The following is a 431266-nucleotide window of genomic DNA, read 5'->3' as shown; positions in this document are numbered from 1 at the left end:
ACCATGATACATTTACACAATGGCATATTATGCAGCACAGCGAAAGAAGGAGCTCCTACCCTTTGTGACAGCATGGCTGGAACTGGAGAGCATTATGCTAAGTGAAATAAGCCCGGTGGTGAGGGACAAATACCATATGATCTCACCTTTAACTGGAAGCTAATCAAAAGAAAAAAGCAAGCAAAATATAACTGGAGACATTGAAATTAAGAATAATCTGACAGTGACCAGAGGGGAGGTGGGAGGGGATAATGAGGGGGAGGGGGGAAGGGTTTTCAGGAACAACTATAAAGGACACATGGATAAAACCAAGGTGGGGAGCAAGCCAGGGAAGAAGGAGGGTTTGGCTAGGGTGGGGAGTAAACACAGACAACTATGACTGAACAAAAATAAAATAATCTTAAAAAATAGAGATCCCCAATAACTTCCATTCCTGTGTGCTCCAGGGTCAGTAATTTAGCCTCCTTGAGATTTCTTCCTTAGTAAAAGTGATATTTGTACAGTAGCTAGCTTGGTGCCTTCCATATGGCAAGCATTAAACTATTACTCAACCAAGGGAGGGAGGGAGGGTGGGAGGGAGGGAGGAAGGAACCTTGCCATTTGCCATATGGTGAGCATTAAACAATATTACTCAGCCATTAAAAAAAAGAAACCTTGCTGTTTGTAATAACTTGAGTAGACCTAATGGTGTTATGCTAAGTGAAATAAGTCAAAGAGAGAAAGAAATATATGAGAACAAATGAACAGACAAAATAAAACAGAAACAAACTTGTAGATACAAAGAGCAAACTGTTGGTTGGCAGATGGGATATGGTTGGGGTTTGAATGAGAAAGGTGAAAGGGATTAAGCAGTACAAATTACCAGTTACAAAATAAGTCACAAGAATGTAATATATGGAATAAGGAATATAGGCAATATCATATTAACTCTGGCTACTGTCAGATCATATGTACAGTAACAGATGGACACTAGGCTTATAGTGGAGGTCACTTCATAAAGTATATAAATTTCTCATCACTATGTTGGATACCTGAAACTAATACAACACTTTATGTCATCTATAATCGACAAATAAAATTTCTTTAAAAACATAGATCTTACACTTTCTCCTGTGCTCTTTATTTGCCCACCTCTTGGACTTTTTTTTTGTTTTAGCCTCTGTCACCTCAGTGAAGTCTTCCCTGATTGTCCCAAGTATAGTTTAAGTGCTCCCTCAATTATTTTTATACATTTATAAAAATATTAATCATGAAGTGTTACACTGTATTGTAATTTGTTTATATATTTGTCCCCCTTTAATAGATAACATTTATGAAATGCTCAGTGTTTACTAAATACTTTCATATATGTTACATAATTTAATTCTCATAATGACTTCATAAGGTAGACAGTATTATCCCTGGGTTATAGTTGAGAACACTGGGACATGGGCAGTATAAGTAACTTCTTACTCAGGGTTAGAAAATCAGTAAAGAATCAGAGCCAGGAACCACATGATTAGCCACTGTGTTGTTACACTATAACTGGACTTCTACTGTGCTATACAAGGTTAATTGCTTATGTCTATTGCTAGGTGAAAATTGTACTTCTTTTAATATACAGTTCAGTGATGCAGAGTCAGTCCCAGGACTTGTATCAGAATGAAGACTTCTGGCCCTGGCTGGTATGACTCAGTGGATACAGTGCCAGCCTGTTAACCAAAAGGTTGCTGGTTCCATTCCCAGTCTGGGTACATACCTGGGTTGCCAGCTGGTTCCCCAGTTGGGGGTGTGCAAATGCACATGGATGATTCCTTCTCTTTCTCCCACAATTTCCCTCTCTCTGAAAATAATAAAATCTTTCAAAAGGAAAAAAAGATGTAGCCATTTGTGCTTTAGCTAAGTTCACAAGTTTACTTTCACATGGAGGGGGTGTGTTAGCTCAGCCTCTTAGAGGCCCCTCAGCTCCATTATAGATTGCTCCTTCAAAAATGGCACCTCCATTTTGCTATCTTTAAAAAATATTTCCACCTTTTGACTGAGATTTTTCCTTAGAGAGCATCAATGTTTAATCATTAGGAAACACCATTAAAAAAGCAACATTGAAAGGGATTGTAAGAAATTACTACGAAGAACTGTATGCCAAGAAATTTGAAAACCTAGGTGAAATGGACACATTTCTAGAAAAATATAATCTTCCAAAACTGAATGAAGAAGAAGCAGAAAACCTGAACAGACCAGTAACAGCAGATGAAATTGAAACAGTAAACAAAAAACTCCCAACAAACAAAAGCCCTGGACCAGATGGTTTCACAGGAGAATTCTACAAAGCATTTAAGGAAGAGCTAACCCCTATCCTTCACAGACTATTCGAAAAAATCCAAACTGATGGAAGACTCCCAAACTCCTTTTATGAAGCCAGCATCAACCTAATCCCCAAACCAGATAAAGACACAACAAAGAAAGAAAACTTCAGGCCAATATCGCTGATGAACATAGACGCTAAAATTCTCAACAAAATATTGGCAAACCGCATCCAGCAATACATTAAAAAGATCATCCACCATGACCAAGTGGGATTCATCCCAGGGATGCAAGGATAGTACAATATTCTCAAATCAATAAACATAATACATCACATAAACAACAGCAAAGACAAAAATCACATGATCATATCAATAGATGCAGAAAAAACATTTGATAAGATACAGCACCCATTTCTGATAAAAAGACTCAGCAAAGTGGGAGTAGAGGGAGCATTCCTCAACATAATAAAGGCCATATATGAGATACCTACAGCAAACATCATACTCAATGGACAAAAACTTAGAGCTTTCCCACTAAGATCAGGAACAAGACAAGGATTCCCTCCCTCACCACTCCTATTCAACACAGTACTGGAAGTCCTAGCCACAGTAATCAGACAAGAAAAAGAAATAAAGGCATTCAAATTGGAAAGGAGGAAATGAAACTGTCAATGTTTGCAGATGACATGATAGTGTACATGGAAAATCCTATAGATTCCACCAAAAAACTACTCGACCTAATAAATGAGTTTGGCAAAACAGCTGGATACAAAGTCAATACTCAGAAATCAAAGGCATTCCTGTAAACCAACAACAAAACTGCAGAAACAGAAATCAGAAAAAAAAATCCCATTTGATATAGCAACAAGAAAAATAAAGTACCTAGGAATAAACCTAACCAAGGAGGTAAAAGACCTGTACTCAGAAAACTACACAACACTGAAGAAAAAATTAAGGAAGACACAAACAAATGGAAGCATGTACCATGCTCATGGATTGGAAGAATTAACATCATCAAAATGGCCATACTACCCAAAGCAATTTATAGATTAAATGCAATCCCTATTAGAGTACCCATGACATATTTCACAGATATAGAACAAACACTTCAGAAATTCATATGGAACCATAAACGACCCCGAATAGCTGCAGCAATTTTGAGAAAGAAGAACAAAGCAGGAGGGATCACAATACCTGATATCAAACTGTATTACAAGGCCACTGTAATCAAAACAGCCTGGTACTGGCATAAAAACGGGCACATAGACCAATGGAACAGAACAGAGAGCCCAGAAATAAACCCAAGTTTTTACGGTCAGTTAATATTTGACAAAGGAGGCAGGAGCATAAAATGGAGCAAAAACAGCCTCCTCAACAGTTGGTGTTGGGAGATCTGGACAGCTACCTGCAAAAAAATAAAACTCAATCACCAACTTATGCCATACACAAAAATAAATTCAAAGTGGATAAAAGACTTAATTGTAAGTCGTAACACCATAAAAGTCCTAGAGGAAAACATTGGCAGGAAAATCTCAGACATTCCAAGCAGCAACATCATCAGAGACACGTCCCCTAAAGCAAGGGACATAAAGGAAAGAATAAACAAATGGGACCTCATCAAAATAAAAAGCTTCTCCATGGCTAAAGAAAACAGCATTAAAATAAAAAGAGAACCAACAGTATGGGAAAACATATTTGCCAATGACACCTCAGACAAGGGCCTGATCTCCAAAATATATAAAGAACTCACACGACTCCACTCCAGGAAGACAAACAACCCAATTCAAAAATGGGCAAAGGACTTGAACAGACACTTCTCCAAGGAAGACATACAGAGGGCCCAGAGACATGTGAAAAGATGCTCATCATCACTAGCCATCAGAGAGATGCAAATTAAAACCACAATGAGGTAGCATCTCACACCAGTCAGAGTGGCCAACATAAACAAATCCACAAACAAATGTTGGAGAGGATGTGGAGGAAAGGGAACCCTAGTGCACTGTTGGTGGGAATGCAGACTGGTGCGGCCACTGTGGAAAACAGTATGGAATTTCCTCAGAAAACTAACAATGGAACTGCCCTTTGACCCAGCAATTCTGCTGCTGGGATTATACCCTAAGATCCCTCAAACACCAATCCAAAAGAACCTGTGCACCCCAATGTTCATAGCAGCACAATTTACTAAGTACTGGAAGCAACTGAAGTGCCCATCAGCAAGTGAGTGGATCCAGAAACTATGGTACATTTGCACAATGGAATTATATGCAGCAGACGGAAAGAAGGAGCTTATACCCTTTGCAACAGCATGGATGGAACTGGAGAGCATTATGCTAAGTGAAATAAGCCAGATGGTGAGGGACAAATACCATAGGATCTCACCTTTAACAGGAACATAATCAATAGAAGAAAAAATGAAACAAAATATAACCAGAGATATTGAAGTTAAGAACAATCTAACAATAGCCAGGGGGGAGTGGCGAGGGGACAGTGGGGAAAGGGGATTACAGGAACTACTATAAAGGACACATGGACAAAATCAAGGTCGAGGGTGGAGGTAGGGAAGGGAGGTGGGTTTGGCTGGGGTGGGGTGGAGAGATGGGGAGAAAAGGCATACTACTGTAATTGAATAACAATAAAAATTTTTTTAAATGGCAATAATTAAGGATAAAAATTCAACCTTAAAGGCAGCAAAAATGAAAAAATATCACGTACAAGAGAAACCTCATAAAGCTCTAAGGTGCTTTCTTAGTGGCACATTTACAGTTCAGAAGCAAGTAACAGGAGGTATTTAAAGTACTCAAGGAGAGGAATCTACAATCTAGAATACTATACTCAGCAAGGCTATCATTTAGAATCAAAGGAGACATAAAGAGCTTCCCAGACAAGCAAAAACTAACGGAGTTCACAACCACTAAGCTGTCATTAACGAGCACTCTTGTTAATTGGGAAAGATTAACAAGTACTCTTTTTTTAAAGATTCTATTGAGTTATTTTTGGTGAGAGAGTAAGGGAGGGAGAAAGAGAAGAGAGAGAAACATCAATGTGAGAGAGAAACACTGGTTGTTTGCCTCTTGTATGCATCTTGAGCAGGGACTGAACCCACAACCCAGCCATGTGTTCTGACTGGGAATGGAACGGGTGAACTTTTGATTTGCAGGAAGACGTCCAACCAACTGAGCCACACTCATCAGGTCATTAACAAGTATTCTTTATGCAGAAAAAAAAAAAAGCCATAACCACAAATAAGAAAATACAGGAAATTGATTTGCAGATACTATATCAACTTTACATCCCAGAAATAAATCTCACTTGATCATGGTGTATGATCTTTTTAATGAGCTGAATCTGGTTTGTACATATTTTCTTGAAGATCTTTGCATCTGTGTTCATCAGAGATACTAGTCCATAATTTGCTTTCTTTGCAGTGTCTTTATCTGGGTTTGGATCAGGATAGTGCTGGCCTTCTAAAATGAACTTGAGAGTCTACCAGCCTTTTGTACTGTTGGAATAGTTTGAGAAGGACAGGTGTTAGTTCTTCTTTGAATGTTTTGTAAAATTCACCTGTGAAGCCATCCAGTCCTGGACTTTGGTTTCTTGGGAGGTGTTTGTTTGTTTGTTTGTTTGTTTGTTTTTAATATTACTGCTTCAAATTTGTTGAATGGAATAGGTCTGTTCACAAATTCTTACATCTTTTGATTTAGTCCTGGAAGCTTCTATGTTCCTAGAAATTTATCCATTTCTTCCAGTTTGTCCAATTTGTTGGTATATAATTGTTCATAGTATTTTCTTATAATCCTTTGTATTTCTGTGGTGTCAGTTGTTACTTCTCTTTCATTTCTGATTTTATTTATTTGGGACCTCTCTCTATTTTTCTCTACAAGTCTTGCTAAAAGTCTGTCAGTCTTGTTTATCTTCTCTTTCTTTTTAAATATTTTATCGATTATGCTATTATACTTGTCCCATTTTTTTCTTCCCTTTATTACCATCCACCCTATACCCCCCTCTTCCAGCATCACTCCCCCAACTTAGTTCATGTCCTTGGGTCGTATATACAAGTTATTTGGCTCCATTTCTCATACTATTCTTAACCTCCCCCTCTCTATTTTATACTTACCATTTATGATTCTTATACCCTGTACATTGTCCTTCATTCTCCACTCTCCCCATCCCTGCTGATAACACTCCATGTGATCTCTATTTCTGTGAATTTGTTCCTGTTATAGTTGTTTGCTTAGTTCGTTTTTGTTTTTCTTTTTGATTTTTTAGGTTTGGTTGTTGATAGTTGTGAGTTTATTGTCATTTTACTGTTCATAATTTTTATCTTCTTTTTCTTAGATAAGTCCTCTAACATTTCACACAATAAGGACTTGGTGATGATGAACTCCTTTAACTTGACCTTATCTGAGAAGCACTTTATCTTCCCTTCCATTCTAAATGATAGCTTTGCTGGACAAAGTAATCTTGGATGTAGATCCTTGCCTTTCCCACCTTGGAATACTTCTTTCCAGCCCCTTCTTGCCTGTAAGGTTTCTTTTGGGAAATCAGTTGATAATCTTATGGGAACTCCTTTGTGGGTTACTATCTCCTTTTCTCTTGCTGCTTTTAAGATTCTCTCCTTATCTTTAATCTTGGGTAATGTAATTATGATGTACCTTGGTGTGTGCTTCCTTGGATCCAAATTCCTTGGGAGTCTCTGAGCTTCCTGGCCTTCCTGAAAGTCTATTTCCTCTGCCAGATTAGGTAAATTCTCCTTCGTTATGTTTTCCATAAGTTTCAATTCTTACTCATCGTATTCTCCTTCTAGTACCCCTATGATTCAGATATTGGAATGTTTAAAGTTGTCCCTGGGGTTCCTAAGCCTTTACTCATTTTTTTGAATTCTTATTTCTTTATTCTGTTCTGGTTGAATGTTTATTTCTTACTTCTGCTTCAAATCGTTGATTTGAGTCTTGGCTTCCGTTCCTTCACTGTTGGTTCCCTGTACATTTTCCTTTATTTCACTTTGCATAGACTTCACTTTTTCCTCTGTTTTGCAACCATACTCAACTATTTCTGTAAGCATTCTAATTAACAGAGTTTTGAACTCTGCCTCTGACAGGTAGGCATTCTCTTTATTGCTTAGTTATATTTTTTCTGGAACTTTGACCTGTTCTTTCTTTCTTTTTCTATATTTTACTGTTATTCCACTACAGTTGTCTGCATTTCCCCCCCACCATTCTCCCCCAATCCAGCCATCCCCACCTACCCCCCCCCGAACTCACCCTCCCTTGATTATGTCCATGTGTCTTTTATAGTTGTTCCTAAAAATCCTTCCCCCTCCCCTCCACCCCCATAATCCCCTGCCGCCTCCCCTCTGTTTACTGTCATTTTGATCTTAATTTCAATGTTCCTGGTTATATTTTGCTTGCTTGCTTGTTTTGTTGATTAGGTTCCACTTAAAGGTGAGATCATATGGTATTTGTCTTTTACCACCTGGCTTATTTCACTTAGCATAATGCTGTCCACTTCCATTCATGCTCTCACAAAGGATAAGAACTCCTTCTTTTGCTGCGTAGTATTCCATCGTGTAAATGTACCATAGATTTTTGATCCATTCATTTACTGATGGGCACTCATGTTGCTTTCAGCATTTGGCTATTATAAATTGAGCTGCTATGAATATTGGGGTGCATAGGTTCTTTTGGATTGGTGTTTCGGAGTTCTTAGGATATAATCCCAGCAGTGGAATTGCTGGGTCAAAAGGTAGTGCCGTTTTTAGTTTTCGGAGGAAATTCTACATTGTTTTCCAGAGTGGCTGCACCAGTCTGCATTCCTACCAACAATGCACTAGGGTTCTCTTTTCTACATGTCCTCTGCAACAATTGTTATTTATTGATTTGTATATGATGGCCATCCTCACTAGCGTGAAATGGTATCTCAGTGTGGTTTTAATTTGCATCTCTCTGATGGCTAGTGATGATGAGCATCTTTTCATATGTCTCTGGGCCCTCTATATGTCCTCCTTGGAGAAGCGTCTGTTCAGGTCTTTTACCCATTTATTAATTGGGTTGTTTGTCTTCCTGGAGTGGAGTCGTGTGAGTTCTTTATATATTTTTCAGATCAAACCCTTGTCTAAGGTATCATTGGCAAAAATGTTTTCCCGTACTGTTGGTTCTCTTTTCATTTTAATGCTGTTTTCTTTAGCCATGCAGAAGCTTTTTATTTTGATGAGGTCCCATTTGTTTATTCTTTCCTTTATGTCCCTTGCTTTAGGGGACGTGTCTCTGATGATGTTGCTGCTTGGAATGTCTGAGATTTTCCTGCCAATGTTTTCCTCTAGGACTTTTATGGTGTTACGACTTACATTTAAGTCTTTTATCCACTTTGAATTTATTTTTGTGTATGGCGTAAGTTGGTGATTGAGTTTCATTTTTTTTGCAGGTAGCTGTCCAGATCTCCCAACACCAACTGTTGAGGAGGCTGTTTTTGCTCCATTTTATGCTCCTGCCTCCTTTGTCGAATATTAATTGACTGTAAAGACTTGAGTTTATTTCTGGGCTCTCTGTTCTTTTCCATTGGTCTATGTGCCTGTTTTTATGCCAGTACCAGGCTGTTTTGATTACAGTGGCCTTGTAATACAGTTTGATATCAGGTATTGTGATCCCTCCTAGTTTATTCTTCTTTCTCAGTATTGCTGCAGCTACTTGGGGTCGTTTATGGCTCCATACAAGTTTTTGAAATATGTGTTCTAAATCTGTGCAATATGTGATTGGTATTTTAATACAGATTGCCTTTAATTTATCAATTGCTTTGGGTAGTATGAACATTTTAGTGATGATAATTCTTCCAATCCATGATCATGGTTCGTGCTTCCATTTGTTTATGTCTTCCTTAATTTCTTTTATCAGTGTTGTGTAGTTGTCTGGGTACAGGTTTTTACCTCCTTGGCTACGTTTATTCCTAGGTACTTTATTTTTCTTGTTGTTATATCAAATGGGATTGATTTCCTGACTTTTGTTTCTGAAATATCATTGTTGGTGTACAAAAGTGCCTTTGATTTTTGAACATTGACTTTGTATCCTGTTGTTTTGCCAAATTCATTTATTAGGTTGAGTAGTTTTTTGGTGGAGTCTACAGGATTTTCCATGTACACTATCATGTCATCTGCAAACAGTGACAGTTTCATTTCCTTCTTTCCAATTTGGATGCCTTTTATTTCTTTTTCTTGTCTGATTGCTGTGGCTAGGACTTCCAATACTATGTGGAATAGGAGTGGTGAGAGAGGGCATCCTTGTCTTTTCCCTGATCTTAGTGGGAAAGCTTTTAGTTTTTCTCCAATTGAGTATGATGTTTGCTGTAGGTCTCTCATATACGGCCTTTATTATGTTGAGGAATGCTCCCTCTATTCCCACTTTATTAAGTGTTTTTATCATAAATGGGTGCTGTATCTTATCAAATGCTTTTCCTACATCTATTGATATGATCATGTGAATTTTGTTTTTGCTTTTGTTTATGTGATGTATTATATTTATTGATTTGTGAATACTGTACCGTCCTTGCGTCCCTGGGATGAATCCCGCTTGATTATGTTGCATGATCTTTTTAATGTATTACTGGATGTGGTTTGCCAATATTTTATAGAGGATTTTAGTGTCTATGTTCATCAGTGATATTGGCCTGAAGGTTTCTTTCTCTCGTGTCTATCTGGTTTTGGGGTCAGGACGATGCTGGCTTCATAAAGAGTTTTGAAGTCTTCCATCTTCCTGAATGTTTTTGGAATACTCTGTGAAAAATAGGGGTTAGCTCTTCCCTAAATGTTTGCTAAAATTCTCCTGTGAAACCATCCAGTCCAGGACGTTTGTGTGCCGGAAGTTTTTTGAGTACTGCTTCAATTTCATCAGCTATTACAGGTCTGTTCAGACTTTCTGCTTCTTTATTCAGTTGTGGAAGATTATATTTTTCTAGAAATTTGTCCATTTCACCTAAGTTTTCAAATTTCTTGGCATATAGTTCGTCATAGTAATTTCTTACAACCTTTTGTATTTCTGTGGTATCAGTTGAAATCTCTTCTTTCATTTCTGATTGTATTTGTTTGGGCCATGTCTCTTTTTTTCTTTATGAGTCTGCTTAAAGACTTGTTGATTTTGTTTATGTTTTCAAAGAACCAGCTCCTGGCTTTATTGATCCTTAGAATTGTGCTTTTAGTCTCTATTTCATTTAATGATGCTCTGATCTTGGTTATTTCTTTCCTTCTACTTGCTCTGGTCTGTCTTTGTTGTTGTTCCTCCAGTTCTTGTTGGGTTAGGTTGTTGATTTTGTCACCTTTGTCATCATTTGCTTGTTGGTTCTAGATACAGTGGTTGTTGGTGCATTGCTTCAATTTCATTTCTAGATCTTCACAATTTTTATATTTCAAATCTCAAATTTTACTGTTCCCCTCTTCTACTCCATTTTGCCTTCCTTCTGCCCTTTCTTCCTTCATTATAGATTTCAGTTTTTCCCTGTCTTAGCCTGGTTAATATTCCCCACTCATAGTATTCCTTCTTCTGCTATCATCTCAAAATCATTTCTCTTTCCACCAGACAACTCTTAAGCTTTTCTTTCTTCCTTTTTACCCTCTTATTGCCATCCCACATATACTAATCTTTGCTAATTTGTTGTTGATATTGCTGTGGTGGATACTTTTCTCCAATTTGGTTCCTATTTTTTCACTGTATTTTTACAAAATTTTTGTTTAAACCTGATATTATACACCTTCACTTACTCCATTCTGCCTTCTTACCTCCTTTTTTATTTAGAATGTAAATTTTATTTTTTCTCTCTCTTTGCTTTGTTTATATTCCCTACTCTTATTATTTCTGCTCCCTCTACCCTTTCAAAACAATTTTTCTTTCAGTTAGTCATCTCATATTTGTTTCTCCTTTCTTATAAGAATCTTAATGTCTTTACATCTTTAATAGTATTGGTTACATTGATGTTGATGGTGTGGTTGTAGGTAGGAGTCATTTTTGTGGCTGTGGGTTTATTTCCTAGGCTGTTTGATTTTGTTCTTACAGTAACTGTACAATAGCATACTAGACATGGTGGGCAGTGTGATTCTCAGTCAGCCAACTAGAGTGAAGGACCAACCAAGGAGTGACCCAACAACAACCAAATCCCAGTTGCAACCAGAGAGCCCACGCAAATGGCATAAAGGGCATGCCAATAGCATCAACATCAGGAGACCAGGGAGACTGCACAACTGAGTGACACAACTCTCCTGCCACAAGAGTTCACACCACAAAGACAAGGAGTGAGAGGAGATCAATCTAACACACAGAAACCAGTAAGAAGAGTCACCTAAAATGGGGAGACAAAGAAACAACCCCCAATTGAAAGGAAAGAGGAATCTCTAGAAAGAATACTACATGAAACTGAGGCAAGCAAACTACCATATATTGAGTTCAAAATATCGATGATAAGGATGATCAAGGAGCTCAGTGAGAAATACAAAGAACTATCGAGATGCTACAATGAACTTACTGCAAACTACACCAGCATGAGAAAGAATATAGAAACTGTCAATAAGCACCAAGAGTAAATGAAGAATACAATACTTCAAATGAAGAACTCAGTAAGAGGAATTAAAAGCAGGCTACATGAAGCAGAGAATCAAATCACTGTGCTGGAAGACAAAGTAGAAAAAAATTCCCAGACAGAGCAACGAAATGGGAAGAGACACAAAAAGAATGAAGAGGATTTAAAAGAGCTAGCTGCAAGACAACATGAAACATAATAATATCCGTATTATAGTGATACCAGAAACAGAAGAAGAGGAGCAAGGGCTAGAAAACCTGTGTGAAAAAGTAATGACAGAAATCTTCCTTAACTTGATGAGAGAAGAAAATCACGCAAGTCCAGGAAGCGCAGAGGGTCCTAATCAAGATGAACCCAAACATACCCAATTCAAGATACATCATAATTAAAGTGGCAAAATTTATAGACAAAGAGAGTATCTTAAAGGCAAGCGGGGAGAAAGAGCTAGTAACATACAAGGAAACTCTGATAAGGCTATCGCCTGATTTCTCAACAGAAACACTACAAGCCAGAGGGAATGGCAAGAAATATTCTAAGTAGTGAAAATCAAAGGCCTACAACCAAGACTACTCTGCCCAGCAATGCTCTCATTTAAAATGAAAGGCAAAATAAGGAGTTTCACAGACCAAAAAAAAAAAAGCCTAAAAATACCTCTACGTCTCCACCAAACCAGCATTGAAAGATATACTAAAGGACCTGCTTTAAGAAGAGGAAGAGAAAAAGAAAGAGAGAGGAACAGAGGTACAAAGGTGGTCAAATGGCAATGAATAAGTACCTGTCAATAATGATCTTAAATGTGAATGGGTTAAATGCTCTAATCAAAAGACATATGGTAGCTGAAAGGATAAGAAACCTGCACTGCATGTATGCTGTCTACAAGAGACCCATCTCAGAATAAAATATCTACATATACTGAAATTGAAGGGTTGGAAAAAAATATTCCAAGAAAATGGACAGGGAAAAAAAAGATGGAGCCCTGGCTGGTGTGGTTTGGTGGATTGAGTGCTGGCCTGTGAACCAAGGGGTCACCAGTTTGACTCCCAGTCAGGGCACATGCCTGGGTTGCAGGCCAGGTCCCCAGTGGGGTCGCAAGAGAGGCAGCTGCACCTTAATGTTTCTCCCCGGCTCTTTCTCCCTCCTTTCCCCTCTCTCTAAAAATAAATAAATAAATGAAATATTTTTTTTTAAAGCTGAAGTAGGCATACTTGTACCAGAAAAAAAGAGATTTCAAAACAAAGGCCATAAAAAGAGACAAAGAAGGACACTTCATAATACTAAAGAGAATAATCCATCAAGAAGATATAACCCTTGTAAACATATGCACCCAACATAGAACCATCCAAATATATAAAGGAAATCTTGGAGGACTTCAAAAAAGAAATAAACAACAACACACTCATGGTAGAGGCTTTTAACACCCCACTGCCAATAATGGATAGATCTTCCAAGCAAAGAATCAACAAGGATATTTTGGTATTGAACAACACTCCAGGTCAAATAGACTTAAATGAAATATATAGAACCTTATACCCCAAAGAACAAAATTATACATTCTTTTCAAATGCACATGGAACATTTTCAAAGATAGACCACATGGTAATACACAAAACAAGCCTCAACAAATTCAACAAAATTTAAATCATATCAAGCATCTCCTCAGATCAGAATGTCTTGAAACTAGAAATGAACCTAAAGGAAAAAATTTCAAGAACATTCAAATAAATGGAGACTGAACAACATTCTACTAAATATTGGGTTAACAATGACATCAAGTAGGAAATCAAAAAGATTCTGGAAATAAATGGAAATGAACACACAACAGCCCAAAACCCATGGGACATGGTGAAAGCAGTCCTGGGAGGGAAGTTTATAGCAATACAGGCATACTTAAAGAAGATAGAACAATCTGAAATAAACAACTTAACCCTACATATACAGAGGAATTAGAGGAATGACAATATACAAAGCCCAGAGCGAGTAGAAGTAAGGGAACAATCAAGATCAGAGCAGATTAAATGACATAGAGATAAAAAGAATAATTCAAAGGATCAATAAATCCAGGAGCTGGTTCATTAAAAACATGAACAAAATCAATAAGCATTTCACCAGGGTCAAGAAGAAAAAAGAGAGGGCCCAAATAAATAGAGTCAGAAAAGAAAGAGGAGAAATTACAACTGAAACCACAGAAATACAAAGGATTGTAAGAAATTACTACAAAGAACTGTATGCCAAGAAATTTGACAACCTTGATGAAATGGACAATTTCTAGAAGCAAATAAACTTCTAAAACTGAATCAGAGAATGTAGTAGAAAACATGAATATCCTGATAACATTTAGTGAAATTGAAGCAGTAATCAAAAAACTCTGGACACACAAAATCCCTGTACTGGCCAGTTTCAAAGGTAAATTTTACCAAACATTTAGGTAAGAACTAACTCATATCCTCCTCAAATTATTCCAGAAAATTCAAGTAGAGGTAAGACTCCCAAACTCTTTTTATTAAGCCAGTATTATCCTAATTCCAAAATCAGGTAAAGATACTACAAAGAAAGAAAACTACAGAACAATGTTGCTAATGAACATAGATGCTAAAATTCTCAACAAAATATTGGCAAACAGCATCCGGCAATACATTAAAAAGATCATACACCATGATCAGGTGGGATTCATTCCAGGGATACAAGGGTAGTATAATATTCACAAATAAATAAACATAATACCCTACACAAAGTGAAAGACAAAAATCACATGATTATATCAATAGGTGTTGTAAATGCATTCAATAAAATACAGCACCAATTTATAATAAAAACACTCAGCAAAGTGGGAGTAGAGGGAGCATACCTGAATATAATAATGGCCTTATACAAGAAACACACAGGCAACATCATACCCAACAGGCAAATACTAAAAGCTTTCCCCCTAAGATCAGGAACAAGACAAGTGTGTCTGCTTTCACCACTTTTATTCAGCATAGTATTGAAAGTCCTAGCCACAGTGATCAGACAAGAAAAAGAAATAAAAGGCATCCAAACTGGAAAGGAGGTAGTAAAGCTGTCACTGTTTGCAGATTACATGATAGTGTACATAGAAAACCCTATAGACTCCACCAAAAACTACTCAACCTAAAAAGTGAATTAGGCAAAATAGCGGGACGCAAAGTCAATGTTCAGAAATCAAAGGAATTTTTGTACATCAATAATGAAATAGCAGAAAGAGAAACTAGGAAAATGATCCCATTTACTGTAACAAGAAGAAAAATAAATACCTGGGAGTAAACTTAACCAAGGAGGTAAAACACCTGTATTCAAAAAACTACAAAACATTGAAGAAAGAAATCAAGGAAGACACAAATAAATGGAAGCATGTACCATGCTCATGGAAGAATTAAGATCACTAAAATGTCCATACTGCCCAAAGCAATCTATAGATTCAACACAATCCCTATTGAAATACCAATGACATATTTTGCAGATTTAGAACAAATATTTCAAAAGTTTATATGGAACCATAAACAACCTTGGATAGCCTCAGCAATCTTGAGAAAGAAGAACAAAGCAGGAGGGATCACAGTGAAAAGGGGCAGGAGGTTGGATGAGGCAGTAGAGAGAAATGGAGGAAAAATTGGGACAACTATAATAGAACAGTAAATTTTTTTAAAAGAAAGGAAAAAAAGAAAGCTATGAGGACAGAGCAATGAATACAATAAACAAAGTTATTTCACTCAAGGATGGAAATGAAAGAGCAGACATAGGACTACTCTAAGCAATACTGTGCTGGCAAATGTTTACATCTATCTCATGGGAGAAATAGGTGCCACTATACATACAAAAATGTGTGTGTGTGTGTGTATACATACACACACATATATATAGATGGTATATATGTATGTTCATGATATATAAACATATATGTATACAATAAGCTAAAATATTTTTTCTTCAGTATTATTAGCTTGTATTTTAAGCCTCACAGTATTTACCAGTTAAAAAAGTGTGGTGAAAGGGACATACCTGCCTTATTCCTGATCTTTGTAGGAAAGTAGCCCTTTAATCTCACCATCCTTTCTCACCTTTAAGTCTGATGCTGTCTATGGTGTTTTTTAAAATATCTTATTTATCTTTGTAGAGAGGGGGAGAGAGAGAGAAAGAAAGGGAGAGAAACATCAATATCTGAGAGAGGTGTCAATGAGTTGCCTCTCACGTGCCCCCTGCTGGGGACCCCACCCACTACACAGGCATGTGTGCTGGCTGGGAATTGAACCAGTGATCTTTTGGTTTGCAGGCCAGCACTCAATTCACTGAGCCACAGCAGTCAGTTCATCTATAGTGCTTTGTAAACATTTTTTATCAAGTTGAGGAAGTTCCTGACTATTTCTAGTTTACTGAATTTTTATGAATGCTTTTCAAAAAGCATTTTTCAAATGCTTTTTCTGAATCTATTGATGTAACCATGTGATTTGTCTTCTGTAGTCTGTTGATGCAATGAGTTACATTCACTGACTTTGAATATTAAACTTTTCCCATACCTGGAATACATCTTGTTTAGTCACAGTTGAAAAAATAAAATAAAATTAGAAATGAAAGAGGAGAGATTACAAGTGACACAACAGAACCACAAGGGATTGGCAATCTAGGAAGAAAATAGATAAATTTTTTAAAAGCATGCAATCTTTCAAGGCTAAACCAGGAAGAAACAGAAAATCTGAACAGACGAATTAGTAACGAAACTGAAGCAGTAATCAAAAAATTTCCAACACACAAATGCCAGTTCCAGATGCCTTCACAGGTGAATTCTACCAAACAATAAAGAGGAATTAGTACCTAAACTTCTCAAACTATTGCAAAAAATACAGAGGAAGGAACACTTCATACTCACTCTTTGATGCCAGAATTCCCCTAATACCATGAACAAGTGGGATTTATACCAGGAATCAAGTGTGGTTCAACATCTGCAAAACAATGTAATTCATCATATCAACAAAATCTAAAATAAAATCATGTGATTATCTCAATAAATGCAGAAAAAACATTTGACAAAATTCAACATCCATTTATGATAAAAACTCTCAACAAAATAGGCATAGAAGGATCTTACCTCAACTTGATGAAGGCTATATCGTACTCCATGATGAAAGTTTTTCACCTAAGATGAAGAATAAGACAAGGATGCCCACTTTAACCATTATTATTCCACATAGCATTGGGAATCATAGTCATAGTAATCAGACAAGAAAAAGAAATAAAAGCCATTCCTATTGGAAAGAAGGAAAAAAAAAAAAAAACCCTGTCACTACTTGCAAGTGATATGCTATAAATAGAAAACCCTAAAGAATTCACCAAAGAATTTGATAGAATTTAAAAAATTCAGTAAAATAGCAAGATACAGAATTACTATAAAGAAATCTCTTGTGTTCCTATACACTAATAACAGACATTCAGGAACAGAAATGAAGAAAACAATTCCATTTACATTTGCAACAAAAACAACAAAATACCTAGGAATAAAGTTAACTAAGGAGGTAAAAGATCTCTACTTTGAAAACAAAGACATTAAAGAAAGAAATTGAAAAAATACAAACAAATGGCAGGATATACATTTCTCAGGGATAAGAAAAAACAATATTGCTAAGCTGACTGAAATTCCTATCAAAATACCAATATCATTCTCAGAACTAGAACAAATAATTCTAAAATTTATATGGATACAGAACAGACCCTTAATAGCCAAAGCAATCTTGAGAAAGAACAAAGTTGGAGGTATCATGCTTCCTGATCTCAAACTATATTACAAAACAATAATAATCAACACAGGATGAGACTATCAGCTTCTAGTCAAGATGGCAATGTAGGCAGGCATGGCTCACCTCTTCTCAAAACCACAACAAAATTACAACTAAAATATAGAACAACCATCACTCAGAACATCAGAAATTGAGTTGAATGGAAGTCTGACACTGCAGAATTGAAGAAACCACATCCATCCAGATTGGTAGGAGGGGGCATGGACATGGAACAGTTTGGCCCCACACCTATATGTATAAAAATTCAGGAGGGATATCTCACGAGTGAGGAGTCCCAGACCCATACCAGACCCCCTCCCCCACAGCCCAGGATTCCAATGCCAAGAAGATAAGTCCCCACAACTTCTGGCTGTGAAAACCACTGGGGATTAAGTCAGCAGAGGAAGCTGCTGGAGACCTAAGAAGTTCCTCTTGGGGAACCCACACATGGACTCACCTACTCAGACTCACCTCCACTGAGCTCCAGCACCAGAGCGGCAGCTTGATGGGCACAAGTGGTATACAGGGAGAGAGTAAAGTGTCTGGCATTGGGGTGAGCAGACGCCACTGTCAGCTGAGCCTTTCCCCCGCCCCCCAGAGCTGGTAGGCTGGCACCATATCTGAGACTCCATCAACCTGGCTAACACTGTGACCCACCTTGAAGATCCACAGAGGCTCTACCCCACACAACTTATGGGCCCACCCAAGCTGCTTTTCCATAAGAATGGCTGGTCTTGGTTCCTAAATCCTATCAAACAAGCAATAGATGGCTTCAGTGAGCTCTAGCAGCAGCCAGATTAGAGTCACAACTTGGCTTCACCTAGGAATCTCCAAGCCCAGCACAAGTAGCAGCCATCTGAGACTGCTTTACAGTTCAGGCAGGGTGCCCCAGGCAAAACAAAGGTGCGGGCTGACCTTGAACTGCACCAGCAGGGAAACCCCAAGGCCAACACACTCAGTGCACAGCTGCAGACCACGGTAGAGCACCACCACCTTGCCCTTGTGCATCTGATCCTGCACGGAGGGTGGAGGTTGGTGATCAGTGGTCACAGCCAGTACTTGAAGCTGACTGGCCTGGGTAAATCCCTCCTATTGATCTGCCAACAGCAACCAAGGTTCAACTACAAGAGGAGGGTGTACTCAGGCCACATGAAGGGTGCACACTGAGTATCCAGTTTGGGTGATAAGGTCACTGGACTGTACAGGACACCTACTACATTAGGCCACACTACCAAGACACGGAGTCAAAGCAGCTCTACCTAATACATAGAAACAAACACAGAAGGCTCACAAAATGAGGAGACAAAGAAATGTGGCCCAAATGACAGAAAAGATCAGAACTCCAGAAAAAGAGCTAAACAAAATGGAGATAAGCAATCTATCAGATATAGAGTTCGAAACACTGTTTATAAGGATGCTCAAGGAACTTAGTGAAGACCTCAACAGCATAAAAAAAGATCCGGTCAGAAATGAAGAATACACTAATTGAAATAAAGAACAATTTACAGGGAAACAACAGTAGAATGGATGAAGCTGAGAAACAGATCAATAATTTGGAACATAAGGAAGCAAAAAACAGCCATGAAGAACAAGAAGAAAAAGGAATCCAAAAAAATGAGTATAGTATGAACAGCTTCTGGGACAAATTTAAGAGGTCCAACATTTGGCCCCAGCTAGTGTGACTCAGTGGATTGAGTGCTGGCCTGTGGACCAAAGGGTCGCCAGTTCGATTCCCAGTCAGGGCACATGCCTGGGTTGCAGGCCAGGTCCCCAGTAGGGGGTGTGAGAGGCAACCACACATTAATGTTTCTCTTCCTCTCTTTCTCCCTCCCTTCCCCTCTGTCTAAAAATAAAATAAATATAAATCTTTTTTAAAAAGAGGTCAAACATTCACATCATAGGTGTGCCAGAAGGAGAAAGGAAAGAGCAAGAAATTGGAAATCTAGCTTAAAAAATAGTGAAAGAAAGCTCCCCTATTTGGTGAAGGGAATAGACATGAAAGTCCAGGAAGTTCAGAGAGTCCCAATGATGGTAAATGCAAAGAGGCCCACTCAAAGACACACTTATTAAAAGGCCAAAGTTTAAAGGTAAAGAAAGACTCTTAAAAGCAAGAGAAAAGAAGTTAGTTAGTTACCTACCTTACTGGAAGGTTACCAGATGGGAGGGGGGAGGGAGAGAATGGTTGAAAGAGTCAGGGGATTAAGAAATACAAGTAGGTAGTTACAGAATAGCCAAGGGGAGGTAAAGTACAGTATAGGGAATGGAGTAGCTGAATAATTTATATGCATGACCCATGGCCAGGAGCAATGGTGGGGGCATTGCTTGAGGGAGTAGGAGGCACTGGGTGGAAGAGGGCAAAGGGAGAAAAATTAGGAGAACTATAATAGCATAATCAATAAAATATAATTTAATAAAACAGCATGTTACTGGCACAAAAACAGACACATATTATCAATGGAACAGAATAGAGAACCCAGAAATACACCCTTGCTTATATGGTCCACTAACCTATGACAAAGGAGGTAAAAATACACTGGAGTTACAAGTGATGTTGGGAAACCAAGACAGATACATTTTAAAAAGTGAAACTCTGCCAATATTTTACGCCATATACAAAAATAAACTCAGCCCTCACTGGGTAGCTCAGTTGGTTAGAGTGTTGTGCCAATGCATCAAGGTTGCAGGTTTAATCCCCAGTCAAGGTACATACAAAAAGCCACCAAAATATGCATCGATATGTAAAACAACAAAGCTGATGTTTCTCTCTCTTCTCTCTCTCTTCTCTCTTTCTCTTTCTCTCTCTCCCTATCTCTTCAAAATAAATAATAAAAAAATAAAAAATAAATAAATTCAAAATGGGTTAAAGAAATGTACTTAAATGTAAGGACTGAAACCATACAACTCTTAGAAGAAAATATACTAAGTAAACTATCTGAAATCAACCTGAGAATATCTTTTTGGATACACCTGCTTGAGCAAGGGAAACAAAAGAAATAAATAGAACTATATCAAACGAAAGAGCTTCTACACAACAGAGGAAATCTTCAACAAAACAAAAAAGCAACCTACTGAATGGGAGAATATATTTTCAAACGATATATCTAATAGAGGATTGCTATACAAAATATATAAGAAACTCATACAAGTCAATAACAAAAAAATAATAATCTGATTGAATATGGGCAGAAGACATGAAAACACATTTCTCCAAAATAAGACATACAGATGGCCAACAGACACTTGAAAAGATGCTCAAAATCCCTAATCTTCAGGAATGTGTGAATCACAACCGCAATAACATGTCACTTTACATGTGTCAGAATGATTATTATCAAAAAGTTAACAAATAACATGTGTTGGTAAGGATGTGGAGGAAAGGGAACCCTTGTGCATTCTTGGTGAGACTGCAAACTGGTGCTGCCACTATGGAAAACATTATGGAGATTTCTTTCAAAACTATAAATAGACAAATCATATGACCCAGCAATTTCACTCCTGGGTATTTATCCAAAGAAAATAATAATACTCAAAAAAGATATATGCACCCTTATGTACATTGCAGCATTGTTTATAACAGCCAAAACATGGAAGCAACTTAGGTGTCCGTAGATAGATGAATGGCTAAAGAAAATGTGAGATACATATATGGTCTGTCCGGAAGGTGTCTAGCCAAGTAATGGGAAAAATAGACACATTTATTGAAGAAGATACAAGAAACATTGTACATAGGACAATGATGCCTCAGTCCCCTTCAAAGTTGGTACAGTTCTCCTAATCACCATCAGCTAGATGCCCTGTCATATTTTTCTGAATTTCACTGATGGTCTGAAATCTCTTCCCTTTCAAAGGTGAATTTCGTTTTGGAAAAGCAAGAAGTCACATGGTGCCGAATCTGGGCTGTAGTGGGGCTGAGTCACCTGGGTGATTTGATGTTTTACCAAAAAACTGCAGGAGAAAGGATACATGAGCAGATGCATTGTTGTGATGAAGCTGCCAATCACCAGTTGCCCATAGCTGCAGCCTTCTGAATTACATGAATAGTTTCTATGGAGGAATGATCAAGCTTAGCACAAAATTTGAGGCATATTTGATGCTCTACTCGCTCGGTCATTTTGAATGAGATGGCCACAGCATACATGTGCTTATTCAATGGCATCTACCGCCCCCACTGACTACTACAGTGAAGCTGTCATTGTTCACGCATGTGTATTCCAGTCTACTGTCCTTGGCTGCCAAGTTACATTGATGTCATGCAAACCATTCTTGTTATACTAACAATGGCTGGACTTTAACTGGATAGACTTCATATATATGAATATTATGCAGCAATTATAAAGAATGAAATTTTGCCATTTGTGACAACATGAATGGGTATTATGTTAAGTGAAATAAGTCAGGCAGAAAGAGACAAATACTTTATGGTTTCACTTATATGTAGAATAGAAAAACAAAACAAACAAAACAAAAACAGACTCATAGAAACAGAGACTAAAGGGATGGCTATCAGAAAAAAGGTGGTGGGTGAGGGGTGCATGAAAGTGAAAGAGGAATACAGTCAGTAATACTTGTGATCACATTGTAAGGTATAAATATGTCAATTCACTATACTGTACATCTAAAACTAGTATAACCAAAATGAGATTGTTTACAAGCTATACCTAAATTTAAAAAGTATTTATTGAGATATAATAGATATATAATGTTAATTTGAGGTGCAGAAGAATGTTTCAATATTGGTATATATACAAAATGATCACCACAATAAGTCAAATTAATATCCATCACTACACATAGCTACAATTTTTCCCTTGTGATGAGAACTTTTAAAATACACTCTTAGCAACTTCCAAATATACAATACAGTATTATTAATATAGACATCATGCTATATGCCACATTCCCATGATTTATTTATTTTATAACCAGAAGTTTATACCTTTAAACCACCTTCATGCATGTTACCTACCTACCCCCACCCATCTCCAACAAAGGCAAGCCCATCTCTGGCAACCCCTCCAATCTATTCTCTGTATATGGGAGGTCACAGTTTTCCTTTTTTGCTTTTTGGATTTCACATATAAGTGAGATCATATGGCATTTCTCTTTCTGAAGAGGAATCTGTATAGCCCATATTTTTCAATTCTTAAATTAATTTATTGTTCTTCAATTTCAGTTGTCTGCATTTCTCCCCACCACTCCCACCCCACCCCAGCCAAACCCACCTCGCTCCCTTACTCCGCTTCCACCCTCCAACTTGGTTTTGTCCATGTGTCCTTAATAGTAGTTCCTGAAAACCCTTCTACCCACTATCCCTTCCCCCCCTCCCCTCTGGCTATTGTTAGATTGTTCTTAACTTCAATGTCTCTGGTTATATTTTGTTTGCTGTTTTCTTTTGTTGACTAGGTTCCAGTTAAAGGAGAGATCATATAGTATTTGTCCCTCACCACCTGGCTCATTTCACTTAGCATAATGCTCTCCAGTTCCATCCATGCTGTTGCAAAGGATGTAAGCTCCTTCTTTCTCACTGCTGCATAGAATTCCATTATGTAAATATACCGTAGTTTTTTGATCCACTCATTTGCTGATGGGCACTTAGGTTGCTTCCAGTACTTGGCTATTGTAAATTGGGCTGTTATGAATATTGGGGTGCATTTCTGCATAGGTTCTTTTGGATTGGTGTTTCAAGGTTCTTAGGGTATAATCTCAGCAGTGGAATTGCTTGGTCAAAGGCAGTTCCATTTTTAGTTTTCTGAGGAAATTCTATGCTGTTTTCCACAGTGACCTCACCAGTCTGCATTCTCACAATGTACTAGGAACAATGTACTAGGGTTCCCTTTTCTCCGCATCCTCTCCAACATTTGTTTGTGGATTTGTTTGTGTTGTCCATTCTGACTGGTGTGAGATGGTACCGCATTGTGGTTTTAATTTGCATCTCTCTGATGGCTAGTGATGCTGAGCATCTTTTCATATGTCTCTGAGCCCTCTGTATGTCTTCCTTGGAGAAGTGTCTGTTCAAGTCCTTCCCCCGTCTTTTAATTGGGTTGTTTGTCTTCCTGGAATGGAGTTGTGTGAGTTCTTTATATATTTTGGAGATCAGGCCCTTGTCTGAGGTATCATTGGCAAATATGTTTTCCCATACTGTTGGTTCTCTTTTTATTTTAATGCTGTTTTCTTTAGCCATGCAGAAGCTTCTTATTTTGATGAAGTCCCATTTGTTTATTCTTTCCTTTATGTCCCTTGCTTTAGGGGACATGTCAGTGAGGATGTTGCTGCGTAGAATATCTTAGATTTTCCTGCCAATGTTTTCCTCTAGGACTTTTATGGTGTTATGACTTATATTTAAGTCTTTTATCGACCTTGAATTTATTTTTGTGTATGGCGTAAGTTGGTGATCGAGTTTCAATTTTTTTGGATGTAGTGGTCCAAATATCCCAATGCCATTTGTTGAAGAAGTTATTTTTGCTCCATTTTATGCTCCTGCCTCCTTTGCCAAGTATTAATTGACTGTAGAGACTTGGATTTATTTCTGGGCTCTCTGTTCTGTTCCATTGGTCTATGTGCCTGTTTTTATGCCAGTACCAGGCTGTTTTGATTATAGTGGGCTTGTAATACAGTTTGATATCAGGTATTGTGATCCTTCCTGCTTTGTTCTTCTTTCTCAAAATTGCTGCAGCTATTCGGGGTTGTTTATGGTTCCATATGAATTTCTCAAATGTTTGTTCTATATCTGTGAAATATGTCATGGGTACCTTGATAGGGATTGCATTGAATCTATTAATTGCTTTGGGTAGTATGGCCATTTTCATGATGTTAATTCTTCCACTCCATGAGCATGGTACATGCTTCCATTTGTTTGTGTCTTCCTTAATTTCTTTCTTCAGTGTTGTGTAGGTTTCTGAGAACACGTCTTTTACCTCCTTGGTTAGGATGATTCCTAGGTACTTTATTTTTCTCGTTGCTATATCAAATGGGATTTTTTTCCTGATTTGTGTTTCTGCAGTTTCGTTGTTGGTGTACAGGAATGCCTTTGATTTCTGAGTATTGACTTTGTATCCAGCTGTTTTGCCAAATTCATTTATTAGGTCGAGTAGATTTTTGGTGGAGTCTATAGGATTTTCCATGTACACTATCATGTCCTCTGCAAACATTGACAGTTTCATTTCCTCCTTTCCAATTTGGATGCCTTTATTTCTTTTTCTTGTCTGATTGCTGTGGCTAGGACTTCCAATACTATGTTGAATAGGAGTGGTGAGAGAGGGCTTCCTTGTCTTGTTCCTGATCTTAGTGGGAACACTCTAAGTTTTTGTCCATTGAGCATGATGTTGGCTCTAGGTCTCTCATATACGGCCTTTATTATGTTGAGGAATGCTCCCTCAATTCCCACTTTGCTGAGTGTTTTTATCATAAATGGGTGCTGTATTTCATCAAATGCTTTTTCTGCATCTATTCATATGGTCATGTGGTTTTTGTCTTTGCTTTTGTTTATGTGGTGTATTTTGTTTATTGATTTGACAATATTGTACCATCCTTGCATCCCTGGGATGAATCCCACTTGATCATTGTATGTGATCTTTTTAATGTATTCCTGGATGTGGTTTGCCGATATGTTGTTGAAGATTTTAGCATCTATGTTCATGAGTGATATTGGCCTGAAGTTTTCTTTCTTTGTTATGTCTTTATCTGGTTTTGGGATTAGGATGATGTTGGCTTCATAAAACTAGTTTGGGAGTCTTCCATCATCTTGAATTTTTTGAAGTAATCTGTGGCAGATGGGTGTTAGCTCTCTCTTAAATGCTCTGTAGAATTCTCCTGTGAAACCATCTGGTCCAGGGCTTTTCTCTGTCGGAAGCTTGGCTTGTTGATTTTGTTTATCTTTTCAAAGAACCAGCTACTGGATTCATTGATCCTTACAATTGTACTTTTGGTCTCTATGTCATTTAATTCTGCTCTGATCTTGGTTATTTCCTTCCTTGTACTTGCTCTGGGTTGTCTTTGTTGTTGTTCCTTGAGTTCTTGTAGGTGTAGGGTTAGGTTGTTTATTTGAAATGTTTCTATTCTTTTTAGGTAGGCATGTATTGCTATAAACTTCCCTCTCAGGGCTGACTTTGCTGTGTCTCATAGGTTTTGGGTTGTTGTGAGTTCATTTTCGTTTTTTTCCAGAAATTTTTTGGTTTCTTCCCTAATATCAGTCTTCACCCATTCATGGTTTAATAGCATGCTATTCAATCTCCATGTTTCTTAGTGTTTGGGTTTTTTTTCCTTGAGGTTTGTTTCTAGTTTCAGCCCCTTGTGGTCAGAGAAAATGCTTGATATGATTTCGATTTTCTTGAATTTGTTGAGGCTTATTTTGTGTCCTATCATCTTGTCTATCTTTGAAATGTTCCATGTGCTTTTGAAAAGAATGTGTATTTTGCTTTTTGGGATGAAAGGCTCTCTATATATCAGTTAAGTCCATTTCATCTAGGGTATTGTTCAGTGACACAATATCTTTGTTGATATTTTGTTTGGAAGATCTGTCCATCTTTGACAGTGGGGTGTTAAAATCCCCTACTATAATTGTGTTGCTGTCAATATCTTCCTTGAAGTCCTCCAAGATTTTCTTTATGTATTTTGGTGCTCCTATGTTGGGTGCATATGTATTTACAATGTTTATGTCTTCTTGGTGGATTCTTCCTTTGAGTATTATGACGTGACCTTCTGGGTCTCTCTTTATGGCCCTTCTTTGGAAGTCTATTTTGTCTGATATGAGTATTGCTACTCCTGCTTTTTTTTCCTGTCCGTTTGCTTGGAAAATTTGTTTGCAGCCCTTCACTTTCAGTCTGTGTAAGTCTTTTGTCCTGAGGTGGGTCTCTTGTAGGCAGCATATGTGTGGGTCATGTTTTCTTATCCATTCAGCTATTCTATGTTTTTTGATTGGAGCATTTAATCCATTTACGTTTAAGGTTATTATCGATAGGTAGTTATTCATTGCCATTTTTTCCTACTTGTGTTCCTCTCTCTCTCTCTTTTCCTTCCTTTCCTTAAAACAGTCCCATTAGCATCTCTTGCAGAGCTGGTTTGGTGGAAGTGTATTCTTTTAGACCTCTTTTGTCTCAGAAGCTCTTTATTTGGCCTTCTGTCTTGATTGAGACCCTTGCTGGGTAAAGTAGCCTTGATTGCAGGCCTCTGGTTCTCATTACTTGGAATATTTTTTGCCATTCTCTTCTGGCTTGGAGCGTTTCCATTGAGAAGTCAGTTGCTAACCTTATTGGGGCTCCCTTGTGTATTCCTTCCTGTTTCTTCCTTGCTGCCTTTAAGATCTCTCTTTGTCTTGGAATTTTGCCATTTTAATTATGATGTGTCTTGCAGTGGGCCTCTTTGGGTTCCTCTTGCTTGGGACTCTCTGTGTTTCCTGGATTTGGGTGACTTTTTCTCTCCTCAGATTAGGGAAATTTTCCATCATTACTTTTTCAAACAGGTTTTCTATCCTTTGCTCTTCTTCTCCTTCTGGTATTCCTATTATACTGATATTATTACGTTTCATGTTGTCCTGCATTTCCCTTAATCCCTCTTCATTCTTTCTGAGCCTCTTTTCCTTTTCTTGGTCTTTCTGGGTCTTTTTTTCTACTTTGTCCTCCAGCTCGCTGATCCAGTCCTCTGCTTCATCAAGTCTGCTTTTGATTCCTTCTGCTGTGTTCATCAGTTCAGAAATTGTATTCCTCATTTCCTCCTGACCCTTGTTGATAGTTTCTATTTCCTTTTTCATGTTGATATAGTTTGCAGTGAGTTCATTGTAGTTTCTGGTAATTCTCTGTGAGCTCAGTGAGGTTCCTGATAACCATTGCTTTGAACTCAGTATCTGATAGTTGATTTGCCTCTATTTCATTTCGCATTTTTCTGAGGCTTCCTCCTTTCCTTTCTTTTGGGTGTTGTTTCTTTGACTTCCCATTGTTTTTGAGACTCTGCTTGTTAGCCTCTGCTTCTTAAATTGATCTATTCTGACTCCCTGGGTTTATGGTATGAACTTCTATGGTAGAATGCTAGTGCGATTCAGTGGTGCCGTCTCCTTAATCTCCTGAGCTCACTGGTCTTGGGCTGATGTTTATGGGTCTAACAGGGTCTAACTCTTGTCTTTTCAGAGCTACAGGTTTTATTGTCTCACCCTCTGATCTTTCAATGTCCTCTGTCTTTGGTTTCTGATCTTCATATATGCTGGAATACCGTTGGCTGTTCGCTCTGTTCCTCAGATCAGCTAGGTGTTTCACTGGTGCCGAGGGGAAGTGGACTCTCTTCCCACTTATTTCGCCGCCATCTTCACCTCATCCAAATGGTAAGTTTCTTAAATATACCAGGAGGTTCTGCTTGTTGCCAATCCCCAAAACCATCTTGAGCATAATGAGGGTAAGCAGGGGGGCTTTTTGAAGATCATTGTTGAACAAAGAGAAGGCTTGCTTGGTGCAGTGGAGAGTAAAGATTTAAGATTCAAGACGAGGTACAGAAAGTTCAAGCTGTTTGAGCACATGTGGCTTCGTGGGAAACAGGGCTGCAGAGTGCTGCTTTCCTTTTCCACAGAGGGCATATCTGTTCTTTCAGAATAGACCTGAGGAGTACCCTGTTAGGCCTTCTAGGCTGACCCACTGAACTATTCTAATGTCTCTCTGAAGTGTAGCTTTACATCCTGGCTGTGTGATTGGTGTCCTGAGCTTCTGTTTCTCTGTGAAATCAAATAAGATAGCATATCATGTGCCTAGCCATCCACCCAACTTAGGGGCAAGGCTCAGGAAAGGGGAGTTCTCTTCTCTGCTCTTTCATGTCAAGGGCAAATGCACATCAGGGTTGGAAATGGCAAGAATAAACATATAATTAGGGTGGAGATCTATTTCTGAATAACTCGTAAATCATGTGAAACCAGTTTCCTGTTGACAGTCAATCCTCAGTAAACACCAAGTGTGTCCTTGGCACATTATCTTTCCTAATCATGCCAGAGAGGTGGTAGTCCTCTCCTATGTAAGTTTTCTGTGACTTTCCCTGGATGTACATTCTTGTAAGGACTCTAGCTCATTAAAGTGGTAAGTAACTGGTTTTATCATACATAAAGGCCAGTAAAAGAAAAAAGTATATACAGTATATTCCTTATTTTAATGTGCAGTGATGTGTTTCTACTGGATATAATTTAATGATAAATGTGAGCCTAATTACGAATCTTTTTTAGATTACTTGCAATTCAGTGTGTGGAGTATAATGAGAGGCTGGGAGCTTGAGAAAACTCTTAATGAATTTAGCGCTATTTCTCTTCTCTAAGATCAAAGCTGTTGTTTCTTCCAGTAATTTTGGGATTCAGTTAGGCTTTATATGTGTCTCTAATTCTTGAGTGATTTGTGAATTAATATAATTTCAGAGCTATAGCACTGCATCATTTTACAGATGAGAAACTGAGCCTGCAGTTAGGAAGAAGCAGTCACTACCCTGTGGGCAGCTGAAACAGGAACCCAGGTGTCCCCCACTCTAGGCCAGTGGCCCCCAAACCAGGCTGCACAGTGGAATCATCTGTGCATGTTTGACAAATACTGACATCTGACTTCTGCACCAAATACTCTGAATTAATTGGTCTGCAGTGTGTCCTTGGGAATTGGAGTTTTTAAAAGGTGATTTTAATATTCAGCAAAATTTTAAAACCATCACCCTAGGCTCTTTTTAGTGTATCATGTTGTATTAAGAGAAAATTTTGCATCAAAATCTATGAAAATTCATGTATTCTTCCTTTCTGTCTTTATTTCAAACTTAGTCTTTTGTAAAGTATCCTTTGCTAAAGCCAGTGAAAGGGGATAAGCTGGGCTTCTCTGGTGGTACAGTGGAGCAGAGGGAGGAAGTGGCCAATGAATAGGAGTAGAAAAGCCTCCCTTAGTCCACACCTCAGAAACTGTCTCAGAAAGACAAAACTGGGAATAGTAGAAAAACAGTGGGATGGCAGCATGCTACTCCATTCAGACCTCTCCTTCAGCCTCATATACGTTGCTGAGCTGGCAATGTCCCTGCCCTGCTTAGAACCCTTAAAGACGCCTTACTCTTGGTCATGTGTGGAAGACCCAAGGAGCAGCAGCAGCTTACCTAAAGGGACACTATTTCTAGGCACTGCTTCACTCTAAGCCTGGCATGAAGCCACACCATCCAGAAGGTGCAACAAACACCTGCTTCATAGCTGCACTGTTGCTGTTCCTGCCCATAGCAGGTACTCATCTTTACTGAATGCTGCAGAAGAAGGAAAGGGAGGGAAGGGACGTGGAGAAACAGAATATGGGAACAAGAAAGAACTTTAGAGCTTTTGTACTGAGGTGGTCCTCAGACCAGCAGCATGGGCATCACCTGGGAGCTTGCTAGAAATTTGGACCCTTTGAGTCCCAACAAAGCAGAGTCTGCATTTTATTTTACAAGATTTCCCAGGGACTCATATCCATATTAAAGCAACACAGGCTTTGACCATGTTTCTTGTGCTCACCTGGGGAACTTGGTAAGGATGAAAAGGCATTGGCCCTGTCCTTCTTCAATGAGCTAGATTGTATTTGTTATTAAGCCTGGGTTACTCTGGTGCCCACCCAAGCAGGAGAATCTTTGTTATTACAGGGGAGGAAGCTGAGGCTGAGAGAGAGAGAGAGCCAGCCCATGGAGGTTATATGCAAATGGTTAATCTCAAAACTGTATACTTTGCTGTCTCCTGTCACCATGTTTGTACTGCATCCTTGAATAGTCAATTAGAATGCCTCGCTCAGGACAGCTGGAGATCTGGGAATTCTGTACCCTTCACTCACCCTGGGCTGCAGCCCTGGCTTGTGCCCTTTCATGCCTCTGTTCTGTGACTAGGTAAAACAAGACCTCCAAGATTCCTGTGATCACCAGCGTCCCCCAGAAGCCCTCTTTCTGTATGAAGGGAGCACAGACTCTGTCAGTAATGCTGGCTTTTTAATTTAATTTAATGTTGAGAAAAATTTCAGGTTTCCACGATCATCTTAAGCTGAATATTATGCAAAAGAATAAAACAGAGAGAGCAAGTGCAACCTCAAGTTCTGATGTGAGCTAAGTATGTTGAGAGTTTCTTGTAGTAATTGATTTAATTCTTTTGGTTATAAAACCAATGCATTTCATTGGAGAAAATTTAGAAAATAAGAGGAAAGGCCCAAAGAAAAATCCCACAGCTCAAAAATCACTTGTTAAAATTTGGTACAAAAACTTTAATCTTTTTCTGAGCATTTCCCTCTATGTGGATCTTTTTTACATTGGAATAACATAGGAATAACACCATGCAATTTTTTTTGTAACCTGCCTTATTTCACTTAGTCATAATAGTGATCATTTATGTCATTTCATATTCTCTTACCTCCTAACTTTACCAGTTCTTTTTTTTACCCTGAATCATCATATTCTCAAATAGCCTGTTTTGGGGGCTATTTTTATTATTTCCATTTCCCTGTTATGGTGAGCATCCTTGAGGAGAAGTCTGTCTCCTTCTGTGTGCCATTCTTCTTAGGGTCAAGCCTTAGAAGTAAAAAATGTGAAGTCAAATGTTGTAAACTGTTTTAAGAATATGGATATACATGATCAAATTGTGCTCCATAAAGATGATTCCAACATAAACTATTCTTATACAATTCACTTCCCAGATATACCTCAATTTCCCACTGGGGATTAGAAATTAAATAATTACTTTTGTCATCACATTATGGTTCTATTTTATTTACATATTTACATTTCTTTTCTCATCAGTAAGTTGAACTTTTTCCCATGTTTATTCATCATTTGTATTTGTGTGTGTGAGAAATGCCACTTTATTTTCCTTGCCATTTCTCTACTAGGATATTTTTATTTTTCCCATTGATATAGAGAAATTCTTTATATGATAATGCTGTTCTCCAAATTTGGTAATTGTTTTTTAATTTTGTTTATGGACTTATAACTTTTACATATTCAAATCAATTTCTTTTCTTTTTTATACTTAGAATAAGATAAATATTTGATTATATTTTCTGTGATTAGTTTATGGTCTTTACTTTTTTTTAATTGATTCCAGAGAGAGGGAAAGGGAGGGAGAAAGAAAGGGAGAGAAACATCAATGTGAGAGAGAAACATTGATCAGTTGCCTCTTGTATACCCTTGTATACAATACCCTTGTATTGCCCTCCTGACCGGGGACCAAACCCACAACCCAGACCTGTGCCCTGACTGGGAATTGAGCCTCAGACCTTTTGGTTTGTGGGACAATTCCCAACCAAGTGAGCCACACCAGCCAGGACTAAAGTTTTTAAATTATAGTTGACATGTTATATTATATTAGTTCCAGGTGAATCTGTCACCATACAAAGTTAGTTCATGATCTTATTGTAAAAATTTAACTTTCAAATCCTTTCAGAATTTATTTGTGGGAAGTAAAGTAGAAAATTAATTTTGTTTCTTTTTGAAATAGCCCACCATTTGTTCTAATATTATTTATTGAATAATCATTGTCTAAATATTTCAAAGACTAAGTTTACCTTATAATACACTTTTATATGTGTTTATAAATATACTTTCTGGAGTTTCTATGCTGCTGCCTTTACTTCTCTTTCTATTCTTATATCAGTAATGCATTACTTCAGGTAACATCAGTTCATAATTAATTTTTGACATCTTACAGAACAAGCACTCTCACCCCACCTCCTTTTTACAAGGTTCCTGAAAATTCCCACATAAAGTTTGTTTGTTTATTTAGTTTGCTCATCTCAAAATGATGACAAAAGCAACTTGATATTTTTCTTTGTCCTGCAGAGCCAGTATCAGCTACTTGAACTAATATGTTCACGCACCCATCAACAATGCCTTTATTACCTGGAAAATGAAGTTCTTAGCTTCATGGTCTAAGAACTCCAACTAATTCAGCTCCATGAAGTCTCCTATTGCATTTTCTTCATCTTTTTGTTAACATTTTATTATCTTCCTGAAGCTCTCTTCCACTCCCTCATTTCTGTCTTTTAAATTATATACACTCTGCAGAGAGTCTAAAAAATCAACTATCTGTAAGGCTTCCCCGAACCTCCTCTATAATAAAATAGCACACTATCATTATTTTTACTGGTCTCTGAACTTCAACCCATATTTAACTCTTTTTTCAATTTATTTTAGTGACTTGTGTAGGTCCTGTTCCTTTGCTTGATTACTTGATGGTAGAAGCTCCAGCTCTAAACCACCTGCCAAAGCCTGGTGGGGGTCATCCTACAGGATACTCAGTCAATGACTGCCGACTGAATTCATTTGTTTTCCTTCCTGACCCTTCTTTACATTACAGAATGCTCTTTTGAACAGCCTCATAATTTTGGCGAACTTGGTGACTTTATGCAATGCACAGGGCTGTGTTATACCTAATCCAAACACTCCAGGTGATTTATTTAATGGTAAGTCATGGCTTTTCAAGTTTATTATTTTACTGCAGCCTGGTAGATATATCCTGTTGGCAGATCAAGGCCTTTAAATCTAAATAGGAAGGAGGGTTAGGGCAGATATCAAATGGCATAAAATGAGAGGCTTCCATTTGCCATTTATATAAGACAGTAGTTCTCAACACTAGGTGTATGAGAAGTGCCTAGAGAGCTTTTGAAACTACCAATGCTCAGGCGCTATCCAAGACCACATATACCAGAATCTCTGGTGTAGGAGCTGCGTATGTAAAAGCTTCTTTATTGACCCCGCTACGTGCAGGCGAAGAACCATCAATTATTCCATAGCAGTACTTCTCAAACTTCAATGTTCAGGTAAACCCTCTGAGGATATTGTTAAATTAAAGGTTCTGATTCTGTGGGCCTGGAGTGAGAGTGTGAATTTGCATGTCCAACCCAGCCTCAGATAGTGATGATAGTAATTCCTCAAGCACACTTGGACCACCAAGACTTAAAGCAAGGGTTGTCACCCTTGGCTGAACATTTGAATCACTTGGGGAGTTTTTAAAAATATGGCAGCCTGGCCCCCCTGACTAGAGATTCTGATTTTGCTGTTGCGGGGTAGGACTCATGCATAGATTTTTTTTTTTAATACTCAAAATGTTTTACATGTTTATTTAGGGTTGAGAAAAAAAGCAAAGGGAGGTACAAAAATGAGACATTTATCCAGAAATAATCCATCAGAAAACAAACAAACAAACAAACAAAAAACTTGGCCCCAAGTACCCCCAGGATCATAATAGCTATCTGATTAAAGAGGAAGGCCTTATTTTTTTTTTCCTTGTAATATTTGTACTGAAATAAAATCTGGAAGGATTTAAGCTTGCTGTAGGAAAACATGGTCAGTGGCAGGAACTTGGCAGGTACTGAAACTTAGCTGTGGGAGAACACAGAAGCACTTTTCATAGGTGCCCTTAAAAACAATTAGATTTTTCCTTCTCCGGGAGCGGTGCAGATGACAGGGGCTGGCCCCATGTCCTACCTACAAGCCTTGTTCCAGTCGCACGACTTGGGGATACCACTTATGATGCCACATGTATTATTTTAGAATGCAAGGACCTCAGTAGAGTCATTCACCCACTTCATAGTGGAAGACTGAGAACTGTGAGGAGTGTTCTTGTGGCCAAGATGGAATTAGCTGCTGTAACATGTAACTCTCAAGCCAGCAGGGCTAAGAAGGGGTGCAGTTGCTGTTGGGTTGCTCGCTGAGGTACAGATGCTCCTTCTTTCAAAATCTTATCCTGAAGGGGAGTTAGTTTTCAGTGTTATTTCTCTTTTAATTGTAGTAAAATATACATAATATAAAATTTATCATTTTAACCATTTTAAGTGTAAAATTCACTGGCATTAAGTACATTCACAATTTATTTATTTTCCTCACCCAAGGACCTTTTTTCATTGCTTTTATTTATTTTTTTGAAGATTTTATTTATTTATTTTTAGAGAGAGGGGAAAGGAAGGAGACAGGGAGAGAAGCATCAATGTGTGGTTGCCTCTCATGAGTCCCCCACTGGGGACCTGGCCTGCAACACAGGCATGTGCGGTGATTTGGAATTGAACCAGTGACCCTTTAGTTCAAAGCCGGCACTCAACCCCTTGAACTACACCAGCCAGGGCTTTTACATTGCTTTTAGAGAGAGAGGGAGAGAGGGAGAGACAGAGAGACAGAGAGACAGAGAGGGAGGGAGGGAGAGAGGGAGAGAGAGGGAGAGGGAGGGAGAGAGAGAGAAGGAGAGAGACAAAGAGAGGGAGAGAGGGAGAGAGAAGGAGAGAGACAAAGAGAGGGAGAGAGGGAGAGAGAAAGAGAGAGAGGGAGGGAGAGGGGGGGAGAGAGAGAGAGAGGGAGAGAGAGAGATTCACACACTAAACTGGCAACGTAGGTATATGCCTTGACGGGGAATTGAACCCATGACCTTTTGGTCTATGCTCCAATCAACTCAGTCACACTGGCCAGGGCAAGTAGATTCACACTTTTGTGCAACCATCTCCACCATTCATATTCAGAACTTTTTCATCTTCTCAAACTTTAACTCCCTACCCAATAAATAACTCTCCATTCCCTCTTCTCCTCAGTCACTGTCACTGGCAACCACTGTTGTACTCTCTGTCCCTATAAATCTGACAACCCTAAATGGGATTATACAGTATTTGTCCTTTTGTGACTGGCTTATTTCAGTATAATGTCCTCAAAGATCATTCAAGTTGTAGCATGCCTCAGAATTTCCTTTCTTTTTAAGGCTGAGGAATGTTCCATTGTATACATATATAGCACATTTTATTTATGTATTCATCTGTTGATAGACATTTGAGTTGCTTTCACGTCAGTCTTATTTCTTTTAAGTTGTTTTTGAAACTTGATAAATATATTTATTATTAAATACCTACATCCAGATGGGTTGTTAAAGATAGGAAATGATACCTAGTGGTCTGAAACTATTCTAGAATTTAGCTAGTTTTACTTCAGCCTTGGTCTGTGGCGATTTGCAGGAGTAATAGTGGGTCTGAAAAGGCAGAGGGAATGGGTGTGAGGTATAAAGGATACTCTGTGGTTTTCCTCATACTCTAAACCCTAGTTTCTTTACTGCTTAAGTGTAGCTTGTGCCAGCCCAAAGATTGTGCAGATGTTTTCTGCTGGCTTGCTGTGGACACCAAAGGTCTAGCACTTGGGTCAACAGAACAGAGTGTACCTCCAATGTGGTCCTAATTGTTCTGTTTCCTCAGCAGCCACATCCATACAGCTACTCCACTCCCTGCCGCCCCTGGAAAATCCATTTGACGTGTTCACTTCAGTCTTGCCCTATAGTGTTTTGGAGGAATAGAAGTGGCTTTGATGAAAGAAGCATTGGTATCAAGTAGTGTTTCCCAAACTTGCCTGATCACAGACTCATCTGGGAAACCTGATAGAATACAGATTCCTGGGCTCACCCCAGGACCTACTGAATCAGAAGCTATAGGGGCCTAAGGAACCTGAATTGTAACAAGTACCTCAGAGAGTGTTTTGACACCACCGGTGAGTAGAGGAGCAAGCACTAGACTTAAGCATGAGACATCTGAGTGTCCAAAAAGTTCCAAACACATTTAATTGAGCATGCCCCATGCTAAGTGCTTAATGGAACAAAAGGGTTATCAGATCAGGCTTTCTGGCTGGCTGCCGGAAGCAGGTCCCCAGGTTTTGTCTCGTTTGGGTCACTGCATATCACAGCTCTACCTTGATCTTGTAGCTCCAGAAATTTGACATTGTCTTTGTGTCTAGTGTCAATGTGACTCTGGAGTGTGATTGCATCTGTGAAGTTAAGGGCTATTGAGCCATTCCTCCCTAACATTGCAGCAACCTACTTCCAAAGTGGCCAAAGCATCCATGCCACCTGGATTTGGAAACTTCCACCCCTGTCAATGCTGCGTCACTATAGCCCTGTCAATACAACTTTCTTCTAGGGTCCCATGAACCTAGTGCAGAAAAGAGTGAAGTGGGAAGAGCCTTGATGCTGGAGCCAGAGTAATAGAATCTGAATCTCCATTCCCTTGTATACCTGCTGTGTGATTATGGATACATTTCTTAATTTCTCTAAGCCTCAGTCTCCTCACAGCAAAATAGGGATGATCAGGTGTATGTGAAAATTAAATGAGATTCTGCATATAAATTTGTTAACTCAATATATATTAATGTCTACTCTACACCAGTCTGTGTCCCTTGAGCCTGGGACACTAATCAACACCAGTTGGAACTCAAAGCACTCCTTCCCTCTTTCCTTCCATGTGCCTGTCTCATTTGGCACATTGCTCCACAGAGAGGAAATGTGCACGTTTCTCTACTATTCAAAGTCAACTCTATTCCTTGTAATTGCCTCACAGCTTACCAAGTTTTTTTCATGATTTTTTTTTCCCTTTTGCAATAGCAAAAGATAGGTTTTGATTAAATTTTCTTTGGGATAATTGTTTTGACCCATTGTACTCTCTAGATCTCGAACTGCCCAGTGGCCTCCGCACTACTAAGGGCCTCCATCTCAGGTGCCCTGGGAAAATCTATTTTTAGTTCTCACTTTGGTTTCCAGATTACCTGTTGAGGGGAAGACTGAACTGTCCTCTTTTGTTAAAACAAGTCCATGGTCACCTTTGGGAAAGAAATATTCTCACAAAGGGCCCTGGTGGTGGCTGCTTCTGTACACACTTTGGTCAGGGACAATTTAAATCTGAGATTTAGGGATGGGTTCTGAGAGAGTGATGAGCCCTAACATTGTTTGTACCCTTGATTGTGTGGGTAGACTTTTCTGGAAAGATGTTCCCCAGTTTTCATCAGCTTCTCCCTGGGCCCCATGATTCTGGCCTGCAGTGACTCTCTTCCTGTTGGTTTAGCCAGCTCCTATCTGATAGTTCTTCATTAGAATGGGACAACTATTCCTTTCCCACATTCAAGCGGCAGTACTGCTGGCTACTTCCTGAGCAGGGACAAGAAAAGTCAGGCTAGAACAAGCTGCCTGGCCCCAAAGTAGCCCAGACCTGCATTTGGGCCTCTCAGAACTTACTTCTGTCCTGTGCAATGCAGAATGGAACTGAGAAACAATGTCAGGGGTCGTCTATGTGTTCAAATCCAGGTTCCTGAAGGCAGCACTTTGGGGTTGCAAGCCAAGGAGTGACAGTAAATTGGTGAGGGACATCCGAGACAGCTGGAGTGTGGGCTGCTTCAGGCACAGGCTGGGCATCTTATCCCTTCTAATAGGCCTTGCTCTTGTCTCAATGACAGTGTTGCTACACCTGTAAGCTGACGCAGATCCCGGCCAGCAGGATCTGTTGTGGTTGCAATATTCAAATACACAAGGACTACAGAAATCCTGTGGAGGAAAAGGGAAGGCACGGCCACTCCCTCAAGAGGAGAGTGCCCCACCCTTGCCTTGACAGGCTTTTATTGTTTTTCTAGGCCCCTTACATCAAAAAAGGTCCTCCTTTACTATGCAAAGGTTTGTTTTGCGTGGTTATCTTCTGCAGACAAAGGAGAGGGTGTCACTGAATACATCAAAGGAGGATATTTGCAATGTAAAGGAGAAATGGTCAAAATGGCTATGTTCCATACCTGGAGGGTCTAGCCCAGATTATGGGAAGATGAAGATACTCAGTAAACATTTGCTTGCCTCAGGGTGAGGGAGTTTTAGCAAGAGCAAGTCTCATAGCAGTCTGGGTACAATGCAGGCCTGATTTCCCACTGGAGAAGCTATCCATGGACATGGGTCCTGCCCACCAACCTCGCTCCCCATTGGCTTTTCCGAGTGGGGGCTGAGCCACATTTCCCACGCTTGGAATGGTTCCCCACAGTAAGCTATGACACAAGCAAGTGCCAGAAAATCTTCAACAAGGAGACGTGTAGTTTTACAGTGGTGGAGCAGAAGAATCCAGGAAAGTCTTGTTTTGTTGGTGGATGGGTGCTGTATTGTACTTCTAGTGGGACCAGAGCTCCCAACCAGAAGGGCCCCAGGATCTCCCAAGCCAAACCTCATTCTCATATGGCCTCTAACAGTCTATGGTTTTGTAACCCCATCAGTAAAAAAAATAAAATAAAAATTTTTTAAAATTGAGCAAACACTTGAACATGTGTATACTTGTGATTTCTAAATTATGTGTGCATTGATTTAAAACACATTATAAAACATGCAAACATTTAATGGAAGGAAGAAAAAACAAATATGAATAAAAGGTATAGTTTTCCTACACTCCAATAAGTCATTGTACATCCCCTACTCAGGTACTGCTGCTTCTGTTGCTTCTGATATGTCTGTACTCTGCTGGCCTGGTGTCCCACTTATCTGGTGAACAATTCAAAAGATAAATGTGTCTTCAAGTGAAATCTAATCCTGTATTTGCTTTGAGTTTTTCATATTTATCCTTCCTTCCTCTTCTTCAGAGTGTCCTTCATGCTACATCCCTCGTATACCTCTGTGTTTGCCTCAGGTTAGAGGAGGTTAGGTAGAGCAGGACAGCCTGGAAGAAGTAGCTCCAAGACCACATGCAGCCAGATGGGGTATTGAAAAGCCAGGGGCTCTGGCTTGGGGGAATGGCTGAAGTGTAGGGCTCCAGTATCAGCTGTCTCCTGCTGCATAAAGAAGACCCCAAAATTTAGGGATTTAAAACAGTAACAATATTATCATCTCCTGCTTCTATGCTAGAGAACATTTATTCACTCAATAGGTCTTTACTAAGTGCCTGGGTCAGGCAGTGCTATGGGCCTGGGGATATAGCAATGAGACAGACAGACTAGAGTCTGTTGTGTGTGTACGTGACAGATCACAAATGAAAGGACTGAAAGGAACCCGTGGGAGAAAAATGTTATAGAATTGGATCATTTGGGGAGCCCAGGTAGTGTTACTGAAACAAGTCCTTTCCCCCTGGGTTTTTCTGTTCTAGGTTTGTCTTGCCCACTGCCAGGTGTTAGGAACTGTGGCTCTCAATGCCAGAGTTTGGTAAAAAGGAAAGGAACCATTTATTCACAAGTTATACAGGTTTAGAGTAATGGTGGAATGTCGCCATTAAAATCCCAGTCCCTTTAAAATATCCACAAACAGGGAGAACCAAGATGGTGGCGTAGGTAGACACACTGTGCCTCCTCGCACAACCAGAACTGACAGAAAATCCAACGGCAAGGGGGTCCAACACCAAGGAAATACAAAATAAACATTCATCCAGACCGGTAGGAGGGGCGGAGATGGGCACCTGGGTGGAAAGGACTCGCGTTGCCACGTTGCCGCGTTGCCGTGGCGGGACTGAGACTGGCGGAGTGTGGGACGAACGGGGCAGGCAGTCTGACCACTGGCAGACCCTGCGGCCCCGCATTGGCGCACAGATAAACCGAGAGGGCTGGACTCAGAGTGGCGGAGAGCGGGGCAGGCTGAGCAGTGGGTAGCACCCCGCGGCCCCACATTCGTGAATAGATAACCGGAGGAACAGCGGGGAGCGAAGCAGACCACGGAACCCAGGGCTCCAGCAAGGGGAAATAAGGCCTCAAACCTCTGATTGAAAACACCCGTGGGGGTTGGGGCAGTAGCAGGAGAGACTCCCAGCCTCATGGGAGAGGTCGTTGGGGAGACCCACAGGGGCCTAGAGTGTGCACGGGCCCACCCACTCGGGAACCAGCACCAGAGGGGCCCAGATTGATTGGGTATCGGAGTGAAGGACTGAAGTCTGGAGGAGAGTGAGGCGGGCGCCATTGCTCTCTCTCGGCCCCTCCCCCACGTACAGAGTCACAGCCCAATGACTAGCGTTACCCTGCCCTGGTGAACACCTAAGGCTCCGCCCCTTAAAGTAACAGACGTGCCAAGACCCCCCCCAAAAAATGGCCCAAATGACAGAACACTTCAAAGCTCCAGAAAAAATACAACTAAGTGAGGAAGAGGTAGTCAACCTATCAGTTCAAAACACTGGTTATCAAGATGCTCACAGAATTGGCTGAATCTATTCGAAAACCAGATGAAAAAATGAAGCCTATGCTAAGAGAAACAAAGGAAAATGTACAGGGAACCAATAGTGATGCGAAGGAAACTGGGACTCAAATCAATGGTGTGGACCAGCAGGAAGAAAGAAACATCCAACCAGAAAAGAATGAAGAAACAAGAACTCAGAAAAATGAGGAGAGGCTTAGGAACCTCCAGGACATCTCAAAATGTTCCAACATCCGAATTATAGGAATGCCAGAAGGAGAAGAGGAAGAACAAAAAATTGAAAACTTATTTGAACAAATAATGAAGAACTTCCCTAATCTGGCAAAGGAAATAGACTTCCGGGAAGTCCAGGAAGCTCAGAGAGTCCAAAAGAAGCTGGACCCAAGGAATAACACACCAAGGCACATTATCATTACATTACCCAAGATTAAACGCAAGGACCTACATCCAAGATTACTGTATCCAGCAAAGCTATCATTTAGAATGGAAGGGAAGATAAATTGCTTCTCAGATAAGGTCAAGTTAAAGAAGTTCATCATCACCAAGCCCTTATTATATGAAATGTTAAAGGGAGTTACCTAAGAAAAAGAAGATCAAAAATATGAACAGTAAAAATGACAGCAAACTCACAGTTATTAACAACCACACCTAGAACAAAAACAAGAGCAAACTAGGCAAACAACTAGAACAGGAACAGAACCATAGAGATGGGGATCACATGGAGGGTTGCCAATAGGGGAGTGGGAGGGAGAGAGTGGGGGAAAGGTACAGAGAGTAAGTAGCATAGATGATAGGTGGAAAATAGACAGGGGGAGGGTAAGAATAGTGTAGGAAATGTAGAAGCCAAAGAACTTATAAGTATGACCCATGGACATGAACTATAGGGGGGAATGTGGGAGGGAGGGGGTGGGCAGGATGGAGTGGAGTGGGGGTGGGGAATGGGACAACTGTAATAGCATAATCAATAAATATATTTAAAAAATTTTTAAAAAATATCCACAAACACACACAGTCCTTCCTTCCCCGCTTTTCCAAACAGGCCAGTCAGGGCCTCAGGAAAAAGAAATAAAAGTCCTGGTTCCTCCCAGTAATCCATGCTCAGCTGGGCAGGTCTCTGGCAGTCCCCAGCACCATCAGCTGTGTCACCTCCATCTCCAGTTCTTAATCCAATACCATGTGGCACCTCCTCCTGGCTCACCAGCAAGAGTCCTTTCACCCCTTTTCTTCTCTGACGCGAATCCTGGCCAGCAGGATCCATTGTGGTTGCCATATTCAAATACACATACACACGGACTACAGAAACCCTGTGGAGAAAAAGGGGCTGTGTGGCCGCTCTCCAAGTTAAAGAAGGGGCCCCTGACCCCTGCCTGGACAGGCTTTTATTGTTTTTCTAGGCACATTACATTGAGGGCGATCCTCATTTACTATGCACAGGTTCACCACAGGTGATTACCTTTTAAGGAGGACAAAGGACAGGACACTGCTAATTACTTCAAAGAGAAGGATGTTACAGCTCAAGGGAGAAGTTGCTCACACTCCATACTTAGGTGGTTTAGCACAGACTTTAGGAAGATGAAGATGCTCAGTAAACATTTGCTGCCTCAAATCAGAGTGAGGGAGTTTTAGCAAGAGCAAGTCTCACAGCAGTCAAGGTACAATGCAGGTCTGATTTCTCAAGGGAGAACCTATCCGTGGACGTGGGTCCTGCCCGCCAACCTCGCTCCCCACTGGCTTTTCCGAGTGGGGGCTAAGCCACATTTCCCACGCTTGGAATGGTTCCCCACACTTTTCATATGGTCTCAACTTGTCCTTGTCCATAGTCCTCCATTGTTTCTCTTTCTTTGTGGCAGCCTACCTTCAGTTTAAATCCCAGCCTGGAACCTCCTCCATGACCCCATTTCCAACTCCTCCCACAATCGGCTACACCTGCCAGCACTCCCACAGTTTATATTTTTCTTGGCTGCCATAGTTATTCTGGGCAGGAGTGGCCCCATGGTGTGGAGTGAAACATCTCCAAGCTCTTGGGCAGGCACTGTAACCAGGGAGCTGCAAAATAATCATTTTTCATATGGGTATGAAGCTATCCTGCTGTTATTGATATGCAAATTAACTCTCAACGGCCCTGCTCCATGTCTCCCTTCCCCCAGCCAGACTTGTTGGGGTGGGGATATCTTATATTCCCGGACACCCCAAGGTCTGGACCCTGTTACAAATTCCCCCTTTTGGGGGCCCTGGGCCTCCCAGCTTACACCCTGTTACAAGTCCTCTGTTGAACAATCAATCTGTGGGCAGATGGTTAAAGAGCTTTATGTGTTCTCTGTCCCCTAGCCCTATCTGTTTAAACGTGCTACTGAACTAGTTGAGCAATCCTAGGTAAGCCCCTTAGTTTTGGGGGATCACCCTAAGACAATAAAAAAGTGCTTTCTTTGGTCACTGTTAGTGAATCTGCATCTGAATTGAAAAGGGAATGGGGGATGGGCGAGTTAAGGGTATGATGCAGTCTGGGGTCCCTGGGCTTGTGGCAGTGCTTAGGGTGATTACTTCCTCATGGGGCTTTTGTGGGCCTCTCTGACATTCTCTACTGCTCCCTTTTCTCTACAGCTCTCCTTTGACTTACAGACTATGACTATGCCTTCTTCAATTCTGTGTATGGATCTACGTTTCCTGTTGCTTTCAGCTGAGATTGCCTTGTCCCTTGTAGGAGTCACTCTTGGGTGGGATCCATAAAACTCTGTCAAGATCATCTCCTTGGTAAAGCCAGTCGTCGTTCCGGGAAAGTTGGGGCTCAGTTAGCACTGAGTATTGGGGACCTCTGTCAAAACAGAGACAAAAACATTCCTGTTTTAACATCTGGTCACATGTAAATAAACAAAAAATTCCAATGTGGATAACGTCACACTGGGCAGATTGCGAGAGGTACAGAGCAGTGAAATGTGAAGTGTAGAAAATCGTGGTGTGATGTGGTGCAAATATTTACTGAATTTAAAAAATATGGCAAAATACACATAACATAAAATTTAACATTTTAACCATTGTTAAGTGTGCAATTCATTGGTATTAAGTGCATTCATATTGCTGTGCAAACATCACCATTATCCACATCCAGAACTTTCTACCATCCCAAACTGAAGTTTGTCCCCATTAAACAATAATTCACCTTTCCCAAGCCTGTGGCAAACGCCCTTCTACTTTCTTTCTCTATAAATTTAACTACTCTAGGTACCTCATATAGGTGGAATCATCCAGTATTTGTCCTTTTCTGTCTTCTGAGATTTATTACATCTGTACGTTAAGGCACAATGTCCTCACAATATCTGTTCTGTGAGGACAGTTGATGTGACAGGATCACTCATGATACTCCTAGGTACAAAGTTGGCCTTTAGCAAATGTTTGTTTCATTTAATCTGCTTTATTCAGCAAGGGCAAAAGGACGGTGACCTAGAACACCGGAAAAATGTGCGCCTGCGCTCTGCGCCCTCTACAGGGCAGACAAGGCCTCTGGGCTGACGCCCTTCTCCCGCCAGCAGAGGTCTCGCGACACTGTCAGAAGTGCAGCGTGAGACGTGAGAGGAAGGTTGTGCTATCGCGGGAATTCTGGCTTCAGGCCCTTGGCTCGTGTCAAGCGGCGTCTCTCCACCGAAGGTCCTCTTGGATCGCTTGGAATTGCACTGGTAGCTGGTAAGAATCGGGGTGGCTGGAAGGACGGGCGCACCTCCTCCAGCATTCACGCCTCACGCTGGTCTGGGGCGCCGTGACCGCTATCCTGACGTGCTTGGGCCTGCTCTGCCTGCGGGGCCGGCCTCTTCCTCCACGCGCCTGGCCCGCCCTCCCCACCTCCGGCTCCCCCTAAGTCCTGCCGGCTTGCCTTCTTCTCTCCGACACTCTTGGCCCTGGTTCCCCTCATCCTCCCTCCCGCCTTCCCCGCGCCGCGGCTCTGACAGCTCCTTGTTTTTGCTCGCTATCGCCGTTGTCTCTTGGAGCGAGGTCAGGATCGTATTCCAGAAAGTGCCCAGAATATATGAATTCCTAGGTTGTTGGTTGGAAACGTGAAGACGACAGTGTATTTTTCCAGCGCTCTGTGTGCTCACAGAGCGTTACTTACTACCTCATGTAATTCTCCCAACAATCTCCAGAGGATTACAGTAATCATATAAATAACCTTACTTGCCATGTGTTATAATGTGGGATGATGTGATTAAGAGTAGCAGAAGTCAGTGCTAGGGTCTATGTGACCGCAAGTAGCTTTTTTCACCATACCATTTTGTATTGTTTTCTAATCAAGGTAAGATTCACCATAGTGTAAATGTTTGCACCACTCACTTGGTAATTTGGAAATATGGTTGGGTGAAGATGGTTAGGTAATCCTAGTTGGCTCATTTCTGCACCGCGATCCTAGCGTGACATTTGTGAATTTTAAGAACATCAGACCCTTTGGAGAAGACTTACCCAGATGCTGTAGTGGAGGTGGGGGCGGGTGCATGTACGTTATGGCTTAGGCAAATTAACTTGATTTGCACTTTCCAAGGCTTGCTAGCTTGCAGGTTTGTTAAGATAATTAAGTGAGATAATGTATGTAAAGACTATCACGGTAACATTTCCATTTTATTTCTTCTTCCCCCTCTTTTATGGAACTTTTTGTTCTTTGGGTTCCTAGGGAAATTCCTAGAGATTTAATGATATCTCTAACGTTTTATGATATGTTGGGTCTCAATAAACCTTTACATTATTAATTTTGGGCAAACAGGTATTTCAAAGGTGGAAAAGCATGGGGAGTTGTGTAAGGGGAGGAAGATGTGATTCTCAAAGGGGGAGGAGATATTTTAGGTTTCCCCACCCCATCCCCACTTTATTAAATGAGCTTGGCTGTGTCAGACTCTCTGGAACCTGTGTAGGGGCTTCATAAAATTGAACAGGATATTTTGACACATATCTTTCCTCCCATCTGAGAGCCTTTTGGCTAGTGTTTTATAATTTGTCCCATAGAGTAAGTGTGAGCAGACTGAAAGACATTCAGAGACACTGCTGTTGATGGAGTTTTAAATCTTAGTCTCTTATTTCATAGAATTAGTATTTTCTGCCTAGTCTTTGGTGAATCAGTGACACAAATTCTCTAGATCAGCGATTTTCAACCTTTTTCAATCTGATGGCACATACAAACTAATTACTAAAGTTCTATGGCACACCAAAAAATATATTTTTTTCCTATCTGACAAATAGGTATACTTTTGATTAATTCACACTGGATGACTATTGTTGTGTTGGCTTTTGTCTTTTTTTTTTTTTGGACAATCTAAGGGAAAAGAGGTCAATGCCCCTGACTAGTCAGGTATTGCATATTTTAAAAATTCTTGGGCACAACAGTGTGTGCCAAGGCACAACAGTTGAAAATCGTGGCTCTAGATGGCAAGTTCACCATTATGTCCTCAGGGACTGTCACAGTATATGTCAGCTTAAGCACTCAATAAATATTTGTTGAATGAATACATAAAGTTGTAATAACTAAATGTAGCAATTTGGTTCATTGAAGGAGTGAATAACTGACAAGTTAGGTTAAACTTTTTGCTTGTCTATATGGTCATAGATAAATTAAGTCTTTTAATACTTGGATGATTATATATTTCATGAGAACGTAATCTTGGGTTTACATTGAGTTTTATTTTTGGATTGTTGCTAGTCCCCCAGGCTTTAGAGGAAGGAAATTATTTTATCACATGTTTACTTGTGTGGGGAATAACCACAAGATGCTTATGATGTAAAATCATGTATAAAGTGGTATTATTACTGTGATAATAATACCACTTTATAATAATAATAATAATACTGTGATAATAATACTGTGATAGATAAATAACAAGATTTTCTATCCTTGACTATATTATGGTGAGAAGTTTCAAATGGAAGTTAGGGCACATCCCCAGTTCTAAAAGCCTACCAAACTTCTGTGATGTCAGCTGGAATGTCTGTGGCACTGCAAAATCTGAGAAAAAAAATCCAGAGATGGCTGTAAATACAGTAATGTTTCTCCTTTAACTGACAAACCTGCTGGAGCTTGTGGATCTGTTTAGCTAAGCTTTGATGGGTCTGGCATCAGAAAAGACTTTATCTTAGCATCTGTCCTGGAATCATGGTTTCAGTGGCAGTACTCTTGCCAGTTTTATTTTGTTTGAAAGAAAACTAAAAGTAATAGTTAGAAACACTTCCACTTCTGAAAAAACTTCCTGAACTAAGGAAGGCCTTAGTCATGCAGGGGTGTCAAACTCATTTTCACCGGGGCCGGGGGTGGGGGTTGGGGCATCATCCTTGCAGTTGTCTTCATAAGGCCCCGTGTAATTTTAGGACTGTGTAAATGTAACTACTCCTTAACAGTTAAGCAAGAGCTCAGCGCTGCCGCTGGGTAGAAAACAAGGTGCTGGGCTGGATAAAACTAGGTGGAGGGTCAGATTCAGCCTGCAGGCCTTATATTTGCCACCCGTTCCTTAGTGGGACACCGAGGTGACTATGTTTAAAGCAGAACTATACCATACTTATTGTGGCTGGTCTGAATGTAAGCCTTTAGCATTTATTCATCCACCCATCCATTTATTAAGCATGTATTAAGCCTCTGTTTAGGGCCACAACATTGCACAATTCCAGGAACACCATTCTTTTCCATCAATTCAATAGTGCACACAGGATGTGGAGGGTATTGGTAATGCTAAGATGCTGATACCAGGCCATCTGTTCAGCATTAGGATGTACAAAGCCAAATAAGACACAGTTCTCTTCTCCTGGAGAGTTCTCAGGCTAAGGAGGCAGACATGTATCAATGAGGGTAACTCACATGTTAAAGGTGTCATGCTGGAAACGTGTACAGATTACAATGGGCCCAGAGGAAGCAGCAACTAATTCTATTGGCCAAAACTTTGGAGGAATGGGGTGCTTGGTCAGAAAAGATTTAGTAATGGCTGTGACTTGAGCATAGTCAGAAAAGTGCGTAGGAAGGAACTGGCATTGCTGGCAGAGAGAGTGGGAGAGCCAGGCTGGACAGGGTGAGCCACTGCATGGAACAGGTTGTCTGGTGGATCATGGTGTGGGGGCTGCTCTGGGGAAACTGCAGAAGAGTCAGGCTGAAGCCAGAAAATAGAGAATTTTATTGCCTTATAAGATATTTGGATTTTATCTTATAAGTGTGAAGCCATTGAAGAGTTACAGTTTGTGCTCTCTCTAGATGAGTTGATCTACTATGAAATGAGCTATAGAAATCTTGAAGCAGGAGAGTAATATGCTTTATGAATCTTTCCCCTTTAGCACCTAAACATTTTACAAAAATCTAAGAGCAAGTAATGCGGCTTAAGGGAATAAAGAAGTGCCAGCAAAATAGCCTGAATACAGAATTCTAATATATCTTTTCCCAGTCTTTTTATGCTAATATAATATTTAAAAAATCACATCACATCATTATATTGTAGTAACAGCTAAAGGTGGCTTAAGCTGAAAGAGTAAACACTGACTCTCAGTAATTGTGTAACAGTGGGAATTCAAGTGAGGGAGAGCTGGAGCTTTTAGTGTGCTGAAGCATTGGTCATCTTTTAGAAAGGGCATGAGACCATTGGTTATGAGGTGATGGTCAACATCGTGACTGTTTTATAGGGGCACATAAAAGAGAGATGAAAGTTCTTGGTATCAGCTGTATTTTATTTTTATAAGCTGAAAACTCCTCCTTTGCAGCCATTGACTGAAAGTACAAAGGCCCATAAATTTTTAACTTTTCATCATTCAGAGGTATGGCTAGTTTTTCTTTTTGTATCTTCGCAAAATGTTATTTTTGGTACCAAATCCCTGAAATGGGAATCAAGAAGCTGTGCATCACAAATAAAGCAGGCTCCTAAACCAACTCTGTTCATCTGAAATCTGAGGGATGCTTAACTGAGGATGATGGCCTTTAGTGTTTCCTTTTTTGGTCATGTTGCTTTGCTTTACTCTTACTATTTACAAAAATAGCTTCATATACATAGACAAAAGCAAGTACTTTCCATTTAAAAAATTAATTGAAAGGAAATGGCATTGCTGTCTAGATTTTGTCTCTGGCCAGATTGGAGTACCATGAACTTGATAATCATCAGCCAGAAAGTACTAATGGGTGCCAGGCACTGTTCTAACAATTTTATACATATTAATTCATGTAATTCTTATTGAGTTTGTTTCATTATTACTTTTCCCATTTTACAGATGGGAAATTGAGGCACAGGTTGGTTAAGTGACTTGCCTAAGGTTACAAAGCATCTAAGTGGCAGAGCCAGGTTTCATATCCAAACGGGGCCATCGTCTTAATGACTGTGTATTGTATTATTGCCTCTCCAGGTAGGGCTCTCAATTTCACTTCTGCAGTCACATCATCTAGAATAGTGCTTGGCATCTGGAAGATGCTCAGTCAACTTTTGTTCAATGCACAGGTGTCAAACTCATTTTCACCAGGGGCCACATCAGCCTCGTGGTTGCCTTCAAAGGGCCGAAATAATTTTAGGGATTGTATAAATGTAACTCCTATTTAACCGTTAAGGAGTTGAAATTACATTTAGTCCTTTGAAGGCAAGGGCGAGGCTGATGTGGCCTCCTGTGAAAATGATTTTGACACCCTTGGTTTAATGCAGAGCACCCATGAGTATTAAAACAGCATTGGACTGAGGCCGTGTGTGGGAGTGTGTGTGTATGAGAGAGAGAAGGAACTAAGCACAAAGACCCACGGGGTGGGGTGGAGGGGGTCAGGGGTTACTGGTAGAGGTGTGTCACAGATGTGATAGGTCTGACAGCCTGAAACAAAAGCCGAGGGCTGAACCCCAGCTGGGCTGACGGTGATAATCTCAGGTAGTCAAAAGCCATCACCCAGGAACATTCCAATAATAATTAGGTAAGCTTCTGACTGTCCCACGTTTGTTATTTCTCTGTAGTGATTAGCAGCAAAATCCTTAAATCATAAACCTCTTGACGATTTTGGCGTGGAGGGGTGGGTGGACCCACGCTAAATGCTGGAGCAGGTAGACCGAAGAGAGGCTGGAGTCGCGACCCCGGGCTCTGCGAACTCGCCTCGCGCTGATCGGCCAGGCGGGGGTGAACGTTCCTAGCTGCGAGCTTAGGCATTGCTGCAGCCATTCCCGAGCCTTGCTGGATGCTGAGTGTACCGGGGTCCGGTTGCCTGGAGGGCTGAAGTGCCAGCGGAGTGGGCGGAGACTTCGCGCCCCCCCCCCCCCCCCCCCCGCTGACGTGCGCGCTTCTGGGTGCGGGTGGCCGCCGCCACGCTCGTGAGGGGTGTTGGGGTGTAATCCTCGGGCTCGAAGACCTTTCCATAGCCTTGGGCTCCCGGGGCTGCTCAGGCTGTGCAGACTTGGCCTTTGAGGTGTGTTTGGCGGCTCAGGATAACTACGAGAGCCGTTGGGGTCGGCTGGCCTTCCGGGGCCCTGCGGCCGCAGCTGCGCGCATGCGTGCTGAGCGGTGACCGCGCCATTTTGGAAGCTGAGCGTCAGAGGCTCGGCTTTGGCTTCCACAGAGCATTGGACCGAAGGCTTCGTGGAGAGACGGTGGCTCTTAAAGTGCTGGGGAACAGGTGAAAGTTACGTGAGTCACTGTTGCTTTTGAAATGGATAAGACTTAGTTGGCATTAGATGTTAAAGACCAATTTTGTGGTCAGTTTTCAGCTACTGTTACGGAAAGTTGATTAGCTGGAATTAATTGCTCATAGTTAATTTTATAAAGGTAGACAAATCTGAGCGCAGTAATCTCTGAAGTGTTAACCTTAAAATATGCTCCTGTGAATTTATTATTAGCTTATTTTGTTTAAAGCATTAGTTGTTTGCGTGGTTTAAAAAAAATTACAGGTAATTAGTCCTGGCTCGGTGTGGCTCAGTGGATTGAGCGCTGGCCTCCGAATAGTGTGTTCGCCGGGTTCGAGTCCCCGTTGGGGCGCATGCCTGGGTTGCAGCCTTGTTCCTACTGGGCAGCACGCGAGAGGCAAGCACACATTGATGTTTCTCTCTTTCTCCCTCCCTTCCCCTCTGTTAATAAAGAAATAAAATCTTTTACAAAATTACGGAGAATTAGGTCCTGTGTTTCAGAAACAACTTGTTTTAATAAAGCATTAAAAGTGGGCTGGGACCAGGATAAGATATGTATATAACTCTTGAGTTAATGAATGTGGTACAAAGAAACTTTTTTTTTTTTTTTTTAAGTGAAGGAACCTCTGAATTGAAAAAGAAATGTCTCATGGTAAAATTGAATATGGAATTTTTCCTGAAAATTTGTACATACGGTCAGATACATGTGGGAAGAAGTAGGTTTACATTTGTAATACAAATAAACAATACAGTAATTAATAAGTAATAACATAAGAATAAATTTTCCGGTACTCACATCTGTAAACTTATTTTGCCTCATCAAAGATAACCAAATTGGCAGTTTATCGAATTTAGTAATCCATAGAACAATAGGTATCTTGTGGATTGTGTTTTCAGGGTTGGGCTTCTAGCAATGATTCAGATGCCAGGAAAATAAATTAAAAGTGGGCTTTTTGTGGGGGGAGGGGGAGAGGAGGGAAGTGGGACAGAGTGGAAAGCTGTAGTTAGAGATGATCTGGTTCAAGCCTTCATTCAGACAGACAAATGGAACTCTGAGTGATACAGGTGATCAGATTCGAGGCAGGGCTCTTGTTCCTGTGCTTCATACTTAGCACTGGTATTTGGCAGTGTTTTGATTATTCTGACATGCAGAGGTGCACTTTATTTTGTTAGCATTGTCTGAGGAAGAAGGTTCTGAAAAATTGTCATAACTTATTTAGGGCTATGAAAATGGACTGAGAATCTTAATGGAAGTTATTCCAGTAGTAACCCAAATGTGACTGACTGAGTGGTAATTGGAATGCTAATTTTGGAATGCTAATTTTAAATTCTAGTACTGGTAAATAAAAATAATTTATGGGTGATAAAACAGCAAAGGAAGAACAAGTTGGCCAGAGAGAGAGAATCTAGGAGTTGATCCAAATCTCCCCTTAATGGCTGTGGCCCTTCCAATGGGTAATTTAAAGAATCTGGGCCTTTGTGCACCTTCATCTATAAAATTACAGTAGTGTACTAAAGAGATAGCAACGGTTTTTCCAACCTCAAATTGTGGTTTATGTCAGTTACAAGTGGGTCATAACTCTGGAAATTTTATGGTTAAACCATATGATAATGACTTAGCTCCTTTTGTGGTTAGTTGCCTAATTCTGGTTTTGTGATTTTAAGACTCGATAACTAGTGTGCAAAACATTGTGCAAATATGACACATATGGTTTGTAAAGTCCTTTTTGAGGAAAGCTCCAGGAAAACCTGGAAAACCTGTTTGAAAGGTATGTGTGTTTCTCCCACCTTCTTCCCACTCCCTAAAGCCTAGGACAGGAATCCTAGAGGCAGGGAGGTTTTAAGAAAGTGCTTAAATTTTTAACATTGTTTCAAAAAATATATTTAAGGCAGTCTTCTTTGGAAGGTAGTAGGACAGTAGTTTGGATTATAAAGTGAATATAAAACACATTTTCAGTAGTCTTTCATTGATTTGATTTTTAGAATTAGAGCTGATTTGGTTCAGTCTTTTTCAGTCTTTTTACAGGTTAGAAAACAGGCAAAAGTGTGCATACTTAGTTTAGATTGTTGAGTTAATAAATAGCTAAATGATTATAAGTCAGGCCTTCTCACTTCAAAGCCTTTTCTAGCATCAGTGCTGTTTTCTATAGTCCAAAGGTGGTGGTTCCTGATTCCTGTAATTCAGGTAAACGTAATAACAATAAATGTGGTATTAAAAAATGCAGTGTGCAGGGGCTGGGTTAAGGGCTTTTAGGCAGATAATGTCTCACTTTAACTTCACTGTAGCCCTTTGTAGCTACTATCATTTTCTCCATTTTTTTCCCCAGAGGAAATTGAGGCCAGAGAAAGTACCATATTTTGCCATGTATAATGTATACTCTGGTGTATAATGTGCACCCACGTTTTTGGCCCAAACTTTCAGGAAAAAAAATCTTTTGTTTTAATTTTCTAATTAATTAATATTTAGATACTTGTTCTTTTGTATTATAAAGAAATTTTAGGATTTATTTTTGAACATACTACGGTACAAGAAATTTTATGTAATAAATAATAACAAAATACAAGAACAGATACAAGGTATTTCAGGCACTATCCATGTATAATGCACATTCTTATTTTTCCTAAAAAATTTGGGCAAAAATTGCACATTATACATGGCAAAATATGGTAAGTAAAGTTCATGGGTTCTCAAGATTCCAAATGCAGCTGGAATTCTGTTTTGTCAAGTCTCCCAGAGTTATCTCTTAATTATTATGCTTGCTACACTGGCGGTGCTGGAACCTGAAACAAATGGTGAATTATTGAAAATGGCTATGTCAACTAGGTACCTCAGACAATTCTCTTTGGATGTGGCATTTCATTAAGCTAGCTCACGCTTCACCTAATTGTTATTGGAGTTCACCTGTGTAGAGGGGTTCTTGATTTCAGCTCTGAGGTCATTTTCCTCACTATAATACAATACGACAGGCAGTACACAGCTCCCATTTGGGATCTGGGCAGTGGAAGCTAACTCCCCCATAGGGAAGGAGGGGCAGAGCTAAGGGCAGCAAAGGGACAGGCACCCTGGGACTGGTCATAAAGAAATGAAACAAGTTTTCTTAGTGGCTGACAAATGGACTCTAAAGACCTTATTCTACCAAGATGACTGTTTTGAAGAATAACACCCATTTTAATTTGAGAACTTGACAAGTACGTGGGGAAAAATAGTTTTGTAACAAGTAACTGATAAAAGAAAAGTCCAATTTGTGTACTTTTGCAATATTCTAGTCTTATTAGAGAGTTGTATAGTGCTTGTGATTGAATCGAGAAACTTACGTTAGGGATCTAATAATACTGTCAGCACTATATGCATTTGAATTTGTCTCCCATGTGATCTAGAGCTCTGGGTTTTTTTTTTGACATTATGAAACAACATGTTGCCTTAAATTTATTGATTAAATTTTGTATTGTGCCAGGGAGGCATTGTGGTGTTTCACATAAATGGTGAGGGCCTAAGAGAAGGAAATTTGACACAGGTGACAATTGATTAACACATTTGTAAGACTGCTGAACATGCCTTGCATATATCTACCCTAAGTGCAGAGTGAAGCAGGTTGTGGTAATGTGGGACACTCCAGCTCTCTTAAATCTGAGCCCCATTTCACTTGTGTTATGCAGCTGCTATTTCAAGGGTTGGAAAATACTGCAGGAATTCCTGTCACATCATGGGGCAACAGACTGAGGTAACAAAATAACAAGGGAAAGTTAGAAAGTTTGCTGGATCTTTTGGTTTCATATAGGAAGTCTGTAGTTCTTGAATGTGAATCTTTTGCTGAGATGGTCAAAAGAAAGCCTGTTGGGCTTCTTCCTCTCACTGTTTTATTTTTGAGAGTGAGAATCACACTATTGTCTCTTTCCTGCTTCTAGCTAGCCATCTGGCCCTAAAGCTAGGCCTGAAGATGCAGTTTAAGCCAAAGTTTCCTTTGTTTCAGAGGAGCAGTCAGCCATTTCAAGGGCTACATTGGGCAGGTTGCTGTTCAATTCAAAGCTGGTGAGGTCACTGACTTCAAGACTGCTGGGAAGTTCTTTCATATATTGCCTCAGGTGTCTCCTATTAATCCTTTTCTTTCCCCTACTTGGGTTATTCTGAACATGCTTAGTTCTTTGATATATCTCCAAATATTTGAGAAGAGACTTCTCTTATCAAGGCTGAACAGCTTTCCTTCTGGAGAAATTTTTCATGGTTTTGAGGCTTCTTCCCCTTTTCTAAATGTTTCTTTCTAAAGTGTTATTCAGAAAGAAATGTCAAATATAGTCCAATAAACATGGACCAGATTAGTCCTGTGACAAACACTATACATTTGATGATTTGAGTCAAATAGTGAGTGTGTAGGTTATTTTCCTCTCAGATCCAGCACAGTGCTACCTTATGTAGGGCTCACTTTCAGTTAAAAATCTCCATCCTTTTAAATATTTATTCTCTTCTAGTTTGTACCCACCCCCATTCAAGTTCAAAATATTTACCTTTTGTTTTATAAGATTTAACAGCCTTGTGGAAACTGTTTTGGAATCTCTTTCTTTCATAGCCCCATGTTATCTCTAACTTAAATGCCTGCCTCCTATGTTTTCATCCATGTCATTAGGGAAAACAGTTAAGTAATTGGGGAAAACAGGGACATACCTCTAAAATCTTTACATGCTGGCTTCAGTCCATTATCCTTTCAGTACCTTGTAAAAAAAATTACCTTATTATTTAATTTAATTGTTCTATTTAGCCCATATTCACTTTGTCCACAAAGATAGCATACAGTCTTGTCACAGGTCTTATTGTTGTCTAGATATATCATATCTACAACGTTACATTGACTAGCCAATTTAGTGAAACTATCCAAGATGGAAATAACTTCAGTGTCGTGGGGCTTAATTGAACCCATGCTGGGCTACAGTGATCACTGCTTTCTTTATCTAAGTGTTTAAAAAACTATCTTTGATTCTAGATCTCTCCAGGATAGACACCAGTGGCTTCTGTCAAACTTTACTTCATTGCATTTCTGACACTCTTCTGTCCCTATCTCATAATTTATTGTGCTATTCTTTTCACTTATATTTCTTACCTTTCATAAACCTAAGCTTATTAGAGAACTCTCACTAATTTATGTAAGTACCTCCTATATGTCAAACTTCTATGCAAAAGTCTTTATTTTGTTTTTCTTGAAATGGCTTTGTAGAAGCACACCCTTTAAAGATTTATTTATTTTTTAGAGAGAGGGGAAGGGAGGAAGAAAGAGAGGGAGGGAAACATCGATAGGCTTCCTCTTGTCCACCCCCAACTGGGGACCTGACCAGCAACCCAGGTATGTTCCCTGACTGGGCATCGAACTGGCGATATTTCGGTTTGCAGCGGTGCTCAGTCTGCTGAGCCACACGAGTCAGGGAAGATTTATGTTCTTGAGAGCTTCCTAGCTATGAAGCCATCCCTAAGTTGCTCCTGAATTTTAAAAAATACATAAGAGATAATAAAAATTCTGTCCTCTCAACAAATTTAGGTAAATGCCAGATCTAAACAATGTTCTAAATTATTTATCGAGCTTTTTCTTTTGCAGCTTTTTTCAAAGGAATTATGGATCCTTCTAGACCTTTTAGTCTTGACCTCTAAATCTGTGAAACAAGAACACATGCCCCTTGTGACTTTCTGTGTGTTAGAACTAGAAACTTGCACTCTAATGTTCTTTTAACTATTGATTAAAAAAAATTGCTGAATTTTTTCAGAAATATCTGTTTACATTTAGTGACATACACAAGTGTCACTAAAGTAGATGCATAGGATTTTATGGCAGGAACACAATAGTGGTGGGCAGGGAGAGGAGGCAGTATTTATTAAGAGTGTACTATGTGTCAGGTCCTGTGTTGGAAGTAATTTAAGTAAATGGGAGCTGGTTGGAGTGATCATTTGGGAGATTATTGAAAGGTGGTTTTTGGTTGTGATTATGGTGTAATTTGGATTGTTCTTTTTTTGTGTTCTTTTAAAGGAACAGTGAGCAGAATGAGTACTTCACAGGACCACAATGGCTCCAGTAAGAGAGAACCCCTTTTGAGGTGTTGTGATGCACAGAGGGACTTGGAGCTTGCTATTGGTGGAGTTCTCCGGGCTGAACAGCAAATTAAAGATAACTTGCGAGAGGTATGATATGTACTTTTTTCTTGCCATGTCTGGACTCCTAGGGCAGAGATGGTTAGAGCATGGCCAAGGACTTGGCTTCTCAGTGCCAACCAGGAAGACCCCATGTCTCACATGGTCTGCCTGAAATGTTGATGTCTTTGATTTTAAAGGTAAATAAAGCAGATGTTAGAAGAATCTGGAATACCTTGTACCACCATAGAGAATTAGTTCAGCATGCATTTTTGATTGCTCTTTGGTGTGGTCCCTGTGCCAAGCACTGCCGTCAATAAAGAAAATAAAATGAATGAGCAGTATACTTGTACTGCTCATCTGTATCCTTGGCATAAATGATGGCACTGCATCCTGTCCCCTACCATCTTTTTCACTTGGTGGCACCATGGTACTGCTGGTGGCATGGTTCTATGAATGGACTTCATTAGTGCAAGCCAGAATGAAATACAGGGTTGGCCAAAAAGTTTGGTTTTTTTCACATAAGGTGGCTCTACTAGCTCTTAATTGTCTTTACCTTCATTTGAAACAATTTTATTAGATTGTATTGTGACAGCTGTCATATCAGCTTTCATTAAAAAAAAATCAAAATTGGTGGATTTTTGTGTAGCCATTTTAATACTGAAGATGAAAGAAAATATGCAACATTTTCAGCATATTCTTTATTATTTCAAGAAAGGTAAAAATGCAACTGAAACACAAAAAAGATTTTGCAGTGTATGGAGAAGGTACTGTTACTGATGGAACGTGTCAAAAGTGCTTTGCAAAGTTTTGTGATGGAGATTTCTTGCTGTACGTTGCTTCATGGCTGGGTAGACCAGTTGAAGTTGATAGAGATCAGATCGAGACATTGAGAACAATCAACATTATACCATGTATGAAATAGCCTACATACTCAAAATATCCAATCAAAGTTATTGGTGAAAATGAAAAATGTGTCTTTTATTTTATAGAATAAACCACATGGACTGTTCGGCCTAATGTTTGTTCTGTTGGCTTAATAGTATTCTGTTGGCTTAATAGTATTCTATTGGTAATAAAGTGGATAGACCAAGTAGTATTACGTGACTTTGAAATACAACTCTATTATTTAGAAAAATGTGTTATAAAAGTTAAAAAAAATGTAGATTCTCATGGAAAATTTTTAGCTGTTTTGATTTTTTTCTTAGGATTTTTATATTACCCCTCTTTGAATCACTATTTATGCTTCCAGAAACATTTAGTTTATAATTTTGCTTAAACTGTCTACCCTAGTGGTCTCTGGTTATGGACATGCAGTGGCATATCTCTTTATTAAATTGACCTACTCTAAATGGATTTCTCATTTGTGGGGTGAGAAAGAGATAAAGTAAAAAACTGAGGGGGATCAGCATTACCTGACATTTTTCTCTTGATCTCTTTAGGATACTCAAAGTAAACCTGATCCTCTCAGAAGGAGAAGTATGGTAGGAGGATTTTAGAGCATAGGGTATGCCTTTATGGCTGGAATTCTTAAACTGGGTCCTTGGGCCTTTGGCACACTAAAACCAGAAATTATAGGCACAATTTTGAGTATATGCATTTTTCTGGAGAGATTTTCTATAGATGTCATTGGATAGCCAAAAGGATTTGTGACTCCCAGAAGTTTAAGAACTCTACTGTTCTGTGGGAAATACATTCTTTGGCCATATAACACTAGTGAAGCTAATATGTATGTGTTTCCTAGATCAAAGCTCAGATTCACAGCTGCATAAGCCGTCACTTGGAATGCCTTCGAAGCCGTGAGGTGTGGTTGTATGAACAGGTAGATCTCATCTATCAGCTTAAAGAGGAGACACTTCAGCAGCAGGCCCAACAGCTCTACTGGGTAAGGTGGCTGCAACGCTATAGTTGGTTTGAGTATGGTTTCTGGTTTCTAGGGAATGTCTTTCCTGCATTGTAGCCTTAATATACATCAGACAAAAGTTTAATTTCAGGTGCTATTTGTTAACTTGGATACACTTGGTACTTTTAGTATCATTGTGGCTAGATGGTTTCATTTTTCTTATAGTTACTGGGCCAGTTCAATTGTCTTATTCGTCAACTGGAATGCACCCAAAACAAAGATCTAGCCAATCAAGTCTCTTTGTGCCTGGAGAGGTAAAGACTATTTTTGCTTGTTTTGATGTTTGGCTTTTTGACTTTGGTGTATTAAAAATAAAGCCAGTTCTGTGACATGATCATTACATGGGTTGGATTTAACTTGACTTTTCTGTTCCTGTGATGATAAGATCATCTTGCTTCCTAGTTTTAATATTATACTTGGTGCATGGTTAAGTCATCTGCCTTTGGATGAGAGTCTTAGCAAAGTACAATCACTTCAAATCACAATTTGGCTTTTGTTTTGGATGAAGTTGAAATAGATATTCCTTAAAATAGACAGATTTTATTTAATTTTTTCTCCAGACTGGGAAGTTTGACCCTCAAACCCGAAGATTCGACTGTTCTACTTTTTGAAGCAGACACAACTGCTCTGCGCCAGGCTATCACAACTTTTGGGTCCCTCAAGACCATCGTGAGTATTGTTGATCTCAGATGGTTCATAGAGTGTGCTTCTCAGGTCTGTGGCCTCACAGATGGTCTTAAAAACAGCACGTTTTTACTATGAATAGTGGCTTTCTAGAGAATTTGGGGAACTTCAGAAATTTCATGTTCTGATTAAGTCGATGGAGCATTACAGCTGGTAGTTCTTGGAATGTGGTATGATTCATGGATAATCTCGAATTCATCTTATAACTCTTTAAATACCTTTGATATATTTCTTATAAAATTTATGGTTTGAATGGTCTTTCATATAAAGAACCAAACTAGGTCTTATTTGGATCTTGTTAAAATTAGTAATACTACCAATTCTGGTGAAATGTCTTGTATGATGAGAGTTATGTAGTAGATAGAAAATTCTCTGATTTGATAACTACTTTGTAGGTCATTGAATTTAGTATAAAGAAGATTTATAGAAAGAGTAATGCTTTGCTTAATACTTTAGAAATTCAGGAATTACAATTTCACTTTTTTGGCAAAAAAGTATGACACTGATAATCATGATTATTTTGTTTTTATTTTATAGCAAGTTCCTGAGCACTTGATGGCTCATGCCAGTTCATCAAATATTGGACCCTTCATGGAAAAAAGAGGCTATATGCCATTGCCAGAGCAGGTAAAATATAATTTTGTTTCTGATAACTGAGTTATTACTTGGCTAATATTTCTTTTGGATTTCGACTAAATGACTTTTTCCCCCTGCTGTCATATATTTATAAACAGGCACCAGTGGTAATGAGTTAGTTTATACAATTAAATGCTTTCCTTGAGACTGAATGTCAGATAGAAATTTGGAGGTTTTATAGATGTTGAGTCAGAGAGACTCTTACTGTTATCAATTAGTTCATAAGAAATTGTCATCAGCTCTCTGATTATACTGGTTCTCTCTTGGGAATCCTTTCCTTTATAATTCATAGAGATGATTTACTTCTAAAGGCAATTGGAATATTGGTTTCTAGACATTTTGAGTCGAGAAGAATCCCAGAGCTCAGCTATACTCCTTGTTTTATAGTTGTGAAAATGGAGGCTTAGGGAAGTCATATAATATGTGAAGAAGGGGCAGTGGCCAGCTAAGATTAGAGAGCTTGGATCTCCTGCTTTTCTGGTGAACATTTTTCTGCTCTTGACATTGCCTTGTTAAGTAGCAAAGTGTTGTTATGTGATTAAGTAGAAGTCAGCATCTAGCACCACAGCTGTCCCTCTCAGTGAATGGCTCCTTGGAAGCAAACCTGCCAGTGGTCATCACACTTCTTACACACCCAGCACCAATCTGCAGGACTGGCTCACTCAAAAGCATACCTTGGAGAATAATCAGGTGTGTTGCTGCTTTATTGTTTCTGAGGTAGATGTAGTAGTAGATGGGGTTAGTTTCTAACACACAGTATGTTTTTGTTTAGTTTTTAGTTCTGGTCTGGAAATATGTATTTTCAATAATTTTTAATAACAATATAACCTCTTCACCATGGATAGAAAGTTTAGAAAACAAACAACTGTATAAGGAAATACAAACCCATAATCCTGATATTCAGAGACACTCACTCTAACATTTTTATTCATGTACTTCATTTTTCTGTGTCCATACATATACTTTAAAAAAATCATCCTTTTTTGGTTAGATTTTTTTCACTAATAGAGCATGAATATACTTCTCTGTCATATAATTTCTTCCATAAAATCCTTAATAGAGTGGTGTTTTATCGATTGGCTGTAACTTAATCTCCAGTTTTTCTGGATATAAACAAAGTTCCTCTAAATAGTCAGGAGCTAATATTTCTGTACATTATTAGTTCCTTAGGATTAAATTCCTAGAAGTTGCATTAGTAGATTGCAGTTTTAGATACATATTGCCAATTTGGCTTTCCTGGAAATTGGTACCATTTCTGTTCCTACTAGCAGAATACTTAGTGTACTTGCTTAACAGAAACTTCTCTAATAGTGGTTGCCATTTGTAAGTACTCCCCACCCCCGAATTTGACAAAAAGTAACAATTTTGTTTTGAATGTATTTGATTATTAAGGAAATTGAGTGAAAGATTATTGGCCCGTTTTATGATTTGCCTAGTATCTTTTGCTCATTTTTGTCTTCTTTATTCATAAAGGCATATTATGTTAGACCTAACTTTCCTGTCTTGCTACAAACGCTTTCTCCCAGTTTGCCTGTACTTTTCAGGTTTTTTAAATAGCAGAAAAGTGTTTTTTTTATGTATTTAAATATGTATTTTTTTTATTGCAACAGAGAAATCCCTTGTTTCTTGGCTTTGTATACTTAAATTTAGAAACATTGGGCAATGCAATAAATAGGCAAATAGAACTCTTTTTGTCTTGAATCCCAAAGCAGTCAATGTTCTGGTGAACTAATATTGTGTACTTTTTGTGTAGACTTCTGCCAGAGCCTGCAATTTCTTCAGTCATGTCTGGGGCAACCTAAAGGGCTTGGAAAACTGGCTCCACAAGAGTCAGCATCAAGAAGTTCCTGAAAACCCAAGTTGTCAAAAGGGTAGCAGTGATTCTACCACCATTTCTTACTCCATTGATACTGAAAAGGTTGAGAATCTGCAGCTGCTTGATCAAGATGAGATGGATCTTGCTGATTGGCTGGTGACTCCCCAGGAATCCCAAAAGCTGGAGAAGCCTGGGAATGGCAGCTGTGCAACCAGTGAGAGGTTTAAGCTCTTGTTCCAGGTGTTCCAAGAGTCTTATAGTGTGAATGATTGGCTTGTCAAGCCTGATTCTTGTACCAATTGTCAGGGCAACCAGCACAGAGGTGTGGAGATTGAAAACCTGGGCAATCTTAAGTGCTTGAATGACCACGTGGAGGCCAAGAAACCCTTGCCTACTCCCAGCATGATTATTGAGGATTGGCTTGTCCAGAACCATCATGACCCATGTAAAGTAGAGGAGGTCTGCAAAGCCAATGAGCCCTGTACAAGCTTTGCAGAGTGTGTGTGTGATGAAAATTGTGAGAGGGAAGCTCTTTGTAAATGGCTGCTGGAGAAAGAAGGAAAGGATAAAAATGGTATGCTTGTGGAACCAAAATCTGAATCTGAGAAACGTATAGATTCCCTAAGTATGTGGCTTTGTCCTTCCAAAAAAGAGGCAACAGAACCAGCTAAGATAACAAAAACAATGGCTCCTTCTAGAATTGCTGATTCCTTCAAAGTGATAAGGAACAGTCCCTTGTCAGAATGGCTTATCACACCCTCATGCAAAGAAGGACATCCTAAGGAAGTGCCTACTACCGAGGACCAAGCTGGCAAACAAAAGCTTACTGGCCCTGTGGCCTCTTCCTGGTGTCCCTTTAACACAGCTGACTGGGTCTTGCCAGCAAAGAAGACAGGAAACCTCAGCCAGTTATCCTCAGGAGAAGATAAGTGGCTGCTTCGAAAGAAGGCCAAGGTGAGCAGAGACAGCAAAATAGCACCATTTGAAATACAGTTAATAGATTTTTACTTTCCTAATCCCAAACCTAGCATATGGCCCAGATCCTTAAAAACATGTTAAATATTATAATTGGCTTAAGTATTAATTTTAGTGCCATGTTAGCAACAGAATGGAGAATTTATTATTTAGGTCAAAGTTTTTGTGCACTTTCTCAGTTTCTAGCCCCCATCCTGTGGGGCCGGGATTGAGTGCAGTAAAACCCCAGCCTGTTTTTATTGCTAATTATGGAAAAGATTTAGGGGCAGGGGAAGCAATTGTCGCCTCTGCTCTTATTACAGAGAATGCCCAAGATGTACATCATTATTCATAGACGCTATATTATTGGGAAGATTATTTGTAGCAACCCACTTTTTTCATCTTCTTGCAGGAAGTACTGCTTAATTCACCCCAACAGGAGGAACATAACTTCCCCCCAGACTGTTATGGCCTCCCAGCAGTTTGTGATCTCTTTGCCTGTATGCAGCTTAAAGTTGATAAAGAAAAGTGGTTGTATCGAACTCCTCTGCAGGTAGGTACATGCCACTGGTGTAAATACTAGACTTTACTGGTTATAAATGTTTTTTAGTTATATATGAATTCATACTTTGCCCATTTAACCATAATCATTTTAATGGAATGAATATTAGGCAAGTACGGATGGGAGAGAGAAATCATAAAATTTTATGTATTTTACCTGAACTTGCTTAATGAAACAACTAGGACATACCTGAATGTGACCTTTCAAGGTATTGTTAGTTGTGTCAGGGGTGTTTTTAAAGCCTGTGTGGATTCTAATAGCTTATTCAGAAATGAATGAGCCAGCACTTTGAGTTGGGGAGAAATGTTTTTGTCCTACAGTGAGTGACTTTTTATTTATGGGCTTTTCTTTACAGATGTGAAGGAATGGAGTATTAGAGTCAAGCAACTTTTCTGCAAATTCTCACGCTTCATAAGCCGAGTGACTGCAGCTTGCCAAATCATTGTTTCTGGGTGTGACCAGTCAGCTTAGTTCTTTTCTTGCCTAATTTTGAACAAAGAAAAATAAGTTATCAAATTATGAGTTACTGTGTAAAAGAAAAAGGCTATTTGTTGATGGCTGAGGTGATTCAGTTCCTTCTTACAAAGAATTAATTCACTCTTACACTAGAAATGCAGCATGTTGGTGAATATTTCTTTCATAAGCCTACATGGCTCCTTACATTGGGTTGTTACTAGTACATTAAGAACACTGTAGTTTTAAGAAAGTAAGTTCTATTATCAAGGTATTGATCAAAGAAGCTAGTGAACGTCTTTATATCCTTTTTAGATGCTTCCTTTGCTGTGGGTTTTCCTCCATTAGTGGTGGAAATAATTTCTTCTAATTAACATATAGTATATTTCTTACAAAGAATTAACCTTGAGGATATGGCAATTTTTTTAACCAAAATGTATATCAGCATCTTGGCAATTTTTGACATTACAAAATATTTAGCCCACATGTCAGATTCTACATTGTTTTCTTTTGGAAGAAATATAGTTACTACAAATTTTGTCTTTATTTCCTTCTAAATGTCGTATCTAGTGAGCTCTTTTAGAAGGGCTCTGGATTGCTTCAAGACAATATCCTGGGTTATCCGAATATCTTTGGAAATATTCTGAAGAAATGCAGGCAAAAGAATCCCCATGCCCAGTAATCAAAAAGCAAAAGACAGGATGTGTTGGAAATGTAGCACTGGAATTATTCATTATCCTAAGGGTTGGTTATTGGTAACGTCCTGTGTAAAATGGAAGTTGAGCTTGACACCTACCTGGTGCTTTTAACTGGGGTTTAATTAAATGCCCTTTTACTGCAAGTACAGTGGTCCTTTACCTCTAAAATTAAAATGCAGAGACATTTTAGAGAACAGGCTGTTTTGAACACTTGTGCCTTGGGGGTGTTTACTGAAGCTTTATGAAAGCTGATCTTTTCTCAAGATCCTTAAACTAATATTTTAAAAAGTTTCTCTGTAGGAGAGAAATGGTATTTATGTTTTTAAATTTTCTGATATAACTGCTTTCCACTAGGCCTTTAAATTATTAAGCCACTCAACTTGCCTTGGTATATGTGGTATTGGAAATACTTTTACAGTTTCTGATGTTGTCATCCAGAAAGCCCTTTTGGAGAAATTTCACAGTTTTGAGTGTCACTTGCCATACAGCTTCACTGGGATTCTTGAAACACAGCTGAAAAAAGCCCTTTATTATTTTTAGTTCCCCCTCCCCCAGCATCATTTGTAACTTTAATAAAGGTGGTGGGTAAAAACTTAAGGAGCCTTTCTATCATTTTAGGTTGCAGGACAGTTTGTAGTTTTTGAGGTTTAACAGTGTGTATTCCTAAGTTTACATTAATCACTATACTAATGAGTATGTGAAATTCTTTTGCATTATGCATTTTGTACCTCCCCATTAAAAGCATTAACAGACAGTTGTGTGTATTTGTAAAAGTACCTTGTAACAAAATATTCTATCATGTTATGCAAATGTGATGATCTCTGGTTAGTAGTACAGCTGATAAACTGAACATAAAAATTCTATATTCAATAAAATACCAATGAATTTTATGAATCTTAAATTAGCAATAACAGGTATATTGCTACTAACTTCCATTTCCAGTTTCTTCCTGCAAACTCTTCATATCGACTCCTTTTAATCTGCTTAAGTTCAGGGCTCTTCTGCCAAATCCCTTACTGGATACATCCAAAAGGCCCTACTTTTTCCAATCATAACCACCAGTTGTTTAGCATTTATGTGTTTGTATAACCTGCAGTGCAATTTTACTGTTTCATAGAGGACAAAACAGAAGTAACTTGCCCTTATTTCCTTTAGCTTTCCCAAGGCTTCCTTAAAAACTTAAAAGCTCTTGTTTATTTCATCTTTTTTTCCCTCCCTAATTATCCCCAGTAAGGGGGTTAATGCATACAGACTTAAGCATGATTGCCAGATAGATTGTTCTAGCAGGTTATTCTAGTGGTATTATGTTTAATCTAAACTATCTTAAGGTTTAGTGTCAACTCTGTAGGAGGAAAATCTTAACCTAGCTATTAATGCCACCAGTAACCCTTTAACACAAATGTGAAAACATGTTTTAGCCTAGCTGGGGTAGAAAAAAATGCCGAGAGTAAGTTTCACTTTAAACCCAGAAAGATGCTTTTAAATAGACACACCCATTATGTTTACATTGGAGTGGACTTTGGTTCTGTTTTTACCCTTTATTGGGAATGCAGGGCAACATTACAGTTTTTGATCATCAAAGGAACAAACATGGTGATATGGTATTGATAAGAAGGAACCAAATGATGGGAGTAAGCAGTTTTCCGTTCAGCAGGTAGGAAAGAGAACAGGCGCAAGATCTTCAAAGAGAACCATATTACTCAGTCACCAAAGGGTTTTGGCTTCAATTCTAAAGGCTGGAAGGAGACCAGTCTGGTCAACAATCTTCATCACAGCAAATCGGTATCTGCACAATTTTTCAACCTAATTGTAGGTATAAGAGAACTCTACATTAACTCAAATTGATCTGGATAACTACTAAAGTGTCCTCCATTTGCAGGCTGGCAAAATCTTCAGAGTGACTGTTGAAGCAAGGAGCCTTTCATGTGTTCCCAGTTATTATATAGTGCATAGAGGCTAGTAAGTGTTAGTCCTGCTAGACCACCTCGTGCTACCCCTCGAAGACCACCTGAGAGAGAAAAAAATAAGATTTGTATTGCATAGTGTCCTAACATCAGTGGATTAAAAATAAGAGTATCGGAATTGAGACATAACCATTCATTTTTATAAATACTCTGTCCCAAACAGGAGAGTAAAAATTTTAAAAGAAATACAAGAAACCAATCAGGAGACAAAGTCCCTAAAAGACTTGTTTAATATACATACTGTATTTTATATTTATAATAAGATCTTTAACTTCAGCATTAACAGTTTGACTTTTCTCAATCAGACTTGTTCTTAATAATACTATTATAAAAGATCTTAGGCTTATTACCATTGAAGTCCCAGCCAGATCAGTAATTTCTTGCTAGTCCTAACAGTTTAGACCTAAAGCAATATATAAACAAGGCCACGGCCTCTTTGGAAACAGTATTAACCTTTGGACTCTACAGGCTGTCAAAATATTAACTTGGAAGACTCAAGTAGTGGTGATAAGATGATTATAATGAAGCTTTGAGTTAGTGCTGATGAAGTACCAACTCTCTCGTTCCACCTTCCCACACTGATGTGTCAGACAATATTCTATTACAAATATTGAGCAATGAGGCTCTTGGCATCGTTGCACTAGTTAAAAAACATTTACGGATTAACAATAAATGTTCTGTTTAAAATGCAGAAACAAAACTGTTCCAACCAATTAACTACAGATACTACCTAAATCTGCTAAGACAAATGGGGGTACTCAAACTTTTAATAAATACTTGATCTCTTACAAACAGATAGGGACCATAAACTTCAGGTAGCCTATACTGTACCTATGGAGTATCTGTTTTAAGTTGTTTTGGGAAAGCAAAGGGAATGCAGCTGTGGTCCAGTGATTACCTACCAGAGAGAGGTAGGAGACATTAAATTCTGTGAAATTCAGTGATGTTGCCCAGTTCAATTCAAGCCAATCATTTCTGCAATGACACCTTGCCAGATGGCTTCAGCTGACAGATTAAAGGGCTACTCCTTCCAAGAGCCTCTGAAGTCTGAAGAGTTCTGATAGCTAACCTGCTTAGGTTTCCACTATGAAATGCCCTATTTATCTCTCTCAAACAGATCCATACAGAAACTGCTTACATCATCTCTAAATAGATGTCAAATATGTGTGTGTGTGGTGGGATCAGAAACATCAAAAATATTCAAATAGGAGGTATCTCCTTGAAGTCCAGATCTTTGTATCATCTTGGTTAAGACTAGACATTACAGTTGAATTTGCAACTGTATTCAGTGTGTGTGAAATAATATTTAAAACAATCAGTTCAGTTTAATAAGGATCTACCTTGTATTTTTGACCTGATAGGTCAATAAAAAAGAAAATGAACTATAATTAGACTTAACTCTTAAAATAGAAAAGAACTACAAAGTGCAGAATAAAAGCTAAGCTATCTGTAAGAACATCACTATGGCTCAGTTAATAGACCTAACTTTTCTGAGTGTAATAAGCAAACAAGTTATAAAAATTTAATACTCTAATTTGTTCTGATTCAACCCAAAACAAAAGTTAAGATGGCCTCACTGTTTATTAGTTGAAAAATGATGGAAGGCATATAACTGAAAACAGTAAGTTGCAGATACTATTTCCTGGGACCAAACATTTAGACTTATTCCCTTGGACCTTTAGTAAATTAAAAACCACAGGGCTCAACAACAACAACAACAACAAACAAACAAACCAACAACAAAAAAACCACAGGGCTCTGAAGTCTGTCTACTGGTTTGGAAATAGCCAAACTGTTTCTGCCAGTTTTCATACTAGTTTTCAGCAATCAAATAAGCCTCCCTGGGAACAGTAAGGCTTTCAAATACTTTGACCAAAATGAAACAGTTCACAACAAGCTCGAGACCTGTGTTTCAGTTTTACTTTCTATCTTTTGGATCCTTACACAACTCTCCTGGAAAGGGCAAATATCACCTCTTAAGTTTGGGGAAATGAGGTTCAAATTATTTAAATGCCTTTTGTGAGGCAGAGAGGTTAGTGGCAGACCTTACACAACGATCTGCCAATTTCTTCAGAGCAGGAATTGGCAAATTTTTCTTAAAGTGGCCAGAAAATAAGTATTTTAGGCTTTGAGGGATCAAGGGCTATTATGAAGCACTTCCATAAGATTTAAAATTTTAACTTTAAAAAATGTAAAACATAGGGAATGGACAGACATCTCGCAAAGAGGAACTGGTGGCCCCTGCTTTACAGGATTAGCCTAATCTACACAGGGATGGCTATTAAACACCATTCACATCTTTTTGCACTATTGAACTTAAATTTTTGTTAAATTTATTTTTAAAAATTATGGTAAAACACACCTAACATGATATTTAACATTTTAAGTATGCAGATCAGTAGCATTAAGTACATTGGCACTACTGTGTTACCATCATCACCATCCATCTCCAGGGAACCTTCATCTTGCAAAGTATCTCCCCACTCCCCTTCCCAGGCTAATGCTTAATTTAAGTTTTATTATGTTGATAAATATTACTCATTTTACTTTTATCAAAGTAGTCCAAGACAAATCTTGTCAAAGACAAAAAATCTTGTCAAAATCAAGATTTTTGTGATGCACAACAGTCTGGTGTGCTCCCCATCCTCACCCTAATTCCCAGTTCCCTAATTCTTTGTTCTTTACCTTTATGATTTTAAAGAACATGATTACCTTGCTATTTCTTGATTTTTCAATGTTAGAGGTTGTCTTTTGACTTCCTACTATGAAAACCGTTAAGTCTTAAGTTGTACAAATGTGCTCACCGCAGAAAGGAAGTAACTGGTTACCTCATTTACATGTCTATAAAGGGAAGAGAGGTCACTTTTGTTGTATAAACAAAGAAACTGAAATTCAGACAAGTTACTGTCTTGTTCACACAAATGTTTAGTGATCTAGTGCTAGGCAAACCTGTCTGACTCCAAAGCCCATTGTCTCTTTCACCACAAAAGTGAGAAAGGAACAATCAAATATCTTGAAAGGAGTAATAAGTTGAGCTGGGCCTTAAGGATGGACTGGATTTCAAATTTATCTGTTTGGTCATATGATATGTACAAGGAAGGTATGGGAGAAATGTTTGGAAACATAGATTAGGACCAGAGCATGGAAGACTAAGGTGAGAAGTTTAAATTTAGGTTGAAAGGCAGTGTGTCGTCACTGTCGTCCAAAGGTTTTTGGACAGGGAATATTAGAATTAGAATCTACCTTGAGAAAGATTAAGCCAGAAATAGTGAGCAGCTAAAATGGAATTGAGGACAAAGCCTAAAGTCAAAATGATCAATGAAAAATACTGCTAGAGAAGTCCAGGTTTTGTGATAAGGGCCTCACCTCAGAGAATAGGTGATAAACTTCGCAATGGATGAAAAGAGGGGACAACGACAAAAAGGTAAAAATCAAAGGTGACTGAGTCACTAGAAGGCTGTTTCCTGCTTCCTTGTTTTTTCTTTACTTTGTTACAGTGGTAGCAATGTGTGACTTTGAACAGCATGGTGGCTAAATTTGCTGTGCTTCCCTCACCACAGTCCCATCCATCTCTTCCTTGCAATAATCCCAGTTCTTCCATGCAAGACTAAACACACTAAAATACTATCTGTTGTTTTTGACTCCCTACATTACTGTGTCCTTTTAGTACTATTTTTCACCAGATCCTTACTCTTTTTGGTGGTGGTTTTTCTGTAGGTAATAGGGAGTGTCCCAGACCCTCTTTGAGAATCTTACAGAAGATCTAGAGGGTTTTTCAACCCTGAGTGAACATCTGCTGGTATAAACTTTGTATTCAAGGAAAAGGGTGAAAGTTTAATTCTTTGGAAGTTATAATACACAATATAAGGCTTATGAATAAATAGAAATGCCAGTACTTAGGAGGTAAGATTAACTGATGCCCTGTTAAGCCAAATTCTTTACTGTGGCCTATGAAGCTCTATCTTTTCCATGATTTAGTTCCTTGCAAGTTTTTTGGCTCCGGATTCTACTACTCTTCCTAATGCCTTTGATTCCCACTTTAGGGCCTTTGATTGTGCTATTACCCTTATCTAAGTCACTCCCTCCAGATTCATATCACACATTCCCTCATCTGTTGGTGTTTGTTCAAATATCACCTTCTCCTTGAAGACAGTCTCAAATGTCTTGGCACAGAGTTTTGCATGTATGCCTTAGTTTGCTATAGAATAAACTGCTGAATGTTAGAGATTACTTGAGCAAAGAATCTACATATTTCAAATATTAATAACTAATGCCAAATTGCCCTTCAAAGCACTTATCTTTTGCCAATATTAAATGTCATCTACCATCACCTTAATTAATTAAGCTAGTTGGTTAAAAAATATTATCTTAATGTCTTATTTTGCTTTTCCCTGGTTGCCTGTGAGACTGAACAGCTTCTATCATTTAGCAATCATTTGTATTTTTTTGTCATATCCTAACTCCATTTTTTAGTGGGTTGTTGGTTTAAGTGACTTGTTGAAATGTTTTATATATTATGACAGCCGTCTGCCTAATTTATATGTTATATGCATTTTTACTTACTAGAAGAATGTTGATGCTAGCAATAGAAATAAAGAAGTCATCAAAAGGCTCCTTTTTACATACAGAATTTATTTTTGAAAGCCTTGCACTCATGGATAAATATTACCTATTAACAATAACACCAATGACAATCACTTAATTTGATAACTTGGATTTGTATATCTTGTTACTTTTACTTAGTTTGCTTTTATAAGATGACTTTCTTATGGAAGGAATAGGATTAACAGATCAGGGATTTTTTGTGAGTGGGAAGGGGAGCCCATGCCTTGGTTTGAGGCCTTGTTCTGAAGATAAGTGACCAGGTGTCTTAAACATTGCTAAGTTTATAGATGATAGGAAAACTATAGCCGTTCTTGTTCTGGTAGAATACTAGTCATTATTAAACAGACTTTCATACACCATAGGAAATCTAATAGTGACATCTCATGCCTTCTAGGGAATATTTACCTAGTTCATTAAGTAAGCATTAGGCCTAAACTAGAATCGTATCAGAACTATTACTTAAAAACCTTTAGCCTCTTTTTGGTCTGACAACACATTTTCTCATGTGGTATTTTCCTTCATAATTTCTCTTTCTACTAAGCAGCTGGAAAGTACTACTTTTGTACTAAAGTGTCTACATTACATCATAATACTTTCATTCTAAACTCTTTTTAAAAATTTCTATTTTTAAAGAGTACACTGGGGATTGGAATATTTTAGGTCAGTTAGGAATTAGCCATTCCCTAAATGTAAAATTCTTAAAAAAAAAAAAAGATTTTACTTATTTTTGGAAAGAGGAGAAAAGAGAGAGAAAGACAGGGAGAAAAAAACATTGATGTGTGAGAGAAACATCACTTGGTTGCCTCTCGCAAACCCCCACTGGGGATGGGACCTGGCCTGCATGCAACCCAGGTATGTGCCCAGACCGGAAATTGAACCAGTGATCTCTTCAGTTCACAAGCTGGCGCTCAATCTACTGAGCCACACCAGCCAGGTCTAATGTAAAATTATTTGTTTTTTAGTTTTTTCCTTAACAGTTTATAGTGGCTCTAGACTAAGTGCCCAAACTCTTCCAAATCTGAAAGTTGAAGTTACATTTTGTATTCATGTCAAATTCATAATTCTGTGCTTTGTCTTCTTAAGTTTATCCCAAACCAGAAATCAACAAGACTCCAATTTGCCTTTGTTAGGGTGACTTTGATGTTCTGAGCCAGGAACTATGAAGCAATGCTGGATTGTGGTTCAGCAGATTATTTACTTCCTCTGTGTTCCACAACTTAATGGAAACTGCAATCAGCTTAATCACCTGACAGAGTTAATGGATCATCTTTTTCTTTCGCTTTTTCTCTTCTGAGCCAAGGGCTTTCTCTTACATAATTTACGTTGAAGCTGACACAAGCTATTACTGCAAGGAAGTTCTTGACACAGAAAGCAAGGCTCCCATTTCTTTTGATAATATCAATATTTAACCTTTCCTATCTTTTAAATATGCATAATGTCTTAACTTAGATGATAACTTGCATTCCTATACTCAGAACTGCTCCTAACACAGGAAATGCCATAATGGCTTACACTGAGTAAGAAAATAGGGAATGGTGGAGACCCAGCTGGAGCTTCAGTGCCCATCTACTGGGGTAGAAGCAGCTGCCCACTCTGCTCCAGTCATTTGACACCTTTCAATGGAGCTTGGTGTATTCCACTTACTCAAAAGAAGCTGGAATTCCAGATTTTTGTGAAATCTGCTGTTTTTTAAAAATTAAATGGTCATTTAAAACATAGTTTGGGCCGCTCTGACGAGTGTGGCTCTCAGTTGGTTGAGTATTACCCCACGGAGTGAAAAGTCTCTGGTTTGATTCCTGGTTAGGTCCCCAGGCTCCCCAGTAGGGGGTAAACAAGAGGCAGCCTACTGATGTTTCTCTCACACAAATTTGTTTCTAAAAAATAAATCTTAAAAAAAAAAAAGTGCCACCTGAATCATTGCTGGCTGAGTGTCACCTTTGTGCTGCCAATTAAAATTTAAAATTTTTTTGTCTGATCCTATTGACTTTCAATGTGAAAATTATTTTTAGGTTTACAACAAGACTTTTCGATGCCAAGACAACATTTCACGGACATATTCCACTTGGGAGCTCTGTTTGTTGTGTCAACACACCCCATACATGTTGCAAGAAGTTTTGTGAGCTCTTAGGGATAAAATTCCAAATGTAATTTATTTTCAATATAGAAAAGTCTCTCACTCTATGTTAGGAAAACTTGGACTTTATAATCATGTGAGACTTTGTTTCTAGTAAAAATTAAGCAAAAATGTCTATATATGATAGAGGAATTCCTAAAAAAACAGAATTACAGTTAATGAAGTGTCTAATACATAAGAAAGCAATCAAGCAAATAAAAGTGCTTTTCAGAGGCAGGAGTATAGGACTTATGCAGTTTAATTAAACTATTTAAAACTAAAATGTGATGAAAAATTTGGGGCTATCACTGCTTATATGGCATTTTGAAAAACGTCATCTTAATACTGTGCTCATCTATAAAAGTGGGGTGTGATTATCACTTCAAGGTGTATTAAATGAAATTAATTATTTATTATTGAGAGTATAGTCATAATTCAGTAAATGTTTATTATTTATCCATTTTAGAGGAGAATTTGGTTTTGATCTTCATCCAGACCATTCTGATTCCTTAGGGCTTTATTTTTTCAAAATTAAATGGTATTTAGTTTACCAATGTTCATTTGTAACAGTATTGTTTAAGGCAGCCAAAGGTGGAAGCAACCCAAGTGTCCATTGAGAGATGAATGGATAAACAAAATGTGGCATATATGTACAATGGAGTACTATTTGGCCTTAGAAAGGAAACAATCATGACACAACATGGATGAAACTTGAGGACACTGTGCTAAATTAAATAAGCCAGTCACAAAAGGATAAAGACTGCATGATTCCACTTACGGGAGGTACCTAAAGTAGTCAATTTCAGATACAAAGCAAAATAGTGGCTCCCAGGGGCTCAAGGGAGAAGTAGGGAGTTGTTTAATGAGTAGAGTTTCAGTTTTGCAAAACGAAGTTCTGGAGATAGGTTGCACAACAATGTAAATATAACATTACTGAACTGTATACTTAATATATGGTGTAGATGATCAATTTTATGTTATACATATTTTACCAAAACTAAAAAACAAATAAACATACAAACGAAAACCCTAAAATAATCACCAGGTTTCTGAGAACACTAGGTGATACTGGAAAAAAATGCATCAAGTTTCTTTTTGCAAACTATGAATAAAAAGCACACTTCAAGTGTACAAAGAGACAGCTCTCTCTTCGCTATTTCCTACCTGTACATTTATACAACATGCCCGTCATGGTTCCAGCTGCTACTGTATTGAGGTCATCTTCTGCACCTCGTGTTTTCTCAATGATGACACCAAATGCACTATAAAGCAAAGCTATAGGGGAAATGGAACTGATCAGTAGTAATGAAAAAACTGATTGCAAGTCAGTCATCAGACATCAGACAGACATCCTACAGACATCATCCTGTAAGTATTCAAAGGTATATATAAAGAGTGATCAAGATGGCATACTATACTTACTTAAAAAGGAGGATGAGCTAATATGTAAAGCAGGCACATGATTATGACTCTGAATAAGCAAAAATAATGTTTGGAAAGATTCAGAAGAAATATTAATAGTAGCTATTCATGGAAAGTACCACAGAGGAGTCCCAGGAAGAATATCTTTAATTTTCACTTGTATTTTATTTATAATAGCTATACTTTGGATTTAGAAACAAAAAGACATGTATTTCTATTGTAATAAAAATATAACTAAAAAAGAAAAAGGTGAAGTTTGATTCCCGAATGTGTAAAAACTATGAAACTAGTACTATTTAGTTTTAACAAGATCTTCCCCCCTCCCTATGACTCTAAAGATTTCTATTATCCATGAATGCATTAATCTAGCGATTTTCAACCTTTTTCATCTCACGGCACACATAAATGAAAATTCCGCAGCACACCAAAAAATATATTTTTTACTGACCTGACAAAAAAGTGTATAATTTTGATTCATTCACACCAGAGAGCTACTGTTGTGTTGGCTGTCATTTTTAAATTTGACAATCTAAGCGAAAAGAGGTCAGTGCTCCTGACTAAATAGTCAAGTATTGCAAGCTTTAAAAACTTTTGTGGCACACTGGTTGAAAATCGCTGCATTAATCCTTTTCCTTACCTGTTCTCAAAATTGCCACATTTGACTCTTCAACATTATACCAAGATCAGCCTTACAAATACTCTGTGAGTTTTTATAGTTTCATAAAGGCTTTTCTTCCTGTTTCGACTTATTTAACTGAAATTGAACTTGAGTAGAACATTGTGATAAATCACATTGCAAAGGGAACACATAGTGTGACTGGGCATCCCAATGTGTCCAGAACTGAGGGTTTCCTGGTACGTGGGACCTTCAGTGCTAAAACTGAGAAAGTTCCAGGTAGAATAGGATGGGTGATTACTCTAGGTATACAAACAATCAAACAGAGCAAAGGAGGGTGGATGTGTGAGGAGGGTGGCTCTGTGTGGAGGGTGGGGGCAATGGGGAAATGGGCAACATATGGAAGCTGCCATTTACTAGGACTCCAAATGCGAGCCTGACTTCATAGTGTGAAAATGTACTACTTTCAAATTTATAACAAGGCTAGGATATTACTGTGTCAACTAAGGCCTTTTCTGTCTTTCAATAGATGCCTACATTTTCCCCTTACTTAATCTGCCATATTTAAAAGATTTTCAGGCTTTCCACTAAGTTATAAAGAAAACTGTGGAAGTCAGGGCATTAAGTGCCACAAACAAGTAGGTTTATTTTAGGTCATGAATAAAGAGTCAGTAATATAGTAGGAAAGCACTGGGCCCTAAATGTTACTAATAACTTCCCCTTGCTTAGAACTGCAAATGCTTTAAAAAAAAACAAACAAACAAACAAAAACTACAAATGCTTTCATCATCTTGACAAAAGCCCCTACTGAAACTGTGGCAATCAAGTCTGGGAAATCTACTCAGGTAAACAGAGTGCTGAACCAGCCTTAGAAAACAGAGCAAGAGGGCTGGAATTCACCTATTATATTTAACTACAGGGTCTTAACCTTCCTAACATACAAAGCCATTTGCCTAGGACCTACATTATTTGGATTTCATTTTTTTAAAACATGACTTTATTTGGTGTCTTGCATGAACAGGAGAGTATTTAGGGTTTTAAAAGATTTAAAACATTCAGAAATGATATACAAGATGGTATTAGCACCTGGGATTATTTTATGTAGTTTCTGGTCTTTTCTAAGTAGTAGCTATACTGCCGACAAGAGTGGATTTAAACATTATTTTTTAATATACTAGGATTTAAAAATTTTTGGTTTATCAAATTGTTCATGTTATGTGTATATTTGTTCTTTGCATTAATAATTTATTATCAAGAGAAATCTCTACTTACCCAAAGAACCTAGAGTATTAGCCCAAAGTGCCCCTTGCCTGGTCACCATGTTCAAAATCCTACAAGGGCAGAAAGACAAAGAATCTCTATTTAGAATCATTATTTCTCTAGTAATTTGAAAAAGCATACTCGCAGCTATTTAAAAACTATAAACTCAATTCCCAGGTTTGTTCATTAAAAAACTTAGCACCTCCTCAGAATTCAGTAAGGATGACTTTTACTTTATAGAAATATAAATGAAGGTAGGTTAAAATCTCCAATCTTTTTGAGCAACCAGTAAGGAAATTTCTCATAAAATATATAAAATCGTTACATATGTATCAAACACATAAAGGCTTTCAATGACAGCCTGAAATTTATTTTATAAAGAAGTTTATAGAAACTGATCTGTATAAAAAAATGCCATTATAATGAACAAACTAGCTTAGAAGTTGTTTTTTTTGGGGGGGGGGGGAGGATACATTTAGAATATTAAGTAAAATCGAAGCATGGAATATTACAGAAGATAAGGCAGAATTAAAAATAAATACTCAAAGAAAAGGAAAAAGCAAACCAGAATGCATGGAGAAAGCACACTCTCAGGGAAGCACAGTTCTGCCTTGCACCAGTGCCACCTGCCACCAGAACAGTGATGGAGGCAACTGGAAGAAGAAGAGGGGACATTCCTCTTCCAGCAATGTAACACCATCACAGCAATGATTCTGCCTGGACAGCTGACTACTGCTGGAGATTATAGAATTACAGCAACAAACAGAAAAAGAACTAGTTTAATGCTTAATGATAAAAATTTGTATTCTAAAATGTTTATGGAGCAGAATATTATTTCTAATTAATTATTTACTAATGTTATATTTACTATTACATTTTAAGTTTAACACTGCTTTTACATTTGTCACAAGTTTTTAAAACTATGAATTTTAATTACTGTTAATACCACTGCAAATTGGCAAAATTCTTTGGGATATAATTAGGCAATATATCTCCATTTATTGGGCCTTTACCTACCTCTCACTTGAATCATCTCTCTACAACTCTTAAAGGCACAAAGTATAGAAAGCCTAAGCCTTACCTAAGATCACAAAATAGTAAGTAATGAAACAAGGCTTTGAAGCTACATAGATCTATTTAACCTGAAACCCTCCCTTCTTTCCATTTTTAAGTGCTGTCTCCCTATTTAGGAAGAATGATTATATAAAAAATGGTATATAAGGTTTTAAAAATGCAAACTAACTCACCTCTCTATAAAAAATTACTATTACTGTTTTATGAAACAAAGAGTGATGCCCGGACTAGTGTGGCTCAGTGGGTTGGGTATTGTCCTGCAAACTGAAAGGTCACGGTCGCAGTTCAACTCCCGGATGGGGCACATGCCTGGATTGCCTGCCAGGTCCCCAGTTGGGGGTGTGTGAGAGGCAACCAATGTTTCTCTCCCTCCCTTCCTCTCTCTAAAAAGAAATGAAATCTTAAAAAAAAAAAAAAAAAAAAAAGAAAGAAAGAAAGAAAAGAAACCAAGGTCATCTTTTCTAGGAGACCCCCTACCTTCAAATTGATGCTTAATGATACAACACTGGGGATCTGTTTCATAACAATATGGAAGACAAGAAAGAGATGGGACACAATTAGTCTTGGTTGATGGCTGTTGAGGACAGGTTATGGTTCACGGGTGTTCACTGTACTATTCTACTTTTGTGTATGTTCCAAATTCTCCATAATTCAAAAAGAAAAAAATTATTGGTATAAGGGACAAATATTAAGAATATAAATATAAGAACATCCAAGGATCTGGGCTAGTTAAGCAAGGGCAACGATCCACAGAGTAATAGGACTATGAAAAAACTGACATGCCTTCAGGATTCCCAAGGTCTAATTCTAGCAGATACCTGCTGCCATCTGCTGGCTAAGCAACAAATAACAAAGATGGAGTTTTAAGTGTCCTAATACACACACAGCCAAGAGCCACTGAAAAACATATACTGTAATTCCACTCATATAAAATATAAAAACATGCAAAATTAAACAACATATTAAGAAAATATAAACAGGGGCTGGTCATATTTCTTAAATAGGGTGAAGATACACATTATGTACACTTTCTGACTTTTTAAATTGCACTTTCTCTTCTCTGCAATGTCTTACTCCTTTGGAATTATCTCTGAGTTCTAGAAATTTCATTTAAATTTTTGGCAGCTTTCCATTTCAGAAATGGAAAGTGAAGCTACATTCAGGTCAAGTATTGCAGATCTAGCAATACTTATATGTGCTTTTTATTTCACCACCATGTCCTATGGTTCTGCATGCCCCTGAACAATCCAAATAATGTACTACTAATTCAACAATTTGAAAAGCAGATTATATAGGCCTACCAAATAAAATACATAATAAAATAAAACACGTGTAGCTGAGAAGTTAGGCTGGTGTAGCACCAGCTGATTGAGGGACACTGACTCAAAAATCACTCCTTTTAAAAACTTAAGCCTCAGTAACCTGATTCACTTAGTTCCTTTTACTTTGAAGAAAAATAAAATTGATCAAAAAAAAAGACTATCAATACCCTAAAAATTTGTAATCTCAATGTTGTACTTATCAAGCCAACACAGTACAGGTTAATATTCAAGCATCACTACATCAGATGATTACATGAGACTTACTGTACGTTTCTTGGTTTGGACCAGGCCATGTTCTGGGTTTCTTTCAATCCTAGCCGTAGACCGTTCATTGCCCCAAATGCAGCCCCTAGTAAATCATAGTAACAATTCATCCAAGTAATACATCTTTATATTAAAACCCCTCCCCCCAAAACTGTACTTCTCTTTTTCACTTTTATATAATAGGAAAGAATGAAAAATGTCAATAATGATTCTTCAAAAAAATGTGAAAGCAATATTCTAATTGTTTTAGGTCTCTTGACTACCTGGATTGAGGACAGTTAAAAAAAATTATTATACTCACCTGTCATACAACAACCTCCAATAGTAAAGAAGGCCAGTTCAAATCTTCCCCGGGTTTTATTAGCTCCAGTTGGTAAAATAAACTCATCTGTATCCTAAAGGAAATATATAAAAACCAAGATGAGCTCCCCTCAAGAGAGAATACTTGCAAAATGTTTTTTAATTTGTTAGTTTTTCACATAAAGTAAAACCTTATATTAACTAAAACTCAACTATGCTTAGTCAAACAAAAACAAAACTTTCTATAACACCAGAAACACTTAAAGTGAAATGAAATATACAAGATAATACAGTTATGCTCATTAGGTCTTAGGAGGGATTCTTGTTCAAAACTATGCTTCTCAATGTAAGTTTGATGGGTTGTAGTAGTGTGCCTTATGTAATGATAAATGTATTTTTTAAAGATTTTATTTATTTACTTTTAGAGAGAGGGGAAAGGAGGGAGGGAGAAAGAGAGGGAAACATCAGTGTGTGGTTGCCTCTCATGCAACCCCTACTGGGGACACGCCTGAAACCCAGGCATGTGCCCTGACTGGGAATCAAACCAGTGATGCTTTGATTCACAGGCTTGCCCTCCATCCACTGATCTACACCAGCCAGGGTGATTTTTTAAAATTTATTTTTAGAGAGATGGGAAGGGAGGAAGAAAGAGAGGGAGAGAAACATCAATGTGTGGTTGCCTCTCACATGCCCCCTACTGGGGACCTGGCCCACAACCCAGGCATGAGCCCTGACTGGGAATAGAACCGGTGACCCTTTGGTTCACAGGCCGCCACTCAATCCACAGAGCCACACCACCAACCAGGGCAGTAATGATAAATTTGAAGCAACAGCACCACAGAGTTTATGAAGAACAGATCTAGAGAAAGGTAAACTGAAAGCTATGAGAAGTAATAGCTGACATAGTAACAGTCTGGAAGAAGAAAATAACTTTCATTCCATAGCTACTACTTATCAAGCACCATTTTACTATGTGTAAGACTAAATGTGCATTAAAAAATGAGCAGAAACTATAAAAGCATAACACCTTGGATCAGTTATGCAAGGTCAAAATTACCATCTTAATTTTTTCTTTTGATAATCTTAGAAAGCTGTAGACTCTCTTTCCAATTAATGTATACACAAAATTTGGTATGAACTCCTTGAAGGCTAACCAAGAATGCTAGGATGAGAAATGCTACCATAAGAACACAATATGACTAACTGTACAATACAATACATTCTTATGAAGAACACGTTCAATGCACTTTGGCCAAGCTTTCCATACAAAAAGGGTTAGAAAAAGCCCCTGAAGGACAGTATATATACACTTGGTAACTCTCTAACAGGTTCCTTTGTACAACACCTTTGGTAAATGCGTTCCTGATCAGGAAGAGTGTATCTCTGCACTGGTTTTTGATCTCTGGCTTATGCATACATTTTCAGCAAAAATTGCACAAACAAGCAAGCACATCTACTTTTATCACATGGAAATGGTTTGTTGGGCAATAATAAGCAAACTCTGAATAGATGCCATGCCATTCATATATTTATTATGTACATAGTTTTGTAAATTTTGGGTATTTCCCATCTTTTAAATTTAATGACAATTTAAAATTGTGCTTCTGGTTTGAGGTTTCTAGAAATGCCATATTTGACTTGATGAAGTAAATAATTACCTTTCAATCCAGAATGGGTCACTAGTTACAAACAGAACATTTAAAAAAAATGGTTCTAATGAGCCTTAGTAAGCACAAGAGTATGTCATTACCAATTTACTCTTTGCTAGGGTCACTGTAATAAAGACACTATGAAGACTGAAAGCAAATATGCATGAATTCATATACAAAGTCACTTGAAAACAATGTGGTTACTTGTCATTGGGGTTTATAAAGCTAACAAAAATGTACTGTTCCATATAACAAAAATTTTCAAAGATTTTGAGGGAGTAGACCCTAGTTAAATTACATTAATTTTGGAGGGAATCCCATGAAATTAAAGCTCTTGGTTTCTATAAAAATCTGATTACTAGCTTTTCCCAACTTGTATGGTTTTGGGATCTTTGTGAAAACCTACTAACTATACTTCTGGCCAAGATAGAGGCGTCGGTAGATACACTTTGCTTTCTCACACGACCAAAAAAATGATGACAAATTTAAAACAAAACAACCCCCCCCTCCCCCCCGGAACTGCCAGAAAATTGAACTGTATGGAAGTCAGACAAACCAAGGAGTTAAAGAAGAAGCTGTCATCCAGACTGGTAGGAGGGGCAGAGGCTGGTAGCTGGGACAGGGAGGACAAGCGGCAAGGCAGCGGCTGGAGGATGGGAGAGGCAGCAGCTGGGGTCCCACATTTGTGTGTGGATAAACTGGGAGGAACAACTGGGGAGAGAGACAGACCACGCAACCCAGGGTTCCAGCACGGGAAAAGAAAGCCTCAAAACTTTGACTGTAAAAACCTGTGGGGGTTGAGGCAGTGGGAGAAACTCCCAACTTCACAGGAGAGTACATTGGAGAGACCCACAGGGTCTTAGAATGTACACAAACCCATCCACCAGGGAATCAGCACCAGAAGGGTCCAACTGCTTGTGGGTAGCAGAGGAAGTGAATGAAAGCCTGCAGAGAGCTGAGCAAGCAGCATTTCTTTCTTGGACCCCTCCTCCGCGTACAGCACCACAACACAGTGAAGTGGATTGTCCTACCCTGGTAAATACCTAAGGCTCCACCCCTTGCAACATACCATGTGCACTGGGACAAAGAAATATGGCCCAAAGGAAAGAGCAGATCAAAACTCCAAAAATAGAACTAAGTGAGGAGGAGATAGCCAACCTATCAGATGCAGAGTTCAAAACACTGGTAATCAGGATACTCACAGAAATGGCTGAATATGGTCACAAACAGAAGAAAAAGTGAAGGGCATGAAAGGTGAAGTAAAGGAAAATGCACAGGAAGGGAAGGAAACTGGGACTCAAATCAAGGGTTTGGACCAGAAGGAAGAAAGAAACATTCAACCAGAACAGAATGAAGAAAGAAGAATTCAAAAACATTAGAGGAGAGGTTTAGGAATCTCAGGGACAACTTTAAACGGTCCAATATGTGAATCATAGGGGTGCCAGAAGGAGAAGAGGAGGAGCAAGAAATTGAAAACTTATTTGAAAACACAATGAAGGAGAACTTCCCCAATCTGACAAAGGAAATAGACTTCCAGGAAGACCAGGAAGCTAAGAGAGTCCCAAAGAAGTTGGACCCAAGGAAGCACACACCAAGGCACATCATACTTACATTACCCAAGATGAAAGAGAAGGAGAATCTTAAAAGCAGCAAGAGAAAAGGAGACAGTTACCTACCTACAAGAGTCCCATAAGACTATCAGCTGATTTCTCAAAAGAAACCTTACAGGCAAGAAGGGGCTGGAGAGAAGTATTCCAAGTCATGAAAGGCCAAGACCTATATCCAAAAGTACTCTATCCAGCAAAGCTATCACTTAGAATGGAAGGGCAGATAAAGTGCTTCCCAGATAAGGTCAAGTTCAAGGAGTTCATCATCACCAAGTCCTTATTATATGAATTGTTAAAGAGACTTATCTGAGAAAAAGAAGATCAAAACTATGAACAGTAAAATGACAACAAACTCACAACTATCAACAACTGAACCTTTAAAAACAAAAACAAACTAAGCAACAACTAGAACAGGAACAGAATCACAGAAATGGAGATCACTTGGAGGGTTATCGGGGGGAGGAGGCAGGGGGAATGTGGGGGAAAGGTAGAGGGAATAAGCAGCATAAATGGTACAAATAGACAGGGGGAGTTTAAGAATAGTACAGGAAATGGAGAAACCAAAGAACTTACATGTATGACCCATGGACATGAACTAAAGGGGGGGAATGCTGGTGGGAGGCGGGGTGCAGGGCAGAGCAGAATAAAGGGGAGAAAAAAATGGGACAACTGTAATAGCACAATACATAAAATATACTTAAAAAAAGAAAAAGAAAACCCACTGACTATAAATGTGAAGAGTTTATTTCTGGACCCTCAGTTTTATTTTGTTGATGTATATATAGATCTATCCTCATGCCAGCATCAAAATGTCTAAATTACTGTAGCTTGTGAGTTGTTTTGAAATTGGGAAGTGTGAGTGCTCTAATTTGCTCTTCTTTTCAAGATTGTTGGCTATTTTTTACATTGTATTTTTTCATGAATTTCAAAATCAGCCAATTTCTGCAAAAAAGCCAGCTAAGATTTTGATAGGGGCTGTTGGATCTGCAGGTCCATTTGTAAATTATGTTATTTTAACAATACTAAACCTTCCAAGAAACTGGAATATCTTCCAATTTATTTCTTTAAGTTTTTTCCATAATGTTTTGTAGTTTTCAAAGTTTTGTATTTTTGTTGAATTTAGTCCTAAATATTTTATTCTTTTTGATGTTATTGTAAATGGAATTTTTTTGGCACTTTTGTCGTGTCCACTGCTATTATATATAAAAATAATCATGTATACTGACCTTGTTTCTTTCAACTTTGCAGAAATTGTGTATTAGATCTAAGTTTTTTGTGGTTTCCTGAGGATTTTCTATATACAAGGTCATAATACCTGTAAATAGATCGTTTTATTTCTTACTTTATCAATCCAGATGCTATTCATTCTCTTGTCTAATTGCCCTGGTTAGACAATGCTGAATAGAATGAAGAGAGTGGACATCCTTTTACTGTTCCTTATTAGTGGGAAAATATTCAGACTTTCTCCATTAAGTATGATGTTAGCTTTGGAAGTTTTGATTTAAAATAAAGTATCAGGTATAGAAATTCACTTCTATTTCTAGTTTACTGAGTGTTTTTTTTTTAAACCACAAGGGAATGTTTAATTTTGTTAAATGCTTTTCTGAATCTTTTCAGCTAATCATATAGTTTCTTTCCTTCATTGATATTTCAAATGATAAATCAACCTTCCATTCCTGAGAATTCCAACAAAACTTTCTGAACTTTCTTGATCAGTTTAGTTCAGTATCCTAATAAAAGAAAAACCAAATAAACAAAAACAAAAAAAACCCAACCAAAGCAAGACAAAAAAAGAATGCTGAAGCCAATGTAAATCTTTACATGTATAACCCTAATTTCAAATCATTGTGTCCATCTGACCACTGTTGTATCTACAGACTTCTGAATAATATTAATAATCTGATCTAATAAAGTAAACTGAAGTAATTAGCCACTTTTTTTTAATATATAAGGATTTGGTTCAAGATTTCATTTAAAAAGATTCCCAGGCTATACTTTCTCATTTATGTTTAACTTACTATTACTGTAACTTTGTAACAAATCACTCACTATTTTTACTGGAATGCTATTTAATGTCTTGTTGCTTTTAAAAGCAAACTTTTAACTTGTGCTCTGATCATTGACTGTTACCTATGATCACAGAGATGCAGAGAAAGAAGAGGGCAGCCATTGTCACTGCATGCACCACCTGCCGCTGACTTCCAGGGGATTTAAAGAAGAGTTAGTCCCTTTGTTGCTTCCTCTTTGAGTTTGCTTCTTCTTCCTCTGGGAGCCAGACATTAAAACTAGGATATTCAAAAGGAACTGCATATAGAGGGAAAATTAAAAAGTGATATGATCATAAAGAAAGTATAGGCTTACAGAAGAACTGAGAAGAGCTTAAGTTTATGCCTCAAACTGGTCCCTTAAAACAGATACAGCCTGTAATAAAATTGTATTCCCACCCCATCCAACCCCAAAGCAGTTAACAACAAAAAAGCAAAACTTGGGGAAGGGAATCTGATTTCCAGAGTGCCTAGTTTTCAACAACAAAAAAATCCAAGGGATACAGAAGAAATGGGAAAGCATGGCCCATTCAAAGGGGAAAAAAATCAACAGATATGTCCCTGAAAGTAATCTGGTAGAAAATCTACTAGGCAAAAACTTTAAAAACAATTGTATTAAGGGAGCTCTAAGAGAGATGAATATGAACATCTCAGGAGCTCAATGAACATCAAGATAATTTCAGAGACCCACAGTGACACACAACAAAATCAAACTTTTAAAACTGAAGACAAGGAGAGAATCTTGAAAGTAGTAAGACAACCAACTCACCACATACAGCGGATCCTCAGTAAGATGGCCAGCAGATTTCTCAAGAGAAATGTTAAAGGCCACAAGGCCATCAGCCAATATATTTAAAGTGCTAAGGGGGGGGGGGGGAGACATTAAGACATTACCAAGTAAACAAAATCTGAGGGTGTCCATGACCACTAAACCTGTCCTGAAAGATATGATCAAGGGAGTCCTTCAAAGTGAAATGAAAGGACACTGGAAAGTAACTCAAAGCTTTATGGAGAGAGAACAATCTCAGTAAAGGCAAATATATAGGGCAATTACAAAAGTTAGTATTATTACAACTTTGGTTTTTAACTCTACATCTTGTTTTCTACACAATTTTAGAGAAAAAAGTATTTAAAAGAATTATCAGGCATGTTTTTGGGCAGGCACAGACACAATTTTGTGACAACAATCAAAAGATGGCAGAGACAGAACTATAACAAAGCAGTATTTTTGTATGTTTTTGAAGTTAAGCTGGAATAAATTCAAATTAGTGTTATAACTTTATGACGTTAATATAATCCCCATGGAAACCACAAAAAATAACTATAGTATATACACAAAAGAAATGAGAAAGAAACAAGTATTTCACTACAAAACATAAAGTAAACACTAAAGACAGCAATGAAGGAAATGAGGGACAAAAAGCTTTTTTAAAAAAGATTTTATTCATTCACTCATTCATTTAGAGAGAGAAGAAGGGAGGGAGAAAGAGAGGCACAGAAATGTCAATGTTTGGGTGCCTCTCACATGCCCCCTCCTGAGGACCTGGCTGGGAACCCAGGCATGTGCCCTAGACTGGGAATCAAACTAGCGACCTTTTGGTTCGCAGACTGGTGCTCAATCCACTGAAGCACACACACCAGCCAGAGAAGGGACAAAAAGCTTTCAAAAAGCATATGGAAAATAGCAAAATGACAAAAGTCTCTCTTTACCAGCAATCCCTTTAAAAATGGAGCCCTGGCCAGTGTGGCTCAGTTGGTTGGGGTGTCATCCCACAACCAAAAGGTTGTGGGTTCGATTCCCAGTCAGGGCACATACCTAGGTTACAGGTTGATCCCTGATTCCTGGGCGCCTAAGATCTCTGGTCTGGATGCTTACAGGAGGCAACCAGTCTCCTCCTCTTCTTGTATCAAAGTGCTTCTCTCTTGCATCAATATTTCTCTCCCTTCCTTTCTCTCTAAAGGTGATGAAAAAATGTCCTTGAGTGAGGATAAAAAAAAAAAAAAGAAAATGTAAATGGATTAGCTCTCTAACCAAGAGATAGGGATTGGCACACTGGACTGAAAAAAAAACCAAAAACAAAAAATGATCCAACTATGTGCTGTCTATAAGATATTCACTTTAGATCCAAAGACACAAAAAGATTGAAGTCAAAGAATGGAAGATATTCCATGCAAATAATAACTGAAAGGGAGCAGGGTGGATATTGTAATATGAGAAAATATACACTTTAAATCAAAATGGGTTCCAAGAGACAAGGCTGTACACATTATATTAATAAAAGGTTTGATACAGCAAGAAGATATAACAATTATAAACACTCACCTAATAATGGATCATCAAAATATATTAAGTAAAACGTGACAGACAGAATTAAAGGTAGACAGAAAGTTCTACAATAATAATAGTTGGAGATGTCAACAGTTCACTCTCAGTAATAGCATCCATTATAACCAGACAGAAGATAAGGAGATATAGGATTTAACATGATAAACCCACTAGATCTAAGAGACATACACTATACTCAATACATTTTTTCAAGTGCATGTGGGACACTTTCCAGGACAGACCATACATTAGGCCACAAATTAAGTCTCAATAGATATAAAAGATACCATAAAAAGAATCTTCTCCAACAACAGAGTGAGTTAGAACTCAGTAACAGAAGTAAAACAGGAAAAATTTGTGAAAATTAACCCTTTAGTCAACAGCACAAAGAACAAATAAAAAGGGAAATTAGGAAACACTATAGAAGTAAATAAAAAAAAACACAACATACCAAAACTCATGACAATCAAAAAGGGTACTAAAGAGGTAAATTTATAGCTATAAACACTTCCATTAAAAAAAATCTAAAATCAACAATCTAATTTTACAATTTAAAGAACTAGAAAAAGAAAAAACTAAACCCAGTGCTAGCAGAATGAAGGACATGATAAAAATTAGTGCAGCTCTGGCTGGTGTAGCTCAGTGGACTGAGCGCAGGCTGCGAACTAAAGGGTTGCCAGTTCGATTCCCAGTTCGATTCCCAGTAAGGGCACATGCCTGCATTGCGGGTCAGGTCCCACGAGAGACAACCACACATTGGTATTTTTCTCCTTCTCTTTCTCCCTCCCTTCCTCTCTGTCTAAAAATAAATAAAATCTTAAAGAAAAGATTAGTGCAGAGATAAATAAAATAGAGAATAAGAAATAGAAGAAATCAATGAAACTCAAAGTTGGTTCTTTAAAACACCTTTAGCTACATGGACTAAGAAAAAAAAAGAGAAGAGTCAAATTACCAAAATCAGAAATGAAGGTGAGAACATCATAAGTACTGGGATGACCTTGATGAAATATACAATTTCTGAGATACACAAAATCACCAAGAAATAGAAGATTAGAATAGACCTGTAACTAGTAAGGTGATTGAATCAGTAATAAAGAAAAAGTCTAACAAAGTAAAGCAAAGCCCTGGACCTGACAGCTTCAAATGGTGAATTCTACCAAACACTTAAAAAAGAACAACAATCTTTCTCAAACTTTTCCAAAAAACTAAAGTGCAGGAAAATACCTAGAACACTTCATAACCCTTAGTTTGAGACCATCATTACCCTGATAACAAAGCCAGACAAAGACACTACAAGAAAACTACAGACCAGCATCCCTTTTATAAACACTGATGCAAAATCCTCAACAAAATACTAGGAAACCAAATTCAGCAGCATATTAAAAGAATTATATACCACAACTAAGTGGGATTTATTCCTGGAATGTAGGATGGTCCAACATATAAATATTGATCAATGTTATTATACCACATTAACAAGAATGAAGAAGAGAAAAACACAACCACCTCCACTGATGCAGAAAAAGCACTTGACAAAATCCAACACACTTTTGTCATCAAAACACTCAACAAACTAGGAAGAGAAAGAAACCATCTCGATATAATAAAAAACATATAGGGAAAAGCCACAGTGAACATCATATTCAAAGGTGAAAGACTGAAAGGTTTTCCTCTAAATCGGTAACAAGGCAAGAATGTCCATTTTTTGCTACTTTTACTCAACATAGTAGTACTAGATGTTCTAGTCAGAGCAACCAGGCAAGAAGAAATAAAGGCATTCAAATCAGAAAGGAAGAAGTATTATTTTCTTTCTTCACAGATAAGATCTTACATGTAGAATATCCTAAAGACTAAACAAAGAAACCTGTTAGAACTAGGAAATGAATTCAGCAAACAGGATACAAAGTCACACAAAAGTCAGATGCATTTCTACCTACTAACAATGAACAACTGGAAGAAGAAATTATGAAAACAATTCTATTTATTATAAAATAAAAAATAAAATACTTATTAAAGACATAAATAAAACACATCTCATGTTCATGGACTGGAAGACTTAACTCAAAGCACTACTACTAGTAGTGTTGAGTCAACACTACTCAAAGCAACTGACAGATTCAATGAAATGCCTATCAAAATATAAATTATGTTTTGTAGAAATAGGAACACTCATCCTAAAATTCATATGGAATCTCAGTGAAACTCTAACAGCCTGCAATACTGAAAAAAAATTAAAAAAACCCAATGATGGTGGACTCAACACTGTTTGGTATCAAAACTTACTACAAATCTACAGTAATCAAAACAGTGTGGTATTAGCATAAAGACAGGCATATTGATCAATAAAACAGAGAAAGAGCCCAGAAATAAACCCTCACATATAAGGTCAAATGATTTTCAATGAGTGCCAAAATGATTTCATGAGGAAAAGATAAAACAGTATCCACATAAAAAAATGAAGCTGGATACTTATGTAACACTGTATACAAAAATTAACTCAAAATAGATCTGAGACCTACTGTATTTTGCGAAGTATAATGAATACGTTCCCATGTTTTTTGTCCAATCTTTCAGGAAAAAAAACCTTTTAATTTTTTAATTCAATTATTTATTTCTTTGTATTAGAAACAAAACCCATTATTGTATTCCAGGGTATTATTTTGCATATGGATATTGTCATTGCTTTCTAGAGTTACACTTTTAACACATATGCATAAATAAGAGAATTCAAAACATTTATATAGATAGGAATTAGTACTACCCACGTATAATGCGCATCCTTATTTTTCCCTCAAAAATCTGGGCAAAAAGTGCCTATTATACATGGCAAAATATGGTAAATATAAGACTTAAAACTATAAAACTCTTAGAAGAAAATAAGAGGACAAGCTTCATGACATTGGATTTGGCAATGATACCCTGGATATAACACCAAAAGCACAGGGAACAACAACAACAAAAAACTGGCCTTCAGGTTTGTTTTAAAAATTTTGTGTATCGAAAGACAATAACAACAGAGTAAAACAGCAACCTACAGAATAAAATATTTTCAAATCATACATTTGATAAAGGGTTAATACTCAGACTATATAGAGAGCTCAACCGATAAAGACTCAATTCAAATATGGACAATGGACTTGAATCGATATTTCTCCAAAGACATATAAATAGCCAGTAAAAAGGCACTGAAAAGATGGTTAACATCACTAATCATTAGGGAATGCAAATCAAAACTACAATGAGTCACCACCTCATACCCACTAGAATAGCTATGATTTTAAAAAAACAACAACAAAAAAACCCCAATCTGGAAAATAACAAGTACTGATGAGGATGGGGAGAAATTGGAGCCCTTGCGTACTATTGGTGGGAATGTAAAATAGATAGCTGCTGTGGAGCAAATACGGCAATTCCTCAAAAAACCAAAAATAAACCAGAATTACCATGTGATCCAGCAATTTCACTTCTGCTATATAACCAAAAAAACTGAAAGGAGGGTCTGAAAGAAGTATTTATATTTGTATACCTATGTTTATATCAGCATTATTTACAATAGTTAAAACATGGAAACAATCCAAATGTCCATGGACAGATGAGTAGATAAGCAAAATGTAGTATTATCCAATGGAATGTTATTGGCCTTTAAAAGGAAGGCTATTTTGACACATGCCACAATACAGATGAACCTTGAGGACATTATGCTAAATAAAATAAGCCAAACAAAAAAAGAGAAATATTATATGAGTCTATTTATTTGAGGTAGAGTATACAAAATCAGCAACAGGTTATCAGGGGTTGGAGAGAGGGCAGAATGAAGAGCTGTTTTGTAATGGGTACAGTAGTCCTCCCTTATCTGTGGTGATATGTTCCAAGACCTCCAGTGGAAGCCTGAAACCGTGAAGAGTACTGAATTCTATATAGATTATGTTTTTTCCTATACATATATACTTATAATAGTTTAATCCATAAATTAGGCACAGTAAGAGTTTAACAGCAATAACTAATAAAAAATAGAACAATTATAACAATATGCTGAAATAAGTTGTGTTAATGTGGCAGGTCTCTCTCTCCCTCTGATAATGGAGAAGGCTATAAGGGGATGGTAGTGTATACAGTGTGGATCTGGTGAACAAAGGAATGACACCCTGGGCAGGATAGAGTGGGAGATTTCATTGCACTACTCAGAATGGCATGCCTATTAAAATTTATGAATTGTTTATTTCTGGAATTTTCCATCTCATATTTTCATTGTGGTTCCCAATGGATAACTGAATCCACGGAAAGGGAAACTGTGGGTAAGAATGAACTCCTGTGTAGTTTCAGTTACACAAAATGAAAGGGTGATAGATATAGTAGGTGGTGATAGTTGTACAAATATATTTAGTAACGGTGAACATAACCTTAAAGAAATTTAATCACCTAGTGTCCCGGAGAGTTGCAAGCCAAATCCCCAGGGTTTGTGAGAAAGAAGGGTGAACGGAGACTTGAGACTTGATGCCTCCAAAAGTATGTATCACAGATCAGGGCAGCATAAATACCTGGCATTAAAAATTTTTTCTAAAGTAAGTAACTAACTAGTCAAATCATAAAAGGATTAGTCTTAATCTTACCTGCACGAGATACCGTGGATCCACATTTAAATAAGGTGAGAGAGGATTCATACCAGTCACTAGAGAAAAAACAAAGCATCATGCTACAACAAAAAATTTTAAAGTTATTTCATTTAGCATTAATTCTGCTTTTGTTTCATGTTTTGCCATTCTGATTTACAGACTCACTGAATGTGAAATTTTCTCCCACTTCTCTATGCTTATCCTTCTTGTATGGCAGTTTTAGGGCCACCTCCTTCTGCTGTCTTCAATCCCAACCCCCATTCTTGCAGTGGTGACCCTGGCTCTCATAGAAAGATGATATAGGCAGTATGTGTATCAAATGGTCAAAGTATCAGGAAGCATAGCCCAGGTCAATTTGAAAGCTAATGTCTTTCTGCTCTGCCACAAGAATGCTTGCTAACTGTACAAACTGCAAAATAAGACTGACAAGAAACCAATGAATTTCATGGGAAAAACAGTGTTTGCGTTATGTGTTGTGTATAAATATCTCATGGCAGTTTCTTCAGATCTTAGTATTAACAGGTGCTGAACAGAGTTTATTTACTGTGGCAGGATAGAGAATTCTTGGGCCATCACCACAGGTATGGGGGTCAGGGAAAAAGAAAATGGAAACTCAAGAGGGCCAGATTTAAACCTCATTAACTCATGTTAGAAAAATCTATCAAGGAAAATCAACTTTCTCATACTTTAAAATTAATCTTTGGATCCTACTGTATCTCAGCTGATTGTTTACACATCTATGCATTACACATGACTCTAGTCTTCTCATTATTCTGAAAGTCCTATTAGTTCTATATTCAGTAGCTATTTTGTACCGTGTTACTTATCACTACCTTTATTGCTACCATTCTAGTTTAACTATTAAAACCTAAACTACAATAACAATCTCCTACCTAACTATATTCACTTACTACCTAGGAATTAAAGTGATTTCTTATGAAAAGGAAATCAGCCTTTTACAGCCTTTTAGCAGCCACTTACACTTATAATCATATCCAAATTCCTTACCATGGAAACACATTAGCTGCCATTCCTTGTCCCCTCTGATCTCATTAGCTCCTATCACTCCAACTCACTCACAAATCGTAGACACACCTAATGGTTCTTCCTCCAACATGCCAAGTATGTTTTTTTCTCAGGACATTTGTACTAAACATTTCCACTGGTGTATTTGTCCCCTCCCAGGCATTTGTACCGCATTCAGATCATGCCTCAATGTCAGCACCCCTGAGATGCTTTCCCTGACCCATTCTAAAACAGCTTCCTGCACTGAACAAAATCTCATGATCCCGTTTTACTGCCTTTACACATACTTACCACTAACTGAAATGTTTTTGTTACTTGGCTCACTTCAACAGGATGTAAACTTCATGAAAGCAGGAGCCATCTTTTAAAAGTAATTTAAGTGCTATAGCTCTGCACCCATAAAAGTCATTGAATCATTGTAGGGGCCCAATGAATGGTTTTCACCCCTCCATCACTCATTTTACCTTCAAATCTTAAATTAATGTAACAATGTTTTACCATGTTAAGGCAGTGCCCTCTGTGTTCCAAAACTCAGAGCTCCTAAGACTTATTAACTGTTCTAGATCGTTGTGACAAAAAGGATTTGAAAGAGCTTTTTTGTTCTTGAGCATAAAGGACCTAGAGAAATAATACAAGAATTCTCAAAAAAGAAAAAAAGTTTTATCAAGCGCTTATCCTCCACCAAGTTCCTACTATCTTTAAGTCTGAGTTCTATTTATCCAGGCGAATTTCCATGAAGTCCGAAAGACCTGGCATACATATTCATAGAACTGAGAAGAGGGCAAGGGTATACTCGTGCTTCTCCATCCTCTTGCATAATGCCTCTCGTAAAATTCTTTCTTAATGTGTATAAATGACCTTTAAATTTAAAGTGCACCTCACTCCCCAGCTCTTACAGTTGTCTTGGCTCGTATTTCTTTCTCGTCTACACGTATTACTGAGTGTTTTGACCTGACGGCTACCTTGTGATTGAGAATATGCGGCTTTGTGCCAAAATGTTTTCTACAGGATAGCTATTTGGAGTATTCACGTGCAGAGCCGGGCTCTCCTCTTAATTTAGGGCCAAGCACACAGCCCAACACACAAGGAAGTGGGAGGAAAAATAAGGCCCAAAGCTGGAGTACAAATGGAAGAAAAGATGCAACATTTCCTAAGTCCAGGTCAGCCACAAAGAGTTCTCGGGGATCCATGGCTTCAAGAACTCGTTCTTGAATCTTGATAGAGCGGCAGCGACACATACTAACCGCACCGCTGAAACTGTAGACTGTGAACATCAACAAAAATGAGAAACAAGACTCGCCGCAGGCCTGGCGCAATCGTCAAGAATCAGAAATGTTCGCAAAATGCGCCCGATACTCACGCGGGACGCCGGCCAAATCCGCGTGCGAGTAACCAGCTCCGCCCGCTCCGAAAAAGCCGGCCAAACCCCCTGTGGTTTTGTTGCTGCTTCCCCCGCCGCCCTCCATGGTCTCGCAGCAAAATGAGCGTCTGCTTCAGACCGGGGACGTCCGACTGCTGCTCCTCGACAACAGCAGCTAGTTCAGGTTACTAACGATTCCTTCACACGCTGACCTTCCGGGCGCCGTTGTCCGCTAGGCCCCACCCTTCCGCTTTGCGACTTTGTACGGCCCGGAAGCCGGATGCGCCTAACGGCAGTTTTCCGGTGGTGAAAACTGGACGTAGCCAGTGTCGGGGCGGTGTATCCTGAGGAAGGCGGGTTGCTTGTGGAAGAGGGAAGAGAGGCGATTGGGTAGGGCCAGGCTCGGGAAGCCGGCGGAGCAACAACTGCAGAAGCAGGCAGCGGCAGAGAGGGAATGGTGCCTGGAGGCGCTGAGAAGGAGGCGCAGTCCATCCCTCAGGGTTAGTGAATGAAGCTCTCCACCCGGGCCAGCCCCGGGACTGTGCGGTGCGGGTCCCAGCATGAGTGCGGGCCCCGGCTGGGAGCCCAACACCAAGCGACCCCGCTGGGGTGCCTCTGCAACTTCTCCGCAGGCCGCCTCGGACGCCCGGAGCTTACCCGGCAGGCAGAGGCGCGCCCTCCACCCTAAGGACACTCCAGTGCAGTTCAGGGTTCCACACTGCTCGTCTGGCTGCGTCTCGGGGTGGGCGGGACCGCACAGAGGCCGCTCCACCTCGCTTGGTACGTGGGGAAATAAAGATCTTTTTCTTCGCCTCGGCCCAAACCTCTTTTTGGTCTCTGTGTGAGGACCCAGGGATTCCAGTCACCGTCTGGTCTAGTGTGCACCACTCTTGAGGGCCGCTTGCAGAGCCACCAAGGCCACTATGGGGGCAGTGGGGCTACATTTTCCCTGTTGGGATTAGTGGTGTGAGAAACCCTGAGGAGCAGTCACAGGGCAGAAAATGACAGAAGACTCCACCTTTTGCCTTACTAGGTTTTGACTGAGAAATTGTAGTCGTTAAAGGAGGTCTAATTGTGTATGTGAAGCTTCAGCCTATGTATTGAAAGAAAGGTACAATTTCCCACAATTCATATTCTGGTTCCCTGACTTCAGTGCTGTTAGACTCACCTAGCACTGTCCTTGACTTGGGTGTATAGAGTTGAACAGGAGTCATTCAGCCTCTGCCTTAAGACCCTTTCCTCAGGATTTAGAGGCAGTGGGGTGCAGATCTAACATAAGTATTGAAGGATGAGCAGGGTTTGCTGTATAAATCCAAGAGAGAGTGAATATGAGTATACAGAACAGCATGTGTAAAAAGTGGTAGGACTGGAGTGCAGAATGACATTAATATCAGACACTGGGAAGGGGAGCAAGAGCTTATCATAGACAAACTTGAGTGCCATCTCAAGGCATTTAGGCTTTGTTCCGTGGTTAATGGGGAGCCACTAAAAAATCTTTTAAGAAGGGGGATATTTGGTTAGTATTTTAGAAAAATTGCTTAGGCAGTCTTTTCTAACTAACAGTTTAAATTTCACTTTGTATATAGAGTAAGAAATACATGTAATTAAGTAAATATGCTGTATTTCTAATGAATGTTTCATGAAATGATACCCTTACTGTGTATGATACATTCTTATGCTGTCATTTGTAGTTTGTAAAACAGAGAAAGTGAAGAGTATAGACACAGAGATCAGCTGCAAGAAATAAGTGCTGTTGTCTGATAAATGATGTACTTGTTCTTTTAATGTTGGTGCTATTTTGAAGATGAAGAGGAAAGGAAGAGTTTTAAGATTTTGGATATAGATTTCAGAGTGCTTGGTGAATGAAAGTGGAGAGGAGGTGGAACTTCCAGATACTATGTCTGACTTATATGACAAGCTAATTTGTGGTTCCATTAACTTTACAGATAAAGGAGAAGTTAATTGTGGTAGTAGGGGGCAGTTAATCCTCACTGGTTGGAACTTCTGATTTTCTGAAGAAGAGGGATCAAATTAATACTTTGGCTGTACTTACATTTGCAAATGTCAGTATACCTGGCGCAGGGCACCAGTTAACAAAATGTTCAAAGTGTAAATATATCAAAAACTATTGCTTCAAATTTTGGAATTTTTTTTAGGAACTTTGAATTTAAAACTTTTATGTATAGTTTTTCTAGGATAGGTAGGTAGAATAAGGAAGTAGATATTTTTTTCAGTATCTTAAGTTTTGTGTTATCTTCCGAACACATTTCTTATATTGATTGAAATTTGCATATGTACATATAGGCAGAACCTAGCATGCTATTCACATTCTGATAGGGAAGGATTTGTTCAATTGTGTTGTGGAAGCTCCCTTATTCTGCCTGTTATAACTACCTAGAGTTTCTCTCCCCACTCCAGAAATGATCCAAGTGTAGGTCAGTGGTTGGTGAATGAGAGGCTGGAGCTGGCTTGTCCCATATTCCTTAGTGCTGTCAAAAACATCTTCAGACCTCTTTCCTCATCTCAGAAACTCTCCCACTGTCTCCATTGCTCTTTGTTTTTAACCACATCCTTCCTTCCCATACCTTACTTTGCTGCTGGAAGAAAGACTTTTTGTGGAGGCAGGGTGCTCCTTTGATATACAGATGAATTTTACAGATTTTGTGCCTTTTGCCTGTATCTGTAGCAATTAAATGATTTGCTTATTGAAATATGCTACTGAGTAATGTTACTGATGAGATTATGTATAAATGGTATGAAGTCATAACGAAGTAGGGTAACTACTGATCTCAGTGAAAAAGAGGTTGGATGTAAGTGTTAGAAGAGAATAATACATTTGTTGAGTTTCTGCTCTGTAAGACTGGATACTTAATATATTCTCTCATTGATCTACATAAGCCTTGGAAGTAGGTATTGTTAATCACAGTTTATAGATGAGAAAAGAGAGGCTTAAAGAAATGAATTACTTCTAAGTGACTTAACAAAATTCGCAATCTAAGATATTGTTTGACTCCAGATCTTGTATCTTTTTCATCAACTCTCACTGCTTCCCTTTTTGTTTACTGTGGTTATTTCTAGTTAAAAGGAAGGAGTTCCCAGGAAACCTGGGAAGCATCATTTTATGCTTACTTCAGGAATTAGGTAAACTGAAACAATCCTGTGATGTGTTGCGAAAGAAATCTTTAGAAGCCAGAGGTGGTGGTATTAGAAAGAGAAGTAGGCAGGCCTTTTTCTGGGGTCCTCAGGAGGACTGAGGAATGTGTTATTCATAGGAAATATTAGTTCCTCACCTGATGGTTCTCTTTCATCCTGTTCTCAGGTTTCAGGAATGATAATAGGAAGCCTGAAGTGAGGGAACACAGGCTCAGTGCCACAGTTTCAGGAGAGAGCCCTGTTCTTCAACTGCACTAGAACACTTCATAGTGTTTTCAGGGTTTTTTTTTTTTTTTAATGAAACCGTGTAGGCAGTCTAGGTTCCATAGACTTGTCATCATGATTCATATGTATTACAGGAACCTAGCCATTGCATACCATTTAATCCTTACATTTATGGGAAAAGGTATTTTAAATTATATACTGACTCAAAAAAGGAAATTGTTTTGGCTTACTGCTGGTTTTTAATTTGAGGATTTTCTATATTTGCTGTATTTGACATAAAATTAAATAGAGAAGATGGAACTAGAGAAGTCTCAGAATGAAATGATTCACTTTTTACTCCCTTCTGACAAACTAATATTTTTCTGAAGCCTGATTTGCTGTAAAAGTACTAACTTAATTAAATCACTAAAGTAGTGGTCTTTAACAAGAAACATCAAATATATGTATATGTATAATTTTTATATTTTATTATAAAATAAATACAATATATATTTATTTTAAAATATATATATTATATTCTTATATACATACAATTTTTTGAAAGAATCTATTTTAAAATGCTGAATTGATTTTTAATAAGTTGGAATGTTAGTATTTTGTGGGAGGTGCAAATTATGTGGCACTCAATTACAGTGATAAATAAGCAGTCTATTTTTACTTATTTGGAACAGCATCTGTTTGGCTCTTGTTATTGTGTTTGAGGGGATTTAGGTAAATTAGAATGAGTCTATGATTGAAGAAGCCTAGATTCTTACACTGTAATTTAGACAGTAGTTGAGATGGTTGAAGATTTTTTGTTTTTTTATACTAACATATATACATTTAACCTACATGATATACATTAAATTTTGAAAGCATGTTTATTTCTAATGCTTTATAAATTGTGGCTCGCATTTGTTTATGTTGCATCTCTCTCTGCTGAGCCATCAATTCTACTTTTGCTACTCTGTGCTGGTCATTTCTACATGCAGAAATGACCAGCAGAGAGTACCCTAGTTATCTAATTGGCATCCCAAATTTAGCAGTTCAGAATTGACCTAATCATATTTCCCCCTAAATCCAGTTTTCTTATATTCCACATTTAGTGCTGTCATGATCTTTTGAGTTTATTAAGCTTAAAACTTAGTGTCACCTTTAACTTCTCCTATGATTGTGTAGTCTTTAATGACTCACTTTTCAACTTGTTTGAATAGTTATGGTCCTTGGCCAATAGTTCTCCAACCTAGTTGATCATCAAAATCACTTTGAAAAAAATACAGATTCTAGCTCCCTTCACACCTCCATCATCACACATATAGATTCTGATTCTGTAGATCTGAGTGTGTCCCTGGGATCCATTTATTAGCAGCCTCTTGATGATTCAGATGGTTTGAGAACCACTGACCTAGATCAGTAGCTTTCTTGCTGGTTTCCACCAATGAACTGTTTCTTCTTGCCCCTTTAGATTTGCCCTCCAGGCTACATGGGAGCTTCCTAGATTTGATTTATGGAATTATAGCTCTGAGTGTGAATTTTGACACTTATTTGTAATCCTAGGAGAGATACTATTAATTTGGATGTTTACAGATAAGGATGTGAGACCCTCACAAAGTCACATAGGAATCTGGTGTGGGAGCTAGAATTTGAATCCAGGTGGTCTGATTCTAGAGCCCATGCTCTCATCCTTTAGGCCATACCAACTCTTTTAGAGAATGGTTGCTTTCTACTCTATGATGAAATGTATTTATGTTCCTGTATTATCTCCCATTACAAAGGGAGTGATTAATCTTTTTAACCCACATAAGTTAGCCTTACATGTATATATGCTGCCAGAAGTATTTTCTCTTTGAAGGCACGCATGCATATATATTAATGTTTTGGGTGTGTGTTTTTTTTTTTAACAGTGTTCAAACAAAAGACTATTACCAATTGGATGGACACTAAAGGAATCAAGACAGCTGAATCAGAAAGGTATAGAAACATACATATATAGAGAAATGAATACCATGATATATGGATGTTTATCTTGCCTCATGCTATTTTCTCTTTGCTTTGTCAGTTTTTTAAATCCACATTTATTCTTTCAATTTATAAATAATAATTTTTTAGAGTCTCCTATATGTCAAGACTGTCCTATATATTTGAGATAAACAGAGATGAAAGAGAAATAGTCTTTGTCTTTAAGATACTTGTAATGGTGGTGGTGACAGATACAGAAATGAATGATTATGGTAAGTCCTGACTTAACATGGTCAATAGGTTTCCTGAAATGATATATAATGAAACCAATTTTGCTAAAGGCTAATTGACATAAACAAGAGGTAAGTTTCTATCACCCCTTATCAACCTTATAGCAAGTTGAATGAAACAATGTTATTTGAGGGCCTGCTGAGTGTGATCAATGTAATAGTAAAGGTATAAACAAGGTACAGTGGTGGCTAGCATTATAGAATAAACAATCCACTTTACCTTTGCAGAAACAACTTCACAGTGAGTGAAATTTAACACTTCTGTCAGGCACATAGTTGGGGAAAGGGCATTAAAGGCATATGTGCAAAGACATGGAGTCATTAATGAGAATGCTATATACTCAAATAATCACAAGTAATTTAAGTATTGCTGTGATGTTATAGGAATGTGGTTGGGTAAGTGGTTTTCTTGCATAAGTTTTTTCTATTAAAATATCAGTTCTGTTGTGTCATTAGTTCTTTCTATTTTCTTATAGTTTGCATAGTAAAGAAAACAACAATACAAGAGTAGAATCCATGATGAATTTTGTACAAAAAGATAACTGTTATCAACATAACATGGAAAAATTAGAAAATGTTTCTCAGCTAAGTATTGATAAATCACCAGTTGAGAAAAGTGCACAATATCTGAACCAGCATCAGACTGCAGCTACGTGTAAGTGGCAAAATGAAGGAAAACATACAGAGCAGCTTTTGGAAGGTGAACCTCCAACAGTAACTCTGGTATCTGAACAGTTCAGTAATGCTAACATTGATCACTCACCTCAAAATGATGATCAGAGTGACACATACAGTGAGGAAAGTAGAGATAATCAACAATTTTTTATACCTGTAAAGGTTGCAAATGCAAACCAGACTACAGAAGATGGACAGACCAGAGAAGCCAGAAGTCTCCAGAAGTGCAGAAAGTCTTGCCATCTTGTGGAAGACTGTGCAGATTGTCAGCAGGAAGAGATCAATGTGGTGCCAGAGAGTCCCTTGTCAGACATTGCCTCAGAGGATGTCAGTACTGGACTGAAAAATGCCAACAAATTGAGTAGACAAGAAAGTAGCCTAGGAAATTCTCCATTTGAGAAGGAAAGTGAACTTGAGTCACCAATGGATGTGGATAATTCCAAAAACAGTTGTCAGGACTCAGAAGCAGATGAAGAAACAAGTCCAGGATTTGATGAACAAGAAGATGGCAGTTCTTCACAAACAGCAAATAAACCTTCAAGGTTCCAAGCAAAAGAAGCTGACACTGAACTGAGGAAACGGTCCTCTGCTAAGGGAGGTGAAATTCGATTACAGTTCCAATTTGAAGGGGAGAGTTGTGCTGGAATGAATGATTTAAATACCAAACTACCTGAAAGTACTTCTAGCATGAATGTAGAATGCAGAAATTCCAAGCAACATGGGAAAAAGGGTTCTAAAATCACAGATCATTTCATGAGAATGCCCAGAGCTGAGGACAAAAGGTAATTTTTTCCATCCAGAGTATCTCCAATAGTGCAATGCATTTTGTAATTTTGTAAGGAGGGTTTAGCAAAGATATAGTTTACACTGAAGCTAAATAACAGTTGCGTTTCTTGTTATCTATTTATGCTAAATTTATACTTAGACTCAAAACTTTAAATTCTAAAAAGACCAGACTCAAAAATAAGTAAATAAATATTGTTAATCAGATTTTTAGTTTCATGAACTAACTTCTGAAATTTATGTAAATTATCAGGACATAAAAGTATTTGATAGTAGCTACTGTTTATTTAGCCATTTTCCTAGGCCATTGTCTACTCCATTTTCTCTAATGCTCTGACAGGCAGACAGGTGGTATTGTACTCACTTCACATATGAGAAAACTGAAATTGGGTTTAGAGAATTCACTGAAATTACGTAATTTGCGGGCAGTAACACTGGGATTTAAATCCCAGTCTAATTACAAAAAAAAATTAAAATTACATTTTTGCAGTTTTTCCATATGGAATAACTCTTAAAGCCCGGTCTCTGTTTTCTGTGATTTTTTTTTCTGTCAAAGTTCACTTCACTGAAGATTACTGTCCAGAATCCTGAGGAGTAACTGATACGATAAACCATGACTTACTTGGTAATGTCCATATTCTTACGTGGTCCTTTATTCAGAAGGTGGTTTACGTGTGTTTGGAAATTCCTACCATAGACTATTGAAAAGGAGCTTTTGGGTTTTACTATAAGCTTTATAAGGATTTTTGTTTGTCTTATTCTGTTTTTATAATTAACAAGGATAAAGAACAAGCTTGACACATTTTAAACAATAACAGTCTGGGTAAATTTTATACTGTGTATCCAAGTGAATTTAAACAGTAAGTACATTGTGACTGAATACATTTGTTTTGACATTAGAAAAGAACAATGTGAAATCGGACATCAACGAACAGACAGGAGGATCCCAAAATACATTCCATCTCACCTTTCTCCAGATAAGAAATGGCTTGGAACTCCTATCGAGGAGATGAGAACAATGCCTTCCTGTGGAATCCAGCTGCCTCTCTTGAGACCATCTGCCAATCACACAGTAACTATTCGGGTAGGTATTATCTCTCACCTATAAAGAGAGAAGACTAATAAAGTCTTGATTTCTTTTGTTACTTATTAATGTGAAAAACAGACAAAGGTGTAGAAAGTGGTTCTCTTTTTTGCATATAAAGTACTAGGAAATCTATAGAATGTAGAAATATAATGATAGCTTAATATGGTACTTAATAAATCCATAAGATGAATTATTGTCAACTAATGAGGAAATTGAATTTTTTTTTGTATTTTTAAGAAAATTCATTGGATTCTTTTTTAAAAATAAATTAATTGACAATATTTATTGAGTACCTATTATTAGATATATTTTAGGTTATCTAATAATGGGTACTCAACTGGGTTAGTTCCTAAAATTCAAAGTTACGGTTCAGTATCTTCAAATCATTCTCTAGTTTTTCCCTCTTTTTTGAGCTTTAGAGTCTTCCAGATGTCTCCATCACTGTTCCACAGGTATCTCAAACTCAACGTGTCTAATACCAACCTCATTTTAAAAATTGTGGTTGAATATACATAATAGAAAATTTACCATTTTAACCATTTAAAAATACTATGTTTCATTGGCATTAAGCATATTCACCATATTCTACAACTGTTACCACTATCTATTTTCGGAACTTTTTCATCATCCCACACAGAAACTTGGCACCTACTAAATAATAACTTCCCATTCCTTGCTTGCGCCTATTAACCTCTTTTATACTTTCTGTGAGTTCTTTTTTTAAAACACATTTTTATTGAGGTATATAAAATTTACCCATTTTAAATGATCAATTCAGTAATATTTAGTGAATTTACTGAGTTGGACAACCATCACCATAATCCAGTTTTAGAAGATTTTTATCATTCTTGGGACAGTTTTAGTCATCTCATTTGTGTCTATCTTGTTAGACTTTATAGGAGCTACTTATTAAAAAATCCCTTTTATGGTACAACTTAGTTTAGATGTGATTAAATATTTCAAAATACAGAATTCTTTAGTGTAGTTAGAGGTAGAAGCAACAGTTAGCAGGGTGGTGGGGTTTGAGCTGAGCTCAAAAAGGGGTGAAAATTTCTGAGGTGGACTTTAAGATAAGACAGTTCTAAACATGTATGTACCTTTATAAGTAAAGGCTGTGCAGTTGAAAAATATTTGCTTTAGGAATGGAAAACAGTTGGTTTGCTGGAGCTTAGAATTTGGGAAATGGTGGAGAAGACTTTGAAAAGTATATTGGGTTTATATATTGAGGGCTCCAGGTGGCAGGAACTGGAATTGACTTTATAGGTAATAGAAATCATTAAAATGCCTGTGCAGATAGTAGTTGTGTTGTAGTAAGATTAATCAAACAGATGTATGTAAAAAAAATAAAAAATTGAAGTGAGGATGCATTGGAAACAAGGAAAGGTAATAAGAGATGAAAAGGAAGGAGGTAGTAATTATCAAATTGTGCTGCATGGAAGTGGTTGTGGGGTTCTTTTGAAATTCAACTCGTTTCTTTTCTAAATTATATTTTTAACTCTGAAAAACCTATAATAAAAGAACTAACAAACAATTTGAAATTGTGTGTGTTTGTTCGGATTTGAAAATGCTTAATGCCATATTTTAACCAGCAGGTTTACCAAGAGAACTCATCTTTGTTCATACAATAGAATCAAGATTCTCTTGCCACTGCTGTTTAACTGAAGAGTTTCCTTAAGCATAAAAATAACAGTTTAAAAAATTACCATTTGCAACTATTTAGGTATGTGAGTAATATTTTCTTAATGATGTGTAGGAGATAAAAAAGTAAATTAAATAGTAGCTTTAGCTGTCATCCCTAACTCCCAATTTCAAATTTTGCATTTCTCAAAATAGCCATTCTCATTTATTGATGTTAGAGTAAGTAAAAACCATTGTAAAAATTATACTTATAAAAAGTTTTTATTTGATTTTCATGATTTCATGTTAGATTTCTTAAAGAAAAATGAGGTCTACTATTTTAAAACGTTTGAAAATCACTGAGCTAGGGTAATAATTGTTAAGATAAAAAAGAAAATAGATGGCTTCATTGTTTTATTAAAATTAATAGGACATGGTGAATTCTTAAAGATTGGGTGGTAAGGGAAAAGGGGGCATTGATAATAACTGTCTAATTAAGAAAAGGCTGGATCACTAAGAATATATTGATGGTTAAGATTTGGAAAAAAGATTGATTGGGGAGGTAATGATATTTTGACTTTTCCTCCTTTTCTTACACTGTCCACAAAGAAAACCCAAAGCATCCTATGCCATCATTATTTAATCTCTGTAATTACTGTTTATTTGTTAGATAACCGATGACCCATAAATTCAAAAAATCTTAAAAATTATTTTTGTTTTATTGCAGTAGTAATGAAGGATCATTATAAAAAAATGCAACTGTTATATGAAAGTATATAGCTCAGAAAACCTGTCTTTTGTAGTCCTATTCCAAGAGTTTAACTATTTGGTATATTCTCTTCTAGATTCTTTTTCCTGAATATGGTAATATAATATATGTGTAATGAACAGTTATTAAATAAATAACCCTTAATTACATTTCTAAGATGCCAGATATTAATAGTTACAGAATTTGAAGTAATAAAATAAAGCTGATATTTAGCGTTAGGAATGTAAGGCAGTCTGAAACTTCATGGACATGACACTCAGTGCTTGATTATCTATAATACATGGATGACACACATGCACATAGACATCCATGCAGACATAAGCAAATACATATACACACATACATACACAAAGCATATTCTTATCTGTGTGTTCTCCTATGTGGAAGCTGGACTGGTACCTTTTCTGTCACCTCCTATTACATGGAACATCTTTACAAAATCACGTTTAGGACCTCCATTTGGAGGTAAAAATAGTTCCAGCGTAATTGATGTCTTAGCCACTTTTAACCCTTGACCACTCTCTCCTTGGAGTATGCTCATCCTTTGGCTTCAGTGACACCATATAATCCTAGTTTTCTTCCTCACCCATTAGTTACTTCCTGTGTTCCTTTAGCTCTTCTTTATGAGACCATTCCTCAAGGTTAATTCATAGGTGTTCTTTTCTTACTCTCTCTCTGGTGTTCATCCATGATTAGGGTTTTAATGGTCACCTATATAGGCGGCCTTACAAATTTGTTTCTGTTGAGTTGCAGACTTTTTATGCAGTTGCTATTTATGGTATTTTTTAAATAAGCTGTTCCCTTTTTGAGGAACAATTGTTCTTTTCCTGGTTAACTTCTTTTTATTTATTTATTTTTAATATACTTTATTGATTATGCTATTACAGTTGTCCCATTTGCCCCCCTTTATTCCCTTGTGCCCTACACCCCCCCCCCCCACCTGCATTCCCCTCCTTTAGTTCATGTCCATGGGTCAAGTTCTTTGGCTTCTACATTTCCTACACTATTTTTACCCTCCCCTGTCTATTTTCTACCTACCATTTATGCTACTTATTCTCTCTACCTTTTACCCCTCTGTCCCTGTCCCACTCCCCCACTGATAATCCTCCATGTGATCTCCATTTCTGTGATTCTGTTCCTACATTAGTTGTTTGCTTAGTTTGTGTGTGTATGTTTTAGGTTAGGTTGTTAGTAGCTGTGAGTTTGTTGTCATTTTAGTGTTCATATTTTTGACCTTCTTTTTCTTAGATGAGACCCTTTAACATTTCATATAATAAGGGCTTGGTGATGATGAACTCCTTTAACTTGACCTTATCTGGGAAGCACCTTATCTGCCCTTCCATTCTAAATGAAAGCTTTGCTGGATACAGTAATCTTGGATGCAGGCCCTTGCCTTTCATGACTTGGAATACTTCTTTCCAGCCTCTTCTTGCCTATAAGGTTTCTTTTGAGAAATCAGCTGATAGTCTCATGGGAACTCCTTTATAGGTAACTGTCTCCTTTTCTCTTGCTGCTTTTAAGATTCTCCTTCTCTTTCATCTTGGGTAATGTAATTATGATGTGCCTTAGTGTGTTCCTCCTTGGGTCCAACTTCTTTGGGACTCTCTGAGCTTCCTGGACTCCCTGAAAATCTATTTCCTTTGCCACATTGGGGAAGTTCTCCTTCATTAGGTTTTCAATTTCTTCATCTTCCTCTTCTCCTTCTGGCACCCCTATGATTGGGATGTTGGAACGTTTAAAGTTGTCCCATAAGTTCCTAAGCCTCTCCTCATTGTTTTGAATTCTTGTTTCTTCATTTTGTTCTGGTATAATTTTTTTTTTTTAATTTATTGATTATGCTATTACAGTTGTCCCATTTCCCCCCCCACTCCACTCCATCCTGCCCACCCTCCTCCCTCCCACATTCCCCCCCTATAGTTCATGTCCATAGGTCATACTTATAAGTTCTTTGGCTTCTACATTTCCTACACTATTTTTACCCTCCCCCTGTCTATTTTCCACCTATCATCTATGCTACTTATTCTCTGTACCTTTCCCCCCTTCTCCCCCTCCCACTCCCTTATTGACAACCCTCATGTTCTAGTTGTTTGCCTAGTTTGCTATCGTTTTTGTTTTATGTGTGGCCGTTAATAACTGTGAGTTTGCTGTCATTTTTACTGTTCCTATTTTTTATCTTCTTTTTCTTAGGTAACTCCCTTTAACATTTCATATAATAAGGGCTTGGTGATGATGAACTTCTTTAACTTGACCTTATCTGAGAAGCACTTTATCTTCCCTTCCATTCTAAGTGATAGCTTTGCTGGATACAGTAATCTTGGATGTAGGTCCTTGCGTTTAATCTTGGGTAATGTAATTATGATGTGCCTTGTTGTGTTCCTCCTTGGGTCCAGCTTCTTTGGGACTCTCTGAGCTTCCTGGACTTCCCGGAAGTCTTATTTCCTTTGCCAGATTAGGGAAGTTCTCCTTCATTATTTGTTCAAATAAGTTTTCAAATTTTTGTTCTTCCTCTTCTCCTTCTGGCACCCCTATAATTCGGATGTTGGAACGTTTCAAGGCGTCCGGGAGGTTCCTAAGCCTCTCCTCTTTTTTCCGAGTTCTTGTTTCTTCATTCTTTTCTGGTTGGATGTTTGTTTCTTCCTTCTGGTCCACACCGTTGATTTGATTCCCAGTTTCCTTCTCATCACTATTGGTTCCCTGTACATTTTCCTTTGTTTCTCTTAGCATAGGCTTCATTTTTTCATCTGTTTTTCGAATAGATTCAACCAAGTCTGTGAGCATATTGATAACCAGTGCTTTGAACTGTGCATCTGATAGGTTGGCTATCTCTTCCTCGCTTAGTTGTATTTTTTCTGGAGCTTTGAAGTGTTCTGTCATTTGGGCCATTTTTTTTTTGTCTTGGTGCGTCTGTTACTTTAAGGGGCGGAGCCTTAGGTGTTCACCGGGGTGGGGTAATGCAGGTTGCTGCTCTGTGATGCTGTATGTGGGGGAGGGGCCGAGAGGGAGCAATGACGCCCGCCTCACTCTCCTCCGGCTTTCAATCTTTTACTCCGCTACCCACAATCAAACTGGGCCCCTCTGGTGCTGGTTCCCGAGTAAGTGGGCCTGTGCACACTCTAGGCCCCTGTGCATCTCTCCAACAACCTCTCCTGTGAGGCTAGGAGTCTCTCCCGCTGCTGCCCCAACCCCCACGGGCCTTTTCAATCAGAGGTTTGAGGCTTTATTTCCCTGAGCTGGAGCCCTGGGTTACTCGGTCTGCTTCGCTCCCTGCCGTTCGTCTGGTTTACCTGTGGGCAAATGTAGTGCCATGGGGTGCTACCCGCTGCTCTGCCTGCCCCGTTCTCCGCCACTCTGAGTCCGGCCCTCTGGGTTTATCTGTGCAAATGTGGGGCCGCAGGGTCTGCTAGTGGTCAGACTGCCTGCGCCATTTGTCCCACACTCCGCCAGTCTCAGTCCCGCCACAGCCACGCGAGTCCTCTCTACCCCGGTGCCTGTCTCCGCCCCTCCTACCAGTCTAGATGAATGTTTATTTTCTATTTCCTTGGTGTTGGTCCCCCTTGCTGTTCGATTCTCTGTCAGTTCTGGTTGTTCGATTCTCTGTCAGTTCTGGTTGTGGGAGGAGGCGCAGTGTGTCTACCTACGCCGCCATCTTGGTTCTCTCTGGTGTAATGTTTTTTTCTTTATGGTCCAAACCATTGATTTGAGTCCTAGTTTCCTTCCTGTCACTGTCGGTTCCCTGTAGATTCTTCATTTCACATAATGCGACCTTCATTGCTGCCTGGGTCTTTTTTATGCTGTTGAAGTTCCTGGTGAGTTCCTGGAGCATCCTGATAACCAGTGTTTTGAACTCTGCATCTGATAGGTTGGCTATCTTTTCGTCACTTAGTTGTAAGTTGTTGTTTTTCTGGAGCTTTGAACTGTTCTTTTATTTGGGCCTTTTTTTTTTCTTTTTGTCTCAGCGTGCCTTTTAGATAGTAAGGGACCAGGGTGGGGCAACCCACCTTGCTGGGTTGTGATGCTGTATGTGGGGGAGGAGTCTGAGCGGGAACAGTGCCGCTTGCTTTGCTCTTGGCTGGTTTCCAGTTAGTTCCCCCACTACTCACAAGGAAATTGGACCCTTCTGGTGCTGATTCCCGGTTGGTGGATTTTTGTATGTTTTAGGATCCTCTGGGTCTCTCCAACGAACTCTCTTGTGAGGCTGGGAGTTTCGCCTGCTGCTGCCTCAACCCCCACAGGTGTTTTCAGTCAGAGGCTTTGAGGCTTTATTTCCTGGTATTGGAACCCTGGGTTGTGTGGTCTGTCTCGCTCCCCAGTTGTTCCTCCTGGTTTATTTGCACACAAATGTGGGACTACCCCGTCTGCTGGCCACCACCTCGCCAGGTCCTCCAGCTTCTGCCTTGCCTGAGAGTCCTTTCCACCTGGCTGCCCATCTCCACCCCTCCTACCGGTCTGGATGAATGTTTCTTCTTTAACTCCTTGGTTGTCAGACTTCCATACAGTTCGATTTTCTGTCAGTTCTGGTTGTTTTTTGTTTTTAAATTTGTTGTTGTCCTTGTTTTGGTTGTTTGAGAGGAGGCAGTGTGTCTATCTATGCCTCCATCTTGGCCAGAAGTCACTGGTTAACTTTTTTTCATCTTTCGGAGTTCAGCTCAATTGCCACTTCCACAAGGAAGCCTTCTCTACACACATAAGTTAAGCTAAAATTGTCTAGAATAGATTTATTATTTTTGAATCCTCACCCAAGGACTTTTTTTCCATTGCTTTAAGAGAAAGAGAAAGGGAAAGAGAGGGAAGTGAGAGAGAAGAGAGAGAGAGAATGAGAGAGAGAGAGGGAACATCAATGTGAGAAAGAAACATTGGTTGATTACTTTTTGTAATATACCCTGACTGAGGATTGAACCTGCAACCTGGGTATGTGCCCTGACCAAGAATTGAACCCATGACCTTTTGGTCTAAGGGAAGATGCTTCAACCAACTGAGCTACAGCAGCCAGGGCTAGAATAGATTTTTTTAACACCACAAACCTCTCATTTACAACATATTACAGTTCAAATTTTATATTTATTTTTGTGATTATTTGATTATCTGCAATGAAATACTGATTCGTGCTACAACATGGGTGAATGTTGAAAACATTATGGTAAGTGAAAGAGGCCAGACACAAAAGACCATATATTGTATTAATCCATTTATATAAAATGTTAAGAATATGCAAAATGTAAAACTTTGTGTTTTAAAATATCTTCTTCCTCAGACATTTATTGAATGTTTATTATAAATAGCATATGCATATATATAAATGTGTATGTTTACATATATGTATATGCTATACATATAAAAACACACATGCCATGCTCTGTAGTAAATATTCAGAATACAAAGTTAATATGGTTATTATTCTCAAGAAGTTTAGAGTCTAGCTGGGGAAGGAAAAAAGAGTGTGCTCTAGTGTGATCATGATCTAATAAAACAAGGGGGAATAAACTACCTACCTTTAAAATTTTTTTGAAGGCTTCCTAGAGGAAATGAAAATTGGGTTGAGTGTTAGAGGTCAGAATAGATGTTGAACCAGATGGTGTTTGGGTAAGAGAGGATGTTAACAACAGGGAACATCATTTGGAATCAGAGTATAGGCAGAGGGGAGCCATTTTAAGATTAGAAGCCTGGAAATACTTGAGAAAGATAGTATCATTCCCAAGTGAGCATGGGGTGTTTATGGGGGATGAATGTTGGGTATAGTTGGAATTAGAGAAATAGAAGACTGTTGGCAGAAATTCAGGCAAGGAATAATGAGGATCAGGGGCCTAGATTGGATGAAGATAGAATGCCCAGGACTTGGTGTTTAGGAAACTGATTAAATGGAGGTAAGGAATGGAAACAGCTGAATAAGATTTCTGCTAATGCAGAGGAGCTGGTGTGTTTTTTATAGTGTTTGGCTGCTTTATTCTTTTGTAAATGATACATGGAGTTTTTATATACTTACAGTTCTTGTTAATTTCTATTTCAGGTAGATCTTTTGCGAGCAGGAGAAGTTCCTAAACCTTTTCCAACACATTTTAAAGACTTGTGGGACAACAAGCATGTAAAGATGCCTTGTTCAGAACAAAACTTGTACCCTGTGGAAGATGAGGTAAAAACAAAACTGATTTTCTTTTAGTTTCTGATAGTTTAGTACATTCTTGTTTGACTCCTGCTTCTATAGTGAAAAAAAAAAAAACTTAGTTTGCTTATTTGTTTTTCCATTTTCTCAAAGAATGGTGAACGAACTGCAGGGAGCAGGTGGGAGCTCATTCAGACTGCACTTCTCAACAAATTCACACGACCCCAAAATCTAAAGGTATGTTTTTTTTTGCTATTCTTGCCTCTTACGTGTAGCTCTTAGAGATGGTCCCTGTGTCTCCTCCCTGAAAGACTTTTTTTTTTAAAATCTTTAATGGACTCCGTTAACAGCATCGTTTATTTGCAATGTGCTTGCTTCCTGAGGAACTCTATTTAGAGACATTCTTGGTTTCCATTTCATCACTGAGAAATGAGTAGAAGTATTAAGAACTGTAAATGACTTGCCTGAAGCCACACAGAATAATTTGGAGAACCAGAAATTAGACCTCTGTTTCTTTATTCCCCATCCAATTTCCTTCCATTCAAGCTTCTCTTTTGTTTTAGAATTATCATGTTTCTGAAATGTCTTTAAAAGTAAATGAGGAAAGAATTATGACTTTAGTAATATTTGCCCAAAGGAAAGCCGAGTTTCCTAATGATTAAATTATACATTAAACATTCCTTTTTTTTATTGCTTTTGATATAGCTTCTAGCAGTTTAATAATTTATTAATTTAATATTTTGGCAGTAATTTACTTTTTGATTTTTTAAATATTTTATTTAGGACTGTGAGGGCAGTCTATCTAGTCATTAGATTGCTTTTCTAATAGCTAAAATATGGGTAAGTATATGTTTATTTTTGGCACTATGTAAACTTTTAAGTTTTTATAGCTACAAACAGTAACAGATATTTCTGTACTTCTGTGAAAATGGGTTTCATTGTCTTTGAGAGGCTTAATTTGTTGTGTATAGTTTCTCAGATTTTATACTGTTTTTGCATTTATTCTTACAAGTTATTCTTAAACTGTCTATTTCTGTAGCTCCTGTTTTTTTTTCCTTAACATGAAAATACATTGATAATGTTGTGCCATAATGTATTTTGAAAATTTTATCCCTTAGGTGCAGTGTTTTTTGATCTTGTAGTGTAATCCTTTTAAATGAAAGAACTTCTCAGGGTCTGCTCAGGGTCTGCCAGAGTTTATTTATTTTTAGTATAATGTTAATTACATATGTACAAACATTAAATTAAATATAAATTCTTTATACTTATAGTATGTCTAGGAACTTGAATATCCCCTGGTTCCAAGTAAATAATACACATTCTGTTGGCTCCTTTTTTAACCTAGATAGATGCTTGATGATTATTTATATGGCATGAAGTGTTTTTCAGGAAGATCTTGGGCAGAGTGTTAATTTTTTTAAACCTCTTTAATGATAAAGGAATTTGGAAATTTATAGTAATAATCTAACACAGTGTTTTTCAGATTTACATATGCCTTCAGTAAAAAAATTTTGGGGTGTGTATTATGAGTATTAACAGCTTATAAGTTCTACATATTTATTACTTTATTAATATAAAATATAATCAAAAGAGAAATTTAAAAGGATGAGGTAAGATATAATTGTAAATAATAGTTCTTTCTGCATAACTAATAGATTATTTGAAGTGTAGCCCCCTCTGGTATTAAAAAACCAAAATTCAACTGAGTAAATTTTAAAGATCTTATTGGCTTTATTCACCAATTCATGAATTTGGGTAGCATCCCACCCAACAGATAGAAAGGAACTCCAAGAAGCTATACAAAATAAGGACATTTATAAGGATAAAGGAACGGGAACAAGGAAGTTATATTAGTAAAAAGTGCAGGTTACTTTCCTTTAGGGAATGACAAGGGTCTATCAGGCAGATGACCACACTAGCGCCAACCAGGTGATTCCTGATTGACTGATTTAAGATTCTGTTTTTGGGAGAGCCAAAACTAAATAAGTTTTGATTTGATGATGTGGCGCTCAGCATAAATGACTCCATTTTGGGACCTGTTGTCTATTTTTAATAATTGGCACCAGGTATAAAGTACTGCCTATTCAGACAGTAATTTTAGTAGATGGCATACTGTTTTGACTCTTCATTCTACATAAGTAGTATGTAGCTTATGTGAACTGCTGGGAGAAGATAACCATTAATATGTAGCTTATAAAAATAGCTGATAATAAAGGAGAAAATATTGTTTTATGTTTTAGGGCAGTGTATCTCAATCATTTTTTTATTATTGCCCTCTCCACCAGGGATCCTTTTTAGACATTTTTTCCCTAATTTACTCTCCCCTTGAAATTTTAATGCTACAAGTATAGTGTATGTCTGTATATATAGTGTGACTGTTTTGATGGCCAGAAATCATAATATTTAATTTTTTTAATCCCCAATATCCAATTTATGTCTACTAGGATTGCATCACCTCTGTTTAGAATGCATGCTTTGGAATAATTATGATGTTTTTCCCCTATTGACCTATCTAATCTCATATTTCTTAAGTGAATAATAAATTAGTATGCATTGTATTTGTTCATAGCTACTGACGTGGAGTAGTTAACAGTAGGAGGAAGTTTGTCCATCATTTAAAAATTTACTATAAGTAGTTCATAAAGCATACAGGCTATTCATAGATAATTCACTTGACTATCATAAGGATTTTGTTTATGCTTTTTTCATAGGATGCTATTCTGAAATACAATGTGGCATATTCTAAGAAATGGGACTTTACAGCTTTGGTTGATTTCTGGGATAAGGTAAAAGTATACTTATTTCTTTAACTATGAAAATATGACAACTATAAAAAGTTTAAGAAAAATACCCATAATTCTATCACACCAACACAATTATCATCTTTTATTTTTGTGAAAAGTATTGCCTGTTATAATAGGCATGTTTTAGGAACTAATTTTGAATTTTGCTTTATTCTTTTTTTCTTATATTGTTATACCATTATCAAGATTATTAATAGCTGCATATTTTATGACTAGTTTTTGAGGATTTAATGATTCCATATTCTCAGACATCTACGTTGTATCTAGTTTATACGTATAAACATAGACATACATGTATAGTTATGTGCCACTTAACAGTGGATATAACTCTGTGAGAAATGCATCATTAGGCGATTTCATCTTTGTGTGAACATCATTGATGTTTTGCACTTACACAAACCTGGATGATACACCCTACTGTACACCTAGGCTATATGGTATAGCCTATTGCTCTTAGGTTACAAGCCTGTGCAGCATGTGGCTGTACAAAACAGGTACAAGAGATCAAGAGATGTGGTAAACACGAGATGTATGAGGCTACTGGCTGTGTTTACAGCATTTTTTTTATAAGTAGAGTACACTCTGAAATAATCATAAAAAATATAGTATAATAAATACATAAAACAGTACTGTAGTTTATTACTAAATATTATGTACTATACATAATTTGTGTGCTATACTTTCATATGAATGGCAGTGCAGTAGGTTTATTTACACTTCAACGCAAACACGTGAGTGTGTGTTGTGCTACACTATGATGTCATTAGGTGATAAGAAAATTTTGGCTCCATTATAATCTTATGGGATCACAGTCATATATGTGGTCTATCATTGACTGAAACTGTATGCTTTTCCAAGTTTGATACTGTTTTTTTAGGTGATATCCAGAAATTATAAGACTAGGTCAAAGGGCACACAATTTTGTGGCCATGGATTTATGCTATAAAATCATTCTCTGCAGACTAGCAAGTTAGTATGCCATTGGCAATAGGTAAAAATACTACTTTCATAGTACTGTTGGAGAAAAGGGCATCATTCTTTTTGAGAAAATGTCCGTATATCTTTTTTGTAACACTTTAGTTTGAAATAATGATAGATTCACAAGAAATTATGAAAAAATGTACAGGGAGGTTGTATGCATGCTTCATTCCACTTTCCCTGATGTTGATTGCTTAAATAAATATAATACAATATCAAAATCAGGAAATTGACATAAAAGCTTATTTACATTTTACCTTGGCTTTTCTCACTCAGCATAATTCCTTTAAATACACCATTACTTTGTTACTTTTTATTGCTGAGTAGTATTTCATGATGTAGATGTATTTGTTTAACCATAGTCACATTTCAGGACATTAGGGTTGTTTCCAGTTTTTGGCTGTTACAACAGATCTACTGTGTATATACTATCATGCAGGTTTTTGCATGAATGTAAGTTCTTTTTTTTTTTTTTAATATATGTGTTCTTCTGCAGTTGGCTTTTTTAAAAGATTATTTATTTTTAGAGAGAGAGTAATGGAAGGAGAGAGGGAGAGAAACATCAATGTGTGGTTGCCTCTTGCACACCCCCTACTGGGGATCTAGCCCACAACCCAGGCATGTGCCCTGACTCGGAACTGAACTGGCAACCCTTTGGTTCACAGGCCGGTGCTCAATCTACTGAGCCACACCAGCCAGGGCCTGAACATAAATTTTTATTTCTCTGAGATAAGTGCCTAAGAGTGTGATGGTTGAATTATTTGATAAGTGTGTTTTCAGTTTTATAAGAAACTGCCAGTATGCTTTTGCTAAGTTAGTAAGCCTCTGAAAGAAAGATACTTTATATACAATATATTTTTACATTTTTTATTATTTTTTCTCACATTTTTAATTCATGTCATGTAGGTTTTATTTACTAATAATAGAAACTGTAAATAATTTTTGAAATGGGAACATTTTGAATTGAAATATTTTTCCATGTTACATAATTTTGATTTATCTAATCAAAGGTAAGCTGGTTAAACTTTGAACATTTTTTCATATACCTGTTGGCCATCTGTATATCCATTTTTTAATGGGATTGGGTGTTATGTTGTTGACTTGTATAAGTGATTTTTTTAGATATTAACCCCCATCGAAGGGGGTGTTTGCAAGTGTCTTCTCCCTTTTGGTTGTTTGCGTTGTTGTTTTGCTGAGAGTTTCTTTTGCTGTGCAGAAGCTTTTTAGTTTGATGTAGTCTCATTCATTTGCTTTTACTTCCCTTGCTTTTGAGGTTAAATTAATAAAATTCTCTCTGAATGGAAGGTCCATAAGTTGAGTACCTATGGTTTCTTCTGTCTAATTTATTGTTTTAGGTCTTATATTTAGGTCTTTGATTCAGAATTTTTGTGTATAGTGACAAATAGTAGCCTTGTTTTATATTTTTGTATTTGTCTTTCTAATTTTCCCAGCATCATTTGTTGAAGAAGCTTTCTTTTCTCCATTTTATGTTTTTGGCTTTTTTGTCAAAAAGTATTTGCCCATGTACATGTAGGTTTATTTCTAGCCTCTGAGTTCTGTTACTTTGGTATCTGTTTCTGTTTTTTTTGCCAATAACATTGTTTTGATTTTTGTCACTTTGTAGTGTAAATTGAAGTTAGGAAGTATGATATTTCTGGTTTTTGGTTTTTTTTTTCCTTCAGGATTGCTTTGGCTGTTCAGGGTGTTGTGTGGTTTCAAATAGAGCTGATGATATTTTGATCTATTGCTTTAAAAAATGCCATTGGGGCTCTTTGCCTGCAGCCATGGAGTTGTATGAGAGACAAGGCTTGGGTGTGTTCAAGATTCAACTCTTTGCATAACCCACCTACATGACTGAGGAAGGCATTGCTGCTGGAGGTGTAATACTCCTTTACAAGAGTTGCTGAAGACCACACTCATCCACAGTGCCTAGTGCATGGAATTCCTGAAGCTGCCAAAGCCTTAGGTACCAAGTTCACTTTTGTGTGCTTGCATCCAACTGTGATGAGCCTATGTATGTCAAGGTGATGGAGCTCTTTGTGCTGAACACCAAATGAAGCTAATTAAGGTTGATGACAATAAGAAACTAGGGCAGGGATGTCAAACTCATTTTCACCAGGGGTCACATCAGCCTCCTGGTTGCCTTCAAAGGGCCAACATAATTTTAGAACTATATAAATGTAACTATTCCTTAACTGTTAAGGAGTTGAAATTACATTCAGCCCTTTGAAGGCAACTGTGAGGCTAATGTGGCCTTAGGTAAAAATGAGTTTTGATACCCCTGAACTAGAGGAATTAGTGAGCCTTTGTAAAATCAACAGAGGGAAAACCTGGTGAAGTGGTTGGTTGCAGTTGTATAGTAGTTAAGGACTATGGCAAAGAGTCTCAGGCAAAGAATATCATTGAGGAGTACTTCAAATGCAAGAAATAAACTTGACTTTTGTTTAAAATAAATAAATGAATAAGTAAACAAAAAAAATACCATTGGGATTTTGATGAGGATTATATTAAACATATATATTACCTTGGGTAATATGTGCATTTTAACTATGTTGATTCTTCCAATCCATGAACATGGAATATCTTTTCATTTCTTGTTTCTTCGTCAATTTTTAAAAATAATGTCTTGTAGTTTTCAGTGTATAGGTTCTTCACTTCCTTTATTAAGTTATTGTTATTTGTTAAGTATTTTATTTTTTGTTGCAATTGCAAAATAAATTTCATTTTTTTCTTGGAATTTAATTGTTAGCGTATAGGAACATAGTGGATTTTTATACATTGAATTTGTATCCTGCAGCATTAACTGTATTTGTTTATTTTTCGAATAGATTTTTTGGTGGAATCTTTAGGGGTTTTGTATAAAGAATCATGTCATCTGCAAAAAGTGACAATTTTACTTCTTCATTCCCAATTTGATGGTCTTTTATTTCTTTCTCTTGTCTGATTGCTTTGGCTAGGACTTGCAGTACTATGTTGAATAATAGTGATAAGAATGGTCATTCTTGTCTTGTTCTTAAACTTAGAGAAAAACTTTCCATTTTTCATTATTGAATATGATATTAACTGTTTGTCATATATGGCCTTTATATGTTGAGGTACTTCTATACCTATTTTGATTAGCGTTTTAATCAAATGGATGTTGTATCTTGCCAAATGCTTTTTCTGCATCTATTATATGATCATATGATCTTAATCCTTTATTTTGTTAATGTGGTATATCATATTAATAAATTTGTATATTGCACTGTCCTTTTATCCCTGGAATGAACCTGACTTTATCATGATGTATTATCTCTTTAATGTGTGATACTTGATTTGCTAGTGTTTTGTTTAAGATTTTTGCATTTGTGTTCATCAGAGATATTGTTCTGTAGTGTTCTTTTTTGTGTTATCCTTGCCAGGTTTTGTTATCGGGGTAATTTGGCCTCATAAAATGTCTTAGGAAATATTGCCTCTTCTGAGTTTTTTTGGAAGAATTTGAGAAGGCTAGGTATTAAATCTTCCTCAAATGTTTGGTAGAATTTACTAGTAAAGCCATCTGATCCTGGACTTTTCTTTTTTGGGAGGTTTTTGCCAGTTTCTTTAATTTCCTTACTGTTGATCACTATATCTAGATTTACCAGTTCTTCGTAGTTTAGTCTAGGAAGGTTATATACAAGGTCTGGGAGAAGTAAGGCCTGCTTGAGTGTGGTTAGTAGGGTAATAATATGGGTGTAATAATTTATAGTCTTAATTTGAACATTTCACTTAAAATGTAATATGGTGTGCTTGAGTGTGTACTGTTGTGTTATGGAATTATATATCCCTTACGATTTTGTAATAAGAGATTTTGTAATAAAAAAGGGATGTTATTTGTGCCAGACCCTGTATTTCTAAGAACCTGTTTCTTCTAGGTTATTTAATTTGGTAACATACTATGTTTCATGTTAGTCTTTTAGGATCTTTTGTATTTTTGTAGTGTCCTTCCTAACTTGTCTTTCATTTGGGATTTTGTTTGGTTCTTTTCTCTTTTTTCTGTAGTGTGTCTAGCCAGAGGGCTGTCAATTTTATTAATGTTTTCAAAGAACCAGGGTTTTTTTGGTATTATATTTTTGTATAACCTCTTTGTTCTCTATTTCATTTAATTCTGCTCTAATTTTTATTATTTTCTTTCTTCTGCTGGCTTTGCATTGCATTTGTTCTTTTTTCCCCTACTTCTTTAAGATGTGATATTATGTTGTTTATTTGGGATATTTTTTGTTGCTTGAGATAGGCCTGTAATGATATAAACTTCCCTCTTATTGCTGCTTTCACTGCATCCAAAAGGTTTTGATAGTCTTGTTGTCATTCTCAGTTGTCTCTAAGTATCTTTTGATCACTCCTTCTGTTTTTTTCTTTGACCTATTCATGTTTTAATTGCATGCTGTTTAGTCTCCATGTATTTTTGGTTTTCCCCTGTTTTCTTTTGCAGTTGATTTCCAATTTCAAAGCATTGTGTCCTGACCTAGTGGCTCAGTTGGTTGGAACATCATTCCACACACCAAAATGTTGCAGATTTGATCCTTGGTCAGGGCATGTACCTAGGTTATAGGTTTGATCCCTGGTTGGGGTGTGTATTGGAGGCAACCAATTGATGTTTCTCTCCCAAATCAGTGTTTCTCTCCCTTCTCTTTCTCTCTCTAAAAATCAATAAACTTATCCTCTATTGAGGATTAGAAAAAAAAAAAGCATGTGGTCAGAGAATGTGCTTGGTATGATTTCAGCCTTCTTAATTTTGTTGAGGCTAGTTCTGTGTTCCTGTAACCACCTGCTGCCCATAGGCAATAACTCTGGAGACAGATTCTGGTAGAAAGGAAAGTGGAATTTTTATTTACTTAAAGATATAGACAGTAGATTTCCTTTTTTTTTAAATCTTCAAATACATTTTTTCATTGCTTAGAGAGAGAGAGAAACATCAGTGTGAGAGAGAAACATCAATTGGTTGCCTTCTTGTAAATACTCAGACTGGGGATGGAACGTGCAACCTGGGTAGGTGCTCTGACTGGAAATCGAACCTACAGCCTTGTGGCCTACAGATGACACTCCCACCAGCTGAGCCACACTGGCCAGGGCATAATCTAAATTCTTTTTTCTTAAGTATATAATCTTTATTATATTTCTTCCCATTACCATTTAGTCCTCTTATACCCCCCTTCCCCCAGCAGTCACCACACTGCTGTCCATATTCATGAGTCCTTTTTCCTTTTTGCTCAATCCCTTCACCACCATCCACCACCATCCACCACCCCCACTAGTTGTCGTCTGTTCTTTATCTATGAGTCTGTCTCTGTTTTGCTTGTTAGTTCAGTTTGTTCATTAGATTCCACATATGAGTGAAATCATATGGTATTTGTCTTTCTCTGACTGGCTTAATTCAGTTATCATGATATTCTCAAGGTCCATCCATACTCTTGCAAAGGGTAATATTTTCTTCTTTTTCATGGCTGAGTAGAATTCCATTGTGTAAATGTCCCACAGTTGTTTTATCCACTCATCTATTGATGGACACTTGGCTGCTTCCGTATCTTGGCAATTGTAAATAATGCTGCAATGAACATAGGGGTGCTTAAGTTCTTTCAAATTAGTGTTTTGGGTTCCTTTGGATATATTCCCAGAAGTGGGAATTCTAGGTCAAAAGGTAGATCCACTTTTAATTTTTCGAGGTATTTCCATACTGTTTCCACAGTGACTGCACCAATCTGCATTCCTACCAACAGTGCAAAAGGGTTCCCCTTTCTCACATCCTCACCAGCCCTTGTTTTTTGATTTATTGATGATAGCCATTCTGACAGGTATGAGATGGCATTTCATTGTGGTTTTCATTTGCATTTCTCTGATGATTAGTGACATGGAGCATATTTTCATATGTCTGTCGACCATCTGCATGTCCTCTTTGGAGAAGTGTCCATTCAGGTCCTTAGCCCATTTTTTAATTGCATAGTTTTTTGGTGTTGAATGTTGTAAGTACTTTATCAATTTTGGATATTAACCCCTTATCAGATGTATTGGTGTGTATGTTCCACCATTCCGTAGGTTGTCTTTTTGTTTTGTTAATGATACCCTTTGCTGTGCAAAACTTTTTTACTTCGATGTACTCCCAGGTGTTTATTTTTGCTTTTCTTTCCCTTGTCTGGGGAGATACATCCAATAAAAAATTTGTAAGAACTGTGTTCAAGATTTTGCTGCCTATGTTTTTTTCTAGGATTTTTATGGTTTGGGGTCTTAATATTTAAGTCTTTGATCCATTTTGAATTAATTATTGTGTGTGGTACAAGAAGGTGGTCTAGTTTCATTTTTCTGCATGTGTCTGTCCAGTTTTCCCAACACCATTTATTGAATAAACTAACTTTAGCCCATTGTATGTACCTGATTCCTCTGTCAAATATTTATTGACTGTAAAGTTATGGGTTTATTTCTGGGCTTTCTATTCTGCTCCAAAGATCTATGTGTCTGTTTTTATGCCAGTACCAGGCTGTTGTGATTACTATGCCCTTGTAGTATAGTTTGATATTAGGTAGTGTGATTCCTCCAACTTCGTTCTTCTTTCTCAGTATTGCTGTTGCTGTGTGGGGCCTTTTCTGGTTTCATCCAAATTTTTGAAATATTTGGTCTAGTTCTGTGAAGTATGTGATTGGAATCTTGATGGGAATTGTGTTGAATCTATAGATTGATTTGGGTAGTATGGACATTTTAATGATGTTAATTTGTCCCATCCATGAAGGTATGTGCTTCCACTTATTTGCATCTTTAATTTCTTTCTTCAGTGTCTTATAGTTTTCCAAGTACAGGTCTTTAACACCCTTGATTTGGTTTATTCCTAGGTATTTTATTCTTTTTTAAGCAATTTTGAATGGGATTGTTTTCTTAATTTTCCTTTCCATTAGTTTGTTATTGGCCTATAAAAATGCAGTGGATTTTTGGATATTAATTTTATATCCTGCTACTTTGCTGAGTTCATTTATCAGTTCTAGTAGCTTCTTGGTGGAATGTTTGGGGTTCTCTATGTACAGTATCATGTCATCTGCAAATAAAGACAGTTTTACTTCTTCTTTCCCAATTTGGATGACTTTTATTTCTTCTACTTGTCTGGTCGTTGTGGGTAGGACTTCCATTGCTATGTTGAATAAGAGGTGAAAGTGGACATCCCTGTCTTGTTTGTGATCTTAAGGGGAACTCACTTGTAGTTTTTGCCCATTGAGTATGATGCTGGCAGTGGGTTTGACATGTATGGCCTTCATGATGTTTAGGATGTTCCCTCTATTCCCAGTTTGCTGAGAGTTTTTATCATATATAGGTCTGGATTTTATGAAAAGCTTTTTCTGAATTCATTGATATAATCCTGTGATTTTTATCCTTCCTTTTGTTTATGTGGTGAATCACACTTATTGATTTGTGAATGTTGTATCATCCTTGAATTTCTGGAATAAATCCCACTTGATCATGGTGTATGATCTTTTTGATGCATTGCTGCATTCAGTTAGCTAATATTTTGTTGAGGATTTTGGCATCTATGTTCATCAGTGATATTGACTTATAATTTTCTTTCTTTGTAGTGTCTTTATCTGGTTTTTGATTTAGGATAATGCTGACCTCGTAAAATGAATTTGGGAGCCTTCCCTCCTCTTGAATATTATGAAATAGTTTGAAAAGCAGAGGTGTTAATTTCTTCTTGGTTTGATAAAATTCACCTGTGGAGCCATCTGGTACAGGGCTTTGTTTGTTGGGAGTTTTTTGATTACTACTTCAGTTTCGTTAGGTGTAGTCTATCTTCAGATTCTCTGATTTTTCCTGATTGATTTGTGGAAGAATTGTATGTTTTTCTCCATGTGATGTCTATTTCTCTGATTCTGTTCCTGTTCTAGTTGTTTGCTTAGTTTTTGTTTTCACTGTCTTTTCTTTTAAGTTCATTTGTTGATAGTTGTGAGTTTGTTGTCATTTTACTGTTCATATTTTTGATCTTCTTTTTCTTAAATAAGTACCTTTAACCTTTCATATAATTATGGCTTGGTGATGATGAACTCCTTTAACTTGACCTTATCTGGGAAGCACTTTATCTGCTCTTCCATTCTAAATGAAAGCTTTGCTGGATAGAGTAATCTTGGATGTAGGTCCTTGCCTTTCATGACTTGGAATACTTCTTTCCAGCCCCTTCTTGCCTATAAGGTTTCTTTTGAGAAATCAGCTGATAGTCTAATGGGCACTCTTTTGTAGGTAACTGTCTCCTTTTCTCTTGCTGCTTCTAAGATTCTCTCCTTATCTTTAATCTTGGGTAACTTATGATGATGTGTCTTGGTGTGTTCCTCTTTGGGTCCCACTTCTTTGGGACTCTGTGGGCTTCCTGGACTTCCTGGAAGTCCATTTCCTTTGCCAGATTGGGGAAGTTCTCCTTTATTATGTTTTCAAATAAGTTTTCAATTTCTTTGTCTTCCTCTTCTCCTTCTGGCACCCCTGTAATTAGGATATTGGAACGTTTCAGGTTGTCCCAGAGATTCCTCAGCCTCTCCTCATTTTTTTGAATTCTTGTTTCTTCATTTTGTTCTGGTTGAATGTTTCTTTCTTTCTGCTCCAAACCCTTGATTTGAGTCCTGGTTTCCTTCCTATCACTGTTGGTTCCCTGAATATTTTGCTTTATTTCATTTTGGGTATCTTTCATTTGTTCTTTCATTTTTCAACCAAGTTCAATCTGTTCTGTTAGCATTTTGATTACCAGGACTATAAATTCTCCAGGAGATGGTTGGCTATCTCCTCAGGGCTTAGCTCTCTTTCTGAAGCTTTGCTGTGTTCTTTCATTTGGGCCATATTTCTTTGTCTTGGTGCACCTGCTAAGTTGTAAGGGGGTGGGGCCTTAGGTGTTCACCAGGACAGGGCAACCCTCCCTCCTGCACTGCATCACTCCTTGTGGGGGAGGGGCCAGAGAGTGAACAGTGCAGCTGGCCTGATTCACTCTAGCCCCATTTTCCAACTAACTTGTGTGAGACTGGGAGTTTCTCTCACCTTGGGAACTTCCCTAATCCACAGTGAACTCTTGAGTCTGTTTCCCGTTCAGCCAGCCCTCCCCACATGCTCTGCCACCTCACCCGGGTTTCTCTCAGCCTGCTGGGCATCTTGCTGCAGGTTCTTACCGGTCAGGTTGTTCTGGTTGACTGTTTCTTTATATATTTAAGATGATTATTGACAGATGTTGAATACGTATGTAGTACCACTTTATTGTTAGACTGATTTTCTCTGGTTTATTTTCCTTTCTCGTTTTTTCCTTCTTAAAGCAAGCTCTTTAACATTCATTGCAGTATTCGTTTGATGTTAACAAACTCTTAGCTTTTTCTTGTCTGGAAAGCTCCTTATTTCTTGCTTGATTTTAAATGATAGCCTTGCTGGGTAAAGTAGCCTTGTTTGTAGGTCCATGCTTTTCATCACCTTGAATATTTCACACCATTCCGTTTGTCTTGTAATGTTTCTGTCTAACAATTAGACAGTTTAATTGTTACTCCCTTGTAGTTAACTACCTGCTTTTCTCTTTTAGCCTTTAGGATTCTCTCCTTATCTTTAAGCCTTGTCATTTTAATTATGATGTGTCTTGGTGTACCCATCTTTGGGCTCAACATTTTTGGGAGTTACTGAGCTTCCTGGACTTGTGTGACTTTTTCCTTCACCAGATTAGGGAAGTTTTCAGTCATTATTTCTTCAAATAGGTTCTCGATCCCTTGCTTAGTCTCTTCTCCTTCTGGTATTTTCATGATGCGGTGTTGTTATGCATCATGTTGTTCCAAAGTTTTCTTAAGCTCTCCTCATTCTCTGTAATTCTCTTTTCTCTTTGCTGCTCTGCTCAAATATTTTTTTTCTACCTTGTCTTCCAAATCACTGATGTGTTCCTCTGCTTTATCTAACTTACTGTTTTTCCCTTCCAGTGTATTATTTATGTCAGATATTGCATTCTTAATTTCTGACTGGTCCTTTTTTATGGTTTCTGTGTCTTTTTTCATGCTGTTGAGTATCCTTACAATCATACTGTAAACTCTCTATCTGATAATTTGCTTACTTCCATTTCATTTAGTTCTTTTGGAAAATTCTCTTGTTCATTCATTTGGCATCTAGTTCTTGTCTTCCCTTTTTGCCTGCTTTGTGTTTTCCAACTGATGTTGAATTAATCAGCCACTAATCCAATCAGTTAATCTAATCAATCTATAATTAGTAGTCAGGCTTAAGCACCAAAGGGTGGGGCAAAGTAATTCTTGTGGGTGGGGCTATTGCTTCCCCTCTGGAGATATCATTCAGTGAGGTGTGCTCTGCCTTAGAAGGATGGCCCCTGCATTGTGGGGGATGACTGAGTACATGGATCCTGGCAGCTGTTCCCTCAGTTCTCCCCCCAGAGCCACCAGTCCCAGACTCTCCTCAAGTGTCTCTAGTTCACTCTGCCCTCCCTTTGCTGGCCCTCAGGGAAGGTGGCTGTAAATACAATTTTGTCCTTTGGCCCTTTAAAAGGCTCCCTGCATCTCTAGGTGTCTCTCCCTGGCCAACATGACCCCTGCTGCTTTTCATAGCTGGATGTTCTGGGTTCCTTTCTGACTCTGGTGCTGTAGGCTGGAGAGCCCAGCTTGGCATTTAGACCCCACACTTCTTATGGGGAATCCCCCAGTTGCTGAAAAATTCCTCTGGCACTTCAGCTGCCGCCCATCAGAGCCCAGCCAGCCCTCTCAGGTCTCCTCCACACTCCGTACTAGTCATGTTGTGCTGAAGGGTTTTCTTCTGTCTGTCTGTGGTTGTAAGGTTTCTTTCCAGCTAGTGTCGAGTTGGTTATTCACGATGATTTCTCTACAGTTTAGTTGTAATTCTAGATTGATCCTGGGAGGTGGTTAGTGTAGCTTCTACTTACTTTTCCACCATCTTGGATCTCTCCAATATAGACAGTAAATTTCTTGATGCCCACACCAGTCCCCCGGAGGAGTGAGCCGTGGGCAGGTGGCAGCTGCAGCGGCTTCTTGCCTGGGGGAGGAGCATGGGGTTTGCCAGCCCTTGCTCCCCTGAGTCTGCTGGCCAAAGCCTCCCCAAGCCTGCCCACCTGAGCCTCATCCCCTTCCTTGTTATCCAGGCTCACTGCACTACACGATCGCCCTGGAGTACTTAGAGAGGGGACCCTCGAATGTTCCTAGGACACCCAGTCCCCTTGTCTGGGGCCCAGGAACTCACAGCCCCCTGGCCTTGAGGAAGGAGGGGACAATTCAAGAGAACAATGTTCCTACCTGTTCTCTTTTTAAAGGGTCTCCCAGAATCTCCCATGTGATCGAACCAATGGGAGGATATATTCCTCCCATCCAATCACTTTCCTGGTTTTTGGCTCCAGCCTGCATGCCTCTTTTTTCTGTATCATGTGCCGAAGGTCCCTCCTGCCAAGGTGATGCACACCTGTGTTGTCTTTGGCTCTATTCCACCCCTCTTCATTTCCTGGGAGGAAATGCCCCCCATTACAATCCAGTAATGGTCTATCCTTGAGACTGTTCCATGTGCACTAGAGAAGACTGTATAATCTGGTGTTACGGGATAAAAAGCTCTGTAAATGCCAGTTATGTTTATTTGGTCTAATGTGTCATTTAAGATCAGTATTTCTTTATTGATTTCTGTTTGGATGATGTATTTGGAGCTGTCAATCCAGTATTAAGGTCCCCAGCTATGATAGTGTTTTTGTCAGTTTCTCCCTTTAGTTATGTTGTAGTTGCTTTATATATTTCAGTGCACCCTCATTGGGTGCATATATATTCAGAAGTATTGCCTATTTTTGATGTTTTGTCCCCTTTATCATTATATAATGTCCATCTTTGGCTAGTGTTACCTTTTTTAATCTTGAAATCTGTTTGTCAATTATTACTATGGCTACATGTCTATTTGTTTGGAGAATTATTCTCTGCCCTTTCACTTTGAGTCTGTATTTGTTTTTGCAACTGAGATGTGTCTCCTGAAGGCAGCATATGGTTAGGTTTTGTTTTTTGACTCAATCTGCTACTCTGTACCTTGTTATTGGTGAGTTCAGTCCATTGACATTTAGGGTGATTATTGATGTATGAGGCTTGCCTATAGTCATTTTATTTTTTGTTTTCTGGTAGCTCTGTGTCTCCATTGTTTCTTTTTCCTTGTGTTTCTGCCTGTTATATTGGTTTGGTGGTATTCTATGATTTTTCCCCCTCTGTTTTTTCTTTTTTAATGTTATTGTCTCACTTCTGGATCTTTTGTGTGTGGTTACCATTATTAGGTTTATACAAAACGAAATTTAATATATATGGTAGTCTTTTGAAGTCAGCTTATCTCCATTACCCTTTGTGAATTCAGAGCTTCACTCCCTCTTCTTTTATGTTTTTGTTGTCACAAATTATCCATTTATGCTGTGTTCATTTTCAAATTGCATTAGCTTGTTTTCTTTTTTTAATGTTTTTACCTCCTTTAACCTTTATGTTATATTTAAGTTTATAATACCCTGTCCTGTAAAAAAGTTGCAATTTCCTGCTTCTCTGTTTGTTAGTTATTTTACTCATAGTTTTGTATATTTTTGTCTTTTTGTTTGAGGTGGAATTTCCCCCTTCAGTATTTCCTCTAATGGAGGGAGGTCTTGTGGTGCTAAATTTCCTCAACTTCTGTATGCGTGGGAAAAATCTTTATTTATCCTTCATAGCTAATGGACAGTTTTTGTGGATATATTATCCTTGGCTTGTTATTTCTCTATTTTCAACTGTGTGAACATTGGATTCCACTCTTTCCTAGTTTGTAGATTTTCTGCTGAAAAATCCACTAATAATCTAATGAGATTTCCTTTAGGTGTTACAGTCTTTCTTTCCTCCTGGCTATCTTGAGACTTCTTTCTTTGTCATTAATTTTGGACAGTTTTAATATAATGTGCCTTGCAGAAAGCCTTTTGGATTGAGATAAATAGGTATTCTGTTTGCTTCTTGGATTCTGGGATCCAGCTCTTTCCATAGGTTTGGGAAGTTCTCTTAAACTGTTTTTTTGAATAGGCTTTCTGTTCCCTTCTCTTTTCTCCTTGTGGAACACCCATTATTGTTATATTGCACTTTCCGATGGAGTCAGAAGTTCTGGTAGAGTTCTTTCATTTTTTTCTTTCTTTCTTTCTTTTTTTTTTTTTTTGGTACTCTCAAGTCTCTCTCTCTGTCCATCTGCATTACTTCTAGATCTCTGTCTTTGACATCACTAATTCTTTCCCCTCTCTGGTCAGCTCTGTTTCCTGTGCTTGCTAGTTCTTTCTTCATCTCTTTTATTGAGTTCTTCATCTCCAGAAGTTCTCTTTGTTTCTTTTTAAAAGTTTCAAGCTATTTGGTAAAGTACTCCTTTTGTTTGTTGATTTTATTTCTGAGTCCATTAACTGCCTGCATTTGTTTTTATTTTGGGGGGAACTTTTTCTTTTTTTAATAATATATATATTCTTGTTCAAGTACATTTGTCTCCCTTTTCACCCTACCACACGCACCCCACCTTACCCATCCCGGCCTCCCACCCACGAACCCATCCCCTTTGGCTTTGTCCATGTGTCCTTCATGCATGTTCCTTGATGGCCCTTCCCCCTTTATTACCTATTATCCCTCTACCTCCTTCTCTCTGATTACTGTCAGATTGTTCTTTGTTTCAATGTCTCTGGTTGTATTTTGCTTCTTTGTTTTATTAATTAGGTTTCACTTACAGGTGAGATCATATGGTATTTCTCTTTAACCGCTTCCCTTGTTTGACTTAAGCATAATGTTCTCCAGATCCATCGGTGCTGTCGTAGAGGGTAGAAGCTCCTCATTCTTTCTGCTGTGTAGTATTCCATTGTGTAAATATACCATAGTGGTTTTTTTAAAGATTTTTTTATTATTTATTTTTTTAGTATATTTTATTGATATACTATTGCAGTTGTCCCATTTTCTCCCATTTAGTCCTCTCCACTCTGCACCCTGCCTCCCACTAGCATTCCCCCCACCCTTAGTTCATGTCCATGGGTCATACATATAAGTTCTTCGGCTTCTACATTTCCTATATTATTCTTACCCTCCCCCTGTCTATTTTCTACCTACCATTTATGCTACTTAGTCTCTGTACCTTTCCTCCCTTTCTCCCCCTACTACTCCCCTGCTGATAACCCTCCATATGATCTCCATTTCTGTGATTCTGTTCCAGTTCTAGTTATTGCTTAGGTTTTTTTTTTTGTTTTTTTTTTTTAGGTTCAGTTGTTGATAACTGTGAGTTTGTTGTCATTTTATTGTTCATAGATTTTTATCTTTTTATTTTTCTTAGATAAGTCCCTTTAACATTTCATATAACAATAGCTTGGTGCTGATGAACTCCTTTAACTTGACCTTATCTGGGAAGCACCTTATCTGCCCTTCCCTTCTAAATGATAGCTTTGCTGGATAGAGTAATCTTGGATTTGGGCCCTTGCCTTTCATGACTTGGAATACTTCTTTCCAGACCCTTCTTGCCTATAAGGTTTCTTTTGAGAAATCAGCTGATAGTCTAATGGGCACTCCTTTTCTCTTGCTGCTTTTAAGATTCTCTCTTTATTTTTAATCTTTGGTAATGTAATTATGATGTGTCTTGGTGTGTGCTTACTTGGGTCCAACTCTTTGGGACTCTGAGCTTCCTGGACTTCCTGGAAGTCTATTTCCTTTGCCAGATTGGGGAAGTGCTCCTTCATTGTGTTTTCAAGTAAGTTTTCAATTTCTTGCTCTTTGTCTTCTCCTCTGGCATCCCTATGATTCAGATGTTGGAACATTGAAAGTTGTCCCATAAGTTCCTAAGCCTCCTCATTTTTTTGAATTCTCGTTTCTTCATTCTGTTCTGGTTGAATGTTTCTTTCTTCCTTCTGGTCCACACTGTTGATTTGAGTACTGATTTCCTTCCCATCACTGTTGGTTCCCTGTGCATTTTCCTTTATTTCACTTTGCATAACCTTCATTTTTTCCTCTATTTTGTGACTATACTCAATCATTTCTGTGAGCCTCCAAATTACCAGTGTTTTGAACTGTGCATCTGATAGGTTGGCTATCTCTTTGTTACTTAGTTGTATTTTTTCTGGAACTTTGATCTGTTCTTTCATATGGGCTGTTTTTTTTTGTCTTGTACTGCCTGTAGGTTGTGAGGGGTAGATCCTTAGGTGTTTACCAGGGCTGGGAAACCCACATCACTGCGTGGTGGGGTTGTATGTGAGGGAGGGGTCCGAGAGGGAACAATGCCACTTGTTCAGCTCTCTGCCAGCTTTCAGTCACTTCCCCCGCTACCCACAAGCAAAGTGGGCACTTCTGGTGCTGATTCCCTGGTGGGTAGTTTTGTGTACATTCTAGGACCCTGTGAGTCTCTCCAGTGAATTCTCCTGTAAGGCTGGGAGTTTTTCCCGCCGCCTCAACCTCACAGGTTTTTCAGTCAGAGGTTTTGAGGCTTTCTTTCCCCACACTGGAACCCTGGGTTGCACTGTCTGTCTCGCTCCTGGTTTATCTGCATGCAAATGTATCTCCCGCTCTGCTAGCCGCCTTGCCTGCCACCGGTTCTCTAGCCGCTGCCTTGCCAGAAGTCCTGTCCATCCTGCTGCCCATCTCTGCCCCTCTTACTGGTCTGGATGAGTGTTTCTTCTTTAACTCCTTGGTTGTCAGACTTCCATACAGTTCGATTTTCTGTCAGTCCTGGTTGTTTTTTGTTTTTAAATTTGTTGTTCTCCTTGTTGTGGTTGTGTGAGGAGGCACAGTGTGCCTACCTAGTTCTCCATCTTGGCCGGAAGTCCTAACTGCGTATATTTTTTCTTGTGTCTTGTTTAGATTTTTCAGAAATGCAGTCTGGAGTTCTGTCATTTAAATCACATATTTGTGTGTCTTTAAATTTGTTTTCTGGGGATTTAAATTTTTTTTCCCTGGATACCTTATTGCCTTGGTTATTCATGGTATTTGATGTGTTGTTTTTCTGCCTTGGCATCAATTGGAATGAAGTGTTCGCTTTTTTTTTTTAAAGAGTGGTACTTTTCTATTCAGTAGGTTGGTAAGAAGTCTTTCTTCTGTTTTCCACTAGGTGGCACTGAAGGTTTTTTTTAGTTTCTTTTACATTGTTCAGGTTTCTCAGATCTCTTGCTGGGTGGTAGAAATGCCTTGTATTTGCTGGGCAGATAGGGGTCTCCTTTCTGACCAGGTCTCCTAAGTCTCAGTGCACCACCCCTGTGGAGCAGTGTGGTGGGAGATACGGTCAGAGGCTGTGAAATTCCAGCACTGTTCGCTGCAAACCAGAAGATGCCAGCAGCACTGTGCTGCCAGAGGTGTCCTTGGTGTCCCCACTGGGCTCAGTGCCTGGCTGGGTGATCTAGGGGAGGCCAGCTGGTGCATTTGTGGCATTGTTTTCCTCCCAGTAATGCTGACTGCCATACCTCAGCTGTCTCACGTCTGTATCCCCACCCTGTCACAGGGATTAACTGTAGCATTCTCCCTCTGCTGCTCAGGGAAAAATGCTTCTGCCTCTCCAGTTCTCGGAGCTGCAGTGAATGTACTGTGTTGTCAGATACTTAGGGCTACAGCCTCTTCTGGAGCCTGCTGCTTTATCTGGGAAGGTGGGGGGAAGTGGCAAGGTTACCCCGCTGCCCCAACACACACCCTGCTTTGTTTTCCTACCTGGCAGTGATCACCACCAGACAACCATGGTTGCATCTCTACCCTTTCTCTCCGCCTCAGCCACTGGGCTTAACTGCAAAATGTACTGATCACTCGGGCAGGAATGCTTACGCTTATTTTATCTCTCTGCTCCTCTGACCTGCAGTTGGCAACCTGATTTCTTCCTATGAGGAGACCTGCAATGAATTCCCAGCTATGTGAGACTGCATTTCTGATGGGTTCTTTAGATGCTGTTGCTGCTGCTGGCTCAGGGACCACACTTTGAGAACTCCTACTGGAAAAAAGATCATATACAATTAGAAATGAGAATCATGGGTTCTTAGTCTCAATTCTATGTAGCTTTGGAGAAGCTGATCCTCATTTAGTTTCCTCATTTGTTACATTGACAAAATAACCACTTTATCTACCTTAATGGCATATTTTAAGGATCCAGCTAACTAATGTATCTGAAATTATTTTTAAAACTGTAGAGTGGTAATCAAATAAGTTGTTATTTTTTACCTCTAAAAACTGGCCACTTAAAAAAAATTTTTTTTTATCATTGACATATCTAAATTGCAGAAAACTTGGACAATACAAAAACAGAAAAACAGTAAAGATTGCCGGTGATTTTGCTACCCAGAAACAACCACATTTTAACATTAAAAAAAATGTAATTCTATCCACCTATGCAGATTGAATGTGGATTTTATAAAATGTCATTGTTTTACAATGAATATCTTGGTACCTGAATCTTTCGTGTTATTGATTATTTCCTCAGAATAAATGCCTAGGAATATAATTATTGGATCAAAAGATGTGTTGGTTTAAGGCCTTTGACACATACTGCCAATTTACTTTCTTAGAAGGTTGTGCTAATTTTCAGTTCTCAGTTCGGTAGTGTGTGAGAGTCCCACATAAGTGTGCCTTCCTCAGTATATTTACTTGCAAAGTGGGCTAATGCATAAAACACACTGTATACTGTCTTCTGCATAGTAAGAGCTTAACATGTTTGTTAAATTTGTTGCATAGGAAAATACACCTATAATATTCAAGCTTCTTTGCAAAGCAGATTTTGGTTATGATAAAATTAAGATTTTTTAGCAATTATGTTGTATCAATGTGGGATACTACATTTTAATGATATTACTTCTCAGACTCCGAATAAGTAATTTTACTAATAAAACATGGGCTTCATAATATAAATTACAAATTTGATATTTGCTTTAAAAATTTGAGATTATTTTTCTCCTGGGTGTACCCTCTATGTTTTTTACAGACCTAAGAAAATGTGTTCAGTTACTTTTGAGGGAATGAGAAAAAAAAGGACATGCTGTTTATTGAGGACATACATGTATCAAAAGGAATATATGAAATCTGTCCAGAAGGTATCCAGCCATATAATATGAAAAATAGAGACATTTATTGAAGAAGATACAAGATATAAGAAACATTGTATACAGGGTAGTGACACCTTGGTCCCCTTCAAAGTAGGCACCTTGGGACCTCACCCTGTTCTCCCAGTTGCCATGTCATATTTTTCTGAATCTCATCGATGGTCTGAAATCTCTTCCCTTTCAAAGGTGATTTTAGTTTTGGGAAAAGCCAGGAATTGTAGGGTGCCAAATCTGGGCTGTCAGGGGACTGACTCACCTGGGTGATTTGATGTTTTGCCAAAAAACTCTGTACAAGACATGATGCATGAGCAAGTGCATTGTTGTGATGAAGCTGCCAATCACCAGTTGCCCATAGCTGTGGCCTTCTGAATCATCCGAATAGTTTCTAACAGGTGTGAGGTGGTATCTCATTGTAGTTTTGATTTGCATTTACCTAATAGCTGGTGAAGTTCAACATCTTTTCATACACCTGTTGGCCGTTTGCATGTGTTCTTGGAAGAGGTGTTTGTTCAGGTCCTCTGCCCCCTCCCCTTCTTTTAAATCCCCACTGGAAGACATGTTTATTGATTTAGAGAGAGAGGAAAGGAGGGAGAAAGAGAGGGAGAGAAACATCATTGTGAGACAGAAATACCAATCAATTGCCTCTTGTATGTGCCCCAATCAGGGACCTAACCTGCGGCCTAGGCACGTGCCCTGACTGGGAATTGAACCTGTGACCTTTCGGTTTATGGGATGATATTCTAAGCAACTGAGCCACACTACCCAGGGCTCCTCTGCCCATTTTTAAATTGGATTGTTTGTTTGTTTGGTGTCGAGTTTTATGAGGTTTTTTTTAAAAAAATTATTGATTATGCTATTATAGTTGTCCTATTTCCCCCCTTCATTAGAGTTCTTTATATATATGGATGTTAACCCCTTGTTGGAGCTGTTTGCAAATATCTCCTATTTGATTGGTTGCCTTTTTGTTTTTTTTGCAGTGCAGCAGCTTCTTAGTTTGATATAGTCCCATTCATTCATTTTTGCCTTTAATTCTCTTGCCTTTGGGGTCAAATTCATAAAATGTTCTCTTTGACCAACAGCCGTAATTTTAGTACCTGTTTCCTTCTATGTAATTTATTGTTTCAGATCTTATATTTAGGTCTTTGATCCAATTTGGGTTAATTTTTGTACATGGGGACAAACTCTAATCTAGTTTCTTGCATGGGGCTTTCTGATTTTCCCAGCACCATTTATTGATGAGGATTTCTTTACTCCATTGTGTGTGTTTTGGCTCTTTTGTCAAAAATTATTTACCTATATACATGTGGTTTTATTTCTGGGCTCTCAATTCTGTTCCATTGTTCTATGTGTCTGTTTTTCTGCCAGTACTGTGCTGTTTTGTTTATTGTAGCTCTGTTGTATAATTTGAAGTCAGGTGGTGTGATACCTTCAGCTTTGTTCTTTATTTTCTCAGGATTGCTTTGGCTATGTGGGGTCTTTTGTAGTTCCATACAAGTCTGATGGTTTTTTTCTTTAAAAAATGCCATTGAGATTTTGGTGGATATTGCATTAAATATGTGTATTGCTTTGGGTAATATGGCCATTTTAACTTTTGATTCTTCCAATCCATGAATATAGGGTTTCTTTCCATTTCATTGTGTCTTTTTCAATCTCTTTATTTTTATTCTTTTAGTTGCACTTGCAAAAGGTATAGGTTTTTTTGTTTTTTTTTCTCATTTCTTTTCCTGAAGTTTCGTTGTTAGTATATAGGAAAGCTGTGGGGTTTTTGGTACATTGATTTTGTATCCTGCAATGTTACTGTATTTATTTATTGTTTCCAATAGTGTATGTATGGAGTCTTTAGGCTGTTCTATATGTAAAGTCATTAATCTGCAAAAAGAGACAATTTTACTTCTTTGTCAACCCAATTTGGATTTCTTTCTCTTGTCTGATTACTCTGGCTAGAACTTCCAGAACTATGTTGAATAAGAGCGGTGATAGTGGCATCCTTTTCTTGTTCCTGATATTAGAAGAAAAGCTTTCAGATTTTCACCATTGAGTATGATACTGGGTGAGGGTTTGCCATTATGGCCCTTATTATGTTGAGGTACTTTCCTCCTACACCTATTTTAATGATATTTTAATTATATATGGATATTGTATCTTATCAAATGCTTTTTCTGCATTTATTGATTAGGTCATGTGATTTTTATTCCTTATTTTATTAATGTGGTATATATTACGTTGATTGATTTTTGTATGTTGAACCATCCTTGTGATGCTAGAATGAACCCCACTCTACTGTGATGTATTATTTTCTTAAAGGATTGTTGTACTTGATGTGCTAGTATTTTGTTTAGGATTTTTGCATTTGTATTCATCAGAACTGTTGATCTGTAGTTTTCTTTTTTTATGTTACTCTTGGCAGATTTTGCTATCAGGATTATGTTGGCCTCGTAAATGTGTTAGGAAGTGTTGTCTATTCCTCAATATTTTGGTAGAGTTTGAGAAGTGTTAGGTATCAAATCTTCCTTGAATGTTTGGTAGAATTCACCATTGAAGCCATCTTGTCCTGGATTTGAATTTTTTGGGAGACTTTTGATGGTGGTTTCAATTTCTTTACTGTTCATTGGTCTATTTAGATTTTCAGTTCATTATGATTCATGTTACAAAGGTTCTATGTTTCGAAGAATTTACCCATTTCTTCTAGGGTATTGAATATGGTGAAATATAGTCTTTCATAGTATTCAAGTGTGATCCTTGTTATATTTATCATATCTGTGGTAACTTCTCTTTCATTTTGGATTTTGTTTATATGGGTCTTCCTCTTTTTTCCTTAGTGAGTCTAGCTAGGGGTTTGTCAATTTTAGTAATCTTTTCAAAGAACCAGTTCTTTGTTGTATTAGTTTTTTATATAGTCTTTTTTTCTCTATTTCATTCAATTCTGCTGTCATTTTTATTATTTCCTTTCTTTTGCTGACTTTGAGTTGCTTTTGTTCTTCCTATTCTAGTTCTTTAAGATGTAATGTTAGGTTGTTTACTTGCAATTTCTCTTGTTTCTTGAGATAAGCCTGTAATGATACAAATTTACCTCTTATTACTGCTTTCACTGCTTTATAGATGTTTTGATATGTCATGCTGCCATTTTCATTTGTCTCTATGTAGCTCTTGATACACTTTTTATTTCTTCTTTGACCTGGTCATTTTTTTGTAGTGTGTTTTTTTTTTTAATCCTCACTTGAGGATTTTTTTTTTTTTTTTGATCTTAGAGAGAGAGGAAGGGAGAGAGAGAGAAACGTTTATGTGAAAGAGAAATAACAATTGGTTGCCTCCCATACACACCCAGATTGGGGATAGAACCTTCAACCTGTATATGTGCCCTGACTGGGAGTTGAACCCATAACTTTTAGTGTATGGGATGATGCTCCAACCAACTGAGCCACCCAGCCAGGGTTAATAGTATGTAGTTTAATCTCTCCGTATTTGTGGGTTTCTTTACTTTCTTCTTGCAGTTGGTTTCTAATTTCAAGGCTATGTACCCAGAGTGTGTGCTTGATATAATTTCAATCTTCTTCTTTTTTTTTTTTTTTTTTTTATGAGACTAGTTTTGTGACCCAACATATTGACTATCCTGGCACTTCTCTCACAGATTAGATTTATGAAAAGGAAAGTTTTATATATACAGTAGTTATTTTTTTTTCCTGAATACATCTGATATCCATCCTCCTTTACAAATTCAGACCTTTATCCCCTTCTCTTTTATGTTTCTGTTGTCACAAATTATCTCTGTTTATGCTGTAAATTTTTTGGTGACCTTAATCACAGTTTTGTGACCTTTTGTTTTTTGTTTCAGATAGACTGACCCCCTTGAGTATTTCCTGAAATGGAGGTCTTGTGATAAATTCCCTCAGCTTCTGTATGTTTGGAAAATTCTTTATTTCTTTTTCATATTTAAAGGATAACTTTGCTGGATATACTATTCTTGACTGGTAATTTCTCTTTCAGTAGCTTGAATATTTGGTTCTACTCTCTTCTGAGTTGTAGAGTTTTTGCTGAGAAGTTTCATGATAACCTAATTGGCTTTCCTTTTTGGGTTAATTTCTTCTTTTCCCTGACTGCCTTGATATTGTTTGTCATTAATTTTTAACTATTTTAAAACAGTGTGCCTTGGAGAAGGCTTCTTTGGATTGACGTACCAAGGTGTTCCTTCTTAGATTTGAGGATCTGGCTCTTCCCATAGGTTTGGGGAATTCTCGTCAACTGTTTAGTAGAATCTCCGTTCCCTTCTCTTACTCTCTCTCTTTTTTTTTTTTTCTGGTATGCCTGTTATTCATATATTGCTCTTTTTGATGGAATTAGATCTCATAGATTTCTTTCATTTTTTATGCTCAAATCTCTCTCTTCTTTTCTCTGTCATTTCTAGATTTCTATCTTTAATATTACTAATTCTTTCCTCCAGCCAGTCCATTCTATTTCCTGTGCTTGCTAGTTCATTCTTGATCTCTTTTATTGAGTTCTTCATCTCCAGAATTTGTTTGGTTCTTTTTTAATGTTTTGATCTCTTTGGTAAAGTACTCATCGTGTTTGTTTATTTTTTTTAAAGATTTTATTTATTTATTTATTTTTAGAGAGAGGAGAAGGGAGGGAGAAAGAGAAGGAAACATCAAAGTGTGATTGCCTCTCATATACCCCCTACTGGGGACTCAGCCTGCAACACAGGCATATGCCCTGACTAGGACTTGAACCAGTGACCCTTTGGTTCACAGGCTGGCACTCCATCCACTGAGCCACACCAGCCAGGGCATGTTTATTATTTGTTTTCTGACTGCATTAAATTGCCTGTCTGTATTTTCTCATAGCTCATTAGGTATTGTCAGAACTGCTAACTTGAATTCCCTGTCATTGATATCACATATTTCTGTATGTTTAAGTTTGCTTTCTGGAGATTTTTTTTTCATTTTCTTTCTGAGCTGACTCACTATCTTGGTAATTCATGGTATTTGATGGATTCCTTTCTGTATAGGCATCTTTGTATGAGTGGCACTTCTCTAGCAGAGTAATACAAGGAGGTCTTTCTATTATTTTCTAGTGGGTGGCACTGAATCACAAGTTTTTTGCTCTCTGAAATCCCAATGCTCGTCTTCCATCACACCTCTGACTATGGGTTAGTGTAGTTGCCATGTGTGAGGGTTCGGTTGGCTGGGGGAACCTGGCTGCCTTCTTTGTTTTACCCAACTTTGGACCTCTGCGGTGTCCCTCTTGCTCCTCAACCCCCGACAGGTCTCAGTGTGCACCCTTTGTTCAGGGAATAAAGTGATTCTCTAGTGCTAGTTCCGGGGTTTCCAGTTAATGTGCTGGGCCACCACACACCAAGGGCAAAGGGAGGCAAGCTCTGGAAGTCTATGGGGCAGAGTAGCAGGCTCTGAGGTTTTGTTTCTCTTTCTGGAATGTCTGCTGCCCAACACCTGGGGCAGCACTCCAGTGCTGTGTCCTTGCCCAGGTCTCTGGACATGGCCATAGCTCATACTGTTCACTCTTGCAGGAATGCCCACCAAATGTCTTTGCTTGTTCCAGCTGGAGGGAATACCAGCCACAGCTGGTTCTGCCTCTCTCTGGGCTGAGTCCTACCTTGAGCTCCCAGCTGCAGAGCTGTGTCCATGGCTCATCTCTATTCTTTTCCCTTTTTACCTCCCCGATTTGTTCCCACTTACCCACCTTTCCCATCCTTTAATGAGTGGATCTTTTCAGGCTTGCCTGTACATTCAGCAGGGAATTCTTTGTTGAATTATAGCTGTTCAAATTGTTGAAACTTCAAGCAGAGAGACCAAGCTGATTTCTCACGATACTATTTCTCTGACATCACTATGCTGTGAACTTTCACGTGCAGTTTTTGTGTGGGCGTATGTTTTCAGTTCTCTTGGTGTGTGTGTGTGTGTGTGTGTGTGTGTATAATTAGGAATTACTGGGTTATGTAGTAATTCTGTTGAACATTTTAAGGAATTGCCAAACTGTTTTCCAATGTAGATGCAGTCCTACCAGCAGTGCATAAGGGTTCCAGTTTCTACCATCCTCATTCATTATTGTGTGCCCTTTTGATTTGAACCATTCTAGGTGGTGTGAGGTAGTATCATTGTAGTTTGAGTTGTCATTAAATGAGAAATGATGTTGAACATCTTTTCATGTGCTTATCAGTTGTTTGTGTATGTTCTTTTGAGAAATATCCATTCAAATACTTCCTTCTTTTTAAACATTGGGTTATGTGTCTTTTTATAGAGTTGTAAGTGTTCTATATATATTCTGGATGCATGTTTCTTATCAGATAAATATTTTCCAGATATTTTCCTCCATTTTGTGGGTTGTGTTTTCATTTCCTTGGTGGTGGCCTTTGAAGCACAAACGTTTTTAATGTTGACAAAGTCTAATATATCTACTTTTTCCTTTCGTTTCTATTTCTAGTGTCAGGTCTAAGAACATAATCCAAGGTTGTAAAGATTTACTTCTATGTTTTCTTCTAAGACTTTTATGTTTTTAACTTTTAAGTCCATGACCCATGTTATTATTTTTATATACGGTGTAAATTAGGTGTCTAATTTTATTGTTTTTCATGTGACTAGTCATTTTGTATTAATTTACATATATATATGTGAGGTAAAAGTGTCATTTTATTATTTTGCATATATCTCTGGTTGTCCCAGCATTATTTGTTGAGAAGACTAATCTGTCCCTATTAAATTGTCTTGGCACCTTTTCAAAAACCAGTTGCCCATAAACATGAGTGTTTATTTCTGGCTTCTCAATTTTATGTTAATGATCATGTGTGTATCTTTAACAGAGTCTTAATTACTGTAGCTTTATAGTAACTTTTAAATTGGACAGTGTGAGTCCTCTAATTTTGTTCTTTTTCTAGTTTATTTTGGCAACTTGTAATGTTTTGCATTTCCATGTGAATTTTAGGGTCAGCTAGTTAATTTCTACAAAAAGTTAGCTGTGAGAAGCAATTTTTATAATCGTATTAATAGAATCAAAACTAATTCTGCATCTTGAGATAGGAACAGTGATTTCAGTGTACCTTTTCAAGCCTTTGACTCATGTGATGTTTAAAGGTAGGCCTAAAGTAAGTAAAAGCCTATGCCTGTATCAGAATATCCTTGAATCTAGATATCTCTCATAAAGAAATGTAATTTATGATACAATGAAAAGTTGACCAAACTGATATAATCTTTTGTCACTTAAATTATAAAATATAGGTGGTCTATTTGCATTTTGTAATTTTCCAGGATTAAAGTGGACACAGTTATTAATTTTGGTAAGAAGTAATGTTAAAGTTGATACTTTGTGATGGTAGTAAAATGTGCCATGGGTTAAAATACCTCTGTCACCTCACTATGAGGCAAAGTAGTCATGCTTCCCCTTCTTTTTAATCAGACTTCTCTAATAGGACCTTGTTTCCCCTTTAATCTGGTGGCCTTGTCTAGAAGCATTTCTTTAAGGGTAATATATAGCAGTTTTGGTGTGTTAGTGTAGGTCATAAATATGATGTGATTACCAAGGTGCTGATGATAGTTTTACAGTTTTTTAGAGAGTGGAGTCATTGCATTTTTGACTTTCTGATTTCATTTATTTTGTAAATATCCAGACGGTTGGAGGAGTCCCCACAGCTGTACTTTATTCATTTGTTAGTATTTCCTTTAAGTTTTGCCTATATATATAGTATTTTGTAGTTATCTCCAAATATAAAAGTATATTCAAAATGTTTTATGGGATTTTATAAAGTCTATGTTAGTTTCATTTTTAGCCTTAATAGTTACATAATATTCCACCGAGTGGATTTATCATTTGCTCAACTGTTCCAGTGTTAGAGATTTAAGGAAACCTATTTGTGAAAGAATACCTAGAGATTCAAGGATTTTCTTTTTCTTTTTCTTGTAAGATTTTATTTATTTATTTTTAGAGAGAGGAGAAGGGAGGGAGAAAAAGAGAGAAACATCAATGTGTGGTTGCCTCTCGAGCACCCCCTACTGGGGGCCTGCCCTGGCCCACAACCCAGACATGTGCCCTGACTGGGAATCAAACCAGTGACCCTTTGGTTCTTAGGCCAGCACTCAATCCACTGAGCCACACCAGCCAGGGCAAGGATTTTCTTCTTTGTGATTTTTTTTTTATTCTGTCATTGTCAGTATACTTAACAGAAGACCACTCGTGTGTAATACAGTTGTTTGTTTTTCTGTCTAATAAACCTCCAAAGGTATTATATAGAACTTTACCATTTCATGCCTCACAGGAATAACATTGCCCAGACTGCAGTGCTTAGTGAGAAGTAAGTATTAGTCGTGTATGTGGGAGGGGTTGGAGGAAAAAAAGATCTTTTAGTGCAAGGTAGACAATTGTTTGGCTAGATTTTAAATTATAAATGAATTATAAATGAATTATTAATTCATTTTTTATAAATGAATTAATACAAAAAACAATATATATATTTGTTTTGCATTACCTATGTCCACATTTTGCAGTCAGGGTACTTCTTTTAGAGGGATTCTTAAATGTTGCTTATTAACAGTATTTGAGAATGTTTTTTTTAAAAAGATTTTATTTATTTATTTTTGGAGAGAGGGAAGTGGGAGAGAAGAGAAACATCAATGTGTCAGAGAATCATCAATGATTGCTTCTTGCACGCCCCCAACCAGGGGCTTGGCCAGCAACCCAGGCAGATGCCGTAACCGGGAATCGAACTGGGGACATTTTGGTTTGCATAATGATGCCCAACCCACTGAGCCACTCCAATCAGGATGTATTTGGAAATTCTTAAGTGTCACATTGAGCCCTGAGTGGCTTTCTTAAGAGAAAAAGATGAAGTTCAAATTAGACATCAATGTTAATATTTTACAATTAAGTTTATGTGGGGGGCTGTTAATATTTATGTCTTTAAAACATTGCTTTGGCTAATTCTGTGAGTAATAGATTTTGTAACCTGAACTGCCTAAAACAGGAATCATTAATATTAACAGTCATTTAGTGTGATTCCATGTTATAGTTACTACCTGTATCATAGCATCTAATGCAAGAAGCAAGAGACCCGGAATCCTGGTAATCCTGCAGTGTGAACATCCTTATTTGTAATGGAAGTGAAGAGTATTCCCTAAGCTTTTTTATGTTGTTAGGGCCCAGCAAAGATCACAGAGATCAATCTGTTATTTTGTAATTTATAGTTAAATATTTAGGTGCTGCTCAGTCGAAATGGCTATTATTTAGTGTTTTTCTCATCTTGAGTGCTAATATTGGTTTTCACTGCCAGCTGTTGAAAGTGCTAGGAACAAATAATCTGAGTTTTATGGCTCTCCTGTGTGGTGTTCCACAAAATTAAATTCAAGCACTTCAATACTTTGTATTCTGAATGGATCGATATACTTATTGCTGGCATTTTCCACAGGAAAGTTTAACAAAATGTCCTATATTTTAGAAAAGGTTCTGTATTAATATATTTTAGGGGTGTTTTAAATACTTCCGTCTTACACCACCTGTGACACTATTTTCATTCCTAGTGAATTAACTTGTGAAACTTACATAGAATGGAAGCCACAGTGATTAAAGATGGGTGTGGGGATTCTGTTTAAGAGAGGTTCCTTCTGTTTGTCTAATCTTGGCTTTTATTTCTCTACGTGGATGGTAGTTTAAAAATGGGTGTTTGCTTTATAATTTTCTTTATCATGCATATAGATTTTATGTACTTTTTGGATATATATTTCATAATAAATGTAAATGTTAACTTATTCAGTATAGAGAGCCTTAAATTCTAAAATTAATTGCTATAGTAAACTTTTTCAGCAAATGTGTTAGTTGTTCACAGGAAACTTAAGGTTTTAGCGACTATTTTATTTTTCTTTCCATATTTAGTTTTATGTCTGAAACAGGAAAGATAGGAATGAATAGGCCTCTTTTTTCCTCATTTCTGTTGATTTATCCATAAGGCTGCCATAAATAACAAAATGAGGGTGTTTTTGGTTTTGTTTTTTAAAAGTAATCTGTGACTGTCACAAGAGTGAGAGTGAGGAATACGGGAATGAGAGGGCATTTAAAAATAAAAAATGGAAAAATTTATGGCTTAAAGTAGAAGGGTTTTATTTCCATTGTTAGGTTATTAATATATTCCTCTTAGAAGCCACAACTTTTCTTTGTAAATATAGCATGAAATCTATACCTCAAGTCATACATACACACACAAAAATTCTTTATTACAACTTAGAAATTATGCTTTTGCCTTTGCTATAGTTATTAAAATATCAAGTATATGTTGTCCTATGACCTAACAGAGAAAGGCTGTGTAAAACCTCTTTTGCTGTAAATGAGGGTGTGTAAATCTCTCTATAATGAACTTGCATTTTTGCCTATGTGCCAGTAAATTTCAAAAGGTAAATGAGGATCATACTGAGTTTTGATGAATAAAAACTAAGTGCATCAAATTATGCCTAAGTTATCTTTTCTTTTACAGTTCTTTTTTTAAAATATATTTTATTGATTATGCTATTACAGTTGTCCCAATCCCCACACATTTATTCCCCTCCGCCCTGCATACCCTACCCACCCACATTCCCGCCCCCGCTTTTAGTTCATGTTCATGGGTCATACATATAAGTTCTTTGGCTTCTCTATTTCCTATACTATTCTTAACCTCCCCCTGTCTATTTTTTACCTACCATGTACGCTACTTATTCTCTGTACCTTGTCTCTCCCTCCCTCTTATTCTCCCCCATTGATAACCCTCCATGTGATCTCCATTTTTATGATTCTGGTCCTGTTCTAGTTGTTTGTTTTTGTTTTTTAGGTTCAGTTGTTAATAGTTGTTTGTTGTCATTTTACAGTTTATGGTTTTTGATCTTCTTGTATTTCTTAGATAAGTCCCTTTAACATTTCATATAATAATGTCTTGGTGATAATGAACTCCTTTAACTTGACCTTATCTGAGAAGCACCTTATCTGCCCTTCCCTTCTAAATGATAGCTTTGCTGGATAGAGTAATCTTGGATGTAGGTCCTTGCCTTTCATGACTTGGAATACTTCTTGCCAGTCCCTTCTTGCCTGTAAGGTCTCTTTGGAGAAATCAGCTGACAGTCTTATGGGAACTCCTTTGTAGGTAACTGTCTCCTTTTCTCTTGCTGCTTTTAAGATTCTCTCCTTCTCTTTCATCTTGGGTAATGTAATTATGATGTGCCTTGGTGTGTTCCTCTTTGGGTCCAACTTCTTTGGGACTCTCTGGGCTTCCTGAACTTCCTGAAAGTCTGTTTCCTTTGACAGATTGGGGAAGTTCTCCTTCATTATGTTTTCAAATAAGTTTTCAATTTCTTTGTCTTCCTCTTCTCCTTCTGGCACCCCTATGATTGGGATGTTGGAACATTGAAAGTTGTCCCATAAGTTCCTAAGCCTCTCCTCATTGTTTTGAATTCTTGTTTCTTCATTCTGTTCTGGTTGAATGTTTGTTTCTTCTTTCTGCTCCAAACCCTTGATTTGAGTCCTGGTTTCTTTCCCATCACTGTTGGTTCCCTGTAGATTTTTCTTCATTTCACATAATGTGACCTTCATTGCTGCCTGGGTCTTTTTTATGCTGTTGAAGTACCCAGTGAGTTCCTGGAGCATCCTGATAACCAGTGTTTTGAACTCTGCATCTGATAGGTTGTCTATCTCTCGGTTGCTTAGTTGTATTTTTTTCTTGAGCTTTGATCTGTTTTCATTTGGGCCATTTTTTTCTTGTCTCTGCACCTTTTAGGTAGTAAGGGGCGGAGTCTTAGGTGTTCACCATGGCGGGGAAACCCACCTTTCTAGGTTGTGATACTGTATATGGGGGAGGGGTCTGAGAGGGAACAGTGCCACTTGCTCCGCTCTCTGCCAGCTTCCAGTCACCTCCCCCACTACCCATAATCAAATTGGGCCCTTCTGGTGCTGATTCCTGGGTGGGTGGGTTTTGTGTATATTCTAGGACCTTCTGGGTCTCTGCAACGAACTCTCCTGTGAGGCTGGGAGTTTCTCCCACTGCCGCCTCAACCTCCACAGGTGTTTTCAGTCAGAGGTTTGAGGCTTTCTTTCCCCGCACTAGAACCCTGGGTTGTGTGGTCTGTCTCGTTCCCCACTTGTTCCTCCCAATTTACCTGCATGTGAATGTGGGACCACCCAGTCCACAAGGCACTGCCTCATCCAGTCTGCCAGCCGCTGCCTTGCCTGCCCCGGTCCTCTAGCCACTGCCTTGTCTGGAGTCCTCTCCATCCCACTGCCCGTCTCCATCCCTTCTACTGGTCTGGATGAATGTTTCTTCTTTTGCTCCTTGGTTGGTGGGCTTCCATACAGTTTGGTTTTCTGTCAGTTCTGGTTTGTTTTTTATTTTTAAATTTGTTTGTCTTTTGGTTGTAGGAGGCGGCACAGTATGTCTACCTATGCCTCCGTCTTGGCTGGAAGTCACTCCTTTAGAGTTCTTTATGTGTAGTTCTGAATTTCAAAAACAGGTACCTCAGAATTTATTGTCCCCCAGGTTGAGGTGTATATTGTTATACCTGTGTTTAATTAAAGTAACACTTTTGAACTCCTGTGACCGTGAGAAATTAAAAAATTATCCTTATTGACAGAAAATCAGTAGAAACTCAGGAAAAAAAATAAGCTTGTATTAAAATAGATTACCGAGGCATTTCACACATACAGAGTAAAGGCTACAAGAAATAGTCAGGTTTTGATTCATATTTTTATTATGTGATAAAAAATTAAAATATAGTATGTTGAAATTATTAGGCAAAAATTGTAGCATAAATCACCTGTCATTAAATAGCACATAACATAATAGTTGTATGTTTAAGCATCACTTGATTATCAGTACTTTCACATATAAATGGTTGTCTGTGGACCTCTGGCCTTAAGGGTGGAGTATAATATTATGGGCAGCTTATCCAATAACTCTATAAAAATGCTAAGCTTATTTGTCTATTAAAATTTTTAGAACAAAAGTATTAGAGGATCATTTCTTTTTTCTGTCTGTATTCCCCTCCTCCCCCTTTACCCCTCTGCTGCCAGAATATCTGTAAACATTTCATGAAACATATGTGTTTTTTTTGAAGAGTTTGGGAAGAGCTGATGATAGGTAACAGGTTATTGTAACCATTGTTTCAAATCAGAACAAATTTCTTTAACTAATATATGGTCTTCCACAATAGCCTTTTGGGGTTTTTTGGTAATGAAGAAGTAAGTTTCTGAATGTATATAAACATATTACACCTTTGTTTCCAGTTCCAAATTAAATTTCTTCATAGTTAATCTATTTTCTGGATATTTCTTCAAAGCTTAAAAGATGTAAAGTTTCCTTATTAAATTTGTCATAAAGATCCTGTAGCAAATTCCTAATGAAATGAAAGCAGCCTAGCAGCCTTGGATGTTTCATAAGACTACATCTAATGTCTTTATCTCTCTAGCTTTCGAACCTCTCATTTGGAGGTCTGTAGAAAGTTAACCTTTTTGGAGTTTGGTGACTCACAGTCTAATCAGTAAGGTCTGCATTGCTTTACAGCTTGACTTAATTTAATTCATGAGAATTGTAGGAGCCAAAAGAGAGCTTATTAGAGTCACTAAAATATTAAATGTTAGATTCATATGAGATACATGGATCTCTCCCCTCCCCCACACACTGAGTTTAGTTATTATATGCTTTTTGAATTGAAGATTGTGTCAAGGAGTCTCATGTTCATGATTTATTGTAAATAGTGCATATCTGATAGGACTTAATTGCTCCAATTGGAGCTAGGCACCTTGCTTTATAAACTTGCTAAGTTACTGTAGATGACCAATCTGAGTTGAGCTCCCATGCACTAGATCATTGATGAAATTAGAATTGTTATTTTGTTTGGAAAACACTGTCTGAGTTGTATTTATGTGTGTGGAGGACAAGGAGGATGGAAATTACAGATATCCCAAAGTGAAAATCCACTTAGTAGAATTCCCCTGTATTCTAATAATGAAATTAAGCTGGTATATTAATGTCCTTTCCTCCAACCTTATTCATTTGGTTCAGATAGCTATGGAAAACGTTACTTTTAAATATTGCTGTGGCATTGATTATCTAGAAACCTACTCTGTTAGAGGGGTGATGCTAACTTCATTTTTTAGTCTCTCCCATGATTTATGTGTATATTTCTCTCAACTGAGGTAGTGGGGGTTTACACAATCTGACATGATACCTTGATTTATAATTCCTGCCAAATTAATTTACATGTACTTTTCTTATGCTCCTACTCATTACAAATAAACTCTATATTCCTTTTGGGTAAGCTACAGACACTTTCATCTAAATGTAACATCCCATTTTACACTGGAAGGATTTTTGTAGTAAATGTTATCTAAAGATAAAAATAATAGCCCTGGCTGGGGTGGCTCAGTGGATTGACCACTGGCCTGAGAACCAGAAGGTCGCTGGTTTGATTCCCAATCAAGACATATACCTGGGTTGCAGGCCAGGTCCCCAGTACAGGGTGTGTGAGAGGCAACAAGACATTGATGTTTCTCCCCCTCTCTCCCTTCTTCTCTAAAAATAAATATTCTTTAAAAAATAATAAGAGGAATAAAAACAATATAAATCTGTCTTTCAAATTTATATACTGTTTAGTGTGTAGCCTATATAAACAATACATTAAACTTGGTCATAAAGACAAAACAGGTTCATTGTTCTCTTGATGCAGAGAGTACACCATTAGCATCATGTTAGCTGAATCTACTTAGGACTGAGCCAAAAGTCTTCTCCATTATTTTACTGTTGGTACTAGTCATGGAAAGTTCTTAGCCATGGTAATGACTAACTGCACAAGACAGTCAGATTCTAAAAGCTGTTTGAGCAATTATTCCTAATAGTGTTAAAGAAGTTTTAATAGGCCAAGTACCTTGGTATAGTACCAAGGTACTATAGTACCTTGTTGCCTCAGATGCTCTTTGATACATGAAAAGCACTATAAAAAGACATTTGCTGCAACAAGAACCATTTCCAGCATAGTGAAATATGGAATATTTTCAAATGAACTCCCAGTGATGGAATTGGTCTAATCTGCCTCAGCGCTGGGAAGCCAGTTCAAAGATACACAAGGTGTTTTGATCCATTCAGGCTGCTGTAACAGGATACAATAGACTGGATGGTGGATAAACAACAGAAATTTATTTCTCATAGTTCTGGAGGCTGGCAGTGTCCAAGATCAGGATCTTGGCAAATTCAGGCTCTGGTCTCTTTTAGAAAGGCAGTAGTTCCAATCATGAGGACTTAATGCTCATGACTTAATAACCTCCCAAAGGACTCATCTCTTCATACCCTCCTATTGGGGACTAGGTTTCAACATATGAATTTGGGGGTGGGGACACAGTCATTCAGTATAGTACAAAGGCATCTTCCACTTGGAGTGGATGTTAAAAGTGCTCATTGTCATAGTTCACTGAACTGAATTGAGCAGCCTTACACAGACTCTTTCCCCATAGTTTACTTCCGACTCTCTCTATAAACTTTTCTTTCTTCCTGGTCTACTGCTTAAGTTGCAGGTGATTTCAACTTCAATTCACTTACTGACTTCTTAGGGGCTTCACTCTATTTCCTCCCAGAGCTATTCTACCCTTGTAGGTAATCCTTAGTGTTTGCTGAAACATCCCATTTGATTGTCTGTGGTAGAGACTATGGTGGTGCTTATTATTGGGAGGTTTCCTATGTACCAGGTATAGTGTAAGCAGTATGTCTTAGCATTTAATTCGCACAACTACCCCATTAGGTACACACTATTAATATTTCCATTTTACAAATGAACTAAATACCAGGGCTGAGAGTTTACGTAACTTGCATGTGATGAAAACAGGGATTTCAACCTAGGTGCCTCTCACTCCAGAGTGTAGCTCTTAACTACTATACTCTGTTGTGGTAGTTCACACCTGTGAGTGATTCTGCTTCCAAGGAGATGCTTGGGAATGCCTGGAGACGTTTTTGGTTCTCACAAATGGGAAGGAGGTGCTACTGGCTTCTGGTGGCTAGAGGTCACAGATGCCACTAAACATTCTACAGTGAAGAGTCTGACACTTCCTGTGACAAAATTATCCAGCCCCAAAGGTCAGTTGTGCCAAGATCAAGAAACCCTGCTCTGCTGCAGTGGTTCTTAAGGTGGGGTTCCTGAACCAGCAGCAACAGCATCACCTGGGAACACGTTAGGAATGTAAATTCTCTTGCCATACTCTAGACCTAGTGAATTAAACTCTGGGGGTGAGGCCTAACCTTCTGTGTTTTCATAAGCCTCCAAGTAATTCTGATGTACATGAAAATTTGAGAACCACTGCTGTACTCTTAACATCTTTCTCAAAGCTCTCTTTGAATAGTATCTGTCCCACAATTTTTTATCTTAGCTGAAGGAGCTTTTCCTGTTGGCAGTTTGTCATTCTCAGATGGAACTTGTTGGGAAAAAAAAGTAGTTGTTTTTCTCCTCAGCCTCTACTGCTAATTCCTGTTCAATGTTGAATTATTTAACCCTCTTCTAGATCTGTGAAAACCCAGGATACACTTGTAGATCTGGGCTGACACAGATCTAAAGCTTTGGGTCTCTACAGATCTACATATGTGGGTCTCAGCTTTTATTAGTGCACTGTGGTGCCTGCCATCAGAGCCAGCCTTTGATTTAGCACCTGGAGAGGAACTGAGTCAACCATACTGTCCAAACATTAGGTCATCTGGAAATGGATAGGGAAAGGGGCAGAATCATCATAGAAACTAATTGACTAAAGTTAGGGAGGCCCAATAGTTAAAAGATTTTACTTATAGGTAGAAAGAAGAGGTTAGAAAAATTCTCTAGCAACAGGTGGCTTTAGTGGCCAATGGTCTTAGATCAGGCATTATTTAAAAGCACTGATTTAGGGAGGGCACCTGCCAACATCCAACAGTCTTTGTTCCTTAGAATCCTTTGCCATCTGGTTATATCCCTTTTCCTATAACTTTTTTTTTACATTTTTTTTTAATTGTTGTTCAAGTACAGTTTTCTGCCTTTTCCCCTCACCCCTCCCTAGCCAGATGGTGAAAGACAGATACCATATGATCTCACTTTTTCCTATTCTTATCTGCCCACCCTTAACACCTCTTTTCCTCTTAGTCCCTGACATCAATCAACTTGGGCAACATTTTTTTCCTCATGAATTTTATTTATTTATATATTTATTTATTTACTGATTGTTCAGTTACAGATGTCCTGCCTTTTTCCCCTTTGCTCTCCCTTGCACCGTCCCCTGCCACTCCCACAGTCCATCCTCCCCACCCCTCATTGTCTGTGCCCATGAGTCTTTTATTTGTGCTCTTTGGCTTGCCCCTTCCCCTGCTTTCCCCTATTGTCCTTCTCTCCCCCTCTGGTTCACAGTCAGTTTGTTCTTTATTTCCATTTCTCCGATTCTATTTTGCTCATTTGTTTGTTTTGTTGATTAGGTCTTTGTCTTTTACCACATGGCTTATTTCATTTAGCATACTACTTTCCAGTTCCATCCACTCAGTTGTGAAGGGTAGGAGCTCCTTCTTTCTTTCTGCTGCATAGTATTCCATCATGTAAATGTACCATAGTTTTTTGATCCACTCATTTGCTGATGGGCACTTAGGTTGCTTCCAGCACTTGGCTATTGTAAATTATGCTGCTGTGAACATTGGGGTGCATAGGTTCTTTTGAATTGGTGATTAAGGATTCTTGGGTATTATCCCAAGCCAGGGGGTTGCTGGATCAAAAGGTAGTTCCATCTTTAGTTTTTTGGGGGGAAATTCCATGCCGTTTTCCTCAGTGGCTGCACCAGTCTGCATTCCTACCAACAGTGTACTAGGGTTCACTTTACTCCCCAACCTTGCCAGCACTTGTTTGTTGATTTGTTAATGATGGCCATTCTGACCGGTGTGAAGTGGTATCTTACATGGTTTTAATTTGCATCTCTCTAATGGTTAATGATGTTGAACATCCTTTTATGTGTCCATGGGCTGTCTGTATGTCCTCCTTGGAGAAGTGTCTGTTCAGGTCCTTTACCATTTTTTTAAAAATTGGATTGTTTGTCTTCCTGGTGTGGTCATTTGAGCTCTTTATTTATTTTGGTGATCAAACCCTTGTCTGAGGTATCATTGGCAAATATGTTCTCCCATACAGTTGGTTCCCTTTCCATTTTGTTGATGTTTTCTTTAACTGTTCAGAAGCTTTTTAGCTTGATGTAGTCCCATTTGTTCATTTTTTCCTTATATCCCTTGCCCTAAAGGATGTATTGATGAAAATATTGCTGCATGGGATACTTTGCTTAGTATTGATGTTGATGAACTATGTGCTAATCTTACTCAAGTCTGTATGTGGGACCCTCCACTATATTAAACTTTATGATCAGTATGACAACTTGTGATCAAAAATTGGACCTGGTTATTTGATGGGCAAATTCCTTCTCTAAGATTATGACTTCTGAATTTCCTAAATAGCCTCCTAGTTTTCTACTCTCTATTCTTTCCCCAACTTCTGTTTTTAAGGCTACTTCTTCTATTCCTTTTTTTTCTGAGCCACTGTCCCCCAGGTTGTGTTGCTCAAATATTTGTAAATAAAGAGTTGAGTGAATCATCAGTTTATTATGTTGTATATTATATCCGCCTACTGAGTAATTCTGAGGAGTCTTACAGTAAAGAAACTTGCTTAGTTTTGGTTAACTAAACATTTTTCCCACACTTGTTTATAAACAGAACCTCTTTGTGTGTAACAGCTTATGATTTCCCTTGTAGCTAGTGTTCTGTGGAACACACTTTGCAAAATAATTAAAATCTATTGGTTCTCTTCTGCCTTCCTAAATCTAACTGTCCAACCTGGTGCATGTAGTCTACTTTTTCATCTAGTTCCTCCTGACCTTTGGTATCTGATAGTTTCCAACTCTGATAGCATCCAGGTACTTGCTTCCTTTGCTCTTAACAAGTAAGTTATACTTGTTAAAAGAAGAAGGGAGGGGAGAAGGCAGGAAATAAGTCATAAATTTTACTGAAAGGCTTTACTGAGAATTTGTATTATTGAATTTTAACTTGGCCTTTGGTTCTTTCTGTCATCTTTTATTTGTTTCTTTATTATCCTTTGGTTCTGAACCTTTTGATCTCTAATCTTTGCCCATACTCTACTATCCATCTGCTTCTATTTCATACCTCATTGAGAGGTTTGAGACCACCTAAAAAGGTAAATTCTTTCAGTTCCTTTATTTTAGGTTTTTAATAGTCTTCATCTCTCTCTTGCTACCTCAAAAGAAAAGCTAGTCTTACTCCATTCTTCAAACTTAGCTTAGGGTACATATGTTACCATATGTTTTCTGGCCTTCTTCCCCCAAAGTCTGATTAATACTTTTTATTTGTCCATTTCCCATGCTCTTTCATGAAGGAAGTTCTGATTTCTTCTTTGTTATGTCCTATCACTTAACATAGTGTCAAGAGCTTGACCAATTAATGCTGGGCACATCCATATCTTTTTTTTTTTTTAATTGTTCAAGTACAGTTGTCTCCTTTTCCCCCCTATCACTACCCCTGCCCCACCCATCCCCGCCTACTACCCTTGATCCTATGCCCTTTGGCTTTGTCCATGTATCCTTTTTTAAAAAGTATTTTTTATTGATTATGCTATTACAGTTTTTCCAATTTTGCCCTCTTTATACCCTCTCACCCTGCCCCCCAAACCTCCAGCATTTCCCCCCATAGTTCATGTCCATGGGTTGCACATAAAGTTCTTTGAGTCCTCTGTTTCCTATAACATTTTTTCTCTCTCCCTGTCTATTTTATACCTACTAATTTTGCTGCTTCTTCTCTGTACCTTTTCCCCCCTATTCTTCCCTTTCCCTTCCCCACTGAAATCGCTCCTGTGATGTCCATTTCTCTGATTCTGTTCCTGTTCTGGTTGTTTGCATACTTTTTGTTTTTGTTGTTTTTTTCTTTTCTTTTAGGTTCATTTGTTAGTGAGTTTGTTGTCATTTTACTGTTCATATTTTTTATCTTCTTTTTCTTAGAGAAGTCCCTTTAATGTTTCATGTAATAATGGCTTGGTGATGATGAACTCCTTTAACTTGACCTTATCTGGGAAGCACTTATCTACCCTTCCATTTTAAATGAAAGCTTTGTAATCTTGGATAAAGTAATCTTGGATGTAGGCCCTTGCCTTTTATGACTTCAAATACTTCTTTCCAGCCCCTTCTCTCCTGCAAGTTTTCTTTTGAGAAATCAGCTGATAGTCTAATGGGAACTCCTTTGTAGGTAACTGTCTCCTTTTCTCTGGCTTCTTTTAGGATTCTCTCCTTATCTTTAATCTTGGGTAACTTAATGATGATGTGCCTTGGTGTGTTCCTCTTTGGGTCCCACTTCTTTGGGACTCTCTGAGCTTCTTGGATTTCCTGGAAGTCTCTTTCCTTTGCCAGATTGGGGAAGTTTTCTTTCATTGTTTGTTCAAATAAGTTTTCAACTTCTTGCTGTTGTTTTCCTTCTGGCACCTCTATAATTTGGATATTGGAATGTTTCAAGTTGTCCCAGAGGTTCCTAAGTGTCTCTTCATTTTTTTGGTTTCTTGTTTCTTCCTTTTCTTCTGGATGGATGTATGTTTCTTTCTTTTGTTCCAAATCATTGCTTTGAGTCCTGGTTTCCTTCCTGTCACTGTTGGTTCCCTGAATATTTTGCTTTATTTCACTTTGGGTATCCTTCATTTATTTTTTTCATTTTTTGACCAAGCTCAGTCAGATCTGTGAGCAGTTTGATTACCAGGGCTTTAAATTCTCCATCAGATAAGTTGGTGATCTCCTCCTCCCTCAGTTCTCTTTCTGAGGCTTTGCTGTATTCTTTCATTTGGGCCATATTTCTTTGTCTTGGCACAGCGGATAGGTTGTAAGGGGGGGTGGGGCCTTAGGTATTCACCCAGGCTGGGCAACCCTCTTTGCTGCCCTGCGGTGCTGCCTGTGGGGGAGGGGCCAGAGAGGGAAAGGTGCAGCTTGCCAGCTTGTGTCTGATGCACTTTTCATCAAACTCTCCTGTGAGCCTCGGGGTATCTCCCACTACAGCAAGCCCAGCTGTATACCACAGTCAGCTCTGGGTCTCAGTTTGCCCTTTAAGTCAGCCCCTCCCACGCAGCCAGGGAGCTAGGCACCCAGCCCCACCCCTAAGGCTGCCCTGTCCCTGCAGTTTTTCTGGGTGGCCTGCGTTGTCAATTGCCTTACTGTTCTGGTGGTTCTGTTTGATTTTTTCTGTAATTCCTTGGTTGTTGGAGTTCCATGCAGTTTGATTTTCTGGTGCTTTTGGTGGTTTATTGATTTTAGATTGGTTGTTATCCTTCTTTTGGTTGTGCGAGGAAGTGAAGGGTTTCTACCTAGGCCTCCATCTTGACCGGAACTCCTCCATGTATCCTTTATAGAGGTTCCTTGACCCTTCCCCTGTTTTCCCCCATAATCTCTCTTCCCCCTCCCCTCTGGTTACTGTCAGTTTGTTCTTTATTTTAATGTCTCTGGTTATATTTTGCTTGCTTCTTTGTTTTGTTGATTAGGTTCCACTTATAGGTAAGATCATATGATATTTGACTTTCACCTGGCTTATTTCACTTAGCATAATGCTCTCCAGATCCATTGGTGCTGTAGCAAAGAGTAAGAGCTCCTTCTTTCTGCTGCGTAGTATTCCATTGTGTAAGTGTACCACAGTTTTTTGATCCACTCATTTACTGATGGGCACTTAGGTTGCTTCCAACACTTGGCTGTTGTAAATTGTGCTGCTATGAACACTGGGGTGATTAGGTTCTTTCGAATTGATGTTTTGGAATTCTTTGGGTATAATCCCAGCAGTGGAATTGCTGGATCAAAGGGCAGTTCCATTTTTAGTTTTCTAAGGAAATTCCATGCTGTTAGCCACAGCAAGTTTGAGAAAGAAGAACAAAGTTGGAGGGATCACCATACCTGACATCAAACTATATTATAAGGCCGCTGTAATTAAAACAGTCTGGTACTGACATAAGAGCAGAAACATAGATCAATGGAACAGAATAGAGAACCTAGAAATAAACCCAAGTCTCTGTGATCAATTAATATTTGACAAAGGGGCCAGGAGCATAAAATGGAGTAAAAATAGTCTCTTTAACAAATGGTGTTGGGAGACCTGGAGAGCTACATGCAAAAAAATAAACTCGACCACCAACTGACATCATGCACAAAAATAAAGTCAAGGTGGATAAAATACGTAAACATAAGTTGCGATACATCTAAATCTTTTGTCTTCATCTCTTTCTCTCTGACAGCTTCTTATATAAAGACACAATAATTTCCAAAATACTTCTCAAGTCTCACCTTTATTTCTGTTTCACTTTTCTAATTCATGCTGTAATACTGTTCAGTGTTGCTCCCTTCAAACACATCCTTCAAGCTGTTCACCTACAGTAAGCTGGGTGAAGTATATATCCTCAAACATTATGTGACACCTCATGTATTTTCATATCTATTAGATGATATTTATGGTATTCCATGGCTTTGCTTCTGCCCACTTCTCAAGCATCATGTCTTGCCACTTTCCTTCTGAAAACTTGATATTCTAATGAATCTGAATTGCTTGTGGTTCTTTGACATGCTGTTTGCTTGCCCTTAATTCATTTTTCCAAGCTCAATTCAGTCTTCATCTTTTCCATAACTCTTTTGTGTCGTTCCAACCTCTACTGAAAACTCTCTGTGCTCACAGCAATACTTGTGAATGCCTCCATGCACTTGCTACAGAATGCATGATCTGTCAATAAAATCTCTACATCCTTCATGAGGCTGAACTTCTTTGGGCATCTTAGTGTTTTCTAGCTTATAGTTGATATTTCTTAATTGTTTCAAAAACTAACTTTAAGGTATTCAAGGAAAGTAGATCAGCACAGAAACGTGCGGGTCTGAAGCCACAGTCTCTCTCTCTCTCTTTTTTTTATTGTTGTTCAAGTATAGTTGTTTTCATTCCCCGCCCCCGCCTCCCCCCAGTCTCTTATTAGTGTGGCGATGGTTGACCATTTCAGATCAGCAGCAAAGATAAAATGTAAGGCAGGTACACATAATCCTCGTGGCTCTTTACATGGCATTTTTACTTTCAAAAGTAGTATGTTTCTAGAGGACATAGACCTTGTATCGTTTGCCTTTGTGTTTATTCCTCACAGTGCTCAATATGAGATCCTGGGGAAAGTGGGTACTCAAATATGTGCTTGAACTAAATAGCAACATACTATTGTTGAGTATAAAGTAGAGGCTGGACCTGCTGGGCTGGTCTCTTAGATTCCTGAGCTCAACTAATCCACAGTTCAGGGACCCATTTACCCTTTTACCTTTTTATTCTCTCCTTATAAAAAAAGAATTAATGAACCAGGTCATAGATTGAACCTGACTTCCCTTTTTTTTTTTTTTTTTTTTTTTAAACCCTCACCTGAGGACTTTTTTTAAAATTGCTTTTAGAGTGAGAGGGAGATAGAGAAGCATTATTAGGAGAGAGAAGCATTGTTGCTTTCCTTGCCTGGACTGGGGATCACATGTGCCTGGACCAGGGATCAAATGCACAAACTCAGTGTGTGCCCTGACTGGAAATCAAACCAACAACCTTTCTGTTATGGGGACTATGGGATGATGCTCAAACCAACTGAGCCACACCAGCTAGGACTGAGCCTGAGCTCTTAACATGTTTCTTTGTTTATTTTTTGATGTAGGTAAATGCTGTATCACCTGTCAGTCACATGCCTTCATTTTATATAGGCTATAAAGCCAAAATTATTTTAGAAGGAATATTTGAATTGAATTTTAAAATGAATTGCAGTTTCCGAAACTAGCCCAAGGTAGTTGAATAAAATTAGGTGCATTTAAAAGTCCTGCCAAAAAAGATGCAGATTTAACCTTATGTATTTGTACCATCTAGTCATATGTATATCTGGGAACCTTTGGATCTTCTTTGGAACACTGTGGTGACTTTTGTTGGAATGGAGTAGAGTAGCAAGTAGAACTAAATCTGTGTTGTCCATACAGGAGCCAGTAGCCATATATGGCTATTTAAATTGAAAGAAAGTAAAATAAATATATTGGCTGGTGGTTACCATCTTGGACAGTGTAAAAATTTTGTTATGCACTGTGCTAGGTCATCTCTAATGTTCCTTTTGTTTTGACATCTTGCTATTTTTGCTCCCTAGAAGCTGCCGCTGGTCAGATTTCCTCACGGGGAACTTCACAGATACATCAATCTTCTTTGGTCATATTTTGAACTTTTTTCTAGATTGGCTGTTACCTGAAATAATTGAGTTGCTGAGCAGAACTTGGTCAACTTTTTAAAAACTTATTTTCATTGTAATAGCATTTCTTTTAATTACTAATGCAGTTTTATTTTTTCTCTAAAGAGATCTGCCACCAGGGAGTGCCCTCAAACCTTTCAGGAAAATTACTTTTGTTTCCACCTTATTAACGGAAGTGAAGTTTGGACCGTAATATTGATTATTAATTCATAGTGAATAATTTAATAATTAAATTAAGAATTAAGAACTATAATGTATGTGTGCACATTACTTGATTTATATGGCAAATTATTTTCCTAGTGGTGTGAATGCAAGAAGCTATCATGGAATAATCTTAAAAATTACTTAAAAGTAAAAATAAGTAAAGTATTTCTTATATTTCAAAAATATTCTTACTAATTGAAAAATATAAACTATATTAAAAGCCTGAAGTTTTTGCTCACTTACATTTCTTGGACAAATTAAGTCCATTTTGCCTCTAGGACTATAAGACTTACATTACTATTATCTATGTATCTGAAATCTTGTCATGTTGAGTTTGATTGCCTGTCTATAAAAGATGAATAATAGTGTGACTGTATGACATTGTAAATACCTGTTGGCTTGTATGTAATAGCATTGGGATTTGGTGGTGTTTGCTAAAGTAATTGGTGGTTTGGCCATGTAGTCATACAGTAATAGGAAGAGAGATGTGAAAGACCTGTCAGAGTATCTTATGCTGGGGTGGGATTATTACCTAAAGATAATCATGTATCATAACAGTATTGAGAAGTATGTTCTTCTTTGGGGACAGCAAATAATGAGGGTGTATTATTATGTTTTGTACTTTCTAAGGTAAGAATGATTTGTGAATTTTGCTATTAGCATGAAAAAAAGATAATGATTATCAGTAAATACTGTTTAGAGAAGAGCTTCCTTCATGGGTTTTTTTTTCATGTTTCATAAAACTATATAATTCTGTTCTTCATGTATATTCTAATGAAATTTGTGTAGGAAATGGTGTGGCTGTTTGATTAAATGCGATTTTCTCTCAAGAATTGAAGATACTCTTCCTAAATTGCTTGTGTTCTGATATTAGTTGTTAATTACTTGGATTTAGGAGTACATGCTATACTCCTATCACAGTACTCCTTGCTGTACTACAAAATTACAAAATTTTGTAAATTTTGTAAAATTTATAAAAGTCTTTAAATTTTAAGCCACTGATGGCTTGTTTTCTGAATGAAGTGAGAAACTAATGGAGAGTTATATCATGAGAAACAAAATTAAATTGGGAGAGATTGGATATGGAGTTGTGGTAAGGATTAGCAGGAGGGCTTTTTCACTTCATTCTTCTCTCCTCTTCTACTACTGACTAATAAGATCTTGGCTATGGGATAGGGAATTACTAATAAAAGGAGATTCCATTACATCACTCCTTTTAAAAAAAATATGTATTTATTCTTAGAGGGAGAGGGAGGGAGGAAGAGAGGGAAAGAAACATTGATGTGAGAGAGAAGCATCGATTATTTGACTCTCGCACATGGTCCAACCAGGGACTAAGCCCACAACCCGACTTGTGCCCAGAATCGAGCTGACAACCGTTTGATATGCAGACTGGCACTCAATCCACTGAGTCACACCAGCCAGGGCTTAATTTTCATTTTTCTTTTTCCTCCTTCACTGGCAACCGGTGATGAGGAAGTATCTATAGGAGCCTGATTTATCCCATATTAAACAACTATCAAAATAATATAATGACAAAGATTATTTCCAGTGTGAGTTACAGGACAAATACTTTAAAGCACAGGTGGCAAACACAATCTGGCCCTCCACCTTGTTTCTACCAGGTGGCAGCGCCAACTCTTTGCCTCTAGTTAAGGAGTAGTTACATTTATACAGTCCTAAAATTACATTCGGCCCTTTGAAGGCAATTGCAAGGCTGATGTGGCCCCCAATGAAAATGAGTTTGACACCCCTGCTTTAAAGGCTCTTTTGTGTTTTCCTTAAAATTACTTCAGATGCTTATAATGAGCTGTGATTTTTATCATTTCTTCTCAGATTGAGTCATAGGACTTTGAAAATTCATAGGAAAACTCTTAATAGCTATTTGAAGATGAAAATCAAACCAAGCCAAAAGAGGATGAAGAGGCAGGAAGGCTTCTCAGCATAGTCTTTTTTCCTGTGTCATAACTGCTGACCTTTTAGCACTCAGCCTGTCATATCACCTTGCTCTTGGTACCACATTCATTTTGTACCATTTTTGACGTCAGAAGATACAATTTCTGGACAATTTTATTTAGGTCCACAAATTAGTTAAATAATTTGGGAAATACGCCTTCTTAAATATGAAAATATTAGTCTAGCTATTTTCTGAAAACCAATTGGACTTTATTAAAATTTGATAAGAACAGATACTACATTTGATCTTAGCCAAAAGGCCGAGAAGCGATTAAAATTTAGAGAACATTTTTATTAAAGTCATAATTGTCATGGGTGATGCACATGAGAGATCACTCTGTGGTTGCCCTGTCAAACTTGCATGAGTCTTCAGAGATTACAGTGAATGAGTGAGTTTGTTTTCTTGTAAGCTGTCACATTCTCTTCAAAGTATCAGCCTGAGTTGTGAACAGATACTGTATTTTTTAAGACCATAAGATGCACCTAGGTTTTAGAGGAGGAAAATAGGGGGAAAAAAATGTGGTAAAATATTGAATAACATAAATAACATAATGTCTCCCCCCACCAAGCGAGCCAGGTAAGTTACATTCGGACTATAAGACACCCCCCCCCCCCAAATTTGGGGGAAAGGTGCATGTTATAGTCTGAAAAAATATGGTAAATGTTAGAAACATTCACTTTCTCCAGTTGATTTTGTTACCCTTACATAATCTAGTACTATAATTGGTTTGTTTTTTTTTTTGTCTAATGTTTAATTTTTTTAGTCTGAAAACATGCCTGAAGAATAGGTGAATCTGAAAGATCTTAATACTTCTGACTTAGAACGCTATTTCTTTTTAATTTTTGAAATATGAACCTGTCTGTTGGACTTGGAGCTCTAGATGTAGCTCTAGTAAGTTTAAGGTATTTTATAGAAAGCTCAGTCCATATGCAGGTTAACTTAACTTTTCTTTGAGAAACAAATGCCCTGGCTGATGTGGCTCAGTGGATTAAGCATCAGCCTATGAACCAAAAGGTCACTGGTTCAGTTCCCAGTCAGGGTACATGCCTGGGTTGCAGGCCAGGTCCCCAGTTGGGGTTGTGTAAGAGGCAACCAGTTGATGTTTCTCTCACACATCAATGTTTCTCTTTCTCTCTTTGTCCCTCCCTCCCGTCTCTCTAAAAAGAATGAATAAATAAAATCTTTAAAACAAACAAATCCTAGTATTTGCCCTAAGCCTATAGAGATTCTGATAGGCAGTAGAGAGGAGAAAGAGTAGGAGCTTTGCAAAATTACCTTACTGTGATAGAAATTGTATGAACATCACTGTTGTAGATGTAGTAAATTAACATAAATTTCATCTCAGCAGAGCTTCTAGTAAGCACTAGAAGACATATCTGTAAATAACTACGACATAAAGCTGGAATTCTTTTTTTTGTGGTTATTTTTTATTGTATTTTTTTCCATTACCATTTGTTATCCACCTTATACCTCTTCCACCTCCACCCACCACCCTCCCTCCCCTACAAGCATCACACTGTTTAAAGCAGGAAGTCTTAATTGTCTTGTGAAAAGAAGTAACAGATAAATTCCAACAGAGTTACATTCTAGCTAGTATGTCAATTTGGATAGCCTTTGAAGCAACCTGTTGCTTGAGCAAGACATTAAAAGGTTAGGTAAGTTTTAGAGCTAAGTAGGAACGATATTCCAGGCATAGTGCAAGTTGTCTCTGTGGAAATACAGGTAAGGTGCTAGAAAAGAATAAATTGCTGAGTTGTCTAGTATGTAAAATGCTCAGAAGGTAGTATGTGTGTGTGTGTATACTTAGAATAGTAGACAAGCATCTAGAACCAGATAGCTTTATTAGTTCACAGAGTTAGTACTGTATTGAAAAGGCAATGAAAAGCCATTGAAATCTTTCAAGTGGAGAAAGGACACCCCAGGGTATACTGGAGCAGAAACTGAAGGTGGGCTAACAGCAGGGCAGCAGCTAGATTACTGTAGTAATCTTGGAGAGATTGGTGAGGAGCTGAGGCAAGGTAATTTGATAGTGATTAAAAACAGCTAATGAATATGTAAGGCTCTGCTGGGACAATCAATAGGACTTGGCAGGTAATTGATGTGGGGGTGATGAAAGAAGGAGGAGGCTCCAGAAAGGTTGTAAAATACTGGCACATTAGATAATAATACTTCGTGTTTATATATGGAGCTTTAGAATTCATAAAATACAGTTATATCTGAGCCTTCATAACTCCATAAATTAAATAAAGATAGAATATCTTTATGGATGAAGAAATAAAGAATTCAGGGATTTCTCTGTGTTAATACAGAGAGTCAGTGCAGATCTGGGCCTCTAACTAGTTTTCCAGTCTCTTGGCCAGTGCTCTGTATTCTAAAATACTCATCCTTGTGAACCAGGGAAGAAACCCCCTGCCATCTTATCCCAATGTATACCACTAGGTTTGAATATGAGAAATTGCTTTACCTTTTTTGATCTTTAGTTTCTCCAGATATCCTTATGCATTTTACTTTACAGGGGCACTTCCAGGATGAAATGTAATGCTTTTTATTTTTATTAACTTTATTCAGCAAGTAATAGTGAGTATTAGGTACTCTGCTTGGTACGGGAGTGCAAGATATGTAAAATGCAATCCCTGCTTTTGCAGTGCTTCATAGACTAGAGAAGGCAAGTAGACAAACGTAAATAAATAATTATAATAAACCATGATAAGTGCTACAGCAGTCCAGGTGCATGCCTATGACAGAGGAAGGAACAATTAGGAAAATCAGGGAAAGCCTCAGGGAGATGTGAACTAAGTTTTGATGCATAATTAATGGCTTAACTATAGTTAAATGTTAAGGCAGAGGGTAAAATAATACATCATCATCATGATAGTAGCTACTGTTTGTTGAAAGCATCCATAAGCCAGGGAACCTCAAGGATTGCTGGTAGTCACAGGTTACGAAGGGGCAAGAAAGGAGTCTTCTCTAGAGCTCAGAATCAGTGGGAGCATGATTCTGCCAACACCTTGACTTCAGACTTCTGGCCTCCAAAACTGTGAGAAAATAATTTTTTGTTGTGTTAAGCCACCCAGTTTGTGGTGCTAGGTTATAGCAGCCCAAGGACACTGATATAGTTCGGTAGTGGCATAAGAATCAAATTAATAAAAAAAACTAGAAATAGACCTATGATTATACAATCATTTAAAAAAAATTCATTGGGGTGACATTGGTTAATACGAATATATAGGTTTCAAGTGTACATTTCTATGATACTTGACCTGTATATTGCATTGTGTACCCACCCCCCAAAGTCAAATTTTCTTCTGTCACCGAATATTTGATCCTCTTTACCCTTTACTACCCCTACCTCTTTCCTTCTGATAACCACCATTCTGTTGTCTGTATCTATGAGTTTTTGTTTGTTTTTCTTGTTTATTCATTTGTTGCTTTCACTTTTATATCCCACATGAGTGAAATCATACGGTTCTTAACTTTTTCTGCCTTATTTCGTTTAACATGATATTCTCAAGATCCATCAAGTTGTTGCAAATGGCAGTATTTCATCTTATGGCTGAGTAGTATTCCATTGTTTATATGTACCACATCTTCTTTATCCTGTCATCTATCAAAGGATGACTGTTTCAAGGTGCCAAAACCATCCACTGAGGGAAAGAAAAACGAACTGGGCTAGACACAGAAAGTGTCCAGGGTACTCCTGGTCAGTGTCTCCCTTCATTGGATACAACTGATGCCTGTTCTCTCTTTTCAAGGAGTGAATTGTTTAACTGTGATCCCTCCTCTAGGTTGTGGCCTTAGGAAATCACATTTGGGGAGAGTCTCTTTCTTCATGACTGGCTGATGCTAATTTGGCCAGAGATGACCTCAAGGTCCAACAAATTAAGCACAACTTCCCACTAGAGGCTTTGGTTCTTGATCTTCAGCTTGTGTCCATTCTAAGAAAAGCCCATTAAAACAATGCTTTATGACTCAAGTGGAAATGTAATCATTTTGGCTGCTGCCCTTTAGTCTTCCTCTAGAATGCATGCATTCCAAGGAGTATAAAAATTGGCTGTATAGGGAACCAAGGTTAGTTTCATGCTCTTGGAAAACAAATTTCTAAAATTACAGTTCCAAAGTTACAGTTATTTGTACTGTCATTTAAAGTTGTATCCAGTATTAGCTCTCTAATTTCAACATTACTAATATCTTAAAAAATTCACAATTTAATTTAATTTTATCTTGATTTTATAACGTTCATCACCAATTTTTTTTTTTTTTGCTTTTTAACATTATTTTTACAAAATTTTTTATTGTTATTCAATTACAGTTCGGTGCCATTTCTCCCAATCCCTCCACCCCACACCAGCCGAACCCCCCTCCCTCCCCCACCCTCCTCCTTGATTTGGTCCATGTGTTCTTTAAAGTAGTTCCTGTAATCCCCTCTCCTCACTGTCCCCTCCCCACTCCCCGCTGGTTATTGTTAGATTGTTCTTAACTTCAATGTCTCTGGTTATATTTTGTTTCCTTTTTTCTTCTATTTATTATGTTCCAGTTAAAGGTGAGATCATATGATATTTGTCCCTCACCGTCTGGGTAATTTCACTTAACATAATGCTCTCCAGTTCCATCCATCCTGTTGCAAAGGGTATAGGCTCCTTCTTTCTCTCTGCTACATAGAATTCCATTGTGTAAATGTACCATAGTTTTTGGATCCACTCGTTTGCTGATGGGCACTTAGGTTGCTTCCAGTACTTGACTATTGTAAATTGTGCTGCTACGAACATTGGGGTGCACAGGTTCTTTTGGATTGGTGTTTCAGGGTTCTTAGGGTATAATCCCAGCAGCGGAATTGCTGGGTCAAAGGGCAGTTCCATTTTTAGTTTTCCGAGGAAAGTCCATACTGTTTTCCACAGTGGCCTCACCACTCTGCATTCCCACCAACAGTGCACTAGGGTTCCCTTTTCTCCGCATACTCTCCAACATTTGTTTGTGGATTTGTTTATGCTGGCCACTCTGACTGGTGTGAGATGGTACCTCATTGTGGTTTTAATTTGCATCTCTCTGATGGCTAGTGATGCTGAGCATCTTTTCATATGTCTCTGGGCCCTCTGTATGTCTTCCTTGGAGAAGTGTCTGTTCAAGTCTTTGCCCATTTTTTAATTGGGTTGTTTGTCTTCCTGGAATGGAGTTGTGTGAGTTCTTTATATATTTTGGAGATCAGGCCCTTGTCTGAGGTATCATTAGCAAATATGTTTTCCCATACTGTTGGTTCTCTTTGTAATTTGGTGCTGTTTTCTTTAGGCATGCAGAAGCTTTTTATTTTGATGAGGTCCCATTTGTTTATTCTTTCCTTTATGTCCCTTGCTTTAGGGGATGTGTCTGTGAGAATCTTGCTGCGTGGAATGTCTGAAAATTGCCTGCCAATGTTTTCCTCAAGGACTTTTATGGTGTTACGACTTATATTTAAGTCTTTTATCCATCTTGAGTTTATTTTTGTGTATGGCGTAAGTTGGTGATCGAGTTTCATTTTTTTGCATGTAGTGGTCCAAATATCCCAATGCCATCTGCTGAAGAGGCTGTTTTTGCTCCATTTTATGCTCCTGCCTCCTTGGTCAAATATTAATTGACCGTATAGACTTCAGTTTATTTCTGGGCTCTCTGTTCTGTTCCATTGGTCTGTGTGCCTGTTTTTATGCCGGTAGCAGGCTGTTTTGATTACAGTGGCCTTGTAATACAGTTTGGTATCAGGTATTGTGATCCCTCCTGCTTTGTTTTTCTTTCTCAAAATTGCTGCAGCTGTTCGGGGTTGTTTATGGTTCCATATAAATTTCTGAACTGTTTGTTCTATATCTGTGAAATATGTCATGGGTACTCTAATAGGGATTGCATTGAATCTCTAAATTGCTTTGGGTACTATGGCCATTTTGATGATGTTAATTCTTCCAATCCATGAGCATGGTACATGCCGCCATTTGTTTGTGTCTTCCTTAATTTCTTTGTTCAGTGTTGTGTAGTTTTCTCAGTACAGGTCCTTTTACCTCCTTCATTAGGTTGATTCCTAGGTACTTTATTTTTCTTGTTTCTATATCAAATGAGATTTTTTTCCTGATTTCTGTTTCTGCAGTTTTGTTGTTGGTGTACAGGAATGCCTTTGATTTCTGAGTATTGACTTTGTATCCAGCTGTTTTGCCAAATTCATTTAGTAGGTCAAGTAGTTTTTTGGTGGAGTCTATAGGATTTTCCATGTACACTGTCATGTCATCTGCAAACACTGACGGTTTCATTTCCTCTTTTCCAATTTGGATGTCTTTTATTTCTTCTTCTTGTCTGATTGCTGTGGCTAGGACTTCCAATACTATGTTGAATAAGAGTGGTGAGAGAGGGAATCCTTGTCTTTTCCCTGATCTTAGTGGGAAAGCTCTAAGTTTTTGTCCATTGAGTATGATGTGGGCTGTAGGTCTCTCATATATGGCCTTTATTTTGTTGAGAACTGCTCCCTTTATTCCCACTTTGCTGAGTGTTTTTATCAGAAATGGGTGCTGTACCTTATCAAATGCCTTTTCTGCATCTATTGATATGATCATGTGATTTTTGTCTTTGCTGTTGTTTATGTGATGTATTATGTTTATTGATTTGCAAATATTGTACCATCCTTGCATCCCTGGGATGAATCCCACTTGGTCATGGTGGATGATCTTTTTAATGTAATACTGGATGCAGTTTGCCAATATTTTGTTGAGAATTTTAGCGTCTATGTTCATCAGCGATATTGGCCTGAAGTTTTCTTTCTTCGTTGTGTCTTTATCTGGTTTTGGGATTAGGATGATGTTGGCTTCATAAAAAGAGTTTGGGAGTCTTCCATCAGTTTGGATTTTTTCGCATAGTCTGTGAAGTATAGGGGTTAGCTCTTCCTTAAATGCTTTGTAGAAATCTCCTGTGAAACCATCTGGTCCAGGGCTTTTGTGTGATGGGAGTTTCTTGATGACTGCTTCAATTTCGTCTGATGTTATTGGTCTGTTCAGGTTTTCTGGTTCTTCTTCATTCAGTTTTGGAAGATTATATTTTTCTAGAAATGTGTCCATTTCACCTAGGTTTTCAAATTTCTTGGCATACAGTTCCTTCTAGTAATTTCTTACAATCCTTTGTATTTCTGTGGTATCAGTTGTAATCTGTCCTCCTTCATTTCTAATTGTGTTTATTTGGGTCCTCTCTCTTTTTTTCTTGATGAGCCTACTTAAAGGCTTGTCGATTTTGTTTATCTTTTCAAAGAACCAGCTCCTGGATTCATTGATCCTTAGAATTGTGCTTTTAGTCTCTGTGTCATTTAACTCTGCTCTGATCTTGGTTATTTCCTTCCTTCTGCTTGCTCTGGGCTGTCTGTGTTGTTGTTCCTCCAGTTCCTGTAGGCGTAGGGTTAGGTTGTTTGTTTGAAATGTTTCTATCTTTTTAAGGTAGGCCTGTATTGCTATGAACTTCCCTCTCAGGACTGCCTTTGCTGTGTCCCATAGGTTTTGGGTTATTGTGAGTTCATTTTCATTTGTTTCCAGAAAGTTTTTGATTTCTTCCCTAATCTCATTCTTGACCCATTGATTGTTTAATAGCATGCTATTCAGTCTCCATGATTTTGAGTGTTTTGGGTTTTTTCCTTTGGGGTTGGTTTCTAGCTTCAGACCCTTGTGGTTAGAGAAAATGCTTGATATGATTTCAGTTTTCTTGAATTTGTTGAGGTTTGCTTTGTGTCCTATCATGTGGTCTATCTTTGAAAAAGTTCCATGTACACTTGAAAAAATGTGTATTGTTCTTGCTTGGGATGAAAAGCTCTATATATATCAGTTAAGTCCATTTCCTCTAGGGTATTGTTAAGTGACACAATATCCTTCTTGATATTTTGTTTGGAAGATCTGTCAATTTTTGAGAGTGGGGTGTTAAATTCCGCTACTATAATTGTGTTGCTGTCAATCTGTCAATATCTTTCTTGAAATCCTCCAAGATTTTCTTTATGTATTTGGGTGCTCCTATGTTGGGTGCATATATATTTACAATGTTTCTGTCTTCTTGGTGGATTCTTCCTTTGAGTATTATGAAGTGACCTTCTGGGTCTCTCTTTATGGCCCTTCTTTGGAAGTCTATTTTGTCTGATATGAGTATTGCTACCCCTGCTTTTTTTTCCTGTCCGTTTGCTTGGAAAATTTGTTTCTAGCCCTTCACTTTCAGGCTGTGTAGGTCTTTTGTCCTGAGATGGGTCTCTTGTAGGCAGCTTATGTGTGGGTCATGTTTTCTTATCCATTCAGCTATTCTATGTCTTTTGATTGGAGCATTTAATCCATTTACGTTTAAGGTTATTATCAATAGGTAGTTATTCATTGCCATTTTTTCCTACCTGTGTTCCTCTGTCTTTCTCTTTTCCTTCCTTTCCTTAAAGCAGTCCCTTTAGCATCTCTTGCAGAGCTGGTTTGGTGGAAGTGTATTCTTTTAGACTTCTTTTGTCTGGGAAACTCTTTATTTGGCCTTCTATCTTGATTGAGAGCCTTGCTGGGTAAAGTAGTCTTGGTAGCAGGCCTCTGTTTCTCATTTCCTGGAATATTTTTTGCCATTCTGTTCTGGCTTGGAGTGTTTCCATTGAGAAGTCGGTTGCTAACCTTATTGGGGCTCCCTTGTATGTTACTTCCTGTTTCTCCCTGGTTGCCTTTAATACCCTCTCTTTGTCTTGGAATTTTGCCACTTTAACTATGATGTGTCTTGCAGTGGGCCTCTTTGGGTTCCTGTTGTTTGGGACTCTCTGTGTTTCCTGGATTTGGGTGACTTTCTCTCTGATCAGATTAGGGAAATTTTCCATCATTACTTTTTCAATCAGGGCTTCTATCCCTTGCTCTTCTTCTTCTCCTTCTGGTATCCTTACTATACAGATATTTCGTTTCATGGTGTGCTGCATTTCCCTTAATCCGTCTTCATTTTTTCTGAGCCTCTTTTCCTTTTCTTGCTCTTTCTGGGTGTTTTTTTCTACTTTGTCTTCCAGCTCGCTGATCCGATCCTCTGCTTCATGAAGTCTGCTTTTCATTCCTTCTACTGTGTTCTTTAGTTCAGAAATTGTATTCTTCGTTTCCTCTTGGTCCTTGTTGATCATTTCTGTTTTCCTTTTCATATTAATATAGTTTGTAGTGAGTTCATTGTAGTTTCCCTGTAGTTTCTTGTAGTTCTCTGTGAGCTCAGTGAGCTCAGTGAGCTTCCTGATAACCATTGCTTTGAACTCAGTATCTGATACTTCAGTTGCCTCTTCTTCAGTTAGCATTCTTTCTGATGCTTCCTCCTTTCCTTTCATTTGGGGATTGTTTCTTTGTCTTCCCATTGTTTGTGAGACTCTTCTTGTTAGCCTCTGCTTGTTAGATTGATCTATTCTGACTCCCTGTGGTTATGGTATGAACTTCTATGGTAGAATGCCAGTGGGATTCATTGGTGCTATCTTCTTAGTCTCCTGTGCTCACTGGTCTTGAGCTGATGTTTATGGGTGTAACACGGTCTAACTCTGGTCTTTTCAGCCCTCCAGGTTTTATTGTCTCACCTGTGGGAAAAAGAGAAAGGGGGGGGGAGGATAAAGAATGAAAGGAGGGAAAAAGGGAATAGAAAAGGAAACGAAGGAAGGGAGAAGGAATAAAGAAAGATCGGAGGCAAGATAAGAGGTAATTTTAACAAAAGTTAAAACAAAAGAATAAAAGAAGGCAGGAAGAAGGAATAAAAAAGGTAAAGGATGGAAGAAAGAAGGAATAAAAAAAGAAAGAAGGACAGAATGGAAGAAGGAATTCAGGGGGAAAGGAGGAAAGGGAAAAAAGAAATGTCTTTTGCTGGCTTTAAACAGGTCAGGTTAGTTCTGCTGGTCTTCCTGTCTTGGAACGGGAGGGGGTGGTTGAAAGGATTGGTTTCACTTTTCTCCCTTCCTGAGTTCGCTGTTTTCAGCCTGCAGTCCAGGTCCTCAGTGTCCTTCTGCTCCCCACTAGGCCTTTAGTTCACCAGTTGTGCTGTCCTTGAGTTGCACCAGTTAGGGGCAACTCACACTCCCCCTTCTTGCTCTTTGCTGTCTTAGATGCTAGGGGCTCTTGGTGCTGCTATGGGGTAGTTCAACCCCCTACTGGGTGGAGTCTTTCCGGGGAATGCAATCTCCCCTAGCCCTGCAGCTCCCCTCTTCTGGGTGTTCTGCCTTCCTCCTAGAGAGCCAGTAGGCCCTGCACGGCTGTGTGCGCAGGGGCTACGTAGGAGTTGTTCAGAACCGTAGGAGTTGTTCAGAACCGGCGCTTTTAGGTGTGGTCCCTGGCAGGCAGCCAGGCTTTTGATCAGCGGATCTGCTGCTTTGTGCCTGGGTCGCCCACAGCCGTCTTTTCGCTGCTTTGATCCTAAGTCGCACCCACGGCCGGGGCGGGACCAGCCGCTTTGGGACTAAGTTGCGTGGGGCAGGCGGGTCTGCAGTTTTGGGACCTAGTCACGCCCGGCCAGTCTTTCTGCTGCTTTGGGTGTGAGTCGTGCGCGCGCCTGGTCGGTCTGCCGCTCTCTGCCTGTGCTTGGGGCAGCTAGCCTCTGCTCCCAGTGCGCACCGAGGTTTCAGGTGTGGGTATTCAGGTGTGGGCGCCCCGCCGTGGTCTCAGGTATGGGTGGCCAGCTGGGGTTTCAGTTGTGGGCCCCCAGTCCGCTGATCTGGGTGCCCGCAACTGGGCTTCAGGTGAGCACTGGGGCTGCTTATCCCCCGTTCACAGTCCAGGGGCTGAGGGGGGAGGGGCTGTGGAGAATTCTCTTAACTAGCCCCTGATTATCTCTCTTTTCTTTTTCTTTTTGAGAAATTCTTCCTATGCAATCCCGCCTGGTCCAATCAAGCATCTGGCTGCTCACACAGCTCAGCCTGGCTCTCTACCAAGAATCCTGCAGCAGACCCTGCGCCCGGGGCCAGTGCTTCAGCTGCCCTGGTCCCTGCGCAGGTCCCAGGGACCTTATTGTCCTTAAGCACTCTTCTTACCATCAGATCTTTCAATGTCCTTTATCTTTGGTCTCCGATCTTCATATATGCTAGAATACCGTTGGCTGTTCGCTCTGCTCCTCAGATAAGCTTGGTGTTTCACTGGTGTTGGGGCGAAGTGGACTCTGCTCCCATGTATCTCGCCGCCATATTCTCCTCTATCACCAAATTTATTGATGTCTCTTTTGTCATGTCAACTTTTATTTGTTTTCTTTAAAACTAATTTTGTGTTTGTTTTGTCTAATGAACAAAATGAACTGATGAACAAAATAAAGCCAGAGGCATGTATATATGGAACAGAATGACACATCTCAGATGGGTGGGGGTTGGGGGGAGTAGAAGAGATTAGCCAAAGAACATATATGCATATATACAGAGCCCAAGGACACAGAAACAGTGTGGTGAAGTGGAGGGAAGTGGGGGACCTAGGTAGAGAATGAGAAAATAAATTGTGGTATATTCAGCAATAGAATAAAAAATAAAAGAGAACAAAAGCACAAGTACACACAACCTAGATGCATCTCAAAAATATTGTGTGTGGGGGTGGGGAAGTCTTACATAATATAGTACATGTCCTATGTTTCAAATATATGAAGTTTTACAAGGGTCAAAAGTAACTCATGGTAGAAACATTTAAAACAATGGTATTCAATCAGGAGTTGCCTGGAAAGGGGCACGAGGGAACTGTAGGATGATGATAATGTCCTGTATCTTGATAAGGCAAACAAAAAAGTATGCTTTTTGATAAAGCATTTTCATTGTAGAGATATTCAAGCATAAAGATGTATGTAGCAGGAGGAGGTGGTAGAGGAGTAAGTGGAAGCTACACTAACCTCTTCTGGAATTATAGCTACATTGTAGAGAAATGATCCTAAATAACCAACTAAACATTAGCTGGAGAGAAGCCTTAGAATAAAGACAGACAGAAGAACCACGTCACCACATAGTGACTGGTAGGGAGTGCAGAGACAGGAAAGGGCTGACTGGGCTCCCAAGGGTGGCAGCTAAGGATCCAGAGGGATATTTCAGTGGCTGGAGGTTCCCCTGAGAAGAGTGGGGTCTAAACCCCAAGCTGGGCTCCCTAGCCTACAACACCAGAGCTGAAAAGGAACCCAGATAATATCCAGCTATGAAAAACAGCAGGGTTTCTGTCTGCCAGGGAGAGATGGCTGGAGAGTACAGAGTCTCTTAAAGAATCAGTGCACAAAATTATGCTTGGAACCACTTACCCTGGGCTCTGTCAGAGGGAGGGCAGAGTGGACTAAAGACATTTGTGGAGAGTCTGGGGATGGTGGCTCATGGGAGAGAACTGAAGGAACAGCTGCCAGTATCCTTGTGCTGACTCATTCCCCATACTGCAGGAGCCACCTTTCTCAGTCAGAGCACTCCTCTCCAAGTTGCTGCAGCATGAGGGGAAGCAATAGCCATGTCCAAAGGAATTACTCAGCCCTACCCTGTGGAGCTTAATCCCAGCTGGTAGTTACAGGTTGATTACTTTAACAAACTGATCAGTTTAATGACTGATTAGTTTAGCAACTAAGGTGAAGAATACAAATAAGCAGCCAAAATGGAAAGACAAAGAAACAGACGCCAAATGAGAGAACAAGAGAATTCTCCAGAAGAACTAGATGAAATAAATGGAAGCAAGCAATTTATCAGACAGAGTTTAGAATAATGATTATAAGGATACTCAAGCATGAGAAAAGACATAGAAACCATTAAAAAGGACCAGTCAGAAATAAAGAATGCAATATCTGAAATGAATAATACCCTGGAAGGAATACACAGTAGGTTAGATGAAGCAGAGAATTGCATCAGTGATTTGTAAGACAAGGTGGGAAAAAACCACCCAGGCAGAGAAGGAAAAAGCTAAAAGAATTTTTAAAGAATGAGGAGAGCTTAAGAAACATCTTGGACAACATGAAATGTAACAACATCTGCATCATGGGAATACCAGAAGGAGAAGAGAGCGAGCAAGGGCTCAAGAACGTATTTAAGAAATTATGACTGAAGACTTCCCTAAACTAGTGAAGAAAAAAGTCACATAAGTCCAGGGAGCTCAGAGAGTCCCAAACAAGTTGGACCCAAAGAGGACTACACAGACACATAATAATTAAAATGGCAAAGCTTAAAGACAAGTAGAGAAACCTAAAAGCCACAAGAGAAAGACAGGCAGTTACCTACAAGGGAACACTGATTAGATTGTCATCTGATTTCTCAACAAAAACATTTCAGGCCAGAAGGCAGTAGTGTGAAATACTGAAGGTAATGAAAAGCAAGGACCTACAACCGAGCAAGGCTGTCATTTAAAATTGAAGCAAATAAATGATACCCAGCAAGGGTATCATTTAAAATTGAAGGAAATAAGAGGCTTCCCAGACAAGAGCTAGCTAAAGGAGTTTGTTAACACCAAGCCAGTGCTGCTATAGCTGTTAAAAGAGCTTGCTTCAAGAAGATGAAAAAGAAAAGAAAGGAAAAGAAAACAGAAGATAACTGTCTTAACAAAATGGCACTGCATATGTATCTGTCAGTAATCACCTTAAATGTAAATGTCTTAAATGCTCCAACCAAAAGACAGAGGGTAGCTGAATGGATAAGAAAACAAGACCCATATATATGCTGCCTTCAGGAGACCCATCTCTGATGGAAAGATACACACAGACTAAAAGTAAAGGGATGGAAAAAGATATTTCATGCAAATGGAAAAGAGAGAAAAGCTGGAGTAGCTATAGTCAAATCTGACAAATACAGTTTCAAACCAAGGCTATAGTAAGAGACAAAGAAGAACACTACATAATGATAAAGGGAACAACCCAATAAGAGGATATAACCCTAGTAAATATTTACCTACCCAATGTAGGAGTTTGTAAATATGTAAAGCAAATCTTGATGGACATAAAGGGAGAGATGGACAGAAATAGTCATAGTCAGGGATTGTAACACACCAGTGATTTAAAAGGATAGAGAATCAACAAGGGGATAGTAGTCTTAACTGACCCACTAGATCAAATGGACTTAATTGATATCTTCACAACATATCTCCCCAAAGCAGAAGAATATACATACTTTTCAAGTGCACATGGAATGTTTTCTAGGACATGTTAGGACACAAAACAAGTCTCAATAAATTTAAGAAGATTGAAATCATACCAAGCATCTTCTCTGACCATAACACTATGAAACTAAAAATCACAAGAACACGGAAAAACATACAAAGACATGGAAGCTAAATAATGTGTTATTAATGAATAGGTCAACGAGATCAAGGAAGAAATCAAGATACCTTGAAACAAATGAAAATGATGACTCAATATACAAAAATTTGTGGGACACTGGGAAAACAATACTAAGAGGGAAATTCATAGCATTACAGGCCTATTTCAAAAAAGAAAAAGCTCAAACAGTCTACGTTCACACTTAAAGGAACTTGAAAAAGAACAACAAAGACCAAAGTGAGTAGAAAGAGGGATATAATAAAGATCAGAGCAGAAATAAATGCAATGAGTCTGAAGTTCTTTTGTATTGGTGTTTTGGGATTCTGAGAGTATATTCCCAGCAGAGGAATCACTGGGCCCAAAGACAGTTCCATTTTTAGTTTTTTGAGGAAATTCCATAATTGTTTTCCACAGTGGTTGCACCAGTTTGCATTCCCATCAACAGTGCACTTGGGTTCTCTTTTCCCACATCCTCGCCAGCACTTGTTTGTTGATTTGTTAATGATGGTCACTCTGACCACTGTTGAAGTGGTATCTCATTGTGGTTTTAATTTCCATCTGTCTGATATCTAGTGGTGTTGAGTATACTTTCATATGCCTATGGGTCCTCTGTATGTCCTCTTTGGAGAAGTATCTGTTCAGGTACTTTCCCATTTTTAAATTGGATTGTTTGTCTTCCTGGTGTTCAGTCATATGAGTGCTTTATATATTTTGGGGATCAAACCCTTGTCCGAGGAATTATTGGCAAATATGTTTTTCCATATGGTTGCTACCCTTTTCATTTTGATAATGTTTTCTTTAGCCATACAGAAGCTTTTTAATTTGATGGGGTATCCCATTTGTTCACTCTTTCCTTTATTTCCCTTGTCCGAGAGGACATATTGGTGAAAATATTGCTGAATGGGATATCTGAAATTTTACTGCCTATGTTTTCCTCTAGGATTTTTATGGTGTAACTACTTACGTTTAAGTCTTTTTTTCCATTTTGAGTTTATTTTGGTGTATGGTGTAAGTTGGTGGTCTAGTTTCATTTTTTTGCATGTACTATTCCAGTTCTTCAAACACCATTTGTTGAAAAGGCTATTTTTACTCCATTGTGTGCTCCTTCCCCCTTTGTCAAATGTTAATAGACCATAGAGACATGGGTTTATTTCTGGGCTCTCTATTCTGTTCCATTGACCTACATGTCTGCTCTTAGACCCTTACCAGACTGTTTTGATTACAGTAACTTTGTAATATAGTTTGATAACAGGTACTGTGGTCCCTCCTACTTTGTTCTTGTTTCTCAAGGTTGCTGAGGGTCGTTTTTCAGGGTCGTTTTTGCTTCCAAATAAATTTTTGAAGTATTTTTCTAAATCTGTGAAATATGTCATTAATATTTTAATAGGGATTCTGTTGAATCTGTCAATTGCTTTGGGTAGTATGGACATTTTAATGATGTTAATTCTTCCAATCCATGAACATAGTATATGCTACCATTTATTTGAATCTTCCTTAATTTCTTTCTTAAGTGTTTTGTAGTTTTATGAGTACAGTTGTTTCACCTCCTTGGTTAAGGAGATTCTTTAGGAATAAAGTATCTATATTAAGTGGTATTTTTTTTTTATAGTTTCTGCTCCTGATATTTCTTTGTTGGTTTACAAAAATGCCTTCAATTTCTGAATATTGACTTTGTGTCATGCTGTTTTGCCAAATTTTAGTATGATACAAAGTCAATATTCAGAAATTATTAGGTTGAGTAGTGTTTTGGTGGTGCCTATAGGGTTTTCTCTGTACACTATCATGTCTTCTGGAAATAGTGACACTTTTAGTTCTCCTTTCCAAATTGGATGGCTTTTATTTCTTTTACTTATGTGATTGCTGTGGCTAGACTTCCCCCTACTATGTTGAATAAAAGTGTTGAAAGCAGACATCCTTGTCTTGTGCTTGATCTTAGGGGGAAAGCTTTTAGTATTTGTCCATTGAGTATGATGTTGGCTGTAGGTTTCTCACATAGGGGCTTTATTATGTTGAGGTATGCTCCTTCTATTCCTACTTTGCTGAATATTTTTTATCATAAATGGATGCTGTACTTTATCAAATGCTTTTTTATCTATTAATGTGATTTTCTTTCATTTTGTTTATGTGGCTTACTACATTTATTGATTTATGAATTTTATACCATCCTTGCATCCCTGGGATGAATTACACTTGGTAATGATATAATGTTCTTTTTAATGTATTGCTGGATAAGATTTGCCAATATTTAGTTGAGGATATTAGTGTCTATGTTCTTCAGAGATATTGGCCTATAGTTTTCTTTCTTTGTTGTATAACCTGTTTTTGGAATTAGAATAATACTGGCCTCATAAAAAGAGTTTGAGAATCTTCCCTCGTGTTGAATTTTTTGGAATAGTTTGAGAATAGGAGTTAGCTCTTCCCTAAATATTTGGTAAACTTTGCCCGTGATGCCATCTGTTCCAGCACTTTTGTGTGCCAGGAGTTTTTTTTGGTTTTTGCTTCAATTTCACTAGTTGTTATCCGTATTCAGGCTTTTTGCTTCTTCTTGATTCAGTTTTGGAAGATTATATGTTTCTAGAAATTTGTCTATTTCACTGAGGTTGCCAACTTTCTTGACGTTTAAGTTGTTCATAGTAATTTCTTGCAATCCTTTGTATTTCTGTGGTATCAGCTGTTATCTCTCTTTGTTTCTGATTTTATTTATTTGGGTCTGCTCTCTTTTTTCATGATGAGTCTGGTAAAAGGCTCATTGATTTTGTTTTTTCTTTTCATTTAATTCTGCACTGATCTTGATTATTTCCTTCCTTCTACTCCAAGCTTTGATTATTGTTACTCCTCTAGTTCTTTTAGATGTAGAATTAGGTTGTTTGTTTGATATGTTTCTATCCTTTTTAGGTAGGCTTGTATCACTATGAACTTCCTTGTCAGCACTTCCTTCATTGTGACCAATAGGTTTTGAGCTGTTCTGTGTTCATTTTCATTTGTTTCCAGAAAGCTTTTGACTTCTTCCTTGATCTCATTATTAACCCATTCATTATTTAATAGCATGCTGTTCAGTCTCCATGAGTTTGAATGTTTTTGTGTTTTTTCCTTGAGGTTGGTTTTCTACTTCTAAGCCCTTGTGGTCCAAGAAAATGCTTGATAGGATTTCACTTTTCTTGAATTTGTTGAGGCTTGTTTTGTGTCCTGTCATGTGGTCTATCTTTGAAAATGTTCCATGTCCATTTGAAAAGAATGCATTGAAAGGTTCTGTATATAACAATTAAGTCCATTTAATCTAGAGTATTGTTCAATGTCACAGTATCCTTGTTGGTTCTTTGCTCAGGAGATCTATCCATTGTTGACAATGAAGTGTTAAAATCCCCTACTATGAGTGCATTCCTATTTATATCTTTCTTGAAATCCTCCTAGATTTTCCTTATATATTTTGGTGTTCTGATGTTGTATACATGTATGTTCACAAGTGTTATATCTTCTTGATGGATTATTCCCTTAAGTATTATGCAGTGTCCTTCCTTGTCTCTTTCTTCTTGTTTTTGAAATCTATTTAGTCTGATACAAGTATTACTACCCCAGCTTTTTTTCATGTCCATATGCTTGGAATATTTTTTTCTATCCCTTCACTTTCAGTCTGTGTAGATCTTTTGTTCTGACGTGGATCTCTTCTAGACAGCATATATGCAGGTCATGTTTTCTTACCATATCAGCTGCCTTGCGCCTTTTGATTGGAGCATTTATCCATTTATATTTAAGGTTATAATTGATTGGTAGTTATTCATTGCCATTTTTCCCATTGGTACCTGTGGTCCTATCTGTCTGTCTCTTTTTCTTCATCTTCTTAAAGCAGTCCCTTTAGCATCTCTTGCAACCCTGGTTTGGTGGAGATGTATTCTTTTAAACTTTTTTTTTTGTTTTTGGTCAGGAAAAGTTCTTATTTCACCTTCCATTTTAAATTAGAGCCTTGCTGGGTATAATAGTCTTGGTCTCAGGCCTTTGCTTTTCATTACTTGGAATATTTCTCCCCAGTCACTTTTGGCTTGTAGTGTTTCTGTTGAGTCATCAGTGGCTAGCCTTATCAGAGCTTCCTTGTATGTTATTAGCAGTTTCTTTCTTGGTGTCTTTAAGATTCTCTCTTTGTCTATAAATTTTGCCATTTTAATTATGATGTGTCTTGGAGTGGGTCTCTTTAGGTTAATCTTGATGGACCCTCTCTGCTTTCTGGACTTGTGTGACTTTTTCTCTCATCAAGATAAAGAAGTTTTTTGTTACCACTTTTCCAAACAAGTTTTCTATCCCTTGCTCTTCTTCTTCTTCTTCTGGTATCTGTATTATACAGGTATTATTACGTTTCATGTTGTCCTGCATGTCCTTAACCCCCTTCCTTCTTTGAGTCTTTTTTTCATATTGTTGCTCTGTCTGGGAGTTTTTTTTTTACCTTATCCTCCAGCTTGCTGATTTGATCCTCTGTTTCATCCAGCCTGGTTTTAATTCCTTCCACTGTGTTCTTCAATTCAGAAGTTGTATTCTTCATTTCCTCCTGGCTTTTATTGATAGTTTCTATGTTGTTTTTCATGCTGGTGTAGTTTCAGTAAGTTCCTTGTAGCTTCCCTGGAGTTCTTTGTAGTTCTCACTAAGTTCATTGAGCATCCTTATAACCATTATTTTGAATTCAATGACTGATAGTTTGTTTGCCTGTATTTCATTTAGCACTGTTTTTGGGGATTCCATCTTTCCTTTCAGTTGGGAGTTCTTTGTCTCCCCATTTTAGTTGACTCTGCTTGTTTGTTTCTGCATTAGATTGATCAGCTTTGACTCCCTGTTTTTGTGGTGTATTCTTGTGGTTGGAGACCTGTGGGACTCAGTGGTGCAGTCTCCTGAGGTTGATGCTTTCAGATGCCCTTTTTGGTGTTTATGGGGGCCCTGTGGTTGTAATTGGCTATTGCTTATTGTTGGGTTGGTCTTCGGTGGGTCCTTCTCTCTGGCTGGCTGAGTCACTCCACCCACCACGTCTAGTGTGCTATGTACAGGTCCTACCAGAACAAAACCAAACGGTCCAGGAAACAATCCCACAACCGCAATGGTAACCCCTACTCAGAAGCACAGTATCAACAGCAAATGACCCAATATTTTAAAAGGTGTAAAGAGATTAAGAGGCTTATGAAATGAAAAACAAATATGAGATGACTAACTGAAAGAAAAATGATTTTGAGAGGGTAGAAAAAGTAATAATAATAGTAAGGAATAGAGATCAAGGGAAGAAAGGAAGAGAATAAAATTTACATTGTAAATGAAAAAGGGAGGGAAGTGGGTGGAATGGATTAAGAGAAGGGAAGTATATAGTATTAAGTTTAAATAGTAATTTAAAACAATATAGTGAGAATGAAAAAATATAGGGACCAAATTTGAGAAAGAGGGTCACCACAGCAGTATCAACAACAAATGAGCAAAGATTAATATAGATGGGATGGGAATAAGAGGGGAAAAAGGAAGAAATAAAAGCTTAAGAGATGTGTAGAGGAAAGAGAAGAAATTTTGAGAGGATAGAGGGAGAAGGAATGCTAAGAGTTATCAATGAAAATCAGGATAAGAAAGGGAAAAATTAAAATGTAAAACAACAACAATAAAAAGAAACAACAGGAGGAAGGCAAAATGGAGTAGGAGAGGGGAACGGTAAAATTTGAGATTTGAAATACAAAAATAGTGAAGATCTAGAAATAAAGTTGAAGAAATGCAACAACAATCACCATATCCACAAGCAAAGACTGATAAAAGTGTAGAGAGAATAAGAGTATCTTAAGAACAGGAAGACGTATGTGAGATGACTAAAGACAAGAAAAATGATTTTGATAAGCTGGAGCAGGGAGAAATAGTAAAAATAGGAATGGAAAGAAGTCATAGCAAGAGAGAAAATAAAATTTAAAACAAAAATAGGAGGAAAGAAAGAAGGTAAAATGCAGTAAGGTAAGAGAGGAGTAAAATATGAGATTTGAAATAAACTATAATATAAAAACTAGTGACCTATTAGGCACAAACCTGAAGGATAAGAAATGAATGTTAAAAAGCTATACAGAAGAGAAAATATCGCAAATCATGAAGAAGACTCAGTGGAATTTTTCAGTATAATCCAGTGTTAACCAATGTCTTTTCTTTCTGGATCCACTCCTGGTGATGTCAGATGGTGTCCCAGTCTGGCCCTAGGCAGCCTGTTCGAGACTACCAGGGATCCACATTCTTTGGCTGTCTCCTTCCGTTGTTTATCTAGTCAATCTGTAATCATTAGGCTTAAGTACCAAAGGGTGGGGTAGAGTAATTTCTGTAGACGGGACTGTTGCTTCCCCTGAGTTTGATGCCACTTGGAGAGAAATTCTTGCTTTGCCTGAGAAGCTCCTGCAGTATGGGGGATGATTCAGCACAAGGATCCTCGCAGCAGGCTGCTCCTGCAGTTCTCTCCCTAAAGCTACCATCCCCAGACTCTCCTTAAGCGTCTCAAGTCCACTCTGTACTCCCTTTGCCAGAGCTCAGGGTAAGTGGCTGCAAATGAAATTTTGTGTGTTGGCCCTTTAAGAGACTCTCTACGTCTCCAGCCCCCTCTCACATTGGCAGACAGAAACCCTGCTGCTTTTCACAGCTGGATGTTTTTTAGGTTCCTTTCCAGCTCTGGTGCTGTAGTCTGTGGTGGTATAGTCTGTGGACCTCACACTTCCTAAGGGAAAAACCCCTTGGCTGCTGAAATTTCCCATCAGCACTTCAGCTGCCGCCCATGGGAGTCCAGCCAGCCCTCTTGCGTCTCCTCTGCACTTTGTACCAGTCACTTCGTGGTGAAGTGCTTTCTTCTGTCCGTGGTTATAAGGCTTCCCAGCTATTGTTCAGTTGGTTATTACAGATGATTTCTCTACAATTTAGTTGTAATTCCAGATTGGTCTGGGAGGAGGTCAGTGATCATGTCTATTACTGTTTATTGTTCTATCTTTATTTCTGGCACAGTGTCTGGCACATGATAAATACTCAAATATTTGTTTACAAGCCAATTGAATGGACAAACAAGTCCAAAGTCTACAGAGAAGAGATGGGCAAAATTGCATTATAATTTTGAGACTCATTGTATCAATTCTGAATTATACACATCCATAATTGACTTGTGAGACTAGTAAATAAAGAATTTATGCACACCTATGCTGAAATATTTACTATCAATATGTATAATTCTGCAGACGATCCAATAGGGGGCAGGGTGTTACTTGTAGAAGAATTTAGTAAAGTTTGTTTTTTTTACCATAACATAAATGCTTATATTCATTTATAATCATCATCATCATTAAAACTAAATATATTATAATACATAATATAAATGTTTATTACTTAAGATTTTTGCTATTCTTTTTTAAAGGTTTTATCTATTTATTTTTAGATAGAGGGGAATGGAGAGAAAAAGAGAGGGAGAGAAACATCAACATGTGGTTGCCTCTCACATACCCGCTACGGGGGACCTGGCCCACAACCCAGGCATGTTCTGTGACTGGGAATTGAACCAACGACCCTCTGGTTTGCAGTCTGGTGCTCAGTCGTCTGAGCCACACCAGCCAGGGCGTTTTTTGCTACACTTGAAGTTGAAAGATTTATATTTTAAAAACCTTTTACTACTTATATCTCGGTTTGCGTTGTATAGATTGATAAATAATAATTTGTAAGATTTGCATAAAATATTAACATATAAGAAGGGATAAGATAATCCTAGTTTTTTTTAAATTGTGCATTTCATTTCAAACAGTAATTGGGTTGGTTATGTTCTTAAATGATTTTTTTTACATTCCTATTTGTGTTTCCAAAGCAGCATTAGACAGGTCTGAAGCATTGATAGTTTTGAAGAAGTCCAGTGCAATAATTCTCTTTCAGATAAATAAGTTATACTTTAAAGCTTGTGAAGTCAGTAAATCATGGCAGCAGCTAATATGCCAATTTTAAAAGACACAGACAGGTGGCCAAAGGAGAAAAAACTTTCAGACTATTTTTAGACACTTTAAGGTTAATTGTCTTTGGGCTAAAAATAAATGTTTGGGTAGATACTTTCTCCTTTCCATCTTCCAAAATACAGCCAATATCCTGGACACTATAGAAACATATGGTTCTGAAAGATGCAGAGAATACTGACTAGCTGGCTTCTATGGGGCCCTAGAAAAGATACAACATCAGGGTGGTATTGGCAGAAGTTTAGTGGGTGCCTGAATTCTAACCCCCCACCCAGAGGTATCAAGGTGACTGTCTCCCTCCATGCTCTGGGAACCAATAAAGACTGAATAGAGAACCCAAGTTTCCATTCTCAGCAGGCAGTAACAAGGTGGCTATCCCTTCCCCTGTCACAGAAGGTCTACTAAAACAATATATTTTTAAAGACTTTATTTATTTATTAATTTTTAGAGAGGGGGGAAGGGAAGGAGAAAGAGAGGGAGAGAGAAATCAACGTGTGGTTGCTTGTTGTGTACCCACTGTTGGGGACCTGGCCCACAACCCAGGCATGTACCCTGACTGGGAATCGAACCAGTGACCCTTTGGTTTGCAGGTCCACACTCAATCCACTAAGCTATACCAGCCAGGGCATAAACAAGATTTAAATAAGATCCAGCATCTCATGACATAATACCTAAATGTTCAGTATTCAATCAAAAATCACTCATCACCAAGAACCAGGAAAATCTCTACTGAAATAAGAAAAGACCATTAATAGACACCACCCTGAGAAAACAGATATTAGCATTATCTGACAAAGATTTGAAAGCAGCCATCACAAAAAGGTTTGAATGAGCAATTACAGACCTGCTTGAACCAAATGAAAAAATTGTCCCAGTGGAGATATAGAAATTATGAAGAAGAACCAAATAGAAATTTTAGAACTGAAAAATAGAATAACTTGAAACTTTTGAAAGGCTCAATGGAGAAATGAGATGGCAGAGGAAAGCATCAGTGAGCTTGAAAAAGAACAATGGAATTAATCTGAACAGCAGAAAGAAAGTAGACTAAAAAAAGAGAACAGTTTAGGGACAAGTGGAAGTATAACAAAAGATCTAACATTGATGTCATATAATGCTTTTGGAGAGGAGAAAGAGGGCAAAGCTGAAAAAAATTACTCAAAGAAATAGTTGCTGAAAAGTAGAAATAATAACTGAAAATTTCCCAAGTTTGAGGAAAGACATAAACCTACAGCTTCAAGAAGTTGAGCAAACCCCAAACAGGATAAACACAAAGAAATCCATGCCAAGACACATCTTACCCAAACTTCTTAAAACTAAAGGCAAATGAATGAAAGCATCAAAGGAGAAATGACATTGCTTATGGGGAAAAGCAATGAGAGTTAGATTTCTCATCAGAAAACATGAAGCCAGAAAGAGAACTGCCAGCCTAGATTTCTATATCCAGTGAAACATTCTTCATGCATTCTCAGATGAAGGAAAAGGAAAGGAATTTGTCATTAGAACTCTTCTTAAAGAATGTTTAGAGAGACTTCTTGAAACAGAAAGGAAATGATAAAACATTGAATCTTGGAACATCAGGAAGGAAGAACAACAGAAAAAGTAAAAATAAGTAAATGTAATAGACTTTTCTTCGTGAATAAGTTGTGTTTGATGCTTTGTTTTACTGTTTTCAAAAATTATAGCTATTTAATATGCTTCTGATTTTTTGTAGGGAAATATTGAAGGCAATTATAAGTGAGGGAGGGTAAAGGGACTTAAAAATAAAAATTTCTATACTAGAGCTGGTAAGGATGTTGACACGAGTAAATTGTTATAAGTTATATATAATGTAATGCTGACAACAGCCAATAGAAATATTGATTCAAAGACATGTATTCAAACCCTTAGATAAATAAAAGTGGAATTCTAAAATATGTTCACATAACTTACAGGAAGGAAGGAAAAAGATAACAAGTAAAAGAAATAGATTTAAAAATGAATATGCTCCTACATAGAAATGATTAAATGTATTGGGTTGGCCAAAAAATCCGTTTACTTTTCCCCTAAAATGAAATATACTTTTCATTTTCACCAATAACTTTATTGATTTGGATATTGTGAGTATTGTCAGTTATCTCCTGTGTGGTATAATATTGTCCTCAATTACTGTCTGGATTTGATCACTATCAATTTCAATTTGTCTACCTGACCATGAGGCAACATCCAGCGAGAAATCTCCAGCACAAAACTTTGCAAACCACTTTTGACACATTTGATCAGTCATAGTACCTTCTCCATATACTGCACAAACCTTTCCTTGCGTTTCAGTTGCATTTTTACCTTTATTGAAATAATAAAGCATAATATGCTGAAAATGTGTATTTTCTTCCACCTTCAATATTAAAATGGCTACACAAAAATTCACCAATTTTCATAACTATTTTTTAAAAATGCACACTGATATGACAGCTGTCACAATACAATCTAACACAGTTGTTTCGATTGAAGTTAAATAAAACTAAGCACTACTAGAGCCATCTTACAGAATAAACCAAACAAACTTTTTGGCTAACCCAATATATGGTCTAAATTCACCAACTAAAAGACAGATTTACAGAGTATATTAAAACACACTATATGCTGATTACAAGAAATCATTCCAGACATAATGATAGAGGCAGATCGAAAGTAAAAGGCAGCTTTATTTGTAATAGCTGAAAACTGGAAACAATTAGTATATCCTCAGTAAGTAAATAGATACACAAATTGCATTATTCATACCATGGCATACTAAGCAAATAAATGAAAACAATAAACAAATTGTATCATTCATACCATGACATACTAAGCATACTTAGCAATAAGAAGAAATTAACTATTTATACTTGTGTATATCTAAATAGATCTGAAGAGTTTCTTCTTTTTTATGGCTAAGTAGTATTCCGTTGTGTAAATGTCCCAGAGTTGTTTTATCCACTCATGAACTAATGGATACTTGGGCTGCTTCTGTATCTTGGTGATTGTAAATAACACTGCAGTGAACATAGGGGTGCTTATGTTCTTTTGAATCAGTGTTGTACCTTTGGATATATTCCCAGAAGTGAGATAGCTGGGTCAAAAGGCAGATCCATTTTTAATTTGGTGAGGTATCTCCATACTGCTTTCCAGGGTGGTTGTACCAATCTGCATTCTCACCAACAGTGCAAAAGGGTTCCCCTTTCTCCACATCCTCACCAGCACTAATTTGTTGATTTATTGGTGATGGCCATTCTGACAGGTGTGAGACGATATCTCCTTGTGGTTTTAATCTGCATTTCTCTGATGATTAATGACATTGAGCATCTTTTCATATGTCTGTTAGCCATCTGTATGTCCTCTTTGGAGAAGTGTCTCTTTAGGTCCTTTGGCCGTTGTTTAATTGGGTTGTTTGTATTTTTGGTGTTGAGTGTTGTAAGTACTTTATCAATTTTGGATATTAACCCCTTATTAGATGTATTGGTGAATATGTTCTCCCATTCTGTGGATTGTCTTTTTATTTTGTAGACAATTTCCTTTGCTGTGCAAAAACTTTTTACTTTGATTTAGTCCCATTTGTTTATTTTTTTCTCTTGTTCCCTTGCCTAGGGAGATATATCCAATAAAATATTGCTATGAGCAATGTCTGAGATTTTACTGCATGTGTTTTCTTCCAGGATTTTTATGGTTTTGTGTCTAATATTTAAGTCTTTGGTCCATTTTGAATTAGTTATTGTGTGTGGTGTAAGAAGGTGGGTTAGTTTCATTTTTCTGCATGTGTCTGTCCAGTTTTCCCAACACCCTTTATTGAATAAACTAACTTTAGCCCATTGTGTGTGCTTGCTTCCTCTGTTGAATATTCATTGACTATAAAAGTATGAGTTTATTTCTGGGTTCTTTATTCTGTTCCATTGATCTATATATCTGTTTTTATGCCAGTACCATGCTGTTTGATGCCAGCTGTTTGATGCTGTTTTGATTACTATGGTTTTGTAGTACAGTTTTGATATTAGGTAGCGTGATTCTCAGGATTGCTGTTGCTGTGTGGGGCCTTTTCTGGTTTCATATAAACTTTTGAAATATTCTAGTTCTGTGAAATACGTGATTGGAATCTTGATAGGAGTTGCATTGAATCTATAGATTGCTTTGGGTACTATGGGCATTTTAATGATGTCATTTCTTCCTATCCACGAATGTGGTATGTGCTTCCACTTATTTGTATTTTCTTCAATTTCTTTCTTCAGTGTCTTACAATTTTTCAAGTACAGGTCTTTTACATCCTTGGGTAGGTTTATTCCTACATATTTTATTCTTTTTGAAGCAGTTGTGAATGGGATTGTATCTTAATATTCCTTTCTGTTCATTATTGACGTATAAAAATGCAGATGATTTTTGGATATCAATTTTGTATCCTGCAACTTTGGTGAATTCATTTATCAGTCCTTGTAGTTTCTTGGTGAAATCTTTAGAGTTCTCTATTACAATATCTTGTCATCTGCAAATGAAGATAGTTTTACTTCTTCCTTTCCAATTTGGATGCCTTTTATTTCATCTTGTTTGATTGCTGTGGCTAGGACTTTGATACTGTTTTGAATAACAGGGGTAAAAGCAGACATCCCTGCTCATTCACAATCTTAAGGGGAACGCTTGTACTTTTTGCCTGTTGAGTATGATGCTGGCAGTGGGTTTGTCATATATGGCCTTTATTGTGGCCTAATCCACTTTGGTGAGAATTTTAACCCTTTGTGACAGCATGGATGGATCTGGAGGACATTATGCTGAGTGAAATAAGCCAGTCAGAGAAAAACAAACACCATATGATTTCACTAATATGTGAAATCTAATGAACAAACTGAACTAACAAGGAAAATTGGGACAGTCTCATAGAGAGCAGAATGACAGCTGGGGATGGGGTGGGGTTAGGGAAGGAGGTGGAGAATTGAGCAAAAAGGAAAAAGGACTCATGGACCTGGACAGCAGTGTGCTGATTGCTTGGGAAAAGAGGGGTATAAGGGGACTGAATGGTAATGGAATAAATACAATAAAGATTGAATAAAAAAATAGATCTGAAGGGCGTTATGCTTGGTGAAAAAGGTCAATCTTTAAAGGACATACTTGTCATATACTCTCTGATTTCATTTATATAACATGACAAAATTTTACAGATGGAAAGCAAGAGTACTGGTTGCTAGGTTTAGGAATGGTTAGAGGAAGGTGTTTGTGACTGTAAATGGGCGGCATGAGGGAGATGTTTGTTGTACTGGAGCAGTTTTTTATCTTCATTTTGGTGGTGGTTACAGGAATGCACATGTGATGGAATAGCATAAAATGATACACATAAACTTATCCAATATTAATTTCCTGGTTTCAGTATTGTGCTGTAGTTATGTAAAATGTAACCATTAAGGGAAACAGGGTGATGGGTAAATTGGACCTCTGTGTATACTATTTTTGCAACTTCCTATGAATGTATAATTATTTCAGAGTAATTGTTTTACAAAAATAAGTTATAAGTAAGAGTTTGAATATTTTAATCAAGTGCATTAATATATATTGTGTGTTTTCAGGTACAGGAAAGCAAGTAAAGATGGGAAATTATAAAAGACAAACAGGGGCCATGAATGTCATTTTTATGCTTCAAATTATGATTTGGAAATTGTAGTTTTAACTTACCAAGGGTACCCAGAAAAGGAAAAAATTTGAGATTGTCTTGTGTGTCTCTAAAATAGTAGAATGCCTTCTATGAGTGTATTGTTTTTTTAACTTAGCTTTTATTTTTATTAGAGGCTTAAAGGCTCATATGGAAGAGGCAGCCATTTAACCACTTTGGATTCTTGAGCTGTTTCGTTTTAATATGTAAATTTCCCAATTTAGAAATTAGGATTTAGCAACCATTCACTTCCCCATCACCAGCAGCAAAGCCTCATTTCTGTTTTCCCATTTTCCTAGTATAGTTATATTTACTTCAATTAGATCAATATTCTGTTTTCTTAGTAGGATGGTAAAAACACTATATCTAATATGTGATTACTTTTCCGCTCTTCTACAGATTTTTGTTTTCCCCAGAATTAATAATTATCTTGTGTTGTTCACTTGCTTAGTTTTCTGTATACCTGTGATTAATAGATATACCTGTATATCCCTGAATTACAAATATATTTCTGTTCATTTTGACTAAAAATTTTCTCATTGTGGTAAACATAGGTTACATTTTAGAGCTTTGGTGTAAAAGACGATTCTTAGTGTTAGGAACTCCCTGTAAAACAACCAGAGTGAATATAAATTATCTTTGTTACTTTTTCTATTTATTCACAAACGCAGTCCAGCTGCAGGTAGGTGAATGGATATTTTTTTATTTCAGCTTATAGCAAAGGAAATTATAGATATTTTTGAATATCTGTATTCTGATAACAGAGGAAATCTATAGATATTTATGAAGAGTCTTTACAATTTGAGATTGATGAATCCCAAATACTGGTCCCATAAGGAAGTAGGAAGAGATGTGGAATAGAGGTGAGAACACTGGGGTTCTACTTCTGAGTAGTTGTTTATTTGATCTTCACAATCTAGGATGATCAACCTCCTTTGCCTCAGTTGTCTTTTCGCTGCAATGGTGACAGTATCAGACTGGATTATAAATGTGACCTCTTGTAGTTTAAGTGTGATTTCAAGTAGATAAATGATTTACTTTAATCTTGACTGTATCTCCTAATTAAGAGTGTTGTCATTTTTAGTACTTTTAAAGAACTGCCCTGATATTTATAGTGAAATTAGATTAAAAGGCCTAAAGTAATTTCTGAAACCTAGTAGAGATAGGAAATTATAAAAGACAGAAATGGCCCTGAATGTCATCTTTGTTGTGCTTTAAATTATGATATAGAAATTGTGGCCCGGAAAAGGAAAATTCTAATGTCATCAGAAACTTCACTGTTTACTATCCAATAATGTGGTCTGAAATAATGAGTGTGGCTTTTATGGTGATTTCTTTAAATTCTAGAGTATTGAAGTCGGATGGGTCCTTGGGGGCTTCTGAGAGAGTTCTTGATGGTCAAACAGTTTTTAGTGATATAATCAAGGGCAGAGTGCACTATTTTTTATTTGTTTTTTTTTTAATTGTGAATGCTGATATGAGAGGTATTTGATATTTGGCATACTTAATTAGTTTTCAGAGGGCATTAAGGTGAATTACATACATTTGGAAATGAATCTGTAAGTTTGTCCTAGTGCTCCTGTTAGTACTGATAATGTGTGTTATTATGAAATCCTATAAAAAGCAGGTATGTAATTTAAGTTCATAGCAAACATCATTCACAACAGATTTCATTGGTTTTCAGGTGCTTGAAGAAGCAGAAGCCCAACATTTATATCAGTCCATTTTGCCTGATATGGTGAAAATTGCACTCTGTCTGCCAAATATTTGCACCCAGGTTAGTGGAAATACCTTCTTCCCTGGTAGCTTTCTTCTGACTCACAATTAAACTCTTTAATGGCCAAGGTCAAGAAAGCAGAAGAGAGAGAGGGGTAAAAGTTTTTGCCAGAGAATATGATGATTTTGCTAGAAAAGGTTAGAGGCTAAAGGAATGCTAGAAAAGGACATTAAAAATGCAGCATTCAATTTCTGAGCTTCAGTTTACACTGTTAAAGTTTGCTTACTTAGACTTCTTTTTCTTTTTTTTTAAACAGACTCTTAACTTTTAAAAAATACAGTAGTAATTATTTCAAAAACATACTAATGGATTATCTTCCAAATGACTTAATAATACATACTCCTTCTTCCTCTACTCCCCAAAGTGGTATATTATATAATAAATGAACTCATGGTATTTTCTTAATTTTTAAAAATAGAAGAAAGAATCTGGTAATATTCCATTTTGTCTGGAGTTTTAAAATTGTTTATTACTATATAACAAACTACTTCAAACTTTAGTGCCTTATGGGCCTGCCTCTATTTACATAGGCTGACTGGGTGTCCTCATGACCTGGTTGCTGACTTCCCCAGAACAAGCTGCTCAAGGGAGACAGCAAGGAGTAGTATTGTATTTTTTTATCTAGTCTTTAAAGACACCAGCCATCATTAGTGCTACTTTTCTATTCATTAGAAATTAGTTGCTAAATCTAGCCCATACTCAAGGAGGTAGAAATTAAAACTCTAATTCTTAAAAGAAGGAGGTATCAAAGAATTTGCATACACATTTTTAAACCTCCACAATGCTTTGTTCTTCATGATTTTCTTCCCACATTTCTTTCAGCAGTGGTTTGAATTTACCTCTGTCTTTTATTTCTAGGGCCAGCCCTCTGGCTACATGGATGCTAGCCAGGGTTCTACTTAACACTGTTTCTCCACAGAGGCTCTGGGGACATTTTGGCTGGAATAGTTTCTGCATTGTGGGATGGTCTCACATATTTTGATCTGTTATTGGGGTACCCCCAAAACCACAAGCATAGTCATTGGAACAACCAAAAACCATGTCCAGATCCCTGTGGGCCATCTTCAGTTGAGAACCATTGAGTGTTTTTCAGTGTGTTCTACTTGTTAGCATTTCACTTTGGTATTTCCAATTTTACGTAACTTTAATTTTGCCTCATTAATGCACTGTGTCTGAAATAAGTTTTTTTATTGGGCTGGGTAAATATATTTTTTAAAACTCACCTGGTTGTTTATGTTGGAAGTTACAGGCATACCTTGGAAATAATATAGTTCACTCCAGACCACTGCAATAAAGCAAGTCACATGAATTTTTGGATTCCTAGTGCATATAAAAGTTATGTTTACACAATACTGTAGTCTATTAAATGTGCAACAGCAGTATGTCTAAAAACACAATGTACATACCTTAATTATAAAATACTTTACTGCTAAAAAATGTTAACCATAATCTGAGCCTATTGGAAAAATGATACTAATAGACTTGCTGGATGCACGGTTGCCACAAACCTTCAATTTGTAAAAAACAAGGTAACTGCGAAGTGCAATAAAACAAAACTCAGTAAAACAAGTTATGCCTGTATTTGCTTGCTTATGTTTCATGTTTATTCTTTTTACCTTTCCCTCCTTGCTTTTTGCCTCACCTAGTAAAAGTTCTCTCTATCTCTTAGGTTCTAACTTTTACTTCCTCTGCAAAGCCTTCCCTACCTCTCCCAGCCAAATCTAATCTCTCCTGTAGCACTCAAATCATATTTAGCACATTATTTGTAATTTATGTCTTTATATATCTCATTTGATTATGTTCTTCCTCAAGGGAGCTCCTCTTTGTGTCCCCAAATTTAATAGTGCTTAATTAAATGCTTTTTTATTTTATTTATTTTTTAATTTATATTCAATATTATTTTGTATTAGTTTCAGGTGTACAGCACAGTGGTTAGACAATTACACATTATACTTTACAAAGTGTTTCCCCTAATATTTCCAGTAGCCACGTGGCACTGTACCTAGTTATCACAGTGTTAATGATTATATTGCCTATGCTGTACTTTACATCCCCATGATTATTTTGTAATTACCAATTTATACTTTTTATTCCCTTTACCTTTTTCATCTAGCCCCCAAGGCCCCTCCTTTCTGACAACCATCAATCTGTTCTGTGTATCTATGAGTCTGTTTCTGTTTTGTTTGTTCATTTATATTATTCTTATGTTCCACATAATTAAATGCTTTTGAACTCAATGTGTAGTTCATGATTGACACTGTATTGCCTTTAGACATGAATCACTTAATCTTCTCTTCCCCTCATGCTTAGGAGAGAATGTTTTCATATTTTATTTAATGATATATTTACTGAAAAGCTTATAAATTTGTAACCTATGACAAGTCACTTGGCAGAACCAAAATTAGACTTGTGGCTCCCCAACATTTTGTCCTGATTTAAAATAGCTTTATTCTACCATTACTATATTAATGGGGAGAACATTTTAAATCTGTGCTGTCTACTGAAAAGTAAATTCTGCTGCAGAAGTAACATTTCAATTTGGTATCAAAATATTTTTTGACAAGTTAAATTACATATATTGTTATTTAATTATTACATTAACATTCTCTAGACCAAATCTGAATGGTGAATATTCTATTTATAAAAAAAGATTATAGGAAGCAAATTTTGGACATGTACTTTGGGAAAGATCTTTGTTTATATTAATCAGCTTATTTTATTTAGCTGAGTGCTTGACAGTAAGATTTCCATCCTCAGATTTTCCCCAAATGAGCTTTCAGGCATTTCTTCCTCACCAAGAGAACAGAAATCATTTATTCTATTTAAAATTACACTATTTGGTTATTAGGGGGACAAGAAATGTTTGTGTTTAAAATCTCTTAAGCTTAAAATATCACCATTAATTTTTAATATCATACTATAGGTAACTTAGTATATCCTAGTTAAAATCTCGTTTCTTACTAAAACCAAGTACAAGTTTGCTTTAAGCCATTGACACGTTGTTACCTTTTCTAAACTTATTGCTGGATTGTAAATAAATATATAAGGTGGGAAATGGAGAGCAATGTGACAAACTTCCTCTTAGAAATACTGATTTCTAAGGCCTAAAAGGAGAAAATTTTGGATACCAAAGTGAAAATAAATTCTTTCGGCTTCCCTTGTTTGTTTACCTTTGTATTTTTCCAAGAGAAATAGTTGAACTGCAAGTTTAACCTTTTTTTCTAGCCAACTCTTATTCTAACAATGATGTATATTTTTTGTTACGTGGAGAAAAGTTCATTCTTATAGTATTGCAGTTTCGATTTCTCTTGCCTGCCTTTCCTCAGTGTCATTTCTGGTGTTGTTTCCTGAGATATGATCAGAACAGTTCTCTTCGCATAGTGGTTTGTAATTAATGCAAGTATCTAGGATACTTAATTTTGGCTCTTACTGAAAGGGAGAAGGAAAAACATCCCCTAAACATTTTGAATTTAACAACTGATGTGTAAAAGAGATGTTGGCAGTTGGTCTTTGGTTTTACCATTATGTCTTTACACATATTGTTTAAACATTTAGAATAGAATAAAACCCACTGGATATAATAATCAGGTCCTGTGGATTATATTGAAACTAAAAGGTCAGTAAGTTTGGGTTTGGTACAACTAGAAGGAATTTCAGACATCAAAATTTTGAAGATAAAATGCCCTGCTTCTTCCTTGAATTGGAATGCTTAGGTAGGAAATGCTTGTCTTAGAATTTGTACATAAGTCTGTATATATATATATATTCTATTAATTGCTGTCATAAAATTAGATTGAATTTCATAGAGAAATTATCAATGTGAAGTGTGATTCAGAATTAGAAGGAAAAGACTTATTTATTGAGTTATTTTTCTTAGATTATTTTATTTAGGACTAAAAGAGAAAAACATCTCTCTAACAATGTTTAATATAAGTGAGAACAAAATTTTTTATATGTGATAATAGTTAAACTCAACATTACATTATTCTCTTTCACTCTTTGCTTTAAGTTTTATTACATGGGTAATGTGTTTTTATTTCTTACTTGCTAAAGCAATCTGGCTTTTCACTAGTAAGTAATGTTTTGTGTTCTCTTCACTATCATTATTATTGATAAATCTGCGGTTAATCAAACAAGTATATTTTTCTAACAGTATTGCTGATTTAAGAATTCAAGAGTAGCCTGATGTTATTCCTACTTTAATTTAATAAATGCCATTTGCTGCCTCTGCTTTTGAAATTGCTGAACTAATCATTGCATTCCTTGTCTGTATTTTTTGTTTCCTCTGTCAGCCAATACCGCTCCTGAAACAGAAGATGAATCATTCCATCACAATGTCCCAGGAGCAGATTGCCAGTCTTTTAGCTAATGCTTTCTTCTGCACATTTCCACGTCGAAATGCTAAGATGAAATCCGAGTATTCTAGTTACCCAGACATTAACTTCAATCGGTATGTTTTCTGAAAACATCTCTCTAACAATGAAATGGAAAAGGAAGGAAAGAACTAATAATATTTATAGAGTAATTTGCCATAGGCCAAAGTTTATGTGTACTGATCTAATTTATTCCTTACAATACAGTGAGTTGAGTGGTATTCTTGCCACTTTGCAGACAAGATAAGCAAAGTTTCTAGAACTTGATTAGGATACAGGAGCCAGTAAAATGCAGAGCCGAGGTTTTATCTCAGGTCTGTCTTATTCCATGGTCCATATTCTTTCTACCCTATCAGAATGTCCTCCACCTCTTGAGTGTCCTGGATTCTGTATTCCTTTTCAGTGTGATTATTCGCAAGAACATTTATTGTATATTCTTTGTATACTGAAAAAATGTTAGAGCTGAAGTGCAAGTCCTCCTTTTTGTGAAGTCTTGAGTTTAAAGTCATGAGTCTGGCTATCTTAGGAGACTTGAAAAACATTCCTGTTAAGATGAAAAACAAAAATGAAAGTTGACTTTGATTTTTTATAGACATGACTAATTTGTCAATGTATTATTTTTAAATGGGAGACAAAAATGCTTATAATATTTGAATACAATATTACATTGTGAAGGTGTTGATAAAGTTTTAAATTCCAACCATTTTCCAGAGTGATTACTCTGTCATCATATACATAAACAATGTGAAATCTTCTTTACAAATGAATATTACATTTTTTTCTTTCTCCCACTTCTTATCCCCAACCACACACCCACCTTCCTGGGAAAACCAATTTTTTTCCTCTTTACCTGAGAATTATCCTTTGGCATCTGTGGATAGGATGTCAGTTTTCTTACCTAATATCAGGGACTGCCTTCAGGAAATTGTTACAATATATGCTCCTCTTTCCCAGTATACTGTGTCTTCCTCCACTACTTCCCTCCAGTCCCCATCTCTTGCCTCTGAGGGTGGGGCTGTGTGGGCAAGTTCAGAGGAGGAGGTGCCATCAAGGAGCAGAGTCACACTTATGTGTGCTGTTCTGTTTTAGTTGTCAAAGTTGAATGGTGCATTAATGCCACTTATTTTAGTTTACCTTTATAATGGTTTTAAAAACTTTTTATTTTCAATTAATTTCAGACATGTAAAAAGTTGCAAAGATACTCAGAATTCCTGTACGCAACTAACCCTGCTTCACCTAATGTTAATATTACTTTGATAACCATAGTAAAATTATCAGAACCAAGTGGAACCAGTATTGATATACTGCTATTAACTACAGAGCTTATTTGAATTATAGCACCTTTTCTAGTATATTTTTCTGTCCCAGGATCCTCCCAGTTTGCACATTGTATTTAGTTTTCTTTTCTCCTTCACTCTGTTCCTTAGTTTTTTTTTTCTTTCATGACTTTTGACACTTTTGAAGACTATTATTCAGTTATTTTGTAGAATGGCCCTCTGTTTGGGTTTGGCTGACATTTTTGTACAAATGTAATGAGGATCATACATTTTGACTCAAATACCACAGAACTGATATTGTGTCCTTCTCAGCGCATTCTCAGTAGGTTCACGATGTTGACATGTCCTGTTACTAGTGATCATCTGGCTAAGGTGGTATCTGCTTGGTTTTCCACTTTAGAGTTACTGACTTTTCCTTTTGGGTTAATAAATATCTTGGAGGAGATATGTTGGTACTATGCCAACATTTTGCTTCACATTCCCCCCACTAATTTTAGCATCCACTGGTGGATCTTGTCTGCAACAGTTATTACTGTAGTGTTTGCCTATTGTGATTTTTAATTCCATCTTCCTGCATTTATTAATTGGAATTATAAGGAAGAGTTATCCCTTCCCCTTCTCTCCTATATTTGTGTGTGTGTGTGTGAAATGTGAGGAAAAGCTGCTTTTTAAAAAATATATTTTATTGATTATGTTACTATAGTTATCCCATTTCCCCCCCCCTTTACTCCCCTCTACCCCATGTACCCCTTTCTACCTGCATTCCTGCCCTTTAGTTCATGTCCATGGGTCATACTTTATAAGTTCTTTGGCTTCTACATTTCCTATACTATTCTTACCCTCCCCCTGTCTATTTTCTACCTACCATTTATGCTACTTACTCCCTGTGCCTTTTCTCCTTCTCTCCTCCTCCCTCTCCCCACCTGGTAACCCTCCATGTGCTCTCCATTTCTGTGATTCTGTCCCTCTTCTAGTTAATTTGCTTAGTTTGTTTTTGTTTTTGTTTTAGGTTCAGTTGTTGATAACTGTGAGTTTGTTGTCATTTTAGTGTTCCTATTTTTGATCTTCTTTTTCTTAGATAAGTCCCTTTAACATTTCATATAATAAGCCCTGGGTGATGATGAACTCCTTTAACTTGACCTTATCTGGGAAGCACTTTATCTTCTCTTCCCTTCTAAACAATAGCTTTGCTGGATAGAATAATCTTGGATGAAGGTCCTTGCCTTTTATGACTTCAAATACTTCTTTCCAGCCCCTTCTTGCCTGTAAGGTTTCTTTTGAGAAATCAGCTGATAGTCTTACGTTACCTACAAACTTGTTGTAGGTAACTGTCTCCTTTTCTCTTGCTGCTTTTAAGATTCTCTCCTTCTCTTTCATCTTGGGTAATGTGATTATGATGTGCCTTGTTGTGTTCCTCCTTGGGTCCAACTTCTTTGGGACTCTCTGGGCTTCCTGGACTTCCTGAAAGTTTGTTTCCTTTGACAGATTGGGAAAGTTCTCCATTATGTTTTGAAATAAGTTTTCAATTTCTTGGTCTTCCTCTTCTTCTGGCACTCCTATGATTGGGATGTTGGAATGTTTAAAGATGTCCTGGAGGTTTCTAAGCCTTTCCTCAGTTCTTTGAATTCTTGTTTCTTCATTCTGTTCTGCTTGAATGTTTCTTTCTTCCTTCTGGTCCACACTGTTGATTTGAGTACGAATTTCCTTCCCGTCACTGTTGGTTCCCTGTAGATTTTCCTTTATTTCACTACAGATAGCCTTCATTTTTTTCTTCTAATTTGAGACCATATTCAACCAATTCTGTGAGCATCCTGATTACCAGTGTTTTGAACTGTGCATCTGATAGGTTGGCTAACTCTTCATTGTTTAGTTGTATTTTTTTCTGGAGCTTTGATCTGTTCTTTCATTTGGGCCTTTTATTTATTTATTTATTTATTTATTGTCTCAGCATGCCTGTTACGTATAAAGGGTGGAGCCTTAGGTGTTTACCAGGGTGGGGCAACCCCCCTCACTGCTTTGTGGTGCTGTATGTGGGGGAGGGGTCTGAGAGGGAACAATGCTTCTTGCTCCATTCTCTGCCAGTTTTCAGACACTTCCCCCGTTACCCACAATCAAATCGGGCCCTTCTGGTGCTGATTCCTGGGTGGGTGGGCTTGCGTAAGTTCTAGGACCCTGTGAGTCTCTCCAGTGAACTCTCCTGTGAGGCTGGGAGTTTCTCCTGCTGCTGCCTCAACCCCCACAGGTATTTTCTTTTTTAAAAAAATTTTTATTGTTATTCAATTACAGTTGTATGCCTTTTCTCCCCATCCCTCCACCCCACCCCAGCCAAGCGCACCTCTCTCCCCTACTTCCACCCTCCCCCTTGATTTTGTCCATGTGTCCTTTATAGTAGTTCTTGTAATCCCCTCTCCTCACTGTCCCCGCCCCACTCCCCCCTGGTTATTGTTAGATTGTTCTTAACTTCAATGTCTCTGGTTATATTTTGTTTCCTTTTTTCTTCTGTTGATTACATTCCATTTAAAGGTGAGATCATATGGTATTTGTCCCTCACCACCTGGCTTATTTCACTTAGCATAATGCTCTCCAGTTCCATCCATCCTGCTGCAAAGGGTATAAGCTCCTTCTTTCTCTCTGCTGCATAGAATTCCGTTGTGTAAATATACCATAGTTTTTGGATCCACTCGTTTCCTGATGGGCATTTAGGTTGCTTCCAGTACTTGGCTATTGTAAATTGTGCTGCTATGAACATTGGGGTGCATAGGTTCTTTTGGATTGGTGTTTCAGGGATCTTAGGGTACAATCCCAGCAGCGGAATTGCTGGGTCAAAGGGCAGTTCCATTTTTAGTTTTCTGAGGAAAGTCCATACTGTTTTCCACAGTGGCCTCACCACTCTGCATTCCCACCAACAGTGCACTAGGGTTCCCTTTTCTCCGCATCCTCTCCAACATTTGTTTGTGGATTTGTTTATGTTGGCCACTCTGACCAGTGTGAGATGGTACCACATTGTGGTTTTAATTTGCATCTCTCTGATGGCTAGTGATGCTGAGCATCTTTTCATATGTCTTTGGGCCATCTGTATGTCTTCCTTGGAGAAGTGTCTGTTCAAGTCCTTTGCCTATTTTTTAATTGGGTTGTTTGTCTTCCTGGAATGGAGTTGTGTGAGTTCTTTATATATTTTGGAGATCAGGCCCTTGTCTGAGGTATCATTAGCAAATATGTTTTCCCATACTGTTGGTTCTCTTTTAATGCTGTTTTCTTTAGCCATGCAGAAGCTTTTTATTTTGATGAAGTCCTATTTGTTTATTCTTTCCTTTATGTCCCTTGCTTTAGGGGACGTGTCTGTGAGGATGTTGCTGCGTGGAATGTCTGAGATTTTCCTGCCAATGTTTTCCTCTAGGACTTTTATGGTGTCATGACTTATATTTAAATCTTTTATCCACCTGGAATTTCTTTTTGTGTATGGTTTAAGTTGGTGATCGAGTTTCATTTTTTTGCATGTAGCTGTCCAGATCTCCCAACACCATTTGTTGAAGAGGCTATTTTTGCTTCATTTCATGCTCCTTCCTCCTTTGTCAAATATTAATTGACAGTAGAGGCTTGGGTTTATTTCTGGGCTCTCTGTTCTGTTCCATAGGCATGTGCCTGTTCGTATGCCATTAGCAGGCTGTTTTGATTACAGTGGCTTTGTAGTACAGTTTGATATCAGGTATTGTGATCCCTCCTGCTTTGTTCTTCTTTCTCAAAATTGCTGCAGCTATTCGGGGTCGTTTATGGTTCCATATAAATTTCTGAAATGTTTGTTCTATATCTGTGCAGTATGTCATGGGTACTCTAATAGGGATTGCATTGAATCTATAAATCGCTTTGGGTAGTATGGCTGTTATGATGATGTTAATTCTTCCAATCCATGAGCATGGTACATGCTTCCATTTGTTTGTGTCTTCCTTAATTTCTATCTTCAGTGTTGTGTAGTTTTCTGAGTCTAGGTCTTTTACCTCCTTGGTTAGGTTTATTCCTAGGTACTTTATTTTTCTTGTTGCAATATCAAATGGGATTTTTTTTTTCCCTGATTTCTGTTAGTGCAGTTTCGTTGTTGGTGTAAAGGAATGCCTTTGATGTCTGAGTATTGACTTTATATCCTGCTGTTTTGCCAAATTCATTTATTAGGTCGAGTAGTTTTTTGGTGGAGTCTGTAGGATTTTCCATGTATAGTATCATGTCATCTGCAAACAGTGACGGTTTCATTTCCTCCTTTCCAATTTGGATGCGTTTTATTTCTTTTTTTTGTCTGATTGAACCCCCACAGGTACTTTCAATCAGAGGTTTGAGGATTTGTTTCCCCACACTGGAACTCTGGTTTGTGCAGGCAGTCTTGCTTCCTGTTTTTTCCTCCTGGTTTATCTGCACATGAATGTGGGACTACCCAGTCCACAAATTGCCACCTCGCAGGGTCCGCCAGCCGCTGCTTTGTCTACCCTGGTCCTCCAGCTGCCAACTCCCCGCAATTCCTCTCTGCCCAGCTGCCTGTCTCCACCCCTTCTAGCTCTGTGGATGAATGTTTCTTTTTTAATTCCTTTGTTGTCGGACTTCCATAGAGTTTGATTTTCTGTCAGTTCTGGTTGTTTTTTTGTTTTTAAGTTTGTTGTTGTCCTTCTTTTGCTTGTGGAAAGAGGTACAGTGTATCTACCTATGCCTCCATCTTGGCTGAAAGTCTCTCCTGTATTTTTTAATATTAATATCAGAATGGACTTATGGATATTTGTGAGTTAGAATTTAACATTGTCATTTATTTTACTCCTCACATTGTTCTAGCTTTGGCTATTAGGGCTCTTTCATGTTGGCTTCTGTGTTCTTTCACCAAGCCCCAATCTTTATTTTGAGCATTTCTTACTTTCTGGTATCACAAGATGTTCCAGTCTCATCTTATATTTTCCATGGCTGAACTCTGGAATCAAACATTATTTCCAAGAATCCATGATTTCTTTTATTGGAGAATGGGATGGCATTTAGAACTAAGATCTGGGCAATAAGTGTGCTCTTGTTACTCGAATATCATTGTGTTTAATACCACTTTTATGTGGCCAGAATTTCTGACACTTTTACAAGGCCGTGTTAAAATGGATTCACAGTGACATGGAATGTTAGCCTCAAAGGCATTACGTTTAGCTTCTTGAAATTTAGAAAGTGTTCTGTCTTAAGATGTTAAAGATTCTAGGATTCAGCTGCTTAGTACTTAATATAAATTTTTATTAAAACTAAGCCATAGACACTTTAGTACAGCTTATTGCATTTTGTTTTATTTATGTGTTTGGCAAATGAAAGCATAGGAGATAATTTAACTGTAAGAATACTTTTAAACTAATAATTCTTGGACTATATTTTAAGGCTATCAGACACTAAAATATAAATGAAAATGTCTGTTGTTACATACAGTTACTCTACATTATCAACACCAAGGAGGAATGGGGCAACAAACTAATGAAAAATAATGCCATGTGTGTAAGAGAATGTCTTTAAAATTTCAACAAGATGGTATCCATGTTATGTCATATCTGCTTTGGTTGTGTAAATACCAGTTGTCAGGGGCTTGTTTTTAACTTTTTTTTTTCCAAATGAGTACATTAGCTAAGTTTATTTTAAGAGAATACCATTTAGTTATTTAGTTTATTCAAATATACAGTGAACAATTACAACATTCTCCACAGTGCGTTAAATGCCTTGGGATTATAAGGGAAGGGACAAGCTATTTCTGACTTTTGTGCCTTTCTGTCCTCCACATGGCTTTGACTCATCCTTCAAGCCTTAGTTCACACATCACTGTTCCTAATAGCTCTTTGATCCTGTCAGGATAGGTTTCCTACTCCTCTTGGTTCCTATGACAGCCTGTGTGTACCTCTGGTGATATAAAGGGCAGGTGCACAGCATCAAGACACTGTATTAGTAGAGGATATAATTTAATAAATGAAAGTTTCCTGGGGGAAATAACTTTTGAACTAAGTATGAAAGAGTGAGTAGGAGTTTTTGCCAAGGAGGAGAGGTGATTGCATTCTTGGGAGAGGAAACAACATGTATTGTACAAAGGCACTGTGGCAAGAAGGATGCCACAGGCCCAGGGACAGATATGGGGGGAGGGGGAGGGTGGAAGGAGAGACTGGAGAGTAAATGAATCAAGGTTGTTTTGACTACAATGTGGGAACCCAGTGGAGAGAGGCCAGAGTACAATAAGCTCACCTAGTTGGGGAGGCTATTGCAGTGCACTGGGAAAGGATGGTAGCTGGAATAATGTAGCGGTGGCAGTGGAGCTGTAGAGACATTTTTTAAAGATTTTATTTATTGATTTTTAGAGAGAGGGGAAGGGAGGGAGAAAGAGAGGGATAGAAACATTGATCTTATCCATCCCTTTTCTTGTTGATACATCAGTCGGTTGCCTCTTGCCTACCCCCAACCAGCGACCTGGCCCGCAACCCAGGCATGTGCCCTGACTGGGAACCAAACCGGCGACCCTTTGGTTGTAGGCTAGTAGAGCTCAATTCACTGAACCACTCCAGCCACGGCTATTTTCTCTACTTTTCTTACTGTACAGCCTACCTGTTTTGTTATTGCCTGTATAATCCTTTCAGTGGGGCAGGGATCTTATCCATCCCTTTTGTTGTTGTTTTCATTCTCTCATGTATTGTAGGCCTTCAATAAATTCTTGTGGAGTGAATGAAAAGAAATTTGCAGGTGAAACATTTGAGATATCAAGTGACTGGTTAGTGGCTGAGTGCTAGAACTGTAACTTAACCCCCTCGTCCTCAGTCTTCTTTTACTTTTCAAACTGTATCTCTTACGAATTAGGAGGTGTTTTATTTTTAAGGTACAGGTAATTAACAGTTTTTATCTTTTATGTCTCTGGTTTTTATAATAGGACTGAGAGAAAACAAAGAACATTGGTATCTGCTATTGCAGTTGTATATAGAATCTGTTTAATTAAATAAATTTTTTTTGCCTATTTGAAAAAATTATTAGGTATTTACTATATAATTAGATTCACTCACTAGTAGTTATGAGCTTAGCATCTCTTGTAGGTTTTCTTTTTTAGTACAGAAAAGGGAATGGTCAAAGTTTGTATGTAAGATGTAGACATTTCATTTTATAGAAATATAATTATTTCCATAAAGAGAATTCTTATGTTAATAATACGAATTCTGCAGACAGTAAGTATCTTTTTTATTTGGCATAAATGTTTGATCATCCCTAAGATCTGCAGAGATGCTGTAAATTTTAAAAATTCTATCCAAAATTCTGAAGATAATGCCAGTATTTCTGGGTATTTATCTGTTTTTTGATTTTGGAAAGAAGTTGAGCTAGTTAATAATGCTTTAAAATGAGTGTTTCAGTTGCTCGTTACAATTTGTTTCTGTGGAATAAGTAATCAGCTAGTGAATGTATCTTGATGTTCCCTAAGATAATCCTTTGCTGTCTTTGTTACAAGCTTTCTCAGAAGATTGATTCTTTGACTTAATTGTTGACTTTTTAAATTTATTATTTTTTTGATGAGTTGTGTGTTTTCTTAATAAATTAAGGTTGTATCAGAAAGCCTCTTTTCTGAAAAGTTATTTTTAAAAACTGTATTATGGCTATTTTCAAACATATCAAAAATAAAGAGAACACTATAATGAGCTCATATTTTAATCACCTAGCTTCAATACTTAGCAATATTGTTTTTACTTTTTTTCACCTATCCAATAACACTTTTTTTCTGTTGACTATTTTAAAACAAATTCCAGACATTAAGTTTCACTTATTAAGAATTCAGTATTTAAAACTCTTCACAGATAACTTTAGTCCTACATTTTGGTTAAGTGTTTATAGCCTCCTTCTCTGAAAAGCTTAAGGTTCTCTTGTGGATAACTATAAATATACATTCCTCATCAGTAAAACAAGAAAAAGCAAAAGAAAGGGAGTGAAAGGTTAAACGTGATAAGAATCAGCAGTTGTAGGTTTTAGCAAGGAATAAAAAATTGTAAATAGAATACAACCTCAATTATGTTAAAATATTTGTATCTATTAATATACTTCTGTGTTCACATCTCTGAATGTACGTGTATGAGCACGGAAATGGACTGACTAGAAAATGAATCAAAATATTACCACTGGGTGATGAGATTAAAAATGTTACTAATCCTTTTCTATATTTTTCAAACTGTTTATAATGAACATTTATTACTTTTATATCAGAAGAAAAATAGTTACTTAAGAGGAGAACAAGTCAATCATCAGAAATGGAGCAGAAGACAGTTATTAAAAAGACTGGACAGTTTTTTAAATTTGATTTTGAGGGTGGAATCCAACAGATTTTTTGAGCCTTTCTTGAACAACTGGAATAGATAGTTTATTCCTTCCTAATTACGGCCCCAAGGACATACTATTATTACTTCCCTTTTATCCTGACTTTCCCATTTAGCATGGAAAAGCAACACAAGCGCTCTCTGAGGGCTGGGCACCTGCACACTTGACAGCCTTTTTCTCTCAACCACAGGTTTGGATGGCTGACAGGTAAAGTCAAGAAGTCCTGGGAAGTTTGGCTTTGATGACTTTCCATTTTCTGCCACCAATTACCAGAATATATATTAATTTCAAAATATGTTTTAATTTTAAAGCATGTTTATTTTTCAGATAAACTTCTGACAGGAACACTGGGACTTCTTGGACACAGCATTGTTATCTTTTTGATTGTGCATGATCATTTATCCTGAAGACTGAGCTGGTCGGTTCTGAGTGTCAGCAATGTTAGGCTTGGTGGGAAAAGAGGATGAGCCACCTTTCTTCATGAAAGGAATGTACATTAGAACAATGTGAGCATTTTATGTAAATGACTTGTTGTTTTGCTGGCTATTATGTAATGCCTTATCCAGCACAAGTACCTCTGCTTTCTCAGTATTATCTGAAATTTCTTTTGCATAACAGTATCTCTTTATAATATCTAATATTTACTAAGTACTTACTATTTACCAATCACTATCTATTTTTAATTTAATCCTTGTATTAATCTTATAAATTAGGCATTTTTCTCATTTTTTCAAATGAGGAGACGAAAGCTTAGAGGGCAGGCAGTTTACTTCACCAAGGTAATTTGTATAATTGGGATTCAAACTCAGGAGGGTATAGACAGCAGCCTCTAGAAGCTGTATCCCTTAACAATTCTACTATACAGCCTCCTTTCAATGAATCACATTAATACTTCTACCTCATACCTAGTCAGAGATTAGAACTCTCCTTAGAAATAATTCTTGATCTGTAAAATGAACCATAACCATTCATCAGTCCAAAGTGACCATGAGAGATTTAAACGCAAAGTATCCCAGTAGTATTTTCACTAAATAGAGTTTCAGTAGGTCTGTATGTAGTTCTACTCTTGTCTTCCTGGCTGACAGATTTTTTGGGGGGGGGGGTCACCAGAACTGAAAATTAATAAAGGCAGGTAAAACCTATGGTATATACAGTTGTTTTAGGGACTCTTCAACAGCAGGATGTATGCACTTGCCTCTCACTGAGATGGTGTGTGTTTTAATAAGCCTAAACTAGCAAACAACAGGAACAAGGATTATACATGATCATTGATACAGTCTATTGACAGCTCACTTTGATTCCGGACGTTTCTAGGTGGAGAAGCTTTGTACTAACAGGTTGTGTTTGAGTAAATAACTTGTCAGCAGAACTGGGATTTGAATGTTGTCTTCTGTTTAAACTCTGTGCTCTTTCATTATGTCTTGCTTCCTCTCAAGAACAAAATGCTCTGAGTACTCTCCAGAAATGGGAAACAACCAAAAATTCCCTTTTCTATGTGGCTTATGAAATACCAAGTACCTAATTTGGTGTGCCATTTGGTAAGCTGATTATGGAACATGTTGTGTTTTCTCTTTTGCATAGTTGCTATTTATGATTATTGTTTCTGGCAGTTGGGAGCTATGTGTGTGTGCGTGCTCGCATATGGGTATTTAGTCTCAAAAGAGGTATGACTAGCTACTTGATTGAATAAGGAAAAGGGTTAAGAGTATGTGTTGGGAAGCTGACGTCAATAAATTAAATAAGTCTTCCTTTTTAAATTTATTGTTGTGTTGTTCTAGCCCTGCTTAGTTATATTAAATACCCTTGACCTTTTCCCCTGCTTGCCTTTCAGGGCCTAAATATTCATATAAAGGCTTCCAATGTGATTAGCATTGATGCTTCTAAGATTGCTTAGAAACCAACAGTCAGAGATTAATTGTGGGCTGTGGCACTGGTCAGCCCAGAAGGCTCTTACATTTGCCTCTTCCCTGGATTGAAAATGCTGCTGAGGCCATATGGCAGAGTGCTTCACAGAAAAGCCGAGAATGACTTTCTGGCTGGGTTTGGGATTATCATTTGCTTCCATTTTAACATGTAGGTTATAGTGCTTTGGGTTTGATTTACTATATACTAATGGGATTAATTCTGAACTTGAAATCCCAATGGGGGGTGATGTGTATCTAGAATCCAATTCTGGTAATGTTATCAACATGTCATTCAGGGAAAGGTATTATTAAATTATGTTTCTTTTTATGTGTATGGAAAGAAAAATACCAGTTAGTAAATATCGACATTGAATGACATATTCCCTTGAAAATAAAAAGTTTTGTTTAAAACAAACGTAAGGTTGCCTGACTAGCTTTTTCTGTTTGCTTTCTTTAATAATCTGTAATTATTCAGTTAAAGGCCAAAATGTCTTGCCTACATGCAGAGGGGTTATTATGGCCTAGTTTATGTTCATGTTTACATGCACACCTGCTGACTCAAAATATACCTTCAAATATACATGCCCAGAACCTCAAAACCTAAATTTAAAAATAACTAGGTTTTGAGAAGTAAAAAAAAATGGATAGCGCTTGATTATTATCAGAAGTCTAATTGTCTCACGAGTCTGTCTCTCTTTCTGTGTTTCTCTGTCTTTCTGTGTGAGTTTCTGCTTTTCAGAACCTCCCTCTGTCTCCAGCCCCATTTCTGTCTTTCTTTTCCCTTTATCTTTACTGCTCTATTTTTCTATTTCTGCCTTTTTCTGGCTTCATCCTCGCTCTTTTGTCTTCCTTCTTTCTCCGAAAAGCTGTTCCTCAGATAATATATACATCATTCTTGTGGTGACTTTAACTCATGCTGCTTGCCTGTATTTTTATGTTATTTTTCACTTGCTTTCATACCAGGATAATTCAGGTGGCTATACAATACATAGTACTATACAATTTTTCATCAGGAAAGTCTGAGAATTGGCATAAGAGTTTTAAATGTGCTTCATCTTCCCTGACTTTCTCTCCACCTCCCCCTTTACTGCATCTCCACCTCCTCACACTTCCCTGCTCCATCAGGAAGCCAGGAAAGCATATTTGGTTCCATAGTAATTTGAAATTAGGCTTTGAAACTCATGCACAATGGATAAACAGAATACACTGAGATTCTGCTTGACTTGTACCTCTAAGGTTTGTACCTGCAAAATAAACAATGGTGCTTATTTGTAGTTGGTGATGATAATGTCCACATAAATCTTCCAGGAAAATCATATTGCTTGGGTAGTAAATCTGTAGTCCTAAGAGGCTCCTGAGGTTAATAATTTGTCATCATAGTTATGAAATATGTATACTTTTGTGTGATTTTTACACAGCTGACCACATGTAGAACTTAGGGATGCTTTTTATGTTTGGGGGAAATATTTCTTAAGGTCAGCAGCCATTTTCTTCTCACAGTGCAACAGTTCTCTGGAAGAGAAACTTTTTTCCCTTAATTGAATTGTGTAAGTACATCAATTCATCTCTAAGAAAAGGTGGTGGCTGCCTTTATATTAATATTGCTTCCCTCTACTAAATAGTAAACCTAGAAAGGGATTTTGCAATGGATCCCAAGTTATTTATTTAGTAAATCATATTTATTTCATACAGGATGCTTAATTCAACTGCCAAGTGGCTTCTTCATTTTGACTATCATTTTGATTTAAACAAACTGTTCTGGTCAATATTACAGAAGAAACTAAGCTAAAAATTGCACTCTCAAAGATCCTTTCTTTTGGCAGGCAGCTGAATTTTTGAGTATTTATAATAAACATGTAAAATAATTTCTCTTACATGAGTAAAACACAGGCACTAATCTTTTAAAAACTCAGTTTGTGATTTGGTTAAAATGCTTTCTGACATTAATATTCTTTTCAGGAAATAAGTATTCACATAAATTGTTTTCTCAGGAACTCACCCTGAATATAGAATTTCAGATCACTGAAAAACAAGGTCATTTGAAATCTGCATTTCTTTCCCTTTTCCTAATTCATTTTACTTGCTCCATAGGATTTTCTCATGGAATAACTTTTTCCTCTCTACTGTAGTTAATGAACTTGCTTTTCTAATCATGAAAAATTTTACCCATTTTGGCACTTACTGAGGTGAACTTTTACTTAAAGTATTTATGGTTTTAAAGCCAGGGTATATGACTAGAAGCAGATGAATAATACCTTATCATTTATAGACACAGAATTTCTCTGTAATTTTTAAATGCTTTTGGAAAAGTAGGTATCATGCCTAAAAGCATGCTTTTGTGTTTGAAATCTTTAGTGAACTACTTACTCAGGTCATATGCTTCTAAAGCCCTGCTTTTCTTTCCTCAGGATAAATTGCATAATGTGTTACCAGTAACAATGCCACATCATTTCAAAGACAACTAAATTAAGTAGTACAAGTCCTGCTTGCTGGAAACTAGATGACACAGCGTAGGCACTGTTTTGGTTACCATGCACAGGGTATATTTGTTTAATTACCAAGGATTAGTCCGTCCCTCAACATCTTGTTATACCCACTTGTCATTCTACTCATTGTCGTTGCTTCCACCACTGCTTCCTCAATACAAACAACCATGTGGATTTTTTTTTCAGACACCTTTTATTTAATCATTTAACTCCCTAGTAATATTGTGAATTATAAATAGTATTTGCCTTTGGGTAAATAATTGAGCATTAACTCACTGGCTTATTTGACTTTGGGGGACCAGATGGTTGGTGCCTTCTGCCTGGAGGAAGGTAGATTGGAGGGACATAGTTGTTAGAGAATTCCATCTGACTTGAACAGCTTTTAAGAAGCCTGGTTCTAGTTGGTTTCAGTTCTCTCAGGATGCCATTTGAATCCAAATAGTTTTCCATTTCTTTATCATTATAGAATTGCCTTGTGGAAGAATTACTTTTTTTATTACTTTGTGGTAGTAATATAGATTTAGTTCTTTGTGAATCTTTTATTTTTGATCTCTTTCAGGTTGTTTGAAGGACGTTCCTCAAGAAAACCAGAGAAGCTTAAAACGCTCTTCTGCTACTTTAGAAGAGTCACAGAGAAAAGTAAATTCCTTTCATTCTTACGATAATTTTTATCACTGATGGGGACAGTTCAGATCAAGAACATTTTGTGTTCAAAATACACCTTCCTGCCCAAACCAAATAATTCAATGTTATAATCTAGAGTTTATGCACATGTGTATATACATAAATGTGCATTGAGTGTTTAGAGGGTTTTATATATTCTGAAATTAGATCAGTATAACATACTATAATGTGTTTTCATGAATAAAAGCAATAAATTGTTATTTTCAAAAGAAAGTATGTTGAACCAGGAAATACATTTTTGGCATGCTTTATTTAAAGAAGCATTGACTATTACAATTAGTTTATTTGTAGAAGTCAACCAATTCATTGTCTTTCTACTGATTCCTCTCTTCTGTGTCACCTTTAAACCTTTTGTAGAGTTCTTATAAAACAGTGTTGTACTTGGCCCTGGTTAAGTAGCTCAGATGGTTAGAGTATTGTCCCCATATGCCAAAGTTGTCGGTTTGATCCTTGGTCAGGGGCACATATCACAATCAACCAGTGAATGCACAAATAAGTAGAACAACAAGGCACTGTTTCTCTCCCATCCTTTCTCTCTAAAATGAATTTTTTAAGTTACTTTATTGTTGTTCAATTACAGTTGTCTGCATTTCTCCCCACCACTTCCCCCCACCCCAGCAAAACACGCCTCTCTCCCTTGCTTCCACCCTCCCCCTTGGTTTTGTCCCTGTGTCCTTTATAGTAGTTCCTGAAAACCCTTCTCCCCACTGTCCCCTCCCCCCTCCCATCTCGCTATTGTTAGATTGTTCTTAATTTCACTGTCTCTGGTTATATTTTGTTTACATTTTTCTTTTGTTAATTATGTTCCAGTTAAAGGTGTGTTGTACTTAGTGTTCACTTGTCTTCCTCTGTTGAACTTGACTATCTTGTTTTCCCAGAGGCTAATTATAGCACCTGAGGTAGTGGTGGTAAATACCTACCCAGTGATCCTAGTGACTGGTTGATTCTAGATTGGTATCGCTACTCTTATCCTAGAGCTGAGTGGCTACAGACAAGTTAGAGGCTTAATATCTCTAAGCTTCAGTTTCTTCATCTATAAAATAAAAGAATGATAATAATTATCTCACAGGCTATTTGTAAATATTAAATGAGAAGTTATATGCTTAATAATGTTAGCTATTATCAATGGGTAGTCTTTCTTGCAAGTCAGTTATTAAGAAGACTAGAACATCTCAAAAATTTGCTTTTGCTAAATAGAGCAAGTCTACTCAGGTCAAGTGAAATGAGTTCTTTTCAGTTTTGGACATCGAGGTTGTGGGATTATCTTAAAACACATCATTGAATCATTTTGAGGTCTTTTTTTTTTTCTCTCCTCTCATCTTTCCTTTAGTAAGTAATCTCACATCACAGTATACTTACGTGGCATTTTTCTCCTTTGAATGTATTCCTATTGGACATGGTTCAGACTTTTTAAAATAAATCAATTATTAGGATTTTGGAATTTAAGGAAAAAATTACATGTTTCTTTGATAGAGGGTTATTACTTAGCTTATCAGTTTTAGTTTTGTGCTTTGTGCTTTAATGAAATATTAAGGAAAATAAAGGCACATTCAGGCTTATGATACATAAAACCAAATTATAATTGTAATAATTCATTAGAAAAATAAGTACATTTTTTGCTATACTAAATAGAATGAATTTCATTATTATACCTAAGTAATTCAGTTTACTTTTCTGTCCTTATAGTCAAATTATGTATATCTTCTGTAAAGGCTAACTTGCCTTTCTGTGTCTAAGGATTTTAAATAATCTGAGAATAAAAAGCTAAAGTTTTGGTTTTTCAACTAGAAATTTATAAACCACTATAAGTGTTAGGAATTAGTCAAACTGAAAGATTGTAATTAGACACTTTATGTTCTGACTTTTTCACTATGTACTAATTTAGTTCTTTGAAGAAATATAGTGAAGCATACTATAGGTTTTCAGGATATAAAGCTACAGGCTTAAGGAGGAATACTAAGTGGAATAAAAGAGATTTGCAATTTAATGATTACTTTTTATAGAAGTTCTAGAGTCTATTGAATAGAAACAATAGAAATGTATTTAAAAATATATTTCATCAAATCTAGAACATTATAGATCGTAGGAAGTGCCATTATGTTATATATTATTGAGAAGGAAAAAAACCCTAAGGATGGGGAGTCATAGGAAACTTCTCTTACAAAGCTGGCCCACCAAAGGTTTGTATGGATAAATGAGCAAGTAACCTGCCTGTGCAGAAAAGGGACAGTAAACAAACTGCAATTGTTAGCTGTGGCACTGGGTAGGGAGGGGACCAAAAAAAATCTCCCCTGAGAACTTGAACCACAGAGCCCAAGTTTGGGGTCCAAAGTCATTATTACCAGTGCAATCCACAAAAGCCTGCAACATAGGATTTAATTCAGACTGATCTCAGGTTGGCAGTGCTCTTGGATGACAGCAGAAGAAGATGTATATCTTCTCTGGAAAAATTTGACTTTATTCCAGATCAAATGCAGATGTCTGGATTCCTTTGACTATGAAAGATGTATTCCGTTTTCAGAAATTTAATACATGAAAAAATGTGACTTTTAGAATTGATAAAATATAATTCCATCAGGACCAACTTTTGAGTGTTCTCAGACATTAATATTGAGACTGAAAGATTTTAAAACTTTCTGAATTAAATGATTTTCAATATAGTTTTAAATAAAATATCTTATAGATGAAGTATTTTAAAATTGATTCATACACAGTATATATTTTGATTTATTAATGAAAATGTGTAATTAACCAAAATAACCTAATCTGGAATGAAAGAAAGGTGCATTATTATGGAAGAAAGGTAAGAGGCACACTCTCAAGGTATTTTTGTTATATCTGAAGAACCATGGTTATCTTTTCTTTTGTTTTGCCATCAGTATTCATTTATGAATTTCTTTTGATCTCTCCTAGTGTATATGAAGGATATTTTTATTCTTCTCTCCTAGGTTACTGAATGATGATACTAACATTAGTTTCCTATTAATAAAATTACTTCTCTAGTGTTTGAATTGCTTGACTTTTTAGTTGTGAGTTTTAAATATGTTCTCTATTTGTCTTAAAGGAAGTTAGATATCTAAAGAATATTTTATAACCAATGTTAACAAAATACTGTTTTTTAATGTAAATACTCCATATGATTTTTGAGTTACTACTGCTTGCGACTGAAAGCAAAGAAATGTAGAATCATCCAAAGGAATGAAATGTTGCTGAGCTTTCATTGGGACTCGACCATCATTATCACTAATAGTTCCTGACATATTTCTCTTTGCTTAAGAGCTTTAAAAAAAAGAAAGAAAGAAAATAGAAAAAAAATGGCCTGGCCTTTTTAGTTTACTCTTCGATTCAAGTCAAACAAATTACTTACGGCCAGCTGATTTATTTGTTGCTTTTGCTACTAGTTAAAAAATAAATAAACCTAACAAAAAAGAATTTTATCCTCTAAAATATACTGTGTTTGATATTCTTACATCTATTGCTACTTAAAAACTATGTCATCTTTCTTCTGTAACCATTTAGAGCACAGTAATCTCTCCTTCTGGCTAAGGCACCTTATAAATAGAGCAATTGTATATTGTCTAAGCCTTGGGTTTGGCTGTGTTAACTCCAAAGGCATGCCAACAATTTTCTCTCTTTAACTCTAGACAATTTAGTTCATTATAACACATGTAAATGTATATACATTCACCAGTTTTTAGGTTGGGTTAAAGTTTTTCTTTGAGAGGAATCTACAGATTAAAATTCTATTTTGTCTTTATTGTGTAAGCTACACTCATTATGCATCTTTTTCCCCCAATTATTTTTTAAAAATGTTTGCAGTTTAGAAAATGTCACTAAAAAGTAGCAGTGCTCAAAGTCTCCTACTGTCGTGCTGTTGTTTATGTAGTTTTTTGTTTTAGTGAGGACTTAATTATCTTATAGAAAGAGTTCCTACTGAATGGACATTATTTTAAATCAGTCTTCTGTTGTATTCCGACACTAAGCTTGGGGCTTCCTGATTGTTTTATAACTATTGTTAGACCCATTCCTTTACTGAATATATGTATAATCTTTCTCTTTTTTAAAAATTTTTATTGTTATTCAGTTACAGCTGTATGCCTTTTCTCCCCATCCCTCCACCCCATCCCAGCTGAACCCCCCCCCATGTATAATCTTTCAAAATCTAAACTTATTTTGGGTGCTTTTTTTCTTTTATTGCTTTTTTGTAGAACCTACTGGGTTGGTGACATTTACAAGACAGAGTCTTGAAGATTTTCCAGAATGGGAAAGGTAATGATGATAAAAACAATCCTGGAACCTTAGAATTAGAAGGGATCTTTTTACCACGAGAGGAATTTATTTTACAGCCCCTGGAAAGATGTTTTTCCGACCTCTTAAAATTACCTGTATGCTAGGAAGTTTATTCTCATAAGTGATCCATTGATAGCTGTCAGTGTTAAAAAGGTTATACCTTTTGAACCAAAGTCTGCAACATTTTGACTTTTTCTACTCTTTTGCCTTAGTTTTGTCTTCTGAAAGTCTTATTTAGAATTAAGGAGTTTTGTGTGTGAAGACATTAGTTAAATGGAACACCAATATTTAATGTTCCCTCTTGTCCTCCTGTTTTGGTTAGTGTTTGTATTTTAAGACTTTTTTCCTGGGGACAAAGATTGGGAAAAGTTCCTTTATTAAACTAAAATGTAAGTAGTAATTACCTAGAATTTTGTCTGATGGATAAGAATTTTGAGGTTTTGCTGTCCATGTGTACTATTGGCAGATTTTGTGGAAGTTGCTAATTTACTGTGTTTTGTTCTTATTATTTATCTGCAAATACTAAGGAGAACGATAACCAATCTGAGTTCATCAGATTTGTAAAATTTTTAGTGTCTTGGAATAGTTAACACATTTCCTAATCTAGAGCAAATCCCCAAAGCACTTAAATAAGAATGGATCAACTTTTTCAGTGCACATGAGGACATGATTACATATACTGCATATTTTGAGTGTGCATTCATGTTAACCAGTGCATCTCATTTTTACTTTCTAATAATTTTTACTCTGATTTGTAATTGTTCTTTCTGGAGTTAGTGATGAAAGGGACTCACTCTAAGGGAGTTAACTTAAGGAGGCATATCTGCTTATGTGGCTTTCCCATAGTGTTTTCATTCATCAAACATGTTCATTTGTGAGGGGAAAGAAAAACAAACTTACTTTAGGAGGCTAACTGCATGGCTGAGATGGTAAAAGACTAAACACCTGAAGAGAAAAATAACACAATTGAGCCAATTGTGTTATAGGAAGAGGACATGTGCAACATTTTGGAGTCATGGCAGGTTAGAAATGAAGGGGACCCGAGGAAGTCATTTGGTCTAGCTGCCTACTAAAAATGTTATCAACTCTATAACACCAACGAGAGATGGAGACTAGACAGCTTCAATGGTGGCAAATTCACTATTTCATTTCAGTTGGCTGCTTGTGTTATTTATTTTCTAATACTTTCATTCACTTAAAAAGTCTGTCTTTCTACCTGGCTGGGTAGCTCAGTTAGTTAGAATGTTGTTCCCATATGCCAAGGTTGCGGGTTTGATTCCCAGTCAGGGCACATACAAAAATCAGCCAATGAAGGCATAAATAAGTGGAACAACAGATCAATGTTTCTCTCTCTCTCTTTCTAAAAATTATTTTTTAAAAAGTCTGTCTTTCCAGTTATTCTCCCCTCCACTCCTGGTTCATCCTTCTAGAGCTACAATAAATACATTTAATTTTCTTTAACATTTAACCTTCCTTCATGTATCTTAATGCTTTCTTGACTCACCCCACCTCTAACAATGCACATGGGCACATACAAAATGACTCCTTTCTTCTATTTCACTTAGTATGAATCCTAAGTGCTTTATCTCTGCTGTTTACATACCCCAAACCATTGGTCCCTCTTAAAATATGGTTCCTAAACTAAGAGTAACAATCTGCTATGTTACCTATCCAGACCAGATTGCTTTTCTTAGTTCTTCATTTAGCCTCTAATAGGAATACAGATTTTTTTCACATCATTTTGTAGTAGATTTTATAGGTCATTCAGTTGTCTTGTTTTTTAATTCAGCTCAGTATTTCTACTCTGCATTTGACATTCATTTGGCACTAATGTGAAAGTGCCCTCACTTACACATTACCATCTGGGAGTAAAGGGATAAGTAAAAATGCAGAGATCTGCAAGGCTATTGTATCAGTGAGATAACTGCCCTTGAGTAAGATTGAGATACTCCCCTTAACTTTGATAGAATTTAACTTGGTATCCTTTCTAACTTTGAAAAAATTTCTTTGGTCTCTGTTTTGTTTTAGCTGCTTCATAAGTGAGTTGGAGAGTGTAATTAATATCCATCTCCCAGACTCCACAGAACCAGAAACATGCATTCAATTAAAGAGGAAGGATGAAGAAGAGATGAGGATTGTTGGTGTTTCTAAGAGTAAGGGGCTACATGGGTACCAGGAAGTTAGAGGCTTTTCTGATTTCTAAGTTTCTGACATGTTGTAGTTAACCCTGGGAATGTCAGTACATTCCTTAGCCAGTCTTAATTATTCACTGAGAGCCATAATAGGCTATGTTTCTGATTCCTGGGACAATGGAATGGAGAATTTACAGGGGCCAGAGGGGATACCTATCAGGGAGTTGGAAGACGCTTAACAAAAATACCAGTTTCTAGCAATTTCATAATTTTATTGAGAACTGTACTCCAAGCTGACAACTTTAGTTATGGAGAATCGTTGACAATAGTTGAGATTTCTGTTTTGAAGTCCTGACTGACAAACCAGAGATTTCTGGATCATGCTTTTTAATCTTTTCAGTAGTATCCTCACAGGTGGTCTCTCTTGGAATAAATAGGAAAGTGGGACCCTGCCCCCCAAAAAAGAAGTTAAAAAAATCAAACTTGTACTATTTTCTCTGAGAGGTTTGCAAAGTAATTTTTTGAAAAGTGTAGCACACTGGTTAAGAGCTTGGACCATTGGCTTAGGTTACTTTAGGTTTAAATCTTCATTGCCTCATTTACTAGCCTTAGGCAGGTTAGTTATCTGCTTTCTATGCTTTGTTTTCCCATCTGTAAAAGAAGGTAGTGACAGGGCTATTGTGAGGATTAAATGAGTTAATACAAATTAAGCTCTTACAAGAGTACCTATGCTGAATTACTTTATGAGTTTAAGGCTTTCAATTCTGTCGGACTGGGCATAGTCTGAAATGTATTTGAACTCAAATGAAACCAGGAAAAAAGCAAAACAGTAAGTAAATAATGCTCTGTTACCAAATAGCAGGTGGGGTCCTGCTGCCCGCTGCCACCCTCTAGGTAAAATTTGAAGGCAAAGGTTTGGTGATAAAGGAAAGGAGTCTTTATTCAAAATCTACACAATTTTGGAATAACAGCTTTCCACATGCATTAGTCATGTAAGCCTATCAATTAAGGCTAAAATCTTTAAGACTTGAGTTCCTCTATCATTCTCCCTGTTAGTTTTTAATTATCTTAGTTCTATAAGGTTAGTTTACAAATTAAACAACATAAGATACCAAAGCTACACAATTTTGGAAGAATGGCAAGCTTCTGCCTCAGCTCGACCCCTCTAGAACACCCAAAGAAGAATAACCCTGCCACCCTCTACCAGGCCAGCCCAATCTTATGCTGCGCCTGGAGTTCCTTCCCATCCAAAATACCATTCTTTGGGAAACAGAGGCAGCTGCAGCACAATCATCCAGGCATCCTGGAGGAAGAAGAGCCCAAGAGCCAGTCTCTGCTCTCTTTATTTTAAATCTTCTGGCTGTAATTCCCTGTGCCTTGGAGGCATTCAGCTTGTCAACCAATTCCATCCTAGACTGTTTACCATTGTGTTGGGCGATCTCCTCCTACAGCCCCTCCCTATACCTAACCTGTGATCTGATCATATCTCTATCACTTCCTCAGCTAAATTGCTTCTAAAAATATATAATCCCTCTCCCTTATATAATTTAGGGAGTTTGGATATCATCTTTTACAATTATACTTTACTTCTTTTTCTTTAATTAGGGGGGAAAATCCCCTAAGAAAAAAAAATATCATAAACAAATGCTACTAATAAAATGCAATTAGTTTTTTAGTATAATGTAAGCTACATAAACAGTGTGAGGAATAAAAAAGTTTTTCCTGAATCTCTTAGGGTCTCTGTCTGGGTTTGAAAATTAAACTAACCAAGACAGATTAACAGGGGAAAGGCATACAAATTTATTTTATATAAGTTTTACATGATGTGGGAGCCTTCATAAGGAAATAAAGACCCAAACAAATGGATGTCTATACTTTTAGGCTAGGTTTGATGAAGAGTAGACAGTTGTGAATGGGTTAAGGAATGTGAGGTAATTGTAGTAAACTGGGGGAGACAGCATGGCCTTTTTGTCTTTGTTAGGATTCTTCTTGGGATCCCTTTGTGTTCAAAAATAAGAATACTCCTTTTATCTGAGCATAAGGAAGGTACCTCTCACATGTGGGTTTTATGGCCTGTTTCAAGGAAGAAGGGAGGTTTGAGTAACCTTGCTTCTGCCATCTTCTCAAACCTCTTCAGCTTAAAATACTGAATATGCCAAAGGGTAATGTGTCCTGAACTTCATAAACACTTTAGTGAACATGGTTTATGAAGGTAAAAGAAAATAATTGTTACTAACAGGTGCTAGATTCATCTGTCAATTTTATTAATAAAAAAATAGGACATCAGAATTTCTGTGGCATGTATTTGCATCAAGACATCCCCCCTTCCACACACACAGTTATCGAACTAGTGAAAATAGAGCCCATGTGAGAATCATGTATGATTTATTACCAAATTTTTCTGTATTTTTTTCTTAGGTTGCCAATGCCAGGATAATAAAATTTTATAGATCTTAATTTTAAAAAATACTGAGAAGTTTTCAGCTGTTAAGAGAAACTTTGATATTTTGTAGGGGAAAATAGTCTATTATCTCATTTTAATTTAAAAATGTATATTTAGTCCTGACTAGTATGGCTCAGTTGGTTGGGCATCATCCTGCAAAGCAAAAGGTTGCTGGTTCAAATCACAGTCAGGGCACATGCCTGGGTTATGGGTTCAGGCCCCAGTTGGGACCGTGTGAGTGGCAACCAATTGATGTTTGTACCTGACATCAATGTTTCTCTCCTTCCCTTCCCCTCTCTCTAAAAATAGATAAATATATAAATAAATTTTAAAGTATATTTATATATTTGAATTAGAAAATGTTTTGGGAGACTCTATACCAAGAATGTCCATAGTAGGCATCTGTTTCTATCTTTTGAGATTTAGAGTGGTTTCAATGTTTTTAATAGCTTACATATTTTCATTTTTTTTTGTAATGAAATACCTGTCACTAAAAAATAAATAAGGGAATTTTTTAAAAATTGTAGGTGTGAGAAATTTCTGACTCGACTGCATGTCACTTACGAAGGTACCATAGAAGGAAATGGTCAAGGCATGCTACAGGTAAGTGAATCACAGCAGCTTGTGTATGTTTGCGACTTTTATCAAGCTTCTGATAGCAAAGGGAATTTGAAAGCTGTTTATTTATTTCCTAAGCTAATTTAATACAAAGAAGCATGATAGCACAAGGGAGAAAAACACCAAATACATCATCTTGACACGTTTGGTAATGTTGTTACTTGCCAATGTACAGTCTCTGTTTCTCACATGAGCCACTTTTAAAAAAAGCCTTTGACAGAAAATCCCAAGATTTGGACAATACCAGGCCTCTTGGTTCAGATATAGATTGTAGATTGACAGTGAATGAAGTTCCCAGAGTATGGTCTTGAAAAGCTGTCACCAGACAGTTTTGTTCTTTTTCTTTAAAGGCTCTTGCTCTGCCCTAAATGATGACCAGCTTGAGATGTTTTTCTGCCACCAACCTTGTTTAGGTCTAGGAGGCAGACATCTAAAACTGATTGATAAGAAACTCCTTTCTCCCAAATATAATCATTTTAGTCATGTGAACCAACTATGCTTGTTGTCTTTTCCCTGTTGTAGAGCAGATATTTTTTCCATCTCTAAATCTTTGTTATTAATCTGTGTTACTGCCTTTACTTAAAAAAAATATTTTTGGAAAAAGGAGTTAACAAGCTGTAAATTGATGTAATGCCTAACCTGAACACATGTTTTGCTATTGCTTCAGCGTGATTTTTTTTTTCAAATCACTCATCACAGAAAATGTTAGTGATTTCTGTTCTTATGTCCTTATCTCATTTATAAGAGCATTGTAATCTCAGTTTATCTTAAAAAATCTTGTATATCGCCTCATTTTTACTGGGAATGGCTGATATTTTTTTTCTTAAATCCTTATTTGATACATGTACAGGGCAGGACAAAAGTAGGCTTACAGTTGTTCAAATGTCAAATAATACAATAATTAATAAATAATAATACAAGAATAAACTCTGTGTTTCACATACAACTATAAACCTATGTTTGCCCCACCCTGTACTGAGTCAGAAGCTGCATAAAGCAGTGGCCTGAGAATAGACTGATTTGTTTGAATAACAATATTGTAAAATGACTGGACTAATTTGGATTTGGCTAGTAACATGATGCTGTAAGTGCCTAATGATACCGATTCTTTTTAGCATTGCCTTTAATTAGATACATTTGTAATTGAAATCTATAAAGAAGCAAGCCATGTTTTTTTTTCTTTTTTTTTAAATTTATGAATAGATTTTATCTAATACAAATGCATTTGACATGGTCTTAAATTTTTTTTTTTAGGTTCTATAATTTTAATTTTTTATTGTTATTCAATTACAGTTGTGTGCCTTTTCTCCCCATCCCTCCACCCCACCCCAGCCAAACCCACCTCCCGGCCCCACCTCCACTCTCCCCCTTGATTGTGTCCATGTGTCCTTTATAGTAGTTCCTGTAATCCCCTCTCCTCACTGTCCAAGCCCCACTCCCCCCTGCCCATTGTTAGATTGTTCTTAACTTCAATGTCTCTGGTTATATTTTGTTTGCTTTTTTCTTTTGTTGACTAGGTTCCAGTTAAAGGTGAGATCATATGGTATTTGTCCCTCACCATCTGGCTTATTTCACGTAGCATAATGCTCTGCAATTCCATCCATGCTGTTGCAAAGGGTATAAGCTCCTTCTTTCTCTCTGCTGCATAGAATTCCGTTGTGTAAATGTACCATAGTTTTTGGATCCACTCATTTGCTGATGGGCACTTAGGTTGCTTCCAGTACTTGGCTATTGTAAATTGTGCTGCTATGAACATTGGGGTGCACAGGTTCTTTTAGATAGGTGTTTCAGGGATCTTAGGGTATAAACCCAGCGGCGGAATTGCTGGGTCAAAGGGCAGTTCCATTTTTAGTTTTCTGAGGAAATTCCATACTGTTTTCCACAGTGGCCTCACCAGTCTGCATTCCCACCAACAGTGCACTAGGGTTCCCTTTTCTCCGCATCCTCTCCAACATTTGTTTGTGGATTTGTTAATGTTGGCCACTCTGACTGGTGTGAGATGCTACCTCATTGTAGTTTTGATTTGCATCTCTCTGATGGCTAGTGATGCTGAGTATCTTTTCATATGTCTCTGGGCCCTCTGTATGTCTTCCTTGGAGAAGTGTCTGTTCAAGTCTTTGCCCATTTTTTAATTGGGTTGTTTGTCTTCCTGGAGTGGAGTCGTGTGAGTTCTTTATATATTTTGGAGATCAGGCCCTTGTCTGAGGTATCATTAGCAAATATGTTTTCCCATACTGTTGGTTCTCTTTGTAATTTGGTGCTGTTTTCTTTAGCCATGCAGAAGCTTTTATTTTGATGAGGTCCCATTTGTTTATTCTTTTCTTTATGTCCCTTGCTTTAGGGGACATGTCTGTGAGGATGTTGCTGCGTGGAATGTCTGAGATTTTCCTGCCAATGTTTACCTCACGGATTTTTATGGTGTTACAACTTATTTTAAGTCTTTTACCCATCTTGAGTTTATTTTTGTGTATGGCGTAAGTTGGTGACCGAGTTTCATTTTTTTGCACGTAGCTGTCCAGATCTCCCAACACCATCTGCTGAAGGGGCTGTTGTTGCTCCATTTTATGCTCCTGCCTCCTTTGTCAAATATTAATTGACCGTAAATACTTGAGTTTATTTCTGGGCTCTCTGTTCTGTTCCCTTGGTCTGTGTGCCTGTTTTTATGCCAGTAGCAGGCTGTTTTGATTACAGTGGCCTTGTAATACAGTTTGATATCAGGTATTGTGATCCCTCCTGCTTTGTTCTTCTTTCTCAAAATTGCTGCAGCTATTCGGGGTCGTTTATAGTTCCATATAAATTTCTGAACTGTTTGTTCTATATCTGTGAAATATGTCATGGGTACTCTAATAGGGATTGCATTGAATCTATAAATTGCTTTGGATAGTATGGCCATTTTGATGATGTTAATTCTTCCAATCCATGAGCATGGTACATGCTTCCATTTGTTTGTGTCTTCCTTAATTTCTTTCTTCAGTGTTGTGTAGTTTTCTGAGTATAGGTCTTTTACCTGCTTGGTTAGGTTTATTCCTAGGTACTTTATTTTTCTTGTTGCTATATCGAATGGGATTTTTTTCCTGATTTCTGTTTCTGCAGTTTCATTGTTGGTATACAGGAATGCCTTTGATTTCTGAGTATTGACTTTGTATCCAGCTGTTTTGCCAAATTAATTTAGTAGGTCAAGTAGTTTTTGGGTGGAGTCTATAGGATTTTCCATGTACACTATCATGTCATCTGCAAACAGTGACAGTTTCATTTCCTTCTTTCCAGTTTGGATGTCTTTTATTTCTTCTTCTTGTCTGATTGCTGTGGCTAGGGATTCCAGTACTATGTTGAATAGCAGTGGTGAGAGAGGGCATCCTTGTCTTGTTCCTGATCTTAGTGGGAAAGCTCTAAGTTTTTGTCCATTGAGTGTGATGTTAGCTATAGGTCTCTCATATATGGCCTTTATTATGTTGAGCAATGCTCCCTTTATTCCCACTTTGCTTAGTGTTTTTATCAGAAATGGGTGCTGTATCTTATCGAACGCTTTTTCCACATCTATTGATATGATCATGTGATTTTTGTCTTTGCTGTTGTTTATGTGATGTATTATGTTTATTGATTTGCGAATATTGTACCATCCTTGCATCCCTGGGATGAATCCCACTTGGTCATGGTGTATGATCTTTTCAATGTATTGCTGGATGCGGTTTGCTAATATTTTGTTGAGAATTTTTGCATCTATGTTCATCAGTGATATTGGCCTGAAGTTTTCTTTCTTCGTTGTGTCTTTATCTGGTTTTGGGATTAGGATGATGTTGGCTTCATAAAAAGAGTTTGGGAGTCTTCCATCAGTTTGGATTTTTTCGAATAGTCTGTGAAGGATAGGGGTTAGCTCTTCCTTAAATGCTTTGTAGAAATCTCCTGTGAAACCATCTGGTCCAGGGCTTTTGTGTGTTGGGAGTTTTTTGATGACTGCTTCAATTTCGTCTGCTGTTATTGGTTTGTTCAGGTTTTCCGCTTCTTCTTCGTTCAGTTTTGGAAGATTATATTTTTCTAGAAATGTGTCCATTTCACCTAGATTTTCAAATTTCTTGGCATACAGTTCTTCACAGTAATTTCTTACAATCCTTTGTATTTCTGTGGCATGAGTTGTAATCTGTCCTCTTTCATTTCTAATTGTGTTTATTTGTGTGCTCTCTCTTTTTTTCTTCATGAGCCTACTTAAAGGCTTGTTGATTTTGTTTATCTTTTCAAAGAACCATCTCCTGGATTCATTGATCCTTAGAATTGTGCTTTTAGTCTCTATGTCATTTAGCTCTGCTTTGATCTTGGTTATTTCCTTCCTTCTGCTTGCTCTGGGCTGTCTGTGTTGTTGTTCCTCTAGTTCTTGTAGGCGTAGGGTTAGGTTGTTTGAAATGTTTCTATCTTTTTAAGGTAGGCCTGTATTGCTATGAACTTCCCTCTCAGGACTGCCTTTGCTGTGTCCCATAGGTTTTGGGTTGTTGTGAGTTCATTGTCATTTGTTTCCAGAAAGTTTTGATTTCTTCCCTAATCTTGTTCTTGACCCATTCATTGTTTAATAGCATGCTATTCAGTCTCCATGATTTTGAGGGTTTTGGGTTTTTTCCTTTGGGGTTGGTTTCTAGTTTCAGTCCTTTGTGGTCAGAGACAATGCTTGATATGATTTCAATTTTCTTGAATTTGTTGAGGCTTGATTTGTGTCCTATCATGTGGTCTATCTTTGAAAAAGTTCCATGTACACTTGAAAAAAATGTGTATAGTTCTTGTTTGGGATGAAAAGCTCTATATATATCAGTTAAGTCCATTTCCTCTAGGGTGTTGTTAATTGACACAATATCCTTGTTGATATTTTGTTTGGAAGACCTGTCCATTTTTGATAGTGGGGTGTTAAAGTCCCCTACTATAATTGTGTTGCTGTCAATATCTTTCTTGAAATCCTCCAAGATTTTCTTTACGTATTTGGGTGCTCCTATGCTGGGTGCATATATATTTACAATGTTTATGTCTTCTTGGTGGATTCTTCCTTTGAGTATTATGAAAATTTGTTTCCAGCCATTCACTTTCGGTCTGTGTAGGTCTTTTGTCCTGACATGGGTCTCTTGTAGGCAGCATATGTGTGGGTCATGTTTTCTTATCCATTCAGGTATTCTATGTCTTTTGATTGGAGCATTTAATCCATTTACGTTTAAGGTTATTATCGATAGGTAGTTATTCATTGCCAGTTTTTGCTACCTGTGTTCCTCTCTCTTTCTGTTTTCCTTCCTTTTCTTAAAGTAGTCCCTTTATCATCTCTTGCAGAGCTGATTTGGTTGAAGTGTATTCTTTTAGACTTCTTTTTTCTGGGAAACTCTTTATTTGGCCTTCTGTCTTGATTGAGAGACTTGTTGGGTAAAGTAGTCTTGGTTGCAGGCCTCTGGGTCTCATTACTTGGAATATTTTTTGCCATTCTCTTCTGGCTTAGAGTGTTTCCATTGAGAAGTCAGTTGCTAACCTTATTGGGGCTCCCTTGTATGTTACTTCCTGTTTCTCCCTTGCTGCCTTTAAGGTCCTTTCTTTATCTTGGCATTTTGCCATTTTCATTATGATGTTTCTTGCAGTGGGCCTCTTTGGGTTCCTCTTGCTTGGGACTCTCTGTGTTTCCTGGATTTGGTTGACTTTTTCTCTCCTCAGATTAGGGAAATTTTCCATCATTACTTTTTCAAACAGGTTTTCTATCCCTTGCTCTTCTTCTCCTTCTGGTATTCCTATTATACGGATATTATTACGTTTCATGTTGTCCTGCATTTCCCTTAATCCCTCTTCATTCGTTCTGAGCCTCTTTTCCGTTTCTTGCTCATTCTGGGTGTTTTTTTTCTACTTTGTCCTCCAGCTTGCTGATCCGTACCTCTGCTTCATCAAGTCTGCTTTTGATTCCTTCTATTGTGTTCTTCAATTCAGAAATTGTATTCTTCGTTTCCTGTTGGCCTTTGTTGATAGTTTCTATTTCCTTTTTCATGTTGATATAGTTTGCAGTGAGTTCATTGTAATTTCCCTGTAGTTTATGGTAGTTCTCTGTGAGCTCAGTGAGCTTCCTGATAACCATTGCTTTGAACTCAGTATCTGATAGTTGACTTGCCTCTTTTTCAGTTAGCATTCTTTCTGAGGCTTCCTCCTTTCCTTTCATTTGGGGATTGTTTCTTTGTCTTCCCATTGTTTGTGAGACTCTTCTTGTTAGCCTCTGCCTCTTAAATTAATCTATTCTGACTCCCTGTGGGTATGGTATGAACTTCTATGGTAGAATGCCGGTGGGATTCATTGGTGTTATCTCCTTAATCTTCTGTGCTCACTGGTCTTGAGCTGACGTTTATGGGTCTAACATGGTCTCACTGTGGTCTTTTCAAAAGTCCAGGTTTTATTGTCTTACCTGTGGGAAAAAGAGAAAGGGGGGTGGGGGAGAAAAAAAAAGGTGAAGGGAAGGAGGGCAAAGGGGAATAGAAAAGGAAGGAAGGAAGAGGGAATAAAGAAAGATCAGAGGCAAGATAAGAAGGAATTTTAACAAAAATTAAAACAGCAGAATAAATAAAGGAGGCAAGAAGAAGGAATAAAAAAGTTAAAGGTGGAAGGTAGAAGGAATAAAAAAAAGAAAGAAGGACAGAAAGGAAGAAGGAATTCAGGGGGAAAGGAGGAAAGAAAAAAAAAAAAGTCGTCTGCTGGCTTTAAACAGGTCAGGTTAGTTCTGCTGGTCTTCCTGTCTGTGAAACGGGAGGGGTGGTTGAAAGGATTGGTTTCACTTTTCTCCCTTCCTGAGCCACACTCTTCGCTGTTTTTCAGACTTCAGTCCAGTTCCTCATGGTCCTTCTGCTCTCCCCACTAGGCCTGTAGTACACCAGTTGTGCTGTCCTTGAGTTCCACCAATTCGGTGCAACTCACTCCCCCTTCTTGCTCTTTGCTGTCTTAGACGCTAGGGGTTCTCGGTGCTGCTATGGGGTAGTTCAGCCCTCTACTGGGTGGAGATTTTCCGGGGAATGCAGTCTCCCCTAGCCCCAAAGGTCCCCTCTTCTGGGTGTTCTGCCTTTCTCCTAGAGAGCCAGTAGGCCCTGCACGGCTGTGTGCGCAGGGGTAGGTAGGAGTTGTTCAGAACTGGTGCTTTTAGGTGTGGTCCCTGGCAGGCAGCCAGGCCGTTTATTATCCGATCTACTGCTGTAGGCCTGTGTGTGGGGCAGCTAGCCTCTGCTCCTGGTGTGCACCCACCTGAGGTTTCAGGTGTGGGTGGCCAGCTTGGTTTGAGTTGTGGGCCCCCAGTCTGCTAATCTGGGTGCACGCAACAGGGCTTCAGGTGAGCGCTGGGGCGGGTTATCCTGCATTCATAGTCCATCAGCTGAGGGGGGAGGTGCACCAGAGGCCGCAACTGCTGTGGAGAGTTCTCTAACTAGCCGCTGAGTGCCTCTATTTTCTTTTTCTTTTTGAGAAATTCTTCCTCTTCAAGCCCCCCCTGGTCCAAACAAGCACCTGGCTGCTCATACAGCCCAGCCTGGCTGTCTCCCAAGAATCCTGCAGCAGACCCTGCAGTCGGGCCGTGGCTTCATCCGCCCTGGTACCTGGGCTGGTCCCAGGGACCTTATTGTCCTTAAGCACTCTTCCTACCGTCAGATCTTTCTTTCTTTCTTTCTTTCTTTCTTTCTTTCTTTTTTTGATATATTTATTGATTATGCTATTACAGTTGTCCCATTTCCACCCCTCCACTCAACTCCATCCTGCCCACCCCCTCGCTCCCACATTCCCCCCTATAGTTCATGTCCATGGGTCATACTTATAAGTTCTTTGGCTTCTACATTTCCTACACTATTCTTACCCTCCCCCTGTCTATTTTCCACCTACGATTTATGCTATTTATTCTCTGTAACTTTCCGCCCTCTCTCCCCCTCCCAATCCCCTATTGATAGATAACCCTGCATTTGATCTCCATTTTTGTGGTTCTGTTCCTGTTCTAGTTGTTTGCTTAGTTTTTCTTTTGTTTTGGTTTTAGGTGTGGTTGTTTATAACTGTGAGTTTGCTGTCATTTTTACTGTTCATATTTTTTATCCTCTTTTTCTTAGAGAAGACCCTTTAACATTTCATATAATAATGGCTTGGTGATGATGAACTCCTTTAACTTGACCTTATCTGAGAAGCACTTTATCTTCCCTTCCATTCTAAATGATAGCTTTGCTGGATACAGTAATCTTGGATGTAGGTCCTTGCGTTTCACGGCTTGGAATACTTCTCTCCAGCCCCTTCTTGCCTGTAAGGTCTCTTTTGAGAAATCAGCTGACAGTCTTATGGGAACCCCTTTGTAGGTAACTGTGTCCTTTTCTCTTGCTGCTTCTAAGATTCTCTCCTTCTCTTTAATCTTGGGTAATGTAATTATGATGTGCCTTGGTGTGTTCCTCCTTGGGTCCAGCTTCTTTGGGATTCTCTGAGCTTCCTGGACTTCCTGGAAGTCTATTTCCTTTGCCAGACTGGGGAAGTTCTCCTTCATTATTTGTTCAAATAAGTTTTCAATTTTTTATTCTTCCTGTTCTCCTTCTGGCACCCCTATAATTCGGATGTTGGAAGGTTTAAAGATGTCCTGGGGGTTCCTAAGCCTCTCCTCATTTTTCCGAATTCTTGTTTCTTCATTCTTTTCTGGTTGGATGTTTCTTTCTTCCTTCTGGTCCACACCATTGATTTGAGTCCTAGTTTTCTTCGCATCACTATTGGTTCCCTGTACATTTTCCTTTGTTTCTCTTGGCATAGCCTTCATTTTTTCATCTAGTTTTCGAACAAATTCAACCAATTCTGTGAGCGTCTTAATATCCAGTGTTTTAACTGTGCACCCGATAGGTTGGCTGTCTTTTCCTCGCTTAGTTGTATGTTTTCTGGAGCTGTGAAGTGTTCTGTCATTTCGGCCTTTTTTTTTTGTCTTGGTGCATCTGTTACTTAAAGGGGCGGAGCTTTAGGTGTTCACTGGGGCGGGCAACGCTGGTCGCTGTGCTGTGAAGCTGTACTTGGGGGAGGGTCCGAGATGGAGCAAAGACGCCTTCTCCAGTCTCCACGGGATTTCAGCCACTCCCTCTGCTACCCACAATCAAATTGAGCCCCTCTGGTGCTGGTTCCCGAGTGGGCGGGCTTGTGCACGCTCTAGGCCTCTGCGGGTCTCTCCAACAACCTCTCCTGTGCGGCTGGGAGTCTCTCCTGCTGCTGCCCCAACCCCCACGGGCGTTTTCAATCAGAGGTTTGAGGCTTTATTTCCCTGCGCTGGAGCCCTGGGTTACTTGGTCTGGTTCGCTCCCCACCGTTTGTCCCGGTTTATCTGTGCACGTGTGTGGGGTCGTGGGCTGCTACCCGCTGCTTCGCCTGCCCTGTTCTCCGCCACTCTGAGTCCGGCCTTCTTGGTTTATCTTGTGCGAATATAGTGCCACGGGTTCTGCCAGTGGTCAGACTGCCTGCCCCTTTTGTCCCACACTCAGCCAGTCTCGTTCCCGCTACGGCCACACGAGTCCTCTCCTCCCCGGTGCCCTTTTCCGCCCCTCGTAGTGGTCTGGATGAATGTTTCTTTTTTATCTACTTGGTGTCGGAGTTCCTTGCCGTTCGATTTTCTATCAGTTCTGGTTGTGCGAGGAGACGCAGTGTTTCTACCTCCGCCGCCATCTTGGTTCTCCTGTTTATCCGGTCAGATCTTTCAATGTCCTCTATCTTTGGTCTCCGATCCTCATATATGCTGGAATACCGTTGGCTGTTCACTGTGTTCCTCAGATCAGCTAGGTGTTTCACTGGTGCTGAGGGAAAGTGGACTCCTCTCCCACGTATCTCGCCCCCATCTTCTTCTGTCCCCCCCATGTTTTGTTTTAAATCATCTCTCTTAGTAGTGATTATTGAAATAATGAATAAAAATACTTACAATAAATGAATTAATATTTGTCTTGTACTTAAAAATTGTTTTAAATTTGTATTTACTCAGTACCTTTTCTTCTATTTAAAACAGTAATTTTGAAAGATGGTTGAAATTTGTTTCAAATGAATATCACTTTTTCCCCACATTTTCATCCTGATGTTCTTTCCTACTTTGAAGTCTTGGATTAACTGAGGGAGTCTTAATACACTCAAAATGAACAAAGCTACTGCTAGTTAGCACTGCAGGAATGCTGACTTTCGTTACAATACAGTTCAACAGGAACTATTTAACAACATTCAAGGTTGATATTCTCCATACTTTTCTGGAATATATTATAGATGAAATATGAAACTTCAGAGGATTAAAAGAATACCATAAAGGTTTCTATTAATTGTTCTCCCTATTCATGCCATGTATCCCTAGGAGATCAGGGAATGTTGTATTGCAGTGCCACAAAGCTTCATGTTTAGCATATAAATTATATGCTGAATGGCAACAACAACAGAACCTCTAAGGAGTATTATCATTTCTTTCTTTTCATCAAGTTATAATTCAGAAACTGAGTAATCTGAACAAGTAGCTTTAAAGTGAGTTGGAAAATGACTGGCTAAAAATAAAGAAACACTCACATGCTGTTTTCATGTACTGGAACTAGTTACTCACCTGTAATAGCTTTTTATTAAGAACTTTTTTAAATAGTAGAAACTTTGATTTTCTAAAGGACTCCTCCTGGTTTCAGAGGCATATTGAGTTTAATATATTTACTTCTGGGCATACCTTTCAAGTAATAAATGTTGGCCTTTTAAAAAAATGAACAATAGCATGGACGTTGAATGTATTTCATTTATCGTTGCCATGTAGTACATAGGTTGGATAAAGCTTATATTTGCATTTTGACTAACATGTTGCAATAAAAATTAAGTCTAGCTAATCTCAAACCTTCTTTATTTCTTATTTTTATTTATAATACCATTATACTTAGCTAATCTCTCAATTTTTAAGTGCTGTCTATTTTACATCTTTTTGGGGGTCTCTCCTTCACTTTCTTTCCAGTCAGCCTATTTGAGGACCTAACTGTGCTTGTATAAACTAATCAGTAGTCACCTAATCAGTGTCTGGTTTTAATTTTATACTTTTCCAGTTTATTCTTTAAACTGTAGACTGAATTATCTTTCTAAAACACAGATCCTTTGTTGTTAACTTTTTTTTTAAGAAAGTAAAAAAAAGTTTTTTTAACTTTCCCAAAATTAACTTCAAAATTAAGTGAAGGTTTTCTAGATCCCAGACTATCTCATCAAAAACTGTGACCCTTCCCATACTGTACATTGGTACCAGGTATGAGGAGTCTGCTTACCACTTTCCTCAGATAGCTCTTCACATTTGGTTTTTCTATGTTCTTGTGCAGCTATTCCCTCATCCTGAATGCCAGCAAAATCCAGATTGAATGACATGTCCTCTTGTAACGCACCCTATCCTCCTTCCCATGGTCTAATTTTGTTTAATTGTATAATTTGGGCAGTATCAGAGAAGTACTAATAAGTTCTTTAATAATTATTCTATTATTCGGCTTATGTGCCTGACTCCCATCTAGATTGTAAATGCTGTCAGGCCAGGAACCATGTTTTACTCATCTTTGTAGCCCGTGGTTGCCAGCCCAGTACTCAGTCAGTATTTGTTGAAATGGACAATTTAAGCAATACATCATCCAGTCCATAAAGACCTCATTATGTAGTAGGTAACTAATTTTAATCAATGGACTAGTGGTCTAATGGACTAGTGGTCTAATGGACTAGTGGTCTAATTTAACCAAAATTATTTTTCTATAAAAGCTAAAGAGTTAACTCTGTTTTTTAGCATTGATTTAGTAAACCCAAATATATGTAATTCTCTATGGTAATTCATTTCAAGAACTTATCTAGTTGTAATTTTCAGTATTTTCTAATAGTGAAAGGATACTTTGCCTTCTGTTAATTTCTGTCTTTTCTCAAACTTTTCCATATCAAAAGATTCATATTCTTGTTCTACTCTTTTGTAAAATAGACTTCAGATTGTCATTTAATATCATAATTGCTTTAGAGAACCCAAGTTTTAAGAAATCTTATATTTGAAAAATAGTCTGAACAAAATACCCTTGCCAGTGTGGCTCAGTGATTGTAGTGTCATCCTGTAACCAAAGGGTTGTGGGTTTAATTCCCTGTCAGGGCACATATCTAGATTGCAGGTTTATCCCCAGTCTGTGTGGAGGAATGTGTGACACCTGGTTTGGATGTTTATGGTCCCTGGTTCCTGCATGGATCCCTAGTCTGGGTGCAAAGGAAAGCAGCCAATCAGTGTTTCTCTTGCATCATTGTTTCTCTCTCCCCCTTCCTCTCTGTAAAAAAGCAAATGAAAACATCTGTGGGTGAGGATAAAAATTAAAAAAAAATAATACAAATAAATAAATAAATAAAAACATATATAGACTAATACAAAACTCTATATTAGTCTCTGCCCCAGCTTTTGGCATAGAGCTCCTTCCTAAAACCCAGGTTTTTATGTAAGTGATAAGAGCACTAGGATCATCTTTTGTTCTAATTTTTGGTCTTTGATTTTGATTCCAGAGTTTCTAAATCCCTTGGAATTTCCTGGGTGATGGGCATGTTTTTTGTTCTAATGAGAGGTGATTCTTGGTGGACTCCTGGATAGCTTCAGGATGGGGGCTGGTCACCAGAAAGTCAATGCCATGCTTTGAAGTTTGGAACGTTCTACCCAACCTCCCATACTCTGGGAAAGAGAGAGAGACTGGAGACTGAGTTAATGAGTCATGCCTACATTCTGTAGCTTCCATAAAAATCCCCAAAATAAGGGGTTCAGAAAGCTTTCCAGGTTGGTAAACAGGGAGAGTGACTTCTGGAAGCTCTGTGCTCCTTCCCACATATCTTGTCCTGTCTATCCCTTTGTCTGTTGTTCATCTGTATTATTTATTATATCCTTTTTGATAAATCAGTAAGTAAGTAAGTGTTACCCATAGTTCTGTGAGCTACTTTGGCAAATCATCAAACTCCAGGAGGGGGTCATGGGAACCCCTATAAACCAGTTAACTAGAAGTTGGGACTTGAGGCACCTGAAGTCTGGCAGTCTTGTAGGACTGAACCCTTGGCTTTTTGAATCCTACTTGGTTAACTCCAAGTAGGTGGTAGTGTCAGAACTGAATTGAATTATAGGACACCTAAATGGTATCGCAGAATTGCTTGGTGTGAAAAAACCCACACATTTTGTAGTGTCAGAAGAGTGAGTTTGGTAGTGTTATGAAAATAAAGGAAAGATACAGGAGTGGTTTTCCTGCACAGTAATAAGCCTTTCCTACATTACTTACTCAGTTCTGTTTTTGCGTGTTTGATTATATAGGTACACAGTTATATGTGTGTGTAATATAGCTTCTCAAACAGAACAATTTAAGGCAAAGATGGAAACCATTTCTTACAAATTCCCCCATAATTCCTAGCATAGTGTTGGACACTGTGGAGTGCTTAGTAAATTTAAGACAAATAAATAATGATGGCAAGTTGAGTTTGCTCTCTCTTGAGGATTGTGTAACTCATCATTATTAATTGGAGCTGGGGGATCCTATCTTAGTACTCCATAGCAAGCTTATGTATAGTTTTAAACTAAATTGGAAATATTAATTTAGTTGACTCTTTAATGTTAAACTAGACTTTGTCTTCATTTTTTTCTTTAGGTATATTTTAAAAACGTAGTTTATAATGTTTACATAGTTTGGAGTTTGCAATTCAATTTAGAAGGACAAAGTTTTTATCTCTTTATTCTTCCACAGAAGAAAAGGTTACGCAAAAAAGGTCAATTACTAAACTTTACAGTTCTTTAAGAATAAGTGTTTGATTGCCATATTATATAAGAAAGGTACAGTTATATTAAAGTCTATGAAATACATAAATGGAAATTGAATATTGAATGGTGGGGAAATGATATTTATAAAACCTTTCCAGATAAAACCTTTCTTGATCTGTGACCCTTGGAGCACAGGAAAGGTTTATAAACAAAGGTCCATGTAATTATTACATTGAGTCTTTTGCCTAAAGCTCCATTTTCCAGGTTTCTTGTAAGGTTTTGGGATTCAAAGAAATATGCAGAGATGTTAACTGCAATGAAATGGAAAGAATAGTCAACCACAATCTTTTCTCCCTGAGAAGATTACTAATTTTGGGATTGACTTATATGGGAAAGGAAAGCAAGATTAGAGCTTAAAAGTAGTATACTTCTTTGTCGTATATGTGGGTATTTTAGATCATCATTTAACATGCCACATTTTTTCAAATAGGTGGATTTTGCAAACCGTTTTGTTGGAGGTGGTGTAACCAGTGCAGGACTTGTACAAGAAGAAATTCGCTTTTTAATCAACCCTGAGTTGATTGTTTCACGGCTCTTTACTGAGGTGCTGGATCACAATGAATGTCTTATCATCACAGGTTAGTTTTGGGAAATCTGGACAATGGGATAGTTTCCCCATCTATGAATATCTATCATGAAGACTAGAGGCCACCCAAATAAGCTTTACTCTGTCATGGGTATTAGTCCCAATATTGTTATTCACTAATGTATACTTGGTTTTTCCAAATTGTTATATAGTTGACCCTTGAACACCAACCTCACCCTCCATTCCATGTAGTCAAAAATCCATGCATAATTTTTACTTCCCCAAAACTTAAATTGTTCCTTGGTATTGGTTCCAGGACCCCACATATATACCAAAATCCCTATAAAAATGGTGTAGATCAATAGATACAGTTGGCCCTCTGCATCTGCAGACTCCCAAATGGGGATGAAAGACAGGTTATTTATGGAAAAAAATCCATATATAAGTAGCACTATGCAGTTCAGATTTGTGTTTTCCAAGGTCAACTCTAGCTTTATTTTTTTTATCTTGAGTAAGACATTTTATCCCCAACATTTTTTTCCTAGACATCATTATCTGAGGAACAAGGGTAAAAACTATTCAGAATCCTTCAGTTTGAATTTTTCTGATATACCCTTAAAAAGAAGACAATGATAGGACTTTGAGTGTGTATTTTATTATTATTCTTGCATTGTATTTCTAAAGTGATTTGTTATACTTTAGTATAACAAATGCAAAAACCACAGTTAGTGTTTGGAGAGAGTCAGTATAATAGTGAGCTTTAAAAAAAAGAAATCAGTAATTTTATGGTTACCCTAATCTCTAAATCTAGGAGAAAAAGTGTAATTATCTGAGTATCTCTCCTTGATTTAAATTAATAAAAAGAGAGAGGGAAATACAGTCAACTTTATACTTTAAGTCTGTTATTGAGATTTTTATTCTTAAAGTTTTTTTTTTTTTTTTGGATGGAGATACCACTATGTCTCAGTATTTTCTTGTTGAATGAGCTACCAAAATTAATAGTTAAGTCATAGCTCTTAAGAAACTCTTAATCAGTCACCTTAGGTAAGGTCAACCTTTTATTCAAGTACCTAAAAGAACATTCTCACATAAAAACCATAATTACTCATCATTCAATACCTTTTTCTTTCTGCAAAAGAGGATTTGTTATTTCCTTTTTGAATCTGTGCTGTTTTGAAATTAGTGTAGGAGACTAAACATTCCAACTGAGTTGGGGAATTTGGTTGATTGTTAGTCCCAAAGATGACAATGGGAGAAAAACCATTCCCTATGAGTTATATCAAATGTATATTCAACTGATTCACCTCCAAAGAGATACATGAGAGAACTAAGATTCTCAGTCTCATCTTAACACCACATTCTTTGCCTCAGATTTATTTTAGGCCACCTTCAGGAGAGTATCTAAATTTTGTTTTATTTTTTGCTTTCAAGATTCCCTCTTTGTCTTTGTCTTTCAGTAGCTTGATTATGGTGTGTTTAGGTATGGATATATTTGATTATCTGGTTTGGAATTCATTGAGCCTCATGAAAGTTTAGATAAATTAGGTAAATCTTTGGCCATTATTTCTTCAAATATTCTTTCTGCTCCTTTCTCTCCTCTCCTTGTGGAACTCCCATTATACATATGTTGGTACCTTTGATGGTGTCCCATTGGTCTCTGAAGCTCTGCTCATTTATTTGTTGTTGCTGTTCTTTATTTTTTTTATGTTCCTCAGACTAGATTACCTTAAGTTCACTAATTCTGCCTTCTGCCTGCTCTGATCTGCTTTTGCAGTGAAATTTCAGTTCAGTTATTGTACATTTTAACTCTAGAATTTTCTGGGTTTTTTAATAATTTCTATCTTTTTGTTGAGAGTCTCTATTTGTGAGGCATTATTCTTATACTTTCGTTTAGTTCTATAGACATAATTTTCTTTATTGTTCTTTGAACATATTTAAATAGTTGATTTAAAGCTTTTTTAGTAAGTCCAACAGCTGGGATCCTTGGAGACAGTTCCTGTATTATTGACTAATTTTTTGTTTCTGAGTATGGGCCCTACTTTTTCATTTCTTTGCATGTCTCAATTTTTTGTTGAAAACTGGACATTTTAAATAATGTGGTAACTCTTAAAATCATATTTTTCTCTTTTCCCATGGTGTATTTTTGGTGCTTTTTGGTGGTATTTGTTTATTTACTTTTCTAAACTGATTTTGTAAAGTCTGCATTCTTTTTGTTTTAGTATCTGATCTTTTTAACTGAGGTATAATTGACAGATAATATTTATATCAGCCATTGTATTTTTTCAAGTGTACAGCATAATGATTCGGTATTTGTATATATTGTGAAAAAGATCATCCCAATAAGGCTAGCAACGTTCATTACCAAACATAGTTACAAAAATTTTTTTGATGATTTTTTCCGATTACTCTTTTAGCAAATTTCAAATATGCTATATACACTATGAATTTGATCTTAAAGGACAGAAGAATTTTTTAGCATGGCAATGCATATTAGTATGGAAGACCCTAAGTACCATCCTGAAGAAAAGTTCAGTTAAGTAAATTCTCCGAGGCCTTAGACACAGGTAGGAGAAGTCAAAGAGAAATAGGAAGTAACATCAAGCTTCTGTCCTGCAGGACTTATTTTGATGTCAGAGTGGAGATGGTCCTGTTCCTCTGTGCGAATACAGGAGATATGATTGATGGCATCCATTCCTGGGAAATAACAGCAGAACATGGCAGGTCACCCTGAGATTCAGGGGCATAGCAGAGAGGAGAAGGAGCCTGTTCAGGGGCAGCAGCAGGAGAAGGATCAAAGGAGTGAAGGAGACACAAAGCCTTAGGGAAAATATTCCACATTCCTCACATAAGCACTGGGCTCTTTCTGCCTAGTAGAGGACTGTGTTGGCAGTAGAAATCCGAGAGGGAATATATTTGGGAAGGACATGCCCTAACTTAGTTTTGTAAAAACTAAAGGTCTGTATTTGTGCGTGTGTGTGTGTGTGTGGCCACTAAAGTCTCTGCTTGGTTAGATTTGTGGTCAGCTAATGATTGGACAAATGTTTCCTTAAGTGCCTAGAACCAATAAGTTTCTCAGTCCTTGCTGAAGGGCTCTTTGTGCTATTGGTCTCATCCACCATTCCAGCAGGCAGTTGACACTTCCTGCTTGTACTTGACATTCACTTCCTGCATGAACAGAATCCCAAGGTTAGACAGAGAGGACCTTCTCATTTCTTAAGCATGTGGATAGCTATGGGCAGGTGTGTGTCCTTCTGTATTCCCAGGGATACTTAGATCTTTTCAAAGCCCATTATGGGCATCTTATTCCTCAGCTTTTTCTTTGAAACTTTTTGTTAGCCTGTTGTTTGCTCTAACTATTACTTACTGCCTCAAGCAGCTACAGTGTTAAACAATTGTTTATAATTGTTTTCAACAAACATCACTGGAGATTAGGCTTTGCTACTGGGCAAGCTCCAATTCAGATCAAATATAGTCTTGTGAGTAAGTCTTCCAGGAAAGCACCAGACAGGTTATATAATGACAATTCTCTGAGAATGGAGCTTTGAAGGAGCTTTAGCCCTCCTTTATCACCTCTGGTGGATACCAGGCTGCTAGGTCCCGTTGATTATAGGCTGTTGGTCTTTAAGGCTACCACAGAGCTTGGAAGAGTGGAATAGGAATAGGGCAAGTTAAAAACACCACAAAACTCACTCCTTTTACCAAGATTCAACCAATTTTCTTTGAATAAACATTCCTTGGACTGCTCCAGGCCTTTGATTAACTCCCACAGTTCAGAAAAAGTTGATTCTCACAATTTTTACTAGTCTTCTTATTGCTTTTATGGAGGAAAGAATTTACTTCATCATTTTTGCTGATATATTCTTATCTTTTTAAAGTACTTGTTGGTAAAAAGGCTTTCAAGTTATTTCACATCATTTAGATACCCCATGTTTTTTAGCATGATTTTTTATTGTATTTTTTCCATTACCATTTAGCCCCATTATACCCCTCTCCCCCTCATAATCACCACTCTGTTGTCTATGTCCATGAGTCCTTTTTCCTTTTTGCTTGATCCCTCCACACTCTCAACTCCCCCTGCGCCCTGCTATAGCTGTCACCCTGCTTTCTGTCTATTAATTTGTCCCTATTTTGCTTGTTTGTTAAGTTTTTTCATTAGATTCCATATATGAGTGAAATCATATGGTATTTGTCTTTCTCTGACTGGTTTATTTCACTTAGGATAATGTTCTTCAGGTCCATCCATGCTGTCACAAAGGGTAAAATTTTCTTCTTTTTACAACTGAGCAGTATTCATTATGACCCCAAAGCAGGAGACAGTCACGTTCCATACCTTCAGAGCTGTCTAAACAGTATAAGACCAATATTCAAAGTTTATATTTGTCCAGCAGTGGATTTATGACAGTTTAATTTTTTTCCTGTAATTCCTTGTACTCTCTTCTCTACTTACACCTTCCAACTGCATTATTTGTATCTGCATACATAGTAAACAACAAATAAATATAGCTAAACCAATATGTGAGCTGAGACAATACTGAGAATAAAAGGATATTATTAACCTCTCCATTTTATTACAGTTTGGATCACAACCTCTATCCAGAAGAAATCCTTTGCCAAGGTTCATTCTTAATTTCCTAAATAAACTCAGACAATTAACAGTTGTTATTTTTTGCCTTAACATATCAAAATAGCAGACTCTTGTTTCAGAGAGCTGTGAAGGTGTGGAATGTGACTGTCTCCAGCATTTGATTGTATCAAATAATACTTTAGAAGAAGTTTAAATTTTAGTAGATAAGCTAGATTTGAACTGAAGGCTCAGAAAAAAAAATAGTCCATCAATTTTTAAGATGTATATAAATTTGATCCTTGAACAATGTAAGTTTGAAAATTTTTTGGAGATTTCCTTTCTACCATGAAGCAATTGTATCAATTATGCTAGATTACCATAAGTGATCATATTGCTGCTTCTTTGTTATCAATACATGCATTGTTATACTCTTTTCATATTATCTTTTTGTGTTATCTTTTTGTTTTTGATGTCTTGTGTTAGTAATACATATAACAGTCTACAGTGTTTTCTATGATCTAATAACAGTATGACATAGGTAGTGGCAGACACTTGATTCATTTTGTAAACATGACATAAATTTACAGTATTAGTAAATACAGTACAGTACTGTAAATGTATTTTCTCTTCCTTATGATTTTCTTAATAACATTTTTTTCTCTAGCTTACTTTATTTTAAGAATACATTATAGCCCTGGCCAATGTGACTTGGTTGGGCATCATTCACAAACCAAAAGGTCGTGGATTCCATTCCTGGTCAGGGCCCATGCCCAGGCTGAGGGTTTGGTCCCTGGTCGGGGTGTATTGGAAAGGCAGTCAACCAATTTTCCTCTCCCACATTGATGTTTCTCTCCTTCTCTGTCTCCCTCCCTTCCCCTCTCTAAAGAAAAAAAAAGAATACAGTATGTAATACATATAACATACAATATATATGTTAATAAGCCCTTCAGTCAGCAGTAGGCTATTAGTAGTTAAGTTTTGGGGGAGTTAAAAGTTATATGTGGATTTTCAATTATGAGGGAGGCTTGCTCCTCTAACCCCTGTGTTGTTCAAGGGTCAACTGTACATCATTGAAAAAAAAAAGTTGGTAGAATGCTGGGCATTTAAACTCAGTGTTGCCCCTTTGCCTCTGGACTTCTCTGGGGCCAACAGCCGCCAGACCTGGGGCCGGGGCCCTCCGGCTTAGTTGACTACCATGGGCTCTGAGTCAAACCAGCAGTTTGCAGGTGGCTGCGCCAAGGCACCAGAGGACTTGGCCGCTGGATGGCAGAGGAGCCGCAGCTGTTGCACGGTACCAGCATCTGTAAGTGGTTCAATGTGTGAACGGGGTACGACTGCCTGTGCTGGGGTCCTGCTCCACCCCACTGGTGATTGACTTTGTGCACCAGAGTAGGCTGCAAATGGAGGGCTCCCAGAGCCTGAAGGAGGGTGAGGCAGTGGAGTTCACCTTTAACAAGTTTGCCAAGGGCCTGGAATCTATTTGAGTCACCAGCCCTGGTAGGGTGTTCTGTATTGGAAGTGAGAGGTGGCCAAAAGGGAAGAACATACAGAAGTGCAGATCAAAAGGAGACAGGTGCTACAACTGTGGAGGTCTAGACCATCATGCCAAGGAATGCAAGCTGCCACCCAGCCCAAGAAGTGCCACTTCTAACAGAGCATGAGCCATATGAAGGCCCAGCAGGCCCCCAGCTTACAGGGAAAGCCAGCCCACTTTTGAAATGAGGAAAAGATCCATAGCCCTGTCCTGCTCCCAGATGCCCAGAATTGAGCTGCAGTGGCTCAGACGCTATCCTTTTGTGATCAAGAAATTTCAAGGAGCGGGCATCAATCAGCAGAGTGGAGAAAGTGGAGACAGGGTGGGTAAGGAGCAGCTGGCACTGCCATGTATCACAGGCTGGGTTCTACAGCCTCAACTCCCCTTCCTTCTTGGTTGGGAGGAGGGGAGGGGGCAAAGGAACTCCAACCACATTCTGTCTAAATACATGTGAGGGTTTTGGGGGAAATCCCTCCTTGCATGCTTTATTTGAGTCTCCAGCTTTTGAAAGTGACCTACATAGGGAAGTTGTTTTCTTTTTAAAGAAGGATATGTAATGACAATATTTCCCTTGCCGGAATGAAAAGATTAGCATGAGACCAGATTGATGAACCCAGCCCACAAACGACTACATTCTATGAGAGGGAATCTCTCAAGGATACAGCAGGGTTTTTCCTTATCCCCCATTCTTGGGATAGGGTGCTGAGAATTGCCCCAAGCAGTGGGCTGTGACTATAGCATAAGGGATGGTTGTGGAACAGCTGCAGACCTGCTGTTCCTAACTTCACTCCCACCCTGTTTCCAATACAATTTTATTTTGTCCCTTGGGTAACTGCACCTTGGGTCCCACTATCTCCAGGATACCAACTGCACTAGCTATGTGCAAATGATATATCTTGTGCATTTTAACTTTTTTTTGGTAATATAAATATTCTGGTTTTTGTATTTTTGTGTGTTTTAATCTAAGGCCCTTATTCTTGCACTATGTTCTCAGGTACATGAGCAATCTCAGGGGTAAGTGGGCAGCAGCTCCGGGTCTGCACAGCAGGAATACTTTTTGTTGTTTTTATCATCAGGGAGAACAACTATTTGGAGTGTATAGCCTATTGAACTACCTCATTTTTGCCAATTAGAGCTGCATTTTCTGCCATAGTGCCTTTTTGAAACCCCTCCATCTTCAGTGTTTTGTGGAAGACTAGATTTTACTTGGGTGGCCCCATTACTTGATTTCCTTCTGCTGGAAGATTGCAGATTGCTCTAAACAGGAATAAGTGGTTGGTGCAGAGGTTAGGAGAGGCTGGGCTAGGTGAAAGGCACAGAGGGGAAGCCAGGATTAGGTGAGGGTTGTCTATATATGTGTAACCAAGCATTCCCGTTCCAGATTTCTAATTCTAGGGTTTGGGACTCATAACCCAAATATGTAATACCAGATCCATCCCTCACTAGATTGGGGTAGGCTTGCCATGCACAACAAGAGGGGTGTGTGTGTGTGTGTGTGTGTGTGTGTGTGTGTAAGAGAGAGAGAGAGAGAAAGAGAGTGTGTGTTAAAAAAAAAGAACAAGTTAATAAAGACAGGTTAAAAAAAAAACCCCTCAAAGGTAATTTGTTTCATTGCCTTCATTTCTCTTGTACTAGGAACGTAGTAAGTCTCTTGTCATCTGCCATTAATGCTGCTATGAACAAAGGATGTAACTTACCCATAAGAGGAAAAGAGTAGAAATTTTTTTCTTTTTTAAAAGATAGTTCTCCAATCTAAAAAACTCCAACACTCTGGAGTTATGTCTGGTCTCTGACTTACCTGCAGGCATTGTGAAATGATTGGAAAATTGCAGATCCATGACTCAACTTCATCTCTCTAATTGCTTCAGGCTAAGGACATCCGGGGTGACTTTTAACTCAGCATTTTCCCCCCACATCCTCTTAACTCTATTATAGAGCCTCCTAATTAATATCTGTGATGTGATGTTCCCTTAATGGAAATGGCCATTTCATCATCTATTTGATGTTGGATTTCTGCCATCTCCCTTCTTAGGAGACTCTTAACTGTGCACTGCCTGATCAATTCCATTCCTTCAGTGATTCATCTAGGTTCAGTGGCTGTGACTGTGTTCCCTGAATCTATAGAAGAGTTTGATAAATTGGAAATAAATTAAATTTATCATCATTGTGGGGCATCTGGTTGGTATCAGACTTTTAATGAATATGAACAGGTCATGCAAACAGGCAAATACTTTTATCCAGATAATGTTATCCCTCTTATTTTCTGTGATCCCTGGGGCAGCTGTAAGTTAAAACCTTTCAGTCAGTATAGTTAGAGGGAAGGAATTAAAACTCCAATCTTCCCTTTTCTTTTTACCCTTTTCCTCTCTCTTGTGTTCCTCTACAACACCCAGCAGCAAATACCTTCAATGCGAAAGAGTGTTACTGTGGTTCTGGAAGATTGTTATGTTGTTTCTGTGTAGTAAACATATAAAGTTGCCTTGATGTGAAACTTACTGAGCAGAATGTTAGTAAATTTAACAAAACCTGCAGTCTTATGAATCAAGTCATCCCAGAATCAGAGCCATTATATCATTTATGAGAGTCAGCAGAACTGATAGATAGGACAAAAGTGGACACCATTGCTTATAATACTGGTGCTTTTTATAGAATAATAACACTAGAATGCCCATTACTACAAAACAGCCTGTTGCTAACTAAATGACACCCACTCATTGGGAAAGATCCAGAATCATTTGGAATTTGGCTTTTGTTAATTTTTGTTAATCATGGCAATGAAAAGGCAAGATTCTTTTATCTGCTACAATAATTACCACTCTATGAATGATACTAATAAAAGGGTAGATGGCTTTCATAGAAACTTTCTTTACAAGGACACAACCCATTGTTAAGCAGAATATTTTTAACCTCCAAATATTTTTCCTATGTTCATCACAAACTTTACTTAAAGAGAAAATAAGAATGTTTTTTACTGCTAAATCTGAAAACTCATAAAGCTGTCATGAACTCTTGAAAAGATGTGTGTTCCTTCTAGTTTTTCCTTAAGTGAAGGTAGAGAGAACTATATCGTAAAGGTCATTCAGTCTTGACTCTTGTTTGCTGTTGTCACTGTTTACCTTTGTATTTCATCATGGTTTATCAGTAAATCGGAATTTAAAACAAGGGTCTTTTTTCAGAATAGCTGACATAAGTTCAAAAGATGTTTACTTAGAAAACCCATAATTTAACTTGTTTAGAGCAGAAACATATATGTGATTTTTAAATTTCCCATAACTGAAGGAAATAAATCCACCCTTGTTTATCTTAGGAGAGAAGACTGAAACCATTCTAACTTGAAATAAAAATATAATTGCTATTTATGTTTTTCAACTATTTATGTTTATTCACTTTTCAAAGGACAGAACAGGTATTTGTTTTGATAGTTAAGGGATCAGAGTAAATGTGTTTTGTTATTGTTCTTGTTGTTGCTTTTTAAATAAATGGAAAAAAATGAGGCATGGCCATTGCAGGGCAGAAAATAGAAAAGAACGCAACTGTTCCTGGTTGTCTTTATTCCCAGTCAGGCCAGTAGACCAGATTGCTTTTAAACCCCACATACTTGGAATCATATACCTTTGATTTCTCTACCCCCTAATAAAATTAAGTCTAAAGACACCAATACTCAATCCTTTATGGTTTAGAAGGATTTTAAATTGATCTTATTGGGTTTTCTAAGCAATGATATTAGGTAAACAAGATAAGAATTATTAACAAACCTGGTGACAAAATAAAGTCTAATGAGATTTGGTTAAGGATTCATTTTGGATTCCTCCTATCTCCTAATCTCAGTGTGGTGCTCTTTTTACCCTGCCACACTCTTTGTAAGTGTGGATTTTTTATGTGTGTCACTTATATAGTACTTTTGATTAAGTATTTCTGGACTTACTATTTTAACCTTAGTTAATACAATATTTTTTCTGCTTTGCTCATTAATTATGTTTCTATGGCAAGTACTTATCTACTTCTATATTCTTGAGTTACATGATACTATTACAGACTCAAATGTTAATAATTTGTAATCTCTGTCCTCGAGAAGCTGACGGTCTAGTGGGAGACTAAAATTATATTTGTATACTGCTTTATTGAGATATAATTGACATATAATAAACTGTATGTTATAAAGAATAAAATTAGGTAAACTTTAACCTACAACTATACATATGAAATCATTTTTTTCCCATGTTTTAATTGGGTTGTTTGGTGGGGTTTTTTTATTGTTGTTGAATTTTGAAAATGCTGTATATATTTTGGATACATATCCTTTATCAGGTATGTGGCATGTCTTTTCATTATCTTAATAGTGACTTTTAAAGATCAGAGTTCCCAATTTTGAAATTTAGTTTATTTGTTCTTTTGATTATTGTAGTTTTATAATAATTCCAAAATAAGTCACTGTGAGCCATCCAACTTTGTGCTTCTTCAGACATTTTTGGTGAATTTTACAAACAGATCATGCATAGCTACAAAAAGCTTGCTGAAATTTTACTTAAGAGTGCTTTGAATCCATGGATCAATTTGGGGAGAACTGACGTTTTAATATTTACTCTTTGACACATAGATGAGTTATCACCCTGTATGTTTAGGTTTTTTACTTCTGTTAGTAATATTTTATACTTTAATTGTATACTTTTACATATTCTCAGATATATCTCCAAGTATTTTACATATTATAAAGTTTTTATTTATTGAATTTGGGAGGGAGAGAGAAACATTGATTTGTTATTCCACTTATGGATGTATTTATTCATTGGTTGATACTTTTTTTTAATCTTTTTTTCATTATTGTTCGAGTATAGTTGTCTTCATTTTCCCGCCACCACTCACCCATCCCTGCCTCCCACCCTCGATCCTAAACACCTTTGGCTTTGTCCATGTGTCATTTCTTTAAACACTTGTTTTATTATTGTTATTCAAGTACAGTTGTTTCCATTTCCCCCTCACCACTGCCCCGGCCCCGTCCTACGCATCCACACCTTCCACCCTTGATCCTACCCCCTTTGGCTTTCTCCATGTATCCTTTACACGTGTTGCTTGATGACCCTTCTCCTATTATCCGCCATTATCCCTCTCTCCTTTGCCCTCTAGTTACTTCAGTTTGTTCTTTATTTAAATGTCTCTGGTTATGTTTTGCATGCTTGTTTGTTTTGTTGATTAGGTTCTGCTTATAGGTGAGATCGTATGGTATTTGTCTTTTACTGCCTGGCTTATTTCACTTAGCCTGGTAGTCTCCAGTTCCATCCATGCTGTCACAAAGGATAGGAGCTCCTTCTTTGTGTCTGCTGCATAGTATTCCTTTGTGTAAATATACCATAGCTTTTTAATTCACTCATTTGCTGATGGGCACTTCAGTTGCTTCCAGAACTTGGCTATTGTAAATTGTGCTGCTATGAACATTGGGGTGCACAGGTTCTTTTGAATTGGTACTTCAGATTCTTAGGTAATAATCCCAGCAGTGGATTGCTGGGTCAAAAGGCAGTTCCATTTTTAGTTTTCTGAGGAAATTCCATACTGTTTTCCACAGTGGCCTCACCATTCTGCATTCCCATCAACAGTGCACTAGGGTTCCCTTTTCTCCACATCCTCTCCAACACTTGTTTGTTGAATTGTTTATAATGGCCATTCTCACCAGCGTGAAGTGGTATCTCATTGTAGTTTTAATTTGTGTCTCTCTGATGGATAATGATGTTGAGCATCCTTTCATATGTCTCTGGGCCCACTGTACGTCCTTCTTGCACAAGTGTCTGTTTGGGTCCTTTGCCTATTTTTTAATTGGGTTTGACTTCCTGGAGTGGAATTGTGTGAGTTCTTCATATATTTTAGAGATGAAACCCTTGTCCAAGGTATCATTTGCAAATACATTGTCCCATACAGTTGGTTCCCTTTTCATTTTGCTGATGTTTTCTTTAGCCATGAAGAAGATTTTTATTTTGATGAAGTCCCATTTGTTTATTCTTTCCTTTATGTCTTTTGCTGTAAGGGACATATAGACGAAAATATTGCTGTGTGGAATATGTGAGATTTTCCTGCCTATGTTCTCCTCTAGGACTTTTATGGTGTCACAGTTTACATTTAAGTCTTTTATCCACCTTGAGTTTATTTTTGAGTATGGTGTAAGTTGGTGGTCGAGTTTCATTTTTATCCATGTAGCTGTCCAAATCTCCCAACACCCTTTGTTGAAGAGGCTGTTTTTACTCCATTTTATGCTTCCGCCCCCTTTGTTGAATATTAATTGACCATAGAGATTTGGGTTTATTCTGGGCTCTCTGTTCTGTTCCGTTGATCTATGTGTGTGTTCTTATGTCCATACCAGACTGTTTTGATTACAGTGGCTTTGTAATATAGTTTGATGTCAGGTACGGTGATCCCTCCTAGTTTGTTCTTTCTTAAAATTGCTGTGGCTATTTGGTGTCATTTATTGTTCCATATAAATGTTTGAAATGTTATATATCTGTGAAATATGTCATTGGTATTTTAATAGGGATTGCATTGAATCTGTAAATTGCTTTGGGTAGTATGGACATTTTGATGATGTTAATTCTTCCAATCCATGAACATAGTATATGTTTCCATTTATTTGTGTCTCATGGGTTGATTCTTTTCTTAAAATATATTTTATTGATTATGCTATTAAAGTTTCCCCATTTTTTCTCTCCTTTATTCCCCTCTGTCCTGTATGCTCCAACCCACCAGCATCCCCTCACCTTAGTTCATGTCTCTGGGTCATACTTAGAAGTTCTTTGGCTAATCAATTTCCCATACTATTCTTTACCTCTTACGTCTATTTTGTACCTACTATTTATGCTTCTTATTCCCTGTACCTTTTCCCACATTTTCGTCCCTCCCCTTCCCCACTGATAACCCTCCAGGTGATCTCTCTCTCTCTTTCATTCTGTTCCTGTTCTAGTTGTTTGCTTAGTTTGTTTTTGTCTTTTTTTTTTTAGGTTCAGTTGTTGATAGTTGTGTGTTTGTTGTCATTTTACTGTTCATAGTTTTGATCCTCTTTTTCTCAGATAAGTCCCTTTAACAATTATAATAAGGACTGGGTGATGATGAACTCCTTTAACACGACCTTATATGGGAAGCATTTTATCTGCCCTCCCATTCTAAATGATAGCTTTGCTGGATAGAATAATCTTGGATGTAGGTCCTTGCCTTTCATGACTTCGAATACTTCTTTCCAGCCCCTCTTGCCTCTAAGGTTTCTCTTGAGAAATCAGCTGATAGTCTTATGGACATTCCTTTGTAGGTAACTCTCTCCTTTTCTCTTGTTCCTTTTAGGATTCTCTCCTTACCTTTAATCTTGGGTAATTATGATGTACCTTGGTGTGTTCCTCCTTGGGTCTAACTTTTTTGGGACTCTTTGAACTTCCTGGACTTCTGGAAGTATATTTCCATTGCCAGATTGGGGAAGTTCTCCATTATTTTTTCAAATAAATTTTCAATTTCTTGCTCTTTCTCTTCTCCTTCTGGCACCCCTGTGATTCAGATTTAGGATTGTTACAGTTGTCCTTGAGGTTACTAAACCTCTCCTCATTTTTTTTGAATCCTTACTTCTTCATTCTGTTCTGGTTCACTGTTTATTTCTTCCTTCTGGTCCAAATCATTGATTTAAGTCCCAGTTTCCTTCCCTTCACTGGTGGTTCCCTGTACATTTTCCTTTATTTCACTTTTCATAATCTTCACTTTTTCCTTTTTTTTTTTTGCGACCATAATCAACCATTTCTGTGAGCATCCTGTTTACCAGTGTTTTGAACTCTGCATTTTGTCAAAGTTGTCAAATTTGTTGGCGTCTAGTTAGTTGTTCATAGTATTTTCCTAGAATGCTTTGTATTTCTTTGGTGTCAGTTGCTACTTCTCTTTCGTTTCTTATTTTGTCTAGTTGGGTTCTCACTCTTTTTTTCTTGAGGAGTCTGATTAAAGGTTTGCCAATCTTGTTTATCTTTCAAAGAACCAGCTCTTTGATTCATTGATCTTTTGTTTCACTTTTTTAGATTCTATTTCCTTTATTTCTGCTCTGATCTGTATTATTTCCTTCCTTTCTCTTACTTTAGGCTTTGTTTATTCTTTTTCAAATTCCATTTAAAGTTATATTGTTTATTTGAGCTTTTTTTTCTAAGGCATGTCACTGCAAAAAGCAAACGTTTATGTGGAGTTCAATATTTTTTTTTATAGTTTGCTCCTTTCTTTCTTTACTCCCTCCCTCCCTTCTTCCCTCTCTCTCTTCCTTTGTTTTCTTCCTTCCTTTTGAGATAAAATTTACACATACCAAAGAACACAATGTTAAGTGTATACTTTGTTGAATTTTGGCAAAGAGATATACCCTTGTAATTCTACATTCCTATGAAGACATGAAACAATATGTCCATTATCCCAGAAAATTCCCTTGGTCCCTATTCTGGTCAATGTACAGGCCAGCCCCAGAAACGACCTAAACTTTTCTTTTTGGTTGTAAATTTTATTTTTATGTTTTTTGCTGTTGTTATTCAGTTACAGTTGTTCTACCTTTATCCCTGTTTCTCTCCTGCCCCAACACCCCACAATCAATCCCAGCCCATTGTCTATGCCAATGAGTCCTCTATTTGTGTTCTTTGATTTGCCCCTTTCACTTCTTTACCTTGTTATCGCCCTTACCCCTCCCCTCTGATCACTGTCAGTTTACTCATTTCCATGTTTCTGGTTCTGTTTTGCTCATTTGTTTAATTGATTAGGTTCCGCTTTCAGGTCAGATCATGTGGTATTTGTCTTTTACCAACTGGCTTATTTCACTTAGCATAATACTCTCCAATTCCATTCATGCTGTTGTGAAGGGTAGGTGCGCCTTCTTTCCTTCTCCTGTGTAGTATTCCACAGTGTGAATGTACCACAGTTTTTTGATCTACTTATTTACTGATGGGCACTTAGGCTGTTACCAGCACTTGGTTATTGTAAGTAGCACTGCTGTGAACATTGGGGTGCAAAATCTTTTTTATTCCCATCATAAATTCATTTTGTTTTTTTTTTAGAATTTCATGTAAATAAATTTGCATAGTGTGTTCATTTCTTTCCCCCACTTCTTTTGCTTGGCATAATACATAACAGATTCACCTATATTTTTGGTTTTATCAATTATTTGTTCCTTTTTATTACTAAGTAATATCTGTATGATTATGGCACTTGCAAATTTCCTATTGATGGACATTTTGATTGTTTCTACTTTTAGGCTTATGATGGTGTTTTTTACATATCAGCTTGGCTATTGCCCCCAGTTTCAGTGAAACACTACTCTAGGTGTTATAAAGATATTTTATAAATGTAATTAAAGTGCATAATCAGTTGACTTTAAATAATGAAGATTATCCTAGATAATCTGGTGGTTCTAATTCAGTCAGTTTAAAGGTTTAAGAGCAATACTGGAACTTCTCTGAAAAAGAAATTCCTTTTGTGAACAGCAGTTGCAGCTGTGTCTGAGAGTTTTAGCGTGTCCATAGCACTTGTCTAGTCAGTCCCAACAATTGCTTAAGCCGCTTCCTTTAAATAAATATTTTAAGAGGTATCTTGTACTGCTTTTCTTCCTCTGGCTGAATCCTGACAAATATGAGATTTTAAAGCTGCTATGAAAATTCTTGTATGTAGTTTTTCTGGACATGCATTTTCAATTTCTGTTGGGTACATGCCTATTAGTGGAATTTTTCAGTTAAAGGGATGTATTTTTTATTTTATAAGAAATTACCAAATCATTTTCGAAAATTTTTGTGCATTTAGTGTCCTACCAGCAGTATTGGAACTCCACTTGTTCTAAATCTTTGTCGACATTTAATGTGGCCTTTTTTTCTTTTTAGCCATTTTGTTGCACATGTAGTGGTATTACACTGGTTATAATTTACATTTCTCTGATAACTAGTGATGTTGAACAGTATCTCATGTAGGCATTAGCCAGTATTCTATCTTCTGTAAAGTTTATGTTCAGGTCCTTTTTTCATTTTTCAAAATTCGGCTGTTTTTATTGAGTTTAAGGGTTCTTCAAAAATTCTGAACACAAATCTTTGTGACATCTTTGTTTTCTGAATATGTTTCTTCCCTTCTTGCCTAAGCATTTTCTGAAAGGTGTTTTAATATTAATATAATGTAGGTTTTAAAAATTTAATGAGGTTACCTTTGCCTTGATCCTGTCTAAGAAATCTTCACCTACCCCAGTGTCATAAAGCCATTCATCTATTCTTTTAGAGGTCTTATAGTTTTAGGTTTTATGATTATGTTTGTGATTTATCTCAAAATAATTTTTATTCATAATATGAGATAGCACTTGACTTATTTTTTATTTCTTTTTATTTTCAAATTATTTTATTGATGTTAACTTAAATTGGTCTGCATTTTCTCCCACCCCTCTATCCCACCCTAGGGAAACCTGCCTCCCTCCCCTGCTTCCACACTTCCCCTTGGTTTTTGTCTATGTGTCCTCTATAGTAGTTCCTGAAAACCCTTCTCCCCACTGTCCCGTCCCCCCCTCCACTCGCTATTCTTAGATTGTTCTTAACTTCAGTGTCTCTGGTTATATTTTGTTTGCTTTTTTCTTCTGTTGATTATGTTCCACTTAAAGATGAGATCATATGGTATTTGTCCCTCACTGCCTGGCTTATTTCACTTAGCAAATGAAGTCCAGTTTCATCCATGCTTGCAAGGGTAGGAGCTCCTCCTTTCTCTCTGCTACATAGAATTCCATTGTGTAAATATACCATAGTTTTTGGATCCACTTGTTTGCTGATGGGCACTTCGGTTGCTTCCAGTACTTGGCTATTGTAAATTGTGCTGCTATGAACATTGGGGTGCACAGGTTCTTTTGGATTGGTGTTTCAGTGTTCTTAGTGTATAATTCCAGCAGTGGAATTCCTGGGTTAAAAGGCAGTTCCATTTTTAGATTTCTGAGGAAATTCCATACTGTTATCCACAGTGGCTGAACCAGGCTGCATTCCCACCAACAATGTATTAGGATTCCCTTTTCTCCACATCATCTCCAACATTTGTTTGTTGATTTGTTTGTTTTGGCCACTCTGACTGGTGTGAGATGGTACCTGACTGTGGATTAATTTGCATCTTTGTGGTGGCTAGTGATGCTGAGCATCTTTTCATATGTCTCTGGGCCCTCTGTATGTCTTCCTTGGAGAAGTGTCAATTCAAGTCCTTTGCTGAGTTTTTAATTGGGTTGTTTGTCTTCCTGGAGTAGAGTCGTGTGAGTTCTTTTTGCATATATTTTTATATATTTTGCAGATCAGACCCTTGTCTGAGGTATCATTGCCAAATATGTTTTCCCATACTGTTGGTTCTCCTTTCATTTTAATGCTGTTTTCTTTAGCCATTCAGAAGCTTTTTATTTTGATGAGGTCCCATTTGTTTATTCTTCCCTTTATGTCCCTTGCTTTAGGGGGCATAACTGTGAGGATGTTGCTGGGTGGAATGTCTGAGATCTTCCTGCCAGTGTTTTCCTCTAGGACTTTTATGGTGTACAATTTACATTTAAGTCTTTTATCCACCTTGAACTTATATTTGTGTATGGAGATCGATTTTCTTTTTTTTTTTTTGCATGTACCTGTCCAGATCTCCCAACACCATTTGTCGAAGAGGCTATTTTTGCTCCATTTTATGCTCCTGCCTCCTTTGTCAAATATTAATTGACCATAAAGACTTGGGTTTATTTCTGGGCTCTCTGTTTTGGTCCATTGGTATGTGCCTGTTCTTATGCCAGTACCAGGCTGTTTTGATTACAGTGGCCTTGTAATACAGTTTGATACCAGGTATTGTGATCCCTCCTGCTTTGTTCTTCTTTCTCAAAATTGCTGCAGCTATTCGGGGTCCTTTATGGCTCCATGTAAATTTCTGAAATGTTTGTTCTATATCTGTGAAATATGTCATGGGTGCTTTAATAGGGATGGCATTGAATCCATAAATCACTTTGGGTAGTATGGCCATTTTGATGATGTTAATTCTTCCAATGCATGAGCATGGTACATGTTTCCATTTGTTTGTGTCTTCCTTAATTTCTTTCTTCACTGTTGTGCAGTTTTCTGAGTACAGGTCTTTTACCTGCTTGGTTAGGTTTAATCCTAGGTACTTTATTTTTCTTGTTGCTATATCAAATGGGATTTTTTTCCTAATTTCTGATGTTTCATTGTTGGTGTACAGGAATGTCTTTGATTTCTTTGTATTGACTTTGTATCCAGCTATTTTGCCAAATTCATTTATTAGGTCAAGTAGTTTTTTGGTGGAGTCTATAGGATTTTCCATGTACACTATCATGTCATCTGCAAACAATGACAGTTTCATTTCTTCCTTTCCAATTTGGATTCCTTTTATTTCTTTTTCTTGCCTTATTGCTGTTGCTAGGACTTCCAATACTATGTTGAATAAGAGTGGTGAGAGAGGGCATCCTTTTCTTGTTCCTGATCTTAGTGGGAAAACTCCATGGTTTTGTCCACTCAGTATGATGTTGGCTGTAGGTCTCTCATATACGGCCTTTATTATGTTGAGGAATGTTCCCTCTATTCCCACTTTGCTGAGTGTTTTTATCAGAAATGGGTGCTGTACCTTATCAAATGGTTTTTCAAAATCTATTGATATGATCATGTGATTTTTGTCTTTGCTGTTGTTGATGTGGTGTATTATGTTTATTTATTTGAGAATATTATACCATCCTTGCATCCCTGGGATGAATCCCTATTCATCATGGTGTATGATCTTTTTAATGTATTGCTGGATGCGGTTTGCCAGTATTTTGTTGAGGATTTTAACATTTATGTTCATGAGTGATATTGGCTTGAAGTTTCGTTCTTTGTTGTGTCTTTATCTGGTTTTGGGATTAGCATGATGCTGGCTTCATAAAAAGATTTTGGGAGTCTTCCATCTTCTTGAATGTTTTGGAATAATCTGTGGGGGATGGGGGTTAACTGTCCCTTAAATGCTTTGGAGAATTTTCCTGTGAAACTCTCTGGTTCAGGGCTTTTGTGTGTAAGAAACTTTTTCATTACTGTTTCAATTACACCAGATGTTGGTCAGTTCAGGCTTTCTGCTGCTCTTCATTCAGTTTTAGAAGATTACATTTTTCTAGAAATTTGTCCATTTCATCTAGGTTTTCACATTGCTTGGCATACAGTTCTTCATAGTAATTTCTTACAATCCTTTGTATTTTGGTGATATCAGTTGTAGTCTCTCCTCTTTCATTTCTGATTGTGTTTATTTGGGTCCTCTCTCTTTTTGTCTTGATGAGCCTGCTTAAGGGCTTGTTGATTTTATTTATCTTTTCAAAGAACCAGCTCCTGGATTCATTCGTCCTTACAATTGTGCTTTTAGTCTCTATGTCATTTTATTCTGCTCTGATCCTGTTATTTCCTTCCTTTTACTTGCTCTGGGTTGTCTTTGTTGTTGTTACTTGAGTTCTTGTAGGTGTGGGGTTAGGTTGTGTATTTGAGATGTTTCCATTCTTTTTAGGTAGGCCTGTATTGCTATAAACTTCCCTTTCAGGACTGCCTTTGCTGTGTCCAATACGTTTTGGATTGCTGTGAGTTCATTTTCGTTTGTTTCCAGAAACTTTTTGATTTCTTCCGTAATCTCGTTCTTGACCCATTCATTGTTTACTGGCATGCTATTCAATCTCCATGTTTTTGAGTGTTTTGGGTGTATTTCCTTGAGATTTGTTCTAGTTTTAGTCCCTTGTGGTCAGTAAAAATGCTTGATAATGATTTCAATTTTCTTGAACTTGTTGAGGCCTGTTTTGTATCCCATTGTGTGGTATGTCTTTGAAAATGTTCCATGTGTATTTGAAAAGAATGTGTATTTTGCTTCCTTGGTCTGAAAGGCTCTCTATATATCAGTTAAGTTCATTTCATCTACGGCATTTTTTAATGCCACAACATCTTTGTTGATATTTTGTTTGGAAGATCTGTCCATCTTTGACAGTGGGGTGTTAAAATCCCCTGCTATAATTGTGTTGCTGTCAATATCTTTCTTGAAGTCCTCCAAGATTTTCATTATGAATTTGGGTGGTCCTGTGTTGGGTTAATACATATTTACAATGTTAATGTCCTCTTGGTGGATTCTTCCTTGAGTATTATGAAGTGAGCCTCTGGGTATCTCATTATGGTCCTTTATATGAAGTCTGTTTTGTCTGATATGAGTATTGCTATGCTGGATTATTTTTTCCTGTCTGTTTGCTTGGAAAATTTGTGTCCAGAACTTCACTTTCAGTCTCTGTAGGTCTTTTGTCCTTAGGTGGGTCTCTTGTAGGCAGCACATGTGTGGGTCATGCTTTTCTTTTCTTTTCTTTTTTTTTTTTTTTTTTGGTAAATTGTTCTTTTTTTTCTTTCAATTTTTATTGTTATTCAATTACAGTTGTATGCCTTTTCTCCCCTTCCCTCCCCCCCACCCCAGCTGAACCCACCTCCCTCCCCCCGCCCCCACCATCCATCATGCTTTTCTTATACATTTAGCTATTGTATGTCTTTTGATTAGAGCATTTACTCCATTTACATTTACGGTTATTATTGATAGGTACTTACTCATTGCCATTTTTTTCGTACCTGTGTTCCTCTTTCTCTCTCTTTTCCTTCCTTTCCTTACAGGAGTCCATTTAGCATTCCTTGCACAGCTGGTTTGGTGGAGGTGTATTCTTTTAGACTTCTTTTGTCTGGGAAGTTCCTTATTTGGCCTTGTATCTTGATTGAGAGACTTGCTGGGTAAAGTAGCCTTGGTTGCAGGCCTCTTCTCATTACGTGGAATATTTTTTTGCCATTCTTTTCCGGTTTGTAGTGTTTCCATTGATATATCAGCTGCTAATCTTATCAGGGCTCCCTCGTATGTTACTTCCTGTTTCTCCCTTTCTGCCTTCAAGATCCTCTCTTTGTCTTGGAATTTTGCCATTTTAATTATGTTGTGTCTTACAGTGGACCTCTTTGGGTTCCTCTTGATTGGGACTCTCTGTGTTTTTTGGATTTGGGTGACTTTTCCTCTCATCAGATTAGGGATATTTTCCATCATTACTTTTTCAAACCGGGTTTCTATCCCTTGCTCTTGTTCTCCTTCTGGTATTCGTATTATACGGATATTGTTACGTTTCATGTTGTCCTTTGTTTCCCTTAATCCCTCTTCATTCTTTCTGAGCCTCTTTTCCTTTTCTTGCTCTTTCTGGGTGTTTTTTTCTACTTTGTCCTCCAGCTCGCTGATCTAATCCACCACTTCATCAAGTCTGCTTTTCCTTCCTTCTAGTGTGTTCTCCAATTCAGAAATTTTATTCTTCATTTCCTCTTGGCCCTTGTTGATAGTTTCTATTTCCTTTTTCATGTTGATATAGTTTGCAGTGAGTTCATTGTAGTTTCCCTGTAGTTTTTGGTAATTCTCTGTGAGCTCATGGAGCTTCCTGATAATCAATTCTTTGAACTCAGTATCTGATAGTTGACTTGCCTCTTTATCATTTGGCATTTTTTCTGAGACTTCCTCCTTTCCTTTCATTTGGGGATTGTTTCTTTGTCTTCCCATTGTTTGTGAGACTGTGCCTGTTAGCCCCTCCTTCTTAAGTTGCTCTGTTCTGACCCCCTGGATTTATGGTGTAAACTGTTGTGGTAGAATACCTGTGAGATTCAGTAGTACAGTCTCCTTGATCTCCCGATCTGATTGATCTTGAGCAGTGGTTTATGTTGGCTCTGTGTTTGTCTTTGGTTTTTGGTTGTTGTTGTGTCTTTCTTTGTTCGGTCTTTCCCACCCGCTGGTTATCTGCCGGTCAGTCTGTCCCCCGCCTCTTGTCTTCTGTTGTGCAGGTGTGGGCAGGTTATGTTTGCGCTGTTTCTTCCATGTGTACAAGGTTTTGAGGCTTTTCTCTTGCTGTAGTTCAGTTGTTTGTTCTCAGTAATTTCTTCAGTATTTATTTGTTTTTCCAGATAAGTCCTGGGTTTAGTTAGTGTGACTTCCACTCCCTCCTTCACTGTCTTCTGTTGTTCTTCTCTGTTGGTGGTTCCTGTGTTGGTGGGTTTCCTCTTCCAGGAGGTATCCTGGTGTTCACAGCTTCTACCTACCCTTTTTGTGATAGGTTGTAGTTGAAAGGCAAAATGGTTGAAGACAGCAGGAATGTATTCTATGATATTTAAAGTACCAGCCCTTAGAGAAGAGATAGGAGATCCTTTGGATATATATAGTGTTAACCGTGATAATTCACTCACCTAGCCACTTCTTAGAAAGGGTGGAAAGAAGATAAGACTCTTGTTCCATGGGTAGGGAGAAGGATTGTGAGTTGGTTCTAGAAAGCTGTGAGCTTGTGGGAGGTCAGATTATGAGGTAAAATGAGAGTAAAGGGTAGAAAATAGATGTAATGTGTGAGAGAATAGAGTTGACCACACCAGTAATAAAGTTCAGGAAACAGTGAACTGGGTTGAGATATGGGAGGGTTTCTGTGTAGTATTTACAAATGTATGGAACAGCTATTATTTACAATAGTAATGCAGCAACAATGATATGAGAGAATCTATGTGATCTGGATAACTAGAATAGGGAGTATAGGTCCTAGAGTAGTGTGCTAATGGAACACAAGTGAAGTGAAAGACAGTTAATTAACAATATACTGTGAATGAGAGAACAAGGGGACGCCAGTCAAACAATGCAAATTAACCAGTCAAGAGAAGAAGACTAAACAGAAAGAGATATAGAAATACTAATCAAATGAGAGATGTAAGAATAATGAAACAAATAATAATACAAATATACAATAACTTGCAAGTTCTCTGGAGTAGCAAAGTGAAATTTGTTTCACTGCCTCAGCCATTGGGATGCCCCCTCTTTTGGTCCAACTCTGGTCTTTTCACAGTTCCAGGTTTTATTGTCTCACTTGTGGTAATTTAAAAAAAAAATAAAAAGGAAGGAAGAAGAGAGATAAAGGGAAAGAAAGAAGGAATAGAATAAGAAGGAAGGAAGGAGAAGAAGGTGTGAAAAGAGAAAAAAAAAAAAGAATTACTTGAAAAAAAAACAAGAACAAAGCCTCCTGCTCCCTTCAAACTGGCCAAGCCAGTTTTGCTGATCATTTTGGCTTTATCAGGCTCAGGGGGCTTAGTTTAGCTCTTCCTTGTTACCTACCAGCACTAGGCCAGCCTCCAGCCCAGCTAGCTCTGCAGCAGCTCCTGGTCCAGCAAGTTCAGGCACTCCCCTTCCTTGGAGCTGTGTGTGTGCGGGTTGGGCCTTCTGTGGTGCGTACTCTCTCTGGTGCCTTGGATGTGGTCTCAGCTCCCTCTGAGGTGCTCACTCTCTCTGGTGCCTCGGATGTCGGCCCGGATGCCCTCCGATGTGTGTACTCCTCAGTGCCTCGAATGTGGTCTCAGTTCCCCCCAAACCTCCTTGGGAGTGCCAGATGGCTGGGTAGAGAGGAGGGTGTAGCTGCTGCTGCAGGAGAATTTTCCAAACTGCCCCCAAGTGTCTTTTTTTTTTCCACTTTGTCTTTTTGAGAAATTCTTCCTGTTGAATCCTGACGCTTCATGCAAGAAGGGGCCTGTCCTCTCACATAGCCCACCGCTCCAGCTAGACCGGGGACTGCCAGGTCAGGGCCCTACACAGCCCAACTCTCAACTCTCCCCAGCCAGTGCACATGGTCTCCATGGGTTTACCACTTCATCCTTATTCCCCTCCCTGCGACTTCAAGCAACCAGGTCTATCTCTGTTCTGCTCAAGCCTTGTTTGGCAGGGGAGGGAGCCGTTAACTCGGCTCTCTCCCAGGAGTCTTGCGGTGGGCCTGACAGGTGCAGGGCCTGGGGCTACAGTCACCCTGGTTCCCGCACACTGGTCCCAGGGACCTTATTGTCCTGAAGCAATCCCCTCACCATCTGTTTTCTCAGTGTCCTCTATACATTTTGGTCTCCTATCTTCATAAATGCCGGGGTACTGTTGGCTGTTCACTTTGTTTCTCAGTAGATCAGCTAGGTGTTTCACCCGTGTGCAGGGGGAAGTGGACTCCACTCCCACCTATCTCGCTGCCATCTCCTGCAGTTGAATTATCTTTATTTTTTTTTTTAATATAGCTTCCTACTTGTTCCAGCAACATTTGTTGAAAGGGCTATTCTTTTCCCAGTAAATTGTTTTAGCACTTTTTGGTGAAAAGGCAATTGAATGTACAAGTATGGATCTACGTATTAATTCCATATCATTCCATTGATCTATTGGTCTTTCCTTAGATGACCACCAAGTACAGTTGACCCTTGAGCAACATGGATTTGAATTGCACGGCTCCACTTACACACAGGTTTTTTTTTTTTTTTTCAAGTAATACCTGTACTGTTTTCTGTCTATATTTGGGGAGTTGGAGCATGTGGAGGTATGACTGTATGCATTGATTGACACCATTTTATACAGGGAACTTGAGCATCTGTGGATTTGGTTATATACAGGAGACAACATAAGTTTCGGGGAGTCAAAAGTTATACTCAGATTTTTGACTGTTCAGAATTTGGTTCCCTAACCCCTACATTGTTCAAGGATCCACTATAAATGTAAAATCCTCTAATTTAGTTCTTTTTTTCAAAAATCTCTTGGCTGTTCCAGGTTATTTGCCTCTCAATATAAATTTTAAATTTGTATTTATTGATTTCTACAGAAAGACAAGAAGAGGGTAGAAAGAGGGTGAGAAAAAGAGAGAGAAACATAGATTTTCTGTTCCACTTACTTACACATTCACTAATGAGTGTTAATTCTTCTGTGTGACCTGAGTGGGGATCCAACTTGCAACCCTAGCAATTAGGACAATGCTCTAATCAACTGAACTACCCAACCAGAGCCCTCCATATGAATTTTAGAATCACTTTTGCAGTTACTATTTTAAAAAAATCTTTTTGGAATATCAACAGAACAGAGGAAAATTGACGTCATAAAATCCCTGAGCATGGCTACTCATCTGTCCATTTATTTAGATCTTTTTTGTGTTTTCTCAATGATGTCTCTTCTATACCTTTTGTTACATTTACTAAGTTTTTATGGTTTTTGATGCTATTATTAATGGACTTTTTAAAAGAATTTATTGCTGTGACACTGGTTAACAAATTTATATAGATTTCAGGTGCACAATTCTAATATATATCATCTGTACACTATATTGTGTGTTCACTACCCCAAGTCAAGTCTCTATCCATCACCTTGTATACCCCCATATCCTCTTTACTTCCCTCCACCATTCCTTTCCCCCTTGGTATCACCAAACTGTCTTCTTTGTCAAGATTTTTTTTCTTTTATTTCTCAATCACTTCTGGCCCCGCACCAGCTATCAGCCTGCTCTCTGTCTATGGATCTGTCTCTGTTTTGCTTGATATTTCATTTTATAAATTATGTTCCATATATGAGTGAGATAATATGGTAATTGACTTTTTCTAACTGGCTTATTTCACTTCTAATATCCAGGTCCATCCATGGTTTTGCAAAGGGTAAAATTTCCTTCTTTTTTACAGCCAAGTAGTACTCCATTATGTGAATGTACCACAGCTTTTTTTTATCTACTCATCTACTGATTGACACTTGTGCTGCTTCCACATCTTGGCTATTGTAAATAATGCTGCAATAAACATAAGGGTGCACACATTCTTTTGAATTAGTGTTCCACCTTCTTCAGATACAATCCCAGAAGTGATGGCTGGGTCATAAGACAGCAGTTCCATTTATAATTGTTGTGGTAACTCCATACTGTTTTCCACAGTGGCAACACCAATCAGCATGCCCACCAACAGTGCATGAAGATTCTCCACATCTTTGCCAACACTTCTTTTTGGTTTATTGATGATAGCCATTCTGACAAGTGTGAAGTGATATCTCCCTGCGGTTTTAATTTGCATTTCTCTGGTGACTAGTGATGTTCAGCATCTGCCAAAACCACTGATGATGATGGTCGCTTGGCCATCTGAATGTTCTCTTTGGAGAGGTGTCTATTCAGGTCCTTTGTTCATATTTTAATTGGATTGTTTGTTTTTTGGTGTAGAGTTATATGAGTTCTTTATGAACTTAGGGTATTAACCCCTTATCAGATGTATTGATGAATATGTTCTCCCATTCAGTGGGTTGTCTTTTCAATTTGTTGATAGTTTCCTTTGCTGTACAATACTTTTTAGTTTGATGCAGTCCATTTGTTAATTTTTTCTTTTGTTTCCCTTGCCCAAGGAGATAAATACAATAAATGCAAATTTATAGTGTTTTTCAATTCTTTTTCACATTTTAGCACATACTAGTAATGAATTTATCTGTCGGATACATGCGACCTATGCTATAATTTTTTTTGACTACAACATCTGAAGGGTTAATAGATTTTTAAAATGTTTTATTTTCTCAGTTTGCTGCTGGTATATAGGTATACCTTTGATCTTACTAAATTTACTTGAGCTGTTTTCTTTTTGTCCCTCCCTCTCTCTTTCCCCCACCTATACTCTTTTCTTTTCTTAGTGATATGTTAGGATTTGGTACATAAACAGTCATGACATCTGCAAATAGCAACAGTGTTCGTTTTTACTCTTTTTGACTTTTATCTATTTTCTTGCCTTATTGCGGTGGCTAGCACCTTCGCTATACTGTTGAATGGAAGTGGTGAGAGTTGTAATCCTTGCCTCGATCTGTCAAAAAAGAGACAAAAAGCCCAAAATAGAGTCACCATGCTAAGCTCACATCACAAAGCCAAGACTTACAGTTTTTGCCTCCCCCAGGAGTAGAAGCTTAAACCAGTCAATCTGGAATTACTGTGTCAGCACTAATGAGATGATCTGCCTGATGGACCCCTGCCTTTCCATACAGAAGGTGACCTTGCTTGCAACAACCTGCTGTTTCCTTTCGTAACTTCCTTGTCATACTCTCTTGTTCCTCCTATAAAGGTCTTTTATTATTTACAGATCTTTAGAGCTCTTTTTTATCTCCTAGACTGAGTCCTGCCCGAATCATGAATCTCTGAATAAAGCCAATAAAGGTCCTTAAACTTTACTTAGTTGAATTTTGTTTTTTAAGACATCTTACTGTGGAATGTTTTTTTTAAATATATTTTATTGATTATCTTATTACAGTTTTCCCAGTTTTCCCCCCTTTGCCCTCTTCTGCTTGGGATGCCCCTTCCCTCCAGCAATCTCCCCTTTATTTCATGTCCATGGGTTGTGCGTATAAATTCTTTGGCTTCTCCTAATTTCCTATACTATTCTTATCATCATCCTGTCTATTCTGTACCCACCAGTTATGCTTCTTAATCCTGCACCTTTGCCCCCACCCCCCCTTCCAGATGATAAGTCTCCAGATGATCTCCATATCTATGATTCTGTTCCTGTTCTGCTTGTTGGCTTAGTTTGATTTTTAGATTCAATTGTTGATAGTTGTGTGAATTTGTTGCCATTTTAGTGTTCACAGTTTTGGTCTTCTTTTTGTTAAATAAGCCCCATTAACATTACATGTAATAATTGCTTGGTTATGGTGAACTTTTTTAACTTGACCTTGTTTGGGAAGCACTTTATCTGCCATTTCATTCTAAATGATAGCTTTGTTGGATAGAGTAATATAGGTTGTAGGCCCTTGCTTTTCATCACTTTGAATACTTCTTGACAGTCCCTTCTAGCCTGCAAAGTTCCTTTTGAGAAATCAGCTGGTGATCTATGAGAACTCCTTTGTGGGTAACTGTCTGATTTTCTTTTGCTTCTTTTAAGATTCTCTCTTTATCTTTAACCTTTGGCATTTTAATAATGATGTGCTTAGTGTGGTCCTCCTTGGGTCCAACTTGTTCGGGATTGTCTGTGCTTCCTGGACTTGTATGTCTATTTCCTTTGCCAAATTAGGGAAGTTTTCTTTCATTATTTTTTGAAATAAGTTTTCAATTTCTTGCTCTTCCTCTTCTCCTTCTGGCATCCTTATGATTCACATATTGGTACGTTTGGAGATGTCCCTGAGGGTCCTTATACTTCCTTCATTTTTTCAAAATTCTTTTTTCGTCTTGCTTTTCTGGTTGAATGCTTATTTTGTCCTTATGTTCCAAATTGTTTACTTGAATCCCAGTCTTCTGCCCTTCACTTTGGTTCCCTGTAGATTTTTCTTTATTTCATTTAGTGTAACCTTCATTTCTTCCTTTATGTTATTGATGTACTCAGTGAGTTCCTTGAGTGTCTTGATCACCAGTGTTTTGAATGCTGCATCTGATAGGTTGGTTATCTCCATTTTGTTTAGTTCTTTTTCTGGGTGTTTTTTTCTGTTTCATTTTTTTCTGTTGTTTCATATTTCTTCATCTCCTCAATTTGGCAGCCTCCCTGTGTTTGTTTCTGTGTATTAGGTAGAGCTGCTTTGACTCCCTGTGTTGGTAGCATGGACTATTAGAAAAGGCACCTGTAAATTGTGTAGGGTGGAGCTAACCCACTTCACTGCTTTGTGGCTCAGTGTGGGGGGAAAGCTCAGAGACGGGACAGGGCCACTGACTGGCTTCTGCAGGTTTGCTTGGTCCTTGCCCATTTTCCAGTCACTTCACCCACTCCCTGTATGCGACTGGCACCCTTCCATCTTTTGGTGAAGGTGGATCCTAGAGTGAGTAGCTCTGCATATGTTCTAAGTCCATGGAGGCCTTTTAAGCTGGGTCTCCTGAAAATCTGGCAGTTTCTTCTACTGTCCCAAACCCCACTGGTTTTTATAACCAGAAGTTATGGGGATTTATCTTCCTTGTGCTGGAAACCTGGGCTGTGGGGTCTCACCTGGTGTTGGGATCATTTGCTCTCAAGGTTTCTCTCCCGATTTTTATCAAACATAGGTGAATGTGGAATCGATCGTCCATTCCACTGCTGCCTCCTCCCCTTGCCACTCTGTGTCTCCACGCCTCTGCCCATCTCCACAACTCTGTCCCTCCTATCCATCTGGATGAATGTGGCTGCTTTAAATCATTGGCTGTCGGGCTTCCATTCAGTTCGATTTTCTGACAGTTTTGGATGCCATTTGTTTTAACATCTAGTTGTAATTCTTTCTTGGTTGTGCGAGGAGGTGTAAAGTGTCTACCTACACCTCTATTTTGATCAGAAGTCCTTACATGGAATATTTTCACCTTTGAATATGAAGTTAGCTGTAAGGTTTTATTTAATGATCCTTAATCAGATTGAGGAAGTTTTTCTTTACTCTCAGTTTTGCTGAGTTTTAATAATGGATGGGTGTTCAATTTTATCTTTTCTGCAACTTCTGACATGCTTATGTGTGATTTTTTAATCTGTTAATATGATGAATTACATTCATTGATTTTTTTAAATGTTAAACCAAAATAAAGCATACTTCTTATGTCTTTCTGATGAATTAACCCTTTTATCATTAGGAGATGTTCCACTTTATCTTTTATAATACTCTTAGTTGAAGTTAGTTTTATCCAATATTAATATAACTATGCCCACTTTCTGATTAGTGTTTTCATGTTTGTTTCTTTTAATTTATAGGTTTTCCCCTCTTTTTCTTTCCTTATTCTTTTTTAAAAATATATTTATTGATTATGCTATTACAGTTGCCCCATTTCCCGCCCCCCTCACTCCACTCCATCCTGCCCACCCCTTCCCTCCCACATTCCCCCCTATAGTTCATGTCATGGGTCATACTTATGAGTTCTTTGGCTTCTACATTTCCTACACTATTCTTACCCTCCCCCTGTCTATTTTCCACCTATCCTCTATGCTACTTATTCTCTGTACCTTTCCCCCCCGCTCCCCTTCCTACTCCCCTATTGACAACCCTCCATGTGATCTCCATCTCTATGGTTCTGTTCCTGTTCTAGTTGTTTGCCTAGTTTGCTCTTGTTTTTGTTTTAGGTGTGGTGGTTAATAACTGAGTTTGCTGTCATTTTTACTGTTCCTATTTTTGATCTTCTTTTTCTTAGGTAACTCCCTTTAACATTTCCTATAATAAGGGCTTGGTGATGATGAACTTCTTTAACTTGACCTTATCTGAGAAGCACTTTCTCTTCCCTTCCATTCTAAATGATAGCTTTGCTGGATACAGTCATCTTGGATGTAGGTCCTTGCCTTTCATGACTTGGAATATTTCTTTCCAGCCCCTTCTTGCCTGTAAGGTCCCTTTGGAGAAATCAGCTGACAGTCTTATGGGAAGTCCTTTGTAGGTAACCGTCTCCTTTTCTCTTGCTGCTTCTAAGATTCTCTCCTGTTTAATCTTAGGTAATGTAATTATGATGTGCCTTGGTGTGTTCCTCCTTGGGTCCAGCTTCTTTGGGATTCTCTGACCTTCCTGGACTTCTTGGAAGTCTATTTCCTTTGCCAGATTAGGGAAGTTCTCCTTCATTATTTGTTCAAATAAGTTTTCAATCTTTTGTTCTTCCTCTTCTCCTTCTGGCACCCCTATAATTCGGATGTTGGAATGTTTCAAGATGTCCTTGAGGTTCCTAAGCCTCTCCTCATTTTTCTGAATTCTTGTTTCTTCATTCTTTTCTGGTTGGATGTTTCTTTCTTCCTTCTGGTCCACACTGTTGATTTGAGTCCCAGTTTCCTTCGCATCGCTATTGGTTCCCTGTACATTTTCCTTTGTTTCTCTTAGCATAGGCTTCATTTTTTCATCTGGTTTTTGAACAAATTCAACCAATTCTGTGAGCGTCTTGATAACCAGTGTTTTGAACTGTGCATCCGATAGGTTGGCTATCTCTTCCTCGCTTAGTTGTGTTTTTTCTGGGGCTTTGAGGTGTTCTGTCATTTGGGCCATTTTTTTTTTTTTTCCCCTTGGTCTTGGAGCGTCTGTTACTTTAAGGGGTGGAGCCTTAGGTTTTCCCTGCCGCGGGGTTAATGCTGGTTGCTGTGCTGTGAAGCTGTACGTGGGGGAGGGGCCGAGAGGGAGCAATGGCGCCCCCTCTCCACTCTCCACCGGACCTCAATCTTTTACTCCACTACCCACAATCAAACTGGTCCCCTCTGGTGCTTGCTCTCGAGTGGGTGGGCTTGTGCACGCCCTAGGCCCCTGTGGGTCTCTCCAGCGACCTCGCCTGTGAGGCTGGGAGTCTCTCCTGCTGCTGCCCCAACCCCCACGGGCGTTTTCAATCAGAGGTCTGAGGCTTTATTTCCCCAAGCTGGAGCCCTGGGTTATGTGGTCTGCTTCACTCCCCGCTGTTTGTCCCGTTTATCTGTGCGTGAACGTGGGGCCACAGGGTCTGCTAGTGGTCAGACTGCTTGCCCCTTTCGTCCCACACTCCGCCAGTCTCAGTCCCTCCAGGGCAACGCGAGTCCTCTGTGCCCCGGCTTCCAGTCTCCGCCCCTCCTACCAGTCTGGATGAATGTTTATTTTTTATTTCCTTGGTGTCGGACTTCCTAGCCGTTTGATTTTCTGTCAGTTCTGGTTGTGCGAGGAGGTGCAGTGTGTCTACCTACGCCGCCATCTTGGTTCTCCCTTATTCTTTTTTTTATAAACACTCCATACTGTATATTCATAGAGTTTGTCATTATCTGACTTTTGCTGATTTCATCTTCATGGTGACATTTAATATGGTCCTCTGTTTTCTATATGTAGAGGCCATTTGTAATCTTGATCACTACATTTATTATTCTTTGTGTGTGAAAGATTCAGAGTTGTGCCCTGGCCAGGTGGTCCAGTTAGTTGGAGTATTATCCTATACACCAAAAGTTTGCAGGTACAGTTCCTGGTCAGGGTACATACCTAGATTGCAGGTTTGATCCCTGGTCAGGGCACGTACAGGAGGCAACCAGTAGATGTTTCTCTCTCACATCAATGTTTCTCTCTATCTCTCTGTCTCTCTCCCTCTCTCTTTCTTCCTCCCTCTCTACCTTCCTATGTCTCTAAAATCAATAAATGTGTCCTTCAGCAAGAGTTTTTAAAAATGATTCAGAGTTGTTTAAGTAAGCATGTAAGAAGTTACCCCAATTCCCAAGATGAAATTAGTTTAGTTTTGGATAAAGAGATGACAGTTCATAATTAGCATGTCATGATTTGATTTTGTGTTTTTTAAATTTTTTATTAAATATTTCTCTATTTTATATATTTGTATTTTCTCAGATACTGCATATTCATTTTTTTCCTGAATATTGTCTTTGTTATAAATATATCAGTATTGGACCTTTATTACAGGAGTAATCATTTGTTAACAAATAGTAGTTCAGCCGCCCAAAAGAGTCAGTGTCCTTGCAAAATTAGGGCAATTGTATTAAAATAAATAAATAATTTTAGTTATGAGTTGTCTAGTTTCTTCCTTTTTTCTTCTTTTTTATATGCAAATGTATTATTTTGCTCAGAGTTTCCAGCTCTTCATTTTTACTTAATTTTTAAAAAGTCAAGTGATTACTGAGCTGGCCACAGTTGGAATGAGTTTACTTAGTTAAATAGTGGAACAGTTTGACACCCTTTCTCCTCATATGTTCAGGTATAATGAATTAAAAATCTATGTCATGTGGTATGGTTGGTGCATGTTCTCTTCAGGTTAGTATTAATTATACTTTTTTCCCTTCCCTTCTTGTGTCATAATATTCTGGTTTTATAAAGGTTTTTTGAAGTGTCTTGCCTGTTAATAGGGAAATCTTAGGTTTAATTTTAATGACACTTGAAGCAGGGAATATCTTTATGTAAAATTTCTTTTCTCAACAATACAAACTTAATATTATCAGATTACTGACATTGAAAACAGTGGACTTCTGTAAAACACAGTCTTTATGTACTCCTCATAAAAGAAGGAAATGAATTTAAAGCGTATTTTGTTTTCTATGTTGATTGAGACATTAAGTCACTGTATGATAAACATTGTAGTGGCTTTCGAAGGCATCATTTTTTTTCCTTATAGGAAATACTTACAAGTAGTAACACTAATGGTTTTTCATTGTTGTTTTTTTTTTTTTTTTAGGAGTAGCTTTGAAGAAAATATTTCTGAAAAATAATATTGGCAGATTATTCGTTTCAGGTACTGAACAGTACAGTGAATACACAGGCTATGCTGAAACGTATCATTGGGCCCGAAGCCATGAAGATGGGAGTGAAAGGTGAGTTCACTTCTGATTTTACTAGTGCATAGCCAAAAGCCAGGGAATGTGGCCTTATACTTTCTGTCTCCCATCTATTTTTATTTTAGAAATTTAACTTTCTTTTAAAATTTATTACAGGTTCATTAGTAGTTATAACAGTATTATCATTTCCATATACCAAAGGGAAGAAAAGAGAAATAAATGCCAGAGTCTGTAGTTCTTGCATCCTAGCTGCCAATTATAAGCAGTCAATGGAGGTTAACCTCCAAGGCCAAACTTATTTAGATTATATTATGGTTATAGCTTAAAGCCCTTAAATGCCATAATTAGTTATCCTTAACTCTTCTGGGAGATTAAGTAGGTCGGAGAAATCTCTGTTCAAACAGTTTCCCTAATGTCATGTTTCAACTGACAGGAGAAATTACAATGAGCTTTGCTGCTGTCTTCTGTTTTTTTATTGAAATATATTTTTACATATTCTTGCTCTTCCACTAAATTGGTCTAACACAAGTGAATTTTTATGAGAATGGAAAGTGAAGGCTTCTAATGAAAAAGCCATTGTGGGTTCAAATGATTTCATCAAAACACACAGGGTGGCTCAGTAGGTAAGGAAACAAGACCCATATATACACTGTCTACAAGAGACCCACCTCAGAACAAAAGACACACACAGACTAAAAGTAAGGAAATGGAAAGAGATATTTATGCAAATGGAAAGGTAAAAAAAAGTTCAGGTAGCAATATATAATATCTGAAAAAATAGACTATAATAAGAGACAAAGAAGGACACTACATAATGATAAGAGGTGCACTCCAACAAGCAGATACAACACTTATAAACATTTATGCACCCAACATAGGAACACCTAAGTATGTCAAGCAAATCTTCATGGACATATAGGGAGAGACTGACAGTAATACAGTCATAGTAGATGATTTAACACCTCATTGATATAAATGGATAGTTCTTCCAGACAGAAAGTCAGCAAGGAAAAAGGCCTTAAATGACACACTAGATTAGATGGATTTAATTGATAACTTTAGAGCATTTCACCTCAAAGCAGCAGAATATACATACTTTTGAAGTGCACATGAAATCCTTTCTAGGATTGGCCCCACATTCGGGCACAAAAAAAGTGTCAGTAAATTTAAGAAGATTGAAATCATATCAAGCCTCTTCTCTGATCATAATGGTGTGAAATTAGAAATAAATCATAAGAAAAAAACTGAAGAACAAAGACATCAAGGCAAAATAACATGTTACTAAACAATGAATGGGTCAACAATGAGATCAAGGAAGAAACCAAAAGAAACCTTGAAATAAATCAAAATAAGAACACAACAACACAAAATCTATGGGACACTGCGAAAACAGTCCTAAGAGGGAAATTCATAGCATTACAGGCCTACATCAATAAATGAGAAAAATCTCAAACAATCTAACTTTACACTTAAAGGAACTTGGAAAAGAACAACAAACAAAGCTCAAATTGAGAAGAAGAAAGGAAATAAGGAAGGTCAGAGAGGAAATAGAGTCTAAAAAGATGATACAAAAGATCAGTGAATCCAAGAGCTGGCACTTTGAAAAGATAGACAAGATTGCCAAACCTTTAACCAGACTCATCAAGGAAAAGAGAGAACCAAATAAATAATATCAGAAAGGAAAGAGATGAAGTAACAATTGACACCAAAGAAATACAAAAGATTCTAAAAATATATCATGAACACCTACATACCAATAATTGGACAATCTGGATGAAATGTATAAATTTCTAGAAACATAACAGTCTTGTAAAACAAAATCAGAAAGAATCAGAGAATCTCAATAGATAGATTACAACTAGTGAAACTCAGCAGTAATCAAAAAAGCTCCCACCAACAAAAGTCCTGGACCCGATGGCTTAAGGTGAATTTTACCAAATATTCAGAGAATGAACACTTACCCTTCTCAAACTATTCCAGAAAATTCAAGAAGAGAGAAGACTTCGAGCTCATTTTGTAAGGCCAGAATGATCCTAACTCCAAAACCACACACAGGCACTGCAAGGAAAGAAAATTATAGGCCAACATCCCTGATGAACATAGGGATGCTAAAATCCTCAACAAAATATTGGCAAACCGAATACAGGAATACTTTAAATAGATCATACACCATGATCAGGTGGGATTTATTCTGAGGATGCAAGTTTTGCACAATGTCCAAAAGTCAATTAATATGACACACCGCATAGACAAAAAGGAAAGATTAAAAACCACGTGATCATATCATTAAATGCAGAAAAACATTTGATCAAATCCAGTACCCATTGATTATAAAGACTGTCAACAAACTGGGAATAGAGGGAACATACCTCAACATAATAAAGACTGTGTATGACCAACCCACTACCAGCATCATGCTCAATGAACAAAAAGTACAAACATTGCCCTTAAGATTGGAAACAAGACAGGGATGTCTGCTTTCACCACTCTTAGGACTTAGGACTTTCATACTATTGGAAGTCCTAGCCACAGCAATCAGACAAGAAGAAGAAATAAAAGGCATCCAAATTGGAAAAGAAGAAGTAAAATGATCTTTATTTGCAGATGACATGATACTGTACATAGAGAACCCCAAAGATTTCACCAAGAAACAACTAGAGTTAATAAATGAATTCAGCAAAGCAGCAGGATACAAAATTAGTATCCAGAAATCCACTGCATTTTTATATACCAACAATGAACTATCAGAAAGGGAAACTAAGATAACTATCCCGTTCACAATTGCTTCAAAAAGAATAAAATACCTAGGAATGAATTTAACAATGGAGGTAAAAGACCTGTACTTGGAAAATTATAAGACTCTGAAGAAAGAAATTGAAGAAGATACAATAAGTGGAAGCATAAACTGTGCTCATGTATATGAGGAATTGACATTAAAATGCCCATACTACTCAAAGCAATCTATAGATTCAACACAATTCTTAATCAAGATACCAATGGCATGTTTAACAGAACTAGAACAAATATTCTAAAAATGTATGTGGAGCCAAAGAAGACCCCGAACAGCTTCAGCAATCTTAAGAAAGAAAAACAAAGTTGGAGGAATCCTGATACCTGATTTCAAACTATAGTACAAGGCCATCATAAGTAAACAGCATGATACTGGCATAAAAACAGACACATAGATCAATGGAACAGAATGGAGAGCCCAGAAATAAACCTACACCTATATGGTCAATTAATATTTGACAAAGGAGGCAAAAATATGCAATTGTGTCAAGATAGTCTATTCAATAAGTGGTATTGGAAAAATTGGATAGGTGTGTGTAAAATATGAAACTAGACCATCTTCTTACACCATATACAAGAATAAACTTAAAATGGATTAAAGACTTAAATGTTATATTTGAAGCCATAACAATCCTAGATGAAAATATAGGCAGCAAAATCTCAGACATTGCTCACAGCAGTATTTTCTAAAACATCTCCTTGGACAAGGGAAACAAAAGAAAAAATTAACAAATGGACTGCATCAAACTAAAAAGTATTGTACAGCAAAGGAAACTATCAACAAATTGAAAAGACAACCCACTGAATGGGAGAACATATTCATCAATACATCTGATAAGGGGTTAATACCCTAAGTTCATAAAGAACTCATATAACTCTACACCAAAAAACAAACAATCCAATTAAAATATGAACAAAGGACCTGAATAGACACCTCTCCAAAGAGAACATTCAGATGGCCAAGCGACCATCATCATCAGTGGTTTTGGCAGATGCTGAACATCACTAGTCACCAGAGAAATGCAGATTAAAACCGCAGGGAGATATCACTTCACACTTGTCAGAATGGCTATCATCAATAAACCAAAAAGAAGTGTTGGCAAAGATGTGGAGAATCTTCATGCACTGTTGGTGGGCATGCTGATTGGTGTTGCCACTGTGGAAAACAGTATGGAGTTACCACAACAATTAAAAATTGAACTGCTGTCTTATGACCCAGCCATCACTTCTGGGATTATATCTGAAGAAGGTGGAACACTAATTCAAAAGAATGAAGAAGGTGGTACACCCTAATGTTTATTGCAGCATTATTTACAATAGCCAAGATGTGGAAGCAGCACAGGTGCCCATCAGTAAATGAGTACATAAAAAAGCTGTGATACATTTACATAATGGAGTACTACTTGGCTGTAAAAAAGAAGGGAGTCTTACTTTTTGCAAAGCATGGATAGACCTGCATAGTATTATGCTAAGTGAGATAACCCAGGGGAAGATAAATACCACATGATCTCACTTATTTGTTGAATCTAATGAGCAAATAAACTGACAAAATTGAAACCAAATCATATGTAGAGAAAAGATTGACAGTTATCAGAGGGCAGAGGGGTTATGGGGCTGGGTAAAAAAGGTGAGAGGATTAAGCAATTCAAAAAAATAGAGCCTTCGTGGCGGAATGAATCAGCTCTTCCTCATGTAGCCATACAAACTTATTCTTTGTAATATCTCAGTCCAGCCCCTGGTCTCTTTTCCTTTGTTTTCATTAAAATTAATGTTTTTAGCAGTTATCTATGTGGATTTTTAATTCATGATTAATTATTTACAGAATAACCTGAAGGCTTCTATTGATATTTTTCAGGGTGGAAAGTTTCTTGGCATATTGATATATGCAAGTTTATAAGAGATGAAATATTTGGAATTTCACATTTTCAAAATCAACATCTCACCCAGTCTTTTCTGTTTCCATAGGCAGTGTTTTTTTTGTCTGCTTTGTGTTGTGTTTGCTTTAGTGTCTGTCTTTTTAAAAATAATTTCACAGTCAACAGTTGAGCACAGTAGGTAGAATGTTGTACTGAGTCATTACACATTTTTTTTTTTAACAGTTGACTTCTTGGGATTATTTTTTGGGTAACTATATGGTGATGTTACATACCCAGTGACCTGAGAACAAATCTTTCAAAACAAAGAGGGAATGATCTTTCGTCAAAATACAAATGCCATGTCTTTAGTATTAGAGGAAAACAAAGACCTAAGTTCCTTTTGTTTGCCCCCTAATCCTTTAACCTCTGAGACTGGCTGTAAATGATGTTGTACCCATTTATAGTACGTCATTTGTTGTCTCTCCATAATTTTTCATTTTCAATGCCTAGCAGTTGACAATGTGTATGCCTTGGATCTAAAATAAGATGGTGTTTTCTGCCTTCCTGTTTTTCTGAGACCTATATCCATGGGTTTGTTTTTAATATTTTAACCCTGCTAAAGTCTCAGAAACATGTGAGGGTTTTACTTTGTGAATGCCTTTTCCCGTTACTCATCATTCCCTCCTCTCCCCTGCCCCAGGGACAGCTGGCAGCGGCGCAGCACTGAAATTGTTGCCATTGATGCCCTTCACTTCAGACGCTACCTCGACCAGTTTGTGCCTGAGAAAATCAGACGTGAGCTTAACAAGGCCAGTAACCTTATTTCTTAGTTCATCTGGCAGCTCTCATCTATTTACTGTCATTTTATTAATGCTGAAATTAATGCTTTCTGGTCATTCTTGCAGTGTCACTATGTCTGCCCACAAGTCTCCTGATTTAATGGATCTGTCAGCTTGTACAAAATGTACTTTCCATTTTGTAATTGTTTGATCACTGATGCCAGATAGACTGTTGCTTGACATTAAGCTCCACATGTGCATTTATCTCATCAAGTAATTTTAGCTGCTTTGGGACATTATCATTGTAAAACTATATAGAAATCAGTGAGCCTTGAAAATTTCTATAGATATACCCAATGACGTTTTTCTCTATAAGGTATACTGTCACGATTTAAACAGATAAACCATGAAAATCAAGTTAACATTGTTCGATTGTAGGGAAGAATCATGTGAATTGTTTATTGATTTGGTAATTTGTCATGTTTATTGTAGAATCTATGATTTTCTATGATGCTTAGTGCTGTCCATTATGATCATTTTTTTTTAAAATTGTATTACAGAAATATAAAAATGAGCAATTCCTATTGTTCAAATTTTCACCACTGTTAACCATAATAGATAAGCTATCATACAGTAGATTGCTGATACTATTTTCTAGATTTAGGGTCTTATCAAATAATTCACTTTTTCTGTAGTTCCTCTGAAAACCATTGTTTAACTCCTACAAGTAGGATTTAGTTATGAGATTGTTTATTAAAATAATGAGGTTTGTGGTTGTGCATGGTTACAAATGTGCCAGTACCTACACAGACTTTTGATAATGAGAGCAGACTGGGTGTATCATTGCAAGGGAATTGGGAGTGGCTTTGGATTGTCATGTCTGGTATTCAGTATATCATCTTCACATCTTCTTTCTGGGTCTTACCATAGGGACAGTCTCTCTTTGTTGTGCTCTGCTTATCCTAGATGAACTGCCTTGCATTTCATATTGTTAGTAAAATAAACAACCAAATAATCTCAAAAGGCTTTTACTACACTAACAATTCAGTAGATATTATGAGTGTAATAATTACATTTATAATCTTATATCCTAATATACTTGAGAATCTAATTTATTATTGAACATGTTTTTTTATATATAATTTATTAGGTGGTTGTTGTTTTAAACCTCACCTGACACATGCTTATTGATTTTAGAGAGAGGGGAAAGGAGGGAGAAAGAGAGGCAGATAAACAATGATGTGAGGGAGAAACATCAATTGGCTGCCTTTCCTATGAGCCCTGACTGGGAACTGAACCAGCAACATGTATAGGTAATATGCCTATAGTTACCCTAGGCATGTGCCCTGACCAGGAAATGAACCTGAGGCATTTCAATTTGTGGAATGATGCCCAACCAACTGAGCCACACCAGCCAGGGCTGTTACTTTGTTTTAATGTTTAACATTCTCAAAGGAATCTAATAAAAAGTGTGAAGAATAAATGTACTGTTTTCCAAAGTTGAACTTAAAATAATAGATATTGTTTATTTATCTTTTTAAAAAGCAATTTATCTACCCAGAAAGCCTGTTCTTTGTTATAGCAGCAGTTATAATTTCTCTCTTACCTGACTCTGAAATTCAGATATTTGCCTGGAGGATATCTTTTTTTTTTTTTTTTTTAAGGATTTTATTTATTTGTTTTTAGGCAGAGGGGAAGGGAGAAAGAGGGAGAAGAACATCAATGTGTGGTTGCCTCTCACATGCCCCCTACCTGGGGACCCAGCCTGCAACCCAGGCATGTGCCCTGACTGGGTCAAACCAGTGACTCTGGTTCACAGGCCAGTGCTCAGTCTACTAAGCCACACCAGCCAGGGCATGCCTGAAGGATATCTTTTATTATATTAGCTACGTTTTAAATGTAAGCCTGTTTCACTGGTCCAAACACTTTCCTTAAAGCATTTGTGTCCAAGCACATAATGTTTGTTTTAAAAAGTATATCAAAATATAATAAAAAATTATAAACTGACTTATTAAACATGTAGATGTGAATTTGTCACATGGTACATTGATACTAGAAGTCATTTATGTAAGCAATGGGTAGTTTGGAGAAAAATATATGAAAAGGAAGTATTTTTAAGTATAATCATATGTTAACCCAGATTTACATGTTTCTTTTTTAATGGATAAAGTCTCTATTCTCACAAATACTTACCCTAGATCATTCACTTTTAGAAATTATCAACAAATATGACCTTTTTAAAAGATAACCCTAGGCATACATAACTCTTGTCTTTTTTAATTCCCTTTTGCCAATTGATGTTCTCTAAATTTACTTGTATAGCAGTAACCTTCAGTTTACCCATCCTCAAAGACACCAGAAATTTTAAAAATGTGAAGCCTTGGTATATGTGAATAGGTTGTTAGTTGTGTTATCAACATTGAAACACATTTATTCATAGAATATAGAGAACTTATGAGGCATACTTTATACCAAAAAAAAATGAGTTTTATAATAACCTAACAGAAAAAGTTTTATTTCATTATTTGTCAGTCAGTACCCAGCATACTGCCTTGTTTATGGGAACTTCTCAAAAATATTTGTTAAATGAGTTAGTCAATGATTCATTAACTTCTTACATATTACTGATACAGTTTTTCAGATAAACTTTTTAGATATAAATGCACTGTCTCCAATTACTCAAAATGTTATAAATTTATGAATATTTCCTAAATATTCTGCAAATGCTAAATAAAGCCCAGTAAATCCAAGTGTCAATTGAAGGATGAAACAGATAAAACTACATGAAGCAGATGGATTGGTTTTTAATGTATAGTAATGCAGTTCTCTATTTGTTTTCAACCTCCCATTATTTATGTCAATATGCAATTAAGTCATTTATATTTCGTAAAAGATTCAGCTAAATACATGTAGAAACTTCAAAAAAATTATTCAAGTAACAGTTGTAAAAGTAATCATTAATGTTAAGTGATTGCTTACTGTATGCTAGGCACTGTACTTAGCACTTAAAATGCCATGTCTGATTTAATCCTAACCACCCAGAGAGATGTAGCCATCATTCCTATCTCCAAACTGAGCCTCAGGAAGTTGACTAACTTGTCCCAGGCCACACAAATAGGCCGTAAGTAAGCCGGGTTCCCTTCCTTTGAATTACTTTTTAGTCCTGGATGGTGTGGCTCAGTGCATTGAGCTCTGGCCTGTGAAACAAAAGGTCACTGGTTGGATTCCCAGTCAGGGCACATGCCTGGGTTGGGGATGTGCAAAAGGCAACCATGTATCTCTCACATATTGATGTTTCTCTCCCTCTCTTCCCCTCTCTCAAAAAGTAAATAATTAAAATCTTTTTAAAAAAATTACTTCTTAAAAATCTAACCCCTACCACATAGAGATTACTCTATCTGTCTTTCCATACTTTTAACCTGTTTCAATGTTAAATCACTAAGAATGTTTCCTGCATTTAGTTAACACAGGATCTTCTACAAGCATGTATGCCTGATTTACCTCTTCTCTTTCCTGAATCCTATACTGTGAGCCAGCTGCCCCTTGAATGCTCTTCTCAGTATCCTTTTCTGTTTGATATACTTTTTAAAGAAAATTTGAGGATTCTCCTTCCCCACCCCCCACAATGGGAATTTAATAAAATTAAATTGGAAATACCACAGGCGCAAAGTAGTAGCCCATCAACACATGGGCTACTCAATGAAAGCGCTTAGTTTAGGGCTTGGCACATGGGAAGTCATTTGATAAATGTATGTTTTTTTTATTCACTGCTATATTCATAAACATTTGCTCTTTTACCAAGGGGTTAGTTTTTTAACTTTTTAAAAAATGTATTGATATGAGTGAGAGAGAGAGAGAGAGAGAGAGAGAGAGACATCAATTTATTTTACCACTTATTTATGCATTCATTGATTGCTCCTTGTATGTGCCCTGACCAGGGATTGAACCCAAAACCTTAGCATATGGGGATGATGCGCTAACCAATTGAGGTACCCAGCCAGGGCCAATAATTAGTTTTCTAATTCATTCATTGAAAAAGAACAAAGGAGTAAATGGTTTTGTTAATTGGAGTAAATTGATAATTTAATTAGAAAACTAGTCCAAATAACTTTGGGCTTTCTAAATTAAAGGATTTTGCCATTTATTAGTTATGGTTCTATTAAAATAGAGTTAGTTGTGAATTTTATTACAAGCAAAGAGGAGTTTTCCAGAAACTGACAGCACAACTTGTGGAGAACATGAAATGTCAACTTAGGTCTAAAGCAGAAGTCTGTATTAAGTCACTTTAGGGATGACTTCCACAATTCTACTTTTTTTTTTTTTTTTTTTTTTTTTTGCATGCCAGAGAGAAAGTAGACATGAATAGAAAAACTTCATTTTTCTAAATAAAGCAACAAAGCCTAAGACCAGTTTTCACCATCAAAATTCAGTGTGGATCTTTGAACTCCAGGGGCCTATCTGCTGTTTTTAGCCATTGCTCACCAGATAATAATAGAAAGGGCAATCCCGCATTACTTATGGAAACAGTCTGCACCATCTAGGCTCCACCTGTCCTATTGGAGAGACATTGTGACTTGCAAGTAGAGTTGTTTTTTAAAAGAAGAGTCAGTCTCCTTTTATCTAACTGATACTGTGAAGCAGCATTTAATCCTGAGAGATCAGCAGGGTGACTTTCTAGAGGAGAATTATCTTTGTGATTGGAAAGATTTATGACTCCAGCTTGCAAAAGTGGCAAATACCTTAGCCAGGCAAGACAGAAATCATCTGTGAAAAGTTGTTTTTAGCCATGGTTAGACTCATTCAGGTAAGATTAAGTAATGAATATATTTTGTGGCGGTTTCTGGGTCAGAAATTTAACAAAGTAAAGAGACCACCCCAGCAGGAAGTCACTACCATTTACCTTTTTAAAATCGATTTATTTATTAATTTTTTTTATTACCCATCACCAAATTTGGAAGGGGCTTGTTATTAAACCAGATCTTAATTAACAAAACCAATCAGTACCTGCTGCTGTTTTAGGAAGTTCAACATCTGATCATTTATAATCTTTTCTTAAAGTATGTGTCACTTTACTTTTCAGGAATATTAGTTCAAAATGTATCATTTTAGTGAGCTTTCCTTAAGTCTTTCAATGTATAGAATCAGAATAACCAAAGACATAACATAATCCATCTTTGATTTCACACGTGAGGAAGGAAACTAAGGTCTGCATAATTTTTTCATTTTATATTGCATTTTTATAAAAGCAAAATCAATTGCCCTGGCAGGGTAAATCCTGGTTGGAGTGTTGTCCCATATACCAAGGGTTGCAGGTGTGATTCCAAGTCAGGGCACATACCTAGGTTACAGGTTTGATTCCTGGTTGTGGTACGTACGAAAGGCATCTGATTGATGTTTCTGTATCTCTCACTGTCTCTCTTCCCCTTCCTTTGTCTAAAATCAGTGAACATCCTCAGATGAGTATTTAAAAAGGGCAAAATCAATTTTCTAAAATTCTAATTATTTTAAAGACAAAAAAGTCACCCAAATTGTTGTTTTCACTTCTGTAGGGAATATTTAGTTTCATACAAATGTGTTAAAAAATTACCTATAATTTTGTATTTTATCGAATAAATTTAATTACATATTATAAATATTTTCATACTTTCTACTAATCTTCATAATAATATTTAATGGCCATAAAATTGGTTGCATTGATATACTGTGACTTTACTGTTTCTGAACAATTAGGTGGTCCCAAGTTTTTCTCTATGATACATGTACATAGTATAGTAATAAATATCTTTGTACAGTTGCTATTTAATCAAGTAACAAAAGAAATGTACAAAATTGTTCATACTGAATCTCAAGATAATGTTAAGACTCCTAATTAATGTTATTTTATTCTCTTCCAAAAGATTCTTTTTAAAAAAATTATTAATTTATTTTTAATTTAAGTTTAGTTAGTATACTGAAACATAATCAATAGAAGAAAAAAGGAAACAAAATATAACCAGAGACATTGAAGTTAAGAACAATCTAACAATAGCTGGGGGTGGGGGGGGACAGTGGGAAGAGGGGATTACAGAAACTACTATAAAGGACACATGGACAAAACCAAGGGGGAGGGTGGAGGTGGGGGAGGGAGGTGGGTTCATCTGGGGTGGGGTGGAGGGATGGGGAGAAAAGGCATACAACTGTAATTGAATAACAATAAAAATAAAACAAAAAGTTTAGTTAGTATATAATATGTTAGTTATATTATACTTTAATACCTTATTGTCTGGTCAACCCACTAGTATTAGTAATCATGTATTACTTTGCAAACTTAACAGAATATTATTGATTATGTTCCCAAGATTCTTAAGGGTCTTTTTATGTTATCTTTGTTTTTAAGAAATCACAATATTCTAAAACCTCAGAAAATCAGTATCAGTACCAACTATGTATTGTTATATGTTAAACAATTCTGGTAGATCGGCTTCATATAAATAACCAACTCTTTAGGAACCAAATTTATTAAATCATTTTTTAATATATATATTATTATGATATTAAAGTTGTCTCATTTTATTCTCCCCTTTATCCCCCTCTGCCCTGTATCCCCCACCTTAGTTCATGTCCATGGGTCATGCATATAAGTTCTTTGGCTTCTCTATTTCACATACTATTCCTAACCTCCCCCTGTCTATTTTGTACCTAATATTTATGCTTCTTATTCCCTGTACCTTCTCCCCAATTCTAACCCCTCCCCCACCCCACTGATAACCTTCGATGTGATCTCTATTTCTGTGAATCTGTTCCTGTTCTGCTTCTTTGCTTAGTTCGCTTTTGTTTTTGTTTTTTTGGTTTGGTTGTTAATAGTTGTGAGTTTGTTGTCATTTTTCTGTTCATAGTTTTGATCTTCTTCTTTTTGTTAGATAAGTCCCTTTAACATTTCATATAATAAGGACTTGGTGATGATGAACTCCTTTAACTTGGCCTTATCTGGGAAGCACTTTATCTGACCTTCCCATTCTAAATGAAATCTTTTCCGGGTAGAAATCTGAGACTCTCACAGTGTTGCTCAGGCCTTGTTTGGCAGCGGAGGGGGCCGTTAACCTGGCTCTCTCCCAGGAATCCTGCTGCAGGGCCCACACGGGCGGGCCCGGGGCTGCAGCTGCTCTGGTCCCCGCTTTGATCCCAGGGACCTTTTTGTCTTGAAGCAATCCCCTTACCTTCTGTTTTCTCAGTGTCCTCTGTACTTTTTGGTCTCCTATCTTCATAAACGCTGGGCTGCCTTTGGCTGTTTGCTTTGTTTCTCAGTAGAGTGGGTAAGTGTTTCACCCAGATGCAGGGGGAAGTTAACTCTGCTCCCATCTATCTCGCTGCCATCTTCTCTCTTAGCCGGGTCCAACTTTTTTGGGATTCTTTGAGCTTCCTAGACTTCCTGAAAGTCTATTTCCTCTGCCAGATTAGGGATGTTCTCCTTCATTGTGTTTTTCAAATAAGTTTTCAATTTCTTGGTCTTCCTCTTCTCCTTCTGGCACCCCTATGATTTGAATGTTGGAATGTTTAAAGTTGTCCTGGAGGTTCATAAGCCTCTTGTCATTTTTTTGAATTCTTATTTCTTCATTCTGTTCTGGTTGAATGTTTATTTCTTCCTTCTGGTCCAAATCATTGATTTGAGTCCCAGTTACCTTCCCTTCACTGTTAATTCCCTGTACATTTTCCTTTACTTAACTTTGCATAGCCTTCACTTTTTCCTCTATTTTGCAACCATAATCAACCATTTCTGTGAGCATCCTGATTACCAGTGTACTGAACTCTGCATGTGATAGGTTGGCTGTCTCTTTGTCGCTTAGTTATTTTTTGGGAGTTTTGATCTGTTTTTTCATTTGGGCCATATTTTTTGTCTCAGAGTGCCTGTTATGTAGTAATGGGAAGAGCCTTTGACCTACACATTGACCAGGGTAGGGCAACCACTGTCTCTGCTTTGTAGTGCTGTATGTGGGGGGAGGGTCCAAGAGGTAACAATCCTGCTTGCTCAGCTCTTGGCAGGCTTTCAGTCACTTCCCCTGTACACTCCAGTAAATTTGGCCCTTCTGGTGCTGATTCCCAGGTGGGTGAGCTTGTGTATGTTCTAGGACTGTGTGGGTCTCTCCAGTGAACTCTCCTATGAAGCTGGGAGTTTCTCCTGCCACTTCAACCCCCACAGAATTTTCCAATCAGAGGTTTTGAGGCTTTATTTCCCCACACTGGAACCCTGGTTGCGTGGTCTGTCTCGCTCCCCAGTTTTTCCTCCCAGCTTATCTGCACACACATGTAGGATCACCCGTTCTGCCAGCCATCGCCTTGCTCCATCCTCCAGCCAGCCGCCGCTGTGCTGCGATTCCTCTTTGCCCATCTGCTCATCTCCACCCCTCCTACCAGTCTGGATGAATGTTTCTTCTTTAACTCCTTGGTTGTCAGACTTCCATACAGTTCAATTTTCTGGCAATTCTGGTTGTTTTTTGTTTTTAAATTTGTTGTCCTTCTTTTGGTTGTACAAGGAAGCAAAGTGTATCTACTTACGCCTCCATCTTGGCTGGAAGTCAACAATCCATATTTATTAAATTATTGAATATTAATCCAGCAAACAACATAATGTATTTACAGTATAGTGAAAGGCATAGTTTAATTATATCTACCTGAGTCTGCTGAAATTATGTTGGAGATTGAGTTTGTACTTAAGTGTGCATATGCTCATGCACATTCGTGCATAGATATTTGTGACAGGCGTTTTCCCCAGTATCATCTATTTCTTGGACCCATTTCTGGGCCTGTAGGTTTTTACAGCTGTTTTCTTTGTATCCTTCCTACATCTCTATCTTCACCACTTCCTGGTTGAGTACTAGCTTTTAACTCTAGATTCCTCCTGCCTCTTATTTCTTAAAGCTCTCTTTTGAAACCTTTGGGACTGTAGATCTACCTTTATTCTCTCTTATCTTCCCTTTCCATGAAAATTCATTCTGAGATATGAGTATTCATAGATATCTTCCACTTACTGTCCTGAGGTATCAGTGTGATTTCTTTTTTCCCTGTTCAAAGTTGTTATTAGTAAAAATAATAATAAAATAAAATAAATAAGTAACTCTGTCATTGGTGAATGTCATGTGACTAAATTTTAAACTAGCTGTCTTTTACTTTTACTGTGCTGATTAATCTACTTCAGTTCTCTGCCTCTGGGTAGGGGAAAAATAAAGTATTTGTTGTCTGTGTGAGCTCTTAAGAACTCCTAGTACCTTTCCCTATGAAGTAAGAACTTGGAAGGTCTTTTAAAGTCTCTATCCTTATCTGATCTTTTTTCCTTTTGTTTTCTTTTTAAATTTTTTTAAATTAATTTTTATTCTATTACAGTTGTCCCAGTTTTTCCCCCTTTGCCCTCCTCTGCCCAGCCTGCTCCAGGCTCCCACAGTCAGTCCCCATTGTCCATGTCCAAGGGACATTCATACATGTTCTTTGACTAGTCCCTTCCCCTTCTTTCTACCGTTAACACCTCCTCCCCTTCCCTCTCACCTCTGTCACTCTGTCCCATGTTTCCATCCCTCTGGTTCTATTTGATCTTTGTTTCTTTTTAAAGTGGCTCAGTTACTCCTGTAAAAGGGAAAAGGATTCCCTGATGGCTGGCCCTTCTGCGTCTCTAGCATTTGAGGGAACCCCCCCTTACTGGAGAAGGGAGAAGCATCCCTCTAAAGAGGATTTAAAGGAACTTGCTGCTTCTCCTCTATTTCTAACATTGGAAATTCTCGGCTTTAACAGAATGAAATAATTTTGTATTTAATAATTATAAACAGTTTTTTATATCTAATTACTGTGTAATTTATATCATTTAATTTGATTATCTTTTTAAAGTTGTATTTTATTTTATTTGATAAAAACATTAAATACAAGTTATTTGCAGTTTTTATAGTTTTAGTTATGGCCATTTTTTAAGGTAGTTTTTTTTTTAAATGGTTAACATTTTACATTAGGTTTTGCTTCAAATAATTTAAATATTTCAAATTCTCTGTTGTTATGCTTTAGTGTCCCTAAGGTATTTTTGTTCATTAAAGAAAAGTTAGCCCAGCTATGTAGAGACAAGGGGTAAGGAAGATACTAAAACCATTCTGACAGTATGAAATAGAAATGATACAAACTAGGAAGCTAAGAAATCTTCCTCTTCATCTAGGCATTTTAGGAGTATTTGACAGGAAACCAGAGTTATGTCTGTTCTGACAGTTTGTATTTAGAACACCATGCATCTGATCATATAGGTCATTTGTGAGTTCTGATGTAAGCTGCATACCACATCATTGAGTAATGGTCTGGTGACAACTTATAATTAATTAATATCTGTCAGGATTTATAGCCTAGGAGAGGCTGGAAGAAATAGCTTTCTTAATCCACTCAGACAGTGGGTAAAATAAATTTGTATACCTTTGTGGAAATTTCACAGAGCAACTTACTATATTTCTGTGTGTGAGTTTCATAGAGCATCTTTCTTTATCCTTGGTTTTTCTCTGGGAACATCTGTCACAGATCATTTTTATTTTTTTTTACTATTATGCATAAGCCATATTTTTAGTTTTGTTTCATACTTGAGAGAATCCAGGGAGATTTGCTTTGCTCTTTTATTTAACATCCTAATATAGTCTGAAAGTTTTAGAAAAGTAAGAACCTTTAGGAAGCAGAAAGACCAACTAGGCTGACAGCCAAAAAATGAAAATCAGAAACTCTGGAACCTTAAACTGTAGTCTTCTCTTCTATAAAATGAACTGTTAATGTAATTAGTACATAACCAGCATCCTCAGGATATATTGTCCTTAGGTTACTGAGAAATATGTTTAAATATGCTAGTGTAAAACAGATCTGTGAAACTAGAAAATCTTGGAGCTGGAATGGATCTTAAGGTTATTTTGCAGTTAGGTGTAGGAATCCCTTTTGTAATGTAGCTGCTTGTTCATTGTTAAGCACTTTAGTGGCAGGAAGCACTTATAAAAGCTTTTCATAGCCCTGGCTGGGTGTGTTGTTCCAATTCACCAAGGTTGTGGGTTCTATCCCTGGTCACGGCACATACAGAAATCAACCAATGAGTGCATGGATAGGTGGAACAAGAAATCAATCTACCCCTCTCTCCCTCTCTCCCTCCCTCCCTCCCTCCCTCCCTCCCTCTCTCCCTCTCTCTTTTTCTCTCAAAAATCAATAATTTTAAAAATGAAGCTCTTCGCAGTTAACTAATCTGGTACCAATAACTCAGAGAAAGAAAGCTGAGGAAATATAATAGTAATGACCATTTACCTTAATGAAAAAAATGGTGATGAAAAGCCTTCAAATAACCCTGACTCGTATGGTTCAGTTAGTTGGGTGTCATACTGCAAAGCAAAAGGTTTCCAGTTCAATTCCTGATCAGGGCACGTGCCTGGATTGCCGGCCAGGTCCCTGTTTGGGGCGTGTGCAAGAGGCAGCCAATCGATGTTTCTCTCATACATTTATGTTTCTCTCCTTCTTTCTCCTTCCCTTCTCCTCTCTCTAAAAATAAATAAAATCTATTTAAAAAAAAAATCCTTCAAATAAAAGTGTCTTAAGTGTCTTTCCTTCCTTTAGTTAGTTCCTAGTAGTTTGTAATTATGATACTATCAGTTCTTGGAATGTCTCTGATATTTCTATTTATATGTCTTTGAATTAAAAAAAAAAGAAAAGGAACTGAGACCTATATTGGTTTAAGGGCTTTGATTTGTCCAGCATCAAAACAAATAAATATTAGAATTGATCATTTCTTACTCTCTATATAATCCACAATTCTCTGTTTTTCCTTCTATTTTGACCCCTAAGGGGAAAAAAGACAGATAACATAAGCTTGATAATGGAGAAAGATCCAATTACGTATAGTCAGAAAGACTGCTAGTGTCTTAATAACTCATATGCTTTGAAATTTCTTTCATCCTTCAGGCCTACTGTGGATTTCTCCGTCCTGGAGTTCCTTCAGAGAATCTTTCTGCAGTGGCCACAGGAAACTGGGGCTGTGGTGCCTTTGGAGGTGATGCTAGATTAAAAGGTAAGTGGTTAAGTTGTTAAAAGAATAGGAGAGAGAAAAGTTAGTCCTTCAAATTGGATTTCTAAAGTTCTATCCTAAGAGACCACAAAGATCTAAGAGGAGAGAACATTCGACACCACCCTCTTTTTTTTATTGTGTTTAAAGGAATTCTTATTTTTATTTACTATTTCCCTTCAGAAGTTACTTATTTCTCTGATCTACCAGACACAGTATTTAGGTGAATAGAGAGAATTTAAAATGGCTAAGAAGTTTCAAACCAAAGCACCCACACAAGCAAGTTCCTTTATGGAAGTGATTTTTTGGTGTACAGAACTGTATCCTTGACTCAGTCATTCATTCACCAAACTGATAAGACATTTGCTGTGCTCTTGGCCCAACAAGATCAAACTGTCACTCAGACAGACAGGAAGATAGACACTGAGTTTGCTGGCCTCAAAACCAAGCTCAAGACCAGACACTATCTGTGGTTGGCTCCAATAATACAAGGTGAATAACATGTGGTTCCTGCTTTGGAATTCAGTTTAGTAAATGACAGAGAGATGAACAAATGCTTATTACACATTTAAAGCACAGTAATAAGTGCTTTAATAGAGGAATACGATGTATGGGGGTGATGCTTGTCAGGAGTGCATAAAGGGCACAGTTAAGGAGGCATTTGGGTACCTAAGAAGGATAAACATTTCTTACATTTAATTGTTTGTGGCATAAAAATCATAAAACCTGATCAACAGAGCTGTTGGCCATTTATCAGATTGTAATATCTATCCTCAAAAGTATAGTTACAGAAAATAGTATTGTATCATTACTTAAATGGTTATTCTTCTGTGTCAGCCCAACTGGTCTGGCACCAACTGTGTGTGTTGCAATACAAGTATGTATAATCCTGACACTAACTACCTGGAGTTAGAGTAGACCTCACAGGTTAAGGGCAAACAAGACCACCCCTACTTCAGACTAGCCAAAGTGGAGGTGAATATTAACTAGACTTACTGTGGTGGTCATCTATTCTCACTATATACAAATATCAAATCATACTGTATACCTAAAACTAATATAATGTTATAGGTCAATTATATCTCAATTTTAAAAAGTCAGCCATCCGGATAGTACATGTTCCTCTTTTATAAGACCCCCTTCTCATTAGTCAAAATCACAGAATCCTAGATTAGTCTTTAAGAGGGGAGAGCACCAAGAAAGATAAGTTTGCTAATGAACCAGAATTAGGGAGCTAGAGTAGGTACATAAAGAAGAATTAGAGACTCTGATTCAATTCAAAGTATCAACAGATGACACAAAGCTGGGAGACCAAAACCCTTTGAGAGCAGATAAACACAGGGCCAGGATTAACATTTTCTCTACTGGCCATCCTTATCTGTCCCTAGGTCTTACTAAAGCTTTCATGAAGACTCTTCTGAACCATTAGGTGCTATCCCTACCTTATAAGAGAAAGAAAGAAGAAAAAATAGTAAAAAGGGAAATCAGAAAGGGAAAACGTGTTCAATATGTAACTTAAACTTGTATTTCTCTTGTTAGAAGTAAGGCAAAAATATTTTTAATGTGTGTTGCCTAATTGTACATGAGCATTGCAATTTATAACAATTTAATTTTGAACTGCTTTCATTATATATTATGCTTACAACTATTAAGGGAATAATTTTCATATATTTATTCAACAGACCATTATTAATAACTGTCCCAGGCAACCAATGGCCCTAGGAGACAGGGTAGGAAAGAAGGAACATGGGGAAGAGAGAGGGGCTTGGTGCCTGTCCTCCAGCAGTAGCCAGTCACCTCCTGTATACCATTACTACCAAAGGGGCACTGTCTGTTCTCCTGCCCCATCTTTCTGAGTACCCTGCAGAGGCACATAGAAAAGCTTTTGAGTGATTATGAACTTCCTATTTCTGAGGCTCCTAGATATTCCAAAGAGACCCCTTAGCCCACATTTGGCTTTTAACACATTTATTAGTTTTAACTGATTTATTCTTACCCATTTATATTGCGGCCATCTCTTTCTTCTGTGTTCTTTCAAAGATAATAGTTCCTGTGATTCATCTCTTCTTGAAGAGGCTTGTCATACTTTTTGTTGCCTTGTAAACTCAACTCCCTGGTACACTCAGGAAAAATTATGATGCTGTAGATCACTTGGCCTTTTCTCATTGTTAAGGTTGAAGCAATGTAGTATTTTTTTAAGCTTCACTCATCTCATCTCAGTAGATAACTATGGGGTGGGCTCCTGCCCTAAGTGTACTACCAGGCATACCTGAGATTTTTAGGAGGTAATTTAAAACCATTTCTAAACAGTTTGGTTTTTCTTTCTAAAAATGTTTCTTTTATCTCTCATTTCTAATTTTATTGTATTGTAATCAAAGAATAGACAATATTATTTCTACTTTTTGGAGAGTTTTGAGCTGCTCTTTGTGGCCTAACAGTCAATAATTTTAAATATCATGTTGGCAGTTGAAAGATGTCTCTGAATGGTATAGACTTTATTCTATTACATTTTATACCATTAGATTAGACTCTTTTTTTTTTTCACCAACAAATTTTATTTTATTATTTAAAAACTGAGTGGAATTCCACTACAGCTGTGTGTTGCTAAGTATTATCCTTCAGACATTAATTACAGTTCATTTTTCATTTAACAATATCAGCCATCAAGTAAAGCAAAACTATTTGTCCTATTTACCCAACTAAGGAAGTACCAAGGGTGGGGAGGCGTTCTGTCTTGGGTTAGACAATGAGGGGCTACATTGTCTGAAAACAATTAAGAGCAGTAACAAAGTCAACTAAAGAGCAGTGCCCTTGCCCCTCTGCACTCATAGTTCTCACTCCAAAAATCTTTGGTTCGTCTGAGTCCTAAGCTGAGACAATTGGTTCAGTTTCTGTTCAGTCTTTGTAATATATATTAAAGCTTCAAATGTATATATTTTATTAATTATTATTTAACAGATATTTTTTTCATTAATTTATTTTTATTCAGTTACAATTTTCTGCATTTTCTCCCCTTCCCTCCACCCCACTCCAGCCAGTCCCACCTCCCTCCCCTGCGATTTTGTCCTTGTGTCCTTTATAGTAGCTCCTATAGACCCCTCTCCCCACTATCCCCTCCCCAGTCCCCTGTGGCTATTGTTACAATGTTCCTAATTTCACTGTCTCTGGTTATATTTTGTTTGCTTTTTTCTTTTGTTGACTAGGTTCCAGTTAAAGGTGAGATCATATGGTATTTGTCCCTCACCACCTGGCTTATTTCACTTAGCATAATGTTCTCCAGTTCCATCCATGCAATTGCAAAGGTTATAAGCTCCTTCTTTCTCTCTGCTGCATAAAATTCCATTGTGTAAATGTACCATAGTTTTTTGATCCACTCATTTGCTGATGGGCACTTAGGTTGTTTCCAGCACTTGGCTATTGTAAATTGTGCTGCTATGAACATTGGGGTGCACAGGTTCTTTTGGATTGGTGTTTCAGGGTTCTTAGGGTATAATCCCAGCAGCGGAATTGCTGGGTCAAAGGGCAGTTCCATGTTTAGTTTTCTGAGGAAAGTCCATACTGTTTTCCACAGTGGCCTCACCAGTCTGCATTCCCACCAACAGTGCACTAGGGTTCCCTTTTCTCCACATCCTCTCCAACACTTACTTATTGAATTGTTTATGATGGCCATTCTTACAAGTGTGAAGTGGTATCCCATTGTGGTTTTAATTTGCATCTCTCTGATGGCTAGTGATGCTGAGCATCTTTTCATATGTCTCTGGGCCCTCTGTATGTCTTCCTTGGAGAAGTGTCTGTTCAAGTCCTTTGCCCATTTTTTAATGGGGTTGTTTGTTTTCCTGGAGTGGAGTCGTGTGAGTTCTTTATATATTTTGGAGATCAGGCCCTTGTCTGAGGTATCATTAGCAAATATGTTTTCCCATACTGTTGGTTCTCTTTGTAATTTGGTGCTGTTTTCTTTAGGCATGCAGAAGCTTTTTATTTTGATGAGGTCCCATTTGTTTATTCTTTCCTTTATGTCCCTTGCTTTATAGGACATGTCTGTGAGGATCTTGCTGCGTGGAATGTCTGAAAATTGCCCGCCAATGTTTTCCTCTAGGACTTTCATGGTGTTACAACTTGTATTTAAGTCTTTTATCCACCTTGAATTTATTTTTGTGTATGGAGTAAGTTGGTGATCGAGTTTCACATTTTTGCACATAGCTGCCCACATGTCACAACACCATTTGCTGAAGAGGCTGTTTTTGCTCCATTTTATGCTCCTGCCTCCTTTGTCAAATATTAATTGACCGTAAAGGCTTGAGTTTATTTCTGGGCTCTCTGTTCTGTTCCATTGGTCTATGTGCCTGTTTTTATGCCGGTACCAGGCTGTTTTGATTACAGTGGCCTTGTAATACAGTTTGATATCAGGTATTGTGATCCCTCCTGCCTTGTTCTTCTTTCTCAAAATTGCTGCAGCTATTCGGGGTCGTTTATTGTTCCATGTAAATTTCTGAAATGTCTGTTCTATATCTGTGAAATATGTCATAAGTACTTTAATAGGGATTGCATTGAATCTATAACTCGCTTTGGGTACTATGGCCATTTTGATGATGTTAATTCTTCCAATCCATGAGTATAGTACATGCTTCCATTTGTTTGTGTCTTCCTTAATTTCTTTCTTCAATCTTGTGTAATTTTCTAAGAATAGGTCTTTTACCTCTTTGGTTAGGTTTATTCCGAGGTACTTTATTTTTCTCGTTGCTATATCAAATGGGATTTTTTTCCTGATTTCTGTTTCTGCAGTTTCGTTGTTGGTATACAGGAATGCCTTTGATTTCTGAGTATTGACTTTGTATGTGGCTGTTTTGCCAAATTCATTTATTAGGTCGAGTAGATTTTTTGGTGGAGTCTATAGGATTTTCCATGTACACTATCATGTCATCTGCAAACAGTGACAGTTTCATTTCCTTCTTTCCAATCTGGATGCCTTTTATTTCTTCTTCTTGTCTGATTGCTGTGGCTAGGACTTCCAGTACTATGTTGAATAGGAGTGGTGAGAGAGGGCATCCTTGTCTTGTTAATGATCTTAGTGGGAAAGCTCTAAGTTTTTGTCCATTGAGTGTGATGTTGGCTGTAGGTCTCTCATATACGGCCTTTATTATGTTGAGGACTGCTCCCTCTATTCCCACTTTGCTGAGTGTTTTTATCAGAAATGGGTGCTGTATCTTATCAAATGCTTTTTCCACATCTATTGATATGATCATGTGATTTTTGTCTTTGCTGTTGTTGATGTGATGTATTATGTTTATTGATTTGCGAATATTGTACCATCCTTGCATCCCTGGGTTGAATCCCACTTGGTCATGGTGTATGATCTTTTTAATGTATTACTGGATGCGGTTTGCCAATATTTTGTTGAGCATTTTAGCGTCTATGTTCATCAGCGATACTGGCCTGCCAAGTTTTCTTTCTTCATTGTATCTTTATCAGGTTTGGGGATGAGGGTGATGGTGGCTTCATAAAAAGAGTTTGGGAGTCTTTCATCATTTTGCATTTTTTCGAATAGTCTGTGAAGGATGGCGGTAGCTCTCCCTTAAATGCTTTGTAGAAATCTCCTGTGAAACCATCTGGTCCAGGGCTTTTGTGTGTTGGAAATTTTTTGATGACTGCTTCAATTTCCTTTGCTGTTATTGGTCTGTTCAGGTTTTCTGCTTCTTCTACATTCAGTTTTGGAATATTATGTTTTTCTAGAAATGTGTCCATTTCACCTAGGTTTTCACATTTCTTGGCATACAGTTCTTCCTAGTAATTTCTTAAAATCCTTTGTATTATTGCGGCATTAGTTGTAATCTCTCCTCTTTCATTTCTAATTGTGTTTATTTGGATCCTCTCTCTTTTTTTCTTGATGAGCCTACTTAAAGGCTTGTCCATTTTGTTTATCTTTTCAAGACCCAACTCCTGGCTCCATTGATCCTTAGAATTGTGCTCTTAGTCTCTATGTCATTTAACTCTGCTCTGATCTTGGTTATTTCCTTCCTTCTGCTTGCTCTGGGTTGTCTTTGTTGTTGTTCCTCCAGTTCTTGTAGGCGTAGGGTTAAGTTGTTTGTTTGAAATGTTTCTATCTTTTTAACGTAGGCCTGTATTGCTATGAACTTCCCTCTCAGGACTGCCTTTGTTGTGTCCCATAGGTTTTGGGTTGTTGTGAGTTCGTTTTCATTTGTTTCCAGAAAGTTTTTTATTTCTTCCCTAATCTCATTCTTGACCCATTCATTGTTTACTAGCATGCTATTCATTCTTCATGTTTTTGAGTGTTTTGGGTTTTTTCCTTTGGGGTTGGTTTCTAGTTTCAGCCCCTTGTGGTCAGAGAAAATGCTTGATATGATTTCAGATTTCTTGAATTTGTTGAGGCTTGCTTTGTGTCCTATCATGCGGTCTATCTTTGAATATGTTCCACGTACACTTGAAAAGAATGTGTATTTTGCTTCTTTGGGATGAAAAGCTCTATATATGTCAGTTAAGTCCATTTCATGTAGGGTATTATTAAGTGACACAATATCCTTGTTGATATTTTGTTAGGAATATCTGTCCATTTTTGACAGTGTGGTGTTAAAGTTCCCTGCTATAATTGTGTTGCTGTCAATGTCTTTCTTAAAGTCTTCCAAGATTTTGTTTATGTATTTGGGTGCTCCTGCATTCTTTATTTCTGACTGGTCCTTTTTTATGGTTTCTATGTCTTTTTCCAGCCGTTGAGTATCCTTATAAAAATTACTCTAAACTGTCTGATAAATTGTTGCCTCCATTTATGTCATCTAGCTCTTCTTCTGGGAAATTCTCATGTTATTTCATTTGGTGTCTGTTCTTTGTCTTCCCATTTTTGTTGCTGTTAATTTTTTGCCTTAACTGTTAAACTAAGCAGCCATTACACCTATCAGTTGTTAAACTAATCAAACTGTAATCAACCATAAAGCTTAAGCTGTACAAGGTATGTTAGCGTAATTCCTGTGGGTGGGGCTATTGCTTCCACTCTGGCTGGTGGCATGTAGAGGTGAATTCTCTGCCTCAAAAAGTTGGCTTCTGCAGAATGAGGAATAACTCAGCAGAGGATCCTGGTGGCTCTTCCTTCAGTGCTCTCCCCAGGACCACCAACGCCTTCCTCAAGCATATCTAGTCCACTCTGCCCTTCCTGTGCCAGAACCCAGGGTAAGTGGCTGCAGATGTATTTTGTGCACTGGCCCTTTTAGAGGCTCTCTGCATCTCCAGCCTTCTCTCCCTGGCAGACAGAAACCCCAGCTGCTTTTCTCAGCTGGATGTTGTTATGTGAGTTCCTTTCTGACTCTGGTGCTATAGGCTGTGGAGCCAAGCTTGGGATTTAGACCCCACACTTCTAATGGGAACCCCACAGATGCTGAAACATTCCCCTGGAACTTCAGCTGCCACCCATGGTGCCCAGCCAACCCTCTCACGCCTCTTCCACATTCCCTACCAGTCTGGTTGTGGTGAAGTGGTTTGTTCTGTCTGTCCTTGGTTATAAGGCTTTTCTCCAGCCAGTGTTCAGTTTATTATTCAAGGTGATTTCTCTATAATGTAGTTGTAACTCCAGATTGGTCCTGGGAGGAGTTTACTGTTGTTTCCACTTACTCCACCACCATCTTGGGTCTCCTCAGTTTTGCATATTTTTAAACTATCTGTATCTGGCTAATTCCTTCTGTTCCTTTAAGATTTCACTGTTAACTATTCCACACAGATCCCTCTTCCTCTCTCACCCACCCCACTCCCTCACCCTGCAAAAAAAAGTTCTATGTTTGGATTCTTTCAGTTATAGGACACACTAATCTACCTTCTCACTTAACCACAAGAGATTATTATTGGCTGATGTGGCCAAGAAAGGCAGAGTAAGGTTGTTCTCAAGGATAACTGGATCCTGAGATTAAATACTTCCTTTTGTGTATTTGTTGCTGCCCTGCCTGCTTCTTTCAAGATGATGACATTATTTTCTCCTATTTCCATTTTGGTTATCTCTGCATGTCACAAGCCACAGCCAAATAGTTCCAGGCTTACAATATTTCAGTTGAGTCCCTAGGGTAAAAGAGATCTCTTTAGATTAAAAATCCCATGGAAATAATCTAATTTGACCAGCTTAGATCACGTTCCCCCTCCATTGGACTAAGTCATTGTAACCAGGGAGTCATTAAACATCAGACACATCCCCTAACAAGATTAAGAGCATATGCATTTGATTTTTATTTGCATATTTACATTAAACAAAAAGTTTTCTGAGATTATAGAAATGTTCTTTCATAATTTATGTCTCATTTATATCAAACCTAAATTGTGTCTTTACTAGTTATTTTGTTGTTTTGGAATCAAGATATGGAAACTCCGGAAAAACTAGTGTTCTGGAAAAGACTGGAACATAGACAATGCTGATAAATCATTTTCTACTATGCTGTGGCTGGCCTGCCTATATCTTTGGGATTTATGGGAGGTCTGGTTGTGTAAGTGGGGAAGGGGTGACTACTGACAAAAAATGGAAGGTAGAAAAATAGAGTTATGTGCCAGGTCACCCAGATTGACTACCACAGGTTCCTCTTCTGTTGACTTTCTTCTCTCAGAACATACCATACTCTTCATTTCTCTCATAGCCTTGCTCCTACACACTGGAGTAGATATTCATTCCTTAACAATTCTGCATTGTTCTCTTCTATGGGCCCAGTGCCTAGAATGTGGTCTTGTATGATAGTGTATTCAAAGTAACTAGTGAGTGAAATCGGTGTTATCAGCACCTTGGAGATGCCACTGAGTTAGATAATCTGGGAAATGCCTTTTGTATTTTTTTTAACTCTGGGAGTTGCTGATGATCAGCCAGGTTTAAGAAATGCTGCATTTTCTTCTTTAGTTTGCATAGTTACCCTTAAGTTTGTTAGCCTCATTTTTAAGATGATGAGACCAAGGTTTGTAGAGAGGCTAATAAACCTGTTCAAAGAGACAGCTAGTGTCAGAACTTGAATTCAAACTTGGCCTGTCTTCATCAAAAAACAATATATGTTGTTGTTGTTGTTATTATTATTATTGAACATGTTGAATGTGTTGTTTCAGGAATTATACTAAGTGCTTTCTTTACATTAGCTCATAACAGCCTGTTAAGTAGATTTAATTTTTCTCTTTAGTGTGAGATAACTGAGGCATAAAGAAGTAAGTAACTAGCCTGGTGTCACAGGATATCAAGTGGCAGTGTTAGGATGCAAACCAGGACTGATGCCCAAGAGTCCAGTGCCTTTGCTCTTGTTATTACTTTATTGGCCAAACTCTGGATCTGGATCTAGATTTGGGAGTTGGCATTTTAGAGATGGTGGTTGAATTCTTGTAGAAAGAGAGTGGTTAAAGCAGATGAAAAGACTACAGATTGAGCCTTTAGTAATATCCACTTTAGGGTTGGGGAGGGGACGTAGGCTGCAGGCAGATGGTGTCAATATTAAAAACAGTAGCCAGAGGATAAGACCAATTAAGAGAATAAGAGTGGGCCTGGAAGAGTCAGCTAAAAGCCTCTGGGGCTGGTAGCAGTGCTGGAGCTTTCAAGATAATTGGGGCATGTGAACTCACAAAACAGCTTGGGTTAATGAAGAAGGACATCTGTAATACTTTCAAATCTATGCTATTTTAGCTTGCTTGTCAGCATACATTTGAATAATGTAAATAAACAATTTGGGGTGGTTATTCTGATTGGCACATGGTAAATTTGCTCGGAGTAGAGCAGAATGACTTGGCATGGCAACTTTGCAACATAGTGGGTGAGGCAGGAGTTTTTCAGACTGTTAGGATTTGACTCCCAGCTCCACTCCTTTTTGGCTCTATGACCTTAAACAAATTACTTAACCTTTCATGGCTATATTTCCTTTTTTAAAAAATGAAAATAATACTAATATTTACCTTACTCGTTTTTTTGTAATGATTAAGTGACTTAACTGTTGTAAATCTTTTTGTTTGTTTTTAATACAGGTCTCATTTATTTTTTAACAGCTTTCCTGAGGTGTAGTTTACGTACCAAACAATTCAACCATATAAGGTGTACAATTCAATGATTTTTAGCATATTCATATGTGTGCCAACATCATCACAATTTTAGAACATTTTAATCACCCTGAAAGAAACTCCATATTCTTTAGACATCATCCCCTTACCCATCTACCCACTCACTCCCCAACTTCCTGCAACCCGAGACAACACACATGCACATGTCTTTATCCATTCATCTATCGAAAAGCATGTAGGTTGTTTCTTACCTTGGCTATTGTGAATAATGCTGCAATGGATATGGGAGGTGCAATTATCTAAGATAATTAATTCATTTTCTTTGGGTAGACTCTCAGAAGTAGGATTGCTGTATCACATGGTACATATTTTTAATTTTTTAAGCAAATTCCATACTGGGGTGGGGGGGTGGTAATTGCAGACAACTATACTTGAACAACAATAAAATAATTTTTTAAAAATGAACAAAGGACCTAAATAGATGTTTTCTCAAATAAGACATACAAATGGCCAACAGGTACATGAAAAGGTGCTCAACATCACTAATCATCAGGGAAAGGCAAATCAAAACCACAATGAGATTATTGTCTCACACCTGTTAGAATGGCTACTATTCAGAAGACAAGAGATAAGTGCTGGTGAAGATGTGGAGAAAAGGGTACCCTTATGCACTTTGGGTGGATATATAAATTGATATAATCATTGTAAATCTTGAATTTGTGCTTATGCAGCTGCTAGAAGAGGTCAGTATTAGCAGTTGTTACTAAAAATGACGCCCTGATGACCTCAAACAGCACTTGTGGTGTGAGTATGCATCATTTTACTCATTTTTTGTTTGGTTCATCTGTTGCAAAAGGACACTGTGAATTGTTTTTTGACGTTATTCATATTTATTTGAACTTTTTTCATAGCTTAACATTGATGCCAAAAAGAAAATTAAAACCAAACTCCCTGCAGGTTAATTTAAGTGATTATTTTGGCACCTACTTGTGCTTGAAGTTAGAATTTGATGCTTTTATATCATACTTGGAGTCAGTCCACACATCCTATTAGATTTGTGATGCAAGAGGGTTCACTTAACTCATAAAACATAATTCTCTAGATTTACAGAGGTCTTGGGAATGTTGTAGATAGTGAGTCTAAAGACGATTGTGTTTTAAATAATCTTTTATTAGTGATTACTGATGTATCTAGCATCAGTAATGCTAGTTACAGTAATTTGTGAGTTTATTGTCTAATATCCAATGTAAGGAGAAAAATTATAGCAGAGTTTATGGAATTTTACACTCAGAATGAGTCTTTAGGGGTCTGGTTGGACTCCTTTATTGTATAGCTGGGGAAAATGCTGGAAAGAGTAAAGTGACTTGCATGAAGTCACAAAGCTAGGTAGGTAGTAAAGGTTGAGGACTGAACTGGGTCTCCTGTCTCCAGTCCCAACTTGTCTAACATATGCTTTGTTATAATTTGTACCCAAACAGAAGTAGATGTGAAATCAAGAACATAATGTGAATTGTTGTCTCTTATTAGGATCTGGCCTATTTTCAGTAACTCTGTCAAGCTTATCACTATGAGACTATTCACAGGGACAGGGTGGCCTGTGAAGCATTTTTTTTTTTTAATTTTTATGAGAGTTTATGTGAGCCAAACTGACAACATATGCTGGGGAACAAGCTGTCAAATGCTCCTGGCCTGTGAAGCATTTTAAAATTCTTTTTAGGGGGATGAATTTTTAATGTTTTATCATATTTCATTTTCTTTAATGGCAAGAGACCACTTATATAGTATTTCCGTATATAAGAAAGAAATAGCATTAAAAGGACATTTCTTTGGGTCTCTGCCTCTTTTAAATAGGAAATGCTTAAAGCCAAATTTTCATTCAAATGGAGATAAGAAATATACCTCTTAGTAGAGAAAGATGACAAGTGATTAGTTTCCATTTTTATATGTAGTTTAGGTTAGTTGGAAACTTTTGAAATTGCGTGTATTGAAGCTTTAATGTATACACAAGTTGGATGAACAGTTTTAATTAAAACATCTCTATTTTGAGATTAATTACTTTCCATACTCTGAGATTAATGAGGCCTAGTCATATTGTAGATACCCAATAAATATTAGTGTGGAAATTAGGAAATACTTTGGTATTTTAAAATCTCGCATGTAGTATAGTATCATATATTCTTTCTTAAATCTGGGGATACACAACTATATCAAATTTACTAGTTCAATTTATTTATTTCTTTATTTTTTAAAATTTTTTATTGTTATTCAATTACAGTTGTGTGCCTTTCTCCCCATCCCTCTACCCCACCCTGGCCGAACCCCCCTCCCTCCCCCACCTCCACCTTCCCCCTAATTTGGTCCAAGTGTCCTTTAAAGTAGTTCCTCTAATCCCCTCTCCTCACTGTCCCCTCCCCACTCCCCCCTGCCCATTGTTAGATTGTTCTTAACTTCAATGTCTCTAGTTATATTTTGTTTCCTTTTTTCTTCTATTTATTCTGTTCTAGTTAAAGGTGAGATCATATGGTATTTGTCCCTCACCTCCTGGCTTATTTCACTTAACATAATGCTCTCCAGTTCCATCCATGCTGTTGCAAAGGGTATAAGCTCCTTCTTTCTCTCCACTGCGTCGAATTCCATTTTGTAAATATACCATAGTTTTTGGATCCACTCGTTTGCTGATGGGCATTTAGGTTGCTTCCTGGACTTGACTATTGTAAATTGTGCTGCTATGAACATTGGGGTGCACAGGTTCTTTTGGATTGGTGTTTCAGGGTTCTTAGGGTATAATCCCAGCAGCGGAATTGCTGGGTTGAAGGGCAGTTCCATGTTTAGTTTTCTGAGGAAAGTCCATACTGTTTTCCACAGTGGCCGCACCAGTCTGCACTCCCACCAACAGTGCACTAGGGTTCCCTTTTCTCCTCATCCTCTCCAGCATTTGTTTGTGGATTTGTTTATGTTGTCCACTCTGACTGGTGTGAGATGCTACCTCATTGTGGTTTTAATTTGCATCGCTCTGATGGCTAGTGATGCTGAGCATCTTCTCATATGTCTCTGGGCCCTCTGTATGTCTTCCTTGGAGAAGTGTCTGTTCAAGTCCTTTGCCCATTTTTTAATGGGGTTGTTTGTCTTCCTGGAGTGCAGTTGTGTGAGTTCTTTATATATTTTGGAGATCAGGCCCTTGTCTGAGGTATCATTAGCAAATATGTTTTCCCATACTGTTGGTTCTCTTTGTAATTTGGTGCTGTTTTCTTTAGGCATGCAGAAGCTTTTTATTTTGATGAGGTCCCATTTGTTTATTCTTTCCTTTATGTCCCTTGCTTTATAGGACATGTCTGTGAGGATGTTGCTGCGTGGAATGTCTGAGATTTTCCTGCCAATGTTTTCCTCAAGGACTTTTATAGTCTCATGACTTCTATTTAATTCTTCTATCCACCTTGAAGTTATTTTTGTGTATGGTGTAAGTTGGTGATCGAGTTTCATTTTTTTGCATGTAGCTGTCCAGATCTCCCAACACCATTTGTTGAAAAGGTTATTTTTGCTCCATTTTATGCTTCTGCCTCCTTTGTCAAATATTAATTGACCATAGAGACTTGGGTTTATTTCTGGGCTCTCTGTTCTGTTCCATTGGTCTATGCGCCTTTTTTTTTTTATGCCAGTACCAGGCTGTTTTGATTACAGTGGCCTTGTAATACAGTTTGATATCAGGTATTGTGATCCCTCCTGCTTTGTTCTTCTTTCTCAAAATTGCTGCAGCTATTCGGGGTCATTTATGGTTCCATTTAAATTTCTGAAATGTTTGTTCTCTATCTGTTGAATATGTCATGGGTACTCTAATAGGGATTGCATTGAATCTATAAATTGCTTTGGGTAGTATGGCCATTTTGATGATGTTAATTCTTCCAATCCATGAGCATGGTACTTGCTTCCATTTGTTTGTGTCTTCCTTAATTTCTATCTTCAGTGTTGTGTACTTCTCTGAGTACAGGTCTTTTACCTCCTTGGTTAAGTTTGTTCCTAGGTACTTTATTTTTCTTGTTGCTATATCAAATGGGATTTTTTTCCTGATTTCTGTTTCTGCAGTTTCATTGTTGGTATACAGGAATACCTTTGATTTCTTAGTATTGACTTTGTATCCAGCTGTTTTGCCAAATTCATTTATTAGGTTGAGTAGATTTTTTGGTGGAGTCTATAGGATTTTCCATGTACACTATCATGTCATCTGCAAACAGTGACAGTTTCATTTCCTCCTTTCCAATTTGGATGCCTTTTATTTCTTTTTCTTGTCTGATTGCTGTGGCTAGGACTTCCAGTACTATGTTGAATAGGAGTGGTGAGAGAGGGCATCCTTGTCTTGTGAATGATCTTAGTGGGAAAGCTCTAAGTTTTTGTCCATTGAGTATGATGTTGGCTGTAGGTCTCTCATATACGGCCTTTATTAAGTTGTGCAATGCTCCCTCTATTCCCACTTTGCTGAGTGTTTTTATCAGAAATGGGTGCTGTATCTTATCGAACGCTTTTTCCGCATCTATTGATATGATCACGTGATTTTTGTCTTTGCTGTTGTTGATGTGATGTATTATGTTTATTGATTTGCAAATATTGTACCATCCTTGCATCCCTGGGTTGAATCCCACTTGGTCATGGTGGATGATCTTTTTAATGTATTGCTGGATGCGGTTTGCCAATATTTTGTTGAGAATTTTAACGTCTATGTTCATCAGCGATATTGGCCTGAAGTTTTCTTTCTTCGTGTCTTTATCTGGTTTTGGGATTAGGATGATGCTGGCTTCATAAAAAGAGTTTGGGAGTCTTCCATCAGTTTGGATTTTTTCGAATAGTCTGTGAAGGATAGGGGTTAGCTCTTCCTTAAATGCTTTGTAGAATTCTCCTGTGAAACCATCTGGTCCAGGGCTTTTGTGATTTGGGAGTTTTTTGATGACTGCTTCAATTTCCTCTGCTGTTATTGGTCTGTTCAGGTTTTCTGCTTCTTCTTCATTCAGTTTTGGAAGATTATATTTTTCTAGAAATGTGTCCATTTCACCTAGGTTTTCATATTTCTTGGCATACAGTTTTTCGTAGTAATTTCTTACAATCCTTTGTATTTCTGTGGTATCAGTTGTAATCTCTCCTATTTCATTTCTAATTGTCTTTATTTGGATCCTCTCTCTTTTTTTCTTGATGAACCTACTTAAAGGCTTGTCCATTTTGTTTATCTTTTCAAGACCCAGCTCCTAGCTCCATTGATCCTTAGAATTGTGCTCTTAGTCTCTATGTCATTTAACTCTGGTCTGATCTTGGTTATTTCCTTCCTTCTGCTTGCTCTGGGCTGTCTTTGTTGTTGTTCCTCCAGTTCTTGTAGTCATAGGGGTAGGTTGTTTGTTTGAAGTGTTTCTATCTTTTTAAGGTAGGCCTGTATTGCTATGAACTTCCCTCTCAGGACTGCCTTTGCTGTGTCCCATAGGTTTTGGGATGTTGTGAGTTCATGTTCATTTGTTTCCAGAAAGTTTTTTATTTCTTCCCTAATCTCGTTCTTGACCTATTCATTTTTTAATAGCATGCTATTCAGTCTCCATGATTTTGAGTGTTTTGAGTTTTTTCCTTTGGAGTTGGTTTCTAGTTTCAGCCCCTTGTGGTCAGAGAAAATGCTTGATATGATTTCAATTTTCTTGAATTTTTTGAGGCTTGCTTTGTGTCCTATCATGTGAAAAAGCTCCATGTACACGTGAAAAGAATGTGTATTTTGCTTCTTTGGGATGAGAAGGTCTATGTATATCAGTGAAGTCCATTTCCTTTAGGGTATTGTTAAGTGACAAAAGTATCCTTCTTGATATTTTGTTTGGAAGACCTGTCCATTTTTGACAGTGTGATGTTAAAGTCCCCTACTATAATTGTGTTGCTGTCAATCTGTCAATATCTTTCTTGAAATCCTCCAAGATTTTCTTTATGTATTTGGGTGCTCCTATGTTGGGTGCATATATATTTACAATATTTATGTCTTCTTGGTGGATTCTTCCTTTGAGTATTATGAAGTGACCTTCTGGGTCTCTCTTTATGGCCCTTCTTTGGAAGTCTGTTTTGTCTGATATGAGTATTGCTACCCCTGCTTTTTTTTTCCAGTCTGTTTCCTTGGAAAATTTGTTTGCAGCCCTTCACTTTCAGTCTGTGTAGGTCTTTTGTCCTGAGATGGGTCTCTTGTAGGCAGCATATGTGTGGTTCATGTTTTCTTATCCATTCACCCATTCTATGTCTTTTGATTCGAGCATTTAATCCATTTACATTTAAGGTTATTATCAATAGGTAGTTATTCATTGCCGTTTTTTTCATACCTGTGTTCCTCTCTGTCTCTCTTTTCTTTCCTTCCCTTAAAGTAGTCCCTTTAGCATCTCTTGCAGAGCTGGTTTGGTGGAAGTGTATTCTTTTAGACTTCTTTTTTCTGGGAAACTCTTTATTTGGCCTTCTATCTTGATTGAGAGACTTGCTGGGTGAAGTAGTCTTGGTTGCAGGCCTCTGGGTCTCATTACTTGGAATATTTTTTGCCCTTGTCTTCTGGCTTGGAGCATTTCCATTGAGAAGTCAGTTGCTAACCTTATTGGCGCTCCCTTGTATGTTATTTCCTGTTTCTCCCTCGCTGCCTTTAAGATCCTCTCTTTGACTTCGAATTTTGCCATTTTAATTATGATGTGTCTGTCTTTCAGTGGGCTTTTTTGGGTTAGTCTTGTTTGGGACTCTCTGTGTTTCCTGGATTTGGGTGACTTTTTCTCTCCTCAGATTAGGGAAATTTTCCATCATTACTTTTTCCAACAGGTTTTCTATCCCTTGCTGTTCTTCTTATCCTTCTGGTATTCCTATTATACGGATATTGTTACGTTTCATGTTGTCCTGCATTTCCCTTATTGCCTCTTCTTTCTTTCTGAGCCTCTTTTCCTTTTCTTGGTCTTTCTGGGTCTTTTTTTCTACTTGGTCCTCCAGCTCTCTGATCCGATCCTCTGCTTCATCAAGTCTGCTTTTTATTCCTTCTACTGTGTTCTTCAATTCAGAAATTGTATTCTTCATTTCTACTTGGCCCTTGTTGATAGTTTCTGTTTCCTTTTTCATGTTGATATAGTTTGCAGTGAGGTCATTATAGTTTCCCTGTAGTTTCTGGTAGTTCTCTGTGAGCTCAGTGAGCTCAGTGAGCTTCCTGATAACCATTGCTTTGAACTCAGTTACTGATAGTTGAGTCACCTCTTTTTCAGTTAGCATTCTTTCTGAGGCTTCCTCCTTTCCTTTCATTTGGGGATTGTTTCGTTGTCTTCCCATTGTTTGTGAGAGTCTTCTTGTTAGCCTCTGCTTCTGAGATTGATCTATTCTGACTCCCTGTGGTTATGGTATGAACTTCTATGGTAGAATGCCAATTGGATTCTGTGATGCTGTCTCCTTAATCTCCTGTGCTCAGTGGTCTTGAGCTGATGTTTATGGGTGTAACACAATCTATCTCTGGTCTTTTCAGTACTCCAGGTTTTATTGTCTCACCGTCAGATCTTTCAGTGTCCTCTATCTTTGGTCTCCGATCTTCATATATGCTGAAATACCATTGGATGTTCGCTCTGCTCCTCAGATCAGCTAGGTGTTTTACTGGTGTTGAGGGGAAGTGGACTCTGCTTCCACCTATCTCGCCACCATCTTCCTCCCCCAATCTACTAGTTCAATTTAAAAAATGTTTCCTTCCTACATAACTTTTAAAACTTTTATTTTGAAAATAACTTCAAATTTGTAAAAAAGTTACAGAAACTAAAACTAATACCTCTTTCTGTGTGTATATAGACATACATATATGTGTGTATCTACGAGGTCTGCCCAGAAAAAGTCTAGCCATTTTTAGTATAATGAGAACAGTGTGAACCTGTCAACCAAGGCGAGTGGTCTGGAATGCGGATGTATGAACAATGACAACTTTACTGTAGTAGTGAATGGGGTAGATGCCATTGAGTGATCATGTGTACTCTGGCCATCACATTCAAAATGACTGATTGAGTAAAGCAACAAATCTGCATCAAATTTTTGTGTAAAGCTTGAACATTCTCCCACGGAAACTAGATGATTCAGGAGGCCTTAGCTGTGGGTGGCAGGTGATTGACAGCTTCATGACAACAACGCACCTGCTCATGCATCACATCTTGTGCAGAGTTTTTTTGGTGAAACATCAAATCACCCAGGTGATTTAGCCCCTCTACAGCCCAGATTGGTGCCCTGCGACTTTTGGCTTTTCCCAAAACTGAAATCATCTTTGAAAGGGAAGGGATTTCAGACTGTTGATGAGATTCAGGAAATACAACGGGCCAACTGATGGCGATTGGGAGAACTAGGTGAGGTCCCAAGGTGCCTGCCTGAAGGGGACTGAGGTGTCATTGTCCTATGTACAATGTTTCTTGTATCTTGTACCTTCTTCAATAAATGTCTCTATTTTTCATATTACATGACTGGATATCTTCTGTACAGACCTCGTATGTAGATATAGAAAGACACAATTTTTTTTCTGAACCATTTGAACTTGTTACATACCTTATTCCCCTTTTCCTAAGTGTTTCAGTGCACTTCCTAAGAATAAAATTTTTTCTATATGAAACACATTATAGTTTCCCTGACCCTCATGGGTGAGTTGGGCATCAAAATGCAAACTGAAAGTTCACCAGTTCGATTTGTAGTAAGAGCACATGGCTGTATCATGGGGGGGGGCCATGTTCCCAGTTGGGGGCTGGCAAGAGGCAGCCAATTGATGTTTCTCTTACATCAATGTATCTCCTCCTTTCTCCCTCTTCCTCTTTCTCTAAAAATAAATAAATCTTTTTAAAATTAAAAAAAACACATTATAGTTATTAAATTCACAATTACATATTGATAGAATATTTTTATCTACTCTGTCATCTATGTTCCAGTTTTGTCAGGTAGCCTAATAAAACTATTTACAGCCTTTTGCCCTCCAGTACAGGATCTAGAGTTAGGCATTGCATTTAATTGTCATCTCTTTTAGCCTTCTTTTGAATCTGGAGTATTTCCACAGCCTTTCTTTGTTTTTTATGACGTTGACGTGTTTTAAGAATACAGTGTTCCTTTAGTTTGCTCTTTCCTCATAATCCCGTTGAGGTTATGTATTCTCAGTCAGAGCACTGCATGGGTGATAGTGACATTTGATGACCATCTGACCCCAATGGTGATGTTAATTTTGATCACCCAGTGAAGATGCTGTCTGATTTCTCCACTGTATACATATATATTTTTTCTTTTTCTTTTTCTGTAGCTAATAAGCAGTCTGTGGGAAGTCACTTTAAGACAAAATACCTTAGATTTAGCATCCTTTAATGATTTTTACCAGATTCAATCTTTGCCATGATTGTTGCAAAAATAAGATTATCTCATTCTAGTAGTCTTTTCACACTTACTGGTTAGTCTTTGGCTTTCTCCTGTGAGCAAGTGCCCTTCTTCCTCTTCTCTATTTATTTGTTATGTATTATCAGTGTAGACTCAGCAATTCATATATTACTGTACTTAATATTTTGTGTTTAGCTTGTCCAGATTTGTCTCGTGAGAGATTTTCCAACTGGCTTTTGTATCCTTGTGACAAGCTCCCATGAATTTTTTCTCCCATCATTATTTTGAACATTTATTTACCTTCTGGCATAGCAAAATATTTTGGGCTCATCTTGGACCTGGTCTGTCCCAACCGTGTGAATCAGGCATGTCCCTGAGGAATCTAGCTCCTTTTTAGGGGAATAGTATTAGATACCAAGATCTGGGCACTGGGTGTGCTCACTGCTACAGAGATGTCTTTGGGCTTTTTCAGCAGACAAAGGTAAGAGATGTTTCCTTGCTCTTGCTCGCTCGCTCTCTATCTCTGACTCACTCACACACACAACACCCACACAATGTGCATATTTTAGATGTCAGACCACTTACCAGGGCCTTCCATTTCAATCTGTCTCCTCCCAGAATATTTTGTCTTTTTCCATTAGAGAGAACCCCAGCTCCCAATAATATCAACATTTACTCACTTGCTCAGTCTTGAAATATATTTACAAATACTTTCAGAATTGATTTGCCTATATTACTAGTAAGCAAACCTAAAAAGAGTGAGGAATTTGTTTGTAATTCTTTCTTTCATGCCCCAGACTGAGGATATATTAGTCAAATATTGTGTTAATAAGTTACATTAGTTCTCTCATCTTTTTCTTCCTTTCCCTTCTGTGTAGTTATGTTATTCTTTTGAAATAAAATTAGGTTCATTTGTTTTAGTTTGCTTTCAGGTATAGTTTCCTCTGCATTCCCATTCTTATTGTTTTAATTTTATTTTTTAAATATGTAGAATATTAACATGCTTTCAAAAAATTAAAACTATACAAAACCTACCCTGTTTTACTTTATTTCCACTTCCCTTTTTGTTAAGGAAAAAGATTTATTAAGCAAAAAGGCATTTATTGTACCCGTGTTCAGTTCTGTGGTTAGTATTTAAAATAAATTTTGTCTATTAAGAAGATTATAAAGAAACTTAATTTTTGGAAACATACTTGAGTCTCAGTGATTCATAACTTTGATTCCTGGGGACAGTGGTTCTGAATGATTTTCCCATTCCAGTACGCCAGAGTTAGAGTCCAGTGTTTTCAGTAACATTCACTCCATGCTGCCATGATTTGTAGAGATGGGAGTGCAGTAGGGATGAGAATGCTTGCTACAGGATTAATGATGGCATTACAGCCTTCTAAGTGGATTGGTCAGGGAAATTCTCAGAGACTCATATCACACAAAAGACCAGTGACTATATAATGAGACAAAACAATCAGGCAAACAAACATAAAAATTTTAGTTCCAGATTAATATAAGAAAGAAGAAATACCACCATAGTGCCTTGACTGTGCTGTGTCAAATGCATCTTGCTTTGTTTTCCCACAAAGGCCTTGAGTAACAATTCTGTGGCTTAATGATAGTCTCAGCAGCATGTCTGAAAAGTCACACAGGTAGATGATTTATACCCATCTTGTATTTACCATTTCTAATAATGTGTATATTAGGTTTATAAATCTTTAGTGCAGGATAAATCTTTGGCATAGCAGCTATAATTTAGCTAGTTGAAAGAACTAAAGGCGTCTTGATGGGAGGTGTCATCATAGAGCTATGTTTTTTCTCTTTGCTACAGCCTTAATACAGATACTGGCAGCTGCTGTAGCCGAGCGAGATGTGGTTTATTTCACCTTTGGGGACTCAGAATTGATGAGAGACATTTACAGCATGCACACTTTTCTTACTGAAAGGAAGCTGACTGTTGGTAAGTAGGAGATAGTTTTGACACTGGTGTCTAGATAGATTTAGCAGGAGGAACACTTGCTAAATCTGGATGGATCACAGTAAATAAGAAAACATGAAGTGTGATTTTGAGGGTTGGGAGGACAAAGTCTTAGGCAACATTTGTAGAATCATTTTTTCTGACAAAGTGTCATCCACAATCTTGAAAGAGTTTATCAGCTTATTAAAATAAGTTTGAGAAACTGGAGTTAGTGTCCATTTTTATGTTTGTGTATACTAAACTAAAAACTAAAAGAAGGAAGGTGTAGGAAGGTGAGTTCAAACCTAAGAGGCCTTACTCTGAGTCATATTTGTCAGATATGCCAGCGTGCTCATCTAGCGTATTTCAGCTGGACATGAAGGCCTTGCTACCACAGGAGCTTAATGTAGAATTAGAGTTGCCATGAACTCCCCAAACGATGCCTGATAATCCGCTATACAAGGTGGACAAAAGTAGGTTTATAGTTGTTCATATGGAAAATAATACAATAATTAATAAATAATAATACAAGAATAAATTCTGTTTCATGTACTCACAACTGTAAACCTACTTGTGCCCCATCCTGTATATAGCCTATTGTAATCATGAACTAATAAGTAGTTTCTTTAAGGTATTCATACTCTATTTTCAATAGTCAACTTTAAGCATTTATTACTTAAAGATAAAACTGAGTGTTCTTTGGTAATTTTATCCATCTGCATACCTTAATGTGCAAATTGGTCTGGCCTTTTACTCTCCAGGAGAAGTATATAAGCTGTTGCTACGATATTACAATGAAGAATGTAGAAACTGTTCCACCCCTGGACCAGACATGAAGCTTTACCCATTCATATATCATGCTATTGAGTCCTGTGCAGAGACCACCAACCAGCCAGGACAAAGGACTGGGGCCTGAGGAGCAGAGTAAATAGAACTTCCTTCTTTCCACCTCCTAGCAGAAACATCCTATTAGAGTTGTCAGGTGTAATATATGAACCGACTGAATATAAATGTGTGTATAATCCACACTTCTATGCAAGGATGCAGTCCCTTCCACACACATACCATTGTCAGTTTGTATATCTAAGCCCTCTCCTTTTTTTCCCATTTTTTTCTATTTCAGTCTTCATTCTTTGATTGTTCTTTCTTTGCCCATCAGATTTCTTGGGAAATCTCATGAAAGGTTGTTCTCATCCCATCAGGTCTCTTTATGATGCCTGTGTGTGATACAAACTGCCTCTGCAGCCAGCAGAGACCAGTGGTGCAGGGAAGAAGCTGGAATCTCAGAACCTCTCTGACGGGTTTGCTGAAGAGGTCTCTATGAGCCTTTCATCCCCAACTTTTGTTAATGATGACATAGTTTGAGTTTCTGATTTTTGAAATTTAAGAGTTGGGGCTTTTTATGCATGTTACACAATACAAATCTCCTTGGTTCAGACAGTTTTGTAGTCAAGCCAGAATAATTTCCAGAAACAGTTCTTTTGAGACATCACCTTCGTCTGTTATGGTTTGTCCATCCTGTTTCCCCTGATCAGTTTTTATTGATAATGGTTTCAGAAACTGACCAAGATGGAAGAAAAGGTAGAATAAAAGAGAACTTCCCCAAAAGGTGTTTAAAAATAATAGATTCAAGAGAGCTGAAGGAATTTTTGTTTCTTGGGATTTTTTTTCTTTTTAAATTAATATTATTGTTTGTTTCTTGGTGATTGAGGCATATTCATACAACCAAAGTTTAAGAACTTGGAACTTAGTGCTGATTTGTATATAGTGAAGTTTCTCTGGTATTCAAAGGTTATATAGCTAATAAATTTTCATTAACAGTCATTTGTCAGAAATTCCCACATTATCTATATTTTATATATAATATATCTTCTTTAAGTGTGTCTGTGTGCAACCATGTAAAATCTATAAATAAAACTGGAGTTGTGGAAATGATTATGTTTAAGCTTTATCAGTGCCTCTGTTTAAAATCCTTTATTTACAGTTGTATCCATTTAAAACTGGCAACAAACAATACCTTTCAAAGGTTAAAGTGAAAGCCAATACCAATTCTGTGTTAATGGAGAGTAGAGTTTAATCACAGAAGGACTTACTTCTATTTCTAAAGTAACCCTAAACCATACTGTTCTCTATTTTTCCAGACGAGGGTGATTTAAGATATTTATTCTCTTGTTAGGGAAGAGAGGTATAAACCATTTGCTCTCAATGTCCTTGGTTAGGGGAGATAAGGTCTTGCAATTCACCAGCTGGTATAAGTTATTCACATTGTTTGGCCTTCTTTAATTTTTTTGTTTCAGTTTCCCTATTCCACTTGCCCAGTAATTTTCCTAGCTTTTTACTGTCCTGTCAACAGTATCAGTATTGGCAGGGAGAAAATGGGGGCTTGGCCAATGTCTGTAACTTTTTTATTTGTATAGATTGAAAGGTTAATGGAATTTGGCACCTTATGGCAGCCACTTATTCTTAATGAAGTTATTTTACCATAGTAACTAAGATTTTTATTCATCTTCCTAAGTCCAAGGTGTCTGGCCCTATTTCTGCTCTTACTAAAGTCATCTCTTCCTTTCAAACTCATTCTATGTTTTGGTAAACATTCATAGTTATATTTCATTTCTTTGTTTTGTCTCCATATTTTTTCTCTCTCACCCAGTTCCAAGACTAAGTGAACAGTTTTTTTAAAACACTGTGTGAAAGTACAGGATGGTTCATGTGGTAGCTAAGTTGTTACATCTAGGTAAGAAGAGCACCCAGCCTAATATTCCAGAACACAGAATCTATAGCTCTTAGAGCTGAACTGAGCCAGCTAACTGACTACTTATCTTGCTGTTGAGGGGTTTCCGAATAAAACCTGCCTAGGGGATTGGAACAGTTTAATCAGATGGAACATAACAGAACTAATGTCCTTTTTTTTTAGGAGAGAGGAAGGTGGAAAGAACATAATTACTTTTTCTTAAAGGTCCTCTGGGAAGAGAGAAAAAAAATCAGACATCTAATTAACATTTGTATCTATTCTAAGACAGTTAATGGCACTTTTTATTCTCTTTCATTTGGGGTTTATTGGTTTATTTCATGTTGTTTGCCCTCCCTTCTTTAATCTGTTAAGGCATGAAAGGATATTTTTAGTTTAGAATTCTTAAGTTTTTACTACAGCTTCTTGATTTTCACTTTCTATCTAGCTTACTCAAATGTACAATAACAGTTTAGGCATATGCCCTGACCGGAAATTGAACTGGTGACCTTTCCCTTTGCGGGATGACATTTAACCGATGCAGATCAGGGCTGTTTTCTTGCTGGTTAAGTGACATTAAGGGCAGACAGACCCAAGTCAATATTTAAGAGAGAGGTTGAAAAGGAGATCTAACCAAGCTCCATGATTGCTATGCAAATACTTAACCAATATATATTGCTGTGGAAACCAAATATTGATGAAGCGCCACCCCCCTCCTAGAATATGATAGAGCAAAGAATTCATTGGGTTGAAGAGAAGCAGTTGTATAAGATGCTCACTAGTTTTTTTCTGTCTTCTGTATAGCTGCACATTCATGGCTTTTTTTTTTTTTCTGATGTAAGGAAGACCCGAAAACTGGCGTGTGCTTTAAAAATAAAGATTTAGCAGTCCTGTACTTTCTCTCAAATCTGTGGATTGGCCCCAATCCTTTGCCTTGTAGGGAAGGAGAAGACAGCATTGCTAGAACATGAGCTCAGAATATTTAATCCTGTCCTTTGGGGTCTGGGATAGATATGTATTAGAACAAAGTGATATGTATTAGAACACACTGCTGAAATCCATTGGCCCACTGCTCTTTTCTGTGCTAATACAAGAGTGCCCTTAGTGCCCCTTCACCAGATCCCACACAGGATCTGCAGAGCCTTTTGAGTGGAAGGTTTCCCAAACAAGACAACAATCACTGCATGTGTTCATCTGATAATGGTTTTATTTTTTCCTGTTTATTTTAAATGTAAGGTTAACATGTCATGATGACTTTCAACTTGGGGATAAGGAGAGCTCTGTGCTAGTATTTACGTGATTTTTGTAGGAAGAAAATAAGTTCTGTTCCCCTTGTCACCACCTCTTTTTTCTCAAATGCCACTTTTGATATTTTATGTGCGTGCTCTCATTTAAAAAATTTAGAGTGTGCCTTAGGCATTTAGTGAAAGTTTTTACATGTAGATTTGTTATTCCACATCAGGTATTAAGCATGTAGAGAAGGTAATTGGCATGAAGAACATTCCAAAAGTCAAGAGAATTCTGATCAAATTAGTTTTTCTTCCTTACCTAGGGTCTTGAGGTCATGTTTCCTAATTTTCCTCTTCTGTCAGGAGAGCTTAAATCAGGGACAGGGAGGATGTCTTGAAGGTTCTGAGGACACTGTCCTTCCATCCATTGACATGTTTTATAGACACTTATGAGTGCCTTCTCTGGGCAGTCACTGAATTCCTTGCTCAGGGGTACAAAGACAAATGACTTGTCTTCTGCATTCAGACCTAAACTGAGATCTAAACAGAGAGAGGGTAAGTAATCTAAACTCCTACAAATAGTTTGTGTGGGTTTTTTTTTACTATACTGTTCCAATCCAACCTAAAAAACAGTTTCATTTTACACTATCAATTTAGCAACCTGAATAGACCCCTGCATCTTGTCAGTTCACCATAGTGTTGAACTCTTTTACATATCTACCTCCTTTGGAGAGTGTGTAAACAAATGGCCTAACTTATAATGTTAAAAAGGGCTACCTGAATGCCCTTGCCTTAATATAGGAGCTGGTATTCAGCACCTGCCATCTTGAGTTCTGGCCATCTTGATTCTAAAAACGTAGTACTGGAGGCTAAAGATTTACTAATGGAAAATGATACTTTTACCTATAGGTGAGTCCATACAGGGTAGGTAAAAGGTCAAGTTTCTTCTATTTTAGCTGAAATTATATTGTGTATGTCTGAATATTTGATCAACAAAAAGTGAAGACAGTTTAACAAATGAATTTTACTTGATATCAAAGTATTTCAAAATATGGGGGCCTTGAGGATTAAACAGTATATGAGGTCCTTGGTTGTGAGAAGCTAAAACCATCATGTCAGAATGTTGCATTTTCTGTTAAGGTTTGTTAACAGTAACCTATAAACTTCGACATAAAAATTCAGTGTTTGGGAAGAAATATATTCACGGTAGAACTGGTAATAGCCAAAAACATATACCCTAATCTGCTATTAAGTATGTATGAAGCACAATATTTCAGAGTATTCATTTATTCCACAGATACCATATTTCATTAATTACAAAATGAATCTGTTTTTCACATTGTGACACCTAAAATCCAAATACTTCTAAAAATTGATGGTATATCATAATGTAATGTGCAGTAATGTTTTAAGAATGGTACATAAAATAAAGGTATTTTAAAATCTGTGGCTTCTTACGAGTGTATTTAAAGAAACATAGTGATATGAATACCAACTCTGTACCAGTCACTTTTAAGCTTTGGAGTTATAATTGTAACCAAGACAGACTGGGTCCTTGTTAATCAAGTTTATACTGTACCAGGGAGCATGGACAAGAGCCAATGATATGACTTAGAGTGGATGGTCAGGAAGTATTTTTTTTTAAAGGAGAATTTCAGACATATACAAAAATAAAATAGGGTTTATGAACCTGCATGTATGTATCACCCATCTTCAACAACTATCAATTCATACCTAATCTCACTTGCTCTCTATTCCTACCCATTACTGACCCCAAATTATTTTAAGTTTATCTCAGACATTATATTTAATCTGTAGATGAATGTCTCTAAAAGACATCACTGTAATATCATCACATACACATTAAAATAATAGAGAAAGAACTTTTGATTCCAAAATTTTTTTCCCTATCCTTCCTGGTAAATATAGCTAAAAATCCTGAACATGATATGTAAAACAAACAAGAAGACTGTGAAATGTGCATGGAAGAGAAAAAGGCAGACTAGCTGGGAGTCTGGGGAACCAAGGAACAATACAGAGGTGAATTTCCTGGATTTCCTTATTTTTTCATATATCCTATACTGATTATTGGAGAGAGTGACAACACAGAAATTTTGAGTGCAGATAAAGATCCCAGAAAATAATTTCTAGCCAAAGGACCAGGAAAGGGGCAGCCTATTAAGACAGAGAACTTTTATTTAATAATTGCTCTAGCCAAAAACCACAGGAAAAAAACAGGCTTCACCACCAAGGACAATGTTTAGAGCCTGGACTCCTACCCTCTCCAGTTACAAGTGCCCCAGTCAGTTATATGGTAAAGAGATTTGTTTGGGTTTTTTCCCCCTAATGCAGTGTGAGTAGAGAACACATGGGAACACAACTTCTTCCTCTACCTGGGGCTAATGAGGCTCCACGCCCCCTTCCTGGTATGTGTTCTCCCCTTTCCTATTAGGCAGTGTCAGAGGAAGCCTGAGTCAGAACTTTCACCACTGCTCAGCAGAATGCAGGCCACTTAAACACTTCCAACCACCGTTCTGAATTGTCAGTGAAGAATACATGGGGAGGAGTAACAGAGTGCTCCTCTTCCAAGCCAGGATTATATCAGCATTGCCTATGGTGGGGCCTGAACTACCCAGCAGTAACAAGGAGCTCCTTTACCCTGCATGTCAACCGATGCAGATAGGAAAACCTGAACTTCTATCTCCACCTGGCTGTAATGAGGCTCCCTAACTGCAGTGGTATTAGAGGAGGCCTGCTAAAGGCCCAGATTTAATGAAATCCAGTCTTACAACACAATATCCAAAATGTTCCACTTGCAATGAAAAGTCACGTATCAAGAACTGGAAAGATCTCAACTAACAAAACACAACAGCAACACTAAGATGACACAGATAGAACTGACAATAATTATAAAGCAGCTGTCATAAAAATACCCCAATTATGAACACTTGAAATAAATGAAAAGTCAAGGAAATAGAAAATCTCATCAAAGAAATAGAGATATGAGAAAAACCAAATGGAAATTTTAGAACTAAGAAGAAGAGCTCAACTGCAGAATTAGGAAGGGTAGAGAAAAGAATCACTGGACTTGAAGGTAGAATAATAGAAATTAGCCAATCTAAGACAATAGACTGTGGAATAATAGAGCTTCAGGGACATTTGAGACTATAAGAAATAATCTAACATCATTGCAAATGGAGGAGAAAGAAAGTGGGGACTGAAAAAGTAGTTTAAGAAATAATTTCTAAACCTTTCCCAAATCTGGCAAAAGATATAACCCTATAAATTCAATATAAACTAAGTGAATCCAAATAGGATAAACCCAAAAAGTCCACACCAAAGTGCATCCTAGTTAACCTTCTGAAAAACAGAAAAAAGTATTTAAAGCAGTGAGAGATGACAATACCTATAAGACAAGCACGATTCAAACAACAATGGATTTCTCATCAGGAACAATGGAGGCCAGAGGAAGGGGCACACCACATTCAAGTGCTGAAAGCAAAGAACTCAATACAGAATTCTATCCAGTGAAAATGTGATTCAACAATGAAGGGGAAATCAAGATATTCTCAGATGAAGGAAAACTAAGATAATTTGTAATAGACCGTCTAAAAAAAGTGACTATAGAACATTCTTGAAACAGAAAGGAAATGATAAAGAATCTTGGAACATCAGGAAGGAAGAAAACTGTAATAAAAATATAGATAAATACAACACACTTCATGAGTTTTCTAAATTATGTTTGTTGAAGCAAAAATTATAACTGTCTATTGTGGTTTTCAGTATACGTAGAGGGAATAAGACCATTATAAATGGAAGGGTATAGGAATATAAAGAAAGGTAAGGTTTCTGTACTTCACACAAACTGGTAAAATATCAGCATCAGTGGACTGTGGTAAATTATGAATTTATAATGTAAAACCTGGAACAACCAATCTAAAGACTCTACATAGAAAGACATGTACTAAAAAAAAACCTACTTCAAACAAATCAAAATAAAATTTAAAAAAATGTTTATTTTTAAGTACATTTTATTGAATGTACTATACAATTGTCCCTTTTTTTTCTCACCTTTATTCTCCACTCTGCACCACCCTCCCACCAGAATTTCCCCCCACTTGGTTCATGTCCATGGGTCATACATATAAGTTCTTTGGCTTCTCCATTTCCTATACTATTCTTAACCTCCCCCTGTCTATTTTGTACCCACCACTTATGCTTCTTTTTCCCTGTACCTGTTCCCCCATCCTCCCTGCTGATAACCCTCCATGTGATCTCCATTTCTGTGATTCTGTTCCTGTTCTAGTTCTTTGCTTAGTTACTTTCTGGTTTTTCAGGTTCCGTTGTTGATAGTTGTGAGTTTGTTGTTCGTAGTTTTGATCATCCCTTTTTCTTAGATAAGTCCCTTCAATATTTCATATAATACAGGCTTGGTGATGATGAACTTTAAATTTACCTTATCTGGGAAGCACTTTATCTGCCCTTCTATTCTAAATGATAGCCTTGCTAGACAGAGTAATCTTCAATGTAAGTCTTCCTTTTGATGATTTTGAATACTTCTTTCCAGCCCCTTCTTGCCTGTAAGGTTTCTTTTAAGAACTCAGCTTATAGTCTTATGCGAACTTATTTGTAGGTAGGTAACTGTCTCCTTTTCTCTTGCTGCTTTTAAGATTCCTTATTTTTAATCTCGGGTAATGTAATTATAATGTGCCTTGTGTGCTTCCTTGGGTCCAGCTTCTTTAGGACTTTCTGAACTTCCTGGACTTCCTGGAAGTCTATTTCCTTTGCCAGATTGAGGGAGTTCTCCATTATTTTTTCAAATAAGTTTTCAATTTCTTGCTCTTCCTCTTCTCCTGGCACCCCTATGATTCAAATGTTGGAACATTTAAAGTTATCCCAGAGGTTCCTAAGCCTCTCCTCATTTTTTTTAATTATTTCTTCATTCTTTTTTGGTTGAATGTTTATTTCTTCCTTCTGGTCCAAATTGTAGATTTGAGTCCCCGTTTCCTTCCCTTCACTGTTGGCTCCCTGTGCATTTTCCTTTATTTCACTTTGCATAGCCTTCACTTTTTCCTTCATTTAGTGACCATACTCAACCATTTCTGTGAGTATCCTGATTACCAGTGTTTTGAAGTGTGCATCTGATAGGTTGGCTATCTCTTCATCTCTTACTTCTGTTTTTGGTGTTTTGATCTGTTCTTTCATTTGGGCCACATTTGTCTTGGCACTCCTGTTATGTAGTAGGTGTTGTAGTCTTAGGTATTCACTAGGTTGGAGCAACCCACATCACTGGGTTGTGGTGCTATATGTGGGGGAGGGGTCAGAGAGGGAACAGTGCCACTTGCTCAGCTATCCGCAGGCTTTCAGTCACTTCATCTGCTACCCACAAGCAAATTGGGCCCTTCTGGTGCTGATTGCTGGGTGTATGGGTTTATGTACATTCTAGGATCCTGTGGGTCTCTCCAACACACTCTCTTGTGAGGCTGGGAGTTTCTCCCTTTGCCTCAACATGAACAGATTTTTACAGCCAGAGGTTTTGACGCTTTCTTTTCCCGTGATGGGATCCTGGGTTGCAGAGTCTGTCTCACTCCCCAGTTGTTCCTCACGGTTTATCCACACTCAAATGTGGGACTGCCTAGTCCTCCCCCTGCCACCTTACCCGCCCTGGTTCCCCAGCCACTGTCTTGCCATGTGTCCTCTCTTCCCCAGCTGCCCATCTCCACCCCTCCTACCAGTCTCAGTGAATGTTTCTTCTTTAACTCCTTGGTTGTCAGACTTACATACAGTTCAATTTTCTGGCAGTTCTTGTTATTTTTTGTTTTTAAATTTGTTGTCCTGAGAACCAAGATGGCGGCGTAGGTAGACACACTGCGCCTCCTCGCACAACCAGAACTGACAGAAAATCGAACGGCAAGGAAGTCTGACACCAAGTAGATAAAAAAGAAACATACATCCAGACCTGTAGGAGGCGCGGAGATGGGCACCAGAGCAGAGAGGATTCACATGGCTGTGGCGGGACTGAGACTGGCGGAGTGTGGGACGAAAGGGGCAGGCAGTCTGACCACTAGCAGATCCTGCAGCCCCACATTCGCGCACAGATAAACCAGGACGAACGGTGGGCAGCGAAGCAGACCAAGTAACCCAGGGCTCCAGCGCGGGGAAATAAAGCCTCAAACCTCTGATTGAAAACGCCCGTGGGGGTTGGGGCGGCAGCAGGAGAGACTCCCAGCCTCACAGGAGAGGTCATTGGAGAGACCCGCCCACTCGAGAACCAGCACCAGAAGGGCCCAATTTGATTGTGGGTAGCAGAGGGAGTGGCTGAAATCCAGTGGAGAGTGGAGCGGGCGCCATTGCTCCCTCTCGGCCCCTCCCCTACATACAGCTTCACAGCACAGCGACCAGCATTAACCCCGCCCCAGGGAACACCTAAGGCTCTGCCCCTTTAAGTAACAGATGCACCAAGACAAAAAAAAAAAAAAAAAAAAAAAAAGGCCCAAATGACAGAATACTTCAAAGCTCCAGAAAAAATACAACTAAGCGGGGAAGAGATAGCCAACCTATCGGATGCACAGTTCAAAACACTGGTTATTAAGATGCTCACAGAACTGGTTGAATTTGTTCAAAAACTAGATGAAAAAAAGGCTATGCTAAGAGAAACAAAGGAAAATGTACAGGGAACCAATAGTGATGCGAAGGAAACTGGGACTTAAATCAACAGTGTGGACCAGAAGGAAGAAAGAAACATCCAACCAGAAAGGAATGAAGCGACAGAATTTGGAAAAATGAGGAGAGGCTTAGGAACCTCCAGAACATCTTGAAACGTTCCAACATCTGAATTATAGGGGTGCCAGAAGGAGAAGAGGAAGAACAAAAAATTGAAAACTTATTTGAACAAATAATGAAGGAGAACTTCCCCAGTCTGGCAAAGGAAATAGACTTCTGGGAAGTCCAGGAAGCTCAGAGAGTCCCAAAGAAGCTGGACCCAAGGAGGAACACACCAAGGCACATCATAATTACATTACCCAAGATTAAGCAGAAGGAGAGAATCTTAGAAGCAGCAAGAGAAAAGGATACAGTTACCTACAAAGGGGTTCCCATAAGACTGTCAGCTGATTTCTCAAAAGAGACCTTACAGGCAAGAAGGGGCTGGAGAGAAGTATTCCAAGTCATGAAAGGCAAGGGCCTACATCCAAGATTACTGTATCCAGCAAAGTTATCATTTAGAATGGAAGGGAAGATAAAGTGCTTCTCAGATAAGGTCAAGCTAAAGGAGTTCATCATCACCAAGCCATTATTATATGAAATGTTATAGGGACTTATCTAAAAAAAGAAGATAAAAAATATGAACAGTAAAAATGCCAGCAAACTCACAGTTATAAACAACCACACCTAAAACCAAATCAAAAGAAAACTAAGCAAACAACCAGAACAGAAACAGAACCACAGAAATGGAGATCACATGGAGGGTTATCAATAGGGGATTGGGAGGTGGAGAGAGGGGGGAAAGGTACAGAGAATAAATGGCATAAATGATAGGTGGAAAATAGACAGGGGGAGGGTAAGAATAGTGTAGGAAATGTAGAAGCCAAAGAACTTATAAGTATGACCCATGGACATGAACTATAGGGGGGAATGTGGGAGGGAGGGGGTGGGCCGGATGGACTTGAGTGAAGGGGGGGAAATGGGACAACTGTAATAGCATAATCAATAAATATGTCAAAAAAATTTGTTGTCCTTCTTTTGGTTGTGGGAGGAGGCAAAGTGTATCTACCTACACCTCCATCTTGGCCGGAAGTCCAGAATTTTTAAAAATGTTTAATTAACCCACAGGTAGGTAAAAAATAACAACATTTTTGAACAACCAGAAAATTAAAAGTACCGGCAGACTTAAACACTCATGTATCGTAGTTACATTAACTATAATTAACGATACTAAATAGGGATTGGCAGAGTGAATAAAAAACATATGACCCAACTATATGAACTACATGCCGTTTGTAAGAAACTCATTTCAAATACAATGATTAGGTACATTGGAAGTGAAAGGATGGAATAAAATATACACATTGCAAACACTAATCAAAAGAAAGCAGGAGTTCCAGTCAAGAGGACAGACTTTGTGGTAAGCAATGTCCTTGCCTCATTCCATGACTACATCAAAAATACAACTAAATTATAGAACAATCCACCTGAAGAACCATGTGAAGACTAGCTTAATGGAAGTCCTGCAGCCAAGGACATAAAGAAGCCATGTTGAGACTGGTAGGAGGTGCGGATACATAAAATGGGCTGGCTGCACACCCACATGCTGCAGTGGAGAATCAAAAGGGATATCTCTCTTGCAGAGGTCTCTCCTGAGGAACAAGGGGTCCCATCCTTATACCAGTCTCCTCAGCCTGTAGCACCAGTGCGGGGAAGAGGAGCCCTCCAACAATGTCTGGCTATGAAGATCAGCATGGATTCTATCCATGCAGGTGAGTTGGAAGACTGGTGGAAACTCAGGTGTTCTCTTAAAGGGCATGCATATGGATGAGCTCCCAGGCACTCATCCTGATCTCTGACAGAGGGACAGCTCTCAGAAGGAACCAGAGATAAACAAGAATTAACTGACTTATGTGGCTTCAGGGGAAAGTTGGTGGTTTACTCCTCCTTGCACACAGTCAGCAAGTGCCATCTTTCCTATGTTGACCCCTCCCCCTACACTGCTAGGTCTTAATCTGCATTAGCATAGTGAACACCATTTGCCCTACTTTGATGACTCCCTGAGACCTTGCACCACCCAGCTTGTGCACCACCAGAGGTTCTTTTGGTTTTTTGCAGGGGTGTTTTTGGCAGGCAGCTAACCTTGGCATGGGCTCCAGTTCTTAAAAACTCAAAGTTCCATAGGCCCCAGTAAGGCTGTGGCTGGCCTCGGTGTGTACTGTGCATTTTGCCCCAGGTTCAGCACTGCATTCAAATCTAAAACTGCATTAACCTGGTGAACACCACTCACCTTACCCTGCAGATTCTCTGAGATCCCACCTCACCTGACTCATGTACCAACCACCCAAGGCTCTTACAGTGGCTGAACCTTATAGGAAGCCAGCAAGTGGCAGCACACTCCCAGTGTCCTGTACCTTTTGCTAAGTGGATCCAGGTTCCATACTGGTGGCTCGGTTCACAGCTTGGCATCTCCCACATGCCTCCTGGTCCAGCACAGCTACTAACTGTGGATCATTTTGTAGCTCCTACCAGGTAGCCCCAAGGAAGTCACAGGCAGCAACTGAACTTGGCCAGTACTAGAGGCCCTCCCAAGAGTCCCCAGAACCAACACCGAAGCCAGACTGAACCATGGCTGGCTTCAGTTCACAACAGAGCACCACCTATTAGCTCCACAAACAGCACATCCAAATGGGGGAGTTTGGGCAGGCATCAAAGCCCACTGGATTGAATGTCATCTCAATAAACTTAATAAAATTAAAAAATATATATGCTCCATGATGTATATCATTAGGGAATTGCAAATTCAAACAGCAGTGAGATGTGTGGTGTCAAATGAGTACTGGACTTATCAGGGTGATCACTTCATAAATTATATAAATGTCTAATCACAATGTTGTACACCTGAAACAAATATAATAATGTATGGCAACTATAATTGAAGTTTTTAAAAATAAATTTGAAAAACAAGAATGAGATACTACTACACATGTATTTAGAATGGCTAAAATTTACACTGACAATATCATGCTAGTGAGCATATGGATATACAGGAACTCTCATTCATTGCTGGTGAGAATGCAAAATGGTATATCCGCTTTGGAAGACAGTTTGGCAGATTTTTACAATGATAAACAGTCTTGCCATATGATTCAGTAATTGCATTCTTAGATATTTCCTGCAATGATTTGAAAACTTAAGTCAAGAGAAAATCCTACGTGAATGGTTATTCCCCATACTGGAAGCAACCAAGATGTCCTTCACTAGGTGAATAGATAAACTGGTACATCCATATAATGAAATATTACTCAGTGATAAAAATTCTACATATTAGAATATTTTTCATTAACAAAAAGACATTGCTAAGTGACAAGTCTATGCTTTTCCAACTATATGACTACAACTATATGATTCCAACTGTATGACTACAAAGACAGTGAAAAAATCAGTGGTTGCCAGGAGTTTGGAGTGGGGAGAGGTGAAAAGTTGGAGTACAGGTTTGTTAGCGTATTAAGACTATACCTTATAATAATGTAATGGTGGGTACATGACATTATGCATTTGTCAAACCTGTAAAACTGTACAACACAAAGAGAAAAATTAACATAAAGACTTGAATAACTATATCAAAATTGGCTTATCAGTTACAAATACACCAAACTAATTCAAGATGTCAAGAACAATGGAAACTGGGGAAGAGGGAACTAACTCTGTGTCCTATCTGCTTAACTTTTTGTAAGTGTTATATTTTCTAAAAAAATAAAGCCTCTTTTAAAAAAGAGAGCAAATAATATGAATTGATTTGGGGGCCATTTGCATGGCTTTGAGCTGCATTGATGATTTTAGTTTCTAAAAACAATAAGGAGCCATTGTTAGGACTTAAGTGCCCAGTGTTGAAGTTCTATGATTGAACACCTGTATTTCTGGGCCTTTTAATGATGATGAAGGTGGTGAGACTTTTTCATTAGTCTATTGAAATGTAATTCTCTACACCTTCATTTATCTATGAAAATATCAGCTCTTCCATTTCTTTTTTTTTTTTTGGTTTTATTTTGTTTTTTTATATTTTTTTAGATGAAAACTTTGTTTTGAAAAAATAATTTTATTTTTGTTCAAGTACATTTGTCTGCATTTACCCCCCAACACTCTCCTCCCACCCCAGCCATCCCCACTTCCCTCCCCTGCTTCCAACCCCCCTTGGTTTTGTCCGTGTGTCCTTTATGGTTGTTCCCAAAAACCCTTTCCCCCTCCACCCTCATTATCCCCTTCCACCACCCCTCTGGTTACTGTTAGATTGTTCTTAATTTCAATGCCTCTGGTTATATTTGGTTCGCTTGTTTGTTTTGTTGATTAGGTTCCACTTAAAGGTGAGATCATATGGTATTTGTCCCTCACCGCCTAGCTTATTTCACTTAGCATAATGCTCTCCAGTTTCATCCATGCTATCTCAAAGGGTAGGATCTCCTTTCTCTCTGCTGTGTAGTATTCCATTGTGTAAATGTACCATAGTTTTTTGATCCACTCATTTACTGATGGGCACTTAAGTTGCTTCCAGCACTTGGCTATTATAAATTGTGCTGCTATGAACATTGGAGTGCATAGGTTCTTATGTATTGGGGTTTCAGGGTTCTTAGATATAATCCCAGTAGTAGAAGTGCTGGGTCAAAAGATAGTTCCATTTTTAGTTTTCTGAGGAAATTTCATGCTGTTTTCTTTTTTAAAAAACAGCCTAAATTCAATAAACATTTGCTTCATATAGTGGATTTTTCAAGTTTACTGACATTGCTTCTAGCAGTAAAGTGGAATAAGTGCTAAAAAAAACAAAAAACAAAAAACACCAAACCTATATTCTAAATATAGCATATCTTTATTGCTTTTTTGTTCTTGAAACATCCCACGTCCCTATTACCTCTCCCTAGATGAGTTAAAATTAAAGCTAGGAAAGCAAGTGGTAAGCAAATGGGGGAGGCAGGGTTAAGTGCCTGCAACTTTAATATAATTTGCATTAATAAATGTTGGTTCAATAAGAAAGTGGGAATAACTGGGAAGATAAGAAAAAGAATCAGCTAAAACCTAAAGTAACTGAAAATAAAATTGGTGAAATAATTGCGATCTGGCTGATATACAAATACTTTGAATAAGTTAACAAGATGATTCTAAAATGTATGTAGAGCTCAATTCCACCCCTCATATTTAGCTAATAGAAAAGAGAGCAAATAGATGCAAAACTACCGGCACAAGAATATTCACAGAAGCTATTTACTAATAGTCTCAAGCTAGAAACAACCCCAAAGTCCATGAACCAGAGAATAAATAATCTGTGCTATATTCATACAATAGAACCCTACTCAGAAGTAAAAAGAAATAAATTACTGATAAAAATAACATGGATCAATCTCAAAAACATTACACTGAGAGAAATAAGCCTACACAAAAGACTACATACCATATGGTTCCATTTATATGGAATTCTAGAACAGGTAAAACTAATCCATGGTGGAAAAACCAGAACAATAATGTCTCTATGAGTATGGGATAGAGGATTTACTAGGAAGGGGCATAAGGAAACTGTCTAGGGTGATGGTGATGTTCTATACCTTGATAGAAGTTTGTGTTACACAGATGTATGCAATTATTAACATTTAGTAAATGTAAACTAAATATTAGTGCATTTCATGTTAAGTATATGTTACACTAAAATTGTAAAGAAATATTGAGCTCTATTTAATAATATACATAATAAAGTATTTAAGGCAAAAGTACAGATGTGAACAATTTATTTTCAAATATATAAAATATAAAGTGTATTAATTGATGATTAGATAGTTTCACCAATATGTGATAAACAAGAATTATAAAATGTCAGCTCATAGAATCTAAATGATAAATATGAGTGGTAGCTAGAAAACTATTTAAACTTTTCTGTAGATTTGAACATCCTCACAAAAATGCTAGAAAAGGGAGAACAATGAGTTGAATTCTGGATGGTAAAAGGAAAACAACAAGAGAGAGAAATACAGAATCTTGGAAGACAAAATGTTGTAACATGCATGAAATTCTCACACATATATCCTTCCCTCAAACCGTCTATGAAGGAAAATTCAATTAGCTACACTGAGAGAAGAGGGAGGGGTTTGGGGGGTAGGAATCTTGTAAAATGCTACTGTCACCACCAGTCCTGGTCATGGATAAGCATAAGCAGCTTTCATCTATACAAAGTTACAATGAGAATCAGAATATTTCAGTTAATGAAAACCTCCCTAAAACTACAAAAGAGGAGAAAACTGTAACATAACATTCCAATCTGTGTTAACCTAAAACAAGAATATAAAGATTTGAAAAATACATTGGATCAGAAATTTAAAACTTAAGAAAAGTGAAAAACAAAAAAATGAAATAAGAATTTATTGAATTCAGGGAAGGAGTCATCAGAAATGAAGTCTAGATTTCAGAAGTGCTCAGGGAGGAATAGAGTCAAATTAAAAGTTTATAAAGAATATTGAAGAAAAGCAGGAACATAACCAAGAAAATAAAAAGTGAGACTAAAAGTAAAAAAAACAAGAGAGAAAATGGTTTAAATAGAAGATAGACAAAGAAGAGCCAAAATACAGATATTAGGAACCGTGAGGAAGAAAAACAGAACAATAAAACAACTATTTAAAATTTCCATCCAAGAAAACTTTCCTGAGCTAAATTAATGCTTGAATCTACTTGATTGCAAGGGCCACTGGGTACCACATATAAAATTGACTTACAGTGTTCAACTCCAAGACAAATCAGTAAAAGTATGAGACTTTAAAGATGAAATATTTTCAGAGCTTCTGGGTCTGGAAAGACTAAACAACTTATAAGAGCAAGATAATTAGACTGACATCATCAGACTTTCCAAAAGAAACATACAAAGCAAGGTATTGGTGGAGCACTATTTAAAAATAAACTCAGGGTTCACTTAGGTCACAAAAAAGCAGGCCACCTTAATGAAAGTAATCAAACAGTAACAACTTTGTATCCCGCCAATCTGTCTTTCAAGAGTTAATGCTGAAGAAAACAATTTTAAATATGCAACAACTCAGGCTAATATGTGCCATTAGTACTTGGTTTGTGAGCAGAGGGGGGAAATGGCTTTTTAAATAATGCTGTTTGTATAACTGACTAGCTGTATGGATGAAAACTAATCTTAACCTTTACCTCACATTATACAGAAAAGTCAATTTAAGGTTGATTGTAAGTATAAATGTTAACATCAAAATAATGAAACATTTAGAATTTAGTAAAGGAGAATATCATTTTGACCTCAGGTTAGAAGAAAACTTCTTAAACAAGGCCCCAAAACACCAAACAAAAAGGAAAAGAATGATAAGTTGGACTACATTAAAACTGTAGACTTATTTTCATCAAAAGATACCAATTAAAGATGATAGAGCAAGCTCCTGAGTAGATGTTTGCAGCACATAGTCAACAAAGAGAGAATATAAAGGGCTACTACAAATCAGTAAGAAAAAGACTGACAAACTCCAGGGGGAAAAAAATGAACAAGACACTCCCAATAGGCAGTTCACAAAAGGGGAAGTAAAAGTTGTCAATAAGCTTAAGAAAAGGTGCTAAATATCATTAGTTATCAGGGAAATGCAAATTAAAACCACCATGAGATACCAACACACATTCCTTATGTTGGCTATTTAGAAGGAAAAAGACTAACAATACCAAGTGTTGGCAAAGGTGTGGAACAAGTGATACTTCCATTCACTGCTGGTGAGAGTATAAATTGTTAAAATCAGTTCATAAAATGAGTCTGACGTTGTTATGAAAGTTGAATTATAGCCATACTTCATAACCCAGCAATTTTACTCCTAAGTATTTAACAGAATTGCACGCACATGCACCATGAGATATGTAAAAGAGTTATCAGAATTATTTGTAATCTTACAGTGATAAACACTTCAATACCCATTAATAATAAAATAAGTACAGTGACATAATCCAGAGAAATAATTTAGGAATGATAGCTACACAAAACAACAGAAATGAGTATTTTTTAAAGTCAAATTTATTGATGTTTAAATTCACCACAAAAAAGGTATACAGTTGGATGATTTGACAAATGTAAACAATCATGTAACTGCCATCATATCAAGATACTGAATATTTTAATGACCGCATAAGTTCTCCTTTGCCCCTTGAAGTCAATCCCATAACCTTACTCCAGGCCCTGGCAAACACTGATCTGATTTGTTCCTATAGTTTTGCCTTTTTCATAATGTGATGGATCCTTCAGCTTGCAGCCTTTTTTATGCAACTTCATTCATTTGGAATATGTTTTGTGAGATTCATCCATGTTGTCTGATCATGGATCATCAGCTCATTTCTTTTTATTGATGAGTAGTAGTCCATGGTATAGAGGTGTACCATATTTGTTATTCATTTACCAGTTCATAGATACTGGGTTACTTCCAGCTTTTCATGATTATGAATAAAAATCCTATAAATGTTTGGACTTTGTGTGGATATATGTTTTCAATTATCTTGGGAATGAGATCACTGGGTTCTATAAATGTATGTCCACCTTTATAAGAAACTGCCAAAACTGTTTTTGAAAGTGTTTGTACTACTTTCTCCTCCCACCAGAAATGTACATGAGTGGCATTTACTCTGCATACTCACTAACACACGGTATTGTCAGGTTTCTTAATTTTAGACTTGTTAGTTGGAGTTGTTATTAAATTGCGCAGTGGTCTGCTTCTCTGCCTGCCGTTCGTCTGGTTTATCTGTGGGCGAATGTGGTGCCGCAAGGTGCTACCTGCCACTCTGCCTGCCCCACTCTCCGCCACTCTGAGTCCGGCCCTCTGGGTTTATCTGTGCAAATGTGGGGCCGCAGGGTCTGCTAGTGCTCAGACTGCCTGCGCCATTTGTCCCACACTCCGCCAGTCTCAGTCCCGCCACAGCCACTCGAGTCCTCTCCACCCCAGTGCCGTCTCCGCCCCTCCTACCAGTCTGGATGAATGATTATTTTCTGTTTCCTTGGTGTCGGTCCCCCTTGCTGTTCGATTCTCTGTCAGTTCTGGTTGTGCGAGGAGGTGCAGTGTGTCTACCTACGCCGCCATCTTGGTTCTCCCCTGTCTGTCCTTCTTGAACTTGTGTTTATTTCCTTTGCCAGGTTAGGAAAGTTTTCAGTCATTATTTCTCAAATATATTTTCACTCTCTTGCTCTATCTCTTCTTCTAGTTCTCCTATGATGCAAATATTATTACATTTGGTATTGTCCCAAAGGCCCCTTAAACTGTCTTCACTATTGTATTTTTTTCTTTTTGCTGTTCCACATGGTTGTTTTTTACTACCTTATCTTCCAAATCACTGATTTGATCCTGTGCTTCATCTAATCTGCTGTTTTATTTTTTCTAGTGTATTTTTATTTCAATTTTTGTGTTCTTCATTTCTGGCTGGGTTTGTGTGTGTGTGTGTGTGTGTGTGTGGTTTCTATGTCCTTTTCTATACTTGCTATCTCTTTGTTGAAGTTCTCACTAAATTCCTTGAGCATCCTTATAACCAGTATTTTGAACTCCGTATCTGGTAAATTGCTTTCTTCTATCTCAAATAAATCTTCTCCTGTTCTTTCATTTAGGACATGTTTCTTTGTCTTCTTATTTTGGCTGCCTCTCTGTGTTTACTTCTGTGTATTAGGTAGATTTGTTATGTCCCCTACTCTTGGCAGGGCGGCCTTATGTAGTAGGTGCCCTGTGGTACCTAGGAATTTTTCTTGTGTGGTTGGGTGTGTCCTGTTGTAGTTGAATTTTTATTGCCGTTGGTATCTCAGTGGGTTGGACTGAACCTCAGGCTAACTAGCTGTGAGGATTGCCATGACCAAAGCACAGGAGCTGCTGTGTGAGGCCTAACCTTACAGTGTGTGATTTGTCCTGCAGGATCTGGTCCCTGCCAAGACCACCATTTGAACGCCCACTTGTGGGACTAGCTGAATGGTGCTTTGTTGTGGTTCAATGCCAACAAACAGTTGGGTTGGCTTTTGGGCCTCTTGGGAGGGACTCTGGTGCAGACCATCCCAGAGTTAGTGGATAGGAGCTATAGAGCAATCCACAGCTGGTAGCTGCCTGTGCTAGACGACGAGGCAGGTGGGAGAGGCCATGCTGTGAACCTAGGCCAACTTCCAGCCAACAGGCCTGGGGCAGCTTAGCAAAATTCACAAGACACACTGAAGCCTGCAGCTGCTTGCTGGCTGCCTAGTATGCTCAGCTGCTAAAAGAGCCCCAGGCAGTATGCAAGTTAGTGAGGCAGGTTCTCAGGGAGTCACCAGGATGGTGTGAGTGGTGTTTACCAGGTTAATACAGGTTCAAATTTGGTGCAAGTGCCAAACCTGGTTTCATTCAGCAAAAGGCACAGGGCACATGGAAGCCAGCAGCTGTCTGCCTGGGGCTTACAGACCTTTGAGAATTTTTTAAAGAAATACTGAATCACTGACTCAGGCAGCTCCTTGCTGTAGAAATTGCTTCTGGAAGTGCAGAAGTTGGGTAGGATAAGGTCTCAAAGAGTCATCAGGATGGAGACAATGAAGTTCATCAGGCTAATGCAAATTCAGACTTGGCCCTGCAGGGGTAGGTGGGGCTCAAAACAGGAAAGATGGTGCTCACCATGTGTTGTGCCAGAAGAGGGACAATGACGCCTATTCCTCCAGCCCTTGACCTGAAGCCACACAACTCAGTTTCTCCCCATATGTCTCTGGCACCTCCCAAGCCACTGTTCCTCCATTAGAGCCCAGGTTGTGACCATGAACAAGTGAGTCTCTGTGGAACCTTTAAGAGGATGCCTGGCTTTCCGGCAGCCTTTCATCTTACCTGGACTGACAGAATCCCCACTGATTTTCACAGCCTGATGTTGTGGGGGCTCCTTTTCCAGGCACTGGTGCCTCAGGCTGGGAAGACCAGTGCAGGGCTGAAACCCTTCACTCCTTGAGGGGAACCTCTGCAGCTGAGTTATCCCTCCTGATCATCTACTGCCACATGTGGGCATGGGGCCAGCCCATTTTACACCTTCAACCCTCCTACCATCTCGATGTGGCTTCTGTATATCGTTAGTTATGGGACTTCTGTTCCACTAGTCTTCAGATGGTTCTCCAGTCTGATTGTTCCATAATTTGGTTGTAATTTTGAAAGTGATCCTGGAACAAAGAGTGCTCTTGACTTAAAATATTCATTTTAAAAAGTGAAGATATAATCTGTCCAAAAGCTTTAAGTGTTTACCTCTGGGGGATGACCTGTTCCTTTGATATCTCTCTTCAAAATAATAACACAGTGATATGGGAGAGGAAAAGAACAAAGGAAATGTACCTGTAAACTAAGCAGATTTAAATCTGGAGCTATCTGAGAGGGTGAAAGGGGGCCATCTCTACACTGCATGAGGATAAGAGCCCAAAAGAAGCTGCAATTGAGGGAAGGCCCTGGAGTCCTGAGTGTTTCTCAAATCAAGGAAGGAAGCCTCCAAAAAGAGCATGTGTTCATTTGTTGGGTGTCATAACAAAGTACTGTAGGCTTGAAGGCTTAAACAGAAGACATTTATTTCTTCACAGGTCTCGAGACCCGAAGTCCAAGATCAGAGTGTCATCAGGGCCTCTTCTGAGGCCTCTCTCCTTGGCTTGTAGGTGGCTTCCTTCTCTCCATGCTTCCATATAGTCTGCCCTGTAGGTGTGTGTATGTCTGTGTTCAATTGTTCTCTTCTTATAGGTATTCCAGTCATTTTGGACTAGGGCCCACCCTAAAGACCTTATTTTAACTTAATTACTTCTTTATTTTTTAATTTTATTTTATTTTATTATTATTTCTTTTAATTTTTATTGTTATTCAATTACAGTTGTATGCCTTTTCTCCCCATCCCTCCACCCCACCCCAGCTGAACCCACCTCCCTACCCCACCTCCACCCTTCCCCTTGGTTTTGTCCATGTGTCCTTTATAGTAGTTCCTGTAATCCCCTCTTCCCACTGTCCCCGCCCCCACCCCCCCCCCACCCCCTGCCCTGGCTATTGTTAGATTGTTCTTAACTTCAATGTCTCTGGTTATATTTTGTTTGCTTTTTTCTTCTGTTGATTATGTTCCAGTTAAAGGTGAGATCATATGGTATTTGTCCCTCACCTCCTGGCTTATTTCACTTAGCATAATGCTCTCCAGTTTCATCCATGCTGTTGCAAAGGGTATAAGCTCCTTCTTTCTCTCTGCTGCATAGAATTCCATTGTGTAAATATACCATAGTTTTTGGATTCACTCGTTTGCTGATGGGCACTTCGGTTGCTTCCAGTACTTGGCTATTGTAAATTGTGCTGCTATGAACATTGGGGTGCACAGGTTCTTTTGGATTGGTGTTTCAGGGTTCTTAGGGTATAATCCCAGCAGCGGAATTGCTGGGTCAAAGGGCACTTCCATTTTTAGTTTTCTGAGGAAATTCCATACTGTTTTCCACAGTGGCCTCACCAGTCTGCATTCCCACCAACAGTGCACTAGGGTTCCCTTTTCTCAGCATCCTCTCCAACATTTGTTTGTGGATTTGTTTATGTTGGCCACTCTGACTGGTGTGAGATGGTACCTCATTGTGGTTTTGATTTGCATCTCTCTGATGGCTAGTGATGCTGAGCATCTTTTCATATGTCTCTGAGCCCTCTGTATGTCTTCCTTGGAGAAGTGTCTGTTCAAGTCCTTTGCCCATTTTTTAATTGGGTTGTTTGTCTTCCTGGAGTGGAGTCGTGTGAGTTCTTTATATATTTTGGAGATCAGGCCCTTGTCTGAGGTATCATTGGCAAATATGTTTTCCCATACTGTTGGTTCTCTTTGTAATTTGGTGCTGTTTTCTTTAGCCATGCAGAAGCTTTTTATTTTGATGAGGTCCCATTTGTTCTTTCCTTTATGTCCTTTGCTTTAGGGGATGTGTCTGTGAGGATGTTGCTGCGTGGAATGTCTGAGATTTTCCTGCCAATGTTTTCCTCCAGGACTTTTATGGTGTTACGACTTATATTTAAGTCTTTTATCCATCTTGAGTTTATTTTTGTGTATGGCGTATGTGGGTGATCGAGTTTCATTTTTTTGCACGTAGCTGTCCAGATCTCCCAACACCATCTGTTGAAGAGGCTGTTTTTGCTCCATTTTATGCTCCTGCCTCCTTTGTCAAATATTAATTGACCATAGAGACTTGAGTTTATTTCTGGGCTCTCTGTTCTGTTCCATTGGTCTATGTGCCTGTTTTTATGCCAGTACCAGGCTGTTTTGATTACCGTGGCCTTGTAACACAGTTTGATATCAGGTATTGTGATCCCTCCTGCTTTGTTCTTCCTTCTCAAAATTGCTGCAGCTATTCGGGATCGTTTATGGTTCCATATGAATTTCTGAAATGTTTGTTCTATATCTGTGAAATATGTCATGGGTACTCTAATAGGGATTGCATTGAATCTCTAAATTGCTTTGGGTAGTATGGCCATTTTGATGATGTTAATTCTTCCAATCCATGAGCATGGTACTTGCTTCCATTTGTTTGTGTCTTCCTTAATTTCTATCTTCAGTGTTGTGTACTTTTCTGAGTACAGGTCTTTTACCTCCTTGGTTAGGTTTATTCCTAGGTACTTGATTTTTCTTGTTGCTATATCAAATGGGATTTTTTTCCTGATTTCTGTTTCTGCAGTTTCGTTGCTGGTGTACAGGAATGCCTTTGATTTCTGGATATTGACTCTGTATCCAACTGTTTTGTCAAATTCATTTATTAGGTCGAGTAGTTTTTCGGTGGAGTCTATAGGGTTTTCCATGTACACTATCATGTCATCTGCAAACAGTGACAGTTTCATTTCCTCATTTCCAATTTGGATGCCTTTTATTGCTTTTTCTTGTCTGATTGCTGTGGCTAGGACTTCCAATACTATGTTGAATAGGAGTGGTGAGAGAGGGCATCCTTGTCTTGTTCCTGATCTTAGTGGGAAAGCTCTAAGTTTTTGTCCATTGAGTGTGATGTTGGCTGTAGGTCTCTCATATATGGCCTTTATTATGTTGAGGACTGCTCCCTTTATTCCCACTTTACTGAGTGTTTTTATCAGAAATGGGTGCTGTATCTTATCGAACGCTTTTTCCGCATCTATTGATATGATCATGTGATTTTTGTCTTTGCTGTTGTTTATGTGATGTATTATGTTTATTGATTTGCAAATATTGTACCATCCTTGCATCCCTGGGATGAATCCCACTTGGTCACGGTGGATGATCTTTTTAATGTATTGCTGGATGTGGTTTGCCAATATTTTGTTGAGAATTTTAGCGTGTATGTTCATCAGCGATATTGGCCTGAAGTTTTCTTTCTTCGTTGTGTCTTTATCTGGTTTTGGGATTAGGATGATGCTGGCTCCATAAAAAGAGTTTGGGAGTCTTCCATCAGTTTGGATTTTTTCGCATAGTCTGTGAAGTATAGGGGTTAGCTCTTCCTTAAATGCTTTGTAGAAATCTCCTGTGAAACCATCTGGTCCAGGGCTTTTGTGTGATGGGAGTTTCTTGATGACTGCTTCAATTTCGTCTGCTGTTACTGGTTTGTTCAGGTTTTCTGCTTCTTCTTCATTCAGTTTTGGAAGATTATATTTTTCTAGAAATGTGTCCATTTCATCTAGGTTTTCAAATTTCTTAGCATACAGTTCTTCATAATAATTTCTTACAATCCTTTGTATTTCTGTGGTATCAGTTGTAATCTCTCCTCTTTCATTTCTAATTCTGTTTTTTTTGCTCCTCTCTCTTTTCTTCTTAATGAGCCTACTTAAAGTCTTGTCGATTTTGTTTATCTTTTCAAAGAACCAGCTCCCAGCTCCTGGATTCATTGATCCTTAGAATTGTGCTTTTAGTCTCTATGTCGGTTAGTTCTGCTCTGATCTTGGTTATTTCCTTCCTTCTGCTTGCTCTGGGCTGTCTTTGTTGTTGTTCCTCCAGATCTTGTAGGCGTAGGGTTAGGTTGTTTGTTTGAAGTGTTTCTAACTTCTTAAGGTAGGCCTGTATTGCTATGAACTTCCCTCTCAGGACTGCCTTTGCTGTGTCCCATAAGTTTTGGGTTGTTGTGAGTTCGTTTTCATTTGTTTCCAGGAAGTTTTTGATTTCTTCCCTAATCTCGTTCTTGACCCATTCATTGTTTAATAGCATGCTATTCAGTCTCCATGATTTTGAGTGTTTTGGGTTTTTTCCTTTGGGGTTGGTTTCTAGTTTCGGACCCTTGTGGTCAGAGAAAATGCTTGATATGATTTCAATTTTCTTGAATTTGTTGAGGCTTGCTTTGTGTCCTATCAGGTGGTCTATCTTTGAAAAAGTTCCATGGACACTTGAAAAGAATGTGTATTTTGCTTCTTTGGGATGAAAAGCTCTATATATATCAGTTAAGTCCATTTCCTCTTGGGTATTGTTAAGTGACACAATATCTTTGTTGATATTTTGTTTGGAAGATCTGTCCATTTTTGATAGTGGGGTGTTAAAGTCCCCTACTATAATTGTGTTGCTGTCAATATCTTTCTTGAAATCCTCCAAGATTTTCTTTATGTATTTGGGTGCTCCTATGTTGGGTGCATATATATTTACAATGTTTATGTCTTCTTGGTGTATTCTTCCTTTCAGTATTATGAAGTGACCTTCTGGGTCTCTCTTTATGGCCTTTTTTGGAAGTCTATTTTGTCTGATATGAGTATTGCTACCCCTGCTTTTTTTTCCTGTCCGTTTGCTTGGAAAATTTGTTTCCAGCCCCTCACTTTCAGTCTGTGTACGTCTTTTGTCCTGAGAAGGGTCTCTTGTAGGCAGCATATGTGTGGGTCATGTTTTCTTATCCATTCAGCTATTCTATGTCTTTTGATTGGAGCATTTAATCCATTCACGTTTAAGGTTATTATCGATACGTAGTTATTCATTGCCATTATTTGCTACCTCTGTTCCTCTGTCTTTCTCTTTTCCTTCCTTTCCTTAAAGCAGTCCCTTTAGCATCTCTTGCAGAGCTGGTTTGGTGGAGCTGTATTCTTTTAGACTTCTTTTGTCTGGGAAACTCTTTATTTGGCCTTCTATCTTGATTGAGAACCTTGCTGGGTAAAGTAGTGTTGGTTGCAGGCCTCTGGTTCTCATTACTTGGAATATTTTTTGCCATTCTCTTCTGGCTTGGAGCGTTTCCATTGAGAAGTCAGTTGCTAACCTTATTGGCGCTCCCTTGTATGTTACTTCCTGTTTCTCCCTTGCTGCCTTTAAAGATCCTCTGTCTTGGAAATTTGACATTTTAATTGTGATGTGTCTTGCAGTGGGTCTCTTTGGGTTCCTCTTGCTTGGGACTCTCTGTGATTCCTGGATTTGGGTGACTTTTTCTCTCCTCAGATTAGGGAAATTTTCCATCATTACTTTTTCAAACAGGTTCTCTATCCCTTGCTCTTCTTCTTCTCCTGGTATTCCTATTATACGGATATTGTTACGTTTCATGTTGTCCTGCATTTCCCTTATTGCCTCTTCATTCTTTCTGAGCCTCTTTTCCTTTCTTGGTCTTTCTGGGTCTTTTTTTCTACTTTGTCCTCCAGCTCTCTGATCCGATCCTCTGCTGCATCAAGTCTGCTTTTTATTCCTTCTACTGTGTTCTTCAATTCAGAAATTGTATTCTTCATTTCCTCTTGGCTCTTGTTTATAGTTTCTATTTCCTTTTTCATGTTGATATAGTTTGCAGTGAGTTCATTGTAGTTTCCTTGTAGTTTCTGGTAGTTCTCTTTGAGCTCAGAGAGCTCAGTGAGCTTCCTGATGACCATTGCTTTGAACTCAGTATCTGATGGTTGACTTGCCTCTTTTTCAGTTAGCATTCTTTCTGAGACTTCCTCCTTTCCTTTCATTTGGGAATTGTTTCTTTGTCTTCCCATTGTTTGTGAGACGCTTCTTGTTGGCCTCTGCTTCTTAAATTGCTCTATTCTGTCTCCCTGGGTTTATGGTATGAACTTCTATGGTAGAATGCCAATGGGATTCGGTGGTGCTGTCTCCTTAATCTCCTGTACTCACTGGTCTTGAGCTACGTTTATGGGCTTAACACGGTCTAACTCTAGTCTTTTCAGCACTCCAGGTTTTGTTGTCTCACCTGTGGGAAAAAGAGAAAGGGGGGAGAAAGAAAAAAAAAAGATGGGAAGGAGGGAAAAAGGAAATAGAAAAGGAGGAAAGGAAGGAAGGAGGGAAGAAGGAATGAAGAAAGATCGGCGGCAAGATAATAAGGAATTTTAACAAAAATTAAAACATAGAAATAGATAAAAGAAGGCAGGAAGAAGACATAAAAATGGTAAAGGATGGGAGGAAGAAGGAATGAAGAAAAGAAAAAAAAAGGAGAGAGGAAGAAGGAATTCAGGGGGAAAGGAGGAAAGGAAAAAAAAAAAATCTTCTGCTCGCTTTAAACTGGTCTGGTTAGTTCTGCTGGTCGTCCTGTCTGTGCAACGGGAGGGAGTGGTTGGAAGGATTGGTTTCACTTTTCTCCCTTCCTGGGCCATACTCTTTGCTCTCGTTCAGCCTGCAGTCTCCCCTAGCCTTGCAGCTCACCTCTGCTGGGTGTTCTGCCTTTGTCCTAGAGAGCTAGTACGCCCTGCAGGGCTCTGTGCTCAGGTGTTAGGTAGGCGTTGTAGGTGTGGTCCCTGGCAGGCAATCAGGCTGTTGATTGGCCAATCCAGCAGCTTTGTTCTTGGGACGCGCAAGTGGAGGCTCCAGCCGCTTTGGCTTGGGAGGCGTGCGCGGGCAGCAAGGGGATCCAGCCGCTTAGGGTTTGGGAAGCTGTCAAGCGGCTTTGTGCTAGGAGCGCGCAGCCAGCCGATCCAGCCGCCCTGGGCTTGAGTCTCTCGGACGGTCGGGGCTGCCCTGGGACTGACTCACGCGGCACTCCGGTCCGAGGTTTTGGGCCTGTGGGTGGAGCAGCTAACCTCTGCTCCAGATGCTCTCGGAGGTTTCAGGTGTGGGCGCCCCTCCGGGGTTTCATGTGTGTGCCCCCAGTTCGCTAATCTGCGTGCGCGCAACCGGGCCTCAGGTGAGCGCCAGGGCTGCTTATCTGGCGCTTGCGGTCCAGGGGCGGAGGGGGGAGGGGCGCCAGGGGCCGCAGCAGCTGCAGAGAGTTTTCTAACTAGCCCCTGAGTGTCTCTATTTTCTTTTTCTTTTTGAGAAATTCCTCCTTTTCAAGCCCCCCTGGTCCAATCAAGCACCTGGCTGCTCACAGCTCAGCCTGGCCCTCTCCCAAGAATCCTGCAGCAGCCCCTGCGCCTGGGCTGGCGCTTCTGCCGCCCTTGTACCGCGCGGTCCGGAGTCCCGGGGACCTTATTGTCCTTAAGCTCTCTTCTTACCGTCAGATCTTTCAGTGTCCTCTATCTTTGGTCTCTGATCTTCGTATATGCTGGAATACTGTTGGCTGTTCGCTCTGCTCCTCAGATCAGCTAGGTATTTCCCTGGCGTTGAGGGGAAGTGGACTCCGCTCCCACCTATGTTGCCGCCATCTTCCATTCATCTCTTAATTACTTCTTTAAAGACCTTATTTCTAAATGTGATTACATTATGATGAATAGGTGTTAACATCTCAGCACATGAATTTGAGGGGGACACAATTAAGCCCATGAAGGACATAAATTACCATATGGATAAAGTATCCATAAACAAAGTTAAAAGACACAAGTGACAGACATGAAGAAATAAATATTTTCAACATTTATAATATACACATCATTTTTTCCAGAATATATACAGAGTTTATATAATCAATAAGAAAAAATGTAAACAGCTCAATAGAAATATGGGCAAAGAACACAAATAGGAAATTCACTGAAAAGAAATACAAAAGAATCAGCAAATAAGAAGATTCTCAACTTCACTTACCAGTTTTGTGCAAACTGAAACTAATTAAGGGCTTGTTTTGTCTATCAGATTGACACAAATTAAAAAGACTGATAATAACAAATCTTGGCAAGGATGTAAGGAAGTGGGAACTCTTAAATGTTAACAGGGGAGCATAAATTGTTACAGTCTCACTGAAAACAGAACTTATAAAACATTCATATCCTTTAACCCAGTGTTAAACTTCTAAGACTCAATGTTACCAAAATAGTTGTACATATGCTAAAGGATTTATATATAGGAAGGCTTTTTTTTTCTCATGTAAATGTAAAAAATAATGTAAATGTCCATTCAGTGGGAGAGAAGGTAAATACAATTATGATACACATAAAGTGAATACAATATACACATTAAACAGAATAAAGTGGTCCTACATGTATTGAGATTAAAGTAAAGATCTTTAAGACAAGGGAAAAAAAAGAAGCAAATCGTGGAACTATATTCTTATGTGTCCATTTAATGTTTTTTTAAAAATGTATTTTATTGATGATGCTATTTTAGTTGTCTCATTTTTCCCCCCTTTATTCCCCTCTGCCCTGTACCCCACCTCCTACCATCATTCTTCCACCTTATTTCATGTCCATGGGTCATACATATAAGTTCTTTGGCTTCTCCAGTTCCCATACTATTATTTACCTTCCCTTATCTATTTTGTACCTACCATTTATACCTCTTATTCCCTGTACTTTTTCCCCCATTCTCCCCCCCTTCCCTGCTAATAATCCTCCATGTGATCTCTATTTCTGTGAATCTGTTCCTGTCCTAGTTGTTTGCTTAGTTTGTTTTTGATTTGTTTCTTTAGGTTTGGTTCTTGACAGTTGTGAGTTTGTTATCATTTTCTTTTTCTTAGATAAGTCCCTTTAACATTTCATATAATAACGGCTTGGTGATGATGAACTCCTTTAACTTGACCTTATATGGGAAGCACTTTATCTGCCCTCCCATTGTAAATGAAAGCTTTGCTGGATAGAGTAATCTTGGATGTAGATCTTTGCCTTTCATGACTTTGAACACTTCCTTCCAGCCCCTTCTTGCCTGTAAAGTTTCTTTTGAGAAATCAGCTGATAGTCTTATTGGAACTCCTTTGTAGGTAACTGTCTCCTTTTCTCTTGCTGCTTCTAAGATTCTCTCCTTATCTTTACTCTTGGGTAATGTGATTATGATGTGCCTGTGTGTGCTTCCTGTGATCCATCTTTTTTGGGACTCTCTGAGCTTCCTGGACTTCCTGGAAGCCTATTTCCTTTGCCAGATTGGGGAATTTCTCCTTCATTATGTTTTCAAATAAGTTTTCAATTTCTTGGTCTTCCTCTTCTCCTTCTCGCACCCCTGGGATTCAGATGTTGGAATGTTTAAAGTTTTCCCAGAGGTTCCTAAGCCTCTTCTCTCTCTCTCTTTTTAAATATATTTATTGATTATGCTATTACAGTTGTCCCATTTCCCGCCCCTCTCACTCCACTCCATCCTGCCCATCCCCTCCCTCCCACATTCCCCCCCTATAGTTCATGTCATGGATCATACTTATAAGTTCTTTGGCTTCTACATTTCCTACACTATTCTTACCCTCCCCCTGTCTATTTTCCACCTATCATCTATGCTACTTATTCTCTGTACCTTTCCCCCCCTCTCCCCTTCCCACTCCCCTATTGACAACCCTCCATGTGATCTCCATCTCTATGGTTCTGTTCCTGTTCTAGTTGTTTGCCTAGTTTGTTCCTGTTTTTGTTTTAGGTGTGGTGGTTAATAAACGTGAGTTTGCTGTCATTTTTACTGTTCCTATTTTTGATCTTCTTTTTCTTAGGTAACTCCCTTTAACATTTCATATAATAAGGGCTTGGTGATGATGAACTTCTGTAACTTGACCTTATCTGAGAAGCACTTTATCTTCCCTTCCATTCTAAATGATAACTTTGCTGGATACAGTAATCTTGGATATAGGTCCTTGCGTTTAATCTTGGGTAATGTAATTATGATGTGCCTTGATGTGTTCCTCCTTGGGTCCAGCTTCTTTGGGACTCTCTGAGCTTCCTGGACTTCCCAGAAGTCTATTTCCTTTGCCAGACTGGGGAAGTTCTCCTTCATTATTTGTTCAAATAAGTTTTCAATTTTTTGTTCTTCCTCTTCTCCTTCTGGCACCCCTATAATTCGGATGTTGGAACGTTTCAAGATGTTCTGGAGGTTCCTAAGCCTCTCCTCATTTTTCCGAATTCTTGTTTCTTCATTCTTTTCTGGTTGGATGTTTGTTTCTTCCTTCTGGTCCACACCATTGATTTGAGTCCCAGTTTTCTTCGTATCATTATTGGTTCCCTGTACATTTTCCTTTGTTTCTCTTAGCATAACCTTCATTTTTTCATCTGGTTTTTGATCAGATTCAACCAATTCTGTGAGCATCTTGATAACCAGTGTTTTGAACTGTGCGTCTGATAGGTTGGCTATCTCTTCCTTGCTTAGCTGTATTTTTTCTGGAGCTTTGAAGTGTTCTGTCATTTGGGCCATTTTTTTTTTTTTTTTTTGGTCTTGTTGTATCTGTTACTTTAAGGGGCGGAGCCTTAGGTGTTCCCTGGGGCAGGGTGACGCTGGTTGCTGTGCTGTGAAGCTGTACGTGGGGGAGGGGCTGAGAGGGAGCAATGGCGCCCGCTCCACTCTCCTCCGGGTTTCAATCTTTCACTCCGCTACCCACAATCAAACTGGGCCCCTCTGGTGCTGGTCCCCGAGTGGGTGGGCCTGTGTACACTCCAGGTCCCTGTGGGTCTCTCCAACGACCTCTCCCGTGAGGCTGGGAGTCTCTCCTGCTGCTGCCCCAACCCCCAGGGGCATTTTCAATCAGAGGTTTGAGGCTTTATTTCCCCGAGCTGGAGCCCTGTGTTGGGCGGTCTGCTTCGCTCCCAGCCATTCTTCCAGTTTATCTGTGCACGAAGTGCGGCCGAGGGGTTGCTACCCACTGCTCTGCCTGCCCTGCTCTCCGCCACTCTGAGTCCGGCCCTCTCGGTTTATCTGTGCACAAATGTGGAGCCGCAGGGGCCGCTAGTGGTCAGACTGCCTGCCCCGTTCATCCCTCACTCCGCCAGTCTCAGTCCCGCCACAGCCACTCGAATCCTCTCCACCCCGGTGCCCGTCTCCGCCCCTCCTACCGGTCTGGATGAATGTTTATTTTTTATTTCCTTGGTGTCAGACCCCCTTGCCCTTCGATTCTCTGTCAGTTCTGGTTGTGCGAGGAGGCGCAATGTGTCTACCTACGCCACCATCTTGGTTCTCTCTCTTTTTTTTTTGAATTCTTCTTTCTTCATTCTGTTCTAGTTGAATGTTTATTTCTTCCTTATGCTCCAAACCATTGATTTGAGTCCCAGTTTGCTTCCCTTCATTGTTGTTTCCCTGTACATTTTCCTTTACTTCACTTTTTATAGCCTTCACTTTTCCCTCTTTTTTTTTTTTTACCATATTCAACCATTTCTGTGAGCATCCTGATCACCAGTGTTTTGAACTCTGCATATGATAGGTTGGCTATCTCTTCATTGCTTAGTTGTACTTTCCTGGAGCTTTGATCTATTTAATTTGGGCCTTTTTTTTTTTTTTTTTTGGTCTCCTTGAGACTGTTACATAGTAAGGGGCAGAGCCTTAGGTATTCCCTAGAGCAGGGCAACCCACTTCGCTGTGGTATGGAACTATATGTGGGGGAGGGGTCCAAGAGGGAACAGTGCTACTTGCTTAGCTCTCTGCCAGCTTTTAGTTACTTCCTCCACTACCCACAAGCAAATTAGGAACATCTGGTACTAATTCCCAGGTGTGTGGATTTGTGTAAGTTCTAGGACCATGTGGGTCTCTCCAGTGAACTCTCCTGTGAGGCTGGGAGTTTCTCCTGCTGCCTAAACCCCCACAAGTTTTTTTCAGTCAGAGGTTTTGAGGCTTTATTTCCCTGAACTGGAGCCCTGGATTCCTTGGTCTGTCTCACTCACCAGTTGTTCCTCCTCCCCGTTTATCTGCATGCAAATGTGGGACAGCCTGCTCTGCCAGCTGCCGTCTTGCTGCAAATCCTCCCCACCCTGCTCCCATCTCTGCCCCTCCTACCAGTCTGGATGAATGTTTTTCTTTAACTCCTTGGTTGTCGGACTTTATGCAGTTCAATTTTCTGGCAGGTCTGGTTATGTTTTGTTTTTAAGTTGTTGTTGTCCTTCTTTGGTTGTGTGAGGAGGCAAAGTGTATCTACTTATGCCTCCATCTTGGCCATAAGTCCTCATTTAATGTTTTTACAAGTGTATCTTTATGAAGTGGACATTGGAAAATACACAGACAGTTTTGTGAAAATGTCAACAAAATGTTCAGTAGTTAACTCTAGAGGGAGATAAAGGTGAAGTTGGGGTAGGTGGAAGGGGGATTTTTCACCTTTTGATCTGTGTTCTGTATATTTTAAATTGTGCACAACCAGAATAAATATAAACTTGCATGGTCTGATATACACACGGAAGAAAAGAAAGAGTCTGCTTCTGAAGATTGTTTGTAGATCTTCACAGTCATTGCTCATGTCAGTCTTCTGGAAGCCATCCTCATCGGAGCCTTGGTTACCTGAAGTGTTTGCTTTAATCCGTGTAATTAGCATAACATCAATTAGGCTGGAAGGCCTGACAACCTTGCAGGCTCCCACAGTATGGCCTTTGTCCTCTGTTGCCCTACCCAGCCCCTTCAGTGACTCAGCTTCCCTCTATTCTGTGTGGCTCTCTCTCCATTCATGACCCTGCGTTTCCTCTCATGACTCTGAAGACAACTGTGGGCAAACAGGAGTCTCTTAAACCTTTTGATTGCTAGGACTTTGTTCCTGCTTGCTGTTCCTTGTTACACTCTTCGTCTTTCTTAAGTGGCTCATTTGGCCTTTAACTAGTAAACTTCTCTGTCAGTTTGCCTAACCTGAATCTCCTTCCTTTTTCCAAGCTCACTGAGTGGTTCCACTGTTCCCCAAAGTCACTAAAGCCAGAAATCTGTGAGTTATCATTGCCTCACCACTCTGCCTGGTCAACCACTAAACTCTGTAGTGCTAATATTCCTAAATGTTTCTCGGATCTGTCTGCCTTTCTCTATCTCTACTGCCGGTGTTTTATTGCCTATCATCTGGATATATTTTTACTCTTACCTTTTAGCACTTTGTCCTCCCTCCAGTTTCCAGAGAAAGCTTTCTAAAAAGCAAACCTGATCATGTTCTTCAGAGGTTAAATGTTGCTGGTGTCTTTTCCTACTAAATAGAGTTCAAACCCCTTGACATGGTATACAAAACTGGGTCCCACCTGAACTAGGCTACCTATCCTCTGTACACATCCAGGCAGTTTTCATTCCCCTAGCACTTTATACAACTCTGCCTTTGTGTATGGGGCTTTTCTTCTGGAGGTCGTCAGTGCACATGTGTTGATTTTTCCTTCCCAGCATTCATTCCTATTTCTTGTGGTACCAGCATTGCATGAACCATCTACCTTGCTTCTGAATTCATGTGTTTCAGATGTGTTTCTTCAGGCCTCTTTTCCCTAAGTTCACCCAAAGCCAGATCATTTAGCTTCTCTTTATTCCTGGAACTTGGATTTTGAACATCATAAGAGTCTTTAAGAGACAGTCCATTTCTGGCTCAGCCCTGCTTCCTAAGAATAATTCTTCAGGTTTCCTCTGATTCTGTAAGTTGCGCTATAGACAACCTTCCTATGAACTTTTTGGCTTAAGCAGGCCAGGAAATTTTCTTGTGTGCTTTTAATCACAGAACTCCCAATGAACCCCATGCTTCTGCATCAAACAAACTCTTATCTGTATTTATCCTTCGGGATCCAAGTTAGGTGTTCATTTACTCATTCAATTATTCATTCAACAAATATTTACTGAAAACGTACTATGAGTTGGACACTATGAAACGTGCTGGGGGTATAATTGTAAAGTAAATGGGTATGGTTCTTGATCATATGGACTTTAAGATATCTTCAAATAAACAACTTTTAGGGGGAGACTTTAGGTGCAGAGGGTAGAGTTAATCATATTTGTCTTTTCATGGTGCCCTATCAGTATTGGTATGGGCAATCAATTAATTACTTCTGCATCCCCCAACCTTTTCCCACCATAGACAACCATATTAATGTGTTTGATACATATTTGAATGTTTTCTTGTGAAAGGTATATTGCAGCTTTGTGGGCATGTGTTTTTAATTTACATGTAGAGTATTACATTGCATGTTTCTTTTGGTTCCCTAATTTTCTTCATTAAACATGGTTGAATGCCTGAAGTATTTGAGATGATATAAAAGGCCTTAGAAGCAAATGTAAAGATTTTGGCTTTTACTTTGGATGAAATGGGAAGTCATTTGAGGGGCAACATGATTTGAATCAGTGTTTTACAAGGAAAAGTTTGCCTGCTGTGTTGAGATTGAAATTCAGGGGTGTAAGTGTGGAAGCAAGGAGGCCAGTTAGTGGGCTGTTACAGTAATCCATGGAGAGTTGATGGTGATTTGAACCACAGACGTATATGTTCCTACATGAGGAACTCCTGCATATAAATGAGAACAAAAACCCAAGAGAAATTAAAAAAAAGCAACCCAAGATTAAAAAGAATGTGAGATGCAAGACATTGATAATCAGAGAAATGTAGATTTAAAAAATAACATGACATTGCATCTTTTATTCTGGCAAATATTAGAAAGCTGAACACTGTCAACCCTGGCTAGGTTATGAGGACTTAAATATCCTCTTGCACCGTTTATGGGAATGTAGACTCGAGCAGCAGTGTGACACTGCTGAGTGAAGTTAGGTACTGTAAATACACACCCATGACCTAGTAATCCAGCTCCTGGTTATATATTGCAGAGAAACTTCCACATATGTTCATGAGGGGAGTGTAGGAAGGTGTTGATTGTAGCATTGTTTGTGGCAACAGGGAAGTGAAGGCAGCCTATGTTTCCATCACTGGGACAATAGATGGGTAAGATGTGTGTTACACTTTGTGATAAAAACTATATATGCATCATCTCATATTTTCTTCAAGATAGCCTCAAGACAGTGAGACTTTTAATAGCATCTCATTTACAGAAGATAAAACATAAACTATCCTCCCTTACATACAAACGTCTGCTTGTTTTCTGTCACACGCTTCTTAGTCTTTGGAAAAGGATGATGTGTTTTCAGGGCTTAGCAGTCAGCGGTTTGGGGTCGCCCTGCCCTGCGGTTTGCAGGATCTCTCTTCCCGGCCCGGGCAGCTTAGGGCCTGGGTCGTCAGCACCGCGGACAGCGCCAGTGGGGCACGGGAGGGGCATGGCATCCACAAGATGTCAGCGCGTGTGTGCTTAGGAGTCTTCGGGGCGGCGTGGTCACTGACCCACTGCGCAGCCGTGTCACTTGACCCAGGTAATTGGCAAAGTGCTCCACTCACTCCTGCGCTCACCTTCTTGACCTGCATCCTCCGGACCACTCTGCCGCGCGGATCCCCGCCGGCTGGGTGAGCGCCGTGGCCCCTCTCCTCCGAGTCCTTCTGTCCCATCTTTTCCCAGCGTTTTGGGGGCAGCTCCTGTGCTCCCCTTCCCAGGTTCTGGCGTGCTGCTGCCTGCAGTCTTGAGCCAGGGAAAGGGAGTGTTAGGGTGGGGGCGGGCGGTGGGGGGGGGGGGGGATGATGAGTGCGACATTGGCTGTGCCCTTGGCTCATCGCGACCTCCCTTAGGACCTGCAGCCTTCCGTGCAGGTGCGACCCTGCTAATGCAGTGTTTTTGCGTAAAGGAGTGACGCGCTAATGGTGTTTCTGCATTAGTAGGGGATCGCCAGCTCAAAAGACTACGGACTGCACACGCTACCTTTTGTGGTATAGCGTAGAGCTCACTGCTCTTTGCTCCTTCAAGGGGCTGGAGCTGCGGAGAAGCACGCTGTATTGGGAGGGACCTGGCCAGACCCGCAGTCAGCTTCAAAGTCTCAGGACCTCATGGAGGCAGAGCCCTTACAGACGGGGTTTAATCACTGTCTACTCTCGCAAATGGGGAAACCGAGGCCCTGAGAGAGGCAAGAACTGGCTTGAGGTTACAGCCAGTCTGGGAAGTGTTTTAACCACCTCCAGAGAGATGTGGGAGGAGGGGGTGGATGGGTTTACTCAGAGGTCCTAGCAGGGTGCAATGGGCATTAACAGGTCCCCAAGTGCCCCACTCTGACACCCCTCCTCTGTGACCGCCCTCGCAGCTCCTTGGCACACATGCCTTGGAACAGGCCTCGTATACTTTTGTACTTCGTCCTTCTCTGGGCTTTAGCTCAGGCCCTTCACCTCTGCCAAGTACATAAGCACACCCTCCCTATCCTGCTTCCCACCTTGGAGTCTGCTTCTGAGGCTTTCTCTTGGGTTCAAAAAACTAGAGTTGGGTTTTATGCCTGAGTAAAGCTCACTCAATTAGAATGTGAGTCTGGGCTCTGCTGCTGCCCCCCTTCAAGGTCTTGAGGAGGGCCCTTCCCCTCTTGGGATCTCTGAACTGATTTCTACAGTGGGCAGATTGAAGAGCAGTCCTCACCAGGACAGTGCAGACCAGGCCATGTGTTGGGGAGGATTAGTGACTGGGGATGTCTGCAGTTGTGATTGTTCTGAAGATAAGTGTGGGGATAGTACTGACCGTTTCCCTAGAGAAGAGACCCCTTCCACCCCAAGAGCTGCCCAGAGCAACCTGCCTGGTAATGTACTGGGAGCTGGGCTGTGTAGGGGATGGGCAGGATGCCTGACTCTTTGCTACAGCCTTTGCTGTGTAGGTAGACCCTGGCAGGGCAGGCAGGGGCTCTGGCTCTAGGTACTGAGGTTGACTTTGTTTCCAGCCTTCCAGGGCTTCTGGGTCCTCAAACCCTGCTGGGATAGGGCAGGGTTGACTGTCTGACTGCCCTCCTGCCAGTCCAGGTGAAGGCCACAGCAGTGTCTTGCCCAGACAGCTCATTGTTTATAAAACACAGTGTTCCTGCACCAAGCCAGGTTGGGTACAGCCAGACTTTGTCACTGTCCCCTTGAACTGTCCCATTTCCCTGTGGGGGTAGGGGTCAGTGCTGGCAGAGAGAGCAGCTCTGGCTGCAGCCTACGGAAAATGCATTGTTCAAGCAAAATCTGGGTTTGTATCTTGACTCCTCAGTGAGAGGGGTGAAGACTCTGGAACCACACAGAGCCCTATCACTCACTAGCTTAGCCTCTCTGTGCTTCAGTTTCCCTGTTTATATAGTGGGGCTAATCCTAGTACCTATTTCATTAGATTGTTGAGAGGGTTAAATGAACACAGTGCCTACCCCAGAATCAGTGCTCATTGTGTGCTCTTATTTTTTATCCCTATGATGGATGGTCTTGCTGTCTGGTTTCAGATGGTAGAGCTTTGTGTGTTGTTTAGATTCTTCTGATATCCCAGACCAGTAGCTCCTAGGCCAGTGGCTCTCTGGGCCGGGGCAGCCCTGTATTTGCTCATGCTTCAGGGGTGGTCAGAAGTAGAGCAGGGGTTGGGACCCCCATGTCTCGATCCCCCACTCAGCACTTGGAGAGGTGCTACTCCAGGGAAAGCCAGCCCCTAGTGACCTTCGCTGTAGGGCCTGACATCACTGGCTGGTGGGGCTGGCCATGTGGTCGGAAGCTTCAAGGGCCAGCATGTGGGAAGGAATTTTGGGGCACTTGGGGCTCAGGTTCCAGCTGACACCACCTCCTTCCTTTCCGCACTGGAATATATTTTTGCTTTTTAGTTTTCCTGTTTAGACTTGCTGCTGGTTGCCTGAGGAGATCATCTCCCCTTCTCTTTGGCTCATGTGAGTTTGGAGGGAGAGATGGAGGATAGCCTGGGAGGACTGTACCCTGTTCTGCCTTGGGACCTGACCACTTGTAAAAGGACCCTGCCAGATGGTTCTGGTGACTTGACTGAACTGATGAAGTAGGAGAGGGGCCCTGTTGGTTGAGCACACCAGGCTGAAGACCTCTTGGCTCAGGGCCAGGCCCATGCAGGACCTGGGAGCCAGTTATGCCCCAGAAGGTACATTTTCCGGGACTGAGTTGTACAAAGGGAACTAGGCCCCTCTTGCTGGCATTGTCTCTGGTGGAGTGGCTGTGGTGCTGGACCTTACTCACAGGCTGGGATTCTTGGGGCAGAAGAGCATTAGCAAGTATTCATGGGTAGCTGTTCTATGTCCAGGCAGTGCTGGGCTGGGGGTGCTGAGCCAGGGGGCTGTGCTCACAGTTGTGGAGGTGGGGGAACAGAGGTCCTGTGTAGGACAAGGTGGAAAGGTCTGGGCAGCAGGAGCCTCAGTGGACCCTGTCACCCCTCAACTTGCCTTGATAGGGATCCCTGGAGGCTCTTCAGGATTGGAGGAGGCACTTGGAACTTCTGTCCTCTGGAGGGTGGAAGAAGCTCCTCATTGTTACTCAGGAATTTTCCCTGGAAAGGGCAGCTGACGTACTGGGGGTGAGATGAGCTCCAGGTTCTTGTTCTTTCCAACCTGGGTGGGCTTCCAGCCTGTCTATACCCCCTGAGCTGCTAGCTGTTTTGAGAGGCATTGGTGCTGAGAGTAAGCTCTGGGAAGGGTATGGGAGCCAAAGAGTGGTTCCAGCCAAGAGATGGGCATGGGGCCTGCCTTCTAGTCTACCCTGTACTGGTCCCCAATGCCCTTCCCTTCTCTGAGTCTCAGTCCTCCCAACTCTGAAGTGGGGAAGTTCAGGCCCATGTCATTGGTCTTCTGGCCTGGGAATGTGCTGTGGGTCAGAACTGTAGTTAAAAGAAGTCACTGGTCACTTTTGGTCATAATGATCAGAGACCCAGCTGTGCCATGGGCCTCTTGAGATAGTTAGTACAGCTCAGCCAGACCCCTTCTGGCTTTTTCCTGACAGGCATGGCACACCCAGCTCCTGGAGGAATCCCCTGCTCAAATTCCAGGCTGGCTAGTTAAGTAGCCTACTCCTTATTGGGGGTTCTACATACACGTACCCTGTAACCCTCTGATGGTCTCCAGGACCTGGGCTGGGTGCTTCCAGCACCTGGGTCATACTTGTCTTTGCACCAGGCTCTGGGGAGATGGCAGGGCAGGAGCACAGACTGGCATGGGTGGGGCACAGCTGGACTGGAGCTCAGGGAAGCTGAAAGCTATTGGTGGAGTTTATTTTGCTGGGATCTCCCACTAGGCAGTGAACCCAGGAGGGCTGGCAGACTGTCTCTTTCTCCTTTGCCACCTGCCTAGTAGGACTGACAACACATGAGTGAAGGAGTAGCTGCCAGAGCCTCCTTTCATCCTGTCCTTTGGTTTATGCCCCTCCTTCTGTCCAGAATGAATCAGCTGAAGTTGCTGCCATCCCAGTTGGGGGCACATGCCTCGAGGCTTCTGGCCCCGCATGACATCCAGATGTTTAGCTGGTACAACAGGTCATCTGGGCCCTGGGCCAGCTTTCCAAGCAGCAGAGGTGGAGGCAGCTCCAGTTACATGGAGGAGATGTACTTTGTCTGGTTGGAAAATCCCCAGAGTGTCCACAAGGTTGGCACCCCCATTCTGCCCTCTGTGTGGGAGGGAAGCTCCTGGGGCAGGAGAGGGGAGAAGCAATTTGTCAGTTGTGTGATCTTGGGCCAGTTTCTTTGTCTTTCAATCCATCATCCCTGTGTGTGAAAGAGCCTTGTCCTCATACTGGATGAAGAAAGTCTGTTGCTTTCCTGTTGCTGAACCAGCTAGTGGGCAGTGGGCTGGCCTGAGAAGTATTGGCAATGCTGTGCTCAGCCACACCTGGTCTAAGACCAGCCCCTGCCCCCTTTGTCACGCTGTGCTTTCTCCAAGTGGCATCTTGTTGTGTAGTTAGGTGCATACGTGTTTAGGTATGTATTGAGCTGACAAAATAAATACCTGCTGATGGTAAAAAAAAAAAAATCAGATGACAGAGTGAAAGTAAAAAGTGAAGCTGCTCTCCCTTCTCTTTACTCACACTCACATGATCCAAAAACAAGAAATATGAGGTTAGACAGTAAAAAGGCTCCCTCTCAATCCATCTATCTGCTCAGCTCCCACCAGTCTGTCTCAATTTATTCTCAGCTGCTTCTGTACCCTTTCAGAAAATTTCTTCAGGTAAACTTACTGCATATGTAATTTTAGATCTCCTCTTTATACAAAGTAACTTGTAACATACACTATTTTGCTCCAGGCTTTTTTTACTTAATGTTCATCTCCAAGCTCTTTCCAGGTCAGTACTTGAAGAGGCTCATTGTTCTTTTTTCCAGCTTTGTAATATTCCATTGTGTGGATGTGCTGCACACATCCCCATGGACAGACATCTGGTTCATTTCCATACTCTGGTTGTCATGACCAGTGCCGTGGTGCATAACCTCGTACATTCCTCTTGCATGTTTGCAACTATCTCTAGAAGAAATATCCCAAAGTGGAATTGTTGGGTCAAAGATTATCTGTATACGTGATATTTATGGGTTTTACCAAATTGCTTTCCACAGGGCTTGTACTATCTTGTTCTCCCACCAGTACTGTGTGAGACTCAGAAAGCCTTTTTATGTGCTCTGCTAGAACAGTGATTTTTCAACTGGGTGTCACAAGAATTTTTAAAACATACAATACCTGACTATTTAGTCAGGGGTACTGACCTCTTTTCCCTTAGATTGTCAAATAAAAAATGACAATAGCCATCTGGTGTGAATGAGTCAAAATTATGCCTATTTTTGGTGAGCATAGAATTTTAGTGATTAGTTTATGTGTGCCAAGAGGTGAACAAGGTTGAGAATTTGTTGTGCTAGAACATGGATGTGCTTGTCCACATGCACATCTGCTTTTTGCATCTGCACAAATAGTAGCAAACCATACAGCCTCTTCTGCTGTGTTTACTTTATAACACATCATGGTGATAATCCACATCCACAATAATAAATGCACCTTATTTTTTGTAAAGATAGCATGATCTTCCAGAATCTAAATGAATCATTTTTATTTAATCAGTTTCCTATTGATCACCACTTAGATTGCTTTTACGTTGTCATTTTTATGAATAGTCCTGCAGGGAAGGATCATCCATGTACATATATCTAGGCACACCTGTACAACTACATCTATAAAATAAATTATGAACAGTGGAATTGCTAGTTCAAAAGAAAGATGCATTGAAAATGTTGAGGGCCTGCCTGCCCAGTTGCTCTCTGCAAAGGCCTCCTCCCACCCACTATGCATGACAGCATATTTCCTCTAGGGGTAGAAGCCCCTTTCACACCTGAAGTCCCTGGGTCACATGTTATAGCCACCTTCCCCACCACCTTCCTGGGTCCTGGAGAGATCTTGGCTCCTAGTGAAGGTTGATTTTGAGGGATCTTCTTGGCATGGTCCTGGGAAGTCTCTGAGAGCTATGGTGGTGAAGGAACACCCAACATTCCCCAGAGCCTGAACCAGTGCCACCCTCAACTCCTCCCAGGCTCAGACCTGGCTGTTTTCTTACTCCTGCCCAGTCCTGGGATGGCTTCTTCCGGAAAGCCAGTGAGGAAGCATCTTGTGGTCCCCCTCAGCCACAGCCATGCTCTGTTGTCCCTGAGAGCAGGCCGGCAGTCTCAAGCCAGACCAAGACCAGCAAGTTGGTGGAGGACCACCTGGCTGTGCAGTCCCTGATCTGGGCGTACCAGGTAAGTGGCTAGTAGGGCACACACTGGGAGGTGTGGCAGGGTGCTGACAGGAAAGAAACTTGCTCAACTCCAAAGTCATCTCTTCAGAGAACCCTTCTCTAAGCCCTCTGTCTGTCAGGTAGCTCTCCTCCTGCTACTCTGTCACTTACCACCCTCTAACCTTTTTTGTACATACTGATTTGTTTGTAGTCTTTCTCAAAGAATGTTATCTGTCTCAAACACCACTATGCTCAAGTACCTAGATGAGGACTTAGTAGAAAACCAATATCAGTAAATATTGATTGAAAGTTGAGTACATTGGCCCTTGTGAATGTCTGTTTTCTTCTCTTGACTGAGCATGCAAGAGGACAGGAAGTGGTATAAAGCAGGTGCTAGTGTTCATGGAATGAATGAATAGTTAAGGAAATGGCTTTCCCACTACTGGCTGCTCTTTTCTAGAGACTTAGGCTCTCACCAGTGGGTCCCCAGGTTGGGCTCTGGCCATGCTGAAGAGTCCTGATGATGTTCCATAGTCTTGGACTTGACCAAACAGTACTAATTGGAGGGTAGCCCTGGATGTTCACTCCAAAACAATTGTTATTGTTTGGGATTTCTCGGGGAATCAGCGGCAGAAGGTATTTGATAAGAAAGTTGTCTTACAGACAGGCAAAAAGGAAGCACAAAGGCATCCTGGGGCTCTTGGCAGATTCTCCATGGGAGGGAGCATCAAGCTGCTACTAGGGTGTAGGGAGGCCTTAGCGAATGGCAATAATGCCTTGCCTCTGAATGGAGTCCTCTATATGGGAGGGCAGCTGCACTCCCTGTTCATAGAAGGGGAAAGGTAAGCAGGTCAGGTTCCCTCACTGGCCTGAGGACACTTGGATTGTGGGCCACCTGGGAGCAAACAGCAGTATTTGTAATTATGTTTTTCTTGGCTGGATGAAAGAAGCATAAAATGGCCTTAACCATTGATTTAGAAAACAAAGAGCAAGGAACATAAAACTATATTATACAGAAAGCAATATTCAGAGTCTAATCAGTTTCCAGATCTTCAGCCAGCCTTTGTTCCTTAGCCAAGACTGAGCCCTACGGAAACCACAGTAGTCTCTGGATTCATCAGGTTACTCTGTGTCTGCCCAAGGTTATGCCTGGTGGTCAGTACCCCTCACCCCCCGGGCAATTAGGAGGCAGAATTCTGATTTGACTTATCTATACACAGTACTGAAAAATAAACATTATTATTATGGCCATTTGCACACATAAAAGGTAGAAAAATTGTGCAGTGAACCCCACACAACACAGGGCCAGTTAAAAAAATTTTTTTATTGGTTTTTAGAGTGAGAGAGAGAGGGAGAGACAGAGAGACAGAGACAGAGAGAGAAACATTGATTTGTTGTTCCACTTGTTTATTCATTCTTTGGTTGCTTCTTGTATGTGCCCTGACCAGGGATCAAACCCACAACCTTGGCAAATCAGGGTCAATGCTCTAACCAACTGAGTTACTAGGCCAGGGCCACAGGGCCAGTCTTGATTCACCTATTACCCACCTCAAGTTCCACCCACTGGCCACTGATTATTTTGAAGCAAATCCTAGACATCATATTCCATTAATTGAACATTTCAGCATATATTTCTAGAGGTAAAGGCTCTTTAAAAAATATATTATCATACCATTATCACCTAAAAATAATAACAATAATTCTTAATGACACCAAATATTCAGTTGGTATTGATGTTTGCCTGTTTGTATACCTTGCCTTTTTTCTTTTCTCTTTTTTGTTTTTTGTTTTTGGAAGAAACCAAGCTGTTTGTCCTGTAGAATTTTCCTGAGTCTGGATTTTGCTGATTGCATCCCTATGGTGTAACTTCATCTGTCCCTTTGTCCCATGTAACTTCTGTAAATTGGTAGTTAGATCTAGAAGCTCTATCAAATGTAGATTTGATTTTTTTTCTTTCAAAGTCAGCTTCCTGGTGGTGGTGGTACTTTTATCAGTTAGCAGCTATGATGATTACTTCCTGAATACATTAATTTGTTAAGGGTGGTAAAAATGATGGTACTCTAATTCAGTCTATCTTTGTTTATTACCTGAACTACTTCTATCAAGAGAGACTGCCCTTTGTCAACTCCATTTTACTCCTGAGGTACAATTTCTGTAGGAAAGACAGGATTAATGCTTAATTTTTCTTTTTATTGATAAATTTTCAAAATTATGAGGTAGTAACCTAGCATTCTTCAAAGATGGCCAATGAAGATATTTTGTATTTTTTTAGTATGATAGGAATGCATGAATTTAACATATTTCATGAATTTCAATCTGTTACAGATGTTATCCTTATCATAGCTCAAAATGTTTCCTACTGTCAGCCCTGGCTGTGTTTGAGTGTCCCTTTGCTCTCCATTATGACAAGGGGCTTGGAGCTGCTCAGCCCAGAAATCTGCCTCCCCAGTAAGGGCGGGAGCGCTCCCTGCTATGGCTTTGGCTGTGACTTCTGGGCACTGTCAATGGTTACAGCCAGGAAGTATTTTTTTTAAAGATAACATACTTTCTGGGGTTATAGTGATGCTTCTGTATGTGTTAAGTGTAGGACTTAGGGTTTATCCTTGATCTCATCAACCTCATGTCACCATTTCTTTTTAAAGATGTTAAAAATAGAATTTCTTCAAGACAGCAATACAGTGACTTACTTTATTTTCTTACAGCCCACACACAACAGTCTTAGAATATAATTCTAACACCACACTACTGATTGGTAATAGAAATGAATTTATGAACCTTTCCCCTGCAGTTCTCCTTGTCTTTAGGGGATAGTCTATTAGTCAGTGGGAACAGTTCTTCTCTATGAGTTATACCTCAAAATGGATGCATTAATTCATTTGTTTTGTTTTACTTTCAATTTTAAAACTTTATTTTGTTTTATAGTGATATAAAATATTCACAAGTTTCCAAAATCAAACCTCTTCAAAGCAAGATATCCTTAAAAGTCTAGCTTTTAGCCTTGCCACTCTATTTCATCATTTCTCCATAGATAATTTTTATATTTTATAGTTTTCTTATTTTACAATTTATTCTTCTGATGCAGACATTTATTTGATGATACAAATATATACAAATGCATATATTTACTGTAGCTCCCCTTTCATAGACAATAATAGTTTACTACACATACTTTCTATGGTTTTTTTGTGGAGATCCCCACATAGCAGCTGATAGGGATTTTCTTCATTCCTTTTAGCAGCTCTCTACTACTCCCCTGTGTGGCTTTCCCATATCCGTATGACAGTCTCCTGTTGAGGGACATTTGGGAAGTTTCTAGGATTTTGCAACTCCTAATAGTACTGGAGGGACCACTTTTGTATATGCATCCTTTCCTGTTTTTCAAAGCTGGATGTTGTACTTCTTTTTATTGTTGTTCAAGTACAGTTGTCTCCAATTCCCCCCCTCTACTCCCCCCCCCCCGACCCCAGCCATCCCTACCTCCCACCCCTGATCCCATCCACCCTTGGTTTTGTCCATGTGTCCTTTATACATGTCCCTGAAAACCCTTCCCCTTTTCCCCCCATTATCCCCTCCCCTCTCCCCTCTGGTTACTGTCAGTTTGCTCTTGTTATACTTTTAAACAGCACTGAACTCCTTTCACCTCAGTGGCTGTGGTGGGTGGGGCCTTATAGGCACCTGTGCAGTGGTTGGATGCTGGAGACATGTGGAAATTTGAGATTCTAAAGTGGGAAGTGAGTGGCTGGGGCCCAGAACCTTGCTCTTGGTGATGATCTGTCCAGCTGACCTGATCCTATCCCTGCCCTGCCCTTTTCTCCTTCTTCCAGATCTGGGGCCACCATGTGCACCAATGCACCCTGGGCATTCTGGATGCAGTCCTGGACTCCTTTGTGCCCTCAGACTTAACCACAACCATCGATAAATTGGGTGAGAGTTGGTACTCTTGTCCTGGTGGCACCAGAGCGAGCTGGTGCCTGTTCCCAGTGAGGGACTCTGGGACCACAGTGCCTCTGGGTACTGGGTTTTTTCTGACCCTTGTCCATCTACTGCACAGTGTCCCTGCAAGGAATGTCTCCCTGTATTCCCTAGCTGGTGCACCATGCTCAGCAAGCTTGAGCCTTGTCCAGGCTCACCCTCACGACAGCAAACTGGGCTCTGACTCTCACTCCCTGTTTCCTGCAGACAGAGGTTCCCTGAGCTTAGGCTGGACCTGGTGGGAGGGTGCTGGGTGTAATGGGTGTAGGTCTGGGGATACTGCTGGGCTCCACCTGGGCCTGATCCCTCTTTCATCCTCTATGCCTCCTGTTCTTTGCCATGTGTGCCTCCTCAGCCTTCTATGACCTGCAGGAGGGTGACCTGGATAAGGAGTTCCAGTTGCCCACAACCACCTTCAGTGGAGGCTCTGAACACACCCTCTCTCTGCGGGAGATGATTCGGTGCCTGGAGGTGAGCAAAGGCAAGTGTATTAGGCACACCTGATGGAGCTCTCTGGAGCCTGCTGGAGGGAGGGAGGGTGCTGCCTTATCTGCTTCAGATGCCTGGTCATTTGTCCCTCTTCCTGGCTCTTGTGGAGTATACCCCTGTTCTCCCAGAGCACATACTGCCAGCACATTGGCCTGGAGTTCATGTTCATCAACGACGTGGAACAGTGCCAGTGGATTTGGCAGAAGTTTGAGACCCCTGGCGTGATGCAGTTCTCCAGTGAGGAGAAATGGACCCTGCTGGCCCAGCTGGTGCACTCCATGAGGTCAGGCCCCAAATGGTCCAAGTGGCTGGAGGGCCTGTTCCTGGATGTACAAGGTGTCCCAGGCCCTGGCTAAAAAAAAAAAAAAAAAAAAAAGAATTATCAGGAGAAAAAAAAAAAAAAAAGAAAGAAACTAAGAGGAAACCTTGCAAGGGAAGGCAGGACTGGATGTGCCTCATCCCCTGGCTTAGAAGAGGCCCTTGGGAGGAGCACTGGGGCCAGGTGTTCGGGCCAAGCTGGGCATGTGCACAGGGATGGGGCTCCAGGAGAATACAGCACACCAAGAAGGGCCAAAGTGGCTTTGGGAATGTTTGGGCAGAAAGATGTCTCTGTGTGCAGTGAGTACAGCAGGGCCCCCCTGGTGGGGCACCGCCTGGCTCTGCCTACTGACTTCTCTGAAGCTGGGTCTGCCCAGGGCTGCAGGGGCCTGGAGCAGCACCTGGCTCAGCTGCTGGATACACAGTGGTTCCCTGAGTAGTGGGGTTGGGCTGAAATTTGACGTTAGCCAAGAGGAGGTCTTTGGGTTGTGGTGAGAGAGTCAGGTTGCAGTGCATGTGTGTGCAAGAGGCAGTGGGCTGGGAGCAGGGGAGGTGGCTCATTGGAGCAGTTCGACTGGAAGGGGGAGAGAGGATGGTAGCTGGGAATGGGTGTAGGCAGAGGTTTTGGTTAAGCTAGGAGGACCGTAGCTTCCCTCAAGACCTGTGCTCCTTGCTGATAGGGACATTGTGGTGTCTGTGGCAGGTCCTAGAGTATGTGGAGGCAGGTGATTTTGCAACTTCTTTTGTTCTGAGTACCCTCCTCCAAACCATCATGAATAGCCTCATGAGCCTCAGCTTCTCCATTCTTTCCCTCCTCTCTTCAAACAGCTTTGAAGACTTCCTGGCCAGGAAGTGGTCCTCAGAGAAGCGGTTTGGCCTGGAGGGCTGTAAGGTCATGATTCCTGCCCTCAAGACCATCATTGACAAATTGAGTGAGATGGGGATTGAGAATGTCATCTTGGGGATGCCACACAGGTGGGCCGCCCCTCCCTTCCACAGCCTTATTCATTCTCCTCCAGGCCCAGTAGAATGAGGTGGAAGGGAGGGGATGAAAAGTCAGAGCAGGGGTTTTAGTGGGACATGAGAACAGAATGACCTAGAAAGTTCTCAGAGTCCCTGCTTATCACTGAAAGAGCCAAGCACTTGGCTAAAGCCACAAAGCCAGGAACTAACCAGGCTCTCAGACTCGGTTTTTCTCTCACCTAGTTACCACTGTCGCCAGGAGGGTAAATATTTCAGAAAAGGTTTGTATTGTACTTCTTAAGGTCCCTATGGACAAGGAGATGTGGAAGGGCCTGTCCTAGGGAAGTGCAGGCAGAGCCTGGGCAGGTGGCCCCTGACTGGCATAACCTGGAGGAGTTTCTCTGGAGGTCTCTTCCTCTGCTGCAAGCTGACTACGTGTTTCCCTGTGACCTTGATAAAAGTCTTGGATGCTTGACTTGGCAACTGGGCAGTTACTTCTGAGCTGGTGCCTGTGGTCTAATGAAGAATACAGCTTGGGGACAAGTAAAGATGGCCAGGGTTCATGCTGAATGGGCTGTAAGAGGACATGCTGAACAGTCTGGGGACAAAGCCCCTGTGTTTCCTGTGATCATTTCTAGTTGTTCATGGTTGGGCCAGTCCCAGTCTGCATCAGCATAAGGGGTGTTCAGGTGTCCAGATGCAGGGTGAGAAGGTCTCCATCCTGTGGGCTGTTCTGCCAGGAGCTGAGAGTTTGCCCATCACAGGCTTCCTGCTCTGAGGGACCTGGAATGCTCAGTGTCTAGTCAAAGGGTCAGGCAGAGCTGGCCCTGTGGTCTGGGGTGGCATGGGCCCTGTGGCTTCAATGGACCTGTGGAAGAGAATGGCATTGGGTGGTCAGGGTCAGCCCTGGGACTGTATGGTGGTGCTGGCCAGGCTCTTGGCCTGAGGAGGGCTCTGGGAGCTGAGAGGTGCTCTGGTCCAGGCCTCCATAATTGCAAATGGGCCTGTAAGGTCGAAGGGCTTTGCCTGTGGCCCCATAGCTCCCATGACCCCACAGACAGGAGAGAAGCCCACCTTCTGTCACAGGGCCATGTGAGGCTGGAGGTGGGACTGAGCTATGTGTGTGTTTGGGGTTGGCATCTGTTCGGGGGCTTTGGGAGATGAGTTCTAAGTCATGCACTATGCCTCCATTGGCTGGTGCCCACCCCGAATTAACTGCCCCCACATGGGAAGTTCAGATGACTAAGGACTGGAGAATCGCTGATCCCTGGCTCCTTTCCTCTAACCCCACCCCTCAGACCTCTGCTTCTCTGGTAACCCCTGATCTTGGGGTCAGTCTAGTTCCTTCTTCCCTTTTCTGCTCCAAGATGCTGCTGGGCTAGGCTGGGGGTCATGTGTGAACTACAACAATGCAATAGCAGATTGGGGCCAAAGTACTGGGTGGAGAGGGTGGGCACTCTGCCATGACGCTGGTGGTTCCCTGCTTGTGGGGGCTTCTGAGTCAGAGGTGTATAGGGAGGGGTGTCTGGGGGAACTGGCCAGCCAGGATCACTCACATACCTTGTAGATTGAGTGGGCTGGGCTTCCCTTGGGCTCCATTTGAGGGTTGCCATCCCCATACTCCATGATGATTCTGATGGGTCCCAGGTGGGCAGGGAGCACAGTGGTGCTGGGCCCTGTCAGGGAAGGCAGCCTCTGTGCCAGGTGAGAGCCCAGCCCCCTCTGGCTCCAGGGGCAGGCTGAATGTGCTGGCTAATGTCATCTGCAAGGACCTGGAGCAGATCTTCTGCTAGTTTGACCCCAAGCTGGAGGCAGCGGATGAGGTGGGTGCCAAGCCCAGGTTTCAGAGCCCCTGGAGAGTTGGGTGTTTGGGAAGTGGACTGGGAAGGAACTGGGCCAGGAGTTTTCAGGCTTGGACAGACCTTGAGATGGACAGACACCTGGAAGAGTGGGAAAGAGGCTGGGGATATTTGTATGAGGCCACTGAACCATTTTTGGATCAAGTGCTCTGGTGTCTGATAGCTAGCAGAGCCCTTGGATAAGCTGAGCTAACCTCCCCTATTTCCAGTTATGGAAATGGGCCCAGACAGGTGCAGGGAAGTCTTGAGGCATTCACTTTGGCTCGGGCTATACCTTTCTGCCTAAAGTCCTATCCACCATTTCAGATGGCCTTAGTCATTTGTTTGCCCAGGACAGCCTTGGGAGATCAGGACAGTCACCTGTGCCCATTGATGAGCAGAGGAAACATTTTTCTGCTCATTCTCCATTCTTGACAGGCATACATGTTGTGCATGCCTCACAACCCACGCCTTTGCCATGCTGGGTCTTAGTCCTGACAGCCCTCCTCTTTCCTCTGCTTTTTGCCTCTTGTATCGTGCTGCCTGCCTCCTCTTTGCGTGGCTCTGATGGTCCTCCAGGCAGTGAGCCTCTCACTCCTTCCTCTGCACTCCCTTTGCCCTCACACCATCTCTATTCTAGCCTTATCCAACCTGTGCACATGTGTGCATGTGCATGTGTATATCAGTTTTCCACTCCAGGCTGATAGCAGAGTAAGGGCAGGGATCTCATCCCCAAAGCTTGAGCTCCCAGCACAGGTGCTTGGTTTGTTAAAGTGAATCACATTATATGACTGTTCTAAGGTCCCAGCACATTAAGCCAGGGCAGGACTGGAACCCACATCTGCTTCCTCCCAGCCCAGAATCTTTCCACCGTCCTGTCGGTTTAGCTCAGACACCGTCATCTCTCTGAGCCTCAGCTTATTCTTCGGTACAGTGGGGATAGCAATGCCTGCCTCAGGAAGGTCGTGAGGAATCAGGGATGATGTGGGTAAATCCTGGTCAAAGAATACTTTTTTTTAAGAAAGTATTTACTAGTTTTCTTTTAAACTAAAAAATAGGAGCTTTTTTTTTTTTTTTAAACAGCTTCTACAATGAGAATATGTCTCCCTGGTGAGCCCCCTTTCCTGCTCCCAGAGGCTCCACTGTGGCCAGTGTTGTGTTAAGGTGTGTACTTACATAAATGTCCCATGCAGATACAAACACACATATTTACCCAGTACGGCCTCATTTGTAAAAGACCAGGGGAGTAGCTCCTACACCTTGTTGTTTTCACTTAACAAGTGGTTGCTTTCATAGCAGCACAGGGAACTCCCTGAGCTTCTAGTGTTCCATTGGCTTATGCCATCTCCTGTACATGGGCATTAGATTGCTGGAATGATGGTCTTTGCACATGTGTGTGATCATATTGTTAGGTAGTGTCTGAGAGATACCGGGGCTGGAGCTAAGAGGGCTTGCAGACATTAGCAAGTCAACCGTTGTGTGTGGGAGTGCCCCGGTCCTCCCTTACTCTGTTGAATCTTTCCAGTATGTGCCCCAATCATTTTTGCCAATATGATTGGGGCACAGATAATTGCATTTTAACATGTTTCTTTGTTATGAGTTTTTGTATCTTCTCATGTTTTTAAGCCATGCTTATTTCTTTTTCCATAAATTCCCCTTCATGGCTTTTGCACATTTTTCTATGGGGTTTTGGGCTGTATCTTACTGATTTGTAAAAGTGCTTTATATATTGAGGGAGTTAGCCCTTTGCCTGCATTTGTCTTGTAAATAATTTTTCAGCTTGATTTTCACTCTAACACTGTGCATGGATTTGCTTCCCCCATGACAAATTCATTAGATTTTAGCTGTCTTATCCTTTATGGCTTCTGAGGTTTGCACATTGTTTAGAAAGGCTTTCCCTACTCCAAGATTATAAAATATGTCTGGTACTGTGGCTTTGTCTGTCACGTGCTGTAAGGACTTAGGAGGGGCTCAGCTCTAGTGTTTGCCCAGAGGCTTGGCCAGTAGTTTCCGCACCATTTAGGGGCCATCCTTCATTTCTCCGCTTTTACTGCTGCTGGCTGCCTGGCCACTTCCGACTGATGCCTTACCCCCTTCTCACTCTTCAGTCATTTATGAAAAGAGAATGGTAGTTGAAATGCAGAGAGGCCCTGATGAGGCTGCGGCTTATCTGGCCTCAGCCTTTCTCAGGCCAACCTGGAGGGCAAGGAGAGGCACTGTGCAGGGGTGGGAGGTGACTGGAAGAGGGTGTGCATCAGGGACAGCACAAGCATTTCCTGGGAGCAGAATCTAGGGGCTGTTTCAGTCACACTGCACTTCCATCTCTCTGTCCATCTGTCTCCCTGTCTGAGGTGGGAGGGCCAAGTTCATCATGGTCCACCTCAACCCCAGGGCTCTGGAGACGTCAAATATCACCTTGGCATGTACTATGAAAGGATCAACCGAGTCACGAACAGAAACATTACTCTGTCACTTGTCGCCAACCCTTCCTACCTGGAAGCCATAGACCCTGTGGTGCAGGGGAAAACTAAGGCAGAGCAGTTCTACCATGGGATACACGGGGCAAGAAGGTAGGCTCACCTGGCCCTGAGGGGTGGGCCCTGGGTCTCTGCAGTATAGGGGGCAGGGCTGGGGTACGTAGGCTAGGCAGGGGGACTCCTCTTGGCTTACACTCTGCTCTGTAGGTCATGTCCGTCCTGGTTCATGGGGATGCTGCCTTCACTGGTCAGGATGTGGTCTATGAGACCTTCCACCTGAGTGACCTACCATCTTACACCACCAATGGCACCGTGCATGTTGTTGTCAACACCCAGGAGAGGGGGCCTGGCTGCATACCAGGCCTCGTCGGTGTTGCACATCCCTAAATCCAGGCAGCATTTTGAGGGGAAGAGTGAGACCATCCTGGTTCTAATTCCACTGCTCTGCCATGTCCCTGTGTGTGACCTCAGGCAGGATGCCTACTCTCCCCCGCCTCGGTTTCCTGGTCTGTGAAATTGGGAGATATATACATCTATCTGTTTGTCTACCTACCTATCAGTCATCATGATGAAAAGTGTAAGGACAAAGGAGTACAGGTGTAACTAGCACAGTAGCTGGACATGTGGCTAGATGCTGCCTTTAGCTTTGTGTAAATTAGCCAGTCTTACAACACAACTTTCACAGACCTTTGCATTTCAGTCACCTATGGTTAATAAAAGTTCTTCTGAGCCTATGGAGCCCTGGGTTAATTGCCTCATTTGCATTAAGTCATCAAATCTTCACAGAATAACCCTGTGAAATAGGAATTTAATGAAACCTTTCAATAGTGAGAAAACTGAAGCTTTGGGAATTTAAGTGCCTCACCCAAGATTGTACAGTTAATAACTGGTGGGACTGGGGTTTACCCAGGCCGTGTTCCTCCCTACCACTGTATAATGTGATCACAGAAAAAAAGACCAGGTACACTTGCCCGGGTATTGCTGCCATCCCCATGGGACCTGCTGCTAAGGCTGATTTTGGGGCCACTCACCCATTTTCCCTTCATTTCCCACATACCTCCTGGGCACACCTGATGGACCTTGAGGCAAAGACCTCCCCAGCTCCTTGACCCACAGTCTAGCTCTAAATAACCAGTCACTGCCAGTTCCTCCTGCTTCTGCAGATTGGCTTCACCACAGACCCCCGAATGGCCCGCTCCTCACCATACCCCACTGATGTGGCCCATGTGGTCAACGCGCCCATCTTCCACGTGAACGCGGATGACCTTGAGGCTATAATATACGTGTGCAGCATGGCAGCCCAGTGGAGGAACACCTTCAATGAAGATGTTGTTATGGTCCTGGTGGGTCTCAGGGGCTGAGGCCAGGGCAAGGGGTGTGCAGCCTATCCTGGCTGAGCTGAGTGCCCCAGGTCTGCAGCACCTGTGACAGTTGGGGCTAGGAGTTCTTCTAGGAGACAAAAGGTTTAGTGCTACCAAGAACAAAATTTGCAAAGGCTTGAGGGTGGGACATTCAGTGAGAGGTGGTGGCAAGGTCTTTCAGATTCCTTGAAGGGTATGACATGCCAGACATGCCCAGTTATGCAGTGACTATGCCTGTATTGCCTGAGGATGGGGACTGAGTCCCCCCACCCCCGATGTCCCTGAAGGTCTATTACCACCAGCGTGGCCACAATGAGATGGATGATCCCATGTTCACCCAGCCGCTCACGTACAAGCAGATCCACAGACAGGTGCCTGTGCTGAAGAAGTATGCAGACAAGCTCATCGCTGAGGGCACAGTCACCCTGCAGGAGTTTGAGGTGTGTGTGGGGGGGGGTAGGTTGGTGGGTGGGCCTCATGATCACCTGGGATAAGCCTCCACAGAGCCATGACCCTGGGGTATTTGCCGATGTTGCCATCCCAGTGCTAGGAACTGGTGATATAAAGAAGTAGTCAATGTGGTCCTTCAGTTATCAACAGCCTTCAATTATCAAGGGGGACAGAGGGCCAAAGACATAATACAGCTTGATGGGCTGCAGCAAATGCAATGGGGAAGCCCAGCCTTAGGCAGGAGTTTGGGAAGGCTTCCTGTAGGCCTTGGCCCTGAGACCAGGTTTGTCCCCTTAGTTGTATATAGGGATCCCTTAGTCTTCCTTCCTTGATAAAGCTCTGAGAGCAAGGACTGTCAGTCTGTCCTGAGTTTCCAAGTCCCTTGCTGAATGGGATCCCCCTAAACTCTGAGACTTTGGCCTCTGGCCACAAGATCCCTGCAGGCCAGCAGACAGAGAGCTCTACAACGTGGTGAGGGGGACCAGACTTATGAGTTCAGGTTGACCCAGCCTCTGGCTGCTAAGAGTTTTGTTGCCTCCATCCATGCCTTCACCCTTATTTCAGGAAGAAATCGCCAAATATGAACGGATCTGTGAAGAGGCATACGGCAGGTCCAAAGATAAAAAGATCCTGCATATAAAGCACTGGCTGGACTCCCCCTGGCCCAGTGACTGAGAGGTGTGTGGCTGAAAGTGATTTCCCTGGGCCTTGGGTGCATTGGGCCCAGGACTGGAGCAGCTCTGCCAGAGGCTACAGTTCTCTCCCTGAGACCCCTGAGGCTGTGTGAGGCTGATTCCTGAAAGTTGGGTCTGGCATCACCCTCAAAATACCTGTGATGAGCTGATGTCTGGAAAGAAAAGGCTGAGCTGGGGCCATTGGACACCAAAATGGAGAGAGCCAGGGGTGGGGAGGGATGCTCAGAGGGCTTCCCTGGGAGAAGGGGATTGCTCAAAGGGACTCCCAGAGGTAAAGCTAGATGGCTGTGACCCTGGCTCAGGGAGTAGCTCTCTCAAGGTCCCAAAGGAGGATGTTAAGTAGGTATAGGAGCTGGACCTGTGACTGTCAGCTCCCATGGTCCTGAGGATAGGCTCATTTGACTTCAAGTGCCAGATGGGGTCAAGGGAGAGGAGGGCTGTGGAGGCAGGCTGACAGGGCATCTGAGGCCCCACCACCACCCAAAAGTGCACAGAGTTTCTGCCTTCTCAGGCTTCTTCAACGTGGATGGGTAGCCTAAGAGCATGACATGCCCAACTACGGGCATTCCTGAGGATGTGCTTACCCACATTGGCAACATGGTGAGCTCTGTGCCCCTGGAGGACTTTAAAATCCACTCAGGTGAGGTTGCCATGCAGGCTCCAGCATGGGCCACTGTCCCAGACCTGACATTATGCCCCAAGAGAGGTGGTATCAGGGGTCAGGTAGGCCTGGCCTGCATCGCCAATTGGGTATTGGTGGGTTGGCTAAACTCTTGGAGCTTTGTTTGTGCCCTGTGAGGTGCCTTGATAGTAGCTCCTGTCAGAGCAGGTTGATGTGGATGCCTCCCTGTTAGTTGGGCTCTGAGGACCAGGCTTATGTTGCCTCTCTGCTCAGGCAAAAGGAAAGCAAAGAAGCAAGGGCTTCTTGTGGAAGGGTGGTGGGCCTGGAATATGGGGGCAGGAATGCTTGGCTTGTCAGCAGCCTGGATGGATGACAGAGGTGATCCTGCTGCTCCTGTGCTAATAGGTGGTCACTGGCTGCAAATCTTGGTGGTGGCCTCTGCTTAGGCACCCTGGAGGGCCTCCACAGTGGCAGTGGGCACCTGCACCCCTTCTGACTGGCCTGTGGGTGTCCTAAGGCAATTCCTCCACAGTGTGTATGGGGGCCCAGATATCTTGAGGCACTTGCTCTGTGCACACGTCACGGGGTCTGTGTGGGTGTCACTGTTGGGACCCCAGCATGGCCCAGGGGCCTGGGCTCAACTTCAAGCATCTTAATAGCTATGTGATTGTGAGTAAATGACTTCCTTCTACTGAGACTCAGTCTCCTCATCTAGACAGTTAGGACAGTCCACTCCATAGGGTTGTGAGGAATGTACCCAACTTAGTGCATGTGTGTGGTAACTGCTCCTTTCCACAGGGAGTAAGGCTGGTGGGGATTGTGGGCTCAGACCAGCCCACTGTATAGGCTGGAATAGCAGTGCTGGAGGAGGGGTACCTTGCCAGGGCTCTGCTCAGTGGGAGGGATTTACACTGAGTTCATACACCCTGACCCTAGTCTCTGGGCCTACAGCCAAGTCTAGTCTCTTGGTAGGGTAGCCAAGAATTTGGGTCCCTCAGGCTGGCCCTTCTTTCCCCTAGGCCTTTCTCGAATCTTGCAGGGCCATGTGGACATGACCAAGAAGCGGATGGTAGACTGGGTGCTGGCAGAGTACATGGCCTTTGGCTCCTTGCTCAAGGAGGGCATCCATGTGTGGCTCAGTGGGCAGGATGTGGAGAGAGGCACATTCAGGTGAGGGTGGGGGACTCTGGGTCCCAGGCCTCATGCACATTTGTATTGTCACCATTGAGCCCATGGTGGGGGCTGAGAGATCAGCTATGCTTGGGGTCTCCCAGAGTTATCCCAGGAGCTCTGGAGTGGAGCTAGCCCTTCCTCCTTTTCCTAGACCTTTTCTGAGGAGCCCAAGGAGGGCCCTTATCTGGCTGAGGTGATCACAGGTAACCCCATCAGCACCCCTCAGCCCATACCCTTGGGCCAAGTCATCAGAGGGACACTGGGCCACCTCTCTGATCCCGTGGGGCAAGCATGCAGCACTGACTGCTTGGCTCAAGCGGTTGCTTGATCTCAAACCTTGTGATCATCTGTGGGGTGTGTGTGTGTGTGTGTGTGTGTGTGTGTGTGTGTGTCTGACCTTCTATCAAGCCAGCCTCCCCAGTTTGCTTGTTTTAATTGATTTTTTTTGAGTTCAGGTAAAGGACTTTACACTTATAAGTTCTCCCTATCACGTTTCCTCTTTGGGGCTCCAGATGTTTTTGGGTCCTGATTCAGTCACTACCCTGTTAGTGTCATGTTGCTGAGGCATTCAGGATTCGACAAGCTTTTCCTTGGGTCTCAGTTGCTAATCACTGCTGGCCCCTTTCCAGCTAGAGGCACGAGGGCTGCTCCCTTGCACTGTGAGCTGCATATCAGTCCTCACTGAGTGTGGGGTTAAGCCAGGTGGTTCCCCTTGTTGTGTAGTTCCTTCCTCCTGTGAACCTAGCAGAATAGGCACGATGGTGGAGGTGGAAGCAGGATGGGCAGGGGTGGACAGTACCCCAGGGGTGTGGCCTCTCAGGGTCTCAGGCTCCACATTTGTGAGGTGAGACACTGAGATTCTCATGTCTGTGTGGTGTGCGGGCACTGCTGGGAGGGAGGCTGCCTGGAGGAGGGAACAGTTCTCTCTGGCTTTCCAAGGCCTTCTTGTCCCCATCCTAAGGAACTCAGTCATGGTTTTCTGGTACAGTGATGAGGTCTCTCCTGCTTCCTGATGCCTAGCCCACCTGCTGTGGGTGAACAAGCGCTAGTCCACCTGCTCCCATCCCTTCCTGGTTTGTTTCTCTCCAGCCATCGGCATCACGTTCTCCATGACCAGGAAGTTGACCAGAGGACATGCGTCCCCATGAACCACCTTTGGCCTGATCAGGCCCCGTACACTGTGTGCAACAGCTCCCTCTTGGAGTATGGAGTCTTGGGTGGGTCAGACTCTGCAGGCAGGTCAGGTGGGCCCTGGGACCAAAGAGGGGCTTGCATCCTAAGGTGTCCTGTCTTTGTCATTTTGGCCATGGCCTGGGCCTGGGACTTGGAGATGGCCAGGCAGGGTCAGGGCCTAGGAGAGGCCGAAAGACTCAGAGGCCCCTGGGGTGGACCTGGGTCCTGGGACAGCCCAAAGGGATGATGCTTGGGCTTTTCCTTCCTGAGGCCACATGAGAGATGAAGCCCTGTCCCATGTGGTCCCTCATAGAAACAAGTTGGAGGGTTCTGCTTGCATGGGAGGGGCCTCTTTGGATACCAAAGCCCTGTTCCTGGGCATCAGCCACAGTGGGCCTAGAAAACCAAATAGAGTCTGATATGGACACAGCCACCAACTAGCCCTGACCCTGGCCTGGCCTGGGCTACTTTCCTGACCATTGTCTTACCCCTCTGCTCTGCACCCAGCAGGTCTGTCCCAAGGTCCCCTCCCTAGGTACAGGGCTCCCCAGACTGTGTACCCTGCATTCTCTCTCCCTTGACTTGAGCTTTAATTGACCTGTGTCCTCTCTCCCTGCCTCCTAGAGGGAGGACCCCCCCCAGAGACCTGTTCTTGCCCCTTCCTCTCAGCAGCCCTGCACATATTTTGGGAGATCCTTTTGGTAGAAGGCTCCTGCTGCCTCCCCAGGGTATCTTTGAACTTGACTCCTGGTCTAGACGAGGCTGAAGCTGGCCATACATGCAGTTAGGGCTGAGGGTGGCTTCTCCAGCATGTTGTGAGTTCCCAGGAAGGGAGATCCTAGCCTTTGGTCTCAAAGGAGTCCCCAGGCTCCTCCTGGCCTGTTGGGAAGGATGAGTAGGGTCAGGAGGTGTATGAGGAAGGGCTGGTTTGACTGGATTCACTGGCACTTTGTGACAGTGTGTGGCAGGCTCTTTCTCAGTTTCTTCTATTTAGGCTTTGAGCTGGGCTACACCATGGCCAGCCCAATGCCCTTGTCCTCTGGGAGGCTCAGTTTGGCGACTTTCACAACACAGCCCAGTGCATCATCGACCAGTTCATCAGCACTGGCCAGGCTAAGTGGGTTCGACACAATGGCATTGTGCTCCATAGCATGGAGGGCATGGTGAGGGCTGGGGGCTGGGGCCTGGGGCTCTGGCAGGCCTGGGGGAGGGTGGGTGGACCCTTGACCACATGCGAGGTTGGAGCATATGCACCTCCTGGGCCCCTGGAACACATGGGCCTGCTTAGGGTGGGGCCTCACAGGTCTGTGTTGCTGCTGCTAAGGATGATGATGATACTACTCGTTACTAGCAGACGAAGCAGAAATGTCTGAGAGGTTACTTTTTGCCAGGCTCTGTTTAACATCCTTTCTGTGTATTAATTCCTCCAGTCCTTACAACAACTTAATAAAGTCAGTCCTGCTTCCATTTTCCAGTTGAAACTGAGGCAAAAAGATGTGGACTAGCTTGTCCAAGGTCATTCAGCTAGTAGCTTGGGTTTGAACCTGATCTGGGTAGTAAGCCTGTCTTCTGGTCCCCTCCTGAGGAAAGAGGGGAGATGTGCAGGCCAGCAGGGGAGGGCAGGGGAGAAGCAGAGCATTGTGAGATGCCACCCAAATGCTCATGCAGCCTGACCAGGTGGGCAGGGCTGTGCCAGCTACAGGGGCAGCTCTGATCAGGGTGGGCTCAGCCATGTGACCTGGGCCAGGGCTTTCCCCACCCTGGGTGGTTGAGCTGCAGTGGATGTCCCTGAGGGCCTACTCAGCTTGGGCTGGTCACCCAGTAATGGACTTCTCACTACTGTCATTACCACATAGCTGTCTAGAGCCAGGACTTGTGTGCTGGGCACTTTACATGCCTTGTAAAACCACGTAGAATTCTCACAACAGAACTGGGTGTTAGTCCTGTTCCCATTTCACACCTGAGGAGAAAAGCAGTGTGACCTGTCCAGGTCATGAACTATAAAGGCTTTTCACTGGTGGAGCCTGAGCCGGGCTGGGAGGGGAGGGTTAGGGTGGCTGGGTTGATGCCTGTGGCACTGGGTCCTTGGTGAGTCCCCAGTAAGGGAGGGTCAGGTGGGGGTGGGACAGGTCACCCCTGTTGCACAGTGAGCAAGTTTGGAGGTTAGCGGGGTGGGAGGAGGAGGCAGCTCTGGGCTTCAGTCTGCTCTTTCTGGCTGACTGACCTCGGAGCTATTTCTTAATCTCTTTGCCCCTCACCTTCTTTATCTATAAAGTGAGGAAACAGTGTCTACATCTCTGGGCTGCTTTCAAGACTAGTGGATAATGTGTATGGGGTCGTAGACCTGTGCCTGGGCACCCAGGTACTCAGTGAACAGCAGCTGCTGAAGATCAGAACCTTCTGGAGAAAGAGCCTCTCTGCTGGGCCTTTTTGACTTTTCCTCCCACCCAACATCTTCACATGTGCTGGCTCTGGTCAAACCCCCTGGAGGACACCTTCCTTGCTCTCCTCCCACATTCCTGGTTCTTGCCTATGGTCTAGGCTTTAGAGTGAAGGCAGCTTCTCTGAGAAGCCATCACACTGTTTCCTGAGTCCTGGGTCCCTGCAGGCCAGGTATCTGTCCTTTGTGATATCCCACTTCCCTTCAGCCCACCTGGATCATGTGGCATTTGCTTTTAGGGACCAGAGCACTCTTCAGCAAGGCCCGAGAGATTCCTGCAGATAAGCAATGATGACTCAGATGCCTACCCTATGAGTGCTGCCTGCCCTCCCCTAGGACAGCAACCTACATGCTGTGTCAGGCAAAGCCAGGGCCTGGGTGTCACAGGTGGGCTACCTTCAGCCACACCTTGTCCTCATAGACGTTCTCTGAGGACTTCGAGGTGAGGCAGCTCCATGACTGCAACTGGATTGTGGTCAACTGCTCCACGCCAGCCACCTACTTCCATGTGCTGCGCTGGCAGGTCCTGCTGCCTTTCCCTAAGCCAGTGAGCTTCCCGCCCTAGCTGTCACCATAGTAGTGCAGGGGCCAAATGTGGGGAGCCCTGGTCCAGTGGGCAGCTGGCAGTTGGGCACATGTTTCCCTTCCAGCTGATCATCTTCACACCTAAATCTCTGCTGAGGCATCCAGAGGCCAAGTCCAGTTTGACCAAACGGTGTCTGGTATGTGCCTGGGCATGTTGGGGAGGTAGTGGATGTGAGGCCTGGTGACCCATGGTGTGCCCTCTGCTCCCAGAACTCTTCCATTCTCACCTCTGCCTGTGGCTCTATGGGCTCTGTAGCAGCTCCCACTTGGTCCCCACCAGTGGTTGGATGGGGAGGTTGGCAAGGCAGCCAGCTGGATGGGACCAGGTTGGGTCACTTGGGCTGAGCACAGGGCCAGAGGAGTGCACTGGCCCAGGCAGAGATGGCCTGGCTGTGCCAGGGGAGCTAGAGGTGGGAGCCCTGGGGGAGGTCTGCCTCATTTGCAGGAAACTGAATATCACGTATTCATTCACACATTTTCTTTTTCACTCATAAGCCAAACAGACTTTACTGTCCCTGGGGCCAGAGTGCCTCCTCCAGGAGCTCTCAGTCTCATTTCCCTGGACCAGGTATTGGAAATGAGATGTGAGCCAGCTGAGGAGCAGGGAGTGGCAGGAGTGGGGCCCTGAGGCTTGGCAGAGTCGGGCTGTGCTAGAAAACGGTCCTGGGTTGTAGGAGGAGAGGTAGGCCAGGAAGATCTCAGCAACATAGATGTTTTATTACCTGTGTGTGTTTGGGTGTCCCTCTGGTGTGGGCAGGTGGCTGAGCCAGAAGTTCAGAGCTCTGGCACTGGGGCTGGATACCTGGTGCTGGCTTTTCTCTGGTGGGGCCTGGCAACCTGTTACCCTCTCTGCTCACTGTCCTCACCTGAAATGCAGGGACACTATAGTAGCTTTCTCAGAGATTTTTGCAGAATGCTGGCCTGGTGCCTGGCATACAATGTGAGCTCAGGAAGGAAAAATGGACAGAACTTAAGAGATGGGTGTTTGATTGTGGGACTGAGGGAGGGGGAATGTGCAGTGGTCTCTGGAGACAGCTGCTCACCTTGAAGCTTGGTGACTATATGGGTAGAGTGCACACAGGACATAGCCAGGGCTGAATGGAGAGCAGCTCTGGTCCAGATAATGAGCTCTCAGATAGAGACATGACATCACCTCCTCTGTCCCTGCCAGGGGATGTTCCCATCATAGCCCCATCGCCTTGAACATTGATGCTCCCAGTGCTCTGCCCTTGGCTCCAGCCCCCATCTCCACTTCTTTCCCTATGACATTTCAGTTTTAATCTGTCCTCTCTTCCATTGTTTGGCTCAAGAGGTACCCACTGCAGCCTCAGATCTAAACCTGGGACTAGTCTTAGTGGCCAGGGAGAGCCCACAGGTGCCAGGGATGTGGGCCAGGTTCCCGAGCTACTCCAGCACCTCTAGAGCTGATGCCTCTACCATATACCCTGTTGGTCCTCCAGGGACCAGCTTCCAGCGGATGATTCCCGAGGATGGGGCATCATCTCAGGCTCCTGAGCAGGTTCAGGACGGAAAAGTGTACTATGACCTGGTGAAGGAGCGGAGCAGCCAGGGCCTGGAGGAGCAAGTGGCCATTATGTGCCTGGAGCAGATACCTGCTCAGAGTGATAACAAGGTCAAATAGCCAGCCCCCTGGCTCTGGGCATTGTTCCTGGCAGGGTCAAATCTGGGGACTGTGAGGGAACTGTGTTGCTGCCTTCCCTCACAGGCTATGCTGCCCTTTCACCCTCTCTGCCCCAGATCTCTCCATTCCCCTTTGACCTGATCAAGCAAGAGGTGGAGAAGTACCCAGGTGCAGAGCTGGTGTGGTGCCAGGAGGAGCACAAGAACATGGGCTACTATGACTACATCAGTCCACGCTTCATGACCATTGTGAGCCGGGCACGGCCCATATGGTACAAGGCTGGGTTCTGGGGGATGCCAGCCACTTCCTCTTCTTTTCCCCTTTGTGGGGCCTGAGGGGCGCTGGGGGCTTGAGGCCCTGTCCTGGCTTTGCCTGCCCAATTTGTGGTGTAATCCGGAACTGGCCACTGCCCTTTTCTGGGCCACATTGGAAACCATAGTACCTACTGGCTCTGTGACAGCTTCCCCATCAGGGACCCCTCTGAGTCCCACCCTATAGAGAAAAAACCTTTGCTTTTGTTCTGTAGCCAGAACTAGAGAACCTCCTGAATGTCTCAAATCTCCTACCTCTGATTTTAGGCCAGTTACCTCACCTCACAGTGCCTCAGGCTCTTCTCTACAGCAGGGTGATGATAAGGATTAGACCTGATGCAGTCCTGGGTTAGTGGCTAGGCCAGGCCTAGCCCTCCCCTTATCCTGTCTCTCCTCTCCTAGGTATGTTGGCCGAGACCCAGCAGCTGCACCAGTCACAGGAAACAGGAACACACACTTGGTGTCTCTGAAGAAGTTTCTGGATACTGCCTTCAATTTCCAGGCCTTTCAGGGCAAGACATTTTAGAGCTGGTCAGGGCTTGCCTGGGTCTTCCATGGGGTTGGCTGGGGCTATAGAGGGCTGGTGAGAGGAGGAGCAATGCTTGTGCACCACAGTCAAAGGCCCAGGGTAAAACATACTCATTTAGCAATTGAGGCCCTATAGTAGGCACCACGGGCTTTGGTGTTTTGTCACCTTGGGCCTTTGTGTTTATTTCAGAATTTGTTAGGACCAAAAATGCCAGAGGAGGTGATAAATGGGATGTAGTTCTGGAGTGTTTCCTGTCTGTCCTGGTCTTTCTGGAATTCTTGTGTGGCTTTTCCCATCTATGTCTCTGTAGACAGCTACCCAGGAGCCCATGTCTTTGGTCTCTCCCCTCCTGGAAGATCTGACTGCCACTCACCCTGTCCTTGTTCACCTGTAGATTCAAGGAATATTACCTTTTATGCTCTTAGAAAAGAGACTTCAGCAATAACAACCAGGTGAAACAAAACCATGCCAGGTGATTTATGTATGCTCTGTTTTATGGGGTGTGTCATAATGAGTGTGAAATATAGCCACAGCTCATGTGCACCAAACTAGAAAACCAAATTACAGAGAAATAAAAAATGCATAAGAGACTTTCTGTTTTCATTTTCTGTTGTGGGGGGAAAGGCAGATGGTTTAGAAAGGGTATGTAATGGGAAGAAGAAAAAACTAAACATGTAGGACATAAAATATCTGCCTCCATTGGACATGTTTTCCTTTGAGTACCAGGCAGTGTTTGCAAATCTGTTGGTATCTCCACTTTTTAGCCTTTTGTTGATTTTACTTCCCTGCAAAGATACTGGGGAAGCTATGGCACAGGAGGAATGTTTTACTTTCTGCAAATCATTTATTCATTTATTGCCTTCTCAGAGCACCTCCTCTGTGTTAGATACTGGGGCCTGGGGAGAAAGAGGCATGGGTCTGTGCGCTGTCTTTTCTAATTCAGTTCTCCAACTGGGGAGACACATAAATAGTTTCATTCACTGAGTTATGAGTTGTGTTGGAGGTAAGTGCAGAGGGTTGTGTGGGAGTACCAGAAGGTGCCCTGGAGGGGGTAGTATCTGAAGAAAGAAGAGTCTTACAGGAGAATATGGGAGACATGAGCTTTCCATGGAGCAGACCAGAAATACTGGCCATGGGGTTGGGGAGGGGCAACCTAAAGAAAAAAAATCAGCCTAAAGTTGGAGAAAACAAGTTCCATCAGTCTCAAATACAGCTTTTTAGAGTTCACTTTGAGTCACACTACAGGAGCGTTCTCAGTGACATAAAGTAAAAATAATTACAGCTGCCTTTATAGTGTGTCCACTGTATCTGGGTCTATTGCTGGGCATATTGCATGTATTACTAAATACTATTTAACATTCACTGTGGCTTTGCATGCTGGGAATATACCCATTTTTTAGATGAGGAAATTGAGGTTCACACAAAGTTATTTGTTTAAGGTCACTTGCCAACTGGAGTTGGCCTCTGTCCCTAGACCACACTGCTTCCCTTGGGACATAAGCTTTTCCTGTATCATGTATCCCTGGCCTCGTCGAGATCCAGCAGTGTGGGCTTTCCCTGCAGTTGGGCTGCAGCAGTGTGTGGGACACAGGTGCCTGTGCTGCTTGGGCACCCTCATGCTCTGCAGTTGGGTGGTGGGCACATCCTGCCCGTAGCACACACTGCCTTTCCTCACTCTTATGGAGGACAGCTGGGGGAGGCCAACTGCCAAAATCACTAAACTGAGGAAAACCAATTGCATGAAAAGAGAGCTGCAAACTCATAATCGGAAGAAGTAACACCGGAAGTAAAATGGAGCTCATGGAACAAAGACTTGAAACTAACATCTTTAAGAAGGCAAGGAGGATATTGCTACTATGAAACAATAACAAAGTTAAAAAAATCATATTTAGATTTTTTTTGACACTTCTCCAAGGAAGATATACTGAGGGCCCAGAGACATATGAAAAGATGCTCAGCATCACTAGCCATCAGAGAGATGCAAATTAAAACCACAATGAGGTACCACCTCACACCGGTCAGAGTGGACAACATAAACAAATCAACAAACAAATGTTGGACGGGATGCAGAGAAAAGGGAACCCTAGTACATTGTTGTTGGGAATACAGACTGGTGAGGCCACTGTGGAAAATACTATGGAATTTCCTCAGAAAACTAAAATGGAACTGCCTTTTGACCCAGCAATTCCACTGCTGGGATTATACCCTAAGAATTCTGAATCGCCAATCCAAAAGAACCTATGCACCCCAATGTTCATAGCAGCACAATTTACAATAGCCAAGTACTGGAAGCAACCTAAGTGCCCATCAGCAAACGAGTGAATCCAAAACCTATGGTACATTTACACAATGGAATTCTATGCAGCAGAGAGAAAGAAGGAGCTCATACCTTTTGCAATGGAATGGGTGGAACTGCAGAGCATTATGCTAAGTGAAATAAGCCAGGCGGTGAGGGATAAATACCATATGATCTCACCTTTAACTGGAACCTAATCAACAAAAGAAAAAAGCAAACAAAATATAACCAGAGACATTGAAATTAAGAACAATGTAACAATACCCAGAGGGGAGTGGGGAGGGGAGAGTGGGGAGAGGGGTCTATAGGAGCTACTATAAAGGACACATGGACAAAATCAAGGGGGAGGGTGTAGGTGGGGGAGGGAGGGGGGTTCAGCTGGGGTGGGGTGGAGGGATGGGGAGAAAAGGCACACAACTGTAATTGAATAACAATACAAAATTAAAATTAAAAAAAAAGAAAAGAAGTCAGCTGCTAGCCTCCCTGTCCAAATTATATTGAACTGTTTTGTAGAAATTGACAACTTGATTCTAAAATTTATAGGTAAATATTTACATAGCCAAAACACTTTGAAAGGGAATAATTTAAAGGATGTAGACTACCTAAAGGTGGAGGTGGGGGAGGGTGGTGGGTTTGGCTGGGGTGGGGAGAAAAGGCATACAACTGTAATTGAACAGCAATAAAAAATGTTTAATTAAAAAATAAATAAATAAATAAGGATACAGCAAAAAAAAATCGTATTTAGAAAATACCAAAATATTACCAAAATAAACCCTCAAAAATGGGCTGAATAGCAGAATGGACATAGCTGAAATATAAAATAATAAATTTGGACACAAGGCTTAGGAATTCTCCTAAGAAAATAGAACAAAGGACAAAGATGTATTTCAAATTTTTTTAAAAGAGACATGGAGTATATGCAGATTCCCCAGCTCCTGACATGCATCTTAACAGGAGTCCCAAGAGGAGAAAAGATGAGGGATTCTTGTAGTGATGGAAATGTTTTGTGTTTTGACTGTATCATGTCAATATCCTGATCGTGACATTGTACTTTGTTTTGTAAGATGTTTTCACTGGGGGAAACTGGATAAAAGCTACAAAGATATATTTCTTACAATTGCATGTAAATATACAATTAAATTAAATACAGAAGTTTAAGTAAAAATGAACTGTTACTGAGTTGTAAGAGCTCCTCATATAATCTGGATACAAATCTTTTATCAGAGACATGTTTTGTAAATATTGTGAGTTTTTGGCTTGTATTTTAATTTTTTCTAAGATTAAAGGATTTTTAAAAAATTTTAAAAATTAATTATTTTTATTTATTTATTTGCAATTAAAACTATTTTTATTTTTGTAGTTTTATTTTTTAGTGTCCAAGATTAAAAGATTTTTATTCTCATAAGTTGGCATTTTTGTATCCTAAGTAAAAAAATTGTTGCTTAACCTGATGTAACAAAGACTTTCTCCTGTATTTTCTTCTGTATTAGTTTATAGTTCTAACTCGGGATTATGTCTGTAACATACATTTTTAGTTATTTTATATGAGGTATCAGGTGAGGGTGAAAACCTAGTATTTTCTATATGATACCAAATTGGTTCCATTCCATTTGTTTAAAAAAACCTGTCCTTTATTCATTGAATTAACTTGGCACCTTTTGTATGTATGGTAAATTATACAGCATCAAAAGTGTGAAAAGATATATAAGACCTATACACTGAATATACAAAATATTACTGAGATAAATAAGATCTAAAAAATGGAGAGTTATACTATGTTTATAGATTAGAAGGCTTAATGTTAAGAATCAGTTCTCGGCAGATTGATCTATATTCTACACAATCCCTGTCCAAATTATATTGAACTGTTTTGTAGAAATTGACAACTTGATTCTAAAATTTATAGGTAAATATTTACATAGCCAAAACACTTTGAAAGGGAATAATTTAAAGGATGTACACTACCTAATTTTAAGATTTATGATAAAACTACAATAAAGGCCAACTGGGATTTTATTGGGATTATGTTGAATCTATACATCAATTTCAGGAGAAATACTTTCCAATCCATGAATATGTTCTATATCTCCATTGACTTATATCTTTTAAATTTCACTGCACAATATTTTATAGTTTATTAGTATATAATTATAACAGAAAATTAGTTAAATTGATATGTACTTTTTTAGCCATTATAAATGCTATTTTTAAATTTTAATTAATTAATTAATTTTAAAAATTACTTTATTGTTGGTCAATTACAGTTGTCTGCATATTCCCCCCAACATTCCCCCCCGCCCCAGCCAAACCCACCTCCTTCCTTTGCTTCCATCCTCCCCCTTGGTTTTGTCCATTTGTCCTTTATAGTAGTTCCTGAAAACCCTTCTCCCGATTATCCCCTTCCCACTCCCCTCTGGCTATTGTTAGATTGTTCTTAATTTCAATGTCTCTGGTTATATTTTGCTTGCTTTTTTCTCCTGTTGATTAGGTTCCAGTTAAAGGTGAGATCATATGGTATTTATCCCTCACCGCCTGGCTTATTTCACTTAGCATAATGCTCTCCAGTTCCATCCATGCCATTGCAAAGGGTATGAGCTCCTTCTTTCTCTCTGCTGCATAGAATTCCATTGTGTAAATGTACCATAGGTTTTGGATTCACTCGTTTGCTGATGGGCACTTAGGTTGCTTCCAGTACTTGGCTATTGTAAATTGTGCTGCTATGAACATTGGGGTGCATAGGTTCTTTTGGATTGGCGATTCAGAATTCTTAGGGTATAATCCCAGCAGTGGAATTGCTGGGTCAAAAGGCAGTTCCATTTTTAGTTTTCTGAGGAAATTCCATACTGTTTTTCACAGTGGTCTCACCAGTCTGCATTCTCACCAACAATGTACTAGGGTTCTCTTTTCTCTGCATCCCGACCAACATTTTTTTGTTGATTTGTTTATGTTGTCCACTCTGACCGGTGTGAGATGGTACCTCATTGTGGTTTTAATTTGCATCTCTGTGATGGCTAGTGATGCTGAGCATCTTAATAGGATTTTCACAACATTTGCTCCATCTATTAATATGATCATATAGTTTTCTTTCTTAGTCTATTAATATGGTAGCTTATATTGCTTGACTTTTGAATTCTTAGCCAACTCTACATTCCTGGGATAAAACTACTTGTTCATAATGTGTTATCAATTTATAAATTGATGGACTTGATTTGTTAAAATTTTGTTTAAGATTTTTTTGCATTTATGTGTAAGGTATATTTTTCTGTAGGTTTTTTTGTTATAATGTCTTTGTCATGTTTTGATATCAGTTGAGGAGTATTTCTTTATCTTCTATTTTCTAAAGAGTTTGAGTAGAGGTGATATTAATTTTTCTTTTTAATTTTTTAATTCAATTTTTATTTTTTTATATTTAGATACTTATTTTTTGTATTACAAAGGAATTTTAGCATTTATTTTTGAACATATGTTACAAGAAATTTTATGTAACAAATAATTACAAAATAGAAGAACAGATACAAGGTATTTCAGGTACTATCCATGTATAATGCACATCCTTATTTTCCCCTCAAAAATTTGGGCAAAAACGTGCACGTTATACATGACAAAATATAGTGTATCATTTTTATTTTATTTATTTGTTTATTTTTGTTCAAGTACAGTTGTCTCCATTTCTACCCCACCATGCCTCCCCCCTGCCCCACCCATCCCCTCCTCCCACCCTCAAACCCACCACCTTTGGCTTTGTCCATGTGTCCTTTATACATGTTTCTTGATGGCCCTTCCCCTATTATCCCTCTCCCCCTCCTCTCTGGTTACTGTCAGTTTGCTCTTTATTTCCATGTCTGGTTATATTTTGCTTGCTTGTTTGTTTTGTTGATTAGGTTCCACTTATAGGTGAGATCATATGGTATTTCTCTTTCACTGCCTGGCTTATTTCACTTAGCGTAATGTTCTCCAGATCCATCCATGCTGTCACAAAGAATATTGATTCTTCTTTAAATGTTTGATAGAGTTAACCAGTGAAGATACTTGGGTTTGGAGTTTTCTTAATTGAAAGATTTTAAACTGTGAATTCAATTTCTGTAATAAATTCAGAGCTAGTCATATTACTTTCTCTTGAGTGAGCTTTGGTAGTTTGTATCTGTTATGAGCTGAATACTGTCCCCCTGAACTCTAATCTTGAAGTCCTAATTCTCAGTTCTTTTTTTTTAGAAAATGGGAAAGGCAGAGCAAACTTTTATTTTTAGTTCTCACCTGAGGATATGTTTATTAATTTTAGAGATGGGGAGAGAGAGAGAGAGAGAGAGAGAGAGACATGTGAGAAAGAAACATTGATTGTACACACACTGGCCTAAGTATGAATGTGCCCTGAACAGGGACCAATCCCACAACCTTTTGGTGTATGGGACAATGCTCCAACCAACTGAGCTACTCATCCAGGGCTAACCCTCAGTTCTACATAATGTGATTGAGTTCAGAGGTAGGGCTTTTAAACAGGTAATTAAGTCAAAGTGAGGACATCAGGATGGGTCCTGTATGACTAATGTCCACATAAAAAGAGGAGAGATTAGGACATGGACTTGCACAAAGGAAGACCATATAAAGACTCAGGGAGAAGATGGTCATCTACAGCCTAAGAAGAGAGGCCTCGTGAAACCAACCCCGTTGACACCTTGATCTCGAATTCTAGCTTCCAGAATTGTGAGAAAAAGAAATTTCTATTGATTAAGCTACCTGGTTTGTAGTATTCAATACTTTGTTATGGAAGCCCTAGTAAAGTAATACAGAGTCATTTGAAGAATTTGTCCATTACACCAGGTTGTTGAATTTTGTAGCATAAAATTTTATTGGAAGTAACATCCTACCTAACACTCATTAGAATGACTACTATCAAAAAATAAAATAAAAAAGAAAGAAAATAACAAATGTTGGAGAAAAATGGAGAAAGAGAGGGAGAAAAATATTAATGTGTGGTTGCCTCTCATGCGCCCCTACTGGGGACCTAGATTGCAACCCAGGCATGTGCCCTGACTGGGAGGCAAACCTGTGGCCTTCCAGTTTGTAGACAGATGCTCACTCCATTGAGCTACACAAGCCAGGGTGGGTTTACCACATTGCTCCAAGTTGCAGAATTCAAACTCCCAATTCCTCAACACCTGGTTAAAATCTCTGCTCTTTACCCTTCTGACTCCTTGGCTCTATAAAATACTGTCTACTTGGGCTCTATTCTCCATTGTCCTCTAAGGGAGTGCCCTTAGAGGAAAAGCTGTTTAAATGTATATCTCACTTAATGTACTTCTCTTCTTGTAAGAATCATATCCCATCAATTTCTGCCTGTTTTTAGTTGATCTCCAGTGTTCTTTTTAATTTTGTCCAGCATTTGTAAATATCTGCAGAAAAGTTAATCTGATATAAATTCTTCACATTACCAGAAGCTGTTCCCTAGAACAATTTGCAGTATCTATTAAAAAGTTAAATGCCTCCATTTCTTGGTTCCTATCCTGGAGATATACCTATCTGTGCACATAGATTCTTCATACAGAAATAGTAGGTAAGTCTAATTTGGCCTATGGTTCATAGATTGCTGACTCCTTGTCTATAGATTTAACCATTTATATACAAGTAAGTTCTTTTTAAAATTAGTTGTAGATTTGCAAAGATAATAGAGATCTTGTGTATACTTCACCCAGTTTCCCTAGTGGTTACATTGTGCATAACTGTATTACAATATTAAATCTAGGAAATTGACATTGGTATAATGTGTGTGTATAGTTTTATGTTATTTTATCACAGGCATGGACTTCTGTAACTACCACTGCCTTCAAGATACAGAGCTGTTCTACCATCACAAAGATCTTTTTCATGCTATTAATTTATAGTACAACTTCCACCCCCTCCACCCCCATTAATCTCCTAGCAATCCCTGGTGACCATTAACCTCTTTTACATTTTTATAATTCTGTCATTTTAAGAAAGTTATATAATGGAATCACACAGTATGACACCTTTTAAGATTGGCTTTTTTTCACTCAGCAGAATACCCTTGAGATCTCTCCAAGAGTTAAATTCTTTGTAATCAGTGAAAGCTGGGCAACTATGATTTGAAAACTGATTGTATTGACATGCTTTTTGGCTTTAAATTAGAGTTTCTGCCTTACCCAGGACTCCAAAGTTATTATTTCAGGAACAACTTATATAAAATTTGTATCTTTAAAGTTTTTCTGCAAAATGCATGGGATGTGGCATCTGAAACATCCCATGGCCTGAAGGCTACTCAAGTTTACCTATCTTGAGTCTCCAGTTAACTGCTGAACTGGATTGTCTTATACTGAAATCCCTATTCTAAAGGTCCTGAAATGCTGGGGAGTGAGTAGTCCTAAAGAGTCAGTGGAAATGGGGAGCCTGCAGTAGAAATGATAGCAGTGTCCTTGCACCCTCTGAGAACCGTATGGAGCAGCCAGTGGTTCCCTGTTGCTAACCATCCTAAGGAAGGCTCAGTGGGAAACCACACTAAAAGAGACTGGAGTCTTCAGAGCAAGGCCTGGAGAACTACATCGGCCACCCATGTGGAATCTTCAGCTTCTTCAGAACAGCAGAAGAAAAGGACTCTTTCTGGCAGGGGGGCAAAGATCTCTGCTGCTTGGCAGAGCCCTGTCATGTAGTTCCCTTTCTCCACTACCCCGCCTTCTGGCCTCAGCTTTCTTGTATGGTGGTTAAAGTAAAGACTTGGGGATCAAATGGGTATGTGTTTGATCCTGCTATAATGTTTATGGTTGTTTGTCATTCTTAAAAAATTATGAAATATTTAAAATACACAGAAAAATAAAGAATATGAGTATAAACATCAGTGTGCCCATCAACCACTTACCTTGATTAAATCCTAATGTCTTACAGTAATGTATTATATATTTTTCAAACAATGAAACTTAACCAATGCAATTGAAACTCTGTTGTTTTGCTATTGAGTTTTAGGAGTTTATAAATTATGGAATCCAATCTTGACAGTTATAAATATCCTTTTCTAAATTTTAGCTTACCTTTCTATCTTTTTATCCTATCTTTTGTTGAACAAACATTAAAAACTTTTAAAATCCAATTTATCTTCCTCTTGTTTGGAAGCTATAGATATTTTTATTCATTTTATTATGCATTCTTCAGGGTATGCTTTTATGTAAACAAAACAAATGAGTTATTTAGTATTTGTAACCTCATCAACAAAGGAATTTAAAAAAATTAACTATCCATTCAATAACTACCATTTTGGTCTTTTTATCTAAAAACAATATTGTTAAACACAGAAATTACATCATTTTAACAAACTATATTATTTTTATTAGTTAAATTTAATGATGTTGTATACATCCTTATATTCAGTATTATATTTTGTACTTTACAACTTCCCTCTGGGTTCATTTTACTCTGGGCTAAGTACAACCTTGCATTAATCATATTTTTTACTTTCTATACTTTTAATTTTTTAAAATATATTTTATTGATTATGCTATTACAATTTTCCCATTTCCCCCTCTTTATTCCCCTCTGCCCTACACACCCCCTTCCACCCCCATTCCCCCCCTTTAGTTCATGTCCATAGGTCATACATATAAGTTCTTTGGCTTCTGCATTTCCTATACTATTCTTAACCTCCCCCTGTCTATTTTCTACCTACCAATTTTGCTACTTATTCTCTGTACCTTTCCCTCTATCTCCCCCTCCCACTCCCCTGCTGGTAACCCTCCATGTGATCTCCATTTCTGGGATTCTCTTCTTGTTCTAGTTGTTTGCTTAGTTTGTTTTTGGTTTTGTTTAGGTTCAGTTGTTAATAGCCATGAATTTTTTGTCATTTTACTGTTCATATTTTTTATCTTCTTTTTCTTAGATATGTCCCTTTAACATTTCATATAATAAGGGCTGGGTGATGATGAACTCCTTTAACTTGACTTTATCTGGGAAGCATTTTATCTGCCCTTCTATTATAAATGATAGCTTTGCTGGATAGAGTAATCTTGGATGTAGGTCTTTGCATTTCATGACTTTGAATGCTTCTTTCCAGCCCCTTTTTGCCTGCAAGGTTTCTTTTGAGAAATCAGCTGACAGTCTTATGGGAAGTCCTTTGTAGGTAACTGTCTCCTTTGCTCCTGCTGCTTTTGAGATTCTCTCCTTCTCTTTCATCTTGGGTTATATAATTATGATGTGCCTTGGTGTGTTCCTCATTGGGTCCACCTTTTTTGGGACTTTCTGAGCTTCCCGGACTTCCTGAAAGTCTATTTCCTTTGCCAGATTGGGGAATTTCTCTTTCATTATGTTTTCAAATAAGTTTTCAATTTCTTGCTCTTCCTCTTCTCCTTCTGGCACCCCTATGATTTAGATGTTGGAACGTTTAAAGATGTCCTGGGGGTTCCTAAGCCTCTCCTCATTTTTTTTTGAATTCTTGTTTCTTCATTCTGTTCTGGCTGAATGTTTCTTCCTTGTGCTCGAAACCATTGATTTGAGTCCCAATTTCCTTCCTGACAGTGTTGGTTCCCTGTACATTTTCCTTTATTTCACTTTTCATAGCCTTCATTTTTTCCTCTACTTTGTGACCATATTCAACCCATTCTGTGAGCATCCTGATTACCAGTGTTTTGAACTCTGATAGGTTGGCTATCTCTTCGTCACTTGGTTGTATTTTTTCTGGAGCTTTGATCTGTTTTTTCACTTGGGTCATTTTTTTTTTTTTTTTGTCTTGGTGCTCCTGTCATGTAGTTAGGGGCGGAGCCTTAGGTGTTCACCAGGGCAGGACAACCCACATTGCTGCATTGTGACGTTATATGTGTGGGGGGGTCCAAGAGGGAACAGTGCCATTTGCTCTGTTCTCTGCCAGCTTTCATTCACTTCCCCCGCTACAATCAAATTGAGCCCTTCTGGTGCTGACTCCTGGGTTGGTAGGTTTGTGTACATTTTAGGACCCTGTGGGTCTCTCCAACAAACTCTCCTGTGAGGATGGGATTTTCTCTTGCTGCCACCTTAACCCCCACAGGTATTTTCAGTCAGAGGCTTTGAGCCTATTTCCCTGTACTGTAACCCTGGGTTGTGTGGCCTGTCTTGCTCCCCAGTTGTTCCTCCTAGTTTATCTGCACACAAATGTGGGACCACCCAGTCTACAAGTTGCTGCCTTGCCCACCGGGTCCTCCAGCTGCTGCCTTGCTGCAAGTCCTCTTCACCTGGCTTCCCATCTCTGGATGAATATTTCTTCTTTAACTCCTTGGTTGTTGGACTTCCATACAGTTCGAATTTCTGTCAGTTATGGTTGTTTTTTATTTCTGAATTTGTTGTTGTCCTTCTTTTGGTTGTGGGAGGAGGCACAGTGTGTCTACCTAGGACTCCATCTTGACTGGAAGTCTTACTCTCTGTATTTTCTGATGTTTTGACATCTGGGTTCTTGCTTACCCTGGAAGGACTGCCTTTCCCAGGGCTAGCCAGTTTCTAGAGGTACTTAGTGACTCCCCCTAGAGCATGACTTTAATATGTGAACCAACCATTTTAGAACCCATACCTACACTGTATCCTTCATTGGACTCTTCTACTCTAGACCACTATCCACCTGTCCTAATCACCCAAGGACCAGGTACCAGAAAACTAAGGACAACTCCTCTGCCTCAGAGCCCACCAGTATTATTCAACTAGCTAGTCCTAAGCCTGCTCATCTGTCTTGCCCATTCCTTCCTGAAGAAAGCACAATAAAGTCTCTTGCCCATGTTTTCACCACTCTCTATGTCTTCTGACTGACTCTATCACGACCCTATCCAGGACCCTGTACTTCCCTATCTGGACTCTCACGTGGCATTCCATGCCCCCTGTTTCTAGGGATCTATGAGTATAAAAACTTCTTTCTTGACATTTATTTCTATGTTTTTGTGTCTCAACTGCACCTGAGTAAAACAAATCCTTGTATCCTTAAAACAGACCTTTAACACTTTAGTGAAAGTCTATAGGTGCTAAATCCTTAGTCTTTGTAAATATAACACTCTTTTTATTACCTTTTATAAATGATAGTTTATCTGGCATAAAATTCTAAATTGAGTTAATTACTCTCAACCTTTTAGATGCTATTACTCCATTGTCTTTGGCTCTCATTGTTGCTGATGGAAAGTCTGCCATAAGTCTAATTGTTCTATTAGCAATTTGTGTTTTCTCTCTGGGAGCTTTTTGCCCTTGATGTTCTGCAGTTTTGTTGCAATTTATTTAGGCATAGATTTGTCTTTCTTTATGCTGACTGGTACTAATAGTGCCCTCTGAGAACCCTTTCTTTAATTCTGGAAGTGTCTCAGGTATTATATGTATCTTTATGTAATCTCTGCTAGTTTCTTCATTCTCTGTTCTGTAACCACTATTAGATAATTGTTAGAACAGCTCAAAGTACGCTTCAGGTCTTATAACTGCTTTTTCAAATATATCTTTTAATTATATCTTATTTTTATCTGTGTCCTGTGTCATGGGTGAATTCCTCAGTATTATCAATTCCAATGCATTAATATTTTCAACTAGTTTCTATCTAAAATTTATTCTGTCCAGTGAAGTTTGTTTTAAATTAAGTATTGTTTTAAAGAGCAGTTTAGGTTCACAGCAAAATTGTGGAGAAAATACAGAGATTTCCCAAACTCCCCTTTCCCCTGCATATGCATAGCCTCCTTATCAACAACCCCCACCAGAATGGTACATTTGTTCCAATCGATAAATGCAATTGATATGATGCACATAATCACCCAAAGTCCATAGTTTACATTAGAGTTCGCTTTTGGTATAGTACATTCTATGGATTTGGACAAATGTATAATGACATGATCCATCATTATGGTAGCATACAGAATATTTTTACTGCTCTAAAAATTCTTTGTGCTCTACCTGTTTTTCCCTCTCCACCACCCTCTGCTCTAACCCCGAGCTATCACTGATCTTTTTGCTCTCTCTGTAGTTTTGCCTTTTCCAGATTTCATATAGTTGGAGTCACACAGTATATAGTGTTTTCAGATTGGTTTCTTTCACTTAGTAATATGCATTTGCAGTTCCTCCATGTCTTTTCTTGGCTTGATAGCTCATTTCCTTTTAGTGCTGAATAATAGTCCATTGTCTTGATATGCCAAAATTTATTTACCCATTCACCCCTGAAGGAAATCTTAGTTGCTTCTAAGTTTCAGCACATATGAATAAAGTTGCAATAAACATTCATGTGCAGGTTTTGTGTGAATGTAAATTTTCAGCTCCTTTTGGTACATACCAAGGAGCATGAGTGCTGAATCATATGGCAAAATTATATTTAATTTTGTAAGAAACTTACGAACTATCATCCAAAGCAGCTGTAGTGAGTTTAAAAAAATTTCAATGACCTTACTTTTCCAAGATTTCTAAATTGTTCATATCAACCCATATTTCATTTTAGTATATATTCTTCATTTCTGCCTATTTAAAATTTTATGTTTAACAAATGCTATTTTAAAACATTTTTTAGCAACTTACAATTTTTGTCAGACTGCTTTATAAACTCAATTTTATATAGAGTGAATTCATGTTTTAATTATTTGTTTTCTTGGCTATCATTTTCCAGTATTTGCACTTGCCCTTAAACTATTTTTTAGGTAGTTCTATAACTTTGACATTTAGCAGTTAGTTCTCCTCCACATTAACTGTTTGTAAATTTTTGAAAGTGGTGACTGGTACATAGGTGACCAATGTATAGAACTTGTTTGTTGAATTCTTATCTTCATTACATTTGCTGGACAACCACACCCATATATGGTATGGGGCATTACTTATTCCTTTGGCCCAGATAGCTTTGTGGACCTTGGAGTCAACAAGTGTATCTGGAGTTCCCATTTCCTTCATGGCAAATTTCTGGACCTTTGAATGCTGGAGGGTCACACTTCTTGAATCCCACTCATGGATGTGCTTGTGAATATTGATGGTGTAATCTCTAGTCACTGCCTCATTGATGGTACGATGGCCCTTCTTCCTCTCACCACCCTTCTTAGCAGCAGCCATTATGCGTGGCCCAAGCTGGAAAGAAAGCTAAACAATTTTTTAAAGTTTTTTTATATTTTATTTTTCAGTTATAGTTGGCATTCAATATTATATAAGTTTTTGGTGTATAGCATGGTGGTTAGACATTTCTATAACTGATAAAGTGATGCCCCCATATAAGTTTAGTACCAACCTACCACTAGTTATTACCATACTGACTCTATTTCCTGTGCTGTATTTTATATCCCTGTAACTATTTTATACTGCCAAATTGTAGTTCTTAATCCCTTTACCTTTTTAACCCATCCTTTCAACATTTCTTCTGTTTGGCAACCATCAGTTTGTTCTCTGTTTTCTGTAAGTTTGTTTCTATTTGGATTATTCATTTATTTTGTTTTTTAGATTTAACATGAGTGAAATCATATGATATTTGTATTTCTCATTCTGACTTATTTCATTTAGCATAATTCCCTTTAGGTTCATCCATGTTGTTGCAAATGGTAAGATTCATTTTTTGTTTAGTGGCTAAGTAATATTCCATCGTAATATATGTGTGCACAGCTTTTTTTTTAAAGGTTCTACTAAATACTTATTTTTTAAATGAATTATTTCATTGTTGTTCAATTACAGTTATCTGCACTTTCCCTGAACCACTTCCCACGCAGCCAAACCCACCTGCCTCCCTTGCTACCAACCCATTTCATTTTGTCCATGTGTCTTTTATAGTTATTCCTGAAAACCCTTCTCCCCATTATCCCCTCCAACTCTCCTCTGGTTACTGTCAGATTGTTCTTAATTTCAATGTCTCTGGTTATATTTTGCTTGCTTGTTTGTTTTGTTCATTAGGTTCCACTTATAGGTGAGGTTATATGGTACTTGTCCCTCACCGCTTGGCTTATTTCACTAACCATGATGCTCTCCAGTTCCATCCATGCAGTCGCAAAGGATAGAGGACCCTTCTTTCTCTCTTCTACATAGAATTCCATTGTATAAATATGCCATAGTTTTTTGATCCACTCATTTGCTGATGGGCACTTAGGTTGCTTCCAGTACTTGGCTATTCTACACTGCTATGAACATGGGGGTGCATAGGTTCTTTTGGATTGGTGTTTCAGGGCTCTTAGGATAAAATCCCAGCAGTGGAATTGCTGGGTCAAAGGGCCGTTCCATTTTTAGTTTTTTGAGGAAATTCCATATTGTTTTCCACAGTGGCCTCACCAGTCTGCATTCCCACCAACAGTGCACTAGGGTTCCCTTTTCTCCACATCCTCTCCAACACTTACTTATTGAATTGTTTATGATGGCCATTCTTACAAGTGTGAAGTGGTATCCCATTGTGGTTCTAATTTGCATCTCTCTGATGGCTAGTGATGCTGAGCATCTTTTCATATGTCTCTGGGCCATCTGTATGTCTTCCTTGGAGAAGTGTCTCTTGAAGTCTTTTGCCCATTTTTAAATTGGGTTGTTTGTCTTCCTGGAGTTGAGTTGTGAGAGTTCTTTATATATTTTGAGACCAAATACTTGCCCAAGGTGTCATTAGCAAATATGTTTTCCCATACGGTTGGTTCTCCTTTCATTTTAATGCTGTTTTCTTTTCTTTTATTAATAATTTTAATTTTTATTGTTATTCTCTTAATGCTGTTTTCTTTAGCCATGCAGAAGAAAGTCCCATTGCAGATGAAGAAAGTCCATGCAGATGAAGTCCCATTTGTTTATTCTTTCCTTTATGTCCCTCACTCTAGGGGACATATCAGTGAAGATGTTGCTCTGTGGAATGTCTGAGATTTTCCTGTCAATGTTTTCCTCTAGGACTTTTATGGTGTCAAGACTTATATTTAAATCTTTTATCCACCTTGAATTTATTTTTGTGTATGGTGTATTTTGGTGATCGAGTATCATTCCTTTGCATGTAGCTGTCTAGATCTCCCAATTCCATTTGTTGAAGAGACTATTTTTACTCCATTTTATGCTTCTTTGCCCTTTATCAAATATTAATTGAACATAAAGACATGGGTTTATTTCTGGGCTCTCTGTTCTGTTCCATAGGCATGTGCCTGTTCTTATGCCAGTACCAGGCTGTTTTGATTACAGTGGCCTTGTAATACAGTTTGATATCAGGTATTGTGATCCCTCCTGTTTTGTTCTTCTTTCTCAAAATTGCTGCAGCTATTCGGGGTCATTTAGGGTTCCATATGAATTTCTGAAATGTTTGTTCTATATCTGTGAATTATGTCATGGGTACTCTAATAGGGATTGCATTGAATCTATAAATTGCTTTGGGTAGTATGGCCATTTGGTATATGTTAATTCTTCCAATCCATGAGCATGGTACATGCTTCCATTTGTTTGTGTCTTCCTTAATTTCTTTCTTCAGTGTTGTGTAGTTTACTTCTTTTTTTTTTTAATTTTTATTGTTATTCAATTACAGTTGTATGCCTTTTCTCCCCATCCCTCCACCCCACCCCAGCTGAACCCACCTCCCTACCCCACCTCCACCCTCCCCCTTGGTTTTGTCCATGTGTCCTTTATAGTAGTTCCTGTAATCCCCTCTTCCCACTGTCCTCGCCCTCACCCCCCCACCCCCCGCCCTGGCTATTGTTAGATTGTTCTTAACTTCAATGTCTCTGGTTATATTTTGTTTGCTTTTTTCTTTTGTTGATTATGTTCCAGTTAAGGGTGAGATCACATGGTATTTGTCCCTCACCTCCTGGCTTATTTCACTTAGCATAATGCTCTCCAGTTTCATCCATGCTGTTGCAAAGGGTATAAGCTCCTTCTTTCTCTCTGCTACGTAGAATTCCATTGTGTAAATATACCATATTTTTGGATCCACTCGTTTGCTGATGGGCACTTAGGTTGCTTCCAGTACTTGGCTATTGTAAATTGTGCTGCTATGAACATTGGGGTGCACAGGTTCTTTTGGATTGGTGTTTCAGGGTTCTAGGGTATAATCCCAGCAGCGGAATTGCTGGGTCAAAGGGCCGTTCCATTTTTAGTTTTTTGAGGAAATTCCATATTGTTTTCCACAGTGGCCTCACCAGTCTGCATTCCCACCAACAGTGCACTAGGGTTCCCTTTTCTCCACATCCTCTCCAACACTTACTTATTGAATTGTTTATGATGGCCATTCTTACAAGTGTGAAGTGGTATCCCATTGTGGTTTTAATTTGCATCTCTCTGATGGCTAGTGATGCTGAGCATCTTTTCATATGTCTCTGGGCCCTCTGTATGTCTTCCTTGGAGAAGTGTCTGTTCAAGTCCTTTGCCCATTTTTTAATTGGGTTGTTTGTCTTCCTGGAGTGGAGTCGTGTGAGTTCTTTATATATTTTGGAGATCAGGCCCTTGTCTGACGTATCATTAGCAAATATGTTTTCCCATACTGTTGGTTCTCTTTGTAATTTGGTGCTGTTTTCTTTAGCCATGCAGAAGCTTTTTATTTTGATGAGGTCCCATTTGTTTATTCTTTCCTTTATGTCCCTTGCTTTAGGGGATGTGTCTGTGAGGATGTTGCTGCGTGGAATGTCTGAGATTTTCCTGCCAATGTTTTCCTCTAGGACTTTTATGGTGTTACAACTTATATTTAAGTCTTTTATCCATCTTGAGTTTATTTTCGTGTATGGCGTAAGTTGGTGATCGAGTTTCATTTTTTTGCACGTAGCTTTCCAGATCTGCCAACATCATCTGTTGAAGAGGCTGTATTTGCTCCATTTTATGCTTCTGCCTCCTTTGTCAAATATTAATTGACTGTACAGACTTGAGTTTATTTCTGGGCTCTCTGTTCTGTTCCATTGGTCTATGTGCCTGTTTTTATGCCAGTACCAGGCTGTTTGGATTACCGTGGCCTTGTAATACAGTTTGATATTAGGTATTGTGATCCCTCCTGCTTTGTTCTTCTTTCTCAAAATTGCTGCAGCTGTTCGGGGTCATTTATGGTTCCATATGAATTTCTGAAATGTTTGTTCTATATTTGTGAAATATGTCATGGGTACTCTAATAGGGATTGCATTGAATCTATAAATTGCTTTGGGTAGTATGGCCATTTTGATGATGTTAATTCTTCCAATCCATGAGCATGGTACATGCTTCCATTTGTTTGTGTCTTCCTTAATTTCTTTCTTCAGTGTTGTGTAGTTTTCTGAGTACAGGTCTTTTACCTCCTTGGTTAGGTTTATTCCTAGGTACTTGATTTTTCTTGTTCCAATATCAAATGGGATTTTTTTCCTGATTTCTGTTTCTGATGTTTCATTGTTAGTGGACAAAAATAACTTTGATTTCTGAGTATTGACTTTGTATCCATCTGTTTTGGCAAATTCATTTATTATGTTGAGTAGTTTTTTAGTGGAGTCTATACAATTTTGTGTGTATACTATCATGTCATCTGCAAACAATGACAGTTTTACTTCCTCCTTTCCAACTTGGATGCCTTTTATTTATTTTGTCTGATTGCTGTGGCTAGGACTTCCAATAATATGTTGAATAGGAGTGGTGAGAGAGGGCATCCTTGTCTTGTTCCTGATCTTAGTGGGAAAGCTCTAAGATTTTGTCCATTGAGTATGATGTTGGCTGTACGTCTCTCGTATATGGCCTTTATTATGTTGAGGAATGCTCCCTCTATTCCCACTTTGCTGAATGTTTTAAATATAAATGGGTGCTGTACCTTATCAAATGCTTTTCTTGCATCTAGTGATGTGATTATGTGATTTTTGTCTTTCCTTTTGTTTATGTGACATATTATGTTTACTGATTTGTGAATATTGTACCACCCTTGCATCCCTGAGATGAATCCCACTTGGTCATGGTGTATAATCTTTTTAATGTATTGCTGGATGCAGCTTGCCAGTATTTTGTTGAGAATTTTGGCGTCTATGTTCATCAGCGATATTGACCTGAAGTTTTTCTTTGTTATGTCCTTATCTGGTTTTGGGATTAGGATGATGCTGGCTTTATAAAAGAGTTTGTAAGTTCTCCATCTTCGTGGATTTTTGTTGAATAGTCTGTGAAGGACAGGGGTTAGCTCATCCTTAAATGTTTTGTAAAATTCTCCTGTGAAACCATCCAGTCCAGGGCTTTTGTGTGTCAGGAGCTTTTTGATTACTGCTCCATTTTCCTCAGCTGTTATTGGTTTGTTCAGTCTTTGTGCTTCTTCTTCATTCAGTTTTGGAAGGTTATATTTTTCTAGAAATGTGTCCATTTCACCTAGGTTTTCAAATTTCTTGGCATACAGTTCTTCGTAGTAATTTCTTACAATCCTTTGTATTTCTGTGGTATCAGTTGTAATCTCTCCTCTTTCATTTCTAATTGTGTTTATTTGAATCCTCTCTCTTTTTTTCTTAATCAGCCTGCTTAAAGGGTTGTCAATTTTGTCTATCTTTTCAAAGAACTAGCTCCTGGATTTATTGACCCTTAGAATTGTTCTTTTAGTCTCTATGTTGTTTAATTCTGCTGTCATCCTTCCTTCTATTTGCTCTGGGCTGTCTTTTTTGTTGTTTTCCCAGTTCTTTTAGATGTAGGGTCAGGTTGTTCACTTGAAATGTTTCTATCTTTAGGTAGGTGTATATCACTATGAACTTCCCTCTCAGGACTGCTTCCAATAAGTTTTGGGCTGTTGTGAGTTCATTTTCATTTGTTTCCAGAAACTTTTTGATTTCTTCCTTAATCTCATTCTTGACCCTTTTGTTGTTTAATAGCATGCTGTTCAATCTCCATGAGTTTGAGTGTTTTGTGTTTTTTTCCTTGAGATTTGTTTCTAGTTTCAGCCCTTTGTGGTCAGAGAAAATGCTTGATATGATTTCAATTTTCTTGAATTTATTGAGACTTGTTTTTTGTCCTATTAATGTGGTGTGTCTTTGGAACTGTTCCATGTGTATTTGAAAAGAATGTGTGTTTTGCTCCTTTGGTATGAAAGGTTCTATATATATCAGTTCAGTCCGTTTCATCTAGGATATTGTTCAATTGCACAATATTTGTTGATATTTTGTTTGGAAGATCTATTCATTTTTGACAGTGGGGTGTTAAAATCCCCTAATGTAATAGTGTTACTGTCTATATCTTTCTTGAAGTCCTCCAGGATTTTCCTTATGCATTTGTGAGCTCCTATGTTGAATGCATATATATTTGCAATGTTTATGTCTTCTTGATGGATTCTAACCTTTAGTATTATGAGGTGACCTTCTAGGTCTCTTTTTATGTCTCTGTTTTTGAAGTCTATTTTGTCTGATATGACGATTGCTACCACTGCTTTTTTTTTCCTTTCCATTTGCTTGGAATATTGTTTTCCAGCCCTTCACTTTCCGTCTTTGTAGGCCTTTTGTTCTCAGGTGGGTCTCTTGCAGGCAGCATATGTGTGGGTCATGATTTCTTATCCATTCAGCTATTCTATGTCTTTTGATTGGATCATTTAATCCATTAACGTTTAAGGTTATTATTGATAGGTAGTTATTCATTGCCATTTTTTCATACCTGTGTTCCCCTCTCTCTCGTTTCTTTTCTTCCTGTTCTTCAAGCAGACCATTTTTCATCTCTTGCAGAGCTGGTTTAGAGGAAGTATATTATTTGAGGCTTCTTTTGTTGGGAAACTCCTTATTTGGCCTTCCATTTTAATTGAGAGCCTTACTGGGTAATCTTGGTTGCAGTTTTCTTTTTTTTTTTTCATTACTTGGAATATTGCTTGCCAATCCCTTCTGGCCTGGAACGTTTCCATTGAGAAGTCAGCTGCTAGTCTTATTGGAGCTCCCTTATATGTTACTTCCTGTTTCTCCCTTGGTACCTTCAAGATTCTCTCTTTGTCTTAGAATTTTGCCATTTTAATTATGATGTTACTTGAAGTGGGCCTCTTTGGGTTCCTCTTGATTGGGACTCTCTGTGTTTCCTAGATTTGTGTGAGTTTTTCTCTCATCAAATTAGGGAAGTTTTCCATCATTACTTTTTCAAATAGGTTTTCTATCCCTTGCTCTTCCTCTTTCTCTCCTTCTGGTATCCCTATTACACAGATATTATCCTGTTTCATCTTGTCTTGCATTTCCCTTACCATCTTTTCATTCTTTGAGTCTCTTTTTCTTTTTTGTTCTTCTTTGTGTGTTTTTCTACCTTGTCCTCCAGCTCGCTGATCCGATCCTCTGCTTCATGAAGTCTGCTTTTCATTCCTTCTCCTGTGTTCTTCAGTTCAGAAATTGGATTCTTCATTTCCTCTTGGCCCTTGTTGATAGTTTCTATTTCCTTTTTCATGTTGATATAGTTTGCAGTGAGTTCATTGTAGTTTCCTTGTAGTTTTTCATAATTCTCTGTGAGCTCATTTGGCTTTGTGATAACCATTGCTGTGAACTCAATATCTGATAGTTGACTTGCCTCTTTTTCATTTAGCATTGTTTCTGAGACTTTCTCCTTTCCTTTCATTTGGGGATTGTTTTTTTGTCTTCCCTTTGTTTGTGAGACTCTTCTTGTTAGCCTCTGCTTCTTAAATTGATCTGTTCTGAGTCTCTGGGTTTATGGTGTGAACTTCTATGGTAGAAGACCTGTGAGATTCAATGGTATAGTCTCCTTGGTCTCCTGAGCTCACTGGTCTTGGGCTGTAGTTTATGTTGGCTCTTTGTATGTCTTTGGGTTTTGATTGTTGCTGGGTCTTTCTTTGGTGGGTCCTTCCCTCTAGCTGGTTAACTGAGGGTCACTCCATCAACCATGTCTTGTATTCTGTTGTGCAGGTGTGGACAGGTTGAAGCTGGTTCTTCTCTCTGTATGAGGTTTTGAGGTTTCTTTCTTGCTATTGTTTAAGTGTTTTTTCTGGGTAATTTCTCCACCATTTAGTTGAATCCCAGATTGGTCCTGTGTGGAGGTTAGTGTGGATTACACTCCTCTCTTCACCTTCTTCAGTTGTTATCTGTTGGTGGTTACTTTGTTGGTGGGTTTCCTCTTTGAGAAGGTATACTCATATTCACAGCTCCCACCTATGGTTTTTTGTGATCAGTTGGAGGGGGAGGGCAAAATTGATTAAGACAGTGGGAGTGTATTCTATGGTATTTAAAGTACCAACCCTTAGAGAAGAGATAGGAGATCCTTTGGATATGTATAGTGTTAACTGATATTTCACCCAACTAGCCACTTTTTAAAAAGGGTGGAAAAAAGATAAGACTCTTGTTAGTGGGGTGGGGTGAGGGTTGTGAGTTGGATCTAGAAAGCAGTGAGCTTGTGGGAGGTCAGATTATGAGGTAAAGTGAGAGTAAAGGATAGAAAATAGGTGTAGTGTTTGAGAGAATAGAGTTAACCACAACAGCAATAAAGTTCTGGAAACAGTGAAGTGAGCTAATATCCGGGAGGGATGCTGTGCAGTATTTACAATTGTATGGAACTGCAATTATTTACAATAGTAATGGAGCAACAATCATATGACAGAGTCTATGTGATCTGAATAACAAGAATAGGAAATACAGGACCTAGAGTTGTGTGCTGTTAGAACACAAGTGACGTGAAAGAAGGAAAATTAAAAGTACACTATGAAAGAGAGGACAAGGGAAACCAGTAAAACAGTGCAATTTAAAAAACCAAGCAAAGAAGACTAAACAGAAAGAAGAGAAATAAAAAAATACTAATAAAATAAAAGATGTGAACATAATGAAGAAATAATAATAATACAAATATTCGATATCTTGCAAGTTCTCTGGAATAGCAAAGTGAAATTTGTCTCATTGTTTCAGTTGTTGGGATGACCCCTCTTTGGGTCTAACTCTGGTCCTTTTACAGCTCCAGGTTTTATTGTCTCACTTGTGGGAATTAAAAAGGAAGGAAGGAAGGGAGGGAGGGAGAGAGGGAGGGAAGAAGGAAGGGGGTGTGTGAAAAAGCCTCCTGCTGGCTGTAAACTGGCCAAGCCAGTTCTGCTGGTCTCCCTGGCTTCAGAAGGCTGAGGAGGGATTGGTTTCACTTTTCTCCCTTCCTGTGGCTTTTTGGGGATGGGGGCCAGGTGTGAACCACACTCTTTGCAATTGCCCAGCCTTCAGCCCAGTTCCTCAGTTGGCTTCTAGGCCCCCAGTGCCTTTCTGCACTCAGTTGTCCACCAGTTGTGCTGTCCTTGAGGTGCACCAATTAGGGGCAACTCACATACCACCTTCTCGCTCTTTTCTGTCCTAGATGCTAGGGACTCTCAGTCTCTTCAGGGTATTTTGGCTCCCCTACTGAATTAAGTCTTTGGGGGGATTGCTGACTTGTTGAACCCTGCTGCTCTCCTCTGCAGGGGGCATCTCCACCTTTTTCCTAGTGCCAGTCGCCCCATTGGGTGGGGGTGTTGCTGTGCAGCAGTGGATGCGGGTGCACACCTCCTCTGCTGGTGCAGCAGGGGCAGTGGTGTAGGGCGCACAGTGCCTCTGGGTTGCAGGGTTGGGCCAGCTCCATCTCAGGGGCTGTGCCCCGGTGCTGCGGGTGTGAGTGCTCAGCCTCCGAGTGCTCAGCCTTCAGTGCAGTGGGAGTGCAGTCGTAGGGTGGCAGTGACAGGCAGGCACCAGCCACTGCTGCTTCAGGGGTAGCTAAGGGGTTAGAGGGACCACTGGGCCGGTGGCACAGCACTAGGGTCAGGGGCGTGGTTGGGTGCCCTCAGCCGCTGCCACCTGGGGATAGGGTAGGGGCGCAGCTGTGGTCCTGGCAACAGAGGCGGGCTCACGGTTGAGGCTGCTGAGGCTGGGAGCACACAGCCAGGGGAGGCGGGGGCCTCTGCTGGGGAGAATTCCCTAAATAGTCACGGAGTGCCTCCTTTGTTTTCTTTCTGAAAAAATTTCTCCTATTCAACCCTGTTGCTCCAAACAAGCGCCTGGCCTCTCACACAGCCCATCTCTCCAACCAGACCATAGACTATCTGTGTCAGGGTCTGTCACAGCCCAACTCTTTCCAGCTGTCATCTATAGTCTCAATGGGTGCACCCCCCCCCGCCCCTGTGCTTGCCACTTCATCCTCATTCCCCCAGCGACTTTAAGCATCCAGGTCCATCCTGGTGCTGCTCAAACCTCCCTGTCTGGCAGGGGAGGGAGCCGACCTGGTTCTCTCCCAATAATCCTGTGGCAGACCCAGCAGGCACCATGCCTGGGGCTACAGCCACCCTGGTCCCCATGCTGGTCCCAGGGACCTTATTGTCCCAAAGCAATCTCCTTACTGTCTGATTTTTCAATGTCCTCTACACTTTTGGCCTCCAACCTTCATATAGGCTGGGATACTGTTGGCTGTTCACTCTGTTCCTCAGAAGATCAGCTAGGTGTTCCACCTGTTTGCAGGGGGGAGTGGACTCTGCTCCCACCTATCTTGCTGCCATCTTCCAAGTTCTCACAACATTTTTTTTCTAATTGTCAATTGATGGGCACTTAAGTTGGTTCCATACCTTGGCTATTGTATGAAATGTCTTTCTTTGTATCCTGTTATAGTTTCCGTTTTAAAGTCTATTTTGTGTGCTATAAGTATTGCTACCTCAGCTTTTTTTCATTTTTATTTGCATGAAATACATTTTTCCATTCCTTTACTTTTATTCTGTGTGTCTTTAAATTTGAAGTGGAGTTTCTTGTAGGAAGCATATGTATGACTCTTGTTTTATTATTTAGCACCCTGTATCTTTTGATTGGAATACTTAATCTATTGACATTTAAAGTGTTTTTTGATAGATACATAGTTATTGCCATTTTATTATTCACATATTTTATTTTTCTTCTTCATAGAGAAGTCCCTTTAACATCTCATGTAATACTGGTTTGGTGGTGACAAACTCCTTCACTTGTTTTCTGGGATCTCCCTTATTTTTTGCAATATTAATTTGCTGGCTTATTTTGAGTAGGATATTTTAGGGCTTTTGTTTTGTTTTATTCTGTTTTTTTCTCTCCTATTTTCTGCCTTGTCCATCAGTTTCTCATTTTACAGTGTCTCATTTTACAGTTGTCATTCTGACCACATCTACTTCCACCTAGGACTAAGCATTATAATGGAGTTTTACAGATCCTATTATTTGGTAATACAGAAATCCTAGGCTCAGACAAGAAGTCAGCAGACAGCCTTAATTCTTTTGCGATCCAAAACCTCAAGTAAACTGGTGCTTCTGGCAGTGGGTCAGAGTTTATTTTAGTCTTATTTCCCTACCAGGGCATTCAAATTCTAACACCTGACTGAAAGCAGAGAACTGGAACCCTTCCTCCATATCATATGGAAAATTTTTAATCCTCTTACCTGTAAAAAAGCCAGGCTCCCAGCCTGTTTTGGGCTACAGTGCTCAGCAGGCTTGTGCTTTCTGTGCCATCTAAAGTGTTGTGTTTCTATCCTGTTTCTGGCTCCAAACATATTTATCTTTTTTTTCTTTTTTGAGCTGACTATATCTTAGACTGCTCTTCTTTTAAATTTTTTTTGTCATTGTTATGTATTTGGAGAAAAGGGCTATTCTGAAGTAGGAAGATTTCTTGAAGGATGTCTTAGAGTTCTTTCATTGCAAGCCACAGAAATGACCTCTGGAGTATGCACATAGGAAGCCTGGGAGGGGGCTCATAGTGTGGAGGGATGTTACCAGAATAGGTGTGGGGATCTGGGCAGTGGAAACTAATGGAGAGCCTGGTTCATGCTGTTCCTGGATCTAATTCCTAGATTTCAAATCATGTTCAGTCATTTTGTCACTATCTTCTTTTTAGTTAAAGATTTTTAAAAATATGTTTATGATTTTAGAGAGAGAGGAAGGGACACACAGAGAGGAGATTAATGTCAGAGAGAAACATTGATTGATTGCCTCTTGCACACACTCTGACCAGGAATTGAACCCACAACGTAGGTATGTGCCCTGACAGGGAATCGAACTCCTAAACTTTTGGTATATGGGATGACACTCCAACCAACTGACCCACATTGGCCAGGTTTTGTCAGTATCTTTAAGAGTCAAATTCCTGGAAAGAATGTCTGTTTGGCATTTCTTGGGCCATTCCTATTTTCTGGAATAATTTAATTGACAGCCTATCCCAGACTGTATGAAATGAATGGAGAAGGAACTCCAAAATAAAATTGGGGTGTTGTTTCCAAAAGGTGGGAATATGCATGTTGGGCAAAATAAAACTATATATGCCTATTCTATATGCTCTGTCACTAAGTAGTTGTGAGAACACTAATAATATTTGTCAAGTACTTTCAAGTACTTATTATGTATCAGTCACTGTTCTTGGTTTTTTCAACCTAATAATATCTCCAAATCCTTACCATATCCCATGAGACATATATTACTTTCATGCTACTGATTAAAATACTAAGGCTTAGAATGGTTGAGTAACTTTTATAAGGTCACAAAACTGGGATTCACATCCTGTTGGTTGGAGTCCTCCTGAGCCACTGAACCACACTGCCTCTGGATGCAAGTGTTTCTCTATAAGGTTAACTGAGAGGTAAGTGACGCAGTGCAGGGAGAGTACCTGGCACAGTGCTTAGTCCATGGTTATTGTTTAGTGTCTGAGCAGGTTGTTCAATATGAATCCAATTGGGGATCATTCGGTTTTCTCCATACATAGGGAGTGAGAGATGATGTGAGCTATTTTTTTCTTTGACTATCCAAGGAAACTTTCATAAGGAGAGCAGGTTCTCAACAATTAGAGGCCAGAATTGAGCCATGTTACAAATTATCTGACTCCCCGAGCTATTTGTCACCTCTTCTTTCAGCTGAAGTCAAAATGAAAATACCCTGTGGTCATTTCCTTCCCAGAACCACAGAACTCAAAGAAAGGCCAAAGAAAACACATGCTGCTGCTTATTGTAAAGGGATATGAAAGCCAAACTTTACATTTTCCTGGATGGTAAATGTAGTATATGTCCTTTGAGTAAAAATGAAGACACTCAGGATAATAATAATCACCAACAGTATTGATGGCTTAACAGTGTGCCAGGATCTGGGCTCTGCTCATTGTATTGCTTAATTTTTATTCTCATAATGAGACAGGGTAGTAAGAAGCTAGGAAAATTCCGTCGCAAGAGGAATGAGACAGATACTTGAACACAATGGCTGAGCAATTTACAGCCAGATACAGAAGGTCACCTCACTAGAGATAACATCTAGGCCTCAGCTGTATTTCAGCTCCAAGCCCAGAAAAACAGTAAACCAGGTGGTGACACCAGGACCAACTGAAATGACTGAAGACCCCCTGCCCTGGCACTGACCAGTCAGTGGAGACCACAACCCTGAAAGAGCACATCTGGAAAACTAATGACTATTCTGCTGAAACCCTCCCCCTGGGACCTCCCCTAAGATTCCTGCCTGCAAGAGAGAAAAGCCTCAAGACAAAGGACCCAGTGCATAGCACTCTATCTCTCTGGGAAGCAGCCTACACCATTCCCTTTATCCCTTCTTCCTTCCCTTCTTCCCCCACAGGTGAGCACCTCCTAAACTCTAAGGGTACCTGAGACTTGCAATCAGGGGAGCAATGGGCAGCAGCAGCTTGTCCCAGGCTACTCACCTGAACCTGTCCCCAAGGCCCCCTTTTCTCTGACTTCCCAGTGAGCTAAGGCAGCCCAGCCTAGGCTCTACTGTTGCTTCTTCTATGCTAAGCCCTTTCTTGTTTTGCTGTTCTATCTTTAATAAATGTACCATCAGGAAGTTCCAGCCAAGACAGAGGCATAGGTAGAAATGCTTCACCTCCTTGCACAACCAAAAGAAGGATAACAACCAATTTAAAAACAATAAACAACCAGAACTGCCAGAAAATCAAACTGCATAGAACTCCAACAACCAAGGAGTTAAAGAAACATTCAGCCACCTGGTAGCAGGGGCAGAGACAGGCAGCTGGGCTGAGAGGACCTGCGGCAAGGTGGCGGACCATGACAGCAAGGCAGGGATGGCTGACCAAGAAATTAAAGACTCAAAACCTCTAGCTATAAAATACTGTGGGGATTGCAAAGGCGGGAGAAACTCCAAGTCTCACAGGAGAGTTTGTTGGAACTAGAGCAGAGGAGTGATCAGCATTGTTCCCTCTCTGACCCTGACCCCAAAGACAGTGCCACAGGGTAGCAAGAAGGTTGCCCTGTAGCACTGCCCTGGCAAATATCTAAGACTCTGCCCCCTTGCAACATAACAGGTGTGCCAAGACAAAGAAATATGGCCCAAATGAAATAACAGATCAAAACTCCAGAAAAAGAGCTAAGCGATGAGGAGATAGACAACCTATCGGATGCAGAGCTCAAAACACTGGTAATTAGGATTGAGCTTGGTCGCAAAAGGAAGGAAGAAATGAAGGCTACACAAAGTGAACTAAAGCAAAATATACAGGGAACCAACAGTTGGGAAGGAAAGGAAACCAACTAACAGAGGGGAAGGAAACCAGAACTCAAATCAACGATTTGGAACAAAAGGAAGAAATAAACATCCAACTGGAACAGAATGAAGAAACAAGAATTCAAAAAAATGAGGAGAGGCTTAGAAACCTATGGGACAACTATAAGTGCTCTAACATCCGAGTCATAGGGGTGCCAGAAGAAAGGAAGAGCAAGAAATTAAAAACTTATTTGAAAAAATAATGGAGAACTTCTCCAATCTGGCAAAGGAAATAGACTCCCAGAAAGCCCGGGAAGCCCAGAGAGTACAAAGAAATTGGACCCAAGGAGGAACACACCAAGGCACATCATCATTAAGTTACCCAAGATTAAAGATAAGGAGAGAATCTTAAAAGCAGCAAGAGGAAAGGAGACAGTTACCTACAAAGGAGTTCCCATGAGACTATCAGCTGATTTCTCAAAAGAAACCTTGCAGGCAAGAAGGGGCTGGAAAGAAGTATTTGAAGTCATGAAAGGCAAGGACCTACATCCAAGATTATTCTATCCAGCAAAGCTATCATTTAGAATGGAAGGTGCTTCCCAGATAAGGTCAAGTTCAAGGAGTTCATCATCACCAAGCCCTTATTATATGAAATGTTAAAGGGACTTACTTAAGAAATAGAAAAAGATAAAAATCTATGAATAGTAAGATGACAACAAACTCTTAACTATCAACGACTGAACCTAAAAACAAAAACAAAAACAAAAAAAATGAACTAAGCAAACGGATAGAACAGGAACAGAATCACAGAAATGGGGATCACATGGAGGGTTATCAGTGGGGAGGGGGTGGAGGGAGAATGGGGGAAAAGGTACAGGGAATAATAATCATAATTAGTAGATAGGTATAAAATAGATGGGGGGGGGTTAATAATAGTATAGGAAATAGAGAAGCCAAAGAACTTATATGTACAGCCCATGGACATGAACTAAAGGGAGGGGGAATGCTGGAGGGTGGAGGGTACAAAGTGGAGGGGGGATAAAGGGGAGAAAAATTTGGGACAACTGTAATAGCATAATCAATAAAGTATATTTTAAAAAACCCTCGTAGACATAGACAACAGTATGATGGTTATCAGAGGGGAAAGAGGGGTTAGGGGAGGTAGAAGAGGACAGAGGGGTGGGGATAAATGGTGATGGAAGGAGACTTGACTTTGGGGGGTGAACACACAATACAAAATACAGATGATATATTATAGAATTGTATACCTGTTACCTATGTAGTTTTGTTGACCAGTGTCACCCCAATAAATTCAATAAAAAAGAAAATAAATTAAAAAAAATAAATGTACCATCATAGTCACCTGGACTTGTTTTGTCAAATCTTTCCTGTGAATGTCCAGAATTCATCCACTACCAGCTAGCCCTAGGCACAACCACTTATGGCCAGGCCCCATGTCTGCTAACAATAACAGTGACATGAGTGAGGTCTTATTACTATCCCCACTTTATAAATGAGATATCCTAGAATTGGGAGGCTGAGTCATTTTCAGCCATCTAGGTTGTAGTTGGGACAGGGTGGTTAGCATTTATACCCCGGATCCAAATCTCCACCTTGAACTGCATATTACATTGCTGACAAAGAAAACCTGTATCTTTTCTTTGTTCCTCCCTCCCTCCCTACCTCCCTCCCTTCCTTGTTATGGCCTGTCCATAAAATGACACATGCTTCTGCTTGAACAACCTTTAAAGCATTTTCTCATACATATGTATGTGCAATGTTGTCTTCTTCAGGAAAGGGTGCATGTTAGCTGGGATCTTACAGCCTGTTGAAACATGTGCTTTGAACACCAAAAGCTTCATCCACACTGTGACTGTGCATACCAGGATAGGCATAGCTCATGTTCTGAGCAAGTAAGCTATCTGGAAAACAGTACAACTATGGTAACAACTAAACAACAACTTGGGAACTGGGGCTATTTTCCCAAATATGTTGCTCTTACAATCACTTTTCTCAGGAAAACCTCCACAACATATATTTCTGTCCTTTTGCCAAAAGCCCTAACATGTTCTGACACCTTCCCTGTGTCTAATGAAGTGCATCTGAGTGTTCTTGGCCACCTCCACAGCCCTTATCCATCAACACAGGACTTGTCCTCACTGGTTCTTCACTTAATTTGGGTTGGAAAGCAGACTGGGTTTGAGTCCTGACTCTGCTCCCCAGCTGCCTTTTGGCCAAGGGCAAGTTGCTTCACTCTCTGAAACAAACAAAACCAAAACAAACTCATAGAAACAGAGACCAAAGTGATGGTTACCCGAAGGGAAGGGTAGAGGGATGACTGTAAGGCAGGGGTGTCAAACTCATTTTCACTGGGGGCCATGTCATCCTTGCGGTTGCCTTTAAAGGGCCTAATGTAGTTTTAGGACTGTATAAATGTAACTACTCCTTAACAGTTAAGCGAGAGGTCAGTGCTGCCACCAGGTAAAAACAAGGTGCCGGGCCAGATAAAACAAGGTGGAGGGCGAGATTTGGCCCACAGGCCTTGTGTTTGCCACCTGTGGTGTAAGGAGAAGGGGAATATAGTCAATATTGTGGTAACTTTGCACAGTGATAGATGATTACTAGAATAAGTGGGGTGATCCTATTGTAAGGTATAAAAATGTTGAATCACTATTGCACACCTGAAACTAATATAACCAATGTAAAACTGTATACCAACTATTCTTAAATAAAAATAAATTTAAAAAGCACCTTTTTCTTTTGTTTTTAATTAATTAATTTTTAAATTGAATTTATTGGAGTAACATTGGTTCATAAAACCATTCAGATTTCAAGTGTATAACTCAACAAAACATCATCTGCACAGTGCATTGTGTGCCCATCACCCCAAGCAAAGTCTCTTTCTGTTCCCATTTTCCCTCCCTTTGCCCACCTCTACCTCCCTCACCCCAATCCCTCTGGCTATTACCACACTGTTGTCTGTGTGTTTATATATATATATATAAAATATATATTCTATATATTCTATATAAATATATATAAAATATATAATCTATATATTAAATATATATTTATATAATATATAATATATATTATTATATGTAATATATGAGAGAGATATATATATTTTGCTTAATCCCTTCATCTTTTTTCATTCAGTCCCTCAACCCGCTCCCCTCTCAAAGCTGTCAGTGTTCCATGTATCCATGCCTCTGTTTCTATTTTGTATTTCAGATTATTTTGTTCATTAGATTCTACATATAAATGAGATCATATGGTATTTGTCTCTCTCTGACTGGCTTATTTCACTTAGGATAATAATCTCCAGGTCCATCCACACTGTCTCAAAAGGTAGAATTTTCTTCCTTCCCTCTTTCCTTCCTCCCTCCCTCCCTTCCTCCCTTCCTCCCTCCCTTCCTACCTTCCTGCCTTCATTCCTTCCTTTACAGCTGCCTAATATTCCATTGTGTAAATGTACCACAGCTTTTTTGACCCACTCATCTACTGATGGGCACTGGGGCTGCTTCCAGATCTTGGCTATTGTAAATAATGCTGCTATGAACATAGAGATGCATATATTCTTTTGAGTTGGTGTCTCATGGTTTTTTGGGGGTTTTTTTTGATATATTCCCAGAAGTGGGTTTGTTGGGTCAAAAGACTGTCCTATTTTTAATTTTTGAGGAAACTCCATACTGCTTGCCACAGTGGCCGCACCAGTCTGCATTCCCACCAACAGTGCATGAGGGTTCCCTTTTCTCCACATCCTCATAGCACTTCTTTGTTAATTTATTGATGATAGCCATTCTGACAGGTATGAGATGTTAATTGTGGTTTTAATTTGTATTTCTATGATGATTAATGATATTGAGCATTTGTTTCACATGTTTATTGGCCATTCGTATGTCCTCTTTGGAGAAGTATCTATTCTGATCCTTTGCCCATTTTTAGCTAGGTTGTTTGTCTTGTTGGTGTTGAGTAGTATAAGTTCTTTATATATTTTGGAAATTTAATGCCTTATCAGATGAAACCACTTTAAAAAAATCTGTTGAGGTTTGTTAGCTCACAGGTTCTTGAGAATTCAACATATGTGAAGAGTGTGGTATAATATGACCTTGTTCAAAATAGATAACACAGAGAAGCCTTGAAGCCTGTGGTCCATTTTTGCCTGGAATTGAGACAAGGGGGAGGAGTTTGCTACCTGAGAAAATAGGAGTTTGCTTCTGCAAGGGGAGCAGGGGAGGAGGCTGAGCTTCTGGGGGAATGAGGAGGATAGGGAAGGACTATGCTAGGCCAGATGAGACAGAGAAGAGACTTGGGAGAAAGACAATGTGAGGAGGACTTTCAAAGCCTTTGCTGTGGCATATGTAATAGAAGCCCCCTCCTCTCTTCCTAGGGAAGTTTCCATAAATTTTTCTTTCTGAAGGGCTGCCTCTGGGTGAGTGGGTTTATTTGTATGTGCCTTAAGGGGATGACCAGGTCAGCTACAAGAGTCAACTTCTGCAGGACTGAGTGCATGATTCAAGGTCCAGCCTGGAGCAGGTATGCTGGGAGCTGCAGGGAGCTGCCTCAGCTCTTGTTTGAGAGGTGAGCCAGTGCCCCCTGCCCCACAACCTGCCCACCCATCCACCCACCCAGCTACTCTCAGTGGCTGATTCACTCTTTCATTTCTATAGAAAACCAGAGATATTATTAAATGTTTTGAAAGCATTTTTCAAAACAAGGGAAATTAGATGTCTTTTTCAGAACACTTTCCAAGAAGGTACATGCTATTCACATGCCATTGGGCTGCCTGGTTTTAGTACTGTTTCATTGCTTGTTTCAGAAAGTACAGTAACCAATGAGTGATTCCAGATATTTTCCATTGTAAATTGTGGTATTTAGTGCATTTAACTCATCTAACCCATTGCCTCAATGATTGAATCCTTAATGAGTATTTAAATGACCAGAACATTTTATTTTTAAAACATTTTATTTTTATTCTATTAGTTCCAATTTTTCCCCCTTTGCCCTCCTCTGCCCAGCCCACCCCCTGCTCCCATTCATTCCTCACCCTGTTGTCCATGCCCATGGGTCATTCATACATGCTCTTTGACTAGTCCCTTCCCGTTCTTTCCACCTTTTCCCCACCAAATTCCCCTCTGGTTTCTGTTGGTCTGTTCTTTGTTTCCATGCCTCTGGTTCTATTTTGCTAGTTAGTTTGTTTTGTTCATTAGGTTCCTCTTATAGGAGAGATTATATGGTATTTGCCTTTCACCAACTGGCTTATTTCATTTAGCCTAATATTCTCCAGTTTTATCCATGCTGTCACAAAAAAGAGGAGTTCTTTCTTTCTGCTGCACAGTATTCCTTTGTGTAAATGTACCACAGCTTTTTGATTCATTCATTTATTGATGGGCACTTAGGCTGTTTCCAGCACTTGCTAATTATAAATAGCATTGCTATGAACCTAGGGGTACATAAGTTCTTTTGAAATGGTGTTTCAGGATTCTTAGAATATATTCCCAGCACTGGAATCACTGGCCCAAAGGCAGTTCCATTTTTAGTTACTTGAGGGAATTCCACACTCTTTTCCACAGTGGATGCACCAGTCTGCATTCCCACCAGCAGTGCATTAGGGTTCCCTTTTCTCCACATTCTCGCCAGTACTTGTTTCTTGATTTATTAATGATGGCCATTCTAACTGGTGTGAGGTAATATCTCATTGTGGTTTTAATTTACATCTCTTTGATGGTTAGTGATGTCTATGGGTGATCTGTATGTATTCCTTCAAGAAGTGTCTGTTCAGGTCCTTTGCCCATTTTTTAATTGGATGTTTGATTTGCTGGTGTTGAGTTATATGAGTTCTTTATATGTTTTGGAGATCAAACTTTGTCCGAAGTATCATTGGCAAATATGTTCTCCCATATAGCTGGTTCCCTTTTCATTTTGCTGTTTTCTTTGGCCATGCAGAAGCTTTTTAATTTGATAGTCCCATTTGTTCATTGTTTCCTTTATTTCCCTTGCCCTAGGAGATATATCGGCAAACATATTGCTTCATGGGATATCTGAAATTTTACTGGTTATATTTTCCTCTAGGACTTTTGTGGTGTCACAACTTATAATTAAGTCTGTTATCCATTTTGAGTTTATTCTGGTGCATGTTGTAAGTTGGCGGTCAAGTTTCTTTTTTTTTCTTTTTTTGCAAGTATTTGTCCAGTCTTCCCAGCACCACTTATTGAAGAGGCTATTTTTACTCCATTTTATGCTCCTGCCCCCTTTGGCAAATATTAATTGACCATAGAGACATGGGTTTATTTCTGGGCTCTCTATTCTGTTCCATTGATCTGTGTGTCTGTTCTTATGCCAGTACCAGACTTTTGATTACAGTGGCCTTGTAGTATAGTTTGGTATCAGGTATTGTGATCCCTCCTATTATTGCTGAGGATATTTGGGGGGGTTTTTTGGTTCCATATACATTTTTGAAATATTTGTTCTAGATCTGTGAAATATGTCATTGGTATTTTAATAGGAATTGTATTGAATCTATAGATTGCTTTGAGTACCATGGACATTGTAATGATGTTAATTATTCCAGTCCACGAATGCAGTAGCAGCAAAGTAGGAATAGAGGGAGCATACCTCAACATAATAAAGGCCATATACGAGAAACCTACAGCCAACATCATAGTCAATGGGCAAACATTAAAAGCTTTCCCACTAAGATCGGGAACAAGACAAGGTGGCTGCTTTTACCTCTCTTATTAAACATAGTACTGGAAGTCCTAGCCACAGTGATCAGACAAGGAAAAGAAATAAAAGGCATACAAACTGGAAAGGAGGTAGTAAAAGTGTCATTATTTGCAGGCAACATGATAGTGTACATAGACAACCCTATAGTCTGCACCAAAACAGTATTCAACTTAGTAAGTGAATTTGGCTAAATACCAGTATTCAAAGTCAATATTCAGAAATCTAGGGCATTTCTGTACACCAACAATGAAATGTCAGAAACAGGAACTAGGAAAAATCCAATTTACTGTAGCTAAAAGAAAGATAAAGTACCTAGGAATAAACTTAACCAAGGAAGCGAAAGATCTGTAGTCAAAAAACTGCACAAAACTGAAGAAAGAAATTGAAGGAGATACAAATAAATGACCAGAACATTTTATTTTTTATTTTTTTATACATAATGTATGCATATTTATTTCTTTTTTAAAAAATTTTATTGTTATTCAATTACAGTTGTATGCCTTTTCTCCCCATCCCTCCACCCCACCCCAGCTGAACCCACCTCCCTCCCCCACCTCGACCCTCCCCCGCCGATTTTGTCCATGTGTCCTTTATAATAGTTCCTGCAATCCCCTCTTCCCACTGTCCCCACCCCACTCCCCCCTGGCCACTGCTAGACTGTTCCCAACCTCAATGTCTCTGGTTGTATTTTGTTTGCTTTTTTCTTTTGTTGATTATGTTCCAGTTAAGGGTGAGATCATATGGTATTTGTCCCTCACCTCCTGGCTTATTTCACTTAGCATAATACTCTCCAGTTCCATCCATGCTGTTGCAAAGGGTATAAGCTCCTTCTTTCTCTCTGCTGCATAGAATTCCATTGTGTAAATATACCATAGTTTTTGGATCCACTCGTTTGCTGATGGGCACTTAGGTTGCTTCCAGTACTTGGCTATTGTAAATTGTGCTGCTATGAACATTGGGGTGCACAGGTTCTTTTGGATTGGTGTTTCAGGGTTCTTAGGGTATAATCCCAGCAGCGGAATTGCTGGGTTGAAGGGCAGTTCCATTTTTAGTTTTCTCTGGAAATTCCATATTGTTTTCCACAGTGGCCTCACCAGTCTGCATTCCCACCAACAGTGCACTAGGGTTCCCTTTTCTCCACATCCTCTCTAACATTTGTTTGTGGATTTGTTTATGTTGGCCACTCTGACTGGTGTGAGGTGGTACCTCACTGTGGTTTTAATTTGCATCTCTCTGATGGCTAGTGATGCTGAGCATCTTTTCATATGTCTCTGGGCCATCTCTATGTCTTCCTTGGAGAAGTGTCTGTTCAAGTCCTTTGCCCATTTTTTAATTGGGTTGTTTGTCTTCCTGGAGTGGAGTCGTGTGAGTTCTTTATATATTTTGGAGACCAGGCCCTTGTCTGAGGTATCATTAGCAAATATGTTTTCCCATACTGTTGGTTCTCTTTGTAATTTGGTGCTGTTTTCTTTAGGCATGCAGAAGCTTTTTATTTTGATGAGGTCCCATTTGTTTATTCTTTCCTTTATGTCCCTTGCTTTAGGGGATGTGTCTGTGAGGATGTTGCTGCGTGGAATGTCTGAGATTTTCCTGCCAATGTTTTCCTCTAGGACATTTATGGTGTTACAACTTATATTTAAGTCTTTTATCCATCTTGAGTTTATTTTCGTGTATGGCGTAAGTTGGTGATCGAGTTTCATTTTTTTGCACATAGCTGTCCAGATCTGCCAACACCATCTGTTGAAGAGGCTGTCTTTGCTCCATTTTATGCTCCTGCTTCCTTTGTCAAATATTAATTGACTGTACAGACTTGAGTTTATTTCTGGGCTCTCTGTTCTGTTCCATTGGTCTATGTGTCTCTTTTTATGCCAGTAGCAGGCTGTTTTGATTACAGTGGCCTTGTAATACAGTTTGGTATCAGGTATTGTGATCCCTCCTGCTTTGTTTTTCTTTCTCAAAATTGCTGCAGCTATTCGGGGTCGTTTATGGTTCCATATGAATTTCTGAAATGTTTGTTCTATATTTGTGAAATATGTCATGGGTACTCTAATAAGGATTGCATTGAATCTATAAATTGCTTTGGGTAGTATGGCCATTTTGATGATGTTAATTCTTCCAATCCATGAGCATGGTACATGCTTCCATTTGTTTGTGTCTTCTTTAATTTCTATCTTCAGTGTTGTGTAGTTTTCTGAGTACAGGTCTTTTACCTCCTTGGTTAGTTTTATTCCTAGGTACTTTATTATTCTTGTTGCTATATCAAATGGGATTTTTTTCCTGATTTCTGTTTCTGCAGTTTCGTTTTTGGTGTACAGGAATGCCTTTGATTTCTGAGTATTGACTTTGTATGTGGCTGTTTTGCCAAATTCATTTATTAGGTTGAGTAGTTTTTGGGTGGAGTCTATAGGATTTTCCATGTACACTATCATGTCATCTGCAAACACTGACAGTTTCATTTCCTCCTTTCCAATTTGGATGCCTTTTCTTTCTTTTTCTTCTCTGATTGCTGTGGCTAGGACTTCCAGTACTGTGTTGAATAGGAGTGGTGAGAGAGGGCATCCTTGTCTTGTTAATGATCTTAGTGGGAAAGCTCTAAGTTTTTGTCCATTGAGTATGATGTTGGCTGTAGGTCTCTCATATCTGGCCTTTATTATGTTGAGGAATGCTCCCTCTATTCCCACTTTGCTGAGTGTTTTTTGTCAGAAATGGGTGCTGTATCTTATCAAGTGCTTTTTTCCGCATCTATTGATATGATCATGTGATTTTTGTCTTTGCTGTTGTTGATGTGATGTATTATGTTTATTGATTTGCGAATATTGTACCATCCTTGCATCCCTGGGATGAATCCCACTTGGTCACGGTGGATGATCTTTTTAATGTATTGCTGGATGCGGTTTGCCAATATTTTGTTGAGAATTTTAGCGTGTATGTTCATCAGCGATATTGGCCTGAAGTTTTCTTTCTTCGTTGTGTCTTTATCTGGTTTTTGGGATTAGGATGATGCTGGCTTCATAAAAAGAGTTGGGGAGTCTTCCATCAGTTTGGATTTTTTCGAATAGTCTGTGAAGGATAGGGGTTAGCTCTTCCTTAAATGCTTTGTAGAATTCTTCTGTGAAACCATCTGGTCCAGGGCTTTTGTGTGTTGGGAGTTTTTTGATGACTGCTTCTATTTCATCTGCTGTTATTGGTCTGTTCAGGTTTTCTACTTCTTCTTCATTGAGTTTTGGAAGATTATATTTTTCTAGAAATGTGTCCCTTGCACCTAGGTTTTCAAATTTCTTGGCATACAGTTCTTCAATGTAATTTTTTACGATCTTTTGTCTTTCTGTGGTATCAGTTGTAATCTCTCCTCTTTCATTTCTAATTGTGTTTATTTGGATCCTCTTTTTTTTTCTCTATGAGCCTGCTTAGAGGCTTGTCGATTTTGTTGATGTTTTCAAAGAACAAGCTCCTGTATTCATTGATCCTTACAATTGTGTTTTTAGTCTCTATGTCATTTAACTCTGCTCTGATCTTGGTTATTTCCTTCCTTCTGCTTGCTCTGGGCTATGACCAGAACATTTTAAATACAAGAATTAGTCCAGCCTTGGAGCTCTGAGCCTTCTTTGCAGTTCTAAAGGCTATTAATTAATTTTGGTAAACTTTGAAATTTGTCGCAGAAGCCTGATTTCATAATACTCACATTAACTGGATTATTAGTGTTATCCACTGTTGTTGAAGCAGACACCCAGGAGGTCAGTTTTGGGGAAAATTACAAAATAGCTTGAGTCCCATCCCAGCAATGGGAGGGGGTGGAGCTGGAATTGTGGTTACATGGACAAGGGCTCTGCTCCCAGACTGAGACAATTCTTACTAGGGTGAGAGCCTGGTCAAGTCCCTCACCTCACATGAGACTCGGTCTGCCCACCAGTTAAATAGAAAAAAAATACTTACTATGCAGAGCTGTGTAAGGTTCTTTGAGGATTAGATGAGATCGGACACATCAGGACATCAGAACAGTGTATGACATGTAGCAAGGGCTCAATAATGGTAGATGTCAATAAAAAAGGTCAATTTTACCTTATTTTTATTGTATACAAAATACAGCAAGTGCTCCTTATAAAAATTCAAACAATGTATGTATATGTACATAAAGTAAAAAGGAAAGTTTCCCTTCTACCTATTTTTTTCTTTTTTAAAATATATTTATTGATTATGCTATTACAGTTGTCCCATTTCCCCCCCCACTCCACTCCATCCTACCCACCCCCTCCCTCCCAAATTCCCCCCCTATAGTTCATGTCCATGGGTCATACTTATAAGTTCTTTGGCTTCTACATTTCCTACACTATTCTTACCCTCCCCCTGTCTATTTTCCACGTATCTTCTATGCTACTTACTCTCTGTACCTTTCCCCCCCTCTCCCCCTCCCACTCCCCTATTGACAACCCTCCCTGTGATCTCCATCTCTATGGTTCTGTTCCTGTTCTAGTTGTTTGCCTAGTTTGCTCTTCTTTTTGTTTTAGGTGTGGTCGTTAATAACTGTGGGTTTGCTGTTATTTTTACTGTTCATATTTTTTATCTTCTTTTCCTTAGGTAACTCCCTTTAACATTTCATATAATAAGGGCTTGGTGATGATGAACTCCTTTAAATTGACCTTATCTGAGAAGCACTTTATCTTCCCTTCCATTCTAAATGATAGCTTTGCTGTATACAGTAACCTTGGATGTAGGTCCTTGCATTTAATCTTGGGTAATGTAATTATGATGTGCCTTGGTGTGTTCCTCCTTGGGTCCAGCTTCTTTGGGACTCTCTGAGCTTCCTGGACTTCCTGGAAGTCTATTTCCTTTGCCAGATGAGGGAAGTTCTCCTTCATTATTTGTTCAGATAAGTTTTCAATTTTTTGTTCTTCTTCTTCTCCTTCTGGCACCCCTATAATTAGGATGTTGGAACGTTTCAAGATATCCTGGAGGTTCCTAAGCCTCTCCTCATTTTTCCGAATTCTTGTTTCTTCATTCTTTTCTGATTGGATGTTTCTTTCTTCCTTCTGGTCCACACCATTGATTTGAGTCCCAATTTCCTTCTCATCACTATTGGTTTCCTGTACATTTTCCTTTGTTTCTCTTAGCATAGGCTTCATTTTTTCATCTGGTTTTCGAACAGATTCAACCAATTCTGTGAGCATCTTGATAACCAGTGTTTTGAACTGTGCATCCAATAGGTTGGCTATCTCTTCCTCGCTTAGTTGTATTTTTTCTGGAGCTTTGAAGAGTTCTGTCATTTGGGCCTTTTTTTTTTTTTTTTGTCTTGGCGCATGTTACTTTAAGGGGCGGAGCCTTAGGTGTTCCCAGGGGCGGGGTAACGCTGGTGGCTGCGCTGTATGCTGTATGTGGGGGAGGGGCCGAGAGGGAGCAATGGCGCCCGCTCCACTCTCCTCCGGGTTTCAATCTTTCACTCCGCTACCCACAATCAAACTGGGCCCCTCTGGTGCTGGTTCCCGAGTGGGTGGGCTTGTGCACACTCTAGGCCCCTGTGGGTCTCTCCAACGACCTCTCCTGTGAGGCTGGGAGTCTTTCCTGCTGCTTCCCCAACCCCTAGGGGCATTTTCAATCAGAGGTTTGAGGCTTTATTTCCCCACACTGGAGCCCTGGGTTGCGTGGTCTGCTTTACTCCCCGCCGTTTGTCAGGTTTATCTGTGTGGGAATGTGGGACCGCAGTGTCTGCTAGTGGTTGGACTGCCTGCCCCCTTCGTCCCGGCAGTCTCTGTCCGGCTAGGCTACGTGAGTCCTCTCCACCCGGGTGCCCTTCTCCGCTCCTCCTACTCGTCTGGATGAATGTTTATTTTTTATTTCCTTGGTGTTGGACTTCCTCACCCTTCAATTTTCTGTCAGTTCTGATTGTGCGAGGAGGCGCAGTGTGTCTACCTATGCTGCCATCTTGGTTCTCCCCCTTCTACCTATTTGCCCCATTCTTGGGTAACCTATGGCAAGGTTCCTTACATATTTTTACTTGTGGAAACGTGTGTATGCACACACCACACATTGTTCACACTTGTGCAATATGGACATCTTTACAAAACCAGCTCCTATAGATAGGTTTCTTAAAAAGTTGTTCAAATAGATTGGAGGGAGGAGGCAACCCACTTTTTAAAGTAACTGTTTTACAGAGTCATACATTCACGTCATACAATTTACCCATTTAAAGTATACAATTCAGTTGTTAAGTATACTCATGGACTGTACAGCCATCATTCCAATCAATTACAAAACATTTTCCTCATGTCAAAAAGAAACCTCATACTCTATCACCCCTCAATCCTCCATCAATCCTCCTCCAGCCTTATGCCACCACTAATCTATCTGTTTCTCTCTATTTGCCTATTTGAACATTTATATGAAGACTCATATGTTTGGTCCACCATGTTGTAGCATGCATCAGTACTTAATTTCTTTTTATGGCTGAACAACATTCTATTGTATAGATAGACCATATTTTGTTTATCCACTTAACATTTCATTAACATTTGAATTGTTTTAAACTTTTGGCTATTATAAATAAATAAGTGCTATGAACATCATGTACAATTGTTTGTGTCAACATATGTTTTCATTTCTCTGGGGTAATTAGGAGTGGAATTTTTGGGTAACTGTATGTTTTACTTTTTCAGGAACTGTCAGACTGTTTTCTAAAGTAGGAATACCACTTTACCATTCCAACAATGGTATAAGGGTTCTAATTTCTCTATATCCTCACAAAAACTTGTTGACTTTTTGATAATAGCCATTCTAATGGGTGTGAATGATATCACACTGTGGTTTTGATTTGCATTTCCCTGATGGCTGATGATGTTGAGCATCTTTTCATGTGCTTGTTGGCCATATGTATATAGTCCTTGGAGAATTGTCTATTTGCATCCTTTGTCCATTTTAAAACTGGGTTATTTGTCTTTTTATTATTGATGTAAGGACTCTTTATGTATTCTAGGTACAAATTCTTTAACAAATATATGTTTTATCATTCTGTAGATTGCCTGTTCACTTGTTCTTTTATCCTTACCTGAGGACATTTTTTCCATTGCTTTTGGAGAAAGAGGAAAGGAGGGAGGAAGGGGGAGAGAGAAGCATCAGTGTGAGAGAGAGAATCATTAGTTAGTTGCCTCCAATATGTGTCCAGACTGGGGGATTGAACCCACAACCTAGGTATGTGCCCTGAATGGAAATCAAACCCGCAAATTTTCAGTTACAGAATCATGGTCCAACCAAATGAGCCACATCAGCCAGGACTCTTTTCGCTTTCTTGATGGAATCTTTTGAAGGACAAATGTATTTAATTTGGATGAAGCACAATACATTTTTTCTTATTTTCAAATTTTTTAAATTTAATTATTCAAATACAGTTGTCTCCATTTTATCCGCAAACTCCCCACTACCCCAGCCATCCCTGCTTCCCACCCTGGATCCTTCCCTTCCTTTGGTTTTGTCCATCTGTCCTTTATAGTTGTTCCTGAAAACTCTACCCCCTTTTCCTCCCATTATCCCCTCCCACCTCACCTCTGGTTACTCTCAGTTTGTTCTTAATTTCAATGTCTCTGGTTGTATTTTGCTTGCTTGTTCGTTTTGTTCATTAGGGTCCACTTATAGGTGAGGTCATATGGAATTTTTGCCTCACTGCCTGGGTTATTTCACTCCTGCATAATTCTTTCCAGTTCCATCCATGCTATCACAAAAGGTAGGAGCTCCTTCTTTCTTTCTGCTGCATAGAATTCCACTGTGTAAATGTACCAAAGTTTTTTGATCCATTAACTTATGGACGGGCACTTAGGTTGCTTCCAGCACTTGCCTATTGTGCTGCTATGAACATTGGGGTGCATAGGTTCTTTTGAATTGGAGTTTCAGTGTTCTTAAGGTATAATCCCAGAAGTGGAATTGCCAGGTCAAAAGGCAGATCCATTTTTCATTTTCTGAGGAAATTCCATACTGTTTTCCACAGTGGCTACACCAATCTGCATTTCCACCAATAGTGCACTAGGGTTCCCTTTTCTCCACATCATCTCCAACACTTGTTTGTTGATTTGTTTCTGATGGCCATTCTCACCAGTCTGAAGTGGTACCTCATTGTGGTTTTAATTTGCATCTCTCTGATGGTTAGTGATGCTGAGCATCTTTTCATATGTCTCTGGGCCCTCTATGTGTCCTCCTTGGAGAGGTGTCTGTTCAAGTCCTTTGCTCATTTTTTAATTTGGTTGTTTTGTCTTTGTGGAGTGGAGTCATGTGAGTTCTCTATATATTTTGGAGATCAAACCCTTGTCTGAGGTATCATTGGCAAATGTGTTTTCCCATATGGTTGGTTCTCTTTTTATTTTGATGCTGATTTCTTTAGTTATGCAGAAGTTTTTTTATTTTGCAGATATCCCATTTGTTTATTCTTTCCTTTATGTCTATTGCTCTAGGAGATATATTGGTGAAAATATTGCTGTGTGGAACATCTGAGATTTTCCTGCCTATGTTCTCCTGAAGGCCTTTTATGGTCTCATGACTTATTTTTTTTTATTGTTATTCAATTACAGTTGTATGCCTTTTCATGACTTATATTTAAGTCTTTTATCCACCTTGAATTTATTTTTATGTATGGTGTAAGTTGGTGATTGAGTCTCATATTTTTTGCATGTAGCTGTCCAGATCTCCCAAAAGCACTTGTTGAAGAGGCTGTTATTACCCACTTTGTCAAATATTAATTGACAGTAGAGACTTGGGTTTATTTCTGGGCTCTGTATTCTGTGCCATTGGTTTATATGTGTCTGTTCTTATGCCAGTGCTAGGTTGCTTTCATGCCAGTGGCCTTGTAATACAGTTTGATATCAGGTATTGCGATCCCTCCTGCTTTGTTCTTCTTTCTCAAAGTTGCTGCAGCTATTTGGGGTCATTTATGGTTCCATATAAATTTCTGAACTGTTTCTTCTTGTTCTGTGATATATGTCATTGGTACTGCATTAAGGATTGCATTGAATCTATGTATTGCTTTGGGTAGTATGGCCATTTTGATGATGTTAATTCTTCCAATCCATGAGCATGGTACGTACTTGCATTTGTTTGTGTCTTCCTTAATTTCTTTCTTCAGTGTTGTGCAGTTTTCTGAGTACAGGTCTTTTACCTCCTTGGTTAGTTTTATTCCTAGGTACTTTATTTTTCTTGTGGCTATATCAAGTGGGATTTTTTCCTGTTTTCTGTTTCTGATGTTTCATTGTTGGTGGACAAAAATGCCTTGATTTCTGAATATTGACTTTGTATCCCACTGTCTTACCAAATTCATTTATTATGTTGAGTAGTTTTTTAGTGGAGTCTATACAATTTTGTGTGTATACTATCATGTCATCTGCAAACAATGACAGTTTTACTTCCTCCTTTCCAATTTGGATGCCTTTTATTTATTTTGTCTGATTGCTGTGGCTAGGACTTCCAATACTATGTTGAATAGGAGTGGTGAGAGAGGGCATCCTTGTCTTGTTCCTGATCTTAGTGGGAAAGCTCTAAGTTTTTGTCCATTGAGTATGATGTTGGCTGTACGTCTCTCGTATATGGCCTTTATTATGTTGAGGAATGCTCCCTCTATTCCCACTTTGCTGAATGTTTTAAATATAAATGGGTGCTGTACCTTATCAAATGCTTTTCTTGCATCTAGTGATGTGATTATGTGATTTTTGTCTTTCCTTTTGTTTATGTGACATATTATGTTTACTGATTTGTGAATATTGTACCACCCTTGCATCCCTGGGATGAATCCCACTTGGTCATGGTGTATAATCTTTTTAATGTATTGCTGGATGCAGCTTGCCAGTATTTTGTTGAGAATTTTGGCGTCTATGTTCATCAGCGATATTGACCTGAAGTTTTCTTTCTTTGTTATGTCCTTATCTGGTTTTGGGATTAGGATGATGCTGGCTTTATAAAAGAGTTTGTAAGTTCTCCATCTTCGTGGATTTTTGTTGAATAGTCTGTGAAGGACAGGGGTTAGCTCATCCTTAAATGTTTTGTAAAATTCTCCTGTGAAACCATCCAGTCCAGGGCTTTTGTGTGTCAGGAGCTTTTTGATTACTGCTCCATTTTCCTCAGCTGTTATTGGTTTGTTCAGTCTTTGTGCTTCTTCTTCATTCAGTTTTGGAAGGTTATATTTTTCTAGAAATGTGTCCATTTCACCTAGGTTTTCAAATTTCTTGGCATACAGTTCTTCGTAGTAATTTCTTACAATCCTTTGTATTTCTGTGGTATCAGTTGTAATCTCTCCTCTTTCATTTCTAATTGTGTTTATTTGAATCCTCTCTCTTTTTTTCTTAATCAGCCTGCTTAAAGGGTTGTCAATTTTGTCTATCTTTTCAAAGAACTAGCTCCTGGATTTATTGACCCTTAGAATTGTTCTTTTAGTCTCTATGTTGTTTAATTCTGCTGTCATCCTTCCTTCTATTTGCTCTGGGCTGTCTTTTTTGTTGTTTTCCCAGTTCTTTTAGATGTAGGGTCAGGTTGTTCACTTGAAATGTTTCTCTATTTTTTAGGTAGGTGTATATCACTATGAACTTCCGTTTCAGGACTGCCTTTACTGTGTCCCATAAATTTTGGACTGTTGTGGGTACATTTTCATTTGTTTCCAGCAACTTTTTGATTTCTTCCTTAATCTCGTTCTTGACCCATTCATTGTTTAATAGCGTGCTATTCAATCTTTATGAATTTGAGTGTTTTTGAGTTTTTTCTTTGAGGTTGGTTTCTAGTTTGAGTCCCTTAGGGTCAGAGAAAATGCTTGATATAACTTCAATTTTCTTGAATTTGCTGAGGCTTGTTTTTTGTCCTATTAATGTGGTGTGTCTTTGGAACTGTTCCATGTGCATTTGAAAAGAATGTGTATTTTGCTTCTTTGGGATGAAAGGTTCTATATATATCAGTGAAGTCCATTCAATCTAAGGCATTGTTCAATACTACAATATCTTTGGTGATATTTTGTTTGGAAGATCTATCCTTTTTTGACAGTGGGGTGTTAAAATCCCTTAGTGTAATAGTGTTGTTGTCTATATCTTTCTTGAAGTCCTCCAAGATTTTCCTTGTTTATTTATTTGGGTGCTCCTATGTTTGGTGCATATATGTTTATAATGTTTATGTCTTCTTGATGGAGTTTTCCCTTGAGCATTATAAAGTGTCCTTCTGGGTGTGTTTTCATGGCCCTTGTTTTGTAATCTATTTTGTCTGATATCAGTATTGCTATCCTGGCTTTTTTTTTCATGTCCATTTGCTTGGAATATTTTTTTCCAACCTTTCACTTGCAGTCTGTGTAGGTCTTTTGTTCTGAGGTGGGTCTCTTGTAGGTACCATATGTATAGGTCATGTTTTCTTATCCATTCAGTTACTCTATGTCTTTTGATTAGAGCATTTAATCCATTAACATTTAAGGTTATTATTGATAGGTACTTATTCATTTCCCCTCCTTTTTACCTGTGTTCTTCTCTCTCTCTTTCTTTTCCTTTCTCTTCTTATAGTAATCCCTTTAACATATCCTGTAGTGCTGGTTTGGTGGAAATGTATTATTTCAGCCTTCTTTTGTCTGGGAAACTCTGTATTTCATCTTGCATTTTAACTGAGAGCCTTGCTGGGTAGTGTAATCTTGGTTTTAGGCCTTTGTTTTTCATTACTTGGAACATCTCTTGTCATTCTCTCCTGGGTTGGAGTGTTTCCCTTGAGAGATCAGCTGCTAGACTTATTAGAGCCCCTTTATATGTTACTTTTTGTTTCTCCCTTGTTGCTTTTAAGATTCTCTCTTTGTATTTAAAAGTTGGCATTTTAATTATGATATTTCTTGGAGCTGGCCTCTTTGGGTTCATCTTGATTGGGACTCTCTGTGCTTTCTGAACTTGCATGGTTTTTCGCTCTCCAGGTTTTGAATGTTTTCTGTGTTTATATTTTTTCAAACAGTGTTTCTAACCCTTGCTCCATTTCTTCTCCTTCTGGTATTCCTATGGATTGAATGTGGTTGCATTTCATGTTATCTTGGAGTTTCCTTAAGCTATCTTCATATTTTTGGAGTCTTTTTTCATGCAGCTGCTCTAGCTGGGTGTTTCTTTCCACCTTGTCTTCCATCTTGCTAATTCGATCCTCTGCTTCATCCAGCCTTCTTGTAATTCCTTCTAGTGTGTTTTTTATTTCCAAAATTTTATTGTTCATTTCTTCCTTGTTTTTGTTTATAGTTTCTATTTCCTTTTTCATACTGTTGTAGGTCTCATTCAGTTTCTTGTAGTTGTCTGTGAGTACCTTGGGCATCCTTATAACCATTATTTTGAATTCTATATCTGATAATTTGCTTGCCTCCATTTCATTTAGCTCTTTTAGTAGGGATTCTTCCATTCCTTTTGATTTCAGGTTCTTTTTTTGTCTCCCCACTTTAGGTGACTCTTTTTATTTGTTTCTGTGCTTCCTGATGCTTTGTTTTGCTATCTGTCTTTGTAGGGTGAACTTCTATGGTAAGAATTCTGTGGGGTTCAGGGGTGTGGTCTCTTTGATCTTGTCTGGATGCTCTAGGTTTGCCCTTTCTTCTGTTTGTGTGGGCTCTCTTGTTGTACTTGGGGTTTTACCTGTTGGTGGTTTCTTTGTTGGTGGGTTCCCTTCTCCAGTGGGTATACTGATGTTCATAGCTCCCACCTAATCTTGTATGTGATCAGTGGCAGGGTGTAGGCAAAATGGATTAATACAGCGGGAGAGTATTCTATGGGAATTAAAGTACCAACAAGCAGAGAAGAAATAGGAGATTCTTGGATAAGTATAGTGTTAATCATGATATTTCACCGAAATAGCCACTTTTTATAAAAGGTGAAAAAGAGATAAGACCCTTGTTAGAGGAGAGGAAGATTGTGAGCTGAATCCAGAAAACAGAACGCTTGTGCAGAGTTAGATGATGAGATATAGTGAGAGGAAAGGATAGAAAGTAGGTGTAGTGTGAGAGAGAATAGATTTAACCACAACAATAATAATGCTCAGGAATGAAGTGCAGTGGGCTAAGATCAGGGAGGGTTGCTGTGTAGTATTTACAATTGTATGGAACAACAATTATTTACAATAGTACTGGAATAACAATAATATGACAAGAAATATATGATTTGGATAAGAAGAATAGAAAGTACACAATCAAGAGTCATGTGTTATTGGAACATGAGTGAAGTGAAAGAAGGAAGATTAAAATACAATATGAAACAGAGAATAAGGAAAACCAGTCAAACAATGCAATGAAACAAAGAAATGAAATGGAGGAAACTAAACAGAAAGAAGAGAAATAAAAAAATACCAATAAAATACAAGTAAAAATAATGATACAAATAAACAATAAAATACAAGTTCTATAGGATATCAAAGTCAAATTTGTCTCAGTTTCTCAGTTGTTGGGGTTAGATTTGTGTTCGCTCTTTGGATCTGTCTCTGGACTTTTATAGCTCCAGGTCTTATTGCTGCACTTGGGGGAAGGAAAAAATGGGGGGAAAAAGCCTCCTGTGACTTTAAACCCAAGCGAATTCTGCTGATCTTCCTGGATGCCACAGGCAGAGGAGAGGGAGCTGGGCTTTGCTTTTCTCCATTCCTATGTTTTGCAAGTATGGAGACCAAGTCTGGGCTGCAATATTCACAGTTGTCCAGCCTCCAGCCCAGGTCCTCCATGAGCTGCTGGGCCCCCACTCTCTATCTGCACCAGGCGGGTGCCTTTTATCCACCAGTTGTGCCTGTGTCCATGCAATGCCACTCTTTGTTCTTTGCTAGTCCACGGGGGCCAGAGCCTGCTGCTGGGTGAATGTTGCCTTTCAGCCTCTGGGCAAGTGGCGCAAACAGCTGCTGGGTGAACAGCACAAGCCAGCCGAGGTGCATGAGAGTTCCTTAAACAGTGGCTGAGAGCCTTTTTTTGAGTAAAATCCTCTTAAGCCTGCGGTTCTTAACAAGCACCTGGCTTTTCACACAGCCCAACTTTCTAACCAGACTGGAGACTATCTGGGTTAGGGTCCAACACAGCCCTACTCTTCTCCCTTCTCCAGATGTCACCTGGCTCCCCGATTTCTCTGGTAATGACCTAGCCGGCGTCCACAGTCCCAGTGGGTGAACACTGCCTCTGTGTGTGTCTCTCACTTGGTCTTTACTCACCGCATCAAGACTTCAAGCATCCAGGTCTATCCTGGTGCTGTGCTGCCCTCCCTGATTTGGTAGGGGAGGGAGCTGGTGATCTGACTCTCCTCCAAGGAACTTGCAGCAGGTGCTGGGCCAGTGGCTGGAGCAGCCTTGGTCCCTGTACAAATCCCAGGGACCTTACCATCCCAATGAAATCTCCTTACTGTCTCTTTTTCAATGTCTTCTACAATTTTTGGCCTTCAAACTTCATATAAACTGGGATTCCATTGGCTGTTTACTCTGTTCTTCAGAAGATTGACTAGGTGTTCCAGCTGGGTGTAGGGAGAAGTGGGCTCCACTCTCACCTACCTTGCCACCATCTTTTCCCTATATTTTTTTCTTTAGTTGCAGAAGCAACCCAACACTTCTGATGTCAAATCTAAGAAACCACTATTGTATCCAGGTCCATGATAATTTACCCGTTTTCTTCTAAACTATTGATAGCTTGGGTTCTTACATACAGGTCTTTCAGCCATTTTTTAATATATTTTATTGATTATATTATTACAGTTGTCCCATTTTCCCCCCTTTCTTCCCCTCTGCCCTGCACACCCCCTCCCACCCACATTCCCCTCCTTTAGTTCATGTCCATGGATCATACATATAGGTTCTTTGGCTTCTACATTTCCTATACTATTCTTAACCTCCCCCTGTCTATTTTCTACCTATCATTTAGGCTGCTTATTCTCTGTACCTTTTCCCCTTCTCTCCTCCTCCCTCTCCCCACCTGATAACCCTCCATGTGATCTCCATTTCTGTGATTCTGTTCCTGTTCTAGTTGTTTGCTTAGTTTGTTTTTGGTTTTGTTTAGGTTCAGTTGTTAATAGCTGTGAGTTCATTGTCATTTTAGTGTTCCTATTTTTTATCTCCTTTTTCTTAGATAAGTCCCATTAACATTTCACATAATAAAGGCTTGGTGATGATGAACTCCTTTAACTTGACCTTATCTGGGAAGCACTTTATCTGCCCTTCTATTATAAATGATAGCTTTGCTGGATAGAGTAATCTTGGATGTAGGTCCTTGCCTTTCATGACTTGGAATACTTCTTTCCAGCCCCTTTTTGCCTGCAAGGTTTCTTTTGAGAAATTAGCTGACAGTCTTATGGGAAGTCCTTTGTAGGTAATTGTCTCCTGTTCTCTTGCTGCTTGTAAGATTCTCTCCTTGTTTTTAATCTTGGATAATGTAATTGTGATGTGCCTTGGTGTGTTCCTCCTTGGTTTCAACTTTTTGGGGATTCTCTGAGCCTCTTGGACTTCCTGAAAGTCTATTTCCTTTGACAGGTTTGGGAAGTTCTCCTTCATTATGTTTTCAAATAAGTTTTCAATTTCTTGGTCTTCCTCTTCTCCTTCTGGCACCCCCATGATTTGGATGTTGGAACATTTAAAGATGTCCTGGAGGTTCCTAAGCCTCTCTCAATTTTTTGAATTCTTGTTTCTTTTTTCTGTTCGGATTGTTTCTTTCTTCCTTGTGCTCCAAACCATTGATCTGAGTCCTGGTTTCCTTCCCGTCACTGTTGGTTCCCTGTACATTTCCCTTTATTTCACTTAGAATAGCTTTTATTTTTTCATCTAATTTGCAATCATATTCAACCAATTCTGTGAGCATCCTGAATACCAGGATTCTGAACTGTGCATCATTGATAAGTTGGCTATCTCTTCATCACCTTAGTTGTATTTTTTCTGGAGCTTTGATGTGTTCTTCCATTTGGGTTTTTTTTTTTGTCTTGGTACACCTGTTATGTAATAAGGGGCAGAACCTTAGATGTTCACCAGGGCATGGCAACCCACATCACTGCATTGTGATGATATATGTGTGGGAGAGGTCTGAGAGGGAACAATGCCTTTTACTCTGCTCTCTGACAGTTTTCAGTCACTTCCCCCACTACCCACAATCAAATTGGGCCCTTCTGGTGCAGATTCCTGGTGGATGGGTTTGTGTACATTCTAGGACCCTGTGGGTATCTCCAAGGAACTCTCCTGTGAGGCTGGGAGTTTCTCCTGATGCCACCTCAACCTCCACAGTGTTTTAGTCAGAGTTTGAGGCTTTATTTCCCCACACTGAAACTCTGGGTTGTGCAGTCTGTCTTGTTCCCCAGTTGTTCCTCCCAGTTTATCTGCATGTGAATGTGAGACTGCCCAGTCTGCAATCTGCTGCCTTGCCCACCAACTGCAACCTTGCCTACCTTGGTCCTCCAGCTGCCGCCTTGCCGGAAGTCCTCTCTGCCTGGCTGCCCATCTCCATCCCTCCTACTGGTCTGGATGAGTGTTTCTTCTTTAACTCCTTGGTTGTCAGACTTCCATACAGTTCAATTTTCTGTGAGTTCTGGTTGGTGTTTGTTTTTAAATTTGTTTTGTCCTTCTTTTGGTTGTGTGAGGAGGTACAGTGTGTCTCCTTATGTCTCCATGTTGGCTGGAAGTCCTTTCACCCATTTTGGAATTAGTTTTTATATGTAGTATGAGGTAAGAATCAAACTTCACCCAATACCATTTCTTGAGGAACTGACTTTTGGATCTTTCTCCACATACTGGAATTTCTCTTTGGTACAGTCTTTCAGTTGATTCTTGCTTTTTATGTCTTCAATGACCATCTGCTATGCTCTTTAAAAGATGAAAATGTTGCATAGTGAAAAGGTCTCACCACTGTCCCTCTGTTAACCTGGGACTCCCTATCTAGAGGTAGCTACTTACTGTTTTTATGTATTATATTCAATTTATATACATATGTATATTCTCATTTTTTTGACAAATTATGACATAGTATATACACTCTTCTGTAGCATGTGTTTCATGTTTTTTTTTTGACTTAAGCTATGTATCTTGGCAATAGTTCCAGAATAGCATTCCAAAGATTGCTGTTTTTTTACAGGACTCCATTGCATAAATGAACTGTGGTTTACTTAACCAGTCCTTTGTTAGTATATATGGGGCACTTTACAATCTTTTAATAAAAACCAATCTGTACAGAATTTTTGTACATAAATAAATTTATGTGTGGATATAAATCTTTATGATAAGAATCTATTGAATCAAAAGATAGATGCTTTCAATATTTAACAAATATTGCCAAATTCCTCTGCAGACATGTTATCAATTTATACTGCCACCAGCCATGCATGAGTGACCATTCCCCACATCCTTGCCAACACAGAACGCTATCTCATTATTTGATTTAGTATCTCAGTTTAAATTTGTATTGATCTTACTATGAGTGTGGTTAAACACCTCTTCCTATGTTTAAGGACCATTTATATTTCCTTTTTTGTAAATTGTCTCTTCATGTCCTTTGACTTTTTTCTGTTGGGTTGTTAGTCTTTTTCTTATTGATTATGGGAGCTCTGCATAGATTAAAGATATGAGTGGAAAATGCCTTTCCTTATCTGTATTTTAACTTTTGATGTTATTTACAGTTTTTATTTTTTATTTTATTTTTTTGATATATTTATTCATTATGCTATTACAGTTGTCCCATTTCCGCCCCTTCACACAACTCCATCCTGCCCACCCACTCCCTCCCACATTCCCCCCCTATAGTTCATGTCCATGGGTCATACTTATAAGTTCTTTGGCTTCTACATTTCCTACACTATCCTTACCCTCCCCCTGTCTATTTTCCACCTATCATTTATGCTATTTGTTCTCTGTACCTTCCCCACTCTCTCCCCCTCCCAATCCCCTATTGATAACCCTCCATGTGATCTCCATTTCTGTGGTTCTGTTTCTGTTCTAGTTGTTTGCTTAGTTTTCTACAAAGGGGTTCCCATAAGACTATCAGCTGATTTCTTAAAAGAGACCTTACAGGCAAGAAGGGACTGGCAAAAAGTATTCCAAGTCATGAAAGGCAAGGGCCTACATCCAACATTACTGTATCCAGCAAAGCTATCATTAGAATGAAAGGGCAGATAAAGTGCTTCTCAGATAAGGTCAAGTTAAAGGAGTTCATCATCACCAAGCCATTATTATATGAAATGTTAAAGGGACTTATCTAAGAAAAAGAAGATAAAAAATATGAACAGTAAAAATGACAGTAAACTCACCGTTATTAACAACCACACCTAAAACCAAAACAAAAGAAAACTAAGCAAACAATTATTTACAGTTTTTAAAACACAAAATCATTTTTATTCCTATGGAGTTGAATTTATCCATTTGTTCTACTATGTCCTTGGGTTTTGAGTTATACTTAGAAAGGCCTTCTGCACTCCAAATTTAAAAAAGATTTCAAGTTTATGATTTTATTTACTATGTTTAAATATTTGATCCATCTGGAATTTATTATAGGATAAGGTTAACTAGAAATCTGGCTTTCTTCCAGATGGCAATCCAGTTGTCTAACAATGTTTTTAGAGGAAGGACTCTTCCCCATGTATTTGAAAAGCCCTTTATCATACCCTACATTCCTGATGATTGCTGATTTCTATTATTTTTTACTACTATTTTTTATATTTCAATATAAACTTTATCATCAGTTTTTCTTCTTTTAAAAAATTTGGTAACATTTTAATTGGGCTAACATTACATTTATAGATTAACTTAAGGGGCCTTGATATTTTATCATGATCCTCCCTGTAGTATCTTGGAGAAGAAGGGGGTACAATGACAGGGACTTTGAACTGCCTAGAAATGTTTCCAGATATACAACATTCAGGATGTCACAAGAGCAGGCATCATAAGCCTTTGGCTATGACTGAGTCTCTGTTAATACATACATCTAGCAGATATCCTGTAAGCATCTATTTTTTTGCTAGCATGTGTCTAAGGCTTCTAATTACTTACCATTAGCCACTCTTCCCATCATCTTTAGTAATTAGATGTTTTACTGCACATGGCTACTTGACCAAACATCTTCATTTCCCAATCCCTGTTGTAGCTATGTTTGGCCATGTAAATGGGGGATCATGTGGGGAATCTGAGAATTCTTCTTAAACAAAATGGGAACCCCCTACCCCACCTTTTTGTCTCTTCCTTCTTCTGGCTGTTTGCAACACAAACCTGATGGCTATAACTTAGTAGCCATATGGACCAGGAAGCTCCATACTAACATGATGGGCCAGTGAGGTAGATGGAGCCAGGGTTGCTGGTGACTGAAGAGCACACAGTCTAGACTTTTGTGTTAGTCAGGGTTCTCCACAGAAGCAGAACAATAAGACATATACAGTCTGTCTGGAAAGAGTCCAGCCATTGTTAACATACCAAAAACAGTTTGCATAGCATGTAATCTGGCAGCCAAGAAGAGTGGACTGGAATGTGCATGTGTGAACAAGGAAGTCAGTGGGGGCGGTAGATGATGTTGAGTGAGCATGTGTACTGTGTGGCCATTGCATTCAAAATGACTGAGTAGAGCAACAAATCTGCATCAAAGTTTGGGTGAAGCTTTCCTCCTCAGAAACTATTTGGATGATTCAGAAGCCCACAGCTATGGGCAACTGGTGACTGACAGCTTCATCATGACAATGCACCTAGTCATGCATCATGTCTCATATAGAGTTTTTTGGCGAAACATCAAATCATCCAGGTGACTTAGCCCCGCTACAACCAAAATTTGGTGCCCTGTGACTTCTGGCTTTTGCCCAAACTAAAAGAGATTTCAGACCATTGATGAGATTCAGGAAAATACAATGGGGCAGCTGATGGCGATTAGGAAAACTGTGAGGTCCCAAGGTGCCTACTTTGAAGGGGACTGAGGCATCATTATCCTATGTGCAAGGCTTCTCGTATCCTGTATCTTCTTCAATAAATGTCTCTATTTTTCATAGTACATGGCTGGATACCTTTTGGGCAGACCACATATATATCTATCTCCAGCTTGCAGATGGCAGATTGTGGGACTTCTTAGTTTCCATAATAACATGAGCCAATTCCTTATAATAAATTTATTTATCTATATAAAAATATATATACACAGTAAATACACAAATATTACAAATATATGTACATTTATATTTGTGTATATATACATATGTTACATATTTATTATATTTGTGTGATTATATATATAAATATATAAATTTATTATTAAAAATTGGCTTGCACGATTATGGAGGCTGAGGAGTCCCACAATCTGCCATCTGCAAGCTGGAGACTCAGGACAGCCAGTGGTGTCATTTCCAGTCCAGATGCAAAGGCCTAAGAACCAGGAGAATTGACTCATGGTGTAAATTCCAGTCCGAGTGCAGGGATGACCAATGTCCCAGCTGAAAAAGAGTCAGGCAGAGAGAGTAAATTCTCACTCACCTTGCCTTTTATTCTCTTGTGGCCCTGGACCAGTTGCACAGGGCTCAGCCACATTGGAGAGAGCAATGTGTTTCCCTTAGTCTACCGATTCAAATGTTAATCGCTTCCATAAACACCTTCATAGACACACCCAAGATAATGTTTAAGCAAACATCTGGGTAGCACATGTCTCAGTCAAGCTGACATATAACATTGACCATTACAACTTTCCATTTCTAAATAGTTTCAACCACTGAGAAGAGGACCTGATAAGTGGCTGGGGAAACAAAGGCTAAGTAAGATTTTGTCAGCCAGAGGACACAGCACAGATATCCCAGGATGAGAAAGCAGTGTGAGAAAGGCAGAAAAAAGAAAGGTGTAACTTTATGTTGAGAACTGAGAAAATTGGGGTAACCAGGTTTTGTGTGTGGAATAAGGTCTAGGTCTGTGGTAGGACTTAAAAGAAATGTAATGCCATAATAAATTTGGGGACCAACTTGTAGCATAGTAGTTATAATAGTTCATAATTATACTCTTAAGTTTAAAATAAGGGATAAAGAAGCACTTCATAAAAAAATTTATAGCTATGGTTCTCAGATTGGTTTTCCTCATTCAAAATATGCTCACATCAGTTCACTTAGCCGCAGGCTCAACCCCCTTGGGGAGGGGGAGTACATCACCTTAGTCTGCACAGAAGGTGTCTGCATGTTGAACAAGGCCAAAATCAGGTCTATCCTTGGGGAGGTGTGCCCTCCTTCTCAGCTATCTTCTACTCTTGAGAATCACTACTTTTGGTAGTTGACCTATTCTGCCAAGTGAGGAAGATTGGTTTTTATCCAAAGTAAAAGACCTATTACTGTAAATGTATATTTTTGATAGACATTTATAGAAAGGCAAATAATTTTCACATATATAACTGAAATGCTACCTGACTGTTCTGGGTTCATGGGTACATATGAAAGAGTCGCAACAAAAGTCCAAGTTTGTTCAGATACATCCTCCTGCATCATTAAGGAAAAGTCCATACCCTTCTACGTGCCCCCTTCTCTGGACAGGAATGTGGGGGGAGGTGTACCTCTATAGTGTCCCACACTGCTCTGGACCTCTGGGAAGTTTTTGTTCACATTGCCTGGAGTCACCTCTAGCAGGTTCCAGGGTCATTGTCTTCTAAGGCCTCTGCTGCTGCTGTGCTCACCTTATGGGTATTTTCCCTTCCCCCATGTCGTTCCCTCCAGCTCAAGAGCAGATGTAGACCTTGAAGAAAAGTCCCTTAAGTCCCCACATCACAGTTTAGGTGTTAAGAGCTTGCTGGTACCTCTGGGATCACTGGTCACACTCATTGGGTACCAGCCACAGAACACTTTCCAGCCTAACCCCCAACCTCCATACTTTGCAGACCTCTCACACCCTAAGGGGATTTCCAAGCCCTCCTAGGCTCTTTGGAATCCAGACCCAAGGACATGGGGTGCAGAGGGAAGAAGCATTCCATCTCACCTGTCTAGGGACAATCTTCCTAGCCCTGCCCAGGATGACTGAGGGAGAACACCTCCATCACCTTCATGGAAATCCCCACCTCTCCCTATAGCAATGTGATCTTGCCTTAACACCCCAACACTACTTTTCTCAGAGTGACATGGCCTACATGATTGGAATCAACTAAAGCACATATTAAAATGCAGATTCCTGAGTCCCATCTCAGAATCATTAAATAAGAGCACGGGAATGGGTCCCAGAATCTGCCTACAAGAAACTGCAACATCAGAGCGTTCCTTGGAGTACGACGTTTTTGGTCTTAAATGGTATATATTGGGGGCGTCAGTAATACAGACTTCCTGAGCTTCTCCCAACTTGTTACTCCTGTGTGAAGAGGGCATTGGGGCTTACCATCCTTCTTTAGTCTTCTGGGTCTTAGCTTGGCCTCTTCTGAAGAGCCACTCAAACAGGAACACACATTTTCAAAAAGGTCTGTAACAGTGCAGGTAAAGGCAGTCTAAAGCCTCACTTAGAGAAGGACTGTTCCTATCAAGAAATGTGATTTTGGGGACACAGCTCTGCCTAGAGCTAGACCCCCTTGCACTTTGTCACAGAGAACAGTGTGCCTGGTTAGGTCTTGGCTTCCCAAATGTCTTCATGTCACAGATCTGCAAACAGTTTTTGCTTGTTATTTGCATAACAATATGGTTGGGTCAAGTGGTTTCAGTAGGACAAAGAGTAGCCGACACATCAGCATTGTAGACAGGAGGGCTATGGGCCTCATGAAAGGGTGGCCTTGTCATTTATGGGGATAACCACATCCCGAGCAATGGAGTAAGCAAGAGTGGTCCCAGGCAAACAGGAACAGATGATTGTCTAGCTAATGGGCCAGATGTGGTGTTTTTGTTTTGCTTTTTGTTTTGTGGTTGTCATTGTGTTTTTCCAAAACTTGAGCCAACACTATAAAATCAAAAGTTTCAAATAAAAATCCAGGTATCTGGCTTTTCTGGAAAAATTCAGAAAACTGATATTACCAGTCTCACCTCCTCCTGCACAGCAGCAGCTGGGTACCTGCTTTGCAAGGCCATTCCACCCTACTCCCCTGGATGTCCCCATGATATCAGTGTCATTTGCTGTTTCCTTTCACCAGTATAGTACCACTTAGCCTGCCCTTTCCTGAGTCTGTGAACTCAGAAATGAGAAGAGGGCCTCTGGCCCACAGAGAAGAGAATCAGGTCCCCTCTTCTGAGTCAGAGCTCAGCTCACGACTAGACTGGAGCACCTGATCACACTGCTATCCAAATAACCAAAAGTAGACTCTTTTCCATGAAATGTTCATGCCATTTGGGAAGAAAATTTCTCCATGCCTATGCCAGCAATCTGGGCTAACATTTTCTTGTCTTGCATCTGGATTTGGCCAACTTTGTGTTTTTCCTGGAAGCTTGGAACCACAGGGCATATATCTATTGTCACCTGAGCTGTTCTCCCTCATGGTGCCCACAAAATCCACAAGCTGGGGCTGATTGTCTCATGCAGGTACATCTGAGGACAGAGTCCCAGTATTACTTTGCTTGGGATATGTGTCCATGGGTGTAGCTTTTGCTTCCAAGGGTATGTAGTATCCTTTAAGGTCCTCTCCATTCCTCCAGTATTCAAATGTTTCAGCAGCTTACATTGGAAACTGATTTTTCGATATAGTTTTCATATATATATATATATATATATATATATATATATATATATATATAGCATTGTCACAAATATTGTTTTTAGTGTTTTTAAGGTTAACCCACCAAGAGAGCAGGTATAGCCAGTGAGGCCTCAGGCAGCAAGCCCAGAGAGGCCCCTAAAAATTTCCATTGTTTTAAAATTTAAAAACTAGATAAAAAAAACCTTAGGGGTTCAGAATTTCATTTAAAAACTAAGGAGTTATTCTAGAAAGACATGTTCTTTACACGTTCCAATAACAATAAAATTTGCATCTAATAAAAGTTAAAATTTGATTTAATTAAGTGGCATTTTTAAGAGGGTTAAAAGATATTTGAATGTCTATCTTTTGCCTTCAATTGAGAGCAAGCTGTGTTTTCTCTTTCTCTGCAGGAAGACTTGTGCAAGAATACATAAGACAGAGGGAGGTAGAGGAGAAGGTTGAGGTCACATTTCTTTCTTTTCTCTCCCTTCCTTCCTTCTTTCTTTTTAGTTTTTTAAAATTGTATTTTATTGATTATGCTATTACAGTTGTCCTCATTTTCCTCCCTTTATCTCCCTGCAGCCAGCACCCCCAACTCCCTCAGGTAATCCCTCATCATTGTTCATGTCCATGGGTAACGCATATGTTCTTTGACTACTCCATTTCCTATACTGTACTTTACATCCCCATGGCTATTCTGTAACTACCTATTTGTACTTCTTAATACCCTCACCTCTTCAATCATTCCTCCACAAACCCCTCCCATCTGGCAACAATCAAAAATGCTCTCTGGGACTTCTGGCCAAGATGGAGGCAGAGATAGACACACTGTGCCTCCTTGCACAACCAAAAGAAGGACAAAACAAATTTAAAAACAAAAACCAATCAGAACTGACAGAAAATTGAACTGTATGGAAGTCTAACAACCAAGAAGTTAAAGAAGAAATACTCATCCAGACCAGTAGGAGGGATGGAGACGGGCAGCCAGGTAGAGAGGACTCCTGGCAAGGCAGTGGCTGGAGGACCAGGTGAGGCAGTGGCTTGCAGATTGGGTGGTCCCACATTTGCATGCAGATAAACTGGGAGGAATAACTAGGGAGCAAGACAGACTGCACAACCCAGGGTTCCAGTACCAGGAAATAAAGCCTCAGAGCCTCTGACTGAAAACACCTGTGGGGGTTGAGGCGGCAGCAGGAGAAACTCCCATCCTCACAGGAGAGTTCCTTGGAGATACCCACAGGGTCCTAGAATGTATACAAACCGACCCACCAGGAATCAGCACCAGAAGGGCTCAATTTGACTGTGGATAGCCAGGGAAGTGACTGAAAGCTGGCAGCGAGTGGAACAAGTGGCACTGTTCCCTCTCAGACCCCTCCCCCACATACAGCATCACCATGCAGTGATGTGGGTTGCCGTGTCCTGGTGAACACCTAAAGCTCTAACCCTTACTATGTAACAGGCATGCTGAGCCAAAAAAAAAAAAAAAAAAAATGACCCAAATGGATGGACAGTTCAAAGCTCCAGAAAAAATACAACTAAGCAACAGAGATAGCCAACCTATCAGATGCACAGTTCAAAACACTGGTTATCAGGATACTCCAGGAACTCAGTGGGTACTTCAACAGCATAAAAAAGACCCAGGCAGCAATGAAGGTCACATTATGTGAAATAAATAAAAATCTACAGGGAACCAACAGTGACAGGAAGGATACCAGGACTCAAATCAATGGTTTGGAGCACAAGGAAGAAAGAAACATTCAACCAGAACAGAATGAAGAAACAAGAATTCAAAAAAATGAGGAGAGGCTTAGAAACCTCCAGGACATCTTTCAACATTCCAACATCTGAATTGTAGGGGTGCCAGAAGGAGAAGAGGAAGACCAAGAAATTGAAAACTTATTTGAAAACATAATGAAGGAGAACTTCCCTAGTCTGGCAAAGGAAATAGACTTCCAGGAAATCCAGGAAGCTCAGAGAATCCCAAAGTTGTTGGACCCAATGAGGAACACACCAAGGCACATCACAATTACATTATCCTAGATTAAAAACAAGGAGAGAATCTTACAAGCAGCAAGAGAACAAGAGACAGTTACCTACAAAGGACTTCCCATAAGACTGTCAGCTGATTTCTCAAAAGAAACCTTGCAGACAAAAAGGGGCTGGCAAGAAGTATTCCAAGTCATGAAAGGCAAGGACCTACATCCAAGATTACTCTATCCAGCAAAGCTATCATTTATAATAGAAGGGCAGATAAAGTGCTTCCCAGATAAGGTCAAGTTAAAGGAGTTCATCATCACCAAGCCCTTATTATGTGAAATGTTAACGGGACTTATCTAAGAAAAAGGAGATAAAAAATAGGAACACTAAAATGACAACGAACTCACAGCTATTAACAACTGAACCTAAACAAAACCAAAAACAAACTAAGCAAACAACTAGAACAGGAACAGAATCACAGAAATGGAGATCACATGGAAGGTTATCAGGTGGGGAGAGGGAGGAGGAGAGAAGGGGAAAAGGTACAGAGAATAAGCAGCCTAAATGATAGGTAGAAAATAGACAGGGGGAGGTTAAGAATAGTATAGGAAATGTAGAAGCCAAAGAACCTATATGTATGACCCATGGACATGAACTAAAGGAGGGGAATGTGGGTGGGAGGGGGTGTGCAGGGCAGAGGGGAAGAAAGGGGGGAAAATGGGGCAACTGTAATAGCATAATCAATAAAATATATTTTTAAAAAATGCTCTCTATATCCATGATTCTGTCTCTGTTCTTCTTATTTGGTTAGTTTGTTTTTTAGATTCAATTTTTGATATATATGTATTTTTGCCATTTTATTATTCATATTTTTAATATATTTTTTCAAATAAGTCCCTTTAACATTTCATATAAAATGCTTTAGTGATGATGAACTCCTTTAGATTTTTCTTACCTGGGAAGCTCTTTATCTGCTCTTTGACTCTGAATGATAGTTGTGCGGAGTAGAGCAATCTTGGCTGTAGGTCCTTGCTTCATGACTTTCAATATTTCCTTCCAATTCCTTCTAGCCTGCAAAGTTCCCTTTGAGAAATCAGCTGAAAGTCTCATGGGCACTCCCCTGTAGGTAATTAACTTCTTTTGTCTTGCTGCTTTTAAGATTCTCTCTTTGTCTTTAACCTTTGGCATTTTAATTATGATATGTTGTGGAATGGTCCTCTTTGCATCCGTCTTGTTGGGGACTCTCTGTGCTTCCTGAACTTGAATATCTATTTCCTTCATCACATCAGGGAAGTTTTCTTTCATTATTTTTTCAAATAGACTTCCAATTCCTTGCTCTTTCTCTTCTCCTTCTGGCACCCCTATGATGCGACTGTTGCACAGACCTCTTGAAGTTGTCCCAGAGGCTGCTTATACTAGACTGTTTTTTGTATTCTTTTTTCTTCTTGTTGTTCTGATTGGTCATTTTTTGCTTCATTGTGTTCTAAATCATTCATTTGATTCTCATGTTCATCCATTCTACTGTTGTTTCCTGGTAAATTGTTCTTTATTTCAATTAGTGTATCCTTCATTTCTGCCTGGATCTTCTTTATGCTGCTGAGGTCCTTACTAAGTTCCTTGAGCATCCTTATAAACAGTGTTTTGAACTCTGCATCTAATAGACTGCTGATCTCCATTTTGTTTAGTTCTTTTTCTGGAGTTTTGATGTGTTCTTTCATTTGGGCCACGTTTCTTTATCTCTTCATTTTGGTAGCCTCCGTGTGTTTGTTTCTATGTATTAGGTAGAGCTGCTTTGACTCTGTGTCTTGGTAGTGTGGCCTAATATAGTAGGTGTCCTGTAGGGTCTAGTGGCACAACCTCCCCTATCACCCAAGTTGGATACTTGAGGTACACCCATCATGTGGGCTGAGTATACCCTCCTCTTATAGTTGAGACTTGAGTGCTGTTGACAGATCAATGGGAGGGATTTACCTAGGCCAGTTAGCTGCAAGGATTGGCTGTGACCACTTACCACCAACCTCCACCCTCCATGGTCAGGGTCGTGGTGCTAGGATGTGGTCTGTAGCTGTCCACTGGGTGTACTGGCCCTGGCATTTCCTGGATGGTGCAGGCCAAGGTCAGCCCTCACCTGTGTTTTCCCCAGAGCTACCCTGCCTGAGCTATAAAGCAATCTGAGATGGCTGCTACTTGGGCTGGGCTTGGAGATTCCCAGGCAAAGCCAAGCTATGAATCTAGGCTGGTGCTGCTAGTTCTGGGCCTGAGGCTCACTGAGGCCAGATGTTACTTGTTTGAGAGGATTTAGGAAGTTGTGCATTGTGAGCCAACACCAGCCATTCATATAGAAATGCAATTTGTGTGGAAAGTAAGTTGGGTGGGGTGGAGTCTCTGGGGATCTCCAGGGCCAGTCAAACAGTAGTAGCCAGGTTGATGGAGACTTAGATATGGCACTAACTTGTTGGCTCTTTTGCTCTGTGGGGGGAGGGTTTAGAAAAGGGTCAATGGCCTCTGGTCACCTTGATGCCAAACACTTCAGTTTCTCCCAGTATGTTACTGGTGCCTTTCAAGCTGCTACTTCAGTGCTGGAGCTCAGAAGGAGTGAGTCTGAGTAGGTGAGTCTATGTGTGGGTTCTTTAAGAGGAACTGCTTGAGGCTCCAGAAATTTCTTCCACTGACTCAATCCCTGCTGGCTTTTCAGCCAGAAGTTGTGGAGACTTATCTTCTTGGCACTGAAACCCTAGCCTGGTGGGACTGGTGTGTGGCTGGGATTTCTTGCTCCTGAGATATCCCTCCTGAATTTTTATCCACCACACATGGGTGTTGGACCAGCCCATTCCACATCTGTGCCTCTCCTACCAGTCTGTATGGATGTGATCTCTTTAATTCTGTAGTTGTCAGACTTCCATTCAACTCAATTTCTGATGGTTCTGACTGATGGTTGTTCTGTATCTCAGTTGTAATTTTGATGTGGTTGTGTGAAAAGGTGAGCCATGTCTGCCTATGCCACCATCTTGATCAGAAGTGGCACATTTCTTTAGACTCAGAAATTATTACATTATTTATTTACAAATTTCTTTGTTTTAAAAAATGGTTGTTAAGGAACAATTGTTATAATAGCAGCTATTATATAAGAACAGTTGTTATAGAGAACAGTTGTTATTAGAACAGTTGTCTCCATTTCCCCCCACCCGTCCCCACCCCACCCACTCCTACCTGCCACCCCCTATCCTACCCCCTTGTCCATGGGTCTTTTATCCATGTTCCTTGATGACCCTTCCCCTTTTTCTCATTATCCCTGTCCCCCTCCCCTCTGGTTACTATCACTCTGTTCTTTATTTCAATGTCTCTGGTTATAGTTTGCATTTTCAAAGACAAAGCTCTTCTTAATCTATGACAGAGAAGGGTTAGGTCATATAGACAGATGACCTCAAAGTCAAATTCCAGTTTTATTTTTGGCTTGACTTTATTTTAAATGTTTATTTGAAAAATACCACCCTCATGCAAGTAAAAATCAATTCCATGACTGAAAATACATATGGTATGGAAGAAATAAGAGTCCTGCAGGCCTCCTTCCTTTACCCACCCCACCCACTTCTCTAAGCCACCACCCTGAGGTAACCCTGTGACTTTTTCAAGTTTTAAGGATTTATATTCATACACTACTTAACTTTGATTTAAACTGGAACACCATGTCCTGAATGCAGGATCTGCCAGAAACATTATGCACTCTGGTCTTCCTTAGAATCCATGTGCAATCTTGTCTCACCTGTCCTTTTGCTCAGTTCATGGAAGGAAGGAGAATAGGCCCTGGTGGAAGTGGGAAGCTGCTCTGAGGGC

At 39.0% G+C, this 431266-nt stretch overlaps 6 protein-coding genes, 1 non-coding gene and 3 pseudogenes across 16 annotated transcripts; 6 read left to right on the top strand and 4 right to left on the bottom strand.

Moving 5' to 3' along the window:
- Positions 1–27997: 27997 nt before the first annotated feature.
- Positions 27998–38630, top strand: MSMB (microseminoprotein beta). The gene is given in 6 exon segments (XM_053923454.1): positions 27998–28003; positions 32916–33021; positions 34112–34147; positions 34150–34213; positions 35659–35746; positions 38241–38630. Coding segments are annotated over 6 exon segments (684 nt in total). The 3' UTR covers positions 38625–38630.
- Positions 38631–44058: 5428 nt separating this feature from the next.
- On the top strand, positions 44059–64643 carry NCOA4 (nuclear receptor coactivator 4). Of its 7 annotated transcripts, none has more exons than XM_024561435.3 (10): positions 44059–44165; positions 56083–56234; positions 57928–58068; positions 58252–58340; positions 58647–58755; positions 59308–59397; positions 59953–60096; positions 61160–62176; positions 62589–62729; positions 63094–64643. In XM_024561435.3, exons 2-10 carry the CDS (start codon positions 56097–56099, stop codon positions 63097–63099), a joined length of 1875 nt encoding a protein of 624 aa, XP_024417203.1. In that variant the 5' UTR covers positions 44059–44165; positions 56083–56096; the 3' UTR covers positions 63100–64643. The 7 variants fall into 7 exon arrangements, with proteins under 7 accessions (XP_024417203.1, XP_053778127.1, XP_045051905.1 ...); XM_053922152.1 differs by lacking the exon at positions 44059–44165 and adding an exon at positions 49354–49374; XM_053922153.1 differs by lacking the exon at positions 44059–44165 and adding an exon at positions 49737–50067 and having other exon boundaries at positions 56089–56234.
- A 772-nt stretch (positions 64644–65415) lies between these two features.
- On the bottom strand, positions 65416–93694 carry TIMM23 (translocase of inner mitochondrial membrane 23). Its single transcript, XM_024561439.4, has 7 exons — positions 93456–93694; positions 91067–91125; positions 78831–78924; positions 78530–78614; positions 75882–75940; positions 73736–73846; positions 65416–65897 (listed from the first exon to the last, which is right to left on the bottom strand). Exons 1-7 carry the CDS (start codon positions 93559–93561, stop codon positions 65782–65784), a joined length of 630 nt encoding a protein of 209 aa, XP_024417207.1. The 5' UTR covers positions 93562–93694; the 3' UTR covers positions 65416–65781.
- On the bottom strand, positions 76403–76609 carry LOC112305701 (small nucleolar RNA SNORA74). Its single transcript, XR_002974856.1, has one exon. It is a non-coding gene; the product is annotated as a small nucleolar RNA SNORA74 (small nucleolar RNA).
- A 22-nt stretch (positions 93695–93716) lies between the features above and the next one.
- PARG (poly(ADP-ribose) glycohydrolase) lies at positions 93717–316100 on the top strand. Of its 4 annotated transcripts, XM_053922150.2 has the most exons (19): positions 93769–94235; positions 98717–98783; positions 99538–100518; positions 101420–101607; positions 110001–110119; positions 110243–110326; positions 112801–112875; positions 187791–187883; positions 192176–192333; positions 206814–206893; positions 211147–211207; positions 216331–216406; positions 230635–230782; positions 263680–263815; positions 269126–269234; positions 281133–281238; positions 302408–302536; positions 314836–314964; positions 315715–316100. In XM_053922150.2, the coding sequence occupies exons 1-19, from the start codon at positions 94016–94018 to the stop codon at positions 315726–315728; spliced, it is 2973 nt and encodes a 990-aa protein (XP_053778125.1). In that variant the 5' UTR covers positions 93769–94015; the 3' UTR covers positions 315729–316100. The 4 variants fall into 4 exon arrangements, with proteins under 4 accessions (XP_071077343.1, XP_053778125.1, XP_053778126.1 ...); XM_071221242.1 differs by lacking the exons at positions 314836–314964; positions 315715–316100 and adding an exon at positions 303295–304465 and having other exon boundaries at positions 93717–94235; positions 101420–101603; positions 109997–110119; positions 263737–263815; XM_053922151.1 differs by lacking the exons at positions 314836–314964; positions 315715–316100 and adding an exon at positions 303295–304465 and having other exon boundaries at positions 263737–263815.
- Positions 115134–116340, top strand: LOC112305575 (small ribosomal subunit protein eS12-like; annotated as a pseudogene).
- Positions 158390–158570, bottom strand: LOC112305661 (U2 spliceosomal RNA; annotated as a pseudogene).
- LOC112305574 (protein lin-28 homolog A pseudogene) lies at positions 236298–237146 on the top strand (annotated as a pseudogene).
- Positions 316101–343324: 27224 nt separating the features above from the next.
- OGDHL (oxoglutarate dehydrogenase L) lies at positions 343325–367245 on the top strand. Its single transcript, XM_024561220.3, is given in 25 exon segments — positions 343325–343531; positions 345487–345657; positions 349460–349559; positions 349963–350078; positions 350225–350379; positions 351243–351389; positions 353110–353200; positions 355607–355763; positions 355766–355785; positions 355900–356024; positions 356852–357035; positions 357341–357493; positions 358068–358170; positions 358710–358838; positions 359840–359990; positions 361083–361210; positions 362161–362184; positions 362187–362329; positions 363846–363923; positions 364028–364153; positions 364257–364305; positions 364308–364328; positions 365652–365806; positions 365950–366104; positions 366547–367245. Coding segments are annotated over 25 exon segments (3009 nt in total). The 5' UTR covers positions 343325–343327; the 3' UTR covers positions 366671–367245.
- A 13367-nt stretch (positions 367246–380612) lies between these two features.
- On the bottom strand, positions 380613–380987 carry LOC112305611 (large ribosomal subunit protein eL31-like). The gene has a single exon (XM_045196174.1). The coding sequence runs from the start codon at positions 380985–380987 to the stop codon at positions 380613–380615; it is 375 nt and encodes a 124-aa protein (XP_045052109.1).
- Between the last annotated feature and the right edge of the window lie 50279 nt (positions 380988–431266).

The sequence above is a fragment of the Desmodus rotundus genome, chromosome 4 (assembly GCF_022682495.2).
Source record: "Desmodus rotundus isolate HL8 chromosome 4, HLdesRot8A.1, whole genome shotgun sequence".
NCBI classification, from domain to species: domain Eukaryota; kingdom Metazoa; phylum Chordata; class Mammalia; order Chiroptera; family Phyllostomidae; genus Desmodus; species Desmodus rotundus.
The sequence above is the reverse complement of the archived record's forward strand: the minus strand, read 5'-3'. Positions and strand labels throughout refer to the sequence as shown.

Excerpts from the sequence above, each read along its gene's own strand:
- PARG (XM_053922149.1), top strand. The coding sequence starts at position 94,016 with ATGAGTGCGGGCCCCGGCTGGGAGCCCAACACCAAGCGACCCCGCTGG. Across the intron at positions 110,327-112,800 it reads CACGACCCCAAAATCTAAAG|GATGCTATTCTGAAATACAA; the intron begins GTATGTTTTTTT and ends CTTTTTTCATAG. Across the intron at positions 230,783-263,679 it reads TGAATGTCTTATCATCACAG|GAGTAGCTTTGAAGAAAATA; the intron begins GTTAGTTTTGGG and ends TTTTTTTTTTAG.
- TIMM23 (XM_024561439.4), bottom strand. The coding sequence starts at position 93,561 with ATGGAGGGCGGCGGGGGAAGCAGCAACAAAACCACAGGGGGTTTGGCC. Across the intron at positions 78,925-91,066 it reads ATCCACGGTATCTCGTGCAG|GATACAGATGAGTTTATTTT; the intron begins GTAAGATTAAGA and ends TATTTCCTTTAG. Across the intron at positions 73,847-75,881 it reads TAATACTCTAGGTTCTTTGG|CTTTGCTTTATAGTGCATTT; the intron begins GTAAGTAGAGAT and ends TTTCCCCTATAG.
- LOC112305611 (XM_045196174.1), bottom strand. The coding sequence starts at position 380,987 with ATGGCTGCTGCTAAGAAGGGTGGTGAGAGGAAGAAGGGCCATCGTACC.
- NCOA4 (XM_024561435.3), top strand. The coding sequence starts at position 56,097 with ATGAGTACTTCACAGGACCACAATGGCTCCAGTAAGAGAGAACCCCTT. Across the intron at positions 60,097-61,159 it reads ATACCTTGGAGAATAATCAG|ACTTCTGCCAGAGCCTGCAA; the intron begins GTGTGTTGCTGC and ends CTTTTTGTGTAG. Across the intron at positions 62,177-62,588 it reads TGCTTCGAAAGAAGGCCAAG|GAAGTACTGCTTAATTCACC; the intron begins GTGAGCAGAGAC and ends ATCTTCTTGCAG.